This window comes from Nyctereutes procyonoides, unplaced genomic scaffold, assembly GCF_905146905.1.
Source record: "Nyctereutes procyonoides isolate TBG_1078 unplaced genomic scaffold, NYPRO_anot_genome, whole genome shotgun sequence".
NCBI classification, from domain to species: Eukaryota; Metazoa; Chordata; class Mammalia; order Carnivora; family Canidae; genus Nyctereutes; species Nyctereutes procyonoides.
Genome location: NW_026575020.1, coordinates 52,897,552 through 53,469,030, shown reverse-complemented (window position 1 = coordinate 53,469,030; position 571,479 = coordinate 52,897,552). Strand labels below are relative to the sequence as shown.

Below are 571,479 nucleotides of genomic sequence, written 5' to 3'. Positions count from 1 at the left end.
CAGCCCTGGGGGCAGGGGTGGCGTAATAATAATAAAACAACATTTGCATAGAGATTTCGTTTACAAAGCGCTTTCTCAGGGGGTGGGAGGCGCTGGGGTGGCTTGTGGAATCCTGGCGGGGAGGCCGCGGCCTCGGGTTGGTTCCACCCCCAGCCCAGCTCGCGGTTGTGTGCGAGTAAACAAAGCGCTATTCATCCAACTGTTTCCGATTCCTCTGGATCTCGTTCCTTCTCCCCCCCCCCTTCTCCCATGAGGAGCTCGCGTGGGGCTTGTCACTCAGGCCAGAAGAGGGGTGTCAGGAGTCCCAGAGGGAGGGGTGGGCTGGGACCTGATTGGAGGGAAGCCCCCTGCCCCGGCCCTCTCACCCCTTGGCACCCTACCCCCCACCCCAGCTCCTGGGAATCCGAGCAGCCTCACAGAGGTTGGTTTATGCAAGTCTTCTTGAAGCTTAACCTGTGGCTTTGTCTTCCTGTTGAAAGAATGAGCACAGGTTTGGTAACGTCTGTGCATATGTCGCATGTTTGAAGACACACCGGGAGGAGCAGGGAGCCTGCAGGGCTTTGCTCCTCCTTCCCCTGCAGCACCTTCTGTACACCGTGTGGGGGCGTGGGGGCCCCCCCGGGGCGTCTGCACCTGCATCAGGTGGGAGTGGTGAGACATCTGTGCCTAGAGAGTCGCTTAGCTGTCACCTGGCAGCTGGCTCCCCCGGGGATGAGGGGGGGTGGCATCAGACTGTGGCCCTTTAAGGGCCTCCAACGACGACAACGAGCTATATAGGGGCCACCTGCAGGGTCTTGGGCAGGTTTTGGAGATGGAAGATGCAGGAGGTCATTGCTGGGCTGGAGCAGTTCACCTTCACCTTCGAGAAGGATGTAGAGATGCAGAAGGGCACTGGACTCCTGTCTTTCCAGGGCATGGACAGTGAGTGAGGACAGGGTGTCAGCTGTCCCTCTGGGGGACCGTGAGGCATCCCCCTCCCCTGTCTTCTACGCAGGCCTCTCTGCTCAGCTCCCGATGGGGCCGCCCCTTCACTGTGGCCCAGTGGGGGGCTGGGGCCTGCCAACTGTGATTCCCAGCTTGGTCCCTCCCTTCTCAGGGGCTCAGGCCTCTTACGTCCTCTCCAGGACTCCAGGAAAATGGGGCTGACTCCCAGGCGGCCCATTTTCCAGACCGGGAAAGCAGAGAGACACAGGTGAATTGTGAGAAGCCGGGAGGGTCCACACTGGCCTCCTGAGCTCCCTTGGGCCTTGGGACCCTCAGTCACCTGTCTCAGGGTTGGGGGGCTTCGGTGCTGAGGCCTCGAGGCTGGTCCTGGAGGGCAGCATCCAAAGAGCCAGGACTTGGGGGCCCCCAGGCCTCAGCCTCGGGGAAGGTCAGGGTTGCAGGGGGCGGGGGGTGTGTGTGTGCCACTTCCTGGGGAGGAAGAGCCCCTCCAGCAGCTGCAGCCTGTGAGGAAGCTACCTTCCTTCTTCCCCTTCCAGAGTGGGGCTCAGCTGTGTGCAACTTCTTTGCGAAAGGGCCCTGTGAGAAAGGTGGGTCAGCCGGAGAACCTGGCGGTGGCGGGGCGGGGGAGTGGGGGGCGGCCACACCACAGGGGCTTCTGCTGGGCCTGGAATAGGGCGGAATCAGCAACTGGGATTTCTCTGGCTCAGCCAGGGCCACCTGGGAGGGGACATTCCCTTCTTCCCGCCTTGCCGGGGGTGGGACTGTTTTGGGGTCTCAGCCTGTGTGTTCCCAGGAGGCCTCCGGCTTTTTTGAGTTTCCTCCCGGCCAGGAAAGCGGCGCCCTTCTCTCCACCACCCCCTTTCTCATCCTCTGAATCAGTATGGGACCCGGTCAGCTGTCCTGAGTATTCTTTACGTCCTAAGACAGCCCTGGCCATTTCAGTCTCTGAAATGCTACCAACAAGCACCCCCTGTTTCTCCCTGACCCCGACCAAGCAAACTCCTCTCCCCACATACAGGAGGCCTGGCTCAAACCAGGGGGTCCCCACCTCCGGCTCTGGCCCACTCATAGGCTCTTCCTGTAGAAATACACGGTTGGGTCAAAAGCCTTGCCTTCAGTCTGGGGGCCCCCAGTCCCCCCGTAGATCCAGGTTAAGCACCGCTGCTCTTGTGAATAAGTTTAGGGCCCGTTTTTCAGATTCAAGTGGTTCTGCTCTTGGGAAGCCGGGAGGCCAGGAGGGGCCGGGCAGGGAGGGACTGCCCTGCACCTCGCACCTCATTTGTCTTGTCAGCCCTGGACGATGGGGTGAGAGGGAAGCCGGCTCATTGCTCACTCTTTGCACATCGCTCTGTGCAGCCAGGATGGAGCCCCCTCCTTGGGTCCTGCCCCCAAAGCGGTTTGGGCCACAGTAACGCTCCTCTGGCTCTGGTGGGGGGTCACACAGCAGAGCAAGTCACTGGCCCCGGCGAGGGGAGGGCTATTTACAAAGAACCCCATCCCGGCTTCCCTCCCTTTCTATCAGAGTCGGCCACACAGGAGGCTGGTCCTGCTCAGGAGCTTAGGAACCGGGGCCTCCTTCCTGCCGTGGGCAGTGCCCCAGTATAGGAAGATAACAGAGAGTTACAGACATTTCCACTTCTTTCTAAGTTGTTTCAAAGCTGGCTCTCGGGTCAGCACCTTAGGTCTCGGGACTCAGGAAATACAACCTCTGGGGGAGTTTTTAAGACCTGGTTTGAAGAGGCCCTTAGGGAGCACGATGTGCCAGGGACCGTGCTGGAGGGAGGGAGCTGGATGCATGGCTCTGCTCCCTGGTGGGGGGCGGGGGTGGGCACCCCGAACCTGGGGGCTGTCCTGACCCCCGGGGCGTCCTGGGGTTTGAGAGGGGCGAGGGCAGGCCAGCCAGAGAGCAAGGCTGGGCAAAGTAGTGGTGGTGTGAACAGCCACCTGTCAGGACTACAGGGCGTCCTCCGTGTCACCCTCCATGCCACCTCTGCCTGCACCTACCCTGTTCCAGCCTCCACGGGGGGAGGGGTGTCAGGGGATGGGACGGGGTTGTGGGGGTGCAGCTGGGGCCTGAGCCTCAGGCCTCTCCTGGGGAATTCTTCCCGGGGGCGCTCTGGGTCCAGGCTGTGGGCTGTGGGGGGCCTCCCAGCTGGGTGCTCTGGGTCCCCAGGGAAGCTCTGCCCATTCCGGCACAACCAGGGGGAGAAGATGGTGGTGTGTAAGCACTGGCTCCGGGGCCTGTGTAAGAAGGGCGACCAGTGCAGTTTCTTGCACGAGTACGATGTCACCAGGATGCCCGAGTGCTCCTTCTACTCAAAGTTTGGTAAAGCCCCTTCCTGGCTTGGCCCTTCCCCTGGAGGTTGGCGGTGGCGGCTGGGAGGTGGGTGGAAGTTGTGACAGCGGCGCTCAGAGGAGGCCGTGTGTGCCTCGGCGACAGACCAGGCCGCTCCGAGCCTCGGGCCTGCTTCTCCAGCCCCCGAGACACAGGAGAGCCAGTTTCACTGCCCTGCAGGCTGGGGGCACACCTGCGGCCCTCCCAACCCCACCCCTGCAGCCCCAAGGGAAGGGGAGGGTGTGGCTGGCATCAAAGGCTGAATTGTTTCCCTCTGCAGTCCTGGTTTAATCACATACCCCGACTGTCCAGAAACAGGCCTGGATTGGGCCATCTCTCTGCCCCAGGGGGGTCCAGGCCAGGGGTCCCCAAACGGCAGCACTTGGAAGCCACTTTCGCGATGCTTGTGAAACACACAGAGCACCTGTGCCATTGACCAGTATCATTGTCTACTCTTTCTGTGGTCTTGCTATTATTAAGTCTTATTTTAAAAAATATATTTTATTCGGGACGCCTGGGTGGCTCAGCGGTTGAGCTGAGCATCTTGCCTTTGGCTCAGGATGTGATCCCCGGGTCTGGGATCGAGTCCTGCATCAGGCTCCCCGCAGGGAGCCTGCTTCTCCCTCTGCCTGTGTCTCTGCCTCTCTCTGTGTGTGTCTTACGAATAAATAAATAAAATCTTAAAAAAATAAAATAAAATATTTTATTTGAGAGACAGAGAGGGAGCAGGAGGAGGGAGAGGGAGAAGCAGACTCCTGCTGAGCAGGGAGGCTGACTTGGGGCTCAATCCGGAGACTCTGGGATCATGATCTGAACCGAAGGCTGACGCCCAACCGACTGAGCCCCTCAGGTACCCCTATTAAGTCTTATTTTAGAAGAAAACTTTACATTGCTTCCGTAAGTGGAAAACTAGCCTCTCTTGTTGGCAACACAACGTAACTGTAAACATGCAGTCATGAGGTCCAGAAGCCATAGCCTCTAAAATTATCTTGTGTGGTCAGGTCTGGACCAGTGTCCTCCTTCCCTTGGCCTCAAGACCTCCTTCTGTCGTCCACAGGGCTGCAGAGGGGGAAGCCGGGCCACTTGCCACCTCATTTAAGAATGGTCTGTGAATGTGTTTCAGATCTCATAAGGCATCTTCCCAATAAAATTCTTCAGCTCTGTTCCTTCCAGAGCTGGAAGGAGCCCTAAGGATTATCTAGTCCAGTGCTTTTCAAACTGTTCCAAAAGAGTGACCTGGAGGGAGAGAGCTGGCACAGTCTCCAGGGACCTCTTGAGACAGCTCCAGGGGTGGCTGTTCCTCATTAGAGCCCATGGCGGGATGGGGCGGGGGGTTGTGGGGGCAGTAGGGGCAGGCCTGGGTATGCGGGAAGAAAGCAAAGCATCCTCGAAAAGCTCCTCCCAGGCCAATGCTCTGTGTCCTGCCTGCTTGGAGTTGAAGGTCAGCTACCCGCATGTGTTCTTTGGAAGGAAGGACAAAGTTTACCCTGAGCCCCGCTCCCCCGGTCACCGCCTAAACCTCTTTCGTTTAAAAATGCTACTTACTAATTCCTTCCGTGAAACTTGGTTGGGTTTTCTTCTGGGACTCAGATACTGTGCTGGGAATGGGGATGGGGACAGGAGTAGGACCAGGTTCCCTTCTGCCCTCAAATGCGTCTCATCATGAGGGGCGTCCATGCAAATCCCTGATGGTAGCGGGTAACCTCTCTTGCTGCTCTTGGAGTAAATGAGGGAATAGCTTTAAGGTCCTATCAAAGTAATTGTCACTCTCCTTCGAAGTAAATTGCTTTGTATGGGACGTTCCGTTGGGAGGTGCTGGAGCAGGAAGGGGCAGCTGAAGGGGGCCAGGGTCCTAGGCCCCGCTGCTGGCTGTGTGCTTCTGAAAGGAAGCTGGGGGGGGGCTCTGCAGGGCTGAGTGCAGGGTGAGGTGTGGGGGCCACCTGCTGGCCGGCAGAGGAAGGCGGAGACGGGCACCCAGGCCAGGCCAGAAAGGGAGCCTTGCACAGGTGACTTCCCACCACCTGGCCTGTCCAGTGCTCACCAGTCTTGGGGGTGGTGGGGGGTATGGTGGTGGTGGTGGTGGTGGTGGCGGCAGGGATGTCACTTCCATTCCTCTGAGGCCAGATCAGCACTTAAGCCCCTCGTCAATGTGAGGAGGCTGGGTGAATGTGGACATGGGATTTCCCCTGTCTGAGCCCTGGGGTCCTTGTTCGAGAGGTGGGAGGGCCGGGAGGGAATGATGGCTTAAAACCCTTCGGCATCCGGGGCACTCTTGTCCCGGGGAAACCTGCTTTGCAGAAGCACAACGTATAAAATAGACTCCGGAGCAGTTTGAAAACTAATGGGGTGAACACCGTGAAGTTCCTTTTGGTCCTGAGAAGTACCGAGTTGCAGATTTTTAAGGAGGATGAGATGGGAAGCAGTCACTGGTTCTCTACCTCAAATGAGGTGAAAAATGAGCTGAATCCTCCCCGTGGGCTCCTTCAAAGCCCCTGGGCCCCTAAGAGAAATCCAGGAGGGTTCTTGTCACAATTCTCAAGTGGTTTGGCTCCTTCTAGGGGACCTGAGTCCTGGTCCGACCCACAGACAGGCTACAGTGCTGGGATACTACAGGGGTCCCTCTGTGTCTCGCCTAGCATCACCCCGGTGCCAACTTTGGAGCCCTGGGCACTGCTCTTGGCATTTCCGCCAAAAAGGACTGTGCCCCGATTCTGGGCGAATCGTCGGTCTCGTGGTGAAGAAGCAGAGAGGGCTTTCATCATGATGCGTCCACGATGTGTCTTCTTGGATCTGTAGCTGCTCGCTCTCTGGGTCTTCCCTCCCCACGTCTCCTCTCATTCCTTCCTCTCTGGTGGCCTCCAAATGCCTCCCGTTCCCATCCCTCCTCGGGCCCGGCCTCAACTCTTCCAGATGTGCTTATTCCTGCCCACGCTCTGCTTAACCAGTAGTCTTGGGGTCCATCCTCCTTAGATTGCAGGGCGGATTAGAAAAAACCTTGTTGTCTTGGAGAAGCGGCTGATGACAGAAGGCAGGCCGGTGGCTTCTAAAGAAGGGCCAAGGTCAGTCCTGTTTGGGGCGGGCGGAAGTGACAATAAAGACTTCAAGAATGCTCTTTAAGAATGCCGGACTTTTCAGGTGATTGCAACAGCAAGGAATGTCCCTTCCTCCACGTGACTCCAGCCTTCAAGACCCGGGACTGTCCTTGGTATGACCAAGGTTTCTGCAAGGATGGTGAGGCCCCAGTGGTAGGGAGCCCAGTGGTAGGGTGATCAGGACGGGGCGGGGGGCAGGTCCCCAGCAGGGGAGGGAGGCATATTCCTGATGAGGCCCCGTGAGGCCTTTCCAACAAGCTCTTTCCCCTAGTTCCGCCCAGGGCCCGCTCTGCGACCTTCCAGCATTCAGCCTGGTGTGGCACGGGACGGCCTCCTGCAGCGGACTTCAGAATGTATCACCTGTGTGACTGGAACAGACTGCTGAATTCATTTCCTCACTTATGCCTCCCTCGGAGGGTTGTAGAGCCGCTCAGCTATAGGACCCCGTGGGAATCTTGGCGCAGGGGCTGACCCACAGGAGACGTTCTAGTGCATTCTCTTCACTACTTCTCTTACCTGCGTACCTGGGGCTGTGCTGCCACTGAAGCTTGCTCCACCTACCCCAGGAAGAGGCAGGCTCCCCCCATCAGAGTCCCTGCTCTGAGTACCATGTGCTTGATCTTCCTTTGTCTTCAGGCACATTGTTCTGAGGTCTCAGTGGTGTTGGTTTTGGGGGATTTTAGGGGAAGATAAGTAAGCTGTAGGGTTAGCCTTTCTTCAGTCGTACCTTCTGGAGCTAAGCAAAGACAGCAGATGACCATCTACAGCCATGTGGATCCTCCAAGACACAGTGTATTAGGGACACTTCCAACCCCGCTGCCCAGGACTGGCCAGCTGACCCTCACCCCAACATATTCCAAGGTCACCTTTCCCCTCCCGGTCACATGGCTAGGAAGCAGCTGTTTGGGGCAGTCTGGAAGGTTCAGGGAGATTTACACACCCCTGACGTGGGGAGCCTATGACTGCCATAGCCTCCCCGTGAGCTTTGTCATGTGTTTCTGGCTGTGCTTTGCCCGGCAGGGTCCCTGTGTAAGCAGCGCCACGTCCGTAAGATCATGTGTGTTAACTACTTAGTGGGCTTCTGCCCCAAGGGAACTCACTGCCAATTTGCACAGTAAGTATGACCCCTGCACCAGCAACTCCTGCCTAGTACGGGGCCCGTTCCCTGGCTTCTGGATCTAGATCTTTCCATAGCTTCACTGGCCCGAGGTGGGAAGTGAAGTGTCTGGTGAGCATCTGCCCAGGGGTCTCCTTGCTAGCTTACCCTGTGCACACTGCCCCGTCCCCCGCCTGGTGCTGCACTAACTCCACCCCAGGCTGCTGATGTGTGTTCGTGCTGGGCACGGGCATAGAGCTCTTCACAGACTGTTCTAGAAATGACTAGAAACACTGAAGACCCACCCCAACCCTCTGCAGTTCTCCTGCATCCCCTGGCTGGGGTATGGGCTCCTTCCCCACAGGGCTCAGAAACAGGAAATCTGCAGCGGCTGGCACGGAGCATGCTAATGAGCAGGTGATGGGGGGCGGGGGGCTGGAGCCAGGCTGTAATCGGCTCTCCCTGTACTTCCCTCAGTCCCAAGATGAATCTTTTATTCAACTCGAGCTACGCGAAGGTGAGTGCAGGCAGGGAGGGGCAGGTGTGTCTCGCTCCCTTTACTGCACATGCTCCCTGGGGAGCTCTCTCTCTGGCACCGCACTATGCACAGCCCTCACTCTCACACGATCTGCTCCAAGTACCCATCGTGGGAAAGGCACACGCCACCACCCAAACCCCCTCCAACCTCGGTAACCTCTGCTTTAGTCCTGTCGGCCCCTGAGGCTTTCCTTCTCCTTGGCTGGATAGCGTGCATGTGTGTGTGTGTGTGTGTGTGTGTTTGTGTGCGTGTGTGTAAGTAATCTCTATTCCCAACATGGGATTTGAACTCATGACCCCGAGATTAAGAGTGGCGTGTTCTACCAACTGAGCCAACCAGGTGCCCAATGCATGTGGTTTTTAAATAAAGAACAAGGGGCCCAGCCCTGGATTTGTGTTATCCTGAATCAGGGCCTTCCTGGTTGTGCCCAGTCCCTGTGGGAACATACCCCTTCTCCCCGAGCGCCTCCCTACAAGGGGGCCAGCCGACTACAGCCTGCAGGCCAGATCTGGCCACAGCCTGTTTTTGTACAGCCTGGCGCCTAAGAATGATTTTTAAAATAAGATCGTGGGGGGAGTAAAAAAAAAAAAAAAAAAAAAAAAAAGCAAACAAAAGAATATATTGTAACATAGGAAAATGAAACTGTCAGTTCTCGTAGCTTTACTGGATCAGGGCAAAACCCATCGTTTCCGGATCAGCCACAGCCCGCCTCACGCCTATGACGGCAGGCCCGAGGGCCTGCAGAGCCACGGATCTTTAGGATCTGGTCTTCTACAGAAAGGCTCCGTGCCCCTTGATCTGGATGACTGAGTGTCGGGCTGCGGATGAGTCCGACCGAGGTCGACCCGGGCGTGGGAACAGGGCTCTGCTCAGGCCCAGTTGATCAGTGCGGTCCCACATCCGGTCCAGCGGCCACAGGGAAGGCGGCGCGGGCTTGGGGACGGTGCCCCCTACTGCTCCTGCCTGGGATCTCTGCCAGAAGGTGGGAAGCCTCTTCAGTGACGGTGGGGCAGTTTGCAAACCTGACTCTACTTCTCATCAGGAGCCATGCCTTTGGCAGCTAAAACTGTAAATAAAGGCCTCTGGAAACCTGGTTTCCGCCTAAACCCCTGGCCAGGGCCTCCGCCCTCGGTGTAAAGTCACCACATCTGCAGCGATTCCTCCTGACCTTATCAGCAGCTTGTCCACTGGCCACGGGGCTCAGCATCTGCTGCTTCTGCCTGGGAGCCTCGCAAGCCCCCTTCCCTGACGGCCTGCCTGCTTCCCCACCCTTAGAGGAGGCCCCAGGAGCACCAGGTCTCCTACCCCTTGGGGCTCAGGGCACAGGAGCAGGGCCCGTGCTACAGGGTGGGTAGCTGCGGACAGACCTTGCTACTGCCACGTGTGTGGGCGTGGGGGGTGGGGAGGATGGGGTGAGCAGCTGCAGCGTGTGACTCCCTTTCGGTTGGGTAAGAACACACTGGGGTGTAGGACTGAATGAGGGGAGTTGGGGGGGGCACCAGTAACCCAAAGTTCCTGCTAGGTCTCTACAACCTCATCTGACTCACATCCCTGGCCAGACTTTGTCTTTCTTTAAAAGCTCTAAGTTAAACAGCTTTTACCTTATTCTTTGCTTCCTACAAATTCTGAGTTCATATATACTGGGGGGTGGGCAGGGTTTGGTGAGGAAGGGAATGTAGCACCTTGTTTTTCTGGTTTTGTTGTGGATTTTTTTTTTTTTTTTTTGCTATTTTCTGATTATCAGGAAGAAAAACATAACTTCATGAGATAATGTCTTCATTGTCCTGTGCTTCTGACTTCTCTATGCTGTAAGAGAAAGCTCCATCAGGAAAGGGAAGGGAGCAGAGCTCTTGCCTTTCTCATGCATTTGATGGTGGGGCCTTTGAACATCCAGAGCCCTGTTCCCTGGGAAAGTGATGCTGGTTTGACTCTCCAAGTCTTTCGGGCCTGAAATGGAAGTTCCTTTAAGAGAGAATCCATCAAATTCCTTAGAATGACAGATAATTAGCTCTTATGGTTCCCTAGACAGTTTTGGGTATTTCTCTGGGGATTTGATTTACAAAAAGTCACTCTATTAATCTTTCTCTTTTAGTGTCGAAAAATGGGCCATTATGCCAGCCAGTGCAGTAAGACTCCAACAGGTAGGAGTTACCAAAAAATAACCCCTGGTCTGTGCAGTAACTGAAGACCTCCCAGTGAAGATACCCAATGGTCATCCTGTGGGATCCTCTGTTCCCAATGTCCCAGTGAGCCCTATTGTCGTCCTGAACAGGGTGTGAGATGCGGAAGTAGTAGCCTGCTGCACACAGGCTTATTTCCTCTAATCTTACAATGAACGAGCTGCTAAAAATACGACAAGCCTGGAGGCAGATGGACTGTGGTAGGACGAGGTATCCATAAATGGGGGAGCAGAATGTATGTACACCCCAAACTCAGGTCTGTGGGAAATGCAAGCATTACACTTTGCACAGCTCCTGTATGTACACTTTGCCACAGACAGGCCTGGGCTGCATGCACCAATTCTTGTGCATATGGCCTCACCTGCTGCTATAAACTAGTGCTTAAATCCAACGGTTTTCTTTAGCATGACAGCTGCTTCCCTGTATGGCTTACTTAAATTTAAGGCTATATTCTGTGCATGCCTTATGTGAGGAGTTTTGGGAGAGAGCTGGTACAAACAAGGCTTTTCTTGGGGGAGGCGAGGGAGTGACATAGACCATTTAATGCCATACTATCTATGCTGATGCCTAAGTCAGATGGCAATGCGATTTAATCCACTGGGAGAGGAGTGGGGAGGCTAAGTCGAGCCTTTTGGGGAAGCAGAGAAAATAGTAGGTGTGTGGTAGGAATGGCACCGGCCCCCTCCACCTTTGGCAGATGGAGACAGCTGCCCGGCCCACCCAGAGATGGAGGGTAAGGGGACACAGCAGTCTAAAAGAATGTTGGGGGATCCCTGGGTGGCGCAGCGGTTTGGCGCCTGCCTTTGGCCCAGGGCGCGATCCTGGAGACCCAGGATCGAATCCCACGTCAGGCTCCCAGTGCATGGAGCCTGCTTCTCCATCTGCCTATGTCTCTGCCTCTCTCTCTCTCTCTCTCTCTCACTGTGTGCCTATCATAAATAAATAAAATAAAAATAAATTAAAAAAAAATAAATAAATAAAAAATAAAAGAATGTTGGCCCACAGCACGGCAGCTCCTGAGACAAATGCCACAAAACAATGGAGGCAGACCACTTAATCTCAATCCTCAGCTTCTTCCTGTGAAAAATGAGCATGGCACCTGCCTCACGGGATGGTCAGAAGGATAAAATGAGAGATGCAAGTAAAGAACTTTGCACAGCGCTTAGCTTTGACAGAGCGGGCACCCAAATGGCAGCCAGACTTTAGTGTGGGTTGTGGTGGGGTCTTCCTTGCTTGGTTCACATTTAGAATCTGATGCCACAGAAGTTGCAGGAGAGCTGTTATAACTTAATTCCTGCTGTATGTCAGCCTTAGCTGGAATTCACTGATACGGGACTTCTCATCTCACCAAATCTCTGCCAGGTAGGTATGACCATCCTCACTGTACAGTTCAGACCATCCAAAGAGGCTCCAGTAAGCTAGATAACTTGCCCAAGGCCACACCTACCCATATCAAAGGTGAGGGTCTGGAAGAGGCAAATAGTAAGAGGGGGATTAAAAATACGTATTTTAAATTTTTTTTTGTTATGAGGAGTGGTAGTAATCACATGTAGGAGGAACACAGGGAGCAGGGTAATTAGGATGATCTATAAATCAAGATAAAAAGGACTAAGAACAGTGGCAGCAGATAGGGTTTCCCATAAGGAGTAAAATACCCCACTGCTAACATAACCATCGATTCTAACAGCCAAATCTTTTAATGTGCATTAGAAAAAAGTACTTTCTCTAGTACACTCTATTTCAGATATTCTCATTCAGGCTTAAATTCCGGTAGCTAACACCGGGGATAACCCACCCTACACAGACCACAAGAGTACAGCCAGGGCTTTTGGGCCTGCCTACAAGTATTTCCAACCTTCCAGAATGGGACCCCCGCCCCCCCTTGCGAGTCTTCTCCAAGGTGGACAGGAAGGTGGATGTGGATTGTTTGTATGGGTTCTCTGCATGCTGCTGGAAGACTTGTTTGGGAACTCAATCAAGCTGCTGCCGTGGAAGCAGAACCCAAGCACTGTTGCTGACCTAAAGGGAGCCCCTGCCGGTGCCGTGGAAGACATGTAGCAGCATTTTGGGAGACAAAATTGAGGCTGTTTAACCTGGTACATCAAATCAAGAGCATTCCTGACTTTTCTTGGCTTTGTGAAGAGATGAGCAGTTACTCCTGCCTCCAGTCTGCGGGCACTGGCTTCTGCAGGTCAGGCTCACTCATCTATAATTCCAGTTTTGAAAAGAATCTCTAGTCTTTCTGGATGAAGCCTTGCACCCGCAAGACCACATACGTGACTGGGACTGGCTGTGCAAATGAACTTCTCTTGGAGGGATATTTGCATACATGAGCAATACATGTATCTTCACAAACCAGGTTTATGTTACGACTGCAAGCTGGTGCTATGGAGTAAAATCCCTTGATCGCGTAGTTCGTCTGGACCTGAATCCAGGAAAAGAATCAACGGTTATCAGCTGACCTCAACAACTCAGATTATTTGGAACTTTATAAAGACATCCTTAAAAGACGGGATGAAAGGTCTTCAAGCATCCCCCCATCCCAGATGGTGGCAGCGAGCAGACAGGTACTCTCCCTCTCCGGCTGTGGGCGTTACCGAGGAATCCGGAGACCCTGCCAAGGGCTACTACCTCTAGTCCCCTGGACCATTTAAGAATCCACGTTCAGTTATCAAGTTCAAAGGCCTCAGTTAAGACTCTTTCTTCGTTTCTTCTTTCCTCCTACATGGGAGTTAGGATTCTTGGTATGGACCATGTCAGATTAAACATTCTCTTTTGAGTGCAGGATCCCACCTTTGTCTTAAATTTGGCAAAAAACAGCAGCTGTCCTTTTAGGACCAGTGGGATCATGATTACGTAGTTCACTCTTCTCATTAAGGAACTTATCTTCAGGGATGAAAAATATTTTTCATAAATGAAACCATTACATTGGTCTAGCATTTTTTTAAAAAATATTTTATTTATTTACGAGAAGGGGAGGGGAGGCAGAGACATAGGCAGAGGGAGAAACAGGCTCCCCACAGGTAGCCTGATGTGGATCTCAATCCCGGATCTGGGGATCACTTCCTGAGCCGAAGGCAGACACTCAACCGCTGAGCCACTCAGGCATCCCACTGACCTAGCATTTTTTTTAAAGATCTTATTTATTCATGAGAGACACACACACAGAGAGAGAGAGAGAGAGAGGCAGAGACACAGGCAGAGAGAGAAGCAGGCTCCATGCAGGGAGCCTAATGTGGAACTTGATCTGGGTCTCCTGGATCAGGCTAAACCGCTGAGCCACCCGGGCTGCCCTAGCATTCTGATTCTGACAAGAATCTATAGTAGTGCTAAGCGTTCTTGATAGCAAGTCAGTCTTGGGGCATCTCCGAGCTGCCCCTCAGGGCCACCACCGCACTTCTGTGTTGTGGGCAGCACCAGGACACTCAAGGTTCTAACTCAAGAAAGGTTTTTGTTTTTTTTAAAGATTTTATTTATTTGACAGAGTGAGCACAGCGGGGGGGGGGGGGGGAGGGCAGCAGGAGAGGGAAAAGCAGGCTTCCTGAGCTGGGAGCCCGATGAGGGGCTCGATCCTTGGACCCTGAGATTATCACCTGAGCCAAAGGCAGACACTTAACCGAGTGAGCCATCCAGGTATCCCCTCAAGAAAAGGGTCTACTACTGGGCAGCCCGGGTGGATCAGTAGTGGTTTAGCACCACCTTCGGCCCAGGGTGTGATCCTGGAGATCTGGGATTGAGTCCCACGTTGGGCTCCCTGCATTCTCTCTTCTGCTTCTCCCTCTGCCTGTCTCTTGTGGATAAATAAATGAAATCTAAAAAAAAGAAAGGTGTCTACTTAAATGTGTTTCCTAACTTGAAACATTTTAGAGCAGTGATTCCCAAGTTGCTGTCAACACTCCAGAGGCTCCTGGGAGGGTCCCACCCCTCTAGGGCAGGGGCCACACATGGTCATAGCTGATTCAACTTTGCAAACCCCTTGGTCTCTGTCACAACTACTCAGCTCTGCCGCTATAGGCAACACCTAACCAAAGGAGCAGGGCTGAGCTTTAGGGAAACTTTATTTACAAAACAGGCAGTGGCCTGGACCCGGCCACAGGCCATTGTAGCCTGCTGCAGCCTGCTTGAGGGGTCTGGGGAAGTGGGCGTAAGGCTATCTGGTGTTCTCCGCCACCTTGGCAGCTGGAAGGGTTTCAGACCTAGACTGAGAACAAAGGGGGAAGTGGAGGGAGCATCCCTCCCCAGGTACCGCTCTTAAAGGGCATTTGCAAAGGATGGACACAAAGCCCTTTCAAAATGAAAACTAGTTTTGGGGAAGCCTGTATGGCTCAGGGCATGATGCCAGAGTTCCTGGGTTGAGTCTCCCCGCAGGGAGCCTGTTTGTCTATCTGCCTGTGTCTCTTACAAATAAATAAAATCTTTAAAAAAAAAAAAAAGGCTAGTTTTTGGAATTTCAATGAACTTAGTAATATTAGACTAAGATAACCAAAAGTAGCACTCTTTTCCTCAACCACGAATTTTTCCTTATGGAGAAGTCTAGTATACCTTTCCCCTAACCATGAGAAATTGATGCAGAATTAAATTACTCCCATTGGGGATAATTAGAGAGAGACCAGGGACTGGGAATAGAAAAGGTAGATAAAGCAGAAGATAGAGCCAGAATTCAAGTTTTGAGGGGAGAGAGATGTGCAAATACATGCTGGCCTTACAACAGCACACCCACTTACTTGTAGTTTTGAAGGAGCTGGGACCAAACAGGGATGGGTCTCCTGTATTTGGCAAGAGGATATTACAAGCAAAGCTACTATGTTGTGTGTGTGTAAAACCGACGGGTAGATGTAAACGTATCTATGATCGATAAAATCACCCCCGTGATGGAAAAGGGCCTGGAGCAACAGTTACCCACCCGTGCTATCTAGATCATGCTTCCTCAAAACCTTTTCTAGCTAGTAACTAGATCTATCTTTTTCTATCTTATCTTGATAGATCTATCTTTTTTGTCAAGTTACTGTCCAGGGGCCAAAGCAGAAGCCTTCAAATTAGAAAAAACACTGAACATTTTGATGGGGGAAAGAGACACAGAAAACTCACCAGCAAAAAACAACCCTAACAAAGTAGAAGGAATGTCGGGAGTACTTCACTGAAATTCTTAGGAAGTGATGGGGTGGGATTCTGAAAGTTTCCAGGAAGAGATGAGAAACAGAAACCATTTGCTCATTATTATACTCACTTAAGATGTATAAAAAGTGATTTAAAATTCTGTTCAGTGTGCCATTTCGTTTTAATCAGCTTAAGGACATACTAAGGATTTTTCATAGGCTCACCTGCAACTCTGAATCTACCTGTACTTTCTGGTTTCTTATGCCTGCCAAGATCTAGTCAAGGACCCCAAAGACCCTGATGCAAGCCCATTTTCTGCCACTCCACATACTATTATGTATCAGTACATATGTAGCCTGGTATCCCATGTGGATGAATAGGAAAATGCCAAAGCTTAGAGAATATAGGGATTATAGGGAGAATTATAGGGAGAAAGAGTTAAAAGATTCAGTATTTCCTGAGAATTAAGAAATACTTTTTTTTTTAAATTTTTATTTATTTATGATAGTCACAGAGAGAGAGAGAGAGAGAGAGAGAGAGAGAGAGAGAGAGAGGCAGAGACACAGGCAGAGGGAGAAGCAGGCTCCATGCACCGGGAGCCCGACGTGGGATTCGATCCCGAGTCTCCAGGATCGCGCCCTGGGCCAAAGGCAGGCGCCAAACTGCTGCGCCACCCAGGGATCCAGAATTAAGAAATACTTAAAAAAAATTTTAGTGACCTCTATTTAATCTTCATGCCTCCCTGAACACCAGCAGCCTTTAAGAGCAAAGTCTTTTCAGTAACTGTGCCACTCCTGAGAGCCAGCCAAAGAAATGTCCACACAGAATGAGACCTGTCCACGTGGTAAGAACTGACTTCGTATAGAACTGTTTTAGATCCCAATAATTTTATTCTTTTCACTCCTTCCCCAACCCCCAAACCATTTTACAGTGTTAAACATGCACCGCAGCTGCCTCTACCGCACGCTCCCCGCAGCCTCCGAGCTTCCTTACATGGTGTCCACGTCGTCACTTGCGCCAGCGCTGCAGCTCTTTGGATAAACAGAGAAGTGTAAGGATCCAAGGGGCCACTCCTAAGGACTGTTTCTGCCTTTTGCCTGTATAGATCATTCTGGGTCCCTTCTGTTTTCTAGGTTTAGAAATAAAGTCTTTGGTGCAACCAGAAATGTCTGCTTCCCTTTCTTCAATTCAAAGATGTGAAAAACCACCTCTGGTATCACCCAAGTTGAGCCCTTTCAGACAGCTAAGCCTTTAGGGGGAAGCCTTATCCCTGGGAAAGAAGTCAGTTGAGGTTTTAGGAGTCTCTGTTCATGCTGGACTGATCCGAAAGGAACCCCTCTTTGTCACAAACGGACAGGTGTGTCACATGATACCTACCAGGTGCCCAGCAGTCCTATTTCTGCTGTTTGACCTGCTTTCCCACTTACTAGATATCCAATCAGTCCAAAAATCCAGTTAGTCATGTCTTATTTTTTAATTTTAAAAAATTAGTATTTTAGGTAGGCCTCATGCCCAACATGGGGCTTGAACTCATGGCCTTGGGATCGAGAGTCATGTGCTTCACCGACTGAGCCAGCCGGGAACCCCAAGTCCTGGTATTCCAGAAATCCTATTAACCATTTATGAATTTTATTGGTACTAATGGTTATCTTGTACTTTCACACTGCAAGTTTTCAGAAAGCATCTGGACTTTTTTTACCTGAAAAAAATACTAGGCTTTTTTGATATTCTGCTATATACAACAGCATATTTTTTATAAGGCAATACTTAAAAAAAAAAAATGAGAAAAGTTTTCTTAAACTAAAAGAGAAATGAAGTCCAGATAGTTTTCTTCCTGGTAAGACCTGACTCAAGCTGAAGCTCCTAACTAGAAGGGTGTTAATTGTGTTTTAGATGGTGAAAGTAACGTTAATGAAGACTTCTGTGACCCTTAGACACATGAATGACAGCTGTATTGTTTCTCCCCCTCTCTTGGGATATAAAGCTGTTTGGTTTCAATGCTAAAAAGTTCTAAGGCAGGAATTAAGAAGGGTGCTGATCTGGCAGGCAAACTACTTTAAGGAGAAAGCAGAAGACCACCAGATCTCCAGTGACAACCTCACGCAGAGCAGAGGAGCAATTATGTAAACCGTAGTCAAGTCTTATAAAGGTCATTATAACAAAAACCTCTAATAAGAAACCCCAGAGCCTCAGGCAGTGCCTCATTCACTGGGCATGTCAGATAATGCAATGCTATAATATAAAAAACAATTCAGAGAATCCCCCGGAAGTCCCTGTAATGGGATGTGACCTGTGATATAGATTAAAAATATCAAAAAGGCTTATTACTCAGATGCCGGAAACTCCAGCCGCACCACAGGACGAAGTATCCCATGAAGAGCATGGTGACGCCCCCAACTCCACTCCTCACGGTGGTGCTGCACCTGATCCAGCCTGTTTAAAAAGAAACATATCTGGTTGCTATGGTGAACTGTAACCAGGGGCCGTGACCTGCCAGTTATTCAGGTTTTCCTAGTTAGCCTGGGCGGTGGGTTTGTAATGCACAGAATGTACCACCTACCACCACATAGGTAATTTTTAAACAGATGAACAAGCTCAAATCTGGAAGACCTCAATTTTAATAAATTTAGTTACTCTTGTTTTGAGAGTTTGGCTGAAATCATAAGTGGGAAGGAGACTAATACAACTGTGCAGAGTCCTCCTGGCTTTGGGAGGATCGAGGTGGGCAAGGGAGAGGGGAGGGTAGGTGGCAGGGGGGATATTACAGAAATGAATTCTGTTCCGTAAGTGGCAGCTGCTGTTCTCCTACCTTTAGTGTTCTCAACTACATCACATTCCGGGGTAAAAAAGAGAAGAGAAGGAAGACTCTACACTTGTCTCTTTCTTCTCCTTAGCCTTGCTGTCACAGCCATGGCTAAAGTAAGAGAAACTTTTCCAAATGCTCGGAACCAGCAACACAACCCAACAGTCCGTGACTCCAGCTCACCTTTCTGGACAGCTCCCAAGAGCCTCATCAGAAACAAGCTGGAGGTTGTAAGTCTGGTCGGGGGTTCCAAACTCTTGAGAGCAGTCGAGCTTCTTTCCAACAAAGGAACTACGGTTCCAAACAGAAGGCACTGTGATGTTCATCTAGAGTCAGTCTCTTTCCCGACACTTCGTGCCTGCAGTTCCCAGGGCCAGGCTGCAGGAAGTGTATCTAAACAGCTGGGTTACTGGCTCTGCGGAGCTGCAGCTAGCAAGGCGCCGAGTCAAAGCAGTTGATTCCCAGTCAAAAAGAGGTTCTTCAAAAGGTTGAAGGAGCCCCTGGGGATCAGGACCTGGATACGTTTTTGATCTGATGAATATAGTGCACAGATGATCCAGGTGTACATGTTTAATGAAATGAACTGCCTGTGTTTTCTCCAATTGGCTAAACATACTACCAGAAGGCGTGACTCTCTATTATAGTACCTACTGCTACTTGTCACTACACGTACCAGAGTCAACATGTGTGCCCTGTTAGTCCAGTGCTATTACTGACCAGCCAACATTTCTTATTTACGTTCGACATGTAACAAACTTAGAGCCAGGAAGGAGGGCTTATGCTATTTATTTATAGCTTTCCTATACCTTTTTTTCTGTTTTAATGACAGGTAGAGAATCTCTACTGTTGCTGTTCTCTGGTCTTGTTTGGCTTCATCAAGATAAAGGATAAAATAAGGCAAGTATTTATGACAGGTTCAGCAGATGAAATAAAAGTTGCTATGGATGTAAAAATGCTACCCAAATGATCATCACATTAAGTAACAATGAGAAAACCCATACTGGCTTCCAAGAAATTACACAGAAGATAATTATTTTGCAAAGTGAAGATTAAGCTCTCTAAAAAAGCATGGCATAGTCCATTCTCGGAAAAAAATGGAAAAAGGTGGTAAGAGACACTTGTGAAAACTACAATTGTAGAACCACTTCCCCTGCCATGCTAGAAACGGGGTGGTCCCTCCCTCAACTCTGTTCCTGCTTCTGCCAGCAGCCTCCTTCACTAAGGGTTCAGACTTGACTAAATGACATCAGTTCCGGCCCTGAGATGGGATTAAAAGCCCGAGGCCCAGGAGAGGCCAGCCCAGAATCCACAGAAATTCTGTGTCTCCAGTGTCATCCTTCCTGCTACTCAGGGACCCTGGGTTCTGACCTACAACCCTTTCTGCCTGGCTGTGGGCCCAGGACTGCTAACACCCACTGTCATCTCATTTAGACATTATCCTTGACCTGCCAGTGTTGACGTCCTTGCATCCCCTAATCTAGTGACAATGGCTTCACTAATAGGAACCCTGGAACTGTCCCTACCTTTATATCTCTAACATTGCCTGCCACCCTTCTGGCCTCACTGCAATTCCAGTCAGGGGATTTGACTCACCCCTCATGTCTCTGGCTGTTGTCACAGGCGCTTTTATTTAAAACATCCCCTTTCATGACCTCCTTAGCTACTAGCAGACCCCACCCTGGCTTGTCATACTTCAGTTTTGCTCCAATCCCGACTACTCTGAGCCCCTTCCCCATGTGTGCTGTCTCAAACATCTCACCAGGGTAGCTTATTGATGGAAATGCTGTTTGATGATGAGAGCAAGGCCTTTAAAAACCCACGATCGGGGCACCTGTGTAGCACGGTCAGTTAAGTGCCCAAGTCTTGGTTTCAGCTCAGGCTGTGAGCTCAGGGTTGTGGGATCAAGCTTTGTGTGGGCCTCTGTGCTTAGTGGGGAGTCTTTCTTCCTCACCCTGCCCCTCCCGCTTGTGTTCTAAAATAAATAAATAAAAAAACAAACCCACCCAAACCCATGACCCTATAAAGGTTTCTTCACTTTCTGTTCTCCTAGTCCCACCAGCCAACTTTTGCATTCTGTAGTTCTATGAACTGTGTTTTCCAAACCTTTCTACCCCCATTTGTTTGCCAACACCTTCATCCTGGGTCTGAGGCCCCTGCCTCCAGTGGCCTCCCCAACACCAGCTGTACTCTAACTTGGCTCCTCTGTAGAAACACTTAAGAAATGTTTGAAGACAGGATTATTAGGGATGCTGGGTGGCTCAGTGGTTGAGCATTTGCCTTCGGCATGATCCCGGGGTCCTGGGATCGAGTCTCACATCCCTCTGCCTCTCTCATGAATAAATACCATCTTAAAACAAAAAACAAAACAAAACAAAACAAAACAAAACACAACCACCTGGGATTAGACTTTGCTTCAGGATCAGTCTTTGGGAATGAGGTCCAGGAATCTTTCATCTATGTGAAACTGTCAATTGTTTGGGATCCAAGGACCTAGATCTCTTCAACTGGAGTCCCGAAAGCCAAGGCACCTGAATTTGGCCAATACTCAGCCAAGTGCCCCCACCTAGGTGCTCACAAGGCTTTTTCTGAAGAAAGGAAACCAATTTTTATTGCTGAGGACCCTTCTGACACTAGTACTTGCTGAGTCTCTAGTAATTTAAATCTTGAACTTCTAAAAATCTATTTTTGTTAATGCTGGGAAAACTACTTTTTTTGGGTAGTAAGGATGTGAAAATCCTTCTCCCTAAACCTCACACGATGGCTAATGCTGCCAAGTTCCATAAGCCTAATTCTCGTTCCTGACTTACTGAAACCCAACTCTGTGGTGTCCTCAAAACTATCAGTCTGCCAAATTACTCAGAGTACTGCAGACTGTAACCGATAAAAGAGGACAGAACAGCTTTGAACCTGGGGTGCCTGACTCAACTTAGAGTGTGTGGAGCCTACTCAAGATTATCTGACCACTTACTGTGTGAATGTGGGCAAGTCACTTAACACATCTGGGGCTCAGATTCTTCGCCCGTAAAGAGGGCAAGACTGTGACTTCAGTGACAGTCACCTGAGTTGCCAGGAGGGTTGAATGAGGTAATAATGCAACACACCTAGCAGTGTCTGATATTGTCATCATGACCGTTAGTCTCCTCCCCTTTTCTTCTGAAATGAAAAGCTTGTGTGTCAGAGACACTCCCAGCGCTATTAAAGATAGTACAGGAAATAAGGAAGTTCCACTTGCCAGAAAGATTCGCCACGGGCCACTGCAAACCAAGAGGTACACAGATCTAACCACCACCTGTGTTTCTACTTATGGCACACTTTTTGCAATACGGTCTAATAGAAAGGATGAAATGTGGTCTGGAGAGACCGTGCTCTACCTACAGCCCTACCACCTACTGGCAACATGACCTTGAACCAACCACTTATCCTCTCTGTGCCTGTTTAATCAAACCTGCAAAGCAGAGATAAAAATCACTGCCTACCTCTCAGAGCGGCAAGGTCGAAATAAGAAAATGGAAGCATTCTCAAAACAGAAGAGCAACACAAATGTCAGTGTAATTCTATGTCAACACGGAGAAGGGGTTTGAAAGCCTAACTCTGACCTTGAAACAGATTATAACTTCATAAGGAGGGCCTAGATGGTAGGTCTGTTTGGAGCAAACTGGCAATCACTGCAGCAGGTGAGGAAGATGTAGCTTTAGATAGCAATATTCTTCACTTAACATTTGTTTTGAAATCTTTTTTTTTTTTTAAAGATTTTATTTATTCATGAGACTCAGAGAGGCAGACACAGGCAGAGGGAGAAGCAGGCTCCATGCAGGGAGCCCGACGTGGGACTTGATCTCAGAAATCTGCGATCACACCCGGAGCCAAAGGCAGATGCTCAACTGCAGAGCTACCCAGGCTTTCCTGTTTTGAAATCTTCTAAAAGAAAATGCTTTTCAGACCAGATGACTTGTGGTTTAGTGAATATGTAATAATTCACAAGATCTACTGGAGAGGAAATATATATCCCTATAAGAAATATTAAGTAGTTCCTCAGGTGTGATGCTTTTCTGAGCTGCTACGGGTCTCCTGTTGAAGCTAAACTAAAAGCACTAGTGAATACTACATACACAAGAGATGAGTGCTGCATGACCTGTGCTTTCAGAAAACCTCTTTTAAGAAAAGGTTTTTAAGAAAAACCCTAAAGCTTCCTGGTGAGGAAAATGAAGAAACTTCATGTACTCTAACTACAGAGGCAGTCCAATAACTAAAGGTAAGGTCCCGCAGGAAAAAGTGAAAAGTCCCTGAAATGGCAGGAACTTCCTGGTTCTGTGGGGCCACTTAACCCATTCCAGGAACTGCCAAGGAGCCACCAGACACCTTCTGAGGCGACTCAGTCTGTCCCATCTCTTTCCTTGACTCCTTACCGAAATCTCTCAAGACAGCCTGAATACTTGCCCTACTGGCCAAGCCTCCTCCTGATGCGGAAACTCAAGAGATCAATGTCACCGGCCGACCTGGCCTAGTCCAGCCTTCAATGGTGCGTGCAGGGGAAGGGAGCGTGATAAATCACTGATACTAATTCTGGAGCAAGAATTAATGTTTTCAGAACAATTTTAAGTCTGGTTTACTGGAATGCCTAGGTAAAATCAAGCTAAATAAGCAAAAGCAGGAGTATTCTGAACCTTATTAATTCAAAAGGCACAGAGCTGTCTGGATGGGCGGGATGGCCCTTGTAAATGAGCATGTTTACCTTGAGACAGTCTCTCTCCCTGGGGATTGGTGAGCTGAGGCTTCTGGGCCATTGCATTCCAATACTGGGGCTTCCCTGGCAACACTCCTAGTCCAAGATAACCAGGATAGAGCTCTGGAAACCACTCCAGCCCCAGGGTGCTTGAAAGGGTCTTCCTATCAGCAACGCCCATCTGAGTGAAGGGGCTGGAAGAGGTGTGAGGCAGGACTGAATGTAAGGTTTGCTGGCACCCATGGTGTGATACTTGGGGCCCACAGCCAGATCTGTGCTGCACAGAAGCTCGTTCACTGTTCTCTGTTAATGCCTTCACATTGAGGACTTGGTTAGGACTGCAGGCTTCTGCTTTCTCTTCTTGAAAAAACCTGACAGCTAGAGAGGCAAGGCTTTGATTATGGGACTGTGATGCAGAAAGCAGCTCACTGCAGGCTGTCTCTCTTGGAGTGAACAAATGTAAACCCGGACCTTCATCTTGACATTTCTTCTCTGTGGCTGAATCACCACTACTAAAGTTCTCTGCACCACCGTTCACAGAAGCCCATTCCTGCATTTCTAGCACAGATACGCTTTTCTCTCTATTTCCTTTGTTCCCACGTGTGTCTATTCCAAGCTTCTGTCCTTTTTCTTGGGTCTCCTTGACTTGGATGTCACCCACTGGGCTAACTTTAAAATTCAGAATTTGTGATTCCATGTTTTCTTCAGTCTTGGAGTCTCTAACGTCAGTAGAGACTTCTGAGAGGTGGTCCCTGGCCTTGGACACACTCTCATTGCTTGACAATGACGTTGTTCTTTCAACCCCATAACTGAGATTCACGGGAGAACTGTGATAATCACCAATAGGCATATCTAATAAATCTACTAGAAGCTTCTGTCTTGGGGGATCAATTTTGTCCAACCTTAAATTAGTAGAAGTGGTCGGTACATCATTGGGTAAGGCTGAAGAATATTTTCTATCTTGATTTGACAAAGAAGGTTCAACTGGGTCAAGAAGTAAAGATGTTTCAGTTTCTGAAAGATTACTTCTACTTTCTCCTGATGCAGGCAAATCTTTGGCAAGTTCTGTTTTAGGAGTGGTGTTCTCTGATGCATAAAACTGAGCCTTTGTTTCTCCCTGGAAAGTAATCTTTGGCTTAGTATTTTTTAGCTTTTTGATGGAGCACTGAACTGTATTCTTAATGTCTTTATCTGCCTTTGTATTACTTTCCAAACCAACAGCCAGTAGTGGAAAAGACTTCACTGCCTGTTCTGGTTTGTATTTTACCGAGTCAGTATTTCTCTTCTTACTCTCCGTCTCTAATTCTCTCTCTTTAGTGTTCTTGATGTCTGCGATTTTTTTCATTTTTTTAGTGTGTGGGCGTGTAGCTGGCTTGGACTGATCAGCAGGTACAGTTAGCCCTATCATCTTACAGTATGGCAAATGGGCTTTTAATCGTTTGAATGGCTTCTTACAGTAAGGACACACTTCCATCCTGGGTGAGTATCACTTTCCTATTCCTGAAAAAGGTAAATGCAAGATTATGAGGGGCACATAATTGGAAAATACTAACATTTCATTTTTATGTGTGTCTTTCATTTGGAAGGAACTTGAAGTTTTAAACAATTTGTTGTGACTTAACTTTTTTTTACAGAGATAGAAAACAGAAAACACAGTTGGTTTTAACATAAATATTCTTGTCTTTACTTCCGTTTGGCATTTTACATTTCTTAAAGTCTTCCAAGAATCAATCATTAGTAAAAAACAACCAAAAGGGTTTTATCGATATCCCTAACTAGTAGATGAACAAAGCCAAAAGACCTAAATCTAAGAAATTAATGGCTAATGGAAGGAAAAGTTGTCCAAAATACGAGTTAGGGAGTGCCTCGGGGGTTGTTGGTTAAGCATCTGTCTTCAGCATAGGTCATAATGCTCAGGTCCATAATGCTCATAATCCAACCCCTAGTAGGATTCCCTGTTCAATGGGGTCTACTTCTTCTCCCCCTGCTAGCTCACTCTCCTCAAATAAATAAATACACCATTAAATCTTCAAAATACCAGATTAAAATGTTTGCTCTTTAAGATCACAGCAAGTCAACTAGTTACTGCCTGAGGATAAAGAAACTGTTAAAAGTCCTAAACACATCAACTGAGAATGGTGAACAGTAAGAACTCAGGCCAGGACCTGAAGGCTGTTGCTCAGAGTCACGGTTTTCAAAGCGGTACATGGGAGATCCACTACACTGTAGTACAAGAGGTTATTAGACCTTCCATCATTTCTGCATGAGAAATGAAGCTCTAACACCTTACGAGTAACATGTGTATACACACATCTGCGCACACGTAAAAGGGTTCATGATGCACAAATGATAACATACACGGAGGGGAGCACAGTGCTCTACTGTTTGCTTTATAGTTTGCAGTGCAATAGACCCCTGGGCAAATTCGTTTGGTTTGAAACCTTTGTGATATTCATACCACGCAAAAACATGAAAAAATAATGGATACCCTGTACCACTTGTCCCTCTTCGAGCACTGAGCCTGGCACAGGACAGCGGTGGAAAGGATTCCTTCTCTAGATGCAAACACGCAGACGCTATCACCACAGAGGACTATGCCTGTGAATACATTTTGATCACTAAATACGGGAGGAAGTGAGGTGGAAACCACTTATAAACAACACAGACAATCCTGGCCAACCCATTTAGGATCCTCTATGAACTTGGGCAAAACAAGGCTGTTCCCCGCCAAAACAAAAACAAAAACAACCTTGTAATTATTCTTCCTTTGGAAGTACCCCCCCTTCACGATATAATCAACGGGCCGCTGACTTAAAAAATGTGCACAACTGAAGCCTACTGGAAAGGTCCTGCACCCTCACGTGCTTGCGTCTTACCGTGGGGGGACGGACCACTTTCCTACTGGAGCTTCTGCACGAGAATGCTATTCTCTGGTCGTTTCTCTAGGATCTGCATGCCTCACGGTCGCAGTTCCCCAGTCGGGCAGGGCTGGGTTTCAACGATCGGCCCTGCACAGACACCATCAGAAAAGGGACTCGGCTGCACAGCCAGCGAAGGGGCGCGGCGCGGCACGGAATCGGTGCTCCGGGACGCAAACAGTTAAAGCCGCGCCCGCCTGCCTGGGGCAGGGCCCGGAGGACGCCAGCCAGCCGCCCCTCCCCCTCCCCGCCCCCATGCCCCCCCAGCCGCGGTCCCCCGCCCACCCGCCCACCCTTCTCCCCGTCCCCTCCCCATCCCCGCCCTCCGCAGCCGTGGTCCCCGGCCCGCCCTTCTTCTCCCCCCCCCCCCGGCCCCGTCCCCAGCCCCGCCCCCCACCCCCCCAGCTGCGGTTCCAGCCCCGCCCTCCTACCCGGCGGGCCCCCTTCCCTCCACCCAGCCGGTCCCCGGCCCGCCCCGCTCCCCGCCCCGCTCCCCGCCCCACTCCCCATCCCAGCCCCGCCCTGCTCCCCGGCCCCCGCCCCGCCCCCCCCCGCGGTCCCCGCCCCGCCCCGCCCCGCGCCCCGCTCCCTCACCGTTTCCGGAAGCCGAGCCGCCGCTTCCCCCGAGGGGGCGGGGACCGCCGGAGCCGCACGGACGCCGGAAGGGCTCGCCCGCCCCCCGACCGAGTCCCCGTCCCCCGGGAAGCACCCCGCCCCGCCCCCACCCCGACACGGGCCGTGGGCCGCAGGACACAGCCCGACCTGCCGCGCCCGCCCCGAGCGGCGTCCTCACCTGGCCAGGTGCGGCGTTCCGGAAGCCCCCGCGCCCCCCGGCCACGGCCCCAGGCCCCCGGCCCCAGGCCCCCCGCCGCGGGCCGCCCGCGTCACTGCCTGACGCCTCCCAGCCGTGCTTTCAGAAACCCCGTCCGCGCGCAGGGGCCTAACTCAGGTCCCCGCGCCGTATTATGAGGACACAATTTAGTCCGGTTTGCACCTGGGCGGACTGCGCGGCGCGCCCGCTCGGCTGCGAACAGGCGAAAGCCGAGGCCGCCTCTCCCGAGGCCCTCCCCGCCCCCGCAGGAGCTCCGGGTCGCCCCGCCCCGCCCCGCTCGGGGCCCGCCTCTTCCTGGGGGCGGGGTTACCGGTCGGCGCGGCCGGGCTCGCGCCAGTGCGCAGGCGCGAGAGGGCGGTACCACGGCGGCCGCGACATGGGGGGGCGCGGAGCGGACGCCGGAAGTCGCGGCGGTACGGGTCCCACCGAGGGGTACTCGCCGCCGGCAGCGTCCACCCGCGCCGCGGCCAGAGCCAAGGCCCGAGGGGGTGGGCGTGGCGGCCGCCGCAGCGCAGCCCCGTCGGTTCCCTCCGCTCGCGGCGCGGCCCCGCGTCGCTCCCCTCCACCGGCTGCCATGAGCGAGCGCCTCCGCCCCAGGTGAGACCGCGGGGACCCCCTTCCTCCCCAGCCCCTGGCGGGGGGCTGAGCCGAGGGGGCGCGCGGAGGGGGGGTCCGAGCAGGCGTGGGCGCTGCGGCTGTGCCTCTGGGTGCCGTGCGGCCCGGGGAGGGGGCGGGGAGCGGGAGCGGGAGCGGGAGCGGGAGCAGGAGGAGGGATGCGCCGGGACCTGGCCCCCGGGGTGCCGGAGGGGTCACTCGCCGGGTCCCCCCCCCCCGGGCCCTCCCTACCTGGAACGCCGTCGGAACGGCCCCGGGGGAGAGGCCGTGGCCCTAAAGCTCCGCTGTCCTAAATTTAGGAGGGCGGGGGGATGGGAGGACGGTCTGGTCCGAGAGACGGAGCCCCCATGGGGCGTCCTGGCGGGGCCGGGGCGCGAGGCTGCCGCGTGCCCAAGGTCAGACGGGAGGGTTGGCTGTGAGCCTGCAGCGGGGAGGGATGGGGAGGCACGGACGGAAGGACGGGGGCCCTCGGACGGTTGCGAGCGTGGCGGGGCAGGGGCCCAGAGCGGCTCGTCCGGGCTCAGCAGGCAGGGTTCTAAACTGTTTGGACGCGGAGCCGTTTGCCTCCGAAGGCGGGAGGTAGGGCTGCACCGCGCTGCTGCTGCCCCTGTGCCCCTGTGCCCCTGTGCCCCTGTGCGCCTGTGCGCCTGTGCCCCTGTGCCCCTGTGCCCCTGTGCGCCTGTGCCCCTGTGCCCCTGTGCCCCTGTGCGCCTGTGCCCCTGTGCCCCTGTGCCCCTGTGCGCCTGTGCCCCTGTGCCCCTGTGCGCCTGTGCCCCTGTGCCCCTGTGCGCCTGTGCCCTGTGCCCCTGTGCCCCTGTGCCCCTGTGCGCCTGTGCCCCTGTGCGCCTGTGCGCCTGTGCCCCTGTGCCCCTGTGCCCCTGTGCCCCTGTGCCCCTGTGCCCCTGTGCGCCTGTGCGCCTGTGCCCTTGTGCCCCTGTGCCCCTGTGCGCCTGTGCCCCTGTGCGCCTGTGCGCCTGTGCCCCTGTGCCCCTGTGCCCCTGTGCCCCTGTGCCCCTGTGCGCCTGTGCGCCTGTGCCCCTGTGCCCCTGTGCGCCTGTGCCCCTGTGCCCCTGTGCCCCTGTGCGCCTGTGCCCCTGTGCCCCTGTGCCCCTGTGCGCCTGTGCCCCTGTGCCCCTGTGCCCCTGTGCGCCTGTGCCCCTGTGCCCCTGTGCCCCTGTGCGCCTGTGCGCCTGTGCCCCTGTGCGCCTGTGCCCCTGTGCCCCTGTGCGCCTGTGCCCCTGTGCCCCTGTGCCCCTGTGCCCCTGTGCGCCTGTGCCCCTGTGCCCCTGTGCGCCTGTGCCCCTGTGCCCCTGTGCCCCTGTGCCCCTGTGCCCCTGTGCCCCTGTGCGCCTGTGCGCCTGTGCCCCTGTGCGCCTGTGCCCCTGTGCCCCTGTGCGCCTGTGCCCCTGTGCCCCTGTGCCCCTGTGCCCCTGTGCCCCTGTGCCCCTGTTCGCCTGTGCCCCTGTGCGCCTGTGCGCCTGTGCCCCTGTGCCCCTGTGCCCCTGTGCGCCTGTGCCCCTGTGCCCCTGTGCCCCTGTGCGCCTGTGCGCCTGTGCCCCTGTGCGCCTGTGCCCCTGTGCCCCTGTGCCCCTGTGCGCCTGTGCCCCTGTGCGCCTGTGCCCCTGTGCCCCTGTGCGCCTGTGCCCCTGTGCCCCTGTGCGCCTGTGCCCCTGTGCCCCTGTGCCCCTGTGCGCCTGTGCCCCTGTGCCCCTGTGCGCCTGTGCCCCTGTGCCCCTGTGCGCCTGTGCCCCTGTGCGCCTGTGCGCCTGTGCGCCTGTGCGCCTGTGCCCCTGTGCCCCTGTGCCCCTGTGCGCCTGTGCCCCTGTGCCCCTGTGCGCCTGTTCGCCTGTGCCCCTGTGCGCCTGTGCCCCTGTGCCCCTGTGCCCCTGTGCGCCTGTGCCCCTGTGCCCCTGTGCCCCTGTGCGCCTGTGCCCCTGTGCCCCTGTGCGCCTGTGCCCCTGTGCCCCTGTGCCCCTGTGCGCCTGTGCCCCTGTGCCCTGTGCACCGAGCCTGGCCTGGACCCCGGCCTCCCCCGGACCGACGGCGGCTGCCTCTGCTCGGCGCGCGGGGGCTTCTGTCTCATCCCCTACCTCCCCCTTGTAAGAAGGTGGGTGGGGGAGGCGAAAGTGGGGTGCGGGCACCCCAGGTGAAGAGGAGCAGCTCCACCTCCGGTTAGAAGAACCCCCTCCTCGTCGTGGGATCCCAAGCCCCAACACCGCCCTTCTTCTGATGAGGAAACCGAGTTCCCCTGGTCCGCCGCGCCCGTCCTCCCAGGTTGCCCGCTCCTCTCCGTAAAGCCCAAGCGAGTCCAGGAGGATCGCCTCGGCTAGGTTCTGCTGGATCTCTTCTTGTTGCTCCGTGTTTATTCGTTGGCTCCGAATGTAATTGGCGGTCTTCGCACCGAGATCCTGCGCCGGCCCCGGAGGATGGTTGATTCAGGGATGAGGATCCTGGGAAACATCCCGAGGTTTTATTTGGTCCAGTAGGGAAAAACCTAGGGTCACCCGTACTAATGCACTGGGTTGTTGGATGATTGAGTCTCGGGTACGTAGTGAGTGGGGGCATGAAAAAGCCCGCTTGTTGTAGGAAAAAAGAGCGGTCTAAATTTGAAATGAGAGGCCCAGTTACGGACCTGGCATTGGCATTAGGAACAGGATCCTTCGGCAGAGTGAGCCAGATCTACCTGCCGTTGTTTTCCTTCCCAAACCTGGTTGATCCTTCTGATAGTTTCTTGTGATGTCTGTGTATCTGAAAAAGCCTACATATTTCCTGCAGAAAGATTTCTTTTACCCACGGCTGGATAAGCAAATCTGAATGTGCTTTTTTATACCGGTAGCAGATGCCTTTTATCTAGCACACAAATAACGCCGGCGTGTTTATACTGGTAACATCATTGCTATAAAAGAAACCATGTGATTTGGACTGGGGCTTCTCACCTACTTTTTCACCCAGTGTTTCATGGAATATGATGGACCAGCTCTGCCAGCTGCGGCTGTCATAATATCTCCAAGTCAGTTCAGTTTTCTAGATCTGTTTTCTCAATTTAAGATAAGGGGTTGATCTGAGATGGTGATTTTCAGACTGTTCCAAAATATACTGGGATGGCCATAGAAGGGAAGATGTATGTCAAAGAAACCCCTACTTTAACGAAAAGAAGTCCTTTGTTTCTTTTATATATGAGTGTATACGCATATATATATGTGTGTGTGTATGTATGCATATATATGTATATATGTAATATATGTGTGTATATATATATATCTGTATATATGTAATATATATGAGTGTACACATCTATATATGTGTGTATATATGCATATATATGCGTGTGTACATATATGTATATGTATACATATATATGTATTGAGGGATTACCCCCCACCCCCAGAGAAAGAAAGGGCTCTGTTACTTTTTTTTTTAAAGTTTGAAAAACACTAATGTGGATACTCCTAAAGATTTCTTCTATGCTCAGTTTCTAAGAGATGACAGGAAGATTGGGAAGAAATGAAATGATGGGTAGTGATGTAATCAGCCATCCTTAGAAGTAGCAGATGCTAAACAACAATCTGTAACTAGATGCCTGGGGAGAATATAATCAATTATATGGTGGCTGCTAAAATTATAACCTGGTCTGTTGCATTAGTATGGAAGGCTGTAATCTGACTTTGTGAGTAGGGTTGAACCTGCTATAATCTTGGCAATTATTAACAATAACTGTTGAAAGGATATTTCCAGGATGGAATCTGCAAAGAGCCTAGAAAAGGAGAGAGAACAGGAGGGCTCATTCTTAATCGAGTACTATCCAAAGGAGAGGGCCCCTGACAGGAGCTAATTTGGGTGCCCTGAGAAAGCAGCTGGGTATGAGGCAGGGATATTTCATGGTACTTTCCCAGAAAGTTAGTTGGAATCTGAAAAACCAGCCCATCCTTTTTGTTCTTACACTTTGCCTGAGAACCTTCTTGACATTTCTTTTCTTGTCATTGGGAAGCTATAGCCTGGATTATAAATGAGGACATTGGAAACTTTGGGTCAGGCTCATAAGCGGTTAGAGTAGCTCAGCAGCCCAGAGCACAGTCAGCTGCTGGCATATTGATAAGAGTTTGGAGGCCAGCATTCAGTGAGTTTCCCTGGGGTGTCAGCTGGCCTTCTGTTGGACCTTGCTGTGTCACTGCTGCTCATCTCCAAAACAATTCTCCGGTCATATTATGATGAAAGTAGTAATTCCTTGGTTCAAATCTGTGGTTAGTAGCACATCCATTTAAATGAGTATCAAACCTGCTTTTCACCTAGTTTTGAACCTCCAAATAACTTCAAAGTAACGTGCAGTTAAGATCTAAAACCCTGGGAGAAAGGTTACAGAGCAGAAATGATGGTTTCAGAAACAGCCGAGTCTTAGAACAAGGCCAGTGGTATACCCCTTTGCAGCTTGGTGAATGCTTTATCAGAACCACACACTCCCAATTTATCACTCCAAGCCTAAACTGGATCTATACTCATTAATAAAGTTAGATGTATTCAGATTTCAGGAGTATTGCAGAATACAGGGAGTTGAGCTCAGGGTGAGAACTTAAGTTTTCTCTGGTATCAAGACTTCAACTCAGAACCTTAGGATCATGCACCTGCCGTAGTATGCCACACTGCTCCCAAAGAAAGTGTACAGTTGTATAGAAGATACTGTGCTCAAATTCAGCACTTTCCCCAAAGCTGTTTTTTCCTCTTGCTATAGAAATTTGAATCTTTTAAGGGTTTTCATTATAACAGGTTATGCTGCTTTGTATAAGCTGGCCTCTTGCCAGTGCTATCCAGTGGCATTTTCTGCAGAGATGGGAATGCCCTGTATCTGTGCTGTCCAGTACAGTTGCCACTAGCTACCTGTGGCCTTTGAACACTGAAAATGTAGCTAGGGTGACTAAGGAACTGGATATTAAATTAAATGTAAATAAGCTCACGTGGCTAGTGGCTACCATACTGGACAGCACAGTTGCAGGCAGCTTGCCTTCAAATGATGCCTCCTCTATTTCTATTTTCTAGAGTCTTCTAGGGGCTTAGAAGTCCTTCAAGGAGCACTTTTTTTTTTTTTAAGATTTTATTTATTCATGAGAGACAAAGAGTGAGAGGCAGAGACAAAGGCAGAGGGAGAAGCAGGCTCCATGCAGGGAGCCTGACGTGGGACTCAATCCCAGGTCTCCAGGATCACACCCCAGGCTGAAGGCAGCGCTAAACCGCTGAGCCACCGGGGCTGCCCCTTCAAGGAGCACTTCATTCTTGAATCAAGTATATACAGATTGTGTCTGTTGTGCATCTGTGGTAAATGTGTGGTTCTGTGGTAAATGTGTGGTTTTTCCTTAGACCTGAAGATTTTGAGCAGCAGCGTGTGCTGTAAACTCAAAAAGTAGCAATCTGGTGAAATGACACACAATACGTGCGTGCATGGTGATGCATGGTGTAGAGTAACAAGAGTTAATGTGTCCCCAGAGCAGCCTTTCCAATGATGATTGGGAAGAGTGATCTAATACGTTGAGAGGGCATTGAGCTTTTGTTGCATGTAGTAATTGGGGGAAAATCAGGGATGAAAGAAAACTGCAGATTAGAGACCCCTGGACCTCTGATGATACTGCTGGGGTATGTGGGCAGAGGCAGCCACTCCTGTCTTACATACTGTCATGTGGAAGGGGGTCAGATGAAATAACCTGAAATTGTGATTTCAGGAAATGCAGAGGGAAGATAACCTTAATGAGGTGGAATTTGGAAGCTTAGTCATTAGCATCACCCTGTACTTATTTATTCCCAGTAGGCATTTAAAGTTGCCAAGCTTCTTTTTAGAAGTCAGTTGTACTAATTTAAGCTCGCCCCTACTGCTGCTATTTTATATTTTCACTCTTTGTGGCCAGCGATGGTGTACTTCCAACTTTTTACCTATTGGGATAGCATATGACGAGTTGTGTTTTATCAGGCAAGAGGGCAAATTTGTTGTTATGATTTACAATTTCAGGTGTCCAGAGGATCAATTATTGGATTTTTTTTTCTTCTTGTGATTTAATTTCAGGAAAAGGAGAAGGAATGGCAATGAAGAAGACCACCATCTTCCCCCGCAGACCAAAAGGAGTAGTAGAAACCCTGTCTTTCATGATTCCTGGGACACAGAGGTAGGAAGTGTGGTCAGAGTCTCTGTTGTTTTCATTGACTTGAGCTAAATAACCGTTTCTTTGTGTACTTAAAATTATTCTTCGAATAAATAAAACTGATCTTACTTGATTGCAGTGGTTTCAACTTTTTTTTGAGTCACGGCCCCTTTGAGGAAGCTGTGTACCTTTCCCCCAGCGAAGCGGTATATCTCTGCACATATTAGCACATACACACAGCCCAGAATTTGTTAGAAGTTTGATGGACTTTGGGAAGTTCATCTTTGAGCTGTCTAGTTGAATTTCAGAAACCCAGCTATTTTCTAATAGTTTATGAGCCATTAATTATTCTTAAGACAAGTATATTTTGTTGCTTTCATTTATGTCTTTTACGAGAAGCTACATAAATGTTCAGAATAGATTATGTATACACAAAATCCTATTTTTTTTAAGCGTTACTACTTTTTTTTATCATGTTGTTCTAACATGTTGCAGGGTGGAGGGGAGCTAGTAGGGAGAGGGGGAAACAGTTCCTGAAATTTTGGTTTCCTGAAAAGAGAGCTTTGGCAGAGTTTCTGTGCCCGCTCTAGGGACTGCCCTACAGAGGAAGGAGGCTAACATTTAAATGACGCCTCCAATCATTTACATACCGGAAAATTGTGACCCTTAACACCTTGTCACCCCGACTGAGAAGCTCCTCGCTGGCAGAGATCCCTGAGCCATATAATTTAAAGCAGAACTCTGTGTATCACAGAAACTCAGCATATCACAGTTTTTGCACAACCAAAATAATTTGTATTTTAATTAATTCTTGGTAATAGGATTTGACCTATATCCAGTCTTTACCGGAAATCCAAAGTTACCCTCGCCCCCACAAGGGGGAAGAAATCCGTTAACTCTCACATAGGTCATACACATGAATGTGTTATGTGGGACGGTTAATGAACAAGCACAGATTCGATCCTTCTGTGTGGAGACTTGAGTTTCTGTAACTCCTATCCCCCTTTTAACAATCTCAGGGAAAAACAAGGCTTTTTCCCTTTTTCTTGTGTTGTAAAAATGATTAATAGAAAAGCAATTGAGCTTTTGTTTAATGTGACAATTGGAGGATGAAAGAAAAGCAGAGATTAGAGGCTTCCATGAGCATCCAGTGATGAAACTGTGACAGTAATTGAGTTTCCATTATTCTTTTAGATTATAAGTCTATTAGAAGAGCGTTTAGTTATTATTTTCTCTGTATCAGTATTTCTTTACTTGTGTCTGCAAATCCTGCTAAGTGATGTTTATATTAGTTCAGAGGTACAGCCGGTCTAACTTTTTGTATTGATCATTCACCCTCTGTTTATGTCGTGATGCCTGGGAACAGGATTATAAATTGTCATTTAAAAAAAATTGGACACTTCTGATATCTTATTTTCAGTAAGACTCTTAGTAGTTTTGTTTTGTTTTAATTGCCGTTTATAGAAAATGATCTTTACTCCCTTTCTAAAACCTGTGCATTGGTATCACAGAAGCAAACAATGTATTGTTAATCAACTTCTTGGTTCATGTGTCTTGTTCTTACTTGTTCAAAGACATGGAGTGGCTAAACCACTCTAATCATTAGTCTGAAAGATGGACTAGCTTGCCTTTGTTATACTTAACAGGCAGTGCAGGCACTTTTTATTTGTCTTGGTAATCTGAATTTACTGGTAGACCCCGCCTGGATGGTTATGACCATCCCATTCAGCCCTGCAGAGACTGGTTACCAGCGCTCTGAATGTGTGGCCTCTTGTGCTCTGCTTCTCCAGGGGTGGAGTTAACAAGTAATGAGGCCAGGTCAACCCAGGGCGGGCTAGAGAAGCAAAAAGCAGAGGAAAAACTTTTAAAATGGGAAGTTAAGCCCTGAATAATTGAATCCTCACCACTGGAATAGGTTGTCATGTTTATAGCACAAAACTATTAAGTTTAGGGGGCAGTTGGCTGCTTTTTGACAATTGGGTATGGAAAGGAAAATAATAAAATGACTCATTATTAGTAGATTACTCTTTTTGTTAATTTATGTAATCAAATGTTAATGAAAATGTTATTTTTTAATTCTAAATTAGGGCCAATGAGGTGAGTTTCCTAAAGCCTAACTCAGTGAAGAGAAACTGTTTCTTGTGTCTTTCCTGAAATACTTAAGTCATTTTAGAGTTCTTTTGCATGTGCCTTGAAGAACTTTTGTTTGGAAGGAGTTTGCTTTAATTCTGAGATAATTAAGGTTGCTTTTTTTTTTTTTAATAATTTCCAAAAGTTACATTTTTCTCCTAACTGCCACATACCAGGAAATTAAGTGTGTAAGGTGTTTGAATTATGTATGCCACAAGTAAATCACAATTATCTATAAAATGGAAATAGTAAATATCTCTTCCTAGATACCACTAAGGTGAAGAATATGAACTGACTTGGCAGATGAGTTATATAAAGAGAAACTTTTAATCTACTTGTGCATTTTCTTCCTGTTATTTTTGTAGGTGGTATTATCTCTCCTTTTCAGGTGGGAAAACTGGAGCATAGAAAAGTAAAGTGGTTTGCCTAAAGATGCACAACTAATTAGAGGCAGGGTTGGTGAGCCCAGAGCTTGGCTGGTGAGCTCTCTGCTCTTGACCATGGTATGTGCCGTCTCCCAGAATACAGGCCGGAAGTTCTGAGAGATTTTGCTAAATATATCCAGAGGCAGCTAGGTCCTAGACTTCTCTCAAATCATAGGAGCAGAGAAAAAGAATTTTCTTGCTCCTGTAGCTGGAAAATATTTTTCCAAATAAATGCTATGATACAGTATTAGCTTGAAAGCAATTTTAGATCTCCAGCTAGAAAAAGGGAAGAAATTGGGGTCTAAGGTTATTTTCAAAACTTTAATTGGTGTTTGAAACAAAGGCCTTAAATTTTAACTCCAATGACTTAGATTTAATGATTTGTGAGCCTTAGGATACTATTTTAAAGTTGAGATATAATTTACTGGTATGGGAACAAACTTTTTTGTAACACCAGGCTAGATGAATCGTGGTAGTTAATGTATAAGTCAGGCTCATTTTTCTCTTCATTGAGCAAAAAGTGAAATCATTTATCAATCTGCGTCTTCCTATTGGGCCTTGCACAAAGGCACATTCCTGATCTTGGACAGTTATTTGGACGGGTAAAAACTAGCTGGATTTAACTTTAATTTGTTCTCTAGGGGTGGCCTTATTATAGGTTTGAATTTTATTTCAATTTGTAGTAGAGGAATGCTCTTTGCTTTCAGCTTTAATATTTTTATTTTTAATTTTATTTGTTCATGAGACGCAGAGAAGCAAAGACATAGGCAGAGGGAGAAGCAGGTTCCATGCAGGGAGCCCGATGTGGGACTTGATCTGGGGCTCTGGGATCACACCCTGAGCCAAAGGCAGACATTCAATGGCTGAGCCACCCAGGCGTCCCTCAGCTTTAATATTTTTATCTACAAATTACCTTAGACGTTTCCACGGAAATGTGGCTTTGGTTATACATAGGCGAATGCCTTAAAAAAGGTGCTGCTACCTGGGTAAATAAAAGCAGAACATTTTTTAAATGCAAAGGCCTCAGTTTGGGGGTTTTTTTTTTGAAAGATACTTATCCTACCAAGACCATTAAAATTTTTCAGATCACTACAAAGTAACAAGGAAAGAGAAAACACAGAGAACAAACAAGTGGCTTGACCTTAGCAGCCTCTGCCCTTTATTCCCCCCCCCCCCCTTTTGGGTCTTTATTGGAAGGGGAAAGTTTTCATGTTTAACCCCAAAATCTTTTTTTTTTTTTTAATTTAGTTTTATTTTATTTTATTTTTTTTATTTATTTATGATAGTCACACAGAGAGAGAGAGAGAGAGAGGCAGAGACACAGGCAGAGGGAGAAGCAGGCTCCATGCACCGGAAGCCCGATGTGGGATTCGATCCCGGGTCTCCAGGATCCCGCCCTGGGCCAAAGGCAGGCGCCAAACCGATGTGCCACCCAGGGATCCCCTTAACCCCAAAATCTTAAGGGGTATTCTTAGTGTGAGTGCAGAGACCGGACTAAAAAATAACAACCAGGGGGACCCATGTGTCATTATAATTAGGGTTCTCTAGACCTATTTATCTTAACTGATAAGAATTAGCTGAATATTAGGTGGTTTTTTTTTTAATAGTGTGGATTTAGATGACAATGGGAATAGTTAATATAATTTTTCTAAAAGTATCTTAAGGCTCTTAGTTTTTGCCCTTTCTCATCTTCATTCAGTCTGTTGGAGGGTAGGAGGTACATCCCAAGGGACAGAAGTGTTTTTGGTGAAACTGTTAGGGTGTGTGTTGTGTTTAAAAACCTTGTAGCAAATGAACTCTGAAATTAACTTCTAAAACAGTCTGTTCAAAGTAGAGGAAGGGCCTTTCCAAAATTAGTCTGATTTTTAGCATACGTTTTAAGAAACTTTTTTAAGAAACTTTGCTCGGGCGTAAGTCCTTGAAGTGTGAGTAATACATTGCTTCAGCCCACAGCATAAAAAGCTGCACCAGGCAGTTTCTTACTGACACTGAATGTTAAGTTTGTTAAGTAATGAGTATATGTACACACGTGTTTTTCTACAGGTTAGGGTTATTTTTGGCCTGTTGAAATTTAAATAAAATGAAGTGATAGTAGAGCAGTCTAGGTAGGAAGGAAGTTAACATTGTGTGGTCCTATTTCATCTTGTAAGGGAAGCTGAGACACAGAAAGGATAGGCTCTTTACTCAGGGATGCAGAAGAGCAACCACCTGCATTGTCTTTCCTTGCATAGTTAGAAAGTGGTTTTAGCCCACGGAATTCATTTGGAATCTTACCGCCTCGCTGATAATAGCAGACTTGGAACTTTCTTAAATCATTGGGCACTTTGGAAGCACAGAACTTTCCATTAGATGCTCTGACAGACTTGGCAGGGATCATCTCTTGCACGTACTCCAAACTCTGCAGTGGACTTAGAAGGCACTTGATCATGACCCCAGGAAGGGCGTGTGTGCGATGAGCCAGAGTTGTTTGGTCTCTTGAGGCTCATGTAAATGGAAAAGCACCAGTGAATGGGGGAGATGGAGGCGATGGGAAGCTGGGATTTAAACGAAAATCAAATACACTGCCAGTCTGCTTTTCCAATTAAGAAGAGAAAGTGTGCAGCTCTAGGTAATAAATAGACACATATTCTGGTTCTCCTTTTATGAAGCAGAGGGACTCCGTAATTAATATTCCTGCCGGGAGGGCCTTCTAAAGATCATTAGCATGAATGGTCTTTAGAGTTGTTTTGTTTCTACCCTGGGCATCACATCAGGGACTGTCTCTTAGACTGACTTCGCCCCCTGGGAAGATGGAGCTGGGTGGAGGGGAGGCCGAGCTGAGGGGCCGAGAGTTCTTGACCTCTGCTCTAGAATTTCGGTCCTGTGGGTGGACGGAGAACCCGAGCTCCCTAGCATGCCTTGCCTCAGGGTCAGGATATATATAACACACGCTCTTCCTTCTGCTGCGGGAAGTGCCCCTCTGCCTTCTGTGTCGGCTCTATCTCCTGGCGAGGCCCCTCAGCGCCCCCCCAGTATGCCTCCCTTCTCTCAGTCCCTCCAGCGTCGTGTCCCCGAGTCTCCTCTCTACCCTGCCCGTGCTCCGGCTTTCTTCCCCTTCCCCAGTCGGCTGGATGGCGCTGTTCCATCTGCCCTCCCTCCTTCGCTCCTTCCCTCTGGACCCCAGTTTCCTTCCCAACACCCCTGAACCGTTCCTCAAGGCTCACCAGTGCTCTTTGCATTCAGCAGATGCGTACTGAGCACCTAGTACTTTGCCAGCTCGGTTGTCTCCCCTTGGCCTGTGATGCACCCCCTTTGATCGACATTGCCTGCCGCAGGCCTCCCGCGGGCCTGCTCTCCTGCTCGAGGCGCAGAACCCTCTTCCTGCGTGGAGATCTGAGCAGGTCTTCTGTGCAGACTTCAGGGCACTTGGTCATCGAGCCATACCTGCTCATGGATAGTTTATCTGACCGACTGTGCTGGAGTGGCCCGCCACGGCCCGCCCTTAGCTTTACCTCCCCAAACACTCCTTCCTCTTGGTTTTGCTCTCCTTGTGCTCCCAGTTTGTCACATCCCGCTTGCTGAAACTCTTCCTCAATCTTCTAGGCCCAGTTCAAGCACGTTTCATCTTAAGGGAGGCTCTCCTAGTTCTTTGAGCACCTGGTGCTAGCTTCCTGTCACCATGGTGTTATGATCGTGATCCGTGGCTGTATCGTCACCATATTCTTGGCCAAGCCCAGCACATTCTCGTTGAGTTCATCCTAGTCAAGATGCCATCCTGTACACAGCAAGCACATGAGCATTTGTGTGGACAGCAGTTTGGCCATCAGAATAATCTGCGTACTCGGGCCAGGTTTTCCAGAGCCATCTGAGGCACTGGCATGTGCACTTTTTAAAAAAAGCCCACAGGTGATTCCTGAATAGACTGACCTGTGGTGGTTCTCGGTCCTGCCCTGACGTCTTCGCTTGGAGACTTCATGAGCGCTTAAGCTAACCAGGTGTCCTCGCTTTGCACACACATCTTCACTCCTGGGTTTTGAGTTGCCTTGGCGTGTCTAGAGAGATCCTGTTGGTCGGAATCGGCATAAATGTAACTTTATTGTGCTTGTACACATGGATGTGTGAGGGGTTTTTATTTCATGGAGCGTGACCTTATCTCTTTTGGTTTGTAATATAAATCTGTCCTGCAAGTACCCGGGTCAGATGTCAGCACGAAGCCTAAACTGAAAATTCAGAGGAAAGAGGTAGAGCTCTGCAACTGCCCACTGGGACAGTGTGTGCTGAGTGGTCTCCTGAGGTGCAGGGGATGGGGTTTGAGGACTCTTTCTTAGTCCCAAAGCCTGATAAAGGAATTCTTAAGAGCGACATTAGTAACAAGGTAAAACTTCGGTCTTAGTTTAGCAGTTGTAATTTTGAAACTGTACTGTAAAGGAGCGCCCTCTCCCAAGCAGTTTGATACTAAAAAGCTCCACGAAGTGGGGAAAATATGATTTCTTTTTTTATCTCAGGTTTTTTGGTTTTACTCATAAAACGATTGTCTTCTGTGCAGATCTTAAAACGTTGACAGAGACTTATTTCTTAGTCTTAGGGTTGGGAGGAAATTATGGTTTTCCCTTGTCCTATAAAGTAGACCTGGGTGACAGTGTTCATATCTAGTACAGTAACTTCCCCATTTTTTTTTGACCCTGTCCCATAGAAATGTTTTGTGACCCAGCACATACCAAATATATTCATGAACAATAAAACAAGTTTCTCAGTGCAGTTACCCTTTTCAGTGTTCCGCTGTTTTTTTTTTTTTTTTTTTAATGCTGGCTGCTAATGGGTTTCCCCTTCAGTTTCAAAACCCCTGGTTCATCCCTAGAGGGTGAGATACTCCTGAAAGCCTCCCTGGTGGTGAGAAGACTTTGTTGCAGGTGGCAGAAGATAGGAACCAAAGCATCTTTGAAAGGTGTTTTGCTTTTACCTTTGAGGACAGTAGTATGTAGGTAATAACGTTTTGTAAATGTGAAAATAATAGATGAGGCATGTTTACCCTGATTCCTGGATTCTAGATAGACTCTTATTAGTTTATAGGTAGCATTGGCCTGCTCAATGCAAGTAAATGTAACTATGAGGCAGTTTCAGAGGCTCTTACAGGAGGCAAATAGTCTTCTGCAGATCCCACTGGGAGTATCAATATGGTTTTTAAGTCTCGGTCTTGAGGTCAGAAGTACCTGAAGATCTCTCACTGTTTGGTAGCAATGTTCTTTATTCTCTTAATTGTGAAGCAATTTTCTTTCCACAGAAATCTTTTTTTGTGGAAGCTATAGAAAATAAAATCATAAAAAATGGAAGGTCCAAATTCTAAATATTCTGGCACATATATCCTTCTAGACTGTTTTTGGCATACATATATGTCTGTCTACACTAAAGAAAAACATTAAAAAAAAGCAGCTGGCATACTGTACATGTAGTTTTGTAACCTGAAAAAAAATGTTGAAGACTTCTTTCTTGATGTGTATATATGCATTATCATTATTGTTAGTAGCTGAGTAGAATTTCATGCTAACAATTATAATTCACTGAGTCTAGTTTATATACACGTTATAATAGAACTCGTTTCCCTATTGTTAGATATGTAGGTGGCTCACACTTTTTTGCTGTTAAAAACAAAGCCACATTAAACATTCTTGGACCTGTCTTTATAAAGTTGGTGTAAACCACGTCTTTACATGAGGTTTTTAAAATGAACTAGAAATCACAGATGTCTTTTCACGGTATTGTACAGAAATCTCTTCAAACCTGTTTATTTTGAAGAACTTTATTTAACCTTTTCTCAGAATAGTGTCACCTTTGCTATTATAGTGTGAAATAAAATTTGAGATGGAAACTTGACTTCCTAGAAACTGATTCTAGTTCTTGCCTTAATTTTCAGACAGTACCTGTAACGAAAAACAGTAAAGAAAACAGACTAAGAGGAAACAAAGTGTTCTGCGCGGTGGGTTTCTTACCTAGTGTAGTAGCTGACTCGTTAACTATTCACATTACTGGGTGCAGGAGAGCTGCACATCTGGGCTGTTACCTTCTAGGTTACAAGAGGCTTTTGTGGAGAAGTTTTTGGTTTTGAGTTATATTTGACTTAAGTCTTTAAGTACTTTTTTTCTTTTTTTTTTAAGATTATTTATTTACCTGAGAGAGAATGAGCCTGGGGGAGGGGAGTGGGAGAGGAAAAGGGAGAAGCTGACTCCCCATTTGAGCAGGCTAGATCCCAGGTCTCTGGGATCAGGACCTGAGCCAAAGGCAGCCGCTTAACTGACTGAGCCATCCAGGTGCCCCAGTCTTTAATTGCTGCTGCAGCTAACTCTGCCATCTGACTCCATTCAGCCCGTTACAATGCTTTTCATGTTTGTGGGTTTTTTTGCAGAAAAACAGATTGTCTCTTACCGTCTGTGGGCAATGGGATATGTGACCTGTTAAGTAGCTCCAGATGACATATGGACCATGACGATCCTTCCTTTAAGTCTTATTAAGAATGGATATCCTTCATGGACATTGCTTTTTGGCTGTTTGTTATGTTTCTGTACATATCATTAGGTACAACTTTTGATCAAAAATGGATAAGCTAGTATTCTGAAAATCACTTTTAAATGATCTATCTGGAAACATTAATACATTTATTTTTATTTTTTGAAGATTTTATTTATTCATGAGAGACAGAGAGAGAGAGAAGGAGGGAGGGAGGGAAGGAGGAAGGCAGAGACACAGGCAGAGGGAGAAGCAGGCTCCACGCAGGGAACCTGATGTGGGACTCGATCCTGGGACTCCAGGATCACACCCTGAGCCAAAAGCAGACACTTAACTGCTGAGCTACCCAGGTGTCCCTATATATTTATTTTTATAGCAAAAATACAGAATAACCACATTGCAAGAATGTTCTAGTGTAGGGTAGGAAGAAAAAAAGCAACTGTAATTCCTCCATTTTAACACGAACTACTATGGCTAGTTCTTTTCCAGTCTTTTTTTCTTACATGTAATTTTACATAGTTGTATGCAGACTTTCCAAAACCAATGTCTTTGTGGAAGGGTGTGTGAATTAGATAGATCCAAGGGCTAAGTTAAGAAAAGTATACGCCAGATCATTAATTACTAGAACTTTAACTTTTCTCATGGATTGATTCTTTGTACGGTATTGGATTGAGTTGTGAATGGAGGAAGGGTACTGCTAATCATGTGTTTGAAATATAATACTTAAATGGTAAAATAACAAAATTCTTAAATAAGATTCTTACCATTGCCTTCCCTTTTGGGAACCCTAGTTCTTAGGGATTTCTGCGTAGCTTCTTAAGACAACTAAGACACCAAATCATATTTGTTACATTAAAAAAATTAGGCACACACATTTATCAAACTGTAAAATTGCTAGTGTAACTTTATAAGAAGTATGTTGTAGTCTTTCAAGATAAGTGTTCTGCATTCAGAGAATACCATTTTGTGTCCATGAGATAACGAAATTGTCAGACTTTTTAAAAAACTTGTGCCCAAGAAGCTGTTTTATGTGTTTTTTTTTTTTAAGATTTTATTTATTTATGAGAGACACACAGAGAGAGAGAGAGAGAGAGAGAGAGAGAGGCAGAGACACAGGCAGAGGAGGAAGCAGGCTCCATGCAGGAAGCCCGACGTGGGACTCGATCCCGGGTCTCCAGGATGAGGCCCTGGGCTGAAGGCGGTGCTAAACCACTGAGCCACCCGGGCTGCCCGTTTTATGTGTTAATGACACTTATGCCCTATACCAGGGATGGATACTTTCCCTTGGAGGCTGAGAACTTCCTCCTTCATTAGTTGGAGATTATTGGGATGAATGATGAAAGCAGGTAGAGAAGATGTGGAAAGGAATGAAGATGTAGTTGAGGGGCTTTGCGGTCAGGCCTGCACTTGATCCTGGACCCTGCCGCTTCCTGGGGATGTGATGGGGATCATAATCCCATGCAACCTCACTTGGCAGTCAGGACAGAACGAAATACCTTAGGTGAAAGCTCCACTGTATGTTTTGATGCTGGTACTCCTCAAACCAAATAGGAAGAATGCTCTTACATGGGGTATTATAAATGAGACCACAGCGACGTTCTTAAGAAACCCAACAGCCTAACAGTGGTCCTGTTTGTTTTTCCTTCCAGTCTTCAAGCAGTGATAGTGGTGGGAGCAGCAGCAGCAGCAGCAGCAGCAGCATCAACAGCCCGGACAGGGCAGGCGGGCCGGAGAGCAGCTTGAACCACACAGCTGCTGGGTCCGGCCCTCACACCCCTCAGCCTGTTCCCGAGCAGTCCGCACTGTGCCAAGGCCCTTACTTCCACATCAACCAGACCCTGAAGGAGGCCCACTTTCATAGCCTACAGCACCGAGGACGGCCTCCAACATGATGTGCCGGCAGTTTCTTGCCTTCTGTGAAGGGACAGCGCTGTGCAGATTTGATATTTCAACTTATGATGTTTTAAAAAATTGCACAAAAATATGCCTGTTGGCTTTTCAGTCTATATTTGAAATAACAGGTTAACAGGCAGTTGTTTACTTGTGGTTTTGCTGCACTATTGCAATTTCAAAGGGGCTTTGAAGCAATTTTTTATAGGATTCTTTTGAGGGTGGGTATCGAATCCATGTCAAGGTAATGGTATGAGGAAATCTCATCTGCGTGTTGAATCCATAGTTTGTCCAGTTCAGATTGATTTCCAAATCTGTCAATTAGAAATTCTACTTTATGTATAAAAAGGCCTTTTAAAAATGCGGGATCTTCAATTTTTTAAATTCAATAAACTAGTAAAGAGTATCTAGTTTCCATGAAAAAAACCTAAGTTGTTTTCCAAAATATAGAAAGCTTGATTCAGTCTTGCACTGAAATTAATTGCCATACTACCTCTTAGTATGTAGATGTCCTGTTGAAAGTACTCTCTCCTCCGTAACAGGAGAACAATCAGATCCAAGTTAGACTGTGTCAGTGAAGCAGCCTTGCTAATAACCGTCTTCTCTCTTTGTTATATATTTGTATCTCCAGAGAGAATGTCTTTCAGACTTGTATACCCAGCTCACTTCCGCTACCGTTGTTCCTCCAAAGCCTCCATCTCAGACTTAGGAAACACGGCACAGTTCTGACAGTCAAGTACGTAATGACCTTTTGTCTCACTCACAGACTTGTTTTACCAGCAGCTTCCGAAACCTCACTGGGAACCCACCTTGGGGTTCAAGAATTAAGGCGCTGAGGAATGCTGACTGAGTGTGAGCTATCTGAACTGCTGTCTCACATCACAAGTATTGTGAAACTGTTGGACAAGGATTCACTGTATACATAAAGTAGCCCCTGACAGTAATGGGTGGGGGGGTGGGGGGAGCCATGTTTCCACCGCTGAAACTGGAAAGACTGGTGTGGGTTAGAAACAAACGAGCAGAGACACCGGTAGAAGAAATGATGTAGTATTTATTTAGAGAGAGACGGATACGTTCCCATGTTATTTAGTCATACTAGAGAGCCAACCTAGCTTGAATAATGAAGGCGTAGATGCGTCTTCTTCCTCACTGACCAGCTGTCTGAACAAGGAGCCAGGATGCGTTGGGTCACCTGCTCGGGAGAGTGCCGGGGGGACAACCTGCCATGCATGTAGAGGAAAGTGCCTTAGAGTCTACCCAAACCCTCCTGCCTGCTCACACCCTCCACTCCACTTGGAGTCCACACAGCACACACAAGCAGATCTGAGAAGCACGGATAGCTGTAGTCAGGGGACTTTGCTCTGTGGAGACCAGCAAAGGATCTAGGGGACAAAATGAGATCTGATCATATGATAGAACTAACATCTGAAGATAAGGACTGTTGTAGGAAAAGGGTAAACACAGGGACCTCCTTTCCGTGGTCTGAGCCTTTACTATAGACAGAACTTACAGGTCGGTTACTTGTAGGAGATCGAGAGTTCTGAGGCAAGTGCCAGCTCAGGTCCCAGCTTTCAGAGGGGAGGGCTTGGGCTTTTCACTACCGCCTCCCAAGTGTTAACAGCCAATGTTTAAGGAGAATTTTGGTCTTACTGGGTTTGTTGGCAGGGAAGGTGGAAAGGACACGTTGCTAATATTTTTGTCCAGCAAGAAAGCAACAGAACTAAATGCCAGAAGAAGACAAGCTGTTTGGGCTCAAACACACGTGTACACAACACAATTCAGAAATACCCAGGAGGACTCCTGCGGGCTTAATGGATGGCAGTCTACTGAAACAAAATGTGTATTAAGAAGAAAATGTCAAACTTGAGAAGCAAATTCCCTTTTATTTCCCACCCCAACTGCAAGAAATGGAAGATGAAACCACCACCAGAACAAAAGTTCTTTCCAAAGAAGTACAGTCGTAGTACTGGGTTAGCGGTTAACTCTTTCACCCTACAAACAAATAATCTCCATCCTGTCCTGCTTGTTTTCTACAGCGTTGGCAGCCTGAGATGACGTTTCTATTATGAGGCTATTAATGACGTAAATGGGCATCTTTTAAAACTTCTCGCAGCTCAAGCTAGTGAAATCTTGTACTTCTATATTGCGCCGCCATTAAAAGCAGCATTAGTGCATTTTGTCATTCAGTTCTTTATCGATTATTTGAAGGGGGAGTGAATCAGGTGGTTTGGCGGGAGACGGGGATAGGATTGATGGGGGGTGAACCCCCGGTTCTCTGCACTAACCTGGGCTTTTGTTTCCATACTTCTGCTGGTTGATTTGGCCTTTCGGGTACTTGTCATGCTCAGTGGAAGAAGTCCGAACCTCCAAGACAAGATGCAGAATTTCAGGGGCATGAACGGGAAGTTTCAGATTGGCCTCAGCAAAAGCATTTTGGAATCATTACCTGATCTGACTCGACGCCAGGGGCAGTATATTATGGGGTTCTTGGGAGTTGAATGTGCAGCTCCTGGGAGTGAAATGATTCTCTGTCCCAGTGACCAATCCAAATAGAACCTGACAGGAAATGGGGGACAGTAACAGGCTAGGTTTGTCCCTGTCTAGCGAAAAGAGAAAATCACTTCTCTTGCTAGAAATCAAGCTCTACTTTATTTCTCACCATCCTTTTGGGGAATGTTGCTTGCAGTGTGTTCATGCTTCAAAATTTCCTTTTTCACTGCCCCCAGGTCAGAATCTGAGTCACATCGCTTTTATTTTATTCCCCTGAGGCCTTGATAAAACCTTAGTAATCCTTATCTAAAACTGTAGAGGGGGGAGATCATGATTGCCTCTGCAGTGAGACTTTATCTAATCCTCTTTCAGCCCTTACTACTATGGTGAGCTATTTATGTCCCACCCTGCTCCTGACACTGCCCCCAGGATTACCAAGTGCTGGGTCCTATAGCTCTGCACACAAACTGAGCATGTTTCTCACGTGACTTACAGAAGTTCGTTGCACTAGGCGATTAAGGTTGCTGTTGAGGTGTGGTGTGAAAACATCCAGGTCAAACGGGTCAATGAGTGCTTCCAGATAGTCAGCCACTTTCTCAATTCTGAAAAGAGGATTATGATTAGTCTCCACACTTTTTAGGTCAAAAACCAACCTTACGGCATTTCAGTGCTAAAGAAACTCCGTATTTGGATTTATTATTAATTCCTGGCTTGGTACCACTTTTCACTGCCCATCGTGCTTAAGTAATCAAGAGCTTTAGCCTGCTAAGATGTCGGAGTGAAGTCCATTCCTTCCTCATGTTGTTAGGGACAGTGCCAGAGGCTCAAATTATACCCAGGAGTTGGTAGGCTGACTCACAAGAGAGAGGATTGAGATTCCACCTACCACACTCCACCACGGCATTTATCCAGCAGGTGGCCACTATTGATCGAGCTGGTAATATGAGCACTTCCTGGTTAAAGCTAACCGCTAACACACAAGGAGAGGCTGTTTTGTGGCTTTCTGGAAGAGGGGCTGTGTGTGCTTGGGGGAGGCAGCACGGGGAAGAGCCTAGGTGGGGTGAGCATACCTGGAGTCCTGTTTGCTGCGGCCACTTTTCACCTCCTCAGTCCTGGCTGTCAGAACAATGTTGAGATAACGCAGATCATAAAGCAGTTGCAGGGCCCGATTCTGGGTCATCGGGAATGCACCTTCTTTCTGTAAATGAATTTCCCATCCCCACCCTTGAAGGGAGGTGACTTGTTAACAGGAACAAAATCAACAACTTTATGCTCTGAGTTACAGTTTCTTGCTTCAGAAGCAGCAGCTTTGTATACTCATAAAGGGCGGTTTGATGTCACAATGACCAAAAGATCGGGTTATACTCAAAACTTTGTCTTAAACCAAACTAAAAAACCTTACAATAGAGGCCTCGGGTGCTACAGACTGCCCTTTTAGAAGAAAAAAGCTCAAGTGAAGGAGAGGCATTCTGAGCAGCTCAGGAGAGGAGACTTCCTCTAATTCTTTCCCAAATCCAGAGTTGGTTCCCATCTTAAAGATGTCACTAATGAAACGGGAACATCCAAGGGCAGAACACTTTGGGAAAGGGGTGAGGGGAGTGGAGGGCTGGGAGGCAGGAGCTCCCTTAGGTAAGTGCCTCTGTGTGCCACACACTGCACTGGGCATGGTCCACCCCCCACCCCGCCCAAGCAGTTCTCCAATGACCACACTTGACCCTGGAGAAACTGAGACAGCTTCACGTTATGCCCAAAACCACAGCATGCTCGTGGTAGTGCTGGGGTGGGACACCAGGCCTTCTCCCCTTCCCGTTCAGCTGCCTTTTAGTGCAGACCTGCTCGATCCTTGAGAAAGGGCAGGATGAACTCACAGGGCGGGAAGCCACTACCGATTAGCCTGCACTGAGTATAGACACTTGGAATCCTCTATGGGAACTGCCCAAACCCAAGGGAAAAAACCTCAGGTTTTTCTGTTTTTAGTGGGAAAAAATTCAAACACCTACCTTCACATGTTTTTCTTCTGCAAGTTTCTCATAGGCAGCCACCACTTGGACCATACAGCTTTTCAGCATTTCTTGCAGTGTCACTTTTGGCAAAGCGTGACCTCCAACCCGATTAATTTCCTGGCAAAGGCTAAACAGGAAGGACTGGACGTACCAGGATGGCTAAAAGAACAAAGGAAGGTTGAGTCGCCAACTTGTGCCAGTTGAATGAGACGTTGTGAAAGTAGGTCCACTTCTCCTTACTAGGCTCATGCACCAGGACCTGGACCTCCCCAGGCAGCCCCCCACAGCAGTCCAGTTAACAGAAGTGACCACTGCCATCACTGGTTCAGTGGCTGGGGGGTGACCTGGCAGGTGACACTGTGCTCTATGCTTTTGTCACTTTGGGGTGAGCAACTCTCCAGTGAGAAGAGGCCGGGTTACACAAGGCAATAATCACTAGCTGACTTCTTGAACAGTCCACTACCTACTTGGCCCTGTGTCTACTCTACCCCCACAATAGAAAATCATGAATTTGGCTTTTGGCTCTTCCTCAGAAGTTGTGTATTGGCTGATTTTCTGACCTCTTCCCTCTCTGCAGAGTGGGCTATCTGGTCTGGTCCAGCCCCTGGGCACTCTGATGGGTGCATCTGCTCACCTGTATAGGGAGTCGGATTGTGGATGTGACGCTGCTGCCAGACTCCGCTTCCTCTTGAATTTCTAGTTCATCCCAGCTGGTGGCTGTGGCCAGGACTGAGCCAGCATCATCTAAAAGTAACGACTGGGTGAATCCATGAGCCAAAACCTGGTAATAAAAGGCAAATATCCAGTAGGCTACTTAGCTCCTTTATAGAGGGTTTCAAACTGCCTGAGTAATTAATCTTGAGCCAAGATTCTGCTGCATGGGTCACGTGAGAGGTAGCAAGTGGAAATGTCATGTTCCTGGACCAATGACATACGTCAGCAATGGGACTTTTGTCGTTACTACCTTATAATGTCAGGGCCACCCCTGAAGGCACCGGGGGAGACCATAGAGAATATGCCATTCAGGTGGAAGAGCAGGAAAGCTAGACCCCTGTCCAGGGAGATCTTTCATTCTTATCTGGTGGAAGGACAAAACCCCAGAGTTTCTGTCTATAAGATGTAGGCTAAACCTTTGAATGGAAAATTTTTTACATTTGTGCTATCTCCTTATCACAGAAAAATTAAGGTAATTGCATGAAATAAGAACTGTTATTCCCTTACTATGAAAAGACCTCCCTGAGGTTGGCCAGCCTGGAACATGGCAGAAGGGAGACAGAACGGGGACTGCCCCGTGAGCTCGGGAAGACCACGTGTACTGTCCCTCACCTTCACAACTGCTGAGCTCCAGACGCGGTAGCCCATCACGCTTTGCTGGAGGAGGAGCTCCTTAACTTCCTGCCACTTGGCCTGCATAGGAATTACTTCCCGAGTTTTCCCCTTTCCCTGTTTTTTCAGAGCCCTAGGATCCCTTGCTGGTTTCTCAGAGCTCCCTGACCTTCCCAAGATGCACTGCTTCAGATGGGGACACAGTTCTCCCAGTGACTGGCAGAGTCTGGCCATGAAAAGGACCGCGTGCAACTTGACACCGCTGAGGACATCCTGCTGCCCTTGCACAACCTGTTCGATGCTTTGCAGCTCTGCCTGGATGCAGTCTGTGATGTACTTGATGCACACCACGGAGTGAGTCTGCAGCATCTCCTGCACGGTCCCGGCATCCGCGTACCTGTCAAAGGCACAGCTCTTGGCCTGCCCGGGGAAGACATCTTTGGGCAGGGGTGAGTCATCAGAGGGAAGGTAAGCCAGGAGATCATCCAGTTTCACCTTCAGTTTAGAATCAAGGGCAGAGCAGAAGTTCTGGACACAAGGGCTAATGGCCTGTGCTTTCATGGAGAGTCCACTGCTGGCAAACTGCCCCCGGTGCGCTACGCTAACCCAGGCAGCATCAGGAGGCAGGTCGTGGGGGCTCTCGGACCAGAGGAAGAGAGACATGTTGTGCTCAAAGTGGATGTTCTTATTTGAAGTGGAGTTGCTGGTGGTGTTCTCAAGCTCCTGCAGGGCTGAAATGAGGAGTTCCTTGGAGCTAGTGGAGATGGAGTCAAAGCCTTCTTTTGTCAGAGTCTGAAAGAAAGCAAGAGAAGAATTCCAGTCACGACTCCTGTCAGGAAGTCTCAAGGCAACAGCACCCAGTGGCAGTCCACCCCTAGCACTCTGCACGTTCTGCAGCATGCTCAAGAAGTTGACACTGTGTCAACAGAGAACAGAGTCATCACTGATGGCCAGGGACACGTTCCTGACCACCTGACAGAGACCTGGTCTCTTTCTGCATCAGAGCCAGGATCTCTGTTCATGTCTATGGCTCGCTATCCCGAAAAGCCATCCCTGAGTCTGTGAGCTGAGAAAGTACACTCAGGAAGGAACAGAAGTCCATCCAGTCAAAAGATCATACCAGGATTGGCCAGAAAACAACTGGACTATGTGATCTCCTCACCTGTAATCGGTCAAGGAACAGCTGCTGCATCAAATCCTCCCAGAACAAGAGCGGCTTCTCTAGAAGCCGCTGACATATCACATCCCAGCTGTGATTGGTGGATTCATTGGTAAGTAATTCCCACATAGCATCTCGGATACCTGCAAGACCTTTCATGCTCTTCACATACAAAAGCAGGTTGGTGATCCCATTTTTAATGTCTTCATTACACCTGCAAAAAAAAATCATTTTTCTTAGGCCTTATTAAGATTCATGGTTTTCACATGTTTATTAGGGAAAAACAGTAGGACTCCATATGAAAAACTCTTACCTCGGTCCCAATATAAACATTTATCTCTCTCAGAGTGTTTTTTTTTTTTTTTTTAAGATTTTATTTATTCATCAAAGATAGAGAGAGGCAGAGACATAGGCAGAGGGAAAAGCAGGCTCCCTGAGGGGGGCCTGATGCGGGATTTGATCCCAGGACCTCGGGATCATGACCTGAACCGAAGGCAGACGCTCAGTCACTGAGCCACCCTGGTGCCCCATCTCAGTTTGTATAAATATATATAAACACAGCATTTCTGCCTAGATTGGGGGGCGGGGTCCCTACCCTTACCTCCCTGAAGGAACTATCTAGAAGGAAGTTTAGAGTCTCCTAAAATGGCTTCAAAACCCACTGCTTTAAATAAAAGTTGAGGAGTGACAAAACTCTTACATAGAATTTTAAATCCCATAGGTTATATTTAAAAGGCAATTCCCTCTTGGTTCTCCCACAATGGGGGCTACCCACCACGAAGGCAGTGACCAGTGGCTGAAGGAATGACTAGCATGACCCAGCAGGCAGCAGGCAGAGCATTATCCAGAAGATCAGGCCTCTCCCTCATTCCTCAGTGGCCTCATTGGCCCTTGTGTGGCTACACGGGTGGTCCCTGCCAGCCTCAGGAAAAGTTCTGGCTACTTACATGTGGATCCATTTCTGCAGGGTGTCTTTCAGGTATTCCTGGCTGATGGGCTGCGCGAGTGTTCGGAGAGCTGGCTGGAACTGGACGATGGATGCTGGCAGGTATTTGAACCAGCTGCAGAGCTTCATCTCCTCTTGTAGAACGCCAGCGCCCTTTCCTAAGAGAAGGCCAAGTGACAAGTAATTGGGGCTATCCTTTGGATGTCATATTAAAAAGGACTGAGAGACAACTTCCAAAAATCATCTCGTATTCTCCTAGGCAGGTCAGACTGGACATCTGAGGTAGGGGGAAAAGGAAAGTAGAGGATGTACGCTCATCTGGGTGCTGGCAGCTTCCTGCCAACTCTGGGCACCATATTGGTTGAGAAGGTGAAAGACAGGGAGGGAGAGGATGGGGTGGGGCAAGGGGAGAAAGTATTACTAAGCGCCCCGCTGCTCTCCAGGCTGTAAAAGCGGAACTTAAATTGTCACAAAGAGAAGATGATAGTTTCCCTTTCTTCACCATCCTCTGACCAACAGCTAAGGAACAGCTGTTCCAAACTGGAACAGCTAAGGAAACAATGGAAGACCACTCATCCTAATTGGTGAGTTGTAGCTCTTCAGAGGTGACTTCCCAAGGACCCAGACATCTGTGGGGTGACTCGGGGGAAGCCCCTGCATGGTATTCTGTGCGTGAACCCTCCAGAGCTTGAAACACAGGGGTCTTTCTAAGGTCCCTTGTACTTGTTGTTCAGAGTCACAACAAATGAGCCCGTACTCACCTTTCATAAAGGGGGTAAAGCATTAAGTGGAAGCACCTAGAGGGAAGCCAGGGCATAAGGAAGAGGCACCCTAGTTGGAAGATAAAGTAACACCAAGACGAGACTACATAATACACACACTCTCTCTGAAAATGACCACGTGGCTGTCCCCACATTCTCCTTGTTTCCCTTCTACCTTTGGCTGTGTCGCCTCCGCCTGACCTAAATCCTAGCGTCCTCTGTTATCCTCTCTCCTTCCTGATGACATCACCCATCCCCACAGCTTGACATAATAGCCCTATGCACAGATGTGTGTCCAGCCAGCCCTCTTACTCCTCTGTTCTGGAACCACAGTCACCTGCCCACTCCACATTCCCGTTCCAAGGGCTCAATCGTCGCCAAAGCAGTATTTTCAAGAGTGAACTCATTGTCAGCCCTTTCAAACCAGTTCATTTTCTAGTAAACTTGGACACCCTCTTTCCACACTCTCCACAGCCAATCCACCAAATCCCCTGCTAAACAGATGTCCAAGTTGTCCAATTAGTCCCCATCGTCTGCCACCTAAGTCATGATGACAGCCTTCCCAGTGAGCTCTTAGCATCCACTCCAGACTCCGTGGAGATCCACTGCCACATAAAAGCAAACTGCATTTAATTCCAGTTAGAATAAATGCTATCAAATAAAAGTATGGGAACATATAACAGAAGGAGGAACAGGCCTGGAAGGTCCTAGAAGGCTATCCATTGTAGTCTGGATAAAGTCCAAACTCCCTAGCCTGGTCCACAGAGCTCTGCATCATATGGTCCCATCTAACAGACTGGCCACATCTCTTCTCATGCAGTTCTTCCCCCCACCCAATCCCCCTTAGCCTCACCTGCTTACTTTTAGTTCCTCAAATATATTAACATCTTCCTTGCCTCAGGACCCTTGTACGTCCCATCCCCTTTGCCTGGAACTAACTCTTCCTTCCCTTCTTCACCTTGTTTTTTTTTTTTTTTTTTTTACTTTATTTATTTATTCATGAAAGTCGCAGAGGGAGAAGCAGGCTCCATGCAGGAAGCTGGACACGGGACTCAATCCCGAGACTCCAGGATCATGCCCCAGGCCAAAGGCAGATGCTTAACCACTGAGCAACCCAGGCATCCCATTTCACCTAACTCTTAACGAAACTTTGGGGTTTTGAATTAAATATTCTCCAGGGAAAGCATCACTGGTGAGGTCCTTCCTTTGAATGCTCCTAAGTCAGTTTGTACTGTGCCTTTATGGTAGTGGCCACTACTGTTACTCAATGGATAGGTGCATATTTCTGAGTTTAGTATTTGCCTCTACCACTAGACTGTGCCCTCCGCAAAGGTAGGGGTCCTAATTTGTCCAGTGCACTGCTATACCCCCAGAGCCCAGCTCAGTAGCAGGCAGATGGTAGGTGCTCTGTAAATAACCGTTGGAAAACCTGAAAATAAAAAAGCTTGGCTAAGCTCACCGGTAGGATGCTGGCCTGTGATGGTCTCCAGAGTTGAGAAGAGCAAGCCACATGGCAGGGATGGATCTGGCAGCTGGCCTTCTGGTAAAGTGTAGAAAAGAGCATGAGCTTGGTTCAGAGTGGTGGCCAACAGCTCCACTAATGAGCAAATCTGGGCCTTGATGCTGGCACCTATGAGAAGAAACCATCCACCTGTAAACAACTTCCTTTAGTAAAGTCAGAACCAGAGTACACTCTAGGTGCTTCAGTTTCCCTCAGCTCCTCCTCCATTCCCTTGTTTAAGGATCACATTTTGGAAAGAAGCCAAACCCACCATGGTGTGGCTGGTTGAGAAGTTTCTGTATAGCTGCCTTTCTGGCCAATAGGAAGTCTGTTAGGGCTTGGCGTGGAGAACTCTCTTCTAAGAGCATTATAGCACACAGGGCCTCAGCTACAGCTTGGTCAGACACGGCTTGGCATTTGAGCAGCATCTTACTTTCATGCAGAATAGTTGACCTAGAAGGATGATGACAAAGGTCAACAGGGAATTTTTTACATCTTGGGAAGAAGAACCTTGGTACATCCAGATGGAAGACACATTCCATAAGCCAGTTGTGGTGAAGTGTGGCCATCCTCAGAGCAGATCTTTATGCTGGACCCACTTACCGGAAATGGCTGGCTGCTGCTACCTGACGGATGAGTATAGGGAATCGTGAGAGGACAGGGCTATATCGGGAAGTAGAAGAATCCAGCTGGAGCAGGTTGTGAAGGTGGCAGCAAAGCAAATAGAGCTGTGTGGCGTGAAGATATTGAGAGGCCTCCATCGAGCTCCAGATCTTCTCGGGAATTTCTAAGAGCAGCTTGATCTGGGCAGCCATGCTGTAGAACTTCTCCTGGGACGGCTGCTGTGGCTGCAGGGAAAGGCACAGAATGAAGGAAGAAGAGCAGACCAGTGCAAGACCAGTGTTTGGCAGGCTTGGGGAGAAATGTGCGGGTACTGTAAGGTACAAAGCTTTTCTTAAGCCCAATTCCATGCCACTTGGCAAGCTCTCAAAGTTTAGTGTAGTAGAATTACTGGAGTCAGGAGTGCTGTACGATCCCACTGGATTCTGCTCCCAGTGGGTGCACCTGTGCTCAGTCTCATGGAGACACACAGTTCACCTGGTCATCTCAGTCTGGTTATCAGCGACCCTCGATATGTCTCCACAGCACGGAGCCCTATGGACCACTACTCAAGTGAGCTTTCTCCTTCCCTGTTCTGATGTGCAGCCTCCCTACATTTGCTCCTGCTTCTTTGAGTGCATGATGGACTTCTTTATTACTTGTCCATCAACTCCTCATCTGGTGCAGTCCACCCTCCTACTCCAGGACTCTATCATCCACCACTACCACGTCTCATTTTTAGTCCTCGCCACTCCCAAGTCCCAGTGGAGCCTTTTCTGCTGCTGCCCTGCTAAGTTTCTCTGCCATTCCATCATCAGTATGTTCAAAACTAAATTCATCTCCCTACCAAAAATTTTAGTCATCTGACCTACATAAGTACCTTGGCATGCCACCACTCTGCCCCCATATTCCAAGGAGGTTTATATCCTTCCGACGGTTCTGTTACCACTTCCAGGAGTCTAATGCAAGTCCTTAACATCTCACACTAAGATTAATCCAAAATCATTCTCTACCCCTTCCAATCTATCCTTTCCCCTTTGCCTTCAGATTAACCTTCCTCAAAGGGCATTTAGATTTTTTTTTTTTTAAAGAAGGGGCATTTAGATCATATCTGCTCAGTTCTAAAAAGCTCCTCACTGTTTGGTATCTTGGCCTGGTGGTCACAAATTTCCTGTCTGTCCAGTACTTTCTTCCAGGGGCCCTTCAATCCATTCGTTCTCATGTGTAGGAGAGGGGAAGAAGTTCTTTTTTTTTTTTTTTTAAATAAATTAATTTTTATTGGTGTTCAATTTACCAACATACAGAATAACACCCAGTGCTCATCCCGTCAAGTGTCCTCCTCCGTGCCCGTCACCCATTCACCCCCACCCCCCGCCCTCCTCCCCTTCCACCACCCCTAGTTCATTTCCCAGAGTTAGGAGTCTTCATGTTCTGTCTCCCTTTCTGATATCTCCCACACATTTCTTCTCCCTTCCCTTATATTCCCCTTCACTATTATTCATATTGAGGGGAAGAATTTCATCCCCTAGAGCAATATCTGGAGACATTTCTGATTATCGGCACGGGGAAAAGGGGTTGATACTACTGGTGTCTGGTGGGTCGAAGTCTAGAGGGATGCTTATAAACATCCTGCAACTCACAGGACAGTCTCTACGACAAAGAATGGTCCAGCCCCAAATGTCAAAAGCACCAAGGTAGAAAACTCCTGCTTTAATCAAATTGAATACCTGCTTTTCATACTCCAGACATGTATTCCAAATCTCATGTCATGAAGGCCCCTCCCTAGTGAGGAGGACTCAAACCTCAAGTGACTTCCTTTGGAAATCTTATGGTAAATGTACATAATTATTTTGGAATTAATTACACGTTATCCTAAAATGCTTTCTACTGTTACCCTGAATTATTGCCACGGACTTAAATTCCTTGACTGGATTGTAAGCTCCTTCAGAGCAGGAACTAGGGGGCTTCTGTTTCTTGGTGCCTGAAGGCAGAGGGCACTCAAATTTTTGTGGGTCTGCCTGAGAATAAATCAGATAAAACAACTATATAAAAATACATTTTTAAAAGTCAGGCACAGCACAAGTTAGCTTTTAACTGAACCGTGAAGCGTGACTAGGTTACAGGAGAGGCTGGCCACCTAAGAGGAGGCCTGTACAAATGCACAGCTTCCAGGAGAGCAGGATGGAGGAGGCCTCTCGTTGCAAAAACTGACCGTGTTGTGTGAGCCCTGCTTACTGACCCAGATTCTCCCCTAAAACACACGTTGTATTAAAAAGTTCCAAACCGGGGCAGCCCGGGTGGCTCAGCCGTTTAGCACCACCTTCAGCCCAGGGCTTGATCCTGGAGTCCCAGGATGGAGTCCCGCACCCGGCTCCCTGTGTGGAGCCTGCTTCTCCCTCCGCCTGTGTCTCTGCCTCTTATGAATAAATAATAAATAAAATCTTAAAAAAAAAAGATAAAATACAAAGTCCCAAACCGGAGCTAAATTGTACTTTTGCAAGTTCTTCCCCCAGATGGTTAAGAGCGGATTCCAAATCTTTCCGCCTCCAGGGACCCTTCCACTCGGTCATCCCTAAGTCAACAGTCTTTAGAAATGCAAAATGCAAAAGGCTGCTCCAGTATTGGGATGTACTTAGGACCGAATCCTTCCACACCAGGTCTAATTAATCATTAGGAAAAACAACAACAACAACAAAAACCTAAGTCAACAGTCTTTAGAAACGCAAAAATGCAAAATGATGCTCCAGTATTGGGATGTACTTGGGGCCCCGAATCCTTCCACACCAGATCTAATTAATCATTAGGGGTAAAAAAAAAAAAAAAAAAAAAAGAAAGCAAGCTAAGTCAACAGTCTCTAGAAATGCAAAAATGCAAAATGCTGCTCCAGTATTGGGATGTACTTGGGGCCGAATCCTTCCACACCAGGTGTAATTAATCATTAGGGGTAAAAAAAAAAAAAAAAAAAAAAAAAAAAAAGAAAGAAAGAAAGCACTCGGGATAACTTGGCTAGGACGCCCTTCGTTGCCCCCAAATGAGCATGTTCCGCTGGTGGAAGAATAGGGGGGCCTGATGACACCCAACAGCTGCACCCAGAGGAGAGCAGGTCTTTGGGATCGTGGAGGTTGTTCCTGGGAATGGGGTGGGACTGGGCGGGGGGGGGGGGGGGTGGGGACGAGCTGCAGGAGGAGACGTCGTCGGCACCGGGGAAGCGCGTTGGGAGAAGTCGGGGACCTTGGGAGGGGAGGGGGGGAGGGGAGGGGGAGGCGCCCCCAGGCCGCGCTGCAGGGGGGCCCGCGGAGCCCGGGTGGGGCGGCCCGCGGCCCGGAAGTCCGGCGGGAGCTGCGCGCGGCGGGTGAGCGGCCGGCGGGGGGCGGGGGGCGGGGGGCGAGGCTGACCTGCGGGTCCCGCGGCGGCCGGGGCGCGGCCGGGCCCGCCAGGCGCAGGCGGAGGCGGGCGCAGTACTGGTCCGTGGCCTTCACGGCGTCCACCAGCCCCTCGGCGCAGCGGCGCATCTGCCCGATGGTGTCGGCCGCCTCGATCAGGTCGCGGTACCGCTCGCCCACCATCTGCCGCAGCTCCTCCTTCTTGTGCTCGATCTCGGCCCGAACCTGGCGCTCCAGCCCGCGGATCTCCTCCGCTCCATGCGTCTCGAAAAGCGCCCCGGGGTCGCGCAGGTCCAGCCGCTTGAGCGCGGGGGAGGCGGCCGCGGCCGCCATGATGGCCCCGTCGGCGTCCTGACGGGTCACTTCCGCCCGGAGGCCCCGCCCGGCGGCCATGTTGGGTGGGGGCGGAAGCGCTTCCGCCCCGCTGCCGGCCATGCTTGTTGGGGGCACGTCGGTCCGCGGGGGTGTCTCCCAGCCTCCCGACCGCGCCCAGGGGCTCGCGGAGCTCCCGCAGCCGCGCAGCAAGAGCGCCTTGGCCCGGGGCGTGCAGCCTCCCGGGGCGTCGTTGTGCCCGCGGCCCCGGGCTGCAGTCGGGGTGCCTTGGGGTCCGGGGGCGGGGTCCGGCGGGTCCTCCTTGTGTGCAGCCCGTGCCTGGGCGCGGATGCTCGGATGCTCGGCGCCCGCGGGGGCGCGGGGCGGGGACGCGGGGGCCTGGTTCTTACCCGGACTCCAAGACCCCCTTTTTTTTAAAAGTTTTTATTTATTTATTCATGAAGCACATGCCTCAGAGAGAGGCAGAGACAGGCAGAGGGAGAAGCAGGCTCCATGCAGGGAGCCCGACGTGGGACTCGATCCCGGGTCTCCAGGATCACGCCCCGGGCTGCAGGTGGCCCTAAACCGCTGAGCCACCCGGGCTGCACCTGCCTCTGTACTTTTAGGCAGATCCCAGACTGCAAAGATTCCCCCCCCCCCCCCCCCCCCCCGTAAATGAAACCATTCATGCGATATCTCACACCAGCCCCACAACGTACTGGAATATCCTCATTTTACAGCTGGCTAACCTGGAACCCCCGCGACCGGCAAAAGGATTCACTCGGGAGCACCGTTAACTTTCAAAGCCCGCCCACAAAGTCAACTGAACGTGGTAGGCACATCAGTCTTGCAAAGGAGGTAGAGATATTTCCAGTCCGTGCACAGTCCCTGCAAAACACCAGCTTCTGTGCCCACCCGAGTTGCGTATGGCTAATAAGGGATGGGGATCCCATCAAGATTTTTCAGTTCCCGGCTTGTGCCTTTTCTGCACTGTGGCACAGCTTCCCCGCAGGTTCCCAGCAAGCACCCCGTGGTGCCAGGTCTGCAATTTACCGTCAGGTCAGCTGCATGCCGTAGGGGACGTTTTGTTGGCGACGTTTGTTGGCGTTAGGCTGCCCAGCCTCCGTGGAATGCCTTTTCTGCATTTGGGGACATCACCTCTGTGTGGCAAGATCTTTTCCAGGGGCCCCTTACAGCCCTGTGGGGAGCCTGTGGACCAGGGATTGGCTCATCAGACAACCGCTTGGGACTTGAAACGGAGAGCCCGTGATGTCAAGAGGCAGCAGGGAAAGTGGGGATTTCTTCCTGGTGGTGGTAGAGGTGACCTCTTGCAACATTCACTCTCCGGGGGCAGCAGGGGCATCGAACCCAACTGGAGCTCCAGCCGGGTGCGCGGGCTGCTGGTGGCAGCTTTGGGGCGCCCACAGTGAGGCCCTGCCTCAGAATTGATGGCCCAGGGGCATGCTTTGGTTGGGTTCTGAATGCTTTCACTTTCCTTTGTTCCTGTTTGTCCCTTGAGCCTGGTTCTCCAGCTTTCCCAGAGATTGCATGAGCATCTTACTGATAAATTTCATGTCTTTGAGGATCAAAATTGGTTTTGGTTGCTTGCCCTCGGAGTCCCTAACTGACATTTCCTTCTGAGTTACCAGCTCCATAAGAGTTTGGCCGACGTCCGTCTAACAGCCAAGAAGGAGGCAGGTGGAGGCATCGGTTATGGTGGTGGTGGGGGGGGGTATGCCTGGGGGTTTGTATGAGGTGGCTTGTGCTGTGCACACACCTGTCATCTCAGGTAGAGAAAAGGCCGGCTGGCCGCAGACATCTCCACTTCGGAGTGTGTTCCTAAAGCAGAGCTTCTCCTCCTCTGCTTCCCCAGCCACGTTCTTCTGGCCGCCCTGAAGATGCCACTGTTGCTCTTCCGCCTGCAGAACTGAGTGCCCAACAGAGGTCCTTACCAAACCGTCTTGCGCTGGAAAGGCTCTAGGGGTGGAGGTAATGTGTCCTTGACGCTTTACTCTCTCTGTCTCCTTCTCCTTTCCCTTCGGCATCAAGGTCCCACGTGCCCCTCCTTCTCTGCATTGTTGTTGTTGTTTGTTTGTTTTGCTCTCTGGCCCTCTGGAGACCAGGGTGGGGGCCAAGAGCTGAGCTTCAGCAGCTGGACAAAGCAAGTGCTGGGGACTGAGGGCTGGGGATGAGAAACTAGTCCTTTCTGGAGAAACTAGTCCTCTTCTCAAGGAGGTGCATGAGCAAAGGGCATTTCCGAGTTTCATTGCCATCATTTTATTTTGGTTCAGGGAGGAGCGTGCGCTATGCATGGGGTGGGAGGGTGCCGGGAGGGCTTCTTGGTGTCATTTTCTTCTTTTTACCTTAAATCTTTATAAATAGAAGATATTTAGTGTTTACATTTCAAGAGCTTATGTTTAGATCATCCTGATTACATTCATCCCTATCTTTCCTCCTCTCTCTCTGTTAATCTGCTGTTGGTGCCTCTCCTTTTCTTTTTTCTTCTCTCTCCCTTTCTATCTCTTCTAGTGCAGCCAGCCAGTTGAGCTTATTTTGAGCCCCACCTAGGCACTTTGCATATGCTACCTTTAATCCTAACAATAATCCTACAACATAGGTGGTCTCACACTCATTTGTTAGATAAAGCCAGGTTCAGCAGAACCAAGGAACCTGCCTGGGATTACACAGTCAGCCAGCAGCCAAGCCTCTCTACCCATCCTGGTCAGCCTGACTCTAAAGTCCTTGATCTTTCTATTTTGTCACATTATTAGCTTCAGAGAAAATTTCAGAACATCAAGAGATGGATGGGTCAAACAGTTCTGAGCCACATTCAGATGGTGCCTACACTGCTTCCTACACTCTGCTATTGTTTAGGCAGTTTGGAACCCGAGCTGGAGCGTGATTTGGGGGCAGGTGGCACACAGGGTGGTCAGGCCTCGTGGCCAAGCATCTGTGTGCTAGAGGGCTCGCTTTCAAAACCTACATTTGTCCTGACCTGTTTGCTTTCTCTGGCCCCATTGGCATTCTGATTTCTCTCAGTCTGTTGAGGGGACAGGTTTGTCCTTACTTTTTAAAAAGAAATACGGAAAGCAAGACAGCATAATGCCTAAAATAGAAGGGTTCTTAAGTGGTCTTTGCAGATACCACATGGTCTCCTTCCCTTATGCACTGTGTGGTCTGGCATCTGGAGAGGGTCCGGGACACCATAGCTCACTCCCTGGCAGAATCAGTAAATATTTGCATGAGTGAATAGTGTCAGGCATGTCAGTGTTCAGTGTGAAGAGCAAACCTGCAGGACACCCACCCCAGGGCCCCCGATGATGTCAGAGGAAGGGACATCCTCCCACAGAGTTAGGAGCTGGGCAAACCCAGAGAAGAGAGGACGAGCGGAAGAAGCAAGCTTAACCTGGGAATGTTAAAATAAGTTCAACTCCGGCTGCACTAGAAGAGACAGGAAAGGAGGGAGGAAAAAAAAAAAAAAGAAAGAAAAGGAGAGGCACCACCCACAGATGAATGGAGAGAGGGAGGAAAGATAGGGGAATCTGATCCAGCAAAGGACAGACCAGGTCCGTAAAAGGGACAGGAGGCTGGACTCCACATCGCCGCCTGGTGGGATTTGGACTTTGGCTGTCAGCTCGGGGCTGAGATGCCAGTGCCATAAAGGGCCCAATGCAGTCGTCTTGACGTCTTATCTTAAGAGCCACGTTCATCAGCTGTGTCTGCCAGGGCTGACATTTGTAGTGGAAGGGGTGGTTGTTTGACTTCACTGTTTGCAGATTCCTGAGACTCTGCCTTCGACAAATAGCCAGGCAGGCATCACCCCCGATGGAGGAGCCTGGACGTCTGGGCTACACACATTCTCAATACCTTGACCGAACAAAAAAAGAAAAGGTGGTGGAAAGGGGATGGAAACTGCATGCGGCACGTGTGATGTGCTTAATTAGTGTGTCATTGGATGCTCCCTACGTTCACTGGCCCCGTGCTGGATGAATACGGAGGGCCCAAAAGATATTTGATTAACAGTTGGTGACTCTGTAACAGGCTCAGACTTCTTTTCAAGTCCCGTATGTTGTCTTTTCCCTTCCCCACCTTCTACCCTAGCTGATGAGCCTCTCCGGGCTCTGTAATCGTGTGAATGTCCTCATATTAGATGCGCTGAATCTACCAGCCTGAATGTACACTTAGACCTTCCACCTGTTGTCTTGTTACAAAGAACAATGTTCCTGCTCCCTTGACTTCTGGATCTAGCTTCTCACCTCTCAAAGGCTTCACTTCCTTCTCTCTGCTGTACCATTTCCCCCCAGTTCAGCTGGATCTTCCCATCACAGGCATCCCCTGCTTTTCGAAAGTTCACATCAGGCCCCTTTGCTTTTAGGAAAGGTAAGCACTGGGTGTTAGATTATATGTTGGCAAATTGAATTTAAATAAAATTAAAAATTAAAAAAAAAAGCAGACTTCCATTAGTACCTATTTTCATTAACAGAAAGAAACCTGAAGAGGATTTTCACTTTTATGAAAAATAGGTGAAAAGCGCAAACAGGGGTGCCTGGGTAGCTCAGTCGTTTAAGCATCTACCTTCAGCTCAGGTCATGATCCCAGGGTCCCGGGATTGAGCCTCACGCTGGGCTCCCCACTCAGCGGGGGTCTGCTTCTCCTTCTCCCTCTGCCTCTCCCCATGCTCTGTCAAATAAATAAATAAAATCTTTAAGGGAAAAAAAAAAGCACAAACAGAATCTAAAGCCGGATCCCAATAGAGGCAGTGCACTGGAGCAGTGAGAGGGGTGCCCAGCCCCTTCTCCAGAGCACACCCCGCATCCCAGCATCCAGCCGCCGCAGCTTTGAACTGCGTCTGGGAACATCCAGGCTGTACCTCCACCGGCTTTGTGTGTCTGTTACCAAGATGTGTCCTAAAGTATCAGAAAAGACTAAGGTGATTTTTGGGGTGTGAAAGTGCTCAAAATTTTTTCCATGTGAAGTAATGGTAATTGCTTCTTTTGCTAATGAGAGGTTCTGTGGAACACTTGACTTTCAGGTGGTGGGGAAAACCCGGATCTTAAAAACATTCTCTGATGTCTCCCATCTTATAAACACGCTCTGTTGTCTGCACGCCTCTTTTCAGCCCCTGTCCATCTCTCCTCTCACATCAAGACTTCATGACTCTGGTCCCCTCCGGTTCTCTTCCTCAGTTCCACCTGTCGGGGCTTCTCACATCACCACCCCGTCCAGTAAAAGCGAGGAAGGCCACCTTGCCAGCTTTAGCAGCTTCCCAGTTTCTGGGCCTTTCAGCATGGCTGACCTACCCCTTGTGGACACTGTTTCCCTCTTGGCTTCTGCGACTTGCCCCCCAGGGCCTTCCCTCCTCCCTCACAAGGCACTTCTCGATCATTTTTGCTGGCTCTTCTTCCTGTCCTTGACTGCTGGTGCTGGATGGGCCCAGGCTTGAGCCTTAGCACCAGTCTCTTCTTGGTCCACGTTCCTTGTCTGGGTGATCCCCTTCTGCCCCGAGGCCCTAAGAGTTAGAGGGTCACTGGGGCCGTGGAAATGGAGAGCAAGGAACAATGTCTGCAGGTGACTCCTGCATTTCTGACTCTGGCCTGAGCTCCTGCTACATCCCAGGCTGCCTCCTTTAGAATCACCACGTGGGGGATCCCTGGGTGGTGCAGCGGTTTGGTGCCTGCCTTTGGCTCAGGGCGCGATCCTGGAGACCCGGGATCGAATCCCACGTCGGGCTCCCGGTGCATGGAGCCTGCTTCTCCCTCTGCCTGTGTCTCTACCTCTCTCTCTCTCTCTCTCTCTCTCTGTGTGTGACTATCATAAATAAATAAATAAAAAATTAAAAAAAGAATCACCACGTGGTCATCTAAGAGACATCTCAAACTTACTGTGTCCAAAATAATGACTCTCTGCCTGCCACCCATCCTACCCCCTCCCCTAGTGCATCCCCAGTTCAAGAAATGACATTTGTGGCTAAGGGACCCAGAACCATCCTAGACCCAACTCTCTCTCACCCTCCACACCCCAATCTACTTACAGGTCCTTCAGACTCTTCTTCCTCCCAAATAGGGGTTGATGAACTTTTGCTAGAAAGAACCAGAGTCAATGGGCTTTGCATGCTCCACAGTCTCTGTTACTATTCAACATGGCCACTGTAGTAAGGACTCAAGACTAGACAGGATGTAAATGAATGGTCATGGTCGCGTGCCAATGACGCTTTATTTATAAAAGCAGGCAGAGTGGCCATCTTCAGTCCATGGACCATAGCTTGCTGATCCCTGATCTACAATAGATCCTTGTCCTTCACCTCCACCGTCCATCCTAGTACATCTCCTGCTTCAAACCTCCAATGGCTTCCTGCCCTTTGGGGACAGAAGCAGACCCCCATCAAAGACCACCCAAGTCCCTGCATGGCCTCTCCACTCCCAACCATCTACTCCTACCTCACCCATCTTCCTTCTGTTTCATAGACAAGGTGTGGCTAACTTCTCCCTAAGAGCTCCACTCAGGCTGTTTCTTTTATTTAATTATTATTATTATTATTATTTTATTTTATTTTTTTTTAGAGAAAGAGAGAGCATGGGAAAGGGGGAGGGGCAGAGGGAGAGTGAGAGAGAGAATCTCAAGCAGGATCCACTTGGAGCTCCATCTCACCACCTTGAGATCATGACCTGAGCCGAAATCAAGAGTTGGACATTCAACCCACTGAGCTGCCCAGGCACCTCCTCTGTCTCTTCCTTTTACCAGATCTTCACATGGGGTTCCCCCCTCTGAGAAGCCCACCTGGACCACCCCATCTAAAGTAGGAAGAGATAACATTTTTCAGGGGCTCAGTGAGTGTCAGCCACTGATAACAGACTCTGAATATGAACTACCTACCTTATTTCATGCTCGCAGTTTGACAAATTCACAAATCCCTCCAAAATAGATCCTGTTCCTATTTTTACTTTTATCGAAGAGGAAATCGGGCCCGAGGGAGATTATATAATTTGCCCCAAGTCACCCAGGAAGTAGCAGAGCTGAGATGTAAATCAGACTGTCTGGCTCTGGGGCCTGTGTGCTGAACCACCTGTCCTTACTGTCCATGTATTTTCATCAGAGCATCTGTCACCGTATTGAGACTTGGTGTTCTTTTATTTGTTGTATTTGTTTGTAGAGTGTCTGCCCTACAGCAAGGAGGGGGAGACTTGGTCTGTCTTTAAACTCACTGAATTCCCAGCTTCCAGAACAAGCATCTGGTAACACGATAGATGCTCACTATGTTTTTAGTGCACGGATGACAGTTTAACTTCGTAATAGGTTAATTTAGTGACATGCGGACAAACCAGTAAGTAGTCAAAGATCAGGAGCCCCCGGGCACGCACAGCTGCCACCTGAGACGATTCTGCTGCCCTGATATAGTTTGGTGGGACGTTTCCCTCTGGGATACGACGCAACTGGAGGAATATTGGGAGGAAGCATTTCCAAGTCGGCCAGGATCATCGTGCCCTGTCTTGGGATTCACACAACCTGAAATTCTAAGTATCAGTGGACTTAGCTTTAGGACATTGCAATTTCAGGGACTTGGGCCCGACCTCTGGGGAAGCTGCAGAGCCGTAGAAGGAGCTGTGCTTGCAGGAAGCTGTGCTAGGCTCTGGCTCTCCTGGGTTGGGATGCTTGTTTGCTCGTGTGGTGTCTTGTTTAAGTTCTACCAGGTAAAGAGACAGACCGAGACTGTCGGCTCAAGACTGGATGAGAGAAGACTCTGGGTCTTTAGACACAAGACAATGTGAAGTTGGGTGGTTGCAAAGATAATTTGGGAGCACATGCAAATAATGGGTTAAAATGTATTGAATGGCTGGGTTTTTTGATATGCTTTTGGTGTAAGTAGAGGTAGCAAAAGAGTAGCCTACGTGACCTTTACGTTTGAGAAGTCGTGCAGAAGAATTGGTGTATGTATATACATATATATATTTTTAAAGATTGTATTTGTTTATTTATTCGAGAGAAAGAGAGAGAGGACAAGCAGGGGGAGAGGCAGAGGGAGAAGCGGAACCGTGGGGCTTGATCCCAGGACCTCGGGATCACAACCTGAGCTGAAGGCAGACGCTTAACCGACTGAGCCACCCAGGCGCCCCAAATCAATATCTTCCAAAGGGAGACCATAAAATTATATTCTGAAGTGTGAGTGCCCCAGGCAGTTAAATCTTTGGGAGTTAACCACCCAGAGTACTGTGTGGTTGGAACTCGAACCCTGGACCACTTTTGTACCACCTAAGCCATCCGATGCACACAACCTGAAATTCTAAGTATCATTTTCAGATACTGAAACCTCCACTGAAAATGGAGGTTTCTGAAAATCCAGTTTATCCTCTTAGGAATTAGAGAGTGAAGGGCAACCCCCCAGGGCCCTTCAGCTCCCCCACCCCCCCATACCTAATGTGGAAATTCTCCTGAGCTCCCTCCAGCTGTGCCAACAGACTGTAGGCAGCTTTGAGGGTGCTGGGGTCCCGACATGGGGGCTGGTCTGTGCATTGACATGCTGGTAATTCTCCACGTGCCTCCTCCCCGCCGCCCTGTCCACATTCTGTGCCTTAAGGCGGACCTCTGTGGGCTGCCTCACTGGGCTCTCTGCCCCTCTGGCCCTGGCTGAGTTACCTTACAGCTATAGCTCCCATGGAGTCCCACCTTCCCCATGGCTGCGGCGCTTGCTGGGCTCTAGAACATCATCTCCTCCCTCGGCCCTTGAGCTCCAGGGCTGGTAAAGGCTTGCACCTGCATGGAGCGTCCGGGCGCCTCATCCTTCTCTGGCTGATGCCCTTACGCCCACCCACACCTCTGTGCACAATTCCTTCATTACATTCATTTCAGTTAAACCCCTTTGAGTGTGCCATCTGTTTCTGGCTGGACCAAGAGCAATACAGATGGTTACACACCGAGGATTAGTGGCACGATCCCCTCCTTCTGGTTAGCACCAGGCCCCAGGCCGCCCATGGTCTCACACTGGGGGCAAAATAAAGGACTAACTCAGCAATTTCTAACATGTCACGAACTGCTAAGCTTCTAGAATGTTTCGGCAGTATGAGGCTCTGTTTAGGGAGGCGGGAAGTGGTATCCCAGGTCCGTTCTGGAGGAGACCAAAGTTTAGTTAGGCTTGGCAGGGAAGGAAAGCCCCTTCTCCATAAAGGAACACTCCGTGTAGACAGAAGGCGTGTACACCTTATCGGCAGACACACATAATGCATTTACTTTTCTGCTCTGGACCGGCTTTCATCTTGCATCACGTGGCTGGTGGTGTTAGTGCCAGCTAAGCTCTCTACTAATGGCAGGATTAGAAGCTACAGTTTAATATTAGCCAATTAGAAAATGGTCAGTTGTTTAACAACCAAGAAGTTTCTGGTCTTTTTTTTTTTTTTTTTTTTTGCTGTGATTGAAGGTGAGGGAAACCTGCTATTTACTGGGTTACCTCTGTGTGCCTGATAACGTGATAAATTATTTAAGATATTTCCTTTGATCCAGACTCTTACGCAACCCTGTGAGGTTCGTGCTGCTATCCCTGGTTTGCAGACGAGGAAGCGTGGGCTCGGGATCGTCAGGTGGAAGTGTACTGTGGCAGAGTGGTTCAGAGCGCAGGTTCTGGTCGAGTGATGCAAGTTTGTCACACCTCGGTTTCCTCGCCTGTGGAGTGGGTGTTAGCACCTGTGGGAACTGAATGAGATGACGCCTGTAAAGTGCCCAGCACAGAGATTGGTCCATTTTGAGCACTCCAAATATTAGCTCACTTTTCTTCTCTGGTTTCAGCGGTCTGATTTGTAACTAAGACCCTGTTTTAAGCAGCTAGACATTTTCATTAGGTTTTGATTTTGAATGACTGGAACGAAGATGAGAGGGTGATAGAAAAAAGTTCTTTTTTTTTTTTTTTTGACCTAATTCTAAAGCACTTGATATTTCCCTGTAATCACTTCTGCCATCAGCGGGACCTGGCACATCCGTATGGCACTCTGGGAGCTCCCCCTTCACCGTGTGCTTTGCCGTGACTCAGCCGTGCTCTTTATTTTTTATTTTTTTTTTTTAAATTTTTTTTTATTTATTTATGATAGTCACAGAGAGAGAGAGAGAGAGAGGCGGAGACACAGGCAGAGGGAGAAGCAGGCTCCATGCACCGGGAGCCTGACGTGGGACTCGATCCCGGGTCTCCAGGATCGCGCCCTGGGCCAAAGGCAGGCGCCAAACCGCTGCGCCACCCAGGGATCCCTCAGCCGTGCTCTTTAAACTCGGCCCCAGAATCTGGAGGCCATCATATTGGGTCATTAAGGATCAGTCTATGGACCAAATGGCACTCAGGAGTGGTTGTCTATTTTAAAATGTTGTTTTTTCTCTTGCTACCAAATGATTGCTAAGATATCTAGAAAACGTTTTTGTCGGCTTTTCTTTGGGCTTAGCGTTAAAAAAAAAATTCTAAAGCTTCTAGTTCAGAGTGTCAGGAAATCTGGAAAGTGTGGGTTATCTCGTGACCTAGGACCATCGCCCATCGTCCTGAATGTGTAGAGTCTCTTTCAGGGGTAGGTGGGAGCAGAGGGGAGCTCACATAGGTGGCCTAGTGAACAAACTTCAGTCTGGGTCCCTTCGGTGGAAAGTATGATTTCATGTGAAGGTAGTTTATAGTACGGTACACTTGCAAATAAAAAAGAAATAAAGTCACTAAAAAGCAGTGTTTGCTTCTTGCTTTCTGGTATAGACAGGCAATTACAGCAGCAAAGATAGAGGCCAATTTATCTGACATACAGAGGAACGTACACATTCACAAAGACAGAGCTTATTTGAAGGCAAAGGCAGTTTTAGCAATTTCATCTCAATACTGGACATGCAGGAATTACACGTTAAGAAGAATAACATTCAAAATACCACAGGAATAATAAAAATAGCTTGCGTGCATACCTATTCCTGACATATTAAAAACATCAATCACATCACGTCACTGACAGTGTTTTTGCAGGCGGGGCTGCTGAAGGCTTCTCTGGATGTCCCCAGTTTCCTTGTCAGGAGCATGGAAGGAGAAAGAAAACTCAGTAAAGCCTTCCTGGGAGGGTAGGAGGGGGCCCAAAGGTTCGGATTTCCTGACCCCCCCCCCACCGTCCAGGAGGAGGATGCAAACCATGTCAGTGCTGCTCAGAAGAACAGAGAGGGGTGACGGGCCGTGTGAGTGCCCGTGTAGGACGGGCTTTCAATCTCCCACGATAGTGATTGATGTACTATTTGTAGAAACCCACTGTCATTCCCTGGTGAGTGGCAGCCAGGGAGTGATGGACAGATTACTAGGAAAGACGCCACACGCGTTAAACTATCACCGAACATGTTGTCAGAGTCAGCCCCGTACTCTCTTCTTTCTTGCTGACATGATTCTCAGGCTGTTGGAAGGTGGAATGGAGATATTTACTTATTTTTTTTATTCCTGGAGAAATGGCTTCCAAATCATTCCGGAGAGTCGGATTGTCTGCTTTGGGCTTGCCATGGGATAGGGTGAGCGTGGAGGCCGCTCACAGCATTTGGTTGTGTTGGCCGGGCTGGCGGATTCTCTCCTCCTCCAAACCGATGGGAAAGCAGCCTCCGTTAGCTGGTTGCTCTTATTAGGAACCGTTTTCTTCCATTCAGCTGCGCCGTGGCCCGCTCCTGTCTGAGGCCACACCACTAGCAGAAGCTGGGGGGTGGAAGGGGGCGGGAATGAGGCCTGGCTCTGCATCATCCACCAGGGGGATGGATGCCTCTGCTGACTATTTCCTTCAGAATTGGTTCCCACTTTCTCATTTTGTGAAAACTAAGGTGTGCCTTGCTATTGTTTAAAGGTGGGCATTGCGGACTTCTCAAGAGAAGCCATTTAAAAAATTTCAGCGTAGGTATATGTTTCCATAAACCTTAGAGAACACTGTTTTGAAAGACGGGTGGACGAGATGGCTAAAGGACATGGACTCAGATGAGCTAGATTTTTAGAATGTGAGACTCCCTGCTCACAGGTGCCCTGTCTCCTCTCTTGACGTTACCCGAGGACCTCTGGAGCTCAGCTGACTTTGCATTCCTGAAGGCCGCCTCTGACATTAGGCTTCGCCGCTGACACAGTCTGTCACTTCAGTGCCTTGCTTTGGCGCTTCTCCAGCAATGAGGGTTGACTTCATTGATCCTGGAGGCAGTTAAGGAGGCCCTTGAAATCCCAAATCCTCTGAAAACCCATTTCCACGTTGACCCAACAGCCCAGAACCATGTTGCTGATGGCAAACCAGATTTTGTATCTGCTCCATTGGACCAGAAATACTCTGTTTGAGGTTGAGGAGGGATGGGTTTCCCCGGCTGCAAAGACCGCCCCCAGCAGCAGCCACATGCAGCATGGTTGAGGATGTTGTCACCTCTCAGCCCACAGGCCCTTTAGAGTGAGGAGAATGCAAAAGAAGGTCATGTGAAGGTGCAGAGGAAAGGAAAAATGAACCGTCTGTGGTTAGTTGCCTCCCAGAGCACGCCTGTGGTAAATACTATAGTGCCTAGCCACCTGGGAGTTTGGAAGATTCAGGAGACTATTTTAAGCTGCTAAAAAGCATTTCAGCTGAAGCCAAACAAAGTGAGTCTTTATCCAATCTGAGTCTTTGCTCCAGAAGTATCTGGATTGCAGATGGGCCAGCACAGCTCTCTTCCCCATCGCATACTGGCAGGTACTTAAAAAGCACACAAAAGGAGTTGATGTAGATATCCTGAACCATGGAAATGCATTGTAGCGGGATGATGGACAAGGGGAAGACTTCTTTTATGGTGGAGAGCCTCTTTGTGGAGGTGTGCTCATGCCTGAGGAAGAGAACTGCAGTTCATTTTCTTGGTGGCCAAGCATCTCCACTTCCCCCAAAGTGTTCAACCTCAGATTTATATTAAGAATCATGGAGGCACAAAGCTATACTAATCAAAATAGTATGGTATTGGCATAAAAGCAGACCAATAGATCAGTGGAGCAGCATAGAGCGCCCACAGATAAACCCACATATACATGGTCAGCTATGACAAAAGAGCCAAGAACCGACAATGGGGAAAGGACAGTCTCTTCAATACATGGTGTTGAGAAAACTGGACAGCCACATGCAAAAAAAAATTGGACCTCTTACACCAAAGACAAAAATAAACTCAAAATGGATTAGAGACCTAAAAGTAAGACCAGAAACCATAAAACTCCTAGAAGAAAACATAGTAAGCTCCTTGACATTGGTCTTGGCAATGATTTTTTTTTAAAGATTTTTATTTATTTATTTGGAGAGGGAGAAAGAGAGAGAGGGAATACAAGGGGGAGGGAGAAGCAGGCTCCCCACTGAGCCACGAGCCCAATGCAGGGCTCGATCCCGGGACTCTGGGATCATGACCTGAGCCGAAGGCAGACACTTAACTGACTGAGCCCCCAAGTGCCCCTTGGCAATGATTTTTTTGTATTTGATACCCAAAGCAAAGGCAACAAAAGCAAAAATAAATGAGTGGGACTACGTGAAGTTAAAAAGCTGCTACAAGGCAAAGAACAGAATGAAACAGCAGCCCACTGACTGGGAGAAAACATTTGCAAATCATATCTTTGATAAGGGGTTAGCATCCAAAATATATAATGAACTCATAAAACTTAATAACAACAGACATTTGATTAACAAGTGGGCAGAGGATCTGAGTAGATATTTTTCCAAAGAAGACATACAGATAGCTATCAGGTACATGAAAAGATGCTCAGCATCACTCATCATTAGGGAAATGCAAATCAGAGCCACAATGAGATACCATCTCACATTTGTCAGAATAGCAATTATCCAGAAGACAAGCAAGAGATACTGGCGAGGATGTGAAGAGAGAACCCTTCTGCACTGTTGGTAGGAATGTCAGTTGGTGCAGTCCCTTGAAAAACATTATGGAGGTTCCTCAAAAAATTAAAAATAGAACTACCCTATGGTCCAACCGTCACACTTCTGGGTATTTATCCATCCAAAGGAAATGAAAACAGGCTCTCAAAGAGGTATCTGCACCCCCATATTCATTGCAGCATTATTTATGATAGCCAAGACCTAGAAACAATGGACGAATGGATAAAGAAAATGAGATATACATATATATCTCACGTATATCTCATATATAATATATATGTGATATATATATAACATGTGATATATATGTGATATATAGACACACACGCTAGAATATTCAGCTATAAAAAAAGAATGAAATCTTGCCATTTGCGACAACATGAATAGATCTTGAGGGCATTATGCTAAGTGAAATAAGTCAGAGAAAGATAAATATGATATGATTTCACTTATGTGTGGAATCTAAAACAAAAGAACCCACCAAACCAAGCTCATAGATACAGGTGACAGACTGGTGGCTTCCAGAGGCAGGAAGTGGGGTGGGGGTGAAATGGATGAAGACGCTCAAAAAAAAATAGATTTCCAGCTCTAAAATATGTAAGTCAAGGGGATATAAGGTACAGCATGGCTGCTATAGTTAATAATACTGTATTGCCTATTTGGAAGTTCCTGACAGTAAATCTTAAAAGTTCTCATCACAAGAAACAAAGAATTCTGGAACTAGGTATGGTGATGGATGGTCATACCACCTGGACTTGCTGTGGTGCTCATTTGCATTTGTGTGCAAACATCAAGTCGTTATGTTGTATAGTATACCTGAAACAAATATAATGTCTGTCAATTATACCTCAATGGAAAAAAAAAAAGCAACACAGTGGGGAAGAAATGTCTGTTAGGATCTGTCTTCTGTGGGTATCCATTTGAAAATTATATTGAGCGATTTTTCTGCAAAGAAATTGTGTGTTTTTCCTTGTGCAGAACTATTGCCGTTAGCAGAACATGTGCTTCCAGTTGGTTGACTAGTGGGGATGATTTGTAATTTTGCCAACTTTACTTTTTTTTTTTTAAATTGAAGTGGCCTGCTATTTGCAGGGACAGCAGGGTGGGGCAGGAATGCAGTCGACGACCTGGCACGGAGTCTTTGCGTGAAAAATTGGCTTATACACGACATCCCCTCCCATTTAAAAAAAAAAAAAAAAGAAAGGAAAGAGTGTATATCCCTTGACTTTAAATGAGTTAGTCAAATTATAGTTCTGTCCCTCCATTGAAAGCCTTGGAGAATCCCTGCATTGGAAGTCTTGCCTACAAGATGTAGAAGGCGGATTGTGTGTGAGTACGTGTGCATCACGTGTGTGTGCCACACGTGGGCTCCACTGCGTCACCTGTGTGCACTGCATCACCGGGGTACCTGTGCCTGAGAGCACAAAGTGTGGTGAGCCTTAGGAGACTGTCCCTTTGTCCCGAGAAATAGGATGCCGGTGAATGTTGAGTAAACAACCAGGCCTCGGTTATGTCGTCAGAGAACCACTTGGGTTTCTTGTTGAAAATAATACCCATGGGGAAAAATATCTGCCCTCTCAGTGATGGCCACAATCCCTCGCTTGGGGACAGGAACCTCCATGGGAACTGGTACCCCAACCATCAGCGAGGAAGGGGGAGCACCCCAGGAGTGGCATTGCTGCTCCTTCGAGGTGCCTGGTGCATGGACAGGGAGCCCTGGAGGGCAGACGTGGGTGAGCTTGCAGGTCGTCCGGTAGAGCTAACCGTGGGTCCTCCTCTTTTGAGACTAGCAGTTTTCCTCAGGGACCCTGTTCTGGTCACTTTGCAATCTGATCTTTGTAAGGTCCTGGGACAACTGTGTCTCCTGTGTTTAGGGTTATGACTGTCTGATTTGGTAAACCACAGCTCAGCTGCCTTTCTTCCTTCCATGACTGCCCTGCAAGGGACCTGCTCTGTTGCTTAAGCAATCGGAGGCCCCAGTCACCGAATAATGGGAGAGGGCAAGGCTGTGGCACGCCATTTCAGATTTCTCTTGGAGTAGATCTTGCGTTAGGCTCCTCAACAGGCTTTCCTAGCAAGGACAGGGCCATTTTATGTCTGACCAGTGCTGGTAGGCCCAGGGGCAGACGTGAGCCACCTCTCCTCACCAGACACCAGTATCCTGGCAAAGGGGTCTTCTCTCCCTCTTCCGTCCTCTCAGTAATACCAGGGGAGAGGAGGGATGAAAAGCTAAAGCATCTCTCCCTTCCTCTCCAAACACCTGATTGGGTCTGTGTGATCCATCTCCTGCTGAAAATCTCCGTCCGTCCGACAGGAGGCAGACGCCCACGGAACCCAGGGAGCAAGCCACAGCGTTTCACTTGTCATACTCACTTTTAATCCCAGGGGAATCAGTAGTTTTATATTCAGCTTGCTCAAGTCTTGGCTAATGTTTAACTCTGTTTTGAAGCAACAGCCCAGATACATGCAACCTGACACATCCAAGGGAGAAAACTAGCTGATCAGCCTGTGCTCGGTCACTGAGGAGTTAACGGAGGGACAGTGGCCAGTAGGGGTGGGGGACATGAACACTTGTCCCGCAGTTGCTATTCCCAACCCTAACCGGTCTGCTGACTCAGGTAATAGACCCATGAAAGCTTTTCGGCTGTGAAGTAGAATATAATCCCCGGTGCCTGCTTTCCAGATGAGCTGCTAGGGAAAAAAAAAATGAGACTCGGCCTGTGGGAACGTTCCAAGAAATCCACATATTAGAAGGAGAATAACCAGTGAGGTGAAGATTTGCTCTGATAGGATATTTGATAGAGAACTTGATGTTTTTTGAACCTGGTAGAAATGGGGATCAGACAAGTGACCAAATATAAATTATTACTTACAAAGCTCAAATGCTTGGCTTGCCACCTGTGGTGATTTTTACGATGCCACATGGTCCAGAAACACTAATGGGACCTTCCCAACCGTATATGGAGCCTTTCGATGATTCTCTTGCCACCTTCCTTCAACTAGGCAGGAGTTCATTTCTGCCTTCCCTCCTCACTTAGCTGTCTTGAACAGTCACACTTGGAGCTGAAGAGGAACATGCATCCCCACAGACATTCCTTCCTACCTCTCTCAATGACCAGACTGTACACTTGGCCGGCACGGTGCTCCTATCTAGCAATCAACACTTGCATGCTGCCGTGGGGAGGAGGTTAAATCTGTGTAAGCAAATAGACTCCAGTTCACCGCCAGCTCTGGAAGTCTCACTCACCAGCCCACATTTTCTTCTCTGCATAGCATTTGTGATAGATAAGTAAATCCATGCAAGAAATAAAAAAAATAAAAGAGGTATAGTTTAAAAATGAGTCTGCGGGAAAAGCTGCTACCCGCAGTGCGTGCAGTCAAATCCCACCATATAACTTAAGGAGAGGTCAGCTACAGGTTCTGCTCAGCACTTGCTAGCAGCCTCAGCTAATCGAGAGTAAGGATTCCTCTTCTTCCTCTTCCCCTGCTGCCTCCTGCCTCCTCCTCTTTCTTCTTCCAAAAACAAAGGAAGGAAATGCAGTGTCCTCTATCCCCCAGTGGCCTTCTCCTTGTCCACCCAGACTGTCCCAAGCTATGGCACGAACTCCACGTTCGATAGTCCTCAACCCTCTGTGTTACCGAAACACAAACCAGCATCATTCAACACAGGCCACAGTGTCACATTCTCTCTCCTGATAGCTCTCTCACCAGATCCACTGAGGTTTAACCAGCTCTTAATTACCCATGTTCATGGGTAGGTTAAATAGTAGCTCGCATGATCCAAATGATCAGCTGCCCTCACATCAATGGAGTGGCATTACTTTTTGTTCTCTCCCAGCATCCAGCAGATTTATGTTCATAATTAAATGTTGAGTTGAGGCTAAGCTTACATATTGGAATTAAAATCGTATTAACATTTAAATTGAAACGCTTATTCCCTCTTTCGGAAGAAAGAAAACCACCAGAAAGCAAGTTATCCTTGAAAGAGGTATTTCAAGAAGTAGAGGATTCCTTTTCATAGAGAAGCAACCTGCCTGCTGATTTGGACAGAATTATAGCTTCAGCCTTAAAGGCCCGTTAGAATGATCATCGTGCTGATGAGCACCGACTGTATACCTGGATATGCATTTTGTTTGAAGACTTTAGATGGCTGCTGTGGGCCGTGGCCTCCTTGGAGGCAGTGTCTGATTGCAGGGGCCTGAATGCTACAGAGTGAGTCTGTCTTCCCTGAAATTATTTCCACCAGTTCTTGGTCCCTTGGAATCACTTCCCTAAGTAAAAACAAACAAACAAACAAAAATCAGCATTTATTCAAAGGCCCTGGGACATCTCATATTATTAGTAATGGTAAAGTTGGGTTTAAAGCATTTCCTTCCAAATCTCTGCTTGTTTTTATGGCAGAGGAGGGGGAGGAGGAGGAGTCACCTTCTATCAGTCACCACCTGCATGGCTAGGAAGTCCTGAGCGGAACTTGTAGCCAACCTTTCCCTCAGTGATGGCCAGAGATTTTACTGCATGCACTTCTGGGTCACAGCTTTCCTTAGGGTTTCATCTTATAATTGTACCTCTTTTAACTTTTGCACGGATTTACTTATCTATCGTAAATATTACTGAACACGCTTATCTAGGCTGCAGAAGTGCTCCAGGGAATGAGGTGGCATGAGTAATATAGACAGAATGAAGGCAGCACATTACCAGCGAGAGCCACAGGTAGAGAGTTCTTACTCATCCTGTCAAACAGCCCTTGCTCAGGGAGCCAGGAGAGGAAAGCTCATTTTTACGATAAAATCTATATGTGAGACACTAAGAGCGAGGCTTTCATAGAAACCCAGAGATGATGGCATCGTTGCAAACACCTGAGTGTGTATTTCTTCCTGCCCTGGAAATGGTGATCAGTGAAAGGGGCACCATCTCTTTTCTTAGCATTTGTACGTGAGCCCATCTACCATTTCAGGGACAGAAAAATGTCACTGGCGGTGTGAAGTGCCTGTCTGTGATGACCGTGCTTGAGGAAGAGCTCAGAGCATCTGTAGCATTAAAGGTGGATGTCTAATGCATCTACCCTGGGCGAGGAAGGTGGCACAGGTGTACCTGAGAGGCACGGGACTCCCTCCGACACTCCTACCTGTGCACCTGCTCTGGGCTACATATTGTGGGGCTGGCGGACATGTTCATGTTTTAGGGACTGGGTCCCCAGGTCTTTAGGGCACTGATTTTTTTTTTTTTTTTTTTTTAGTGCCTTGCTTTGTTTCAACTCCTTAAAAAAGAAAAAAAAAACATAGAGGAGTCATTGAACTGTATGTAGTTCCATCTTCTTTCATTAGGAAGCCATGTCTGGCATTTAAAAAAAAAAAAGAATTTCATGGTTTCTCGTAAAGGTGTAATTTTGCTTTATTCTTTTTCATTTATTTTCATGGTGGGGAAAATAAAATGCTTTCCCCTTGAGTATCGAGAATCGTGGTCCATTTTTTGCCTTTCGTATTGGTGATTTCCTCCACTCTCCCCTTCCATGGCTCCCTAAGAAAGACTAAAGCAAATTAAGAAAAAAATGCAATCTTATTACAAAGCAGGCTTTGTCTTGGTAAATACAATAATGGATGACCCCAACCATTTAAGTCCTTTTGGATAAATGTATAATTCTTTGATTATATCTTAAGAAGAGAAAACACATGAATTTATGTTCTGGGTCCTCAAATATCTTCTTGATCTAACTCACCTGATATTAGTAAGGCTAATACCCAGGGTGGGGTGGGGGGGGGCAGAGAGGGGTTTGAGATACTGGGAGCTTTAAGGAGACCTCCTTAAGAAAAAAAAATACAAAAGCATCTTACTTTTACGATTTTTTACAAAAACATGTGATCATGTGAAAATACTGGCCAAGCATGAGAGATCCCTGAAGCTTAAACTTTATTGGCTTCATGGCAAGTCCATTTCTGCGGGTACCATATTGTAATAAACGTCCACCTATACTAGGCACACTTCAATCTGCTACTCGTGTACTTTTGAACACAGGAAACATAGGTAGTGACTACACAGGGACTAGAGAAGAGTAGAATAGATAAGTATAAATATAAGACCACAAGATTACATATTAGGTTTTAAACACGCAGATAGACTTTTCTATTTTTGTTGAGCTTCACCATTTCTACAGATCAGACCCAAGCGTGATCTCTTCTTCTCCTGACTTGGAATTGTCTGCCTGCATTTAAATGTTCATTTTAAGTGGGGGGAGGGGTGTCATCAATTTAATACATTATCATTCACTCAGACACTGTTCTCTGATTGGACTCATGCTGAGCAATTTCCTATTCTAGAAGCCAGGTGTGATGGGTGGGAGGAAGGAAAGGGGGCAGGGGGGAGGGAGCACTTGCCACTTGGCAGAGCTTGGCGTTTTATTTATTTATTTTTCAGGCAGTTCAGATACTGGTCTGGAGGTCTCCATTGAGGAGGGTCCTCTGGGTCTCCGTGGTCTCATTCAGCCGGGATTTGTCCTGCTTACTGTCACTCCGTTCCCCGTCATCTGGGCCGCTCACCTTGACCAAGCAGAGGACATTCTGGAAGCTCTTCTTGAAGTTGTCAGACAAGAAGGCATACAGGATAGGGTTGGCACAGCTGTTGGCATAGGTGAGGACCACCACAAAGTCGAACATGCCTTTAAGGGCTGGTGTGGGACTGATGGCCACAGAGACAGAGGAGACATTGAATATATAGAAGGGAAGCCAGCAGAAAATGAACACAGCCACCACTATGGACACCATCCGGGTGACCTTCTTCTCAGACTTTTTCCTCTTGGAGGAACCCACGCGGATCCCAGAGGACTTCACCTTGATGATAATGAACAGGTAGCAAAGACAAATGATGGTGAGGGGCACCAGGAACCCCAAGATGAAGGTGTAGATGATGAACCCTGTGTACCATGCCCCAGATTCACCTGGCCAGTTGATGGTACAGCTGCTTCTCCCCCATTGGTTGCTCCGAAGCCCAGCGTATATCATGATAGGCAAGATGACCAGCAGGGAGACTCCCCACACGGCCACATTGACCATCTTGGCCGTTCGGGGTCTCCTCCACTTGGCCGACTTGATGGGGTGGACCACAGCCAGGTATCGATCGATGCTCATGACCGTCAAGCAGAAAATGCTGGTGAACTGATTGATGCCATCCACAGTCATGACCACCCGGCAAATGGCCTTGCCAAAGGGCCAGTGGACCAGAGCCACCTGCATGGCCAGGAAGGGCAGACCCAGCATGAAGAGCTCATCTGCGATGGCCAGGTTGAGGATGTAAATGTTGGTGATGGTCTTCATCTTGGCATAGCGGAGGATGACATAAATGACAAGTGTGTTGCCACACAATCCAATGATGCAGACCACAAAATATATGAATGTGAGGACTGCATTGCTGGTCAGGTCATAGTATGGCTCTGTCTGGTTTGAGCTGTTGGCCGCCACCACAGAGCCATCGAGGTCAAAAGGAGGGGAGACCCAAGTGTGGCTCCCATTGAGTAGCTCATACTCCATATCCATGGCTGCCTTACACTCTTAGGCTAGTTCCAGCCAGCCAGAGATCGTATTCTCACCTTAATGTGTCCTGAAGGCAAAGGATCCGGTGTGACATCTGCAAGGAAAACAGGAAGATGGGCCCATCAGTCAGAGGCTACTTAGGCTTTCACCAGCCTTCCACGTTTCTGATTTACTCTCTCAGACTCTTCAGTTGAGAAGTGTGTTATCTGTCTACCTCAACATTAGAGCGACCAGCCCATTCTCCTCAGGATGCTGACTTTTTGAGTTGTTTTTCCAACGGGGGGAGGGGGAAGGGTTTGGGTTAAGTCATCATAGTTTATCTTGTCATCTCTGGTGACGCACATGTGGGAGATGGCTGTGGCTGCAAAATGCACACATACACACACAAAAAAACAAAACAAAACAAAACAACAACCCGTACTTTGATTCCTAAGAAGTTGACTGGTCCAGACAGTAAAAAGGCAGAGTGTGAAGTCCAGCCCCTGACTCAGAGGGACCTGACACCGGCATTCTTGGCCTGCTCTCGGTGAGGACATCTCCGCTGACTTGCTGACTGCTTTGGAGTCTTTCCATTCTGAAAGCCCCAGAATGGAAAAATCCTGGACTTTAGAGGTAAAACAAACCAGGGTTCCACCACGAAGCCTATGTGACCTCGTGTCAGGCGCTTAACCACTCTGACTCTCGTTGGTTAATGCGCACGTCAGGAAGGTTAAGGGATGAAATGTGTGTGGAAATGCCTACCGTTGTGCTAGGCTCATAGGACTCAAAAAACCTCATCTTTCCCCCTTTTGTCCTCTACCGTCTCATTTATCTGTAATTTACCAAAAACTGCCCACATAATGAACAAGTTTATGGTCTTAAATATTAAAAATAAAAATCTGGCTGGCTTTTATATTTCAAACGCATGATTTAGTTTATTTTGTTTCTTCTGTTTTCGTTTCTCCAATACCCAGTGCTTGACCTCCACATGCTTCAGAGAGTCCCTCAGGGGGATACTGCTCCAGAATGCTCATCTTCTAACACTCAGGCCGATTTGCCTAGGATCCCACCAATTAAGGAGGAAAATAGGAGCCAGGCCTGAAGGAAGCAGGCTCATTCACAGAAGTGAATTCCAAACAGGACCGTTGCTCATTTACACTCATTAGCCCTTTGATCTTCCCACCCGTCCTATGAAGTAACCATCCCCATTTTACAGATGAGAAACCGAGGCTTAGGGAGTTGAAGCAATTTGCTCCCAGTCCCTATATATAACTGGTGGAACTGAGATTTAAACACGGGACACCCGACCCTGCTGCACTTTTCACAGCATCCTATCTGCTGCTCAGTGGGCTGGAAAACGAGTGGCAGATAATTAGACTTCGGTTTAAAACAGCTGACTCCTGTTTGACCATCATGCTGGGAAAGTAACTGTAACACTACCGGCTTGGCCTAAGATCTAAAACAATCGCTCATCACATAAGTAAATGAATATCTACTGTCATGCAAAAATCAGCACCGGTGGGGCGGGGAGGTGGGGGGGCTTCTTTTTCTGCACTCCAGGGATACAGGAATGAACAGGACAGGGCTGATGCTCTCCAAGAGGTGACAATTTAGGAGGGGAGACAGGCAAGGAAGCCAGCTCATCTAGGGTGTGAATTGTGTGGAGAAGTGAACGCAGGGTTTAAGAATGCCTTCCTTGGGGCTCCTTGGGGCTCCTTGGTGGCTCAGTGGTTAAGCGTCTGCCTTGGGCACAGGTCATGATTCTGGAGTCCTGGGATCGAGCCCCCCCTCTACGGGTTCCTTGTTCGGTGGGGAATCTGCTTCTCCCTCTCCTTCTGCCCCTCCCACACTCATGTTCTCTTTCTCTCTCAAATAAATAAATAAAAAAGAATGCTTCCTCTTCTGGAGGATTCAGAGGAGGCTTCATAACAGTAATATTTGGGCTGAGTCTTGAATATATGAAGAGTGAAGCAGGAAGGGCAGGAAGGAGGTCATTCTGGGAAGAGAGAAGATGGTAAAGGCATAGTGTGCCCAGCATACAGTGATTCCCAATTCACTTGGCAGACACATTTCTCCGGAGCAGGGCACTTTCCCTGGTGCCTGAGTGAAGATTGGAGATTGCTCCTTTATGCTTGGAGAGATTGCTAATGAGCTAGGGGGGACTTCACCAGCAACAAGTACTCCACGATCCTTGGCCACCTTTGCCTCTGATTCATTCTGCACTGCCAGGCGCATTGTTTATCCTCTCCATACTAATTTCCTTACCAGACTGGTCTGGGTTTTGTGGCTGACCTTTCTGCTAAGTACTTTGGGGACCCTGGTTTAATGTCTGCATTGGTTGAAAAGCATAAGCTGGCAGCCTTTAAAAACAAACGTTAGGGCACCAGGGTGGCTCAGCGGCGGAGCGTCTGCCTTTGGCTCAGGTCATGATCCCGGGGTCCTGGGATCGAGTCAAGCATCAAGTCAGGCTCCCTGTGGGGCGCCTACTTCTCCCTTTGCCTGTGTCTCTGCCTCTCTCTCTGTGTCTCTCATGAGTAAATAAATAATTTTTTGAAAAGTTATAAAGAAACCATTTTGGGTATCCCTGGGTTAATTTGGGTTGTTTCCACTATTTTTCTGTCTTATCGGTACTTTAATTCTACAGACCCAGAATCCTATTGAAGCCGCCTGCACTAGAGCATACATTAATCACAAGCACTTTCAGGGGCCCATCTGTGTACTAGGCAAGGTCACACTCCAATGTCTGGGTGAGTCTGAAGACCGGTGAGGGGCAAAAGCTCTGCCTAGAGTTTTGGGGATAGGGATGATGATGGTGCAGGTGAGTGAGGGAAGGTCAAACGCTGACCTCCAGCCCTAACTCTGCCTTTTTGGCTAGAGTCTCACTCAGTGGGATGGACTTGCACCTGGGGTCACTGTTTTTCTAAATAGGCTAAGAAGCAGTAATAGCGCGCAGAGCTTTGTGAAAGGGGCAGAGGGGGTAAGCTGGGCAGCCAGTCCAGAGTGGGGAGGCTCCTCCAAGGAAGAAATGAGTTTAAATCACAGTGACTCTGATTGCATTAACAATGAAGTCTGCTGCCCCAGGTCTCCGAGGGACTTCTGCTTCATTTGGGCCCCGGGGAAAGTGGAGCCCAATGCCAGGCAATCAATACTTGTTGGATTGCAGTTCGATTACACGCACAAGGAAGTTTGGTTTTCTGCTTGCTTTATTTTTCCAGCCTAACACTTCCAGACACTGGAAATGGCTGGTTGTCGGTTTTCCTCTGAGTCTGAGTCTGGGCTGTGTTGGAGAGGAGGGGGAGAGTGGTCTGACGCATCCCTTCCACTTCCCAGAGCCTAAGAATTAAGCGTGGGGATGGGGTCTGAGCATCAGGAGCGGTGCTAAATCTTGTTGGCCTCCAGCCTTTCCTTTCTCACCTGCAGTCCACCCCCGCGCTCCCCCCCCCCCCATTCATTCCCCACAGCCACTTCTCCAGTGACCTGCTAAACGGGGAAGGTTTCGGGGGAGCCAGAGCTGAGCCCAGTAGGGGAAGGAGAGACAATAGCCAGGTGCGGGCCACCGCGGCGCTAGAGCGCCCAAGGGAAGCCGAGGCGGCGCTGGCCGAAGGGCCGAGGGGAGAGGTGAAGGCTCAGGACAGTCCATCCGCTTCCCCCGCGCTGGCACAGATAAGCCTCACCACCCAACTCCAAGGCTCGCAGATCCAAGGATTTCCTAAAGAATTCCCTGCTCTTTCCAGGTGACGAGTGTGTGTGGGGGGGATTAAAGACTGCTGTGCCAGCACCTCAGTTTCTAAATGCAGAGTGGGGGGTGGCGAGGCACCAGGGACGCTGGGAGCCGGGAGCCGGCCACAGCTGCTTGGGGACTTGGCCAGCGCCCCGCGGGCTCAGGCCACTGAGCGATTCGTCTTTCCAAACATAGGCAAACTGCCCTCTGCTTCTGGGCTCCAGGGGAGCGGACCCTAGACCCTTCGGGTTCTGTCCCCCAGGCGGGGAAAGGAAGAATGGGGAAGCGCTCCCTTTGCCCCGCCGCCACCAGCCGCTGCCAGCTCGGATCTGGGGATGGAAGCCCGCAGGGGCCCCCAGCAGGGCTCGCTGGACGCCCCCTCCCACCCCAGCGGCCTGGCTCTCCTCGGTGGTGGCTCTTCTGCAGGTGGCTGGGAGAGAAGTTGTCCCCGTCGCAGCCACCACCTAGACGAGTGGGCTGGGGGACGAGGACTGGACGAGGGCGCACGCCACGCACACCGGCATGCGGTGGCGCGGCCGCATCTGTTCCCGCACACACGACCCGCAGCCCCACTCACGCCGGGACACCTGCGGCCGTTCATTGCCACCAGAATCACCGTCCCCCACCCAGAAGGGAGAACCGCGCACCGGGACCTACTCTCCATCCAGCACACGGAGGTGCGCACCACCACGCAGCGCAGATGCACCCAGGTGCCCAAGTGCGTGTCTCTCTCTCTCTCTCTCTCTCTCTCTCTCTCTTTCTCTCTCTCGATCTGTGTCTCACACACACGCTCACCTTTGCTTTTCCGCTGCAATCCGCTAGCTCGGCTCGCCGGCACCCAGCGACTGTCCCCAACCCAGCCGGGCGCCCAGGCGCGCAGCAGCTCGGCCGGCACCTGGCGCCTGGCGCTCGGCGTCCTGCGCTGCCGGCTGCTCCAGCCCCTCGCGCCGCCCAGAGCCAGGGCCCCGCGGACCCCCCGGACCCCCCGGACCCCCCGGACCCCCGGACCCCCGGCGCCGAGCGCGCACTGGGGCTCGGGGCGCGCGTGGCGGGGCGAGCGCGAGCGCGCCCGGGTGGCTGCGTCGCCGGGACTGGCCCCGCGGAGCCCGGGCCCCTCTGCACATTTCCCCGCGCCCCCCCTCCCCCGGGTTACGTCACAGCAGCTTCGCTCCGCCCGCTGGTCCGTAGGAGGACCGGGCTGAGCCGCGCGGAGAATCCGCCGGGGGCTGCGGGTGGAGCTCACGGGCGGCGGGGGCGTCAGGGGTCGGCGATCCCGGGCCCCCGGACGCTCCCACTCGTGGCAGGCTCACGCGCTGCAGTCCCTCGTATCGCGTTCACGGAATCGCGTGTGTCTCACCCGGCTAGGGCTGCTGGGGTGGCGGCCCAGGTGACCCAGACTCGCCTGGGACCCTGTGCCATCACCTGGGTCGGACAGGTTGGCAAAGCCGTGCCTGCCGTGGGTCATCCCAGGGCGCAGGGCTGGGGGGAGAGCGCCTCGTGCGGGGGGCCGGCTCCCCTCCCTTCCAGGCCATCCAGCCGGCACAGGGGTTCCAGAATTCGGTTCAGGGAGCCGCCAGGGCTCAGCAGAGCAGCACTCCTGCCCCCTCCCAGCTGTGCACGCCCAGAGGTACAGGCCAATGCGGCCGGTCGCCGGCCTTTGTAGGCACCTGCTGGTGCGACTCAGCTGGCTCCCGGCCACCTAACATGTTCCCGCTGTGTGCGAGCCGAGGGGGACACGTAGGAAGTGGGAGCTGAATCGCCCCAGTTGAAGCGATTTCGTTTCTGACTGCGATGATTCAGCCTCTGTTCCAATAGATTAATAAGTCACAATCCTGCAGCCTCTCCTTCCTCGTCCTCCTCCAGGTACAGACAGGCACTCACCATCCCGCGGCCAGTTTTAGCAGGAGGGAAGGGAGACAGCAAACACCGACGACGGTTTTCTCCATGGGCTGTGCTGCCTGCCTTGCACTGGCCGTTCTGTTGTCTGACTTCCAAATCCACCCGTTAAAAGTTCAAGTCCAGAGGCTGTTTGGCAGGTAGGGTGAGCCCTAGGGATAGGTGAGTGACCCGGGAAAGAAACCATCAGCAGAGGTAGCGGTCAGCTGCAGGTTTCCATCCGGGCTACAGTGTGTCTTGGGGTACCTGCTGCCGGGGTGGGGATCAGGACTTTTCGTTGGATTTGTCTCTTTCTGAGATGTTGGTTATGATGGGGCTTGCATCCCTCATGCGGGAGCTTAGGAGCTAGACAGCATTTTAGCCAGCGGTTGCCTTATGTTCCAAGCCATCTGGGAGCCAGCTTCTCTTTAGACTCCTGTGTGTAGGGTGGAGGGGCTGGGGCAGGTAGCTCACTAGCAGGGGGACGCCCCTGCTGGTGGGTGGCTGGGAGAGGTGGAGTGGTGAGAGTCCCAGGAGGGCAGAGTGGTGATGAGCCAGTATGGGAGGTATGCGCAAGGCGCGCAGTTCATGCAGCAATACCTGTTGTCATCTCCAGTTTAAAACCGGTGACCCGGCTGGTTTCTGGGGAAAAAGAAGATTGACCGAGTGCCCACTCCGCACTCTGATTTCTTCCCTTGTGATCATGTTATCTTTTCGAAGGTCTTGAACGTGTGCGTGTGTGTTTTAAAAGGCATCAGTTTTGTAACCTACACAAGAAATGGACTGCTGGCTTTCGATGCCCCGATTCCCCCCCACCCCCTGCCTGACAATGACCCCAATGGCATGATGCTTGCTTTGGTTTTATTCCTATTTTAGTATGAGTACGATACCAGCAGAAGCAGACTGCTCCCGGAAGATGAGGATCATCGCTTCCTTCAAGGCAGCTTGGGTGGTTAGTTGGCACCCCTCTGTGTGATTGCTGGTTTGCAACCTCAGGAGTTCCCGGGGTGACCTCTGAAACTGGCCCCTGTACACAGAGGGCAAAGAAGGATTGAAGAAATTGGCAGGTCACTGGTGGGCAGGTGGCGGTTTTAGGAAGCAAGAGAATTTACCTAGGAGGCCTGTCTTAGGCACTGCAAGACGAGGACGTCTCTGCACCCATGGCCAAAATCTTAAAGTTTCTACAGAGGCTTTAAAGGCCAGATGGGCTCAGTAATACATTATTCTCTCAAGGCTGCATCCTTGAAGTGGCTCCTAGTATGGGAACAATGGGTGGAGCGTACATTCCAAGGACAGCGGAGGAAGATCGGGGGCCTTCAGTCGCCGGAGGCCACCTTGCATGTCAACCAGACAGTAGTAACCTCCTCTCGGTGACCCACCTCCTCCAACAATGTTCTTTATCTCAGAGATGGAATACAGTGAAATGCCCCTTCCTGTCCTTTTCTTGTGACGTCTCCTCTCTCTTGCCTAAGCCAGGTTGGGTCCTGGAAAAAATACTGGCCCGATCCACTTCAGGCGCACCTGTCTCTTCTGCAGGGCCCAGTGAATGGGGACTGAATAGCATTGACCTTGACAGCAGAAAACGTGTAATCAAGAATGATTGTTGATTTTGTCTAGATAATGTACACCTCCCCCTCCCTGCTTTGAATGCCTCGAAAGACCTGTTTGGCTTTGCTGCCACCTGTACTCAGCAGCCACCCTGGAGGCTCTGGTTCCCTGTTTGACTCCTCATGGCTATTCTTTTGACTCTCCCCCACCACACACACACACACACACACTTGCTGGATGAAGTCTGCCCTGCCACACCTGGGGCTGCCTCTACTTCTCTGCCACGCTCAGTCAGTAACTAAGTAACCCAACCTTGAGCCAGAAAAATAGAGGCGGTAGGGAGGAGATAACCCTGGCACTGGCTTGTTTGATATCTTTAAAGCAATTAAATAATAGCCTTCCCTCTGTCAGCACTTATCAGAGAGACAATAGACAACAGGAAATAAGAACAGAAGCAGGACAAAGGGTCAGCCGGGTGCTCAGCCTGTAGTTGGGGAGATGCTACTCCGTTTGCTGTTTGGGTGAGAAGTTTATGGCATATGAATATGACCCAAGTAGGTCACTTATGCCTCTTAGTGGCTTTAGTAAGTTAAATGGGGGGTGGGGGAGGATTGTCCCTCTGCAATCATTTTAGTGGACGGATTTGTCTCGCTATGAAGCCTAAAGGGGAGGTGGGATCCCTGAGACAAGACTTGGACCTCGCTGGGAGTGGTGGATGCCAATCCAAGCATACGGTATGGTTTTTATTATCTCCGTGGGAATGCCCGAGGATGCAGCTTGCTATTTCCACTGATGCAGAGGGATCAACGCTCCTGTTGTGTGGAACACACCGATGTGCAGAGGAGGAGGAGGAGGAGGTCCTGGGCATGATGATCATATTATCCCGACTCCCAGGAGAGACCCTCCTGTTTTCAGCTGTTTCTGTCCCTTGTCCCCACTAAGCAACTGCATTTTTTTCCCAAAGCTGAAATGTCAGCTTCCGTATCCTGTCTCTGAGATGGCATCTTCTACCTGGCGGCACAGAAAGTCCCTTCCAACATCATGGTCCTGACATTTAGTTTGTGGAAGATACAGAAGGTGGTCACCAGGTTTCTTCAAAAAAAAAAAAAATCTAGCCATTTGGTAGAGTGCGTTTAGGGGTACAGATACGGAAGGGGTTAGCTTGAGGACCAGTCTTCATTTCTCTCTCCCCCACCCCTTGACGGGCATGGCCTGACTTGACACGTCACCCTTTTTCTTTATTAACATCCTCAATCCACACGGAATACAGCACCTGAGTGAGTGAGCAGGTGTTAGAACCTGGGTGGAAGCCCCTGCAAATAAGCGTAGAATCAGGGATCGTGGTTAGAAGCGACCACGACTTAGACATTCTTTTTCTCTCCATCTCCCCCGTTTTGACAGAAATGTACCCAAACAGAATCCTGGACCCAGAAGGGAGGTTAGAAATTCTCAAGTTTCTAGCCCACCTCCCATCATTATACAGGGGAAGACACCGGGCCCCGAGAGGCTCAGTGACTTGTCCCGGCTCACCCTGCTAGACAGTGGCCAAGCCAAGATGCAAATTAGCTCTTCTGGGTCACAGACCCACACCCCTTCCACAGGCACGCCACCCCGCAGGGCGTGTGGGAGCTGGAGGAGACGGTTCCCCAGCCCTTCCCTTCCCATCAGGCGGTTATCCCTGCTGCTCTTGCCCTGCCCAGCCTCCTCTTTTCCAGTCCCTTGGCAACAGGGTTGCAAGACATGTGGCCACCCTGCTCTGTGGTGTTTTTTTTTTTTTTTTTTTTTTTTCCAGAATGTTTCCTAGAGCACTGATTCTGTTCAATCCTCTGTAGGAAAAAGAGAGCACAAGTCTGGAAAATGCTTCTCCTTGTCTTAAAGACCCACCATGCTTATTAATAGCACTCGTAGGGAACATTTCTTAAGTACTCATTATGTGCATGGGGGGCTGAGGGTCTCGTACATTCTTTATCTCATTTAATCCTCTCAGCTTTTGAGGTACCTAACATCATCATCATTATTAACACTGTTATTTTGAGAAGCTTTGCAGTGAAGGAGGCTATTTGTCTTAAACTCAGTGTTTCCTTGAGTTATGCAGCCGTGAGAACTTGCCGTGGGAATAGTTTTTAACACTAACTCAGTGTTCACTGTGTGCCAGGCACTGTACGTAGACACCTTGTACTTACTCATTTATCCTCACTCATTTATCCTCTCTGAAACCCTATGAAGCACATCGCCATTATTACTATCCCCCTTGGTGAACAGAGCAACCGAGGTCCGGAGAGGTTAAGCAACGTGCCCGAGGCCACACAGCTCCCGAGGGACAGAGCTTAACCATCTGCCCCCCCGCCCCCCAGGTAGCAGTGCTGAGGCATGATTACGCAAGGCCACACATGTTGGAGAAGGGGCTCCTTCCCATCTGTAATCACCCTCAGAGGCTGACTAAGGTGAGAGAGGGATTTCTTCTCCCCCCATGAATAGCCTTAGTTGTTTTAAGCTCTTTGTCCCTTCAGTGTGCCCCTGAACCTCACGATGGGTGTTGGTGAATTCTGGACTGCATCCGAGTTCTCTGAGGCCCTGACAAGCATCCAGCCCTCCCAGAACCCCTTCTTCTTCCCCCTTCCAGACACAGCCAGCTGCCAACAAGTATCCGGCCCTCTCCTGCTGCATGACGTGCCTCCCCATGCTGAACTGCCCCATCAGGCTGCTCCCTGGGCAGGTCTTTCCCTGCAAAGAGGAGCTGCCTTTAGGGTTGGATTTATCGACTCACAGAAGCCCTGTGAGTGGGCTCAGGGAACACCTAGTTCAGGGCTTCACAACCCGGCTGCACACCAGAGTCACCCAAGGAGTCCTAAAAACTAAAGATACCCTGGCTTCATCTGATTTAATGGAGCTGGAAGGGGCCCAGATCATTTTTCAAGGTTCCCTAGGTGATTTTAATGTCAGTTAGAGCTGAGGACTATCTGTGGATAGTACAACCTTCTCATTTCACAGGTTAGAAGAACTTTGGATGATCAGGGGTGGGGCGTGGAAAGTCTGTCCTGGGTCAGACAACACCCCACTCAGTCTCTTTATTCCAGGGCCACTGTGGACTCACAGCCCACCCCACAAGCCCAGGAACCCTGTTATGTGTCTAGAGGGAGCACTGGGCGGGGCCTGTGCAGGCTGGGGCCTGGGAGCCTCTGCCCTACTGGCAGATGGGACCGCAGCTGTCCCTCTCATAAGGAAAAGCCAACGTTGGGTGGCAAATGCCCTCATCTCAGAGGAGATATTGGAGTGAGATGGGGGGGCAGCACCTCAGTTCCCTTTGGCAAGCGTCCATTTGCAGACGCACCGTCTCTTGTAGGGATGGGCATTTCGCAGCTATGAGAGGCGGGCAGCAATTTCATAAATGGGCCAGAACCAGCCACTGGGTCTCAGTGGTTTCGTTTTTCTTAAGAGCAGGGGAGATCAGAGCCAGATTTCATCCTGGCCACGGTGCTAGAATCACTGCACTGAATCACACTGTTCTTTCTGGCATGTTCTTTCCCGGGGTCTGTGCACCTGTGAGTCCCCAGGGACCTTGCTGGAGAATCCCACTGGGTCCTTTCTCCACGGGTCACTCTCACCGGCCCTGGACATTCCCTTTGTCCTTTCCTCCCTGCTCTTGTGGCTAAAATGATAGTTCATCCTGCATGGGACATAGAGTATTTGCATTTGAAAAGGATTTTGGGGGGTGGGGCCCAGGTCCACAGGAGAGGCTCTCCGAGTGGAGACACTGGCCTGATGTTGGCAGAGGAGTCTTCGCTCCTAGTGTCTCTGATGGCAGAGCCCTAGCTCCCTCTCCTAAGCTCAGGGATTTCTGCTGCCCAAGGGCCTCTGTTCCCCCAAGAAGCAAGAACCACTGCGGGAGTTAATCCAGTAAGTGCAGTTAATAGAGTTACATCCTGTTTCCAGAAAGGCTGCAGTTCCTCTGCTGGCCTCAGGGTGGGGTGAGCGCACAGAAGTCACCTCCCCATCTGGTCTTGGCAGCCCGAAGGCACCAGGCCTTGCAGGATGGGGCCCCAAAGCCCACCCCCCTCACTTTTCTTTGCCCCCCCCACCTGCCCCACTCCTCCCATCCCCCCCCACCGTCTCCAATCCGGGGATGGGATGCAGCCTGTGGGGTGGCCACAGCTTCTTGCAGCCTTGGGTGGGCTTCCAGGAGGAGGAGGCAGTGAGGGCCAAGGCAGGCTGTGCACGGGGAATTAAAGCCAAATGGGTTTGGGAAAGGATCTTGAAGAGCTGTCTCGGGAGCTCAGTGCCTGTTCTTGGGCTGTGTGCGGGAGCCCCAGATGAGGCTGTCACTGAGCAACACAAAAGTTTCTGCAAGGCAAAGAAGACAGATTTTCCTTCCTTTCCGCAGGCAGTGTCTCCATAATGACCCATGGGCATTGACAGGGGTCTCAGCTGCAAGGGCGTGAGGGGCTTCGCTGAGCCAGGTGAGGCCCCAGTGATGAGACTTGGCCACTTTCCAGAAGTTGAGAGTTGACCGAGGGCTTCTCCCCTGTGTGGGGGAGCCGGCCTGTTGGTTGTGTTTGCTGATCCCACCGGCTGCCAGTCCCAAGCGTGGTGCCTGTCTGCCCTTCAGAGCTGTGCAGATGGCTGGACTGGAGAGGGGGACTGGGGGTTCCCATGTCCCCACACGACATCGTGTGTACCACCGCCCTTCGCTCCCACAGCCCCCAGAGGCTGCTTCTGCCCCCCTCCCTCTCCCCCACCTTCCCTCTTCCACCCCACTCTCCTGCAGCCAGATCTCTCCTCTGACAGATTGTCCCTGTGGCTGCCGCCAAAAACTAATTTCTCAGTGCCACTTCAGACACTCAATCTTTTTCCCTGGCAAGACCCTTTTATTAGAAGTTGTGAAGCGTGACAGTTCCTGGGTTTTGTTTCTAGCCTGCTGGAACACGGAACCCTTTTGAGTAACTGGAGTCAGAGTTCAGGAGGTGTCTTCGTCGCTGGTAGAGTTGGGCAAGCGCATGGGGCGGGAGAGCCCGAGCCCGGCCAGACCCAGCTGGTGACGGGGGACGTAGGATTTGGACTCACCTCAGGATGCTACAGAAGGACTCACTTTAGGGCTCTTTCCATAATGAATTCACTTAAACAGAACTTCAGGATTTTTTCCCCCCATTCAACTCTTCTATGTATACACGATGTACACAAATTTTAAGTTACTTATCAAAATAGGGCTGGTTGCAAATATCAGATCATCCCTAAATAAATAAATAATGATTTGGCATCAGCGAGTCTATTCTAAACGTTGTGCTTTGAGCTCCAAAGTGAATTTCCAAAGAAGAGTTCCAAAAATGACTTGGCAGTGGTGATACTGAGTGCGTTATCTAGTTTTCCAAGAGGGGCACCTCTCAGGGCCGTCAGATTGTCAGACTGTTCAGGAATAGCCAATACTCACTTTGGTGTTCGGCTCTGATGTGGTTGGCAAAAGAAACAAACCCATAATATGAAAAGGCGCTGGTAATGTGATCGTGCTTCTGAAGATCGTACCTGTCCGAGAACGTGCTACACAGATACACACCTTCATTCACTTGTTCATCCGTCCGTCCATCCATCCAATAAACAAGAGAGCTGGTCAGAGGAAAGGGGAGGAAGAGGGTTTTCCCAGCTCTGTGATGGGACTTCTGACTGTGTCCTCTATTGCTCAGGGACCTCAGAAGCCCCCACCTAAGGCCCTAACTCCTTAGCAAGCGCTCAGAAAGCATGCAGGGCAATAATTGCATGCGAGGCGCCTCTGTGGGCCTTTTGGAAATCAGATATTTTTTTCATGGTTTCTTATATCCCACACAGGAGAGGGGCTAAAAGGGTTGTCATCTCAAAAACCGTCTTTGTCTCCGTTCTTGGCGTGTTGCCACGAAGCTGGCAGTCCATCAAAAAGCAATTAGTGGTGCATGACTTAACGAGCATCTGATGCATTTCTTCAGTGGGGTAGGAGGGCAGCGCCGCAGCCCTGAGTAGCAGAGGCTGCCTAGTGGGCTGGAGTTACTCATCCTGGGTAATTTCTTCCAAAATGATATCATTGCCTATAATTTGAGGTCCAGAGAGGAAAAGATAAACTGACAAAATATGCTGATCCTTAGTTCCAGCTGATAGAAGGGTTTGTTCGGCCAGTAAAATCTTTTTATTTTAAATTTAATTTTTATCGGGGATCCCTGGGTGGCTCAGCGGTTGAGCGTCTGCCTTTAGCTCGGGGCGTGACCCTGGAGTCCCGGGATCAAGTCCCACGTCGGGCTCCCTGCATGGAGCCTGCTTCTCCCTCTGCCTGTGTCTCTGCCTCTCTCTCTGTGTCTCTCATGAATAAATAAATAAAATCTTTTAAAAAAATAAATTTAATTTTTATCAAGTTCTATATGTACATGGTCAATAAGTCAAATAGTGGGAGGAAGCTTCTAGAATGGAATAGCAGATCGCTGCTCCATCCTTTTCCATTTCTGATACACCGCCTAAGGGCGAACACTGTCAATCAATCTTTTTTTTTTCTAGTTATTTACCTCCATGTTTATAAATGACACATTCACACTTCTATTTCTTGATTTCTCTGTTTTAGATTTTTTTGGCCTCCTACGAGGAAAGACCCCCAACCCAACCACTTATACAATGAATTTCCCTCCCCACGCTCCTCTTGGTATAGTTACCATCCTTTTGGTCAAATCAGTGGCCAGTGTTTGCATGGTTATAACTATGTAAATATTACTTAAAGCTGATCCAAGCACTATTCTCTGCTGGTCTCTTCTGTCTTGTAGAGCCTGTGTTTTCCCTGGAGTTAATGATTACCTGTTAAAAAAAAAAAAGATGAAAAAAAAAAACATGCTTAATTTTCCATGTTACTGTCCGTAACTCATCCTCAAATTCTGGCAGAAGCGGAAGTCTTCTCTCAACGTATCCAGCCTGTTGGTTTCATTTTTGGCTTGGAGGCATCCTTCCTGGATCTCTTGGTCCTTCTGCTCTGTCTGGACCAATTGTCCTCCACATCGACTGTGTGGCTCACATGTGGGGACTTCTCTTCCCCATCATCCTGAGGCTCTACCTTCTTGCTTTCCAGTGTTAGTTCTTTGTTCCCTCTTGCTCACTCTGTGTCTGGATTGCATCTTTGTTATACTGGAGCAGCTCCTCCAGGAGCTTCTTCTTTTTTCAAAGATTTTATTTATTTATTTATTTATTTATTTATTTATTTATTTATTCATTAGAGACACAGAAAGAGAGAGGCAGGGACACAGGCAGAGGGAGAAGCAGGCTCCATGCAGGGAGCCTGACGTGGGACTCGATCCCAGACCTCCAGGATCACGCCCTGAGCCAAAGGCAGATGCCCAACCGCTGAGCCACCCAGGGGTCCCCATCCTCTAGGAGCTTCTTGAGAAAAAGCATGTGGTATCCACCCTCTAAGACAACCCCCAAGAATCCACATCTCCTGGCCCCCTTCCACGTTGTACTAGGATCGGTCTCTGTGACCAACAGACTATGACAAAAGTGACGACATGCTACTCCAGAGGTTGGGGGGTGGGGTACAAGACACTGTGGCTTCTGTCTTGATGACTGGCTTGCCTTCCCCTCCTCTCCTTCATTCCTCTCCCCTCCTCCTCCTTCCTCTTTTCTTCCTCTTCCTCTGCTCGTTCTTTCTGAGGAAACCCAGTTGCCGTGTCACGAGCTGTCCTTTGTGATGAGTGAGCTTGGATGTATATCTTCCAGCTCCAGTCAAGCCTCAGATGACCGTGGCTTCCCTGATACCTTCAATGCCCCCTCATGGGAAACCTCCCCACCCCCCTGCGTCCCCAGTACCATCCACTCAGTACTAAGCCACTCTCAAATTCCTGACTTGCAGAAAGTATGTGACAATAAATGTGTGTCGTTCTGAGCCACTAAAATTTGGGTGATTTGTTTTGTGGCAGTAGATAGGACAGTGGCAAATTTTTCAGATACGCTGATTATCTAAAAACGTCCTAATTTTGCCCTCACTTTCAACAGATGATCTGACTGTGTGTAGAATTCTGTTCTACGGTTGGAAGTCCCCTTCTCTTAGAATTTTGAAGGCAGTCACATATTGTGTCCTGGCTTCCAGGGTGGATGCTGATGTGCCCAGCTTTTCCCCAAATCTGGTTTGTATCGTCTCTTCATTACAGGTGTTCTGACATTTCATGAGGTTATGCTTTGGTGTAAACCACGTCTGTTTTTTTCCATTTGTTGGGTCTGGCCTCAATTCAGCGGGCCTCTTTAATCTGAAAGCTCATGCTCCTTGTTTTTGAAAGATGCTGTTACATTCATTTTTTGGGAAAATATTCCACTTCTGTTGTCACTGGTCTCCCTTTCTGGAGCTTCTATTTTACAAATAGACTATTTCTCCAATTCCCTTGGTATTTCTCTATTTCCCATCCCTTGCTGTTTTCGTTTTCTGACTGATCTTTTATCTTCTAACCCTCCTGCTGAATCTTTTATTTCAACTATTATATTTTTAATTTCTAGGAAATTGTCCTATTCTCTAAACATGCTCTATTTCATAGCCTTCTGTTCATGGTTCATGGGTGCAATATTTTGCCCTCAAGTTTCTGAGGATTTTATTTATTTTTAGTTTTTTTTCTACTTCTAGCTTATTTGTTTCACTCACATGCCTTTCCTTAGTTGTTATTATCTGTGTTTCAAGGCTTTCTGTTTTATATTTTGAGTGAAGCATTAAAATGCCTATTGAAGGCGCTCTGTGCACAGGGCTGTCAAGTGGTGGATTTCCTTAGAATTCTCGGGTGGAGGAGACAAGGTCACCTGGCTGAGGAACACACCTAATCTGTAGATTGTTTGTTAGCCTGCCAGCTTTCTGGAAAGATCTCAAGCTGGATCTTAAGGGCTTTATAAGCCTGGCTACCAAGCTCTTAGAGCCATGCAGGAGAAGATGGTTGAGGATTTCACTAAGCATTCAGACATTCGTTTAGTTTCCCTGTTGGCAGTATATTGTACCACAATCCTGACCTTTCCGTGGGGCCTGCATCCCCAAATCCAGAGCCTGGTTCTTTCAGCCACTTCCCAGAGTAAATGTCATCATTTTTTTTTTTAAACTGGGATAGAGGAAGCTGTAGAGTCATGGGGAAAGGACCAAAGGTTCCGAGCACTTTTTAAAAAAATTGAGCTATAATTGACATAACATTGCATTAGTTTCAGGTGTACAATATGATGATTCACTATCTGGAGATATTGCAAAATCACCACCACCATAAGTTGAGCTAACATCCATCACATACATAGCTACAACAAAATGTTTTTTTTTTGTGATGTCTAAACACTTCTTATAAAGTCATTCAACCATTCTCTTCTTTCTAACTCTGCCTGGATCCTCCATTTCCTGGTCTTTCTGGATATCAACAGCTTGAATTGGCTTTCTTTCTGGTCAGTTTTACCCATTCAAGGTCACAGTTCATTTTCTCTATCCTAGAGAGTCAGTTACCTCCCTGGTCCCTTTCCAACTTCCTTTTTTTTTTTTTTTTTTTTTTTTTTGTATTTTCTTGTGCATTGTCATTTCTGCTGTGTTTCTCTTTACAAACGTTTGCTTTTTAAAATTTCTTTACTGTCACTTTAGAGCAATCCAGAAGGGAAGGGGAAAACTGCATGTGTTTAATCTGCCATATTTGACCAGATGCCTTCACCGGTAGTTTGCACTAGAGTTTTGTTCATTTGCTTGTTTGGTTTTATTTTGTTTATCTATGTGAATGTTTTTCGTTTTTGCCTGTTTGATTTTTTTTTTTTTTTTAACCAGCTAAGTATCAGTGACTTGGTTAGCTTCAGACTTGGTTATCTATGTGGTTCACTGAATGTTACTGATCATGGATCAACTCACTGCTTGGTCCTCAGGCATTGGGATGACTTGCTGCCCACTCCATTCTACATTCATTCATCTGGTACTAGTAGGGATGGTGGCCAATAAAGCCTCCAGCCTGGAGAGGAACTATTTTGGTGTCCATGGTGCTTTTTCCCTCTGGACTGACTTAGCTTCTGATGGACATATCCTTTGCTGGCGTTGGTTGGGACTATGACTAGCAAAGTGGGGTGGCTCCCTCAGATTTGAGAAAATGTAACTTTTTTCTAGTTACATTTTTTTTCTAGTTACATTTTTTTCTAGTTACATTTTTTTCTGCCTCCACATGGCAGGCAGTTGTCAACTGGTCTTCAGGGCCAAAGGGTATAATTGACCACTGCCTACTTCTTGAATTCTTTTCCTTGAACTGTCCTTCAAGCTAGCTACCTTTTCCTGTTTCCTTTCTCCTGACTCTCTGATCCTCATCTGCCCATCTATTCATTCAACCAATACTTTTGAGCATGTGCTATGTGTCAGGTCCTGTCTGAATAAGACACAAACACTGGCATGATGTCGTTTTCACAGAGACAATGGTGCCTATGCTATGCATGTCATGCTTAGGAGTTTGCATTTTATGCTGAAGGAAATGGGGGTTGTTGGGGATTCTATGAGGAGTGTAATGTCATCATTTTCTCCTTTCATGGAGACAATTGGGCTGAGTATGGAAGACTGGATCAAAGGTTGATGACACTAGTTGGGGGAGAGGGTACCAGAAAAGTCTGTTGGGGGGATTCAGGACAGAGCTGTTGAGGGCTTGAACTATAGTGAATGATGTGAAACCAGGGCTACAGAGGAGAGAGTTAAGAGGGAAGACTTTGGAGAGCTAGAGACTTATGGGGTTTAGGGAATGAGGGAGCAGAGGTGGGGGTGCAGTGGGGAGATGAGGATCCCAGGTTTCTGGTTTCAGATTAGTTACTGGACGAGGAAGAGAGGAGGAGAGCACAGTGGGGACGCCGAAAATGAGTTCCACTTTGGTTGTATTCAGTTTGAATGCCTATGGGACACCTGGAGGAAGTGCACAGTGAATAGTTTGATCTGTGAGTCTAGATACCTTGGGAGAAAGAAACTGAGCTAGATATTTAATTTGAGAGTTAATCTCTAAGGTGATAGTCAGAAGTGGTGGAGTAAATGAGGTCAACCAGAGAGAATATAGGGATGAGAAGAGAAGAGAATGGGAAATGCCAATGTTTAAGAGACAAGTCCTTCAGGAGAAAGAGAGGGATGGAGGAATGGAGGGAGGGAGAGAGAGAGGGCAGGAATGCAGAGAGAGAAAAGCAGGAAATGAGCCCGATCATTGTCTTGGATAGCAAGAAGAGAGAATCTCCCAGGTAGGGAGGGCTAAGGAAGTACAGTTATGAAGAGGAGAATTGAAAGATGAATGTTGGATTGAACCCCAGGAAGTCATTGGTGCCTTTGGAGGTGGTGTGGGCAGAAGGCAGATGACAGCTTGTTGAGGAGGGAGGAGACGTGGATGGAAAGGTGGTAGAGACGGCAGGTGCGTTCAGTTCTTTCAGCACCTTAGTTGGGAAGAAGAAAGCATCTGGCTGAAACAAATGTTGTTGTTGTTGTTGTTTTTAAAAGGTGTTAAATGTTATTAGATATAACAGGAGAGAGAGGGAGAGGGAGACTGAAGAGATGGGAAGAAGGATGGGTCCAAATAGTAAATGGGACTTCTCTTGCATTGTTTGGAGAAGCTCATACATACAGAAGTGACTGCAGGCATTAGAGGTATGTGGGTGTGAGTGTGGATGCAGGGTGCATATGGAAGAAGCAGAAAGAATATGAGAGAGGTTTATTTTTCTTTTTGTCCAAGAATCATCCATATAACATTTTTTGGAGTATTTTCTCAGTCCCAAACACTGTATTTCTTACTGGAGATAAGGAAATGAAAAACACACCCGGTCTTAGGGAGCTGTCTAGTGGGGCAGTCTGATGTCAACAGACAAGTGTGCAAGATGTTGGGGGAAATCTCACCTCTGGAGTGGGGTGGGGGTCAGGAAGCCTGCACCAGGTGACTGTGGTGCCTACCCTGGAGCGGGGTCTGAAAGCATGAGAATTTTCCAAGTGGACAAATGGGGAAGCACATGCCCCTTGGCCATGCAGTTTAACCATAAATATTTATTAAGCACCTGTACGTATTATGCACCACATGTGGCACACTGGACGTAAAGGCAGATGAGATGCTACTCCCACTGAGCAGTGTACCGCATCTGGTGGAGGAGATATACAGATGGTTTCCATGTAATGTGCTAAATGTTCGGGCAGTAGAGCGGGTGTCCTTTGGGGAGACAGAATGTCGTTTGGTGTAGAAGGGACATAGAGTATGGGAGAGGAAAGGCAGGCAGGGCTAAGGTCAAGGTTTGGAAGGTTTAAAGGGTCTTAGGTACTATCATATAGTGGATTGGCTCCTTGGATTGACTGTAGATTGTGGGTCAGAGTCCTTTTTTTATATATGGTCTGGCCATTGTCTATTTGCCTATTCAATCTCTCACATGTGAAGATGAGGTCCTCAAGGTGAGTCCTAAATTCAGTATGACCTGTGTCCTTATGAGAAGAGACACAGAGACACAGACATGCAGGGAGAAGGGAGATGGTGGAGGCAGAGATTGGGGTGATGCATCTTACAAGCCAAGGAGCGCCAAGATAGCGGGCCACACCAGGAGCTAGAAGAGACAAGGAAGGATCGTTCCCTAGAGCCTTTGGAGGGATCATGTTCCTGCCAGCACCTTAATTTCAGACTTACAGCCTCCAGAACCACGAGAAAATACATTTCTTTGGCTTTAAGCCACCAGTTTGTGGTACTTGTGAATGGCAGCCCTAGGAAGCTGATATGGGTATCCAAGGGCATGTTACCTGGGGAGAGTCAGAGTCTCTCGGGTGTGTGGTCTGTGGGCCACCTGCTTCAGACTTAACCAGGGGGCTTCCTGAGGATGTTGATTCCAGGCCCTTTGCACATACCTTTGGAACCGGAATCTCTGGAGAGAAGGCTGGAGAACCTGGATTATAGCAAGATTCCTGAGTGCTTCTGATGCTCACTGAAGTTCTAGACCGTGTTCACGGGGCGTCAGGAAAGGGCTTGGGGGAAGGGAGAAACACCATCAGACTGTGCCCAAGAAAGCTCATCTATCTTTCTTACAGGACAAGCAATCTGTTTCAACAAATATCCTACAAGGAATACAAGAGCAAGATGGAGGGGGAATCTGTAGATTAAAAATGTCTGAGAAGATATATCGACGGATTTAGTGGTTAGTAAGTGACAGAACCAGGCCGGGCTGTCCCTGAAGCACCCACACCAGTCCTCCGAGAAGCCTCTCTGACCTGCCAGGACAGAAATGCTCTCCTTTTGTGTGCGGAGCAAGGGTTGCTCCTGGGTCCTTCTCAACAGGCTGTTTCTTGGGTCTTTGTCCATCCGCTAGTCCTCAAACATCAGTGTGTGCGAGAACGGCCTGGGACGCTGGCCCAGACCTAACTGAGTGGATGGGGAGGGGCCCAAGAATCTGCATTTAAATCATCTCCCCAAGTGATTTCTCTGAGGTCGGCCAGTTCCTGGTCTATAGTAAGCAGTGGGCACTGGGTGGGGGAGCCACGCTTGCATCGGTTCCCATCTGTGGGTGAGGTGCAAGATGCCTTTCCACCCAGTCCTGCTTCCATAGCTTGCCACCTGTCTGTTTGAGTTGTAAGAAAGCACCACAGCGAGTGTGTGTGTGGGGTGGAGTGGGGTGGGGGGGGCGGGTTCACTTAAACAACAGACATTTATTGTCTCACAGCTCTGGAGGCTGGAAAGTCGAAGATCAATGTGTTGGCAGGTTTGGTGTCTGGTGAGGACTCTTCAGGCTCCATACAGACAGTGGCCTTCTTGCTGTGTCATCAGAGAGAGAGAATGAGAGAGAGAGAGAGCCCATCTTTCTTGTGTGTCTTCTTATTCTTTTTTATTTTATTTTATTTTTTATTTATTTATGATAGTCACAGAGAGAGAGAGAGAGAGAGGCAGAGACACAGGCAGAGGAAGAAGCAGGGTCCATGCACCGGGAGCCTGACGTGGGATTTGATCCCGGGTCTCCAGGATCGCGCCCTGGGTCAAAGGCAGGCACCAAACCGCGGAGCCACCCAAGCGTCCCTTGTGTGTCTTCTTATAAGGGCACTGGTCCCATTCCCTAATCACCTCCCAAAGACCCTCCCTCCTAATACCATCATGCTGGCTGTTAGGAGTTAAATGTAGATTTGAGAGACACACAACATTGAGTCCCTAGTACCACTCCAGGTGGGAATGAAGCTTTGGGCCATTTTTGGGGGGTGGGGTGGGTTGGGAGAGGTGGTGGGAAAAACCAGTCCTATATATATGTTCGTACTTGCCCTCCTTCCAGCCCCGCCTCCTGCTCATACTCACTTCCCTGTTTCCTCACAGGAGCACATCTCTTCTTGAAAAAAAAAAAATCAAATTACTATTATTTTTTAAATATAAAAGAATTGCGTGTTCAATGAAAATACCCTGAAAATGCAGAAAAGCAGAGTAAAAAAAACTCAAGCAGAAAAAAAAAAAATAAACCCTAGCTATCCTCTTATCCAGACCCAGCCTCTGCAGAAATGCCACGTGTGGCCTTCCAGTCTTTTCTGTACGTGGTGTGGCTTCACAGAAACACACCCTCTTCTTCCAAGCGCCTCCAGCAGCTCGGTTTCCCCAGCCTCCCCACTCTCCTCAGCACCCCACTCGCTTCTCCAGAATTCAGACCCATCTGTGCCACCCGCCGGCAGCCTGCTCCCCCGCTTCTTTGCTCCTTCCCTAGGAATCACTGTCTTTGGGGGACACGTTGCAAGCTGATAATGCCAAGTGCTTGGCCTACAGCACCTAATACACCATCTTCCCTTCTCCTGTCCTCCTCCTTGGTGCCCATCTAAGGAGGAGGAGAGAGGACATCTCCTCCACTAATACTTAAAATTTTGTAATAGCAAGTGAAAGGGTCTAAGACCCAAATATCCCCTCTGCTAATTGAGAATTAAGGATCTCTGCAAGGGGTTTCCCTCTGTCTCTCTCTGTCTCTGTCTCTCTCTTTTTAGGGCAGAGATGTCCTCTTGAAGTCTATAGACAGGCTGTGTCCAATCTCTTGTTGAAAGCACAGAGGCTGGCCCTCACCCCCTGCAGTCTTCGTGTCTCACGTTGCCAAGAGTCACCAGATCACAGCGACTGGAGAGAGTTATGGTTTTATTTGGGGGTAATAAACACGAGCTGCTTCGGAACCGAATCCTGTTTCCATGCAAATGTAGTTTGTAATAAAAACCTGCCAGGACAGAAGTATGAGGGCTGCTCTTCCCAGCATATTGCTCCCTTTGACGGAACATTCTTCAGAGTTATCCTGGGAGTGATCACAGCGGCTGTCAAAAAGGTTCCCATCTCAAGGGTTGGGGTGTTAGGCCACTGCTGGTGAATTATGAAGTGTGGGGAGGCAGGAAGCTGGCCGGGGCCGGTAGGGATTGCAGAATGAAAGGCAGACTGCTGGCCCTCTTGCTTTCTCGGCATTGTCTGCAAAGCCACATTTTATTTTATTTATTTATTTTTAAAGATTTTATTTACTTATTCATGAGAGATAGAGAGAGAGGCAGAGACACAGGCAGAGGGAGGAACAGGCTCCATGCAGGGAGCCTGATGCGGGACTCGATCCCAGGTCTCCAGGATCAGGCCCTGGGCCCAAGGCAGGCGCTAAACCTCTGAGCCACCCAGCCACCCAGGGATCCCAAAGCCATATTTTAAAGTTGGATTTATATTCCTACGTTTCAGAGTCCTTCCAGAACTTGCACAATGAGTGCTTTCCAGACCCTCCAAAGTGAAGTGCACAGAGACTGGGGGCAGGAGGAGAGGATGCAAATTCTGCTTAGTCCCCTCCGCACCTCCCCCAGTGATGTTGCTTTAGGCGCAGAAGCCCAGCAGATCCTCAAAGCAACACGGGGACTCTCCCCGAGGGACAGGAAGGCCCCGTCCTGCTCCTGAGAGGTCACTGCCTGCCTTCGGGTCTCCCGGCTGACTACGCTGCCATCAGAGCCAACAGCTCTCTTCCCATGCTCCTGCTCACTTCTGATCCTAATAGAGCCGAGAGAGAGAGAGAGAGAGAGAGAGAGAGAGAGAGAGAGAGAGACAAGGTTATCCCAGAGGTACAGAGAGGTTCTTCTCTCAAAGCAAGGGCCCCAGCTCGAGCTGGCACCAGATGAGCGTTTTCAGGAAGCAGAGCAGACAGCGGACAAGACCCCCTCAAGGGCTCTGAGAGGTCAGAGGTGCTCCTGGAGGAGGGCAGTGCCCAGGAAGAGGGGGGCAGAGCCTGGTGGGGTGACGGCAAACAGATGGCCCAGACGTCACTTCAACATCATCTTCCTGACCAGCTGTCACTAGGAAAATGCGCCCCAGGCTGGAAAGAGGCCAAATGAGGAGAGGAGAGAAATTCAACATCCAGAACTTATTTGTTTTTACTTCTTCCCCCACCCCCACTGCCGGGTGATGGTGGTCTTCATGGGGTGTAGACAGCGGCAAGAGAATTCCAAGTCGAGCAGGTGTTGGCTTGCTGGGCTCTGGGGGTTGGGTCTCCAGTCGGGGGTTCGCCTGCCCCCACCCCTCCCCGCCGCACTCACTGTGGGGTCATCGCCTCTGGTCCATGGTGCTAGGCTGCTGTTTGTATATGCAAGCGCTGGCCACGTGTCCAGCCAGCAGATGACTGCAGGACCCGAAGGGTCACAATAGCATTGCCAGGCAACACTTGAGGACTTTCCCACACATCTGAATTCAGCTGTTAAGCTCCTTGCAAAGCCCCATCTCTGCCCAGCGTGCTGCACGCCAGTGTCTGTGCCAGGTCAGACACAGTGCCTCCCCCACTCCCTGCACTGATCACAGGGGATGTAGTCAGAAGCACTTTGACTGACAGGGTGATTATTGTCGCCGAGTACCGTGTGTGATATATGTGGTACGTGTTCGAATCAATAATTTTGGTGGATCATGGTCACAAGTTCAGAATATTTTTACAAACTTTTTCGAAAAAGATTTTGTCTTTGGACTTTTTAAAAATTTAATTAATTAATTAATTAATTTTCATAGATTTTATTTATTTATTCATGAAAGACACTGAGAGAGAGAGAGAGAGAGAGAGGGAGAGAGAGAGAGACAGAGACAGAGACAGAGACACAGGCAGAGGGAGAAGCAGACTCCCTGCGGGGAGCTTGATGTAGGACTTGATCCCAGGACCCTGGGATCACGACCTGAGCCAAAGGCAGATGCTCAACCATTGAGCCACCCAGGGGTTCCTTGACTTTAAAAAAAATAATAATTTCCTCCCTATTTAAAAACTTCTGATTAAAAATAATTTTTTTTGGCAAATAATTTCTGCTCTGTGCTATTGGTATTTATATTTGGAAACCCTTAGGTGTTCAGTAATGGAGGCTTGATGAAATGTGCCATTTTTATAAAAATAACTACATCCAAAAAAAAAAAAAACCTACATCCATGCATGAACAAAACTCTGAAATAACAGCCAGGGTCTTGGAAGCTTATTTTATGCCAGGTGCCTGCTCAGGATTTGGTGGGTCTTATTTCATTTAATCCATACAAATCTTGTGAGGGAAGGGACATTAATATTCTCTTTTAATAATAAATGGGAAATGGAGGGCACGGAAGTTAAGGGACTTACCTAAGTTTGTGGGGGTTTTAGTTCAGACAGTTGAAACCTAGAGTGTGGGCTTGAAGCCACTGTCTTCAAGCTCATGCTACTTGTCACTGGGCTGTGAGATTGGAGACATTTTTACATTTGTCTTGTTGTCTTCATTTTCTTAGTTTTAGCATGCACACATCTGCTTCCACTATAGGGAAAAATACCCCCAAATACATATAAATATTTTAAAACAGAGTCTGGGGGCACCTGGGTGGCTCAGTTGGTTAAGCATCAGACTCTTTTTTTTTAATTTTTAAATTTTTATTTTTCTAATTTATTTATTTTTTAAATTTTTATTATTTTTTTAAGCATCGGACTCTTGATCTCAGCTCAGGTCTTCATCTCTGGCTTGTGAGTTCAAGTCCCACCTTGGACTCCACCCTGGGTGTGGAGCCTACTTAAAAAAAAGTCTGAAGTTTTTGGACCTGTGGAGTTTAAAAATTTCCAACCCACTTTCATCCAGTTATTCATACGTCATTGTTTTGGTAGTGCTTCATCAGTTTTAAAAATTTGCCAAGTTGTTGCAATAACCAAGTATGTTTTTATATCTTACCATGGTATGCATCTCACTTTGTCATATACCCTAATTTGTTTTAAGGACATTAGTCTTTTTGTGACTTTTTGCTGTTCTGTATACAGAGCTGGAAATAATGGACTGGAAATAGATTAGAAGCAAAAAACCACAAAGTGAGAAAAAATGGAAGTATCGAAGAAAATGAAATGTCATAAAGTATCATAAAAGTACTCCAAGGTGTTCTAGAATTGCTAATACTGGGGAAGACATTGGGCAGTAATTTGCATAAGATCGTTATCCTGAAAAAAATTATATTCGTATATATCCAAATCACATTGAAATGGATACTTGTTTTTGTGGTTGCCCAACATGGGAACTGTTTTGTGTATGGGGACTTTCCCACTTTATAAGACAGAGCTCGCCTCTGGAATAACCAGATTTGGGACTTTGTTGGGACTGGGGCATGCGTGCCATGATATGGGAAATGCTAATCCTATGCACCTACACGTGGCTTTGGATGAGAAGTCGGTAATTGAAACAAACAGGGACCGTGCTGAATCCATTCTTGTTAGGGTGGTAGCAACAACAGCGATTATGTCCAGGTTCTAGAATGTTCTGGAAATGGTTCCAGGGGTCTTCTGGTGATATAGATGGCAGTGTCCAACCCCTGGGGGTTGCAGTGTGGCTGTCCTCACTGGGTTAGTTCTATAATGTAATTATTTGATTGTATCTGTCTGTTTAATCTTTGTTCCTCCTGAGGATTTTGCCAACAACTCAATAACCATTTAATAAAATTTATTTCTGTTTAAATAAATCAGAGTTAGTTTCTATTACATGCAAATAAAAACTCTGATGGATACACACATGCTACCATTTACTTCCATATATTTGCCATGTATACTTTAATCTAATTCTTTCTTTATACAATAAAATGATAACAGGGCCAGGAAATACATTAAGGACCAAGGAGTTTTTCAGAATTTTGGAGCCTTAAAAATTAATACAAGATATTTGCATGATTTATAATTTATGAGTGATTTAAGCTTAAGGTTTTATGGAAGTCACTGAAAGCTATTCTAGAGGGATCTTGTTTCTTTTAGCTAATAAATTGGGTCATATATTGAAAGTTTCCAAGAGCCGTGAAGGTTGGAATGAAAACATTATTTATAATGAATCTCGTCATTTTCCCAAGTGGTGGTTCATTTACATAATAGTGGGAGTTTTGTGATGAAGTCTTTTGATTTTCTATGTTGTTGCAATGCCAGCTCATTTAGTCCAATACCATATTATTAATAACTCATCTTTGCACACCATTGAAATCTCAGTATCTGGGGGATATCCAAGAAAAAGAAAATATTCTTTTCCCAGCTATCCTTTCCTTCTCTGACAAAAGCATAAAATTACATTTAGATGTACTTAGGTCAAGGATTTTGTGAGGGGCTTTCTCTTTCTTTTCTTTTCTTTTCTTTCCCATGATCTTATTGGGGTTTTACATGAGGTTACTCAGGGGAGGAAGTTCACGGGCTAGATCTGGAATGCAGAAAGTTGTTCATCTATGCAGCAAGCATTCTTTCAACAGACTTTCCCTGACTCTTCCTCCGAGGCCTCAGCACCTCCCTGCTCTAGGTGCTCAGGTCAGGCATAACATGATTAAGTGCAACTCCAAGAAATAAAAACCCCAAAGAACAGTGGTTTCAATTAGGTAGAGAAAGGTCTCCAAGGAGTCCAGGGCTAATATTATGTCCCACAGTATTAATGTCCCAGTCTTCTGTCTTATTGCTAAGCTCAGGCTGCTTTCATCCCTGAAGTCCCTTGCGATCCAAGAGAGTTGATACAGCGACAGCCATTGCATTGCATTTCCACCAGCAGGAAAGAGGAAACTTTCTCCTTTCAGGATTCTTCCAGGTTAGAGCATAGTCACATGAATTTGCATAGCTGCAAGGGATCCTGGGAAATGTAGTCTTTTTCCCAGGTGGCCATGTTCCCAGCTAAGAATTGAGTGTTTTTTTTTTGTTGTTGTTGTTTTTAAGATTTTATTTATTTATTTATTTATTTATTTATTTATTTATTTATTTATTTATTTATTTATTTATTTATTTATTTAAGAGGGTAGGGGCAGAGGGAGAGGGAGAGAGAGAATCCCAAGCAGGACCATGCTCAGCACAAAGCCCAGCAGGCTCAATCTCACGACCACAAGATGGTGACCTGAGCTGAAATCGAGAGTCCAACTCGTAACCAACTGAGCCATTCAGGTACCCCAGAATTGAGGTTTCTTTAACTGAGGATACAGAGGAGAAAGGATTCCTAGAAGATAGCTAAACAATTCTAAAGAACAGGATAATTTTTTTTTCCCTGAGGAAGGAAATCAGCATGTCTACTTGTTGACTGCCATGCAATGTACTAAATGTGCTAATAGTGATGTAGTCAAAGGGCTATGGGAAGGCAGGAAGGGAGAGGAAGCATGGAATAGTGTAGAGGCCCATGGGACCTGACCTTCTGGGCCTAAATTTATTTTGACATCTCCTAGGTGTGTGACCTCAGGCAAGTTCTTCACCCCCGACCCCTGCTTCCTAGCATTGCTACATAAAATACAAGACACCTGGTGTCCCAATACTCTGTACATGCTTATACTAAAAAAATTATTTGTCTGAAATTGAAAGTTTACTGGGAGTCCTGTATTTTTATTTGCTATATTTAGCCACCCCATTACCCCTTCCCTATCTGTAAAATAGAAGTTATTCAACTCTGTAAACAAATATATATTCCCTGGGAGTTTACTATATGCTGCATACTATTTTAGAAATGGTGATAAAACTGACATGATGGGGTCATTAGAGGATTAGACAAGAAAGCTCATGTAAAGATTTGAGGTGACTTAGTTGGCAATTTCTCATCAACTGCTTTGGCACAGCTCTTTTATTTCTCTCTGTCTCTCTCTGCTCTGCATTGTTTGATGTTCTGTGCTCTCTCATCCTTATTTGCAAACTCCCGAGTTCCAGGGCTGCAGAGCACAGTCCATGAGAAACAGCCCTTCCAAGTTCAATAGCAGCAGAGTTCCTTGGCATTTCCTAAGAGGTAGACCCTACCAATCTTTCAAGTCTTTGAATGAAGAGTAAGTTTTAAACCTCCCTTCTAAATCCTCACCACCATCTCTCTCTCTCTCTCTCTCTCTCTCTCTCTCTGGCCATCCACTGAGGGAGCCTGTAGAGCCTCCCCTGGTCTGACCATAAAACTGTCAGCCCACTGTATGGCTTTGCCAGGAATGACCTCAAAAGGTACCATGGTGGGCAGAGGGAGCAGAAGGAGGGAGAGAAGCCCTGCTTCAAGATACTTGGAATATTGGGTCTCTCCTTGACATTCCAATTGAAGAAAGGATTGCTTGACTGAATAAAAGGAAAACTTAAAGCCTCTGTTCTAGATGAAGGGTTAACGATCTGGTTGGTGTTTATGAATACATTTCAAGGCATCAGGTATCTCCCAAATTTATATGCAAAATTGGGATGTTTATATATGTTTGCACCGTTCTGGAGAGCGCATCCATAATTTCTGTCAGCTTTTCAAAGGAGTCTCTCTACCTAAAGAAGTTTAAGTGATCATTTTTAGGGAGAGCTCCTACCTCTTATTTGCATTTCAAATTTTTCCGGACCCTGTGGGTCGTGGCCCATTCCTTTGGAGCTCGGCTCCCTATAGATCATTTCTGAGTTCACCTCTGCCTCACTACTTTGCAGTCCATGGGGTGGTGGAGAGTGCTCTGGGAGTGTGGATGCATCTTAACATCAGCCTGAGTCATGCTTGATTAGCAAGATAAATCTGCTTGGGGAATGCAGGGAGATGGGCGACTCCTATTGGCATCTGAAACCAATTATAAATCTTTTGCGTTAACTGCAGCGTGGGATTTTCTGGGCCATTGCGTGCACAGTTGGGAGTTGGCCGCCCTAGGAAGTGGAACAGCGGAGCAAACAATAGGGAGCAGGGGACTTGTTGGTCTTGGAATAAGGAGTGAAGCATATACCCTTTCCTACCATAGCACACTATTTTCTTTCCCTAGAGCAGAGGTCAGCCAGTTCTGTCAATGATCAAAGAGTAAATGCGTTCAGCTTTGTGGGCCATGTTGTTGCAACTACTCCACTCTTATGCTGTTGCAGAAGTGGCCACAGAAAACATGTAAGTGACCATGGCTGTGTTCCAATAAGATTTTATTTAAAAGAACAGGCAGTGACCAGACTTGGCCGGTGACCTGTCATTTGCCCACCCTTGAACTAAAGTTTATGAGAGCCCCGTTTACCCTTGCTTCCTCCCTTCCTTTGGAAGTTTCAAATAGTGCGGGTTAGCATGCCACCATGGCTCCCACTCAGGTCCTCCTGGGTCCCTTTGCCCTCTAGGAGAGATCCATGTTGATTATCAATTGATCGTGACACTTTCTGGGTGGTGTTTTGTGCAGCCGAGTTCTTGGCAAAGAACGCTTTAGCTGACTTTTCTCATTAGCAACTCTTGTTTCATAAGCCTGTTTGGATGGTCCCCTTGCAACTCTATCCAACTATATAACGCTTTTCCAATTTGTGCGGATGGGTTCCTGGAGGCAGGAGATGGAGCTCGGGCCTCCTCAAGGGTGTTGCTGTCCAAAGCCTCACCAACCAGGGTGGTCTGCACTCAAAGCTAGGCAGCAGGGCTCTCGTAGGTGTAGCTGCTCCCTCCAAGGCCCACTTATGAAAAAAATTAAAGATACATAAGTATACAGTCTTTCATGTGTGCATCAATAGCTTTTTAAAATTGTGGTAAAAAACATATAATATCAAATTTACCATCTGTGAAATAAGAAAATATATATTTGGTATCTGTCCCCAGTTCCTGCTATAGAGCTCCAAAACCCTTGTAGTCTCTTAAGTGATAAGAACACTAGGAGCATCTTTGGCCCTGTCTCTGACACAGGCTTCCTGAATCACTTGTGAATTCCTGAGTGCTAAGCCCTAGAAGCATCTTTTGTTCTAATGAGGTGACTCTGGGTAGGCTCTGCATGGCTTCTGGATGGGGGCTGGTCGCTAGAAAGACCAAGCCATGATTAAAAGCTTGGTATTTAAAAAAAAAAAAAAAAAAAGCTTGTTATTTCTAGCCCTGACTCTCACGACTCTAGAGAGGGGAGACAAGTTGGATGTGCAGTTAATATCAGTCATGCCGATGTGAGGAAGTCCCCATAAAACCCCAATGGTACTGAGTTTGGAGAGCTTCCAGATGGGGGAACACATCCTCATACCGGGTCACACACACCCAACTCCACGGGAACAGAAGCTCCTATGTTGGGGACCCTTCTAGGTCTTGCCCTAAGTGTCTCCTCACGTGGCTGTTCTTCTGTATCCTTTCTTATATCCTTTAGCGAACTGGTAAATAAATGTTAAGCATTACCCTGAGTTCTGTGAGCCACTCTAGTAAATTAAAAGAACCCAAAGGTGATGGGAACCTCCAATTTGTAGACAAGTCAGACGGAGGTTGTGGGTAATCTGGGGACCCACTACTTGCAGTTGGCATCTGACGTAGGGTGGGGCGCCGTCTTGTGGGATGATGCTCTTAACCTGCGGGATCTCACCCTACCTCCAGGAAGATAGTGTCAGACTTGAGTTAAATTGGAGGACACCCAACTGGTGTCGTGGAGAACCCCTTGGTGTGGGGAAAACCCGCAAGCCTTGAGTGACAGCAGTGTCAGAGGTGAAGTGTTCTGTGTGAGTCGTGAAGGAGACACACACTGAGTTTTTCCTTTACACCATTTTTAAGTGTGTAGCCCAGTAGTGTTACCTGTATGCTCGTTGTTGTAGGATAGAGTCTAGAACTTTTTTCTTCCTGCAAAACTGAAACTGTATCCCTGAAACAGCAGTCCTCCCCTCCCAGCCCATGGTAAGCATTCTACTTTCTGTTTCTAAGACTTTGACTTCTTTGGATCCTTCCTCTGAGTGCAATCGTAGAGTATTTGTCATTTTGTGACTGGCTTATTTTGCTTAGCATAATGTCCTCAAGGTTCGGCCATGCTGTAGCATATGTCAGAATTTCCTTCCTGTAAAGGCCGAATAATAGTCCATTGTATGCATGTCCTGCATTTTCTTGACTCATTCATCGGTTGATAGACATTTAGGTTGCTTCCACCTCTTGGCTACTGTGAATAATGCTGCAATGAACATGGGTGTGCAAATATCTTTTTAAGACCCTGTTTTCAATTCTTTTGAACACATGCCCAGAAATGGGTATATGGGTTTGCTAGATCAAATGGTAATTCTATTTTTATGTTTTTGAGGGACTTCCATTCTGCTTTCCATAGCAGCTGCACCAGTTTACATTCCCAGCAACATATTTATAGCTTTTTTCTTTTCCAAAGGAAAAAATGGAAGCAGAATAGTCTATATATTCATTTAAACGTACTTACTGAGTCTGCCCACAGCTAGGCCCTGGGGAACTCTATTAGACCAGGTAAATCCTTGCCTTCCTGGTGTTACAGTCTGGTTGTAGAGACAGTCATTAACCAGTAGACATATGCTGCCACTAGAGAAATAAAAGAAGAATTTAATTTAGCTATGTTTGTTGGGGGGGAGTGGCACTGGGGCTTCCAGGATAGAAAGGGACTCACCACCCTTCCTTAGTCAAGTAAATGCATCTGCAGAAGCCTACAGTTGGAGCTTAACAATGGGGAACTTGCTTATCATAGATACTTTAAAAAATTGGAATGAAATTCATATAATAAAAAATTGACCATTTTAAGCAGAGTTCTGTGGCATTTAGTACCTTCACGATGTTGTGCCACCCCCAGCTCTATGTGGTTCCAAAACATTTTCATCATTCCAGAGCAAGACTCTATACCCATTAGTTACTCTCCATTCCCCTTCCTTCCAGTCCGTGACAACCACCAGTCTGCTCTCTGTGTCTGTGGATTTACCTGTTCTGCTGATTCCATATAAATGGACTCATACTGGGGTACCTGGGTGGCTCAGTTGTTTAAGTGACTGGCTCTTGATTTGACTCAGGTTGTGATCTCAGGGTCATGGTTCCCAGCCCTCCATCGGGCTCCATGCTCAGCAGGGAGTCTGCTTGGGACTCTCTCTTTCTCTTTCCCTCTGCCCCTCCTGCTCGTGCTTTCTTCTGTCTCTAAAATAAATAAATCTTTTTTACAAAAAGGACTCATACTACAAGTGGTCCTTAATGTCTGGCTTCTGTCACTAGCATCATATTTTGAATTTCATACACACTATAGGATGTATCAGTACTTCATTCCTTATAATGAGTGAATAACATTCCATTGTATAGATAGACCCATTTGGTTTATCCATTCATCCATTGATGGACACTTGGGTTCTTCCCATCTTTTTTTTTTTTTAAGATTTTACTTATTTTTTTCATGAGATACAGAGAGAAAGAGAGAGAGAGAGAGAGAGAGAGAGAGAGAGAGAGAGAGAGGCAGAGACATAGGCAGAGGGAGAAGCAGGCTCATCGCAGGGAGCCCAATGTGGGACTCGATCCTGGACCTGGGATCACATCCTGAGCCAAAGGCAGACGCTCAACCGCTGAGCCACCCAGAGATCCCTTCTTCCCATCTTTGGGCCACTGTGGATAGTGCCACTGTGAACTTTTATGAACAAGGATTTGTCTGAGTGTCTGTTTTCATTTTTGGGAGAGGGATCGCAGATGTTTATGGCTTCATGATGACTCAGGTTCCATCCCATGATAGCAAGCAGAGCAATGTTGTGAGCCACCCCAGTGAGCTGGTGGGAAACCAGGAATCAGGCTGTATGTGATGTTACTTCCATTCTTTTCTATCCTGTCTGGACCAGCGTTCAGTCTCTCCATCCTGTTTCAGATCTTGAAAAGTTCCTGTCCTCTTCACACAGTCCCCAACTTCCATAAGCCACCGTCTCTCAAAGAGAAGACCAATCCACAGTCAGCCACTCTGGAGCACCAGAAGCCCCTGCTCGCTCTGGCTCCCTGGCCCCCCCATCTGCAGCCTCTGCAGGGTCCTCTGGCAGGTGGATGTCTCCTGATGCTCCAACTTCCCCCTATGGTTCCCGAGGGAGCTGGAGGTAGGACCAGGCTGTTCTTGAAGATGGGAGTGGGCTCTGACTTCACATCTGCTCCGAGTAAGTCCTTCTGTGGGGCAGTGATAGATGTTATGGGCCAGGGGAGAAGATCAGGCATTGTTGTGGAAACCCCTCCTTTTATGGGATGCTCCGGGGAGATTCCCCAGGACAGGAAAGAGATATTTGTCTTGAGATCAAAGTTCAGAAGATTCTAGGATTCTCTAATCAGGTGGCAGAGGAGGCCAAAGTCCTTGGTTCTGAGCTTCTCTTTTCAAATGCTTCTGCTTCAGGGTGAGTGATTTGTTAAATTCCAAGGATCACTGTTTGGTGATACCTGGGAGTGCCACCACTGGCAGGGTTAAACATAAGCCAGAAAGAGGAAAATGGAGAGTAGAAGAGAGAAAAGAGCAGAGCATACACAGTGGGAGAAGACACACACCCAAGAGAAACATACCATGGTGAACAGGGCCATTCCTCCATGGGGTCAGTGGCCCAGCTCTCTCCCTGTCTTTGGCCTCGAGGGGCTGACATTTCTCTCGTGTTTAAACCTCTCTAGAACTCAGCAAAAAGCCCAGTGTGTGGTAAATGCTCAGTAACTAGTCAATTAGTCTAAATAAATGACGTCTTGCACGCGGAGCCACCAACCTGCCACCTTGGTCCAGACCACTGGGATCTCCCCTCCCCAAGAAGGTAACTCACTCGTTGGGCAAGCAAGTAATGCAGTTACCTCTGCTCCAAACAGAATCAAAATGAAATGTCAACTAGCAGTCTGGGTTCAATTCTGGAAACAATAATGTTTCCTTCCCAGGTCAGCCTGCCTTCAGGTCCTCAACGGTCTGATTGACAAGAGTCGCGAGAACTCTGTATTCGCTTATTAGTCTAATGGACAGACTGGAAGGTGGCTTCCCAGGGCAGAGCTGCTTTTATGTTCCCCTGTTTTCCTTGGGCATCACTTACCACTGGGGAACATCTGCATTATCTAATTTATTGCTTTGAAGCATTTCATTTTTGTTGATTGCTGCTTAAAGGTCATTTCCAAGTAAACATGGAAGGAAAGGTCACTGCACCCAGTGGAAAAATCGGCTTTGGTCCTGTGCAATTCTAATGCAGACCTCCTCACTGGCAGAGCCTGTTCTTTTGGTTGCATGTGGTCTAATTGTATTGCCCTTTGCTTCTCGGCTCTGGGTTTGGGGGTGGGGGTTAGGAGTTGGAAAGCAACAGGTGCAAATCTCACTGCGAATCTTTTTTTATCGAAGTGTGGGCGACAGGGTGGGGGCAGGAAATGGGGATTAAATCATTTCCAGAAATCAGTAGGGAGTAATACAAGTTCTGGCTGGCATTCCTGACAACTGTGCTCCTGGCCCAGATGAATTGGATGCCCACAGACTTGTAGATGAAATCGTGGATTTGCTGAGCAGGATTTTGGGAGAAGACGAAGAGAGATGATGACAAAAGACCAGGGATGTTCACCTTTGTTCTGTTTTCCAAATGATTAAAGAAGGAAAAGACTTCAAGGCTTGTTGATTCACTGCCAGTCCCAGGTGTTTTTTTTTTTTTTTTAATTTAAGATTTTACTTATTTTTTAGAGAGAGAGAGAGAGAGAGAGAGAGAGAACAAGTAGGGGGAGAGGGAGAGGGAGAAGCAAACTCTCTGGGAGCCCGATGCAAGGCTCAATTCCAGGACCCTGGGATCCTGACCTGAGCCTAAGGCAGCTGCTTCACCAGCAGAGCCACCCAGGCACCCCCTGGGGTGTGTTCTCAGAACAGATTAACTGCAGGTGGTTTGTGCATCCTGAGAGGAGAGACTTGAGCCACAAAGAGGAAGCGGCATTGATATTATCCATTTATTTTTTTGGTTGGCTTAGTTGGTAGATAGGCTGTGGACCTGGGACCATGGGATATCACAGGGCTTTCATCACATGGGCATGAAGCTCGGGCAAGCTGGGTGGGCTCGAGAGCTGTCCACAGAGGCAACATCCCTTTGAAAACAAAGGGAAGGGCGCCAGCACGCAAAGCTGGGTTGGCATGATAAGGAAAAGTATGTGTGGTCAGGGAGATCAAGAGGATTAAGGAGGAAGATAAAAAAGCAAAGAATGGTGGGACAATCAGTAGTGCAATTGGTGGCTGGGAGAGTTGAGAGAGAACAGTGGCTTACATGGAGCATGTCCAACCCCATACACCAGCTTCAATGTCAAGAGTGGGCCAAGGCTCTGTGCCGAGCGCTTTACCTGTGCCGTGTCCTGCACCACAGCAGCTCCAAGTTCCCCCATTTTCTAGATGATGAACTAGAGGCACCAATGAGAGCTAGAGACTGGTGAGAATCCTGGTCAGGGCAAACCAGCGCTCACACCCTCCACCATTGGAGCCAGGTGGACGGCCTCACACGGTGGGTGCTGCAGTGATGTGCCGTCATTGCCTATTGGATTTGGCAACCACAACAACAAAAGAATTCCCACTCGCTGGTGATGGAAGTGGAGTTTGGAGACCCCCTTCAGGAGTGTAGTTCAGCAGTATCTATCAAGATAAAGCACGCACATACCCTATGACCTGGCCCACTCCATATTGGATCCTGCAGAAGTGTCCTCAGCAGCACTTAAGGATAAACACAGGAGAGGTATCGCCAGAGCATCGTCTATACCAGCAAAAGATTAGAAATATCCTGGAAGTTCTTCAGGAGGGACTGGCTAATTAAAATACAGTGCATCTCCTCAATGGAATTGCTGTACCAAAAAGAAGGAAGAGGTACAATCATATGGGATGGGCTTGGGGAGAGGTCTTTGGTGAGAAAAACAAGTAGTAGGATGAGATATATATGATATCATACAGTAATATGATTCAATAATTCTGTAATTATTATATATTATATAAATGTATTTCTACTTATACATTTTTTGAGTAGGCTGCACGCCCACTGTTGAACCCAACGTGGGGCTTGAACCCACAACCCTGAGATCAAGACCTGAGCTGAGATCAAGAGTCAGTTGCTTAACTGACTGGTCCACCCATGTCTCTATACATTTTTTTATATAAGAAAATATACATAAATATACATAACATTATATAATTTGGAATTATATGTGTATATAGTTTGTGTGTATATATCTGTGTAAGTATATAGATATATGAAAATACATATGTGGGTATATGTGTGTGTATATACACATACACATATATGTGAACTTTTGGGAGATGATGTAGAGGATGCTTGTGCATTTTAACAACTCAATAGATGACCACTGATTTGGTTCAGCCACCGACTTACGTAAACTAAGGCGGTGGTTCTCACCATGTTTCTGTCCTGACACACTAATGGACTCCTGGCCCCTTTACCCCCAACAGTGTCCCCAGGGCAGTTATTCTCAATTACAGGATCTCACCATTCGAGATGTATCTCACACTCCAGTCATTAGTGTGGGGTCATGCCTTAGTCTCTATATTTGTAAAACGGGCATGGTACCGGTAAGTAGCTGCATGAGGCAGTCATGAAGATCAGGTGCATTGCAATAGGTAGAGTACTTAGAATGGCACTTTGTACATGGTCAAGTGTTGGCTATTGTATGTAATTTTTAAAAATTCCTGGGATGCCTGGGTGGCTCAGTGGTTGAGCATCTGCCTTCAGCTCAGGGCATGATCCCAAGTGCAGGGATTCAGTCCCACATCAGGCTCCCTGCAAGGAGCCTACTTCTCCCTCTGCCTATGTCTCTGCCTCTCTCTGTGTGTCTCTCAGGAATAAATAAAATATTTAAATAAATAAATAATCAAAAAATAAAAAAAATTCCTGAGATGGTCCTGCTATGTCTCCCTGCCCTCTCCAGCCCTATTCTCAACCTGACCAGCTGAGAATCTCCAGTCTAAGCTAGAAGGAGGTCTTTTAACCAGTAGATTCATTGGTCAACTCAACAAGTTTATTTACTGAGCACCTGCTGTGCAAATTCATTTCCTTAGGTGCTGGTGGTACAAGGCTGAACAATATTGGTCTTGTTTGTGTGCTTGGAGCTTTTGTTCTCATAGGGAAGACACACACCAATCAGATACAATACAACAACTGGCCCCCTTCGCAATTGAAAACAGATCAAGTACATGTTGCAAGTTATTTAAGTTTTCATATGCCGACCCCAAGATCCCCACCCTTATCCATGCTCCCTTCATTCAATGACTATGTCATGACCCCCTCTAAGTATTTAAAATCCACAGTGATGTGCAGTGCTATCTGCTGAGCCCCGACCCGTTGTGGATGACTCAGGTTCCTAAAGTCTGCCTTGTTGCTGAACATTCTAATTCCCGGATGCCCACCAAGAAGGAAGGGGGGCTGCCTCTTTCTCCGGGCCAGACTTGCTTCCAGAGGCCAGGCCAGCAGGCTTATCCCTCTGCTGCTCCTGGTGACAACATCAGCCACCAGGCTCATGCTCCAGTTCCCTCTAGGTTGTCTTGATCTGGCTGTAAAGCAATTATTTTAGCCTCTAGTCAATTCTTGTCAGATCACCAAGGGACCTCAGAGCTCACACAGGCCCTAAGAGGGAAATCTGGTGGAAAGGTTGGACAGCTGATAGCTGGCAGTGTAAATGTCATCTAGGACTGCTTATCATGCTGATGTGCTAAGTGCCCTCTCTGGTTTCATGACTCACTTGAGAACTCTGGGGCCCTGGGTCCTATAGAGAGGTTTGTTTCTGGCTCTCAGGCCTTCACAGATGCCCTAACTCAGCTCATCTTCGGGGGCGGAAGCCAGCCTCTGCCAGCAGCACCCAGCTGTGCTCCAGATGTCTAACTCACTCAACTTGGCAGCGCACTCCACTCTTTGTCATGGACCGTCTGTCATTGGAAGGGGCCTCGCTTATTGGGGGGAATTCAGAGGAAAGCCACAGCGGTGCTGTGAGGATGGGGACAGAGGACTGATGCAGGGTTCAGAGGGAGAGCTCAGCAAGGTGAGATAAGGTAAAGGTAAAGGTGAGATAAGGCCCACTAATCATCTTTGAGAGTGGAACACGTCATCACACAGAAGGTAGTAACTAACTGTGGTCTAGCCTTGCTGAAGGAAAGGATTAAGCTACATCACAAGAGATTTGGGTTGGACCGTGCAAAGTTAGACCACATTTTGCTGAACCTGAGACTCTAGTTACCCGAGGATGTACTATTGTTTTGTGAACCAACAGGGGAGAAGAAGAAGAGCATAAACAATATGACTTGCTTATACTGGGAAATTTTCAGCCTTACTTATTGAAAAATCTCTTTAGGGACATCTGGGTGGGTCAATAGTTGAACATCTGCCTTTGGCTCGGGTTGCGATCCTGGGGTCCTGGGGTCGAGTCCTGCTTTGGGCTCCTGCAGGAAGCCTGCTTCTCCATCTGCCTATGTCTCTGCCTCTCTTTGTATCTCTCATGAATAGACCAAATCTTAAAAAAAGAAAAGGACACTTTGATGCTTAGGTTTATATTTATAAATACATGTAAAGGAAAACATACCTATATGCATTCATACACATAATATATATGTTATGGGTACATATAAAGGAATATAATTAAAATTAATTTCCAGAATAATCACTTCTTGCAGCTTCTTCATATTTAAGCCTGATGCTTCTCAGCCACTTTTCAAGTTATGTCTTTCCTCCCCCCTCATATAGAGTGTAGTCCCCATCTAGAGCCCTGCTGATGTAGCATTTCTTAAATGGATCCATAAAGAAATAAAAGCCCCTGGGGCTGATCTCTTGATGTAAGCCAACTTTGTGGAGTTAAGCCAGGTATGTGGAGGAGTGCTTGGGCATCAGCAGAATATCCTGAAGGGCTGGGAGAAATGCACATTTTTGGGCGCCACTCACAGAGATTCTGGCTCAGTAGGTTTGGCCTGGGGCCTGAGAATTTGCGTTTCTTGCAAGATCCCAGGTGATGCTCATACACTGGCCCAGGGACTGATGTAAGACTGGTCCACTCTGCTCCCTGGGGGAATGTTACTGAAGCCATCCAGTTTCCCACCTCTGTGCCCCTTGACCGCCTATCTCCTAGGGGCCAGAGGGGTTCCCCTCGGCTTCTTCCCAACCTCCGAGGCCCTCCTGAGAGTTTTATGCTTCTGCTTCCAGTGTGGGAGCCTGATCAGGCTTTAACGGCTGCTTCCCACCTGCCACCTGGCTGCTGGCAAAATGAATCAGATATCCGAGTTGCCAAATTGGGGGTGGGGCGGTGTTTTGCGCATCTTAGAATCAGCAGAAACACGGTATTTAACCTTCTCTACGTGCCTTGAGTGAGGGTGAGGCTCAAGCCAGCCTGGAGGTCGAGGTGGGAGTACCCCCCCCCCAGTCCCCAAGCCTTCCGGGGCTACCCAAACAGAATATAGCACTGCCAGCAGTAGGGCACCCCTTATGTCACCAGGGCTGAGGATTAGGCCAGATGGTTTACCCTCGTGATTGTAACATAAAATACCCAGTCCTTTTTTTTTTTTTTTAAACAGTGCTGTTAGAAACCATCCAATATCATTCAGCATGGCACTCCAATAAAAAGGCAAAAAGGCCTTCCTTGCGCTCTGCCGGTTAAATAATAAAGAGCAGCTGTAAGCGGAGGGGCAGGCGGCATGAGCTTATGGCAGTGGGGCCGCTCGTCTTCATTAGTGTCATCTACAGAAAGCTTCGCCTTAGACACGAGTAGGCCCTTAGGCCACCCAGCTGGTTCTCCCCGGGAGCCTGCAGGGATCAGCTTGGCCTGGTTTTTGAGACTTTAACGAGCTCCCCAGCAGGCAGACCGTCTCTGTTCACTTCTTGTTGCCCCAAGAATGCCTCTTCATTGTCTAAGACGGTGGTTCTCCACTGGGAGCTGGTTGATCCTTCAGGGGGACATTGGGCAATGACTGGTGACATTATTGGTTGTCACATTGGGAGGGGACACTACTGGTTTCTAGTAGGTGGGTAGAGGCCAAGGATGCTGCTAAGCATCTGACCACGCACAGGACGGCTTCCCCCACCACCAAGAATGATGTGGCACAAAATGTCACCAGTGCCATGGTGGAAAAAAATGCTTGCCTGATAAAGCAACCACTGAATCCGAGACGTTGTGCCAGACTGTTGCATTGTGCTTCTTGAAATCTGGAGGGGAGAACGAAGAGAGGAAATAAAACAATTCTTTAGGCAGCATTGCTCTGCGGCTATCCTGCAGTGTGATGCTGTAATTGCTAATAAAAAGCTATAATTCACTTGGCACCACTTTTGGATGGTTTCCCCTGATACTCAAACAATAAAAGAAATGGCGCATGCACAGACTCACGGACCATTTAAGGAACACATTTTATGTAAAAATCTCATGCTCCTGACACTTGAGTGTATATAGGAACATCCCAAATGTGGCAGGGTTGGGGGGGGGGTTGCTGCTTAAACTGTTGGTTCTGGTTCATCAGGTCGAGATGGGGGCTGAGACTCCATCTCCCTCCCAGGCTCACCACCTGCGAGCTGTTAGATGGGCCTACGCTGCAGGTGCAGGGTCACATGCAGAGTAGCAAGGCACCGACAGCCTTCAGCTGCCCTTCGCGTGTGTGATGTAATGTGGAGGGACCCACTCATCCTGCTTTGCCCAGAATTGTTTGCCCAGAAGAAAACCTAGGGATCCCTGGGTGGTGCAGCGGTTTGGCGCCTGCCTTTGGCCCAGGGCGTGATCCTGGAGACCCGGGATCAAATCCCACGTTGGGCTCCCAGTGCATGGAGCCCGCTTCTCCCTCTGCCTATGTCTCTGCCTCTCTCTCTCTCTCTCTCTGTGTGTGTGTGTGATGTGACTATCATGAAAAAAAAAAAAAATAAGAAAACCTAAAATCCTACATCCAAGAAACCCCCTCGGTTCTTTGAATCCAGGATGGTTGGTCATCCTAGGAGCCCCACAATATCCCCACGGGAGGGACAAGGTTAGATAGACCATTCAAACTTCCTTTAATGAGGAAGATCTGAGTCCCATGCCGTGGGGACTCAAGGAAAGCTTTTTTATTTATTTCAGTTTCTCTCCCATCCTGGGATTAGAAGAGGGTATGACGTCAGGGAACCCAGCTGCTTGACATCGGGGCACATTTTTGGTGTCACCAGAACTGCGTTTCTCATCCTCGCCCCACGGATTGTGCTGCTCCTCGAAAGGTCCTTCAGCTTCCCATCTTTTCTTCTTTTCATCCCTGTTACCTTCTGCTTCCAGGTTCTTTCCCACCTCCTTTGAACAGGCCATTCCCCGTGCCAAACTTCCACTATTTCCTGACGGATAACGTTCTTGAGGATTTTGCCCTCAAGGAAGCAAGGTTTGTGTTGGGTAGAAAGTGTGAGATGTTTCCAAAGCCTTATGTAGTTTATATTCCCAATGGGTGACAGATACACATGGCTTATTATTTATTTATTTATTTTTATTTTATTATTTTTAAAATAATTTTTTAAAGATTTATTTATTCATGATAGAGAGAGAGAGAGAGAGAGGAGAGAGAGAGAGAGAGAGAGGCAGTGACACAGGCAGAGGGAGAAGCAGGCTCCATGCCGGGAACCCGACGTGGGACTCGATCCTGGGTCTCCAGGATCATGCCCTGGGCCAAAGGCAGGTGCTAAACCGCTAAGCCACCCAGGGATCCCCATGACTTATTTTTTTAAAAAGGTCCCAGATTGTATATAGTTGAGGGCTACCTTGTGGAATGGAGTGTAGGATCTGTGTTGATGTGGATTTGAAGATGAATTAGAGTAGACTCAGGAAGCACATCATCCAAACCCTCCGTGCTATGGTTTGTCCAATTTCTGGGGAGTTGGCCAAACACTGGTTAATCTCTGCCTCTGGGCCTTTGCATAAACTGGTCTTCCCATCATGATTGTCCTTTCTTCTCCTCCCGTCTATTCACATCCCTCTCTGTCCTATGAGGATCTCGCCTTCACCATCCCCTCCACTCTCCCAACCCTTAAAGATCTCTGCCCTAGGATGTCCGGCATGTAATCATCAGTGTGGCACCCGTTTCCAACTGATAGTAACCACATTCCAGACCAATGAGGGTTCGACGACGGGAAGACCTCCAAGAGAAGAGGATGGATTAGGTCTTACAGGGAGGGGATCATGGGAGAGTGAGCTCCTCCCCAAACCCCCTTTGTCTCCTCAAGCCCCACTGACCTCCTGGAGCAGCAGCCATACTTACTTCTTTGATTAATCTCGTGCTTGGGGGTTTTCATGAGGTCGTGTTCTGGGAGTCTTGCCTGGGAGTGTGCACTGTAAAAATTAAGAGCCTTAAAAAATTGTAGGTCACCCCTCATTTATTTGACAAATATTTATTAAGTATCTTCTCTGTTCACCAGAGGGCTAGCACACATTCATTATAATTCCCTTTAGAATTGAAAAGCCTAATTAGTATATGTGTTAGAACAGCAGTGGACAAGGGTTGGGAGCTGCTCAAGTAGTGAACTGTTTTGCATCGAGATATTTACATTGTTCTCTTGGTTTCTGGAAGCCAGGAAACTGAGTGTTTCATTTATTCTTTACCCCCCACAGCTGTGATTCCCAGCTTGGGATTCCTGAGCTTGATGGAGCTGCCTAGTATCATGTTTATCAATTATTAATATTTCCAAAAGCCAAACGAGGCAAAGGCAAATTAAAATCTAATTTCTTTGCTTTGAGCTGGAATGACAGCCCCTCAGCTCTGTAGCTCTGGTATCTCATGTCGATCTGAAGCTCTGATTAGTAGTTACATCAGTGTGTCTTTAATGAATTAAAAAATAACTCTTGCTTAACATTATGTGTTTGATGCAATGCTATTAAACTGGTTTTGGGGGGAATGGGGTTGGAGAAATAATAGCAGGTGGCTTAGCATAGAGATGCTTACACACTAGACAATTGATGCTTATTAAAATGAACACAAAGTAGATTTTGGTATTAAAATGGACCAGAGAGTGCTTCCCCCCCTATGGCTATAGAAGGTCCTGGAAGAACCCAGCACAGCCCTCTCAACCCCATATGGAGACATCCTGCAGTCCACCTGCCATGTGGCCCCCTGACAGTAGCTGGGTATGTGTCAGGGGTCCTGCAGGAAGCACCTCTTTTTGTACTTTTCGTGGAGGTGGAGGGAGGAGGACAGGAGTTTCAAGACTTGAACACTTTGCCCTGTGCTTGTGGGTACTTCCCTGGGAAGATCCAGGGAGCATTTGGGATGGCCAGAGGAACAGGGTCTCTGGCGGGCAGTGGGAGCTCCCCCATCTATGGGTGACTTGGGGGCTCAGATGTTGTCTGAGCCACAGCCCCGCCAACCATCTGTCTGTGAAACTGGAAGGCGAGAGTGTGACAGGCTCGCCTGGTGGTGACAGGTGGCCCCCAGGGGCTCCGGGAGGAGCAGTGTGCGTGTGGGAGGGAGGGAGGGACCTTCCTTGGGCCTTCGCTTCTCATCACTTAGAGACTATCTCATTCTGCAGCTGGCCCGTTGAAGAGCTAATGAGGGGAAGACGATTCTTGGGAATGATTGATTAAAATAAATCATGGAAAATTTCCAGGGAACCTGGCTTTCCAAAGAGCTGAGTGTTTTAAACATCCAGGTGGCTTTGGATACAAGCACAGAGTCTATTCTGTGGACCGACAGTCTTGTGCTGGACAAGTTTTCTCTACAGGCTTTACGTGTTAAGATTTATGCCCAGTGAGACTTGTTTCCTGTATTCAGCTTCTTTTAGGCCTTATTGAAATATTTTTAAATTATAAAAGGAACATAGCATTACGGAAAGGGGAAAAGCTCTGCATTCTCGTCACCCAATGCCCCTGCTAATTTGTATGAATTCATTTAGTCTTACTAGCGTAGTTTTTACTAGCATCATCACAAAACGGCATATTTTTTTCTATTGCTTTTTTCACAAAATATATTTCCTATGTTGGTGTGATATTTATCATTTTTACTAACCGCATAAAAGTCTACTGCATTTGTGTTCAGTAACTTAACTATCTTTTTCTTGAGCATTAGGATGACCAATATCTTTTTCTCCCTATAATTTCAATAGCTTTATTAAGGGAGTTCCTAAGAAATCATACTGATGGGCCAACCCCATTAGCAGGAGCAGAGGGCACAGGGCAGTTTGCAGGGCTCCATCGTTCTGTTTAATTAGGCAAATGATTTATTCGAGTGCTTTTGTGTGGAAGGGCTTTCTATCTCTATTATTTCTGCAGATCCCTGTTGAGGTTTCCTGAATGTGCAGCAAGATTGTAAAGCTTTGCCCATTATAATGACTGTAGACCAAAGGCCAGTGTGAATCTGTGTAAAGTTTCAATTATATCATATTTTTTTAAATTTAATTAATTCTTTAAAAAATATTTTATTTATTTGAGAGAGAGAGAGAGAAAGCCTGCAGAGGGGAGGAGCAGAGGGAGAGGGAGAGAAATCCTCAAGCAGACTCTTCCCCACTGAGCATGAACCTCTACTCAGGGCTCGATCTCAGGACCCTGAGATCTGACCTGAAATCAGGAGCCCGAGGCTTAACCAACTGTGCCACCCGGACGCTTCTCAATTACATAATATTTAAAAATAGTTTCAGAACTCTTACTAGGAAAATAACGACAGTATTCACACCTCTTGCTTTCGGGATGTGTTAAGACACGGAATGGGAATGTCAGTTGTTTGCAGTATGCCTGGCAAAAACCTGAAACATTTTTATTAGCTTTGATATCCTGACCCATGTCACCGTGGTTTTGCTTACAATAATCATTTTCATGGCTGAGCTGCGAGGCTGTGACTCGGACCCGACAGTCTAGGATGATTAAGGACTACAAATGTGTGACATGTGGTGGGGGGGATGGGGCCAAGGGGAGATCTGGGGTCTAGCCCCAGCCCTGGCACAAACTGCCTGCAGGCCTAGGGTTTGCACCGCCATCCGGGAAGGAAGGGGCTTGGACCAGAAGCTCTCGGAAGTGCTTCCCAGCGCAAAATATCATGGTGTAAGCCACAGTGACCTTCCGCCCTGTGTTTGTTTGCTGGGACTGTCATAACAAAGCAGCACAGACGGAGTGGCTTCAACAACAGAAATGGGTCACCTCAGTTCGGGAGGCTGGAAGCCCGAAATCAAGGTGTGGGCAGGGTTGGATCCTTCTGAGGGCCCTCGAGGGAAGGACCTGTCCAGGCCTCTCTCCTTGGCTTGCAGACGGCCGTCTTCTCCCTGTGGTTCTTCATGCCGTCTTTCCTTTATGTGTGTCCCTGTGTTCAAATGTCCCCTTTTTATAAGGACACCAGACATATTGGATAGAGGCCCATCTTATAAGGATCTCACCTTGACTTGATCACCTCTATAAAGACCCCATCTCCAAATAAGGTCCTATTCTGAAGGCTTGGGGGTTGGGACTCCAACATGTGATTTCAGTGGCGGAGGCCAGGGGCACAGGACACAGTTCAACGGATAAGGAGCATGAGAGTGGAAGCTGAATTAGGAAGCCTGGTTACCTCCCGTTAGTATGACAAAGTCCATTTTAGCACAAAGAGATGGCTTCCTTCCTCCCTCCTTTCTTCTTCCCCTTCTCTCTCTCTCTCTCTTTCTTAAATTGGGACACAAAAGAGCCCCTCAGATACACTTGGGTAAAGCCTTGGTCCCAGTCTGTGGTCTGGCACTGTCTTGCTTTGATGATTCGGAGAATCCACACTCAGCACAGGAGGGTCCCCAGAGGTTGCCTGGTCCAGCTGTTACATTTTGCAGCTTCAGAGAGGGAAAGAAACCGGCCCAAGATTGCCCAGTGAGTTATTGGCAAAAAGCCCTGCCTCCCTCAAAAAACCAAAAAACAAAATTGGAGCTCAAACAGCAGTGCCCCGATGCCTTGGAAGGAGCCTCTGTGCTTCCTCCTTAATTGCTTCTGTCACTGCTGTGCCCTGGCAGGTCCTCAAGTCCAAGGGCACACCTGGCTTAAGTGATAAATACCTCCCTTCGTGCCCACCTGGGCGCTGTCATGCACAAACCCACAGACCCAAAGGAGGGATTTCTGAACAAGAACCCAGGTGTCTGAGAAACGCTCTCTGGCTAGGAGGTATTATACTCTTTTTATTCACCTTCCACAGAATTTTTTGGGAAGAATTTGAAGTGATGTGTTTGAGGATGAATTAGGTTTCCCTACAGTGATTTGTCGTGGTTTCGGGGGGCGTGGGTTGGGGGGCTGGAAGGGGAAGCCTCCCTTGCTCCAATGCATGGAAGAGACCGGAATCTTGGCCCAGCTGGCAGAAAGGCTGGCAGGGAAATAGGACAAGAGTTCATTTGGGGATGGATCATTCAGGAAAATGGAGAGCCCAGTCAGATGTCTGGGGATCTGGCACCTGTCTGCCTACGCTGCCTGCTGATGGCAGAGGGATGGGGAGGGTGAGGTCGCTGTGCATTTTGCTCAGGGCACTTGCTGGTGCTTGGGGGCTTCCCCACCTGCTTGTGGTAGCAATGATCGGAGTCATGGTGCATTTATTTCCCGGCAGCCATAACAAAATGCCATAGACTGGGGGGCCTGACACAGCAGACAATGATTCCCTCATGGTTCTGGAGGCCAAAAAATCAGCAAGTGAGATGTCGGCAGGGCTGCGCTCTCTGAAGGCTCTAGGGAAATGCTTCCTTGTCCCAGTTGGCTGATGATGGCTCCTGGCCCTCCTTGGCTATGGCCCTAGAGACTCTAGTCTCTGCCTGTCTTCACATGGCTTTCTCGTCCCCGTGTCCTGGCCTTCTCCCCTCTGTCTCTTGCAAGCACATGTGTCCCTGGTTTAGCACCACCTGGTTAATCCATGACGACATCCCCTCCAGATCTCTACATCTGCAAAGACTCTTTCTCCAAATAACATCACATTCAGAGGCACCAGGGTTAGGCTGTGAAGATATCATTTTTTGGGGGGGGACCATTCAGTGCATTACACGGGGCTTCTCGAATGACCCCACACAGCACCCACACATCTCCAGTCCCAGCCTTGTTCCCACCCAGCCCGGTCTGATGGGGCCTTGGAGACACTTGGGGATCTCTTCCTCTCTTTGACAGTGGACGGCTGAGGGACCACCTCCCCACCTGCTTCCCTTCTGCACGTGAGGAGTGCTCCCTCCCAACCATCCCACCTTCTGTGGCTCTCACTTTGCTGGTGCTATTCCCTGGGGGGTTTGACAGAGGGAGATCACTGTCCTCCGTGGAAAGGTTCACCCACTCCTATCATCAGCCCCCCATGAACCTCAGCTGATGAGAGGACTTTTGTTTCTGCTCCCACTTGGAGAGAGGAATACAGTTTCTTGCAATCCTGCCTCCTTCCCCATTCCCTGGGGCCTCTTAGGATCTTTGCAGGCCCCTAAAGAACTCCTGTATTATTTTTTTAAAATATATATTTTTTTTAGAGAGAGAGAGAGAATCTCAAAAACACTCTGTGCTCAGCAGTTGGATCCCACCACCCTGAGGATGCTTAACCGACAGCACCACCCAGGTGCCCCAAGGTCTCCTGCATTTTGAGATCTCAACAGGCACTTTAAAATGTTCCCACATTCCATATTAAGTTTCCCCATAAAATGATCAAGAAGATTTTTATAATTTTGCCTTTGAAATTATTTGGCTCTAAGCTTATTTAATTTACGATTGGCTGTGGTTCCTTGGCCATTATCGTGCATACTTAGGAATTCTCCTGAAGTGAGAAAGGCTAAGCGTCCCATTGTTTTTTTGAATGTCATTACATTTTTATGAACACCTAAGTCAACAATTAACAGGTTTTATGGACATTTAGTTAAACACTTATTGATTTAAATTTCCAGGTGTTTTTTTTTTTTTTTCTTATTGAGCCAATAATCCAGTATTGTTTTCAGGTCTTCACCAGGTCACAGGCCCCTGGAAAACATGGGGGCCCCACATAGTGGTTCACTAGCTTCCGATGGCCCAGACGAGCCTGCTTCTCCCCTCGCCTTGTCCTTCCTTCCCCCATGAATGGAAAGTCTCCTTCCCAGACCCCGGGTTCCCCCAGCAGGGTGTCCAGCCCCTCTTCCCAGTCTCCTGGGACTGCCTCTGTTTCCTCCCCAGACTGGCTTGCTTACACCAGCACCTTTGGCTCTCACCTCCACTTTGCCTCCACCCTGAGCATCCTGGCTCCAAATCTCCCTGTGCACTTTTCATGCCGAATAACCAACCCTGGCCCGATTTCCTAGTTTTGACATTGTGGCCTCCTTCAGTCTGGCCCTGTCATGCCAGTGCCTGTGACGGGGACACCTTCACAGATGTGATACCTGTGCAGGTGTGAGGGGTCCCTCGCGTGGAAAGGCTCTGTGCTTACTTTAATGCCCTGATGTCACCATCTTGAAGTTTCCTAATAATTTCATCTCTGAGCTTGGGGTTTTGTAAGCAACATCTGGTGGAACCCTGGAGTCCTCAGTGAGCAGAGAAACTTTGCAGAAGAAAAGAAGGGCTTTATTAATTAGTACTTAAAAAAAAGATTTATTTATTTATTTTAGAGAAAGGGAGAGAGAGCATGGTGGAGATGGAGCTCAAAGTAGGGCTCCATCTCACGACCATGAGAGTATGAGATGAGCTGAAATCAAGAGTCGGACGCCCAACCGACTGAGCCACCCAGGTGCCCTAGTTAGTACGTTTGAGGGCATTTTTTTTGCTGCCTTTTGAATGAGTCGCCTCCCATTTTCATTTTGTGCCAGGCCCCCACAAATTGTGTGGTTTGTCCTGCCTAGTCACGACGGTTGGTGGTCAGGGGCCGAGTGTCGGTCCTGGTGGTTCCTGGTGCCAAAGGTACCAGTGAAACTAGATGCTTCCAGGCAGACTTCTGGAAGTGTGTTCGTTTCCTTGGGCTGCTGAAACAAGGTACTGCAAACCTAGCTGCTTAAAACACCACGAATGGGGCAGCCCCGGTGGCTCAGCGGTTTAGCGCCACCTTTGGCCCAGGGCGTGATCCTGGAGACCTGGGATCGAGTCCCACGTCGGGCTCCCTGCATAGAGCCTGCTTCTCCCTCCTCCTGTGTCTCTGCCTCTCCCCCACCCCTGTGTCTCTCATGAATACATAAATGAAATAAAAAAAAATGCTTTTTAAAAAAAATACCACGAGTATATAATCTGACAGTTCTGGATGTCAGAAGTGCTAAAATCAAGATGTTGGCAGGGTTGTGCTCCTTCTGGAAGTTCTAAGGGAGAATCCATTTCCTTGCCTTTCCGGCTTCTAGATGCCACTGACATCCCTTGCTCTGACCTCCGTTCAGGTCCTCATGCTTCCTTCCCTCCTCTGACTTTGTTACCTCCCTCTTTCCCCTGATGGGGACCCCTGTGATGACACTGGGCCCATGGACACACCCCAGGATTATCTCCCCATCTCCCCATCCTTCATTCCATCACAGCCACAAAGACCCTCTGTCTCCGTGGGGGGTTTCTATTCCCAGGTGTCAAGGATGAGGACGTGGACATCTTCACGGGGTTCACTGTTCTGCCTACCAGACGAAGCTATTTGTTTTCCAGCTGAAATATCTAAATATGCACCCAGGGCACATCAGGTTTTGTGGGTTCCAAAGTGTATGCACTTTTAAGAGGCCTCTTTAGGAAAAAATATAGAAATTTTGGTATTAAAATGAATATTACTTTAGTATGAGGAAGAAATCACAAGACTTTAGATTGAGGTCCTTTTCTTCCGAGGCCTCTGGGCAGTTGTCAGCAATGACGTGTGCCCGGGTCTCCTCCCCACCCAGAATACTCTCCACTCCCGGGGACCCAGGTGCTCAGTTGACCTTGGAGCACCAGGGTCCCACAGGGTGCCTGGCACAGAGGCTCATGAGCTAACCATCGAGTGAAGGCAGGCAGGCAGGCAGGAAGGAGAGAGGGCCATAGTCATTCAGGCTGCCTTGATGGGAGCCTGGTTGGGTGTTGGGGGCTCCGCTGGGGTCACTGTCTCAGGTTGGGGAGACTGAGGCTGGCAGGGGCTGGGGAATTTGTTCAAGGAAACTCTTATGCCAAGCTGAGATTCCTTCTAGGTTGTCAGGTTCCAAAGCCTGTACTCAGCATCTATAGGACCTCCGAAGAGATACCAAGATCTCAGACAAGGGTGGGAGAGAGGAGCGGGAGGGGGAGGGAGGGCGGAGAAAAGGGGAGAGAGGGAAAGATCCAGGTGCCAGTACCCCCACCTCCACCCACCCCCAGGCTCCAAGGGGGAGGTGCTGCTAGCTTGCTTACCCAGATCAAGCCACAGTGACTCCCCTGGAAAGGGCCACCATTCCACTGCCCTGGGATTCCTTTGCTGACTGTCACCATCAGTTAGTTTTATGGCCTTATGACACTTGGGAGGCAGCCGTCCTCCTTGCCTGCCTAACACCCTGCCACTGTTTCATTAGTGCCCGCTCTGGCCTGTTCTTGGACACCCTGTCCCTCCTCCCCTGCCCCATTTATGAAGGCTGCAGGGCACATTTGCTCTTTGGGGGAGAGACTAGGGAAGGGGGAAGTGGCTGGAGGTAACAGCCAGTGCACTTAGCTTTAAGGAAACATTATTGAGCACTTCTTACCATGAGGGAATGGGAGAAAGACAGGCGGTTTGTATGTTTGGGTCAGTGGTGTGTGTATGTGTGTGCAGGGTGCATCGAGGGAAAGGAGGGAAATGGTAGGATTTGTCTCTTGGGGGTTGGCCACCAGCCTGAGGCCCACCCGAGGCTCTGCTGGCCAGGGTGTTCAGTCTCTCCTGTGAACGCTGTATGTCAATACAGAGCTTTCCTGAGACTCAGTCTCCTTATCTGTAACATGGAGTGTCTCAGCCCTTTGGGGCTGATGTAACAAAAGCCCACAGTCGGGGTGGCTCACACACAACAGATACGTATCAGTGGCAGTTCTGGAAGCTGGAAATCCCAGATTAGGGTGTCAACGTGGTAGGCTGAGGGGCCTCTTCTGAGTCGCAGACTTCTCATGTGTCCTTGCACGGTGGAAGGGGTGAGGGAGCTCTCCGGGGTCTCCTCGTAAGGACACCGGTCCCTCGAAGGAGAGCTCCACCCATGAAGTTCATATGTTGAAGCCCTACTCACCACCCCTCCAGCCCCCATATGACTGCATTTGGAGATAGAGCTTTTTGGAGGTAATTAGGCTTAAATGAAGCCATGGGGTCCGATGCAGTAGGACTGGCGGCCCGATGAGAAAGAAGAGGGGAGAGAGATCTCTCTTTCTTCACATGGGGACAGCGAGAAGACAGCTGTCTGCAAGCCAGAAACCAAATGTGCACTTTCATCTTGGACCAATCCTGGACTTCCAGCTTCTAGAACTGTGCGGAAATAAATCTCTGCTGTGTAAGTCCCCTTGATCTGTGGTGCTTTCTTGAGTCAGACAGTTGGTCTGGGTGTCTTCTTGGTCTGCGAATCTCCTGAGGGCAGAGAGCACCCTCTAGTCATCGTGCCATCTTACTTCCCGGCACAGCGTGGGCGGCTGCCTTTTACTGGGCAGAAGAAGCCAGCTCCTGTTGGATCCTCTGCTCTTTGGCCACTGTGATGATGAACGGTTCTTCTGACCAGGCCACCCTCCGGGCGGTTCATGAGATCAAATATGAGACACCCAGTTCGATTAGGATTTCTGGTCGACAACAAACAGCAAATGTGTTTTTAGCCTAAGCGTGTCCCAAATATTGCACAGGACACACAGTCAAACACTATTTGTCGTTTATCTGGAATTCAAATTTGACTGGGCATCCTGTTTTCATTTGTGGCTAAATCTAGAAGTTCCACCCTCTGGTCTTTTTATAGAAAGCCCAGGGAGCAAAGCCCTTGACCTGCAGCAGTGGTTCTCAAAGAGCGGTCCAAGGACCCGAGAGAGATCTGCAAATCCTAGGATTTTTAGCAAATCCTAGTTGGGAACAGAACATCTCGGTCTCCACCCAGGCTTCCGGAGCCAGAACCTGTGCGGGTGCCCACATTGCGCGTGTGGACCTGACTCCTGGTGGGTGATTCTCATGGGAGCTGTCGTTTTTAGGGCCACTGACCCTGACAGCTGAGGCTAATAGGAGTGAGGCTCCTGCTCCCCCGACCCCCACACGTCGGGCTCTGCAGCTCACTCAGGGCCTGGGGCTCAGCTGCTAAGTGCAGCGACAGAAACGATGTCAGGGACGTTACCAGGCGATCTCACCAGGGTCTCTGTGGCTTCGCAGGAGTCCCGGGCCTGCAGAAGGCGCTCCCCGTGGCCTCGGGGCTCCGCTCCACCCGCCCCACCCGTTCCGGAGCCCGCGGAGGGCTGTGAACCAGAGAATTTATTCTCGAGGCGGGCCCTGCCGCTGGCGGCCGGCCGGGGAGGGGCCTGGTGGCGGCAGGGACACGTGTGCGGGCGCCAAGCAGGAAGTGACTTCGGGAGTGGAGCCGGCCCGGCGAGCCAGCGGCAGCGGGGCCCATGGAAGTGGAGTGGGGGCTTGAGAGGGCACCGTAGTGAGTCAGCTTTTTCTCCCTTCAGCGCCTCGGTTGGGCTGGAGGCCCGGGGTCTGGGGCCATCAGGAGAGCGTGGGACTTGGAAGGGCAACAGGGAGTTTGGAGGCGGGCACCCCGGGGGGAGCAGAGGGGCTCGGAGGGCGGCCGGGCAGGTGGCGAGGACGGGGAGGCCGCCCCGAGCCCCCTCCGGCCCTGCCCAGGGTCAGCAGGACGGTGAGGACCTGCCTTCCTTTGACACCGGCTCACCAAATCCTCTAGGTTCAGTGCATCCCCCCCGGGGGTGTGTGTGTAGGGGGGCCCCCCCGGGGGCCCCGGGGAGCAGAGGTGGCTGCAATTCCAGCCCATCCTCGTCCCCTCCCGCTCGTGCTGGGAGTGCACGGCCCCTTGGACTTGACTGGCAATCTGTCACCCTGCAGCAGGCCTGAGCCTGTGCATTGCTAACCCTCCCCCGGGGCAGTGGTCCGCGGACCGCACTTTGAGCAGCGAGGTGTTAGGGAACTTTCCCACAGTCCCGTGGCTCAGACCCAAGTCCCAGTCCCGTTGCTGGATTCTCTGCATGGAGTCGGTGTGTGTGTGCGCGCGCGCGAGTGTGCAGGTTCCTTAGGTGCTCTTCCCACCCCTGCAACATCACCAACATCTGGAGGCTGCCTCTTGGAAGCAGGGCAACAGGTTTGCGAGGGAGACAAGGGCAAGAAATCCTGTATCAGTGAGCGGCCCCTCCTCTGCTGCCAGAGCAGGATGTGCACACACGTGGGGTGGTGTTGGCATCTTTAAAGTTGAGGAGGGGCAGGGAATAATCCTGCCTCTTGCAAAATAATCAAGGTCTACGTGTGTTCACATCCGGCTCACAAGGAAGTCTGAGCCCCATCCCGGAAACTGATTTCGAGGTGCCACGACTGGCGCACCTGCCGTCAAGGTGCTCCTGGTCGACCTCTGGGAGAAAAGTTTCCCTCCTCTTGCGCCTCTGCTTCAGCCTGGCCAATCCCTCCCTCGCAGGGTAGGAGAACTCAGTCTCAAAGCTCTGGGTCTCGTACAGGTGTTCCAGTGCTTTCCGACCAATGTGCGTGAGAATCCCTCGTGGAAGGAACTTGAAAAAAAATGCAGATTCTAATTCAGTTAAGTCTGGGGTAGGACCTGAGATCCTGCATTTCTCACCGGCTCCCAAGGGGGACTGGGGCTCTGCAGGTTCGCAGACCACCCTTCCAGGAGTGAGGATTTAAAATAGCAAATGGAAGAAACTCCTTGCAGGGGCACCGGGCTGGCATTATCACTGATAAGTACTGTGATTCTCGGGATGGTCAGGATGTGTATGGCCTTGCTGTTCCTTTTCCTTATGTCTCGGGTCCTCAGGTGTACGGAGACAGGCTAGGATAGGGCTTTCCCTCCCCCTGGCCCCCAGGAACACCCAGAGCTCTCTTGTTGACTGGCCCACAAACCCCACGTTGACTTTGGCTTGTTGGCAAATGTAAATGGCTTCTTCTCTTCCGTAGCTGTCAAAAGGCACATTCCATACTGGGGCGGGGGGGGGGGGGGGAGTTGTCTTTTGTTGTTGTTGTTGTTGTTATGACCTGTCTTGGATGATAAGTACTAAGAGGACGATCGCTATATGCCTTTCTTTGTAAGTTCTATTTCAGATTGCATCCAAGCAGCTAGAAATAGAAGGTTGGTGTAATGATCCAGATGTCTTGGTTTACAAATACACACAAACCACTCATTTTAGGGTGACTTAACAAGATGAAGTATGTAGATGGGTGGGTTTTAAATATATATATATATTATTATTATATATATGTTATTATATATATATATATATATAATTTCTTCTTTATTTGCTACAGTCACCGTCCTGAGTTTTATTTAGACACAGTCCAATCCACAGATGCTGTTTCTCTTGGAGGCTTCCTGGCTTTCAGAGCTGAGCCTGGGCTCCTCTGGGCTCACCTGGGCTTGCTGAGACTCACAGCCTTACCAGGTTGGGATCCTAGCCATGCTGCCGAGCCCCTGGGCATAAGGGCCCCCTGTCCACCTTCTGCCACGGTTTCCTTATAGGATCAAACAGCATCAGCTTCTTTAGCTCTTGATCTGCAAGCCTGGCATTGCTGGATGCTCACAGAGCGCTAGGACCTGGCAGGGCTGAGCCCACTGGGGTCGTGTCCAGCCCTGTGGGTGCTGGAAGACCTGTGGGCAGCTGAATGAGCCCTTTGAGATGAGGCTCTGAGGCCTGATGTTTGTGTCCCAGAACACAGGGCTTTTCAACAAGTGGATTTCTCTGCCCTGTAACTTTCCACAGCAAGAGTCAGATTCCCTATCATTTCAGAGCTAGAGTTTAAAACGTGGTAAAGTCTAGAGGAGGTTCTCTGAGCACAACCAAGAGGGAATGGGACCTCCCTTTCTTCCCCTGGTGGGCAGTGGTATAAGTTCCATGTCAGCAATTGACGGGGAAATGCCAATTATGGCTCTGTCTCCTTGTCCTTGCTGAGTGTCCTATCCAGGTAAGTGGCCCCTTTTCAGTACAACAAGAGTTTTTAATTTTTATTTATTTAATTTTTAAAAAGGATTTTATTTCTTCATGAGAGGCCCACAGAGAGAGGCAGAGACACAGCAGAGGGAGAAGCAGGCTCCCGGTGGGGAGCCCGATGCGGGACTCGATCCCAGGACCCCAGGATCACACTCTGAGCCAAAGGCAGAGGCTCAACCACTGAGCCACCCAGGCGCCCCACCAAGTATGCTTTAGATGCCAGGAAGCCCGATTTTATAGGGGTGCCAAGTGTGAAAGGGCTTCATCCCTGTTCTTCGACAAATGATCTATAAGATGAAGGAGGCAAGCCCCCCCCAAAGAAAGCACCGCAGATGTGCGCCGGGGCGGGAGAGGACGGGGGTGGTGTGGGGGAGGTCCGGCAAGCGTGGAGTCGAAGTTGGCATGAGGTGGGCAGCAGAATGTGCTCTGGCTCCTGCCTGGAGAGAGGCGGGGAGGAAGGCATTCTGGGAGGGAACCAGGTGAAGGGTGACTTGGAGCCAGGGCCATTTGGGATTTGTTGACGGGGCCATAAATGACACACAGGGGGTAGCAGTTGAAGAGGCCATGGGCTAGTTGAATGGTGGCTGGTGGAGCATGCCCTTGGCAAGTCATGAGGGGGCTGCCCCACGCACCTCCATGGGGAGCCGTCAAAGGTCTGGTCAGCACTTAGGTGGGAGAGCTTAAGGGGCGGAGCACCCAGCCAGTGACGATGGGCCAGCCCAGGTGGAGGGCGTTAGGGACACCTTCCTTAGCACGTGTGGGCGTCACTGGATGAGACTGGCCGTGGCTGACCCTCTCTCGCTCCTCTGCACGCAGCTGTATCCAGCATGCTCCAAGGCCACAGCGCTGTGCTCCAGGCGTTGCTGGGGACCTTCTTCACCTGGGGGCTGACGGCAGCCGGGGCGGCCCTCGTGTTCGTATTCTCTAGCGGACAGGTGAGTTGCCTTGCTCCGGTTCTGAGGTTTGGGGGTGGGGTGGGGGGAGTCTTAGCAAGCTCTGAGACCACAAGGCAGGGCTGCAGACTCCCTAATGCCACTCACTGGCCACACCTGCAGGTTGTAGGCGATGTTTGTTCTTCTCCGTTCTGTCTTTTCCTCCTCATCTCCTGACCAGGCTGGGAGAGCCGGGGTCTGCAGCTGTTCCCCTCCCGGTGTGAAGGGAGTAGGAAGGGAGCCCAGTTAGTAAGGCTCCTGTAGCCCCTGCCTGGTTTCTAGCTTCTGGCTAGTGTCGGTGAGGCCTGGGGCAGGTGCCCAGTTTGGTTGTCTAACAGGCCTGCCCTGTGTCCTGGAGCTAGCCAGGGTGATAGCAAACCCCTGGGGGAAGGAAGGGCATCTGTTCCCCTTCTCATTTATCTCCTCTTTTCATTCCAATGCTCCCCGAATCCCTTTGGGATGAATACCCACAGGCTCATCTTCCCATGCCCCTACAGATTACATATGCCCATCCTGCCCCCCCACCCCTGCACTTCCTTTACCCATCCGCCCAGCACCCTCACTCGTCCTTGTGCCTGCATGCCCCACTCCCCCACATGGCCCCTGTGCCCCTAAATCTCATCCCCTCACATTCTCCCTCCCTCACGCCTTACACTCCCCCCAAAACCCCCAAGTACTCCTATACTCCCCTCCCTCCATGTGCACGCCCCAACCCTCCCAACCCCCACACCATCCCTCCATATGTCCCCCACCCTGTACATCTCATATACCCTCATGTACCCCATACACATACTCACACCCCCCACCCGCATTCCCCACTCATCCCCCACAATACACGCCACCTACCCCACCCCACTGCTCCACAACCACCCACCCCCGCCTCCCTCCTCATCTGTCTGAGATTCCTTTCCTTTCTCCAGCCCTTGACCCCCTGGTCCATAGGTCTAGAGGGACCCATCCATATGTGTCTTGAGGAGCATAAAGTCCCTGCAATCGTGCAGCAGGCAGCCTTAGAGATTGCAGGAGTGGTAAGTGAGTGAGTGATTTAAGATCCATTTAAATATGCTGTGAGCCGGATCTGGAAACTAAAACACGGTCTAGGTAGTTGGCAAGCCAGACACTCTTGTGTTAGAGACCAGTAAGACAGGTATTTGATGACAGGTAAGATCTGACCTCCCCTCGCCCTCCCCCTCCTCTCCTGAGTGGGAGGTTTGGAGCCTCTCAGAGATGCAGAGATGCACACAGCCTGATCCCAGCTTGCTGTTGACAGGTAATGAAAACCTTTCCAAACCTAGTCCCTGAGAGAGAAACACCCCGGGGGGAGAGGAGAGGGCACCAGGTCACCTAATCCTCTTTCTCCTTCACGAAAGCCACGCCAGGTTTTCTGGGGTCCCGTCCTTGTACCCTTCTGGGGAAGAGCGGCCCATGGTTTTATCTTCCCCAGTTGTTTTGCACTGAGATGAGGCCTGAGCCACACTGGGGTGGGGTGCCCTGCGGAGGGGGTGCCCCCAAGCCCCATGTGGCCCTGGCCAACGCTTTGGGGGCTCTTCGGGAGGGAAGAGGGGCCTTCCCTTCTTCACAGAGGCGCCCTCATCCCCTTTGGAGCTTAGAGCCCCTCATTTGTCTCGTATTGGTGTAACCACCGAGATCAGCAGGAGAACTTGCTGAAAGCTTCTGCGGGGAGGCATAGTCCCCCAGCCCACCATCACCACCACATTTGGTGATTTGCCAGAAGGACCCATGCCACTCAGCTTCTAGTTGTCCTCCTGGCTGAGGTTTCCCATTGAAAGGATCAGTGGGAGAAAGATACAGGCGGAGTCTGGGGAAATGTGTGCACAGGCTGCAGGTGCTCCCTCCCTCCTGTGAGGGGCACACAGACAGTTCCCCTCCCCCCAGTCACAAAAATGCAGTAACACAGGTGTGACCTGACGGCAGCCTGGGGCAACCTTCAGAGCCTTAAGGATTCTACTGGGGGCTGGTCCTGGAGGCCCTCTCTGCTGCTGAACAATTCGAGACCTGGGAGAGGAAAAGCAGGTGTCCCGCACCTTGTTTGGAAAACGGTGTAGACACACAGCCCCACCCCTGCCAGGGAATGGAGGGAGAGGTTCAAGTTCTGAGTCTCCATAAGCCGGCCAGGGACCAGCCAAGGTAGCTGGCGTGGGCCTGCGTTGACCCTTTCTGCATAGGAAGTGTGCCTGAGGGGTGGGAAGAGGCTCGGCATTGGGAGACAGAGGTGGCCCAAGACAGGAGTCCACAGAGATGTGCTCTGGCGCCCTGAGCACACCTCACTTTTCATTCGGCTGAGGTGGGGGCTGCTGCGCCAATCACTTGGGGTAGTAGACACACGGACTCTGCCCTCGGCTGCCGCTCTCAAAAGTGGCTTCACTCAAAATTTGTGTTCTTGCTTTAAAATATATTTTAATTGTAGGAAGCTTGTAAAGGATGGAAAAGCTAAAGAAATAATAAAAAAGTGTCTTCTTCAATTTTTTAATTTTTTAATTTTTTTAAAGATTTTATTTATTCACGAGAGAGAGAGAGAGAGAAGCAGAGACACAGGCAAAGGGAGAAGCTGTCTCCATGCAGGGAGCCCAATGTGGGACTCGATCCTGGGTCTCCAGGATCATGCCCTGGGCAGAAGGCAGCGCTAAACCGCTGAGCCACCCGGGCTGCCCTCTTCTTCAATTTTTTAAAAATTTACTGATTTTTAAAAATTAGTTTCAGAGGTAGAATTTAGTGATCCTTCAATGGCATATAAAACCCAGTGCTCATTACATCGTGTGCCCTCCTCAATGCCCATCACCCAGCTACCCCATCCTCCCCTCCAGCAACCCTCAGTTTTTCCTAGAGTTAAGAGTCTTTTAGCTGTGCCTCCCTTTCAATTTTCATCTTATTTTATTTTTTCTTCCCTCTCCTCTGTTCATGTTTTGTTTCTTAGATTCCACATATGAGTGAAATCCTACAATATTTGTCTTTCTTTGACTTATTTCACTTAGCATGATACCCTGTAGTTCCACCCACATTGTTGCAAATGGCAAGATTTTATTCTTTTTTGTGGCTGAGTGATATTTCATAGTGTGTGTGTATGTATGTATATATATACTGATTTATATACCATATTCGTCTACCTGTATTCATCTTTCTCTCTATATATGTATATACATATGTATGTACACACACATATACACACACACACACACACTCATCTTCTTTGTCCATTCATCTGTTGATAGACATATGGGCTTGTTCCATAGTTTGGCTATTATGGACATTGCTGCTATAAACAGTAAATAATAATAAAAAGTTTCTGATCCCACTTCTCAGAAAACAAAAAACAAAAAACAAAAAACAAACCCTGAACCTATTTGTTCAGTTGTATTTGAGTATACACAAATGTATGCATATCTATTTCTTTACAAGGTAGGGATCAAATTGTATGTAATGTCTTATAACTACTTTTCCTCACTTGATATAAGTGTTCCCCTAAATCCCTAAATGGTTTTTTTGATTATTTTGATCACTTTGGTTACTTAACTGACTGTCATATTCTGCTGTAAGGATGCATTAAACTTTAGCCATCCCTCAACTGTTAGACAACTAAGTTATATCCTTTTTTCTTGATTTTTTTTTTTTTTAGGAATACCTTTATGATGAACATAAACCTTTGAGCATATATCTGATTAGTTCCTTGAAATAAATGTCTAAAAGTGGAATAAAGGCTTTAGTGACATTAAAAAAGTCTAATTTTTCTCCTTTCAGGATCCAGATGAATGCTAGTGGAAAAATTTTACCTGACTTCTTTATTAGATCTGTCTGGTTTAATTAAATTATTTGATTAGTCCAACTTTGCTTATGTCATGGCGTGCCTACAGAAGAATGTCATTTGTGTGCCTGCCTGGCGTCAAAACCTTCCATCCAGCTCGCAGCTCCTCAGAGATGGGAGAGGGCTGAGCCACTGGTACTAGCTGCTCAGCTTTACTGGGAGTCTTGAGGGTCAGAGCAATCCACAGCTCAGCATGCCTGTAACATGTTCGTGTGGCTATAGATCATACCCCTATCTTAGACTGCAAAGTCAAACAAGTATTTTTGAATTGAAATATAAAATGCATATAGAAAAGTGCATATTTTATGGCTTGATGGTTTTTCAAGGCCGTCTATGAAACTCATACTCAGATCAAGAAGTAGGACAAAAAAAAAAAAAAAAAAAAAGAAGTAGGACAGTATCACCACCCCCTCCAATCCCCACCCCCCAGCAGTCTTTCAGGGTCCTTTCTAGTCCCTGTCCCCCACCCTAAAACTCCACTGCAAGGCAGTCCCTCTCCCTGGTCTCTGACAGCAGAGGTTAGTTTTCTCTGTTTTTTTTTTTACATCATATAAATGGAATAATCATATAGTAAGTGCTCTTCTGTGTCTGGCTGATTCCACTCTGTTTATTTTCCAGTTTATCCTTGCCCCTGCCTGATTATGGGCTTTCATTCCTACATATATTGTGTGTGCTCTCATTGCCACGTGGTATTCTGTGGTATGAATACCTCCTAATTGATGTATCCATTCTACTGTTGGTGGGCATTCGGGTAGTTTCTAGCTTTGGCTCGCTCAGGTACTGCTGCTGAGAGCTTTCTTGTGCAAGTGTTTGGTGAATCCAAGTATGCATTCCTGGTGGGTGATGATTTCACTACTCAGGAGTGGCACAGGGTACGCTTACGTTCACTTCCAATGAATGCTGCCAGTTGGTTTTCCAGTGTGGTTTGTTCCATTTACTTGCAGTGTGGGAGTTTGGGTTGGTTCACATGGTTCTCACAAACACTTCAACTCCCATCTTTCAGGCCAGCTATTTACTAAGAGTTTATAGTTAGAAGTCACAGGCGAGCCAGGCAAAAGGCAACACATGGGCCAGTGGAAGCCAAGTGCCATTGAAAGAACATTCTGGTTGGCTGTAGGATGGATATGGATGGTTCGAACAAGTTATTTTTCCCCCTTGGTTCTTGGCCTGTTTTCATAAAGGCTCTGATCCAGGCCTACAGCCAGGTTGGCAAACTCGGGCATGGGCCAGTCTTTATTCATGCAGCTCTCTGAGGTCTTATGGTTTCCTCTCATCTCCAGAAACATCCCTTAGAATCTGAAACATCTTGTTTATATTTTCAGAGGCGGATCTTGGATGGAAGTCTTGGCTTTGCTGCAGGGGTAAGTAACATGTGGTAGGAGCGATGTAAATAGAGATGCGTGTATTCTGATATTTCTCTGCCAAGGGGGTTATTTCCAGGCTCTCCCCATGCAACCTAGGTGCATCTCTGTGGTCTCCAGGTGCTAATAGCCCCTTCTTATCTCTGTCCCTACATATTGCCCAGCTTATTGAATGCCCCTGCCTCTGAGACTGTAAGAGAGGCTTGCTGGTTGGGCAGCTGTCTCAGGGCTTGTGAAATAAGATGGTATTGAGGAAGGGCCTCACTCAGGTTCTCCTTGGTGCTAATTAAATATTCTCTTTCCCTTCTTCTGAGAAGCCCTTTTATTATTGACATGTAAAAAAACATGTAAAACATGTAGAGAGAACATTTAAAAAAAGTAGAGAGAATCCCCAGTAGCCATCATTCAGCTTCAAGCATTACTGACTTGCTAATTTCATTTCTTCTGACTTGCTAATCTCATTTTTTTCTGACCTCCCCCAACCTTCCTGAGAGGTTGGAATATTTTGTAAAACCAAATCCAAGACATCATGTAATTTCACCTGCAAGTTCAACCCTCCACATCCCTAACTGAATGCCGTTTTTTTTTTTTTTTTTACAACATAATCATCTTATCGCACTTACCCAAATTAGCAATTCCTCATTGTAACCTAACACCCAGTCCACATTCAGATTTCCTCCATTTTTTTTTTCCCAAAGGGGTCATTGAAGATTGTTTTGTTAGAATGGGCATCCGAACAAGATATTCATGTTGAATTTTTTGTTCTATCTCTTCATTGTCTTTTATTCTTGAACAATCCCATTTTTTCCCCCTGCTTCAGTAATTTGTTGGAGAAATTGGCTTGTTTATACCCATAGAGTATTCCACATTGTGAATTTGGCTGATGGCTTCCTTGGGGGGCTATAAACCTTTTTCCCCAGTCCCCCGATCTCCTATGAGCTGGGCATTAGATCATGCGGTTTGGTGATCTCTGAGCCTGTCTTTGGGCGTGAATGTACCACGGTGGTGCTGTGTATTCCAATTCTGTCCGTCACACCAAAAGTCATGTAATACATGGTTTTCTGTCTCGGTTGATCAGGATTTGACTCCTCTGTCCTGTGTTTACAGTCCTATGGTTTGGGGTCTCCCAGAGGTCATCTAAGTCAGTAGCCATAAGACCAGGGTCCACATACCTTCCAGAGCATGCAGGGGCCTCGCAGGTGGTGCACAGGGGGCACGGATGCTTTTCACAAAGTCAGTTTCTAGGTCCTCAGTGTTCACAGGCTCTCTTTCCTAAAACCACTCTGCCTGAGGATGCCCCTGGCTACCGGTTCTCCTTTCTCACACTCCCTTACACATTTGCCCTCTCCTGCTTTACAAAAGAAAGGCATACGCTTGCCTTATTACCTTGTCTCTGGGTGGCAAAAATGTCCATGTGTAAGGGAGACCCTTGGGATGTTGGTGCTGGTGCAGAAAAAGTGAAGCCTCTCATCACTGGTCATAAATGTTTAGTGGTTCAGGCAGTCTTGTCCTTTGACTGTGGATCTAATCATATTGTTAGCAGAGGGATCCTTAAACGTTGGGTTTTCCATGATGGACCACTCTGGGGTTTGGGGCCTGTAATTTAGATAAAATTCAGAGGATAAAATGACAGTGTTGTAACAAAGTATCTATTTTTTCCCATCCTCTATGTGGACACTTTTAGTTTGCTTACATTTAAAAAAGAAAAAAAAAAAAGAAAGAAAAGAAAAATAGAAATAAAATTAATTCCCAGATCTGTCTGATTCTAGCGATGACCACTTAATATTTGTCCATGGATATATGAATGAATTGAAAAGAACAGGGAAAAGGCCTCATCCATGAAAATATGCATTTCCAAGAATATTTTACTTTTTAATGTGTAATAATCATAAAACAATGTATTATATTTTTGTTGTTAGAAATCTATTCTGTAATGGTCACTCAATCCAGGAAATTGTTACTTATGCAATTAGGGCCCTAGGCCCACATGGATTTTCCTAAAAATTAAATTATATTGCAAAGAAATCAATAATAGACTTTCTAGTATAAAATATAAGTTGCTTTAGGATAAAATTCTGTGTGGAAATGGAATTGAAATACAAGTCTAGGAGAGAAAGGAATGATGTTTTTGGACTTTTGCACAAGGGGTTGCTTGTGCATTTTTGTGTGTTTTAGAATATAGCCTACAAGCAGAGAAATATAGAGAGAACAATATGGCTTAGTTGCTTTTTGTTTTTAGAATTTTATTTATTTTTTTGAGAGAGAAAGAAAGAGCACGAGTGGGTGGGAGGGGCAGAGGCAGAGGGAGAAGCAGACTTCCTACTGAGCAGGGAGCTGATGCAGGGCTTAGGCCCAGGACCCTGAGATCATGACCTGAGCTGAAGGCAGACACTTAACCGACTGAGCCATCTGGACGCCCCTATACAGCTTGTTTATATATATTTTTAAATGGATAATAGAGGCAGGGAATAAAAATCCCTATGCTATTTAGATCCCAGTGGATACATTTAATTGACCAATGAAACAGTTTTATTTAAAGAAATCAATATTTATATACCAGATATGACATCTTTTGCAACTCTTTAAACTCAAGATGAAAACATCTTTAAATGTCAATTTTAAAAGGAGTGAGGGAGTACTTAATCTTTAAACATTCTAGGAGGGGTTCCATAGATGCAAAATATGAAGAACTCTGTTCTGTGTTGTCTTTCTGCTTTTGACTAGGCATCTGTGTCTCCTCTTCTAGTTCTTTTAGGGCCAAAAAACCTTTCATAAGGTTTGCATAGCAAAAACCAAAGTGAAATAAGGAAGGAAACAAACAAGCAAAAGCAGAGGGTAATAGTCTTTGGGACATGTACGAATGAATTTTGGGAGCATGAAACATGAACAATTAGAATGAAATCATCAGTCCAGTGTATTATGGTCATTTAAGTATGGAGATCTAAAATAAAATAGTTTACTTCTGATTTTCAATGTAGTTGGTAAAAAAAAAAAAAGGAGTTTCTAAAAATTATCTATATGTATTGTCGTCATCTCCTCCTTCTACTTTTTTAGAAAATAGCATTTACTTTTCTGAAATTGACCTTGAGCTAGTTCATTAGAGAAACCTCTGGAAGGTCACAAATACATGGAGAAAAGTAAAAGCATGATGTGGGAGACAGTGGAGGCTCAAACACCAAGTGGCCTTGGTGACTAGTAGTTGTTTCTTACAAATCCTTTCCCAAACTAGGGAAAAAGGCAGTAGAACCTCGGTGGCCTGAGCTGTAATAACTACTTATAGTAATTACAGGAGAATTTATATTGAATATAGCCACTCTGTTGGCTAGGACAGTAGTTCTCAACTGGGGGGTGATTTTTACCCCTCCAGGGGACATTTGGCATGTTTGGTTGTCAGAACTGATGTCTAGTGGCTAAGGGCCAGGGATGCATAACTAAACACCCTCCAATACCCAGGATGTCCCCCACCACAAAGAATTATCCGGACCAAAGTGTCAGTGGTGCCACACCAAGAAATCCCGGGCTAGAACATTTTGATGTATCCTCTGTAGTCACAGAGTGCAATGTGTAAAATACAGGTGTATTTAAATTTAAAAAAAAAAAAAAAGAAGAAGAAAATCATCCTATCTCTCCCCCAGGCTTCCCCAGGATCCCTACTATTAGCCCTGAGCAGATCCTTGGAGAACTTTTATTACACACATACGACATGTCTGGATAAACATGCCATAGTGCTTGGCATCCTTCAATACAGCTTTTGTATTTATTCTTCAACATAGCTCTGAGATGCTTTGAAGAAGTATCTGGAAAAGGGAAACCTAGCAGGGACCCTGGGTGGCTTAGTCGGTTAAGGCTTTGCCTTTGGCTCAGGTCATGATCTTGGGGTCCTGGGATTGAGCCCTGTGTCAGGTTCCCTGCTCAGAGGGGGGTCTGCTTGTCCCTCTTCCTCTGCCCCTCTCCCCTCCCTTGTGTCTGTCTCTCAAATAAATAAATAAAATCTTAAAAAAAAAAATAAAAAGGAAAGGGAAAAAGTAGCCATCAGTCAGTTGACCGGAGTCCCATTGTACCTGGTACAGATGTAACATGTTTTCACGGGCAGCTGTGCATACATTTATGCGTGTGTTGTGTGTGCACTGAAATGTGTATCTGCTCTAATGCTGCCATGATGCATCTCTACAATATATAATTGTGCACTGAGAAAGGCGATTCCTTTTTTTTTTATTTTTTTAATTTTTATTTATTATTATTTATGATAGTCACAGAGAGAAAGAGAGAGAGGCAGAGACATAGGCAGAGGGAGAAGCAGGCTCCATGCAGGGAGCCCGACGTGGGACTCGATCCCGGGTCTCCAGGATCGCGCCCTGGGCCAAAGGCAGGCGCCAAACCGCTGCGCCACCCAGGGATCCCGAGAAAGGCGATTCCTGAGAGTAAGAACATGGTATTTTAAATGTGCTTAGCAGGATATTTCACAGGTGTTTTTTTTCTCATTAGCAGGGCCTTGGAAGCATTAATCACTTCTCCTTAAATGACTCCTCTTAGAATCCGTTTGCCTTTTTTTCTTTTCCTCCTGACTCTTTAAATCACTCTTTAAGTCTTTAATAATCATTATCTTGTTATTCTCAGTACTCATGTCTGCCCTTGATTTTTGCCTGAGGTGTGAATTTCACGGGGAGAAATGTTACCATTAAAAAAAAAAAAGGCAGAAAATGAAACCTAGAGTATTACAACGTTAAGGCTGGAAAAGATATTAGACAGTTATAATAGCTAATATTTATTACACCTTTATTTTTTACGAGCTGTTCTGCTGAGCGCTTCCCGGAGACCATCTAATTTAATTTTTGTAATGGCTCTAGGAGGTATATAGCAGGTACTATTATATCCCCCCACTTTACAGATGAGGAATAGGCACAGGGAGTGTAAGTAAATCGTCCCGGATCCCGAGATGAACAGAGTCAGGATTTGAACACACAGTCTGACTCTAGTCTGACTCCCCTCTTAAACGACAGTGCCTCCCAGCTGAGGTCTGGTCCAGTTGCCTCCACTTGCAGGCAGGAAACAAATCCAGAGAGGGATTTATGAGCTATCCAGAATCGAAAATCGTTAGGTAGGAGCATAGCTAGGACCAAACTCAGACAAGAAGTCAGAGGTTGCTGGTGTGTAGCTGTGTGACCTTGGGCGAGCTCCTTAGTCTTCCTGGACCTCAGCTGACTGTGCTGAAAACTGATGCTGGGCTAGATGGTTCATTTAGGGCTTCTTCATTCTGCATGGTTCAAGGGGCGGGTTCCAGCACATGTTAGCATGAGTCCTTTTCTTGGAAGGCATTAGGAAGCATTGCGGTTAGGTTTGGTTCACCTACTCACCTCTTCAGTGGCAAATTTATTTATTTATTTTTTTATTTTTTTTAATTTTTATTTATTTATGATAGGCACACAGTGAGAGAGAGAAAGGCAGAGACACAGGCAGAGGGAGAAGCAGGCTCCATGCACCGGGAGCCCGATGTGGGATTCGATCCTGGGTCTCCAGGATCGCGCCCTGGGCCAAAGGCAGGCGCCAAACCGCTGCGCCACCCAGGGATCCCTTCAGTGGCAAATTTAAACCTGCAATTGAATATCTTTTTATCTGAGTGAGAAAAGTCATTGTCCCAAAAGATAAACGTTTAGATGAATCTGAAGAGGCGAAAACATCAAGGGTCACCTTTTAATTTTCTTTGCTCTGGTTCTGATGTCTCTTTTCATTGAGGCTTGTATTAACTAGAAATCTCTGAGTCAATGTCGATTCTCTCTCAAGGAGGGAACACTCATGTGGAATAAATAGGACCAGGAGGGGTACCTGGGTGGCTTAGTGGCTGAGAGTCTGCCTTTGGCTCAGTTCGTGATCCTGGGGTTCTGGGATTGAGTTCTGCATCAGGCTCCCCACAGGGAGCCTGCTTCTCCCTCTGCCTATGTCTCTGCCTGTCTCTCGGTGTCTCTCATGAATAAATAAATAAAATTTAAATAAATAGGTAGATAGATAGATAGATAGATAGAGCCAGGAACCTGCAAAAGGGAGAGGCAGCCTACCAATCAAAAATCAAAAAGCTCACTTGTAATCATGAAGAGGCAATTTCATATCTATTATTTAATCCCATAGGGAGCCAGGTTCTTACGAAAGACGTGATTCCCTTAAGGAGATTTTGGCTGAGTCTGCTTTTGCGCAGCACATGGTAAATAATATTTTTTCCAAATAACTGGCTCACTCTCAGAAGTTAACGACACTCTCCAGTGATGGCCGTGGAGTCTGGAGGGATAAGGGTGACCAGCTGTTGTCCATTCCCGTGGAGAAAACGGAGGTGCAGAATGGACTCACATTGTAGCATGAGAGATTCAGAGAGGAGATTTCAGGTAGATCGGCTGGAAAGGCTTATTCTAGAGAAAATAGTAGAGAGAGAAGAGCTGGGTGTGGGGAGCAGCCATGGAATAGGGCTTTCAGAAATCTGAGCTTTTGTGCTACTGGCTTCATTGATCCCAGATTGGATGTCGTAATTGCTGATACCTTTCTCTGTCTTACTGCCTGAGAGGTAGGGAGCCCTGATATGTCCTAATGGAGATTTTCCAAAGTGAGGTCTTTTGGACAACCTTGAGATGGCCTGAGCCACAGCCAAAGTACCATAAGACAGCATGAGGGGAGCATGCGAACGGGCTCCGATGGGGCTCCTGCCGGGATCATTGTCCTGTGTCTCTCAGAACCATGATTTTCCTCTTTATGAGGCTGAGAAGAATGGTGGGCCCCAGGGTTACCCCCCCGCTAAGGACGTTGAACACGCTTGGATCTAGAGCAGACCCTGTCCCAGCATCACTTTGATTGGACAGACCACCTGGGAAGTATCAAGCAGCTGTCCAAAGTGGAGCTCCTCTCTCAAATGTGCTTTTTCAAGATTTTGGGGACTGAGGAGCCCTCAGGACCTCCTACCTAGAGCCTGTTCTCTGCAAGTTGTTTGCACTGAGTTGCAATGACCGGGGAGGTGATATTTGTCTGTTTTAGGGCTAAGACCTCCCTTGATGTTAGTCCTCAGCCAAGTAGTGAGGAGGACTACTGGGTTGGCTTGAGGGGACTTGGAGCTGCCTGCCCGTGGGGTCTCATTTGACCAGTTAAATGTAGCATGGTGTGTGGAGAAAACATGGGGAAGGGCTCTTCTCTAGCCAGGACTATTCACAGCCTCCCTCTGGGGGCTTGTAACGGGCACCTGACACTCCTGCCACCACTGCTTCTTGCCTAGCAAGGCTGCAAGACACTGGTGCTTAAACTCATAGTCAAGGGGTTGGCACCCTTAGGGTTATATGACAAAGCATTTTGTTATTATTTTTAGAGGGGGAATGGGGAACGGTGGAGGAAGGGGGCGAAACGATCTTAAGCAGGCTCCGCACCCAGCACAGAGCCTGACGTGGGGCTTGATCTCACAACCCTGAGATCATGACCTGAGCCGAAATCAAGAGTCAGCTGCTTAACTGACTGAGCCACCCAGGCGTCCTGCGAAGCATTCTATTTTTAAAGGACTCAGATGGCCAGTTTACAGTGGGAAAACTTCTGAGTCCTCCATGCACCTTGCCGTGCTTGGGCAGGAGACGCTGAACACACCACGGGGGACAGGCCTGACTTCTGACTCGGTGCTCCTGGACTCCAAATAGTAGTGGTTCTTCTGGACAACGAGGGCGGTGTGGTGGCAACTCTGTGCCCGGCTCTCCCCTCCTCTTGTGTAACACGTGTGGGCAGAATGAGGGCCTTCCTTCCTGCCACATCCTGACCTCGACTCCACTTGCCTCCAAGTCTTGCTGCAGGCGGAGGGGTGGCCAGGTGAGGGAGGAAAAAGGAGAAAGGGAAGAAAAGCACTCAGGAAGGAGACAGACCATCATCACTGTTATTATTGTGATTTTTCTTTTCCATTTCATGCTTCAGATTTCCAGTGTCATTATAAACAGCGTGGAGGAGGAAATGATATACATTACCTTCTGTCTACGGTGATGGAAAGTAACTGCGTTTTTGTTGGTGGAGGAGGCCACGTGTGCTCTCCGGCCTGCTAAGCAGCTGGCCTGGGGGGCCCTGAGGCCTGCCTGGAGGCTCCTGGATGGTTGCATCGCTTCTTGCCTCTCCCATCCTCTCTCCCTGCCTTCCCCAAGTGCATCCTGAGGCTGCCTCCACTCTCATGGCTGGGGAACCCCTGCGTCCCCCTTGTCACTCTGCCTTTCCTTGCAGACCTGGGCCAACACTCCATACAGGGCCAGGGCATCTTCCTTGGGGGAATACCCATTCCTCCTTATTTGGGGCACCTTCTCTGTTCCCATGAAGGGGAAGGTGAGAGTGTATGGTAGTGACCAGCCAGTTAAAACGGGCTTTGGGATTCAGTTTCTGTAGTCAGATGTGCGTGCTCCAAAGACAGTAACTCTTACACATCTCCCCTTAGAGCAGGCAAATGTATAATAGATATTCCCTCAAGATGATTGACTCATTTTTCATTTATTTGTTCATTCACTGATTCATTCATTCATTCATTCATTCATTCATTCAGCATTTATGGAAGATTTATTATATTCCAAGGCACTGTGCCAAGTGCTCAGAATGTAAAGCGCTAGGAGACGGTCTCTGTCTTTAAGAAAGTTACGATCTGGTGGAGAGGTGGGCGCACTGCCTGTTTTTGTAAGTAGAGATTTATTGGAACCCAAACATGCCTGTTTGTTCACACATTGTCTGTGGTGGCTTGTGCATTATAATGGCAGAGTGAGAAAGCACAACGGGACTAGATTGCCTGCAAAGCCTAAAGTATTTACAATCTGGCCCTTTACAGAAGTTTGCCCATCTCCGGGTTTTCTGAGGGCGGGTTGTAGGGCAAACAGTCTGAGCAGGTGTCCGCAGCTCTGTGCCATGCAGGGCCTGGGCTGGCAGTCTCAGAACATCAATGAAATGTCTGGTGTTCCTGAGCAGGTGATTTCCTGGGGGAGCCAGGTTTTGTGTGGGGAGGGGGACCTGACCTTGACTCATGAAATCGATGCCACTGCTGCCCCTTTGCTGGGGTGGGCTGTTCGAAGAATCTTCAGGAAGCAGCTTTACAGGGAAGCAGGGTGAATTATGTGGACCATTTTGCTCTAATCTCCTTGTCACATAAAGCACACTGTATCAAGACAGATGGCCAGGGACAAAAGTGTGCAATCTGAGATTGTGAGCTAAAACTAGGTTTCCCAGCTCAAATCAACCTCAAGTTGGCAACTGTCCTCAGCATCCGTGGTCCAGCAGAATGAGCTAACTTGGCCTCACATGCTGGGCAGTTTGGTTCCAAGGAGCTCTTGCTCTGGCTTTGGAGTAACTCCCTTCATTCTGATGCAGTGGCTCTACTCGCACTGCATTATAGAACCATCTGGAAAGATTTTAAAAGCCCCGGGCCCCAGACATACGCTGGACTAAATACATCCTAGTCTTTGGGGGTAGAATGAGTCTTCAGTGGTTTCTCAAAATCCACTGGCGATTGCAGTGTGCAGCCAGCATCGAGGAGCCCTGTTCTAACAGGGACCACCGTGTAATGAAGGATGAACTGGTACTTGGAAGCTGTAGACTCCCTTCAGAGGCTCTAAGTAGCTATGGCACTAAGAGTCCAGGCAAGCCCATATATGGGGTTGGGGCAATGGTTAGAGGGGCACTGCGTATGGAGGAAGGGGCCTTGGACCCTGGAGGAGGGATCCCAGGGGGAAACTGTAGCCTCTGGTCCCCAGCTGCAGGCCTATGTGCCACAGGTTGCCGTGGTGGTCCACACTGTGCTTGGTGGTTGTCTTGGCTCCTAAGGTGGGTTGGTTTTGATATCAGCCTGGGTTGGGAGGGGGCAGGTCTACTCTCAGGGGCATTTCCCAGTTCGTCAGGTGATACTGGGCGGCTGCCAACTGGGAACTCGGGCTCTTCCTCTGGGCTCCTTGGCATGTGCCAAAGAAAGACGAGAGGCGGGGTCTTTGCTGCTTGGAGAACTTGAGCGTGAGCTTAAATTCTCACTTGATGCACAGTCCTCATTAGATCTCATGCTGTGTCTGAAAAATCCCAGTACGGGCAGGGCCTTCTGGGAGTCATCTCAGGCATCCCTGTGCCACCAGACAGGGCAATGTTTCACCAAATCCAGACAGCTGGGGGGCAGGGGAGGGGGGTGTAGCTTGTTCTCCAAGACTTTTATGAAGCAAGTCTCTACTTTTTTTTTGGTAACCTAATTGAGTGTTTAGCTAGCTTGTTAGAAACTCATCCAATCTAAATGTCTTCTGCTGCAATTTAAATAAGAGAGAGAAGCTGACATCATCTTTCATGGACATCTTCATACAAATCACATTACAGAGCATTTGCAGAGGGTCAGCTCTTTTGCAAGATACTCTGAGTGCAGCGGATCAAAGTTAATATTGGTTAAGTCTTGTCCTTTATAGCCTTTGCCTGCCAAGACCAAATCTCTACACGTGTTATTAACACAAGTATCTTGTGGAAAGCCGGCCGTGGGATTGCTCATGATTGCTTTTCAGTGGTGGCTCACTCACAAGAGGGGAGAAGAGCCAGTCATCAAAGCTTTGTCAAGGGCCTGTGCAATTTAAGAGATGATCCAGACATGTGTTCTGTTTGCAGAATGAGCATTAATTTTCTTCCTTGAGGAGTAGCTGCCCAGACTATGGGAGCAGGGAGTGGATTGTCTTAAGGCCAACCCATCCACCATTTACTGTGTGGAAGGCATTGTGAGGATATGTAAAGAAGCAAGACATAGGGACGCCTGGGTGGCTCAGTGGTTGAGTGTCTGCCTTTGGCTCAGGTCGTGATCCCGGGGTCCTGGGATAGAGTCCTACATCAGGCTCCCTGCAGGGAGCCTGCTTCTCTCTCTGCCTATGTCTCTGCCTCTCTATATATATCTCATGAATAAATGAATGAAATCTTAAAAAAAAAAGTAGAAGCAGCAAGATGTAATCCCTCCCTTCAAGGGGCTAAGGTCAACTGGGTTCCTGTCACCCTGAGACAGGTTGGCATGTAGTTGTGTGAAGGTAACGTATACAAGGTGACAGGCAGCCTGGGGCAGAGAGGTTACTTCTAGTGGGGAATTAGGGAGGGACTTATTCAGGGATGAAACTCAGGCTAGAAGAGTAAGTAGAGCTTGGGGATGGGCCCAGAGCAGGGGAAGGAAATGAATTCTGGGCAGAAAGAACAGCATATTGGAAGCATGGCCGGGGAAAACAGGAATGTGGAAGCATGGTGGTTGGTTTGGTTGGAAGGTGACAGCTGAAAAGGCAGGTTGGGACCCAGCTCTAACCAACCTGGGGCCCCATGGATAGGACTCTGTGCTCCATTCTCTAGATTGGTGGGGAGACCCTAGAGGTTTTTGAAGGGATGAGGTGACCAGAGTGGTACTTTCAGAAAGTGCATTGTCTTGGTGGCAGACAGCCCAGCTGTTTGGGAGTGTGCAGGGAAAGGCCATGGTGGAGAGGCACATGGGAGGCTCTTGCATTACTTTATTTATTTATTTTTTAAAAAGATTTTTTAATTTGTTCATTCATGAGAGGCACACAGAGAGAGGTAGAGATACAGGCAGAGGGAGAAGCAGGCTCCCCTCAGGGAGCCCTATGCGGGACTTGATCCCTGACCCTGGGATCACTCCCTGAGCCAAAGGCAGATAGATGCTCAACTGCTGAGCCACTCAGGCATCCCAAAGAAATCATAGTCCTGTTGTTTTTTTTTTTTTTTTTTAAGATTTTATTTATTTGAGATAGAGTGAGAGAGAGCGAGCGAGCAAGCATGACCTTGGCTGGGGTGAGGCAGAAGCAGACTCCCTGCTGAGCAGGGAGCCTGACATGGGGCTTGATCCCAGGACTCTGGGATTGTGATCTGAGCTGAAGGCAGATACTTAACCCACTGAGCCACCCAGGCGCCCCATCTGGCATTACTTTAGATGATGCCTGGACTCCTGAGAGCCTTAAATTAGGCAGAGACAGGGGAGTTGAAAAGGGTGAGAGCAAAGGATGGTCCTGCTAGAGAACCAAGAGGACCTGGGAGCCCTCTGATTGGGAAAGTAACCAGAGGGGCTCAAGCCCTGGACAGCTACCGTGTTCCTGGGCTCCTGTCCCGGGGGCAGCTGGAGAATTCGCTGTTGCCTCCTGGCTTACAGGCTGCAGGAGGGGGACACCACCAGAAACAGGGACGTGGAGTTTACATCGGGCCTTTCTCCTTTGAGTGGGTTTGTACTTTGGAATCTGCGTGGTGGGGTGGTCTCCATGGCAACCAGACACCTACAGCTCGCCGCATCGATGGGGATGCTTCCTTCTGCTCACTCTGCTTTTGACTGAGAGTAACTGAGCCCCCCCCCCCCCCCCCCCCGCCGACAAAGAGTGGCTTAAACAAGAAAGACTCCCCTTACTCAGAAGAAATCCAGAGACCGTGGCTGGGAAACTAGATCCACAGCATCCCCAGAACCGTGCTTTGCCACAGAGGGAGGCTTTTGTCTTTCTGGCCCAAGGTAGCTGCTGGAGCTCAGGTCATCACGTCCACCTCCAGGCAGCAAGATGGGAAGCAGGAGCCTTGCCTCACAAGTCCACTTTCAGCTCACTAGCCAGAACTTATTAGAAGACCCCATCTAGCTGCAAGGAAGGCTGGGATACATGGGCTTTCAGCTGTGCTGCAGCGTGCCCAGATAAACAGTGGGATCCTGTTACTGCACGAGGGCGGGAGAGTGGAAACTGGAGCAGGCAATTAGCACTCTTGGCCACACAACCCATTGCGGAGAGAACTTTGAGCCCTAATGCTATTATTGATTTACCTTCCCCGTGTACTTTTTGTATATGTTGTTCTTCTAAATGAGCCGTGTCATTTCGTTCCTTAACTAGTTTCTTTCAGAGCAGAGGAGTAAAATATGAACTTGGCAGTAAAAAATCCTTCCGTTTCTGTTATCAGCTAGGGCTTTAGAGGCCACGAACGATGGAAAATCTAGCTTGATTCTGCGTAGGATGAAAAGAAATGTATTGGCCCGTGCATTTAAAATAACCAGGCACAGACCCGGCCTCAGATACTCCTGCTAGACTCTGCAGATCCAAAGACATCACTGCGGCCTGGGGTTTTCCCTGTGTGGCTCCCCTTCTGGATACTCTGTTGACAACCCCTTAGTCTCACATCCACGGGAAGGAGTCTTCCTTCCCCAGCTTCAATGGCCTTGGAATGGACTTTCATGGGCAGGGAGTGACTAGGGTTGTGTGCTCATCCCGGCACACTAATCCCTGTTGCCATGGGGATGTGGCATGTTGATTGGCCAGACCTGGGCCACATGGCCACACCTCCTGGCCTCCTCTTCTTCCTCCCTTAGATAAAAAGCAAAGACCAAAAAAAAAAAAAAAAAAAAAGATGAATAACGGTGGGGTGGGGGGGAGATGTTTCCTCTGAAGCAAAATTAAGGTGCCATTGCCAAAGTAGGTGTACTGGAGGTTGGGTAGTCAGCATACAGCCAACATGCCCACATTCTGCAAGATACCGCAGACCTCCCCCACACTCCCTGTGCCAGTCAGAAACCACTCCAAAACATAGTGGCTTACATCAACAACAATTTATTATTTCTCATGATTCTGATGGGCTGGGTTCACCTGGGTGGTTCTTCCGGTGTTGTGTGGGGTCACTCACAAGGTGAGGGCATCTGGTGGCTCAACTAGGCTGGAGGGTAGAGGAGGGCTTCACTCATAGTGGTGGGCACCTGGTGCTACCTGTCCTCTGGGTCTCTGACCCACCCCATGGCTCATGGGTCAGAAGGTGCAGGTGGAAACTGTAAGGCCTTGGAGGCCTAGACTCAGGAGCTTACACAAAATCTCGTTATGTTTTATTGGCCAAAGCAAGTTGTAAGGCCCACCCAGATTCAAGGGTTCTTGGTGGCAGGAGCCTGCAAACTATCCTGGCTCTGTTCTACCTCTACCAGCCTCACTATGTAGAGGTGATGCCTATTGACAGTCTACCCTCCTAGGATCGAGATTCCTTTTCTGTTGCCATTTCTAAAAGTCCCTGGACCCCTATGCTGGGTCTCCCTTGGTCCTATTTTCTCCATCCTGCTTCTCAGCTTCGCTTTGGGTATCACTCCCACCCAGGGAAAGGAAATTCTCTTTCTAGGTTTTCATTCCATTTGCCAACAAACACCCAAGGAAGAAATCGGAAGACCCAGTGAAGCGGAATTCATGCTCTGTGGGTGGCAGAGAAGCAAAACCTTCACGGACCCAGATTGGTCATGAGTGTTCTGGTCTCCTGAGAGGAAAGTGGTTGGGCTAAGTGCTCAGGACGAGGGCCACCCCATTACGGAAGCAAGAATGAGCTACTGAGGTGACATTCTGTGGCTAGCAGCAATGTGATCTCCTTGGAATCTTCTCTTATGAGGGGACACGTGACCTTCTGAGAGCGGGTGTGTCCATCCACATTGTGGAATTGGAGGGGCCTGGGAGAAATAACTGTTTTTAAATTCCACGCTTCAGCATTGCTTGGTTTCCTTAACCTGTAAGACTTTGATTTTTTTGTTGTTGTTGTTGTTTTTTTTTTCTTTTTTAAATTCAGGCATCAGTCTTACTCCGTCTTTGCAGGGGATTCTCTGCCTCATTTTGTGAACATGATTTCAGCATATTAAGAGCACGTTGCTGAGAGCAGGGCGGAGGTCCGTCCTAGTGTTTCTCTGGCAGGTGTGTGAGCAGAGCAGCTGAACGGTGCTGAACTATGGATTTATGCCTCTCCTTGCCCTGCCGAGGGGGTGGTGGGTCCATGGACACCAGAGAAGCTATAATCAGAGGCTGAGGATCCTCACTGCTGCCTTCTCCCAGGGCCTGGACAGGTTTGTCAGTCTCAGGCCCTCCCTCCCCGATGCCTCCTACCCCAAGGAATAGGACCTCAGGAGTGCCTCTGACATCTCCGCTTTCCTGGATGAGGGAAGCCCTCTCGGGGCAGCCGAGGCCAGGAAGCAGAGCTCTGATCCTGCACAGTAATAAAGGGTGCTGGGCCCTGACAGGGAGTCAGGAACCCGGGGTTGCATTTCTCGCCGTGCTGTTTATAATCCCTGTGATTAGGAGCAAGTCCTGTAACCCCCCAGATTCTCAGGGCTCCATTGAGACTGAAATCCTTCCCCTCCTACCATGTGCACGGAGTGGAAGAAAAAGTCAGGACATGACTGCTTTAATGCCTCTATGCCCTCCAGAGTGAAGTGAGAACAAACGACCAGGGAGGCAGGCGCCTTAATAGCTTGCTGGTGGACGCTGATCTTTGCTGTCAGGGTGCCCTGGCTTTTAATCCCACATTTGACTTTGGCTCCTGGCCATGATGAGCTGTTTCTCCAGACTTTGCCGAACGGCAATCAGAATAGAACCATCAGGCCCGATGGAGAATGAGCTCCCTGAGAATTGTGTATTTGACAAGTGTCTTCATTCCTTCCTTCCTTTCTTTTTTTATTTTTTGGTAGTGTTTCTTTGGAAACCTCTCAGTTTCTGAAGCCCGGGTCTTCTTGTAAGAAATCAGCCGTGACAGCTCTGGAGCTAAGTGAGTTAGTTGTTCGGGTGGGGGTAGAAAAAAAAAAAGACATTTGTTAAAACCCATAAGCAAGGGGAAAATAGATTAGTATTGTATTTAAGGCAGGAGGAAGGGGCAAAGAATCATTGTGCATAAGCTCTAAGTAGATTACCCATCTGATTTGCGGAATACTCTGTAATTATGCATAAAGAGACTGTGGGGTGGGGTTTGTCCATGAGCTGACTGCAGGGAACACTTACCTATTATGGGCTCGTGAATCCCAAATATTACCCAAATATTATTATGTGACAATACTTTATTACTTCATATTTTTCAAAGCATTTTCCCATCCATTACTTCGTCTGACCCTCATAATAATCCAGTAGCTGTAGGCTTTTTTTTTTTTTTTAAGATTTATTTATTTATTTGACAGAGAGAAAGAGAGCGTACAAGCAAGGGAAGCAGCAGGCAGAGGGAGAGGGACAAACAGGCTCCCCACTGAGCAAGCAGCCCGACCAGGGGTTTGTTCCCAGGACCCTGGCAGGATCATGACTTGAGCCCAAGGCAGAGGTTCAACCATCTGAGCCACCCAGGTGCCCCTAGGCTTTCTTTTTTGCACATAATAGGTGAAAGTCCATCCCATGGTGGACTTCTTATGTGACCCGTCCTGGAACGTTTGAAGCAATTCGGAAAAGGGGAACTTCCAGTCCCCCTGAGCATCCCCAAGGTTGTGCCAAGCACTGGAGATAAACAATAAACAAAGCACCCCCAAAGTCCTGCTCTCATGGGACTGCTATTCTAGCAGAGAGAGTTGCATGATGCACTCTACACGAAAACATATGGTATGTCAGACAGAGATGAATGTGAATGAGGACAATAAAGAACGGAGGAGGATAGAGAGTACCCTGGCAGGGGTGGGAGTCATGACTGTTACAATCTTCAAAGGAATCAATCATTGAAGATGCTGGGGAAGTGGTCCTGACATATGGAAGGTTCTCAATAAAATTTTTTGATGTATTGAACAAATAAACAAATGCTCAAATAGATGGGTGGATGGGTGGGTAGGCGGGTAGATGGATGGATGGGTAGATTGGTGGGTGGATGGATGAGTGGATGGATGGATGGATGGATGGATGGATAGAAGAAGGTGTCCTACCCACCCACCCACCCCTGTAGACCTGTGTTTCCTTTTGAGAGCCTTACTGTGCCTACATATTTTCACATTCCCTTGTTCTGTTTCTTTTTTTTTTTTTCTTTAAAGATTTTATTTATTTATTTGACAGAGAGAGAGCACAAGCAGGTGGAGCAGCAGGCAGAGGGAGAAGCAGGCTCGCCACCAAGCAGGGAGCCCCATGTGGGGCTCGATCCCAGGATCCTGAGATCATGACCTGGGCTAAAGACAGATACTTAACCATTGAGCCACTGAGGTGCCCCTCCTTGCTCTGTTTCCTGAATCAGTCTCATCTCAGGTAGCCCCTGGAGATGGAGAGCCCCTCCCTGCTAGAAGGAGCCAAGATCCAGCTGGTTTGGAATAGGAACGCTCCTGGTTCTGTGCAGGTTGAGTTGGGAGGTAAATTGTTGCTAACTGGTCAAGGAAGAATTTGCCTCTCATTTATTCCAACTCAGTCTTCTCATTATGGGCCTCATCTCATAAATCCACATCTTACCATTGAGATTTTGCTCCTTATTGGATTGGGCATCTCCTTTTCCCCTTCTTCATCTACTAGCCCCTGTCCAAGATGGGGTTTCCTTGATAAGTATTTAAAACTCTCTGCTTATATAGTACTTCTCTCTAGATCCTAATTGCTTGTTCATTTCTCTTCCCTCCTTCCCAAACTGGAAGCACGTGGAAGGCAGGGGCTGTCTTTTTCACCGTTGCAACTTGGTCCCTAGTACAGGGACTCCCCCATAGTTGGCATTCAAAAATATTTTTAATATAAGTGTTGAAAGAGCGTGCTGAATGCATTAGAGGTTTTCCTTGGGGTTGGCTGCCCTTACGCCCAGCCCATTTCTCCAGACCATCTGTGTGCATTGATGGACATTTCTGGAACATCAGGATGAAATCTCAAAATAGGCAATGAGAAACCCTCTGAGTCTATAAGGAAATCCATCTTTCTGATTCTTCCAATGAAGGAAGGAATTAATTGAATGTAAACTCATTACATCTCTGAAGCACTTTGAAAATTTCCCCATGATTTAATTACGATGAACTTCTCAGGATGTAGTCATGCTAGGAAATGTCTCAAACTGTCAGTGGCATGGGGTGAGCCAAGGGCAGGGGGCATTGGGGACTTTGAAGTGGAGCCTTTTTTCTTGAGGGCATGGGCTTTGATATTATCATGAGCTCTAGAGTCACCTTGCTTGGTTTTGAGCCTGGTTTCCCTACTATTAGTTTTTTTTTTTCTAAAAAACAAATATTATTATTATTTTGTTTTAATAATAAATTTTTTACTGGTGTTCAATTTGCCGTCATAAAGAATAACACCCAGTGCTCATCCCGTCAAGTGCCCCCCTCAGTGCCTGTCACCCATTCACCCCCAGCCCCCGCCCTCCTCCCCTTCCACCACCCCTAGTTCGTTTCCCAGAGTTAGGAGTCTTCATGTTCTATCTCCCTTTCTGATATTTCCTACCCCTTTCTTCTCCCTTCCCTACTATTAGTTGTATGAGCCCAGACTTTGTAAGCCTCAGTTTCCTTTTCTGTAAGACAGAGATAACAGTGCTATCTCCTCTATGGGGTTATCCTGCACATGAAATGAGTCAAAATATCTGAAGCACTTAGCACAGTGATCGGCACGTAGGAAATGCCCAGTACGTCTCGATTACTATGACCTGTCAAGGCAAATGGGTAGACTCATGTGGAATTAGGAATTGTCCACCTGGAACTGATTATCTTCCCTACACAGACTCCTTCCACCTTTCTTCTCAGCAGCACCGTCTTGGATGCTTGGATAAATTTGGAACTTGGATACATTTCTTTGTTCATATATAACTTAAAAAGAAGGAAATCCTATCGTGTACAACATTTAAAAACACGTTCTTTCACTTATCATTTCCCAAGTTTTTTCTTGTTATCTTGGTGCTTGCATGGTACCCCGTCCCAGGAACCGGCCATGTGAGTTTTCACTTTCACCCAGGTATAACTGAAATGCGCTCAACTGTGCGTGTAACCGGGGTATTTTAGGCTAATGACTTGTTGCTCATTTAAGTTGGACTTGAGTTTTTGAATCGTTGTTTACTTTTATCAAGATCATCAATGCACACGTCTAAAAAGAACAAATGTTAATAAAAGGCTCATAGAGAAAAAAATATTCCTCTCTCCTGCCTGCCATGGCCTTGTCTCTTCCTAAAAGTAACCGCTTTTGTCTGTTTCTTGAGAAATCCACCCCCCCCCCCATATTTCTAAACAAATCTATTCTGCAATTTTTGACCTCAGTTCTGGTCAGTGTTATTTTTAGGTTTCTTTAATAGTTTCCCCTGGTAGCCCTCTGCTCTCTCTCTCTATTAATCGTATTAGTTGGCTTTTGCACTTCCTGGATGAGCCTCTCATTTTCCTCCCTTCTCTCTTTATTTTATAATCTCTCTGCTGTTTTGTTCTGCATGGTGGCGTGCAGAGTTCAACTCCCTAAAAAGAGCAAGTGTTTCTTTTTTTTTTTTTTTTTTGATGTTTTCATAGTTTCAGTTTCTTGGAAACCTTATTCTCTCTGTTTGTTTGTTTTATTTTTTTCCTTAAGCACCCGTCCTTTTCCATGGATTTCTTTTTTTTTTTTTGTGGATTTATTTCATGCATTTGTACCTCTTTGATACCATGTTCTTCTTATAAACGTTGTTTCCCTGAATTTTCCAAGTTCTAAGAGCCTTCTCTCTTCCTGTTTGTTTCCTGTGGTCCCTGTGGTAGCGTGTTGGGGACGTGCATTTAAAAACAGTTTCCAGGGGCATCTGGGCTAGCTCAGTCCAGAGAGGATGTGACTCTTGATCTCAGGGTCATGAGTTCAAGCCCCATGTTGGGCATAGAGCTTCCTTAAAATAAAATAAAATAAAATAAAATAAAATAAAATAAAATAAAATAAAAAGGTAAAACCAGTTTCCAGCTGGGTAAAGAAATGGTGCCTTGCAGAGTGCTAGCCGACATTCTGAGTGCCTTGTATATGCCACGTATATGTGTTAGTCATTTAGTCCTCGCAAGGAGTGAGGTAGGGGTTGCCAAACTGAACTGCTATTCAGTTTGCAGATGATTAAACTGAGGCTTATGGAGGGAACGGGATGTGCCCAGGCACTGTTGGGATTTGTTGGATCCCGGAGTCTGTGCCCTAAGCTCGGTGATGCACATTTCCCTGATTTTTCTTTGATTACAGGTGAGCTTAAACATCTTATTAGTTCCTTGGTACCCCTGGACATGTCTTTGGTGATGAGCTGGTGATTTACATCCTTTGCCCAGTTTATGTCTCTAAACCTTTATTTGCACCAGAGGCTTCCAAAATCAGTCTTGAGTTTCTCCCTGTCCCTCACCCTACGCCAGTACCTTCTGTACTTGCCACCTGTATGCAGCTCTGGTCCCCAGCCCAAGCCAGCAGATGCCACTTGACTGTTCCTTCTCCTGCAGCTCTCTAGCTGGCCGTCTGATGGACCGCTCTCTTGCACTTGACAAGTTCAACCCAGGCCCCCAAACCGGGACGTCACCTTGATTCCCATCTGCGCTAGGTTGCATGACGTTCCCCCCCTCTGCCCGACTCCCAATCTCTGCTACTTAGAACCTGTGGATGTGATCTTATTAGAAAAATGGGTCTTTGCAGATGGAATCAAGTAAAAATGAGATTGTCCTGCTGTAGGGTGAGCCCTAAATCCCATATGACTGGTGTCCTTATGGAAAGAGGGAAATTTGGACATGGACCTAGAGGCACACAGGGAGAATGGTCCCATGACAGACCTGATGTGTCTACGAGCCACGGCACACCAAGGATGGCTTGCAGCCCTGGAGGCCAGAAGAGGCAAGGAAAGTTTCTTCTCTAGAGCCTCGAGAGGGACTGTGACCATGCAGAGTCCTTGATTTTGGCCTTCTAGGCTCCACAATCACGAGATAATATATTTCTACTGTTTCAAAGCCCCCTGGCTTGTGGCAGGTGGCTAGGCTGCTGCAGGAGACTCATCTACTCTCTCTTATGTGACTCTGCCTCATCCATTCCACCAACAAGCTCGGTCTCTCCCTCCAGGGGACAGCCCAAACATGACCCTCGTTCTTCACCCGTGCTGTCAGGTCTGGGCCACCGCCATCCGCTAGGTGTGCCAGAGATGGGCTCTCTGTGTCACTGCCCCCCTGCCCGCCCCCCGTCCGCACCCCTTCATCCACCGCAGCCAGCGTGAGCTTCTGTGAATGTGTGAATGCACATCAGCCCCATTGCCCCTGCTGGAGAATCGAGTTCCAACTCCCCCACGGTCCTACTCTCTCCTCTCTGTACCCCTCCCCGCCATGGTCATCATCCTTCAGCCATTGCCTTTTCTGTCTCGAGCTTGTTTTGACCTCAGGAATGTCTTTCCTTTACTTGGAACTATTACCCCTCTCATCATTCAGATCTCAGCTCAAATGTCACCTCCCCGGAGAAGCCTTCCCTGACTACTCATGCAAAGTAGCTCCTCACCATCAACTGTCCATCTCAGGACATTGTTTTATTTCCCTCCACTGCAGTCATTGTTCATAGAATTTCTTAGTTGTTACCTTGTGTGTAGCCTGTCTGCTGTCACTACAGAGGAAGCTCCTCCTGGGCAGAGTCCACCTGTCCTGTTAATTATTACAAGCCTCGATGCCTGACTCGTTAACCGTTTCCTGAATTAATTAGTGCTGCCCCCAGAATCATCTTCCTTAATCTTAGTTGAGACCCTTTCCCACGCTCCCTACCCCCCACGCCCCTTGAAGTTCTTCACGGCTCCCTGTTTCTGTACTGAGTAAAGTTTAAACATCTTGGCACAGTGTTCCCGACCTTCCTGGCTGGTTCCCATCTCCTTTCCGTGCTTCTCCTTATATGTGTGCTCTGTGTTGACCTTTGCTGTTCCTTGAACCTGTCCTGCCACTCCTGGAATGCCGAGTTTCTGCAGCACAGCACTCTGCAAGTCTTTCCTGGATCCCTCCAGCCTGGACTTCTCCCTCGTGCAAAGCCTTCAGCCTCCTGGTGTGTCTCCTGCAGGCTTCTTGCCCTCTCTAAAATGGGCTGGGATCCCAGCTCCCTGCCAACTGTCTCCACAATTGGGTGGCATGGTTCTTTGCACACATGGGCATGTGAGCACAAACCATCTATACATGTTACTGAAGTGGATTATAACTTAAGGGGTCCGTGACCTGGTGGTAGGGAGGTTGAGAGTCCTTTGGCTGCTGGGACATCTCCCCCTTTGTCATGTGTTTTACATGTGGATCCACCCAGGTACAGCACATACTTCATGCTGACATAAATTTTATTATCCATTCGCAGACGCGTGTACATACACAGGTGTCAGGATGGGTAAATGGGACTTCCATGCCTAGGAACTCTCGTGTTTAGGTCATTAGGCTTTGATTTAAACTCTTCTCTCAAATCCTTTGCTCTAATAAGGGGAAAAAGAGGCATATAATAAGCATTATAATATCTAGTATTTATCGAGTTGTGAGGCCTGTTTTTGTGCTAGGCATTTAACGTGCACTGTAGTATTAATCTGCACAGCTGTTGTAGGAGAGAAGCATCATTGTAGGGACAGTGTCATACTTGACAGCCACACGGGCTGGATTTGAATCTTGGCTCTGCTGCTTACGAACCATAGGACCTTGTCAATTACTTAACCTCCCCATGCCTCAGTTTCCCCATATGTGGTGTAGAGACAATAATAGTATCTAACTTTTGACATTAGGAGGGTTCAGAAAGTTCCCAGCAGTTCCCTGGTCAGTCTATATATAAATGTTGTTATCATGATTAATTCCATTTTACTTATGAGTGCCACTATTCTACTATTGTTTCTGTTTTCCATGTGAAGAAATAGTAGCCCTGGAGAGACGACTTTCTTCCCCAAGGTCTCCCAGCTGGGAGCTAAGATTTGGATTAGGAAGTCCGACTCCAGAGTTGTGCCTTCTCTCCATTATGCTGCTCTGGGTTTCTTTCTTTCTTTCTTTCTTGCTTTCTTTCTTTCTTTCTTTCTTTCTTTCTTTCTTTCTTTCTTTTCTTTCTTTTCTTTCTTTCTTTCTTTTTCTTCTTCTTTCTTTCTTTCTTTCTTTCTTTCTTTTTTTTTTTTTGCAGTGTTTCATAAAGAGGGAGGAAGAGGGGAAAAAATGGGCAGATGTGCCCCCAGAATTGCAGGTGGGGTTAGCCAGGGTTGCCAGATAAAATACATGATCCTGGTTAAATTTCAGATTAGCAAGAATTCTTTCATATAAGTGTGTCCCAAGTGAAAACAATTATTCACCGTTCATCTGCAACTCAGATCCGACTGGGCACCCTATATTATTCTTTGCTAAATCAGGCAACCCTAGGTGAGACAACGAGCCAGACCGCTTACTCCTCTGTCTTCTGAATGTTGGCAGGGGCTGCTTCCTTAGCAGCTAGATCTGGGGGTGTTGATAATGGGGTGGGAGAGGCTTGACTAACTGGTGGGATTGTCCACCAACAGGCCAAAGTGGAGAGGACGCTGGTGGCTTGGTGGCTGGGTGCCACAGAGATGCTTGCTTTGGGCAGCACCGTGTTCTTGCTGTCTGGCAATCAGCTGGTGGAGAAGTCCAATAAGGATGCCTTCCCCCTTTTTTAGTGTCCATGTCGTTAATGATTTTGGCACGCTGAAGGGTTCTGGGAGTCCTCCCTTACTTAGCTAGTCTGAATCTGCCTTGAAAGGACTGAAGGAATTAGTACACTCGTGCCTCTCCACCCACAGTAATGGGACTGTAGAAGACAAATGGTGATCTCAAACCAAAAGTCTAACTACGATTTGACTTTGGAGCACCATGGTCTTTTTTTACGGGCCGCCAGGATCATTGCCAGAAGATGTTCCAATGCAGGGGGCGGCACCTCACACCCGTTGCTTGAGAAATGTTTGTTGAGTTGAGTTGCATTTGGAATGGGAACAGAAACTTAGGTTTGAAGCAGGACTGGGCTTGAGGGCCAACTTTGCCAGCTCTTTTCCATCTGTTTTGGCAGAGCACTTTAGAGTTGGGTTGTTCGTCAGTAAATTGGAAGCCCAGATGTGCCTTGGGTGATTTCTTTTTGCTTTGTCCTACAGTCTAGGGCCGCACCAGTGGAGACCTATGGTCACTGGGAATGCATGCTAAGAGGTCCTTTTGGGTATGATTAACATATTTGTCTAATACTGCTGGCACTTCGTGTTGAATAATGGCCTGTCAGCCCTCGGCGTAGGTGCAGACGCCCACCTGACTGAGCCACCCAGGCGTCCCTCTAAGAGTTTTCTAAAAAGGGATATAATTTGCATATGATAGCATGCCCAGATCTTACAGCCCAGTGAGTTTTGACAATTGTATGTACTTGTATAACCGCCACCCAAAAGGAGGTTGAAAGTATTGTGTCACTCTAGGAAGAGCTTCTTTTACCTAAGTTACTTCTTCCTCTCTTCCCAGGTAACTTTACGATTTTTATCACCGTATGGTTTGCATATTCTTGTGCTTAAAAGATTGCATTTAAATGATTGTATTTCAATACAAGAATAAATAAATATATACATTTATTATATATATGTATTTTTTATATATTTATTAAAATATATAAAATATATTTAGTGTTGTCGGGCTTCTTCACTCAACGTGATGATTTTGAGATTCATCCACGTGGCTGTGATAGCAGCAGTTTTCCCCTTTTAATTGCTAAGGAATATTTCATTTTATAAGTATAATACAGTGTGTTTGTCATTCTCATATTTATGGACATTTGGGTTCTTTCCAGGTTTGGGCTATGAATAAAGCTATTGTGAACATTCTTGTGTAAGTCTTTGTGTGGACATGTTTTTATTTTTCTTGGGGCAGCTAGCCAAGAGAGGAATTACTGGGTCATAAGGTTGATTTTTTTTTTTTTAACAGATATGTTCTTTTTTTTTTTTTAAGATTTATTTATTTGAGAGAGAGAACACACACACAGTTGTGGGGAGGGACAGAGGGAGAGGGAGAGAGAGCATCTCAAGCAGACTCCCTATTGAGCACAGAGCCTGACACAGGACTGGATCCCACAACCCTGAGATCATGACCTGAGCCAAAATCAAGAGACATTTGCCTCACTGACTGCGCCGCCCAGGTGCCACTTAAACTCATAGCTCATATGTTCTTTCCTGGTTTGGAGCCTGCATGCAAACTTGTAGGCCAAGACCTTGCCCATCATTTTCACTGAGTGGGTGTAGCTCACCAGAGTCAGGTCATTCAAGCAGGTCTGCATCAAATAATGACTGTAATTGAAGCTAGATATAAATTATTATAATTTTGAGTTGTTATTTAGGTCTTTAAAATCATGTGAAGCAGGTCTATTATGAGAGCTTTTTGATAAAAGAAAATTAGGCACAGATATAGCCCCCATAGGAATTTGTTTCATGCTTGAGTCATGAGTAATAACTGACTGACAAGTTTGAAAGCTGGCTCATTGCAGATTACATGTGGCCACCCATCCTGGGTTTCTGGTGGGTGGCTCAGTATTGAATGGGCAGAGCCAACCTCATCCTGGAGGGTTGCATGCAGATTTCTCCCTTCTTCCCAGTCCCAGTGCCTCCATTCCAGTCAGGAATAACTCCACCTGTTAGTTTCCAATCTAGGCGAATCTGTTCCAGTAGATCATGAAGGGGCCTTGGCTTTTTTAGTTGAAAAATCCCGGGTGATTCTATTGTCCAACCAGAGTTGGAAACAACCTACCTGTGTCTTGAGTTCAAGCCATTCCACCTGGCTTCTCAATCATACCCAACTGTCTCTTGGGACCCCAACACATGCTGTCTCCTCCAGCCGGGCTGAGCACCTTGCAGTCCCCACAACATAAGCTTTGGCATGCTAGACTGCTAGACTGCTAGAAGGTCCTAAACTTGTTTTCCTTCCCAAAACAGGTCCAACTTTCAAGAGCCCTTCACCACATTTCCTTTGATGTTTTACTTTTGTTTTTAAAATATTTCATTAACTTATTTAGAGAGAGAGAGAGAGCGTGTGCACACGTGCCTCGGAACAGGGCAGGGGGCAGAGGCAGAATGAGAGAGAGAGAGAGAGAGAGAGAGAGAGAGAGAGAGAGAAAGCGCGAATCTCAAGCAGATTCTGGACTGAGCACAGAGCCCAACATGGAGTTTGATCTCATGACCCTGAGATCATGACCTGAGCTGAAATCAAGAGTTGGACACTTAACCGACCGAGCTACCCAGGCATCCCTTGATGTTTTACTTTCTTTCCGTCTTTTTTTTTTTAAAGATTTTATTTATTTATTCCTAAGAGACAGAGACAGAGAGACAGAGAGAGAGACACAGAGACACAGGCAGAGGGAGAAGCAGGCTCCATGAAGGGAGCCTGATGTGGGACTCGATCCCGGGTCTCCAGGATCACACCCTGGGCTGAAGGCGGCGCTAAACTGCTGAGCCACCCGGGCTGCCTGATGTTTTACTTTCGAACAGTGTTGCCATCCTCCGTTCTTGGGATGAAGTTGAGGCATCCTTTGTTTATTGTTTCAGATGCCTTCTCTACTTATTTCAGATACCTTCCATAGCCTGTCTTATTTCCGTACACAGCCTGCTGCTCAGATCAGCTTTTGTACCTTTCTTCCTCTCTCCTAGCCCCCTAGGGCCCTGCGTAATGTTGGGCCTGTAATAGTCACTGATGAGGTACTTATTGATTGACTTTTAAAAATCAATTTCCTATCTGATTTGGGGACAGAAGTTAGAGACATTCCTTGTGTACTTTCAGAGTAATTATTGCCTTGACTTTTATGGATTGCAAGTTTTGTGCCCTACTTTTTTTTTTTTAAGATTTTATTTATTTATTTGAGAATGAGAGTGAGAGAGAAAGAGGGAGAAAGAGCGCACGAACAGCGGGGAGGAGGAAGAGGGAGAGGGAGAAGCAGACTGCCTGCTGAGCAGGGAGCCCAATGTAGGGCTGGATCCCAAAACCCCAGGATCATGACCTGAGTCGAAGGCAGACACTTAACTGACTGAGCCATCCAGGCACCCCAAGTTTGTACCTACTTCTTAATTCTACAGTGGCCTCAGAGGTTAGAATCCCCATCTGTTTGCCTCAACATTTAAGTAGGACCTTCCCTGCAGCACAGCTTGAGGTGGGTGCTGTTATTTTGAACTCTGTACTCCCAGTGTACTTTTTTTTAAGAGTTTTTTTTTTAAGATTTATTTATTTATGAGAGAGAGAGAGAGAGAGAGAGAGAGAGAGAGAGAGAGAGAGGCAGAGATGCAGGAGGAGGGAGAAGCAGGCTCCATGCCGGGAGCCCAACGCGGGACTCGATCCCGGGACCCCAGGATCGTGCCCTGGGCCGAAGGCAGGCGCCAAACCGCTGAGCCACCCAGGGATCCCCCAGTGCACTTTCTATAGAGGCGTGCACGCTGAATAATTGATACTGATAATCAGTGCATTGTAAATGATCTAAGTAGAATGATTTCCTCTCCCCTTTTCATTAAGAGGGAAATTTTGTTGTATGACTTGGATTTTCTTCCAGTCTTTAAACTGTCTTTACTATCATAAAAGAAATGCTCAGCTGCACTCATCATACCAGTATGTTCTGATCCTTAGGGAACTCTTTGCAAATTCATTTATATTTCCAGAGCAGAAATTGTCTCAAAATTAGCACTGAAGCAGAAATGAAAAGATTTGCCTGCTGTGGGCGAGGCGTTTAGCTGATTATTTTTGATTATTCTATGCTGGTACCTCTGACACCAGAGGGAAATTAATAGCATTATAAAGTATGGATCCCTGTGGCATTTTGCGTGATATTTTGCAGAAAGAAGCATGATGAGTTTTGGTAGGTTTTGGGAACTGCAGAAGGGAAATGGGGGATTTTAGTCTCTGGCAACATGAGAAAGAGCTTGCAACTCTTTGCTGATTTTAAACGTCTCCTGTCCAGTCCCTTCAGCCTCTCGGTGTCAAGGCCGTGATTTAGGGGAGGCTTTGGCAAAAACACGCCATCCAGGGAGCTGTCTCATTATCCTGCAGAAACATTTCTGGAAAGTCTTGCATGTAGGATCCTTTTCTCCTAATTGGCTTTTCATGGTGCAATCATGATTAATTATAATTAAAACATTCAAAAATTGTATTATACGCTTATTTACAATATTTACTTATATATTTAAATTTAAAAAAAAGGTATTATCCATTTATTTTAAGATTCTCCCCAAAGATATGTGCACACATAGTTTAAAAAGTCAAACTGTTCTTCTGGGTTGATAACAAAGCCAGTGGGCTGCTGACCTTCCCCGCCCCTGATTCCTATTCCTCAGGGACGAGCACCAATAACCTTTGTCTATGTGCCTCCACATTTCTCAACTGCACGCCTCCTCTGCCATTGCTTGGGTTTTTCAGGTTTAAACATAGCCAGTGACGTGCAGATGTGGAAGATGAGGACCTGGTTCTCTTCTCTCCACCTGCATCCTACACATTGAATAACGTTTTATTTTTTAGGCTAACTCAACAGTTACAGCCTAATAATGGAGTATTATTGAATGCAGTTGTGTCACCTGCTGCAAAGTGGATGTCCCTCAAAAGCATCATGCTCAATGAAATAATCCGGGCCCTAAGGGGCAAATAGTGTATGATTCCACTTACAAGAAGCACCTAGAATGGGCAAAGTTGTAGATACAGAGAGTAGAATGGAGGTTCTTGGGGGGCATGGGGGAGAGGCCAAGAGGATGGGGAGTTACTGCTCAATGGTGACAGAGTTTCTGTTTGGGGTGGTGGGAAAGTTTTAGAAACAGCGGTGGTGGTTGCACAACACTGTAAATGTAATTCATGCCTCTGAATTGGATAGACTTTAACATGGCAACTTTTACGTTATGTGTATTTTCTCATGATAATTAAGTATATTCCTTAATAAGTAAGAAATTAACTTACATGAAGACTGTAAATAATATTCAGGAATTTCCTTTCTTGTGCAGTTGTGTTTTCTAGCATTAGTAAAGGTCTCATTTTTTGCCCTTTACTGGCCACCAGTCTCGGGCCTAGAGGTTTATAAATCTTTCCTCCAGACATTCACATCGACCAAGGGCCTTTACGATTTTGATCTTCCCAGGAGCCTCCCAGCCCCTCTTCTCCTCTGGGCTCTTGACCACCAGCCTGCTGAACTTTAGTTTCCTGACAGCAGAAGGGTGCCTGGAGGTAGAGTCTTCAGCCTGCTTTCCCAGAAGCAGAGCCTGGCCTGGGGTCCCTGTACAGGGCATCTGGGGAGACAGTGCCCAGGGGGTCCGGGGGAGGGGTGGCTGGGACTGGGGCAGCAGCTGGGCTGGAACATGGGAGCACGCTGGGCCCTCCTATTCAGCACACAGGCTTTTACTTTCTTCCCTTGTCAGTGTGGTGCCCAATGGGGTGGGCCAGTTGCTTGGCCACATGAGGTAGGAGAAGAATCTGGGGCCTGATGGCTCCTTATCCACGTTATCCATCAGTCCTCTCTACCACCCCATCTGTACGCCCCTTTCCAAGGGCTCCCCTGCCTGCCCCCCACCCCTACCCCCACTGCCACCCGCTATCCCGGCTGATCTGGGTTCTGTGAGGTGAACTATCTCACTCCGAGTCAGGGGTCAACCTTCTCAGGGGGCCTATCAGTCCTTACCTGCCCCTGCTCTCCTTCTCCTTTTGTTTTTGTGGTTGAAATCCTTCCCATCCCTATACTTTAAGTCCAGCAGGAATTCGGCAGCCAGCAGCTTGTGGTCGATCGGCTGCATTTACCTATAAATTCCACAGCTTACAGTTCACAATATTCCAAAATGGGCTAGGACTCCCACATCAGTACAGTCAACATTGCTATTGCAAACATGGTTAACACTGATTTTTAGGTTTAGGGAGAAATTGTTCTCTGGTTGGATGTACTGAGTAGGTGACATTGTGACTGTTGTTCCTGAGGAATTTTGGCTGAGAGATGGAATGGAGCTTTGGGATTATGAGCTTAGCTTGGGTTTTAGATCCCAGCTCTGTCACTTCCTGCTGGGTGTCCTTGGGTGACTTACTCAACCTCTCTGGGTCACAGGGAGGAGGCTGTGGCTTTCCTGGAAGTGAAGCTTGTGAGGCACTCAGTCCCCTCCACCCCCGACCCCCATGAGTAGTGCCGCCCGAGCCAGTTACCCTGCTGACCCCACGAAGCAATCTGTGAGCACTCTTGACTTCAAGTCTTTGCTCGCAAAGCTCCATGTTCCTCAGCTGCAGTGATCTCCCTCAATCTTCTCCCAAGCCTATTCATTTTTAATAAACCCTGTTTGGAAATTTTTTAGGTTTTGAGAAAAGTTTCAAAAGCAGCACAGGGGATTTCTGCATACTCTTACCCAGTTTCCCCTACACATGTTACATAACCACAGCACATTTGTCAAAGCCAAGAAATTAACATTGGTACATTACTGTTGCCTAAACCCCAGATGCTCGTTGGATTTCACCGTTTTTTTTTTTTTCCCCCCACTAATGTCCTTCTTCTGTTCTCAGGATCCAGTCCAGGACACATGTTGCATTTAGAGTGTTCTTGTTTTAAAGTGTAGTCTGCAGTAGAGGGAGGTGTGCCTTTCATTCAGAGCCCCACACTGAAAGCACAATATACGTAGATCTTGTTTTGAAACTGCCAGCTTGGGGGAAGAGAGAAGAATTGAGAAAGATGAGGGGTCCAGTCTGGGTCAGAGTTTGGGGAAGAAAGAGAAAAGAAAGATTGAGACCCCTGCCTTGGATGAGATGTGGGAGAGATGGATGGGCAAAGAGGGTTTTTAGCAAGTGTGATGTGTATTTGGGATATAGCCCACTCTCTTTTGTTAGAACCTTCAGCCACATGAGGTAGGAGAAGAATCTGGGGCCTGATGGCTCCTTATCCACGTGATCCATCAGTCCTCTCTACCACCCCATCTCTATGCCCATTTCCAAGGGCTCCCCTGCCTGCCCCTACCCTGCCCCCACTGCTACCCCACTGTCCCTGGGCTGGCCTGGGTTCTGTGGGGTGAACCATATTTTTACATATTTTTAAAGAATTTGGAATTGGATTCATGTGTTTGGGGGGTGGGGCTAGTGAATTGAGATTGGTTCCAAAATAATCCGCTTATTTTTGCTTTGCATGTTCATTCAGTCAAATGTTTATTGAGCAACTATTGAGTGCCCTATTCTGTGTGCACGTGGATGCATTGGTGAACAAGACAGAATGAGGTGCTCTCCTCCTGGAGCTTTATAATCTAGGTGTGTGTGTGTGTGTGTAGCTCAGGCACAGACTTGATAAAAAAAATGTATGACAATTTCAAGAATGATCGTGCTTTCAATAAAAAGGTAGAGAAAAGCAATACAGAGTGGCAGGATTCCAAGCCTACATTTTAGGGCTTCATAGAGCCCTGAAAGCCCATGGGTTTCAACACCCCAGATTCAGAATCCTTGGCCAAGATAATCTCTCAATGTCCCTTTTATCTAAAAACAAAACAAAACTGTAATTCATGGAACAGGTATGAGAGATGTAAAAGAGATAAGACCTCTAAATTCAATATAATGTGGAGATCTAGTTTATATTATCGATAAAGAGTTTGCAAAATAAAAATTAAAAAAAAAAAAAAAAAGGAAACTGCCAGCATTAGCCATGCTGCCAAGGGGAAATTATCTTTTGAATTACAGAACTGCTTGTTTCTCTATCTCTAAGGCAGTCACGGGCTATGGGTTTTGGTTTTTAAGGCTTATTTAGGTTTGTAAGGTCTGATGAATCTCTCAGAGAAAAATGTTTAACAAGAGCATTTCTCCTGTTGATGAATTGCCAAATATTTCCTAGCGCTGGAAATATTTTTTCTCGGGAGCAGCTTAGATCCCAATGGTGGGGAATGTCCATTGGATCGATTACATTTGATTATTGCTAAAGCTGACTCATCCCCGGGTTTGCCTGCTGATAAAGGAGGCATTAACTTCGACTTTGTCTTCACTCTGTAGCTCTTAGAATTTCTTAAAAGATTCAGGATTGGTGGAGCAGGGGGATGGACGGTAGGGACTTGATGTGGGGATGGTGCAGGCAGCTTTGGACTGCTTTAGCTTGCTCTGGGGCTTTGGGAAAGCCACCGGATCCTTTCGGGTCTCAGTTTTTCCACCTGCTAAATACAGCATTTGGACTGGGCAGCCTCCTGAAACCCTGTTCAACTCTACCAGTAGATTCTCTTCCACAGATTATCCCTGACGCTCTGAAAATTCTGGACCACCTTCCTTCCACACCTAAGAAAAGCTCTGTTGTGTTAAACAATGACTCATCCCGTATTTGTCAAAGGAGAGAAAGCATTTGAGTATGAGTCTTGGCTAGTACTTAATTTGGAAAGTAAAATCACTTTAAACTGTAGGTAGTAGACTAAAAAAAAAAAAATGAATGTTGAATCACTTCCTGATTATGCCTTCTTTTGGTTGCTCCGCCCCCATTGCTCCCCTTCATTAGCATTGATAACAGAGAATTCATTTAGGCAACCAATAATGAAGAGCTGCTCTGTTCAGGACTACTCAGACCTGGGGTGCCAGGATACAGAGATGCTCATAGCATGGCCTTCATCCCAGTCCCTGGGGGAATATGGACACAAATAATGAATCCAGTGTGTTGGAAAGGGGCCGCCCTGGAGGAGGAGTAGGGAGCAAGATGGGGTGGAGGGTGGGAGCATGCTGGTGCAGGCAGGCTCAGGGAAGAATCTAACACCAACCTGACACTTACGTCACTTAACTTCCTGCCAGGAACCAGTTTGGGGTGGTATATGCATTGCCCCATACACGATTTTTAAGACAATCTTGTTATATAGTAGCATTGTCCCTAGGTTTAATTTGCTCAAAACTGAGCTGCAGACAGCTTAGGTTATTTCCCGGGGGCTACCTAACTAGTGAGTGGCAGAGCTAAGATGCACATTTGGACCTGATTCTAAATCCTGCATTTTCCCATCCATTCTATATGTGTGTATGTATGTGGTAAAGGGCTTTGGATGCTTCGAAGACAGGGCATGAGAGGCAGGTCTTGGTATTTTGGCATTTTTACAGGTAGAAAGAAGTGCTTGGGTTGAGGGATGGGGGCTGGAGGGTTCAGCACGCAGTTGGGGGCAGTAGTGCAAGATCGGGTTCTAATGATTAGGGCAAGCTTAACTTTCATGTTTTAAATTGAGGTAAAATTCCCGTAACATTCACCATTTCATAGTGGACAGTTTAGTGCATTCACAGTGTTGTGCAGCAATCGCCTCTGTCCGGTTCCAGATATTTTCATCATCCCCAAGGAAGACCTTGCACCTGTTAGGCAGTTTCTCCCCCATTCCCTGCTCCCACCCATCCCTGTCAATCACTAATCTGTTTTGCGTCTAGGATTTACCTATTCTGGATATTTTGGGTAAGTGGAATCATATTCTTTTATTTATGTTTAATTCTTTTTACCTTTTATTGTTTTAATTTTATATTATTTAAATTCAATTAATTAGCATATAGTATGTTATTAGTTTCAGAGGTAGAATTCAGTGATTCATCATTTGCATGTAACACCCAAAGCTCCTTAATGCCCGACCAAGTTGCCCCATCCCCCAACTCTCTTCCCCTCCCACGACCCTCAGTTTATTTCCTATAGTTTAGTCTCTTATGGTTTGTCTCCCTCTCTGATTTCATCTTGTTTTATTTTTCCTTCCCTTCCCCTATGCTCCTATGTTTTGTTTCTAAATTCCACCTATGAGTGAAATCTTATGATAATTGTCTTTCTCTAATTGACTTATTTCGCTTAGCATTATACCCTCTGGTTCCATCTACGTCATTGCAAATAGTAAGATCTCACTTTTTTGATGCCTGAGTAATGTTCCATTACCTCTATATATACCACATCTTCTTTAATTGGAATCATATTCTATATGACCTTTTGTGTCTGGCTTCTTCTACTTGGTGTAATTAATGTTTTTGAGGCTCACCTATATTATAGTATATAGCCAGTGCTCCATTCCTTTCGATGGCTGAAAAGTACTCCATCAAGTGGAATATTTTGTGTCTCCATTCACCTGTTAATGGACATTTGGTCTGTGCCCATCTTTTGTCAAATAAATCAAAATGCATTTTTTAAAAAATTAACTCAGGTCATACATTCCTTCACTTGCCCCGCTGTAGGGATGGATGTTGAAGTTAGTATGGGGCCGAGACACCCTGGGCAGCACGTCAAGAAGAGAGCTGGGGGGTGGAAGAGGATCAACCTTGGTCATGGAAAGTGAAGAGTAGAAAGAGCTTCTCAAACATCAGCTTGCCTGGCAATCTGGGCCCTGCAGTAGACCTAATTAACCAGCCGGATGGAAGTGAGACATTCAGTCCTCCTTAAAAAATATATATATATTTCCTCCGTAGCTCTTTTTGCAGGAGTTGTCATTGTTATTGAAATGCTTACTCCCTTGAGCTTCTCCAATTATTTAGCAAAAAATTGGGCCGCTTTGGTCTTAGCAACATCTGGCTTTGGAGGATGGCCTTCACACAAGCTTTCCCATAGCGCATTTGATTGATTGGGCTTTATGTTTTATTTTTGGCAGTAAAGAGGCAAAAGAGGGTTTGGAGATGAGGCCCCTGCCATATGCCTTAAATCCTAATTGTGCATTCTTCTTATATACAAAGATGGGAAGAGGAAGATGCCCATTATCTCCTCCTCATGCTTGTATCTTATGTCTTCAGGGCTGGTGCTGCTAGACTAGTTTTTGCCTTTAGAAGCAGCGTTGTAGCAGTAGGAGGGCTTTTGGTTCTCTCATCTGGGGTCATAAAGGGACTGGCTGGCAAGGACTTCCCTGTGGAGCCCATCACCTGAAGTCTTGGGCCGACTTCGCACCACCTTCTCCTTGGTAGCCTATCCCCTCCAGGCCCTGCTTCTTCGGGGTAAATGAGGGTTAATCACAAACACTCCTTTCTGCTGCTGTATCAGCTAGTTAATATCACCACATCCAGATTAAAAAATACCTACTATTTAAAGGAGCTTTGCCAGTATTGAGAGTTTCAGGCCAGCCACCTATGTGTGTGGGGGAATTATTAACTAAGGCTTACCATACAATCCAGCAGTTGTACTCCTTGGTATTTACCTGTTTGAGCTGAAAAGTTATATCTACACAAAAACCTGCACACAGATGCTTATAGCAGCTTTATTCATTATTCATAATTGCCAAAACTTGGAGGAAATCAAGACGTCCTTCCGTAGGTGAATGGTTAAACAAACCGAGGTTTATCCAGACAATGGAATATTATTGAGGGCTGAAAAGAAATGAGCTTTCAAGCCAAGGAAAGATACAGAGGAATCTTAAAAGCTTATCACTAAGTGAAAGAAGCCAGTCTGAAAAGGCTACAGACCATGTGATTCCAACTGTATGACATTCTGGAAAAGGTAAAAGACTATGGAGACAGTAAAGAGATCAGTAGTTGTGAAGGGTCGGGAGGAGGGAAGCAGAGCACACAGGACTTTTAGGGCCGTGAAACTACCTTCTAGGATACTGTAATGGTGGATGCCTGTCTTTAAGTATTTATACAAACCCATAGGATGTGGGTTTGATCTCTAATGTAAGCTATGAACTTCAGATGATAATGGTCTATCAGTATATTGTCACAAATATGCCACTGCGGTGTGGGATGCCCATCCTGGGAGTTTGTGCGTGTGTGGGGCAGGGGACTTCTCTATTTTTTCTGCTCTATTTTGCTGTGAACCTATAACTGCTCTCAAAAAAAAAATACATGTAGCACATGCCTTCAAATGCTATATTAGTTTCTTGTTGCCACTGCAAGAAAACACCACAAATGTAGCAGCTCAAAATGACACGCATATGCTACCCGAAAGTACTGGAGTTCAGAAATCCAAAATAGTTTTATCTGGATTATAGTCGAGATGTTGGCCGGGCTGCATTCCTTCTGGAGGCTCTAGGGGACAATCTGTTTCCTTGCTCTTTCTGCTTTCTGGAGGTCACCTGCATTTCTTGGTTCATGACCTTTTCTTCATCTTTAAGCCAGCCCGGCAGCATCTTTCATCTTCCAGTTCCTTACCTACTGTGACCTCTGCTCTTGTCATCACATCTTCTCTCTGACTCTGACTCTTCTTGTCTTCTCATACGAATCCTGGGGTTACATTGGTTCCGCTCAGATCACCCAGGATAACCTTCCCATCTCAAATCCTTAACTTAATCACAGCTGCAGAGTCACTTTTGCCACATAAGGGGACATATTTTCAGGTTCTGGGGATTAGGGCGTAGCCGTCTTTGGGGGAAGGTCATTATTTTGTCTACCACATAATGCCTTTTAAATAGCTTTTTTTTTTTTTTTGTTCCCCATTGTTGCTTTGGACAGGCGACCCAATTCTATTTCACGATTGTTCTTTGGTCATTTTTCCAATGTATGTGGGAGATGGGGAGTCTGGTGAGGAAAAGAAATGAAGAACATGAAAGACTCCTAACTCTGGGAAACGAACTAGGGGTGGTGGAAGGGGAGGTGGGTGGGGGGTGGGGGTGACTGGGTGATGGGCACTGAGGTGGGCACTTGACGGGATGAGCACTGGGTGTTATTCTATACGTTGGCAAATTGAACACCAATAAAAAATAAATTTATAAAAAAGGAAAAGAAATGAAGGAAATCCAGTTGGTTCCTGGATTTCCCTGGAAAGATAAAGAATGGTGATTCTTGAGGCGGGGTCCACCTGAATCATCCAGCATGCTTTTCTGTTTCAAGCATCACAGCATCCTGGGACCCCTCCCTTGAGAGGTGCATCTCTTCTCTACATTGTGTCACTTGTTCATGGGAATATTTTGCATTTCTCATCTGTAAGGGCAAGGAAGAAGTTGGCCTCCAGGGATGCAGAAGGATGGAAAGGGACTTGGGCAGAAGAGATTCAAGTTTGTGTGGAAGAGGTGAATGGGGAACCATGGCTGATGAATTGGCCCCCCCCCATGGCATCAACAAGGATGGGAGGCAGGGAGGGATAGGAGGATGCAATCAATGAGTGGCCTTCCTGGATGGTGTGGCCTTAGAGTTGCTGATGGTGGGGCTGTATGGAAGGTCCTGGAATGTGCAGAGAGGTAGCTGGACAGGTATGTGCAGGTCCGCCTTGCTGCAGAGTTTACCATGAACGGCAGCTACCCAAGCTGTTGAACTCTAAAGCCAGTGAGACAACAGTCTGGGAAAGAGATAGGTTAGGCTGGGGCACAGGGAAGGAGCCCACAAGCTTCCTTGGGTGGTCTCATGGAGCTGAAATGATGAGATATTTTCTTTCTCTCTGGGAGTTTCAGAGGCAGATACAATTTTTCTGTGGGTGGTACTAAGACTTTTTCTGGGAGAATTGGGCCCAGAGCAAGTGACTGTGTGTAGATGATGGTTGGCAGAAGGGAAATTACTTTCTGCATGGGTTTATTCTTTATTGTTGCTTTTGTAATACCTGGTTCTGTCACTCCAAGTGTTATTTTGGAGATGGGTGATGCAGGTTTTTTTTTTTTTTTTTTTTTTAAGGCAAGGCATAATGAAATCATTTTTAGAAACCCATTCAACATTTTCATGTCAGTGATGAGTGTCATATGGTTACGATGGGTAGTGGGTGTACTCTTACCAAGGAGATGTCACAACAGCTATAAGAGTAAATGGCCATGGATGAGTGTTTAATGCAGTAAACACTGGAGAAGTTTTATCCAATTGACCGCATTGAGATTTGTGTTCAGTGCTTCATGTTTCTCTTCCCTTTCATGGTTCTGCGCTTATTGAGGGGATTATGGTCCTGCTTGCTCAGGTCCCTGGATCTGCTGCTTATTGGTGATGTGCCCTCCTGCAAACTATCTTATTACGTCTAGATTCAATTTCTTTATCTACCGATAGCAACAGAAAACAGCGTCTGACTCCTGGGGCTGTGGCAATGGTAAAAGAAGGCATCAAAGATCTCTTTCCCCGAAAATAGCAAGTGATCAATAAATACTAGCTCCCTTCTTTCCTTTTGGAGATCACAAAGTTGCAAGACCAAGCTACTGACATTGATCAGCAGTTGTCTTCAAATATTTCAAAGGCTGCCACATATCCTAGAGGAAAGATACCTTCTTTGGTGCCCCAGAATGCAGACCTAGAGCTAACAGGTAAAAATTGAAGGGCCCTGGATATAAGTGCGACACATATGCTGTGACAACCAAAAACATCTCCACACATTGCCAAATGTCCCCTGCAGGGTACAGTTGCCCACAGTGGAGAACCACTGAGTTGCAGGCTGGATGACAGGAAACTGGACTTCATCCTCCCAAGGTCACCTCCATCCCATGCCATATTGAGGTCCTATGGCATTAGTTCCAGGCATTCTGGTGGTAGATTTTTGGTTTGAAAGAGCACCTACCATTGAAGATGAAAGGCCTATATATGTATAGGGTTTGCTTTGGGCTGTAGAGAGCACTGACGTCTGTACTTGGGAGGCCTTGTGTGGTTGTGGTTGGTTTAATGGCTCGTTCATTGTGTTTTTTGCAGGTCATGCTGGCAGCCTCCTATTGGTCTCTCCTGGCTCCAGCTGTGGAGATGGCCACGTCCTCTGGGGGCTTTGGTGCCTTTGCCTTCTTCCCTGTGGCCGTTGGCTTCACCCTTGGAGCTGCTTTTGTCTACCTGGCTGATCTCTTGATGCCTCACCTGGTGAGTACCATTCTTCAAACTTGACATACCTATGTCACGTCTCTGTTGAGTAGCCAGTGATATCGAAATAGATATTTCAACCCATTTAGGACTTTCATCTAGAATTTTGCCTTGAATTGTGACTTTTTTTTTTCCTAAAAGAAAATAAGCTCTCGGTAATATGACTAATCATCCCCTTAGTTACATTTTGGTAAGTTCAGATTTTAAATGTCAGGTTTCATTATAAATATAGAGTGCAGCTGACGTTGTACCGTGTGGCACTATATCTATGAGCGGACCTAGCAACCGGGAGAAGTGAGTGATTACGATCATGGTCTTGACCCTTAAGGAGCATGCACTGTCATTAGGGAGATGATGGCACACCCAACTATGGCATAAGACCATTGACAAAGCGTCACATTGACAAGGGCTTATGAACAGGAGGATGAGGTGGGGACGCTGGGTAGCAAAGTTCTGAGTTTGAGTTCATTCCTGTTCCTGGCTGGTTGTATGCTCCTTAACTCCAGTTTTTCTTCCTATAGCCTGAGGATAACTCCCTTTGAGGGCTGCAAAGTGAAAATTTTAAAAATCTAAAAGGCACCAGAATTGGGGGTGAGCCAGGGTTTTTAGGCTTCTCTGCTGAAATGAGGCTGGTGGGTTAGGTTTGGGGACTGAGCACATACTCGCTCATATGGAAGCATGGTACAAACCACAGCCTGAAATCTGGCTGTGAGCACTGAACAGAAAGACCCGAGGCCAAGCAATGAGATCCTAACTGAGTGCCATTGGTTAAAATCAGGTAGGCTGCATATGCTTCTGTCAGTAGAGAAGGGTCGATGTCCATGAGAATCCAGTATGGGGACACACAGCCTTACCAGATGCTCTGTCCCAACCAGCCCTAGAGGTAGGCAGAAGTCCTCCGTGAGATCTGAGCTGGTGGTTGAATACTCTGCTCACCCAGAAAGGGAGGAGGCACGATAAGGACCCTATAAGGGAGAATGGGGTTGAAGGTCATTCCTTCTGTTGGATTGTGATGAGCTAGGATCAGGTCAGGCTCACTGGAGTCAGCAGGACATCTAGCCCAGGAGGTAGTCTGACATTCTCTTCCCTGCCTTCTTTCCTGCTGTGAATTCCTGATCAGAGAAAGAGAAGGAAGGGTTCTTGGGAACTTGTCCTTGGGGCCGATGAGAAACTGATTCCTCATGTCACAGAAGGACCAGCCTCTGGACCAGACAGATGGATGTGATGGTTGGATGGAGAGTCAGGGCACTGTCTTGGGGGAAAGACCATGTGTCATTTTTTTCACCACAACCTTGAATGTCAGTGTCATTGGCTTCCTTGCTGTTGATTATATCTGCATGATAAGAACTTTAAGAGGTCCTCCGTGTGGGCTGCCATATTGTGCTCTTAGATCCACCCTGGTAATGTGTGAACTTGCTGTTGGGATGTATTATGCTTGCCATGGCAGGAAGATCTTGCAGCCAATGGCCTTAACTCTCAGAACAGCAGACCAGGGCTGGCTCAGTGGCTCTGCACGGCTTCTACTGGGTCTCTTTCTGTCCTTCCTACCTGGGCCCAATTGGGTTTCTAAGACTGTGTCTTGTGAAGGGTTCTTTTTTTTTTTAAGATTTTATTTATTTATTCATGAGACACATACACACACACACACAGAGAGAGAGAGAGAGAGAGAGAGAGAGAGAGAGAGAGGCAGAGACACAGGCAAAGGGGGAAACAGGCTCCATGCAGGGAGCCTGACGTGGGACTCGATCCTGGGTCTCCAGGATCACACCCTGGGCTGAAGGCAGTGCTAAACCACTTGCGCCACCAGGGCTGCCCAATGTGAAGGGTTCTTTGGACTCATGATGAGTCACTGCTCACTGGGGCAGGGACGGGGGCAGGTATATTGGATCAGCTGTCTGAATGTGAGGACTTTCTCTGGGCAGAGTAAATAGTCATTGGCCAATTTGTACTGTGCAGCATCATTGTTTTAACCTTTTGCTTGGTGTTTGTTCTAATATATGCTTTGAATATGGAGAAGATCCCAGGGGGAAAGTCATGGACAAACTGTACAGAAGATTCGGAATGGCTTGGGAGTGGCGGCTGAGCATCCAGGGAGAGAATTCAAAGGGGCTTGAGAAAGGATATAATAACCACTAATGCCCAGACACTTGCTAATTGGCAGAAAGATCAGCCTGACAGTAAGCATCTGTTCTAGGACGTTTTAAAAGAAATTAATTCTTGCTGTTTAGGTGAGAAGGAAAATTTGTGCTGCAAGGTCTATAAACAGAATTATTTATAATTGCTACAGTCACTGAATACAGATGTTGCTGTTGTGAGTGGTGCTTGCAGACTCAGGCCACCATTGCTCTGAGACAGCATGAGGCTCCCCTAGGTTTCACTCTTTAACCTGCTTTCCAAACCCAGAAGGGGCAGCAGCTTGGATCCATGGAAGATGCTTCACAGAGCGTGAGTTAATAGGTTTTGATCTTGAGTCCATGTGGTCATCTGGCACTGATGGAGCACGCACAGGGAAGGTAGCTAGAAGCTGGTTTGAGAACCCAGACTCTCGGGTTTGTGGCAAGGAGATGGTTAACAACCACCTCTGGTCTCCCAACTCTATTTCTGTTGGTTCAGCTTTTCAGATTTATCTGTCTCCCTTTGGGAGCCAAAGCAAAACACTGCTCATGAAAAGGGTTTTACTCATAACGGCCTGTCAGGTTGAACCCATTGTGGCTTTGTTAACTTCAGATACATCAAATCTCTCTCTGAACCGGGTATTTGTTTTCATTTTTTTTAAATCTGGGAATAAAGTAGGGAAGGCTCAGCCAGTAACTGTTAATGGGAAATGAGCTTATGGGGATTTATGGAGATTTTGCAAAATGGTATCTTAATGGGAGAGGGAAAGAGGTGGAGGGGGTGTCGGCACAGACCTTGGGAAGAGTGCTGGCAAGAGGGGGTTGATGGGGAATGCGACTGGGGCCAGCCTGAGCCCAGGGTTCCCCATCAGAGACCCTAGGGAGAGACAGAGTGGATATTAAACAGCTTTTTGGAAACACTGACATTTTTTTGACCTTTGCAGTGTCGCTTCTATATGAAGTTAAGGATGGCAGGAGGTAGGTGGTCTTTACGTTGAGTTTAAAGCAGTGATTTTCTTCTGGTGGGTAGAAGGGTAGGGTTGGGAAGGATGCTAGGATGCGTGTCCCCAAGGCCTCCTTTCTTTTTAAACATATTAGTGTCACAACAATACAACACAAAAAAAAAATCGCATCATAAAAACTTAAAAAAAATATGTGAAAGTCCCTTCCTGCTATAGAGTGTGTCCCCTTCAAATTTATATCGTGAAATCCTAACCCCCAGTGTGATGGTATTTCGAGGTAGGGCCTTCTGGAGGTGATCAGATCTCGGGCGTGGTGCCCGTATGATATTAGGGCCCTTATATAGAGGTCCCCAAGAGCTCCCTGTTCTTCCTGCTATGTGAGGACACACGGTGACACACAAGTGCTGTCTATGAACAAGAAGCCAGACACCAATTTTGCCAGCACTTCAATGTTGGACTTTTAGCTTCCAGAACTGTGAGGTAAACACATTTCTGTTGTATATAAGCCACTCGGTCTATAATAATTTTTTAATAGATTTTATTTTTTTGAGTACTCTCTACATGCAACCTGGGGCTCAAACCCACAACCCCGAGATCAAGAGTCACACACTCCACCGACTGAGCCAGCCAGGCGCCTCTTACAGTAATTTTTTATAGCAACCCCAGATGGACTAAGACACTTGGATCTTTCTGTCCTGTCCCCAGACCAACCACTGTTACCCATTCAGGGGGGCAACCTTCCAGATTTTTTCTCTTGCCTTTAAGAAAATGAACTACGCTGTGTCTTTAAATACTGAAATGTAAACACTTTCCCATTTGCTTGTGTTGCTTGAGAGCGAGAGCGTGTTTTAAATCCTCTATGGAGCAATCCGGGCCACCTCATTTTGAGCTCCTTCCTCCTGTGTGCACACAGGCCATTCGTTTTTCACACCATTGGAACCCGTGTGTGTGATCTCTTGTGTGGTGTCTTTACATTTGAAGTGACTTTTTTGCTCCAGTCGTTCTAGTACCTGTGCAGCGTCCCACCGCCCTACTGTACGTGGTCCGCCTCATGGTCTCCCTATCATCCAGGAGCTGGATTCCTCTATGCTTTTACATATATATCTGTGTACATCTGGAAATGTAATTTTGTTTTGTGTTTTCTGAAAAACACATGGTAACATACTGTCTGTGTTGTTGCTACTTGCTTTTTTCAGCTTGCTTTCCATCTTGGCAGTCTCACTGGGAGACGTGTGTGCTCCCAACCCCCTCCCTCCCCTCTCTTGGGGATGTGACATCTTGAGGAGGCTGCCCAAGGACTGGGGAAGGGGGAGGGAAGGTAGCGGGTCTCTGATTCCCTCTGAGATGTCTCATGGGGAGAGTGTGGCTGGTGGTCCTGCCCAGGCTGGGGGGTGGGCAGGGCAGATCCTCAGGTGGTGACGGGGAACTGCCTTCGTCCCTGCTCCCTCCTCAATCAGTCCATGTCCCCAGTCCTGTTGAGTTTCTCTTTGTTGTCTCCGTAATGGCAAAGAAGATGCCTCTGCTGAAAACCTGAGTGAGCAGTGTGTGCACGTACTTCTAATATGCGGCCAACTTTGACTGACGTCAATACCCGTTGGCTGGAGTTGCGATGAGGGGCCACATATGATGAGTGTCTGCAAGTGACAGAGGTTGCAGGAAGTGCTTATTTTCCCCCAGAAGGGACCTTTGGATGTTTTTCTCTCCTTTGTAGATTCTCTCCATCCTCAGCATTTTTTGTTTTAAAGATTTTATTTATTTATTCGTGAGAGACACAGAGGGAAAGGGAGAAGCAGGCTCCCTGTGGGGAACCGTATGTGGGACTCGATCCCAGGACCCTGGGATCACGACCTGAGCCAAAGGCAGGTGGATGCTCAGCCACTGAGCCACCCAGGCGTCCCTCCATCCTCAGCATTCTGATTCTACTCCACTGAGGAATACCTTGCAGAGAAAAGATGGGGTCTCAGGGGGTGGGGGGGATGGCAAGAATATCTTACAGGACACCACAAGGAGAGACTGCAGTGGCAACCACCTGAGAGTCCGTAGCAGAAGCCTGACATTGTCTGATAAGCCCAACTGGCTGCCAGAGAGAAGATTGGCCCTCTGCCTCAGTTTTAGTGCTACCTCTTCTTCTTCTTTTTTTTTTTTAAGATTTGATTTATTTGAGAGAAGAGTGCAGGTCTGTGCATGGGCAGGGGGGAAGGGGAGGGGGTGGGGCAAAGGAGGGGGGTAGGGCAAAAGGAGAGGGAGAAGCAGGCTTCCTGCTGAGCTGGGGGCTCCATGGAGGGCTCCATCCCAGGACCCTGAGATCATGACCTGAGCTGAAGGCAGATATTTAACCGACTGAGCCACCCAGGTGCCCCTTAGTGCTTCCTTCTTTCTCATATTTTGTTAAGCATTGGCAGTTCTGCTTGATACTGGAAGATAAGACTGGGTTTGGGCAGTTGTTGACATCGTGGCTAGGCTGGAGAGAGCCAGAGAGCTTCCAGTGCAGGGGCTGGGCTGGGCAGGAGGCTCCACTGGCTGTTAGAATCAGGTCAAAGAGGGATGAGGTTTTGCAAATGGGCATGTTGCTTCACCGTCTACACAATCTGTATCCATTTCCCAGGGCCTCCAGAACAGAGTACTGTGGACCAGGGAGCTTCAACAGCAGAAATGTGTTTCCTCCAGTTGTGGAGGTTGGAACTCTGTGATCAGGGTGCCAGCGGGGCAGGTTTCTTCTGTGTCCTCGCTCGTTGGCTTGCAGATGCTCCCTTCTTGCTGGGCCCTCGCGTGGTCTTTTTTTCTGAGCACGTGCATCCCTGGCATCTCCCTGTGTGTCCAAATGTCCTCTGGTCCGGGCACTGGTCTGATGGGAGCAGGGTCCACCCTCACGGTCTCATTTTAACCTAATCATCCCTTTCAAAGGCCCTCCTTCCAAGTATAGTCGCATTTGGAGGTGCAGGGGTGATGGCTTCAACATAAGAATTGTAGAGGCCATAGTTCAGCCCATAACCACGTTCTCTTAGTTTCTTTTGGAATTAATGGTACTAAGGTTGAGAGGTGACTGGGTAGGGATGCCTCATCCTGTGCACATGACTGGAGGCCATCGGTTAAGGCATGGGGTGTTTTGAACAAGAACAAGCCAGGGTTTTCCTGGCAGCTGAGTGGACAGGCTGATTAAGGATGCTCCCAGAGCAGATACATGACACTCATTGATCCGTTCGTTTCCACTGGAGCAAACCCATAAGCTTGCACAACAAAAGCAGTGGCTCTGGAGCCCCGGCTCGAGAGTGTTTGAAAAGGTTGGAGGGATTCACTGCCTATGGAACAGACAGGCTATGTCTCTGCACTGGGGGACTCGGAGGCACAAAGCTGCAGGCCCTTCAGAAGCCGATACTTGGAAAGAGTGGCATTTGAGCCCCCAGGGCCCCAGCACCCAGTCCCAAGGTGCAAGTGGGAGCCAGACTTGAGGCTTCTTTTGCTTGTGATTCTGCAGTTTCCTGTGACTTTAAGGAAGATGCTTAGGTAGGTGTTGGTTTTAGCTTCACTTCCAGTATGGTATGGTTCTGCTTCTCCAAGAAAACCATGGGTTTCAGCCATTCTGTGGCTGTCTTGCAGGGCACGTTTAGCTGTGGACACACATCCTGCTCCAGCCATTTGTGTGCCTGTGTGTGTTAGCTGTGCGCACAGTCCTGGCTCCTTGGGGCTGTAGGAAAAATATTCGTAGCTTTGCAGCCAGTGGCACAGAGCATCGGAGACCGTCCACTCTGGCTCTTGGCCAGGGTTCAGAAGCCCATCTCTGTCAGTGTCGTGTCTTCCTGGAGGGAAGTGGGTTTGGCATGAAAACTCATACATCCGTGTGCACACGTGCACACATACACACACACACCAAAGCGTCCACTTCAGTATAGGCTATAAAGCGCTGTAAGACCAACCACTGAATGCTTATTTTTAAAATAGTTTATAATAGTAAATAGTTTTATTTATAATAAAGTACCATTTTAAAAAAGATTTATTTCTTCATTTGAGACAGGGGGAGAGAGAGAGAGCATAAAAACGTGTGCAGTGGGAGGGGCAGAGGGAGAGTGAAAGAGAATCTCAAGCAGACTCCCTGCTGAGCACAGAGCCTGATGTGGGGCTTGATCTCACGATCCTGAGAGCATGAGATCATGACCTGAGCCAAAATCAAGAGTCAAATGCTTAACCTACTAAGCCACCCCAGGCACCCCATACTGGCAGGGATTCTTAAATGCAGATAGGCATGGTGGGACCCTTCTAGATCTTGGGTTTTGTTCTTCATGCTTACAACATATTTTCATATTTTAGATCATAAAGTTGTGACTGAGCACTTGTCGGGTCTTGCTATTTGTTGAGTTGGGCAACATGCCCATGGCAAAGATGGTGGTGGCAGAGGAGATTTACGAGGCTGGAATCAGGTGTGCACCTCCTGTTAACTTCTTCTTCCCAAAGACGGCAGTGCCTCTGCCTGGCTTGCAGGGGCATCTCTAGCTAGGCTCCTGGTGCGTCCTTGCCAAGCAGAGCAGATCCAGGCCCTGCCCACGGTGTTGGTCTCCTTCTGGGATCATGGTGGTGCTGCTGGTGGTGGTGGGGAATCCAAGCCAGAGGGTGGCCCAACCAGAGTTCTGGTACCCAACAAGAAAAGAGGAAGGGAGTGTGGGGCCAGAGATGTGGTTTGGCCAGTTCTTAGAAAGGATGGAGTTGGAGTAAAACCACTCCCACGTGGAGCCATGGGGATAAACAACAAGGCGTATCCATAGCCGTAGTATATAGTGCCTCCTTCCAGAAATGCTCTATGCTGTTCTAGGTCTGCAGTTCCTTTCACTGTCCTGTATCTTAGGAATGGGTGGAGGGGAAGGGATTTTATCCTTGTGCCTCGGGAGCACACTGTGGCTTCAAAATCATAGCCAAGCCTCCTTTTTTCCAGTGACGTGGGCAAGCAATTGTAGGACTTTCCTCACCTCGACCCAAGCCAGATGGAGGTGTTCTGAGTTTAGTGCAAAAGCTAAAAGTGATCATCACAAACCCAGTGGCAGTGGTGAGTAGCTAAGAGTACTGTTCTCTCCTGCCTACACTACAGGATGTGGTTTGTGTGTTCCTCCTCCATAAACTGTGTCTTGGTTCCGCTGTGGCCCTTCTGTTCCCTATGCTGTCATCACCCATGGACCCGACCCCCTGTGACCTGAAGGCAGGAGCTTGGACAGGGATGGACCTGCTCTGGTGTCCCCTGGGTCCCCCGCACCAATCAGCACAGAGCCTGGCACAGAGTAGGTCTCTAGGAGGTATGAATGTGTGAATGAAGATGTTGGGAAGATCTAATGGGACCATCTTTGTGAAAACCCCCTACAGCTTCTAAGTTTAAAGTGCTTTATGTCTGTGAGTTATTTTCTAGAAGCAGATCCATGCCCTTTGCAAGGGCCTCTTTTTTTTTGGCACAGCAAACATGAGGCATAGATAATTAACCATGCAGGTGAAAAATAGAGAAACTTAGTCTGAAATTTGAATCCGTTGTATGATTTTTCATGGCTTTACTTTCTTTAATTATGTTTACTTACAAAGCTAAAGATGTACACCGCCATTTAAAATAGGCATTTTCTGAGCAGTGGGATCAGGAAGTGTGTTAGAAGGGAGGTGAGTGCAATGGGGTAGGGGTGGGAGGGAGCAGGGAAGTTGTCTTTGGTGCTTCAGGAAAATATTAACACCTGAACCTCCCCCTGGAGGTCTGATTCCATTGTGCCCACAGGGAGGCCTAGGTATCTGAAACAGAACATCCCCACAGAGGCTCCGACGTGCCACCAAGGTCAGTGACCACTGAATGAAGCCTACTCATAACTTTTTGTTCAGATGTTATTTTTGGGATAATTCACTGCAATTCACATATCTTTATCTTTCCCTTCTAAGCCAAGTTTTACTATTGCAGAAGCCTCAGAAAAGAGGGAAAGGAGGACATCCTGCAGGTGATGAAGGGACAGTCTCCAGATGAAAGGGGAGAGGATCTGGTTCTCTGGATGGCAAATGTCAGAGCTCACCAGAATCACCTGGGAGACCTCCTTTACCCAAAGGGCTCTAGCTTCCTTTTGACCGCTGCCTTTCTCCTCCCCTGGTTCTCTGGGCAGCCTTTGTAAGAGTAATCACTTGCTTTGTCTGACACCCTGATCCTGACTCTACTCACCCCTGCCCATTTTGCCAGAAGCTACTCGAATAGCTTCCATATGGCAGAGCAAGTGGCAGTTGGTGGCGTCCCAGGAGACTGTCTCTCCCTGAAGATGCCCAGAAATGGCTTAAGGCGGGACCTATAGGTAATGAGCCTCGGGAAGTGCAAGCTAATGCCACTTTTTCTCGCTGCCAGAGTTCTAGTTGGACATCACGGTTGGGGGTAGAAGCAGGATTATTTGTATTAAATAATGATACTGTATTTTGTGATGGCATATTATATGATGATATCTAAGGGTATTCCATAATGGCATTATGTAAATAACATGTCATTATATACATTATGTCTTAATTCTTTCTTTTTTTTAAAGATACATTTATTTATTTTAGAGAGAGAGAGTGAGCATGAGCTCAAGAGAGCACCCAAGCAGGGGGAAGGTCAGAGGGAGGGGCAGAGGGAGAGGGAGAGAGAGAACTCGAGCAGACTCCCTGAGGTTGTGGAGCCTGACATGAGACTCAATCCCAGGACCCTGAGATCATGACCTGAGCTGAAATCAAGAGTTAGGTGCTCAATGGACTGAGCCACCCAGGCACCACGTCCCTTAAGTCTTTCTACCAACCCCATGCTTCCCACCCTAGTCTGCATTTCTAGGTTGGCATAAGGCTTCTTTAGAGGCAGCACATTAGAGGGGAGCAAGCATGGGCATTGGACAAAATTGCCCTGGATTCATTCCTAGGGCTGCACATCTAGGGGCAGATACTTAGTATCCTCAGTATCCTTATCTGTGGAATGGATATAATCCTACCTGAGAGGGTGGCCATGAGGATTAACTACAATAATGCTTATAGAGCACCTAACACACAGTTTGGCTGACATACAGTAGGTGTTTAATAAATATCAGTTCTCATATCAGGAAATGTGGAAGCTGTTGTGCATTCAGGCTTAATAAAATGGGTGTGTGTTGGGGGAGATGTATCTATGTATTTGTGTATGCGTGTAGTCTTCAAAGGAGGAGGGCTTCATCGTCATGTTCATTTGTCTTACCTCTGGGTTCTAGAAGGTGAGGTGTCCTTTCCTAGAGGTTTGCATATCCTATAAGCAGATGGCCCCTTCCTTCTGCTGCCCCAAAGGGAATGGATTGAAAATTGTGCCTGTAAAACTAGACCCTTAGGACCATAGCCCATCTTTGCCACTCCTGTGGTATCTTTCTCTCAGATGGATTATTGTTCAATGGAAGAGTGACCAACTGGCCACTTGGAGACCAAAATGATTTGACTAGGTGAGGAGGAAACCTTCAGTTACCTGTGCCTTATCTGTAAATAAGTAGATTTACTTTACTCATAGAACAGGTTGCTAGTAGGTTGTCCACCTGGTTTGACATCTAGGTTGTTGCCACCGACTGAATTATTATGCCTCCCCCCACCCACCTCTCCATTCATACGTTGAAGCCCTAAACCCCAATGGGACATTTGGAGTGAAGTCTTTGGGAGATGATTAGGTTTAGATGAGGTCCTGAGGGTGGGGCCCTCATTGTGGGATTGGTGGTCTTACAAGAAGAGACTCCAGAGAGCTTGCTCTCTTTCTCTCTCTGCCATGTGAGGACACAGTGAGAACATGACTGCCTTCCAGCCAGGAGGAAAGCTCTGTTGTGTGTGTTTTTTCTGTACCACCAAGCAATTCTCCAACAACCAGCTGGGGATCCTACAGTTCCAGTCAATCCTGATACTATCTACCTGGAGATATCTGTCTACCTGCCAATATCAAGTCCTGGTTGTGTCAATCAGCTATAGATCAGAGGTTCCCACCCCACCCCACCCCTCCTTGGATTTGATTAATTTGCTAGAGCAGCTCACAGAACTCAGGAAAACAGTTTATAGTTGACCCTCTCCCCCGCCCTCTGCCACATACACAGTCAAAAATCCCCAAATTTAACTGTTGACATGCTTCCAGTGTTGACCAACAGCCTGACTGATAAACAGTTGTTCAACACATATTTGCTATGTTATATATGTATTATGTACTGTATTCTTAGAATATAGTAAGCGGGAGAAAAAATATTAAGAATATACCAGGGAAGGGACACCTGGGTGGCTCAGTGATTGAGCATCTGCCTTTGGCCCAGAGCGTAATCCTGGGATCTGGGATCGAGTCCCACATTGGGCTCCTTGCAGGGAGCCTGCTTCTCCCTCAGCCTATGTCTCTGTCTCTCTCTCTTGCTGTGTCTTTCATGAATAAATAAATAAAAATCTTAAAAAAAAATCCTAGGGAAGAAAAGATACATTTACAGTACCGTACTATATTTCTGGAAAAAACTCATATAATTGGACCCATGCAACCCATATTGTTCAAGGATCAGCTGTACTCATGAGATTACTGGTCTATTCTAAAAAGATAAAACTTGGGCAGCCCTGGATGGCTCGGTGGTTAGCGCCGCCTTCAGCCCAGGATCGAGTCCCACGTCGGACTCCCTGCGTGGAGCCTGCTTCTCCCTCTGCCTGTGTCTCTGCCTCTCTCTCTGTGTCTCTCATGAATAAATAAACAAAATCTTAAAAATAAAATAAAATAAAAAGATAAAACTCAGAAACAGCCAATGGGAGAGAAGCATAGGGCCCGGTACGGGGGGGTGGGGGTGGGTGGGGGTAGGGGGGGCTTCTATTCTTTCCCCACATGTCAGTCTACCTCATCGCTGTGTGTTCTCCAAACTGGAAGCTCTCTGAACCCTGTCCTTTTGGGTTTTTATGGAGGTTTCATTACCAGAGCGCAATTGATTAAATCATCGATTCAACCACCAGTCCCTATTGGGCTTCTTGGAAGTTAGGGGGTGGGGCTGAAAGTTACAGCCCTCTAGCACGTGGCTGGTTCCCCTGGCAACCAACCCCCATCCTCAGGTGCTTTCTAAAGGTCACCTGGTTAACCGAAGCTCAGGTGTGGTGGAAAGAGGTTTGTTACGAAAATCCAGACATCTTAATCACTCTTATCACTTAGGACTTCCCAAGGGTTTTTTTTAAGTGCTCCTGTGCCAGAAATAGGGGCAAAGACCAAACACATATTTCTTACTATAAATCACAGTGTCACAAGGGTCTTCACCAGAACCCAATCCTCCTGGCACCCTGGTCTTGCACTCTCAGCCCCCAGAACTATGAGAAACCAATTTCTGTTGTTTAAGCTACCCAGTGTGTGGCAGCCTGAGCTAAGGGCGGTGGTGAAAGCTGTTGTCTTAGATCTTGGGTGACTCAGCCCTTCTTTGTCTTTGCATTCTCTGCAGCCACCTCAGCCCTGGCTCAGTGGTCCTGTCACCACCTATGCAGGCCATCTCTGTGGAGTGTCCTTTTGCCCCTTTCTAATGTGGGGCCAGATTGTCTTCTCTGCCTGTTTGCACTGTCTGCCTTCTCTCTAAAATAGGCATCAGTCTCCTCTTTCTGGTTCTTTGTACGTGTTCTAGTTTTCCACCTGAAACGGGCTGGCTGGATCCAAGGACCTGGAGGGGGGTTTGCAGGACCAGCCAGGAGGCTCCTTGACCTTGTGCAGGATAGAAATCAAAGTGAGGCAGTGAGAATAGAGCTTATTAAAGATATAGAGAGGGTAGACATGGACAGAGTGACCAGGAGACTCAGAAAGGAAAGAAGAGTGAATCTCCCCTTTGCGTGGGGTCTGGGGATTTTATTGAGGACAGTGGTCTGCTGTATGTGTCTTTTCAGTAATCCAAGAACAAAGACCTGTGTTCAGGTGTTTCCCATAAGTCATTTATGCCCTGGAGGCAGGAATTTTGATGAGTCAGTGGTCATGTCAACCCCACCTAGTCCCTCCTTAGATGTGATCTGTTGTGCTGGAGGACTCCAAAGAAAGCATTAAATCCTTGATCTTTATAAGGAAGACATACCTTGTCTGTTCTATGAGGTGTGTGTAAGGCAGAGGTGCAAGTCCTAGAAAGAATAGAAACATGAAAAGGAGTGGAGAAAGCAAGTTTCCAGGGTGCCTGGGTGGCTCAGTCAATTAAACATCTGACTCTTGATTTTTGGCTCAGGTCATGATCTTAGGTTTGTGAGATCCAGTTCTGCGCTGGGTGTGGAAACTGCTTGAGATTCTTTCTCTTACCCTCTCCCTTTGCCCCTCCCCACCTAGAAAAGAGCAGGCTTTTGTGGGGTCCCGTTAGTTTCCCTATTTCAAGTTCCCCATCCAGGACTTTGCTTCCCAAGTCCTATCAGACCTGTCCATCCCCATTGGTCAAGTCAGTCCTTTGTACCATTAGCAAACTAAACCCTGATTTCTTTTATAATTATTCCAAGCACATCTAGTTGGAGCAACTAATTACATTTCCAGATATTTGGATAAAGGTTCTCTTCCATCACAAGTTTGGAAAAATTAAGATATACATGAACATTAAAAAAAACTTGTACCTATTTGCTTAGATATCTGGGCTTGGAAGGCCCCAGAAACACATTCTACCTTTGGTTGGGGTGGCCAGCTGACTAATGGCCCCCAAAGATATCCAGGTCCCAATCCCTGGAACCTGTGAATATTACTTTATATGGAAAAAGGGTCTTTGTAGCTGTGATGAACTTGCGATGAAGAGGTCAACCTGGTATATCCAGGTGGACCCTACATGGAGTCATGCGTATCCTTATAAGAGGGAGGCAAATAAAGATTTGCCCGAAGAGAAAAGGGCATTGTGACTCTAGAAGCAGAGGTTAGAGTGATGAAGCCCTGAATCAAGGAATGCCAGGAGCCCCTGGAAAGTAGAAGAAGCAGGGCATGGATTCTTCTGTAGAACCTCTGATGGGAGTTTGGTCCTATCACACCTTGATTTCAGTCCAGAGATACTGATTTTGGATTTCTAGCTTCCAGAAAGTGAGAGAATGAATTTCTGTTCATTGATTGATTGATTGATTTTTAAAGATTTTATTTACTTATTTGTGAGAGACACACAGAGAGAGAGGCAGAGACATAGGCAGAGAGAGAAGCAAGCTCCCTGTGGGGAGCCAGACGCGGGACTTGATTCCAGGACCCCAGGATCATGACTTGAGCCGAAGGCAGATGCTCAGCCACTGAGCCACCCAGATGCCCCAATTTCTGTTGTTCTAAACCATCATTTTGTGAGAATTTGTTACAGCAGCCACAGGAAACGGATACAGTTTGCATGGTTAATTCTCTCCTTGGTGCTGCTACCCCTCCCACCACTCACTGCTCTGGGAGCCGCCGGTGTTCTGTGCCACTAAAGTAATTCAGCAGTGAGTCCTTTCTCTGACCAACTTACTGCTTGTGGGTACTACGTTTTGCACATTGAAAAGCTCAGAATAGATCAGTGACTTTTGCACACATTCAGTGAGAGAGTTTGATCCCTGACTTCTAAATGGCTTAAGAGGCTGCAGAGCATAATTGCCAATCGCGAGGACTCTGGAATCCCACTGACTGAGATCAGATCCATGCTCTGCTACTTGCTGACCACGGGACCTTGGACTAGTCACTCAGCCCCTCTCCTACTAAGCCCTGCCCTGCCCACTTCACAGAAATGGTTATAAGGATTGAGCGAGCTGCCAGGTTTCATTGATTTTAGAAACATTTTTGTACATCTTAACCTCTCTAAAATTGGGATGCATTATACAGGCAATGGCGGGTCATTGTCTATGACTGTATTTTTCCTTCCTAACGATACCTTGAGGAATGGTGTATCTTAGAGTAGAAGGCATTTTGGAATCGATGAACATGGTAATCCATGCAGATATGCTGAACTCAGTGTCTGCGCATTTTAAGAGCTCAGTAACTATCAGTGATTATGTGGTTCTCTCAGTTGTAGCAAGGAGGCAGAGGGTTTTACATATGATTTCACCATCTTCTTCTACACCTGATACCTGATGCTCTTCTCTCTCCTCCCTATGTTCACGAACGTCCCCTTTGCCATACCTGTCCTGTCTCTAATCATTTCCATTTCCCTAGTTCAGCCTCTCTGCAGAACCTGGAGTAGGAGAGTGAGAATCCGTGGCCCTGAATGATAGGTTTGGTCCTGTTCTCTTGCCTCCCCACCTTGCAGAGCCACCCAGGTGTATACATGACCTTGCTTATGGGACTTGTATAACTTGAACTTGCTCCCATGGCCTCTGAGACCTTAAAATCTTTTTCTTTCTTCCTTTCCTTTCCTTTCCTTTCCTTTCCTTTCCTTTCCTTTCCTTTCCTTTCCTTTCCTTTCCTTTCCTTTCCTTTCCTTTCCTTTCCTTTCTTTCCCTTCTTCCTTCCTTCCTTCCTTCCTTCCTTCCTTCCTTCCTTCCTTCCTTCCTTCCTTCCTTCCTTCCTTCATGTTTTAAGGGTCTTTTGAGACCTTACATCTTGACTTGTCTATAAATTTTTCTTCCTTCTAATTTTTGTTTCTATGCTCTCTGGTGTCAGATGAAGACTCATACTAGAAAACCTAAGGCTACGATTCTATATATGTCAGGGTCCAGTGGTCTGAGAGACAAACCATAGCAGTCACTTGAACACAAAGAATTTAATATAAAGAACTGCTAACTAGGTATAAAGTTGTTAGCTAAGGTAAAAGGAGGACCCTAAGGTATCAGAGGTATCAGAGGCGGCAACTGCTGAAAGCAGCTACCACCCCTAGGATTGAGAAAATAGAAGGAGAAGTTAGAATTCTGGAAACTTCGAGGAGGGGGTCCTTCAGAGCTGAAACTCCAGTGTCCGAGGAAGATGTGCCAGCAGGCTGGTGCCAGCAGGCTGGTACTGATGTCGTAGGCTGGGGCACAGTGAAGCTAGTTCTGCATATGTCAGGAAAAAGTCCAGACTGGCTTTGATTGATAGTATGGGAAGGAATCGCTGCAGCTGTGGTGAAGCTCTGCTGGAGGGATGCCCATGCAGCGGCCAGCACGCGGGAAGAAGCATGTCCCTCCTCAAGCCCTGTGGTTTCCTCTAGGGTGCCTGACTGCCAGAACCGGACAAAGACCAACTGGCAAAACAAAAATAGAGTTTGCAAAGCCTCAGCCCAAGTATTACTGAGATACAGAAACCTGCCTTGGGGCCGGTTAGGATTCCGCTAACTGCAGTTGGCTCACGAGCCTTGTGATGCTGTATATAAAAATGAGTGTGCCCATCAGTCAGGGTTCTGGATTGGAAGCAACAGATACTGCCTCTGGCTGATTAAACAGAAGTGGAGCTTGTAAAAGGATTACCAAGTAGCTTCCAGAATGTTGGTGGGAGAGGAGGGAGCTGGAGAATGAGGCTCAAGGCTTTGATTTTCAGAACAAGATTGCGAACCAAGTCACTGGACTGCTCTGATGAGCAAAGCACCACTGGCCATGGAGCAGCAGATGCCTGCAAGTTTCCCCAGCGCCCACATCTTTGTCTTTGCCAGATACACGACTTGGATGCAACGCTGCTACTTTTGCATCAGCCCACACCAGAAGGACAGAGGGGAGACGGGAGAGAGGGAGGGGAGATTTCCAGCTGATTTCACTACCTTCTCGGTCAGTCCAGCTTGGGTGCATTTGGTCGGGAGAGCTAAGTCATCTGGCTGTGCCCTGGCTGCAACTGTGTATGACCAAGTGTCTGGATTTCCAGCTCCTGTTGTGGGAAGAGCTCTTCATTCTCTATCAAGTGTCAGAGAGTGGGCAGGTCTCTAGATATGAAGGGGTTCAGATATAGCACAACCAAAAGGAAACCATCCCCTGTACTGGGCAGGGTCCATCACAGTAGGAAATGCATCCTTGACTTCCAGTGGATTCTCAGAGGAGTTTGCAATCACCAACATGCTAAAAATGGCTGAAGGTGACTCCTTAGGGAGGGCTCATTACACGTGTATAAACTTCCCTCTAAATAAAAGGGTGCGATAAAGCCGTGGTAATGAGACCCCTTTGATGGTTGAAGTTCAAGGTGTTCAGCAGGTTTATTAATGATTAGCAGCGCCGAGAGGCTCTTACCCTGCAGAGTGCTAAACCCTACAAGATTCGTGGATGGAAAGGGTCTCTTTGAGCCCAGACTGGCTTTAATTAATCTCCCAGCAGGCCTGCAGAGTGGGAAAATCAACTATTATTGCATTCTGGACAAAGGCAGGGCTGGGGGAAGAGTACATTTTTATGGGTGACATGAGGGAATGGGAGACAGTCAGGAGGTGGAGAATATAATTTGGATGCTTGATAGTTCCAGAAACAGACACTTGTGTTGTCACGAGGACCCGCGAGTTCTCTTTTCTTGGCAGGGTGCCTCCAGAGATGCTAGGGCTTGAGCAGTTGGCCACTACCTTCCCTGAGGGAGATGCGGCTGTGCTTGCAGACCTGTCCCCTTCTCTGCGTCATCATTGTCATCTTTGTCATCTTGCTGTCTTTCTCTGTGAGACCCTAAGGCCCTTCTGGTATACACCCCACTCTTACCACACGAGGCAAAAAATGCTAACCACCAGCTATTTAAAACTACGGCTCTTCTCATTTAATCCCTTTACTGTGGTTATTGTCACAGAAAATGCCATCAGCTCTGTTCCATCGCAGAGTTGGCAAATCCTGAGCATGGTCTGGTTTTCCTTGCATCTTTGCTGAGATGCTTCAGCAGGGACCCCCGGACTTTAGCTTCCCTTCCCCACTCTGTTCCATGACTCAGTAGGATTGCATGAGTGTTTGTCCGGTGGGGTGGGGGGGATTCCCCAAAGCAGCCTCACGTGTCAAGATCACGTTTTTTTTTTTTTAAGATTTATTTTTATTTATGATAGACATAGAGAGAGAGAGAGAGAGAGAGAGAGGCAGAGACACAGGAGGAGGGAGAAGCAGTCTCCATGCCGGGAGCCCGATGTGGGACTCCATCCCGGGACTCCGGGATCGTGCCCTGGGCCAAAGGCAGGCGCTAAACTGCTGAGCCACCCAGGGATCCCCAGGATCACATTTTTTTTTAAAGATATTATTTATTTATTCATGAGAGACAGAGAGGCAGAGACACAGGCAGAGGGAGAAGCAGTCTCCTTACAGGGAGTCTGATGTGGGACTTGATCCCGGGATCCCAGGATCACAACCTGAGCCAAAGGCAGACGCTCAACCACAGAGCCACCCAAGTACCCCAGGATCACATTTTGATGGTGTCTGGACTTGCAGGTTTTTGCCAGGGGGTTGCATTCTTTCTTCCTGGGTTGTGACTCTTCTTCCTTTCCCTCCTTACCCTCTACCGTCCTGTTCCCACCAGGTCTTTTTTTCTGTGGTTCATTTAGTGCCAAATTTTGGAACGAGGCATTTTGCTAGTGCCAGGGATCAAAAGCCTTGTAATTGTATAAATAAGCAATTACAGAGCAGTAATTGCTCTAATGAAAAAGAGTAGAAGATGGGAGCACTGGCAAATAGTGACTCAGTCTGCTTAGGGGATTCACAGGAGGGTTGATGCTTAGGTTTAGACTTAAAGGTGAAGTTGGGCTTTGTCAGGCGGCTGGCCCTGATCGGAGCTGGGTGGGTATGCATTTCAGACAAAGGGAACAGTATATCTAACAGTATATACACTGCAGCAGGCTGACTAGTTCATTGTTGCTGTGTTATAAAGTACACGTATTAGGTAACTATTGCTGTGTAATACGCACAACTCTCAGTGGCATGCAGCAGTTAATAAGGAGTGATTTCCTAGCTGTCAGCAAATTGGCAAAGTGGCAAGATTGCAGAGAGGTGGGGTGGCTCTGCTCTGGAGGCCTGTCTGCCTTAGACCAGAGCATTTTCTTCCTACAATGAGGGCAGGGACATTAAAACAAGAGCAGAAACAGAGTCCCCAAGGGCTTAGGCATGGAAGGGACACACTGGTGCTTCCATCTGTATATCACTGGCTCAGCAAGTCACATGCAGAGTCCAGAGTTGAGGGGTGGTTGTCCAGGGTTGGGTGGGCTATGCCCTCAAATTCGTGTCTTTCCTGGAACTTTAGAGTGTGCCTTTACCTGGAAATAGGGTCTTTTGCAAATATAATTAGTTAAGTAGAAGTCATGTGGATGGAGTAGGGTCGGCCTTGAATCTAATATGACTGATGTCCTTCTAAGAAGGGAAGAGACACAGGAACAAAAGATGAATGGAAGGCAGCATGTGCAGCTGGGGCAGAGACTGGAGCTCTGCTACCATAAGCCAAGGAGCACCAAAGATTGCCCGGAATCATCTAGAACTGAAGAAACAAGGAAGACTCCTTCCTTGTTCCCTCACACATGTCAGTAGGAGCCCAGTCTTGCCTCCACCTTGATTTCAGACTTCTAGCACCCAGAACTGTGGGAGAATAAATTTCTGTTATTTTAATACCCCTCCACACCCAGTTTTAGGCCTCAGTAGTTTAAAAACCTCTCCAGTGATCCTCTCTCTCTCTCTTTCTCTCTTTCTCTCTCTCTCTTTCTCTTTAAGGATTTTATTTATTTATTCATGAGAGACACAGAGAGAGAGGCAGAGACATAGGCAGAGGGAGAAGCAGGATCCCTGCAGGGAGCCCAAAGCAATATTCCATCCCAGGACTCCCGATCCTGGCCTGAACCAAAGGCAGATGCTCAACCACTAAGCCACCCAGGTGGCCCTCTCCAGGTGATTCTAATGAGTAGCCAACTAATGATAAAAGGAAGCATTTAACACTTGACGACATTAAAAGAAACAAACAACAACAACAAAAAACCCTTTCTATGACAAAAGACGCCATCAAGTTAAATCCATGTCAAAGCCAGTGAGTTGTTTGCAGTACATATAACTGACAGAGTATTGGTGTCTAGAATATCTAAAAATCGGGGATCCCTGGGTGGCTCAGCGGTTTAGCGCCTGCCTTTGGCCCAGGGCGCGATCCTGGAGTCCCGGGATAGAGTCCCACATCAGGCTCCCTGCGTGGAGCCTGCTTCTCCTTCTGCCTGTGTCTCTGCCTCTCTCTCTCTCTCTCTCTGTCTCTCTCTCTCTCTCGCTATGTCTATCATGAATAAATAAATAAATAAATCTTAAAAATAAATAGAATATCTAAAAATCCACAGATCAATGAGAAAAGGACCAACCATACTCAATAAAAAAAATGAACCAGCTGTTTGATTTAGGAATTCAGAGAAGGAAACCCCTAGGGGCCAACAAATACATGAAAAGATGCTCAATATCCTTAGTAATTAGGGAAATGCAACTGTACCCATTGTATTTGACAAAAAATGAAAAAAGTTTGACAGTATGAGGTGTTGACCAAGGAAGATCCGGCAGATGGGAACTTGCATGCACTGTCGGTGGGAATGCAAATCGATACACCCATCTTGGTGAGTAATTTGGAAATATCTAGTAAAACTGAAGATCCATGACCAAATAATTCCCCTTTCAGGAATATGCTCTCTAAACGTTCTTGCAAAGGTATACAGGGAGCCATGCGTAGGAATGCCTGTGGCGGCATGCCTTGTAATTGTGGAAAATTGGAAAAAAAAAATACCAGTCATCAGAAGAACAGATCATGAAATTGCGTGAAGTTCACAAAATGGTATGCTAAACAGCAGTTAAAATGCATGAACTAGATACATATATAACGACATGGATAAACCTTCACTATTTAGTAGAAACCAGAGGTAAGTTACAGATGCTACATGCAGTAAAATAAACTTAATAAACTTAAGCTTGAAATTATATAAAATCACATTATTTATTTTTATGTGTTTATATGACTTTATAAGCATGTCTGTTAAAAGTGTAAAAGCGTGGCTATGAAAGGTGCTGGTGAGCTTTTCCAGAAATTTAGTACCTCTGTGTGTGTCGGGGAGGGAGCTCCAATTCTTTGTGTGATATAATATATATATATATATATTTTTTAAGATTTTATTTATTTATTCATGAGAAACAGAGAGAGAGGTAGAGACACAGGCAGAGGGAGAAGCAGGCTCCATGCAGGGAACCCGACGTGGGACTCGATCCCAGGTCTCCAGGATCATGCCCTGGGCTGAAGGTGGTGCTAAACCACTGAGCCACCCAGGCTGCCTGGTTTGTGCGATATTTTATTTTAAAAATCTGAATCAACTGTAGTCAAAGGTTCAGTTTGCCTTTATTAAATTAAGGTGGGAGGTACATGAATCTTGAGCTTGTACTACTCTGTGCTTTTTGACATCTCTGAAATAGTTCTTTAAGAAGTCTTAAAGAGGAGGCACCTGGGTGGCTTAGTCGGTCAAACATCAGACTCTTGATTTCAGCTCAGCTCTTGATCTCACGGTTGTGAGTTTAAGCCCTGGGTTGGGCTCCACACTGGGCATGTAACCTACTTAAAAAACAAACAACCCCCTCCCCCCCCCAAAAAAAAACAATAGATAAAATTGTAAATAATAAAAATAAATGACGTTGAAGGGAAGGGGAAAACAGTGGATCAGTGGGGCTTCATGTTTTCCTGTAATCATTACCAAGACATCTCTCATTTTGTAGTAATGGTCCTTGACCTTGGATGGTCATGTAATTCAGGTATGCTAAATCTTTGTATATAGTCTATAAAAAAAAATCTGTCAGATTTTGGTGTGAGACAGAGTGTGTGCATGTGCATGTTGGGAGAGGCAGAGGATTATTATAAAATCCTAATATTAAAAGGAGGAGCCTACTTTGAATGTATTTACACTATTATACTTGAGCTCCTCCTGTAGTTTCTTTCTGGTCATTTTTTTAGTGACTATCGTTACATTTCTAATTTTGATAACTACCGAGAATCAGGTTGTCCATCTTCGGCAGTCTTTTGAGTTTGTGACCGGTTGTAATAATTTGTCCGTAGTAGTCATCAAGGTACTGCATTAGTGTGAATTTCAGCATTCTAACTTCGAAATCAAGCAAGACGCAAGGATAGCGCATGCCATCAATTCTTATTTTGCTTAATTAAGTTTTCAGCCTCTGCTTGCTTCTGAGATGGAATATTTGTGATGTTATGCCTTTCATGTAATGAGACAGATAAGCCGTTTATAGTCTCATCTGCAAATAGTTCCGTAATATGTGCGGCATTATCCATTTTTATGCTGGGTGATTTAGGATGACTTCTCGTCGAAAGAGAAAATTGCTCTAGTGATGAAGACAAAAGAAATTACTGGAGCACCTCTTATAAGAACATTCATTTCCTCTTATGTGACAGTAATGTCCCCAAATAATTAAGTTTTATGATATCCATATGTGAAGCCCATTGCAGGAAGAGCATTATCCCAGGACTCAAACATTGATGGATACTCCAGGCAATGGCGTGCGTTTAATTTTCAAGGTGGGAGCTTATTACTTTTCTTTTAATAAATGCAAAAGTCTACATCTTGAAACAGTAGAATAAGCAAAACTATCTTCACTCAAAGCCTGGCTTGATCAAGGGCAGGAGATGCGGGTGCCTGACAGCTTGTCATTACAAGTTAACATACTTCCCAAATACAACGGTAATTTCTTGGAACAGTAGATGCCCTTTAAGAATTCTCTTAAAAGGCAAAAACAAAGATACCAGACTGGGTTGTTTAAAGGTGATCTATATCCTTAAGACATATGTTGCAATGGGGCAAGCCGAATGATTTGACATAGATGGAATATTTATACCCTTGCTATTATCATGTTATGAGGCACGATAGTTGCTCCATGCTCCTCGTTCATTGTTATCACAGTAAAATCACTTCATTGCAAATAAAAGGATTAAACAATTAGAGAAAAGGAGATATGAGAGGAAGGAAAGCACTGTAACATGGAGCCAAGGTCTGGCTGTGCTGTGGAACTCTCACCTCTGGCATTTAGAGAGGATGGCAGCCTGTTCTCTTTGCTGTCCTTGTTTTTTTTTTATTATTATTATTATAGTAAAAAAAAAAACACACACAACATAAAATTGCCCATCGTAACTGTTTTTAATGTACAATTCAGTACGGTTAAGTATGTTTGCTGTCTTGTGAAACGGATCTCCAGAACCCGTTCATCTTCCAGGTCTGAAACTCTGTATGCATTCAGCATGGACCTCCCTCCCCCATTTCTCGCCCTCCCCCAGTCCAGCCCTGTCCCACCCCCCACCATAGCTACCCTCCTACTTTCTGTTTCTATGAATTTCACTACTTCAGATACCTCATATATGTGGAATCATATCGTATTTGTCTGGCTTATTTCATTTAGCATGAGGTCTTCAGGGTTCATGGATGTTGTAGCAGGTGTCACACATAATTTCCTTCCTTTTTCAGGCCAATTAATATTCCACTGTGTGGATTTGCCACATTTAATTTACCCATTCATCTGTTGCTGGATGTTTGGGTTGCTTCCACCTCTCAGCTATGGTGGGTAGTGCTGCTATGAACATGAACGTGTAAATATCTCTTTGAGACCCTGCTTTCAAGATTCTTTTTTTTTTTTAAGATTTTATTTATTTATTCACGAGAGACATAGAGAAAGGCGAAGACATAGGCAGAGGGAGAAGCAGGCTCTCTGGGGGAAGCCCGATGTGGGACTGGATCCTAGGACCCCAGGATCACGGCCTGAGCCGAAGGCAGACACTTGACCACTGAGCTGCCCAGGTGCCCCTATAGACACCCTTTTTAAAGAAAAAAAAAACTGTAATCATTGTAGTTAGAGATAGTAATTAGGCCATCCCTTGGCTTTCATCTGGGACTAGATTGTACTGACTGGGTGCTTAGTATGCACTAGGCCCTGGTCTAATTTTGCCTGTGTGTGAACTCATTCAGTCCTCAGTCCTATGAGGCAGGTACTGCGTTATTCCCATTTTACAGATCAAAAAATTGAGCCCCAGATCGGTGATGAGAACAAGCCCAGCGTCAGTGCCCATGCTATCGACAGCTATGCAATGCTGCCTCTCAGATCCCTCTAATATGATTCTCCTTTCCTCATGATTATTTTTCTTGCATTCGTTGAGCATCTGCAGGTGCTTTTCATACCTGAATGCGTACAGTATTCATCGGGAGGTTTGCTAAAATGCAGATTCCTACTGGCAGGTCTGAGGTAGGCCTGGGATTCAAAATGTCTCATGAGCTCTGAGGTGAGGCTAGTGTTGCTGGTCTGCGGGGCCCACTTGGGAGCGGCCAGGGTGGGTGGAGGATACAGCAGTATAAGCAGCAGTGGAATCTCACAGTTGGAGGGGCCCTTGGAGGTTGTGAACCAGTGCCTGGCAGGTGACATCTGATACCTGACCCTTTGATATTCTGATTTAGGAGAATCAGATACCTATATTTCTAGAAAGCTCCACAGAGGGCTTCAGATATGTAGGCAGTTTTGGGAACCAGCCACATGCATCCGGCTCCCCAGATACGGTTTGGATCACTGCCTAAACATCTCGCCGTACAGATTGTACAGACACTGGACAGTCCTGCTTTCAGCATTAGTCCTGAGAGCCATCCTGGCTTCAGGGGAACCTAGGGTCTCACTGGAGAGTGTATTAGTTTCCTAGGGCTACAAAGTGAGTGGTTTAAACAACAAAAATTTATCAGGTCAGTTCTGGAGGCTGACAGTGATCGGGGCCATCCTCTTGGAGGTTCTAGGGAAGGGTCTGTTGCAGATTTCTTTCCTAGTTTCTGGCAGTTTTTTGGGATATGACAGCATAATTCCATTCTTCCCATGGCATTGCCCCTGTGTGTGTGACTCTACCTCTGTATCCGCAACTCCTTTTTTTTTTTTCCTTTTTTCTTTTCTTTTTTGTATCCACAACTCCTAACAAGGACATGATCATATTGGATTAGGGCCCACACTAATGGTCTCATTTTAACTTGATCATCTGCAAAGCCCCTATTTCCATATCAGGCCATATTCACAGGTACTGAGGGTTGGGACTGTAACATCTTTTTGGGGGACACTGTTCAACCTGTAACAGGAAGGTGGGGAATAGGTAGCTGGAGGCTATGCAATATTAAATGTCAGACATTGGCATTGCGGCAGGGTAGGGGGTGAAAATTGGAGCCCTATGGAAATAAGGGTTTGGATGGAAATGGACATCTCAAATAAATACCACTGACAAGTCGGATAGAGCTGTCAGCTCTGTCAGCAGAGATGTAGGCAGACTTCAAAGAGAGATGATGTGACTTGTCCCTCCCTCTGTAGGCACCTCTGGCTTTTTCTGCCGAGTCCTGGTGTGGCTCTCCCTCTCCGGCCCCTTCAGCTCCAACAGACCATGGCCTGGTGCCTGGTGCCTGGTGGAGGGGCATCAACCATGCTGAGTGGGTGCTCTCCTAGGAGGGTTGCAGCCCCAGATGCGTTGCTGTGCTTGTGCCCAGCCCCAACCTGGGCCTCCCAGCACCCTGATGAACTAATCAATGCAGGCTGCGTTGTTAGAGGGAGAGATTTTGTTCCTAACCAGAGAAAATCAATTCTTTAAGAGGATTATTGCTGCTGCACACAATTCACTAGAGTTATTGGTTGGCGGAATCATTAGCTTGAGAAGTAAATGAAATAGGCTTGGGATATTGCTATGTTTCAGATAAATAATAGTCCTCCTACTTATCCGTTTAGCATTTTCTTTTCAGGGCAGAAATGGTGGATGACTCAGGACCCCACAGAACACTTTGTGGCACAAAAACCAGGCCATTAGATGATATGTGACTGTGCTTTTCTTGGCTCCTGTAAAGGGCTGTGCCTCACTGTGTTGGTCTTCATACTTTAGCTTGTGAATCACCTGGATTTATGGATCCACCCACAGGGGGTCTGGAATGGGGCCCAAGAACCTGCATTTCTACCAAGTTCCTGGGTGTTTACTAGTGCTGGCCTGGGGACCCCACTTTGAGAATGGCTGCCTTCCTGAATAAAATTCAGGCTTTCTTTGTTGACCTTGACTTAATGGGTTGTTTGAATAACAGAGACTCTGTGTTTCTGTTCCCTGTGACACTTTGAAAGCTATTGTCAGCTCACCCAGCATCAGTTGTCTATTAGGGCAAGTATTTATGCCAGTTATAGTTGTTGCAATCATTTGATTTAACCGAATATTACACAAACTGATGAAATAGGGTGAGAAGGAAAAGAGGTTTGGATGATAGTGTGGTCACCTGCTTTGAATAGATTTGCTAATGTCGAATCACCAAGTCTCCATCAAATAAGGTACAGAAGAGACAGCTGTCAAAGACTGGGCAACAAATCCAAAATATTGAGAACAGCTGTTTTCAGATTTCTTCCCACGTGCTAAGTCCCTACAGCACTTGAAAGAAACCGAATGTGAAGTCTGTAAGTGAAGTATCATGGGTAAGGTTTTTGCAAAATAGATGAAGCCGAACTCGATCAGTTAACCTATATGCACCAGAATGGCCTCTGTGTTGCACTATAGGATGAGCAAGTTAGTGCACATTTATTTGCTTGAAATTAAAAAGTTATTTTTGGAAGGGGATTCTTCCCTTTGTCCACTTTAAAAATTAACTTACTAATGACCAGTTTGGACCACATCGGAAGAGAATATCTACTGAGTACTGAGTGCATTTAGGTCCATGCGAACAGGTCAGTGGTATAGATTCTAGAATCTACATAGCATCCTTTAGAATAGGATTACACAATGCCTTACGAATTTTCCATTTTTATAGGGATTCTTAAGTTGCCGTTGGTAGAGCTTGTACCGATTTATACTTTGACCAGCACTGTTTGAAAATGACTTTCCCCACACCCTCATCATTATGAGGTTTTAGCCTATTTTTTGTTAGTAGGGGTAGGTGAAAAGGATATTTCATGGAGTCTGAATGGGTGTTTTTTCTTTTGTAAGTCAGCTTGACCATCTTGCTATCTGCTTCAAAGCCATTAGCATTCCTTTTCTGTGAAATGTATCTTTCTCTTATTTTTCTTGGCGCTGTTCATCTCACTTTGGAGTTGCTTATATATTGAGGAAATGCCCCGTCATCAACTCAGTTGCTTTCTCATTTCATCACTTATGACTTTGTTTATGGTGCTTTTAAGTCCGTAGATTTTCATTTAATTTGTACTTATTTGAACTTACTAGTTTTTCTTGAGGCATACTTAGTAAAGTTCTCCTCATTCCAGGTTTTACAAATATCATCTGTAAAATCATCTTTTCTAAGACTTTTTTTCCCCTCCTTTTTTTCCATTTAAATATTTGACCCATCCAGAATCTGTTTTGGTGTAAGAAGTGAGGTGGGGATTAAGATGCGTGTATTTCCAGATGTCTGCTAGAAGTCCTAAAACCTAATTTGTTGAATAATACACCTTTAGTACAAAAATCCAACTGGATTGTTTACTAAATTGGGGAATATACTTCTTGATTCATTTCTGGATTTTGTTGTCATAAAGTGGATAACATACTAGCCATTAGCCACATGCAGCTATTTAGCACTTGAAATTTGGCTGGTCCAAATTGAGATGTGTTACAAGTGTAAAAGATGCACCAGATCTTGCATGTTTATTAAAGAATATATAAATCTCACTAATTTTTATTGGTGGATTTTATGGCCGTTTCCCCATAAAGTGAAAGTTACATTTTGGAGTGATAATCTTTTAGACACACTGGATAAAGTAAAATATATTATTAAGATTCATTTCACCTATTTCTACTGTGTTTACTTTGGCTTCTAGAAAGTTTGAAATTGTATTTGTAGGTCAGATTATATTTTTATTGTGTAGCGCTGCCTTCATCTTTTCTGCTCTATTTGTGTTCTCTACTGTTTCAATGATTGGAACTTTGTTTTATTGCCTGTTAGATCCCCTGTATTGCTTTTCCTTTTAAAACATTTCTTTGTTATTCTTACAGCCTGTTTTTCCATGTGAACTTCAGAGTCAGCTTTTTCGTTTCAAAAACATCCTCTAGGTATTTTTATGGAGTTTGTTTCATATTTATAGATTAAGTTAAACAGAAATGGCAGCTTTATGATGATGAGAATTTCTGTCTAAGAGCAAGATATGCCACTCCATTTATTACAAATCATTGATTATGTCCCTTGGTAGCATTTTACGTTTTCTTCATAAAGATGTTTGTATTTCTGGTTGAGTGTATTCCTGGGTATCACATTTCCTTTTGTTTCTATGGTAAATGAGATCTTTTCTTTCATGATATACTCTATTTGGCTACTGTTGTCGCATAGGAAAACTATTGATTTTTCCAAGACTTTGTACTGAAACACCAAACCAGACACTGTTATTGTTAGTGGTTTGTTCTTTAGATTATTCTCTGAGACTTTGCATGTAGATACAGTAAGATCTTCATAAATAATGATGGTTTACTTTTTCCCCCAATTTATACCTTTTCTTCCCAGTTTTTATACTTTTTAATGTCTCATTTCTTTGACTCTCTTCTCTTTGAATGACCCAGCTTTGAATGATCAACTCTACTGTTCCATGGGTATATTTCTATCTTTTTTGCCCAAATGTTACTCAGTGAAGGGTTTACATTGTATTTTTAGTGTTTATGCTGTTCTTTGTAACTCCTTTCTGAAGCATTAACTTGAGCAATGGGGTTGCCTGCCTGGGAACAGTAAAGAAAGCCTATGCATTTGTTGAAATTCTGGAAAATAGCCCAATAATTCAGACTATTTGATGCTGAAATTAGGGCAGATGTGAAGAAGTTCATTAGCTCACGGCTTCTTCTTCTTCTTTTTTTTTTCTTTAAGGAATGAGTTTGGTTTTATATTTCAGCAGCTCTCATGAGAGCCCTAATGTTTTTGTTGCTATGCTATTTTAAGAATGTGCGATCTGGAGGTTTTATGGTCGTTTCACCATAAAGTCAAACTTTGAGAAGTGAGGGGACTGTCTCCTCCATGGGTTTACATTACCTTTCATCCTAAGTTCAGGCCTTTAGGGTCCATGGTATGTTTCTTGCTTGATTTTAGCAATAACTGTGAACCCAGTGCTGCCCCAGGCATGGTAGAAAAATAGAGGAATGACCTCCAGGAAGGTACAGACTCTCTATGGAGACAAGCCACACACCTGGAGGACAAGTGGACAGTTGGTGATCTTAAGGAAGCTAGAGGGAGAGGGGCTTGTGTGCATTGCACCTGAATGTTCTGTGTGGGCATCCTTGAGCAGAGCAAGGAGGTAATGATGAGCAGGGGCCTGGAAGAAGCACAGGTCTGCTCTGCCAAGAGGAGGAAAGGGCTGTCCAGGTCTGGTGAGCACACCTTCTGAAGGACAGTGCTCCCTGTCGGGGGGGCTGGTCAGTCAAGGGCAAGGTGTGTGTGTGTGTGTGTGTATGGGGTGGCTCATGATGGCCAAGGCAAGAAAGGCACATGATGAAGGCATGGAATGTGAGACAGGTCTCCTTTATCTCTTTCTGCAGCTTGAGGTCAATGTTAGTTATTAAGGGGGAGGGGTGGTGAGAGCCGAGACCATTAGATCAGGGAGGGACCCCCGGAGTCTCTGCCTTTGTTCTCAATCCACTCAGAACCCTTCTTCACAAGATCCTTGTCAGGGACCATCCAGCCTCTCTCTGAACAGTGATGGACAGTTCACCACCCCACGAGCTAACCATCTCAAGTGCAGCTCAGATTGTTAGAAAATTATGCTTTTACCCCAATGTTGAGCATATAGTTAAAATCAGGTAAAGTCAGACGGGACACCTGATTTTTGACCTCTCTGATTGTGGCAAGTCTGAGGATGGTGTCTAGCCTGGCAGCAGTCGGCGGGAGCTAGGTGGGACCTACCCTCACCCTCTCCCCTTCCTGGCTCTCAGTGTGAACACAGGCATGCTCAGTAGGCTTCTCACTTGGGCCCCACCAGGTATTGGCTTTGTGACCCCCAGGTTTGAATTTGGGGGGGTGGATTCTGTGCCACGCTTGGAAGTGGATAGTCTCCAGAATCTAATTTACCTTATTTTTAAAGAGATCAGATAATCTCTTATTACTTCTGACCCCGGCTGGTATTTGCATTCCAGCTCATTTTGTGCTTTCCCATTTTTATCCCATTGCTCATTTGATTTCTTCTGTCCTCGGACTCTTTCTATGGAAATCCTCTCTCTTTGCCACCCAGCTGAAGTGACATTTCTAGCAAACCTTCTCCAGCGACCTCAATCCTCTTCTGACTCTCCGGTAGCATTTTTGTTTCCATCCCCACTGCGCGCGGCACTTTTCGGATACCAGTTTTGCTGCGTCTTCATTTGCATGCGTGGCTTACAGAGACCATTTGTAATGCTTCTTTGTCTCTCCTACAACTGCAATTTGGTGCTTTCAGAATACTGGCTGTTCAGCAGATACTTGATTATTGATTGGAAGTGAAAGGGGAAAGAGAAGCTTGGGACCAGCTGCAGTGGGGAGGATGGTAGGAAGTTGAAGGCTGGAGAAAGAATTGCCAGGACATGTCTGGCGCTGGTTGTTGAGCTTACAGGACTCACATCTCTCTGGGTGTGTTATCGTGTCCAGGAGCCACCTACAGACCAGGAGGAGGCACAGAGCAATAGTGTGTGGAGGGATGGAGTCGGGGGGAAAAATGCATTTTTTATGGATGCCCTTTTGGGGCCCAGAGCTGTGAGCAACACAATACCCAGGTGATTTTATTTAAACCTCAGAACCATAAACAATATTCTGTCCTGTTTGAAAGTCACGGAAACCTCAATTTGCAGAGGTTAAAAACGTTCCTGAGGCTGAACAGCTAAAATGTGCTGGGACTGGGCATTGACCCCAGTGCTCTGTGACTCTGAAACCCCTAATCCTGCTTTTGCAGGAGAATGGGGACAATTTAGTGTCTACCTCTGTGAGGCTGGCTTTGTAAAGGGTTGGGTGGCCGTGAGTCTAACCTACCGGCGGAGAGGGAGCATTGAAAGTACTGATGAAGTGTCCTCTGTGGGGAGGGAATCAGTGGGGATAATGTGAGCCACAAGGATGAAGCCTATAGGTAAAAGGACCTGGTGACCCCCAACTGAACATTCTACCCACTACAGAAATCTTGGCTTCACCTTGTTTAACAGGTGGTCCTCCTGCCCTCTGCTCTGGACAATTCTGTGAACCGGAAACCTACTATTTTACAAGACAATATACTCTATTTTGGGGCAATTTTAAAATTAGGGGAAACTTCTTTTTTTTAAATTTTTAAATATTTATTTATTTATTTGGAGGGGGCATGAGCAAGCGGGAGGAGCAGAGGAGAGGGTAGGGGGGACCCTTGAGCAGACTTCCTGCTGAGCGCAGAGTAGGGTCTGGATTACAGATAGTGACCAGAGCTGAGGTCAAAAGTTGGTTGCTTAACCGACCGAGCCACCCAGGTGCCCCTAAAATGAAAGTAGTCTTCTAGTTTCTCTCTTAAGATGAGACCAAAGAGTGGGACAAAGAAGAAGGTGAGGAATGGATTCTAGAAAACTCTGACTTCAGGGCATGGATTTTTCTTATAAGGCAAGCCACATGAACACTCTGCAACTTTTTCTAGGCGCCACGCTTGCAATCAGAGAGCTCTCTAGATCAATCAGCTGAACGTCTGGATTCCCAAACAGGGATGCAGTCTTGAGTTTTATTACTGCTGAATATCCCAGTCTTGGTGGCGGAGGAGCGCTTGGAGGTCAGAGGAAATCTGATGTTGGTGGAAAGAATTTCTTTTCCTTTTCAATTCATGTGGGATCTTCTCTAAATGAAACACAATCAGGGGAGCACCCCCAGAGACCTCCCAGCATCCTGTTTCTGTCCGTGCTGCTGGCTTTACACTCTGTGGCTAAAGGTGAGACTCCATGTACTTATTGAGAAATAGGTGTTTGTAAGGACTTTGTCTCTTCAATTTGTTTCCCAAACCCCAGAGGTTCTCCTGACTTCAGCAGCAACCTTTTTTTTTTTTTAAAACAAACAAACAAACAAACAAACAACAACAAAAAAAAAAACACAGGCTTTCTGAGTCCCTTGAGGGACAGAAGGCCTTTTGCCAACCAGGAGACATAATTTAGGATGTGTGCATTGGACACCATCAACAGCTTTTAGCAGACTGCAAAACATTTGCAGAGGAAAAAACAAAAAAAAAAAAAAAAAACCCAGAATGGAAAAGCATCTCAAATGCCGACCAGACTAAAGCCTTCTTGAGCTGGAGTGAATGTGCTTGCTGCCAATAAATCAGCCATTCGATATGATTTTCTTTGACTCATCCTGGGCTTGAGTATCGAGGGGGCAGTGGCACAGCTACTCTGGTTTTGTTGTATTTTGTTTTGTTTTAATTCTTGGGTTCTTTTGGCAAGGACTCACCAGTTTGCAGCCGGAAAGGAAAGTAAACCAAAAAAGGGGTTGTCTGATGCTCAATGTAGGCGGAACAGCATTCATTTAGTGATGGTTTATGTAGTGATGGGTCTCATCATCTCAGGAGGACACTCCAGAAGCCTGTATCTGGAACATTTTTGTACCTGTGCATCAAGAAGAGAGCTATGCTTTATACCTGGATTGACCAGGAAATAAGCTCATTGAAAACTCTTTTGGGATGGCTGTTGTGGAGATTGCTAGGGATTCCTGGGGCAGACACTCCTTGGAGGGCTCCTGGCAAAATTGGTGGTCATCTCTTCTTCTCGACACAGTGGTGGCCTCTGCCACCATTTCCTGTTACTTCAGAGTTAATATTGGAGCCATAGTCATGGTACTCACAGCAACTTTTGTGCCAGGAGGTGGTGTGGGAGCTAGTTATAAGACTAGAGGTCTGGAGTCAGATCACTGGCTTTTATTTCTCTGCTCCTCCAAGATTTGCCCAGGCTCCAGCCCTCCGAGTCTTAGTTTTCCTCCCTGGAAGAATGAGGACAGAAGTACAACTTGCCCCACAGGATTGTTCGAGAGGACTGAATGAAATGATCTGCTTAAAGAATACTCTCAGTGCCTGAGGTTCAGTTAGTTTTAGCTGTTGTTATCTCAGTGAGACTCTTCTAGCAAAAGCGACTGGCTTCTGATGTAAACAGAGCTTTGTGACCTGAGGTTTCAGATTGGAGGGGGACCCCGTTGCCAGCACCTCACAAAATCCAACCCTTTCTCCGACTTTCACTTTTGTTTCATATCACTTTCCCTTTAACGTAAAATTGGGCCCAAATGCCTGGTTCTTTTATGCTGAGATAGACATTTGAAAAGACTTTAACTATTAAGGGAGGACAACAAGGAAATAAAAACCTAACAACAATGAGCTTGCAAAGTGAGACCGAGTCCCTGCAGCCACTCTGGAAAACAGTATGGAGGTTCCTCAACAAGTTAAAAATAGAGCTACCCTACGATCCAGCAATTGCACTATTAGGTATTTACCTAAAGGATATAAAAATACAGGTTCAGAGGAGCACACGCACCGTGATGTTTATAGCAGCATTATCTATAATAGCCAAATTATGGAAAGAGCCCAAGTGTCCATCGACTGATGAATGGATAAGGAAGATGTGGTGTATCTATACAATGGAATATTACTCAGCCATCAAAAAGAATGAAATCTTGCTACTTACAGTGGTGTGGATGGAGCTGGCATGTCTTATGCTAAGCAAAAGAAGTCAGAGAAAGACAAATACCATATGATTTCACTCCATATGTAGAATTTAAGAAATAAGACAGATGTGGGGTGCCTGGGTACTGCAGTCGGTTCAGCGTCTGACTCTTGCTTTTGGCATAGGTCATGACATCGGGGTTGTGAGATCGGTCCCACGTCGGGCTCCACCCTCTGCAGGGAGTCCATGTGAGACTCTCTCTCCCTGTGGCCCCTACCCCCTGCGCACTCTCTCTCTCTAAAAATAAGTAAATAAATCTTTTAAAAAATATGAAGTTAAAAAAAAAAAGAAAAGAAACAAAGCAGATGAACATAGAGGAAAAAAGAAGAGAGAGAGTGGCAAACCAAGAAACAGACTTAATGATAGAGAACTAGCTGCTGGTTGCCAGAGGGGAGGTGGGTGGGATGATGGGGGAAATAGGTGAGGGGGATGAAGGAGGGCAGTTGCTGTAATGAGCAGTGGGGGATGTATGAAGTGCTGAATCACTATATTGTACACCTGAAACTAATGTTACACTGTATGTTAACTAACTGGAATTTAAATAAAAACTAAAAAAAAAAAAATGAGGTCCAGTCACAGGACCCTGGGATCTCACTCTTGCTCATGACCCGTGCGGTGTCTATCGTCCAACCCCAGAGCAGCAGCACAACCTCACAGGCATCTTGCTTTTATTCTTTCCTCCCGCACTTCAGCTCCTCTCTTTGTGGGGGTCAATCAAAGTAAAGGATCCCAGAGGGTGAGGGACCCCCAGGGCACTTTTCTCTGCTTGAAGATTCTCCTTCAGGCGCCAGGCCTCAGAAAGTCTGGACTTTGATGATAGCACGTGAACCTTCACTTACACCTTTGTATTTCTTCCTCCTTAACCATCAGAAGACACTGGTGACCCTACAGTAGGAAGCATCAAACTGGCATATTTACATTTCTTCCTGATTTTTCTAGGTCCCCTGATTTGTTGATTTGTCTGCTCAAGGGCACAGCACCTGTTCCCTCCCAGGACACGGGCTGGTGTTTGCCCTTGTGCAGTGTTCTGGCTGGGAGTCCAGGTAGGTGACAGCAGGACAGAGAAAGGGCTTCAGTTTCTAAAGTCTTCCGGCCCTGCATCTACTTAGGGCCGGGAATATTTTGACAAGTGGATTGTTCTATCCCTCGGTTATCTTTGGACACAAGGAAGGCAGTTGAGTTGAGTAAATGTTGTTATTAGGGGTGTCCTCTGGCTCTCCCAGCAATCCTGGGGGTGTGTTTTGCTGTTTACTCACTTATGTTGCCTGGTGGGTTCTTCTGGTCAGCTCCGTGGGTGTTGGCATGTGTTGCAATGACTTGAGCGTTTCCCTTGGGTGAACCCCATTGCCGGGACCACTGTGCTGAGAGCCTGGGGCCTCCTTCCAAGATCCAGGTGCTGGGGGAGCAGGTCACTAAAAGTGGGCATGCAACTCTGGTTTGGGAATCTGCCAGCTGGTTGGTCTTAGTTTTTAATTTCCTGGCATATCACCTGTTTAAAATGTGGGTTAGGGGACAGCTGGGTGGCTCAGTGGTTGAGCATCTGCTTTCAGCTCAGGGCATGATCCCGGGGTCCTGGGATTGAGTCTTGCACTGGGCTCCCCGCAGGGAGCCTGCGTCTCCCTCTGCCTGTGTCTCTGCCTCTCTCTGCATCTCATGAATAAATAAATAAAATCTTAAAAAAAAAAAGCGTAGGTTAGGTCCAATGTCAGAGGTGGGGATAGACAGTGAGCCCTGTCCAAGGGCCTCTCTGCAGTCAACTGAGTAGGGAAAAGGCAGATCATTCTAGAACAATGCATGGCATTGGTTGTGTCCATTGCTTCCCAATCCCCTTGCTTGGAATATTGTCCAGTCTCTTCTCTGCTTCTCAAGAGTCAGGTGAGGACGGATGAAGCTTCCCCATCTGACACACTCTCAGAGCTCACACCCCTCTCAGCACTGCCCCAGCGTGAGTTCTCAGCGTGACCTATTTGGTCCCGAGCGAGTGCCTCTGTATTTTGCCTTTGTTGGTCATGTGTCTGGTGTGATGGCCCCCGTTTGAGGGCAAGAAGCAGGCCCGACACCCCCGGGTGACACCTCCTTGTCCAGCATTGGCACACAATGAGCGTGGATGAGAGTAAAGATGAACCATCGTTTCGTCTCACCCTCACGCGCAGGTGCTGCTGGTCCATTCCCACAAGGGCTCCTTTCCCCCTCCCCTGCCGACGTCCTAACCGTCATCAGCTCTTCCCTGGAAGTCCCTCCGTTAGCGTCTCCCTACAGGTCTCCCTGCTTCCGTGGCCTGCAGCCCTGTCCAGGCTGTTCCCTGCAGAGCAACCAGAAAGCTCTTCAACACAGGTAGACTGGAGTGCCACCCCCTGCCTAGAACGTTCTGACGACCTCCCTTTGCACTTAAAACCAAGGAAAGGTGTCACTCTGCAGCCTTGGCTGCTGCATGGTCCCCTGCACCATTTCACGCATTGCCCCCCTCTCTCCTAACCCTCCTCTGGCTCAGCCGGCACCCCTGTGCTCCTTGAGCTCACTAAGCCCCATCCCACCTCCAGACCTTTGTGCCTGCTGCTCCCTCCCTCTGGTTTAGGCCCCTGGTGGCTCTGCCCATGCCTCTGTGTCAGTGTCATCCCCTCCCTGCACCACTGTGGCATGTCCGGCTCTTCTGGTTCCTTCCTTTCTGGAACCTGCCATCATCTTTCATTATCCAGTCTTTTCCTGGTGTGTTTGCTTTTCTCCCTCTTTACTGCCTGCCCTCCCCATCAGAATGTAGGCTCCTTGAGGCCAGGCACCTGTCAGGATGGCTCTCGGCCAGACCGTCAGCACCCCTGCAGAGGGACTGGCGTTGGTAAATGCTCAGTGAGTCCCGGATGATGGAAGGAAAGAAGGAAACCCTCAGGGGCCAGTGAGATGAGTGCTATTCCTTGGGTTTACAGCTGGGGGCCCAGGCCCCTGGAAGTGAGGGGCTACCGGGGTCTCTCTGTGGCTTCATCTGCACAGCGGGCTGGAGGAGGGCCTGAAGCCTCCCAGGAAGGGAGCCCAGCCAGGAAGCCAGTGATGACGGAGAACCCTTGAGGACCGACCCTCTGTTGACTTTCCTCTGGTGGCCCCATGACTCACTGCTGGTTTTCGTTCCCACAGTTTTGTGGGTGAGAGAGGCTCCTGGGAGCAAATGCTGATGGAGCCTAATTCCTGGTCACCTCCGCATTCCGAGGCAGCTGGCTGGCTGATGGAGATTTCCAGGGCGTCTCAATTTATTGCTTTATTGAATGAAGGCATTCATTCAGTTGGGGAGCTGTTGCCCTTTGGATATTACCACTAATGTGACTCTCATTTTCCCAAACTCACTGTGACTGTGCAGGCTTCTATGATGGCTGTTTATTTTGTGTATATTATATAAGGGGCCAGCGCCCTGTGGTTATTGGCCACACATCTTCCTGGGTCCCTTTCTCTGGGCACTGTGGAGAGCTGCTCCTTGCCTCTTCCCTGAGGTTTTTGCTGGTGATGAATCTAAACCCCATTACTGGTTTATCTCACCAGGGCAAGGGGGAGCTCTCCTACTATCTCAGTGATGTGCAAGGTGGGTCTTGTCCTGTGCGGATTGGGCCCCAGAGCCACCCCTTTTTCCCTGCCCCGGCCTGTTCATTTTCTTTTGCTGCATAACAAATGACCACACACTTGGTGGCTTTAAACAGCACCCATTTGTTAGCTCAGAGTTCTGTAGGTCTGAAGTCCAGGCCAGCACGGCTGGGTTCTCCACTTTGGTCTCATGAGCTAACTTCAAGATGGCAGCCGGCAGTGTTCCCATCTGGAGGCTGGAATGCTCTTCCGAACTCATCCCTGCAGGCAGAAGAGTCAGGTCTCCATTCTCTCACTGGCTGTTGGCCAAGGGCTACTCTCAATTCCCTATGGTCACTCAAGTTCCTCCTCATATGGCCTCCCATCTTCACACCAGCAGTGGCCCACCAGCTCCTTCTCACCTTTGAATCTCTCTGATGTCACCCTAGGAAGCTCTCTGCTTCCAAGGGCTCATGTGACCAGAGGAGGTCCTTCAGGTCATCTCCCTTCCTAAAGATAATGAGCCAGCCACAGTCATGGGACTGAGAGCTTATCTTAGTGCCAAGTTCTGGTGATTAGGGCAGGACATCCTTGGGGGCCATTGTGTAAATTCTAACACCACCTGGCCCAGGAGTCAAAACCTTTTATCCAGGGACCTAATGGAAAAATTTGCTCGCCTTCCTACAAATTAAGACCTTATCTCGCCATGTACTTTTCTGAAAAGTGGTTGCCAATGGGTGACCCTGACTTCCTCTACCAAGTCAGTTACTGCTCTATAAAAATTCTTTAAGTGGAGAACGGGGATGGGATGTGAATGCTAGACCTGAGGCCAAGTAAGGTTACCATCAGTGATGTCCAGACTCCTCTGTTCATTTATTAGGGAGCTGTGACCCTAATGTGGCGGTTCTCAAAGTATGGGCTCTGCAGATCCTTTTAGGGGAAATGAGCAGTTAAAACAATAATAAATCAACTCATGAAAAAGCGAGTTAACTTTTCTAACCATACAAAGACTTTGCTAATTTTCACTCTCATCCCCTCAAAGCTCGAGTCTTTGCTAATAATACCTGCCCTCTTCTCCATACCTGCCCTAGATCGACTGCCAGGAGCTTTTCCTAAGGAATAGTCTACTGTCCTTCAACCATTGCTAGCTCTATTTTCGTTACAGCAGCTGAGTGGATTCCCTGCCAGACATCCACTTACCCCATCGTCCTTTCTAACACAACTCCCAATTTTGTTTGACCCCGTGATGTGCCCAGCTATAAAGCCTCAATCTGGCAGCCTCCCTTGTGGCTAGACCCAGGTGATGGGGTTGGCGGATGTCTTTAGCGGGGGGCTTTCCTTCTCATCTCCTCCTCACCTCAGCACACATGGTTACGGCGACAGGGCAGGAAGCCAGAAGAAGCCTGGTTCCTCCTGGCAGCATTGGGGCCGTGGATCTGGATTGTGTTGACCCCAGGCCTCCTTGCTCCTTGAGACAAATAAGCCCTTTTTGTGTTCAAGTCGCTGTGGTAGGATCTTCTGTTTCTTCTTCTTCTTCTTTTTTTATTTGAGAGAGAAAGCAGGAGCTCGAGCTGGGGGAGGGGCAGAAGGAGAGAGAGAATCTCAAGCAGACTCCGCACTGACCCTGGAGCCTGACGTGGGAGCTCAGTCCCACAACCCTGAGATCATGACCTGAGCCAAAATCACAAGTGGGGCACCTAAGTCACTGAGCCATCCAGGCGCCCCAGATTTTCTGTTTCTTCTAATCAAACCTCATCTTAACTAGTTATTTGAAATGATTTTCATGCAAGGAAAAGAGGGCTTCCATAATTTTTCTGTTTTACTGTTAGTTCACGTTTCCTTAAAAAAGGACAAGCAGAACCAGGCTTATGGGTATCCATGGCGGGCACAGGGCTTAGCTGGAAGCCTGTGTGGTCGCTCTAGAGGAAGGAGCTAGGTTGAAGGAGCTGGTCGTGGTTTCTAGCAACCCACAGCATCCTCCTCCTTCCTGCCCAACCTCCCACAGAGTCTGCTATTTATTTTTTGAGTTCTGGACAGAGAAAAAGAATGTCCAACAGGAGGTCTGTCCAAAACCTGACCCTGGCAGAGATGGTTCGGGTGGAGGTTCGGGGAGGCAGGAGGCCAGGCAACCGATGACTGGAGCTTTTTCCTTGGTAGAACAACATCCTGCTTCTGAAATCAGCTCCACGAGGCCCTGTGCGGACTGACTTTGGCTGATGTGGTCTGCGAAGGGAGCCTCACAGGCCCCAGGAAATAATCCGTTGCTGGCAAATAGAGGACAACAAAACTTAGAAACAGCGACCTTTTCTTTTTAAGCTTCTCCGAGGGAGGTAACAATGGAAAATAATTATGAAGTCTCCTTTGGTCCAGGGCCCCTGAATGGAAGCAGGCGAGGGGTATTGATTAGCTCAATGGCTCTTTAAAGAGCTGGCTGTATTTGCCCTCATGCCTCATAAGCAGGCAGCCTCTTTTCTGTCTCCGTACTTATTGGATTTTAGATGGCAATGCACACAAACCCTGCTTTCACTGGGTAAATATTAGGCTTCTGGTTGGATGGGGAGGCCGCAGAGGGAATCTATCAAATGGAAGGGTTGGGGGGAGCTATCTATTTTGTAATGCCCAAACCGGGCCTGGCTGTGCACCCTCCCCCGCCTCCTTCTGTCCACCCGTCCTCGCCCTCCCTATCCTAAAGGGATAGGCCACGATGGCTGTCACCTGCCACATAGGGAGAGAGAGTGGCGCTCATCACCCGGAAATGTCTTTTTCTCTTCTACGGTGGGATACGCTCTTACACGCTCACTTAGATCCGAGTGGCTGAGATTTTGTTGCAGCCACACCGAGGGCATTTTTTTCTTTCTCCTTCCCTGTGGTTTCCACTGCTAAGTCAGCCCCAGTCACGGTGCTCCATGTAGTGATGAGCATGATAATCATCACAGCTAATATTAATTGAGGGCTTATTACTTGCCAGGTGTCCTGCTAAACTCGTTACATAAATGTCTTCATTCTCATTCTAGAGAGAAGCTCAAGTCCCAGCAGGTTGGAAAGCGGGACTTGGATCTGCATACTTTGCCTGAAGTGCGGATTTCAGCCCCTTTTTTGCAAACCATCGGTGCTTTGTAGATAAAATCTTGACTCCCCGAAAGGGCTGCCTTGGAGGTCTACAGCTCCTCCACCACCTACAGCTTCTCATCTTTAATTAAACAAACCAGTTTCGGTCTTGTGTGCCCAGTTACACTGGGTTGGGGGAGCCATGGGCTCCTGACAGCAACCCTCCTGGAGGGGTCACCCTTCTGGGGAAGGAAGATTTTGGCCCAAAGGTGTGCTCCTCATGCTCTGCCCCAGCCCGGGCTGAGCGGGGGCTGCCCAGAACCACCAGTTCACATTTGTTCATGTCACTCTGCTCGAATGGGAGCCAAAGTACCTTCAAGAGCTACTGATCACAAGGGTGATGGTGGTCTCACTTGTGTGATTTTAATGCCCGTGCTCCACTTGGGTGGAAAATAGGAGAAAACACATTTTCCGTCGGGAAGGGTTTGGGAATAAGGGGTGAGGTTTTCATTAAAATCGGGGATGTCATGCCATCTCCTGTGGGAGATAGAGTTGAACCATCAACCCAGAGCTTATTTCCGGCCACCTGATAAATAAACGGATTTTCAGAGAGAGGGAGAGGAAGTGAGGGTGTGTGCATGCACCTGTTGGGTGAGGGATGGTGAATACAAATCTTGATTGTTCCTATAAGCAGATTCTAGAGGTAACTGGCAGCTGAAAGTCATTTTAACTCAGGTTCTCAACATTGCTCAGACCTGTCCTAAGAGACAGCCAGGGTGAGCGAGCACTGGGTCTTGCCTTCTCTCGCCTTGTGCTTTGGGAAGCAGGGATTGACAGAGAAGCATAGAATTCGAGAAATGAGAGGTCTGGCTGATTCAGAGGCAGGTGAATCCTGTCCGGCAGCACGGGGGAGGCTCTGCTGACCATCAGCCTGTGCCCTGACCCTTGGAGAGGCAGGCAGGGACACTGAGCCCCACAGAGGTGGCGTGGACAAGGGAACACAGGGGAGAGCTTGCTGGGCCCAGTGATGTGAGCTTGCAGGAGTCCTTTCAGGAGAAATGACTTTCCATTGGTTCTCTGCTTTGCTTTTGATGGGGAGCCTTCCTCTTACCCCCTGGAGAGGTTAGAAGCCCAACATGACCCCAGGACTCACAGTCCTTTGACTCAGGCTCCCCTGGGTTGCTGTTCTCTTAGCTAATCCTCCAATCGCCTTTTCAATAGGCATAAAATGAGAGCCTTCTGGGGCAAATCCTGGTGTGTTACAGTGGACTTAATTCTCTTCGATGAGTTTTGCCCTCAGCAAGATGTCAAAGCTTGATTTTTCATGTAGATATTAAGTTGATAGGACTGCTATATATTTTCAATTATTAGCGGCCTCTCTTCCCTGCCTCTCTGGCAATCCCACACACATACTCAGGATGCTATTTGTTTCAGGCATAAAAGGGAAATCCTGTATTAGTGCGGTGGGCCTGGTTCCTGAAAGCCCAGCTTCTGATGAAGGGCCTGTCACCTGTAATTAGCTCATGTTTCCCAGCCCAAATAAACAGTATTGCTAATGTAAAGGTGAGAACCTGCAGCCACGAGAAGTTGCAAGCTTAGGCAGCAGGTTCTTGCTTAAGAGGAAAAATTTATTTATTTTTTTTTTCTGGGGAGGGGTTTAGGTGTGGTGAGGAAGAGAGAGTATAGTCTGTTGGTATCTTCTATCAAAGGACCCTGATTTACGTAGTGATTATTTTTCTTATTTTTAAAAAGCTGTTTTTTTTAACTGTTGAAAGCATAAAGGTCAAATGGTCTAGGGCTTTTTAAAATCAGTTGAGCAAAAAGTAAGTGCTCTGTGGGTATTGGGAAGCTCTGGATTAAGTGTAGTAAGCTGGTGGTGCCCGGTCCCCCTGGGGACCAACCCCCAGGCTCTGGCAGGATGAGTCCATTTGAGGAGGAGGGGGAGGAGGAGCCCCAGCAGCTGGAATGCCCAGCTTGGGGAAAATACGCTAGAGGCCGGGATATTCTGGGATGAACTGTATGTGTCACATATGCCTTCTGAGCTTCATGATCTCTACAACATATTAAAGACAAGACTGATGTCTGTTGTCCTTGACCACCATCTAGTCTCATAGTCTGCATTTCCCCAGAAACCCAGGAGATGAGTTTGGCGTGTCTCCTTCGGGACAGTTTCTTCTGTGTATTTACATGAGTCTTGAAAATACCCATAGAAAATATAGTGTGTGTGAGAGAGAGAGAGAGAGAAGGAGGAGAGAGAGGGACACACACCCCCAGGGAGGGGAGGAGAGGAGGAGGAGGGAGAGGAAAAGAGGAAGAGAGCCAGTGAGAACACAAATGGCATATTGTTCAGGCTCCTGGTTCCCTGGCTGGTGCTCTGCAGCTCTGGAGCTGGCCTGTTTTTGTCCCAGGGAATTGTTTTAGTGGACAGTTGCCATGGCTATAGCTTCTGTTCACTCCACCCCCTGTCTCCTTCTCCCACAAGGGACCTTCTAGGAAGGTAGAGCCCTCCCTGGGTGGCTGGATCCTGGTGGCCACAACTGAAACCACGTTAGTTGTGTCCCAGGAACTGGACAGTTTGCCCATCCTTCCCTTAGGCCAGGGCTCCGTTAACACATCTAACCCTGAAACTTTCCTGTGGTCCTGCTTCCTGCCGACAGCGTGGCTCCCTAGCTGGGGGACTGTGTCCCAGGCCTGGGAGGACTGTGGCCTCCTCTTCCGTGGCACTAGCTTCCCGTGCTGCCCCATGAGCTGTGCATTTCAGGTAGGGGAGTCCAGGTCTCTGGATTTGATCCCCTGCTCCTGCAAGGGGCTGCCAGGGGCCAGAACAACCAAGGCTTGGGAAGTCAGCACATGGCCCCTTCCGCATCCAAATCATAAATAGTACTTTTTTCCCCTTTTAGTTAACTCTTTGGGAGGCTGAGAGTAGAATAATCTGGGGCTGAGACTGGTTATATCTTGCTTGAAAGTGAAGCTCTTGCGTTTTCCCACATGGCCTTGCCAACCCTGTGAGGAGGGCTCAGGCACCAGTGGGGCAGGTGTACGTGGCAGGTGGGGCCACTATAGACACGACATGCCCCACCCACCTGGTCCATACACAGGTGGACAGCAGTCAGGTGGCTGGGGGGGTCTGACTGCCCATTAGTCCTTTCTGTGTGACCTTAAGCATTGCCAGGAACCCTCAGGCCCTCACCTAGGTCTCTCCACAAACTGTCCTAGTCTTAGAAATGGTGGGGGTGGGGGTGGGGGAGGAGACCATGTCAAGCAAGCAGTTTGCAGTGAATCCATCCAACTGTTTCCTGCACTGAGCCTTGTCCATATTTACCTTCATGGGAAAGCCCCTCCTAATTCAATAATGGACACTGTCCTTTCCCGCTTGCCCCCTTAGCTCATGGGGTTTTGGAGGCAACCGGTAATTTTCCAGATTTGCTCCTACTACCAAACGCTAACTTTGCTTTCCAGGTCCCCAGAGGGAACACATTAATCTTGTCTCCTTGTGCCCACGCAGGCGTGCAGGGTGCTGTTTCAGGTCAGATGGGGGATGATGCCGGGTGGGGAGAAGGGTCTGGATGACGTTAGTTTGCTCCCATGGAGAAACAGCATCAATGGAGGGCAGAAGCAAACAAAGGCGGAGGAACCCCACATACTAACCCCCCTCCTTGATCCCACACATCCTGACAATGACCGTGTCTCCAGCCAGCGCTCTGGTCCATCCGAGGCCGATTTGCTGGCCTCCTCCATCCACTCCGAAGGTGCGCAGTGGGGATGCTGCACGTAGCATTTTACCTGCGGATACGTGCTGGAGAAAAGCCATCAGCTATTTTTTGCCGCTGATGTGTTTGTGTTTTTTTGGCAAAAGGCCTCTTTCCCCTGACCCTCGGAGCTTTTCCATGATGGATTGTTTTTCTGGTTTGGGAGGAGACGCTTGTGCTTTTTCTCCTCCCAGGATCTGCGGACACGTCAGCCCTTTGGTCTCCTTCCCGGGAGGGTGCTATGCTGTGGAGGCCAATTCCAGACTTCCACCGGGATAGATTTGTTGTCTGGGTCTTCCAAATAATGGGCACACACGCACACAACACACGCTCCTGGATGCATATCCATCTCAGCGGGGTGCTGTGTCTATCACGAAAGGGTACGGTTTCTCACGGTTGCGGGTCCGTGAACTTCTGAAAATACCATCATCTTCAAAACGCGCATGTCTTCCACCTGTGGGTGTTTGCTCAGCTCCCCTGTGTGGTGGGGAGGGAGTTGTCTACAGGCAATCCTCGTGGGAGAAACGCCCATGCTGGGAAGCTAGTTGGACTGGCTTGTGTGGGCATCACATGTTTCTCAGCCTTGAAACCCAGAGAGTCCATCCTCAGAAGAGCTGGGCATTCTTCTTCTCGTGAGCCCTCTGGGTGCAACGTTCCCATGAGGAGCCTCTGCCTGAGAAAACACAGCCCTGGGACTCTATGCTACTACAGATGCTCCTTGTCCTCCACCAACCCCCCCCCCCCCGCCCCCGGTTGTCCTTTTGGATCTAGACTCCACTGTTGCTCTCTGCTGGTCTTGTCACCTGGTGGGTTTGTCACCCTGATCCAATAATGAATTCCCACCTTGCAGCAGAGGGCTTTTTGCTCAAGATGCACCATCGAAGTGGCTTAGAAGGTTAGGGGAGGTGTGGCTGGTGGGATTCCCCAGTGGAGCGAGAGCAGATGCCTTTGTCCGGAATTATTATCGATTTGTCGATTTATCCAAAGTTGGGTGCAGAACAGGCCTTCTGCATTATCCACATCGAAGCCCCTTGTTTTACAAGCAAGAGGTGGAAGTGTGGTGTCAGCAGAGCTTTCTTCCTATTCAGGCTTCACAGTGCTGGGGGTGATGTCTGCCCTGCCTGTCCCTGCAGCCTTCCGTGTCCGCCCTGCCTGTTCCTGCAGCCTTCCGAGGCCTCGGCCGTCCATCCTGGCTTCCTCCCCACCCAGTAGTCCTCTCCCTTATATTTTTATCTTGATTTGAACTTTCCCCAATTCTTGCTGGCATCCCCTTCATCCCGATGCCTAAGCATCTTGCGCTAAGACTTGACTCTGAACGTGGAGTGACGCACAATTTCTTCTTCCTCTTTTTCATAGGATAATGGTCTTACTGACATTGTTAATAATGAATAGTTTTATGCCCACTTTTTAGTGTTTGAGAAGGATTTTAATCGCTTTGATTATATCCTTACCTTCCCTGGGAGGCCCTCGGCTCCCAGCTGTGAGGTAGTTGATGGGAGAACTAGGAGTCTAGCATAACCATGGACTCTGACAAAGCCAAGTGGCTCATCCTGGCACCAAACAAGGCCTTATTATTATTAGCCCTTTGTTTATAACTCGAGGCTAATCTGTTCCCTTCAAACTCATTAGCACGCCAACACTGTCCTGCAGTGGCCTGGGGACTATCCTGGTCTGTCTCTTAGTCCAAAGGTCAAATTGTAGGACCACAGGCTTGATTGGCTACTCTTGCCCTGACAAGCTCTTTTGTCCTTTCTTTTTTTAAGATTTTATTTATTTATTTGAGAGAGAGAGGCAGAGGGAGAAGCAGACTCCCCGCTGAACAGGGAGCCTGATGTGGGGCTCGATTCCAGGAGATCATGACCTGAGCTGAAGGTAGATACTTAACCAGCGGAGCCACCTGGACACCCTTCTTTGCCCTTTTTGAATTGCTGCAGAGCTGTGCAAGCTACTCTTCTCTTCTCCTCAGAGAGGCACCACTACCAGGCTTACCTTTGGACTTTCATGGGCCACTTCCTCCACTTGCCATGGTCTACTGAGTTAGAAGACTCTATATGCGGTGAAGTTAGGACTTTGATGGAAAGTTTGTGTTACAAAGAATTGGTGGAATGCTAGATCTTGTCCATAGCATATGGCTCCCAGTTTAGGCATCAAAGGGGAAATTTGGACTAGAAATCTCAGGATGAAAGACATGTCTGAGCGAAGAGTTTTGTACTTTGAGCACGTGGTGGGTAGAAGGCAATCCCTGAGAGTTGCAGGCCCTGGTGTGCACTCTGGAGAATCCCCTCTCCTCCTTGGGGTTTCATCCCAGTTGGGTTACTGCTCTGGGTATCCATCAGTTGACTTTGAGTTCATCAAAAGGGAGGTTACTCTGAGTGGGCCTGAGCTGATCAGGGGAGCCCTCAAAAGCAGGACTTGCCCCTTCCTGAGGCCAGAGAGATTTGAGCTGGCCTTGAAGAAACACAGCCATGCTGTGAATAGCCTACAGTTGGGGGCCACGTGGCAAGGACCTGCCGGTGATGCGTATCCCTGGGAGCAGTCCCTAGACAACAGCCGGTAAGTAAAGGCAGACCTCGGTTCTTCATTAACACAAAACTGAATCCTGCCAATGACCAGTGTCTTTGGAAGACAGTCCCAAGCCTCTGCTGAGAGCGTGGCTTTGATTTCAGCCCCATGAGACCCTGAGCCAAGGACCCAGTTTTTCTTGACCTCTGGAAACCAAGATAGGAAATGACAGATGCTCGCAGCCGCCAAATGGGTGGTGTTTTGTGCAGCAGTGACAACCTCATACAAGCAGCCTGTGGGTCTCCCCTTGGGTGTTTGCTTTGGAATTTAGGCTTAGCAAAGAAAGAAGGGAGGAAGATGCGGGTCTTCACCTCCCCACAGCAGGAAGTGGAAAATCATTCCTTAGACGCAGGCAGCTTTGGTACGTTTTCAGCTGCCAAGTGCTCATCAAGCCCAGATAACGTTGAATAATTAATTCTGCTCCAAGCGGAGTGATGCCTGGGATAAAGCCCGGTTTAAAAAAAAAAAAAAAATCAAGTCTGTTCTTCAAAGCCAGAGGTTCTCTTTTGAAGTGGTTTGCATACCATTTGCACACTGTTTCCTTAGCATAAAAATGCTCAAAATGGCCACCCTCACCCAAAATACCCCTCCCCTTTCTGCCCTCCTTGGGCCGCCTGATTCCACCTTTCCCAGCCGGCTTCCTCTGGGCCGTATACCCTGGCCACAGTCCCATTTAGGAAGCTGTGTGTCTCAGCCTCGGAGACACAATCACTGAGAGGCACACAGACTGTTTTCAGAAATGATTGGAAGCTTCCAGACCTTGGTGGTCAAGATCTCCCCAGGACCTGATGCTGCTGAGTGGGGCTGGATGCCTCCCCACAGCCAGGGGCCCCACCACCGCCCATCCCTGCCTCCTCTCTGTTATTCCCCCACTGGGATGTGGGGGGAGCCCTGGACATGAACAAGAACACAAAAGCTGTGTCAGGGTCTCAACCCCTCTCTTCCTCTCCTGGTCTGTCGGAGCTGGTGCCTGCATCTCTGATCCCCTGAATGGGTGTGCGATAGTTCAGTACCCCCAGCACGGCGCCGAGGGCACCTCTGCCCCTTCTGATGACCCTCCTCTGTGTCTTACTTTCCCTTTTAGGCCATCTTTCCCAGCAATAAGACTTCTAGGTTCTTGTTGCCTGGAGACCCAGTTATTACGAGGTTGGGCTGTCACCTCAGAAGCTCTCACTTTAGTTTCCTTTTCTCTGTACCTGTGACGTGAGGGTTCCCTGGCCGTCCTGTGTGAGCCAACAAGTGGAAGTCTGTGGTTCCGTATCTCTGGGACTGTGGCAGGCCTGGAGAAACCACATGGTCCCGACCACCCCCCTGTGAACACCACGCTCAGACAAGTCTCATACGATGTTGTACCTAGCGTGTACCCATTCCCACACCCCCACGTGGAGTGAGTGGTGGTGGGGTCGCTTCTGGAAGGGTATGTTGCCTTGACCACAGCCTGGTGGTAGGAGGAGGTAAGACTTGAAGTCAGAAGTTCTGGGTTCAAATCCCTCTTTTGCCTCTGACAAATGGTGCAGTGTTGGGTAAGTCATTAGCTTTTATGACTTGGTTTCCTCAAATGTAAAATGCGGGGACTGGGGAGTTCACTTGGACTCTGCCATAACAAAATAACCACAGAGGGGGCAGCCTAGACAATAGAAGATGAATAGCTTACAGAACTGGCTAGTTCTGAAGCTGGAAGTTCTGGAAGCTGGAAGTCCCAGACAGTGAAGGTTTGGGAGGGTTGGCTCCTTCTGAGGGCCCCGCGGGAAGGATCCATCCCAGGCTTCTCCCCTTGGCGTATCGCTCGGCATCTTCTCCATGTGTCTTCACATGGTCTTCTCTGTACATGTGTCTGTGCCCAGATTTCCTTCTCTTCTAAGAACACCAGTCAAATTACATTACATCCCAACCCAACATACTTCATTTTCATTTAATTACCTCGTTAAAGATCTTACCTTTGATAGAGTCCCATCCTGGGGGCACTGGAGGGTTAGGATTTTGAGATGTGAATTTTATTTTATTTTCTTTTATTTTATTTTTTAAGATTCTATTTATTTGTTAATGGGGGGGGGGCAGGGGGAAGAGAGAGAGAGGCAGAGGGAGGAGCAGGCTCCATGCAGGGAGCCTGACATGGGACTCGATCCCAGGTCTCCAGGATCAGGCCCTGGGCTGAAGGCGGCACTAAACTGCTGAGCCACCTGGGCTGCCTGAGATGTGAATTTTAGTGGTGGGGAAGTTTGGCCCATAGCGGGGTGGGGAGTATTGCTGCCTGTCAGTCTACATCCCAAGAAGATACGGAGGATCGCATATGATAATATAAGAGGGCAGAAGCGGAGCACGGTACAATGACAAGACGTTTAGTGCAGAGTTGCTTACTCTAACACTGGTTCGGGCACATGTGTCCAGCGAAAGCCACTGGATGGAGTCTGCTCTCCGGCTGCTGTCCTAGAACCACTTGGAAGCCTCTATCATCTGTACAGAATTCCATGAAGTCATTTGACCTAAGCTTGGCTCAAACACATAATCTGTCTATTGAATCTGTGCTCGGCAATTAGCCCTCAATGACAGGAGCGGTACTGCTTGGTACCAACTGGGTCGTAAACATGAATGCAAACAAAGGCACTGAAGTCAAGCAGTAGGATTTGGGTCTAGCGGGGTTGTTACCTTAGTGATTTAGATTGTTGGTATTATTATTTTTTTTTGTAGATTATCATTGAAGCGAAAACACAAAATTAAAAATTTTTTATATAAAACTTTAAGACCTCTGAGAATGTGTCCTTGGGCCCCCATCACAGAAGCACTGTTTTCGGCAAATGAGGCTGAATTTGTGGGTTTAATCTGGAGCAGTTGTGTATAGGCTAGATCCATGCAGGGCTGCAATGCGGTTTGTGGGCTCCCTGAGGGGTGCAACATTTTACGTGTCTGTGCATGTCCTCTGGTCAATTGCAAAAACGGCCACAGATTCCTCCCAGTTGTCATCCGTACTCTGACAACCTGACACTACATCCTTCCAACAAGAGGTACAGCAGATGTATCCATGCCTTCGGTAATCACGGACTTACTGAGGTCCATAGGATGGTAGCAAATGTGATCCAGGCAGAGATTTGAACAGCACCTGACTTTGGATGTTGCCTTATCTCGCTGCCCTTGAAACCCTGAATTCACCATATGAATTAGGCCCGGTGTAGCTTGCTAGAGGATGACAAGCCACATGGAGAAGAATCCATGTTTCCCAGCCAAGAGTCAGACAACTCCTGGCCAGCAGCCTGTGGGCTGCCAGATGCATGTGCCATCCTAGACCATCCAACCCCTGGGCGAGCCATGAGTCCAGTCAACCTTGACAGAGCCTAGACAGCAGAGCAGCAGCAGTGCCCCATTGATTGTAGACTCATGAGCAATGATGATTATTGCTTTAAGCTACTAAGTTCTGGGGTGTTTTGTTACCAAGCAATAAGTATCTGCTACACATGCATTCCTCCTCCTCCTCCTCCTCCTCCCCTTCTTCTTCTTCTTGTAAAGAAAAGTCTTATCTTTTAGCAGATTTCTGTAAGATATGAAACCTTTCAAAAGGAGAACATAGGTAAGAAAGAGTTGCCTGAGAAAGCCCAGCTGGGGGGTCCTCAAACTGTTGAGAAGCCAGAAGAGGCACAGTGTGGATCATATGGGTGTATTTTAATGAATTCTAGGAGTAGGCCGAGAAGTAGGTTAAAAGTGATGGGTAATCATTGAGGGTTACAAAGAAGATACCTCAGTATGCCTAGGTATCTGCATTTCTTTAGATTTATATTTTTGTTTTAAGGAAAAGTTGTATTGGGAGTTAGAAGAAAACACGTAATGGCTTGGAAAATCTGCCAACCCCCATCGCTTTGTCAGCCATGCGCGCAGAAGACGTGGCTCCTGGGAACACAAGCACAGAGCCACTTACCTGGGCCAGCTATTGGAGGGCTGTCTTTGCAGGCTTTCAGAGAGCTGTATCTTTTTGCAGAGCCTGTGCGGTACGTTAAAATCTGTTTTATATGATTAAATAGGCTTGATTATGAATAGTAATTTGGCATCAGAAATAGGAGAAGGTCTTGTCCCTAAAAAGATAGTCTGAGCAATAGTAGACTTCCATAGCTTAAATATAGCTAGAGGTCCGTAATTAACTTCTGCCATCGTGAAGCTCTGGGCTGAGGTCAGGGAGGACGTGGGGAGGAAGGTGGAAGATGTGGCCTTGGAAGGGGTCATGGGCTTCAGAGCGGAAAGGTCTTGACTTCAAGGGGTGTGAGCTGGGCCATCCTGCTCTGAGCCTTCCTGCCAGGAAGGGGAGTGGACATGGAGCCTTCGGGTGGCAAGCCATAGGATTGGGGGCTACCCTCCCTTACGTGGTGTCAGGGCTGATGTTGAAGATCATACATCATCCTCAGGAAGGCAGAAGCGGAGGCGGGAAGGTGAGTGGGAAGCCCCACTTCTTGCCATTAGCTAGACTGCCTTGAATATTTCCAGTCTTTTCTTTCTCATTCTACACGAATCCCCCCTTCCATCTCTCTCAAGACCTAAACCTTTTGTGGTCACCTGGGTCTTTGTGTTGTCTGTCACACAACATTCCCCCCCTCTGACTTTGGAGATTTTTGTAGTATTGTTTCATTCTTGGGAGATTCACGGAGTTAGTGAACGTTGGCCCTGTACTGAGCCCCGACGGGAGAGCCAGAAGACGCGACTCCTGCTTTGAGAATCCCACGATCTTGAGGTCACCAAGGATGCTCCAAGTTACTGTGCACAGTTTGGTAAATGTTGTGACAGGAGCATGTGTGGGATGTCCAGGGGGCACACAGAGAGGAAGGCTTTTTCTTTTTTTTTTAAAGATTTTATTTATTTATTCATGAGAGACACACACAGAGACATAGGCAGAGGGAGAAGCAGGCTCCTCCGGGGGAGCCCGATGTGGGACTCGATGCGGGACTTGATCTAGGGACTCTAGAACCACAACCTGAGCCAAAGGCAGACACTCAACCATTGAGCTTCCCTGGTGTCCCGAGAGGGAGGCATTTTTTTTTTTTTTTTGTATTGGAGTTCAATTTGCCAACATACAGCATAACACCCAGTGCTCATCCCATCAAGTGCCCCCCTCAGTGCCTGTCACCCAGTCACCCCCACCCCCCGCCCACCTCCCCTTCCACCACCCCTTGTTCATTTCCCAGAGTTAGGAGTCTTCATGTTCTGTCTCCCTCACTGATATTTCCCACTCATTTTCTCTCCTTTCCCCTTTATTCCCGTTCACTATTTTTTATATTCCCCAAATGAATGAGACCATATAATGTTTGTCCTTCTCCGACTGACTTATTTTGAGGGAGGCCTTTTTAACCCAAACTAGGCTGGGTCTGTTTAGAAAGGCTTCCTGGAGGAGGAAGCTCAGTCTTCTTCAGCCAAGATTTTAAAGCTATCTAGCATCCAGCTTGGAAACCTGCCCTGCTGGCCATTGATGGGATGCTGTGCTGTTGCCAGAGGGAGAGAGGACTGAAGCTGAGTTGCCACCCTACTGTGCTCGGGCAGGGCAAACCAGCAGGAGCCAAGTACTTTGAGCTGTGTCTTCTTGTCTTTAAGGCTCCTGGTTATGACTTATGATCCCTGAACACATAGGTAAACTGAGGTAGGAAAGACAGCAGCGTCCTGCCTGAAGGAGCCGGAGGCAGGATTGTACCCTCTGCCTCAGTGTCTCTACCATTCTGTGTCCCTGTTTGCTTTGAGGCCAGCTACTTGTCACCCTAGGCCAGCCAGGCCCTGGGCAGCAGGACGCTGCTGGGCTCCCTGGGAGAGAAGGTCATCTATTATGTAAGTGTCATCCCTATTCTGGCTGGCGATCAGGGGCGACATTTAATTTTTTTTCCATTATGTGGAATAATTTAAGATTGTGTTACGAGTGTCATTACGACTGCAATTTCCCGGTAATAAAAACAGCATCAATTATTTAACGTCACCTTGTGTGTCTGGGTTAAGTGGGGATGATGGGAGGCAGAGGCTGGGCAGCGGGAGGAGGCAAAGCCCACAGGGGCTCCAGGCACCTGCCCTAGCATCAGCTCGCCCCGAGTCCCCAGGGAGGGGCTGCAGCCTCTCTCGGACCCTTGTTCCTTTCTCCTTTGGGTGGAACACTGCCTCGCTTTAGCTGTGTCTGGGTGGCTGGCAGGGGCACTAATTAATCCTCCGACCTTTCCCTTCACTTGTCATTTGAGAGCCCTGACCGGCTCACCAACCTCAGTTAACGAGACCGGACTCCATGGGGTTGGGGTAACTCAGAGTCACCCCAGGACTCCCCCAGCCTGAATGAACATGGCAGGCAGTGTGCCCCATGAGTATCACGGGGCGGCCTACTTTGCTCTCCCCTGACAGTTACTCAGAGCGGTTGACATCCTGGTGGGAGATGAGCCAGAGACAGGGGACCACGCAGACGTTGGCCACTGGGAGTTGGAGCAAATGGGTCAAACTGCCTGCAATGAGTTTTGGGGGCTGCTGGGCTTTAGCTCCCGGTGGCATGTGTCCAGCTGTGGGTCAGCAGGGGGTTTCCGTTTGCCCAGATAGACTTCTTCTGGGCACGACTGCAGCCTTGGCTGTGCCCTGGGCTTTGCCTTGTGGGGCTCATTTCTCTGGGGCTCCAGAAACTTCAGTGACCAGTGGTTGTCCTCCCTCATGCCTGGCATTGCACACCCTGATGAGTGGCACCTGGACTGTATTTCCTAGAGAAGATATATGTATTATCTTGTGAAGCCTTTACATTGTCATATCAGGCATATTGTGGGGCTGCTTTCCTCCGCCCTCCCCCGATTTTATTTCTTCCTTCTCTCCTTTCTTCTCCATTCCTTCTCTTTTGCTTCTGGAAAGTGCTAATTATTCTCCAGGTCCTGCCCCCTTGCACAGCCCTTCCAGAGTGGGTGGAAATTGCTGTGTTTGTTCTGAACCAGACACTTGCTTTGAGCCATTAATAATAATAATAATAATTAATAATAATTCTGTTGCAAGAAGACAGCAGTCTTAAGTTCCATGGCCCTGGGTGGTATTGCCTGGTGCCTCCCAGCAGCCCCCTCCCTGCTTTTGGGGCCACGCTGGATTCGGAGGGGAGGGTGGGGATGGGGAGGGTCTGGGAAGAGCCGGAGGCGGACTTGGGGGGAGGGGCTGATGCAGAAGAAATCAATCTTGTACTTTGGGAAGGAGCCTGCATGTCTGGCACCTTGATGTTTGGTGACACAGCAACCCCAAACTGCACAAGCGAAACTGCCAGAGAGAGGGGGAGGGGGACCCATCCCCCTCTGATGGTCGAGAGTCAAGAGCAGCTTGCATTAGTCAAATGTCTGCCCTGAAGGGATCACGTTCTCACCTTGCTGAGGTGAGAGGGCTGGCAAGGATGCAGTGGGGAACACGAATGGAAAAGCTTTGCAGAAGATTAAAAAAGAAAACAAAAGTCCCAGAAATGTAAGGTGGTGATGACACCAAGTAAAGAGGGCTGTGCTGCCATCAGCAAAGCAAGAGGAGGGTGCAGAGGAGGAATTTCTCCCTGGGGTCTTGGTCACCGGTGCACCAGCCCAGGTTGTGTTCAAAGCAGTGCCCTCTCCACCTGCAGTGTGTGCACTCGGGGAGCAGACGGGGCTCCAGGGAGTGAGGAGTAGGGTCATATCCTGCAGGATGGTCCCACAGGGGCTTCCTGACTTTCCCCCCACTTTCCCGGGTGTTATGATAAAGCCACCAAAGCAGCATTAGCATCTCCCCCAGGGGCCATTCCTTGAAATTCTGAGGGATGTATTTCTATTTCTGTTTTCCTCATCAGCCTTGAGAGCGGAGGGTGGGGGATGTTAGAATCCCAGAAGCGAGTCTGGAAGGAGTGCTGGAGGCCGGCCGCTGTCTGGGCCCAGAGACGCGTGGGGAGCGTTGCCAGGCATGGGCCGTGGAAGCTATCCCCGGCTTCTCTCTGGACGCCCCCGGTGGCTCTCCTGCTGCACAGCTGGCCCCAGGCCTTCGAAGGCTGGGTGTGGGGTGGGGCTCATGGAGGGGCTGGGACAGGTGGGATATGCTGGGCCCTCGTTTAGCTTTTATTTTTATTTATTTTTGTTTTTAAATTTTTATTTATTTTGTATATTTTTTTATTGGAGTTTGATTTGCCAACGTGTAGTATAACACCCAGTGCTCATCCCGGTCAAGTGCCTCGTTTAGCTTTTCAAAGGACGACTACTACTACCACTCCTCCTCCTCCTCCTCCTCCTCCTCCTCCTTCTTCCTCTTCTTTTTTAAGATTTTATTTATTTATTTGAGAGAGAGAGAGAACAGAGGGAGAGGGAGAAGCAGACTCCCTGCTGAACAGGGAACCCAAAGAGGGGCTTCATCCTGGGACCCTGAGATCATGACCTGAGCCGAAGGCAGATACTTAACTGCCTGAGCCCCCAGGTGCCCCTAGAAGGACACCTTCTAAGTGAAGTTGGAGGTGGGATAAAATGGTGAAAGGAGGGACACCTGGGTGGCTCAGCAGTTGAGCGTCTGCCTTCAGCCCAGGGGGTGACCCTGGAGACCTGGGATCGAGTCCCACATCGGGCTCCCTGCGTGGAGCCTGCTTCTCCCTCTGCCTGTGTGCCTGCTCTCTGTGTGTCTCTCATGAATAAATAAAATAGTTTTAAAAATGATGAAAGGAGATGGCAGGGCAGGGGGAGGCTTGCCTTGTAGTGCCTTGCTGGAAACTCAGTCTTCAGAAATCAGTGTGGCTTCTTCCTTACTTTCAGGTCTTCGCTCAAACACCACGGTCTCAGAGAGGCCTCCCTCAGTATCTTATCTAGAGGAGCGCTCCATCCTTACTATTTCCCGCCCAGCTAGCACACCTGTCAGGTGCTGGAGCAAAACCTGGCCCAACGCCGAAACCCAAAGCTGAAAACCAAAAAACCCAAACCTGAAAACCCAAAAAACCAAAAGCCAGGACACATACCCCATTATTCTGGGAACTCCTTGCTAACTGGCTGGAACTCCCATTTCCTCTTGCATTATCACTTCCTGGCACTCTGTTTTATATTTATTGTTACTTTATTGTCTGCCTCTGGAAGGAGAACTGCAAGATTCACTAAGGCAGGAGGATTTGGCTACTTTTTTTTTTTTTTTTTTGCCAGAACCTGGCTTAGTTCTGATACACAGTTGATGCTTCATAAGAATTTGCCAGAGGGCAGCCCGGGGTGGCTCAGTGGTTTGCCCCGGTGGCTCAGTGGTTTAGTGCTGCCTTCAGCCCAGGGTGTGATCCTGGAGACCCGGGATCGAGTCCCACGTCGGGCTCCCCGCATGGAGCCTGCTTCTCCCTCTGCCTGTGTCTCTGCCTCTCTCTCTCTCCCTCTCTGTGTCTCTCATGAATAAATAAATAAAATCTTAAAAAAAAAATTTGCCAGAGACACGAAGGCAGGCAAGGCAGTCTTCCTAGAAAAAGTGGCAAAATTCTTATCTTCACAGTAAAAAAAGAGGGTCTGTGAGTTTCCAGTGTTCCTGACAAGATGCGGAGCTTTGGGGTCCCTGAGCATCCTAAATCGTTCTAAGTGTTCCTCAGCCTCAGCCAGGTGACGTTTGGCCAGGTCACTTTTTATTGGGGGGGCTGTCCTGTTAGGATGTTTAGCAGCCCCCCACCCCTCTTCTGCCCATTAGATTCCAGTAACATTCCCCTTCCCCACCCCTGCACAGATAAAGCGCCCATCTCCAGTGTGCCCCCCGCCCCGGGCCACAGAATCACTGAGGCCGAAAAACCAAGGTTCTCAGTTACAACCAGGTCTCTCCGAGCTGCACCTTGCTAAATAGGCCAGATAAGCCACGTCGAGCGTCTGCATGCTGTGGCATTTCTGCTGTAATGAAATGGTTCTCTTTCCATATCCTTTCCCCAGTTATGCATCAATCACATCATAAAAAAAAAATCACATTATTAAGGAAGACAAAGGAAGGAAAATCAGCCGAATCACCATCACGTAGTGAAACACGTCTTTTCTTGCTGCAGTAATTCCTCAGATGTCAGCGTGAGGCATAGAATTAGAAATAATTAAAGCATATAAACAAACAAAGAGCTGTGACTAGCTGGCCCATGGCACAGCATAGGCACCAGCTGTCACTCGGGGGTGCCAAGAGGGAGTTTCTACGGGGGGAGAGACTGGCCCCCTCAAAGCCCCTTCTGTCCCCACGAGTCTGTCCATCTGTACCGCCAACCTTGACTGTGATATGGTGTGACAGGCTGCCTCTCTTTGTGCTCCTCCCGGGGACAGAGTAGGGGAGATCCTGCAGCCACTGGGACTCCATAAAGGGACCAAGGACCCAAAGGAGGGGGAAGTTCAAACAAGGCCATGAAGCTTTTTTCTCCGTCTTTACAACAAGGTTCAAGGAGGTGTTGGCACCCTTCTTTATTTTAATTTTATTGATTTTTAAAATATCTCATTCATTTATTCATGAGAGACACAGAGAGAGGCAGAAACACAGGCAGAGGGAGAAGCAGGCTCCCTGTGGGGAGCCCGATGTGGGACTCGATCCCAGGACCCTGGGATCACGCCCTGAGCCAAAGGCAGATGCTCAGCCACTGAGCCACCCAGGTGGCCCGGCCCCCTTCTTTAATGTGTGATGGAGGATGTTGCAAATAAAACGATTAGGACAGTATCGATGTATTGGACAAATGGGAAGACGTGAGAAGAAGGGCTTGTGTTTTCATTTTCAAACATGTAGTTGGAAAGAAATAATGAATTAAAATATCTGAATTATTAGATTCTCTTTCTACTCCGGATCCACAGTGACATTGGACAACAATGAGGCGCGTGTGCATGTGTGTGCGTGCACGTGCGTGCCTGTGTACGTGTGTGTGTGTGTGTGTGTGTAAAACACAGCCAGGCATGACTTTGATGAAACTTCCTTCATGAAAGAGGCTTAACCAAGAATTTTAGTAGTTGCTTATAAACGGATGCATTACAAGGACTGGATCACCAGTCTTCTCTGCCATACTAGAGACATGTATTTTAAATGGAAACTTCTATTTGGAACTATTTTCGCCTGGATTTCAGAAAGTATCTGTTTTTTTTTTTTTTTTTCCCATTTAAATGATCTACTCACCTTCCTTCCCTTAGCAACTAGCATCAGCGTGTTTGGATGAAAGTGGAGGATGAAAGCCATTTTGGGGGTGCTTACCCATCTTCCTCATTTCCTTTGGGATCCTGAGTAAGCAGTCAGTCAGCAGGGTCAGTGGGTTTCCATGGAAGAGAAGCTTGGCCCCATTATGGATTCATTTATCTGTTCCTCCCAGAACCTAGGCTCCATGAGAGGCTGTGACTTTGTCTTGTTCACCAAGTAGCCACAAAGTTGGGAGTCTATAACCATTTGTTAACTAAACATGCGGATGTTTAAAAACAAAGTTTTGCCTACCTAATGCAAAGACAGTCTCCTTAACTAGCTACAGACAAAGCACAAGGGCCACATGGCTGTCTTAAGGTCCATCTGGACTTTACTCCAAATATGTTGGGTCCCTGAGACTGTCATTGTTTCCTTCTTTTGAGGTACCTTTGTTTGGATCTTTTCTCTTTTGGATCTCATGAGAAACGTGAAGGTGGTCAGTTCCTACAAATGTTGACCTTGTCCCGGTAGCACAGCTGTTGTCCGAGAGAACCTGCCCATGTAGGCTTCTTCGGACGGTTCAAGGGCGGAGTCCCTTGGGTCCTTTGTCCGCAGGATGGGGCCCCATCTTTCCCAGTATGTGTTTTTCCCGTTTCTCAGATCAGCATCGATTGACCCTCAGATCTCAGAGCTTTTATCATCCCAAAAGCTCTACAACCTGAAAGCTTGTCGTCATCCTTGTGAGCCAGCCCGGCCTGACATCTGGGTCTGGCATTGGCCCAGCCCTGGCACGTCTGGTAGAGACTGGCAGGCTGCCTGGGCAGCTCTGAGCTGGAGGGGTCTGGGGAGTGAAGGTAGTGGGGGTGTTACAGTGACGCCACTGCTTCTTGTTTCAGGGTGCAGCAGAGGACCCCCCGACGGCCCTGGCACTGAACTTCGCCCCTGCGTTGACGAAGAAGTCTGACACTGAGGGTCCCAGGCTGCTCTTCCCTGAGAGTGAACTTTCCATCCGGATAGGTAGAGCTGGGCTTCTTTCAGGCAAGCTCCCTGCAGACCCTGGGCTGAGTTAGGCAGCATAGGCTTGGGCCTGGTGGCAGAGGAATGATGAGCGAAATGGCCAGTGTTCTGTCCTTCCAGATTACTTACCCCAGCATTGCACAGGGCTGAGCTGGGGTTTGGCCCCGTGCCTTCCTTTCCTGTTGTTCTCCAGACCACTGGCTTGCCACACGGGAGCTCACAGGACCTTCTCTTTGTCTCCCAGGCATGGCCAAGTAGACAGGGACCCCTCAGATGGGCCTGGGCTGATTTGGGTTACAGCATCTGGCATTTGTCCCTCCGTCTCCCCATTTCCCAGTCTCAGGATAGGACTGCCCCTCCTTGCCTCATCATCATCACTCGCTCACTCAGGGCATTTGGCTAATTTAAGGCCCACGTAGCACGAGGAGAGGTGGATGCCATTCTATCCCTTTGAATTTATCAAATTCCCATGCTGTAAAATGTGTGCCTCCCCTGCCTTCCCCACTTCTTCTGTAGACCACAGACTTGGAGACTAAAACCACAGAAAGGATGCTGGGAACGGGGTGCCTCCCCTCTTGCACAGAATTCTCTCCTGAATGAATCAGGGAGAAACAGACTGGCGACAGGTCTTTGCCTTAGTGATTCAAGGGGGGAACAGTCCTTTCGTGTTTCCGGGAGGTATTTTAATTTGATCTTTTCACTGTGTGTAGGCTCAGGCAATCTCTAGGCCTCAGGGGTACTCAATGTACAGAAGTTATAGCGATGCCCGTTCTCGCCGATCTGTGTTCCGATGGGGTCCTGCACGAATTATTCGTGGAGTATCTTCCCCACTTGGGTTGATCCTCACTGCCTCTTACAACTTCCTGGGTGGGATGTTAACAGGAAGTGCCAACTCATCTAACATCAGCTCACGTAAAAGAGGGTTAGCACAAAAATTCTGCGCCCTGTCTCCAATCCCATACACCATTCATACTCAAATCAGAGCGACTTGGGTGTTTTCTTCTGTTCCCCTTCTTTGGAGAGTCGGGAACTATCTGGAAACCAGGACAGGGTGCTGTCCTCTAGAAAGCTTTTCATTTTTCATGCCCAACCCTGGGAACACAGAGACAGAAGCTTCTGGCAACTCTTACTATGCTGGCCCTCTTGCATAGCCCTCTGAAGACTTTATAAAAATCCTCATTCTGAATCTTCTCTGGGATGAAAAAGTTGGCCAGATTTTATTCTATCTCATTTTTTATCTTTAAGGCCACGGGATGGGGGTGAGGGTAAGGGTTCATAGCCTGTCAATCAAAAAGGGTAAACAGTGGCATTCCCTTTGATAGACCTAGTCCAGCAGGCCCATAAGAACGTAGGGCCAGGGGAGTTGGCTGTGCAGGAGAGCCTCCCGGGACTCTTGGATCTTCCTGGCAACCCAGGGTGAATCAGTGAAGGGAGGGAGGGCTATGTGGCAGGGAGATGCAGTCCCATCCTCTCTGCTCAGGAACACCGAGGCACAGCCCGTTACCGAGCTACCCTCGGTTGCTGTTGCTAAGTGGTCAGATGCAAAGGCAAAGATGCAAAGATGCAAAACCATCACAAAAATGGTTTGCTGAACCTCAGGGAGCCCGGCCATCTCCATAAAGGTCGCTCTTCTGCACACCTGGACACAGCTGTGGGTGTCAGGCAATTGGAGACTCTCAAGCTGATAATGGCTATTTGCTGACGGGCCGCATGCAGATCAAGCCCAAATATGCATTATTTGTGCCATCTGGATCTGCCCTTAAGCTGGCTGTAAATGGAACAAGGAGATCAGCTTAATGAGTATTTAGTGAATAACATCAGCCTTTAAAAAATAATATTGGTGCTGGTGTTATAATGTTCCATAATTGGTTCAGCGAGTGGAAAAGCCAGAAAAGCCACAGTGTGGGAGAGAAGGTTCAGCTCTTCTGAGCGGTGGCAGCAGCCCCGCCGAGCTGGGGAAAGCATTTATGAGACACTTTCCTATTTATGTCTTGGTGCCAAATGTTTTACGAGATCAACTATTCTCAAGGCTGGGGATATTTTGGGACTTAGCTGGACCAGAAGTTCTTTTAAAACCACCAATCTTTCTGCCTCTCTCTCTTTCTCTCGATTCGGCTATTTATTTATCTCTCTCCAACAAATTTTCTTTTAATTAAAAAAGTAATAACACGGATTAAAAATAGAAAAGTTAATTTTTCTTTCAACTTCAAACCCAGGCTTGAAGTTATGGTCCAGGCTTCCATCTCAGGCAGACACACAGTTTCTAGTTTCCTGTGTATCTGTTCAGAAATATTATGTTTATACGGTCATGCTTAGCCCATTGTTTCTTACCTCATGTTTTTCAGCGAGCAACCTGTTTTGGCCTTTGTTTCCCGGGATGCTCAGAGATTCATCCCTCTCTTGTTACTGGCCATGATCTTCCTTAATTAGTCCCCTCTTGATGGCGTTGTAGGTTGTTTCCGGTCATTTGCTTTTATAAAGAATGTAGCAGAGAGCCTTTTTGTAGGTATGTCCCTGTGGGCAATTATATTGTTGAGTAATTTCTGGAAATTAGACCAGAGGTTCCGTGCATCTGGGGTCCATGAATGGGCACCAAAGGGTTCATGTATCTCATGCCATTTTATGCCAAATAATACGTGTTTTTACAAGCCAATGGTCTATAACATCCATCACACTTCAGATTGGCTTCATGACCCCTGATGTTCATCTAGATCTTGGGGTGGTTTTTTTTTTTTGTGTGTGTGTGTGAACCTTCCCCATTCAGTTCGATCTTTCTTTTCTTTCTTTCTTTCTTTCTTTCTTTCTTTCTTTCTTTTCTTTTCTTTTCTTTTTTTCTTTCTTTTTCTTTCTTTCTACCAGTAATCCCTCTAGGTTCAAGGACGGTAGTAAAAAAGTGAATCAGGCCATTTTTTTTTTTTTACTAATAGTTAACTACCCATTTCAGTCTGTTGTTTGTTCTGAGGGCAGATGTTGAAACTCTTTTTTTCAGGAATGAGGTATTTTTTTCCATTGATTCATTAGCATTGGGCAGATGGAGAATTGTCTATAATTCTGTGTATCCGTGGAAGGAATGGGAGTAGGCATTATTTTCCGGTAAAGAGGTGGATTTAATTTGGGAAATTATTTAGTTAGGAAGTGGCACCTGTTTATTGTCCATAAACTTTTCCAAAGCTTGTCGGAGAGGACTTGAGTCAGGAAAGCATAAGGTATAAGAAAATCTAGTTGGAAACAGATTTTTTCCTTAATGCCCTTTTCTTTTATAATAGGAGAACTTGCCTGGCAGGCGTAAGTCTAACTAGATGGCCTGGCCAATTAGAAGCCATGTTCTGCGAAATGAAAGCGACACAGACCTAGCGTTAAGTGGGTTATAGGTTTGCATGAGCTGCTATCACCAGCCCACCAGCAACATTTATTTGTTTGTATCTTAGTCAGAAATCTCGAATTCCTTCTTGGTTATGCTACTGACTTGTTGGATAGTATCCTCCTGCGGAGACAGATCTGATCTTGGGAGAATTTGCCTCTTCTGACTGCAGGTTCCCAAGCACAGGACCCCCAGATTAGTACCTACTGGGCTCATCCCTTCAGAAGCAGGATGGAGTTCAGGTGTTCTCCGATGCCCTTCTCTGTCCTCAGGATACCTTCATTTGTCCTCCAGGTATCATACTGTCCTCTTTTTTTTTTTTTTTTATACTGTCCTCTTTTAACCTAGGACTCTCCCCTGTTTTCCCAGTTAAACATCCTGCTTTAGGCACCTCTGGGAACAGATTGAATAAAACTGCTGAGCCTGGAGGTACCCAACAATCGACAGTGTTTTACTCCTGCTCAGGCGTTTGCATTTTAACTGGGGACAGTTTCCCTAGCGGGATGGTGAACCTCCTAGGTGGATTTTGACACTGGTTGGCCTTTGGTGGTTTTATATTTTTCATTAGGGGTGGGGTGCTAGGGGAGGGCACTGCAGGGAGAAATCCCTTCTCGGGAGACCGCTGCCGGTTCTGTCTAGGAGTCCATCCACGTGTGTTCAACTCCCAATGGTTAGACTACCTCGGCACCGAAATTCCTTGCAGTAGCCTAATCCTAGGGAAGCAGAAAGGACTTAAAAAAAAAAAAAATATATATATATATATATATTTGTTTACTTGAGAGAGAGATCTAGAGAGAGAGCACAAGTAGTGGGGAGGGGCAGAGGCAGAGGGAGCAGACTCCCCGCTGAGCAGGGAGCCCCATGCGGGACCCCATCTGAGGACCCTGGGATCATGACCTGAGCAGGAGGCAGATGCTCACCCACTGAGCCACCCAGGCGCCCAGAGAAGAACTTATTTAAACAGCTTCCAAGCTCCTGTGACAATCACTTCTTTCTTCTTCCATATATTCAACATCATCCTTGAAGGGGGATGCTCTTTCTGTCACCCATACTGAGAGTCAAATTTAGTAAACTTACATCTATCGGGCATCAGATGTAGCTCCTAGGAGAAATTCTGAATGTTTCTTTGTAATCAGGTCTCTAACATAGTGTGTTAGGTTTGTCATGAGATGTATATGACTAACTTTGACACTTTATCAGTAAGACCTCTAAAGATTAAAGAATCACTTCACAATTTTTAATGTAAATTTAATGTCTTGGTATGTGGTTTTAGCAACTAGACTCCTTCTCCTACCCACCAGCCCGTAACTGACTTGTTAAAGGACACTTTATAGACCTATTTATTTATTTTTAAGATTTTATTAATTCATGAGAGACAAACAGAGAGAGGCAGAGACAGAGGCAGAGGGAGAAGCAGGCTCTCTGCAGGGAGCCCAATGTGGAATTTGATCCCAGGACCACGGGATCATGCCCTGAGCCAAAGGCAGACCCTCAACCACTGAGCCACCCAGGTGTCCCTAGGGGAATGCTTTAAAGTCTTCTCCTGGGACAGCCTGGGTGGCTCAGCGGTTTAGTGTCTGCCTTCAGCCCAGGGCATTATCCTGGAGTCCTGGGATTGAGTCCCATGTCAGGCTCCCTGCATGGAGCCTGCTTCTCCCTCTGCCTGTGTCTCTGCCTCTCTCCCTCTCTCCTCTCTGTGTATTCTCATGAATAAATAAATAAAATCTTTAAAAAAAAATAAAGTCTTCTCCTGACCTGAGATTGTCTGGAGCCTGGAACATAGGCAGGTCCTGGCATTGCTACCTCCTTTCTGGACTAGGGCCTGTAACCTGGATTTCTTCATTAAAAGGCTGGGAATGAACCAAACCTGCCAGCACATGGCAACAGCACTGGAGCTATTAAAATGTGCCACATCTTAACGCAGGGAAATAGGAAAATATTTTGCAGAAGGAGGAAGAGCAAAGTGTTCAATAAAAATAATCACTGGGAGTGCTTTAGCATCGTGGACGTTGAATAAAAGGAGGTAAAACATAAATACCCCCTTGGACAGGGCTCCACGTGGGTGGTATGAGTGACAGTTAGCATGTCCCAGCTCCTGGAAATGTTATTAGGTGCATACCTTTTACAGATTCTTGTGCTTCTGAAGAGCATTGTATTTCACCTGATGTTGAACACTACACTCAAGTAGCACTTTTCCTGCCCCTGTGCCTTTTCCTAAGCTAGGCAGTCATTTGGGGAGTGCATTTTCACAAGGCCTGGGCTTAGAGGCAGTTTGGCACTTGGTTAAATCTGCTCCGGCTGCCATAACAAAATTGCACAGATTGGGGGTGGCTTAAACAGTAGAAACCTACTTTCTCCCAGTTCTGGAGACTGGAAGTCTGAGGTCAAGATGTCGCCTGGGCTGGTTTCCTCTGAGGCCCCTCTCCTTGGTTTGTAAGTGATCATTTTCTCCCTGGGCCCTCACGTGGTCTCCCTGCTGTGTGTGCCCGCAGTGTCCTTATCTCTCCTTGCCAGTCGGATTGGATTAGGGACCCACCCTAGTGACCTCATTTTAACCTAATTACTTCTTGAAAGATCCTGTCTCCAAACACAATTACATTCTGGGATACAGGGATTAAGGCTTCAACACAGGAGTCTGAGGGGCACATGACTCAGCCCATAGCAGCACTTGGCAACTTTGAAAAAGTCATCTTCCCGTGGCCTGTAATCAGCCTAAAGGAATACCGGGTGGCAAGAGAACAGGGTTCTCCTTTTTTTTTTTTTTTTAAAGATTTTATTTATTTATTCATGAGAGACAGAGAGAGAGAGAGAGAGAGAGAGAGAGGCAGGCAGAGACACAGGCAGAGGGAGAAGCAGGCTCCATGCAGGGAGCCCGATGCGGGACTCAATCCCAGGACCCCAGGATCACCACCTGACCTGAAGGGAGACACTCAACCATTGAGCCACCCAGGTTCCCCCTTATTTCTGTCTTTTAGGTCCTCTCACTATATTTCTGTCTCCTAGTCTGTTAGACTCGAAGCCGATGCGCTGGGGCCACAGAGAAAGTGGTACGGAAGAGGGCTGAATAAGGGTGAAAACAGCGCCAAGAAAGTAAGCCAGGTGATCTGAGGTCTGATGTAAGGCTGTGGGCAGGTGTGCTGTCGGTGCTAGTGAAATTAAAGGGGCGGAAAAAAGCTAGCCAGCCCGGGAGATGATGGGCTCACGTAACTTTGGGGGAGATCCATAGGAATGCACAAGTGAACGTGTAGACGTGCTGTCCTGATGGTATTCGCTTGCTAGGCCCACCGTTAATGCCGTACTGCAAACTGGTGGCTTCAAACCACAGAAATTCCTACTCTCACAGATCCGGAGGCTAGAAGTCTGAAATTAGTGTCAGTAGTGCCACACTCTCTCTAAAGGCTCTGATAGCTTCTGGAGACTCTGGCGTTCCTTGGCTTGTGGCTGCATCCTGCCTCCTCAACCCCCAGCCCCTCCCGCTATAGGTACATGGCCTTGTCCTTGTGTGTCTGTGTCTGAATCTCCCTCTCCTCTCCTCTCTCCTGTAAAGACCCCGGTTGTTGGATTGAGGACCCACCCTAATCTAGTATGACCACCTCTTAACTAATTACATCCACAACTCCGTCTCTAAGTGAGGTCACATTCTGAGGTCCTGGGTGGACGAGGAATTTTGGGAGGATGCTTTTTTAACCCAGGATGCTGACCAGTCCCCTCCTCTGATCATTCCATGACCAGGTTCCGGGAACTTGGTTAGTCTTGGAGGGGCTTGTTTGTCACACACGAGTGAGGGAGAGAAGAGAAAAGGAGAGGAGACAAGAAGAGCTAATCCTAGCAGTAATAAAAATCCATTTAATTCATCAGGGGCCTGTACAGCAGCTGCCAGGGCTCTTTATTTGAAATATTCATTAAGTGTCTACTGAGGAGTTAGGGATACTGTCTCCTTATGCAAAATTTAACATTTGCTGGGGTAGCAGGTTCTATCATATTTATAAGAGTTCTGACACATTCATTTCAGCGCATAAGTCCATTAAACTGGGAAATGTGTTTTTAATGTGCTTTTAGGAAACAGCAGACAAGTGGCTTGGGCAGTGCCAGCCCTGTTAGGATACTCCTACCCAGAGATGGAGGGGGCTGCTGCCAAAGCCACGCAACCTGGGCTCCCTTCATATCGTCGTGTTTTGTTTTTCAGAGGAGACTTTTTGCAGAAGCCCCTTCAGCTGGAGAATCACAGTGTTGGCACTTTGGTTTCAAATATGTAAGATCCTAAGGAGTCCCTTGGATGTATTCACTCCATTGTTGGTTTATTTATCTCCTCCCTTGGCCTGCTATGATAAGTGCCTAAGAAAGAATGGGAGCTAGTGGTGAGCCCACAGAACTGGGACATGACACTCCCTGAGACAAGCACTCATAGAGGATATAGGGGCTGATGGAGAGCATGCGGAGTGGAGTTTGAATCCACGTAGTCAACACCAATGACTCTAGATTGGGGATGGGGTCAGTGCAATCTTGCCTTACAGAGAAGAAGTCTGTGATGAGCTCCATTTCACCCAGGTGTTAGCACACGCATGCATGGGGTCTCTTTGGCCTCCTATGTCTTCTTCAGGTTGTGCACATTATGGTATTTTGTTCTCCTTTCTTCTCTCTAGTGCATTTCCCCTCCTAGGGCTGGAGAAAGGAAATAGCTCCAAGTGCCTTAAAACTAAATCAGTTGTCTCAATGAAACATGATTTTAAGCGTTGTAGCATTTTGGAGCTGGAGCTATTAAGGGATGTGCCAATGACTTCCAGCTGATCATCCCAGAGAGAACTAACTCTCAGGACTCCTCGACTCCGTGATTATCCCAAACTAATCATCAGCTGGTAGGGGAGGCAGAGGTGTTCACTGGGAATGGCGGGAGAGGATGCAGAAGAGGTCTCTTGCAACTCTTAGATACAGTGGGTCAGAAGTCTGTCGTCTTTGCCATCAGATCGAGCCCCCCTGGTGATTTCACAGCACCGATTCTCAGCAACCCTTGGTCAGGTTTGCTCAAGTCAACCATAGTAAATATTGATTATGTTCTTTCCCATAAGGATACTCCCGTTGTACATATAAAAACAATCAGGAGACATGGAGCCCTCAGGGAGATTCAAATCTTGGAAAACAAATGGGCCATTTTATAGGGTTTAATGAAACATACAGAAGCTTCTAACAGTTCCATAAGTGGGTGTTGAGGATGTCCTGGGTGCTCCCACACGGAGCCCTTCATTTTGAATTATTTATTTACTTTTAGATGAGGAGTGGGGTACAGTATGAATTTCAGCTTTTTCCATATGGACATTCAATTGTTGCAGCACAATGTATTGGAAAGACTGACCTTTCTCTATTGAATTGACTTTATGCTTTTGTAAAAAATTAATTGTATTTGTATGGGTATATTTTTGGACTCTAGATTAGATTTCTGCTTCTTTGGTTTATGTGCCTATCCTTTTACCAATATCACACTCTCTTAATTATAGTAGCTTCATCATACGTCTCAAAATCAGATATCATATGTCCTCCCATTTTGTTCTTTTTCTAAGTTGTTTTGGTTATGCCAGTTCCTTTGCCTTTATATACCAATTTTAGAATCCGTTTATTAAAATTTACCAAAAGATCCTGATTAGCTTTTGGGTGGGATTGCATTGACTCTATAATTCAATTTGGATAAAATTGACATCTTTATATTAGTCTTCTATTTCATGAACATGGTATATTTTCCCATTTATTTAAGTGGTCTTGGGTTTCTTTTATCAGCATTTTGTGGTTTGCAGCATATATATCCTACACATATTTGGTTAGATTTATACCTGAGTATTTCCTTTCATGGTGCTATTGTATTTTTAAATTTTGACTTCTAATTGTTTATCATTATTTTACAGAAATATAATTGCCTTTTGTGTGTTTGTGCGTTAGTCTTCTTCCTGCAACTTGGATAAGCTCATTTTTTAGCCCTAAGAGGTTTTTTTGTAGATTCCTTGGGATTTTCTGTGTCCTGTCTGTGAATAGTGATCATTTTATTACTTCCAACCTGTATGACTTTTATTTCTTATTCTTGTCTTATTTGCACTGGCTAAGACTTCTAGTACATTGTTGAATAGGAGTGACGAGAGTAGACCTTCTTGCCTAATTTTAGGGAGAAAGCATTCAGTCTTTCACTATTAGGTATGGTGTTATCTATAAGGGTTTTTTTTTTTAATTTCATTAATTTATTCATGAGAGACATACAGAGAGAGAGGGAGAGAGAGACAGAGAGAGGTAGAGACGCAGAGGGAGAAGCAGGCTCCATGCAGGGACCCTGATGTGGGACTTGATCCCAGGTCTCCAGGACCATGACCTGGGCCGAAGGTGGCGATAAACCGCTGAGCCATCCGGGCTGCCCTATCTATAAGTTTATGGTAGATGAAAGGCATTACAGATCTGAAAAGGCACCAGGTTCCTAAGAGATGTCACAATACAGAAATGATATGGAGTTGGGATGGGCCAGAAAATAGGTTCTACAGTGGGACTGGGTTTGAATTCTGGCTCTACCCTTTAGAAGTAGACATTGGGCAACCTTCATAACCTTTTTCTCCTTCAGTTTCTCTCTCCAGAATTGGGGTAACAGTAATTGCCTCATGGAGCTGTTGTGAAGTGAGGTGAGAATGATATGTGTAAAATGCTTAGAATAGTGCTTAGTGGGGCACCTAGATGACTTAGTGGCTGGGCATCTGCCTTTGGCTCAAGTCATGATCCCGGGGTCCTGGGATCGAGTCCTGCATCAGGCTACCTGTGGGGAGTCTGCTTCTCCCTCTGCCTATGTCTCTGCCTCTCTCTCTCTCTCTCTCTGTGTCTCATGAATAAATAAAACTTTTTTTTTTAAAAGAATAGTGCTTAGTGCTTTGTAAGCCCTCAGTGAATATTAGTCATCATTATTCTATAAGGATAGTTACACCAGTGGCCCAAGAGCTCAGGGTGGCTGCGTGTGGGATTTTTTTTTTCCCCAGATTGTGGGGATTTGGCTGCCCATATTAAAAAGCACAGAAAGCTTTTGGGTTAGCAAATGGATTCTCCAATCATTGAGCACATTCAGGTATATAATACTCACAGGGTGCTCAGACAGATGTACAGAATTTACATTTGGGCCAGCTCAGGGTTGGAGTGGCCGTACTAGAAAAGAACAGATTACCCCTAAGCTGGAAGAGGAGGTTTCTCAGAGGAAAAGGAAATCCCTAAAGACATTAAAGAAACGTAGATGTGTGGTTAAGAAAAAATATACCATAAGATAGATGTGAAAAAATTATAGAGAACCAGGAGGTAAGGAGGAGAGAATGTGTGTGTGTGTGTGTGTGTGTGTGTGTGTGTTTGTGTAAGAGCAAGGACGTAGAGGAGTCTGGGGCTGTTGTAGTCACCTGGGCTCATGGTTCATTAGCTTTGCTCATCTTCCCTTTTTCTCTGTTCAGGAGATAGAACAATGTTTTAGTTCAGAGAAGGAAAGTTGAAATGGTAAGCACAAGAATTGTGCAGGGGGCTGAGCTGCCTGTCACTGGAAGGATTCAAGTACAGGTTAGGTGACCAGTGGTCAGGGAAGTTCCAGAGGGGCTTCCTGTGCAGTGTGGTGGAAGTTTGGGTTTGAGTAACTTGCTGAGACCCCCCTTCCTGCTCCAAGATGCCTTGTCTCTGAGCCTACCAAGGGCATCTGGGGGAAGGGTCTCCTCTGCTTGTCAGGCTCCTTGAGCCTGAAAGCCTGGGGCAGTAGCTTCTGGCCTGAGATCCTGGAGTTTGGAGTTTGCGAGTGAGGGCCCTGGCACAGGCCACTAGGTAGTCTCACAGGTTAGCAGGGGCAGCATGTGCCTTCGGGGGCTGCAGGTGCCTTCTTGGGGCTCAGCTACGGGGCCTGAGCTTTCTGCTCGGTGTTGCCATGGTAACTTCTCTCCTCCTTTTCTGCAGGCCAGCGGTACCTCTGAGCCTGCTTAACAGACGGCTCCCCTTGGCTGGTTTCATCTCCACTCCTCTCTTCTCTCCTGGTTTCTCTCACTCACCTCTTCAGATCTCATCCTTGGAACTTCTCTTTTTTGTGCCCACACCCCTCCTCATCTCCTCTGTCCCCTCTCTTTCTTCCTCTTTCTCTTAGGCCAGCCCCCCACCCCCCACTTGTTCTCAGTATGGGCAGCCCTTGGAGAGTCTTCTCGGGCTCTGCAGGCCCAGTGTGGCCATTCCTGGGAGGCGCAGCAGTTGGAAAAGCTCTTCGGAGGCTCTCTGTTCCCTCTGTGTCTGGAGATCCACGTGGGCAGATTCCACCCACCCCTCTTCCTGGAGAATGAGGTCTGGGTGAGGTTCTCCCCCAGGCCTTTGCTTTGGGTTGGCTTGGCGGAGAGGAAGCCCATTAGCTTGCAGTGCTAATTAAACTCATCCAAGCGATCTGTCGTCAGGGTCCCTGCCATACATTTGGGGTGGAGCCCCATGGGAGTCTAGACACCCTGGAGGTTTATTATGGAACACAAGCCTCTCCTGGAAGTCATCCTTCTTAGTGGCTGTCTCCACGACAATGCTTCAACCCGCCCATCATCCAGCCCTACTTGATTAGAGTTATTAACCACTTAGTGTCTAAATGGGCCTGCTTCTTGTATGTCTGCCACAGCCAGGGGATAAAGCTTTGCAATATTAATTTCCTTTTCCGACAGGGTCTTATGATCCAACACTACTCAACCCAAGGAGTCTAATTGTACTACGCTTCTCCCCTCTGCGTGGGCACAAGGGTAGACCCCATGTCGGCCCCTAACGGGATCCTATTAGCTGACCCAGACTTCAGAGCCGAGTCTTGCTAGTGATTGGATCACAGGGTTCTTCCGCTCAGCCAGGACTGGGTGCAGGGAGTGAGGCCTTTTGGGGGTGGGGGGCGTGGTGTTTAACAACAAAGGGAGACAACAGGGAAAGGCTGCGACCAGAACTGGATTGAAACGACTCTCCCAGAACTAATGAGCCGCTCCTGGCTTCCCCATGGGCCTGCTAATGGGAAGTCCTGGGGCTCCATAAGCTTGTTTAAAATTCCGAATGCTGAAGGCTGCACAGAGGCAGGCTTTGATCACGGGACTTGGCCAGCAGGACAGGATGTTTTAACCGCAGACCTGTACTCTGAAAGTCTGGCGAGGAGAGCTGTGGCCCAGGGCTGCGGGGACTGTGCTTTCCCTCCCGCCCTCATTCCCCTTTTAAGTTGGGTGTGCAAAAGTCAGAGACATTTCAATATCCTACCTCCCTGGGCACGTGGAAGCAAACAGGCACACCACCTCGCCGGGGCAGGGACTCCAGAGCACCGCACGTTATACGCAGAGATGTGTCTTATCTTCACAGCACAATGTCTTCCCTGAACCAATGGGTGATTATTTTCTTTGATCTGTAGGGAGCTTAACAGATACAAAATCCACAGTTTCCAAGGGTTTCAAGACCCCTGGGGACACCAGCAGAGGGCTCCGGAGAGGAGGCGAGTCATCTGCTGTGACCAGCAAAGGGGCCCGATACCAATTCCCCTCCTCTGAAGAAAGAGAGATGTACCATTATTTATCTTTTTTTTTTAAAAAAGATTTTATTTATTTATTTGACAGAAAGAGAGGGAGAAAGAGAGCACAAACAGGGAGTGGGAGGCAGAAGGAGAGGGTGAAGCAGACACCCCATGGAGCAGAGAGAGCTGGAGATGGGGCTTGATCCCAGGATCCTGGGATCATGACCTGAGAGATGCTTAAGCGATTGAGCCACCCAGGTGCCCCACAGAGATCTGCCTTTAAACTTAAGATGTTACAAAAAAACAAACAAACAAAAACAACAACAACAACAAAAAAAAAGCCCAACAACCTTAAGATGTAAAATTTCAGTATTTGAAAAATTTTAAATGAAATGGAAATGTTGGCTCAAAATCAGGTAAGAGTTCTTCTAAGGTTTCCATGATGTCTTTGTCCTCTGAAATTGCTACTTACCTCTTACTTATTTGGTCCCTCACATGATGACCCCACCTCCACCCCAAGCCATCATCCTCAGGACATCTGTCTTGACTTTTGTAGGGAGGAAACAGGAAGCCCCCTGAGCACCTCATGAAAACCATACACTGTTGGGTTATTTGCACTTGGGGGTGGGATGGTTCTTTTTTTGGGGGGGGAGGATGATTTTTTGAGGTACCACATTATATGTTGCTTCGTACCCCCTACATCCCTGGAGTATGAAAGGTAACAAACGGTTCACTGGATGCATACTAACATGCTTGTGGACAGGGGAACATGACTGCAGTATGGAGTTGGCATTCCTACTAGTCCTTGTCAATGATTGCTCACTTATGAAATATGTGTGCTACTTTCTATAAGCTTTAAAATCACCAGAGTTTTATTTGTTTTGTTTTTTTTTTCAAAACAGAAACTGTGTTTCTGCAACTCACAGGCTGCCTTCCATTCTACTTAACATCAGGAACATCCTCTTTAGAATATGTGTTGAGACGTGTATACATAAGAACATGGCGATAGACTTGGAAACGTTTCTGTGAACACTGGTTCACATCAAGGGCTGGAGCACCAGATATTGTCACCTGCAGGAAGCTTGGCACTCAGGGCTCTCTCGATGTTGGGTGCTGTTCAAATTAGGATAAATGGTCCCTTCCACCCAGCAACTCATATGCCAGTTCACATGGGGCATCTGTTTGCTACCATTAGACTTTGAGGCTGCTCTTCACCTCAGCCTGGTCCACAGGTGCCCCCTGGGGAGCTGAGTCAGGAGCAAAGAGAGCCACTAAGGCCCACTTGCCCCTGGGCTCCATTTTGAGGTGCTCTGTAACCCCCCTTTGAGTCAAAAGTAACAAGTGATTAAAAAATAATGAGACTGGTATGTGAACAAACACTACAGAACTGCTCTGAACAAGTGAGTTTGGACCCCTTGGAAATGATCAATTTGGGATGATGGCATTATGACAAAGACTTCTGGAAGTTTCTTAGGGGCTTCTCTGGGTTGATTTACAATCCAGAGTTCAAAAAACAAAACAAAACACCCGTTTATTTTTGTTGTGACTGGGCACGATTTTAACAAAAGAGGCATTCTCCAAACATTTCTCTTCCCCCAAAACATTTAAAATAATTATCCCAAAGCCAGAAGGGCTTGTACTTATTCATCCCTACTGCTCTACAGGGCTTCCCAAGGCACAGCTGTTCCCTGGTGTTGGGTTTTCAGGACATTTTCTCATGTCTGTTTGGCCTTTGTGGCTTTAGCTGGCCTTCTCCTAGTCTCTGGAGTTGTTGAGGTTGGTGAGAAGAGAGATGAAGACAAGCTCAAGATATATATTTATATATTTTTTTGATCCAAAAATGACTTGGTAAAAAAAAAAATCATGGTTTGAATTCTTGTTTTCAATGTTATTAAGTTTCACTGCTAGATGACTCACAAAGATGATGGCATTTGCTCAAAATTTGAAGAAGCATTTATATAGAGCCAATTGTGCTCTAGTCTCCTTCCCGGGAAAGATGAAGATTTAAAGGCCTGAAGGCCCACATGTGACTCCAGGCATATTCCTCGCAGTAGATTATGTACTGCCAAGATTTTTGGCATTGGCTTCATTTATCTGAGTGCCATGGGCTGTAAGAGTCAGCTTTGCCTTGTGCCAAGCAACTCTCAAATCTCAGAGGCTTACAACCACAAAGGTGTATTTTGCTTTCAGGTTATATGCAGGCTGCAGGTTGGCTGTGTCTCTGTTCCACCTGTCTTCCCCTCCTGGGTCTCAGCTGAGGAAGTATCCCCTATTGGGACATGGCCAGGGTCATGGTGGAGGGGAAGAATAAGAGACCTGGTGGAAACAAGGCATGCCTTGTAAGAATTCTGCACAGGTATGGTGTCATCTCCACTCACATTCTGTGGCCCAACAGATCATATGGCAACACCCATCCTTGTGCAGGGAGGTGAACTTGACATTTAGGGAGACACTGCAAGTCCAGGTGGGAATGTAAAAATTCTCCATAGGGGAGAGAGGATGAATAACTGTGTAGGTGATACAGTTTGCTACAGTCTTCCTTCTTGGTTGCAAACACTTCTGTTCCTTCCATACACAAATTCAGTATCGACCCAATGAAAGATACCTCAAAATTCTTATCCAGTCATGGAATCAGGTGTGAATTTCAGGATCTAATGGTTACTTTCATGCTCTTCCTCAGATCTGGATTTAGTTGTCGATCTGAGACCCACTGACGAAAAAAAGTTTCCTATCCACATGGATAAAGGATAAAGCCTTCCACTTGGAAGAAGGAAGAATGGCAGCCATGTAGCTATCACTGATACATACCAACTCTGAAATCCTATTGGAGGGTGTGGGGGTTCCCTACCTAGAGCATGAGGAATTTTCTTTGACTGGATCCATTTCTGGGGACCCCAGAGGAAGCTCTATTGTTCCCAATGGCTCTGGACTTCTCACTTGGGGAGATCCTTCCTTCTTGACGATTCCCTTTGGACACATCTGAAAAAAATAGTAGAGCATGTCCCTTCCTTGGGGACTCAGCAGCTTTCTCTGCCTGCTTCCTGCCTATAGAAATTTGGGACCCCTAAAGTTATTTTTAGGTGTCCAGTGGTCACAGTTTCTTTTATGCCAAGGTGGTGTCTCTTTTGGTAGTATAACTCATCTAAGTCATTTTTCGGTTTTTATTTTCAGTTGATTTCAGTTATTCCACAGGCCAACAGCCACACCCCCATTCCTTTTCGAGATCGTTCTTTTCTAGACACGCACCTCTCTCTCTCTCTCTCTTGATTTAATTATAGGCACTTTGATCTCATCAGGTTTTGGTAACATTGTCACTAATCACTCTTCCTGTAGACATTTCGTCCGTCCGGGTATAAAAGGATTTTACAGGGGGGAGGGAGGGTTTGCGGGGTGGGGGGGGTATTGTATTTTAATACTAAGATCCATTTAGAGATCTTAATATGCCCTTGGCTTTGTGTGTGACCTGAGGCTAGATCTTAGTCATCTTTCCTTCAGAGAGTGTTTTTCTTTCTTTTTTCTTTATTGACAGGAGATGAGAAACAGTTGCAGCTTCCAACCTTTGAAATTCCAAATTTTCTAGATTTCCTCTTCTTCTCTCAACCGTGCTGGAAATGAGCTAATACTTTCTTGAGCTCTTCTCTTTCTTGTAGCACTTTGTCAAGTGCAAAATGACTAAGTCACATTTGTAGTGCGCTGTTTTGTGACCTTTTCACCCAAAGCCACACAATCAGCCTTGCTGCAGCAACATACGTGTCAGTGGCTCCCAGATGTGTGTAGGCTGCAGGCTGGGTGTGGTTCTGCTCTGCATGAATTCTTATTCAGAGACTCGGGTTCCAGGAGTAGCTCCTGTTGGTCACACGTGGTGATCCCTCATACCCTGTTTGAATACTGTGACCTTCACATGCACCCAAGTTCCATTGGCCCAAGCAGCTCACATGCCCAGCCCTGACAGTGGGGGAGGAAGGGAAGTGGAGGCAGCCTGTTGCCCCACATGCCACCTGACACTGAGCGGGGATATATCTAATTCTCCCACAGCAAAGGGTGGGGGGATTGAATAACTGTGAATAAAAATTAGAATCTATGACCAGCCTATTCAGTGTTCTATATAAAATGAGAGGAAAGAGCTGAATGATGATACCAGTGCTTGAAAAAGTCATACCCATCTCACCAAATAAGCCAAATTTGGGAGAGCAGGGAGTTTGGTAGTTTCCTTGGAGAGATTTCTTTCAGGTTACCTCCTGGTGGTGGTTTTACTCATGGAGTTCCTAAAAACTGTTTGAGGGAGTGGCAGCATATTAATGTTCATGAAGATACCCAGTGCAATGGGTGTGTTTTTTTTTTTTTTTTCTCAAGACCTCTCTCTTTGGGGCGCCAGGGTGGCTCAGTTGGTTGGGTGGCAGGCTCTTGGTTTCAGCTTAGGTTACCATCTCGGGATCCTGGAATTGAGCCCTGCATAAGGCTTCTCTGCGGGGAGTCCGTTTAGGGATTCTCTCCCTCTCCCTCTGCCCCTCCCCTTTCTGTGCCTGTGCACTCTCTCTGAAATCAATGAATAATTTTTTTTTTAGAAGACCTCTCTCACCTTACCCTTAAATTTTTTTTTTAATTTTTTTTTATTTATTTATGTATGATAGTCACAGATTGAGAGAGAGAGAGGCAGAGACACAGGCAGAGGGAGAAGCAGGCTCCATGCACCGGGAGCCCGACGTGGGACTTGATCCGGGGTCTCCAGGATCGCGCCCTGGGCCAAAGGCAGGCGCCAAACCGCTGCGCCACCCAGGGATCCCCTCACCTTACCCTTTTAGAGTGTACTGCCCCGCCTGACTTTCCAAGACTTTCTTTTTTGTTAATCCTTTGATCATAGGGATGTGTTTTAAGATTGACAAGGAACCATGCACCTTTTGTTTCTAAATCCCACTTTCAGCACAGAGCACTATGTGTTCTGGATCATTAAATCCACTTAAATGCTTATTTGGTGAAGTGAGAGGAGGCTATAAAGTTGATGGGAAAGAGATAGTCCTTAGAATAATAAATATGAAACTCCACTCTGGGCATTTGAAAGTTTGTTTGAAGCATTGCTCCTGATGCAAGCCCGATGCTTCTGCAGTCATTTGAGACCCGAATAATTACTTCTCTGCGTCGCCCAGCACCATCGATTGTGGGAGGTTCTTGTCCTGCACATCGTTGTTAGATCTGCAGAAGTGGAGACATATCTTTGTTGGGAGGTAGCATGCCAGTGTGGGAGGCTTTCAGACCCAGATTTGAATTCTTGGAATTCTGGCTGTGTCTTCACTTCTAAGACAGGAATAATAGTATTTGTTGCATTGGGACTTAGGTAAAATATGTAAAAGGACTAGCGCCATGCTTGACAGACACCATAGCTTACCGATTCAAAGACTCACTTTTTTTTTTTTTTTAGCATCTCTGAAATTAGTTCTTTGTCTTACATGACCAATGGCATGTCATAGTGGGATTGACCTATTGTACTGAGGTGCATCGAGGTGCAGAGGGGATGGGCAGCCTCCTGGGAGAGCGCGCGCTTGGTACGCACGGACCCAAGAAGACGGCCTCAGTGGCCAGGTGAAGATGGGCTCTTGGGGTCTGTCCCTTGTACTTGGCTCCTGGTCCAGTTCGGACTGTTGCATTCCTGCCCGAGTACTAAGGCGACAGAGAAGGCATGAGGAGACATGTGAGATGGGCATGACATCCTGAGAAGTAGCTGTGGCTCCTGGCTGACCTGCTGCTGTGGGGACAGCTGGATGCAACCTACCTCTTGCACAGGAGGCCCACACAGGAGGACTGGGAAGGAAAAGGAGGGACAGGACCTCTGTGCACCTCCTGGGGCTGGCCTGGGGACTACCAGAGACACCTGCACGAGCCTGGAGGTGCGCCGTAGCCAGCGGCATGGCAAGAGTTAGTGACATCGTGTGGTTATGTTTATACTTAAGGTGATCAGATAGTGTTTTAAGTCCCGTTTTCCCTTTCTTGTACAAGGTTTCAAGTGTGTGCACGTGCACGCACCTGCTTCACAACTGTCGGTGTAACTTATACATGTTCTGTTTTGGCGATGAATTGTAGTATTGAGATTAATGGAGCATTCAAACGCAGTTAACTTCAGTGCTCACTAATTGACTGAGCAGAAATTCCTATTGTTCCAAACGATGCAGTGGCTCCCACACGTGACCCCCTTTTGAAAAACAAAAAGCCAGATCTTCGGGTATGCGAATATTCCTGGGTAAGGCCAGACATGTGCCTGCTGCACTAGACTTCAGCATATGGTTGTGTGGGTGTAGGTGGCTGGTTTATGTTTGTACAAGGAGACAGTGGAGGTTTCTGAAAAATGTCTGCTTTGCAGACCAGAAAAAAAAAATTCAGGGCATTTTAGTTAAAATAGTTACAAAGGGGAGGTGCCTGGGTGGCTCAGTTGGTTAAGCATCTGACTCTTGATCTCAGCTCAGGTCTTGATCTCAGGGTTGTGAGATCAGGGCCCGAATTGGAGCGTAGAGCCTATTTAAAAAAACAACACCCCCCCCCCCAAAATAGTCACAAAGGTGTGAATAGGAACTGCTAAGGTGTGAGTGGTTCCAGGCTGCTGGTGCTCAGGACCATCTGGGACCCTGGTATGTGGCTGCTTATCAGACTGGCTCAGCTCTTGTCGCCTGGTAGGATTAGCAAGGTGCTGGCTGGTGAGTTAGTTGTGAGGTGACACGGAATGGGGCTGAGGTGATGGTGGCTGGAAAAAGGCTAATGTGGGCTGCGGTGGGGAATGGGGTGCCTCATTTATACTGGTGGGCGTTTAATTTATGGGAGTGCCTGAGGGATGACACTCTATGCCTTCCTCCTTCCCAGAACCAAGCTTTTCTTCTCGGCATATGAGGCCCTGTGTGCTCTGGGGTCTAAGCTACCTGTCTAGCCTCAGCTTACACCCTCTCCCCTCCACTCACTTTGCTCCAGCCGTATTGGCCTTTCTCTTCTGCACTATGCTTGTTCCTGCCACGGGACCTTTGCATGTGCTGTGCCCTCTGCTTAGAATGTCTCTCCCACTGCCGCTCTCACGGCTGGCTCCTCTTCCTTCTTCACACATTACCTCATACATCACATGCCATTTCTCTACATTAACCTGTTTCTTTCTCAGTACCTATTTTCTTGAAACAACATTGGTTATTTATTTACTGGCTTTCTGTCCACCTCCCCTATTAGAATGTTCCCTGAGGGTGAGGGGCCTGTCTGTGCACCTTTTAATTTTTTATGTCGCATCGTGGGGCCTGGAGTGCTGCTTGACACATAGTAGGTACTCAGGGAATTTTTGTTCAATGACTGAGTGTAGGACCCAAAGACCACTCTCCTTTATTCTCTGTCTTTTCTGTACAATATCTATTACGATATCAGTTCTTCCCAGAACACAACAAGTCACAGGGGTGCGAGGTGGTGACGGAGAACACGGGATGTTTATGAGCGGAATGTTTCAGTGGCGAGGTTTTGAAAAACGGCTTAATTTCCGAATCTGGATGGTGGGGAGGCGATACTCTATTTTGCAGGTGTGTGGAAGATCTATTCCTAATGGTGTAATTATTCTGTTACCTATTTAATAAACGGGTTTGAATGGGTATTGAGCAAGAGAGAACAATCTGTATCAGGTCGCAACTAAAAGTCCCGCAGAGACGTAGTGGGAGGTGTGGTGCTGTGGCAGGTGGGATGCAGAAACCAGAGGACTCGGTTCTAATCCCACCTCCTGCAGCAACTGCCAGAGACACTTGGGTAACCTGGCTCTGTGGTCCTCAGTTTTCTGGTTTGCGAGTAAGGAATTTGGTCTCCGTCAGCGACCCTCCATCTCTGCCACTTTGGACCTGTGGGGCACTCGCTGGATGCTGAGGACCCTCTCTCCTAAGAAATACCCAGATATATAATTTTGTCCCCCCTAGGACTTGGTACAGTTACTGGATCTCCGAAGCCCAGCTTGCAAACCCCTGGACGAGCTCTTCCTTTATCATTTTCCACGTTGGTCTCCCTCGAGGGTGTTCCACGGAGAGCCTTCCACTGGATGCTAGTTGATGAGACACCTTAGTTCGGCTCTGGGGTCACACAAATGTGGATAAGATGGCCTGATGGGTCTCTTGTGGCTCGGAGAATGTGAAAACATCCCTAGTCAGGGGTTAACGTTTGGAAACTTCTCTGGTCAGCATCCATCCTTGAGTAGATTGGTCACAGGTTGGCAGGGGGAGCAGCAAGAGGTCTCTGCTTCCCGTCAGACTGCAATTTGCCACTGTCCCGGACTGCGTATCTGTGTCGGCCCAAAATGTATATATTGAAATCCCAGTCCCCACTGTGGTAGTATTGGGAGGTGGGGCCTTTAGGAGGAGGCACCGAGGTCTTGGGGGTGAAGCCATCACAATGGGATTGGTGCTCTTGTAAGAAGAGAAAGGGGAGGGCTTGCTTCTCTCTCTCTGCCTCCCACCACGTGAAGGAAGAGGGGCCCTCACCAAAAACCACAGCTGCTGGCACCCTGACCCTGGGCTTCCAGCCTCCAGAGCTGTGAGAGGTGAATCATTGTTCTTTCAGCCACCCTGTGGTCATTTGTTCGAGCAGCCTAAGCTGACCAAGATGGACACTTTGATGCCCCCAGGGTACAGATCCCACCCACATGCTAGAAAGCTGCCATCCTGGGGTCCCCTTACCCTCTGTTATGTAGCACCCACCCGGTGTCATCCTGTGGCATCCCCTTCTCTCTTACTGGGCTGTGGTGGACATTTCCATCAGATGTAGAAGCTTCTTCGGAGATCATTTACCTTGATGAACTGCGTGGGTCTGCTCTCATGGAGAACAGGACTGGCAAGCCAGGTGTCTCTGGATAATTCTGTTCTCGGCAGAGACACTGTGGTAACGCCACCCAGCTAATCGTGTACCGTCTTGGGCGGATATAACCATACTGTTTAGGTCCTGAGGTGTTGAGCCTGGCCCCATCCTCGTGCGAAGCAGGTCACAACGGTGATGTGAAGGGCGCTCTAAGATCTTACCTACCCCCGAAATCTCTCTCCCATGATCCCTCCTGTTTTCTGCCTCCAGAAGAATACTATTAAAATGTTCCTATTTGAGAAAGGGTGGAGGCGCCTAGGTTTCTCCCACTCACACCCGTGGATTTGTTAGGTTGGATAGTTAATATCCCGGGAGGCAGAGAGCACCTGCCTCCGGGGCTCTGGCCACAGAAGCCTTGGGTTTCAATGAGACAGCACGGCAGGGACAAGCTCGGATGCCAGAGGACAGTCAGGGGTCCCGCCGGTGGCCGATCCATGGCAAGAACGTGTAGGGAGAAAGGGAAAAGACAGATGTTCCCGCACTGCTAGCCTGCCCTGAGGTCTCACCAGGGACGCCACAGAATGCTTTGAGAGCTTTGTGGACCAGGTGAGACCCAGGATACCTGCTGGCCAGCCGGTCTGCTCCTGCTCCCCCTTCTCCTGGGGCCTGGGACTCGCATGCGGAGCCTTCTGCTGCGGAGGGTTGGGGGCTGTATGTGACATGGGGCCGCTGTCTTTTTTTTTTTTTTTTAAGATTTTATTTATTTATTCACGAAAGACACACACAGAGAGAAAGGCAGAGACACAGGCAGAGGGAGAAGCAGGCTCCAGGCAGGGAGCCCGATGTGGGACTCGATCCTGAGACCTCGGATCACGCCCTGAGCCAGGGGCAGGTGCTCAACCGCTGAGCCACCCGGGCGTCCCCGGGCAGCTGTCTTTATCTGCGGAGGAGGACACACCTGGTCCCACTTAGCGGGAGGAGAACGGGAGCACCTGCGCGGACGTGGGATGGGAGCAGCTGGATCCGTTCGCTGTCCTACGGGAGGGGGGCGCGGGGTGGGGAAAGGACAGCTATTCTAGAATGTGTGCGAGGCAGGAAGATTGGCGCCGATTTCCACTCGGGTTCTGCGGGCTCCGCGTGGGAAGGAGGTCTAATGCCATCTGCCTGAGTCATCCCCTTCTGACGGTGTTTTCCTTCCACACCCCTAGCAGGACCGGGAGAAATGAGCAGGAGAGACCTGCCGAACGAAAACACGGGAAATGTCACTGCTTCTAAATGCCAGCTCCCCCCCCACCCCCCCGCCCCACCACCTCCTCCGCCCTGCACGCTTCTCTCCTCTTGTGAGTCTGGGGCTTCAGGCAACCCATCTTCCTTCTTCTGGAAGGTGCTCTCTTACCCTGCGCTGGAATTGGCTGTCAGAGCCTTTCAGGCAGGAGCAGGTGTCTGGATGGGGCAGCGCTGGCTTTCAGGTGAAGGAGCCGGCCCGTGGGCATTGCCGGTGGGATCTGTCACTCGAAGGGTGGTCTGGAGGGGGTTACGAGGGGGGTTTCCAATGAGGAGGGAGAGAAGAAATGCTGTAGCGATCTATAAAGATTGCTAAACAGGGGAAGGGTTTTCTGGGACATCACTGGATTTTGATTTTAGGCCTTTAATGAGGTTTATTTCAGGAAGCTCTGCCAGTGGATAGTCTTCTGAGTTGTCCATTAAAACCATGTTTCAATAAACAAGGTCTGTTTCAGATGAGTTGCCTTCTGTCCTCAGTTGGAGTCAGCAGGACGCAGAGGACATCTCTTGCAGCAGCACAGGCCAACTGAAGCACGCTTGGCAGGGATGTCGTTCCAGGCCCTGGATCAGGAATCGCCTGGCACAGACCTCCCTCTGCTCTGGCATTTATCCACGGTTTCCTCCCGTGGGCTCAGATGCAGAGGAGCCCTGAGTCCAGGTCCGGCTTTGGGTGGGAAGGAAGTCTAGGAGATGCTGCTGCCTCCAAAGGCAGGGGTGCTGTGTTCGCCTGTGATGCCCAGGCGCTTATCCTGACTTGGTCAGATGCCTTGGCCAGGCTTCCCGGCCATCTGTGGCTCCGACCTCTGGCTGACCCCCCTCTCCTCCTCTGGACTCCTAGGCAAGGCTCTGGACACAAACCTCCAGTTGGTTTCCCATCTGCTTGTTCTTTGTGTCACTCACCTCTTTGGGTCTGACCTCTTTCTTGTGTGACTTACAGGAGCCACTAGGTGTCCTGTGGTCCGATCGCCCCGTTCTGGCCCTTTGCATCCGCTCTATCTCACTGTGGGCTTGATAGAAGCATTCAGTATGGGCACGTTCTCACTCCTGATGCCAAGCGTGCTGGTCACAGGGGTGGGGCTGAGATGAGATGTTAGCAGCTCAGGTGACCAGAAGAGAGGCACGGAAGCACCTGTCTTGGAAAGTGAAATCCAAGAGCAGAGCAGACCAGCATCTGCTGGGGTCAGGCGAGGAGAAGCCGAGCCAAGAAAAAGAACCAAGGAGACTTGGAACCGTGGGTCGGCTTGAGACTGTGTGTCCACAGGGGCGCGTCTTTATGTCCACGTCACTGACTCCAAGAAGCGTTTCCTGAGGATATGCTAGTCTGCGCTCTTGTTCCCGAGTTGCTCACTGTAGAGTTGACACCTGGAATGTTTACAAAGGGCTTTAATGGACCGGAACCTCGTGTTGAAATGATTTTTCTGCAGACTCGGGATTGAGTCAACGTGCCCCTGAATTGATCAAGCACGAATCATCTAGATGTACAGGCATGCGGGTGGTGTGCGACATGGAAAGGCTGAGAGAGCTGGGGCTGGGACCCAGGGCAATGTCGTCCGTGGGACGGTTGAGGGCCAGTTGGGCACCATCTCTTTGCTTGGCCTCCCTCTCGGTCCTTCTATGGATTCCAGGGGAATCTTATTCACAGCTGGGGGGGGGGGGCGGGCCAGGCGGTGGAGAAGGGAGCTTGTACGTCCAGTTGAGGTTTTGTCCCCTCGGGGGGCACAGTCCATGCAGCACATGTCCAGGGGCCTGTTGATCCGATCTTTGGTGTTCTCGGGAGTGACAGATGGGAACGTGGAGCAGAACTCTGCGGAAACTACTCCCTCCTGACCCTGTGCCAGGTTCCCCGGCCGTCTGCAGAATGTGCTGGTGGTGGCACCCTGCACAGGAGTGCAGCACAGTGGTGGAAGCTCAGGAACCATGGGATGAGAAGCTGAGGCTTGGTCAGCAGCAGCCTCCGGCTTTCCCGCTCACCCACAAGCCATCATGACCCAGAGTGGCATCGGCCACTGTTGTGTTCCTCTCTTATGTCCCTCTGCTGTCAGTGGCTACTCCTCCCAGCCTGAGTCATCCCGAGTACAAAGACCCGAGGACCAAGAAAGACTCCCTTCCTTGACCAATCTTTAGTTAAGGGGCCACTGATGCACTTGGCCTGCTGAGCCCAGTTTTGGCAAGGAATCCAGCTAAGTCAATTTTTTAAAAAATTTCATTTATTTTTTCATGAGAGAGAGAGAGAGGGAGAGAGAGAGGCAGAGACACAGGCAGAGGGAGAAGCAGGCTCCATACAGGGAGTCCGATGAGGGACTCGATCCCAGGACCCTGAGATCACACACTCTGGGCTGAAGGCAGATGCTCAACCGCTGAGCCACCCCGGCGTCCCCTAGCTAAGTCAATTTATGGGGAGTCCCCTTTTGCTTTGTTATTGGATCAAGCTTCTGCAAGTGGGGACTGCCACCCTAGAAGGATATCTTTGGCTGAGTTTTCCCTATTCTGGTCACCGGATGGGGAAAATCCAACAGACAGAGTGGGTATCAGGTTCCCTTGCCTGAAATGCCCTTCCCCCTCTGCCTTAGTTCAGGTGGATGGAACAAAACACTGTGGAGTGAGGGGCTTATAAACACCAGACTTTTCCTTCGTGCAGTTCTGGGGCTCCCTGAGGTCTCTTTCGTAAGGTCACCACCTTCATTCTTGAGGGTGGTGCCAATCACGTCCCAAAGGCCCCACCTCCTATTACCATCACACTAGGAATCAGGTTTCAACACCTGAATTGGGGTGAGAGTGGGGGGCACAATTCAGTCCATAGCACCTGCATTCCTGGAAAATCCTTCCCCGGCTTTCTGTCCCCAGACTCCTCCCCTTACCTCTTTCGATGGAGCCTGGCTTGGCCACTGCTCCTTTCAAACTCGTCTTCCCTCTTCCCAGCAAGGCCAAGCTGTGTCTTCTTCATTTCAGGGCCCCCTGCCCAGGAGCTCACAGGCTCCCATTCTGTGCAAGACATGAGTACAGAAGAAGGCAGGGCCGTGGTTTCGGGGTGGGGGCGGCTGAGTTTAGGGGCTGTGGCAGGAGGCTGATTACTGAGATCTCAGGATGTCCCCTGTTTTTCCCTGATTTCTCCAGGCAGACAAATCTTTTTTTTTTTTTTTTCAGACAGATAGAAGGGAAAAACCAATTAAGCCAAATTACTTTGAAGAATTCTCATTGTTTCCATTATCTGCTCCCTCTACATCCCCCTTCAAATAAAATAGGAAAAAAGACCATGAAGATAGACGATCTGGTGCTCCTAGGCTCCGGGAGCTGCTGTGTCTGCTGAGACTCTGAAGTTCGCTGTGGCTGCGGTCCAGCAGGCAGAGCCTCTCCAGGGACTCACGATTGCTGGGGTCATTACAAGCGGTTTTGCAGAGCACAAGCAAGCTTCAATTATTGTTCTCATGCCTGACAAGAGGCATCGTAGAAGCTGGGAAATACAGATTGGGACGTGCCTAAGAGACTCCCACCAGCATCAGGTTCTGAAATGGGGTTTTTGCTGTGGAACGTCCAGCCAAAGAGCTAGACCTGCCCTGGCGCATGTGTTCAATCCGGGGGGGGGGGGGGGGAACCCTTCCTGTGTATGTCGATGGAGCTTCTTAATGACCCTCCTTCTCAACTCATTCCTAACTACAGTGTACCGTCCTTGGCCATGGGGGAAAACCACAAAATGATTCTCAGGTTCCTCTGCCTTTTTGTAAGTCCAGACCCCATTGACGATGGCCACGGGGAAGGAGACTGAGCCCTCAGGGACAGGCCTTGGGTCTTGCTAAGCGTCCCTGGGCAGAGGGGTGGCCACCTGAAGGGAGCAGTTTTCAAGCTAATACTACACCTTCTCGTTTGCTTTCACTAGCTGCGTGGTAAGTCTTTCTTTCACTGGCTTTCGGAGGAAGTGCAGTGATCTGATCCGCATATATTTGTCCTCGGCATGCTAGTAGAGACCGGCCTTCCCTTCCCCTTGCTCCTTTGTCCATTCTCTCACTCTTCCCTGAGCCGCCGGGTTCCTTTCCCAGGGCTGCCATAACTAATTACTTGCAAACTTGATGAACTTCAAGCAGTAAACGTTTATTTATACTCTCATCGTTCTGGGGGCCGGAAGTCTAAAGTCCAGGAGTCAGCAGGGCCATCCCATCCTCGCTGTCTGAGTAGACTCTAAGGGAGGATCCCTCCTCGCCTCTTCCCAGCTTCTGGTGGCTTCCAGCAACCTTGGCGTTCCTTGGCTTGCAGATGCATGACCCCGATCTCTTGCTCCTGTCTTCACATGGCCTTCTCCCCTGTGCATCTCATGTTCTTACCAGGACACGCTCTTTGGATTTAGGGCCCAATCTGTTCCAGCATGACCTCATCTTTATTACATCTGCAAAGACCCTGTTTTCAAATAAGGTGACATTTGAAGCTCCAGATGGACATGAATTGTGGGGAAGGGGGGACCCTCTACAGCCGTTATTCATTAAAAAGCTTAGCATGTGCCTGGCACCACACCATCTGCCGGGAGTATGTTAGTGTGCAAATATGGACCGGGCCCTGCCCTCGCAGGACTTACAGGCTGGTGGGGAAGACAGTGACTGTGTCATCACGCTCACATCCAGCTGAGAGTTGGAACCTCTCTTCTCCAGCCTGCGTTCCCACCTGTGCCAGCCAGGTGTCTTCATCTTCACCACTGCCAGGCCTCCACTTCTTGTACACATCAGCGTGTGTCCCGTCCTGTCGTCCTTGCCCCCAGCTCCTCCCTGTCCCACGGCAGTGCACACCTCTGATTTCCTTGGGACTGATCACTGAGCCATGCACGGATCACCTTCAGGATGCAATGGGCCTTCACCCCAGCAGGAGATCACCCGTGGTTCTGGCCCACATTGGAATTCCCGCCGCTCAGGCCACCTCATTGGCCTTCAGCCTTCGTTCTCATAAATCTGCAAGGGGAAAGCTTTCTCTCCACTTTGCTTGAACTCTGCTTTTCCAATTTTCTCGGCATTGCTCATAACCTGATGGATTCTCTTTGGTGCTGTGACCTTTTGCAGCACAATCCTGCTGGGGGCCAACATGCTTGCTTTCTCTAACAGGCACAGACACTCCGGTGATATTTTGAAGCTCGGATTCAGCTTAGGAAAACAAAAGATGCTAAGAACGAGGACTGCCCCTCCTGCACTATGGCTGGTGGACGCCAGACCCTTTAATTGCTGCTGTTCTATAATTAGTGTCCACTGTCTTGGCAGTAACTTAGGAACGCCTGGAAGCATGGATTTTGTTGTTTATTGTTATTGCATTAATGACCACAGATTCTGATAAGGCTCTGACTAAATAATCGCTCCCAGTTACTTACCACCATCTTCTCTGCCCTGGAGGGCTGTACCTGCCTCCTCCCTCACCCTCTGTCCCTACCCTCCCACAGCCAGTTCTCTGCCCAGCTGCCAGAGTGACCCCAGGAGAATGCAAACTAGATTGCACCTCGCCATACGCTTCCAGGTTCTTCGCGTCGGGCTCCTGGCTGCTCCTCTGGCCTCATCTGCAGTCACCCTGTCCTCTGTCCTTTCTCCTACCTCACCAGGCCATGTGGGTCCTCAAACATGCCCAGCACCTGCCTTCCGAGAGCCTTTAAGCTTGTGCTTCGCTCTGGCCATCCACAGGGCTTGTTCCTCTCTCACAGACTTCTCTGCCTCATGTGACTTGCTGGGGAGGTGAAACTGGTCTCAAAGACCATCTTGGACCACCCTCTCTCCATCTCCCTGCCCCGCTGTGCCTCCCCAACTGTGCTCGCAGTGCAGAGGCCCGTTAGATGCACCGTCCTTGGTTGCCAGCTTCCCTCCTGGACTCAGTCCCACGAGAGCTTGGGATATCTCTGTTTTGCCTGCCACCACCGTCCCCATGCCAGACCCTGGCTTCTCTGTGAGGTTCCACCCTCCTCTTCTCAAATTAGAATTTGACACGAAGGACATGGGATTTAAGAAAAAAAAAAAAGCTAGGTGGTTATGGTTGTGTGAGGATGAGAAAGGCAAGCAGAATTCAGGGTCTGGTCCGGTTCTGGAAGCCCATTCCACGGGGCTCCATGAAGCACAGCAGGCTCATGTCTGCCTCATGGTCACCGTGTTTCCGTTTCTCATGTTGGGCTTTGTAAAAAGCCATCAGAGTACCTGGAGAAGCCAGAGAGAGTGCAGCCCACTTACTGGGGCTGGCGGGGCTCAGGAAAAGTGGCTTTCACTTGGACGGTTCTGGACACTCAGCACATCAGTTCAGCTTGGGCCCCCGCGTAACACACGAAATGTCGCCTCCTGCCCTGGCAAGAAACCTGTCTGCTTTCTTTTGGCAGTCACTTGCCTAGGTGTTGAGCGGCTGCCGTGGAGGAGAGTGCTAGGCCTAGAATCAGGTCTGGGTTCTTGACCTGGCTCTACAGAAGAGAAAAGGGAACAAGGAGGGTGTAGTGTAGTGTAGTGTGTGTGTGTGCATGCATGCACGTGTGTGCATTATGCACGTGTGTGCATGTATTTACACAAATATGAGCACACAGCCATATGTGGGTGTGTGTACACGTGTAGGCATTTATGCATGTGCATGCCTGAGTACAGAGGTGTGTATAATGTGTGCATGCATTGCACACATGTGCACATGGTATGCACCTGTATGCAGATGTGTGTTCGTGAACATTGCCTACATGTATGTGGGTACACATGTTCATGTGTGAATTTTTATGGATATGTGTATGCATGTGCATGTATGTGTGCATTTGTGTGTGCACGGCAGTGTGTACCCATGCATATATGTTTGTGTGTATGAATGTGTGTAGATGTGTATATTGGTGTATATACTTGTGTGTGTGTGTGTGTGTGTGTGTGTGTGTGTTCCTTCTTGGCCAAGCTCAAGGGCTTTCCAGTGAAATCAAATCCCTGCCTCTAAGCCAGCGCAGATTTTTGCTGTATTTTTCACTGGGATTCTTGGGTTTGGCTCGGGTAAAGGGAGGAGCCCACTAACTTATTCCTCCCCTCTTTTGGGGACCACTTTGGGGCTGTCCTAAAATGCTAACACGAACGACAAAACATTTCTTCCCGAACAACAGTGGTATAACAAGGAGTGGCCTCCCCGGAGACCTGAACTGTCCTGATCAATTCTGGGCCTGCAAGATGGGGTGCTTCAGCCCTTCAGAAACTCCCCCCCCCCTCCATGTCCCCACTTTTTTTGGAGGCTGCCAGTTGACAGCAGACATTTTCTTTGTGGCTACGAGCTTAGTTGTCTTTCCACCATCTGTCCACTGGAGCTGGTGTCACTAAGGTGACTTCTTAATTGCTAAATGCAACGGATGCTTTTCAGCACATTGTTAGACTTTCTGCTGCATTTGATTGACTTGGCTATTCTTTTCCTTTCTCATAAAATTCTCGGTCCTTGGTTTTACGGGTACTATTTTTTCTTGCTCTCCACTACCCCCCCCGCCCCCTGCCCACCTCTGCTCTGTTTCTCCACAGTGTCCTGTACTTCTTTGGACCCTATTCCTCCCATCTGTCCCTTAAATATTGCTTTCAACCCCCACCCCCACCCCTCGGGCTCCATCCTCTGCCCTCTTCTCTTGGGTAATCTTTCTCATGCCAGATGCTTCATCTGCTCTGAGCACACATTCACGTCCAGCTCTGTTGCCAGCCCACACTTCTCATTGAGTGCCACACGCACGTTTCCACCTGCCTGTCAGGCATCCCCAGGACGCCAGCCTCTCCCATCAAACTCAACTTGTTCAAAGCAGAGCTCACCAGCTGCCCCAAACCCATTGCTTCCCTGGCGTTTGTTCTACATTTATGCCACCAACATTCACCTGTTTGCCTCAAGCCTGAAACCGTTGGCTCTTCTAGACCAGTACTGTTCAGTAGAACTTTGCGTGTTGATAGATGAGCTCTCTGACTGCACTATCCACTATGGGAGCCACTAACCACGTGCGACTACCGAGCACTCAGTTGTGCCCGGTGTGACTCATCGAACTATAATGTCACTTAGTTTTAATGACTTTATATTTAAGTAGCTGCATGCAGCTGGTGATTCCCATACCAGACAGTTCAGTGCAGATGACTTCCTGTTCCTCACTCTCCTCACTGGGATTCCCTCAGTTCAGGCCTCTGGCTTCTCTCCCAGGAATGGTCCAGTAGCTTCCAAGATGGTGTCCATGGCCTGATCCTTTCCAAATATGTGTTCTTGGAGCAGGCTTTCAAGGCATCGTCTCCTCAGTGAACCCCTTCCTTCTCTGCTTCCACAAACAGACAGACCCTTTCCTTTCTGTGTCTTTTTTTTTCCTATTTCTGTTATTACAATTAATGATTGTGTTATAAATTTTATTTTATCTTTTTAAAGATTTATTTATTTATTTTAGAGAGAAAGGGTGTGCAAGTAGGGGGAGAGGTAGAGGGAGAGAGAGAATCTCAAGCAGACTCCCGGTTGAGTGCAGAGCCTGATGCAGGGCTCAATCTCACAACCCTGAGATCATGAGCCAGAATCAAGAGTCAGTTCCCCAATGAACTGAGCCATCCACAACACAATTGTGTTATTGATTTTAAAAATACAGCTGTGCCCCCTCTATAAACTCTTCATGAAGGAGCAGCTTGGTGTTAATACATCTTCTGGCGTCCTGTGTGGGACATAGCAATAATAAACGTTCACTGTGCAAGCAAAGGAGTCATATGGATTATGCCCAAATGTGCTCCTTTGGCTTTGGGTTACACTTCATCCTTCTGATAATTTGTGGCAAAAATTCCATCTCCTGAAAAATCATGTAACTTGAAAACTTAGTTTTCATAGTCCCAGAAAATAAGTTCAATTCACCCTAGACTGTTGATTTTAAGATACCGAATCATCAGGATGCCTGGGTGGCTCAGTGGCTGAACATCTGCCCTTGGCTCTGGGCGTGATCCTGGAGACCCGGGATCGAGTCCCACATCAGGCTCCCTGCAGGGAGCCTGCTTCTCCCTCTGCCTGTGTCTCTGCCTCTCTTTCTGAGTCTCTCATGAATAAATAAATAAAATCTTAAAAAAAAAAGATACTGAATCATACATACACACTGAAAAACTTTTTTCTTTTAATCTTTAATAGGGCTTTGGGATTATGTGCACTTTATTAAGCACTAGTAGCACTAATTCTTTCCAAAAAAATAGCAATTTGTGTATGATCTATATTTGCAATTTTCACTTAACTACAGTGTTTGGTTAAGTAAAACAGCCCTTTCCAACCATTCTTCACAGAGAAAGAGGTTTTCTTTTGTTTTTTTTAAGGATTTTATTTATTCATGAGAGACACAGAGAGAGAGGTAGAGACACAGGCAGAGGGAGAAGCAGGCTCCCTGCAGGGAGCCCGATGTGGGACTGGATCCCGGGACCCCAGGATCATGAACCCAAGGCAGACGCCCAACCACTGAGCCACCCAGGTGCCCCCACACGGAAAGAGTTTATTGAACATCCTTGACTGGGTTTTGCAGAAGATGATGTTTACGTGAAATTTTCTTTCCTCCAACTCAAAGCAGCCGTGGTGAGAGGGACACAGACTCGGAAGAAAAGAAAGTCGTGAAAGGAAGGAGGAAAACAGAAGGGGAGGATTTGCCATGAATGGCGGGGGCGGGGGGGGGGGGCACTGGCCACTGATGTGCTTCGCTGTTCTTCAGAGGATGGGTGGAAAGGGCTCTTCTGGGTGGAAACAGCATGCAAAGAGATGTCTTTAGTCCACGTGGGCAGTTTTCAGGCCAGGTTGTGGCGCTGTTCTTCTCTCTGTGCACTAAGGTCTCAGGATTGTGTTTCTGAGCTCGGTCCCCTCCATCCCATGGGGGACAGTCAGCTTTCCCTGCTGTCCGCTCAGTCCTTCACCTGCCCACCTCTTTCCCCACTGCTATCAGCTGTGTTTACCTCGAAACAGCCAAGGAAACAGTCTTCTGTTTTTATATTTATTTTTTAAAGATTTTATTGATGTATTTGAGAGAGAGTGTGTGTGTGAGAAAGAGAACATGAGCACGGGGGAGTGGCAGAGGGAGAGGGAGAGGGAGAGGGAGAGGGAGAGGGAGAGGGAGAGGGAGAGGGAGAGGGAGAGGGAGAGGGAGAAGCAGACTCTCCGCTGAGCAGGGAGCCCGGCCCAGGGCTCTATCCCAGGACCCTGAGATCATGACCTGAGCTGAAGGCAGACCCTTCACCCCCCAGGTTCCCCAGTCTGTTTCTAGTCAGTTAAACAAAGATATAGATGTTTGTTCAAGCACAGTGCTAGGTTCCAGGGAGGCGGTGGCCTGTACGATAGACACGGTCTCCCGTTTGCTGTACTCCCCAGATCTGTCCCTGTGGCCAATGGGATCAAGCCCAAATCCTAGCTTTGCTCAGGAGGCCGTCCTAAGCCACCTTCACCCTTCACCCCAGATGCTTGTCCAACAGCCCCGCCCCACACACTACATGGGGACTGTCCTCTCTGCTGCGTAGGTTTTAGTCATTCTTCGAGACTCAGTTTAACTCTCCTCTCTCTATGAGGCTTTTCTGACTCATTCGGGCTGAGGCATAGCTTCTTCTTCTAGATTTGATGTCCCCCACTCCCCCGCCCCCCCATCCTGTATTACTAGCATTGGTTATTTTGTGTTGGACTTCATGAATTCTCGTATTGATCTCACTGCTTGGTTCTTCAAGTTCAAATGCTGTGTCATATCTGTCTTCGTGTGCCTGGGAATGTGGCAGGTGTTCTGGACACATCTAAAAGGAGAACAGTATATTTATTGGGGTTGCACATGCCCTGTCACCTAAGAGAGCTCAATTTCCATCTCTCTACTGTGCCATGACTTAATCCAGCCGCATTTCTGTCTTTTGGCCCCTTCTCCTTCCTGGCAGCCCATTAGAGTAGTGGCATCAACCTAGAACTGCGGCTTTTTAATCTCTCTCTTTCTCTCTTTTTAAACATTTTATTTATTTTAGAGAGAGAGATACCAAGTGAGAGGGGCAGAGGGTGAGGGGGAGAGAGAGGACCCCAAGCAGACTCCCTGCTGAGTGCAGAGCTCTATCCCAGCACCCCAAGATCATGACCTGAGCCAAAACCAAGAGTCAGACACTCAACCGACTGTGTCACTCAGGTGACCCTAAAGTTAATGTCTTTTAACCATGGTTTTTCTCACGTATGTGCGTCGTGGGATTTGACACTCCCTTCCTCAGCCCCTTGTACCCATTATTCTTCCTACATAAGATTCTCAAGCAATCTAGCAGGAATGAGATTCAAAGAACCAACTGTATAGCATAGCTAGCCAAGGAGCTTACTTCTTCTCCATTGAGTTGCTGTAGTCCTCACACTTTCATTCAATAGTATTGGTTTCTTCCTCCTTTTTATCCTCTAATTTTTGGGGGGGAGGTGGTGGGGAAGATGGGTAGAGGGTATTGTTGTCTTAGAACTTTGTATAAATGATCATTTTGACAAAGGCACAAAAGCCCTCATTCTGATTGGCACCATATTTGAAATCAAAGTCACAGCTATCATTATGAAGACCTCATTTCCTGGTGATTGATTGAACATAATTGCTTCTTGGAGAACTTACCCCTGAAAAACCCATCGATGCTGGCAAGGAGCGACAAGCTACACTCATTCCTCTCCCTCCCGCCAGCTCATCTCTTGGATCCAACGAGGCCATTAGTTGGAGGAGGCAGTTTGGTGAGCAGTGGCCAAGAAATCTCCCAGAACGGTGTCACGCTGAGCTCCTTCTAACTCCAAAAATTGTGTGTGAACCAGCCGACGTGCATGGTTTGTGGACGAATTTCTTCTGCACTGTGTGTCATCTCACCTAGAATCTGTGGAAATTTATAGCATCTTTTATCCCTGGAACTAAGAGATTCAATTTAGTCGGATGCTCACTTAGACAAGATAGGAAAAAAATCACCCCAAATCAATGGGGAAATCAGCGCCTCAATCTGGAAGGAGCAGTACCATATTATTAAACTATTTCTCTTCTTCCTTTTACCATGGGAAGATGAATATCTCTTTTTTTTTTCTCCACCTAAGACTCTGAAGAGAAAGAGATTCTATATTTTTCTCTGTCACCTATGCTGGTCTCCCAATAACGTTCATAATTTAAAAAGAAAATTATGAATGTCTTCCCTTGTCTTGCCATGGAAGCTCATTTCATCCTGTGCAGTCCTTGCTAAGAATCAAGACTCTTGTCTCTACGTTGGTCTTTCAAAACATTCGTTCAACAAATCCTTATTGAGCACCTACTGTATGCCTTCCTATCTAAGGTGAGCCTCCTTCTCTCAGACCTTCTTGCCACAGAGCCAAGAGGCAGAGTTCATACCCCTCTTCTTTTCACTCTTGTGGCTCAGTCGGCTCAGGTCATGATCTTGGGGTCCTGGAATCGAGCCCCATGTAGGGCTCACTGCTCAATGAGGAGTCTGTTTTTCCCTCTCCTTCTGCCCCTCCCACCCCATCCCCAGTTGTGTTCTGTCTAACTCTCTCTCAAAGTGATAACTAAAATACATATTTTTTTTTAAAAAGCCCTTCCTCTTTGAGGCTCATGTTGTCTGCCTTTAGCATTCTTGTTTTGGTGACACGCAAGCTAACAGCTGTAACAATCAGTCCCTAAAGACCCAGGAGAGGGGCACCTGGGTGGCTCAGTGGTTGAGCATCTACCTTTGGCTTGGATCATGATCCTGGGGTCCTGGGATACAGTCCTACATCGGGGTCCCCACAGGGAGCCTGCTTCTCCCTCTGCCTATGTCTCTGCCTCTCTCTGTGTTTCTCATGAATAAATGAATAAAATCTTAAAAAAAAAAATAGCCCCAGGAGAGGATCATCTCTTGCTTGGGCAACAGTCCCATTTAGGTGAGTTGGGGAGGGGAGTTCTGCTCCGTCCCTGCCCCATGCTCCTCGCTGTGTTCTGATCCCCAGACTTTGGTCACCTGGCAGCTGCCTCGATCTTGAAGGTCTCCACTAGATCCTCTGCATCTGGCCTGCAGACATGGAAGGAGCATAGCGAGGAGGATTTTGTGAGAGGTTTTTTTAGGTGCCAAGTAGAGAAATGTCACATCTCTCTTCTGCCCACATTCTGTGGGCCAAATCGAGTCACAGGGCCCACCTAAGTGCCAGCAATGCTGGGAAGTATGTCCACCTGTTTGTCCAGGAGGGAGAAGAGAGGGAATTTGATGAACACAGAGCAGCACCCACCTCCCCTACTGCTGTCAGCTTCCACGTGGACAGTTCTAGGTGCTCCCCTCATGGTGCTCCCTCATGGTCACTCCCTGAGCCTTTCTCAGCTCAGACTTACACTTCAGTATCCTGTCATTTGCCCTGAGCATCCACTTTCCTCCAGAGATCTCTGTTGGGGGCATGTTCTCATGGTCCTCACTCCTTCCCTTCCTTCTCTGCTCCCCGACTTGAGCTCCTGGGGCTGCTGAGAGTGATCACACACAAGCACGGGCATAAGTGCCATTCGAGATTCTAGCTCGCCCACCCAGACTGGCCCTCCAGGCTTGGCCAGTTCTTTCTGTCATGCATTTGGTGATCATCTAAAGATCCACCAGACCCCACAAAGTCCTTTCTCAACCTTCATCCCCCTGATTCTTCAGCCAACAGCTTTGTAATAGGCAGTCAGGCAAGGGTACCCTCTTCTTCCTGCTGCACTGGCTCCAAACTTACCTGTTTTCTACCTGCCCCCTTTATATCACTCCCAGAAGATGGAGTGTTCTGCTCCCCCAACTCAGGGTCAATTCTTTGTTCTTTTGGCCCTGTCTTCTTCCCCTCCCTCCTCCTCCCATCAACTACCTCCTGTCCTCTGTTTCCCCTCCTCTCCTGGCTCTTTCCATCAGTCCACACACACTCTTGACCAGAAAGGTCTTCCCTCCACCCTGCTCCCTGCATCTAGCTATCACCCACTTTCTTGTCTCCTCTTTCCAGCGAAACTTCTGAAAGGAGATGTTCACATGCACTGTTTTCTTTTCTTTGCCTCCAGTCACCTCCTGACAAGTGAATCCTAAATATCAAATCCACTGGGAAATTGTGTCACTGGACTGACATCCCAGTACCTCTGCAACGGTGAGCCTCTGCTTCTCCTCAAAACGTTCTTCTTGCTTGTGGAATACTTCCTGGTTCTTGGCCCTCCCTGTAGGTGTCTGTCAACAAGATTAGGGTTGCCCCTTCTTGTCTTTCATTGACAGCTTCTTTTCCTTTTGCTCACATTCACTCCAGGGGCCCTCATCCAGGCTCAAGGTTCTATGTAGAACTGGATCACCAAGTCAGGCTTGGTTTCACAGATGCAAGAATCAAATGTCCCCTCCTAGTGACTATCTTACTTGCTTGTCCAATAGCCACTTATATGGATCAGACCAAAATCAGAATACCCGACCTCCCTTTTCCCTAACCTTAGCCTTCTCTGCCTCCTTCATTCCTCACATTGGGAAGAACGTGACGGAGCCAGACCTACTCAGCCTCTCAGGCAAGAAACCTCAACATCATTGATCTCCCCTCCTTTTTTCTAATCCCGCAAAGCCACTTAATCACCATGCCCTGCTGATTGTGCTTCATAAAGATTTCTTGAATCCCTACTCCAACTGGCCTAGGTTGAATCCCTCATTATAGCTTGTGTGGACCACTCCAACAGCCTCCTTATGCACCTCCCTGCTTCCAGTCTCACCTCACTTCTCACCCACCTGAGTCTGTGCATTTACTTGCTTTTAGCCCTTCATTGGGTCAGAGTCTGTTGCTCTCTACTGTCACCCAAGGATACAACCTGCAGTTACCTGGTGCAGATGAAATGCACTCCTCTAGGATGAATCAGAACATAGTAGAACTGTCCTGGTGCCATGCTGTGCAAATGGGTCCTTGTAGCTCAGGATAAAATTAGTAGTGACAGTATCATATGTGGATTATGAAAGAGCCGAACTTTTAAATCACTTAGATGAAAGTAAAAAAGGTACTTTTTCAACTGTTGTTGAAATTGTTTTATGACTCAAGAAGTCTGTCTTGGGAATGCAGCAACACTGGTGTCAGAAGACCCACAGATGAAATGTGAGAATGAGCAAAGGCAGCATCTCTAAGTTGATATATTATTGTATATGATTTAAAAAAAAACACGCTTGAAGACTAAGTTAATAGATTCAATAGTACCAAACCTGCAACTTCAAAAGCTGTTATGTTCAGTTGGCCGGTTGCTTCCTTTTTGTTGGGAAAATGGAGACTGACCCTATACTCAGAGTTAGTGCAGATCTGGGAGTTATTCATTTATTTAAATATTTTGTTTATTGGAATTTTGTTTGTTGGGCCTCCTTTTGACTGTATTTGAGGTCAATGGCGCCCATGCCTCAGTGACTGTACCTGGTTACTACCCAATGCTTACCTTGGGTAAAACAAGCTTAGAGCTGATTAGGTGGGCAAAGTGATATTGTAGCATGGGACTCTGAAAAGATCATGCCTGGTAAGATGTTTAGAAGCTTCACTGTTTGGGCCAGTGGAGGTTTGAGAAGACCTTTTGAAAGACCTCTTGTTCCTAAATCCAAGTCAACAAGCAAGCACTGACCCTATCTGTTGGCAATGTAGGACTGATGTGTTTGGGTTGTATTAGGTGGCTTTGTTCACATCTGTGAAAGTGCCTGGGTTGAAAGTTAGCAAGTCAGAGGTCTGTACTGCCCTTCTCCTAGCAGTGCGGTAAGATACCAAAGGAAAGGAAAGCATATTTTAGACCTTCGAGTCCCTTGTAATTTAATGGAGCCCAAAATGTAGAATAAAAAAGAGTTTTAGTCTCAGAATCTGGAGAGGAGTGTAAAAGTCCCCCATCCCACGCACATCCTCATGTCGATGTCCATAGAATAATGATTCAGTCCTGACTTGTATGATTCTAGCAAGAATTTTCCAGTCCTTCACAAAAGAAAAAAAAAAAAAACAACCACCAAAACCACATATTTTTAGAAACCATGATTTGAATGCAAGAGAAATACGGTTTCCAAGACAGGACAAGAGCCATTAGGGGAAGTTTCATTTCTGAGTTCCCACCGGCAACAGGCAAGAGGTGGGGGAAATCATTCTTTTCACAAGTGTATTCCTATTTAGGGTTTAGGTTTGTACCGAGTGAGGACTGAAAGAACAAATGGGAGCAGAGATCTGCTGAGGAGAGTTGGTATTTTTAATGAGGTTTTTTTTCCTCCCCCTTTCTATATTTGCTGCCGTCCAGGCAAGCATGTACACAAATAGCCACAATTTGTAAATTGTTCCTGACATATTTTCTGCTCTTTGAATTCCCTGAGTGCCTGCAACATAATTAGAAAGAAGCAATCTTTTACATCAGTAATAGGAAAAAGGACATGGTTTCGGCATGCAAATAAGATGTTACCTAAACAGAAAATTATAGATGCAACAGCGACCGTTCTCGTCATGGAGACGGGATGGGAGCTGTTGACGGCAGTGGGAACTGCTCCTGGCTCTGCACGCTGACATTTCCCTCTGCTGCTCTGAGCCACCTACTGCTTACACAAGCACAGGGAAGATGGTGCAGAAGAAAGAGCAGGAAGACAGAGCCCTCCAGAGAGATGCACACAGCCTCCATGGAGGTTTCCTTTTGCGGGTTGGAGGCTCTGGATTTGAAAATGAGAGTTTTTGATGTGCTTCCTCTGCTCTTTTGCAGAGTCCCCCTTCTGATGCAGACACAAGAGCTAGACACACTTCATAAGGGATACAACTCCTAACTTTAGTGGATGGATGGATGGATGGATGGATGGATTGATTCATCTACTCAGTGAGCATCCGTTTGATGCTGTCCTAAGCTTTGGGGCTACATCAGTATACTGAAAAAAGAGAAAGGACTTATATCTAGTGGGGGATGATGGGGTAGGTGATTTTCTCTAGTTCTATGGTGGGGGTGGAGGAATAAAGCAGAATAGTAGGATGGAAGTGTGACTCTGTTGTTTTTTAGGTAAGGCAGTTAGGGAAGGCCTCTGTAGCTTTTGGGAAGAATGTACTATTAGAATGTCTTTGGAGAGGATATTCTGGTGAGTGGGAGCATCCTCCTTAAAGAAAGCATCAGTGAGAGGTCCTGGAGCTGGGAAGTGCATGATGTCTTTGAGGGGCAGCCAGGACACCAGTGTGATTGAGGGGAACACAGAGAACAGGCAGCCAGCATGGTAGACAGGCCTCGGACCACTGGGGCCCTCAGATTTCATTCAGAGCGTGATAGGAAGGCATCGGGAGGTTTCCATCAGAGGCGTTACATGAGTTGACTCAAGTTATACAGTACTGATGTCGTGCCCATGTGGGAACTAGAGGGCAAAGGTGGAAAACAGGTTACCAGTTGGGAGAGTATGTTTGTAGTGGAGAGAGAGTCACTCAGACCCAGGAAATAGTAATGGAGTTGAATGTTGAACTGATGGGATTTGCTGACGGGTGAGGCTGTGAGGGAAGGAGAAGGACCAGGGAAGACTCCTAGGCTTTTTGGATTGAGTGACTGGGTGAATGGCTGGAGAAGAACAAGTTTGGGGTGGGAGGAATTGGGAGTTTTGTATCGGAGATGACTCTTAACACACCCACAGAGCACTCTTGAACAGCAGACGGAGCCATGACTTGTTAGTTCATAGAGATGTCTGGGCCGGAGATGTAAATTTGGGAATGATTAAAGCTGTGGGGTTGGCTGAGATCACCTCAGGATTGGGGGTAGGTGGGAGGGAGGGAAGGCTGGAGACTGAGAACCAGAGACCTCTCTGTTCAGAAGTCACCAAGTTGAGAAGAGTCCAGCAGAGGAGACTGATGAAGAGCAGCCAGGGAGGGCATAGTAATGCCAGGAGGGGTCCTGTCCTGGAAACCCAGTGAGGAGTGTTCAGAAAGGAGGGACTGTGGACCATGTGAAATGCTGAGAGGATAAACAAGTTGTAGTCTGGGCCACCACCATTGGGTTGGGCCAAAAAGAGACCAGTGATGACCCTGACAAGAGCAGTCTCAATGGAATGGTGGAGATGAAGGACTGGTTGGAGAAGGTCAAAGAAAGAAGGAGAGATTGGCAAGTGAAGACAGAATACAGAAGGTTCTGCTGAGGAGTTTTTGTTATAAAAGGGGAGTGGACAGAGGGACAGAGCGGTTTGTGAGTGGCTGTGACATCTTTGGCAGGATTTATTTTTAAGAGGGACATATTATGGAAGGTGTATGCTCATAGAAATAATCCAGTAGAGAGGGAGAAATTGATGACGTGGGGGAATGAATGGAGCAATGTGGCTGGCTAGGTGAGAGGGGATGGGATAGGAGTGAGGATGGGCCGGCCATTTCCCAGGACAGAAGGTAGAGCAGATGGTGTGGACACGTGAACACGGGTGCACTTGGTAGTGACAAGCTGAGGAATATTTCTTCCCATTTCTCAGGGAAGTCAGAAATAAAAAGAATGTCAACTGGGAGGCAGGAAGATTGGAGGACCGAAGAGAAAGAAGGTATGCAGTCTATCCACTTTGGAAGTGGTAGCATGTCTTCTCAAGGGGGCTGTGGGAGAAATTCCAGGCAGCCCAAAGAGATTTTGAACCAGACCAGGCAGCACGCTGTTATGTTTTTCTCCAGCCACCTTTAGCTCTTGGGGAACAGGTGGAGAGAAGGTGGAGGGTTGACGTCACTGAGGCATGTGTGTAGGTGTGTGCCAGAGGGTGGTTGCGATACAGGACTACTGCTGGATGAGGAGGGAGGTGAAGACACAAGGTGAGCGTTGGAAGCAAAATGGTGGTTGGACCAATAGAGGAGAGATGAGATGTCAGTGGGAACCAAAGAATTCTTGGATGGAGGGTTCAAAAGAATAGAGCTGGAAATACAGAACACAAGTGGTTGGCCATCTGGGATGCCTCAACCTGACATTTTGGAGGTAGTTCCTTTTTCAGTACTACCCTTGGGGTTAGTTGGCTAAAACAGTGTGTAGGACAAGTTCATTGGAGGTGAGGACGGAAGTACCAAATAGGAGACTGAAGCCAAGGTGTTGGATGGTTTATCTACATGAACCAGGAATGCTGGCATCGTTAATTATGGGTTGAATATGGTTCTTCTATCTTTAGAGAATGGAGGAAGGGTCTAGGTGGGAACTAAGTGATTGCAAGAGGTGACTTCCTAGTCAACAGCAGGAGAGGAGCGTAAAAGGTACTAGCACAGTTGATGCTGGCTTTGAAAGAGGTTCATAGCTGCACGGATGGACCCAGGGCTCACGCCGAATAAATAGGAAATTTGAGTATGCAGGAAGCGTGGGTATGTCGGGGTCCACGGCAAGCTGTTTGAGCTGAAGGTGGTGAGGGAGCAGGAGCTAAAGAATTGGGGGTCTCAAAGTATAGGTAAAACCTAGAAGTTGATTTTACAATCTGGAGCTAGCCCCCAGGAAATCTATTTCAATAACCTACAAATATCATCAGGCGTCCTTGAGACAACTGGATAAGAATCGCTGTGTTTCGAAGGCACTCTTGAAACACACACAGAAAATCATTTACGTGCTATAGTACTTCTGTCGTAGGCTTTTTAAGGTGATGACAAACCTGGAAAAAGTCTCCTTCTATAGCAAGAAAGATGTTTTAGTGATTACTTTTTTTTTTTAATATCATGTATTTAGTGATGAGTCCTACTAGTGACAATTTTCTCTTCGCAGCTGTGCTCTAGAATCTCTCTCCAGTTAAAAACATTTTATTGTTATTTTGACTGGAATTATATTAAAGCTATTAATTTGAAAAGAATTAGTAGCTTAGCGACTTACAACCTTTCTGCTCAAGAATACAGAATGCCTCTTCTTCATCGACTTTGTATTTTGTATATTTCTGTTTGCCCTGGGTTTTCCTTTTTTGTTGTTGTTGCTTTTAGGGATTTTATTTATTTATTCATGACTGACACACAGATGGAGGCAGAGACATTGGCAGAGGGAGAAGCAGGCTCCCTGCATGGAGCCTGATGCAGGACTTGATCCCAGGACTCCAGGATCACGACCTGAGCTGAAGGCAGATACTCAACCACTGAGCCACCCAGGTGCCCCTCCAGTTTCCCTTTTTATGAAAACTCACTGTTTCAGAGGGACCCCAGAACTTTCCTGCTTACATATCTGCCCCGTAATGGGTGGGGTGGTGGTGGGGGGTGGTGATCATTAAGATACTGAATGTGATCTTTTAGCCCAGAAGGCTACTTGACAAATCTAAAGCAAAAGGTTGCACAGGCAAATTAATGGAGTGTCTGTTTCTTCACATTTAACACTGAACAGAACTGAGAGTGGATTATCCGCTTCCAGGTAGTGGGGCTTGCTGCAGCTTTGTGCATGAGGCTAGCTTTAAAACAAAAGGCTTCTGAGCACAGCCTCGTCCTTCAGTAGATGCAGAACAGGGTGGCTGGAAATACTCCGAGGATTTACTGTCTGAGACACAGTTGAAAGTAATTCTCTGTTCCTGCAAGTGTCTCAGTAACCGTCCAACCGGCCCAGACAGGGACTGGTGCCTCACTGGGCCACCGGCAGTGACATGCTGCTTTGTACAGCCAGACCGTGGGGGCCGCCAGCCGGCTCAGGGCACTGCGGTCTGGTTATAACAGGTTCTCCGTAACCTGGACAGAGTCAGCTCAAAGACCAGTCCCTGCCTGGGCCCAGACTGGAGGTCACATTTCAGTCTTTGAGCTGTGATAGAATTTCCTTCCCTCCCAAATAAGGAGGGATGGGGGCATGTACAATAGCCATCTTCATGGCTCTCCGCTGGGCAAGGTCCTTTAGGCGAGGTCAGGGCACATTTCTGTTGTCCGTTTCTCCCTTTACAACTTGCGGATGGTGATCATTTCCCAGCCAAACCTCAGGAACAATGGTCCTCCCTCCCCCTGGATCAGTCCCATGGTCCAGGAAAACAGAGACTTGAACCTGAAATGCCAACCTTGTAACTAACTGGCTCCCACATTCATGAAATTTTGAAAAGCTTCCATTTTAACAATGCCCAAGCATCAGCTTCGCACCATTTAAACATCACCTGGGAAGCACATGCCTCAACTGGCTCAGTCGTCAAGAAGCTGCCATTCTGGGTTATCTCTGATTTTCATCCAGATTCATGGTGACAGCTCTCTGTGGCTTTATAGAAGATTCGAAGAGGATGCAGTATCGAGCAAACAGAGCTGGCACGGACAGCTGTGATACCATCCAGGCCTGCGAGCCCATGCAGACTCAAGTATGCACCCGTTAATAGCGGACGCAGGAGTCCGTAGTTACTAGAGGAGCGCTCCACGCAGAATGCAGCCCTTGCCCGCGTTTTGTGCGGTGTTTACTCACATACACCCCTGCTTCCGTGGATCGAGTCTGCCCAAGTGACGCGTGGCACAGAGACGGATCCTCCGTGATGAACCCTTTATCCTTAAGTGAGTAATTCCGCTTCAAATCTCCTGCCTCAAGCAGCCTGTGAAGTCTTTCATTAGGAAAAGCGGTCGACCCAATCCTGCTGAAGTCAGACATTATTTCCTGCCGGTGGTGACAGCTCCAGATCAAACTCAGACAACTAGATTAAATGATTGCAGTAAGTGACTTGAATAAATGAAACAGCAGAGCAGGCCAGCTTAAAAACACATCCACATAGAGCTGCGACTCCCGAGTCAGGCCCGGAGCAGTCAAAGAAAATATGAGCAGAGCAGTAAAATGAGCGACGTGTTATGTCATCCTCAGAGTTCAGAAATGTCTTTCTGATCACAGCACTTGGGTTTTCTGGGCTTCTCCTTTCTTCCTGTCTCTTGACTTGTGGGTATAGGTAGTGTGTCTCTTAAAGGAGTCGAAACAGCAGCTGTTTTGATCACTTCCTTAGACTGTATACCCTGAGGTGCTCAGAAAATTTATTATTGTTATTATTATTGACCGTAGCGACCCCCTTGACCCGATGTCTGGGGGTGGAGAAATAAAACAGACTACTACATCCTAGCCAACAGCTTCTTATTTAGTAGGAACTAGGGGGGAACAGGTAAGCATGATCTGAGGTTGCAGGAGAGAAGCCAGTTCTGCAGCCTGGGTGGCAAAGTGCGCACACATCTATTTGGGCACCTGGGATGTTTTCACATGTACCAGAGCAGGTGTTAGGAGATTAGGGGCCTCTCTCGTTGTGAAGATAATACAGAAGGCATCTTCTTGCCATTCCCCACTTATAAATTTTCTGAATCAACAACAGATTTTTGTCATATCTCCCCAAAGTGGTCCGTGGAATGCCAGCTCCGTGAGATACTCATTAAAAGAATACAAGGAGAGGGCAGCCCGGGTGGCTGAGCGGTTTAGCGCTGCCTTCGGCCCAGGGCATGATCCTGGAGTCCAGGGATCGAGTCCCACGTCAGGTTCCCTGCATGGAGCCTGCTTCTCCCTCTGCCTACGTCTCTGCCTCTCTCTGTGTGTGTGTCTTTCATTAATAAATAAAATCTTTATTTTATTTTATTTTTTTTAATAAATAAAATCTTTAAAAAAATAAAGAATACAAGGAGAAAAAAAGATTCTGTGATTCTGTGGCAGAATTAGTTTGGGAAATGACATAGATTATATTCTCTTTTGGTAGAATAATCATGCCCACTTAGGGCCTCTGGAAATCCTACAGCGAAGAAACCCACTCGACATGATTTAACCCAGAGGTTTCTAGATGCCTTCAACAGCTTTACTGACGTCCACTGGACACACGATGGAACAGTACACACCTCAAGGGCACGATGTGATGGATTTGACATATGTGCACACCTGTGAAGCCACCACCACAATCCAGATAGTTCCTTCTTGTTTCTTTTCTTTCTCTCTCTTTTTAAAATTATCTTATTTATTTGAGAGAGAGAGAGAGAGAGAGAGAGAACAAGTAGAGGGAGAAGTGGGGAGAAGGAGAGGAGGAAGCAGGCACCCACTGAGCAGAGAGCCCCACGTGGGGCTTGATCCCAGGACTCTGGGATCACGGCCTCAGCTGAACGCAGAAGTGTAACCGATTGAGCCACCCAAGCGTCGCCCCTTCTTTTTTTTTTTTTAAGATTTTATTTATTTATTCATAGACACAGAGAGAGAGAGAGGCAGAGACGCAGACAGAGGGAGAAGAAGGCTCCATGCAGGGAGCCCGATGTGGGACTCGATCCCGGGTCTCCAGGATCACACCCCAGGCTGCCGGCGGCACCAAACTGCTGCACCATCGGGGCTGTCCAATTGCCCCTTCTTGTTTCTTTTTTTTTTTTTTTCCCCTTCTTGTTTCTGATTTGAATGTCATTGTGTGGCTACATTAGACAGGTTGGTCCGTTCACTTACTGACAGGCGTGTAGGTCGTTTCCAGTTTGGGGCTCTTCCAAACAAAGGTGCAGTGAACGTTCGTGAGCAAGTCCTTACCGGGACATATGCTTTCATTTCTTTTGGATGCAGACCTGGGAGTGGAAGGGCTGGGCCTCATAGGCGGGGTACGTCTAACTTTTTACCAAACTGCCAGGCTGCCTTCCCGAAGTGGTCCTGCCATCTCATACCACAGTCCGCAGTGAGCGAGCATTCTAGTTTCTCCACATCCTCCCCAACACTTAGGATGTTCGGTCTTTATAACTTTAGCTCACTAGGTGTGTCATGGTTTTAATTTCCATTTCCCTGGTGACTAACGATGTTGAGCATCTTCCCTTGGGCTTCTGTGGCGTCAGTGTTCTCCTCAACTCAGGGAATCTTCCAGGCACCACCCGAGGCCCCTCTCCTCGCTCTGCATCCCGGGAACTGTCAAGGTGTTCAGCTGAGGAGGTCACAGGGCTCACTTTGTTTCCCTCCCTCGGAAGTCACCGTCTTTTATTATCTGTCGCCCACTTGAAAATGGTGGTTGCATTTATTTTTGTCTGTTTTGTTTTATTTTGGTGGTTTCAGGTGAGAGAGTCCACCCCGTGCCTATTATTCTCTTTGCCATAAATGGGACCTTTGAAACATTTTGCTTATGTTGATTTGACTATGAAAATCAGTTTTTCTCATCTGTTTTTGTAAATCCCGCAGGACTTTGGTTCAATGGAACGCATATTGGCAAAGATGAGATTATATTAATATCCTTGGTCAGGGAGCCCTATGATTTTAATTAATGTGCCAGAATTACTTTAATTATAGTCACAAGAATACTTCCTGGCATTCTCATTATGTGAAATGTATGTGAATGTACGTTTCGTGTTCAAATACCAGGTTTGAAATTTTTATTTTTTATTTATGATAGAGAGAGAGAGAGAGAGAGGCAGAGACATAGGCAGAGGGAGAAGTAGGCTCCATGCACCGGGAGCCCGACGTGGGATTCGATCCCGGGTCTCCAGAATCACGCCCTGGGCCAAAGGCAGGCGCTAAACCGCTGCGCCAACCAAGGAATCCCCCAGGTTTGAAATTGAGACAGATGTCATCTTTTCCATTTTAAAAGCAGGGAAAGAATGTCACATACATTCTTAATGAACATCTCTCAGGCATACTGATCCTTAGTGAATATAGGTATGGAAATAGCCTCTTGCCTTTATTCTGCTCATGTTTGAAACCTCCACGGGATGGACCACTTGATTTCAGGACCAACGCGTATTTGATCCCTAATCCATCATCATACTGCTAGGATGTGAACTTTGTAAAAAGGCCGAATCGATGCAATGACTTTTCTACTTAGAAGCTTACCATTTCCAGCAGGATCAGGATAAAGTCCCGAGATCCTGAACTTGACATAAAAGCTTTTATTATCTGTGTTTGTAGAATCATCTCTCACTTCCCCCCTTATGCAGCCTACAGTCCAGCCACACGGGGCTACTTCTCTTCTAAAAAGAGTACTTCATTTTTCTTTTTTCTTTTTATAATAAATTTATTTTTTATTGGTGTTCAATTTACCAACATACAGAATAACACCCAGTGCTCATCCCATCAAGTGCCCCCCTCAGTGCCCGTCACCCATTCACTCCCACCCCCCGCCCTCCTCCCCTTCCACCACCCCTAGTTCGTTTCCCAGAGTTAGGAGTCTTTATGTTCTGTCTCCCAAAAAAGAGTACTTCATTTTTCTTCAATTTTCTTCATTTCTTTGCCTAAAGAAATGTTCCTTCTGTCTAGAGAACCCTCTCTGCCTCAAGATGGTTCAGGAATCTTTTCCGATCTTAAGACTTCTTTGACTTTCCAGGCAGGATCAAGCATGACTTCCCTTTGCTACACTAGTGCCTTGGCAAACCTAACACCAGTGTTCCCATTTCGTATGAAAACTGTACGCTGCTCTTCCCTTCCATCACATGTGCTAGACGCTGGGTCTTTTAAAGGTAGCAGCTTGGTTTCTGTTCATCCCTCCACCTCCAACATGCCTTTTTGACAGAGGCTGGAATGCAGGAGCCTCAAGGATGAGGTACACCAAGACCATATTTTCTTCCTAGTGGAGACCTAGCCTGTCAGAGAATCAGCGAACGTAGGCAAAGCCTCCTAAGTGTGCATGACACTCTTAGATGACCTGATAAATCATAAAACACCACCAGGATAAGTCAATAAGTCTACTGAGGAGATAGCTTAGGAGTTTGTGCCTGACAGTGATTTTCTGCAGTTCGGGAGAGCGTCTATCTAGATTCTCACTCGGGCGGCATTGCATCGGTTCCATGCGTCCGTGGCCTGTTTGAGGCGGCTGGTCAGCCCGACCAAGGCTTCTCAGAATTGTTCAGAGCAGCTGATTCCCACAGGTGGTGTGTCTCTCCTTGGACAGTCTGTCCCAGAGGGGATTCAGTGTGTTGGATTCTATGTCCTGTCTCTCAATGCCCTTCTTCAACTCTACAGAATGAGGTGATGTTTTGGTTGTGGTTAAGATTTGTTTATTGTTTTGAAAGAGGTTGTGCATTTTGGTGTTGAATTTGGCCACTATGCTGGTTCAGCGCAGAATATTTTGCTCCATGTTTAAACAAGGGTTTAAAGAAACACTTCCAAGACATTTTCATGAGTGCAAGCAGGCAGTCTCACAGGTGTCCAGGGGCACCAAGTTGCAATGAAATGGGATGTTTTCAAAAAATGATAGAACATGGGGATTTTTTTTTTCTTTTTACTGGCAGAGATTCAGACTATCCACAGATTGATGCCACCATGTCTCGAAAATATTTTTAAGTTCTCTTTCTACAAATGTACCCTTTCAAATGTTCTGCTTTGCCCTTCCGCATCATTTATTTTACTTACTTGCATTCTTGCTTTAGACCTAAATAATAGCACATGTTGAAAATCTTAAGCATCCATACTAAAAACTGTAAACTTTTTGTGTGTGGGTTAACTTATCTTTGCATTTAAATTTCAAGTCTAAGGAAAAACTGTAAGTACGGTGTGAAGGCAACTTACCTTTGCTCAAAATCTGATATTCATTTTCTAGTCCGTTGATTTTCAGATTCAGCTGAGCATTAGCTCTAGGATGTGGGATAAGGATGGTGTCTTGCTGGCCCAGGACCCCCTTCACACAGCATTATAGTGCTTCCCTGCCATCTTTGACCCCTTGAACAAGAGATGATAATCTAGGATTAAATAATAGCCATTTGGATTTGCAAGAAATGTTTGTGTATATGTACATTTTTTCTAAGAGGGTGGCCAGCTTTTTAGGGACAAGATGTGGGGGCCATCTGGGAAAGATGAAAGCTAACATCTCTTTGGGACCCAGTTGATGTGAGGTGACATGCACTGATACTTGCTCTTTGAGACAATGACATCCAGGGGCCTTAGGGTCGAGGCAATGCCCTGGGGGTAGAGCCAAGCGTCAAGCTCAAGCTTATAAATACAGAACTAATGACACTACCTCTGGAGGTTTTTTTTTTTTTTTTTTTTTTTTTTTAGATTTCCCATTTGTCAGGCAGGCACTGGCCTCCCCTCTCAAATTTCTTAGGTTGTTGTCAGGAAAACCTAATCCTGATCTTTTCAAGACTCCACTTGGGAGATAGGAACATACTGAAATGTGGATCAGCTCCAGGGCTCCAAAGATTGAGATAGCAAATACTTCTGACAGACCCCAAAACCAAAGCAGAATACTCTTGATAAATGGAATGGGATTTTTTTTTTTTTAAATCCTAGGACCATCGTGCTCTCTATGATAGATGAAAGAGCCACTTAGATGTTGGCATTTAGCATCTTCAATTTATCTTCCTAATTGAAATTTAAGGAGCAACAGTACAGACCACTTAAGACGCTCAGAACATTTAGAACAAATTCATTATTAAAGAGGAGTAGGAATTACTTGAAGCCTGTTTCCAGAGGAGAAATGCAGAACTAAGGGTTGCAGAAAGGTTTAGAAACAAGAAAGGAACGGGAATCGCTAAAACAGGGAGAACAAGAGAGACCCCTTACCCTTGTATTACCTTGAAGCACCACTGCTGCTCTGTCTGGGTCTACAGCTCTCAGATGGGTCATATTTCCATGGACTTTGAAGGAGGATTTCTGTGGTCAAACAATAGAACCAGCATGGTGGCCACCCCCGCCACCTCCTGCCTCCCCAGCACACACACACTATTTACGAACTGCTTTTAGGAAAAAAATCAAGAGCTACAAGTCATTCTCTCATTTATCTACATGAAGCTGTTGGAACAAGCAGCTCGTGGAGTTAAAAATCTGTCCCATTCCCCCAGAATATGAAAGCATTAGTAGGTGACAGCTTTGCTACCTACAAGTTCTCCTGGAGAAAAAAAAAACACAAATGAAGCCCCGTGGGTTTCTAAAAGTTCAGTCTCTGAACTCAGAGAAATTCTGTCATTTTATATTTCTAAAAAAACATAATAAGACGAGGTCAATCTTGGTGACTTCTTTAACTCTAGGAGATATATAAGCAGAGAAGCTAATTAGCTTGGTCCTCTATGGATTGTGTGTATACCCACTACAGGCCACTTGCCATTCCTGGCCCTGCCCTCAGGTCCTGCAAACCAGTGGTGGAAACAGATATTAAATAAATGCATGGAAATAGCTATCACTTTTGAGGGCCAGCGTGATGGAAATAAACATGGTCCTAAGATCAGGACCAGAAGGAGATCTACTTTATTATTTTTTTCATTACGACTTAGTTATTTTTGCACATATGATGCATAGCTCTTTGTAGACATTTAAGCAATATAAAGAGTCCAGAGAAAAAGTCAAGAAATCTCCCCAAGTCTCACCTCCCAGGAATAAGCAATATAAACATTTTGTAAACATAATTCTAGACATCTGTCTCTGCATATTTATAGATAAAAGGATGGATGGATGGAAGGAATTTAATTAACATAGAAAGGGGAACACATGCCATTTTACAGTAACTATTGAATTTGATTATATTTGAATTTAGCTGAAGTGCAAGAAAGTACAGCTAAAAGAGTCGCTAAGCCTCAGATAGATTTTTTTTTGACTAAAAGATACTCCTCATTCATTAAAAAACCTATAAAGATAAGCCTCAGATAAATATTTTTTTGACTAAAAGATGCTCCTCATTCATTAAAAAACAAAAAGCTATAAAGGTAAGAATAGTGTGAGAGCTATTTGCATATATTTTTTTACTTCTATTTCACTTGTTTTTGGAAAGTAGGAGTGGGAATTGCTGGATCATAGGATACATGTATGTTACTCATACTGTATAAGAAACTGCCATTTGACACACCTACCCGAGGTATATGAGAGATCCAGTTGTCTCACGTCCTTGCCAACATTTGGTGTTGTCGGTCTTGTTAGTTTTAGCCATTCTGTATTCTAGTGTGTATGAAATGGTATCTGGGAGTTCTGTTTTTATTTCTCTGATAACTGAAATGTTGAGCACATTGCTGTGTTCTTATTGGCTATTTATGTATCTATTCTGGTGATGTGTCTGTTCAAGTCTTGTCCCATTTTATTTTATTGGGCTCTTTGTCTTTTTCTTACTGGGTTGTGAACATTCTTGATATATTCTAGATACAAGTCCTTTGTTAGATATATGGATTGTGAATATTTTTTTAACCCATCTATGACCTACTTTTTCAGTTTTTTTAATGGCACCTCTTGAGGAGAAAACATTTTTAATTTTGATAAGGTTTTATTTATCAAATTGTTCCTTTAGTCTCTGTGCCTTTTGTGTCCTCTCTTGGCCAACCTTCAGGTTATGGAGAGATTGTCCTATATTCTTTTCTAGTTGCTTTATAGTTTTAGCCTTATACATTCATGTCCATAAGACATTTTTAATTTTTGTTTGTGGTGTGAGGTAGGGGTCAAGATTTCAGGTTTGCTTGCTTGTTTGCTTCCTTCTTTCTATCTTTTTAAATATTGAAATCCAGTTTTGCCTTTCCTCATTGAATTGCTTAGACACCTTTGTCAAAGATTCTACTAACCCATCTAAACGTGGGGTGAGTAACAGGTTGAATCTGTGGCTTTTTAGCAAGACCATGCTAAGGGTCCAGATGTCTTTGGCAAACTGCAGACAGCGTGTGCCTCCTCCAGGTCAGCCATTGCTTACTTAGGAGGGCTCAAAACTACTGCTAGCTTCCTCTCAGCCCACATTCCACCCATGCTTGGAGATTACAGGGAATGGAGGATATGCAGGCTGACAGGAATCTCAGGGTGGCTCTGAGAGCTCATCAGGTTCTATACTTAGGAATGAGTGTTCTTGGCATGCACCAGTGCATTCAGAATGCCTCCAGCCTAAACTAGGACACCCCTGGTCTAAGAGCTGAACGGGAGTCCCCAACCCCTCCTCTTCCCTCCTCTTTGCTCATTTCCTCCCTGCAACACCATGTTCCTTCCTCATTTGTAAACTCCATGAAGAAGAGGATACTACCTTGGTATCTCCGGCTCTATACCACCCTCCGGTGGGTCAGGGGGTGGGGCGGGGGCTGATAGACAGGAATGAGGAGATAAGAGAAACTCATCCTCTGCCTGAGCCATTGCTATGATTGAGACCTGCCACTTGGTCTGGGGGCAGTTTCTGATGCTCTGTGATTCCAGCTGGATTCTCCCGTAGAGGATTCCTGGAAACAGCATCCCACCCAGAATCCAGCTCCTCTGCCTCTGTTCATTGGCTAGAGCCCCAATTTCCTTCTCCCCAGGGCTCTCTGTGGTGAACGTCATCAACTTCTGGCTGTGCCCCCGGTGCAGGCCTTCAGCAGAAAGTCACCATCCTACCATCTCAATTGTTTGGAAAATGTGGTTGGGTTCATCGGTATGGAGGGCAAGCACCTGCCTCCTGTCCGTGCTTGCCAGCTGTTCGTGGCCGTTAAGTTCCTGTTCTTTTCCCCTTTTCTACTGAATACACTGGGAGAAGAACCTCAGATAAATGGCCAGGCAGTTGTTTGTCATACTTGCTTTACTCCTGGCTTATGAGCAGCGAGTCACATTTGACAAACTACATATCAGATGCGTATGAAATGTTTCATAGACAACTCTCTACTGAGTCCTGAAGAATACGTACAGACCCAGGCTGGAGGGCCAGACTGTCTTCTGTCCACTAGTTGCAAAGCATGACGTTGCACTTTGGAGCTTACTTCTCCTGACAATTACCTGAAGAAAGTTGAATTTATTTCCATTATTATTATTTTGAAGATTTCTCCCTTTGTTTTAATATCCATTCATCTTTGATTTATTCAGTAATTATTCACTGAGCGTCTCTGTGTCAAGTATTGGGGATATAGCCCTAAACAAATTGACAACCCCTGACACCCTCCTAGAGCTTGTGTTTGCAATGGGGCTGGGTGGGGGGCATGTAGTGACGAAGTAAAAAGGTACATCATGTAGGAACTCCATAGCATGAGTGCCTTTTAGAGAAAAAGAAAGTAAGAAAGAGGATGCTAGGGAGTGCTGATGTTTTAAATGAATATTGAGATTGTTCACCACAAAGGTGGTCTGTGGATAAGGGCCAGTGGGAGGTAAGGAGACAAGCCATAGAGATGCCTGGAGGAAGAGAATACCAGATCGAGAGGGCAAAGCAGAAGCAAAGGCCCTGAGGTAGGAGCAATTTTGGCATGTTCAAATAGCAAGAAGACCCCTGGGGCCTGGGGAGTGTGTGTATCTTTCTGAAATATGCAAAGAAAATATACTAACTGGCTGTCATTTTCCTATAATTTCTGAGAGGAGTGTCAAGAACACTTTCCATAGTAGGGGCAGAAGCTGGCAGCAGAGGCGTGATGGAGTGAATGTGTCTCTAAGACTATCATTTGTTGCCACGAGGGGCCCTGGTTCTGGAGGGGAGGGATCCCCTTGTGCCATTTTCAAAATGAAGATGGTTCAATCACTGGTCCTTGGCATGAATACACGAGGCTGCCACGAAGCCAGAATAAAGCACGCTTGTCTCAGGGCTCGGTCCCGATCCGTCATGACTCCATCAAGTGCATCTGACAGGCTCCCAATAGGGGCATCTGAGTCCAGGGGCTAGAACAAGCCCTGTCACCGAAAATTACCTGCAATTTTTCCCCTCTTGCCTAGCTGCAGATATTTTTCCATTCCAATTATCTCTCGTGAATAAGTGGGGGAAAATAATTGATGCATTTCAATTGGGCATCATGAGCATATCACAAAGGAAAGGTTTTTGGACCTCTTCTTCCCCATTTCAATGTGACATGAGCAAGAGTGAAAATAATTGCATCAGAGGGTCTAATTGCCTACCCATCAAAAGAATCGGAGAAACGGGCCCGAGTGTAAAGCCACCCATAATTTTGGCTCATGGGCTTCCATTCAGAGACCCAGTGGGAAAGGTGGTCACGAAGCAGTGCTGGACGTGGTAAGGGGGGAATGGAAGCAGGCCCACATGAGAGGACCAGAGCGAGGTGCTTCGATTTGAAAGGTGCAGCCGATGGTCTTGAAGCCTTTTCTAGCATCTTCCTTCAAAATCACTCCTCTCACCTGGCACCAGCTTTTTTTCTCAATAGAACTCAAGACTGGCATGACTTTCTCAGATGAATACAATTGTCTTTGAAAGACCTGTTACTGCTCTTCTTTACTGAGTTGGGGTTGCTTTTCAATCCATCTTTCGATGCTTTTCAGTCTTTCAATCTTATTATGATTGAAAGGCTTCCTTACTGGGATGGGGAGGCTTCCTTAGTGGGATGGGGATGCTCCCTTACTGGGATGGGGATGCTTCCTTACTGGGATAGGGAAGCTCCTTACTGGGATGGGGAGGCTTCCTTAGTGTGGTGGGGAGGCTTCCTTACTGTGGTGGGGAGGCTTCCTTACTGAGATGGGGATGCTTCCTTACTGGGATAGGGAAGCTCCTTACTGGGATGGGGAGGCTTCCTTACTGGGATGGGGAAGCTCCTTACTGGGATGGGGAGCCTTCCTTAGTGTGGTGGGGAGGCTTCCTTAGTGTGGTGGGGAGGCTTCCATAGTGTGGTGGGGAGGCTTCCTTACTGGGATGGGGAAGCTCCTTACTGGGATGGGGAGGCTTCCTTAGTGTGGTGGGGAGGCTTCCATAGTGTGGTGGGGAGGCTTCCTTACTGGGATGGGGAGGCTTCCTTACTGGGATGGGGAAGCTCCTTACTGGGATGGGGAGGCTTCCTTAGTGTGGTGGGGAGGCTTCCATAGTGTGGTGGGGAGGCTTCCTTACTGGGATGGGGAGGCTTCCTTACTGGGATGGGGAAGCTCCTTACTGGGATGGGGAGGCTTCCTTAGTGTGGTGGGGAGGCTTCCATAGTGTGGTGGGGAGGCTTCCTTTCTGGGATGGGGAGGCTTCCTTATTATGGTGGGGAGGCTTCCTTATTGAGGTGGGGAGGCTTCCTTATTGAGATGGGGATGCTTCAATCTTTAGATGGTGCTTAATTAGTTTTTTTTTTCCTAAACCAGATGGAGCATTAACTCACACGCCTTGTTTTGTCTTAGCTCACCTCATCACTGAAGACCTGGAATGTGCTGGGGGCCCAGTGGGGGCATCCAGGGGCTTATTTCCTGTCTGTGGGTGCAGGGAAATTAAAAAGATCCCTGTAGGCTCTAAGTTTCTGTGATTACAGCCCCACTGGCACTATATTCTAACAAATGCAGTCAAACGTTTGGAACTTAATAAGCTCTCTTGGCTCTTCTCTGCTTGACTTTGGTTTTGGGGTCGGGGGTCGTCAGCCCCCTGAGAGGAAGCACAAGGCTGCTGCCCCCACCCCTCCGTGAATGTTCCACAGCTGCTCTTCATTTATTCCTTTCTCGACCGTCTTAATCCAACCTTTATTTCCACCCAGAGATCTGGATGTTTGGGGCCATGACAGCATGAGATGATGTATAAAGAGAAAAAAAAGCAACAATTCCAAGTTTAACTTTGACCCACACAGGAGGAGGCACTAATATAAAGGAAGCCTGGAAAGTGCTCCAAGGAAAAGGGAGGACAGGAGTTAGGGCGGGAGCCTTGACTGCAGGATGATCATGAATTAATGGACACGCACAAACTGGGTAATCATTAAGAACTGCGTGAATGCAGGACAATAGACACATGCCTGGCGGTGAGGGTGCGTGTGCGTGTGTGTGTGTGTGTGTGTGTGTGTGTGCACGTGTGCATGCACACTCTGGTGGAAAATGAGCAAAAGAAGGAAGAATGGATCGGAGAGCATTTGCCATCACTGGATTTGAATAGCTTTCCCATCAATCTCCGGCTCGCTTTGCAAGTTCACTGGCATATGGTGGAAAGCCTCGGGGTGGTGGCGGTGGGGGTGGTTTCCAGGATCCCTCTGCCCCCCTGTGTAGTCCTGGGGGTGGTGGCGGCTATGTCCAGAAAGGTGGGCCGTTAATAAAACTACATCTTTCTCGTCTGGCAGCTCTCAGGGACATGAAAAATGCTCTGCTCTGCCTGGGTGTAATTAAACTCTGGGCTGGAGTTTTGCCCTACAGCTTTGCTGGCAAATTCAATAATGATGAATTCAGTAGAATATTTACAGCATTAATGCGAACAGGATTTAAAAGAATATATACAGTTCACTTAATTACATTCCCTGTGACTTCCCCCCCACCCTTGAAATGTTAGCTCGGCATCCACTCTCCTTGGAGCAGCTTTTCCATCTCAAAATAGCCTCTGTCTCTTTCTTTCCTCTCTCCATGGTCATTTGCTCTCTGTGTTTATCTCCAATCCTGCTTGAGATATATTTGCCCGCCTGGGTTTTTTTTTTTTGTTTTTTTTTTTTTTTTTTTTGGTCGTGAGGTTCCCTTTCTTCCCCTCCCCGCTGTGTACTCAATGTGTAGCCACTATAACATTCCTCAGCTTTATTGGAGGTATAAAATGATTAGGCCATGTTTTCAGGGAAAAGAACTAGAAGTGATGGAGCCTCAAACTCTGCAATCTGTGTCCTCCTTGCTTTGTCTATATTTGGCGGGAGACCCTGGTTGGGGCTCTTTCTCCTGGGGAAGGGGTGGGGTGGAGCTGTCCAGAATACAGAAATTTTGCAGGTGAAAGTAAACTTTCTCTCTGGACTGGTAACTTTTGGCTCCTCTATCAACCCCTGCACCTGCAAAATTTATAGGACCTTGAATTACCATGAGCGGGGTATCCCCACTTTCTCCGGGTGCCTGAGCTTTGTTCAGCATCCCTGGGACAGCCTTGCAAATGGGTGCTGAGCTGTCATCTGCTGAGTATCCAGCCTTGCTGGGGGCAGGGAGGGGGGGGCAGTAGCTTTCCCACCATTGCAAGAGGGAACTGCTTGGGTCTGGGGTGGGAGACAGTGAGGAGAGGTTGCATGAGGCCTTGCATGCAGCAGAGAATGCAGAGTGAACTCTGGACTCGTCTCTTTGCTTTGGAGCAAAATTCGTCCGTGCTCTCTGATCCCAGAGGCTTGCTTTCCCTGGGCAAACATTTCAGTGGTTATTTCCAACCTACTGTTCTCTTGTTCGGCCGACAGCTGTCAAGACTTTATCATAACTGCGGTTTTGTCTTGATCCAGGAAGGAGCTTGTGGCGAAGGGGAGGGAAGCCCACTTCAGAGGAGCTAGAGGAAGAGGAGAGAGTGCATTTTAAGGACACAGAATCCAGGGTGAGGGGATCAGCCGGGCCTCTGGGGACACTGGAATTAGGAAGTGGGAAGCCGATGGCACATGTCTATTCATTCCTCCCTGCTTCCCTGCCAAGGTCTGTCCTTTCTGCTTTCCATCTGCGTTCTTCACCCTGCAAGCCTGCTTTCTCAGCTGTGCCCTAGCCAGTTAAGGGCTCCCCCACGGCTCCTGGGTCATTGTGTCCACCGTTCAATAGAACAGTTGAGGCTGAGACTCTGGCAGAGTGGGTGAGTTGTCCCTGCCTGGTGCCCTTGACCATCTCTGGTGGGGAGAGTAGAGCACGCCTACCTCAGGCTCTCCTGCGTGGGGTGAAGGCACCCCCAGAGGATGCAGGTGGGATGGAGATCTCGACTGCCAGCTCCCTTCCCCCTCAGGATTCTGTCTCCTGGGTGCGACCACCTGCCTTCCCAGGCACTGGGACAGGAGCAAAAGCACCATCCTCGGGCATCGCTGGTCCTGTCCCCCTGTAGATCTCCCAGGGACAGGTGCCATGGCTGCAGCCAGGGAAGAGGGGTCGCTGAGGATTTTCAGAGATAATTAGGTGATGGACAGCATAGGCTCATTAGCAGGCAAAACTTTTCTAATTAAAAGACAAGGGAGAAAAAAAAAAAGACAAGGGAGGCTGGAGGACGATGCTTCAGGCCTCTCGGCGGCATTATCTTTGGAGCCACTTAACGGTCAGCCAAAAATCTGCAGGAGAGTGCAGCCAAAGGAGTAGGGGGAGAGGGGTCCCTGTGCATCTGGAGAGCATCTGAAGCCACGTGGGACCAATCTCTCACCCGCTCCCTTTGCTTTGGCCTGGAGCCAAGGTTGAAACCGGGTGAGTGTTGAGTTGGAGATCTACCCATGGGGCTTTGCAGATGAGTGAATCACTCACCCCCCCACCCCCACCCCACCGGGCACACCATTTTCAGAGGTAAAGCCAAGAATAATTTCCTGCCGGGTGCTGCCTGGCCCCCAGGCAATTATCCTGAGACCCTTGCAGGTGGATAAACCAAGTCTGGGTGGGAGTATTTACCCAGTTGCCCTGTTACAGGATGCACACGGGCATTGTGTAAATGCAGGGTGTTCAGAGGGATTCCGAGGTCCTGCTTGCCGAGGCGGGGTGGAGGGCATCTCCAAGGCCTCTGCAGGGACGGACACCACAACCAGAGAGTTTCACACGAACACACCTGTCTTCCCAGACCCGATTTCTCAGTGTGGGCTGCTGACCGACCGCCTCCCCCCACCTACCCCCACTGCCCCATCAGAATCATCATAAATCCTGATTGAAAAATGTGATCGCTTCTCTGCTTTAAACCAATTTACAAGGCAGCCTGGGTGGCTCAGCGCCTTCAACCTGGGGTGTGACCCCGGGGCCCCAGGATCAAGTCCCACGTCAGGCTCCCTGCATGGAGCCTGCGTCTCCCTCTGCCTGTGTCTCTGCTTCTCTCTCTCTCTCTCTCTCTCTCTCTCTGTCTCTCTGTCTCTCTCTGTGTGTCTCTCATGAATAAATAAATAAAATCTTTAAAAAAATAGATTATTAACCAATTTACATGAACAGGGTAGGTTTTTAAAATGCGGATATAGAAAAATCTATAGGGTATCATAAACAAAAGCAAACTACAAAACTGGAAACAATATTATTCCTTTTCAGTGAAAAAAAAAAAAAGGAACTGTTGGAAAGGACATATTATGTCCTGGTATTAATGTGGTATTTTTTTCTGGAAGAATACATTAGAATCTGTGATGGCTGCTTACCTTGGAAAGAGACATTTGGGGCGGGGGAGGGAGGCTCCTGGTTTTCATCTCAACCCTTCCTGTTTGCATTTCTAACCACGCATCTGTGTTACTTTCATGCTTTTAAATGTCATCAGGGATTATCTGGGCAGTGGGATTACACACCATTTTCTTTTCTTCTCTCCACTCTTTTTGTGTTAAAATCAGTTTTTAAAAATGCGCTTCAGAAAAATGAACCTGTCACTGGCTGACAGTACCAGATTCTCTGAGGAGGGAATCCCAGGCTTGCATTTTTTTTTTTAAAAAAAAGCTTTTATTTATTTAAGAGAGAGAGAGAAAGAAAGGAGCAGTGGGGAGGGGCAGAGAGAGAGAGAGAGAAGCAGACTCCCCGCTGGCCAAGAAGCCTGACAAGCCCAACTCAGGGCTTAATCCCGGGACCTGAGATCAATGACCCAAGTCAGAGGCAGCGGCTTAACCAACTGAGCCACCCAGGCGCCCCCCACCATCTGTCTGTCACCCTTAAATGCAAATTGCGCTTTCCTTTGTCTTGTCACTTTTCTACAGATCTGTTCCTCTTTGTTATGATGCTCCATAAGCCCCAAGTTCTAATCACCCCTTTGAGTTACTCATCACCGAGCTTCACTTACATATGTATGTGCTGCACATGTTAATAAACTGTTTTTCTCTTGTCAACCTGTCTTTTGTCTATTTTTAAGCTCTAGGCCCCAGCTACAGAACCTAGGAGCGTGGAGGAAAAGTTATTATTTCTCTCCTATAAAAACCTGATGCTTCCCAGATCCCTTCAAACAGGCATCTTGACAAACACCAGAGCAAATGCTGGGTGGTGCTTCCTTGTTCCTTTCTCTGCTACCGCTTGGGGATGGCAACGCCGGGACTCATTTACTTGGGGATGCCCACTTCACGTGCACATTTCTGAGCCTGTCCCCAGAGAAATCGCCGGCCTCCTCTTTTGGAACGAGCTGGAGAAAACTCTCTCTTTTAAAGAGCTCATGTGATGAGCAGGCTACCTAGCTGATCTTCCCTATTTTAAGGTCCATTTTTTTGTAATCACAGGACTGAGATCCGTTGTGTTCACAGTCCCAGGGATTATGCAAAAGGTGCGCACCAGGGGGAGGGGTGCTATGTTTAGAATTCTGCCTAGAATGCTAAAGAGAACTTTTCTACTTTTTTAAAGATTTTATTTACTTATTTGAGAGAGAGAGAGCTTGAGCAAGGGGAAGGGGGAGAGGGAGAGGGAGAAGCAGACTCCCTGCTGAGCAGGGAGCTGGATGCAGACCTGGATCCTAGGGCCCTGGGATCATGACCTGAGGTGAAGGTTCAAGCTTAACTGACTGAGCTAACCAGGTGCCTCACTTTTTTTTCCCCACCTTTAATATATTCATTATAGATTTTTGGTAGATACCTTTTGATAGATACTAAAGGTAGCCTCTTTTTTGTGTGTGTGGTTTAAGATCATTTGATTGAGGGGTGAGAGGCAGGGAGAGGTGGGGGGCAGCTACAGCCCCCCGAGCCCCACCAGGGTGAACAGGCCTCCTCCCCATGCCGCAGATAGTCTCTTTTTATCCACAGTAGTTTGCATCTATGTTCTTAAGTAGGCATGGCTTAAAATTTATATTTATGTTTTATTTCTCTGGGTTTGAATATTAAGGTTATACCAGTATCATCCAGCGTTGCATTGTTGTCCTTCTTTTTGTCCCCCCATTAGTTCTCTGGAATAGTTAGCCTGGAACTGGGATTATTTATTCTTTGATAATTTAATAGTATGGGGGGGGAGAAAAAACAACTTTACCTCTACACGCTTATGTTGAGTGCCTGGGGCCTGTGAATTAAACGTACAAAAGACAGACTAACAGGAGAAAAGCATACAAATTTTAATTTTACATGCACAAGGGCTCCACAGGAAAATGTGAAAACCCCAAGCAGTGCTTAGGATTGAGACTTTATATACGGTTTTGATGAAGGGTAACTCATTGCAGAAAAATGGCTAGATAAAGGAAAAAAAGATACAAGCTTCTAGGGGCCATGCATTGTAGGAAGAAAATATATAAGGAAACTAACAGTAGAGGAGGATTATCTAGGTAGACTCTAGTCCTCTCTGGAGTTCTCTTTCTGGTACTGGAATGGGAGACACCGTCACAAAGGGCGATTTATGCCCTGCCTTTACGCAAAGGGGAGAAGCAGAGAGTTGTTCCTGCATCTGCTGTTTCTCAGTTCCCTTAAGTGCAAAATAATCCTTATGCCAAAATTGTATATTTTGGGGTGGCTTATTCTGATCCCCTTCAATAGTCTTTATCAGTAATATCATCTTGCTGCTAAGGTGTGTATATGTGTACGCGTGCGCATATACACTTAAGCCAGCACCCCCAAGGCTGTGCACTTTGGAGATGTGCTGTGGATGTCGTGCTCGCCTTATCCAAGGCTGATAATACTTCTCCATGTTTTATATTGTTCTTTCTATTGATCAACTATCTTCTCCCCTCTTTTGTGCTTTATTGGGCTTATTGACTTTTCTACATGACTTCCTCTTTTTTTCCTCACCCTTTATTTGTTTGGGAGTTTTAAATTCAGTTTCTTTTTTGGGACTACTTTTAATGTTTTAACATGCATAGTAGACTTAATGATGTTCAAAATTGACCAATATCTCTCCTCTCCTCCCTAGCAGTCTTTTAGGACCCTGGAATGCTTTAAGTTGGTTTACCCCATGTGGCATCTTGCATATTGTCATTTTTATAATATTTTTTAGTTCTTTTTTTTGGATACCTCCAAATTAGCTACTATTTATTATTGTTATTGTTGTGGTTTTCTTTAAGAACCTCTTTATTTATTTCAGAGAGAGAGCACATGGGGAGAGGGGGAGAGGGAGAAAATCTCAAGGAGACTCCCTGCTGAGTGAGGAGCCTGATTCGGGGCTTGATCTCATGACCCATGAGATCATGACCTGAGCCAAAACCAAGAGTCAGACACTCAACCAACCGAGCCATCCAGGTGCCCCTTATTGTTGTATATTAAAAAAACAAAAACAAAAACAAAAACAAACCCAAACCTTTAGACTTTATTTTTTAGAGCAGTTTTAGGCTCATTGCAAAAACCAACAGAGGGTTCAGATTCCCCGTGTACTCTGCCCTCATTCATGCACAGCCTCCCCCATGATCAACACCCCCAACCAGAGAGCTGTGTTTGTTCCATTTGAAGAATCTCCGTGGACGCATCACTACCACCCAGAGTCCACAGTTTACACTAGGGCTCTCTGTTGGTGTTGTACGTTCTTTGGTTTTAGACAAATGTATAATGACATATATCTACCATTATAGCATCACGTAGAGTATTTCTACCACCTTAAAAATACTTTGTGCTCCACCTATCCACTCCTCCCTCGTCCCTGTCCTCCTCCTACCCTGACAACCACTCATCTCTTGATTGTCTCCGTAGTTTTGCCTTTTCTGGAATGTCATATGGATGAACATATACAGTCTGTGTTCACATATAGTCCTTTCATTATTGACTTCTTTCACTTAAGTGATACGCATTTAAGGTTTATTCGTGTCTTTTCATGGCTTGATAGCTCATTTCTTTTCAGTGTTAAATAATATTCCAGTGTCTGGATGTACTAACATCTGGCTATTTATTCATTTACCTGTTCAAGGTCATCTCAGACACTCCCAAGTTTTGGCAATAATGAATAAGGCTGCTATAAATATCCTTGTGCAGGTTTTTGTGCAGACATAAGGCATATTTAATATTATATTTTCCACGGTACGTCTGTTGTATAAAGCTGTGTTTCTGCTTCTTTGTATGTCCACAGACTCCATTTATGGTGTATCATTTTCTCCTGTCACTTTTTAGATCAGTACTTCTCTAGTGGAGTATGCTTTTCCTCAAAGGATTCCCAGGGCCCCAGATCATGGGAGAGCCTGTCAGTGGGGGTTTGCATCTGTTTCTGTAAGACCCCTTTATAGAGATTTTAGCCTGGAACCGATATTTACAGTCACACCCAGGTTGGGATTTTCCAGCCCATGCAGAAGCTAGAAATTCTGAGCTGTTTGAGGTGAAAGCCCATGTTTTTTGTTCTTCAAGCATTTTTTTTTCCTCCAGAAACCAAGCAGAAGCATATAATCATCCTTTTTGTCTCTCTGTGCTGTTGGATGGATTTTTTTTTTTTTCTAGTCCCTCCTCTTCTACCTAGGGACAGAATTTCGTGACTCTTGCATTCATAGAATTTCACCTCCTTCTCATGGGGCAGAAAGCCTCATCTTTGTCTGCCCCATGTGGACAGTCACACCCAGAACCTGTCCGTGGGACCTTGTTAATAATCCCTAGGCAGCATCTGAACCAGTTTTGGTGTTTCCGCTCCAGTTTATAGGTTCCTTATCATGAATGATCCCCTTTCTTTGTTGCAAGCTCAAGTGTGCATTTAAACCCTTTTGCCTATTTCATCTGTCATTTCTAGGCATTGTGGAAGGAGACTTTGGTTTTATCTTAATCTTTAATCTTGCTGGAAGCAGACATAGCTCTAGGAGAAATGTAAATTTGCACAATTGTGCTTGTGTTCTGTCTCCAGGGCTTCAGCAGATCCCAGGCGGTTCAGCCTCTGCCCAGCAACAGGCAGTGCCTCTCCAGGGTCCCTTCCCGGAGCTTCACGAACTCCTATCTCTTTCAAAACTTGTGATTGACGTTTCCACAACTTTGACAATGAGACGTAGCTGAGCTCAGCCTGCCTTATAAAAGACAGATCTATAGGAGAAGCCCAAATCGGTGGTCCACATTTCTCACATCTCTCAAGGGTGGACTGTGATGTGTTGCCATCAGGATTCCCTGGGGCACCAGAGGGGAAAAAAATGTAGATGTTTGTGTTTTGCTCCTGATTTGCCTGAATCAACTCTCTCAGGAAGGGCTGGTGAAGTTCCCTGGGGGACTCTTAGTCATATTGTAGTGTGAGAATATTTGTCCTGGGTGCCTCAGTGAGGTGGGGATGGTGAAGCCAAGTGCAAGCCTAAGAATCTTTTGGGTAAACGATTTCCTTTGAGATGGATAGGCTATTAAAGGAAGAGAACCAGGTTCTTAGGTTCTCCTTGAGTATAAGGTAGGGGAGGGGGATTCGGCTCCTGGTTTATCAGAAGTCTTGCCTATGCATGTGATTTTCTTTTTGAGGGGAAGGGGATGGTTTAAAGCCACTTGATGACATGAAAAGACAGAAGGGAAAGAGGACAAGAGAAAAATCTAGCTGAGCATTATTAACTTCCTTGGGGCTTATGCTAAAATGTTGCCTGAGTTTCAATTAGCAGAGCACCTTCTTCCCCATCCCTGGTTGATCATGAGTTGCCATGGCAGCAGGCACACTGCTTTCTGGACAGCCCTCCCCTGCTACCTGCTTCTGGCACAGGCAGTTCTACAGTTTGGCTGAGCCCAGACCTGACTTCTCTGTAGGCTCGGGGCTGCAGTGGCATAAAGTGGGACGGATTTTGGCGGGGAGATGAGAACCTGCCGCTTCAGGTGGTTTATGGTTTCGGGAAGATGTGCCAGGCAGCTCTGTGTGGGTCAGATGTTCTGTTCCAGCTCAGATGCTTTGGCCTGGATTCAGGAACCTTATAAGCAAAGGTACAGCAGGTGATCCCCTGGGCAAGCACAGCTCCTTGTCGCTTCCCTTAGGCACTCACTCACGCAGTGCCTGTCTGTGGATTTCCTTTGCTTGAGTCCTCCTGGAACAGGGTTTTTCAGAGTGGATTCCATGGGCTTTCTGCACTGACACTTGCTCCCACGTTCCTGGTTTGGCAAATGAGGAAGATTATGGAATCGGTCATTCTAATAGAAAGTACGAGAGGGGCAGCCCGGGTGGTTCAGTGGTTTAGCGCTGCCTTTGGCCCAGGGCGTGATCCTGGAGACCAAGGATCGAGTCTTCTCCCTCTGCTTCTCTCTCTCTGTGTCTCTCATGAATAAATAAAGTCTTTAAAAAAAAGAAAGAAAGAAAGTACGAGAGGAGGAACACGCTTTGGGCATAAGGTGATGTGTTTGCTTTGGTGCAAGGTGAGCAAAATGTAAAAGCCCAAGTAAAGATTGCCAGTAAACACTTGCCTAGAGATCTGGGCTAGACATGACAAATTGGGAGTTCATTCTCAATGGGTTTCCGTTGTATTTTTCTGGATCCTTCTTTCTCCTCTAAATTATATTCCCTAGAGTGCCTGTCACACCTGCAGACTCCTGAGCCCTGCTTGGGTTCTCCCAGAAGTTCCAAGAAACTACACTTTAAAAAAATTTTTTTAATGTGATTTTTGTAAAAGTCATTTAGGTCATACATATTTTTTAAATTTTATTTTATTATAACCCAAGATCCACCTTCTTAAACAAATTTCGAAGCATGTAATCCATTATCGTTGACTTTGGTACGATGTCGTGCAGCAGATGTCTACAACTGATTCATCTTGCTTAACTGAAAGGTTATGCCCATTGATCAGTAAACGCTTCTCTGAAAAATATGGAATGCTTCACCATTTTGGGTGTCATCTTTGGACAGGGACCATCTTCTTGGTATCTTTCCAGTTTTACTATACACACTATCGAAATGAGCTGATTTATTTATTTATTCGTTTGTTTGGGTATATATATATATATATGCACGTAGTTTTGCATGTCAAGTTTGAGAACCACTGTGGAAGACTATACACTTGGCCAGGGCTCAATTAGGGTCGTCTACCATCCAGCTGCTCCCAGACAGCTCCCAACACACAAACACGCGCACACACACTTGCACACACACATATGCACACACACACACACGCATGCATGTGCATTGCTTCGGTCCCGCACCTCCCTGTGTCCTGTGTAGTAAGAGCTCCCATGTGGGTTGAGATAACTGGAACTCCACCTTCCAACCCTCTTTGACGTCAATCCTTTTTTACATTCATGGTCCATCATAATCTGGATGTTGCTTGGAGAGTCTGTCTTTCTGAAGCCTTCATTTTCAGCAAGGCGTTTCTGCTTTTCGCAGAAGCTGAAGGAATACAGAGCAATCGCCAGCCACGTGTCTCCCTTTTTCTGAACCTGGATGGCATTTGTTTTCCCACTAGAGACCAAGCCATTCTTCACGTGTCCCTTGTGGTTGCTGTCTGAGTAGGACAGCATGAAAAGGTCCGTTCCCAGCCTGGCAGACATTTCTGCTCTGCTGCATTTAATCTTATCATTTCACCAAGTGAGGTCACCCTTGAACATGAGGGTGGCACTGATCCTACAGGTAAGCCCCACTCCATGTGACATCCCAGGGTTTTTATTCCTGGTATCTCAGAACCAGGTGTTTTTTTTGTTTGGTTTGGTTTTTTTGCTTTGCTTTTTGGCTCCGAGCGACCTTACATCAGTACAGATAGCTTTGCCCATCAGTCTTCTGTCCTATCTGACCCATCTCTTCTGCCTCAGAAGGCAGAGGGCTCAGGAACTAAGCTTCCCACACTGGGGTCCACCTGGGGCATCCCCCAAGGGAGCTGGGCATCTGGACGTAGTGCCCCCCCTGGGGTCCTTACACAAGGACAGCCACCCTTTGAAGATGTGGTAGCCCTCAAATCCTAACCAAAATGGTAGAGGGGCACCTGCGTGGCACAGTTGGTTAAGAATCCAACTCTTGGTTTTGGCTAGGGTGGTGATCTAGGGGTCCTGGGATCGAACCCTGAGTCAGGCTCTGCATTCAGCATCAAGTCCACTTGGGATTCTCTCTCCCTCTTCATCTGCCTCTCCTGCTTGTGCGCTCTCACTCTCTAAGATTAACAAAAAATCTTTTTTTTTTTAAAATTTATTTGGCAGAGAGAGCATGTGTGCACAAGCAGGGGGAGAGGCAGACAGAGGGAGAGGGAGAAGAGAAGCAGGTCTCCCACTGAGCAGGGATCCTGACATGGGACTCGATCCCAGGACCCTGGAATCATGAACTGAGCCAAAGGTGAACACTTCACCAATGGAACCACCCAGTGACCCCCAATAAATAAGTCTTTTTAAAAATTGGTAGAGAAAGAGATGTATCTTCCTCTAGGGAGCTGCATTGGTTTCCAGAAACCAAATTTCCCATCTGAAACTAATGATGTACTATATGTTGGGTAATGGAATTTAAATTAAAAAAAATTATTGTAAAAAAAGAAGACAAAATAAATTTCCTCCTGGTCATTCCCCTTCTTACTTCTGTTGATGGCAAGTCTAGGGAGTAAAGAATGGTGCTCATTATTCTCAGCAATTAGCTGTCAGATGCTATTTCACCAAAATCATTATGTTTCCGTTTCCAAGGTGAATTTCTAAAAATTACGTGTCTATGATTTTTAAAGATGTTAAATTTAGAAATGGAAATATAATGGCTTAATGAAATAGCATTGAATACACAATACTTATAGTGTACAGATCATGTATGTATCTATGTACGTGCATGCACAGTTCATCTCTCAGTCTGTCTCTCTATGGATAGATTATAAGTAATCATCCAGCACACTTTAGGGATGCTAGCAACCTACCTTATTCCCATCTCTTTGGTTGTAACATTTTTTTAGGAAGTGCAAACTGGTGTTAATCTTAGTCTAAGTAAACTACATTAGATGACTAAATCTGCTACTCAAAAAAAGAAAGAACGAAGGAAGGAAGGAAAAGGAGGAAATTACTTTGTATTCCAAAGCAGAATGGACCACCCTAAAGGGCACCAGCCCTCTCCTTATATTGATGGAACATCTCTATTATCTTTAGCAGCTGGTGACCCTTTGTGAAAGTTGAAAATGTCAACATGACTGAATCTTAAAAAGCACTCCCAGTACAGCCAGAGCACGGCTCTACTCCGCAAGCACAGAGTATGGGGATCTGAAGGTATTTGAAAAATCTGCACCAAATCCTATCATGATCTAATTTTTTTTCTCCCCTCCTCACGGCCTCCTGCCCTTTTGGATTTTAGTTAAGAACGGATTAAGTGTACACCAAGCACGCCATTAGCCTTTCTTTTTATATTTGTGTAAATTCAATACAAGCTCACTGCGGGAACCACGAAAGTATGCGTTGTGTCCTGCTCGAAGCATGCCAGCCAAGGAGGCCCGTGCCCACTCTCATCTACGCCCCACGATAGTCCCTTAGGGCAGGTAATTTAGCTCCCCAAGTGGCAAACATGGAAACTGAGTTACAGGGGGTAGGTACCAAGTGACAGCTCCAGAGACACATAAGCAGGAAATGGTTGGGCTGGGAATGCGGGTTCTCGATTCCCTAAAACCATCCTTCCTTTCCCTTCTCATGCCGTGACACCAAGAGTCCTCTGTGTCATTGCTCTGGGAGAAAATGGAAAGAGGAAAGCCTGGAGAGGTAAGAAAACAGGAATGTGCCAGAGAGTGTCACCGCATGGAAAGGATGCCCCCAGCCAGCCTGCCAGCCACTTAGACTGTGTCGACCTTGCCCCTCCCTGCCCACACCACCCTGGCATCTCTGATCGTCCATCCCCAGGGGAGGATTGGGAAAAACTACCGGACCACCTCCAATCAAATAAATTGGTGATAATTTTGTGGGCACACATGTGCATATTCCCTTTGTCTCTCTCTCTCTCATACACACACACATGCACACACACACACACCCGTGCACACCCATGCACATGCCAAAAAGGCGAATAAAAGGAAAACATCAGGGACTCATACCGCTTGCAGCTTTCTTCCCCATTATTCCTGGCGAGGTGGCTTCCGTGTCCGAATCACTTTTACTGATCTGGTGAACAGGGAGTTGGTGGCAGAGGTAGCAGACCAGTACCAGGGCTGCCGGGCATGTTTGCCATGTGCCCCTCTGACGGCACCAGCAGGTTTTTCTCTTCCCAGCCCATCCCCCCCACCTGTGGTAAACTTGGCCGAAGTTTACCTAAATACTGTGTGACCTGTGTTCTTTTTTGTGCGTGTGAAGGGCACCCATGGGTCTGGGAGAGTGGCTTTTCTGTATTGGTTGGGTCCCCATTCTTGTAGAGCTGGGTTTTTTTTTATTTTTTATTGTTTTTAATTTTTTTTTTTTTATGATAGTCACACACAGAGAGAGAGAGAGGCAGAGACACAGGCAGAGGGAGAAGCAGGCTCCATGCACCGAGAGCCCGACGTGGGATTCGATCCCGGGTCTCCAGGATCACGCCCTGGGCCAAAGGCAGGCGCCAAACCGCTGCGCCACCCAGGGATCCCTGTTTTTTTTTTTCACAGAGTCGGTGGCTGTGCTGGTTTACCTTTGCACTCTATCTGAAATGTTTCTTGAGCAGATTAATAGCATGAGAATATTGCTTGGAAAATAATTAACTAATTAAGAAAACAGACTTTCAGAGACACACGTTTAGCTGCATTTACATAATGTGTAAATTATTCGCATCTCAGTGATGTGGGAATCTTAGCTCTTATAAGCCCAGGCTGATGGGAAATCAGCCCACCCAGCCCATGAATGTCCTTGACGTGGCTTCACCTTTCTAGATTTGAAGGGCTACTCTAACAACAGAGGTTCTTCTTCACCTGTAAGAATACAGGTGCTTCTGCCCTGTGCAGGTTCTGTGGCCAAAGATACTTTGCCACCACCCATCCTCTCCCCCGAGACAAGAGACTCTCTCTGCTGGTCCCTGTGGGGTGCTGTGTCATTTGCTCTCGCCCTCCCACCCTCTGTCTGTTGGAACGTCTTCCTGGATAGTAAGCTCATCTGCTAAGAAGCAATTCATCCACTTGTCCCACCTCCAAATAATGCCTTTGTTATTCTTCACGTGGCTCTTCTCGAATCTGACCAGTGTCTAGGAGGCTTCAGTCTTGGCCAGGGTGGGCTTTCTCAAGGCAAAGGAGAGGACAGCATAGGACGACACGGTGCCTACTTGGACACGCTGGCCTTCTCCTAGACTCCTGAACCTGCTCATGTCTGGATGGGCTTCTGGACCGAGTTGAAATGTGAGTGGCCAAGGACCAGGACTGGCTGTGTTGAGAAGATGGGCTGCTTTCTTAGGCTGAGTGGTTAACGTGGCCAGCACTCATGACCAGAGGACCGTGTAGGGAAGTGGGGATTTGCACTAGGTGAGAGGGTGGCCCCGAGTCTGAGCCTGTAGGTCAAGTTCAAGTGAGTCCTCTTGACCCTTGAATGTCTGCTCCATTTTGCAGCCTGGGGTGAAGTATAAAGAGGATGGCACTAACAGTCACCTGAAACTGGCCAATTAATTTGGAATAGCAGGGTTCTTGCAGAGACCAGGGGGAAGCAGGGCTAGGAAAATACGAGGTGCTGAAGAGCAGAGGCTATCAGGAGCGCTCTGCCCAGGGGGGTCTTGGAAGGGTGCCTGACAGCATGGGGGCTGACGAAATGGGGCATTCTCACAGCCTGTTGCTGGGAAGGATACTGTTGCTATGTGACCCAATGGTTCTCTAGGGCCAGCCAGTGGGGGGTACCAGCTGCATCAGCCCCCACCCCAGAGCTTCGGGGACACTCACTGGCAGCCTCCTCCCTGGGAGGCGCATACCTGCTAGGTCTGCTGCCAAGACTGGGAATCTGGCTTTTTAAAAATTTTCAGGTGTTTCCAACCTGAGCCCTGTTTCTGGAAGCTCCAGTCCAGTCCTTTTAGGAGACTTCCCCAGCAACAAGTCTCCTCCAGCAGGTGCATCCTCCCAAAACCTCTTCCTGTCTCTGCTTGCGAGCAAGCACAGGGAGCTCTGAAGCTGCAGCAGGCACAGGGGTTGGGTGCATCCTGAGACACCTGCATGGTCGAAGGAGACTTTCTGCCCCAAATGCTCTGGGCAATGAGTAGGTCGAGGGGCTTTGGGTTTTTAGTGGAGGTGGAGGCTCTGCTGGAGGATAGATCGTGGTGATGGGAACGGCTGGAACCAGGCCTAAACTCATAATCAGGAGCTCAGGGTGGGACTCCGTCCTGCTGCTTTACAGCTGGATCATCCCCAGGATCACTCAGTAGCCGAGGGCTCCCTATTTCAGTCAGACTTCTGTTGATTGCTGGTGGCAGGAAGCAACTCAACTAGCCGAAGCCAAATCTGCTTTGAGTTGCTCACTAGTAGGGAGAGGTACTGAGAGCTCATGGAATCGGGGGGTGTGGGAGCTACAGGAACAGGCCTCAGGCCTACATAGGGAGGGCCAAGGTCCATGGGCTCTGCAGACCAAGGGCTCTGACTGGCTGGCTTGAATCATACAGTTCAGCCTCTGAACTGACCACTGTGCTCTGCAGCCTCAGTCAGGCTTGGGGTCAGCAGTTGGGTTTACAGAGACTTCAGGCCAAACACCCAGCCTTCACTGTCTGAGCTCTGAATCCACTTTAAGATGGAGTGGAGGCAGAGGGGAATAAAAACCCTTGTTACCAGTGAAGATTGGCTTAGAAGCCACAGCTTTGATGTATATCAGAGTGGGATTTGTGAAGGTGGACTGCAAAATTAGGCCAATTTACCCACCAACTCACAGATACACGAGGGGACTCCTGAACCTCATAGCATAGAGGCCTAGGCCAGAAGTGGGGCACCATGGCCCTCACATTCATCTCTCAAGAAACTCACTGTCTCCATGGGGAGGTCTGGAGTGTGGAACAAAAGACCAGACGTATTTAGGGGCAAGTCCCTCCTCATGGAAACAGGAATGGGGAAGAAGTATTTCATACACCACCCAACAAGGAGTAGACCAGTCAGTTCCATGAAGGAGGCAGAGCTGGGAAGAATGGCCAGGCAGCTAGTTGAAAGGGAGAATGTTGAGGTAGGTCGCTGAGCTAACCAGTTCCTTACCCGTAACATAGGATTTGAAAGGGTTGTTTCTAGAATTAAAGAAGATAAAAAGTTGGGGCACCTGGGTGGCTCAGTGGTTGAGTATCTGCTTTTGGCTCAGGGCATGATCCTGGGGTCCTGGGATCGTGTCCTGCATTGGGGTCCCCGCAGGGAGCCTGCTTCTCCCTCTGCCTGTGTCTCTGCCTCTCTCTCTCTGTGTCTTTCATGAATAAACCAACCAATCAATCAATCAGTCTTAAAAAAAAAAAAAGCTGAAATTTCTCCAGGTAGCCATACATATGGGGTCTTGTGTGGTGCAGAATAGGAAGTTAGTGATAGTTGAACCTGAATCAGGGAGGGAGAGGAGGTCCTGAGGCAATGTCCTGAGGTCCTCCTCTTGGGCCGCCCTGTGTCACAGCAGGGTTGGTGATCACATGAGCCTCTGAGAGTTAGATTGTCCTTTCTTTGGGTTGTCATCTACAGCCCATGGAACTGCTCTTCCCTCCTCTTTTTTCTTTTCTTTGTCCCCTGGTGAGGATGAGGTGAAAGTAGTGTCTTCTGTTAGGAGGTACCTCTAATAGTCTGCAGAAATAGTCTACAGTGAGATTTGTCTGGTTCCACCCACTGCACAGTGTTTCCTGGAAATCCAGGTGCACTGAACTCAGGTTGGTCCATTGGTTTTTCCAGCCAGGCTGGTCCGGATGGGTCATGCAAAGCTCAGAGTTTTGGGGAAGAGGACAGATAATGCTTGCAAAGGTCAAGGCAAACCATTGCATGGACACCACGAGGGGGCCTTCCCCATAGGATATGGCATTCTGTCTTGGTGGTCACTCTCTGGACCCTTCTTTCGAGTTAGCCAAGCTGACCAGTGACTTCCGTGGTGATTCACACGTAGCTGGATTATCCACACCAGCTGCTGGGTGGAGCCAGATAATTAACTCCCTTGGGGAACAGAAAGGCTTTGGAACAATTCTCATGAGGGCCACTGATGACCAAGAGATATGAATCTTAAAGAAGTCTTAAAAATCCTGCTTTTAATAGTCTGTATCAGCGGCCAGCAGAGGACAGCCTGCAGGCTAAATCTGACCTGCTACGTGTTTTTGTGAAAAGAGTTTTACTGGAACACAGACATACCAACTCCTTTATATATTGTCTTGGCCTCCCTGGTGCTCCAACGGCAGAGCTGAGTAGTTTGCCAGAAAGATGGAATGACCTACAAAGTCTAAAGTATTTATTATCTGGACCTTTACCAAAAAAGTTCGCTGACCCTCGAGATGTGTGTCCATATGATAGGCATTTGGATAAATAAATGCTGGTCTGTCAATGGATAGGATGTTTCAGAACGAGGGTCTTAACCTTAAATAAAACCATAAACTCTGAAAATATGCACAAAATGCTCTGTGTAGACGTGTGGGCATCTTTTTGGGAAAGAGCACCGTTGGCTTCCATTATCCATTTCACAAATATTTAAATTCAAATTCCACAAATATTAAGTACCTCCTCTGTGCTAGGCACTGCGCTTGGCACTGTAGACACAATTGCAAGCAAGATGGACTCAGGCCCTCACGGTGCTCACAGACCCAGCAGGTGGTAGACATGCGCACAGACAGTTAAGCAAGTAGATACATGAGAAAATGGCTAAAAATCATGGAGGCCAGGCTGCAGAGGAAACTCCACCCCCCCTCACCCCTGCACACCACCATGTACATGTTCTTTCTTTTTTTTATTTTTTATTTTATTTACTTATTCATGAGACACACAGAGAGAGGCAGAGACACAGGCAGAGGGAGAAGCAGGCTCCCTGCGGGGAGCCCCATGCATGACTGGATTCCAGGACCCCGGGATCACGCCCTGAGCTGAAGGCAGACGCTCAACCACTGAGCCACCCAGGTGCTTTCTAATATAGCATTTAAATTGAGCCTGAAGAAGGAAAGGCTCAGAAACCACCCCGAAGATAACATTTATATCACGGAAGTCTCAGAACAATAAATATTGACCCTCACAAGTTCAACAACCAACATTTAGCCAATTGTAAAGTGCCTGCTTATAATTCCTGCCCGGCTAGCTTTTATTACTCTCTGCCCCAAAGCTCACTGGAGACCTGGAAGGTAACTGGTTGTGTTGGACTTTGAAATGATTAGGACAATCAGCCTATCTCTTCTTTTTTTTTTTTTTTCTTTTTTAAAGATTTTATTTATTCATGAGAGACACAGAGAGAGAGGCAGAGACAGGCAGAGGGAGAAGCAGGCTCCATGCAGGAAGCCTATTGTGGGACTCGATCCCGGGTCTCCAGGATCATGCCCTGGGCTGAAGGCAGGCGCCAAACCGCTGAGCCACCCAGACGTCTCAACCCATCTCTTCTAATAAACAAATCTTGAGTGTATATTCTTGGTTCTCTGCTGGGCTACTGGAAATCCTACACTATTCCCCACCTTACCTCTAGCAGGTCGTGGAAATTTGGTTGAGAGCCATTATGTGGGAGAACGTATTATGATCTGGAGTATATTCGCACTTGACTGCTACGTGAAGTCACATTTCAGAACTGCAAGATCCACCTAAATATGTGTGTCTCATCTCTACGGATACAGTATAAATATAAAGAGGATTGTCAGGATTTTTATGAAGGTGGTCCTCTCTGGGCAGTGAAGGATTTTTTTATTTAGTTTCCTTCTGCCCTCATCAGTATTTTCTGCATTTCCTATAACGTATGGGGAGTTCCTGTATTGTCAGAGAATATTTTATACATTTAAAGGGGGAAAATACTGCTTTTCATTTTAGGGTACAAAGAGCAGTCGATTCTGGGCAAATGAGTTTGCTCCTCACGTACTGAATGTTCTCATTTTATGAACAGTTCAAACGTGCCGTCCCCTGAAGCTCATCTTGGGGAGTTTCTTGCACTAGAAATAGCCTCTCTCACTCCTGCTCACCCTGGATGAGTGATCATGGAGGTCAGCTGTGGCAGAGCTTAGACTCGGCGCTGGAAGGAGCCCTGAAGTTTACCGAGTGAGCTCATATACCATTGGAAGAAGCTAAGACCTTTAGAGGTTGGGACTTGTGTAAGGTTATATACAGAAAACTGGGGATAGAGTTGACCTGAGAATGCTATGCCATGGTTTAATTCATTTAATTGTGGCTTTCTAAAGAGAGCAGGAAGCTTGGTGCCAATTTCATATAGACCAGTGTATTGAAGACATGGGTGTCCAAGGATGTGGGTAAGGCTCCCCTGTGGTAGTCTTCCCTACTTCTTCCTCCCCTCTCTTCCTCCTTCTCCCCCTCCAGCAGCTTAGCTTCTGAACTCCTTGACTATGTTTGGGAATCTCCCTTCCTCCAATTTTGGGAGTCTTGGTGGAAGACAGAGCCTATCTCTCAGGATAGAAGTTGGGCTTCCAGCCTCTCTTGCAGCTAGAGCTGACCTTGGCTTGGCCAGTCGGTTGGGCCTGATAGCAAAGACATTCTGGCAGGACTGACTAGCATTCAGTGCCAGGGACCTAAGCTGGGGCATTTGATGGCCAGCACTAAGGACAGAAGTGCTGCCACAGGGGTATGTGGTGGCATTTTGGTGGAGTAGGAGTCCTGGTCTCCCTTAGCTCTGTCGGGGTGCCAGGGTGGATACTGTGGCCTTCTGGGGTTGGTTCCATGAGTCCCCCTCCTCCTGTACTTCTGGTTAATTGACATGGCTTCTGTTGCCCTTCACTGAGGCCTGTGCCTGATAGACTCTCCCTGTTGAACATGGACGTGGACTTAAATTCTCCCTAGCGTTCAGGTAAAGTCTCGGCTCTCTGACCTTCTGGTAATAAAGACAACAAACCATAAATCCTCAGACTTATGCTTATCTTTTCCTTTCCGTGTTGTTATCTCCCATGATTACCCTGCATGCCAGGGTCAACTGTTTGTATCCTGAAAAGAAAGAAAATCCCTCAAGCCAGAAATATTTGTGCAATGTGAGTCTCACGGGAACTTTGATTCGCACTGTGTTTTCCATTCAGTTGCATGGCCTGTGGCAAGAGGAAGATTTTGTTTCCTCTAGTAGTTTGTGGACTGTAGTGCTCTTAGCCCTGGCACATGTGTGCTGTCTTGGCTATAGCAGCTGACAGCGTTCCTTGTTAGGGTCACGTTCGGTTCCTGGTGACTAAATCCTAGGACAAGAGAGGAAGTTGGAGATATAAAAAGACGGAGGATTTATGTAGACATAGATTCTGTGTAGACCCTGCATAGACCCTATGGGACCCTATGGAGGTGCTGCATAAACCATGCATAGACCCCACAGAGACCCTTCTAGACCCTGCATGGGCCCTACAGAGACCCTGCATAGACCCTACAGAGACCCTATACAGACCCTGCATAGACCCCACAGAGACCCTGCATAGACCCTACATAGGCCCTGTATAGACTCAACATAGTCCCCACAGAGACATTGCATTGACCCTGCATAGACCCTACAGGGACCGACAGAGACCCTCCATAGACCCTAATAGACTTTACATAGACCCTGCATAGACCCCACAGAGACCCTGCAATGACCCTACAGGGACCCCACAGAGACCCAGGGAAGATGAGAAGGTACCTTGATTTTAGGGAATTAATTTTTCTCTCAATTCTTTGGCTGGTGGTTGTCTTTCCTTATGACAACGGACCATATCCTCTCAAAAATAGGATTGTCATTTGTTAAGAAGGAGACGAAGCTTTCTATCAAGACAATATGATGACTTTTCACCTTCTAGTCTTAAATTCCTTTGCCTTCCCCACTGTTTGGCAGAGTCATATGTATTCTTAGGTCCCCAGATAGGACTAAGGATCCAGTCTATCCCTGTGTATTACCTGGAGATATCTAACTGGGCAGTAATATTTGGAGTGATGTAAATGTAGAGAGTGAGGAAGTATACCTGGATTAAGTAGTACTTATGCGATCTAAACCATTAATTTTCAAAATTCAATCTATATCAGAATCACCTTGGGGGTGAGGGTGAGAGAGAGCACATGGCAGATTCCCGGGGCCCCCTCCCACAGGTTCTGATCAAGGAGCTCCGGGATCCCTGGGTGGCGCAGCGGTTTGGCGCCTGCCTTTGGCCCAGGGCGCGATCCTGGAGACCCGGGATCGAATCCCACATCGGGCTCCCAGTGCATGGAGCCTGCTTCTCTCTCTGCCTGTGTCTCTGCCTCTCTCTCTCTCTCTCTCTCTCTCTCTGTGACTATCATAAATAAATAAAAATTTTAAAAAAATTAAAAAAAGGAGCTCCAGGATGGGCTCCAGGAGTTGGTGTTTTATAATCTCCCACCGTGACCCAGTGATGGATGGTCTTTCCTCCAACTTGGAGATACAGTGGTCTAGGGTAGTAATCTTCATCCTCAGAATTAGAGAGGATGATATAACAGCATTTCCTCAAAGGGGGAAGGTAAGCCCAACAACTATTAGGTTAATATTGGCTGTTGGACATGAGCCCTGAAATGGGTGCTATTCTCCTGGACACCTCCTCCCTGATTTGATAAGTGACAACCATTCAGTGAAGTGTGTGGCTCCCATCTTTCTGTGGTCGGCTGAGAGTCCTTTGCAAAGCTCTGATGAGCACTGGTGTTCACCAAAATGCTCTGATGACCATGCTGGGACTTTTTTTTTTTTTTTGCAGCAAATGTCTTTCTCTGGTGACTCCCCCAAAGCTATCATGATCTCTTTCCCACGGGGGCATTTGTGCTAAGCACACACATGATGCAGGGTGGGCTGAGAGCCAGAGAGAGGGCTCTGGAGCCCACTTGGGATTTATTTTTAGACCACAGTCAATTTACCAGGAATGAGTTCATGTTGATTAATGGGTTGGTTGTGCCTTCAAAGCAGAAGCGCTGACCTGGTAGGTGGACGTTTTAATCTTTAATTAGAGATTTTGGCTCCCTTGACCAAGAGTAGAAATTATTCCCTTTTTATTTGGAACAAGCCATGTTTTAGTGAGTGGTTTGCTTAATAGATGAGAAATCTTTTCGCTAAGAGTGAACCCATCTCTTCTTCTGATGTACATTTAATTTTTACCAATTACGCAGATCTGTTTGTGTCTGTGTTGTCGCCAAGCAGTTGCTTGCTTAATTGTAAGCATCGTAGGTGAGGCGTCGATTACTTTCAGTGCCCGGGAACGATGGACTGAAAAGACAAGATAATCAAACCAGCCACCTGACCCAGGCAGCATTTATCCCTCTGATAACTGTGTGGCTCGGGATCTTTAGAATGATAAATGGAGACAGCTATTCTAGTTACAGAGATTGTAAATAAGTTTTGCATCATATTTCTTAAACTCCAGATGCTTCTCTGCTCAGAGATTAGTAACTGAGCCTAAAAAACGCTTCAGTTATCTTTCCATGAGCTTTCCTTCATCTCCATTAGAATCTTTTCCTGCCCTGGATTACACCCGACCCATGCAATGCCTCCTTGGACAGTTTTGCACTGAGCGTGTGGCTGCTTCCAGAGTAGAGTGCGGTCAGTTTGCACAGCCTCATATAGAATGTTTGCAGAACTGCAGTGTTGCTCACAAGAATCCCGGGGTTGTTAGATAGAAAGAAGATGAGGGAAGTAAGAGAAGCTCTCACATACCCTGCTTCAGAAAAAAGTGGTGTTTCATTTTGAGAGAGAAAAGTAGCTTTCAGGACCATACCAGCTAAGAGCAGAAACGAAGGAAATGACCTCCCCGCACTTTTTTTTTTTTAATAGGCAATATGCTGTCTTGAGAAATAATCGAGGAACTTTTAAAAATGCAGACTAGAGGGGTGCCTGGGTGGCTCAGTGGGTTAAGCAGCCAGTTCTTGGTTTCGGCTCAGGTCATGATCTCAGGGTCGTGGGATCAAGCCCTGCATCAGGCTTAGGGAGTCTGCTTAGAGGATTCTCTCTCTCCCTTTCCTTCTGCACTTTCCCCTGTTCATGCTTGCATTCTCTCTCTCTCTCTCTCTCTCTCTCTCTCTCTCTCTCTCACTATCAAATAAATAAACAAATCTTAAGAAAAAAAAATGGAGGCTAGAGCCCCAAGTTGGCCAGGTGGATACATCAGTCTGGCGTGCGAAAACACCCGCGGCTCTCATTGGCCGTCGACAAGCAGAAGCGGATCACAGGAAAATAACCCATGTCTGTAAGGAATTAGCTAATCTTGTATCATTAAAAAGGCCTTGTTTGGACTTAAGACCTTTCACAAAAGAGGAAAGAAATATGCCTAAAATCCTTAAAAATGTTCAACCTCACCTGTAGCCAAAGAAAATACAAACTAAGGGAAATGTCATTTCCTTTGTAAGAGAGTATATTTATTTTTAAATGAGAAATACCCATGCTGACCAAGAAATGCTGTGGTGATAACTTGTAAACTCTACTCACTGGAGCGTAAATGGCATGGCCTTTCTGGAAATTAATTAGCCAAATGTATCACAGCCCTCTGATCAACACTTCCACTTCTGGGAATTTTGTTCAAATTCCTGATTGTTTATACAGGTGAAAGGTTTTGCAGTGATATTTATAGAAATAAAATTAGAAATAGCCTAAATGCCCAACAGTATGGGAATGCAAATAATAATTTGTATTGCTTGAAATGCCTGTAAGAGTTTTCAATCACAGGGGAGAAATGCTTATGTTATATTTAGCACAAAAAGCAGTCTCCAGTTGTATCATATGATATCTCCGTTATGTAAAATCATATGAAAAAGCATGGAAGGGGGCGCCTGGGTGGCTCAGCCGGTAAAGCATCTCTCTGCCTTCCGCTCAGGTCATGATCCTGGGGTCCTGGGATCAAGTCCCTACTCCGAGGGGCGCCTGCTTCTCCCTCTCCCTCTCCCTCTTCCTGCCACTCCCCCTGCTTGTGCTCTCTCTCTGTCAAATACATAAATAAATCTTTTAAAAAAACATGGAAAACAATGCACCAAACTCATATATATATATATATATATATATATATATATATATATATACAGTGATGTGATCACGTGTGATTTAAATTTTCTTCTGTTTATTTTTAGGGTTTCCAAGGTTGCCTTGACATGCAATCATATTTGTAGTCAGAATGAGGTTACTGGCAAGAGTATGGTATTTGGAGCACCTGCCCATGGTGAGGTGGGTCTAATGGCCGGCCAGCCCTGCCTTGACTACTGAAGCCCATCAAACTTCTTAAATGGGCAACAGGGGGAGGGGCGGAGGCAGAAGGAGAAGCAAACTTACTGCTGAGGAGGGACCCTGACTTGGGGCTTGATCCCAGGACCCTGGGATCGTGACTTGACCTGAAGGCAGATGCTTAAAAGACTAAGCCACCCATTTAAGTGAATGGCATACTGCTGGCTTTATGCAGGGACTTCACATTCGCGGCATATATGCTGGCATTTCCAAGGGCTTCTGGAGAATCTAAGGACACTCGTGGATGAGTAGCCTTATGCGGGCTCAGGAAAGCTAGGGAACTTCTCCCAGGGGCATCATCTTAGCTATCCTATTTCCATCAAAAGAGAGACCATGTTCCATCGCAAGCCTCCAGCACCCAAACCTTCCCACGTCCTAACAGCTGAGTCATGTCTCAAGTGCCCAAAGGGTTCTAAAGATGGCATTTGAGGCAAAAAAAAAAATGTTGAAGAGTCAAGATTAACCCCTTGAACATCCTTTTTCTCCCTTAAACCACTAAGACTTCCCTCCCCCAGAACATCAAAAGCCAAGCATTAAATTTGCTTTACCATTGCAACAAACACCGCTCTCTTTCTGGGAACTCGAAGCCTAAATCACTTTGAAAAGATAGTGGAGAGGAGAAAGAGGGCGATGGATACATGAAGAGGATTTTCATGGTTATCTTCAAAGGAACATCCCTGCATTTGCCATTTGTAAAATGCACCTGCCGTACAGCTCCACCTCAGCTCAATGTTAGCTAACCAGTTGGCCACGTGCAAGATTTAAGGATCATTGCACAAAGATTCCCTGTCTGCGATAGGAACCCTTCCTCACATGCTGGGGTGTTTCCTGGGATAGGTCAGCCCTATGCTTCCATGGTATATATAAATCATGAAGCCATAAAACAGTGAGCGCCTGAGGTCAAGAAGTTACTTTCCCTGGGCCGGTGCCCATTCTTGGGCGGGAGGGAGCAGAAGGAGTTTGCCCCCGTGTGGCAAGACGGGGGCACTGCCTCTTTTAGCATCTGGGTAAGAGTGGCCATTCAAACTTGCATGGAAAGAGATGGTTTTGCAAACGATGGGCTCAGAACTAAGCAAAATTCCCTCAAGGCTTTAAACACTAGAGTCACAGAGGCTGAGATATGTAGGAAATATTTCTAGTTTCAAGTGAAAGAAGTAGAATATGAAACTGTACGTTAAGATGTGTAATCAATAGGAATCGCAGACATGAATCGTGCTTTTTACGTGCCAGGCACTGTGCCAAGCACTTTACCCACATTTTAGTTCTCATAGAAACCTTACTAAGAAGTTATGAGTATTAAACCCATTTTAGCACAAAAGCACTGAGGCACAGAGACAGCATCCCCCTAAAGCCTTATGGCTAATGATTGACAGAGCCACAATCCTATGGTTGGCAGATCCCTGATCCCCTGGTTGACAGAGCCACATCCTGTGGTTGGCAGAGCCCTGATCCCCTGGTTAACAGAGCCACATCCTGTGGTTGACAGAGCCCTGATCCCATGGTTGATAGAGCCACATCCTGTGGTTGACAGAGCCACATCCTGTGGTTGGCAGAGCCCTGATCCCATGGTTGACAGAGCCACATCCTGTGGTTGGCAGAGCCCTGATCTCATGGTTGACAGAGCCATATCCTGTGGTTGACAGAGCCACATCCTGTGGTTGGCAGAGCCCTGATCCCATGGTTGACAGAGCCACATCCTGTGGTTGGCAGAGCCCTGATCCCATGGTTGACAGAGCCACATCCTATGGCAGGCAGTGCAATCCTCCATCTATTCTCTTCACCATTTGCACTGACTGCAAATATGCAAAACATGAATGTGCAGGAACTGGACAAGGGGTAGGAACAAATGACAATCAGTGTGGTGAGGATATTGGGGACGTTTTCTTTAATCCAGTTATGTCTACCACTTTATAAAAGCATGGATGAGTGTGGATAGGTTTAGAAACAGTCATAGCCTTTAGTTCTGGATGTCTTTGAGCTGAAAGGTCATCTGTCAAGACTGGGAGAACCACCTGGCTCCTTCTTAAATTTTCAGACTGTCAGGAAGGGCTTCCATGGTCCTTGACTTCTCTATGTGCCACGGTTGATGCTAACCCATGTCGAGTCATTATTTCATGTTCGCATTCGGCATTAATTACGTAAAGGAAGTCATGCTAATCCCAGAAATGATTAAAGAAACAGAACCAGATTCTTCACAAGCACTGTCACACTCGTGACGATAATTGAATTTCTTCCCGCAAATCAGTGATTCTCTGGGAAACCAGAAGAAAGAAAAAATATAGATAAATTCTCCCCTCTCCCTGCTTTTGATCTTGTTTGTGCATGTATAGTACATCGTAAATAGTACCACTGACTACTCTTCATTTTGTGTTTTGTAAATGGAGTTTAGAAAGAAGACACTTCTCCAGAGGTTTGAAGTTTTCTGTGCTCAGCAGAGGAGGATTTGCCCATTTGTGCTAATCCAACCAAATCATTTCCATTGATGTCTTGGGGATGTTTTTAAAGCTCTCATGGCTGGTGATCTGTTAATTAGTGTTGCCGCATTCACTGGGGGCTGAGGTTCCTTCATTGGGCCCTATTAGATTTGGCCGGTTACATCATCAGACGAATAGCAAACATCCTGTGTCCCTGCAGGGACCAGGCCCGTGGGTTATGAAAACAAGGGTTAATGTAGCATTTGCCTCGCATGATGTTCTTGGTCTGAGGTCCTTGAAGCCAGAAGGATTCAAAAATTTTTTTCAAAGTCGTAATTTTTTTTTAAAGATTTTATTTATTTATTCATGAGAGATACAGAAAGAGAGGCAGAGACACAGGCAGAGGGAGAAGCAGGTTCCATTCAGGGAGCCCGATGTGGGACTCGATCCTAAGACTCCAGGATCACACCCTGAGCCAAAGGCAGATGCTCAACCACTGAGACACCCAGGTGCCCCGTATTGTTTTCTTTTCTTTTTCTTTTTCTTTTTCTTTTTCTTTTTCTTTTTCTTTTTCTTTTTTTTTTTTTTTCCTGGAGAGAGGATCATAGCTTCCACCTTTCTTTTTTTTTTTTTAAATATTTATTTATTTATGATAGTCACACAGAGAGAGAGAGAGAGAGGCAGAGACACAGGCAGAGGGAGAAGCAGGCTCCATGCACCGGGAGCCCGACGTGGGATTCGATCCCAGGTCTCCAGGATCGCGCCCTGGGCCAAAGGCAGGTGCCAAACCGCTGCGCCACCCAGGGATCCCCCACCTTACTTTCAAAAGCAGTTGCTGACTCAAAATGGTTTAGTGTCACTGATCTAGAGATGTCAGCACTTTTTGCGTCACTGGAGAGAAGGTCAAACCCTGAGGGGGACAGGGCCTCCCCAAGGCAACAGGTTCACGATGGTAGCCTAGATTGTGCCCGCCAGACCAGGGGTGGCTTTACTCTATGATACGATGTGTTGGGATGAGAATCACACGCATGATTGTGTGAATGTGTCACATAAGTTCACCCTGTGATTCAGCGGGAAGAGTGAGCCTCCGATGGGTCTGTTTGTTCCCCTCCGGTCCTTCTCAAATGCAGCAATGCTGTGCCTCCCCAGGAAAGATGAAACTGGGGGACAACCAGCTGGCCCCAGCAGTGGGTCCCTTCTTTGTGTAGATTCTTAGATGCTGGAGCCTAAATTAAAAAAAAAAACTCCTTTGATAATGGGGAGCTTTGAAGTCTTTTCTTCTACTTTCCTGAAAGAATTGTAAACCCCGTGTTCCTTGCTTGATGTTAATAACTATTTTCTACTTACAGCTGCTTTACACTTGGAAATAGTAGAGCTATTATTATGAAACACTGTTTCCGTGCATCCTTTTCAGGTTGTCTATGAGTGGTAATGACTGTGAACAGGAGATTTCCACTGGGCCTTTCCCACCTCTGGGGTCATGGGTTGCAAGCTCATGAGACCCTCTCTGCACCCTGAACATTTCCAAGCTAAACATCTGGGATTTCAAGCCCCCAAATATCATGGCAGTGACTACTCTCACCACCCTTCTTGGGGGGCAAAGGGGCAGATCACCATTCTACCCCTCTGCCCCCTAGTCAACACCAGGACCTTGGTTAAGAGGTCGCTTCTAGAGTCAAAGACCTGGCTTGGCTCCTGAATCCATCTAGGACAGGTGATGTGGGCCTGGGACCAGTTAACTCCACCTCTTAGCTCTTCAAGCTCCTCATTAGCTAGAGGGACTACCCTCTGCTTTGTGGGGCCTTCGGAAGGATTGAGGAAAAGTTCTTAGTACCAGGGCTTAGTTGGATGTCACTGATGCCATTTTTCGTTTCTGAACCGACATGGGCTGTTCCATCTCTAAATGTCCTTCCTCTTTGCCAACTCCTGCTTCAAGTGTCCAGACCTTTCCCCTCTCAACACATCTCACAGGTTCTTGTCACTCTGGCACACCCCATCGCCCCCTCCCGGGCTTGGCAGTTGCCTCCACGAGGTGGTCATCCTTTGCCCACGGCACTGGTGTTCTACTCTTGGTGTGCAGTGGTTGGACCCACCTTGCCAGGAGAGGTGAGAAGATTCATTGCTCAGGAGGCATCCGTAGTCTCTGTAGTGATTTATTTGGACTAATTTTCCTCATTGCAGGCTCATTAGAGGCTGTTACCAAATGGTGGCTTATTTGCTTTCAACAAGCATGTCAGGTGTTCACCGCCCCCCTCCCGTGCCCATGTCCCACTAGGGGAGGCACCAACAGCAGCTTTCACACGCTGGGGCCCCAAGGCGGAATGTGCAGCTCTACTTCCATTAACAGCTCTTTCTGCTTCTCAGTCGTTCCTATTAAACACTAGTATGCCGCCGGAATTCCCTAATGGTGCCCCCATCTCCGTTGCTCACTGTGCATTATTTGCAGGAGATTCAGAGTCCAATCCTTCTGTGACCCTGACAAAATTCAGAGATTGTCGGAGAGTCTACATTTCTGCCCTTAGATTGAAAGGAGTTATTCATATCATCCCTGTCTCTTCTCTTTTAAATTGTAAAATCCCAAAGGGAAGAGCGGCCTCCCCGCCCCCGACCCCATCAACTCCCACTGGAGAGCTAGGTCAGGTCTGTGCGCTCTAAGGAAGCCCAAGGAATTGGTGCTGTTTTCCGACTGTCCCAGGAGGAAGGCGAGCACCCTCCGCCACCCCGTGCCTTAGTTCCTGGCTGGTGCTCGGGCCTGCTTTGCTTGCACCTTTATGCATTCGAGGTCCCAGACGTGTACTTCAGTTTTCTGACCAGCCTCTGCAGCCTGAGTCATCGAGTATTGTCAGCTTAAAAGGTGTAAACAAATTCCCCCCGTGGGTGTTGAGAAACACGTGTGCAAACGTGCACGACGGCTGTGTGATATGTGGGGTGCCAGGTGAACAATCCCGTGCTTGTGTGTGTCCACACACACGAACACACATGGTGTGGAGACTGCACAAGGAGTGTTTAGCTTCATCCTGTGCAAATAGTGTCTGGGAGGAATCACCTTGCAACTGAGACATCAGTGTCCCCAGAGGCCAGTTATGGGAGCTGTGGCCTCTGACACTTGGGGGCAGCTGGCATTCCTGGCATTTGGGGGGATCCGTAGGAGGCGCCTCCTCCCTCTGGGGACTGAGATTCAGTTGTCATGAGAGAGAACAGGTTGGGATCTGGGGCAGCCTGAGTCAACCTGCCCTTTGGCACTTGCTTCCTCTTCACGCTTACCTGTTGGATTTGAGTGAACAAAGACAAAATGATTTTCAAAAGAAGTGGGTTTTTTTGCTTTGTTTGTTTTTGTTTTTGCTTTTTTTTTTCCCCCCTGTCTTGGAAATATAAAGGAGTGTCCACTTCGGCAAGTTCATCTTAAAAGGGCAACAAAGACCTGATCAAGTTTGTGTAGGGAGAGACTGGTCTTACTTTTTTTAAAAAGGTTTTATTTATTTATTCATGAGAGACACACAGAGAGAGGCAGAGACACAGGCAGAGGGAGAAGCAGGCTCCCTCCCTGTGTGGAGCCCAATGTGGGACTCGATCCCAGGACCCCGGGATCATGCCCTGAGCTGAAGGCAGGCGCTCAACCACTGAGCCACCCAGATGTCCCGAGAGACTGGTCCTTAACCAAAGCATCTGAGAGGGTGAGCACCCCTACCTTACCTTTCGCCAAAGAAGTAAGGAGAGGCACCTCCAGAGGCCCCTGGTCAGGGCCAGCAGGGTCCTTACAGTTGCTTGTTGTTTCTTAATTTGACTTTGGGAAAAAATTTTCTGCAACTTCCAGCTTAGACACAAGAATTCTTCTGCTAGTGGAAAATGTATGGAGAAGGGAAGCAGAACCGCCACAGTTCAACAACTGTGTCTCCCGACACAGCAGAGCATCTGTCAAGCTTCTGCTGTTTCCCACAGCCGGGGGAGCCACATTGTTTATTTTCCAAACCGGGGTACTTTGAGAGTGAAAAGGGACACGCGTAATCCCCCCAGGATGGCGGGCCCGAACTGGGATGAATGGGCGCCTTACTCAGGATGGGGATCCTAAAAACACATTCATGTGTCCTGTCTGTGACCTCTGATTAATGACGTGCGGGTTCTTATACTCACTCGTGGTGGAGAGACTTTCCTTTCCATTCGTGCCACCTCATTTCTGCAATTTGCTCAAGACTCTGCTCTTCCAGGAAGCCACCGTTGCATCCCATGCTGAGCATCACCGCAGTCTGGGCGCTTGGCCTCAGACCCAGGCGATTTGCCTCCGTTAGGAATGAGCAAATGACCCAGGAGAAGACCGTGGGTAGTTGGCATAACCTGGGCTTACGAAACGACACCCTTCAAATATATCCCCAAGGGGAAGGTTTGCAAGGAGGGTTTCCTGGTTAGCTAGTTAGCTCATGAAATCCTGGCTGGATACCTTAGTCAGCCTGTGAGGATCAGAATGTCCTGTGACACCCAGGCTGCCATTTGTCCATCTGTCTGTGTGTCTATCTGGGTGGTACACCTGCTTCCGTCTATCACTCATCAATGCTTCCTTGTGCCCTTCCTGCGTGGAACGTCAGGCTGCTGGTATATGACCTTTTGGACTGAGCATCCACACGAATCACCGGGCCTGTCCCCACTCCAGTACCCACCCCCATCCCCGGGGAAGGAATCTGACTGGCTGGGCCTGGCATATGGATGGGTCCCCATGAGGCGGCATGACCAGGAGAGCAGGGTCACCCACGATGTATGACAGCCACCACTGTCCACACCTGCGCCCTTAGTAGCAGCTAAGTGCTTGCCTGCGGCCTCTCGTTTAATCCTTACACTCCCCTATGGGATAGGTGCCGTCATTATCCCATTTCGTGACTCAGGAAACTAGGGCACAGAGAGGGTAAACAGCTTGTTGGGCACCACACAGCTGATAAGTGGACGAGTCAGGAGTGAGCCCAGCTGCCGGGCTCCGGAACCTGAGCTCCTAATCACTCCTCAGTGTCGCTTCTCCTTAGTAAGCATTGCTAGGGTGCCCCAGTTTCATCTTTTTTTTTCTTTTTTTTAATCCTTTCTGGTCCCTGTACATTGGGCACTGAACACTATTCAGGGAGTGTTTGCCGAATGAATGAGTAAGCAAAGGAAGGGAGGGAGGAGGAGAGGAACAGAAGGTCCATTAGGAAGTTAGGAAGCAGACCAGTTCCCGGGGGGCGGGGGGGAGCTTCTTCCGCTGCTACCTGCCCAAGGACCAGGGTGCACAGTTTCAAAGTACTCTCTCTCCCTGTCCCTCTCTCTCTTTGCTCAGACAAAAGCGAGAATGGTGAGGCCTATCAGAGGAAGAAGACGGTGGCCGCCAGCCTTCCCGAGGGCCCTGCGGTCCCTGAGCCTCCACGGGGGACCCCGGTGCAACCCAACAGCGGCAGCTGGAGGAGGATCGCACTGCTCATCCTGGCCATCACCATCCACAACATTCCAGGTGAGGTCCGGCCACCTGCCTGAGGGGGGAGTCACTCTGTCAGCCTCGCTGCCTGGCTAGAAGAGGGGCACCGACAACCGTGACTTGGGTCCTTTTTGCAGCGGGGAGACTCAGGGACAGAATGCAAATCTTTCTTGACATCATTTTTAACTCACGCCATTGCTGTGGGGCGCACCTCGTATAATAAGTGTGGGATGTCTCTGGTTCTGCTTTAGTGCTCTTTTAAAATAGTGAGCTCCGTAGAGTTTGGCACAGGTGGTTGGTTGCCTTACCTGCCTTCTTCCTGCGGAGCACCTGTCTGGAACACCCTTGCCCAGTGGAATCCTTTTTTAGCATGCTGCGGTAGTTTGCTTTGCATCTTTGGATTTATTTTAATTGGACAAAATGTGTTGGCATTCTAACTCAAAAATAATGTTTCATTTGGAGTAACTAGAAAACACAGATAAGCATAAAAGAGAATAAAGATATTATTTAGAACAACAAATTGAGGGAACCTCAGGAACTCCTTGAGTCACATCTTGGAATTCCTGCTCTGCCACTTACTTGCTAGCGTATCTGGACAAGCTACTCAAGCTCTTTGGGCCTTGTTTTTCCCATCTGTGAAACGGGCATAAAGCTACTACTACTGAGATAACCTGGACTTTATTGGCAAAATGAATTACATTTATTTTGATACTTAAATAAGATGCTATAGCACGTGCGCGCACACACAGAGACCCAGATTTTGGTGTAGTACTTAGGCCACATGAGCATTTGGAAAAGGGTAGCGGCTATTAGCATTAATAACACTCAAGTCCTTCCTTTCTGCTGTGACTTCCTAGTCTTGAGTTCTTCAGCTATCTGATCCATCACTGGTTGTGCTAGAACTCGAGTTTTAGGAATAACCTCCCTTGAGGGAGTGTCCCTGGGTCATATATTATCCGAGCCCTTTGCATATCATAGTGCCAACTCGTCACCCTGTTTCGGGGCAGTGACTCAACCGGAGAAAGCTTGCTAGAGGCACATTCTTCTCTTCGAAGCTGGTGTAGATGTGGCTCCACTACCCTCCGGTTTCAATATTGTGGGAACGAAGGCCATGGCCGAACCCAATTTATTCCTCCTTGGGTAGCTGGATAGTCTTCTGCTTATGCAATGAAGATTTTTTTTGGCTGGGGGAGGGGGTCATAAGGAATGAAAATTTTGATATGTTATAGATTCCAATGTATACTCAATCTGTCTAGAACACTATGTTTCCAATCAGTTTTTTTTTTAAGATTTTGTTCATTTATTTATTTGAGAGCAAGAGAGCAAGCATGTGCATGAACAGGAGGAGGAGCAGAGAGAGAGGGGTGTGGAGCCCGACATGGGGCTTGATTCTAGGACCCCGGGATCATGACCTGAGCCGAAATCAAGAGCCAGCTGCCCAACCAACTGAGCCACCCCGGCCCTCTGTTTCCAGTCAATTTTAAAGCTCAGGTCTTCCCCTCGATGGGAAGCTCTGTCCTTATTATTTCTATCCTGGTCTTAGGAATTTCTATCATCTGATTGTGTAGGCTGGTTTGCTCCCCAATTTTTCTTCAGCATATTTCTCTCATTTCCCTCTTGACTCTTTCCTTTTGGGTCATGGGAAAAGTCCTTGGTGTTTCTATAGCTTGCTGTTCAGTATTCCTTGAAGTCTTAAGTGGGACCCCAATGCACAAAGGTGACCAAAGCGGCTTTGCCCTGGCAGGTGGTTCTGGCCACAGTCAGCCTCAGAATCTTAGCAAGCCCAGAAGACCAAGGGCTTGGCAGAGGGCAGTTTGAAAAACCTCCATAGTCACCTTCAACCTGTGGAAATGCTCATCAGTAGAGAAGAGAAGGTACTTATCTTTTCAGTTGTAATAGTAGCTTTCTTTCTGCCACTCAAGGCTCCTTCTCTGAGCAGTTGAGAATGAATAAAGATGTGTCCGGTGGGTCGACAGTCAAATAAGACAACTATACTGACTCAAGGTATCCCGTGGGGATTCCCTGTCTCCCTGAAGAATGCAAAAGTGCTCTTAAACCCAGATTTCATTGCACTGGGCTTTGAAAAGCCGGGAATATGCTTTCCTCTGGTGGAGGTCTTCCTATCTCTCACCTGCCACTGCCCTTCTGTGTTCCCATGTGCTCAGCTGGGACTCTTTCCTGGCTCATTCTGACAGAAGGTTGGGGAGGGTCAGAGTTCACATCTTTCAATGTTTATTGACCTCAGGGAGAGCTCAGATTAGGACCGGAAACAAAAGTGTTAGCAGGAAGGTGTATGGGATGATTTGATGATACCCAATCAGCACAGATTCAAAGGTTACTTTTGCCTTGACAATAGACTTTCTTCTGGATCGTTGGCTTCCCCAAGTTCATGGTCACCCCATGTCCCTATTATGGTGAATGTGGAAGCGTCTTTTGAAATGAGGATTGAGTGGCCCATAGGAACCCCAACTGAGTCGGCTTCATCAGAAGCCCAGTGTAACGGCCTGTGACCTGGCTCGTCTGGATTTGAGAAGTTCAAAGGGAAATTTCTTCCCTAGTCTTGCCTTTTTAAAAAAGTTAATTGCATTTTAATAATGAGTTGTAGGTACTTGAATTATATCAGTCATAAAACAGACCAAGATCCCTGGCCTCCTATCCTTAACATTATAGCAGGGCAGAAAGACAACATAATAGTAATAATTGGCTTGTATGTTATGTTCAAGGGGGTTGGTGCTATAAAAAAAGGACACGTCCAGCAGGGCTGATGAGATCCAAGTTGTTACAGAAAGGAATTGTAATTTTAAAGAGTGGCCAGGGGGGTCTCACTGAGACCTAGCCTTGGAGTCAGACAACCAGTTCTCTGGGGCAGAGTGAATGTTCCAAGCAGAGGGAGCAGCCAATGCAAGGGCCCTGAGGCAGGAGCATGTCTGGACCTATGAGGAGGAGCCAAGAGTCCAGTGTGGCTGGAGCAGGGTGAGTGGGAGGGAAAGGCACAAAGTGAGGACAGAGCGGTCAGCCCTGCCCCAGGTGGAACTCAGACACATTGTAAGGACTTTCCTTCTTACTCTGAGAGATGGGCCCACCCCAGGGATTTGAACACAGAAGCATATGATTCTCTCTAGGTGCTGAATTCAGACTGGACCCAGTAGGGGTGTGGGCGGCCACCGGGAAATTGGGCAGAGGCCACTCTAGGAATGCGGTCTGTGAACAGGGGCAGCTCAGACCGGAGTGGGGGATTGTGAGACAAAGATGGGAACCAGGGAGGACCCCGGGGTTTCAGGGCTGACTGGCTGCGAGCATGGAGTTGCCACCCACTGGGATGGGAAGGACCCCGAGGGGGCAGGTTTTAGAAGGGCATCTCAAGAACCCAGTTTTGCACTGGGAGGCTTGGTTGTTGGCAGGCATCCAAGTGGAGGTGCCGATTAGGCAGCTGGGTGTATAGATTCGGAGTGGGGAGCAGAGTCTGGGCTGCAGAGAGAAGCCTGGACCAGATGCGAATCACTGATTGGCACAGTTGTCGTCGAAAGCTCCAGCACAGGATGACATCACCAGGGTCTCGCTGCAAGTAGCCGAGTCTCCTGAGGCCCCGGTGGGGCCCATCCCCGGAGCCCCGGGCTGCTAACTCCAGTCAAGAGCACTTCGCTCACCGATAGTTACGGGCAGCAGCTTCCTGCCCTTTGATGGGAACCGTATCAAGAGCTGGTCTGTCACCAGTTTGCCTTTGAAGGGATCTTTTTTTTTTTTTTTAACGTTATCCTTTATGGTTTATTAAAAATTTAACTAGAGCTTTGACGTTCACCGAGACTCTGGGTTTTAAGATAGACTGTTCACAATGACTAAAAGGATAATTGATTTTTTTTTGAAGTTTCTTGTCTTTGCTGGTTCAGTTTTACATGTCCTGGGGATATTTTGTTATTTATTTATTTATTTTTAATGTGGAAGTGAAAAGGAGAGCTTGTTAGCAAGTGTCCCATCCTCCAGAGGTTTCGGGCATGCGAGGACACACAGGTCCGCATGCACACACACCCAGAGCGCTGGGTTAACATTTAATAGGCGTGTGCAAGGACGGATGTGCTCTTAAACTTCTGTGGCTCACAGTTGTCCTTATGAATGTGGGAAGAGCTGGGGGGCCCCCTAACACGCATCCTATGGGCAGCTCTGGGTATGCACGGGCCCCACGAAGACCATCCGCAGCCCCAGAGCAGAGAAGAAATCCCATGTTCAAGAAACAAACACACAGTCGTGTAAGCAGTTTAAATGTTTTAGGAAGAAACCATCATGACTGATGAAGACCATCAGACGTGAGCCCCTCCGGCTGGTGGGGTAGACACAGCATCTCCACAGACGGAGATGCCGCTCCTCTGTATGCCACATCCCTTCTCCGGCTTGGCCTGTGTGCACTGGCGGCAGGTTGGGGCGCACGAGTCCTGCGGAAAACGATCTCCTGAGGAAGTGACATGTTTTCTGGGAAAGCAACTCTGGAGCCTTTTGATCATTGTCTCTTAGAGCGATTTTCATGCAACATCGTGCAGGCTCAAGGGCTCTGAGTCTTCCAGAGGTTCCCGGGCCTTCAGAAAACAAGCTCCCTCTCTGCGTCTGAGTGGAATTAAAAATCAACTAGCAATCGAGTCCCTACTAATCTCTTTTCATGAGTGGCTTATGGTCTTGACAGCGCTCTATCTCATGGCTTTGTATGCCAGAAAGTTAAATTTAGAGCTTAAAAGGGATATTCCAGAGGTTATCGCCTTCAAACACTACTCCATTGGGTGATTCAGGGTGTGTGTGTATGCGTGCACGCATGTGTTAAATCATCACTGTGATTCCTTTCAGCCCTGGCATTGGATGATTCTGTGAAAAATAATACAGATAGTACAATATTCTTTTCATGTGTCTAACAGTGTTAATCATCCCTTCCTTTGTGACTCCATGCTTCATCCTGTGTCTGCTTCTGTTGTGATCCTATCACTCTGAATGGAGATTATTCAAATAGGTTCTCCCCTGCCCTCCCTCCCCCCCCATCCATAGGTGGAGCTTCTTGCCAGAAGCTCCATGCCATCTTCCTTTTAGGATCTCACATTACATATTGAAGCTGAAAATCTATTCGAGCATGTGGAATAACCGGTGCACTTGATATCTAGCCTCCATCCTAGGAGGAGGGGGTATCATTCGAGAGCCAGGGGTCCCAGTTCCCCTTCTCCCTTGGCCAACCAGGTGGGCGAAGGGATGGCATTCAACTCAAGGGCCTCAAGGGCCTCCTGGACAGGGAAAGCTTTCCTTTGTATTTGAACTGATTTATAAATCCATAGAAGAGATGAGCTGAGTCACAGGCTTTTTATTTTCCTCTCATTAGAGTCAAGAGTCAAGTTCACTTTGCTGGTTGTTGCTGTGACATAGAGCGAGCTAGGGTCGCTGCCTGTGTCTGCAGAACAGCACAGTAGTTGATTTTAATTATTTGGCTTGTCTTCCTTGACGGTTCCTATTAGGCTACATTTCATGGCTTTACATGAGATGCTTGGAGTTTTAATCAGAAGGGCTTTTTTTTTCCCCCTCAAGGAACAACACCTCACAAATTTACACACTGAGATATTAACAGTGGTTGGGTATTCCCGGGGTTGTGGATGACTTTTATGACTTTTATTTTCTTCATGTTCTTGTGATTTACCAGCTTACCTATAATGAATGACTCATAGGGTAAAAATGGGTCTTGGAAGGAGAACCTCCAATCACCTAACCACCGCAACATCCCTAATCCCCAAAACACACAAAAAAGGGTAAGAGTAACAGTTATTCCTTTATGCCTGAGATGATCTTGGTAGGGTTGTTTAATGACAGGTTGGAAACAAAACGAAGGATTGTATTCGCTTCCCTTGGCTGCTGTAACAAATGATCACAAACGCAGTGGCTTAAAACAACCCAAACCTATTCTTTTACTGATCTGGAGGCCAGAAGTCTCACATCAGTTTTATTTAACTAACATTACAGCGCTGGCAGGGCCGTGCTCCCTCTCTCAGGGAGGAGTCTGCTCTTGCCTCTTCCAGCTTCTGGAGGCAGATGTCCCTCTGGCCTTGTGGCCACACCTAAGTCCAGTCTTTGCCTCCATGGTCACATTGCTTTTTCTTCTGTGTCTAATCTCTTTACCTCTCCTCCTCCCTTTTCTTAAAGTTTTATTTATTTATTTATTTGAAAGAGAGAGAGCGAGAGCACGAACAGGGGGTGGGGCAGAGGAAGAGAGAGAGAGAGAAGCCAACCGTCCAGGACGGTCCTCCCTGCAGAGTCTCCTTTGTCATGAAAGGTGGCATTCACAGGTCCCAGGGCTTCTGGGTGGCACATGCCTGGGCATTCACTTTACCCTTGTGTGGGCTCCACGTGCTGCAAGGGCAGCTTCAGAGGGGCAGCACTGAGGCCTTGCAGGAAGGAGCCAAGAGCTAGAAAGAACAGCTTTCTGACTCTTCATGTTTCTGGGACAAAATGCGGACAGAAAATTCTGTCATGAGGGTCCTTTCCAGGGAAATCACCAAAGCAACAGTCTCTCCTTCACATTGTTCTGCTCCCAGAAACTATAGAGGAGTGTTTTGCACAGCCAGAGACCCAGGCTCAGGTAATGAGTAAGCTGAGCACCACTCAAGGCCACAACTCGTTGGCGGTAACAAAGGCCACTGCTCACGCTAGAGGCTGCCACTTACTGGGGCCTTTGTAAGCACCCTCCTACTGGGAGGGAGATATTTGTACCCCCTGTTTTACATTTTAGAAACGGAGATCCAGGGAGGCCAGAGAGGATGCTCCAGGTTGAGATTGGGCCCAGGAAGAGCCAGACTCATGCTCCGTCCCTCCCGTGCTTCTAGCCTGCCTTTGGCTTTGGTGAGCCAGGCTTCCTTCCTCCAGGCGGATCACAACATTTTTTTCAGAGCCACTCACAGAGAAGTTCAGGAAATACTTCTCATTTTTTGAAGCTTGCCACATTAAATGTTAATGTGTGCAGCACCACCACACTGGCGTGTTGGTGTGATGCGCGCTTCAGATGCCGCGGCTCAGTTCAGCAAGGAGGTTTTGGCGGGGGCAACGTGAATCACCTCTGTGGGTGCTTGGCAGACGCGTGTAGCACGGGCACCCACGCGGCTCCCACGCACCTGGCGCCGCCACCACCACCACCTCCACCGAGTGAGGACCACCCGGGACCCAAGCAGATCATCAGCTCTTCAATATATCAAGGAGGGTGATGAGGGGAAAGGGGACAAGCCCAGGACTGAAAATCAGAAAGGCCAGGATGCAGATCCTCGAGCCACCAGATGCTTTACTAGGTGGGTGACCTTACGTAAGCCTCTGGGAGTTTCAGTTTTCCTGGCTGTAGAGTGGAGATAATATCCATCTTGTGGTTCGGTGTTAAGTGAGATGACAGTGCCGGCCACCAACAGAGCCTCTCACCATGTCCTCTGCTGTGACGTGTGCATCACGGGGGCTAGAACATGATAGGACCTGAAAGATACTAAGTCTCTCATACCACATTCACTCATCTTGCCCTTTCTCCCTCCTGCTTTGCCTTCCCTTTGCTCTGATCCTGAAAGATGGCTTGGTAATGGCCTTGGTGGTCTCCCAATGGAACATCTCCAACCACTTTAATTTCTAGCTCCAGCAGGTTACATTTGAAGAGACTTCTCATTTACCCCAGGAGTCAGAAAACACTGTAATATTCTCCTCTAATTATCTGTGTCTCAGTGGGAAGCCTGACATTATAATTAGCTCAGGCTCCTGTCTGGGATGACATTTTGCTCAGCATATTGCGTTCCTGGGTGTGTACTATAGCAGAAGCTGGTAGCATGCTCCCCACTTATGTGATAGAGCTTGAGCATGAGAACTGGCACAAACACCCCGAAGGTGAAATCGTTAGCTCTGGGATTCCTGCAGGATTTCCACCCGCCTCCCACCTCCAAAAAAGCAATGGGGTGACACTCAGATTCACTGCCAACCCCTGCCACAGGCTATATAGACTCATGCCGTTTCCCTACCGACTGGCCTTCAGATCATGTGAGTTATGTGCTAAAACTGCATGAAGACTGGGGTTAAAATCAAGACTCATTTCCACATTGACTAGATTATGTCATCCTCCCACCTATTATGTAAATTAAAGGAAAGAGTTAAGGCAAGAGAAATTGAACATATTTTTGTATTAAGACTCAAAGTTTCCGGTAAATTCTAGTCATCTTTCTACTCTGGCCAGGTGGATATCAGGTAGAAAACATGGTTTTCCTTCCTTTTAGACCTATACTGCCTAATACAGAAGCTAGTAGCCACCAGGACAGACAAACCAGAGGCTGTGGAGTCAGAAAGGCTTAGGACCCAGAGCCACCAAATGCTCTGTTATTTATTTATCAGATTTGAACAAAAGGCGAAATTGAGGTCTTTCTTCATAACCGAGCCCCATGTCAAGTGCTGAGTAGCCATTAGCTAGTGGCTACGCGATTGGACAGCACAGATACAAAACAATTCCATCACCACAGAAAATTCCATAGGATGGCACTGCTCTAAACCCTGGACAAAAAAAAAAAAATGCAACTCCACAAATTATTTAGAGCCTACCCAAGCTTGCCTTGGGCTGAGTTCTATTTAGGGGAGGCAACCTGCTTCCCGAGACAGCTGTTCTTGTCAGTTATGGGGTGTGTCAAACATATATTACAAATAAAACGCCTTAAATTTCAAAATTTGAAAATAGTTAATTTTAAAAAAAGATTTTATTTATTTATTCATGAGAGACACAGAGAGAGAGAGAGAGGCAGAGACACAAGCAGAGGGAGAAGCAGGCTCCCTGCAGGGAGCCCAATGCAGGACTCGAGCCCAGGAGCCTGGGATCACGCCCTGAGCTAAAGGCAGACGCTCAACCACTGAGCCACCAGGCGTCCCAAAAGTAGTTAATTTTTTATATGAATTAAGGGTAGTACAGAGTCACCCCATGATGGCGTCATCTTGTTCCCATTGGTCCTGACCTGACTTCTTATTTCTGGAATGCGAGACAGCACAGGGGTCGGGGGCAGCTTGTGTGGGGAATCCACAGCGGGCTCATCAGATGTCAGGAGTGGAAAGAGCTGCTCCAAGGATGAGCTTGTCATCCTCTCCCCTGGGTGACACACACCCGTCCCCTGAGCAAGGCAGCACATTGGTTCCTGCCAATTTATCCCTCTTACAGAACAATTTCTCTTGCCTCAAATCGGGTTTCAAAGGAAGGATATTAACTGTCACATGCAAATCACTACAGAATTTATTATCACCTTTCTTTCTTCCCTTTCTTTCTTTCTTTGGCTGAGGACATTGCCCAGTTCACTCCCCAGCGCTCCCATAGAAGATATTTATTGTGGAATGCACTCCCTGAGAAAGCTTTGCCTCCTTTGTGGAAACAATATTCATAATTTATTGTGTTTAACTTTTCTTTTCTCCCTTGGCTGCTAAGAAGCTGCTGAGATAAGAATGAAGTGCATTCTGATGGTCTCATTATCTGAATTCTTCCCTCCTTTTACAACCTATTGTGCTGTACTTTAATCCATTTCAAAAGGAGGGACGTTATTCGTTAATTGGCACGTGCGATTTGATTCTTTTGTCTCCAGTTTTCTTTGTGTCCTGGGCAAATCCCCATACCTGGCCTGAAAAATGCTGTCCTCTGGTTACAGTGAACACTGGGGACCAGGTGAGAGTGATGGAGTCATCTGTTTATATGTCTGCTTTCCAGTAGCCATAAAAAAAAAAGAAGAAGAAGAAGAAGAAGTAAAAAGCAAGTGAAACTAATTTTTTATTTTATTTTTATTTTTTAAAGATTTTATTTATTTATTCATGATAGATACAGAGAGAGAGGCAGAGACACAGGCAGAGGGAGAAGGAGGCTCCATGCAGGGAGCCTGATGTGGGATTTGATCCCAGGACACCAGGATCACGCCCTGGGCCAAAGGCAGCCACTAAACCACTGAACTACCCAGGGATCCCGAAATAATTTTTTAAAATATATCTTCTTAAATCCAAAATAGTCAAGATATTATTATTTCAACATAGGATCAATCTAAAAAAATTCTTTTTTTGTCCCCCCACACTAAGTCTTTGAAATCCAACGTCTGTTTTACACTCTGGCATACCTCGATTTGGATGTTAAAGTTTTAATGGTTCAAGTGAAATGTAGTCCCACTGAATAAAACTGCGTTCAGTGGCGAACAGGTATTTTCCATTTCGTCAGTTTTCAAATTCAAACTTAAATTGAGGGGATCCCTAGGTGGCTCAGTGATTGAGCATCTGCCTTGGGCCCAAGGAGTGATTCCTGGAGACCCAGGATGGAGTCCCACGTCAGGCTCCCTGCATGGAGCCTGCTTCTCCCTCTACATGTGTCTCTTCCTCTTCCTCTCTCTCTCTCTCTCTGTGTGTCTCTTGTGAATAAATATATAATTTAAAAAAAAACTTAAATTGATTAAAACAAAATAGACTATTCATTTTCTCAGTCCTACTAGCCAAACTCCAAGTGCTTCGTGGCCACACTTAGTGAGTAGCTGCCGAGTCCATGGGCACAGCTCTAAATGCTCCGAGAGATACCAAAAAAAAAAAAAAAAAAGGAAAGGAAAAAGGATAAAAAGCAGTCCTTGCCTTGAAAGAGCTTCCCATCTGACAGATGAGATAAAGTTTATGCGTACACATATTATAATGTGGTACAGAATGAATCCATCATCACGGGAAGTCAAAACAAGTGCAGGAAGGAAGGGTGTAATGTCTTTTGGCTCCATGCGGTTTAAACAGTAAGATTTACTGCCCTCAGACTTGGGATTGGACCCAGGCCTTGGAGGACCCAGCAGGTTGCCAGTCATCCACATCCCCACCCCCGCCCCCCACACACACGGTAGAGGGGATGAAGGTGGAAGCAGGAATGCCATGCACAGCAGCACACGGGAAGTGTCAAGACCACTGGCTTGGTGTGAGGCTGTTCTCTTTCTTCGCGCTAGTTAATGAGATAAGTAGGAGGGATCTGGAGCCGTAGCACTGACCCTGCTGTCTGTGCCAGGCAGATGGGTCTGTATCAGGAGTCATCTTTGCCACCAGAAGCCTGCATCCCTGCAGCTCTGTTCAGCCGGGCGGCTCCACCCTAGGCCAAGGCTGCAGTGAGAAATACCTTCAGACCCTTCCCCCCTCCTGGAGAAGCCACACCACACTGAGGACAGTTGCTACTGCAAACTGGCCCCTCGCTCGGAGACATTGTCATGTGCAGATCCATGTTGGCTTTACGATGATCTGTGCCCAGAGCTTGTCTTGTCTTTGCTTCGCTGTAAAGAGAATCGTAGCTTTTCTAAAACTTTGTGTCCTATAAAAAACACCCTGAGCCTTTGCTCGCAGGATAATCCTCCAGGGAACGGCTCACCTGCTGCTGAGTCCTTGTCCCCTGATGAGAGGGCCTCATTTGTTCAGAGGCTGTAGCACAGAACGGGTTTAATCAGGTGATAATATTTGAGATGCGTACTTTGTAAGAGTCTCAGCTCATTCGTATTTATATATGCTAATTTTAGTGCACATTAATTATGTATTTAATAAGTCCCTGTTTATTCTATTTTGTCTTCATTCCCTTGATAGCTGTTACGGTGCGGAGTTGAAAATAATTAAAATGTTACTTGTGTTCTGCAAATAACAATTAACCAAGGATGAATTCTGAAATCAAAATTCCGTTCTCTTTGCCTTCCTGTGATTAAATACAGTGAGCGAAATGACACCTAAATGCACTTGTAGGTCCATTCCTCGTTCGTCGCTCAGTTGGAGGGTAATTACTCCCTTTAGCAGGGGGTAATTGCTAGAAACGTGGGGATGATCTGACTGAAATGTCTTCCATGGCCTTGGGCAGCTCTCTTCTTGTTGACCTGGAAGACACACATTCAGGAGGTGAGCTCGGCCAGGGGCTGCGGGAGAGGACAGGAGGAGGGAGGCTGTTCTCCACAGAACACACGAGAAGTTGGCCATTGACAGTTTCTGTCTGTGGGAAGCCCTTGGGAGAGGGATTGCATTGGATCCAAGCTTCCTCCAACACCTGGATTTCCAAGCCGTGTCAAACCACCGTCCTACAGGCAGCCGTTCAACCCCTTGGAGAAGAGGCAACCCCATTGCCTATGTTTTTTGCATATCACCTGCCCAAAGGGTGGCACCACCTCCTCATGCAGGGTCTCATCCTGGTTGGTCTTGATTTTGCATGCACACGCAGTGGTTGGTAGCTACAGGGAGTAGACATTGGGTCCCATTTCCTTTTTTTCTTGGGGTTTGTGCCACCTCTTGCCCCCAACGTCCTGCCACTTACCAGCATGTTAGTAACTCTTCCTGCCCCAATCTCCTTCTTCCCTAACCCCAAGAGTGGCCCTAAGCTGTCGATCTTTGCAGCCCATCCCCAGGGCTTAAGCCCCACTGTCAGCTCTGTAGGGCACAGATCCCTCTGCTTCAGCCAAGTAGCTATTGGAAGTGGAACTCACATGAGCGCTCAAAAAGGAATTCATCACCCCATTTATTTTATTCTTAAAGATTTTATTTGTTTATTCATGAGAAACAGAGAGAGAGAGAGAGGTAGAGACACAGGCAGAGGGAGAAGCAGGCTCCATGCAGGGTGCCCGATGTGGGACTCGACCCTGGGTCTCCAGGATCACGCCCTGGGCTGAAGGCGGCGCTGAACAGCTGAGCCAACCAGGCTGCCCTCATCACCCCCTTTAATCAGTAGTTCTACTCCAGGGAAAATACACAAGGAGAAGAGTCTCAAACAGATCCATCCTGTTGATGAGCTACTAGGAAAATTTAATTAGAAGATAACTCAAAGCTCATGGAATTTGGAATTTGGAATTTGGAAACTGCCTTTGAATGATAGCAATTGAGACTAGCCAAAACTGTCCCTTGCCACGGATAAGCAAGAGCTAGGACTCAGAATCTGTAGTTTTTACCTTATTTTGAAAATAACGGTGTGGTTGTACTTTAGCAAGTTGTGATTTCCAAATCCATGAAGGAGGGTGAATCTTTCCAGCCCCACCTCCCTGCCTCACAGGTGATATGAGGATAAACTCTGATCCTGGACCTGAGCCGCCCAAGGAGTAAAGGGACCAGCAAGCCAGTGGTTTCCCTGATGATCAGACACAGCAGTTAAAAGCACTGCTGGTCCGCACCTTCCCCTTACAAATCCCCATGTCCTCCCAGCTGCAGAGCCGCACGCTCATGCTCATCATCTTCTCTGGCTCTGATTGAAGTTCAGAGCTGTTGTTTCCAGATATTTCGTTCATTTGCTCCTCTTCTGTATATTCCCAGAAATCCTTCCCGGTGCAGATATGTTAGGGAAGAGGCCGGGGCGTGCGTGGGGGGTGGGGGGAAGGAATTATCTGGCTCGTGTTTGCAGGTGCAAATGAAGTCTTCTCAAATGTTCGTCCAGAACAGAGGCATATTCTCTCATCCGCTTTTAATCGAACGCTTTTCTCCAACAAAACTATTCATTTACTAGATCAGCAAGTCACAGAGGCATCTTCGTTTTCCTTCCTATGCCCTGTTCTCAAGGGACGGCGTTCCCTTCGCTCTAGGTGCCACGCAGGGCTTTCCTATCGGGAGTGGGATACGTGATGAACTGAGCCACTGACCCTTCCAGAGGACAGAGGAAAAAGCCATGGGGCGGAGAGTAGAGAGGTGGGATTTTAGGCACTAAAGACGTGGGGGGAAGCTGGGTTGTGTTTGGGGCTTGGTGAGAGTATTTGAGGCCGTGCACCTTTCCATGCTATTTGGGGTGTGCCCTGGAAGGAACATGCTCTGCCCTGGTTTGCGTGGTCCCTGGGGGCTCAGGGATAAGCTCTGGGTTTTACCTCCCTGTCATTCTAAAGAGTGCCCTGTTGCTTAGAGACAGGGGATGGTGCCTGGAGTGAAGATAATGTTGCCAAGGAAACCAAGCCACAAATTCCCTTGTTTTTCTCCAAGTTGCTGGACAGAAGAGCAAAGGATTTTTGCTCTGACAACTGGAAGAAAAGTATCTTCTTTTCTGCGTGTGTTTTAGACAAACATCCGTTGTCCCAGACACAGCCGAGTTAGTCCCTGAGTTGACAAACGCGCTCGGGTTCTGCGTTGCTTTTTTGTTTTGCGTCGGTGAGTGTGTTTTAATTTTTAAGTAGGTTCCATGCCCAGCGTGGAGCCCACCTCGGGACTTGAACTCACGACCCTGAGATCAAGGTCTGAGCTGAGATCAAGAGTCAGACGCTCAACCGACTCCCCCAGGGAGTGCTTTCTGATAGAGACAGAATTCAGCCATTTTAATGGATTTTTTTCAGATGTGTGGACCCCAGGATCCAGACCCTCTCTGTGATACAACTGAGCTTTGTTGAACTCTTGAGTTTTCATTTTCTGCCCCAGCTTTTCTCTTTCTGGGGGCATTGCGATGACCTTTCTGGAAATTCACAGCAGCAGCGACCCTCTCTGTCCCCCATCTCTTAATTTTTTTGCATGTTTCACATGACAGGAATCCATAAACCCATTGCCCTCTCAACTCTGGTGTTCATAATTCAGAAAAAAAAATCCTTTTTGGGGTCATCCTCAAGGGATCTCTTGGTGAGACCACAGAAGTTCACGTCCACTCAAAGCCCTTGTCACACAGTGGTGCCCCAAATGCTCCCTCCCCCCGGGGAGTCTGAGGCTTAGGTAAAGGGTTCTTCATTTATCTATGGTAGCAATCCTAGCTCCTGCCAGGAGCTTGAAGAATCACCTGTGTGTGTGTGTGTGTGTGTGTGTGTACATCCCCCTAACTTTCTGTACACTTACACCTTTTCCTACTTGTTCAGAAACGCATCCTTGGCTTCTCTCCCTTTCTCCTCACCTCTGGCCTAGGTATTCCTCTTGAGCAGTAATATGGGCTTCCTGAGTTCCTCTGATCTGTTCTTTGCGCCATCACCTGACGTCACACAGGACTTCTGTGCCGCTTGGTGACATTCCTGAGCACCCCCAGGACTGCCCCTTTCCTGAAGTCCTAGTGCTTTCATGATCTCTGGAGACACTTGGAGGGTCACTCAGCCAAGTGAGGGGGTTCAAAACACAGCCACAGAGCGGGAGGATCTCCCTCCCTGGTGACCGAGAGAAAGGGCATCAGGGGCTGAGAGGCGGCCCCAGTGTCGGGGATGTGAGTCCCGTAGGGAAATGGGGAGGAAGGGCAGTCTGGAGGAGTTGGTCAAAGATGCACAGGATTTTTGATGAATGGAAAAAGGACAGAGAGGAGGGGACTGGGTCTCTCTGGAACCTCATACATGGGTTGTTCTGGGCTACAGTGGCCCTCCAGTGACAAAACACACTGTTTTGTCCTCACCTCCAACGTAGGGCTGAGGCCGAGTCTTCTCAGGTTTCTGCCCTTGATCCTTCTCCTATCCAGTGTCCCTGGGCTCCCGTATTCACACAACAGCCCCCGCAAACGTGCTGCTCGGGGCACCCCATGCTCCGATCTGTCTGGAGGCTACTACACCCACACACTCCTCTGCCTCTGCCCCGTCCCTCTGTCCCCTAATTTCTGGCCCACCTTCTCACCTGGCGAACTTCTACTCAACCTTCAGTGCCCAGCTCAAGGGTCATCTCCTTGTGCAATGTTTATCAGATCCCACCTTGCCCAGTGCACATCAAGGGCCCCTTCTGGTGACTTCAGTGCTCTGGACAACCCCATCCCCACCCCAAGCTGCATTTCCCCTCCTTGCTCTATAGGGGTTTTAGATTTCTAGACTCTCCAATCCAGGTGGACATTTGCAGACAGTGCCTCCCCTTCCTTGTTACTGGGGTTGGCTCTGTTCCCATCTGAAATGGGGAAGGGCCCTGGGGAGCAGGGAAGTAGGATGGGGGAGGAAGACATGCGGAGCTGAGAGGGACCCAGGGCTGCTGAGCAAATTACTACAAACCAGAGTGGTTTAAAGGACAGAAAAGTAATGCCTCACAGTTTTGGAGGCTGGACCTCCAAAATCAAGGTGTGGGCAGGGTTGGCTCCTTTTGAGGACCCCAAGGGAAGGATCCATCTAGGCCTTTCTCCCTGTGGCTCTCCACATCTTCCCTCTGTGCATGTCTGTTACGGAAGGACACCGGGCATGCTGGATGAGGCGCCCACCCCACACCAGTATGGCCTCACCTTAAGTAATCACATCTTCAACAACTTCGTATTTCCAAACGAGGTCACATTCTGAAGTAGTGGGAGGTTAGGACGTCAACATATGAACTGGGGCGAGGTGGGGGTGAGGGGCCATGATTCCACCCATAACATCCTCCTTCCAGAAAGACCAGACAAAAATGTTTCACCTGCCTCTCCAAAAATTATAATATGAACAGAAGCCGAATCTAATCTAATTAATCACTCACCTCATCCAATTGGTAGCGTGACAATCTGTAGCTGACATGAAGCTGGGAGGGACAGGTAATTTGCAGGTTGATTAAATCATTAGACCAAAACATCTCTACATGCTGGAATTCTGATGCGCTCCAACGAGTTGAAAATGGACAGAAACAAGGACCGAAGTGCAGTCCCCAAAAGTAGATCTCTCCCCCAAACAGGTGATAAAAGTGTATTCAGGAGGAGGAAAATGAATTTAGGCTCTGGTTTAATAAGAAGCTTATTCCTTCATTCAATCACGTATTGATCAAGATGTTCGCTGCTCACCTCTTTTCTGTGAGGCATGAGGTAGCCTTGGGAGCTTAGGTCAACCTGGGGAAGTGGTTCCTCCCGGGGTTCATGCTGCGTCTATCATCATGAGGACAAGGAGAAGCGCAAGGAGGAGCACCCTCCTCTGAGATCCCAAGAATAGAAGAGAGCCCCACATCCTTGGACTTGCCGACGAGGATCCCCCCAGCATGCTGGGCTGGAAGCTAAGATGGGAGCAGTAACTAAGGTCACTGGACCTTTTGGCCCAGAGCAAAGAAGACGAGGGGTGGTGCTGCTCCCTGATGTGTTGGGAGGACCACCATGGGGAGAAGAGTCTGGGTTTGTCCTGTGCTCCTTCCCAAGCCAGAAGTAGAACAAAGGAGTGAGAGGTACAGGGGAATAGACGTTAGCACGTCATAAGGAATAACTTCTTCACAGTTAGAACTAAGAATGAAATAATTCTGATTAATCTTGGGAGGTGGTGATGTTCTCCTCGGCAGCATCATTGGGTGCTTACTATGCACCAGCCTGCTCTTAACACTTTCTGGGGAAAGAGACCCAAGGATCTGCCCTAGTCAGCCATTCCTCCATCTGATGTAATGCGGACTGCCTCTCAAGAACCCCTAAAGTCAGCAAATGCTCACAATCAAGCTAATTGCTTTCTTTCCCAGACCACAGAATTTGGAAGGAACTAGTTACTTGTTTATTAGTGGATTCGAAGTAAATTTTTCTTTTGGAAAAAGAACTCTCTCTTTCCCATCTCTCCACATACGCTTGGGCTGGGCTGTGGTGTATGGAATCTAATCTCCTACCAGGAAACGATCATTTATTTGAACGCTTCCCCCAAATCCATTAGACACTCTGGAGTGTTAGCTTAGGATGACAGATCTCATAGCTGTGCTGCTGACACTTTGGGTTTCTTCTAATGCACGCGAGCCTTTCTTCCACGCGTGGCCAGCAATGAGTGAGAGGATTAGGAGGGCCCCCAGCCGTGATTGACAGGCGCCTCTATGGATCTGGATCACCTTTCCCACTAGCTCTGAACTTGTTCTCCGACCCCCATTGCTTTCCTTAATATGCTAAGCTTTGCGCCCCTGGATAATTTGCAAATGCTCTTCAAGTGACTGCCACTGGCTTTTCAAATGTTTTGCTCCTTGCAATTAAGAAAGGGAACTGGATGTGCTCTTGCCTGGCTAATTTTTTTTTTTTCCCCTGGCATGGGATGGGGGTGGGAAGGAAGAGCAAAAGAAATAGCTAAGAGGGGGCACCTGGGTGGCTCAGTCGGTTAAGCGTCTGCCTTCAGCTCAGGTCATGATCCTGGGTCCTGGGATGGAGCCCCACCTCGGGGTCCTTGCTTGGTGGGGAGCCTGCCTCTCCCTTTCCCTCTGCCCTGCTCATACTCTCATGCACTCTCTCTCACAAAAAAGTAAAATCTTAATAATAATAGTAATAATAATAATAATATTTAAAAAAAAGGAAATAGCTAAGAGATGTTTAAGAAGAGACGTCTGATGCCACCCGTGACAAAGCTGTATCTGGGAGTTCATTCCTATGAGAGAGGTGTAGGGATCACCAGGTTCAAGTCCAGTCCAAGGAGCACATTCATGGAGATAGGAATAGACTCTGCAGCTGGGCACCTGCCTTCAGGTACTTCTCTCAGCCACAGAAATGTGGGCAGATGATTTTGAATGGAGCGTGCAGGATTCGAAGACCAATGTGGAGAATTTCACTACTGGCTCTCTGCCTTCCCAGTTGGGGTCAGCTGCATGTAGAGAAAACCTGAAGCAACAGCATCGGGTCTCATTTAGAAATCCAGAGACAGGCAGCTCAGCACGAGTATGACGACTCCAAAATACATTTAGGGACACAGGCCCCTTTTTGTTCTCTGCTATGCCTATGGCTTCAGTCTTGAATCGCTCATGGTCAAGATCACCATTTGAACTCCAACCATTCCCCGCCTCCTTCAGGTAGTACAGGGGGCAGCTCCAAACTCTTGTTTCGCCTTCTGGAAAGTTCTTTGAGGCGAAAAGTACTTTGCTCCCCTGCTAAGGAAAGGAGGAGGATGGATATTGGAAGGCAGGAGCAGTCTCTGCACCCCCGCAGACAGTGGTTGCTCAGAGAGTGTCGGGACCAATGGCATGCCCGAGTGACGTGGTGGGAAGGGTTCCCCATTCAAGACCACTCCTTGCAGAAGCAGCAAAATGGTGGTTAAGAGCCAACCTGAGTCTGAATCCTGATTCACCTGCTCACTGCAGTCTTTGGGCAAGTTATGGAACTTTTCTGAGCCTCCTTTCCCTCTGCATAAAAAGGAACAATTACCCATGCCTCCTGGTGTTCCTGTGGCCAGTTGCCTGCATTCCAAAGCTGACAGGTCACCCATGTCATTGTTAATTGAGTGCTCTTACCATCGCCTCCTTGTGGGCTAATGGCATCCCTGAAGTCCACTTTTCTCATCTATTCCTTCTAGAACCTTCTGAATTTGTATGGCAAAATCATAGAAGGGCTTTATATTCTATCACTGTCCATCTCACTGCTCGATGATTCTTCCTTCCTGCCCCTGGATGATTGCACGGGCAGGCATCTAAATTTTCCAGCACACTTGAGGTTCATGAATACTTTTCCTTATCCTGTTTGGTGCTGATGAGCCCTTCTGGTAACTTCAACTTCAGTCCCTCAGTCAGTATAACAAACATCCTTCTCTCCGCTTAATAGCTCCTCATCTGATTAGCCTTGGAAGCCTGCCTGAGTCACAGGTGGGTAGTCTGACTTTTCCTTTCCTTTTTTTTTTTTTTTTAACCCATTTACCCTGTTCATCTTGCTGGGAATGGCTCAGTCATGCCAAGGAATTGGAGGAAGAGGGAAAGAAGAGGGGACGATGGGATATAGCTGGTGGCCGTGCCAAAAGGTCTTTCTTAAAGATTACAGTTGTATTTTAGTGTTTTGTCCTTAAAGTGGCAGATTCTCAAGCGTAGACCCTTTGTCTCGTGGGGCCCTAATTTTGAGGGCTCTTCCAAGCCTCCAGTGGGCATATCTACTGGTACAGATAGGATACCCTGTGGTTGACCACGAGAAGTTTCCTCTCCGCCCTCGGTGGTCCTCTCTGCACAAATTCCATTAGAATTCCATTTGCCTTTGAAAGTGGACCTCTGAGAAGAGAACTTCTATACATTATCACCTTCCCAAATGTCAGGTTGGCTTTTTGCCCTTTGGAAATGGAGGATACTTTCAGAAGAGCCTCCTGTCCTCATTCAGCCATTGGAACTCTCCCAGCCACCTTCTCTTCTTGAGACTCTTCCAGGAGATGTTCAGAGAGCAGTTCTACAGGGAAACATGCCACACTTGGCAAGCTTATTTCTTGGAGTGGCCTTTTACTTGGCTTGAGTGCAGAGAAGTTCCCTCATCCTCAGGGCATACTCTGAAAGCTCTCCTTGAGAGGGTCCTGGATATTGTTTGTCCTCTTTACCCCACTTTCCAGGGACCATTGGGAGCAATACCATTTGGGACAGACAACTCCGCTTTAAGACCTGCATGGAGTATCAGGCATCTCCGTGTAGATCAGTACTGTCCAATAGAACTTTCTATGATGATGGAAATATTCAGTATATGCGCTGCCCCATATGGTAACCACTAGCTACCATATTGGATATGTGGATATGTAATCTTGTTAAATTTTAATTAATTTAAATTTAAATAGTCACCTGTGGCTGCTATATCGACAACACAGTTTTATAATGAGAAGGTAGTGCCAGCTATTTTTTCTTAGCAATGGTTCTGAGACCAGGTAAGTCCCATTAGATATCTTGCTTTTCTCTTTCAAAAAGGTAATCCTCAAAGTATGTCCCAACCATAAATAAGTAGCAGTGTCAGTGACAACTTTTAAATGTTGGTTCCCAAAGCCACATTGTTAGGGAGATAGACTTTAGTCTTTGTTAATGGGGAGTAGGTGTCTTTCTTTGAACCTCCCTCTGCCCCACTGTGCCCTCGCTGGAGGCATTTTAACTCTTTTGAGAGTAATGACTGAAGACTTAGCTCTGGCATATCTTTTGACCACCTGTTAAAAAGAATCTCATTATTTTCCTGGAAGATATACTATACTCCCAGTGGTGCCATAATGGGTTTTGGCTGAGATCATTTTCTGCTTTTCTCTCCAGGAAATGCTTGGTAGACTGGATGCTGCCAAGGGTTGCACAGGATTCTGGTGGCATCCATGATCACAGGAAAGGACAGAACTAATTCGAGAGTCTGATACTTAAATGCAGTTGACCTTAGTTCAGGTCCAGCATGATAAAGAGCCATGCTGTTTGACCAAGTTAATCTAGTACAATCTACAGGAGCAAAAATTAAGATTATGACTCTCAGTGTCCTGTAGCTCTGCTTATTCTAGTTAGAGAAAATGTCCTATTAGACAAAAAAAAAAAAAATTAAAAAAAATCTAGTTTTCTAGAGTACTTTAAAATGAGTGGGGGCAGCCCGGGTGGCCCAGTGGTTTAGCACTGCCTTTAGCCCAGGGCCTAATCCTAGAGTCCTGGGATCGAGTCCCACATCAGGCTCCCTGCATGGAGCCTGCTTCTCCCTCTGCCTGTGACTCTGCCTCTCTCTCTCTCTGTATTTCTCATGAATAAATAAAATCTTTAAAAAAAATGAGTTGGGTTTTATTAACCTAAGGATAACCTTAGGTCCCATATAGGATCAGGAAAGAGTTCTAGGTCAGTTAGCGTTCCTTAGTTGCAAGCAGGAGAGGTCAGCTCTGGCCAGTTTCATCAAATCAAGGAGATTATCAAAAGTATAAGGAGTAACTTGGACATTGGACAATCAGAGGGCAAGTGGAATAGCCGAGCCTTGGAAGATCATAGTGAGGCATCCCCAGATTTGCAATGATAGACACGAGCTAATGGGCAGCTCTTGAAAAGGCTGACACCACCAGGATGGCTCAAGAACAAGCATTTTCTGGCTCTGTGTCATTCAGCTCAAGAATCAGTTCTGGAAGAGAAAATCTGATTGACCTAGTCTGGGTGTGGGGGGAACAACATCCTCAAAGCAAAGCAGAGTGCTCTCCCCAAAGAGAGGATGCTGTAGGGTTCTGAGCATGTGAGATCTGAGCCCTTCCCAAACACATTGCCTCCTTCAATAGCATCGCAATAGTTATAGACCCAGTTACAGTTAAAAGGAGAGACTTTGTGTTTATCTTTACAATTTTTATCCACGTCTCAGACAACAGTAGAGCTCATCACAGAAAAGAGATTTTGGATGTTATTTCATTTACCCTAATATGCCCACTTTATAGATCAAGGTTCCATGTCCAAGGTTCCACAGTTAGGTAATGGCAGAGATGGGACCAGAAGCAGTTCTCTTGATGCAATAATGATGTCCCTGCCACTATACCAACCACTCTGCCTCTCCCGTCCGCAAATGCTTTCCAGTTGCTCAAAAGCACATCATCTTCATATGTAGTTGACCATTGTTTTTTTATTTTTCCTTTTTCTTCTTTTTAAAGGTATTAATTAATTAATTATTTAGGGAACATAAGCAGGGGACGGGGCAGAGGGAGAGGGAGAAGCAGGCTCCCCTCTGAGCAGGGAGCCGCACATGATCCCAGGACCCCGGGATCATGACCTGCACCGAAGGCAGACACTTAACCAACTGAGCCACCTAGGCGCCCCTAACCATTCCTTTTTCAATCTTCCACTAAGTTCAATTGCTTAGGCATCTTTGTAGCTGAAGTATCCAACCCTAGACTCTAGATTCTGAAGCATTCAAGTTCATAATACTTTTAATTATTGCTCTGATTTCAAATAGTGACTAAGATGTCTAGGATATGATGGTGATAATTCTTAAGCTTGACTCTGGGGGAAGATCTGCAGAGAGAAAAAGACTGCTAGGCCCTCAGACTGATGGCCCAGATACCTTTCCCCCCTCGCAAATGATCTCTGATTAGAATAGGATGATCCTGGGGAGTAGCTTTCTCTCCAAACATCATATGTGTTGTTTTTCTTGTATCTGGCCAAAGGAAATATAATATATATCTATCAAGGCCAAGTTTGGGGTGGAGAGAAACAGGCAATTTCTTCAGTGGCCCATTAAGTTGGCTAGTAGGAATAGTAACTCTCTCCAAAGTCTTCTATTGTTAGACAACTTTGCTGATGGGATTTTTACTGTGGATGCAATTTCATACCTTTATAGATATAAGGCTTTGTTCTAGATCCAATATATTTTATGGCAAAATAAGATTCTTTCACCTAACAGCATCTGCTGTATTCATCTCACTGAGATAGTTCAGTAGAAAAAACATGAGCGATGTTGTCTTCGACCCCTGAGCGTTTTGCTGGTCAGTGGTAGGAGGCTCAAAGCAAAGGGATTGTGTGTCTGATTGAAAAGGAGGAAAGAGATAATGTATCTTTTGCAAAAGAAAAAAAAAATCCCAACTTTCCTGTGGTCATAGAATTTTAGAATTGGAATAGGACTTCAAAGATAATGTACATCACCCCCTCTGGTTTAAGAGAAACTCAGAGAACCAGGAGAGGGAAGAGGATTGGGCTCTGTGTGTCAATCACAGCATCTCAATGACTACATCTCTGGTTTGCAGAGATGCCAGGCCCTCCCCTTACTTCTGAGATCCAGATAGGTTTCTGAACACATCTCTCTCTTTTTTTTTTTCTCCCAAAAAATCTTTTCCCACAAAGCTTTACAATTACAACCAGTGATATTTTATTTTTTTAAAAGAATTTATTTATTTATTTGGGAGAGAGAGAGAAAGAGGACATGTGTAGGGGGAGGGGCAGAGGGAGAAGCAGATGCCCCACTGAGCAGGAAGCAGGATGCCTGTGGGGATGGATCTCAAATCCCAGGACCCTGGGATCATGACCTGAGCCAAAGGCATATGCTTAACCGACTGAGCCACCCAAGTGCCCCAATTTTTTCTCTTTTTAAAGTCAAATTATAACCTATGTGCATTAAACAAATCTTAAATATACAGCTCTATGAATTTTTATGTATGTATGCATCCCTGTAATCACTATTGAGATCAGGACGCAAAATATTTCTAGCAACACAGAAGGCGTCCTCCTATTCCTTTGCAGGTAACTTCCTCTAAGAGATAACTATTGTAACTGATTTTACCCACAGATGGGTTCTCCTAGTTCTTGGATATCATTTAATGGAATCATCCTGCCTGTTCTCTTCTATATCTGGTTTCTTTGGCGTGGAGATTCATTTATGCCTCTGTTGCATTAGTTGATTAATTAAAAATTTTATTTTGCTATGTAGTATGCCATTGTATTTATGTCCTACTCTGTATCCATTCTGCTGTGGATGGATACTTGGGTGTTTCCAGTTTGGGGGTATTAGGAGAAAAGAGGCAGTGAAAGTTTTATTCATGTGTTTTGGTTGACATGTGCCTTCATTTTTCAGGTATATCTAGATATCTATCATCTATCTATCTATCTATCTATCTATCTATATCTAGATATAGGGTAGAATTGCTAGATAGGGTAGAATTGCTAGATAGGGTAGAATTGCTGGGTCACAGGGTAGAGACATATTTGGCTTGCATAGATTTCACCAGTACTATCTTAGAATCGGGAAAGACATTCCCTTACCGTAGTATTCAGTGATGATTATAATCGGTGACTCTTCTTTTTTTCATTTAAATACAAAAACAACAAAGCAGAGGCTTCGAATTAACCTGACTTCCTTTAAATGTGGTGGATTTAGCACATGCATTTCTGCGCCGTCCCCAAATCCCACTAAAAATGACAGTAAGGAATTAAAAATCACTACCTAGGAGGACAGAGACTCTGAGTGGTGAATAGATGTTTGGTAATGGAAAACAGATGAAAAAGTGCTAATTGATTGTCTGCCAGTGGAGAAAGACTTAAGTGCCTGCAGAAAGAAAGCCACCAAGAAGCCAGCTGAAATGTGCTGTGTTAGTCCCAGGAAGCCTCGACGATCCTGGGAGTAGAGCTGGGGACAAGATGGGAGAGTCACCAGGGTGGCTGGTCGTCATCTGTATCAGGAATAGTTAGATCCCTATTCCACATCTAGTAATTGGATGGTCACCCCTCGTGCAGCACAGCTGGAGAAACATTTATTATCTGCATAAATGAGTCCAGAGAGGCATCTGGCTCCATAGACCAGGAGAAAATAAAGACAATAATCCAAGCTGATATAGTGAATAATAGTGGAACCAAAAGCATAGCATCCAAGCAGGAAAGGGAGGGACTCTTTGCTAAAGAAACAGAAGATGATCTCGAGGAGTCTGCCTACCAAAAAGATGCTGCCATCATGCAGTCCCTCAGGCTTTCACCCAGTCCCTGACAAGCCCCATCTGTCCTAGGACTCCTGTAAGCTTTCTAATGTCTTGCAATGAAATATGACTGGACAGCTAGAGTTACTCAGTCTTCTAAGGAATGCCTTCCTGATGAAAGATAAAATCCGAAAGCTAATTTGGAGATCACAGAAACAATGCTGCGATCACAAGAAAACATGAAAACAAACAAACGAAAATGTTAATATCCTCGGAGGGAGAAGAAGAGGATGCTGTCACTAATAAAAAGGGACCATCTGACAAAGAAGGAGCTCTTGGAAATTAAAAATAAGATAGCAAAATTTAAAAAGGAGAAAGGCTAAAAGAGTAAGTCCGGGGAAATTTCTAAGAAAATAGCATAAAAGACAGAATGCCACAAAGCGTGAGACAGGAAGATAAGAAAATGAGCAGGTGAAAAGAAATCCTGGGTGCCAACCCCATAAGTAGAAAAGGGACCCTTGCCAGGAAGCACCATCATGCATTTTTCGGGTACCATCAACAGAGTTTGCAGAATGGGGGACATGGTTCCAAATTAGAAGGACATCAAACATCCCAACAGCAACACGCCAAGCCAGAGGGCCATTGAAGGAGGTTTTCAAGATCCCAGGCTTCAAGCTCTCAAAGGTCTGAGGATTCTGAAACTGGTACAGGTCTCTCCTCATTTCCGTGCTTTGAAGACCGTAGGCCAGAGCGGTTTGGTGCAAGTTAGCGCTGTGTCACTTCTCCTGGTCCCCACTATTGGGGCGTCACTTTGACCTGGGTGGCTTCTTCGCACCTCCTGAAGGTGTCACTTTTCTCGACCTGAGAGGTCATGCGCAAGCAGGTGGTGCATATTCTGGGTAGGTTCATGGTCTTGAGCTGCTTCTGCAGAGACTTGTGGGGCCTCTTGCCAAGCCCGAGGCCAGCAGGAGCGTGGGGCCCTATCACAACCCCGTGAGCCCGGGAGTCAGGAGGCATTGCTGGTGCTACACCCTGAGGGATGGGCCGCACTGGGGATTCTCAACAAGAGGCAGCAGGGGAGGGAGACCCAGTTGCTCCAGAGATACTGGGGGGAGCTTAAAGTGGCAAACTCCTTCACCCAGCCCTTGGGGACTCCCCCTCTGGCCTCCTCTGCCCATGCTCCCTAGCATGAAGCTCCCCACAGAGTCAGCATGAAGAATGATTGTGAGCATATACCTGGAAGCAAATTGGGTTTGGGTGCTGACTCTGCCACCTACTAGCTTGGGCTGGACACTGGATACCTCTGAGCTATGGCTTCCCCGTGCGTAGACCTGGACAGCAGTAGTAGCATCATCCTGAGTTAGTGGGGAGGACTAGGTGAGGTGGTGCGTGCCTAGCACTGGGCACTTACAAAGAGCTCGGTGAATGGAACTGCCAGCGTGAGTAGGTATACGACAATTAGCCTTTGTCTGGCCATTTCTTCCACTATTTCCTGGAATAAACAGAACCCCATCCTTTAAAGCCCTTCTTCTTGCCTCACTGCCTGCATGGAATGGAAGGAGGAGGAAGGAAAGCATTCAGGTGCCCTCCACCTGCCAGTGATTGCGCCATTCCCTATCTTATTCACTACTCATACAACCCACATCTACCGATGTGGAAGCTGAACCCCATAGGGGCTCCCTATTGCCTCCAGCACTACAGAGTAGACTGCTTGGTGTTCCCAAGGCACATTGTTGTCATCATTATTTGTTATTACTCACAGTAACGTGGTCTTGTGCACTGCTTTGGATCCCAGGTGTTTGTGCACCTGTGAGTCTTATGTCCTCCCTAAGCTCCTAAACTCCTGGCGGGTGGATCCTTGTTTTGTATCAGGCTGTCCCACTGTGCTGCACATGGAAAGCAGAGCAGTGTGTGAATGCACACACTCGTCATACACAGGCATTTACCAGCCGAAGCACCATTGTCTGGGAGTAATCTTCCCCCAAAGCTCTGCAGGGAGTCAGCAAGTTTCAGCCCCAGCTCCCTCAGGAACTCTCAGGGACTGTCTTAGCCTGTGGACAGCTCCCTCCCGACAACTCTTGTGTGAATCACTTATTCGGCCTGTGGCATCTGCCATCCTGTATATATTGTTATTCGTCCTTTCTGCATGTGTGTTGTTTTCCCAAGTGACTCTGAAGATCAGGAACTGGGGGTAGTGTCCTTTTTTTCTTTTTTTATACTGAGCACTTCCATTATCTTGCACAGCATCAGTGCTAAGCCAGTATTGCTTATGATGGGGTGATGCCATTGGATTTTAACATGTGCGGTTTGCCCTGAATGCACCTGGACACTCTCCAGGGTCCGTTTTTCTAGTCTCACATTGGAATAGGCTCTCCATCCTGCCCTCTCCCTCCCTTTCTGCCACCGTCCACCTCTGCCTCCTGCCCTTTCTCTCATCTGGCATTTCCCCAGGAGAAGGTAGAAGGTTTTGCCTGCAGAGGCCACATCTCAGGCTGCTGCTTAATTATTGATGACAGCCTGGCTCCACGGGGAGGGCATACTTCCAAGGGTCTGGAGCAAGGATGCTGGAAACAGCAGAGATATGAGCCTGCATTCGTATGGGGTGACCCAAAGTGAAGGAGGCAGGGCATACCCGCCGGCTGGCTTCACTGGGTACTGTGGGTGGGAGCAAGTGGATTTGAAGCCCGTCACTAGCAGGAGGATGATGAGGGAAGCCTCATTTAATACCAAGATGTGACTTCCAAGCTCCTCTGTCTCATGTATTAGAAAATGGGTTTTCTGTTGTGCCTGGAGCCCTGCTGGGCCAATTTGAGGAGTTTCCTGCTGCCCAACGCTGAGCCCAGGGCTCCATCCTCATAACTCAGAGCATCTGAGCTGCTGGTCACAAGACACAAGACATAGAGGCTGACTGCCATGCTGTTTGGGATGGAATGGCATTTTGTGACATTGCCCTTGCACTCTATGAAAGTCGACCCCGTTTTTACTTCTTTCTTTTAGTCACTTTCTGTTTCCTACTTCTTTCTCCTCCATCCTTATTCCTCTTGCATTTGTCATTTGTCTCATTCATTCTTTTGTTTTCTCATTCATCCAAAAAATATGTGTTGACCCCCTATTATGTACCAAATGCTGTGTGTTATTCACCAGGGGCATAACCTGCAGCTGTCCTTGCCTTCATGGAATCTTGTACTTAGAGAGACAGTACCCTGCAAATCACACATGTACTTAGGTACATGCCATTGTGAAAAGAAGTGAGAAGCAGAAGCATGGTAAGGTGGGGCTGCTGAGCTGTTGAGCCGGGAATCCTGACCTCACGTGCTAGAAGGATGTGGTTGTTTTAGAACTATGTCAATAAATTCTTTGATATTCGGGATCCCTGGGTGGTGCAGCGGTTTGGCGCCTGCCTTTGGCCCAGGGCGCGATCCTGGAGACCCGGGATCGAATCCCACATCGGGCTCCCGGTGCATGGAGCCTGTTTCTCTCTCTGCCTGTGTCTCTGCCTCTCTCTCTCTCTCTCTGTGACTATCATAAATAAATAAAAATTAAAAAAAATTCTTTGATATTCTTCCTTTTAAGAAGTGGACCCTAATTCTCTTTCCTTTGGAAGGAGAGTGCCAGATTTAGTGATCTGCTTCTGACCGAGAAGGAAAAGCAGAAGTGATGGTGTGCCACTCTGGAGACTAGGTCATCAAGTCCATATGGGTTCCATCTTGACTACTCTGTTGATCTCTTTCCTTTTTGGATCACTTGCTCTGTAGTAAGAAACTGAGGCCTCAGCCAGCAGCCATATAAGGGTGTCGTCTTGGAAGCAGATCCTCCAGCCCAGTCTGGCCTTCAGATGACCACCGCCCTGGCCAACATGTTGACCTTGGCCTCCTGAGAGGCCCTGAGCCAGAACCGCCCAGCTAAACCACTCCTGAACTCTTGACCCACAGAGCTATGAGAAAAGACATGCAGTATGTCTTAGACTAATTTATTACATGGTAATAGATAATTAATACATAGTATGATGGAGATTAATTCTTTGATACCCTACTTATCTGAAAAATCTTTATTATACCCTCACTCTGGATTGATGCCTTGACTGTATATAGGATTCTATTCTACGTTGGAAATCCTCTTCTCCCAGAATTTTGAAAGCATGCATCCATTGTGTCCAATGTGGGTGTTAACATGTCCACAGCCTTTCCTTCCCCACCCCTGACCCACAGACACTGTGTGAGGTCATAGATGTTTGTTGTTTTAAGCCGCTAGATTTTGGGGTGACTGGTCACACAGCAATAGATAATTAATACAGAGAGGTAGAGAGAAGATGGGGTTGATGGTGGGGACTTGCTCAAGGAAGTGAAAGTTACCCAGAGCCCTGCAGGCACAGAAGGAATCGACCAGGGGAGGAGGAGGTTGCTTGGGGGGCAGGCCAAGGGCACAGGGGCGCAGGAGCCCCGCTCCAGGAGGGAGTGTGGTGACATGCAGGTAGAGAAAGGCAGCTCATTTGCTGGAGTAGAGAAGGAGGGGCAGAGAGTGACCAGCCATGAAACCCGGGACCTAGGGGGAGGACAGGGCACCAGGGCCTCTGGGACACAAAGCTCCCACTCTTCTGAGTGATGAGGAGCAGAAGTTGTATAGTCAGGAAAGCAGCGTTACCAGACTTTACCAAACTAGCAGAGTGACTACCTGGGACCCAAGAGAAGAGGATCCCGTTGTGTGCTTGCTGCAGCCTGTCCATAACCAGTGCTACGGCCAGACCAGCCTTTGCAGCTCTTAAGATTACAAGATGCCTTTCAGCAGTAACCATCGGGAACCTTTTAATAAAAAGGTGTTATTACTTACAAGACCTGGGAATTAGTTAGCACACTAGTGGCCACAAGTGGGGTCGTGGGGAGAGGGCGCGAACAGAGAATTAGCAAGAGTACGAGAGCCAACACATTGGGCCTTGGGTTCTGCTTTTATTCTGCTTTGATCTCCCTTGGGTCTTGGGTCGAAGATAGGGCCTAGGGCTTTGTGAATTCACTCCTTATTACTGGATTTAAATCCTGAGAGCGGGAATCTACAGTGTGGGGAGAGAAAGGCAAGTGGCCCAAATGGCCAGTCATCAACAGCAACCAAGATCTCTAAAACTGGAGGGTATTATGCTGAGTGAAGTAAGTCAATCGGAGAAGGACAAACATATGGTCTCATTCATTTGGGGAATATAAATAATAGTGAAAGGAAATAGAAGGGAAGGGAGAAGAAATGGGTAGGAAATATCAGAAAGGGAGACAGAACATGAGAGACTCCTAACTCTGGGAAACGAACTAGGGGTGGTGGAAGGGGAGGAGGGCGGGGGGTGGGGGTGAATGGGTGACGGGCACTGAGTGGGGCACTTGATGGGATGAGCACTGGGTGTTATTCTGTATGTTGGCAAATTGAACACCAATAAAAAATAAATTTATTATTAAAAAAAAAAAGATCTCTAAAACAAAGGGGCCTCCGTGTGGGGAGGTGGCTTGGCTCTTCATCTCTTTGTGTGGCTGGCAATGTGTTTATTCCAGAGAGACATCTTTGAAGTGGATGCCTCCTTTGAAGTGTGTGTTTAGGCAATCAAAGCTTAAGTCATTCATTTGCATGACAAAAAGAGAAAAAAAATAACTGTCAGGCCTTACACTAAGTACAGATGGGTGCTGTGTGGGTCCTCATGGCCCGAGCTGTCTTTATGGGAGCTGGTCCACTCTACTCTGTTCTCCGAGGCGGGGCTGCCTCCCCTCAAGGAGGCCTTTGCCTTATTATGGGGGAATCTGTACTCCTGGATTGCACAGCTCTGCTGAGCATGAGCTTTCTGAATTTCCTCTTTCTAGGCGAGAGGAGGTGCCAGGACCCACTGAGAACAGCACACAGTGACTGTTCCCTGGTGTTACCGCCAGCGCTAAGGTGTAGTCTCATTTCCCCAGGGTGGCTGAGGGTGCTCTGGGGACAGCGCTGCGAATCCCAGGCACACCCGGCTGCTAACAGCAACCCTGATCTTGCAAGCTGCTCATACCAGCTTGGAGGCAAGACTGTGGTCGCTCAGGCTTCGTTCCAGCCTCCAGACTCTGTCTTTTCCTGCACACTGGTCTGGGCTGCTCCCGTGGGGAGGGGGCTTGCAGCGTGGGAAGCCGTGGAGACCAGTTCGTGCCTGCAGAGCAGGACTGGGCAGCTCTGCTGGCCCCATGTGAAACTGCTGAGGTCCACTCTAAAGCTCCATCCCACAGAAGCAGAACGTGGTCTCTGCTGTTGTTCTTTCCCTTTCTGAGCGCCTTATCCTTTCATCCAGACAAAGCAATGTGCACACCAAGGGACATTGTGTGTCCTACACCTGAAAGCCCTGAAAATCATGTGTCAACTCTACTTCAGTTTTTTTTTTAAAGATTTGAAGATTTTATGTATTTATTCATAAGAGACACACAGAGAGAGGCAGAGATAGGCAGAGGGAGAAGCAGGCTCCCTGCAAGGGGCTCGATGCAGGACTCTATCCCAGGTCCCCAGGATCATGCCTTGAGCCGAAGGCAGAGGCTCAGTCACTGAGCCACCCAGGCATCCCTTCAATTTTTTTTAAAAAAAGGTATTTTCCCCTTTCAAAGGAGAAATCTATTCCACTTAATCCTTTTCCTCCCTTCTCACCCATTCCTCTGTTCCACACAATGCATTCTGCATCACCTCCTATGTATTAAAGAAAAATCTGTGCAGTCCAAAGGTCATGAATGTAGAGCCTCAGTAGGCCAGACAGCTCCTGCAAACAGTGCGAGCTGGCTGGTGAAAAGCAATAGTGGGTGTGAGTGGGGTGTGGGCCCTGTGGCTAACAGGAGGATGCTTGCCCAGCTATGGGGCTTTATAAAATGTGCCTTCTGTGTGGCCTGCCTCTGGTCCCTGTTTGGCTGGCACCCTGGGAATCTGTGACCTTGCCCCTGGTCCTTAACCACCTCCTCTCCCCACAACCTTTTGTCTGGAGGTCTTACCAGAAGCCCACACTTTGTCCCCAGAACCACCAGATCTCAGCCATGCCCCACAGGAACCTCCACTGACTCACCAGAGCCACAGGGTGTGAGGCGGGGCTGGACACCTCGGGGATGAATTTAAGCCCCCCAGCAATTTTCTCCTAGAGCTCCGTGTGTATTCTGGTTCCCCCTACATCCCCCAGCCAGGAGTTCTCAGGGCCCTGTTCTTTTAACGTTGCCTTGGCATGTCTGGTGCCGAGCACAGTGCCCTTTGCAGAGGGATGGCATGTTTGGGACATGCGGCACACCCTGGATGGTGTTTCTGCCCTTACTGATTTGCAGCGGAGCGTGAGGAGGGGTTGAGGAGGGTCTGCAGCCACCACGGGCTGGAGCAGGTGACTCAGTGGAGGGAGATCTTTGACCGAGATGCCCATAGCATCCCCGACACCACCTGCTGCCTTACCAGGTGTGTCTGGGCCCAAGAGGGAATCACGGCAAGTCCACCAGCGGTGCATTGTGTGGTTTGGTGATAGGCGATGCGGGACTCTGTGACCCATGGGCTTGGGTTCGAACCCTGAGCCTGTCACCTCCGACCATGTGACTTTGTACATGTTAAGGCCTGAAATTCTAGTTGCTACCCTGAACTCTCTGAGCCTCAGAGGGCTCCGGAGTTCTAGCCATGAGCTCCCTGTTCCTGTTAGGCTCCTCACCCGGCAGGGTGGGCTGCCCTCCCAGGCCATCCAGCTGCACATTCACACAGGCCACTCACATCCACCATCAGCCTCAAGAGCCACTTCACCCTCTCATCATTATGTACCTGCCTCCTGCCACCCCTTCTGGTTCACTCTGTACCTGAATACAACCCCCAAGTGGCCCTTTGTGGCGTGTGGTGTCCCCCTCCACTGGCTGTGCATATATGTGATTGATGAACTGCTGCAAATCTCACCTGAGTAGTGGCCGGTGTCCCGTGTTTGGCCATCTCGTACTAAGCAGGGTGGGGAACCCCGCCTCACTACCAGGTGAAGAGAGGGGTGGTCAGAGCCCCTTGTGAGAGCAATCTGACCTCTCTGTGCCTCAGTTTTCTTCTTTGTAAAAGGACAGGTTATCGTAGTTCCTCCATCCTAGGGTTGCCATGAGCATTGAATGGAATTAATGACCTGTAAAGCACCTGAAACAGTGCCTAGAACACAGGAAACACTGCGTTTGCTATGGGATTTGATATTATTGACCTCAAATGTGGTGGTTCTCAAACTTGGGACTGCATCAGGATCACCCAGAGGGCTTTGTGGCACCCCACTCCTGGAATATCTCGTTCAGTAGGTCTGGGTTGGGGCCCCAAAATGGGTACTTCTAACAATCTACTATAATGTTGATGCTGCTGATCTGGGGGCCTCACTTTGAGAACGACTAGGTTCATGGGAAGATCCACCAATCGAGGGAGCCAGACTTGTCCTTGACTTGGCTACGTGACTACGTGGACTTGATCTAGCTGGTTTGCGTTTAAGCTTCCCTTCCACCTTCTGTTCAGTGTCCCGCTAACTATAAGTGAAAATGTGATACAAATCCTAGAAATCCGTCACTTCCTGTGAAAGAGGGCTTTTCTTCTTGTGATCTCACCCCTTGGAAATGCAGTTTCGGGTCTCTCCATGGAGTAAAGAACATGCTGGCCAGGGAACACGTGCCACCACCTGCTGTCTCCGTTCCTGCACATTGTGGTTCTATTCTGGAGGGAGTGCCGCCTACTTCCGTGCCAAGTTCTGTTTGTTCAGATCACTTGGAGTGTGTATTCTGGATGTTTGTTTGTTGGAGCTTGACCACGGGCCACCAGGATGGAGTCTTTTTCACAGTCCGAATACCTCTGGGTTGGGGGAACCAGGATGGCTCAGTCTGTTAAGCATCTGCCTTCAGCTCAGGTCATGATCTCAGGGTCCTGGGATTTGAGCCCTGCGTCAGCTCCCTGTTCAGTGGGGAGCCTGCTTTTCCTTCTGCCCTCTGCACCCCACCCCCACCACCACTTGTGCATGCTTACTCGCTTGCTCTCTCAAATAAATAAAATCTTAAAAAAAAAAAAAAAAAAAGAAAAAAGAAAAAGAAAAAGAAAACCTCTGGGAGTAGCCCAGCCTAGAGTCCTGGATGTACCAGTCTGCTCTCCTGGGGGTGCAGGAAATGTTGACGCTACCTGGTGCTTAGTGCCCTAGTCTACAGAAAGAGGAAAATAAACAGATACTCGTCCCCAGTTCGTAATTGCCAACTCCCCATTGTGTAGCCATAGGTAAGTCGGCTTCCTTGCATATAGTACAACCACTTTACGTTGTTAAATCCTAGGCAGGGAATAGATTTGTTTTATCATAGCAGCCTGATTTCCCCCAGCTTAATCTTTTGTCCTCTGGGGGATGTCTGAAACCAAACTAAAGTCAGATTCCAAAAAAATAAAAAATAAAGTCAGATTCCTCTGCACAAGCACCTCTGTTTGTCAGACCAGACATGGAAAGTGAAGCTTGGGCATGTTCATCAGTGATTTATTGAATATGATGGGAGGCCCATACCTGTTAACAGATTTCTCCTCCTTCTCCAATAATGCTTGACTACTGGGCCTGGGCTTCTGGATGTCCCTGCCTTCACACTGCCCCAGGGAATGAGGTTCCATAGATTCCCACGTAAGGGAAAATGTCCTTTTTTATACCTAACTCAGATACTTGCTTCAGAGAAAGGGTGATTTTTACTTGGGTTGCTGTTGTAGACCATGCCTCTAGGCTACCTGGTGTCTGCCGCATGTGGGTAACTGGTAGGCATTTGCTCAAGTGAGCAAAAGGGTGGAATCGGAGTGCTAGCCATTGTCTTCTCGGTAATAGGCCTGCTTCTGGGGAGGTTCTCACCTTGGTGACCCTGGACCTGCTTCCACATCCAATCACAAAACCATTCTTCATCTCACATACCCTTTGCCCCGACAAATTCTTCTTTGACGTGAATTTCAGGGTGGCCAATCCTGTATCCCGTATTGTTCTCTACGGTCCCGTGGCCTGTGTGCAAAGTTAATGACAAATATAGAGAGATTGTGTGGTGTGGGTGGGGTATAATGTTGCTCTGCCTGCAAAGTCTTTGTCTCTGTCGGTGACCAGGAGAAAAATGGAGCACTGACCTCAGAACTTGACACTTGGTCATGCAAAGATAATGCCATCAGGATAGACATGAGAAAACAGGCCAGGGTGAGACAGCTGGCTTTGTCACTGACCTTGTCACCTGGGGTCCCATTTCAGTTGCATGGTCTATGGTGGCTGCCTCATTTCACTCCAGGCATGACCTACCTGCCCTCTGCACCTAGCCTTCCCACAGCATCCTGTCCCAGTGCTTGGGATTGGGGTCTCTGTCCTTGGTGTCATCAGCGGCTTCTGCTCAGGTGGGGGCAGATTGCCTCTTCAATACACACCCCTGACAGATGTCCTCTCCATCAGCTTTTAGATGGGGCCATTGTTTGGCTATTTTGTAATGATAAGCCCTCCTGTGTCTGAAAGTTATGTGTGTCTCATTCTTATACTCCCTTTTCTGGGGCCAGGTTATTGAACATGCTACTGAAAAAAAGTGGGACTTCAGAAAGCAATACAGCAAAAAGAGTTGTAAAGTTGAAGGATAGAAAGCATAAACTGGAGCTGCTAACCGGTTGTGTGAGGTAGTCAACTTCCTTGACTTTGTTCTTTTCTTTTCTGTATAAAAGAAAATGGATAGGGGCACCTGGCAGGCTTAGTTGTTGGAACATGTGACTCTTGATCTCGGGGTTGTCAGTTCGAGCCCCATGCTGGGTGTAGAGATTACTTAAAAATAAAATCTTAAAAAAAAAAAAAGAAATGAAAGAATAAAGAAAATGGATGAATACTAGCTATCATCAGAAACTCTCCAGATGCTAATATGGTATCATTCTCAGACCAGAAAGTTACTAGAGAAAACTATTAACCACAGAAACAGGGAAACGATGGATTCAGCCAGAAGTAATGGCAGAGAGCTATCAGGAGAGCCTGCTGGCAGAATGGATGCTAAGAAGGGGCTAGGTCAAGACAGTTCTGATCAAAGGATCCAGAAGGTATGGAGGAAACAACTTGGGGTGCTAGTTGTGGTCTAACCATTTCCTGGGGGAAGAGGGGGAAGCACCTCAGTTTCCCAGGCTCAGAGGATGCAGTTAGAGGTGACTTGATTTGCAAAATGCTGGGGAAACAATGATTCGTAAATAAAAGGCCATTCCCACTGTGCAAAGTGTGCTAAGTTAGTAAAACATGCTGTCCCTGCCCTAATGGAGATTTATAGTCCAGTGGCGGGGTGAGGGTGGGGGGTGGATGCTAATTAAAGAATCATACAAATAAATGTGAATCTTCAACCCTGAGAGAAGTACAACAGAGAGGTGCATGGTGCCATGAGAACACATAATGGCAGAACTGGCCCAGAGAAGGGATTCTTCTGGAAGGAGAAGAATCAACTGGCATAGGTATGCACCCCAGGAGGGGTACAATGTGTGAGGGATGAGGGGCATGGTGACTTTGGTTTGGGCAGAAATATGGCCATGGAGTTGTGTTTAGCTGGATAGAGCTGGATTCTCTCCATACTTAATTTTTCTCACTTTAAAATTACCTTTTGGGCAACCCGGGTGGCTCAGCAGTTTAGCGCTGCCTTTGGCCCAGGGCATGATCCTGGAGACCTGGGATCGAGTCCCATGTTGAGCTCCCTGCATGGAGCCTGCTTCTCCCTCTGCCTGTGTCTCTGCCTTTCTCTCCCTCTGTGTCTCTCATGAATAAATAAATAAATACAATCTAAATAAATAAATAAATAAATAAATAAATAAATAAATAAATAAAAAATAAAATTACCTTTTGCCCCAAGAGTCAACAGATATTATTAGTTGAGTGTATGATAGTCTGATTAGTTAGAAGAAAGCCACTGTAGAACCCCAATATTTCAACATAAAAGAGGAGAATTTCCTTGAAACTTTGGATGGATACAGCAAAAGTGACAAATTGTAAATGCTGAAAGTGTGCTATTTCAGAGTTTCTTGAGGCGTATTTGTCTCAATAAGCTAGTACCAGGTCCTCTGACACTCTGTCTTAAACAGAGAGAGGCTGTCTCTAGGACCCTGGTCTGTAGCATCCCTCACTGCTCCCAGCGTCTCCATCCCTTAATCTCCTCCATTCAGAGGGACATCCCACCTCCTACCCATACGGAGGGTCTAAGGCAGATCAAGACATGGCTATGCTTGCTCATTGAGGAATATCCTGGGTGTGTTCTAATCTGGAAAAACAACACCCCAACGTTCATCCTGGAATCTTCTGTTCTTGTCACCAATTGAACATTTTGAGGCATAGGGAAGGGGGCTTATTTTGGTATCTAGGACTACTTTCCTATCTTGTTGAAAAGGCAAGATGTGATGTATAAAATAAGACGCATATGTGGGAGGATGTATGGAGCATTTGCCTTTGAAATTGGGTTATTTACAGTAAGACAGGAAGACAAATGTAAAAATTCCCCTGGCACAGGCTGTAGGTTAATTGTCTGGAGGAGCCAGGATCAAAGGCATCTGTAGTTACAGTATTAACTAAGAATAGAACTTTCCATTGGCTGTCCTGGCACTCTCAGTCTTTCCTGAAGCTCCCATATGTTTGTAGATGGGGTAGGGTGATGTTTCCATCAGATCCCAGCGGGCTGCCCTGACTCCTGGTTTCCCACCCAGTAAATTGCTAGGATCAAGTTTAAGCCCTCAGCATGTATTGAGGGTGTTTTCAACCTCCCTATACATTTATTTTTTTATTTTTTTATTTTTTTATTTTATTTTTACATTTCTTTTTTTAAAAAATTATTTATTTATTTGCTTGAGAGGGAAACAGAGGGAGAGGACAGGGGGAGAAGCAGACTCCCTGCTGAATGGGGAGCCCAACGCAGGGCTCGATCCCAGGACTCTGAAATCATGACTTGAGCTGAAGGCAGATGCTTAACCGACTGAGCCACCCAGGCACCCCATCCTCTCTGTATGTTGCTGGTAATTATGACCCATGGATGAAGGCAAAAATTTCATTCCAAGAGGTAAAGAAAATGAATATTCGGTAGTCTGAAGAGTAGACTTTGGTCAATCCAAATGTTCTTTGGAGCATAAAAGATCATTTCCAGCCAAGCTAATATATTTTCCTGGTTCAAGATGTTTTTCATCCCTAGATGTGAAATGCATTTAGCATCTCTGAGTGACAAGACCAGACCTGGAAGATTCAGATACATACATGACTTACTCTGGAAGCTCTTCCAATTCAATGGGGAGCGGAAGGAAAACACGTGGGAGAAAGAAAGCCATTTGCCCAGCACTCCTGTATGTGGCCTCTCAGCTCTTGTCCTCCCTCCCAGCAGAGCCCTGAATCCTCCACTGAAGTCCTTCCACCTCCAGCCTGGTCTCCTCTTCAGAGCTGGAGGAGCCCAAATACCACCGGCTTGTTGGTGCCTCAACACACCTGTGAGCTTTCCCGCCATCTTTCCTCAGTTCTCTCTCAAGTGTTGTCCGTTCCTCTCTTGCCATATCCATTCCCCTTGTAGGGCTTCTTCCCGTCAGCCCACAAACATCTCTTCTAGCCTTAGAGGACAGAGGGAGGGAGGGAGAGAAGACATAAGGAAGGTGGAGGGAAGAAAGAAAGAAGGGGAAGAAAGCAGGGGGCAGTTATCTTTGGAAATCATTGCTCCTCAAGCTCTACTCCTCTTTCCTTGCTTCTTCTCACCTCCAGACTTTGCCAAAGGAGCTCAACACCCTAGAAGATGCTCGTTCCAACTCTACGCCCTGTGTTGACATTCTGGTGACAAGCCCTCTCTCTTGGGCTTTTTTGCTTTGCCTTGTTTGTCTTCTGAGCACCTCTGAAATGCTTCTTTCATACCTCCTTGGCTTTTACTCGCTCGCTACCCAGAGTTGCCCCCGCAACCCCTGCCCCCCGCAGCCTCCTATTCCCACCCCATCTGTTCTCACATTGGACTCACCCGGCAATCATGAGGCAGCCCTGCCCTGGCTCCTGAAAGACCCAGAGTTCTGTAGGGCCTTTCTCCACTGGCCGAGGTGGGGCCCGGGAGGCACTGCGCCTGCCTAGGGTTTTTTTTTTGGAAAGTTACACTCATGACTGTTTTTTCTGCTCCTTGTTCTTCAATCCATCACATTCTGATTCAGCCATTTATTGTCTCTGACAGCTCCCTCTCCCCTTCCCTTTTCAGATTGTCTTCTGCCTGCCTTTTAGAAGTTCATGTTCCATTGGATCACATCTATAATTCTCTGGATTTATTGTCTCGTCCTGGGCATTTTTATCTGCCACCACGGTTTCAGACCATCTGTAGGTTGATAACCCCCAAATCAATATCTATCGTTCAAACTTGTGTCTCCTGCTCCAGGTCATGTTGCTCATTGCCTTCCAGCCACGTGGCTGGGGCAGATTCATCCGAATGTTTTATTGGCATCCAACTCAACGTGTTAAAACCTTGAACCTACATCACTTGCCATAAGCTCAATTTCTGTTAATATCCAAACACTTCATTTCCCCAAGAAAGAAGCATGTTGTCCTTGATCTGTTTTCTGTCGTGCACAATATCTAGTTGATATTCAGATCCTCTCAATGACACCTTATCAGTGCCTATGAAGTGCATCTCCTACCTTCCATCCGTTCAGCCTCAGCCTGCCTTCAGTTAAAATCAGTGGAGCAGATGTTTAGTGGATCCCACTCTGTGCTTTGCTACCAAAGGCTTGTTATCTCTGTAGTTCAAGGAGAGGAAGGATTCCCTCAGGTGGATTATTTCAAACCAGTGTTACCTGTGGAGGCGAGTGTGCTTATGGGAGGAGGGCACAGAAGAGGGGTGTGGTGGGAGGCCAGAGCGGGTTCCCTGGAAGTGGGGACATCTGTGCTGAGTCTAGAGGGGGATGAAAAGTGGATCCGAAAGAGAGCATCATCCCGTGGCGGGTGATGAACAGCAAGTGCCATCGACCGGATGTAAGGCAGCTCTGGCTCCCACTGTGGCCACAGGCAGTTAGGACTCACTGAGGAATGACGTCAGAGGGAAGGTAAGGCCAGAGGGACAGGCTATGCCCAGCTCCAGAGGGTGTCCTATGCCATGCATGGGAGTGGGGGCTTTTGCGTGGACGCAGCGGGAGCCGCTGCTCCAGTGTGCCCTTCACGCAGGCACTTAGCATCGTGGGGACAAACTGGCCATCTGAAAGGAGGCTGGGAAGCTATGGCAACAATTCAGACAGAAGTTAAATAGCTTCAGTGTTACTTAGGATGCTGGCTGTGGAGCTGCCACAGGCCCTGAAATGCAGTGACTAATGTCAGAGAGGAGGGTGTTTGTGTCTTGGTAGTTTATATACTTGATTGCAGTTACCAGGGAAGCTAGAAATAAAGTCTCTGTCTTGATCGCCCCATGCTCAGCTAACCTCTGCTCCCGGGGAAGGAGAGGAGGTTGGGTGGAGGGGCAATGGACTGGGTCCCCTAGTCATGCCATTAGGGGCATCTGCTGGGGAGACTCAGCATGCACAGGGCTTGGCAGTCGATGGCCACAGGAAGCAGGAGAGAGGGCATCCCTGAAAATGACCCCTGTCCTGCTTGAGCAATCAGGTGTTGCCCTCAGGAGAGCAGGAAATACAGGACAAGAGGGAGCACAGAGGAAAGACCAAGCATTCTCAAGTCAACCAGGCGGGAGCCCGGTACCCTGCCGAGAGCATGGGCCAAGATGACAAGTGTGGGATAGAGAGAAAGAAATTGAGGGAATCTGTTAGAGAAACGATGAATCTGATCTAATATAGGAGGAGAGAAAGAAAGAGCAGTCGCCGTCTACGTGAAGGGATGAACCCACAGAGTCCACGGGTTGTTCGAACAGGCTCCTGTGCCCTTGGGGCCTCAGTGCAGGGCAGGGGGGAGATATGCAATGAACACCCACCCAGCGAATATTGCCCCTCTCATCCTGGCTGTCAGTTCTTAGATCAAAATTGAGGGGTTCTTGCTGGGCCTCTCAGAAAAGCTGTATGTCCCCTTGACGGTTATGCCCAGCTCAGGGATGTGAAAGGCAGCCCCCGACCAGGGAGGGCAGCCCAGGCACTGACAGCAGGTCTTGCCTGGAAGATATTTTCTGGAAACGGCCCAGTTGGTGGAACATTCACTCTGTAGCAAAATCAGTTTCTCCTCATTTCTTTCTCTGAACAGGGCTGGCCCACTCAGAGCTCTTCCTCTCTTTTGCTTTTTTTTTTTTTTCTAGAGTCCACAAACTGGATGGAAACAAAGAAATTAGGGTTTAGGGGCTCCTGGGTGGCACAGTCTGTTAAGCGTCTGCCTTCTGCTCAGGTCATGATCCCAGGGTCTTAGATCAAGCCCCACGCTAGGCTCTTTGCTAAGGGGGGAACCTGCTTCTCCCTCTCCCTCTACCACTCCCCCTGCTTGTGCTTGCTCTCTCTGTCACATAAATAAATAAAATCTTAAAAAAAAAAAAAAGGAAAAGAAAAGACAGAAATTGGGCAGCCTGGGTGGCTCAGCGGTTTAGCACCACCTTCAGCCCAGGGCCTAATCCTGGAGACCTGGGATGGAGTCCAACATCAGGCTCCCTGCATGGAGCCTGCTTCTCCCTCTGCCTCTCTGTGTATGTGTGTGTGTGTCTCATGAATAAATAAATAAAATCTAAAAAAAAAAATAAAGAAAAAACAGAAATTAGGGTTTAGCCCTCCTTCACCTTGACACTTGGTAGGCCTGGGGTGCACAGACCAGCAGGCTAGTCACTGCTCAACCACCATGAGAAAGAGGTCCATGCTGACCTTGCACTTGGTCCCAGGGCCTTTGGGAACAGAATCCCCTGATGCCACACACTCCAAGAAGAGGTGTGGGCCATAAGTAGTTGTACCTCCTGGGCTCCCTGGACTCCTTGTCTTCTTGGCAGGGGAGCAGCTGTAGGACACCCTAGGAGGGGCGATCTTATGTGCAGGCTCGAGAGCCGGCTTGATGGCCCTGGTCTACAGGCAATTCCAGGTTTGGATGCTCCTCACCGTGGATCATGTGTGCTGCTGGAACATGCTCGGGGGACCACACGTTTCAGCATCAATGAGGCAACTGAAAGTACAGACCGGAGGTGTGAATCTGCCCTTAAACCCAAGATGTTGCCATGACAGTGTCAAGTTGGGGAGGGCAGGGGGGTGTTCTTTCCCAGCAGCTGCAGTGCATGCGGAGAAGGGGTGTTACGGTCGATGAACCATCTCCTTAGTGCTTGTGATGGAGACGTAGAAGGGAGCCCAGAACTTCTTAACTCTTCTTAACTCCTTTTTTTTAAAGAGTTTATTTATTTATTTATGTGACAGAGAGATAGAGTGAGCACAAGCAGGGGGAGTGGCAGGCAGAGGGAGAGGGAGAAGCAGACTCCTGGATGAGCAGGGAGCTCCATGCGGGGCTCAATCCAAGGGTCCCAAGATCATGACCTGAGCCGAAGGCAGACCTTAAAGACTGAGCCACCCAGGCGCCCCTCTTAAATACCTCTATGTCCCAGGATTTGGTGGGGGTCTCATTAAGCCAATAACCCCCCCCCCTCAAGTGCCTTCTAAAGGCCAGCCTGCCAACTGGAGAAATGAAATACTTGGACATTAAGTGAACACCTGTCTTTCATTCCGAGAGCCCAGTATCATTCATTCCTTGCCCCAGAAAATGGGTGTTTATGCAGCTCAGCAAGGTTGTGATAATGCGTCTTTCATTGTGAGTGCTGCTGGATAATAGGAAATTAAGGGTAAAAGCCCTCCACGTTCCAAGAGTGAGATTAGAAAAATCCAGAAGCATGTGGATTTGAACTATAAGAACACGAGTCTCTGCTCAATTCTAAGAGATTTGGTTATCCGCTTCCTAAACCTTTATCAGATGAGGAAAAAAAAAAAAAAAACAAAGGAAACATGAAAGGGGAAGGTCCTGCTCAATGTGAATCTCCTGGCATCTGTGAGATTAGGAAAGCAGATGCCCTAATGACGACGAACAGGACATAAAATCAATGACATGTGTCATTCATGCGGATGCCACCTCAATAAACAGGCCAGCTGGAGGTGGCTCTAATGAGGGACCTGACGTCCCCTCCTACCTCCAGATGTCTGAGGCCATCATGTTTCATGTCCTCACACAGTAAGGGACGTCCCCGGGATGATTCTGAGTCATCAAGGCAGAAATTAAATTTAATTAAGGATGTGGGGAAATGAGGATCGCCTTTGAGAAAAGCCTCTGTCAACATAAAGGACAGTACCAGTGCTTAAGGGTGGATGCTGGGCTAGAGGAAAAACCACGTTCATTAGGCTGTCTGGCTCCCCCGTGGTTCAGAGTCACGGAGTTTCTCTCCATCATGGCATGGGCACTGAGCACTGGCCGGGGCCGGCCAGGGTGGGGGGTGCAGAGGTGGCCCCCCCATAGCGGGGTGTCCCTGGAGACTGAGACTGAGGCCGGCAAATCAGACCCCGTGTCCCACCGTGTCTGCAGAGCCAGGTGTACTTAGCCAGGTTCCAAGGCCTGTCTAAGCCTCGCCGTCTTCTCCGAGCAAAGTGCTTCTGACACCATCTCCCTTGTCAGATGAATGAGAAAATGCATGTAAAGCACAGAGCCTGTCCCAGAAATTTCCATTACTATTTGTCCTCTTTTCCTAGGGCTGCCGAACCAGGTGGCTTAAAAGAACCAAACTTTCCTCTTCCCACAGTTCTGTAGCCAGGACCTGAAATCAAGGTGTGGGTGGGCCCACACTCCTCCCAGAGGCTCTGGGGGTGATCCTTCCGTGGTTCTCCCGGCCTTGGTGGCTGCTGGCAGTCTTTGCCCCGTAAGACGCAACACTGCTGTCTCTGCCTGGGTTCACATGGCTTCTCTGTGTCTGGGGGTCTCCTCTTCTTACAAAGACATCAGCTGTTGTCCTACCCTACCCCACAGCAGCCTCACCTTGACTAATTACCTCTGCAAAGACTCTGTTCCCAAAGCCACATTCTGAGGCTCGGGGGTAGATGTGAATTTTGGGGCGGGTAGGACCACTGTTCACCCCAATATAGTATTCCCTGGTGTGGTTTACTATTTTCTGAGAGGGTCCTGTCAAATATCAAACTCGTTTCCCCACTCCACCCCAATTCCCATCATCCCACAGGCCACGGAGGACCTGAAGCCTGTTGCTAGAAAGTCCTTCATTTGGCTTAGAGCTTCGTCTCTTATTAAAGTGCACATGGGGGCACCTGGGTGGCTCAGTGGTTGAGTGTCTGTCTTTGGCTCAGGGCGTGATCCTGGATTCCTGGGATCGAGTCCCACATTGGGCTCCCTGCAGGGAACCTGCTTCTCGCTCTACCTGTGTTTCTGCCTCTCTCTGTGTCTCTCATGAATAAATAAATAAAATCTTAAAAAAAATAAAGTGCACACGGATCAATAAGGATGTTGTTCCTGTTGTTTTAAGTCTTTTCAAATACCAAAGCCCAAGTATGGGTGTGCTCATTCAAGCCTCATCCCAAGTATTACCAATAATGCAGTTCACAAAGCAGATCCCTATCACCTTAGCCCATCCTCCCAGCTTCCTAGAGACGGAGGCAGATCCCATATGATAAATGAGAAAGATCACGTACCGTGAACCGTGACAGTCGACTGCAGAGCGAGGGCCGGAGACTGCTGGAATTCCAGCAGGTGGTGACCAGGTGAGAGGTGGGATCCTTGCTTTACCAGACAAGCCGTTACTTTGGGCTCGTGACTTTGCTTCTCTGAACCACTGTTATTTCCCCTGTAGAATGGGATGGATCGCATCTTCTTGGAAATGCTGCTGTGAGAATTAGATTTGACACGTGTGTGTAGTATTGCAAATTGCCCAGTGAGTGCTAGCTTCTCTCTCCATCTAACGGTTATCAGCACCTGGTCCAGTTTTGCTTACGGCCTGCCTTGCATGGTCCCAGGAGGGTTTGCATTTGGGAAGTAGAAAGTGTGCTGGCTAGGGTGTGTGGGAAGGGGAAGGATGGACGCAACGGTCGTGGGTCCCCCCCCCACCTGCCACGATCCTGGCAGCTTTCTGGGGGAGGTGCCAAGTGGACTTCCTGGAGGGGGTGACTCCACTGCCATCTGGCATTTGCAAACGCATGTCCTGGTCCTGCTGTTTGTAATCACATCTCCCCCAAGCAGGGGAGCTGGCCCATCTGTATTTCCTAATTCTTCCCAGACCAGCCTGATCCAAGGAGATGTAACATGTGGCTGCTCTGTGGGATCTGCCTGGAAAAGAGGGTTTCATAAATAACTTAGAGCCACAGGGTACCTCAAGAAAGGGGCTGGCAGAGGAGTTCTGTGTGAATATCTATGGTTGTTCAGAAATAAGTGTGGATCCAACATAGGCGAGCACCAAGCTCTCTGCAGCAGAAGAGCGAGAGCGAAAAATCTCATCCCTAATTTTTAGCCCAGCTCTGCAATGGGTTTTCCCATCACTGGACTCCAGAGAAGCATGTCAGGTTGGTCCTTCAAGTCAGACCAGAAGGGCCTTGAGGCAGAGTCCGGCCTTGAGCTCAGGGTGGGGTGGTTCCTGTGTGTTGAGGCTTGAGGGTCACCCATTGAAATGAGCTGGTACCTTATAGCCCAACTCCCTGCAGCTTTCCCCAGGCAATGCTCCATCTGATTGGTACAGTGCCCCTGCGATCATCTTGCAGGATGTAATTCTTCACATAAAATCGATTCCCAGAGGTTTCCATTCAGGTATAGATTTTCCTGCTGCATTGGGTAGGTAAAAGCTCAGAGAGCTCATCTTTTACCTTGTCTGGCTGTGCCCTGGACCTGGTTCCTCAGTGCCTCTGATAGATAGTACTAGAATCAACCTGACATACTTGTGACAAACGCAGCTTCCCTGTCCCTTCCATGTCCCTTCACAGAGCCCAGGTGTGTATTTTTGAGGAGAGTCACAGATGAGTCAGATTCAGCCGGGGACCAGCCAGTGGTCCTTAGAATGGTGGCCACTGGGTCACTCCCCCCACTGCCCAAAACTGGACTGCAAGGGGCCAGGATCTTGAGAGGACCTCCAGGCTTAGAGCCGTAGAAGCTCTTATACAGACAAAGCCACTGCTTGGTGTGAGCTCCACAGTGGAGGGTCTTGGGGCTGGAAGTGGGTCTGTTTAAAGTGAATGGAGGAAAGAAAAGAGCATGACAGCAGGAGAAACGAGTACACGCAGCATCAGCCGGAGCTGGGTTTTGTTTTGTTCCTTTTTTTGTGATGTGTAGCCAGGCACCATTACTCCTTTGACAATGAGCGCCTGAAAGTTAGACAGGCATGAATGGAAAGATGAATGAAACAAAACAGAGGGGAGATATCTCATGCCTGAACCTTGTGGAGAGAGAAAGAAGGGAGAAGAGAGTAAGAAGGAAGTAGTCCGAGCTCCAAGTCACCCTGGGCTCATGGGATGAACCCCCCGACCTTGGCTTAGAAGGAAGAATAAAGCGATCTAGCGTCAATGGCAAAAGCCAACAGCTAGATCCAGACAGCTGGGGGATGTTCGAGCCAGGAATCACTATTTCCATTTCAAAGAAGCTTTTTAATTGTTTTGAATAACGAATGGGACACCTGAAATGGCTCCTCATTTGTCAGGAGAGTCAATGGGGTCACTGCCTGGCTGATTGGATTCTTGAGGCCAGCTGACATACCCAATTAATACAAGGTTGGGAGATCCTCACTTCCCCGGGCATGAGTTCCAGATTAGTTTACCTTTATTTAGTAAAAAGCAGTCTTTGCAAGGTCTTAGGTTCTCCCAGAGAGATGTAGCCTTGGCCAATTTAATTACATGCTGCTCTGGAGATACTGTTTTGCAAACCGAAGAGCTCTAACGGAAGACCTTTTATCTGGTTGCTTGGAAACTTGTGCTTTTACTACCTAAAGTATCACCAGGCCCTTCTGGGGAGGCAAGGCAAGCTGCCACAAGCCCTCCTAAGTCATAAATTTCTCAGGAGCCAGGCATAAACGATGCAGCAAGACGATGGAGATTTGGGTGGTAATTGTCCCATTCCAGACAACTTCAGACCGTACAAGGAACGTGGGCCTGTCCAGTCCCCACTTCTGGCTCCAGCCATCTGTTACACAAGCCCACCCTTGTTTGTTTGCATTCCATGGACCAAGTCACCATTCCGTGTGTGAGGATGGCTGCTCCAGAGCAGAAAACCAGAAATCAGGAGCGACTCTGTGACCTTCTGCAACCAAAGGGACACAAAGGCCCAGAGTGCTTAGTCGGGACCCCATGCATCTTTGGCTACAAAGTTAGTCCTCACTGCTGGCCTTATTAATACTATCCCTTGCTTTTGGCTTATCAATCACACATCCAGGCTGATAAGAAATACAGATGATTCCCAAGCCAGGCTCCACTGTGGGCCAGTCTGCTCCTACTGGATCAGAAGCTGGGGGGAAGTCAGTGCTTTGGCCTGCAGCCCCCAGCCCTCCTTGAAGTGTCTATTTAGTTGATGGTGAGGCCTGAAAATGTGTTTCTGGGTCTACCAGTCAGCGATGGTAAAATCGTACAGGTCCTATTCTAGTGGCCTTGGAGGTGCTCACAAGCTATAGTCAGCCTGGCACAAGGTCACGGCCTGTGCTTTTGGCCACACTGCAGAGGACGCCACACCATGATATCCCGTGAATGTGTGTCTCAGCTCGTCTAGAGAAGATGACATTTCAAAGCAGAAAACTGAGCTAGGGCTAAAGCATGCCTCTCCTCACGTGAATTCCAGAATAATCTGATTGTGCCAAGGCATAGCTTCTGCTGACTTTTTCAGATCCGAGAATATCTGTGCATGTCTCCTCCATCTTCCCCTTTTTCTAGGCTCTTTTCATCATTCCTTCTGTTCATTTCGCTCCTTTGCTTCATTCATTCATTCATTCACCTGCCATGAGCCAAGCCCTATGCTGTGGGCAGCAGGTCTGTAGCATGGGTAGCAAAACAGAAGAAGTCACCTTCTCTTTCTGTCTCTCCCCCTAGCCGAGCCCTGCCAAGTGGGGACTGGGTTGCCTTATGCAGCGTCTCACTCCGCCAGCACCACAGATAGCATTTTGTCAAGCAGGATCAGCCATTCTGCCCCTGAGTTTTGAACACTCACTGTGCAGTTTCCAGAGCTGCAGAGATGTAGAAGATGCCCCAAGCATGGTGCCCAAACCCAAGTCGCCTAGAGTAGGTGTTAAAAATTAGAGAAAAATAAAGGGAGAAGGTATATGTCACTGTGCTAAGCCTGGATGGGTAGGATGGTCCCAGAAGGTCTTTAAAAGAAAAAAAAAGATTTTATTTATTGATTTACTTATTTGAGAGAGAGAGAGAAGTTGAGCAAGGGGAGGCGCAGGGGGAGAGGGAGAGAAAAAAGTCTCAAGCAGACTCCTACCTGAGTGTAGAGCCTGATGAGGGTCTCAAACCCATGACCCTGAGATCATGACCCATGCTGGAACCAAGATTTGGATGCTGAACCGACTGAGCCACCAAGGCACCCCCAGGAGATCTTGAACTTGGATGTGCAGATAAGGGAACAGAGTGCTCAGGTGTCATGAGGAAGGAACAGGTACTGCATGAAGGATGGGAACCCCAAGAACTGCTCTTACTGTGTGGAGGGATGACTGCAGATTTGGGTGGGGGTATCCGGCAGTGAAGTACAACCCTTTCCAAATGACTCAGTCCTTCTTGCTCAGCCCTGAAACCCAGTCTTACTGTGAAGGTTTGTTGAGTGAATACTTACCATGGTGCAGTGTTGTTGGAAAGGGTTCAGGGGGAGGAGGGAGAGCCCAGGAAATAGCTTTCCACCCCCAGCCAGGTGGGTGAATGACCCAGAAGAATCAAGGGCAGGGATGTGTCTAGACACTCCTATTTCAATGGGGGGGGGGGGCGAGGAGGAACAAACAGTGTGGTAGGTTGATGCAGATGAAAGCTCCGGTTAAGAAAAGGACCATTGGCTGGTGAAGAGGTGCCCACCCTCTCAAGAGACAAGGCTGGGGAGCAGGACACACTCCCTGCACCATCACTTTCTCTTCTTCTCCGGGCCTTTGGCTCCATTTCTTTCTCTGGTGACTAGTTTATTGCCCTTTAAAAGTTAACATGATGTGAGACGTCACATTTTCCTTGATTGTTTGACATCTAAAAGCTGAAAATTGTTCTCTCTGTAAATCACACATGGATTTTTCTCGTTTCTGTATTGCAGTTGGCCTCAGCCGTGGCCGACGGGCACATTACCACTCAGTCTCTTTTTATTAGGAATCGGAGCCGTGTGCTTTGTTACCCATTGTCGTCTTCTCATTGAAGGCGTCTGGTGTGAAAGCAGAGGCAGCTGCATGAAACTTTAAAGATATCCTATCAGACTGCAGAGACTCTCAACTCAGAGGCTCTGTCATCCAGGGCAAGGCTGATTCACAGGGAGTGTAGACAGCCTCCTGCCAGGTGAGCCTGCAGATGCAGGAGTGCTGTGATTCCTTATTCCCTCCTCCAGGCCGACTCCTAATAGAGCATGACAAGCCCAGCAATTCCCAGTGCGCATCTGTGCTTCCCGTTCCTCATGGTTCCCTGAATCGTAGTCCCATTTTTTGTTTTTGTTTTGTTGTTTTTTTTTTTAATGAGCAACACATAAAAAGTGTAGAGCAATACTTGGCATGAAGTAAAAGCTAAATGACGTCGACTACTATTTTTATCATCATTAATCATCACCAGATTATACCTTGATCGTAATCCTTTACAGTTTACTCGTGTGAAAAATATGGATGAGAATGCCAGCCTGCCTTGTAAGTGTAGGAAGTGCATGTGCTTGCTATCAGTGGGGGCTTACTACACATTTATTGAATGGATAATGTAGACTTTAAGCTGTTAAGTTCTGAAAAAAAAATTAAGGCAATTTTTGCTGTTCCTCCAAATGCCTAGTGCTAGTTCTGAGTGCGTATATTGCTCTGCATGGCATTTAGTGGGCATCTCCCTCCTTTGGCCAGCGTGATGGTGTATCAGCTCAGAACCTACGAGGATCAGGTGCCAAGAAGGGATAGATGTGCAAAAGGTCTGTTGGGGGAAATCCCTGTAAGGATAAAGGGATGGAAGTAGGAGGTGGTAGGGTGAGCCTTCAGCCTGGGATGCAGGTCTGGCATCTATAAAAGGAGACAGAGAAGGAGGAGTCTCCACCTGTGGAACAATCCCAAGGATGTCTCAGCCCGGACAATGTAGGAGCAGGTCTGAGAGTCCTCTAAGAAGGGCCCCACATCCTGTACTGATCACCCCACGTTCAATCGCTGGCTGGGAGCAGCTGGGGGGTGGGTGAGGATGTTGTGGTGGGTTCTGAAGAGCAGCCACTGGGGCCACCAGTTACTGTGCTCCCCATAGCAGGAGATCTGAAGGACACGTTTTCATGGCTACCACAGATGGTCGGTGAGATAGGCTGAAGACATGGAATCGACTGTCTCTGGTTTTCTTTTCCCCCCTCTTTGGTTTCTGCTGCTCAGTTTAATTGGTAGACAGAGCTCTGGGTACATTTGCTGAGGCTCCCTCAGGAAGAAGCAGGAGACTGAACATGTCCCAGGGGAGGGCAGGGGCTAGTTAGAGGCAAGACAAGGGGTTATCAGGGATTGGTTGCAAGCACTGTCCAGTAGAACTAGTGCTGAATTCTGGTAGAAGGACCACTAGTGGGGTGCCTGGGTGGCACAGTTGGTTAAGTGTCTGACTCTTTGTTTCTGCTTGGGTCATGGTCTCAGAGTCATGGGATTGAACCCTGCATTGGGCTCCACACTCGGGGCAGAGTCTGCTTGACATTCTCTCTCCATCTCCCTCTGCCCCTCCTGATCATGCTCTCCCTCCCTTTCTCTCTCAAATAAATAAATCCATCTAAAAAAAAAAAAAAGACAGCTAGAAGTAACTTCTTCCTAGAAGTGTTGGTTTCCCAGGAAAACACTGAACACATTTGGCTACAATATAAGGAAACTGAGGCTAGGAGCTGGAATGATACATCTAATATGCCACCACCACTGCTGCCAGTTGGTCCCTGGCCACGTCTGAGAGTTCACCCTTGGTTTTGTGGTTCCTGGTCCACTATCTCAAGTATCTTGATGGTCACTGTAGTTTAATGGAAGGATGATTCACCTAGAAATCTGAGTATCTAGACTGGTATCCTGACTTCCTAATGAACTTGCTGAGTGATTTATTCAATGACATACTAGTGTGGGAACCGTACTCCATGCTATTGGGGATTACCAAGGCATTAGGAGCAGATCCCTGTCCCCGGTGTGCCTGTGATTTTCACCACCAGCATAGCCTATCTATAAAGTGATGTTCCACAAATATCAAGGGTTAGGGGCAATATATGGAAATAAAGGAGATCTCTTTCCTGTTTCCTTGGTGGTTTATCAAGGAATTGATTTATTTCAAAATTTGTTACATATGGTGCGAGTTTGACATCTAAGAGGTCATGCTTGGATTTTTTTTTCCTGTACCTTGTATTTTTTATTGGGATAAAATATATATAATATAAAACTTGCCATTTTAACCATTTTAAGTCTATAGTTCTGTGGCATTAATTACACTTATGTTACTGTGCAGCCATTACCACCATCCATTTCCAGAATGTTTCCATTTTCCCAAACTGAAATTGCACCCATTAGACAATAATTCCCCACCCCCTCCTCCTGCTCTGTCCCTAGCAACCACTGTTCTATTTTTCATCTCTATGAATTTGACTACTCCAGGTACCTTGTATACTTGGAATCTTACAATGTCTGTCTTTTTTGTGACTGGCTTATTTCACTTAGTGTAATCTCTTTTAAGGTTCATCCGTGTTGTAGCAGGTATCTCCGAATTATTCCAGTGTGGTAACTAATGGGTATTTAAAGGCTGTGAACCTTTGCTCTGTTGTTGTCATAGATGAGATATGCTGGAAAGATGAGCACTAGGCAGGCCAGAGGGTTGTTGACATCATGGGCTCTGGGATCTCACCACCTGGTATTAAGGTGTTTTTCTGAGTCAGAGCCAGTGGCTAATATTGTGAACTCCAGGCCACTTAGGGAGGGTGGTGAGTGGTGAAGGATGGAGGGGGTGGGGACATTGGAGAAGTTCAATCTAGAAGCCAAGCAGCAGCCCTGCTAGCTCACACCTGGTCATCTCTCAGCGTCTGGCTGGGATCCAGCTGCACTAATGACTCTACCATATGCCAGTGTTAGAGAGGCAAGAAGAAGCACAGAGGATGGAGGGTAGATCTTGTGGTGGGAGCAGGAAAACTGCTTGGCTCAGGGCTGGGAGACTGCTCTCTGACTCTGGGGTTCCTCCAAGCTACCCTGTGGCCATGGAGACAGAGACTGCAAGGACTCCTTGTGGGCAGAGTCATTTCATTTATCCACTTATCCTATTACGTACAAGACATTCACCTTGGTGCTGGAGATTCTCATGATGATGCATGAAACAGACACACGTACCCCTCACCCAGAGCCCACGGTCTAGTGGGGGTGACGGATGTTTATCTAAGCCACCTGATGAGACTCCAGTGTGATCCCACTGAAAACAGCTCTCCATGGAATACTCTTCCCAGCCCTGGATTGTTTACCACATTCCTCGTTACTTATATTCTCTTTATCTCTGTTTACCTGGTCTTCTCTTCCTCCTCTACAAAAAAAGTAGACCCTTAATGGATGAAGACTTGTTTGATTTATTGACATTTCACAAGCACCTAGATCAAACCCCAGCCCCGTGTAGATGCTGAATAAATACTTCCTGAGCCAATCAACAGAAAAACTTGCAATAAACATGCAATTCACATTGTAGCGAGGGACAAGTAGAAGTGCCATGGGGGCCATCCTGGTTGTGCCTGACCTAGTGGAGGGACCAGGGAAGGCTTTTCTGAGGAAGCTACATGAAAACAGAAATCTGAAAGACAAGTAGGTGTTAATAATGTAGACAAAGTGCAGAGAGGGAGAGACACAGCCAGAGGAATCAACAGCCCAAAGGCCCCACAGTTGGATGACTCCTTGCAAAGTCCAGGGAGCTAGAAAACAGAGAGAACACAGGGCTAAGAAAAACAAAACCAGGCGTGTGGATTACCATTTCACTTCCACCTAAGCTCAGCTGGAGAGTTTAAAGCAGAGCAGAGTGACATTGATCTGTGCTTTCAAACAATGCCATTGACCTAGCAATTCCACTCCTAAGAATATGCCCCCAAAGGATTGACAGCAGGTGTTAAAAAAAAATAGTTGCACTTGATTGTTTACAGCAGTGCTATTCCCAATAACGAAAAGGTTGGGAAACAAGCCAAATGCCCACCAGTGGATGAATGGATAAGGAAAATGTGCTCTGCCATCTAGAGGAATATGGCTTAGCCGTGAAAAAAAGTGAAGCATGTCTGGATGCTGCAAGATGGAGCCGCCTCAAAAATATATCACGCTAAGTGAAAGAAGCCAGACACAGAAGGTCACATCTTGTGTGATCCCGTTTATATGAAATATTCAGAAGAGACAAATCCATAGATAGAGAAGGCAGACTGGTAGTTGTCAGGGGCTGGGGTAAAAGGGAAGGAGTGGGGAGTGACTGTTTAGCTCTCTTTGCGTTTGGGAACAATGAAAATGTTTTGGAACCAGGTGGTCATAAAATATTATGAATGTACTAAATACTACTGAAGTGTATGCTTTAAAATAGTGACTTTCCTTTCTTTATTTATTTGAGGGACGCCTGGGTGGTTCAGTGTCCTTCAAATAAATAAATGTTTATGTTCAGTGATTCAGATGTTTGGCTCAGGTCATGACCCCAGGGTCCTGGGATCAAGTCCTACATCTGGCTCCCCAGAGGGAGCCTGCTTCTCCCTCTGCCTATGTCTCTGCCTCTGTTTCTGTATCTCTCATGAATAAATAAGAGAGGAGGAGGGACATAGAGAATCTCAAATGGACTCTGTGCTGAGCATGGAGTCTGATGCAGGGCTCAGTCTCACAACGCTGAGATCACCACTTGAGCTGAAACCGAGAATCAGCCGCTTAACCAACTGTACCACCCAGGCACCCCTAAAATGGTGACTTTTGTGTTCTATGAATTTCACCTCAATAATAAGAGAAAAAGTTCCATTGGCTTAGTTGTTCAGCATCAAAAGTGGTGCCCTGAGCTAGCAGACTGTCAGGGAAGCATTTGGTGATGAGGATAACTATGGAGGGAGCAGCCGCGGTATCCCCGTGTGCCAGTTACCTGCACAGCACAAACACTACCCTACTTGAGTCAGTCCATGGGAGCTTGGAGTCAAAGCACTGGTGGCTTCTTTGGCCCCTCGTCTCCAAGAAGATGAAACAATGAGTGGTTTCTTTACCCCTCTTTCTAGAAGAAAAGTGAATCCATGAAGACTAAAAGCTTTACAGACTAGAAAACAAGACCTTTGCCCAGAAGACGTGTTTAAAATGACTGAATCACTAGGTTTTTTTCCATCCAGTGATGGGTAGGGCTATGATTAGGCGCCCCCTTGGGCCAGGGTTCCTTTGGGAATAACCATCTTTCAATCTGTAGTGCTGCTGAATAAGGGATGGAGATAACGGCCCAAATCACATAGTGTTTATAGGTGGAAACCTTTCATCCACCTTCTGTCTCCCTGCCTCCTCACCCCGACTTTGGGGGGTAGGCACCACCACTCCCACCCCTCAGTCTACTACTAGGCCACTGGAGCCCTTTGATAAAAGGTGATTCACTGAAGGATACTCAGCTGGTGAGCGATCTGAGGCCACTTGGCATTATCCTCATTCTTAAATGTACATCCCGCTTTCTGCCATCAGGCCTTGTGGTTTTGCCCAGAGGAGCTCCGAGCAGCGTGGTGATCCCCATCCATGCCCCCACCACCAGAGTGGAGGATCCTGGATGGGCTGATAGCTGGAGTGCTGTCTGGGCTCTTGAGGTTGATGAAAAATTTTCCATTATCTTGCAATCAGCACTGGGTCAAGTTCTGAGTCAGACTGTCCTTTGCAGGACGGGGGGCGTGGGAGGGGGGAAATCGTTCCTTGGGGAGAACCTTAGAACACAGAGACAAAGATAAAACTGACAAAATATGTCATTACCAGATTAAAAAATAGCCCGTTTGTGGTTGACCTGCTTTTAAAAGTTTATGGCTGCGGGGGAATATTGCTTTTTATTGTGATTTTATTTGAAAGGAAGGCTCCCCAGCCCTGGCTGGCCCAGCTCCTCAGAGCCCCTGGGCACAGTTCCCTGTGTGTCTGGCAGGGGGTACCCCAGCCAGGCTGACCTGATTCCCCACACCAGACAGGTGATCCTGTGTGGCAAACCTGCAGAACTTCGTACCTGAAGCCCTGCTCCCACCCTCCGCGGTTACTCATTTTTCTCTTCTGTTTCTGGGCTACAAATTGCACACGTATAATCCAACTTCCACAGGATGCAGGATCAGATCCCAAACTCGTGGGCTGGGAACACCAGGGTCTGGTAATGTGCCCCCCCTGAATCCCTTGAGCTTATGTCTGCCCCGTCCCCTGCTCATCCTGTCCAGCCCCAGCCGTCCATGGGCCACCTCACTGGTGGGGCCACTTGGGCTCTTCTTATTGTGAGAGGCAGACCCTAGGGCTTCCTCAGGGACAGGAGGGGTTGGCATTGAAAGGGCACACATGGGCTGGCAAGCTCTCATGCTCCCTAATGACGCCGTGCCTGTAGCCACCCCTGTGGTTTACCCACCGGGGGCGTCCACTTCATTTATGGTTACGGATGAACCAAGGGAGAGGACGAGCTGTAGAAATCTCCCTTTGCCCTGGGCAAGCACAGAAGAGCTTTGCCTCTGTTCCCAGCATGGCTTCAGGGCTCTGGAGGTCCAGGGTTTGAAAACCCAAGGGGGCAGAGCAGGGCACCCCAACCCTGAACTGATTTCTATGAGTCCCAGTTTCCAAGACCCAACTTGGTCTCCCACCTCCCCGTCTTGACAGCCACCAGAGGAACTCCCTGAGCCAGAAGATACCTGCATGGACTCAGAGAAAGACCAGAAGACAGAAGGCAAAGGGTAGCTAGTGACTCTGGGGTCCCCCACTGGACTCTAACTTGAGGGTATACAGCGCAATAACACCACACCTGAAGGAGATCAGGTGCTGAATCCACATGAAATTGGATAAACCTTTAGCAGGGGAGCCGGCGGAGGGCAGTCAGACAGAAGCAATGGGAGCAAGCCATGTGTCGTCACATTGCCTGGCGACCTCGAAGCTCTGGCAGGTAGGCTCTGGGAACGTGCCAAGGCATGAGCGGGTGAACTGGGCCTGCTTCACTGGACTAGGCACTGGCCTTCAGCCTCCTGTTCTGGAAAAATCCACTAAACCCCAGCTCAAAAGTCACAACCCCATGCAGCCCTCACTGACTCCCCTGAGCCACACTGGCCATTCCCTTGAGCAAAACACTCCCGTTCCTGCACATCCCCAGTTCTGAGAGGACACTCTGGTGCAGAGTGAGCAAGGAAGACACGGGTGAGTGAATTTCCTTCTATTCAAATAAAAAAATGATGTGGTAGTGATGAGGGCGGGTTTGCAGGAGGCTCAGAAACCTCTTAATTATTTCTGATTCTCCCAGGCGGTATTTCCCCAAACGAGTGCCACAAAGCACAGGTTCTGCGAGATGTAACAGGTGTCACCTAATAAAAGGATCCTGTTGTCAAATAATGTTTGGAAAACGGAGCCCGTGCAGGTTTCTTTACCGTGGGGAATTATTCCAGCCTTTAAAATGTTAATGTGGATTCTGAATCTTCTAGAGAAGAATATTCAAGGTTTCCGAAACTCGTTAGGTTGGGCCAGATGAAATTGCTATTTTATAGTTAAAAAAAAAAAAAGACAGTGATTAAGTAGGAGTAATTTCATAGAATTCGCCCCAATATTTGGCCATTGGATCTTTTAAAGTTGTTAACTGGTGTTCCACGAACACAATTCAGGAAATGAGGATCTAGGATGTTGGCTTTCCTTTGAGGTGAGGGAGGAGATGAAGGTGTAGGGTTCATGGAGGAGAGTCTAAAACCCGGAGAAAGCCTTTTCACAGTGCCCGTCCCTAGACTCCTGTCCCAGGAGAGTTTGCTGTGCCTTTGAGGTTGTGGGTGGAGTGCGTCTTAGAAAAAAAAAAAAAAAAGAATTCATCAGCTAGGACCTGGAATGGTTCAGCAAATTCAATCTGTGTGCATGGAGCGCCAGGGCCATGGGGAACGGATCAGTCCTAAAGACAGATGTAAAAGCTCCAACGGAAGCAAGATAGTTCGAGAGAAGAAGATTCTAGAAGTGCATATTGACAAAGGCATGAAAGATGGCCAGAAGATATCATTCCATGGTGAGGGAAACCAAGAACCAGGACTGGAATCAGGATATATTATCATTGTTTTAGATCAGAAGGACCGTGCTGTTTTTACTCCACGAGGAGAAGATCTCTTCATGTGTATGGATATACAGCTGGTTGAAGCCCTGTGTGGCTTTCAAAAGCCAATATCTACTCTTGACAACCGAACCATCGTCATCACCTCTCACCCAGGTCAGATTGTCAAGCATGGGGATATCAAGTGTGTGCTAAATGAAGGCATGCCAATTTATCGTAGACCATATGAGAAGGGTCGCCTAATCATCGAATTTAAGGTAAACTCCCCAAGAATGGCTTTCTTTCTCCTGATAAACTTTCTTTGCTGGAAAAAAACTCCTACCTGAGAGGAAGGAAGTAGAAGAGACTGATGAAATGGACCAGGTAGAACTGGTGGACTTTGATCCCAATCAGGAAAGACGGCGCCATTACAATGGGGAAGCCTATGAGGATGTTGAACATCATCCTAGGGGTGGTGTTCAGTGTCAGACCTCTTAGTGGGGCCAGTGAATGACACTGCTGCTGGCATTTTACATGCAGTAGTGGATGAGTGAAGGACAATAATCAAAGCTCACTACTTGCTATTGTTTTTGTTTTAATGTTCAACTATAGTAGTGTTTTAAAAGTTAAATGAAGAGGGGATCCCTGGGTGGCTCGGTGGTTTAGTGCCTGCCTTTGCCCCAGGGCGCGATCCTGGAGACCCGGGATCGAGTCCCGCGTCGGGCTCCCCGGCGTAGAGCCTGCTTCTCCCTCCTCCTGTGTCTCTGCCATTCTCTCTCTCTATGTCCATTGTAAATAAATAAATCTTTAAAAAAAAAAAGTTAAATGAAGAATAAACTCAAATATAAAAGCTCTGGAGTGCGTCTTAGAGAATTCTCTCCGAGGAGACTCAGGTAGGAGATTCAGGTATGAATCCATAGCAGCCACCGGAAAGCCACAGCCTATGGAGGGAACCCCTAGAAAGGCCGAAAGCATCTCTGCTGGAGTCAGGGCTTGTTTCCACATCCCAGACAAGTCACAGTCTAGCTGGGCCCTAAAAATGAGAAGAGCCACAGTGAACAACAGTGAGCACAAATGATCGCCAGTGGGACGCGTGTGAGGCTGGCACTTCCTGGGCATTCTGGTTTTCTGTCTGTCGTTGAAGAAGGGGTTGTGTTTGATGCAGATAGTGGGAAGGACTGTGGCAGATCTGAGGGAGCAAGGTCACGGCAGCGCACACCACTCTTCTGGGGAAACCCCAACAACAGCACATCTGCAGACCCTGGGGTCCTTATTGAAAGGCCAGGCTTTGCCAACTCATATCTCTGGAATATCCCAGACTCTTAAGGCTGGATCTACATGTGCTGTCCACTCCCATTCCCAGTTTGCCCCAGAGTGGAGCTCTGGTCCTAGATTCTCCCCAGATTCCCTGTACTCTTCCCTTCTCATTGTGGAAATAGCATGGCCCAGCCTTCTCGCTTTGTCCTCACCCTTCATTGCCTGTTGATCTGAGCACCGCACTGCGCTTGGAAGGACCTTGCAATGAGCCAACAAACACAATCCCTCTTCCCTGGGGATGGATGGGGATGGCTGTGAATTCTGGACCAAACCCACACTCGGATGTTAGACAAATGGAGAAGGGCCGATGGCTGGGGCTTCACGGACCTGAGTGGAGAGTCTTGTCTGCCCTGGAGCAAGTTCCTACCCTCTCTGCTTTCTTGTCCTTAAAATGCAGACACTGACAGTGTGTTTCTCCACCCTATGGTCATTGGAAGGATTGTGTCTGAAAATGTGACATAAAGTAGCTTAAAAATAATGCTCAAGAGACATCACCATGCCCTTCCATTACTGCTGAGGTCTGGTGTGGTGTTTCACCTCCGCTCCTGAGAGACCTTAGCAGAAAAGTTGGGAGGCCTGGGCTAGAGCTTGGTTAACATGTTTTTATTTTCCTTCATTTAGTTGACTGTGCCTGGGGCATGCACTCTACAGTTTGCATTGTGTCATAGATTGTGTCAGTAGTGAGTACTGGGAAACAGGTGACACATAATGGCTATTGATGGGAAAGCTATGTGACAAAGGGGCATTGAAGGGGATCTAAGCAGAAGGAATAGTCAAATAAGTTGAACGGGTGCCTTTGCCAGAACATCATTCTCTGGGGGTTTCGCCAGTGGAGAGGTTAGAAGGCAGATCACGGAGTGACCCCGTGGCCCAGGAGGTGGCGTGAGTTGACAGCCCCTGAGGGAGATCATTGATTTGAGTTGCCTGTAGAGGTGGTTCTGACACAGCTTTGGGGTTTGGGGGCGGTGGGGGGGGGGGCTGTGTCGTTGGCTTCTGCCATCCTGAACATCCGATCTCAGTCAAAATGAAAGGATTCATCTTGCGGCGATCCTGTCAACCCCACTGACATCTCAAGGCATTTAAAAAAACTGTTTCCAACAGAGGGTGAAGTTTATGCCAAATCAGTCACATCCTCACGCTCAGCACAACTGAGGGTACAGTGCGTGGGCTGTAGGTGGCCGGGGTTAGAGACGGAGCCACTCAGTGGCCGCAGGGGAGCTCAGGGGCCCACGGGGGAGCCACAGCTGCGTTTCTGACTTACGGCCCAGGGCTTGACTTCATAAACGGGAGGAAGCAACAGGCTCAGACGTCTTCGACACACTCTTTGCAGGATGGAGACTGTTTTTCTAAGCAGCATATGCTAAAATACGCTCCACAAAAATCCATGTATCCTGGGATCTGCGAAAAGAAAAGTGAAAAAGGATTCCGTGGCCAAATTTAGGCAAATGCATACTCTGTACTTCTGGCAGATTCATAAGATACGCACACCGATTAGATGTCTGCTTCCATAGCCACAGGTTTATATGCACATACACGTGCACACATAAACACACATGCGTGCGTATACGGAGATGCGTGTGTGTATATATACATACGCACATACATATAGGTATATATGGGGGTGTAGGTGTTTAGGGTCAAGCGTATTTGACGGGCACTTCTGTGAAATGCTTGTAAACGTGCACCAGACCTTGCACTCCCCAGAATTCACTTTGGGAAATGCTATCCTAGCTCATTCTCTGTGGGTTGTAGGTGAGCCAGACTACTGACTAGAATCATAGGCAGAGTCGAGCTTATTTGAAAATATGGCCCCTACTGGACATAACCTTAAAGCCCCCCTCACGAGGGGGTGTCTCCTTGCACAAAGCCGAGGGCCGGCCACCTCCGTCTTCTCCTTTTCGTAGATGCCATGTCCGAGCTAAGTGTTTTCCCTCATCGTCCACCCTTTGTGATTCCTGTATCGGGCGTCCGTTGAGCAGACCGTGTTTTCTCCCAGTTTTTCCTTCTGGGTCCCCACTGCAGCTGCTGATGCTCCCCCTGAATGGATAGCAGCAAAGGCCAGGCCCTGCGGCTTAGCTCCCCACCGCAGGGCTGCGGGAATTCGTTGGTTAGCTGATGCCTACTGGATGTAGTCACTTGGCCAGTCATGAACGCAGTTACCCGCACCGTGATGCATTATTTTATCTTGCTCCTATGGTACCGTGAGAACCACAAGAGGTGATGAAATCCAGACGCGTTATGGATTTTTATCCTTTGCGTTCCGCCACTCTCCCAGTTACAATTCCGTCAAAAAAGCGTTTTGTGCTTTGAGACGAATTGTTCATGAGTCCATACTCTTGATTTCTCTTGATTACCATTCCCGTTTGGTTGGTTGGTTTAGAGATTCGTGAACCTCGTAATAATCCATTTTTTGGATTTTTTGTTCTTGGAGGGACACTAACAATTTCTTTGGTCGCTGTCTGCCACATCCCCGCCCCCCCGCACCTCCCGCCCCTTCTCCATCAGCTAATTCTTAGCTCCCTGCTGCTCAGGGAGCGCTCACATCTGTCTTGAATCTCCCTCGTAAGAAAACCAGGAGGTCAGGTGCCAGGCACAAGAGCAGATCCTCTGTGGCGTGACTCAGGAGGGCAGCCTGCGTGTGGGGCCTCATGCTGAGGCTGGTGGGGAGGACTCTCCCAGCGCCTGCTGATCTATCTCGAGAGTGTCTTGGATCAAATCTGACGTTAATTAAAAGAAGGCCCCGGGCTTTGAGCACCTTGCTGGCTGAGTTACATATTTTATTAGTTTTTGACATTTACGCTGGACTTTAAATTGGCCAAATGTTTCACAGTGATTTATGAGGTCATCCCCACCGCCGCTTTGCTGGGTGGCACCTCGGAGAGCTGGCTGGCCGTCACTGACCTGGTGCTGGTGCGGAAGGAGACCCAGGGCTGTCCCCCCAGCTCCTCTGCTCACTGCTTTTGTGTGCTAATTTTATTTCTTTTTAATTTTTTAAATTTGTTTTTATTGAAGTTCTGTTTGCCAGCATATAACACCCAGTGCTCATCCCATCAAGTGCCCACCTCAGTCCCCATCACCCAGTCACCCCAACCCCTTGCCCCCCTCCCCTTCCGCAACCCTTTGTTCATTTCCCAGAGTTAGAAGGCTCTCGTGGTTTGTCTCCCTCTCTAATTTTCCCCACTCAGTTCCCCTCCTTTCCCCTATAATCCCTTTCACTGTTTCTTATATTCCCCGTATGAGTGAAACCATACGACGATTGTCTTTCTCCTATCGACTGACTCGTGTGCTAATTTTAAAGACACCTTTGCTTCATCCCGATTGGCTCAAGATAACCTTCCTTCTTGCTTCTCCAGAAGAATCCAGAGCCCACGTCCCTCACCCCTTTGCCATCTGACTTTCATCCGACTCTATTAACACGTTACTTGCAAAGATTTCCTTGAACTTGTTTTCAGATTCCCCGACCTTTCTCATTTCTTATCCGTGACCTCAGCAGCCGCTTGAAACCTGTACTCGCCCCACGGCCCGCCCCGGTTCTTTCTCCCCGCTCAGGGCTGCTGTTTGTGTGCGGCCCGAGCCTGACTTTCCTGATCAGAGAGACGAGCACTGAGTCTCCGTGTGGCCCACTGGCCTTGGGTTGTGCGGATGCAGGGTGGGCTTTGCGAAAGGGGGGAGGTTCCAGTGTCTGAGCATTCAGACCACTGATTCACACTTTTGTTTCCCCGCATTGAGGCCATCTCTCCAGTGCGCTCCCATTCACGCATGTGTGGGAATCTGTGTGTGTGTGTGCACACTCACATCTACACAGGCTGCCGTTTACTCATACCATCGCTGCACGCCTGTGGGTTTGAGTTCACACCTGCTCACACCACGTTGGACCCCTGTGGATGTTAGCTCATACCTGCTCACACCATCCCTACATCCCTGTGTGCATGTGAGCTCACACCTGCTTGCACTATTGCTGAATCTCCTTGGGTGTGGGTCGTATCTGCTCACACCATCATCGCATCTCTGTGTGGGTGTGAGCTCACACCTGCTCACACCATCGCTGAATCCTTGTGGGCATGACCTCACACCTTATCACACCATTGTTGGACCCTGTGGGTGTTAGCTCACACCTGCTCACACCATCTCTACATCCCTGTGTGGGTGTGAGCTCACACCAGCTTGCACTCTCGCTGAATCTCTTTGGATGTGGGTCATATCTGCTCACACCATCACTGTGTCCCTGTGGGCATGAGCTCACACCTGCTCGCACTGTTGCTGATTCCCTGTGGGCGTGAGCTCACACCTGCTCTCACCATCCCTTGCTGATCCCTGTGGGTGTGCATCATACCTCTTCACACCATCACTGCATCCCTGTGTGGGCATGAGCTCACACCTGCTCAGACCATCACTGAGTCCCTGTGGGCGTGAGCTCACACCTGCTCGCACCATCACTGCATCCCTGTGTGGGCATGAGCTCACACCTGCTCAGACCATCACTGAGTCCCTGTGGGCGTGAGCTCACACCTGCTCGCACCATCACTGCATCCCTGTGTGGGCATGAGCTCACACCTGCTCGGACCATCACTGAGTCCCCGTGGGTGTGCGTCATACCTCTTCACACCATCACTGCATCCTGTGTGGGTGTGAGTCACACCTGTTCGCACTGTCGCTGCACCCCTATGTGTGTGAGTTGGCGTGTTCCCTGGAGAGAAACCTCTCTGAGGTTTCTACGTTCTGCTCCTGGCAGATGTCACCCAGGCTACTGCCCATTATGCCTTGTGCTTCCGCTTAGGAAGCGGCTGAAGAGGAACACGTTTTCGGCACCGGGGTAGTGTTGTAGTCCGGAAGTCGATGGCGCCTACCTTCATGATTCCTACACTCTTCCCTTTTCCTCCCCGACCGTCCCTCATCCTCCGGGTCCTCCTGCCAAGTCAAAGCAATAACCTTGTTAGATTTGCTGTGCAGGCTGTTGGGGAAACACTTGCACAACCACAGAGGCGCTCTCTCTAGGATGTTGATGCATCTCACACCCCCCCACGGGAAGGACAGAGGTGCAGCCAGGCTCCAGGCTTCAGGGATAAGTGAAAAATAGACACAGACACCTCCAGGGGCCAGTCTGCTTTATCTGTCCCTGCTTCTCTTCACATGCCGGCGACACCATCTCCTTCTCCTGCAGGCCGGCTTCTTCTCTGAGACACAGAGGAAGCATAATGACAGCTCCTGACCTCCCCGTCCTGCAGCTGCCGGTTCCTCTTCTTCTCTTGCGCTGCAGGAAAAAGCCCAGCTCTGATCGGGCCCACTTGACCCGGTGCCCGGTCGGCCACGGCCCGGAGGACAGGTTCGCACGCGGTGGCCGTGACCACCAGGGGCCCACCCCGCGGAGCCTGCCAGCCACGGCTGGGCACACGACGATCGTAGAGCTGGGGTGGGGAAGGCAGGTCGTTCTTTTCCCCCTCTGTGAACATTCCCGTGACATGCCACTGCTCCCTCTAAGAAAAATACCACCCGCCCCCGCCACCTTCATAGCAGCATCGTATTATAGACGAGCTGCCATTGGAGGAACAAAACACAGCAGTGTGGTCTGAGACATCAACATCTGCTTCTTGCCTGGCTCTTAGAAATACTTCGGTGGGAGTCAGGTACGGAGTGTGATAAATGAACCTGTGCCTGAGGTTATTCATCATCCCGAAAGAACTGCCAGAGTCTCATTTCATCCGCAAGTCCTTCAAGGGTGTTTAGAAAGTTCTTTTCCTCCCAATTTCTTGAGGCCCTCCAGTCCACATGAGTCGCAAAACCATGAATCAGTGCCTCTCACGCCTCCAAGTGTCCTGCATCCAAGAGCTTGCTGTACCCCCTGCATGGCCTGCGGGACAGTTGTGCCTCCAAGGCAGCTGGCCCTGGGCTGCCTGTCCCTTTAGCAAGACAGCTCCTCGGCCCTACGGGGAACAAGGCTGCAGGGGCTCTTCACGTGGAACCCGGGGAGGACGAGGAGGGCAGCCACCACCTGTGTCCCCAGGGCTGCGAGATGCTCTGGGCGAGGTAATTCCCAGGGAGCGCAGGGTGGGTGATAGCCAACCCCCTGCTCCCCTGGCTTTGCCTGACTCTGAGAATTCCCAGTGTTTTGGTGGAGAAGAGCCTCCTTTTCACAAAGCCCGTGAGATGCTGGGCTGACAGCTGCAGGCACTTCCAGGGAGGCAGGCATCCGGCTGAGTTCCTGCTAACACTTCCTCCCAGTGGTTTGTGGCACCTGGAGACAGGGATGGTGCCCCGGGGTGGCTTCAGCCATGCTCTCCCCTCTCCTGGAACTCCATCCCACCCGAAAGCAGTTTTCCCAGAACTGGGAGATCGGGGTGGGAGCCTTCAGAGTGCAGCGTGGCCTCCTCCGTGACTGGGGTCAGGGCAGCACCTAGCAGAGTTTCCTTCGGCAGCCCCGGCTTCAGGTAAGCCCACTCACCACAGGACTTGCTCGTGTTGGAAAATAGCTCTGCGCTGGTCACACTGCTGACCGCCTGGTGTGCATCGTCCTGCCTCTTCATGGCTGTAGGGCTTCTTAGGTTTTCAGAGCTCCCGAAACCCCCAGAAGGATTTGTTTGTAAATTACAGAACAGGACCTTATGCACTTAAATAGTGTGAATTTGTCAGATCTGAGCAGCCAGATGCTTCCCTGCACACCACAACCTTTGGAAGTGGGGAGAGGAAGCTCAGGGACCACAGTGCTTCTCTGGCCCCTCTCCCACCCCTGGTCTGACCCCACTGCTGCACCTGGTCTGGCCCCACTACCCCACCTGGTCTTACCCCTCTGCCACCCATGGTCTGACCCCACTACCGCACCTAGTCTGGCCCCTCTAGCACCCCTGCTATGACCCCACTACCATACCTGGTCTAGCCCCACTACAGCACCTGGTCTGACCCTACTACCACACCTGGTTCATCACTGGGCCTGCAAGTTAATCCTTTAGCTGGAGGGCAACTCCCGCTGTACCTGTAGCAGTTGCATGATGCGGGGAGCTGGCTAGGGGCCTGAGTCCGGCATAAAGGAGGGTTCGCCGGCTGGAATAGCTCAGCAGTTTCTGTACCAGCAAAGGCATTCCCTCCCTTTTTCTCCATGGGAACACAGGGATCTGCTCTTTGTCTGGTTGCTGAAAACTGAAGCAAATTGGAATTGACTCTTGGATGTGGATATTAAACAAGATGCCTTCACTTGCTGTTTAAAGATGTGGCTCTGTCATCTGTCCTCATTCCTGCCAACCAGGAGACACCACCTTCCCTGCTGTCTGCTGGGGTGGGTGGTGGCAGGGGCCGCAGGACAACAGTTTCTCTGGGTCCTTCACCAGAGACAATAGAATATGCCAAAAAAAAATCAAACTTGCAAACATTAATTATGGGGTGCTTCTTTTAATTAGAGAGTGATCCCGGTTGGAGTATCTTCAATTATCAAAATCTCTTAATAAACTCTTGAGACATGACTACAGACACTGATAGGAATGTGAGTTAAATTCAACTCTTCTGGAACACCTGTGTTTCTCGTCTTTCCCAACACTTTACCAATAGTAAGGCTAGTAATCCATATTGGAAAGTGTATCGAACTACTTGAAAAAAAAATGACACTAAGTAGGTCATTTTTATCCTTCATAGGGTGTAGCAGGGATTCTGGGGCAATACCTGGCTAGTTGTGTCAACATCTTGTTTAATAAACGTGTAATATGATCAGAGATCCCACCTTCTTGGTTTCCCTTCCTGCTGGTAATCTGTTTGCAGCCAAAGACAGGCCAAGTGGGGGAATCAGCATATCGTGGGCCAGTCTCCCCACCAGAAGGCTCAGCCAAGCTGTGGGTTCAGCGTCGAAATAAAGACAGCAGGTGTGTCTGTGCCAGAAGGGCCAACCCTCTCGACAGCCAAAACCAAGCCCTTATGGCCCGGCAGCCCCTAGTATGATGCAACACTGCTGCCTCACCTAGCATGTTGCCCGTCTCCCAGCCCAGCGACAGTGCCCAGATGTGCAAGAGTGAGGAGGGCCCAGCAGCCCTTGAGGCTCCCAATGTCGCTTGGGGTGGGCATGCCCCCTGCCTCATGGCCCCCCATTACCAACATGGTCCCCTCCAGCCACAGATGCTCCAGGTGGTTATATTTCTATTTTTATAAAGATTTATTTATTCATTTTTGAGAGACAAAGGGGGGGGGAGAGGGAGAGGGAGACAGAGAGAATCTCCAAGCAGACTCCCTGCTGAGCATGGAGCCAGACTCAGGCCTCGATCCCACAACCCTGAGATCATGACCTGAGCTGAAATCAAGAGTCAGATACTTTAGTGACCCCGGTGCCCCTCTCTATGTTTCAGTAAGTTACCCGGGAGGGCCTGGGAACATGTTCAGTGGCTGCTCGACCTCGCTCCTAGGACTGAGCCCATATTTAATGATGAAGCATCGTTGGCCAGAAGCATCATCACAAGGCCCACCTCCCCATTCCTTTCAACCCGGCCCACACTCAGCACCCACAGTCATCCCAGCCTGGGGAGCAGCTCAGTAGCTGCAAACACCTGTCTTCTCCCAGAGAGGGAGATTCTCAAGGTCCTTTCAATGAGAGAGTCAGACATGTCAAAACCCTCTTCCTTCAAGGTTATTTCTCCCACTTGCCTAAGTCCCTCTGGCTGCGATTTGAGAGTCATCCTCCTCTTGTTTTGTCCTTGGTGGAGTTGAAAACGAAGTAAGCCATCCTCTTTCACATCACTTTTCCACCTTTGGAATTGGTGATGGTGGTGGTGGCGGCAGCGGCGGCAGCTATGTTTTTGGGTTTTTTCTTTTAAGATTTTATTTTTAAGTAATCCCTATGCCCAGCATGGGGCTCGAACTTGCAACCCTGAGATCAAGAGTCACAAGCTCCACTGACTGAGCCAGTCGCCCCCGCAGCCAGTTTTCATATTAAGCCCCGACAGGCTGTGAGCTGCTGTCTTCATTTTCATACTTCGTAAGTCAAGGAGAAAAAGTCATAACCTCACCCTTCATTTCCTGCGTGGCCATTGTGCTGACCTTCTCTAGACAGCTTCTGGCTGTGATTGTCCGGAACGCATAGCTTGAGTACTTCAACTGGAGATCTAGCGGGAGCGTTGAGTGGCGAGTAACCAGGAGACCCCTGTGGTCCCCCTCAGAACAGCCCTGAGATGCAAGAAGTAACAGCACAGACATTGGATACAGAGCTGTGGCTTCTCAGCATCACAGAAGCGCCAAGACTGAGGTTTTAGGTCCCTGTGAGGCTGGTGGCAGCCCCCAGCTTGAGAGCCATCCAGGGGGCCTGTAATCATGTGCTGTTTTGGAGGCTGGCAGGGTCTCCTGCAGACGACCTGTGAACTAGCCCACCCCTTGCCCTTAAAAATGAAGAAATGCTTATCCCTTGATGGAAAAAGAAAACATTGGTTTCTATGGTCTGAATGTTTGTATCCCCCCAAAGTTCATACGTTGAAATCTTAACCTGCAGCATGATGGTATCAGGAGGTGCTTAGGTCACGAGGGTGGAACTCAGGGATTAGTGTCTTATTACAGAGGCTCAAGAAAGGTCCCTGTCCCTCTGACCACGTGAGGACAGGTCTGTGAACGGGGAAGCAGGCTCTCACCAGACACCCAGTCTGCCAGCATCCTGGTCTCGGGCTTCCCAGCCTCCAGAACCGTGAGAAAGAGATCCATGTGACTTACTGGCCGTCCCGTTGATGGTATTTTGTGATGGCAGCCCAAATGGACCAAGGCACTCATTTTTAACTGTTCACTTTCCTACCACCTACTTAAACTCTTACCGTGTTCCAGAATAGTTTAAAACTGACGAAAAGTACCTCTTGATGGGAGGCCAGTGGTTCTCAAGAGGACACGATTTTTCCCCAGAGGACATGAGGCAATGTCCAGAGGCATTTTTGATTAGCACACCTCGAGGGGAGGGGGTGTGAGCAGCACCTAGTGGGCAGAGGCCAGGGATGTCGCTCAACATCTCCCTAGGTACAGCCTCTTACAACACAACGTCAGTAATGAGAAAGCCCGCTCTATGCGCATCATCCCAAATGCAAAGCCTCATTATCCTTCTTTCATTTTTACAAGAACCTTGAACAATAGACCAGGACTTGAGCCATAGCCTCTTTGTTCTTCCCTTTCTCTGCGGGTGACAAGGAGGGATGGAGATTCAGGAGGGTGGGGGAGCTGGAGAAGCAGACACCCCCCCAGCCTCCCCCCCCCCCCGCGACTCACCCCCCCCCCCTGCAGAAGAGTGGAGGGGGTGGGCTGGTCCTCGGACTCTGGCTCGCCCTGCTTCCACCAGACTCACAACTGCAGGGCTGGCATTCATCTTCTCTCTCTTTGCACCCGAGTTAATAGCAGTAGCTGTGAAAAGAGGCAATGGCTTACTGATAATATTCCAGTCACTTTGGTTTCTTGTCTTAATTACCTTCCTAATTTGCACTTTTGGTGGAACACCTGGGGTGTGAGCTCCCGTCGGCAATTTTTTCCTCTGCTCCTTTTCCACCCAGCGGGTTCTTTCTACCATCTGTTGATCTTAAGTATCTGCCTTAATTCTCTTATTTATGTTCTTTCTGCGTGTGTAATTTGTCTTGGTCTCTCATTAGTTTCTCTCCCGGGTATTAGTCTACCTTCAGACAAGGTAGCAACTGCATTCCCTTTCTCCATCAGCTCTCCTTCCCCTTGCTGGGGGAACACTGCTTTGGCCACTTCCCAGGGCAGCTTGTGCTGTTGGGGCCAGGGGCTGTGTTTCCCTCCCCTAGGGCAGAGCAGAGAGGAGGGACCCCCTCGTTTTGCAAATCATCGCAGAAGGTTCCCTCACTGTTAGCCCAGGTCAGGGTGGGGGAAGAGGGACTATGCATTCACTTTGCTCCAAACCTCTTTGGGTACAGATTCAGATGCCAGCTCTAGCCCCCCCCCCCCCCCCCCCGCCACCACACCTGGGAAAAAGCCATAAGCGCAGGTGGGCAAATGGGTGGGGGTGGGGGGGAGCAGGGCACTGAGGTTCAAGGCCTGGCTCTGCTTCTCAGGGCTTGTGTCCCTTTGGGCAGATGCTTTTTCTCCTGCCTTAACTGGGTACTCACCTGCCCACCCTCCCAGAGCTACTATGAGCATTTATGCAAGTCAGCATGCTGGGACTTATACTAAATAACCAGAAGGGGTTAGTTTGCTAATTAATATAGGTCATGTGGCTCAGAGCTGTACTATCATTTACATTAAAATGACTAATTAGAGCAAAATCTTTAACAAAAGAACAGACCAACTGTTGTTTATAGTTTAGAAAAGCACATTTTTTCTCAAAGGGAGGGATATGCCCCTCTGGTGTCATAAAACAAGGCTTGGTCCCTCCCTAGCTTTTGACACCTCTCCCTGGTGGGCCAGGGGCTCTGGTGAAGTTCTTTACCTCGGAGACCCACAGTTACCCCTGAGAGTGGGTTGAGGTCTTGGCTGTGTTGGCACAAAACAAAATTGAGAACAGCAGGTTTGTAAACACTGGACTGTGATGGTAGGAGACTGGCCAGATGGAGGCATCTCAGATGTCCTCCAGCTTTCTGAGATTCAGAAGATGCATAAAAAAGGCTTCCTCCATCCTCCTAGAAAGGATGCCTGGAGCCCCCAGACATCTTCATCACAGCCTGCTCTGAAATTTAGCTCTCACCTAGGACACTCCCCCTTTCGAAAGATTGTCAGATGCATCAGGCAAAACTGGAAATGGTAAACATGCCTCCAAAGGTATCCCTGGAGTTGTGGCTTCCTCTCCACCCCCAGAGGACATTTCTGGGAGAGGTGGAAAAGAACACACAGCCATGGAGGATGAAGAGCCTGGACCTCAGAACCAGAGCCCACCTGGGCCCTCAGACCAGCTCCCCCTCACCTTTGCTCTCTGATATGGGAGCAGAGGTGATGATTGCTACCTTTGCTTTCATGTATAAGGGCTTCCAGAGCAATATGTGGCCCACAGAGGGCCACCAGCCCCCCATTTCTCAGAAGACAAAGCACAAAGATGCTAAGATCTTAGCATCAGAGTCATCTCAGAAGAAAGACTTGCTGAGTGAAGCCTCAGACTTTGCTAAAAATTTACATCAGAAGCCTTAACAATTAAGTAAAAATAAACCAGTTTTTAAAATCTTGATTTTTGAAACATCTGGTTGCTCTGGCAGTGTTGACTTGGCTGGCTACTTGGGTCCCAGAGCTTCTAGAGGCACTGTCTCAGGGGCTTCTCTGTAGTCTGCTACAGTGTATATCTTGTATGCTGGGAAGATGCTGTCGGGTTTTGGAAAGATGCCCCCCCGATCCCTAAATTCTGAATCTGACAGTGATCCAAGAGTCATGCCACATGATCTCTGGGGTTTCCTCCACCTCTAAAATCCTAGGATTCTTTATCCCATCATTTGTCATTATGAGAAATATGGGAAGATATTTGATGGAGCATCAGAATCCCAAATTCTCCAGCAGCAGCCTTCAGTGGCTATTGCTACCTAATAAGGTCCCCACAAGGGACTGATGCACAAAGGGTAAGGTGAGGCAAACAAACAAACAAACAAACAAAAGAGCCCTTTATGCCTTCGCAGGGTCTTTGGGCTCCAAACCCCATTGTGGCCTCTCGGTGAACCAGACTAGATTATAGGTGATCTCTTACCCCTTGACATGGGACAAGTCTGAGCAGCCCTTTTGTCTCTTGGTGCCTCCCAGAGTCATCATTACACTCCCAGCATCCTTGGCTGGCCCACCCCAACTAAACAGGACACATAGGACAAAAAGAAACATTTCAAAGAGACAGTAAATCCCAAAAGAAGACAAGCCCTTCTCACTCAGTAGATTTTTTCCCCCTTCCCTCTTTACAACACAAAAATTCCTTCTAGCCCCAAAAGTCCTTGGTCTTGCTTCTGACCAATCTTGGTAGTCCTCTTTCCTGTTTTGATTCAGAGGGATCTTTAAACTCTCCCATAGATATCAGAAAGTGTTGTAACATTATGGGTCTACCCCTCTGGTCCCAGGCCACTAGGACAGTTCCATTTTTTCCATAACTCTTCCCTCTTCATCTTCCAACACTGTCAAAGGACCATCATTGTCCTTTGACATTTGATCAAAGTCAGGGGCTTATTAAACTTGGCAGGCTCACTAGTCCCTCTGGAAAGGACTTGGGGAATCATCTTGCTCATCCCCAAGCTTAAGCTAGACTATAGCCACACCATCTCAGAGTAGACTGGAACAGTCTACCACTTCACGATGGCTCCTCACATGTCTGGGTAGATGTCATTGGGCCACCGCATCGGCCTTTGGACATCTTGTTACTTGAGCTAATAAAACCTTCTGTGTTTAGCTCAGGAGTCAGTCATCAAACTCTTTCTGTAAAGGGCCAGACAGTAAGTATTTTAGGTCTTTGGGCCATATGGTCTCTGTCACAACTGCTCTTCTCTGCTGATGTAGTGCAAAACCAGCCACAGACAACTTGTCAACCAATAAGCATGGCGGGGTGCCAATGAAGCTTCATTTGTGAACACTAGAATTATATAATTTTCATGTGTCATGGAATACTATTCTTTCTTTGATTTTTTTTTCCAGTTATTTAAAAATGTAACAATTGTTCTTAGCTTTCAGGCCATACCAAAATAGGAAGTGGGCTAGATTGGGCCCCAGACCATCATCGGCCAACCCCTGGTTTAAACTCCTGTTAAGTGGGTTTTCTGTTGCTGGAAGCCTGACACTGTCTCACCTGACACAGTGATAGTGATGAACCTTATTGAAAAACTGCTTCTAACCCCTCCTGCTTCTTTATGTCTGTTCCAGAGGGTCTTGCTGTCGGCGTTGGATTTGGGGCTGTAGAGAAGACAGCATCTGCAACCTTCGAGAGTGCCAGGTAAGCCAGCACCCGCTGCCCTAGAGCAGTGTGGCGCCATACCCAGTGGTGCTCTGGAAATGCTAGTTACCTGGTTGGTCACCCCCAGCCCCACAAGGCCAAGACTGGTGGAAGTGTGGGTGAGATCAGGTGAAGCTAACCTGAGAGAGGTTGCCCATCAAAAGAGCAGATTTACCCCATTTGTCAGATAAGCTATCTAATGGGTAACCACTTTGAAAACATAACACGGACATAATCACCTGCGTTCCCCCAAATCCTTTCAATGTATAAAGACCAAAGACCAAAATAAATAAATAAATAAATAACAAAGTCATCACTGATGCTCTCAACTGCCCCCTCCTTTTGAAGCCCCCCCTTTTCCTTTCAGGACACTGAAGTCTCCTGGTTCCCCCACTTTGTGTCCGTTACTTTGCATGCTCTTCTGTGGGCTTCTCATCCTCTGGCCCTTTCCGAAATGTTGATGTTGCCCAGGATCCATCTCTGGGGAACCTTCTCCATTCCCAAGACTTTATTTTCCATCTACCTGTGGGGGATGCCAACGCTGGTCTTCAGCTTAGATTGTTCTCCAGAATTATCCCTGTGGGTCTAGCTACCTTACACACATCTCTGCTTAGATGATTCTCAGGATCTCCACCCTCAGCTGATTGCCTCCACCCCCCATCATGCAAAACCTGTCCCCTCCAAAGACTTCCCCAACACTGCCTTGCCATTGGTTGACCAAACTGACCAAACCAAACTCATTGCTTTCCTTGACCCCCTCATTTCTATAGACAGTCTTCCATGGATGATCACTGCACCTTATAAATTCTTCTTCCCTTCTACCTCCCTGGCATTACACAGGGTCTACATAAGGTGACAGGCCTGGGAACACAGAGAGGCTTATCCTTTAGCCATCATGGAGGTGGGCTCTACATGGCCCCCGGAGCCCACAAAATCATGAATACTACAGCCTCCAGGCTTGTATAGAAGGCTGGAGGAGCCTTCTATCCAAGGGTGGCAGTGCCTGGTGCCTTTCGGAGACAAAGGAACAAGAAAATGAGTGGACACAGTCATTGGGTAGAGACAGCTGGGAATGGTGAGGGTGGACGTGAACCTCAGCTAGGCAGCACAGGCACCATCTAAAGGCACAATCATTTTAAAACTGTAACTCATGTTAAAGAGATGGCCTGGAGGCCACTGGTGTCTGACCCTCATGTCTAGCTCACTTCACTGCTTTCTGACCAATGCAATCTGGAAATAGACTTTCATTCCCCACAAGACACCACCTCCTTCAGCAATCAACCCTGTGTCTGTCTCCCCCAGCAACTCATTTCTCTGAGACCCCTTTTCCTGCCCTTCCCCAGTGGCTGAACCTGTGTGAGGCCTCCTTATGGCCCATCACTCCGTCTAGCTACTCCCTTAGCCGATGCGGGGCACCCACGTGTCAAGCATAGTCTCTGCCAGTCTTTAAATCCCACCGCCACGCATTAGGGGACATGTGTGCTCCTTGAAGCCCCAGACGTGCGTGTGGGCTGGCATGTTCTAAGTCAAAATTTTCCCCGTTCTCAGCTTCTCATTCCCTCCTGTCAGGCTCTCAAGTCACTCTAGCGTCATCTGTTCACATGATGTCTATTGTGAAAACCAAATGAGAGGTAGACAGCGGGGGCGGGGGGGGGGTGGACTGTATAATGTAAGAAATGTCACCAAAATCAAGGGCTAATTGTGACTCATAACACCCTGCAGACTGCTCTTTCTCCCACTGGGAGAGGGTCGGGGAGTGTGGCTGTGTCCTCGGCACAGCTGTTTTGATCTTGTCCTCACTTAGACCACAAGAAACTTCGGAGTTTGCAGGAGCTGGGGGGACAGAGCAGCCCTGAGGGGCTGCCCCGTAAGCATCCACGGGCCAGGTCCTCCCAGAGCACAAGCATTGGGCACGTTACAGCAGGTCTGTGGCCAGGAGGTGACAGCCGTGCCCCAGGCCCTGCGCTCACAGCCCGGGCTCTCAGTCTGGTGTCACCATGTCTCCTGGGACACTGAGATGTCAACTTAGATGTCTCTCTATTCTATCACCTGTACTTTCTGCTAATCTTCATAAATAATTCTGAAGAAAGTAGAGCAAAAACCTTTCCAACCCAGCTCCTCTCTTCCCTTTGACCAAACAGGCTCTCTCGGAGTTACATAAACACTCAACAGGACCCTCCAACTGGGAATGAGCTGGGGCTGCAGGCCTTGGGATATTCAGCCTCCCCAAACCCCCTGCTGAATGAGCTACTGGAGGGGGGTGGTTCTCACACCCCCACACTCTAGCCACCCCAGCCACAGCCTGCAGTGGGTCTGAGGAGGGTGGGCTCTCCCTCCAGCAGACCCTACCCTTCAGCCCACTTGCCCACCCATCAATCCATATCTAGCTCGTGATTTGGGTTCTTCCTTTCCAAATGCCTGTGATCCTACTCTGGAGCAGGGACAACACCCAGCAGCTCCCCCCCCACCCCCCGGGACCAGGTTTGTTAGCTTCCTCTGCCCTCAGCTCATGGTACAGATGAGTTTCCATAGGAGACTGGGGACCAACGGGTGGTCGAAAGGGGACAAGGGAGAAGGAGAAAGGAAGCGACAGGCTAATAATGCTGCTACGTGGGCCACAAAAGCGAAGTCATTGGATGATTAAACGCATCTCCGCGTGAAAGGAGACAGGTTGTGCTTTGTGAAATTCCAGTGCCATGTGCTGAACAAGCGGCACGCTTAAAACATGACATGGGGAGCTTGAAAATAAAGGAATGAGAAAGGATACGAGGTGTGCGTGGACCAAAAGAAAGCAGGGGATGGCAATTTTAGAATCAGACAAAACAGGCTTTGAGGCAGAAAGCCACAGAAAGAATAAAGGTCAGGACTTCACAAGGAGAGAGACAGTGCACCAGGAGGATATAATGGGCTTGCATTTGTATGCGCCTGGCAACGCTAAGTCTCAAAGGGGTTAAGAAAAATGGTCGGAATTGCAAGGGAAAAAAAGACAAACCCGCAGTCCCGGTGAGGGTTTATGATCCCCCTCTCTGGCGCTGAGCAAACAGATAAGAAGTTAACAGTGCATGTCAGGGACAGATGTAGAACCCCAACCCAGTGATGAAAAAAACCTACGTTCTTTTTTTTTTTTTTCCTACGTTCTTTTTTAAGCATGAATGCATGCGTGTTTCCCAAAATCTGTGACCTCAGTGTGACATAAGTGAAAATCACTAACGGGAAAGATAGCCAAACTATGGGTTAGTGGGCAGTGAAACCCGCAGGCACCATAAGACAGGCAGAGCGGAAGCTCCAAGGGAGGGATGCCAACCAAATCTGTATCCTTCCCTCATGTCAGGGGCGCTTCACAGAACAGGTGGTATCTCATCAGGAGCAGGGGGGTGGTCAGCTTGGGTAGGTGGAGATGACGGAGGCAGGGAGTGCTGTCAACAAGTGCCCAGGTAGGGCTCAAGGCGGAGAGATGAAGTCACCGAGGATGGAGTCCACTGGTGGTTTCTAGAAGGCACGCCTGACGGCTGGAGAAACACATCACTGAGCAAAGGGCTGGCAGTTCGGGTGGGTTCTGGTGCCGGGAAATGACCAAGCCCAAGAGGTGATTTGAACAGTGATCTGGCTCTGATGGGATCACTTGAGGGGAAGAGGTAGACAGACCAGTGGAAAGAATCCAGCCCTTGACCGAATGCGTGTTGACGGCCCTCGGCTGTGTGCCTTCACAGCTACCAGGAGGACAAGGGAGGTGGCGACAACGTGGGAATGACGGGGCGGGGGCGGGGGGCAGTGGGAGGAAGAGATTTTAAATGCAGAATGTCCAGACGGCATCTGTCAGCAGATTTGTAGGGGTGTAGAAGGGAGAAAGGAGAATTCAGGGGCAACAGGGAGACACAGGTGATCACGGGGCGCGGCGGAAGGGCCCAGAGGGAGAAAGCACGCATTTGCACGGACTTGGGAGCAGGAGTTACCTTGCATGTGCCTGAGGTACACGCGGATGAGGCTCGCTGCTGTTCACTTAGTGCAGGAGGTCAGCAAACTCTGGCCCAACACCCGGTTCTGGAAATGGCATTTTGTTAGAGCACAGCCAACCCCCGTTTGCTTTACAGATCATCTGTAGCTCCTTCTGTGCTGCGATAGCCGAGTTGGGTAATTGCCACAGAGTCGCGAGGCCGAAGGTGGAGAGTGTTTACTGTCTGGCCCTTTGCAGGCCGTCTCTAGACCCTTTGATTTAGAGGAAGACCATAATTTTAGTCCAGGCCTGTCATCAAACGCTCCAACGCCCACTTTTGACTTCTTCCTCGCGCCCTGTTTACGATGCCTCTGGAAGCGGGAGGTTCTCTCCTCACCCACATGGCATCGCAGCCACCACGGGAGAAGAGAAAGGCGCAAAGTGAATGCTCCCCGGAAGGCAGGTGGATTCTGACCTGGACTCGTGGGCGCGTGATTTGTGTATGGCTGCTGCCACCTAGTGCTGTGACGCTGTCATTTCACCTTTACGCCCCCCTACCCCCCACCCCAAGGCCCTCCTATGCTCCATCCACCCTCCCTGGATAGCTTGCCTTGCACTCTTCATCCCGAATTCAGCATCCCCACCCCTGCCCCAAATTGCAAAGAATCTCAGCAGCAAAGGGCAGCCCGTGGTTCAAGGGGAACACGACTTTGCTTCTTTCTGATCTGGTCCCGTGGCAATTTCTTCTGGTCTCACCACAGAGAAATTCTTCAGACCACACGTCCTTGGGGAGTTTGCTGCGAAAGTAGTTTTCCTTTCCCAAGCGGCATCACCTCCAAAGGACGTGTTTCCCAGAGAGGAAGCAAGCCCTCGCCTCTCCCCTGACTCCGTGGCACGCGTAATTCAAACCTGCAGGGAGAACAAGCTTACTTAGGCGGAATCGTTTCGCTTCACGTACCACTTCCGATTTAGGCTTTGACCAAGCACACACGTTGGGAGACGTCTTGGATCCTCGAACACACCCCAAATGGCAGGTGCAATGGGCTGTGTGTGGCCGAGGAGGCAGGCTGGCTGCAGACTCATGGTGTGCCATGCATGATCCACAAGACACATTCCCAAGTTGGGCCTGGATGGGTCTCTCGTGTCTTGCCAAGTGCCCCCAACCAGCTAATGCTAACTCACCGACACCCAGATGCTCTGGAAAGGATGTCTGGTCCTTTTTAGCTTACATTCCCGTCTAAGATAAGGTCACTAAGTGGCCAGGGTGGGGGGAGAGGGAGACATCAAAATAAAGTGTAAAGAACTATATTTGCCTCCCAGATCAAGGAATGAGTCATAAGTCAGATGTATGCTTTCCCCGGCTTAAAAACCAATACACGTGTTGGTGTATTAACCATCACTCAAGACAGCAGTCATCGGTCAACCAACACAAGCAGCCATTTGTTTAGAAACAAAAAATGGCAGGAGACACATTTTCCTGGTCATCGGTCCATAGCAACCAGTCCATGAGTTTGTCTATATGTGGTGTCACCTATTACTTGTGTGCTTCTGTATGTCCAAGTAGTCTCCCTACTTCGGTTCCAGTAAATTCTTGAAAACAGGGTTGCAAATTAAATGTAGAGAAGGTCAAGAACAGGCTGTGATGGGGAGGGGTCTCGGAGAACTAACGCGTAAACTTCTTTATCGTAGTTCACTCACACATCTGCCATAACCGCCTCCTCAGTTCAGGCCGCTCTTACAGGGTCCCCTACACCACAAGCCGTGCCGTCCCACCCTTCAATCACTCCAGCAGACCTGGGAGCGAATTCTTTTTTCAAGAATTTACTTATTTATTCATGAGAGACACACAGAGAGAGGCAGAGACACAGGCAGAGGGAGAAGCCAGCTCCCTGCAGGGAGCTTGATGCAGGACTCGATCCCAGGACCCCAGGATCACACCCTGAGCTGAAAGCAGATGCTCAACCACTGAGCCACCCAGGTGCCCCGCTGGGAGTGAATTCTTGTGTTGTTCTGCATGTGCAACAGCAGACTGGGCTCTCGATTTTATTTTCTGCCAACAAGCCCTCCTCCTGACCCCCCATCAAGCTACCTTGGCTGGAATTCTAGGGTTATCTATCAGCAGCTCTTTCTCTGAAATTCTTCTTTCCAGCCCTCCCACTCATCCCTTCACCTTGAATTATGAAGAGCCCGTGGAATTTGCAGGCAGGCGGGCAGGCGGCAGGTGTCACACAGTGCCACCAGGCGGTGGTTTGACATCCTCGTTGCCAGGTGATGGGCAAACAATGAGAAGGAAGGGAAGGGAGGGATCCAAAGGCAGCTGAGACGTGTTGATGTCTGGAGGGGTGGGCGTCTTAAACAGAAGTCGTACCTACAGAAGTGGAAGACCGCATACTATAGATGTATGAGCTTATTTAAAAAACCTCTGTGCATTTTTATAGCCTCTCTATATCCTAAGCTGTTTTGATCCTGATGGTTCTTGTTCAGCCCTTGAGTTCAGCCCTGACGGCTGTGGCCCCCCTGTCTTATTTTCCCCTCTAACGACTTTTTTACAAAAATAATACTGTTATAAAAATTATTCTATTAGTCCTGAACATTAAGAAGGATGGGCCTAGGGGATCCCTGGGTGGCGCAGCGATTTAGCACCTGCCTTTGGCCCAGGGCGCGATCCTGGAGACCCGGGATCGAATCCCACGTTGGGCTCCCGGTGCATGGAGCCTGCTTCTCCCTCTGCCTATGTCTCTGCCTCTCTCTCTCTCTCTCTCTCTCTCTCTGTGTGACTATCATAAATAAATAAAATTAAAAAAAAAAAAGAAGGATGGGCCTAAAAGCCTGCCAAGCACTTGGGCGGAGACAGACTTAGACTGAGCTGTTCTTCGTGGACCATTGTGGAGCCATTCTCTCCGCAGAGCTATTCCACAGTGCTCCCCACAAGGTTTTTTTTTAAAATATTATTTAATTTAATTTATTTATTTGAGAGAGAGCAAGTGAGAGAGAGAGAGAGAGCATGAGCCAGGGGGAGGGGCAGAGGGAGAAGCAGACTTCCTGCTGAGCGGGGAGCCCAACATGGGACTCGATCCCAGGACCCTGGGATCATGACCTGAGCCAAGGGCAGATGCTTCACCAACTGAGCCACCAGGTGCCCTTTAAAAAAAAAAAAAGATTTTATTTATTTATTCATGAGAGACAGAGAGAGAGAGAGAGAGAGCTAGACCATGTTACTTGCCTTCTCTCAGATACACCCCATGATCGTGGAGCTAGACCACCCCGGTTTGACTCCTGGCTCTGCCACTTGCTGGCTGTACAACCAGAACGGGTTCATTTTTGTTCTGTGCCTCAGTTTCCTAATCTGCAAATCCCCACAATAATAATAATAATAATCAGTGGTCATAGTAGTAGTAGGAGTAACGATAATAGTGTCTACTTCATAGGTCGTTCTCAGAAGTAACCGAGCGTATATACACAGAGCACCTAGATCAGTGCCTGGTGTACAGGAAGGTAGTGTACAAGGTGGGTTGTTGCTTTTTTTTTTCTCTTATAACATAGGTATTGGTTTTGCTTATTAATAGGCCTGCCCACTGCAGACGCTATAGATGTCCGGCCCATTTCTGCCCCAGCCCAGGTTCCAGGAAAGGGCTCCCAGCCCCCTGTCTACCCAGAAGGACAATTGGTTTGGAAGTGGCTTCTACATGGGACCACATGGGGCCAGGAACATGGGGGTCTCTTGGTGTGTGGGGGACTGGTCCTGATGCTGCTGCTGACCTGTGTTGTGGGCCCCGTGTCTAGCCTCCTCTCCCTGATTTTCCCCTGGCCCTCCCGGGCACATTCTGCTGTTATGTCTCAGCAGGGAGTCTTCAGGCCCACTGTCCCTTGCTCTGAGTCTGCTCCACCAGCGTCCTCAGCCTCCATCACGTGGCATATGCTTTTCTCCATCCTGCACCTTTGTCTGAACAGAGCCTGGAACACGTTTTCTGTTCTCTGCACAGGACCCAAGTCCAGGCTGTGCATGGTCGGCGCTGCACCCGGGACATTGTGGAGCGGGTGGCAGGGGCGGGGGGGGTGGGGGGACGGTTGACAGCCTGCCTGGAATTCTGTAGATGGTTTCGTAATGCACAGCCCCTGCCAAGGGCACGAGCTGCTTCCCCCTTTTTTTACCCCACAATTCCCTGGACTCACTTACAGACCTCGAGTTGCTTGTTCCAAGCTGTGCAGGAGGACGGACAGGGCGGTGATGGGAATGGAGGAGAGAAAAGTCTGTGTCGTCTCCAGTGCCTGGGAAAGCCACAAAGCAGCCACACTGCTGTTCTCAAAGAGCTTTGTAGGGTCCCTGCCTCCCCCCGCCCCCAAAGCCCGCCGCGGGCTAAACAGAGTGCACGTTGTGTGGAGATCGGTCCCCCGTGCCAAGATGTCCAGCCCTGTCGCCAGGGACGTGGGTGGGGGTGGCTGGAGGCAGTGGGGGAGGAGGAGGGGGCCCAGCATAAATGGCCCCTTGTGTGGCAGACAGGGAGAAGCTGCTGCTCCGCAGACAGGAGGCAGTGCGGCCGCCTCCCTCCTTGTTCAGAGAGCGTAATGTGCCTGGGTACGTCGGAGGGACCCATCACTGCCCTGTCCGGCCTCCCACACAGCTTGTTACAAGCAAGGAGAGGCCGAGAGCAACGGTGTTTTCCAGAACAGACTCTAAGGGAGCTCTCGGCGCGGCTTGGTTGGGGTGGTGGTCTTCCCTCCACTTGGTTTGCCCTTGTGACACTGGTGGGGTCGGCCGTCGCTCTGGGCTTGATCACGTGCACCCCTCAGTGCTCACTGCCGTCCCGGCGTGGAGATGAGGGTGCAGAGCCGGGGAACTTCCTGGGAGGGCATGCTACGGCAAGTGGAAGACCTGCAGGGTGTAGCTGAGGTCCGGCCAGTGCAGAAGCCCACCTCCCCACCCCCTGCCTCCAGCATCCGTGGAACGGTCGTGAGAGCTGACGTTTACCGAGTGCTTCCCACGTGCAGACCCTGTGCTCATCGACGTGCGTATCAGCCAATCCTTGCAGCTGCCCGTGACGTTGCCATGCCCATTGTACAGATGCGGAATGCCCTTCACAAGTAAAGGGCAGAGGTGGGATTTGAACCCCGGCAGCCTGGCTCTGGAGCGCGTGCCCTGAACCACTGCCCCCTCCTGCCACCCAAGTCACGTACCTGCCACGACCAGAGAGGCTTCAAAACTCACCCCCCTCCCCCGAAGTGGTGCCAAAAACAGCTTCAGCTTGGCTGTAGGACAGTCTCATGCCCTCTGTGGCTGCTCTCGCGTTGGCTGTGGGAGGTCTGATTGCATTGTCCTCGTCCTCTCTGACATCCTGTCTCACGGCCGTGTTGGGAGTTGGAGCCGCGTATCAACGCCCACAGTGGGGGACAGACTATCTGGCTGGTCTCACTGAGTGCTTATGTCAAAGGTCATGCTGAGCGTCGCTCCAGACGTCTGTCGCTGCTGTAAGAACCCTGCCCCTTGCCTGGTGTCTCCACGCAGCCGGATGCCGAGACAAGGAATTGGGGTGAGGAGAAAGCTCCAAAGAAAAGGGACAGAGATAATCTGGGTGGCAATTATGTCATATCTGGGTGGCCACTTCCCCACCCCAGCTCCTGGGAACCAGCATGGACCGCCGGGCTGCGTCACTGGGTGGATAGAGCAAGTTACCTGTCCCATGGGTTCCCAAACAAGAGGAGGTGGTTGGCTGCTTGGAAGGAAGCCCCAGGTTTTTTGGACGATGGCGTTGTAGTAGAATTATGTCCCCCCACCCCCAGGAAGGTGTGTTAAATGTCCCGACCTCCAGCACCTGTGAATGGCCATCGTCCTGGGCAGGAGGGTCTTTACAGGTGTAACTAGTTAAGCTCAGGTCATGCTGGCTTAGGATGGGTCCTAAATCCAGTACGTCCAGAGTCTCTATAAGATGAGGAGAAAAGGCACAGACGTGCACACACACAGAGGAGGACACACAGACATGCATAACACAGACACACGGAGGGGAGACTCCGGCCAGGTAAAGACAGTGATGCGTGACATAGCTCCAAGCCAAGAACGGCTAAGGGAGGAGTGGCAGCCGCCGCCAGGAGCGGGGAGAGCCAAGGGGCATCCTCTCCTGGCGGTGCGGGAGGCAGCCTGGCCCTGCTGACCCCTTGACTCTGGACTTGGAGCCCCCTGAACCGTGAGAATAAGTCTCTGTGGTCTGCAGCCACCGTGTTAGTGGCACTCGGCTCCCGTGGCCACAGGCCACCGACACGTCGGGTCTCCACCTGCCCCGTCCTCATCCTCTCCATCCTCTGACCCGCTCGGTTCTGTTCACTTCTGCCCGCGGAGGCCGTGGAGGCCGCAGAGCCTACGGAGGCCACGGGGCCGCGGAGCCCTGTGCGTCCCTCGTCACCCACGTTCTTCTCTTTTCGTTCTTCGCATTGTTTCCCTCGCCCCTTCGGGAGCTTTCCTTGCTTGTCTCAGGAGGAAGTGATGGTTCTGCTGTGCTGTATTCCTTAGGTCTCTCTTGTGTTCAGTTGGGACCAAACCGGGGGAAAGCAGTGCCTTTCTCCTCCACGCGGCTGCCGCCTTCAGACGCGGGCCCATGGGAGAGTCAGGGCTGTCCCCCGTATTGGAGCTATTAAACTGCCGTAAGAAAGAGGCCTTTGTCACGGGGAGCACGGCCCTCGGCTCAGAAACAGAGACAGATTGTGCCAGAAAACAAACAACAACAAAAAAAAAGGTTCGACCACAGAATTCTTTGGGACTTCAGTCATCAGCCTGTCGCTTGTTCTTAAAAGACACGTTTCCTTTCCCCGGTGTATTTCCATCAGATAGGCCGGCAGGCTTTAATTCTGCCCAGACCCGGGCCTGGGGGCCCCACCCGGACCGCCTGTGCCGGGCCTGCACCCCGTTCCCTGCTGGGGTGACCTCATGCCTGCCTGCCTGCAGGGTGGGGAGCCAGAGGGGCCCCTCCACCCCACTCCACCCCACCCCGGGGCCTGGCCGCTCAGGGGGCTGGGTGAGAGAGCGAGGACCCAAGTCAGGTGAGGGAGAAGCACTTGGAGAAGCCGGGGAGGCCCACGTATAGATGCCTTAACCTGTGCGGGCGAAGATTTGTATAACTTTGCATTTGACCCAGGAGAGCCTCATTTTATGCAGGAGAAAAATAGAAATAAAGTGACTTGTCCAAATCCACCCTGTTCACTGATGTCAGGCCATACCTGCCTGCTGGGGACCAGTGGCCACAATGCCCTGGGTCCCAACTCAGGGACGGCCAGGGGCCCTGAGGCCCGAAATAGCTGCTTTTCAGCCTGTGCCTCAGCCTCTCTGAGCCAGCTTCCCCCTTGACCGTCTCTGATCACATCTGGGTTAATGTTCCCCAGCTCTGGTTTGGGACCAGGCACAACAGTCACATCCCAGACCCAGTCAAGAACTCGGTTCCACAGCTCTGCTTCAGACATACCAGCTTGGGGTGGGGACCCCAAGTCAGCAAGCTCCCCCGTGCTGTGGCTGCACCAGCCACGACTCTGGAAGGAAAGCAGGGAAGAGGGACTTGGGGTTCCCCCCACCCCCATTCCCACTGTCCCTCATGAACGGGGATATGCTTCCCCGGCCCGCCTCATTCCCAAGTCAGGGGGACAGAGAGGCAGCACTTGGGAGCACACAGCCGCTGGCCTAAGGTGACTGTTCCATTACAGACGAGTGACACGGATGGAAATGACGGCTTTGTTTTACACGTGGGCAGATTATTACATAACCTTCAGGACTTCACTCAAAATGAAAAATGCAAAAAAAAAAATGCAGTATGTCCCTTGTTCAAAAAAGCAGGAAAAAAGGGACACCCGTGTAGCTCTGTCAGGGAAGCATCTGCCTTCAGCTCAGGTCATGTTCTCAGGGTCCTGGAATCGAGTCCTGCTTCGGGCTCCCTGCTCAGCGGAAAGAGTCTGCTGCTCCCTCTCCCTCTCCTTTTGTCCCTCACCTCCCCGCCCCCCCCACCCCCGACTCCTGCTCTTATGCTCACTCTCTCTCTCCAATAAATAAATAAAATTTTAAAAAGAATCAGGAAAAAAAGCTTTTTCCTTCTTCCATGAGATCTCTCTCCGCCTGTCATGGTGTTTTGTTTCGGTTCGAATTTTTTTTAATTACAGTAAAATATACGCAGCGTCAAATGTACCGTCATGACCGTTTCGTGGGTGCAGCCCGGTGGCAGTTAGTACATGCGCATTGTTGCACAACTGTCACCACCATCCGTCTCCAGAACTCTTTCATCTTACAAAATGGAAACTGTGTCCCTGTTAAACAGGAGCCCCCCAAGCCCCCTGCCCTCAGCCCCAGGCGCTCATCAGTCTTCCGCCCGTCTCTGTGAATTGATTACTCCAGGTACCTCATGTGAGTGGAGTCACACGGCCTGTTGTGTCTTTGCGACTGGCATATTGCACATAGACTAAGGTCCCCAGGGTCCATCCACGCTGCAGCAGGTGTCAGAACTTCCTTTTTAAGGCTGAATAATATTCCACCGTACGTACATACCACATTTGGTTTATCCGTTCACCCGCCGATGGCCTGCTCCCACCTCTTGGCTATCATGATAAGGCTGCTATGAACACGAGTGCACAAATATCTCTTCAAAACCCTGATTTCGATTCTTTTGCATACATTCCCAGAAGTAGAATAGCTGGATCACAGGGAAACTCGATTGGCCACGGCGTTTCTTGTTTGCTTCTCAATGTTGGGCTCCCTCGGGCACAGGGGCTCTGTGCCTGGAGGAACGCAGACCCTCACAGGCTCCCGGGGCCCAAGCCCTTGACCCTGACCGGGTGCTCGGGGTGTGTGCTTCTGACCTGACCTTCCCGGGACCCCCTGAGTGGCTGCACTGGTCGCTTGGCCCTTCATGCAGGAGAGTAGAAAGAAATTAGGGAGAGAAAGGGAGGGTGAGGGGTACAGTGAGGCCAGGTGAGGTGATTTTGAGTATGTGCATTTGAAGATCTGTGATTCCAGACTTTTCTGTCCGTTGGTTCAGTCAAAAGAACCTTTCATTGTTGGCCTCATGCATCCAGCCAGGTTCCCTCTTCAGGCAGGTGGGAAGCTCCACGAACCCAGGTCTGAACCTGGAAGTGCGTACCGCGGGCTCCAGGGGCAGTCCTGTCTTGCTGGCAGTTTCGGGGCGACGGCCCCATAAACACAACGGGGTCTTGTTCTCTGGGATGTTCACACCCATGCTTTCTTTTCTAAGCCTCAGTTTCTGCATCTGTAAAAACAGGGTTTCCTTGAGGAGTAAATGGAAGTGAAGGTCAAGGTGTTAGGTGGTGCTCTGCTGTGTAGCTGTGAACACTCTGCAGCGGGGGTGTGGGGTTCATGGCTGTGGCTGCGTTCCTTCATCTGTGGCCGGAGCGTGCACAGGCAGGATGGGTTAGAAGCTTCTCCACGGACTGGCCAGCCGCTGGAAGAGCATGTCTCTCCGCTCTGACTTTGCATTCTTCACGGCGTCTGCTTGTTAGTAACACGCAAGCAATTTGTGTCGTTAAACATGACCGTGATGTCATCGCTATGACTTGTGTGCCGTGTAACGTGTGGACGTCTCAGGAACCCCACATGACCAGTTGGGACCCGCTCCCCAGCTGGAAACTAAAATAAAAAAGGTTCCTGACATAACATGCCCCTCGATGTGCCCGACAATAGCTTAGACATTAACATCTATTATAACCACTATAAATGTACCTAATAACATTTTTTGTAACAGCTTTATTGTGATATAATTCACATAGTATATAATTCACCCATTTATAGCGTAAAATTTTTAGTATCTTCACAGAGCTGTGCAGCCATCACCACAATCCGTTCCAGAACATTTCATCACCTTAAAAAGGAAGTCTGGGCACTTTAGCCATCACTCCTCCCACCCCATTTCTTCTCAACCCTTCAATCCCTGGCGACCATTAAGCTACTTTCTATGTCTATAGATTTTCATATAAATTTTATTTATATATATATAATGTCCCAAATATATACATATATACATATATATATATAAATTATATAGTCATATAATAATGATCCTCTGCAACTGGCGTCTTTAACTTAGTATAATTTTCCCAAGTTATTTCATGCTGTAGCACGTACCAGTACTTTGCTCTTTCTTATGGTCCCAATAATATTCCAGGGTATGGATGCACCACATCTTGTTCATCCATTCATCAGTTGATGGACACTTGGGTTGTTTCTACCTCAGGACAGTTGTGAATAAAGCTGCGAGGAACATCTGTGTGCAAGTTTTTATGTGGACATTATTTTCAGTTCTCTTGGGTAGATACCTAGGAGTGGAATTTCTGGGTCCTATGGTAAATCTACATGTAGCATTTGAGGAGCTGCCACACTGTTTTGAAAGCAGCTGCACCATTTCCCGTTCCCACCAGCAGTAAAGGAGGGTTCTGATTTCTCACAGCCTCACCAACACTTGTTGTTGTGTGACTCGATGACAGCCATCCCAGAGGGGAGTGGGATGCCATTGTGATTTCCATTTGAAATTCCTCTATGGTTAATGATGTTGAGCATCTTTCCATGTGTTTGCTGGCCGTGGGTTTGTGTTCCTAGGAGAAATGTCTATTAATGTCCTCTGTCCAGTGTTTAAATTGGATCATGTGACTTTATTACTGAATGGCAAGAGTTCTTAATGCATTTGATCCAAGTCATTTACCAGATATGTGATTTGCATATGTTCTCCTATATTTAGGTTGCTTTTTCACTTTCTTGATGGTGTTCTCTGAAGTACAAATTTTAAATTTTTTGATGTCGAATTTATCTCTTGTTTTTTTTTTCTTTTATTGTTTGTGCTTTTGATAACATATCTAAGAAACCATTGCTTGATGCCAGGTTATAAAGACTAACTCATTTGATTCTAAACATTTTATAGTTTGGGCTGTTAAAGTCTTTAATTCATTTTGAGTTAGTATTTGTATATGGTGTGAGATAGGGGTTCAATTTCATTCTTTTTGCATGTCAATGTCCAATCGTTCAGTACTATTTATTGAAAAGTCTTCTTTTCCCTTTGAATTGACCCGACATCCATGTTGATAATCAACTTACTATAAATGGGATGCTTTTTTCCCCCTCAACTCTCAACTGCATCCTGTTGATCTCTAGGTCTGTCCTTATGCCAGTATATCATAGCCTTTGAGTACTGTAGCTTTGTAGTAAATTTTAATTCAGGACATGTTAGTCCTCCAACTTAGTTCTTCCCTGTCAAGATTGTGTTATCAATTCTGTGCCTTTGGTGTTTTCATATAAATTTTAGCATCAGCCTATCAATTACTGCAAAAAAATCAGCTGAGATTTTGAGAGACTCTGCATTAAATATGAAGATCGATTCAGGGAATGTTGTCATCTTACCAATATTAGGTCTTCCAATCCATAAACATGGGATGTCTTTCCACTTGTTTTGGTCTTCACTTTCTTTCAGTAATGTTTTGTAATTTTCAGTGTACACATCTTTCACCTCCTTGGTTAAATTTACTCTTAGAAATTTTTTATTCTTTTTGAAGATATTATAAATAGAATTGTTTTCTTAATTTCATTTTCATATGGCTAATTGTTAGTGTGTATAGAAATACTCTTTTTTTTTTTGGTATGTTTATCTTGTATCCTTAAGCCTTACCAAGCTAATTTATTAGCTTTCATAATTCTTTTTGGTAGGTTGCCGAGGATTTTCTATATATTTGCTTATGTTATCTTTAAACAGAGATCATTTTACTTCTTCCTTTCCAACTAGATGTCTCATTTATTTTTCTTATCTTTTTTTAAATTTTTTAAAAGTTTTTCTTATCTTATTGCTGGTGAGGAACTTCAGTATAATGTTGAATAGAAGTGATAAGAGTGGTAGTCTTTGTCTTGTTCATGATCTTAGGGGGAGAGTATTCAGTCTTCCACCATTAAGTACAATGTATGATGTCAGCTATGGGATTTTAAGAGATGCCCTATGTCAGGTCAAGAAAGTTCCCATGTACCCCCAGTTTGTTGAAGGTCTTTATCACAAAAGAGTGTTGGGATTTTGTCAAATGCTTTTTCTGCATCTATTGAAATGATTGTGGGTTTACTTCCCTTTTATCCTATTGATATGGAATATTGCAGTGATTTTCAGATGTTTAAAACCAACCTTGCATTCCAGTGATAAATCCCACTTGGTTCTGATGTCTAATCTTTTTTCATATGTTGCTAGATTTGGTTTGTTAGAACTTGATGGAGGAATTTTCTATCCATATCCATAAGAGATATTGGTCTTTAGTTTTATTTTCTTGTGATATTTTTGTTTTGTTTTGGTGTCAGGGTAATACTTGTAGTCTAACTAAATATAGGAGATAAGAACAACTAGAAAATCCCCCCAAATTTTTGGATTTGTACTGCTAGGTAGATGTTAGCACCTCTTACAGAGATTGGGATTCAGGGGAAGAAGAAGAAAATGAATTTGATGATTAGGATCAGGGTATGAGAACCATTTGGGTTTTGCCCCTGTTGACAGAGCAATTGCTAATCTGTTTTAAGAAAAGTGTGGTCCAGGGGATCCCTGGGTGGCTCAGCGGTTTAGCACCACCTTTGGCCTGGGGTGTGATCCTGGAGACCCAGGATCAAGTCCCACATCAGGCTCCCTGCATGGAGCCTGCTTCTCCCTCTCTCTCTTTATTTCTATAATAAATAAATAAAATCTTTTAAAAAGAAAAAGAAAAGAAAAGTGTGGTTTACAATCTCCACTTTCTCCCGAACAATTGGCACCTACCCTCAGAAACTCTCCCATCTACCTCTGTTCCAAGAACACAGGAGTAGTTCCTGCTCTATAAGATACATGTTCAGTATTGAGTTGGGACCTGCTGTCAAATCCTTCACCTGTGCTTGGCACACTATAACTCCTTTTGTGACCTGGGCTTCAGGTCTCTGGCTCTAAATTCTTTCAGCCTGGATTTTGATCCCATTACTTACCTGGTCTGTGGTACAGAAGTCCTCACCTTGCATTTCATGGGTGCTGAGCCTCATCACCCCAGGCTCTGATGGCATATTCTGGCTGCTTGAACCTGCTTCTTCTCCTCTACCTTTCTTTTTATCTGGATTCTTCAGACTGTCTTGTCTGCTTGAATTTTGAGCTGCTTACCTGTCCTTCTTCATTGGTGCTAACTGTTCCCACTGCCTCCTTATCTCCAGAATCCTGACCTTTGTTTCCCCACCTGGACTTAACTCTTCTTACATCCCATCCTGATACCAACTGGCCTCACCTCTCCCCAATCCTCCCATCTGTCCCTATCGTTGGTCATGGTTTTCTCTGGCCTGCCTCATCCTGCTGTTGATCATATGTCAACTGTGACCCCATGGTATTGACTTTCAAGGTGAAAAATTCAATTTGTTTCCCTTTGTGGTTAAGTTAAATACGTGAAAGCATATCCTTTGACTGAGGATCCTTGTAGATGGAGAAACAAGGAAGTGCTGCAGCTTTCCCGGGGAGGATTACCTCTAAGCTCTGTGGAAGGTTCCTCATATCACCCAGCAAAGTATTGGAGACCTTTCAAAGCAGACTGAAAACTCAAACCTCAGAATCACAAACACCGCTTTCTGGTAGAGCCCCAGCCAAGGTTTTAACTGGATCCAAGCCATCCTGCAAATGTTCTCTCCATGTTGCCTTTCTATATAAAAAAGCGAGAAGAGGGAAACACTAGATTAACATGATATACAGGGTAAATAATCGGTGTGGTTGGCAGAACAGATCACCCTGAGATTTGTACATATCCTGAAAGAAGCGACTGGATTAATTTGAACAGGAACAATGATCGAAGTTATAATTAATATTACAACTCCTGGGAAATGGGAGGGGGAGGGCAGTGATATCTAAGGGATGAAATGCAGGAGGACTTACCACATTTCAGGTGAATTTAATGAAAAGAAGCTCACAGACATACCCTGGAAAATTTACTGTATTAGAAAAATAAATAAAATGTTACAAGAAAATCCAGATAGAAAAAAGGCAGGTTACTCATAAAGGAATTAAATTCAGATTGATCAGAAACTAGCTCAAGTGAAAAGGGACATTCATTGAAAGGATACAGGAAATTAGGAGCAGGAAAACCCACAGCCTCATAAACAAGTGAAATTGGGCCTAGGAAATCTCCTTCTTCTGTTGCTCCTCCCTCCTATCCTCCCCTCCTCCTCCCTTCCTCCCTCCTCCCCCTCTTTTTCCCCCTTTCTCCCTCCCTCCCCCCTCTCTCTCTAATGCACACACATACTCACATACTTCATTTTTTTGTGCACAGCTCAATAAAGCTGTTGGCCTGTAATTTCTTTACCCAACAACCACTGTTCCCTGGATACGCTCTCTTTGTCAAATTGTAATTAACTGTAAGAGAAAATATATTTGGCTCAGCTCATCTGCGTTCAGGAGGGACCTTAAACAGATTGAGGACCAGCATATATATCAGTTCACCTTGGACCCAGGATCCACTCCTGATCCAATCCTTTTGGACACTCCAACAAAAAAGAGCTCAGCTTTTTTTGGTCAAGCAAATGGCTTTAAAAAGAAAAAGGCTGGGGTACCTGAGTGGCTCAGTTGGGTGAGTGTCTGACTCTTGGTTTTGGCTCAGGTCGTGATCACAGGGTCGTGAGATCGAGCCCCTCATCAGGCTCCACACTCAGTGGGGAGTCTGCTTCAGATTTTCTCTCCCTCTAGGCCACGGCTCCATCTATCTCAAATCAATAAATAAATCCAACAAAATGGAAGAAGAAAGAAAGAAAGAAAGAAAGAAAGAAGGAAGGAAGGAAGGAAGGAAGAAAAGAAAGAAAGAAAGAAAGAAAGAAAGAAAGAAAGAAAGAAAGAAAGAAAAAGAAAAAGAAAAAGGCTGATGGTCTTAGCCTGGATTTTTTAAAGCCAGAGCCGAAGGCAAAGTTTGCATGCTGAAATGTGTACTGGGAGGTGTACTCCAGAAGAAGAAAGAGTGAGGGAGAAAGGAAGTGAATGGTACTAGGAAGGCAAGAAAGTAAATCTGAGGCATATCACGGAGCTGGCTATGGATTCTAAATCTGGAAGCTCCGTCACGGTTATGAAGAACATCTTTAGAGACAGAACAGGACAGCTGAGCCTCAGAACTGCCCGTCGGAAGGTGCAGAGGGGAGGAGAGAAGAAACACACATGTGATTTACCTCATAATGCCTTCTCATCTCTGCTTCTTTGGTTCAAGCTCACCTCTTCCATGCCTCTGAGTTACATTACCCATCCCTCCAGGCCCAGCTGCTGGGGTCTAGCTGGGGGCATGTGGGCACTGCACCTGCTGTGGGTCCAGCCACCATGGAGAGAAGCTGAGTCTCTACTTTTGCACGGTCTGAGACCATTCTTGATGTTAGGATCTAACCAGCTGCAGGTGAGACTTTAGGAATGGCACGTTATATTAGTCATGGTTTTCCAGAGAAACAGAGCCAATAGAATGTGTACATATAAGGAAAGAGATGTATTATGAGGAATTGGCTCATGTACTTACGGAGACTGGGGAGTCCAAACTTGCAGTATGGCTGGCAGATGTGAGAACCAATAGTTCCATTCTGGTCCAAAGGCAATCTGCTGGAGAATTTTTTCTTACTCTACGGAGGATCCAATTTATTTTTTCTAGTCAGTCCCTTCAACTGATTAGATGCGGCCCCCCAAAGACTAATTGCTTTAGTCTACCAATTGAGATGTTAATCTCATCCAGAAGCACCCCTGCAAAAACAACCAGCACAATATTTGGCCAGATAACTGAGCACTCCATGGGCTAGTCAAGGTGACACATAAAATGAACCATCACAAATGAGAATTTCTGGGCTTGTTTAAGAAATTCTCTGCCAAGGTCCAGGATTCAGGCAGGATCACAGGGAACTGGGATGAAGCAGACTGGTCCCAGACACTGGACTCAGCACACCAATTACCCACCATGTCTGATACAAGATTGTATGACCGCATCATTCATTATTGTTGTGCAGAGATTATCATCGTTCACGTTTATCTTTAAATTCTATTGACTCACCTCTCCCCGATGACAACTGTGTTTTTGAAACTATTTGTATTTTGAGGATATATATATATATTTTTTGCCATACTTGAGAAGAATGGATAAAAAGAATCTCCAAAGCTCAACTTTGTCTTTTGCTGGGAAACCATCATTCCACTCTGTAGACTTTGCCTTCCTAATCATGTTTTCTTTGGTGGAGAGAAAATTAACTGTGGCCTAATGCTGATATACCAGAATAGGCATACCGAGGGAGTGTGCCAAGGGAGATGATTGGGAATGTGTGCTCCATCCATATAAATGGAAAAGATGCTGTCTTGAAGGCATGTAAGTTTGTCTTCTGTCTTTCCCTTCCTTGAGTGATTCCTTAGAGATTTTTGACCTACCCTACAGCATCATCCACCATCCGCGTTCCTGCCCCTTCACGCGTACACATTCTCACTGGGGACAGGGCCCACTTGTTTCACTGGCAAGCAGTGTCACAACATTGTTGATGATATAGTTCAGTGTAACAAGATTGTTAACGATGACGTGACTCGCATTCTCTTTGTCATGCTAACTCTTGGAAATCTGGTGCACATTTCCCATTTGTAGCGCATCTCAATTTGGATTTACCACGTTTCGGATGTTCCATAGCCACCCATGGCTCATGGCTACCATATTGGGTAGCGTAGCTCTCGAGCACTGGTTCTAAACCTTGGTTGCATGTTGGGATCGTCTGGGGCTTTGAAATACTGAATCAGAGGTGCTTCCCTGGGGCGATTCTGATTTAATGGGGCTGGGTTCAGGCCTGGGCTCCTCAAGTGACTTTTCTACTCAGGCTTGAGAACCACTGGTCTACAGGGCATTCTTCTTGGGCAGGTGAGCCCTTCCCTCCACCCCACCCCCCAACTCTGGCCAGACCTCTCGTTCCCTCTATCCCCATGAGACCCACATTGTAAACAGAAATTAAGCAAGCTCTAACTTGGGTCATGGGTAGACAAAAAACAGAAACAGGATGGTATTACATTCTGTCTCACAGACAAGAGTGAACAAGCTGAATACATTCCCTGGGTCTGTTTACCAACAGGCTCGGTAATTATTTGCTTGCCACTGCCCTTTCTGCTTGCAGTATGCTTCTTGATCCGTCTTTGCCAGAGCGTTCTCGGAGACTTGAGAATCATTTATGAACACTGGAGATTTGGCCATGTTTCCCCCACTGCATTCCACTGGGAGCTTCCAAAGGGAACAGAGGCGTTCTGTGAGGAATCTGGGTTCCTGGAGACAACTGCAGGAAACCAAGGGTCTCGTGACTTCTGCTGAACCCATTTTTCTCTGCGCGCCCTAGACAAGCAAGCTCTCCTTCTTCCACAAATAGAAACCAGTCCAGACAAACCACAGAGACTCGGGTTTCCAAATGCATCCAAAAAAGATTGTTTCAGGGAAGTGGACAAATGAGGCATGAGTAATTCAATCAGCAGGGAAACAAACACAGTGACGCCCCACCTCTGAAACCCAGGGTGTCGGCAGGCAGCTGTTTGGCAGTCCCAGCAGCCCCCAAACACCTGGGGCCCCATCGGCCCAGTCGGTCCCTCACATTCAAATTAGACTCCCCAGGGATGGTCCAGAGCTGGAGGCCTTGCATCTTGAGGAACAGAAAATTGCTGTGGGCTTTCTGGAGGCTGAACAATTTATGGAGAATAGAATCACTGGAAAGGTGTCATGATTGCTTGATTTTTTACTCTTTTTTGGATGTTTGCAACCCGGAATTCATGAAGTAAATAACCGGCCCAAGCAGGAGCTTTTTGCTTTAGTGAAACATGCCGGGGAAGGTACACATAGCCCAGCCGTTGACACCGAGCTAGACCGCCCTCCATCTGCTGGGATGCCAAACCCTTTATGTTGACCTTCAGGTAGAGGAAATGGGCCAAGCCATCCACTCTTATCCATCCAACCTGTCACCCAGAGCCTGTAGTTGCAAATGCTAGTTGGTATCAAGGGTACAATGTGGCTGTGTGTAGGAGTCCATACAGCGCAACGAATAATCCCCACAGGAACTAATCCCGTGAATTTCCTAACAACATCCACAGATAATCACCATGCCTACCAACATAGTGCACAGAAAGTCAACCATATTTCCTATGCTTTCCTAGAGTTTATGTTGTCCTTTCTTTGTTGTTTTCTTTTCTTTTCTCTTTTTTTTTTTCTTTTTAGGATTTCATTTATCTACTTGAGAGAGAGAGAGAGAGAGTACAAGCAGGGAGAGGGGCAAAGGGAGAAGCAGATTCCCCACTGAGCAGGGAGTCTGACATGGGGCTCCATCCCAGGACCCCGGGATCATGACCTAAGCCAAAGGCAGACGCTCATCCAACTGAGCCCCATCGTTCTCCTTTCACATAAAGGTGAGGGGAGAGGGAGCAAGATCTCCATGACCAACCTTTTCCACACTCTGTTCCCAATCAGTATAGTGTAATTGTGCAACTTTTTAAACAAGGTATTTTCAGTGTTCATTTGTAAGGAAGAGAACCATAGTCCTATCGTCCTAAGCTAAGAAGAGAATTAACCGGTACACAGAGCTGGAAAGTCCAGGGAGTCTGGCTTCAAGCACAGTTTGGTCCAGGGGCACCTATGATATCATCAGACCTCTGCTTGTTCTTCTCTCCTTCAGCTCTGCTGTCTTCAATGTTATCTTGATTTTTGGGTTCTCTGTGGTGGCAAGATAGCCTCCTGTTGACAGCTCCAGCCCTGTATCCTCCCAGGTTCAAGTCTGACAGAAATGGGCCATCTCCTTTCATTGGCTCCCTTGAGGTCCAATTAAACCAACTTCTACCACAAGTTGAACCAGTCGAACCAACAACTAGCTGATTGGAATTATACCCATCATCTGGAGTAGGATCAGTCTGCTTCCTGGAGCCCAGCACAGTGTTGACTGAACCCCTAAGGACTGAGAGGGCACAAGGTGGGTTCCCCGGGGGGAGTTGCCTGGTCTCTTCAAGACGGGGCCTTCATACTCTTGGTCCTTCCTGCTTGATTCCATTGGTCCTTCCATATTCCAGAGGATATGCTCTGGCTGTTTCTGGTGGCGGTGTCCTTGCCTGCCCAGAGGCCACCATCAGATTGAGGACCTTGTCGGACCTACGAGAGATCGTAAGAAACGTGCTTCATAAACTGCCCAGGGCTTCACAAACTCAAGTCCTCTTTTTGCTGTTATTTCTCAGGACCTGTGAACTTAGCTCCTTCTTTTACTTTCTTAGTCTGAATGACTGAAGAATTGGGGCATTGTTCTCCAGAGAGGCAGCCTAGCCTAGCACAGTGTCACGAGCACGGACTCTGAAGCCACTGTCCCCGGGTCCAAGTCTAGACTCTGCCGCTGACCTGTGGGGTGGCTTTGATTAAGACTCCAGATCTCTGTACCTTAGTTTTCTCACCTGTAAATTGGGGACAATAGGATGATCTCCCTTGTATTTTTTTTTTTAAGATTTTATTTATGTATTCATGAGAGGCACGCAGAAAAAGGCAGAGACACCGGCAGAGGGAGAAGCAGGCTCCCTGCGGGGAGCTCAGTGAGGGACTGGATCCCAGAACCATGGGATCACAACCTGAGCTGAAGGCAGATGCTCAACCACTGAGCCACTCAGGTGCCCCTTTCCCTTGTATTAATGAGTTAATATACATCAAATGCCCAGAACAGGGTCTGGCATGTTGCAGGTACTCAGTAGTAAAAGTAATAGCTTTTACTCTTAGGGAGTGGGCTCCTCCGTCCAGGGGTCATCAAACAGAAATTAATTTCTGAGCCTGACCCAGAAAGACACTGTGGTGGGAGGCATTCATCCAGGGTCTTGGTGTTTAAAAGCCCTGAGTCTATCTTGTTTGGAGTGGAATGTCACCGTTTTTTGAGAAGGATTTAAAAACTGGATCTGTCTGGGGACTCGGTCTGGCCTTAGAAAAGCTACGTTAGCTCATCAGAAAAGTAGTTGAGAGCTCAGACCTCTGAGCCCGTGTGCTTCACGAGCCCGGTGTTAAGCCCAAGACAGGACTGGGCCCCCCGTGGGGCAAAGATGCCCTGAGCGCTTGACCCGCGGGTGTCACCCAGGCTGGCACTACCTCCACCCGGGCAGGGAAATGCTCCTTCAAAGGCATTCATTGCTTGCTGTGTATTTTTATCATAACACCTCTTCCACCTCTTGCCCCCACGGAACTGCTCTAATTAAAAGGCTATCAGTTCTGACTTGGCCGGGAAAGTTCCTGCAGGTTGCAGCTTGAGTCTAGAGGGATTTGGTTTTGATACACGGGCTTTATGTTGTTGTCTCTACTGTCTTGAAGCACAGACACAACAGGAACATCAGTCCCACGGGAGGGACTTTTCACTGCTTTATGGTTTGGACAGGATCCACTCCTGATGGAAACCCCCTAACATTTCAGGGAAAATCTGTACAGTAAATCCGAGCAGGAGGAAAAGGCAAAAGAATGAAAACCGGACAGTCCGCAGCCTGGTGATGGGGTGATGATGGAGCCCAAGAGACTAGGCCGCCCGTTGAAGTCTCCCTCGTCCACCCCAGCCTCCTCAAGCCACAAGGACAGCTGGAATCCATTCTTAACATTCCTTGGAAAGGAAGACTCCACTCCCTCTCCTAGGCTCGTGTGCAAAAGCGATTGCCAGAGCTGGGCTCCGTCAGTCTTTGGGACAGATCATTCTTCATCGTGGGGACTACCCCATGCACTGGGGGCTCTTTCACAGCATCGCCAGGCTCCAGCCACTAGGTACCAGAAGCACCCTACCCAGTGTCCCCTGAGGGGCCAGATCTCCGTGGCTGAGAGCCACCACTGCAGGTGGTGCATCCTTCAAACACTTGAAGGCCTACTAGGTGCCAGGCTTGTGCCAGGGGCTGGTTAAATCCAAAATAGTAGGCTCCTATCCTCGGACTCAGAAGAACAGAGTTGAAACCCATTGCAAATTAGTGCAAATGCATAGAGCATGGATTGGCGCATCCCGGGGTAAATTAGTCATGTGTTCGAGCCAAGGGATGCCTGTGTTCTGTTAAAGGCTTTACTTACTGTCTTCCGAAAGAGCTCTCACAGGCCCCAAGGCCTTCCTACTTAGCCACCCCTCAAAACCATTCTGTACGCCCTCCCCAGTGGAAAGGGAGCAGCTGCTCCCAGTCTCCTGAAGAACCACACTTCAGAGGCTTGGACTGCGTCCTCTGCGCCTCCTTCTCTCCAGCCAGAATTCCAGGTCTCTAACCTCCTGGGAGGCATTGTGGGTAATGCCAAAATTGTGCCAAACATCTGGATGAGAACGGCAGGACGTGGTCAGGTCTCCCAAGGTTTCCACGCTGCACTGCTGGGATAGGATGTTAAAGTGTCCCTCCCCGCTGTGCTGTGACATCCGTGCTCGACTGGCAACCCCAGGCTTCCAGCTCCGCAGCGGGGGCCCCACTCATCGGCCCCGTCGCCTGCCCCCCCCCCCACTTGTTTGGCCTGGTCAGCTCATGTTGGAGCCCGGGGACAGGGATGGTGCCATCGTGACTTCCCCTTCCCTGGCCACCCCAGCCTCACCTCTGTGGGACTGTCTCTAGGAGATGCTCAGAAACCAGTAAATACTTCTAGGCGTTCGATGGTGTGTAAAGAAACAGTCAGAGGTCCCCCTGACATCTTAGCTTCCCCCAGTTAGATAGAAATGACTCTACGCTTCTGAGACTTAGCATCACTCCTCCACCCCAGTTGTTGATGGGAAACTACCGATGAGCACTGGGTGTTATGCTATATGTTGGCAAATTGAACTCCAAGAAATAATAATAATAATATAATAATAAAAAAAGAAACTATTGAGAAAACTTGAACCAAGTTTTCTGTCCCAACTGAACGCATGAGAACGATCACAAGTGCAAAATATGAACCTTAAGTTAAAAAAAAAAAAAGCAGCTGGCCCAAACCATGCCCATCTCCCGGACACCGTGGTGCCCTGGCCATGGAAGGGCCCCCCAGACCTTGGACCTGAAACTGAGGTTTCTACATCCTTGAACTTCTATTCTCGAAGAAACCTTGTAGCTTATTTTCTGTGTGACTTGTGGGTAAGATACCAGAGGAAGGGTTCCAGAGCGGGCTCACTGCCCCTCTGGGTTTTCCATGGTCTGACTTCTCGGTGTGGGACTCCACCAAAACCCAGATTCAGGAAATGGTTTCTCGAAGGTTCTACATACATGGCAAACCAGAAATCTGGACATTCCAGGATTTCAGCTGCCTGTGCCCGGCCAGTGAGGATGAATCATGGGTGGTGCAGTTAACAGAGCACAGAGCTGCACAGAAGGCTTTTGCCACCTGCTCGGAAGCTGAGAATGTTCGCAGCCTCAGCCTCTCTTGCCAGCCTCGATTCTGGGGTTGCTTCGTCCCCAGAGACATTTAAAAACAGAAAAGAGGGCAGCCTGGGTGGCTCAGCAGTTGAGCATCTGCCTTTGGGTCATGTCATGATCCCGGGGTCCTGGGATCGAGTCCCCCATCGGGCTCCTGGTGAGGAGCCTGCTTCTCCCTCTGCCTGTGTCTCTGCCTCTCTCTGTGTGTCTCTCATGAATAAATAAATAAAATCTTTAAAAGAAAAAATACAGAAAAGATAGCTGTGTGTCCTGAGCCTTGATAGTGCAGCCCCAAGGTGAGAGGTGGATGGGACCCTCCCTGAAAATGCCTTTCAGCCTCAGGGGGTGGCTGTTACTGGTGACATGAACAAACAGGTCCTGTCACACGTTGTGGGGGCTCCCTGGAGCCTCTCCCCTCTGTCCTGCTCCAGAATTCTCAGTCATAACAGACTAGATCGATTTCTGAGGGGCCAGGCCAGAGCTGCTCCCTCCTCCCCAACTCCCAGCTGGGTCTAGAGGGCTCTCCTTTCCCCCTTCACAGATCCTCCCCCAAAAGTATCCTTCATCGCCGAGGAAGCCCAACCAGATGTTCACCCTGGAGGAATATTTGTAGTCTGGGGACTGTCCCGTCCGACACCGTCTCCCAGTACTTAGGACAGTATGTGGCACAAAGAAATACTCGTTGAATAAGAGGAATGGGGTTTTAAGGCATTGCCTTTCAGCCAAAGCTCCCCTCTTTTTTTTTTTTTTTTTTTTTTTTTGCTTTTTACACTGGAGTGTTTTAAACAAACATATGGGAAGGAAAATGCTATAATAAATCTCCATATGCCCATCACCAGCTTCAGTAATTCTTTAGCCAAATTTGCCTTGTTTTATTTTTTTGCTTTTATTATGGAAACGTGTAAACATACATCAAAAACAAGAGACAGCTATAATAAACCCCCTGTGCACGTCACCCAGCTTCAAGTATGATGGGTGGTAGCCACCCAGCCTCACCATGCTGAACACACCAGAGGCAGTTTTAGAAACACCCGCCGCCCCCACTCCCTTTCGGGAGTAACCAAATCAGTTTATTTCTAAGCTGTTTAGAGAGAAACAAACCTAAACATCTTATAATTACATCCAACTTCCTTTCTGGAAAGAGATCCAGAAAAATGGCTTTTTTTTTTTTTCCTTTTTCTTCTTCTGCTCCCTTTGATCTGAAAAGCAGCCCCCAAATGTCAGGCCATATGTGTGTAAATGCAGACATGGAGGGCACATATAAAAGCGTCTCCCCCCCCCCCCAAGCAGGTCATTATCTGTGTTTATCTTATCAGGATACTCCTAAACCAGACCCACTTAGAACAAGGCGTCCTCAGTTCAGTTTATAAATCCACCGTCCCAGGCGGAAAACAATTTGAAAGGCAGCATTGTTTCTGGACAAGGCTGTAACTGTGATAGCCGAGCTTGTATGGCTCCTGTCTGCTAATAAATTGCCGGCCCTGGGGTTGTGGCCAGGGACCTTGGCAGAGCATTGTGCCCTGTGTCTTCTCCTTCCCAGGCCCGTCATCCCAATGGCCACGTAGAGGGCCAGGCAGCCAGAAGAGTGTTTGCGGAGTTCCTGGGTCACGGGGTGGTCCCCACCGTAGGATGTGCTCCATGTGCCTCCTCGGGCGGGTGGGCTCCAGTCGGGAGATGGAGTCCTGGGGTCTCCCCCATGGTGGAGTGAGCCCCTAGCTCTGGATATTTGGCTTTTTAGTTTCTGTGAGATGGTTTGGTGGCAGTGAGATTGATGGTGACTGTGGGAGGGAGGGGTTCCAAGCCTTTCCTACCTGCTTCCCACCACCCAGCCTTACCTTGGGCCCTTATTGGGAACAAATTGAGAGATACCTTCATCTAGGGGTGGTCAGGGAAGGTTTTGCAGTAAAAGTACATATGCAGAAGTACTAAAACCATCAAAGGTCATGTGAATGTTGCTGTCGTTGTTAGGGGGAAGAAACAGATAGGAATTCTGTGGGCAGGGTGTAGTGGAACACACAGGGGGGCACAGAAGGTCACCCCCAGCCTCAGGCCAGTATCCTAGGGTCCGTGTACCAAATGCAGATGCTGAGGCATGTGGCACAAGGCTGCGGCAGGAAGAAGCCAATGCTGTGTGTGAAGCATCTAGAACAGCATGGAACGTGCAGCGGGGCTCAGAAAAGATGAGGAATGATAACGTAACAATATTATCATAGTATTTACGTGGTATATCATTGGCAACATGATTATCCAAAGCAAATTCACGGAGGTGCTAAATAGCGGCGAGCAGGTCTGTGTGGGTAAACTGGAGAATTCTTGATGCGGAATGGCAGTAGATTAGATGACATTTTCCATGGAAATCGCAGAGTTAGGGGCAATGATGTTGCACAAGAGAGTGTGGATTTTTTTAATGTCAGGCTGTGGGCAACCCCTGAAGGCTCTTGAGCAAGACAAGCATGGCGAGGACTGTCCGTGAAGCCCAGCGGGAAGAGGAACAGACTTTGGAGCGTGATCGTGGTTTAACCGTGCAAGTGTCCACCAAGCCCCTGGCCTTGGGTCTTTGATCTGTAGCGTGGGGATTAATATCAGCCCCTCACATCCTGAGCTCTCCTGGCAGACACCTTTGAAGTAGTGGCCATCGTTATTTGTGCTTTGAGAGATCACGTGTCGGTGTGGTGGACGATGGGGGTGAAGGAAGGAGTAATGAGAGGCAAAGGCTAAGGTCAGGCAGGATCCAGGTGAGGACCCAGGAGAGGACCCAGTGAGAACCCAGGAGAGGACCCAGTGAGAACCCAGGAGAGGACCCAGGTGAGGACCCAGTGAGGACCCAGGTGAGGACCCAGTGAGGACCCAGGAGAGGACCCAGTGAGGACCCAGGAGAGGACCCAGTGAGGACCCAGGAGAGGACCCAGTGAGGACCCAGGAGAGGACCTAGTGAGGACCCAGGAGAAGACCCAGGAGAGGACCCAGTCACAAGCCTAAGCTCTGCTGCTCCTCCCCATCCCCGAGACCCCCACTGAAATGCCAGCTCCTCTGAAAGTCCCTGCCCTCCCCTCCACCTCACCCCCATTTACTCTTGATCCCACCAGCCCACCTGTTTCCTTCTGAGCCCTTCGCAAGCTGTAATTATATATGCTTTCCTCTCTACTTAATTATTATCTGTCTCTCCTCACAGACTCTTTGCCCCGCACCAGAGTCTGTTTCGCCACACCTGGCGTCCAGGTGTTACAGATGCGCCCTCCCACACACCCTGGCTGCCCCATACTAGTGTCCTCTGGCTGCCGGAACAAATTACCACAAACCGGAGGGCTTAACATGACAGAAATAAGTTTCCTCCCAATGCTGGAGGCCAGAAGTCTGCAACCAGGGTGTTGGCAGGGCCGCCCTCCCTCTGAGGGCTCCAGGTGGAAATCGTCTCTTGCCTCTTGTGGACACTGGTGGCTCTGGGCAATTCTTGGCTTTGGGCAGAGTAAGTCTGGCCTCCGTCTGACCCCGGCCTCACGTGGCCCTCTCCTCTTCTGTGTGTCCCTCCTCTGTGTCTTCTACAGACACTTGTCATTGGATGTAGGGCCCTACCAGATAATCCCAGTCAATATCAGCTCCAGATCCTTAACTTAAATATATCCACAAAGACCCTTTTTCCAAATAAGGTCACGTTCACAGGTTGTGGGATGTGGGTGTTCCTTTTGGGGGGCCACCATGCAGCCCACCACGCCCTCCTTTGTGTGACATTCCCCTGGAATAAAGATGTCTTGAGCAAAAATGACTTGCCAAGTGCCCACTGGGTTCCAGGCACAGAACCAGCCACACGTCAGGGTCCAGGAAGTGTCCAGCTCTAGTGAAGCTTTGCCTTCCTTTTAGGGAGAAGGGACCAACCACGATCACATGAGCAGGAATGTGCCAGATGGTAGACAGACATGCCGAGGAGAAAGATCAAGCCAGGAGTGAGGCCAAGCCCGTGGGATGAGTGGTGGAGGTGGGCTCTGTTTAGACTGGCATTCAGGGGAGGCCTGCAGGGATGGGGAGGGGGGAGGCGTCGAGGCAGAGACCTGAATTGAGGTTGGGGCCGGGGGGGAGTGGTGTGCGGTAACCAGAAGTGGATTTCCCATTTCTACCCTTCTTGGCATTCCTGGCCTCTGACCCCTGTGTGGGCCGTTCCCATGATTTCCAAAGAGAACCGAAGAATTCAGTACCAGGCCAAGGAAAGGGGCAGACAGGAGAGAAGGAAGGAAGGGCGGAGGGAAGTTCCGCTCCCAGCCTCAAGGAGGGCAGCCCTGCGCATGCCCGGAAGGAGGGAGAGAGAGAGAAGGACTGGCCCCGGGAGGGGGGTCTCTGAGTGGGGACCCGTGGCGTCCCCACCACCTCTGGGCCACAGAGCCAGGACGGCAGACTCTGCAGTGCAGCACAGGGACCACCAGCCCCAACCCCAGGTCTTGCTGCAGAGAAACTCTATCCCAGACTGTAGTGGACAGACCCTGACAGGACCCCACAAGCCCCCCCTTCCTGTGCCTTGTTGGTCATCATCCTGCCTCCCAGTCCCCGGCCAGCTATAGATCCACTGGAGAGGACAGAATGGAAAAGACACAGCATGTGGCAGGGGAGGGGACAGCAGACACCCCTCCGTCCCTCCCAGCGCCCCAGCCTCAGCCCCACAGCACACGGGTGGGTGTGGGGAAAGCCTCACAGGATGGGGGGAGCTGAGTGGCAGCTGGGTCGGGGTCTGTAGCCCAGCAGAACTGGCTCTTCCTTGAGGAAATTCAAAGCCAGGTCAACTACCAAGCCAAGGGGCTCCACGGAGTTAGGGCCGCGCCCTGGAGGTGCCCCACGGGGGGCAGAGCAGCCAGCAAGCTGAGGCCACGGGGGACCGTGGTATCCGGGAGACATCGAGGAGACAGGCCCTTTGAAGCCCATGAAAGAGGAGCCAGAGCAGGAAGCTGCAAAGGACACCAGGGCTCAGGGAGGTGCCCCGAAGGAGCCAATTCCAACTTCACCGACTACGGCTTAAATAAGCAAGGAACCTGTGGGCAATCTCAGGGGGGCACAGCCGACCATCCATTTCTCTAAAGCGCCAGGGAGCAAACATTTTAAGCTTTGTGGCAACTATGCATTTCTGCCCTTTTAACCCCAAAGCAGCCATAAATAGTACAAATGGATGGGCGTGGCTGGGTTCCAGGAAAACTCTATTTACTAAACCAGGACAGGTTAGATGTGGCCTGTGGCCATAGTTTGCCAACCCCTGATGTCGACAGTGGGGAGCTAGGAAGGGGTTTTGAGTAGAGGAGTAATAGTCCGGGCAATTCTGTGCTCGGGGAGGACGGCTGCGGCGGCCGTGGGTGGCGGGGACAGACCCGGGGCAGGGAAGACTGGGGTCCCCTTGGCTCGGGGTCTCCCACTGGGCTCTGTGCTCCTGAGGACACAGCAGTTTTCCTTAGATGATGCAGCATCCATCAAGCTTCTGGGAAGCGAGATGCTCGCTGCTCTGGGACCACCCAGGGAACCGGACGGTTTACTGATCTCATTGTTAAATAAAATATTTTAGTAACGTGTCCGAGTTCTTTCCAGGCCAGGCCCCTCCTGACATCTGGGCAGCGTCTGGCCAGAGTGCTTGGCAGGCAGCCCTGCTGATCTGCACCCTTGGGTTTGGATTAAGGATGGGAGGGATGTCCCCCGGGCCGCAGGCGTGCTGGACAAGGGTCCGAGCCCACACAGATTTGGAGAAAAGCGGGGCCTGTGTGAGGCCAAGTGCTCACGCACCTTCTCGGGGCTGAGGGCAACCAGACAGCCGGGGGGGGGGCGCCCAGACGAGGGGTGGTCGAGGTACCCGCCGAATTGGGAGGCTCGCCTTTTGACCTGGATTGAGGGCGGGGAAGGTGTGGGGGGTGGGGGTGGGAGGGGAGGTTTCCTTTGGATTCTGGTCATTCTTGTTTGTTCCATTGTCGTCTGGGGTCGCTCCCTAATTTAAAAGTGATCCAGATGTTTGGTTGTTATGAAGATATTTGGCATCTGATAAAGCCCACGGAATGCTGACAAAATTCAATATTCTGGTAGTGCAGGGTGGACCCGAATCACACCGACCGCTACTACCCCTTCCTGGCAAACAGGTGTTGCCCGAGGAAGCGGACCCTGCAGAGGCCAGAGAGCGGGCGAGGCTGCAAAGCCGCCCATAGGAAGTGCAGTGCCGTCCTCTCAGCTCCCCTTCTCTCCACAGCAGCTCCTGGACACTGGGTACATGTGTAAATCCTTGCTCTCCTCTCCCTCCTCACCCCACCCCATCTCACGGCCCCGAGTTGTTGAGCAATTTTACGAAAAGGCACTCGGCATGGATGGATAGACAGGCAGTCGAGGCCGGCAGGCAGACAGTCTGCAGGGGGCCTGGTCCGGCCAGGGCTCCTGGGTTGGGTGGGACAGGCCTGTTCCCTGCCCCCTGACCCCTCAAGGCCAGGCATTATACCTACTGGGTAGCCCAACTGACCCCATTTTAACAGAGTGTCATAGCTGTGGCGGGGTGGGTGGGGGGGAGTATCTGGTCCAGAAACGCACAGGCACTTGGGGCCCCGTGAACACTGCGGAGACTTTCGTGAACAAAAGACATCTGCACATGAACGTGAGTCAAAGGTGAGTCCAGGACCAACACTGGCTCTATTCATATTTAGTTTCCACGTGTGAGTAATTCTCAAGAATGTCCCTGGTTTACTCTGGTGACGTTAGTGGCATTAATACTCAATGGCTGAAATGACTTCAGGCACTGTTTCAGCTGCAAACAGCTGTTGATCCAGCTCCCAGAAGGTAAGCATTCTGAGGGCAAAAAATAATAATAATAATAATAATAATAATAATAATAATTAATTAATTAATTCAGCTTTTGCATTTCTGGCTAAGAAGTCCTTCTGGGGTTAACCATATGGGAGGCCCCGTCATCAGTTTCCAAATGGTTGGACTAGCTAACCACTTTATTTTTTATTTATTTATTTTTTTTAGCTAACCACTTTAAAAAAAAAAAATCTCAGAAAGACTAGACCCAGGGTCGGGTACAGATGGATACGGTACAGAGAGGATGCTCAGGACACAGTGCAGTACATTTTTACACAGAGAGAAGCAGATACGGGGAAGGGAGTGACTTGCCCAAGGTCACTGCAAGGAGACGGGTGAGCCAGGACCTGAGCTGAAGGCTTTTCTCCATCTCTTCCCCCACCCTCGGGGTCCTCAGTGAGGACAGCACTTCTACATCACCTGGGGAACTTGATCAATAGGCTTCATCCGGGGGCACCTGGGTTGCTCAGTGGTTGAGTGTCTGCCTGGGGCTCAGAGCATGATCCCGGAGTCTTGGGATCGAGTCCCGCAGGGAGCCTGCTTCTCCCTCTGCCTATGTCTCTGCCTCTCTCAGGAATAAATAAATAAAATCTTTATTTTATTTTTATTTATTTATTTATTTATTTATTTATTTACTTATTTATTTATTTATTTATGATGGACATAGAGAGAGAGAAAGAGAGAGAAAGAGAGAGGCAGAGACACGGGCAGAGGGAGAAGCAGGCTCCATGCTGGGAGGATCCCATCGATGCAGGACTCGATCCCGGGACTTCAGGATCGCGCCCTGAGCTAAAGGCAGGCGTGAAACCACTGAGCCACCCAGGGATCCCCAATAAAAAAAAAAAAAAGTTTCATCCGCAAGGAGTTGGCATCCACGTTTTGAAAAATCTCCCAGACACTCCCCCATCCCCAAGGCTGCCCTTCTGCTTAAAATCTCTATTTATAGGATCACTCCTTTGAGACGAGGCTTCAAGAGGTCTTGAAATGTGCTGAGAAGAGATCTCACATCAGTGGAGTGACCCTTTCCCTACTTGCCCCTTCCCACAAAGGGCACTCACTCTCCCTTGCATATTTGGAATGTCTGGTCTGGTTTATCTGCTCCAGAGGTTTCCATGTGACTGCTCCTCCTGAGGGCTGTACTTTTGTCTTCCTGCCACCTTCAGCGGGCCTGAAATCCTTCCCTTCCCTACCTGTGGAAAATAATTTGGCTCTTAGAGGCCACTGTGGAATCTATCTATGAACTGCTCCTGCCCTAACGATCTCCTCTCGTTGCTAGCAGACGCCCTGTTAAATTCGGGGAGCCACTAGGGGATACCCGGGGTGGGGGGGTGGTAGCTAAGGTATCCCTCCACCCCCACCCCTGTACACACACACAGTCTGGAAAGCAGAAGGGTATTGGTCTCGGGTGGAGGGCAGCCCAGCTGTGGATGCATTCATGATGGCCTGGCCTGGGTTGAGAGGCTTGTCCAGCATGAGGTCATGGCTGCAGGGTTTCCAGTTAGATAAGTTGCATTGTTTGCCCAGAAAAATATTAACATCGTCCCTCTCCTGCAGTAATGCTTGGCCGCTGGGCGCTCTCCTAGCCTGGCACGGCTTCCCTCGCCAACAATGGCAATACTTTGTATTTCCCCTGGGCCCTTCATTCAGGCATCTTAGGGCCTATTCTTGTTCTGCGGGCGCCTGCAAAGCACAGCTTCCTCATTCAGAGGGCGGAAACAGGCCCCAACAGGCCTGGGAGAGATCTGCGGCGTCAATGCACACTTGTCTTCTCTCAGGCTCACAGTTAATCAGCAGAGAGCATTTGACAACCACTTGAGTGGCCTCTGAAGCCGCTGGGCTCTTCCTGATGTGTGGCCAGCTTGGGCCATTGTTCAGTGGAGCCACGCAGTCCTCGTACGCCAAGGGGCCCTCTGATGCCACCGGTTGCAAGCGGAGCCCTCCTGCCCCCCCCACCCCAGCAGGTGTGTGGCCTTGGGGAATGTCGCTTAGCCTCTCAGTGCCTCAATTTCTGCCTGTGTCCAATTGGAATTACAGGCTGGAAGGGTTTGGAGGTTCGACAACAGAACACGGAGAGCATGTAGCTCCGTCTGGGCAAACACTTGCTCAGGGGAAGGTGGCTTCTGTTACTGTTTTGTCATCCCCGTCGTTGTTATTTAGCATCGCAGAACTTTCCATGCCTCAACCTCACAGGGGCTAGGGCTCCCCACTTAGCATCTCTGCATTTTCAGCCGCGGTTTTCAAACTGTGTCCCACAGAGATCTCAAGTCTCCGTGGTGGAAGTGGCAGCCGGGCTTTGCTCTCACCTATTCTAAACATTGTGCCCCTACCCAAGAACTCATCTGAAGAAAAGGATTCCCCAGCCTGATGAATTTGAAAAGTAGCTATTCTAGAAGCTTCTAGAGAATTTGTTTATTTCCTTGGCAAGGCTTCCTTGCCTGGCCTTAAGGCAACGGGATTACGGGATGGATGCTTGGCTAGGCAGCTCAGTAATGCCTTTAATGGCAAGCAGCAGAGGGATGGACCAGCTCACCTGTGCCCAGTCCCATTATGCCCCTGATTCAAGGACACTCTCATTTAGACCCTCCTTTTCTGCAACTCAAGCCCATTCAATAGGTGAAATCTGCTGGCCATCAGTCTGCTTTCAAAATCCCTTATAAACTTGAAGGCTAGTATCGCAGGTGGGCACCCGGGGATGTTATATCTTGGGCCACCATGGGCGCTCACAGTGGCAGCTGGAGAAGAGGTGGGCGTAAGCCTGGCCCCGGGGGTCACCCTCCTCCCTGTCCAGAAGCCCCCAGGTGCCTGTGCTGAGAGGGAGCTCCACCTGCCAGGCAGATCCAGGGCACCGTTTCGAGAAAAGTACCCTCCAAGGGGGGAAGGGAGGGCCACAGGCTGCAGCCAGCCAAGAGGAACACATCATGTGGGGTCCCGGAGCCGGGTGGAGCGTGATGATGGTGGGATCCCGGATCAAGTGCTGCTTGAAAATGCGGGCAGACCACAGTCAGCCTTGTGAAGTTTTATTGCCACGTAGCAGGATTCTAGACACTGGACAATGTCTAGCGGGGCTGCGGCTCTCAGAGGAGGGGCAGTAAGGTGAGGCCCTAATCCAGAATAACCCTGCATCAGTGAGCACGCCGGCAGCGGAGCTTAGAATAAAGGCAGGTACCCTTTTTGCTGGACCGCGAAGGAGGGATGTTGCATCTCACATTATATTGGACTGGAAACTCCCAAGTGTGTCTTGTGGTGAACTAGTAATGGCCCTGGGGACGAGACTCGACCCTGCAGGTGGGGAGCAAGCGGTCCCGCCGCGGATAGATTTGAGGCAGAAAACAGAAATCTGGCTGTTTCAACATCAGAAAGTTGCCTGCTGCTCCTAAATGACGCCTTAGCCCAAGCTGGCCAATTTCCACCTATAGGCGTGTTACGAGGGCAGCCGACCCAACAGTCTGAGAGGCCTGGTCCAACCCCATTGTGAAAACTAACCTTTGCCATGTTCCTGACCTTAATCCTCTTGGGGCTCATTGCGTTTGGAATAAAGTTCAAGTTCACTCGCACCTCTCCACCGCCCATCCCTCAGTGGACTCCGGCTAACTCAGGACCTCTGCGGGTTTCTCCAACACACCAAGCTCTTGCACACCGACCGACAGGCCTTTGCCCTTGCTTTGTCCTCTGCGGGGGGTGGGGGGGGACACTCATTTTCCCGAATGCTCACTCTCTAAACCGCTTCTCCCTCCTGTTCGTTCTTCAGATCTCAGTTTCAATTTCACCCCTTCACAGAGTCCAGCTCTGGCCACCCCATCTCAGTGACGTCCTCCCCGAAATTCCCCATCAGATCCCACGGCCCGTGTCCTTCCCAGCCCTGACCACTGTTCCTCTGTGTGGAAGTGTTCGCTTGCTGGCTTTTTTCACTGTCTGTTCCCTGTCCTCGTGAGAACGTGGAATGAGGCACCTAGGAAGTGCTCAGTAAGTTTTCGTCGGCCTAATGAGTGAATATCTGTTCAGCAGAGTTTAGTAGAAGCATTTTCCTGCTTGGCACCACTTCTATCCATTCCTAGGTCCATCTTGCATCAGTTTAGTTGGATTCAAAGGCCACAAGGCAGTTCATAAGCTTAATGAGTCATCATACCCCCCCCCCACTCCAGGTGGCCTGGGACAAGCCTGTGTACCACAGATGTGCTGGCAAGTTCCAGCTACTGGGGACCCGGGTGGCAAAAGGCCAGGTTGACAGTAGCTTTGTAGGGTCTGCAGGAAAGTCGTCTGAGTTATCCTTGGCCATTGTTGTCAGGCCCGGCCACACAGGCCTGCCCCAACCCAGGGTGGTGGCTGTGTTAGCATCCCTGGTCAGAAAGAAAGGCCTTCTGTCCTGGCTTGTTGGCTCCTTAGCATTTGCTGCTTACTTTTATGATGTGTTACTTCGCTCGTAAATTGTCTGCCCATCCCACGAGCCTGGGCAGAGCCTTCAGACCACAAGCCGGACACTTCCACCATTGACTTTACCAGGATGTGATGCCTTAGAGGTCCTGCTGACCCCTGGTGTGGTGAGTCCAGATGCTTCCCAGGCCGGAGAGGGGGTCAAGGAACCCGGTCTCTTGACTCATGAGCTGTCCAGGGAGCCTGAACAGTCAACCCACTTTGGGACATAGCCTGCAGATAATCTGGAGCTATTAGTAGCGGGCCCTGGGGAAATAACCCTTGGGAGCCAGAACTAGAGCAGTAAATCTCTCTTGTGAGTCACTGCAAATATTTACCCTCGAAAGTTTGATTGTGAAATCTTCTAAGCTCTTGGATGGCTCTACTCCTCTTCCCAGGGTGAGCCTCAAGCTGCCAGATGTTCCAGGGAGGGGGGATCCTCTAGGAAAACGCAAGGGATGGAGTTGCAGGTACTCTGGGAACTTATCCCCTGGTGGCAAATCTATCGGCTGCACTTTGCTTTCCTGGCTATGTGTTTACCTAAATGGGATCCTCCACTAGATCAACCCTTTGCCACTGAGTGGGAGATTTTTATAGGCTTTTATAGGTGCAAAAAATCCCCTCCTGACCCGATTCTGGCCTCCCCACTATCCACATCAGCCTTGAAGAGATGGCATGGCAAATGCAAAGCCATCATGACACTGGGTATCTTTAATCTTCCTTCCATGGGTTGGTCTATTTTATGCATTCGGTGGAGCATCCTTCCTTCCCACCAACAGGGACGAATGGAGAACTAACCACATGGGAAGGTCACAGGGGGTCCTTTGCCAACAGTCGCTTGTGGAGAATTGGAATGCGAAGGGCATCCAGGAGATTTTGCAGGAGGTCAAGCCAACTTTCCGTCTGAGGATCTGGTGCCCGCCCTTTCCTGCCCCACTCCCAGGACGGAACAGGAATGGAAATAGCTCGTTGTAAAGACCGTGGGCGAGAGTCCCTCTCACAGATGCTAGTTCCCTGCAGAGGGGCCGGGAGTTGTCTGGGGTGGGGCATGCAGTTTTCATTATGTGTTGTTTTGCTGACACCTCTGTTTTTGTTTTAAAGAAACGGGTGCCTCAAGGTAATGCTATAGGTCTTAGGTTATTTGGACTTTTACCCTGTGCTTGAGATTGGCTCGTAAGTCAGGCAGTTAAATAAATCATGGGACTGATAACAAGACAGCTGAGCCTTGGGTTGAATAAATAGTTTCCTTTAGGGTGGAAATCATGCCCACCCCCCCCCCAACAAGTTGGAGATGAAGCACCCAACTACACGGCCTCTGCAAGTCGGGAAGTGGAGGTTCCTCAGACATAATGGGGGCTCCACTCTTGGCTAAAAGAGATCATGAAAAGCTCTATGAGGCCAGTGAGTTTCTCCTAATCCAGCTGGGGAGAAGTCCAAAATCAGCTTGACACACCTGTTTGGCCTGTGATGGGCTCTGCGCTTGGCTCCCCGGTGATTTCAGGGGAAAATGTTGGCAGGGAGAGTGGCTCTCTCCCGCGTGTGACGAGATGTCCACCGCTCCACCAGAAGAACAGCAGGGGCAGAAGGGACGAGGAGGAAGGGACCTGCCGCTTCTCTCCTTGCTCCTGCCAGCCTATCTGGTCTCTCGTCCACCCTGGCCACTCCTCCCTCCCCGTGACCCTCCGCCCAAGCCAGCCACAGCGAACACTTAAAAACACGATTCTAACAATGTAGCTCCTACCCGACTGGCCTCCAGGTGCTCTGAGACAAGCACCAAATCTTTGCCACATGGCTCAACCACGCCACTCCTGTCACATGCCCCTAATAACTGAAACAGGTGTTCAGACAAAAACTCACGTACCCTCATGTCCGTAGCAACTCTGTTCACGATCGCCTAAAGGTAGAAACCATCCAAATGTCCATCCATGGTTGAATGGATAAACAGAATGGGGTCTGTCCATACCCGGGAATATTCTTCACCCGTGAAAAAACAAAAAAGTACCGAGGGGCACCTGGGTGACGTAGTCGGTTAAATATCCGACTCTTGGTCATGATCTCAGGGTCGTGAGATCGAGCCCCACGTCAGGCTCCACGCTCTGCATGGAGTCTGCCTGGGTTCCTCTTGCCTTCTCTTTCTGCCCCTCCCCGCAGTGCTCACATGCTCTCTCTCTCTCTCTCTCTCTCTAAAATAAATCAATCTTTAAAAAAAAAAAGGTGCTGATATGCAATACAATGTGGATGAACCTTGAAAACATGCTAAGTGAAGGAAGCCGGTCACAGCATGTCACCTGTTGTGTGATCCCATTTATATGCTCCTGAGATAGCAGATTCATGGTTACCAGAGCTGGGGGGACAGTGGGATGGGTAATGCCGGCCGACAAGTATGGGTCTCCCTTCGGGGTGATGAAAATGTTCTAGAGCTAGGAAGTGGAGGTGGTTGTGCAATATGGTGAAAGTGCTAAACGCCGGTGAACTATACACCTAAAAATGGTTACGATGGTAAATTTCATGCCATGTGAATTTTACCGCAATTTAAAAAAAAAAAAAGTCCTTACCGTGCCCTCTGAGCCAGCCTCACAGCAGGCCACTGTCCCCTAGCTCGCCCCACTAGAGTCCTGACGATCACCTCCTGCGCTTTCCTGCCACAGGGCTTTGTCTCTGCCCCTGGCCATCCTCCCTCGGGAGACGAGAGCCCCAGCATCTGGCCTCAGTGTCACACTTCGGTTCCGATAGTCTCTGCCCTTCCCTGCAGCATGGGTTCCCTGGGGGTTTGCACCCTTGGGAGTCATAAGGCTGTTTTGTCCGAGAGAGAGAGGACAGGAAGTTGGCCGTGATTGAGGATGGACGAATCTTCGAATTGCTTCATGACCGTGACCCCAGCGGCTAAGGAATGTCCTCCTCGGAGTTTCAAATTCCTCCCGTCTCCTCATCTGTCTCATTCACATTTCTTTAGTGCTTTCTTGTCCCCTCCCCACTGTTCAGAGGGAAGGCCTTTTCCCATAAAGGGGGAAAAAAAACATGTTCTAAATGGTGATTCAGTTCCTGACCTCCCCACAAGCTTTACGTAAGCCCTAAGGTACTTAGATACTTATAAGCCACTGATGGATGCGTTAAATGGGCTTTTGTGAGCTAAGCAGGCACTCAACCTGCCAGTCATAGCAGAGCTTTGTAGGGAAACCTGCTGGGAGCTCGAAAAAGATATAAATGTTTTGTATTCCAGAAGTGCCATTTACAAGCCGACTCACTTACTCTGCTTATGGGATGTTCCTTGATGGATATGGTTGTCCTGCTCTGAGATGCATGGAGGGAGAAGGAGCTGGAGTGAGCTTGGAGATCAGGCTAAGGGAAGAAGGCAGTGGGCTTTGCTGGGCTTGTAGGTGATGACGCTGTCACCAAGTGGGCCTTGGTGGTGGGGAAAGGCCCTCCGTGGGTCTCCTCTGCTGCCTTCTACCCTATACGCTGCATGTCTGCTCCTAGGCCAGTTGTGTCCTAGCCACCTGCCAAGGAGCACAGCCAAAGAGTCTTCAGAAATGGAGTGGAGACCTTCTAGCTTCACCTTCCCATGATCACAAGTCCCCACGGATGCTGTGCCTGCTGTATTCAGAGCCTGCCGTGCACAGGAGTTTAGTGGGCTTTCTCATCCCTCATCTCATCCCGGACGCCTTAAAGCAGAGACTTGTGTCACAGGGGCCAGCTTGTGTGTTGTGGGATGGTTAGCAGCATCCCTGGCTTCTTCACACCAGATGTTAGGAGCCTGGCCCCAGTTGTAACAACCGAAAGAGTCTCCAGACATTGCCAATGTCCCTTGGGAGACTGAGTCAGCCCTACTTGGAAAACCCTTGGTCTGAGGAAATAGGAGGGACTGTCCCTTTTCTGGATGTCTGCAGGCTTTCCTGGAGCCCAGCACTCATGGGACAATCTCCTCAGCAGGGCCAAGACCCAAGAGGTGTGGGACAGTCCACCCAGCAGGGCCAAGACCCAGCAGGTATGGGACAGTCCCCCCCCCACCCCGAGAAGGGCCAAGACCCAGCAGGTGTGGGACAGTCCCCCGCAGCAGGGCTGAGACCCGGCAGGTGTGGGACAGTCCCCCCAGCAGGGCCAAGACTCGATAGGTGTGAAGGGTCCTGTCTGGACTCTGGCTTGGCCTGGGATATCCTGCTACTGCCTGCAAGGTAAAGGTGCCTGAGACAGGGTGGACACGTGCATCTTCTTGGAAGGCTCTGGAACATTTCCATTTCCCCAGAGCTCTGCCAGGGCAGCCACACTGGGGCTTTTGAGCTCACCTTTCCCTGCTGAGCCTTCCCCGAGCCCTGCCTCTCCACACAGCTGCTGCCGTTGGAGGGATGGATTCATGAAATTCTCATTGCCCAGGGTTGCTCATGCAGTTTGGGGCAGATCGTTCTTCCTCCAACGCTGCAGAGGCCGGTTCATTCTGATCATGATGTGTAAGTGTAGGTCTCTGTGTTAGTGGTTCTCAATGTGTGGCTTCTGGCAGCATCAGTGTCACCTGTTCAAAGTGTGTGTTCTCAGACCCCGCTCCGATCTACTGGGTCCTCTGGACAGGCCCAGCGGTCTGTGATTTAACAAATCCTCTAGGTGACTCTCAGGTACCCTTGAGAACCACTGTTGTCCATGAATTTAGCCTTCATTTGCCTGGAAGGTAAACACGAACCATTTAAAGATCGTCCTGTCACCTCTAATCTTAAGTATGCTCAGCTTGGGTTATAGACATAGGCAATTTGAGATTCCCCCCTCCTTCTTCTCCTCTTCTCTAGAGATCTGAATTCTCAGCATTAGCTTCTCCTGACCAAGGGGAGCATCTGCTGTCCTTTCTCCTTATAGCTTCACTGTGTTGTGACGGGCCCACCTGGGCATTGTCTCGAATGTGCCCCTGTCGCTGGTCCCTGTGGTCCCATGGTGGCCCCTGGCCTTGGGTTTTATGTACTGAGCCTCCATTTCCAGTCCATTAAGGTCAGGATCCCTGGCTGCCTCCCACCCGCAACCCTAGGATGTGATGGCTTCCCTTAGGTCCAGCCACCTGACACCAGCCACAGTCACTGCTGCTCCTTCTTACTGTGGAGGTCTCCCAAGCCCACACCAATTGGGTGATTCATTGTAAGGACCCACAGGACTCCACATTTGGTCATATTCATAGATAAGATGATTATAGGGAAAAGGTACAAAGCAAAAGCAGCAAAGGAAAGACACACATGGGGCAAAGTCTGGAGGAAGCCAGGCACCAGCTTCCAAAAGTCCTTTTCTTTGCTAGCTCAGAGGCTGTGCTTAATTCCCTCAGTGATGAAGTTGTGGCAACACGTGCAAATTCCTGTCTACCCAGGGCACTCATGGGAGACCCCGTGCCCAAAGATTTTATTGGGGGCTGGCCACACAGACACCCTCTGACTACCACATACTAAAACTTCAGACTCCCGGAGGTGAGGCAGGTGTTCAGCGTCAACAATATGATTTGCACAAACAGTTTGGGCCCAGAGAGACACCCTGATCAGGTTCCCAGAAGCCAGCAAAGGGCCAGCCCTGCAAACAGCCTCGAGCCTGCCCTGTTAACTCTTTTTTGCACGTGGCTACTCATCATCCTGGTGATGAAAGAAGCAGCTCGCCTTTACTGAGTGCTTACTCTGTGCCAGGCGCTAACCGCAGCACTTTCAATGTGCTGATTTCATCTCCCTCCCAGATGCCATCCGAGTACCGTGACCATCCAGGCTACAGACCTTCTTTGCACTGGGAACCCCTCCCCCCTCAAAAAAGAAAAGATTATCTGGAATTTCCATCTGGGATTTTGACTTCAGCAAGTGGCAGGAGACTGGGGTCCCTCACTGGGCCGCCCAGCTAGACTCCAAATCTGAGTGTCTAGATTTACGTCACTTCCACACCAACTCACCATTTCTGATCTTTCTTTTTTTTTTTTTTAAGATTTTATTTATTTATTCATGACAGACACAGAGAAAGAGAGAGAGAGAGGCAGAGACACAGGCAAAGGGAGAAGCAGGCTCCATGCAGGGAGCTTGACATGGGTCTCGATCCCAGGACTCCAGCCAGGATCACATCCTGGGCTGAAGGCAGGCACTAAATCACTGAGCCACCCAGGGATCCCCTCTGACCTGCTTTCAATATATTTACTTCTTCACTTCCTTTCTGTATCCGGCAAATAATGCAGGTGTTTATTTCCCATAGGAAAGTATCACAAAATAAAGGCACTTGAGGGGATCCCTGGGTGGCGCAGCGGTTTAGCGCCTGCCTTTGGTCCAGGGCGCGGTCCTGGAGACCCGGGATCGAATCCCACATCGGGCTCCCGGTGCATGGAGCCTGCTTCTCCCTCGGCCTGTGTCTCTGCCTCTCTCTCTCTCTCTCTCTCTGTGTGTGTGACTATCATAAATAAATAAAAAAAAATTAAAAAAAAATAAAAAGGCACTTGAAGAGGAAAAGGTGGGTTGATTTAATGTAAGTAATTGTGGCATACGTTGTGAAGGTTGATGGGGAGTGACCAGGCCTGGGAGGGCCCCCTTTAATATGTTGGCCCCACGGGGTATCAGGAGACAGAGCATATCTGGCTGGGGGCGTGGCTCACCTGAGTGCTCTGCTAGTTTTCCAGGCTTCCTAGTGCCTGGAAGGACATGTGCCCAGCCTGTCGGCATTAGAGTCCTTCCCAGAGTGACTTGTCATGTGGAAGCCGTGAAGGCAAAAGGGGAGGTCGGGTGATTGAGCATGTTTGCTGTAGCTACAGGAGGGAACAGTGGCATGTTGACGACTGACTCATTTTGTGTGTATATGGAGAGGGAGGAGCTGTGTGTGTGTGTGTGTGTGTATAATAAGACTATTGTTCTCTCCATAGATAGGTAAACACACATGTTCACATGCACACACACACACACGTACTTTCCCATTGAACCATTTGACATTTCAGGACCCCTCACCTCTGTGTATTTCAGCTGCATCTTTTAAGAATCAGGACATTCTAATTAAAAAAAAAAAAAGACACGAATAGTATTCACAAACGGCATATAAAATTGGCCTTCCAGCATGTAGGAAAAATGCTGAAACTCACTTCTTATTAGAAAAATGCTAATTAAAATAGCAAGGGAAAAAAATAGCACCAAGATATCATTTCTAACCTATCAGATGGACACAATTTTGAAATACGGCACCATATTCTGTGATGAGGCTGCGGAGAAACCAGCCCCCTCGTATACTGCTGGTGGGAATGCAAATTGATGCAGCCCTTCTGGAGAGAAACTTGTCAACATCTAGCCAAATTACATTTGCCTTTCCCTTCTGACCCAGGCCGCCCTTAGCAGTCTAGCCTGTAGATACACTTCTACGAATGTGAAAATGAGGATGTGCGCACGATGATTTGTTCATTGCGACACGGTTTGTGATTGCAAGGGATTGGAAGTGACCTAAATGGGGTTGAATAAACCGATACGGCCACACAGTGGAGTAGTATGCAGTTGTAACAAAGAATGGAGAAGAGCTCTGTGAACTGATTTGGGGTGATTACCAGGACATACTGTTAAGTGAAAAAAAATTGAAAAAAAAAAGCATCTGTTAGTATGCTAACATTTGTATAAAAAAAAAAAGGAGGGTGGAGGGAGAGGTAATAAAATAGAGATTATTGTGCTCATTTGTACAGAGATAAACCAGAAACTAAGAAAACTGATTACTCACAGTGGGTAGTGGGAAGGGAGGGAGTAGGGGGCAAGGTCCTTCCTTCTTTTTTTCCTTTTCTTCCTTCTTTTTTACGCTGATGTACAATGTCATCCTCCTGGTTTTGATCGTTGTACTGGTGGTTATGTCCATTGTTAACATTAGGGAATCTGGATGATGTGGACACAGGAAATCTGTATTATTTCTGCAACTTTCTGTAAGTATCAAATTATTTCAGCATAAAAAGAAAAAAAATACAGAGTACCTGGTGCATAGTAAGGGCTCTTTAAATATTTGATGAATGTAGGGACACCCCACCCGGCTGGCTCAGTTGGAAGAATAAGCGACTCTTAATCTTGGGGTCATGATTTCCAGCCCTTGGGATCATGATTTCAGGATTACTTAAAAAAAAAAAAACTTTAAATATTTGATGAAAGATTAAATTTGTATACTGAATTATTTGAGAAGTCTCAGAGCAAAACAACCTCCTTAACTTTGAGGGGGGGAAAGAAAGATTAAAGACATTCTCGCACAAAACCACAATACGATTATCCCAAGAAATTCAACATTGATCTAACGAAATTATCTAGTGCACCGACCCTATCCAATCTTTGTAATCACTCCCGAGTGCCCTTTATAGACGTGTCTGCTGATGTTTTATTTGTTGGTCTTGGCACTGCATTTGGTTGTCACGTCTCCTTAATCTCCTTGAATGGAAAGCAGTTTTCCTGCTTCTCTGTCTTGGATGACACTGGCACTCTGGAAGAGTCCAGAGGACTGGCTGTGTTTGACAGGATGCAGTGGGGAAGGCAGCCTTCTCCGTAATCTCATATGCACACGGGATGATCCTTAAGTCTCAGCTCTGACTGGATGGGCTCTAAGCGCCCCCAGCCCATGTCCCCGAGTGGCTCCTTGGGTGGGGACCAAGCAGCTGTCGTTAGGATTGTGCTTTCTTGGCCATCTGATGGACACTGTTGGTCCTTTCTCCTCCTCTTGTGCCCAGTCAGAGCCTATGGTTATGCCCTCCCCTCACTCTGGACTTGCTATTCCTTTTGCACTGCTTAGTACCCCTCAGAGGGAGCGCAGGGGTCAGAGATGACAGGGTTTAATTGGCTTCCTCCTACCAGGAAGGCTAGGGATTCCTGATACCTTGGGAAGGGGGCTATCCATCAGGGCCACTGAGATCTACGTAAAATAACCAAAGAATTCTTTATAGTTACTGACAGAGAAAAGGATCCCGGGTATGTGTCAGAACCCAGCCACTCATTTGAAAATACTGGGAAGCTCTTATGATTTTACAGATAATTACAGAACATGAATATTTTAAACCAAAAGGATCTTTTACGATGTTTGTGCTAGGCCCCTATCCCCAACCCCCGCAGCGGAAAGTTGGTACTAGATGGCTTCATGGTGTGAAATATTGCCCATAATCACAGGTTACCCCTCACAAAGTGGGATTACAGAAAGATCCACCCTTGCTCTGTAAGGTTTCTGCTGGACTGGGTTGGTGGGATGGTGCAGCACATGTAGGTGAAGCCCACGAGCTCTGGAATCAGCAGACCTGAGCTGGAATTCCAGCACTTGGGGCCTCACGAACTTGGGAGAGATACTTCACCCTCTCTAAGCCTCAGTTTCTACATCTCTGAAATGGGTTAGTAGGGTTTCTTGTGTAGGGTAATCGCCAGAGTAACATGAGATGACTCATCAACAGCACTTATCTCTAGATCCGGTGCAAGGCCAGAGCTTATTAAATGAGCTGTCTGGTGCTCTTGCTACGGTTGCTCTTAGCCAGGCACCTCTGTGAGCAGCACCAGCTGTTTCTAGAAGCAGCGGCTCTGATCAGGGTGGCTGCTTCACCCACCATCTTGGCGTGAACCTCCCAGCTGATGATTATCCGCAGCCCACCTGCCTGGCATTGGCTTTACCGACATGCACCTTGCACTCACCTTCATCCACACTGAGAAGCCAGGAAAACACGGCCGTTTCCCAGCAGCAAAGCTCAGCGTCCCCAGCTAGTCAAGACGAGGAAGGAAAAGATTTTTTTTTTGGTTTGATTTCTTTCCAGTGCCCCACCTGGTTTTCGTCATGTCGGTCTGCACTCAGAGACAGCAGGCTGCGAGCTAGGGGCCCTGTGCTTCCAGTGCTGTCAGGCTTGACAGCGAAAGGCAGTGGTCCCACGGATATAGAGTGTTCTGAGTCTTGGGGAGGTGCTGTGCTTTGAGGGTAAGGGTCCAGGGCTGGGCCTCAGGACCATAACTCCCTCGATTGTGCTCCTGCTATTCACCTGCTCCCTCAAGAGACCTCTAAAGAATGACAACGAGGGACGACCCGACACACAAACCCTCAGGTCATCAGCTACCCTCATCTCCTTGCAAGCATCCCCTGTTGTTCACACAACATCGACTCAGTACACATGCTTTGAGTTGCAGCTCGAGCCTTCCCATGCTCCAAGTCACCTTGGCCATCAAGCCTTTGACATCACAGGCTGTGAACTTGGAAATGGGTAAAACCCCACGTTTCCCTGCCTGCCTCTCCCCCACTCCCTGCACTGTCTTTGCTAGTGAAGAGATACTGCCGGAAGTTCAGAGCCCCTGACACTCGTTACGTTTGCAAAGGAATATCATTCCTCTTTGTTCTGGGGGCCCAGAACTCACTGCATATTGACAGGCGGCTTTCTCTGCCCAGCTGCAGTTACAACTGCATGCAAATCGCCTGCGATTTCTCACCAGTGCTCAAAGCTCCCTGTTCGGCTTGCATTAGGCGTGCGGTTCAATTGCTCTCCCTGAAGGAGGAGGAGGAGGAGGAGGAGGAGGAGGAGGAGGAGGAGGAGCAGGTGGTGTTCAGCTTTGAACTCAGTCCATATGCCCCAAGGATAAGTGAAGGTATCGTTTGGTCTTAACAAGGGCGCGGGGGAAAAAAATCCCTGTTCTCGGAGTTTTGCATTGGCCAGGAGCCAGGCCAAGAGAGCAACGTGACAGAGACTGCAGTCGAAGGCTATTGAGAGCGTATGTTATTCAGCAGCAAAGCATTCAGCTTCCAGCTTCGTGCCCAGAAGATTGTTTTGCGGGTGGAAAAGAAAGGAGCCTTTCAGCCCCTCTCATTTGGCCTGCGCCGCGGGTTTTCGCTGAGCAGCCGTTTCGGAGTTTCCTCTTGGAGCGATTGGTTTATGCTGTCCAGATGTGCACAATGCGATGGTTTTGTTTCTCGGCTTTCCAGATGTGCAACGGCCAGGAAAACGAGCTTTGGCAAACGCCGAGGCCTGTCTCTGCAGCCCCTGGAATCTGGAGAACCCACAATGCCGCCCTTGTGTAGGAATCCCAGAGCTTAGGATCTGGAAAAGAGCTTACGGGTCGCCCGATTCAGCCTCCTTGTTTTAGAGCAGAGGACACCGTGGCCCAGGGAGTTGTGACATGCTCGCTGCTGATTGATGACCTGCAGCTGGGAGCAGATGAGACATGGGCCTTGCTGGAACTCACCGGGCCACATCTGTGGCATGCCTGTTCCATGGCTGTGTGCACCTGGCAGTCCTGTCGGTGCTCGGGACGCATCGGTGAACAGAGATTCCCGGCTTGTCCTGATGCTGGGTCAGACGTGGGGGAGAGGGCAAACCGTACACGTAAAAAATGAGTACGTTGTACAGGAGGTTAGACGGTAGGAACTGCTATCAAAATATATGGAAGAGGAGAAGAAAAATAGGCTAGGCTTAAAGGGGAATGGGAGTGCTGGATGGTTTGTGATTTTAGATAAAGGGACGAGGGCAGATTTCGTCGGGGAGGTGACTATCTTACAACTGCCTAGTAACACAATAGCTCCAAGTTTGGTGGCTCAAGCCAGTAACATTATCTCATGTTTTTGGTGGGTTAGGAATTGGAGGGTGGCTCTGCTGAGTGCCCCCTGCTCTGTGTCCCTCTCGAGGTTGCAGTCAAGAAGTCAGCTGGAGCTGTACTCATCTAAAGGCTGGACGGGGCCAGAGGACCAGCCTCCAAGGTGACAGACCACATGGCTACTGGCTAGAGGCCCTCTTGTCACATGGGTGCCTCTCTGTGGCTGCTTGAGAGTCCTACAACATGGTAGCTGGCTTCCCCCAGAACTAGTGGTCAAGAGAGATCGACAAAAGCCACAATGTCCTTTATGACCTAGCCTTGGAGAAATCAGATGGCCTAGTCTTGAAAGAGGTGAAGAGGTGAGTCACAGATACTCAAGGAGGAATATTCCAGTAGAAATACCCAAAGCAGGAGCAACCAAGCATGCAGAGAGAAGTTCAGAGAGAGAGAGAGAGAGAGAGGCTGGACCTCTGGAGTGGAAGGAGCCAGGGAAGAGGAATAGAGGAGGTCAGAGAGAGGACAGAGGACGGGGACACGTAGGTCACCGCAACCCAGAGGCAGGACCTGGACTCTGCCCTTGGGTGAAACGGGTAGCCACAGCAGTGTCAAGCCAAGGAGCAACATACGTAGACATAGCAGCGGTGGAGAGGACAGAGCAGAGGGGCAGGGGGAGAAGCAAGGAGACCAGTTAGGACACTGCCACTGTGCACCAGGCAGGAGACAGTGGCGGTCCCCACCTGGGCGGAGCCGTGGAGCGGGGAGGAAGTGCCTGGATGTGTACAGGCTTGGAGGATAGATCCCTAGGATTCCCCCCTGTCGGGTTGTGTGTGAGGAGGGAGCGAGCGAGACTAGCCAAGAATGACATCAAGGTTTGTGGTCTTCCTTCCCCGAAGCCGTCTCTGGCCCCTCTTCCTCCCTGCCTTCTGTGGTTTTACATGAAGAGATGGCATATGGGGAAGGCTTGGGATCCAGCACTGTTGGCTTTACTGCAGTGACCCGTGCGGTGTTCTTCAGTTTATCGCTTGCCCTTTGTGGGACCTGGGTTACCCTGTCTATAAAATGGAAAATGAACGTACACCTCCTAAGTGAAAGAAAAAAAAAATAAATGTTTATAAAGGCCCTTAGAGCTCTTTCTAGAAGAAAGTACCAAAATGCTGGAAAATTTTTCAGTGGCTTGTAAATGGTATTTTTCCTGCTGGAGAACAAAATGGTTTTATTACCGCCCTCCGCCCGCCGCCCCCCCCCCACCCGAATGCCGATCCTACAAATGGAACAATTAGAACATTCAGCGAATGAGAAAACTGGAGTGAAGGATGAGCAAGGGGACAGATGCAGGTACCCTAGGAAGGACAATACCCCGAAGGGCCTCCAAACCTAGAGCCGGGGGGAAGCCACCTGCGGGCCATGTTTGCAAAGGGGTCATCACCCACAACCCTCACAAGATCCTCCACCCAGGCCTTGTAGGGCTGCCTAAACTATTCGCAGAGCATCCGCAAGCAAGCGTGACCAAGCCAAGCAGTCGGAAGTGAAGATAGCGGCTCCCCTTGGAGACCAGGGACCCCGGAGTTGGAGGCTCCTGGGGTGCTCGGTATGTTCCGTTTCTCAAGCTGGGTGTGGGTGTTATGATGATCATCACGTTTCTGAAAAATTCATCAAGCGGAACAGATGGAGTATGTGCTCTTCTCTGCAGTGTCCATTCAGCTGCAATGAAACATATTTATGAAAAGGCAATGGGAAGTTATCCTTGTCCTCAGAGTGTGACCCCCACCCCCCACTCAGGACCCCAAGTCCTACCATGAGAGCATCCCCATTCTCTGCTAGAATGCATGGTTTTAAAAAATCGATTACTTTTTAAAAAAAAAAAGATTTATTATTATTATTTTTTTATTTGGGAGAGAGAGAGAGAGCTGGGCAAGGGGCAGAGGGAGAGGGAGAGAGAGAATCCACAAGCAGACTCCCCACCCAAGCACGGAGCCCGACGCGGGGCTCAGTCCCAGCACCCGGAGATCATGACCAGAGCCGAAACCAAGAATCAGATGCTCCACCCACCGAGCCACCCAGGCGCCCCTAAAAATCAATTATTTTAAAGGAGAACTCACCAATAACCGGTTGCCGTTGGCCGCCTATCCATCCGTTCGCAGTTCAGAAGGCACAGCTCGGTTTTGTCTGGGGAATTCATGTGACCAGAGGGTCACAGCATTCACGATTCGTGTCTACTTTTTCTCGCCCACAATTTCGCCTCTGAGATGCCTCATCCTGTTGCACGTAGCTGTAGATGGTTCACTCTTGCTGCTGTAAAAGCTACTGCACGGGAGCAGATCATTGGTTTTTTCTTCATTCGGTCCTTGACGGGCATTTGCTTAATTTTCAGTCTGGGGCTAACCGATCGAGCTCCTAGGAGCCTGGTAGCCTTTTTATGACTGTGTAAGCACATTGCTCTCGGGTCCATACCCCCAGCTGCTTTTAAATCACGTGGAGGCAGCCTCTGACCTGGCCTGTACCCTGTACATAGGACGGATTTATTTGCTGGGAGACTTGGCAGGTGACGATCCCCAGGGCGTCCCTCGGTGGGGGTGAGCGACCCCCCTCGATATCCAGGAGGCTTCTCTGCTGTTCTGCAAGGAGGGGTGTGCAGTGGTGGCCTGAATCACCCTCAGACGCCACCCTGCCTTGTGGCTTGACTTCCTGGGGCTCTTCCCCGCCCTCTTTGAGAAGGGCGGCCGACTTTAAGGGAAAGGATGGGTCATCCTGGCTTTCCAGCCTGTGGCAATCAGCCTCCCAAAACTGAGAAGAAGGGGGGTGGGGAAGATCCCTTCCGTGCTAAACCAGCTCCACGAAGCAGGTAGGGCCCGGCAGCCCCGCGGGGAGCATCCAGCCCCTTCCCACCTGCAAGCTCATCAAACATCAAGCGGCAGCCCGAGTGGGAAGCCGGTGATGTCACCCCTGAGCCTGAACACTCAGGCCTTTCAGGGCAGGACGATAACAATCAAAACAGTATGTAAGGGCCTGCCACACAAGAACACACACGCTCACGGCCCAGGGGAGGATCTGAGAGCCCGGGTGAAGCGGGGCTTGTCAGGAATATGCTGTGCTTCTCTCATTATCGGCAGGCCGGAGAACGTAGCCTGGAGAGCAGGCTGCGGGTTGCAAGGACGCTCACCTGCCAACTCTCAGAGAAATCCGTGACCCTCCCTACCGCCTCCCTGGGGACGCCTCGCCTCCAGCCCCAGAACTGAACCCGAGGCTGAGCAATAACCTGCGGTTGGGGTTCAAGCAGGAATGTCCCATTGCACAACTCCGGGGGGGGGGTGCCATTCCCAGAACACACGATGTGCACGGTTCCCCCGGAATTGTGCAACTCCAGGTCCCAGAGCTACTGCCTTAGGAATGAGGGAGCAGGGGCCCAGTCCTTCTCCAGCGTCTTTTTTTTTTTTTTTTTTTTTTACCTTGAATCCCACAGCTAAGTTCCCTTGAAGACTCAACACCACCGAATCTAGAAATTCTCAAATCAGACAGATGAGATCAGAGATTGTCCTTGGTTGGTCCGAGGCATTTTTTTCCTGCTGCTCAGGTACTTGGTGAGGAAGCCAGCTCCCCGACGCTGTTGCTCAGTGGCTCTCAGGCAGGGGCGATTTGCCCCCATGCTCGCCTCGCCTGCCACCTGAAGATGTCCTGGAGCATCTGGAGACGTCTTCGGTTGTCGTGATTGGGAGGACCTACTGGGATCTGGTGGGTAGAGGCCGGAGATGCTGCTAAACATCCCACTATGCCCGGGACAGCCCCTACAGCAAAGAACGATCTGACCCAAAATATCCACGGTGGCAGCTGTAGAGGAGATGTTCCAGCTCCCTGAACTCTGGGGGACTCTGGTTAACATCTCCATCTGGTCTGCTCCTCTTGCCTCCAGAGTGGGCATTAGGCAGCACCTGGTCCCCTGCTGGAGACTTGAGCCCAGGTAACCATCTCTCTCCAAGATGGTTTGTGGGTCTGCGTGAGGCCCAGAAGCCCCGACGTATGTGACAACTGTCGCTTCGTGGCCGGGTGACCTTGGGCACAGCGGCTTGTGCGGCAGCTTCCCCATCTGTAAAATGGGGATATTAAGGGGGAGGAAACACTTAGAAGGTGGACGAGAGGACTGTGTGTTGCTACCACGCCTGACACTTCATCAACTTAAGTAAATGGCAAGGGTGATTGTCATCATTTCTATTCCAGCAGAGGGACCTTAGGTGCCCTCTGATGGGCGGAGTATCGGGAGATGAGAGATGAGCTGCCTTCGGCCACAGGTCGTTGCCACGGGGACTGTGCGCTCTGTGCTTTGTGCACAGGACATAGGCTGAAAGCTTTCCCCAAGTTCAAGGCCCGAGACACGAAGTGAGGGGTCTGGGTGGACATGGCCAAGAAGTGGGTCTCATTCAGCACCGAGTCTGCCTCTAAAGGAGGGCTGGAGACCTGAAGGGTACAACCCTGCACTTGGCCTTGGGGAGACTCCTGGGGTGGGGCTCAGGCCGGGGCACTGAGCACTCAGGTTTTCCCTGGGAAGCCAGCAAACTGAGCAGATAGTGAAAGGTCCCTGTGCTTCCCAGGGACCTTTCCTGTGCACAAGACTGATGTCTGGGACAGCTGGGCTGTGACTTCTGCACATGTCCTGTGTGTGTGTGTGTGTGTGTGTGTGTGTGTTGGCTTTGAACTGATGAAGGGACAGGAAAGAAGGCCTGGATGGCCCCCGGCCTACCATCTTACACGTTGGCGTGCTCTCTCCCTTCTTCTGATACGACGTGCACCTCCTCATCTCTCAATGTCCGTGAAAAGAATCCTCATCCATCAAAGTCCATCTCAAATGTCACTTTCTATCTCAGATCATGTTCCTCTACTAGAATGTTCTCTGCATCCATTTCGTGCCTCCCTATGGCGAGTTGGGTGCCATCCTGTGGTTCTTTATAGACAGGTGTTTTGCCCTCTATTCGACTGTAAACTCCTTAAAAATAAGGGGTGGGGGGCTTCCTAACATCTCTCTTCATGTCCGACATAACCTCTCACACATGGGTGGGGCTCAGTGGTGGATTCTGAGTCACCCTTGAGAGGGGAGGTCCCAGCTGGCCGTCAGTTGCTATTTCTGGCTTTGGTTCTGACCTGGAGGTCACAGGATCCAGAAGGCTGAGGAGCAGGAGTTGGAGAAGTTGGTGTGGGTCTGGGAAGGTCGCCAGGCGGTGGGGAGCAGCAGAGCCTGAGTGGAGCCTCCTTCGGGAACCTCGGGCAATTTTAACAGGAGGACTGCTTTAGGAGCACCGGCTCTGAGCTGTGAGCTGTGGGTGACCGGCGGTTCACAGCGATCATCCACAGAAGGACCCCCAAAATGGCAGGCGTTTACGCCTGTGTTATGGACAAAGTCAAGGCCCAGTTGCTTATAGCGTGCGTTGGGTCACAGTGGTGCGGCTGGGGGTCCCACCCAGGTCTTTCTGGTGCACCCACTACCTGTCACACCATCTCTCCAAAGACGTGCAGCTTCTCTGTATCTTTGTTTCTCCCTTAACCAAGAAGGTGTCGAACAGCCGGCCTCCAGCGGCCCTTACAACGCGGGTGTTCTCGAACGTTTACTCCGGGGACCGAGGAGGAGGACGAGGATGCAGATGAGGAGCCAGGCCTGGTCAGGGTTGGCAGGGTCAGGCCTCTAGCTGCTTCCAGGGCTCTAAGCAAAAGCAGAAATCAACTGTCCACCGAGATGGCCTTTCCTCCTGTTGCTCCTCTCTTGGCATCAGTGGTGTCTGACGATAAGGCAGGGAAGCCTCTCCTAGCTGGCAGCCTGGAGGGCCAGCGTTGCACTTGCCAGGCCCGGCCCCCCATCCCTCCACTCCCCCTCTCTCCTCCCTGCCCCTGCTCTCCCCATGGATGGCCTTTCCTGGCCCTTCTCTCCCTGTCCCTGTTCATCCTGGTCCGGCTCAGGTGACAGATCACTGTGGGGCTTGGCTTGACATCGAAGGAAAGGGGTGCCGTCAGGGGAGGGCCTGCGGTTTCTTTTCTTAATGAGCCCTTCATCCCCACCTCCCTCTCCCTGCTGCTAATTTGCCACAGTCTAGACTGGCGATGGTGTCTTCATGCTCCCTCTGGGGAGAACAAAACACAGAACACAGCAGCCTCACTGTCTTGGGAAGGACAAGGTTTGGGTTTTTCCCCTTGCCTTTGAAACCTGTTTGGAATCTTCGTAGCCCGTCCTGGAGAGGAAACCTCTCATCTGGGCTTTCCCTCCCCTAAAAGGTGAACAATGGAGGGGATGGCCCAGCACGCCTCACTCTTGGGGGATGCTATAGGGAGTGTCCAGCTGGTCATGTAAAGCCCAGGAAAAGCACAGTAGGGCTGCAAGAGGGAGTGAGCATCTGGAGCTTCCTTCTTGGCAGGCTGCGCTTTTGCACCCCATTCACCGGGCCCCAGTCTGCTGATCGAGCCCCCACGCACACCCTCAATAAGTCAGCCCAGGGCTTGTGCTTCCCAGGGACCAGCCCTGCCACACCAAGCCCTGCTTCTCTTCTGCTCCTTTGGCCTGGGGCACCCAGGAACCCCTCTCTTCTGTTGCTGGTTCTATCTCCCCAGCAGCCCCCCACCTTTCTGCTTCTGGTCTTTGTTGGGCAGATCCCCTCCAGGGCCCCCCAGTTCAGGTTTTGTACACAGGAAGCACCCAGTCTGCAGGCCAGCTGGTGCATTCACAAGGAGCCACTGGTGTCCTCAGCTCCCACCTGGGGCCTCCCCCATGGCGCTTCTCAGTGGGATGGCAGGGTGGCAGGGACGGGGCTCCTGGGTGGGAGGTGGGCGTGACCACAAACCCCGTCCTCGCCCATTTTGATGATGTCTTAGGTCACTGGTTCTCAGTGCTGTCAGTGCGTTCTTCGAGTCTGCAGATCTGAAGCCCAACACCATAGCGATGAACTGGAGTTTTGTGGGTAGGCCCGGGCATCGGGGCCAGGGCCAAGAGCTCTGGGTTTAACTCAGTCCTGAGCTGATGCAAGTGATGAAGTGGGACAGGGAGAGTGAGTAGAGGGGACTCCCGTTGGGTCACCCCTGTCTGGTTGATGTCTAACAGAAGCGGGGCATACAGCAGAGCAGGGGAACATGGTGGGAGAGCACGTGTGTGTGCAGACGAAGAGCCTGGTGAAGATGGGAAAGGCAGAGAATCCGTGGTCCAGCCCTTGTTGGGGGGTGAACACTTAGGAGAGATTTGGTGATCACCCAGCGAGGTGGCGCCCTGCTGAGGACGGCCTGGCAGGATCCAGAGGGTGCGGCACCTGGTTGGGCTGGAAGCACCATGCCAGAGCCAGGGCAGGGCAGGGGTAATGTGGCTTGCCAGGGATAGAAGAATGGGGCTTCTGTGCTGCTTATCGGGATGGTGGCTCCTGGACAGGATGTGGAGGAGGCTTCCATGGTCCGCCTGGCGGATGGCTACAGTCCACGCTGCGTCATGGTGAGGACTTTGGACGGGGAGCCCCACCTCTGACTTGCTGGTGACAATCCCGGGACGGGCTGGCAGCTCCGGGGTCAGGCTGGGTGTAAGCTGTTCACCTCCCTGTGAACATGGCAGGACAGGTGATGGCATAGGCCGGAGCTCGCCACAAAATGCTGCGTCTGTGGTCAAAAAAGGGAGTACAAGAACTGGTCGGACCCTCTGATGTTCCCCATTGAAAGAAACCTTGAATTCAGGGCTTTGCAAAAGGTCACAAAAAGCTGGTTGTATTCACTTATCCATTTGGGGGGTGAGGAGGGGAGACTAGAAATGTGTGGGGAAGAAAGGATCACCACTTCGAGGGCCTGTTTGAGAAGGCAGGTCAGGGGCCAGTGACATATTGTCAAGATGCTTTTGGCAAGTGGACCCTTAAAGCTCATTTCTTAAAAAGAAATATATTTCAGATGCCCCTTGCTTCTAAAATAGGAGCTCAGGGTCAGTGTGGGCTATGACAATGATAGCAGAAGACTAGAGACCTGGGGTATTTCTGCCCAGGGCTGGTGGGAGAAGATAGGGTCCTGTAACTCAAGCAGGGCTCCACTGTACGATCCAAAGCTGGGTTGAGATTCCTAGACTTGGGACCCAAGAGGTGAGAAGTGAAACTCTTGACCCTGATCCCAAACCCAGTCCCCAAAGCCAGCCCTTGTCACCCTCTGCAGACACCAGTTTGTCCTCGAGCCCGACCAGTTCCCAGAGCACAGCCCCTCTGTGTCCCACGGGAGCAGAGGAGAGAGGATCACGGTGGACACCACTGGGGGCCCAAAGAAGTATGGTGCCAGTGCCAGGCCCGCAGAGTCGGCGGGGAAGCCAAGCCCAGGAGACCTGTGCCCCTGTTGGATTCTGCTCACTATGTCCCTGTCCCGTTGCTGAGGTTGCTTCTCAATAAAATACCATGAGTCCATCTCCGTGCCATAAGGGAATAAAAACCACAATGTACTGAGCACCTCGCAGGTGCTGGGAACTTCAGAGGCGTGAGGTCATTGGGCCACACGGCCGTCGGTGGTCCTCCGCGGGAGCTGTAATCATCCCCATGCAAGCCCGTCTATGTTACTCTAAGGATCTGAGATGTACAAAGTTAAGTGGTTTGCACAAAGCTATGCAGCTAAGTAGTAGAACACGGGTCATCCTCATGCCCAACCAGCACGTCCTCTGCTTACTGTGGCACCGTAAAGATCGAGTGTCCCTGGGGACCAAGGACAGCATAAGGGGTGGACAGTCTGTGCCAGCTGCTTCTCCTTGTGTCCCGCACCCACCTACACACATGCACTAACCTTTGTCCTTCCTCCACATGACACAGGTCTCACCTGGATCTCCAACGCCAGAGGACGGCGTTGGGTCTAGGCCACGGGGTCCTATGTGTGTGGGTGCTGCCTTCATGTGCCTTCTTGCTCTTTCAGGAATTTAGCCATTGGAATTGGGATCCAGAATTTCCCGGAGGGCCTGGCTGTCAGCCTCCCCTTGCGAGGGGCTGGCTTCTCCCCCTGGAGAGCCTTCTGGTAAGTGCTCCAGCGTGTCAGCTGTCAGAGGCCGGGGTCGTGTGTGATGTGAAGCTCAGAGCAGTCCTTCATATGGGCTTCTTTCTTCGAGAACCTCCTCTTCTGACCTGGAAGTGACCCTGGAGGTTCTGGTAAAATGCTGACAGTCTGAATCCCATGGCCCCAAAGGTGGAAGGAAGCCCAAGATACTCATCTCTTGACCTTCAGCCTTTACACAAACCAGCCCACATGGTCATGTTCCCTATTTCAGAACACCTCCAGGTGCTACCCCACAATGCCCAGTCAGTGTTAGGTTCTCTCCCCATCAAGTAGGAGGTAGACCAGTGTCTACTCTAAACGTCACAAGCCTTTATTTAGGCCCATCTGACCACAGCGAGTCATTACATTGGCCCCTGTCATGGATTCTATCAATAAGGTCTAGGGGAGGACGCTTGTTGCACTCAGACTTCGTGTTTTCATGGTCCCCAAAGGCCTTTCTCTTCTGGTCTATTCCTTAATGTTACTTTTCTGGTGACATGTAAGGGGAGTCCTCAGCTTTGAGAGGGGAGAACCGTGGCCCAGAGGGTCAGACAACGAGTTCTCGGTGGTGACTCCGAGACTGGAAGTCTAATCTGCCCCTCAACCCAGGACTCCAAACCCCAGAATACCTCTTTGTGAAGACAATCCCTGCTCTAGAATGCACGGTGAGGGCATTTTAAAAGACTGCTAATAATAACAATTTAAAAATACCTTCCATTTTATGGGGCCTTATGACTTACAAGTTCTTACACATACTTAAATTATTTTATTTTACCCTCTCTTGTCTCTTTCTCCATTGTTGCAGTCTACAGAACAGAAGACAGGGTGAGGGCAGGGCAGGGTGGCCTTAGAAATTTGGTTCAAATGTGAGTCCTGGGAGCCCAAAAGTTGTGACTGTTGTTTCATACAGGAGGGGCACCACGGGACGGGAGGCGGGGAAATGAGGGGCCTCGTCATCACCGTCTGGACCCCAAGATTAAACTTCTTCTCTCTCAGTCCAGTCTGGGCTTGACATTGCACTCACTTTTTTTCCAAAGTGACAAAGCCAAGGCCAGGAATTGTACACACACTGCAGAGCTGCAAGAACTGCCAACCCACGCTCATGGTATATAAGTCCAGAAGCTGTGTCCCCTTAGAGGGTCCTGCGGTATAGACAGTGTCTCCCCCATGCCAACTGTCTGCTCCTGGCCACGGAGAAGCAGGGGGCAGTGGGAGGTCATAGCCCTGTCCTGACACTGGGGAGACCAGCTGGGCAGGGAAGTGCCCAGTACACTTCTGGGTTTCTCAACCCCCAATTTACAGATGGAGAGATTTAGGCTTCCAGGTAGTATATCTTGCCAAATGCCCACGCAAGGGATATTGGGAAAGATGTCCCAACTCCCTTGTCTGTTGGTTTTCAACCCAACAGCTAGCTGCGCTCAACCATGGAGAGAAGGTCCCAGCTTATCTCCTACTCTCTGGATTCTCAGGGCTCACGGGGGCTGCTGTTTCAATCAGGGCCCAAGTGATTACAAGCAACAGAGACCCATTCTCACTAGCTCAAATGAAGGGATTCTTTTTGTTAAAGAAGAAATCTCATCTTAATCCAAGACGGCAGGTAGTGAGGACCAGCCCTCAGTATACACCTGGCCAGGTAGGTCCACCTCTTCGGCAGAGGCACGTGGGTGCAGCTCCTGCAGAAGGGGCGCAGAGGTGGCCCCAACCCCCAAACCTACCACAGGCAACCATCCTTGGGAAATGTCCATATGACTCCTAATCGGCGTCGTGTCGGTCAAGAGACGATGTCAACATCAGCTGGCGAGTGGATAGAGAGCATGTGGTGTATCTGTACGGCGGGATATACTCACAAAAGGACCAGGGAACACCGATATGTGTTAAAACACAGATGCATGTTGAGACCATTACATGAGATGAAATAAGCCAGTGTTGCACGAGTCCCTTTATGTGAAATATCCAGAATAAACAAGTCCATAGAGACGCAAAGCATTATCAGTGGTTGCTGGGAGCTGGGGGAGGGAGGGATGGGGAGTGGCTGCTAATGGGTATGGGGTTTCCTTTTGTGGTGATGAGAATGTTCTGGAACTAGGTAGTGGCGACGGTTGCACAACCCCGTGACTATACTAAAACCACTGAACTGTACACATTAAACGGGCGTGCCCTATGGTATGTGAATTGTATCTCAATAATGCTGTTACGGAAAACAGACAATGCAGAAAACTTAAAACTCTACAGGAAACCCAGGAGGGGGCACCTACGGTGTCGGAGGAGGTCGGGGGACAGAGGAGGTGGCTGAAAACACGGTGAGGAGCTCTTGCACTGCCACGTGCACCCAGGCTGTGGCACGAAAAGCATCTGTTTTCTGGGGCTGAGTCAGCAGTCTGGGCACGCTGGCTACTGAGCGTCTGCTCGGCCTTCCCCATGGTGACACCTGTCTGTGATCTCTCCTTAGGTACGGGCAGCTGAGCGGCATGGTGGAGCCGCTGGCCGGGGTCTTTGGCGCCTTCGCCGTGGTGCTGGCCGAGCCCCTCCTGCCCTACGCTTTGGCCTTTGCTGCGGGCGCCATGGTCTATGTGGTCACGGATGACATCATCCCCGAGGCTCAGATCAGGTTGGAGAGCGAACCCTCCCTCATCCGCCCCGGGTCCCCAGCCTCCAAGATCCTCCCACCCATCCATATTCTCACTGTGTAGCTATGGGCCGAGCGTCGGGGTGGTAAGGGCTTCCTTTCTTCCTTCCATTTGGTTTTTATAGCAGAATGATGTTGAGGCTACTTTAAAGGTCAGACTCAGTAATATCAGCGAGAATTTAATCACCACACTGGATTCAAGTATACATTCCAGAGCCATGAGAGGTACCTTTGGGCAAGTTACATCTGTATGCCTCAGTTTCCCCACCAGTAACAAGGGAACACTGACAGTACCGGTCTCATGTGATTATCCTTTGGGATTACGTGAGCTAGTTCGCCTGGCATATAGTAATCCCTGATAGATGCTGCTTATCAATATTATTGTCCTTATTAATTTTCTGTTGGAATTGGACATCGCAGAGGATTCTTTCAGCTTGGATGATGTCCCAGAGCACGTTAAGATCTCATTTCCCTTCCTTCCTAGTGGTAATGGGAAACTGGCCTCCTGGGCCTCCATCCTGGGATTCGTGGTGATGATGTCCCTCGACGTTGGCCTGGGCTAGTGCTGAGATGCTTCGGACCCCAGGACAAGCGACACCAGGAAACTGCAACGGTTGGCTTCTACGGGACCACAGGCCTCTTCCTTTACGTTAAAACCCTCTTCCTTTCTCTCCTATTCATCTCATTATCCTGATTGACTCTGATTATAGTAGGACAATTTTTACCTTTCTTTGGAGGGAGATATTGGTTTCATTTAGAATGTTGAGGTGTCACGGAACTACAGATTTTTGTTTGGCCACAGAATAGAATCTGTCTTTAGCAGGATTACCAAGGACACACCAATCAGGGAAATATCTGCTTTCACAGTCTCAAGTCTCCCTTGGTGGGCTCAGTGGCAGCTTCTCAAGGTCACCTACAGGAGCAAGCTACCAAGAGAGAAGCCTCCTAAGCATTTTTGCCTCGTGACTCAGAGCAGAATGGCCAGGACACCTCTCTTCTGTACCTCTTGATCTTTCACCATTGATCGTCTACCCATGAGACCAGAACTGGAACATCGTGGACATAGCAACCCACTCTCCAAGGTCCAGCCAGCCAAAGGAGGAATATGCCTTCCTCTGCGTCCCCCAAGGGAGATGCTGTATGGGAGGGGAACACAAAGGGAAGGGAGGCGGGTAGTCTTTCTCTTTCTTTCTTATTTTTTCTTAAGGCAAAAATCGACACTATTGATGTTAAGGGAATTAGGGTATTCAGACGACTATGAACACAGAGCGAGAGTGCAGCTTCGATTAGAGACCTCTGCTCTCTATGGATTCCAAGAGCAAAGTGGTTTGTCATGGTTTCCAAATCCCCTAGACATTTATTTCCATAAGTCTATAGCCTTCAGTTTTCTAAGAGACTTGGGGACACCAGCAGACAGCTGGAACTCAAGCCCTCGTGTAGTTACGAAGGGAGCCACTTAAGCTAACTTGAGTCAGAGAAAGACATTTGGAATCTGCAATAGGTCCTTCCCTATTGACTATGTGACCTGTAACCTGACCTTGAATGTTTAAGCTGCTGCAGGCTTTCCTGGAGTTTGGCCTGACAGTTTAGGATGGAGAAGGGAGAAGGGGTAGGAAGAAAAAGAGAGGTTTTGTTTGTTTGTTTTGGGTTTTTTTTTTTTTTTAACATTCCCCTTGTAGGGTAAATCTTAGCCAAGTTATCATCCTGAAGTGACTCTAAAGGATGACTTAAGTAGTCTACAAGCCAATCTGCTCCTTCCTACACGTAGTTTCTCCAACAGGGGTGATATAATCTGTCTGCTTCAAACATAGGTAAGGCCTGCCCTCCTCATTGGTCAAAGGAGCATATGGGACCTTGAGTGGGCTCCGCCAGCAAGGCAGGCAGCCCAAGAGCCAGCTTTCAGGTGTTGGGTTATCAATGCCTGCCCTCTGAGTTTACATGTTGAATTGCTTCCAAGGGTGAATAAATACCCTGCTCTGTGAATGCTCTAAGACCCCCACAGCCAACCTTAGGCTGGGTCTGTGTATGTTCTTCTGAAGCACTGATGAACAAAATTGAAGATACATTCAGAGGTTTTGATTGGTTGAAATTAACTGGTTTGGTGGTTGGTTTACGTTTATTTTTATGTCTTTGTATGTAGTTCTACATAATGCAAACTTTCTGATGGACAAGACCTCATAACTGTGATTAATATCAATAAAGGGGATATTGTTGTGGATGAGCCGTGTTCAGTCCTCCTCCGAGCTGTTTCTTTCCAGGGTTGATAATATAAGAGCTAATTAAAGTTCATCGTAACATCTCCCCTACCTACTGTGAGTAGAAGCAAAGGAAAGAGCCCAGATGGGATAGGCTACTTAGATTCATGATTCCAAACAACAAACCCAACTCTAGCTAACTTGGACAGGAGTTTAACAGAAGCCTATTGGGACCTCACAAGATCTGTAGGAGAAACAATCTTGAAAATGGGTTGGATACAAGAAAGCTAGAGGCCTAGGACCATGACCAATCACATCTCAAAAACAGCTTGGTTTGGGTGCCACGGTCCCCTGATGTTGGTCCCTGCATAACCACTCCTCGGACTGCTTGCTGCTCCTTGGTTCTACCACCACCACCATGGGGATGGTCTGTAAACTGACCCTGATTCTTTGTTTCCTGGTCCCACATGCAAAGTTCTGGGCAGTAACATCTAAGCTGGCAGAGCTTATGTCCTGTGTCTATGAACTCGCTGCTCATGCCTCCCCCATAAGACTCATAAAATAATGGATTTTCAAATTTTGGAATGAGTTCAGATAGCGGAGACCCAAAAGAAGAAAAAAAATAATGTTTATTATAGTCTCGCTCTTTTGCTGTTCCACATCCACATCCACTCTGATTTCTCTGTTCACTCTTAAACAAAACGTTCTGCTTAGGTAATGGAGCTCTCTCTCATGCAATTGAAACTTCATACTTCCCCTTTCCAAAGGGAGCTACCCTAATGGCTGGCTGCCCCCAATAGTGGAGCAGTCCTTTCTTGGATTCAACACCTCTAAACCGGTGGGGTCTACAGGTGAGGAGAGCGAGTCGTTTGATTAAATGGAACAGGCATCATCCCCACTCCCCCGTCTTCCAGACCTGCTTAGTCTGGCTATGGGAGAAGCTGCCCCACATATTATTGATGGTTGGTTCTGAACACTTGTCTAAAAGGACAATGTCCTTTAAGCTTCATTAGATACTGTCTCAGAGCCAGTCTTGAAACCCATCTTCAATAATCCAAGTCACAGTTCAAAACAAATTACTGCACCTGAGTGATAGGCTCAAATCACAGGGGTATCCACCCATCGCCGTCCCTCTTTTACTGTGAAGCGAATTCCTTGGTCAGAAGCAGTGTCACATAGAATGCCACAATGATAGGCTACACAGGGAAGCAATTCCAAATCCAGATACGTGAGCTTGTTCCGGCGGGGCAAAATCTCTGCCTTTTCCACAATGGAAGAGGTCCAAAGTAATCTTCAACTAAGTAATATGCGGGTGTCCCTGGAGTATCCCCAGGACCCAGGGGGCAGGGCCCAGTCCCATATAAACCATTTCTAATTGGTAATGGCGTTTTATGAGCGTGTTAGATAACCTACATATAATGGACAGCTTGCGTCACACATGACACTCAGTACTTTAGGGATAATCACCTGGAGTCCTATGCTTCTCATGGTAGCATAGTAAACCCAGAATCTCTGTAACAATTATATGTCAATAAATTCAGGCTAATTCAGAATTATATTCTTCCCTCCATTGTTGAGCACCCTAAAAATCTATTCCCACACATATATCTCCCCCCCCCCAGTTTGTCAGTAAAATTAGAAAAAAATCCTAAAATTATGTTGGTTTCAAATCCTTATTCTCCTCGACTTGAGTTTGCCTTTGCCCTTCCTTTGGGGACATACTGGGCTATAACTCTGATCATTTCTGGAGACCATACAGACTAGTGCATGAGGAGAATTGGGTTTCTCTTGGAGGGTGACTGTTTCATGCACAGCAATGACAGTGTCTTCAAGAAGTGTTTCAGAAGACTGGAGGAAGGGGGTTGTTTCAGCTGACAAAGGAGGCTCTTTGAGGATTTAGAATTCAGAAAATCCCAAGGTTTTCAAATCCTCCCATATATCTCTGTTTTGCTTTTCTGAGTCCTACTGCTTCTTGACCATTGCTTTCTTCAGAACACCTCTAATTTTACTAGCACAGACATTCAGCCAATCATCGGGGTCAAATTTTGCATTTGTTTTTCTACTTTTCTCAGCCTTATGGACCCAAGAAGTAGGAGGATAAGATATCTCTAGGTTTCAGTCTTTTCCTTGAGCTAATATTTCAGGACTGGTTACAGGTGTGTTTTCTCTAAGCTGCTAGCACTGCTTGACCAGACTGCCCCTCAGTCCTATATCCTTGACTGATGGCTGTTTCCCTCAAGGCTTTGCTTTTGATGGGCCCTTCTTTCCAGGTGACTGTAATTGAGAGATGGGGTTAGGGCTTACCTTCTGGATCTCTCTGGTGACCTATCAAAGACATTCTCAGCCTGCTGTTCTGAGGGAAGGACCAAAATCCCATTAGGTGAAGACTGTGGGCCAGACAGGGTGCTATGCATCCTCATTACCTCCTTTTAAAAAAAGATTTTATTTATTTATTCATGAGAGAGGCAGAGACGTAGACAAAGGGAAAGCAGGTTCCCTGCAGGGAGCCCGTGGTGAGACTCGATCCCAGGACCCCAGGATCACAACCTGAGCCAAAGGCATATGCTCAACCACTGAGCCACCCAGGGATCCCCCTCATCACCTCCTTTAAAGCTCAACTTCCATACGATTACCCCTCTTTGCTGACAAGAAAGGTGAGGTCCAGGAGGCCTTATTCTTTGTCCCTAAGGTGGTGATAAGTAGTGGCAGGATTGGTTCTCCTTTGCCCTGAGGAAGCAGAAAGTGACTTCCCAGACCCTGCTCCCTAAAGCTTTCCAAGTGCACCATTCTGCACCCCTCCACGCTCTAATAAGTAGTCAAATCTGCAAAAGTGAGAAGCACGTGGGAGCCCAGGGGTTCTTCTCCCCGCCCCCCTTCCTTCTAAACGGAGGTATGATTACATATAACAAAGGCACAGACCTTCAGTGTATACAGTTCCACCAGGTTTTACCTGCAAGCCCCTGAGTTGAGCCCTGTGGCATGGTTTCTCCAGCTCTCAGGTGCTCTCCCCCTGGCCACGTGCCCTGGTCAGCCGCCTGGCCCGCAGGTGCCACCCACCTGCCCGGCCAGGTGAGGCTGGGCTGCCTGCGTGGGTGCACATTCCCTGGGCTGGTGCAGCGCTGGGTCACCGGGAGCCTACTGGGCCCGCCCCGGGGCGCCTGGCAGGTGCTTACCTGCACGGGGGACGGGGGCGGGGCTCCCAGGATGCGCTGGGCCCCGCCCCTCCCCACCTGCCAGGAACCATCACAGCGAGGTCATCCTCGCTCCAGCGAAGGGACTGAAGGGACCGCTGGCTTCCCAGGACCCCTTGCTGTGTCTGCAGGCTTGTTCCTTGCAGGGGCGGACCTGGATTTGGGGGATCCGCAGTTTATAAGATATGAGGAGCGCTCTTTGGGGAAAATAAAAGGACAAACACACAATTAGGCACAGGCTTTGGAAGGGGCACCCGAGACCAGCAGCCCTGCACTCCAGGCTTCGCTGACTTTAAGGTAGGTCCACCCTGTACGTACACCCCGAGCTGGGGATTTCACACTCAGGGCTACGGGATTTTAGAGGTTCCAGAACTTCTGGAATTTTATCTAGTGAGTTCACCCTGTGATCATCTTCCTAACACAGCCCAGCCCTGCAGCTGGGACGAGGAGCGGCAGCTGTGTTCACAGGCAGGAGGACCACTACTCAAAATTGTGCTTCTCTGCCCTGGAGCAGAAAGAACTACACCTGGAGGGAGCATTTCTTCCCGCTGGAAGAAGCCAGAGGAAGGCTGGCCCTGGGCAGCCAGCGAGCACTGGCCGCAACAGCAACCCTAAGCCTTCTTTTGGATCCTACTCAACCCTCTTCCTTTGTAGTTCTCCTCTGCTTGACACTGCCTGGGCTTTGCCAGCGACTTGATAGCAAAAGGGTCCTGCGTGGTCACCATCTGTCCCCAAGAGCTGTCACTAAGATCTGTGCAGCATCAGTTGGGGCCACCCAGCCTCAGGATCCCCACGCATCCTTAGGGCACCTCTGTGGTGCTATGCACCTGCTACGCTCTCTGTTCCAAGACATGAAAGACATAGGTGGATGGATGAGTAAACAGAGCAGCTGGATTATGCCAGGGAAAGGCATAAGATTCCTTTGGCACAGGGTAAACCTTGGGACCTGTATCCCAGCACCCCTTGATTCTTCCCCAGATTAAAAGTTTAGACAGGAAGTTGTGTAGGATCTCCTCTGATGTGGTCGCCACTCTTTGGCAAACTATGAGCCACAAGGTTAACCAGTCTTTCGGTAGCCTGCTTGTCTAGCAGGCAGGGGTATGAGTCTAGGGTGTTTGGAGTTGGTGAGGACCCAGCCCCGGGGTTTAAGGCCAGGCTTAACTCCCTTCAACTGAGGGCAAGCCATGACCTCCAAGAAATCCAGGATGTGGCAGGAAAGAGGGAAAAAGTAGGATAAGCCTGGGGAGGGATCATGCCAAGAGAGAGGAGACTCTTAGCCAAAGTCGAGTCCTGCTTTCTAGGTGTGCAGTAAGGGTGTTGGAGGTGTACCCCCTTCTCTGACCTTGCCTTTTAGCTTTAGGGTTGGATATGCACTTGGATCTGCGGTCAACACTGGTCACTACCACACACTGGAGGGTGTCCCATCAAAAAAGCTATCAGCTGTTTCAAGATTAGTACTTAGGTTTATATTTCCTCAAACTTTCTCTTGAACAGGAACCTACTCCCTTTCTGCTTTTTCTTTCTTTCTTTTTTTTAAATATTTATTTATTTATTTATTCATGAAAGAGAGAGAGGCAGAGACACAGGCAGAGGGAGAAGCAGGCTCGTCGCAGGGACCCCGATGCGGGACTCCATCCCAGATCCCGGGATCACACCCGGGGCCGAAGGCAGATGCTCAACCATTGAGCCACCCAGGCGTCCCTCCCTTTCTACTTTTTCGATGAAAATGCTGATCGAACTTACTATGTGAAATTATGGGGAATATAAAATTAGTCATTTACTAACAAGCCTGTAATATAGGTTAAAAGAAAAAAGATGGTTCATGAATTTATAGATTTCTTCCACGTGGGCACTGGTCATATTTACTAACTTGGTGGGAGATGGTCACTGTGTTAGTTCTCTGGTGCTGTATAACTACCACCAACATGTGGCTTAAAGCAACACACCCTGTTGTTCCAATTTCTCTGGAGCAGGAGTCTGGACGTGGTTTAACTGACCCTCTGCTCAGGGTCTCACAAGGCTGTAGTCAAGGGGTTGGCTAGGTTGTATTCTCTGGAGGCTTGATTAGGGAAGGGTCCACTTCCAAGCACATGGGAGTGGTTGAATTGTGGGACTGGGGCCCAGCTTCTTGCTGACTTTCCCTAGCTCCTAAGGGCCCCCTGTGGCTTCTAGAGGCCGCTCACAGTTTCTTGGCACATGGACTTTCCCAACATGACTGCTTACTTCATCAAACCAGCCTCTGGATGAGTTTGCTAGCAAGTGGAGTCTTATATAAACGCAGCAGAATCACAGGAGCGACATCCTATCACCTTCATCTTGTTCTCAGAGCTCATAAACCCAGGTCACACAAGTTGATTTCATAGGTTCACAGTCTTTTTTTTTTTTTTCACCAATCAGGGTAAGCATGACACAGCAAACCTCGTGTGAGTGGGATACGACTTTATTCTCGCTCTTGCACGTATACTTCAGAGTGTTTCAGTGAAAACCTGTAAGGGTTGGATGGGTAGTGGAGAGACTGGAGTCAAGGGTGCCCTCTTAGAGAAAAGGACTGTACCACGTGAGCTCTGGGGATCCAGATTCTTCTGCTCTCACGGAAGAACGTCCATGAGCTAATCCTCTAGAACTGTGCGCCAGAGATGTGGCCAGCTCTTGGCTTCTTTACACGACCCATGGACAGGAACTGAGGATGCTGAGTGCTTGGGAAGGAGCATCTGCAAGTCTATTCCCTCCTACCCCATCTTCTCTCCTTAGCAGAGAAGTACACATGCTTCAGAGTCAAGGTGACAGTTTTCAAGCAGACCTGGGAAGAAGCAGGGACACCTGAATTTTGGTCACTGTCTTCAGTTTGGTCTAGAAACTTTTACAGGTCAGCTTCTGTTACATATTTCATGGTGGTGGTCACCTGTGTCTCCAGCCATTGGCTGTACTTTGCAGGCAAGAGGGAAGGAAGAGAGAGACACAGGGACGACAGTAACCAAAAACCAGTCCACTCCCAGACCTATAAGAGCCTATAGACCTAGCAGTCTCCCAAGGATTGTTTAATGAATATATCTGTACATTTATAACTTGTTTGGATAGATTTGTATAATAAAAACAACGACACCAACAAAAACCTTGTAGCTCAGAACCAAACCCTAACTTTCTTGCTCTGGAACCCCTTAACGTAAGGAAGATGTGAGATGCATAGACTTCTGGGTCATCTGGCAGAGATTAAATGGACCCTGCTCCAGAAGCTAGAAGGGTTCGTGAGCCTGTACTAGTCCTCCTTCCTGGGGCTGTTTCTTAACCCAATAGGTTATGTGTCCTTAGGAGGAGGGGTGATGTAGGCGTGTGTGTTTGTTTAATGTAGAATTCTTGGCAAATGGAAAACTCTTGGCAAACCTATCAGGTTGGCAGGTGCTGAAAAGGTCTTTTTCCAAAGTAGAAAACTCCTGTTGCCAGTTTCCCCCATCATCTTCCCTGCTCCACCAGGCAGAGGGCCAAGTCTCTCGGCTCTTGGTAGACCCAAGCACCAGCCGTAGCGACAGGCTTGGATGGATGGCGCAGCCATCGGGGTTAGAGCATTTCTCCAATGGGCTCTGTCCTTCTGAACACTCGTTTCCCAGCTGTGAAACACAAGGGTGAAGATGGGTGGGTGGTTTAACCTCATGGTAGGGCTTGGGTCGTGGTGGAGCTGGAGGAGAAGGGGCAGGGTGAACGGGGCTGGAGACTGGGCTGATCGGCACCGTTGGGGACAAGTGCTACCCTAGCCCTGGATGGCCGGATGTGATGGCTGTGCGGAGAGCCAGGACTTGTGCCGGCAGCTCCTTGAGAATTCACAGCACCGACTGCTTGTCCGTGGAAGATGATGGTGCTGATAGCCTGGCAGATTGCGATCAGCCTTGGCAGGGGAGCTCCAAGCAGGGCTTTGTGGTTTGGAAAAGCGCAGCGAACAAGTAGGGCACCGGGCTGCCTCGGGAATACCGCCTTCTGTGCCCAGGGCTGCCACCGCCACCCACACGCAGGCTCCTCCCACCGAGGGACCCGCTTCGCTCACGTTTGCTCCCCCACTTTCATTGATGGGGGAGGCTGGTCCCACCTGTTTGGCCCCTGGGGCTCTGACCCATAAACACCCAATGCCTTGCTTTTTTTTGCGGGGTCATCGCCTTTCTGTGTCGCCGGGTCCCCGTGAATTGGTTAGCACCACTCCTCCTAGAGATTTTGTTGGCAGGTGTGAAGAGGAATCGAGCCAGCCCAGGGTATGATACGTCTGGAGGGTTGATTAGGGAAGAGTCCACTCCCAAGCACATGGGAGTGGTAGAGGGTAGGATCTTGCCAGTCGGAAGGAGAGAGAGCGCCTGTGCGTTTGGATGGGACTGTGACGACCCAGGGAGTGGACTGGTGATTTTTGTTATTCCCTCGATCTTAATCTGCACCAGCACAACCCACCAAGAACACAAATAACAGGAGGAAGAGAGTCACTGGATAACATCAGGTTGAGTAGAGCACCAGTTAAGGATGGAACTCACGGACGCCCACAGAGAGGGCACCAGTGTCCTTCAGACTAGGTGGGATGCTTGACCTGGGGCTGGGGGGGCTAGATGACTACTTGGGGTGCTGCCGCCGTTATACCTGGCCAATCTGCCCTTCCTCCTGCTCCTAAGTCTTTGTGACGGTCTCCTTGTGAGCCACATCTGCAGCTTGGACCAGAGGTGTCCTGTGTTTAGGAACTACCTCAGTCCATCTGATCTCCGCTGTGACATAATCTGGTGCTACAGCAGAAGTCTTTGGGGGAGCAAATGTCACTAGATGTTGCTCTGGAGTCCCACCATAAATGATGAGTGGTTTACTGTCCAACACCGCAGGAGCTTACTCACCTTTCTACTGTCTGCTTAAAAACAAAACAAACAACAACAACAACAACAACAATAAACACAAAAAGCCAAGTCTACTTTAGCCCCTGTAATTTCAGAGCAAGGCCAGATCTGATCATCTGCTTTACGACGCATATGGAAGTCTTACGTTGGCAGATTTACTCTTTCTTCTGTGTTTTTGATCTTTACAAGTTGTTTTTGTTCAAATTTTATTACGGAGAATTTTGGGCCTACCCTTAACGTACACAGAATAGTGCTTCTCCTCCGGCAACGACCAACCAGTCTGGCCCCCTTCGCCTCCCTCCTCCTCCTCATTTTGAGGAAAAGAAAATCCCATATGTTTGTGTCATTTTATTTATACATAGGTCAGTGTGTATCTCAAAAAGGAAAGCATTTATTTTTTATACATGACCCCGATACCATTATCATATCCCCCCAAGAGTGACATTATATAATTTGCTTTAAAATACTACACATACTGTCTTCCCTGCCCCCCTTTTTTTAAAAAAAATTTTATTTATTTATTCATGAGAACACACAGAGAGGATTGAGAGAGAGAGGCAGAGACACAGGCAGAGGGAGAAGCAGGCTCCATGCAGGGAGCCCGACGTGGGACTTGATCCCGGGTCTCCAGGATCACAACCTGGGCTGAAGGCGACGCTAAACCGCTGAACCACCCGGGCTGCCCTCTTCCCTCCCTTTAAATTGAGTAGTAGCGGGATCCCTGGGTGGCGCAGTGGTTTGGCACCTGCCTTTGGCCCAGGGCGCGATCCTGGAGACCCGGGATCGAATCCCACATCGGGCTCCTGGTGCATGGAGCCTGCTTCTCCCTCTGCCTCTCTCTCTCTCTCTCTCTCTCTCTCTCTCTCTGTGTGTGTGTGTGTGTGTGTGTGACTATCATAAAATAAATAAAAATTTAAAAAAAATTTCTAAATTGAGTAGTAGCCTTTGGCCAAAAACAATAAAATCTTACCTGATGTTATTTAGCTCGAACACCCTATATTTCTAAAGGAATTTGTGCTTTTCTCAAAACTCATTCATCAGCTCCTTTCCTTTCCCTACATAAGCCCGTGGGGTAAGCACAGGGAATGAGAGAGACCCAGGGAGCAGGGCTCAATCCGCACTCATCGTAACTCTGAACTTGCCTTGCCCCCATGGCCTGGGCAGCTTGTGCCAATGACCCCACCCCAGAGGGACAGCAGGTTTGGACACACCCTCCTTGCCTGTCCCCTCCCTCTGTGCTGAGTGCCAGAGCCCAGCTAGGAGTCTGCAGTGCAACAGTTGTTTGCTGGAGGAAAATGCTTGCATGTTCCTGGCCAAGTGGCGAGCCATCCTGTGGCCCGAGGGGGAAGGTGTGTGTGGGGGGGTGACCGAACAGAACAAGACAGCCAAGAATGGTTGGCAGGACTTGTCGAGAAACACACATCTTAGTGCGGAGAGCATCCATGCAGGCTCCTTGCAGATTCTCTAGACCACAAAGTGCCCCCCGCCCCAACTTCTGTAGGGCCTGCCCCCTCTCCGGCTACAAAGGACAGCGGCACACCTTTCTGGTTGGTGTTGCATTTGTAGGGACTCTCCTTTGGAAATTTGTACTTCTTATTTTCCCTCTTTCCAGACAGAGTTTTGTTCTTGTTGTTGTTGTTTTTTAACTGCCAGGCACATAGGCTGGGGACATACACGACATAGTGGCTCATCGTGTTTGTTAAAGTACCTAGAAGAGCCCTCTGCTCACCTGGAAGAGTAACTTTTCTTCTTTCTTTCTTTCTTTCTTTCATTTATTTATTTATTTATTTAAAAAGTAACTTTTCATACTGCGGCTCTCGCTGGGCTGCTTTTGAGAAAGGATGTGTCAGAGTTTCAGGGGCACCTTCTCTGGCCCCGGTTGGCTTCTGGGGATGGGAGCCGTAGCCCTGCCCCTCCCCGGGTCCCTCACCCCCACCCTCCCGGGGGGCGTTTGGGTTGACTGACACTTTGCGTGTCAGTGAGAGCTGCCTGCTGGCAGCCTGGGGCTTTGCTGGAGAATGTGGATCATAACTCGCATTGTGTTCGTCAAGGGCCCTGACAAGTGCTGATGGATTTGGCTTCCTCGCGAAGCCTGAGCTCTGGGCGGGGACAAAGGAGAGCATTGTTTGGCAGGGCAGGCCTCTGCCTGTGAGCCCACTCATTTGCCTGACGGTGGAGACAGGTGTATCACACACTCAGCGTGCCAGAGCGACGCTGGGTGATTAAGATTTTGGCTGTGTTCCCCAGGGCCAGGCGGAGAGAAGCAGATGTGCGGAGGGGAATGGCTGTGGTCACTGTCCCTTCCCTGGAAACCAGCCCCGGGCTTTTCCTCTCTTAGCTTGCTCTCCTGAGCTCTGCACCTAAAGGTGGCATCTTGCAGGGACGGGAAACGCTGGGTCCTGTCCTGACTCCCTGCCCTTTCTAGTTCGAGGGTCTGCCCAGGGCACTGGGCATCATCAAGGGGGAGGCTCGTCCGTCTAGACGCTGCTGAGCCAGGCTCAGAGGGCATCTCCCGGTCGAGCTCCTCAGTGGCACCCAGAGGGACCATCCATTCTCCCAGGAGACCCTTCCAGCCGGACCCACCCCAGCTGGGGCAGCACCCGGGCAGGTATCTTCCTGGAGCCTTTTTTTTTTTTTAAGATTTTATTTATTTTTTCATGAAAGACACAGAGATAGAGAGAGAGAGAGAGGCAGAGACGCAGGTAGAGGGAGAAGCAGGCTCCATGCAGGGAGCCCAATATGGGACCAGATCCCGGGCCTCGATCCTGGGACTCCAGGATCACACCCTGGGCCGAAGGCAGGCGCTAGACCTCTGAGCCACCCACGGATCCCCTTCCTGGAACCTTCTACGTGGTTGCCAGAAATGAGTAAAACCATTCTCGCTGTCTTTTAAAAAAATTAAAATGTCAGTGTATTGAGTACAAAGTAAATAACGCTTAATAAATCAAACAGCACGCTAACGTGCGCAATGAGCCCGTCCTCACGCTCTGCGCTTTGCTTCCTCAACTCTGTTCTCCCCATGAACACCTTCTTCAATTCCAATTATATGTTTCTTTTGATATTTACCTCCGATTTCCCAATACCATGCTTGTCCTGGCACTTCTCCCTGTTTTGGTTTCAGATACTATCTACTGACTTCTTACCTTGCAAAGTGAAAGTTGCCTTCGCCTCACGCTGGGTTCAAGCTACAGGCCTCCCTGCGGGGTCTTAACCAAATAAGGGTCCGCTTCTCAATGTAACTTGAGGTGTGCTGGAGACCCAGCCTGGCCCCTGGGGACCCTAGTCCCCCTGCCACTCCAGTCCCTAACCCCCAGCACAGGCCTGCCTTCCTCTTCTCTCAGAGGGGCCTCGGCTCTGTCCAGAACACACCATGCCTAGCATCGTAGGCAAAGATGTCTGAGTTCTGGTCCCCAGAACCTGCGAGCATCTCCTGATTCAGGCCCGAGGGGAACCAAGGGCGCCCCTGGAATGAGGGCGACTCGTCTGCTGACCTTGGGATGGGGAGATCACCCTGGATTATTGGGATGGGGCCCAGCATCAATACAAGGGTCCGCATGAGCGGAAGATGGAGGGAGGAGGCGGGAGTGGGGTGTTGAGAAAGACTCATTGCAGGCTTTCTGGATGGAAGGGGCCGTGAGCCGAGGAATTCAGGCAGCTGCCAGCAGCGAGGGGCAGGCGGGTGGATTGTCCCCCGAAGCCTCCAGAAGCAAGTCAGCCCTGCTGGTGCTCCCTTACCTGCTTTACAGTAGTTCAGCACTATTGAGATTTCTGGTCTTTCACGTGTGATCTCTCTGCCTCCCTTCTTCCCCTCCTCCCTCCCTCCTTGGAAGGTCTCCTTTTCATTCCCAATGGGTTGAAATTGTGTGACACCGGATATTGGTGTGGATCCGGTCTCATCCATCACGTGGGGTCCCTGACACAAAATTTCCAACCCAGGAAACGTGAGTCCATTGTCTCAAATGACCTTTCTCACCATTTCGTCCCCTCAATTTTTTTTTCTGTTTCTCTCTTGGAAATCTTATGTGGTGGATCTTGAAACTCCTGGTGCGATCCTCTTCTCATCACCCCTCTTGTATTTACCACGCCCTTCTCTGTCTCTGTCTCTCAACATCATCTTCCAGTTCCACCGCTTTCTTCAACGATCCCATTATTCATTTCTGAGAGCTCAGATTGCCATGATAATTCTTCTTGTGGCCTCCTCTTCTCAGCTTCTTGGATGCAGTACTTTCTTCTGTCACTCCAGTGCTTTCTTCTATCATCCAGGGTGATAATGAAAGGATTAGTAGGTCTTATTATGTTTTTGTTTTCTTCCGCTCCCTGCCTCAGTTTACCCCGGCTTTCCTTCTTCTTTCCCTCCCCCATTTTGGTGTTTTGATCTCTTTCTGTCCTCTTTGGGAGTTTCCCCCAACATCTGGTGGTGTCTCACCAAAAGCTCTATATGTGGGGATGGAGGTGGGTAGGACCATGTGGATGGGACCGGACGGCTGGTCAACCCCTCTGAAGGGCATTTGGGCAGAGACTAGACTTTTCACCATGAAACTTCCACTGCCACTATGTGTAGGTCTTTTCTCTCAGGATGATTGAGGCACCGTAGAGGAATCTGGACACTTTTTGTCAAGGGCGTTGTCAGTCGGTCGCGAATGTTCGGAAGGGCCAGGTAGAGGGATCGCTCTGATAGTCCTGACTCTGCTCCCCTCTTTGCCCTTGTCTGCAGTGCCCATGTCTGGACTGTCTGGGTCAGTTTTTCTGGAAACTAAATTGTCAGCGTCCCGTGGGGAAGGGGCTACACTTGCTATCATTTCCGTGGTTTCAGGAAGGAGTGGAAGGAATCACGCGTGCTCAGTCTACCGTGTTTTACTGGAAGTCTTTCTGATTTTTTTTTTTCTGTATCCCCGTACCATACCCCAGTAACCTGGCAGTGAGTCTCTACACATCACTGGTAGGAACTGAAACCCCAAAATATTAAAGAGCAGCCTCTGACACAGCCAATGTTTGGTTGGTCAGTTTGGGCTCACAGCTCTTAGTTCATTGCATAGGATATGCCACCCACTGGAGATGTAAACCTGAGGCAAAGTTGCTGTTCTTAGGGGAAAATAGGAAGTGAGAGAACTATTGAGTGCTTGCAGGGTTTGTGCATTGTCTTGTGTATTCCTAAAATCAGGCTTTCAGGGAGCTTCGGTAAAGTTTAGAGAGGTCAGAAAAGCTGCCTGGGTTTCCCTCCTGAAAGTGACTGGCCTGGAATCTAATCCCAGGTCTGTGTGACTCCACAGGCAACGTGCACCGCTCTGACCCACTCTGCCCTTATCGTGTCGGCTCTTCCTAGACCTGACTCTGCTCTCAGAATCATATCTTAACATTTAGGGTGTTATTTTTCTGCCCTGCCATTCTCAGCTTGTTTGTGCTTTTTGGTTTTATCCTCATGTTTGCACTTCAGTGCCACGAAATGGCTGCTGCAGCTCCGCAAATCACGTCCCTGTCTGTATTGGGTTGAATAGCATTTCTCCAAAATTCACGTCTGCTCACAACCATAGAACTTGACCTTTCTGGGTCTTTGCAAATATAACTCTGAGGTTAGGATCAATATGAGATGATACTTGCTGAGAGCGGGCCCTAAATCCAATGACAGAGGAGGACACAGAGATAGAGTGAGGCCACGTGAAGACAGAGGCGGAAGTTGGGAGTGATGCTGCCACAAGCCAGGGGATGTCGGGAGCCACCAGGAGCTGGAATTGGCAAGGAAAGATTCTCCCCTAGAGCTTTCGGGAGGAATGTGTCCCTGCTGACAAGTAGTTTGAACTTCTGGCTTCTGAACCATGAGAGACTTAAGTTTCTGTTGGCTTAAGCTGCTGAGTTTCTGGTAATTTTTTCTGGCAGCCTTTGGAAACGAATACACTGTCCAAGGCTGGAAGAAGAGAAGGGAGGTCCTCACCACCAGCATCCCTCCTTTTTGGTAGGAAAGCCCAGGATTTCCTAGAAGCAGTCTTCCTGTAACATCTCCTTGGTCAGAAATACGTGAAATGGCCAATTCTGGCCACAAGGAAGTCTAGAAAAACAAGAGTGGAATTTTGTTTTTCCAAGCATGGCAGTTCTGGGTCTTGATGACTGTCCATGCTTTGGTTGTACAAAAACGACCAGGACACGCCAAGGAGTCAGCTCACTGCTTCCCCAGAGCCAGGTGCCTGGGGATGTCTGCTCTCCGCTCCGCGGTGCCCTTTTCCTAGGGCCTCCTTCCTCCTGGTTCTCTCCTGGTTCTCTCCATCCCAAGGGAGCTCGGAGGAGTTCCCTGAATGTGAAGGCAGGTGGTGTGCACTGAGCTCGCGCTGCACATAGTTCACGCTCCATAAATGTACAGGGGAAGGAGGCTTACGAAGGTAAGAGTAGGTGTAAAAAAATGAAAGTTGGGAAGGACTTTGTGAATGTTGAGAAATGAGCAGACTTTGACGTGTCTAAGAATCAAATGGAGCTCCCTATGCCTTCCATTAGTAAGTGCTGTGTTATTGGAGGCTGGGCCATGATCGGACCAATGGTTTTGCACTTGAATAGGCATTTAAAAGTCACCCATAGGAGTCTTTATGTTCCGTCTCCACGGATATTTCCCACCCATTTCCCTAACTCTGGGAAACGAACTAGGGGTGGTGGAAGGGGAGGAGGGCGGGGGGTGGGGATGAGTGGGTGACGGGCACTGAGGGGGGCACTTGACGGGATGAGCACTGGGTGTTATTCTGTATGTTGGCAAATTGAACACCAATAAAAAATAAATTTATTATTAAAAAAAAAGTCACCCATAGGGATGCCTGGGTGGCTCAGTGGTTGAGCAGTTGCCTTTGGATCAGAGCGTGATGCTGGGGTCCCGGGATCCAGTCCTGCATCGGGCTCCCTGCAGGGAGCCTGCTTCTCCCTCTGCCTGTGTCTCTCATGAATAAATCAATAAATTTGAAAAAAAGAGAAAGAGAGAGAGAGAGAGAGAGAGAGAGAAACTGAGGTCCAGAGTAGTTAAAGGGGGCACCTGGTGCTGAGGAACAAGGACTTCGCAGGCCAGTGTGGAGCAGAGAGTAACACAGGAAAGACAGGGGCTAACGTATGGAAGCAGAGGGGGTAGCCTATAACTAGGTGGGGTCCCCAGGAGTCAAGAAAGAGGATGCCCAGCGAGTGTGGCATGGTCTGCTCATTATTGGAGCATGGTCAGGCTTGGCTGGGAATAGTTGAACCCCGCCAATGAACTTCCCACCCTTCCATAACTTCACACCTCCAGAAAAGGGCCCTGTGCTGGCCCACTGGAGCCGGATCCCAGTCCAGCCCTCCCTCCGACTTGCCTGCCGTGTGACCTGCAGCAAGCTGTCCAACCTCTCTGGGCCTCAATCTGTGTGTTTACAAATCTGCTTCCTGACTTCCCCAGAATCAGGGGGAAGGTGGACAGGAGAGCTGCCCAGAGCCAGGAGGCACCATTACTGATTATCCGGTCACCACCTCGCAGGTGAACCTACAAAAGAGACGATACATTATTTCTTTTTCAAGAAATAATAAAAAAAGGAGGCACATTGCCATGGAAAAGCACTGAATTCGTAATCAGAATACCAGGTTATGTCATTTAAAAGTCACCTGTTTTCTTGAAGCTATGGTCGCGCTTGAGAGTGAGTCATAATTCTTGCCCTATGCCTTAGTCACTTCAGGCTGTTGTAACAAAATACCATAGACTGCGGGGAGCGGTGCTTCAACAACAGACATTTACCTTCCACAGTTCTGGAGGCTGGAAGCCTGAGATCAGGGTGTCAGTGTGGTCAGGTTCTGGTGAGAGCTTTTTTTGTGGCTTGTGGATGGCCGCCTTTTCTCTGGTGCTTATATGGCAGAGAGAGAGAGAGAGAGGGTGCAAGAGCACAAAATCTCCATCTCTCCATCTTCTTATAAGGCCACCAATCCTATTGGATGAAGACATTGCCCCATGACCTCACTAAACCGTAATCACCTCCCTGAAAGCCCTAGTCATACTGGGGGGTTAAGGCTTCAACACGTGAATTTTAGGGGCACAGTTCAGCCCACAGCAGCGTATGCTTCTCATGGTGGTTGGCTCAAATAAGGCAGGCAGGTGGCCCAGCTCAGTCGACAGAAGGGCACACCCACAGCAGAGAGAAGCGGGCGGGCACAAAGGTGAAGTGGCAAGTGGGCTGATTGGGACCCAACTGATAGGGTCAGGGAAAGTGATACTAAAAAGCACTCATGATTTTCTCCAGTTCTCTCAGCGAGGCCCGGGATTGCCACTCCTGAACTCCTGTCCTGGACCCTTCAGGGGGCACCTAGAGGACAAACACCTTCCAAATACTCAACATCTGGAAGGATCTGTAACAAAGGCCCCCTTTGTGTAGCCGGGAAATGGGCTGGCAATAAAACAGTGCCAGACCCCACAGAGCTGGGAACGGCAGGGGCGCAGAGTGGGTGAGGAAGGTGGGCGGGGGGCGCCGCGTGGAAGGCCCAGGTGAGCCTGAGGTCAGCAGGAGGTGTGCCCGGGGTGATCAGAGGCTGAACGGACGCCGGTGCTCACCTGGTGCTTCCCGCGTGCTGGGTGCTGTTCTCAGAGCGTTGCCTCTGGCACCTTCTGCGTATGCAAGACTGGAGAGGTGGTCAGACAGGGAGGCAGAGGTGGCCGAGCGGCGGCGTGCTGCGGCCCAGGGAGAGTGAATAGAGCAGCAGCAGGGCAGTGGAGAGGCGCAGGAAGCCACTCCATGGCCTGGGAACACTTTTCAGGTCTGGGCAGAGGAATGGCCACTGCTGGAATGTTAAAAGGTGACAGTGTCCAACTGCACTTCTAACCACCTCCTCGGGACCGTGTGCTCCGAATGCAGGTACGGGCACCCTCGCAGAAACCTCCTATCCCTTAGTTCCAGCAGGTGGTGGCCGTGCAGACGTGTCTGCGTGCCCCCCGGGGGTTTACAGGCTCCTGTAATAACAGACCTCGCCGAGTGCACGCTGCTTCTAGTGCCTGTGTGCGTGCAGCAATAAGGTGGTCCGAGTGCACGACGGGAGGCCCCCCCTGTGGAACGTTCCTTGGAGACTGAAGGCCTTTTAGGCCCAAATCCCCATCAAAAAGCCAGGAATAGGGATCCCTGGGTGGCGCAGCGGTTTGGCACCTGCCTTTGGCCCAGGGCGCGATCCTGGAGAACCCGGATCGAATCCCACGTCGGGCTCCCGGTGCATGGAGCCTGCTTCTCCCTCTGCCTGTGTCTCTGCCTCTCTCTCTCTCTCTCTCTCTCTCTCTCTCTCACTGTCTCACTGTGTGCCTATCATAAATAAATAAAAAAATAAAAATAAAAATAAAAAGCCAGGAATAGAGAGTGCGTCCTGCTTCTTTCAAAAAGCACCGGGGAGTCAATTCAGGCAGTGCATCTGGAGGCTCACGATCGTGGGACTGGAATGAATCTCAGGGATCTGGCCGCAGATGGGAAGTGGCTGGACCACCCAGGTGGGGGTGGAGCTTATTAAAAATATAGATGCCCAGGGCCTGTTCCAGACCCATCCAATGAGCAAGGGGGTGGGGGTTGGGGTACGCAGGAACCTGGGAATCTGCATCTGGTCACGACCTGAGCCAAAGGCAGATGCTCAGCCGACTAAGCTGGGTGCACCAGGACTCTTCTGGTTTTAGCACTGAAAGTCCCATTATCCCAGGACTTCCCGCAGTCCTATAGGACGGTTTTGGGACTAACAACCTTAATGACCCCCTCAAGCCTCCCAACAACCTCCAACTAGGTATTAAGAGGATAATGATTATCCACACTTCCTGGGAGCGAAAAGCAACTTTTCAGCAGCTACACGCACAGCTGGTGGGACAATCTCTCTCCATTAATAATCTCCAACTGCCCTACTTCTCCCGTACTCCATACCTCCTAAACCCTTCCCTCCTGAGGTCCTTGCTCCCTGGCCTTCATAAACGGCCCTCGAGAGGAGAAGAGGTGCTTCGTAAAGAGAGAAAGTGAGGGGTACCTGGTGGCTCAGGTCGTGATCCTGGGGTCCTGGGATTGAGCCCTGCATCAGGCTCCCTGCTCAGCGGGGTGTCTGTTTCTCTCTCTCCCTCTGCCCCTCCCGCCCCGGCTCCTGCAAGTGCATACTCTCTCTCTCTCAATAAATAAATAAAATCTTAAAAAAAAAAAAAGAGTAAAACCAGGAGAGCCCCAGGCAAACCAAATGAATTAGTCTCTTTGCCTGAAAAAACTCTAGAGGAGGAATTACCCTGTATTTTTAAGGCAAGAACTAAATATTGTACGTTGCCAAAGGCCTATCATAGCATGTATTATTGTTTAGTTTATGTAGACTCCCCCACCCCTTCCCACTATTCCTGCACCGTGGATGTTGGCCTTGGCCATATCGCTTGCCTTAGCCAGTGGAATGTTAGCAACCATGCCAGGAGCAGGAGGCTTGGTTTGGCTTGGTTTGGTTTCCTGTGGTCTACCTCAAGAAGAGCGCATCCCAGGTCTCTACTGGCCCTTCAGTCACGGCTCCAGAGAAGAACACAAGCGGAGTGGATCTGAACCCCACTGTGGTAGATCGTGCTGATACTTAACCCTCTGCCTTGTCCCATCAAAGGAATCACGCCACCCTGAATCCACGCTCCTCTGTAATGTGAGGTTGCCGTTTTGTGTCATCAAGAGGGGGAGCCTGTTTCTGCTGCCCTGCCTGCCTGGAACCTGAACTGGGGCACCAGTGACTCACTTTGACCAGGAGAATATGGCCAAAGTGACAGATGTGTGGATTCCAGAGCCCTTGAGAGACTTTACTCACTGGGACTCTCCCTCTTTTGGAACTGTAAGCCCACAATGTAGTGAAGACGTCAGTCTAGCTTACTAAAGAATTAAGCCACATGAAAGAGAACCAGTGATCCCCAGAGGATCACAGGCATCCATTGCTGGACGTGTGAATGAGACCACCTTGGGCCCTAGACACAAGAGTGAGCCCAGGGAAGATCTGAGTGTCTGGGTGGCTCAGTGGTTGAGCATCTGCCTTCGGCTCAGGTCATGATCCCGGGGTCCTGGGACCGAGTCCTGCATCAGGCTCCCTGCTCAGTGGAGAGCCTGCTTCTCCCTCTGCCTGTCTCTGCCCCACCCCTCTCTGTCGCTCATGAATAAATAAATAAAAATCTTCAAAAAAAAAAAAAAGATCAGTAGATCTGCCCAGCCAGCCTGAAGAATCGTCATCAAAAAGAAATTGTTGTTTTAAGCCATTGAGTTGTGGGGCATTGTTTTAGGCAACAGTAGATAACTATTAACTCACAGCCTAGGCTGCAAGTTCAGCCAAAAGGCAACCTGAGGTCAAGTTGCCCAGTTGAGTCCATCCCAGATTGGCAGAACCAGTCAACCTGCAGGACAACAAATGTGCAAATAAACGCCTCTTATTGTAAGACAATAGCATTCCATTGTTCGTAACTCTATTATGTCAATAACATATTAATACAGGGAGATTCAGCCCAAGCGAGGCTGGCTTCAAAGGCCTGTCTTAACCACATTGTAATCCTGTGCTGTCTGTCATCTCACAGGCCACAAAACATCCAAAAAATATTGACCTGGGTGCCCAATGATATTCCCAACCTACCCAAAGTGCCCAGAAACCCTGTGTCAGCCTGGGTCCCCTTTCATTGTGGGGTCCTCGTTGTAGGGAGCCTTGTACATTGCTAGAAAAAGGAGGAGGTAAGGGTTACATGCCCAAAAGAAAAGATGGATGAGAAGCTATTTTTATGAACCATAAAGCTTTGCAAACAATATATCCTTAAATATAAATCGAGACAGCATAGATTAAACCCAGGAGTGCTAGAGCAAAGAAAAGCATAAAAAGTAGAGGAGCAGAGAAGAAAAATCTCAGAAACTATGTTCATGACTTTAGGGTAGCGAAGCAGCAGACTCCAAGGAACATAATACCATTTTAATAAGGTTCAACAATAAAACCGAGCATCATGTTGTTTAGGGATCTGCACATATGTGTTAAAACTGTGATGAAAATAAAGGGAATAATAAACAGAATTTGGTGTATTTGTCCATCTGGGGAGGAGGAAGGAGGACAGCTGGGAAGATTGCACAAAGACTGGTGGTGGTTTTGGTCAAGCTCTTTAGAGCTTAGTTAAGCTGGGGGGGGGTGGACTCTGGGTGCTGGTGTTACTATTACAGGAAGAGTTAACAATATCCACATAGGAAGCAGGAGGAGATGACACGTAGGTGTGTGAATTCTGGGTTTGAATGCTGGTTTGCTACTCACCAGGCTCTTGGGCAAGTGACTTAACCTCTTTATTAAAAAAAAGTCCCTAGTTTCCTCATCGGGAAATAGAAATTAATGGCCACAATACCCACCTGAGGGTTAGGAGGAAAAAGTGCTAGAAACAATGCCTACCAGGTATATTCAGTGAGTTATGTAGGTTATTTTGAATATATCAACTATCACTCAATACATGAGGAGCTGGAGAGGATGGTCATCTGTGTTCACTCATCAGTTCAACACAGATTAAGCATCTGCTCTGAACCAGACTCAGAAGCGTATGCAGATCCCCAGAAGTAAACTGGTGAGTTCTGTGGCAATATCAGCGATTGATCTGCAAAGCAAGAGTTTAATGCAGCCTGTGTTGTTACAGAGTCGCTCTTGCATGGAGGTATCTGGAACAGAAGGGTTGGAACAGAGAGGCTTCATGGGGGAACAGTTTCCCGAGCCCCCTCTGGGGCTGGGACTGAACGAGCTCCCTCTAGCTAGTCTATGATGACCATGGACTCCACTTCGGCCTTGAATGGGAGTTATTGTCGTGTGCGTGGGGAGGAGCAGACTGTGGAGTTCAATAATTAATTTGCCACAATTAAACCAGAGACTTCTGTCTCCAGCAGCAGATAAGCAAGCGGAGAGCTAACAATGAGGAAGGGCGGGGTGGCTTTGACAAACCGGTGGTGAAGGGCAGGCGGGGCTCATTGAATGGTGATAGTGGCCCGTCATTGCTTTATGGTAGCAATAAGTCGTCATCAGGCATCTGGGGGAGCTAGGAAGCAGGCGTCAGCTGTAGGCCTGCGGGAGGAAGCTCCAGCCAGGCTTTCTTTGCAATCTGATGGGCCATCCAGGAAGGCTTTGGGGCCCCAGAGGTGGCAGGTTGGTCATCAGCTTACCCTAGTTCCTTTGAGCAGGGGCCAGGTAGACCAGATGCCCCAGCTGCTGTGTGGAGGTCTGACACCTCCACCGAGAGACAACTGGAGTCAGAGAGGACTGTGTCAGGCAGAGATGGGGACCAACCCAGGGGGAATGCAGAGAAGGGAGTAGCCAGCAGTAGGTTAGACTCTAGGAAGAGCTTCTCCCCTGAAACACTGATAATCAGAGCATTTTCCCTCTTTGGAGTGCTTGCTACGAGCCCAGCACCAGGGACTTCACCCACATTCACTAATTCCTGTAACCCACAGGGTAGGAGATTTTATTGTCCCTTTATAGAGACGAGGAAATGGAATCCGACAGGAGTTAACACCTTGCCTAAGTTCACATGGCTCCAAAGTAGCAGAGAGAGGAACTGAACTCAGGCCAGACTTTTCAAGGCTCCAAATATCCCAGATCCCCAAAGCTACCCATCAGAGATGTTTCAGGACGGTCTTATCTGTGGAGTCTTCCTTGGTCCTCTATGTCCTGACATTTATCATCCGTGGCACATCACACGCACATATGCAACACAGATACGCACACGCATATCACACGCATGCGCGCACATTACCCAGATGGCACGCAATGAACGTACATGTCATGCACACACCTCTGAGGAAGTGATGTGGGGGCACCGGAGGCATTGGCCCGGCAGCAGCAGGTGGTCTACCCCGGGGCAGGGGGTAGGATGGTCTTCCTGGAATATGGCGAGGGTTGTGCTGGACCACCAACGCTTGGTTGCCACAGCCACACTGGAAAAGAAATCTCATACTGGCCCTTGAAGTTGTCCACGCTTACTGCACACTTGGCCACAGTAATTGGGTCAGGCTTCATCTTTGTAGGAGGTCTGCTGGGAGCACTTTAAACTCCAGAAAGAGCTCATTAAACTTTGCAGTGGTCTCGAGACGGTGACTGGGGACCATCCTTGCCCACGCTGACTTTATTAAATTGAGGCCCAGGGAGGGTGAGAGTCATGTGCAAGATTGTTTGGCTAGGGAGCAACAAATTCAGTAGGAAAAAAAAATAACCCCAAACGCAGCCTCACGAGCCCCCAGAGTTGGCAGAGACTCTGAGACAAAGTGATAGGTGGCACACCGGTCCTGAAATGACTCAGTGAGTCTGTTAAATGATCAGGTGGTGACAGACGAATGCCACTATGATGGATGTACCTCCTCTCCTCCTTGGTGGGGGTTGTGTTGGCTCCGTGGTCCTGTTCCCAGAGTCACTCAAAAGCAGACCAGTGCATCACTGGTCAGGTGCAGTTCTAGGATCTTCCTCCCTCATCCACCCTGGAAGAACGAGGGTGGGGCGGGGTGGGGGGAGGACTTATGGAACTGTTATGGGCCGGTGGGCTGACTGATGTCATCTACAAAACTGGAGGTGGCCGTGGTTGGGGACCGGGCTCTGAGATGTTTAGATTTATAGTAGGATTTCTCAGCTTCAGCATCGTGACGTGGGGCTGGATCGTCCTGTCTCGGGGAAGGCTGTTCTGTGTTGTAGGGTGTTTAGCAGCATCCTGGCCTCTACCCTCTGGATGCCAGGACCACTCCCCCCGCCCCCCGCCAGGGGTGACAACAAAAAATATCTCCAGTCATGCCCTGGGCAAGGCAGGGAGAGAGACCACCCCTTTTGAGAACCAGTGGTATCAATGTATTTAAATTGGGGGGGTGGGGTACGACTGTCTTCATGCCCACAGTTGTCCTGCCTCTTACCCTTCACCCTCCCCATCCATCCCTGTCCTCCCCATCTGTGCACGGGGCACTGTGGTGGCGGAGGACGAAGCCTTCGCTTGGGGGGCCGGGGGTACAGCAAAACGCGTGCCTCCTCCTCCCCGAGCCTCTACCACTAGCAAATGTGGGGGCAGTCGGTGATTTCAAGAAGCAAGCGCGCTTCGGAAGGCTGGGCATGGCAGCTGGCGAAACGGGGCTTTCTTTTCTCTTCGCTCAAAGTCCTCATTCTCTGCAAGGCCCGCGCGAGTGGCCAGCTGAGACCCGAGGCAGCCCTGCAGGCGAGGGCAGGCAGCAGCACAAGCGCCCCTCTGTCCTTTCTCCAAAGGGCGTCTGCCTTCCTCCTCCTCCCCCTCCTCCTCCCCCTCCCCCTCCTCCCCCTCGTCCTCCCCCTTTGGAAACTCTTGTTTGTTTTTTCCCCTCCATCCATCCCGGCCGCAGCCTCCCTCCCCGACCTGTGCCCGAGTCCTGGTACACCTGACTTATTTATTTATTTACGGCTGGAGTATTTGAGCGGGGGGGGGGGGGGGTGGTGGTTAGTTCGGGTCTATTAAGTTCGCTCCCCTTCCTGCCTGGGAACCCGGGTAATGAGTAACCATAGCGTGCTGCAGGCAGCTGTCTCGGACAAACCCGGAGACGCCGCGGGAGCCGCATAAGGGAGCGTTTGTTCTGTCCCTTCTCAATAGCTCCTTGTGCAGGAGGCAGGGTGATGGGAGGGAGGCAGGGAAGGAGGAAGAAAGAGACAGACACTAAATCACGGCACTTTTGACAATTCCCCTCTTCTCTCCTCCCCCCCCCCATCCCGGTCCTCCTCCCACCCCTACCCCTCAACGTGGGCGTGGGGCTCTCAGACTCTTCCCGCTGCCTCATCTGAACCTTGCGGGGCGCCTTCTGGTGAGTCGTAGATGACATGAAGCCCGAGGGCTGATTTATTTCACCGTGGGGATGGTTCAGGTGCCCTGGGTCTCCCTCTGGCTGGGTAGCTGAACACAATGCCCATTGTCCTCTGGTTCATTTAATGATCCAATAAACCTCTAGATATCTCTTCCCAACCTTGGGTGCCTGGCTCTGCTATAAAGCTGTTTGAGAAGCGCTTTCATAAAGCAGTTCAAGTATATTATGGGATTAGTCATATGTGCCACAATCGACGTGGGGCTCATTAGGGCTCTACTTGATTTGTGGTATTGTGGAGACCAGAGAGACAGACCAAGAAATACATTGCCCCGTTGGCCTTTGGAAAACCTCCCAAGTGATAGTCCTGTCCGTTCATTCAATGTGCTGGTATTAAATATCTACAGCAAGCCAGCCGCTTGGCTAGGTAAGGACAACTATTGAAATGAATAGGGCATGATTCTTGCCCTCAAGTTTACAAAGTGGTAAGGAAAAGAGGAAAGAACTCATGTCCACGGATTAGGGTGATATGCAGTTGAATGAGTTATATGCCCTAAGAGGGGTACAAATAAAATATCCCAGGAGAGCAGAGGAGGGAAAAGATCAAAATATTTGGGAGGCTAGGCTCCAGGAAGTAAAGACGAAGGGTAGTCCCTCCTCCAGGCAAAGGAAAAGTTTTAGCAGAGAAATTGAGGCAGGCAGGGGTGGAACATATTTGGAGAACAAGTTGGGGCTGGGTCGGTTAAGTTGTGGGCAGATGAATCAAGGTCCATGTTGGGTTTTAATTAATGAGGCCATGGTGTGTAAGATGCATTTAAAGGGGAGGACATTAGCCATGTGGAAACCAGTTAGAAGGGGATCCTCCGGGACCCCTGGGTGGCTCAGCGATTGAGCATCTGCCTTCGGCTCAGGGTGTGATCCTGGAGTCCCGGGATCGAGTCCCACACTTTGTCCCTTGCGTGGAGCCTGCTTCTCCCTCTGCCTGTGTCTCTGCCTCTCTCTCTCTCTCTCTCTCGCTGTGTCCCTCATGAATAAATAAATAAATAAAATCTTAAAAAAAAAAGAAGAGAATCCTTCAAGTTGGAAGCAAATGGGCAAATGAAAGGGTGGGCAAGATGGTAAGTGGTAAGATGGCGGGAGGTTAGGAACCATGGAGACCATGGCATGGAGGGGCGCTGAGCTCTTAGCTTGGGTGACCAGGGGGACGGAGCTGGAGAAATGTAACAAATTGGGAGGTCCAGCAAAGGATCAGAACCGAGGAGCAAGATGAGCCCTGTGGTTTGGATGCATTGGGTGTGAGAGGCCAGCAGGACACCAAAGAGCACGTGCCCAATAGCCAGTTGGAAATGGAGCTCCAGAGCTTGGACGGGAAGTCAGGGCTGTGATCTCTCGCTAGCTATCCACCTTAACGCTTCCCCAATGGCGGGGTGGGGGAGACAAATACAGGGCTAGATCTCTTCCCTTGGCCTGTCACCATCCTGTCCCCACCCTTCCCCATCTTGCTCCCTGCCCCAGGAGCTGCCCTATCTGGATGGCATCAATGGGTTCTCATGGCCTCTGGATTCCAGCTGCATTCAGCCAGCGGAACAACAGGCAAGAGACGGACGGTAAGAGGGGAGTAGCCACAGTTCTCAGCAGGTGGGTCTCCCTCTGTAGCTGCCCTCTCTAGATTCTGGAAACAATTGCTCCCCCCACCCCTTGTCCCCTCTGGCTTAGTGGGAGGTCAGGCGTCATCACTGGCTGGTGCTGAGGTCCTGTACTCTCCCTCATTGGTTTCCCTGAACCTTACCTATCCCCCTGTGCCCAGTCCCTGCCTTAAACTCTCTTCAACCCCACAGTTGGGATGGGCCATTTGTATCCTATCAGGACCCCGAGTAATACAAAAACTAGAGTTAGGGCCATGTCGAACCCATCTCGTCTCTTCCTCACAGATGATATTCCTAATCAAGAAAGACCTTCCAAGAAATGGACAAATAATCATTACAGTTGAGAAAAGCTCTACGAGCTGAAATGATTCACAGATTTTCTAGGACTCGTCCATCATTCTGAACATGAAGGATCGGCTCTTGATCTTTTGCTTTTCAACATTTCTAGATTCTTCTCTCTCATACTGTGTCTGTTCCCAACTTCCCCAGGAAACTTCAAAGCTGCTTCTTAACACGGAGATGAGTTACCGTTTTAAGTCAAAGCTATGACTTCTGAGCAGCCTCTACCTTCTTTCCCACCGCGCTGAGGGAGATGCTCTTTGCTATGCTAGAGCCCACCTAGAGTGGAACCAGCATTACCTAAGCAGAAAGGAATTCTGTGCAGGAGCATTTGCTTTTTGGTTCAAGTTTATTAAAACTACTAAAACTGAGCAAATTTCTAGCTGGAAGATAGCCTCTGGGTATCAGTCTGTTTTAAAATGCGTGCGTGCACATCATGCGATGTGTGCTCTCCTGCCTTGGTGGTTGCCGTGGCTGCCTTGTCACGACCTCTTTGCACGTGGTTGGGAGTTCATGGCCTTTTCCATTGAAAGTGGTAGACACCCAAATGGAACTAGCATGGGCCCAAGGGAGAATGTACTGGAAGGATTTGTGGCAAAAAAAAAAAAAAAAAAAAGAAGGAAATATCAAAGGGCAGGTTGGAAAGGAAATAGTCTCTGTGCAGAACATGGTGCAACTGCTTTTCTCTGTGCGTGAGCTTTTTTCTCATTGCCGATCTGCTTTGTCCATGTGGTAGGAAGAGGAGTCTTCTCGAAGAAGGGAGGTACTAGGCAAATACATGTTCCTCACAGGCATTGTCGAATAGTAATTGTTTTTAGAAGTAAAGTAATCAACATTATGGGACTTTACTAGGTTCCACAAACACCATTGGGCATATTCACCATTTAATTGACAGAAGCTATCAGTTAAGCAAATAAATAAATCAGGTAATTGGCAGTGTCATTATTTTCTGATTGCTGACAGATGGACCTTAGTTATTTGATAGGGTAGTGATTGAGGGTGTATGATAATGGTCCATAAATGAGATCACACAGGTTCAAGCCTCAGCTTATGTGACCTTGGGCAAGTCACTCAACACGCCTGACCTTGTCTCCTTATCTATAAAAATGGAAATAACGGTACTGTCACCTCAAAGTGTTGACGTGAGCTTGAATGATGTAATGTTTGCAAAATGGTGTTGCAAAGCCTCTTAGGGTTTAAGATCGAAGAGGGAGGACACTGTGTTCTGTTAATCCCAGCACTACTCAGGTTTCTGTAGACCCTTTGCATCTCATCGGTTTTCAGAGTCGCCTTACAAAATAAGGACGGATGGGAAAAATCATCCCCACTTGTGAGATGGAGTAAACAGGTCCAGAAAGGTTGAGTGACTTCTTGAAGATCACACAGCAGAGTCAATACCATGTGTCCAGACTTCAGCTTGGTCTAGTCAACATGACCAATCATTAGTCAAGGATGGCTTCTGTGCAAGTGACACAAATCCTGCCATAACCTGTAAGGATAAACAGTGAGGACTCATATGATGTCACATAGCAAGAAGTCAAGAGGTAGGATGGGCTCCAGGACTAGTCGATTTGGTGGATCAATGATGTCGTCAGGGACCCGGGTCCTCCCGGCCCCAGCATCACCTTTGTCCTGAGGCTGGTCGCTGGCATGGTTCCAAGATCGCTGTGCCTGGCGATCGACGCGACACATTTCAGATCAGGAAAGAATGTTGTCCCACCCTTTCATTTTATTGGTGAGCTCTGAATGCCTAGCCAGAAGTCACATGGTGGCCCAGAAAGGTAACACGTGATTAACGTGAAATCAAGTGCATGCGTGGAAGTGCACCTCAATGGAGAGGACTCAGGTGGCCAGGAGTGGAGGGCAGGCTGACTTCTCAGCTCCTGGCTTGTATTAGAAATTTCCAGGTCTCACAGTTTGCCATTAAATATGGATTCCAACTATTTTAACTCTTTTCAGTGATACTGGTTTTACGGCATTGCCGCTTTAGGTGACCAGTGAAATTGCAGCGTCTCCCAAATGTGCCTTCATCTGCTAGGTTCAGAGGGAATGCCAGAAGGCAACCAGGCCATCACTCAGAGGTAGTGTTCTCATTCTACAGGGAGGACTTGTGCTTCCCTTCTCCCCTTGGTTCTCTGTCTCCCCTGAGCCCCTGGCCATCACCAACCTACTTTTTGTCTCTATGGATTTGCTTGTTGGGGACATTTCATACAAACGGGATCACGCAACGAGTGGCCTTTGTGTGTGACTTCTTTGCTTAGTGTATTTCAGCGTTCCTCTATGTTGTACCATGTATCAAAACTGCATTCCTTTTCATTGCTGACTAATATTCCATTGTACAAATATATCATATTTTGTCGATCCGTTCCTCTGTTGATGGATATTTGGGCTGTTTCTGCTTCTTGCTATTATGACTTGTGCTGCGATGAGTATTCGTGTGGACATACATTTCCACTTCTCTCGGGCAGATACCTAGTAGTGGAATGGCAGGGTCATATGGGCACAATACGTGTAATCATGGGAAGATTGCCAGGTTGTTTCCAAAGTGATTGCAACATTTTACGGTTCTACCAGTGGTGTCTGAGCGTTCCAGTTTCTCCATATCCTTGCCAACACGTGTTTTTATCATGTCAACTTTAATACAGGTAGTTTAACTACTTCCTTTCCAATCTGGATGCCTTTGTTCTCTTGCCTAGTTGTTGTGACTGCAGCCCCCAGCATGATGTTGAGAACAGGGGGTGAGAGGAGACATCCTTGTCTTGTTCTGGACCAGACCACATCTAGTCTTTTACCACGAAGGATGCTCTCAGCTGTGGTTTTTTCATAGATGGCGTTGATCAGACTGGAGAAGTCCCTTGCATTCCTAGTTGGCTACGTGTTTTTATGAGGAAAAACTTTTAGATTTTGTTAAATGCTTTTTCTGTGTCAACTGAGATGATCAGAGAGTTTTGTCTTGCTGTTTTTTCAAGTCATATAGTGAATTGTGTGGATTAATTTCCTTATGTTAAATCAACTTTACCTTCCTGGGGTAAAATCCCACGTGGCCATGGTATACGATCATTTTACATGTTGCTGAATTAGGTTTGCTAGCATTTTCCCATGTATATTCCCGAGGGATATTGGTCTCTAATTTTTTTTGTCTTTGTAACCAGGCAGTCCTGGGTGTAACTGGGCATTAGGGTAACACTGGCTTCATAGAATAAGTTGGGAGGTGATCCCTTTTATTCTATTTTTTGGGAGAGTTTGTGAAGGATTAATTGTTTGTGAAGATTTAAATGTTTGTTAGCTTTCACCTGTGAAGCCATCTGACTTCGAGCTTTACTTTGTGTGAGATATTTTTTTTATTCCTAATTCAATCTCTTGTTATAGGTCTACTTCAATATCCTATTTCTCAGATGTTTTTTGAAAATAGGTAGGTTAAAGGTCAATTTGCCAGATAAAATAATTATTAAAGAATCACACATTCCATTTGAAAATACTGCTGTTGACATGTTGAACTTCCAAAGTGGCTTCAAGTAAGTGGTGAAAAGCGTCGAATGAGACCCCTCCCTACTCCTCAGGACCTGCCTTTGCCACTCATCATCTGTGTGACCAGGGGCAGGTCACTATGTCTCTGAATGCCCCATTTCTTCATCTGCAGCTGCTTTGCTGTGTGTCCTAGAGGAGTTGCTTGTCTTCTCTGGGCCTCACTTGCCAAATATGTAAAATGAAGCAATGCACCAATTCCTCAGGAATGTCTGCATCGACGTGGAAGCTCTCAATAGCCATTTAGTTGAATAAAGGAATTAAAATGTAATGGTTTGTTATTCTATCACGTGGGCCTTTCCTCTGGAGCCTGTGAAAAATCCTGGTGGCTTCTGGCCTCATCAGCAACTTGTACACAAGGCTGGCCCCCATTTTCCTGTAGGAAACCCAGACTCTGTTAATTAAGGGTAGGCCCAGAACTATTTCTTCACTGGACAGCCATTCCTTCGGGTGGTCTGACTTCCGGCAAGCAGAGAGGCAGGGGTTGTCAAGGGAAAATCAACAGATTGTACAGAATGAGCCAATTTTCTCATCTGTAGGTGGGGGGCACTGATGGGTGGGAAGGGCAGGCTTAGATATGCATGTTGGCCATTATTAGCTACTCCTTCTTTCTGCCCCTCTCTTCCCCCCCGCTCCCCAGTGAAGGAGAAGGAAGGGACAGAGCTTTCAGTGTTGGATGAGGTAAGTGAGGAGGCTGATTTCAGAACCTCAGTGCAAACAAAGCCTCAGTGTTGCAAGGGGCACGCCTCCCCCTTACTGGGGGGTAGGAGGGGTGGGGTGGGGCTGAGCATTTTCCCAGCACTGCTCGATCACATCTCCCACCCATCTGACCCGCTCCCTGGGATGGAAGAAATGACCCGGGAGAGAAAGAGAGGGCATCTCAGGTGAATGCCTGGACGGTGTCTTGGAGAGTATTTGCATTACAAAGCTTCTTGCAAAATCTGGGTAGGGCTTCCTGCTGCTCACCCTGGGGAGGAGCCCTGGGCACGCCCCAGGCTCTGTGTCCCCTGCACACAACCGTACACCCCTGCACAGATGCCTGTTTGGTTTTGCTAGTTCCGTGAAAGGGAAAAGGTGTAGTCTAACTGTCCCATCCCGGGCCTTCCGTCACCGTAGGCTGGCAGGCCTGGGCGTCTGGGGCTTTGTGAAGCCACCGCAATCTCAGGGGGACAATGTGGGTTCTTGGTTGAGCAGCTTTCTGACATCTGTGGGTGACATCGGGGACAGCTGGCTGCCACATTTCACCCGGACTTGAGACGGTATCGGACCGGTTCTGACAGAGTGCTCTAGGGAACATAGCCAAGCTTCCCTTCCTCCTCCTCCAGCAAGCACCTCCTTGTCTTTGTCTCCAGGTCATCCTTTCAACAAGCTTCTCTGTCTGCTTTTATTTTTTTAATTTTTAATTTTTTTTTTTTTAGATTTTAAAAATTTGTTTTAGAGAAAGAGCCATTCAGGTGAGCTGGTGGGGTGGGAGGAGAAGGATAAGCAGACTCCATGCAGAGCCCGATGCGTGGCTTGATCTTACGACCCTGAGATCATGACCTGAGCCAAAATCAAGAGTCAGACATTTAACTGACTGAGCCGCCCAGGTGCCCCTCTGTCTACTTTTAAAGCCCAAGCCCAGGCCGCCTCCCCCAGGAAGCCTTCTCCGACTACCCTCTTTGCTCCCACCACTGCCTCAGACGTAGGTGTCTGCGTGTGTCAGTCGTGATCTAGTTTTGATCAGTTTTGTGACTTGTCCTTAGAGAAGCCTTTCCATGTCAGACCTTTTTCTGCTGTGACAGCCTCTTTTCCTATACTTTTTCTTTCTTCCTTTGTTTATTTCACATTGTGATCTGCAGTTATTTCATTTGGTTGTTCAGTTTTTTTTATTATCTTTCTCCCCCATGAGGATAAGGGTCTTGAGTGTCAGCTTTGTAACTCCTCCCCCGGTGGCTAGCATAGGGCCACTGCTTGCTTGGTGCCAGATAGATGTTTGTTGAATGAAGCAAAGAAGAAATGAATGGTCACCGTTGTTCAGTCCAGAGGCAGAAGGCTATCGACTCCCACTCTTCCTAGCACTTCTAGGGCAGACACTATCCTTTTCCTATGTGGTAACAGCACCAACTTTAACCCCCTCATGATGCCATTGACCCGCAGAAATATTGATGGGTAGGATAATGCCAGCATGCAGATGCAGGGGGATTAATTCTATCCATTTGGGCAGCTTGCTGTAATATCAATCTTTTGGGTAGAGCTTTGTGGACAGGACTTCTGGGAATTCAGGATAGTGTGTGAGATGAGTTAAGTTTGTTCACCATTTACCTGCATTTACTTTGTTATAGCAACGTAAGCTGGGCAATGAAACCAGCCAATGTTGGCTGAGGCCCTATTAAGGAGTTTTTTTTTTTTTTAAGCCTATGTCCATAGTCCTTGACACTAAGGTCCTTAAAATTTATCAGAGGAGCAAAAAATATACATGTGTAAGTAACCAGTGCTGAAAGAGAACATACTGCCAATGTCAAATGAATGGATGTAAAGAAAGCGCAGAGAAGAGAACCATTGTTGGAATGGGGTGGCAGGGAAGACCATCCCAGAGGAGCCTTGAAGGACAGAACCTGGCACCAAGCATGGCATAAAGGAGCCCTTAAGGATAAATCTGGCAAAATCTGAGGAGCATTCCTGGCAGATGGGATGGGTTGAGCAATGGGGATTCGTCAAGGAGGAAGGCTAAAAGGGCCTGAACTAGGGTGGGAATAATGGAAAAATGGAAATAAAGATATGTCAAAGGGTGAATCAGAAAGACTCAGAGAGGTGGAAGGAATAGAGCAAAAGAATAAAGGATTTGGGGATTTCAACCCTGTTGTCTGGGAGATGTAGAAAATCATAGGTGTAAATCAAGAGCCCCAAAATGCAAACCAATTTGTGGGTGGGGTCTTATTTTGGATTCTTTTCAAAGTAGATACATAGTTGGGTGTAAGTCATCGATCCATAGTTGGGTGTAAGTCATTGAGAGTTTATTTTCGGAAGCGCAAGTGAAGGATTGGGGGGAGTGAATAGAAGGGAGAACAGGCAATAAATGGTGGGTTAATGAGAAGTTACGCCGTGGGAATACAGGGCTGAATCTTTCCGGAGAACCCCTGAGCAACTGGGTAAACTTCAGAATCGCCACGTCAAAGGATTATCCAATGACTTCCTTCTTTCCCTCATTGCCTGAGGGGTGTCCTTGGAGGACACGTTTGAGATGTTCCTACAAGGAGCTGAACAAGCCCCAAGAGCATCAGCAAAGAGGAAACATGACCGCAGCTGGCTGAGGCAGGAAGCAGTCACTTGCTAGAATTGTCCACTGGCGATGAGGTTCTGTTGGGTGAGGCATGTACAGTATGTGGGTAAAGGTGCTTGTTCTCAGGCAGCCTGAGATGGAGACATCCAGCAGGCAGGTGGGAGGCAGCCAGAGTCGAGCCAAAACTCCCAGTGGGTGAGACTGGGTGTGAGAGAGAAGGCCCCCAAGGAGGGAGACGAATGGGCAGCTTGGCACCGGAGCCTGGCACCTGCCCCATGTTTAGGGGGTCAGGGTGGCAGTGTAGTTGGTGAACAGCACCAACATGGTGCCTGGCACATTACTGCAGAAGCCAAGGGAGGGAGGGATTTTGAGAAACTTCTAGGAAGGCCTCTACAAGCTCCCCAGAGGCAGAAGAGGGGCTGAGTCTGCCTGAGAAAGCCCAGAGGATGGAGGATGAAGGTGGTGGGTCAGGCCCAAGTAGGGTAGGTTACCTTGTGTGTCATCTGTAAGACAGCCAGGATCAGAGCATTCAACGTGGAAATGCTTGGCATGGAGCCCGACAATGACATTTTTAAGAATCATTTATTATTGAGAACTGAGCCTGTTCCAAAGCCAAGAGGAGAAGATGACAGTCCTGGGAGATGGAGAGAGCGGTGTGTGGGCTCTGATGACACCTCACGTGGTGGCACATGTGACCACACACACACACTTGGGAGTTGTCCAGAGATGGAGTGGTCTGGTTGGCTGATCCTTCCTGAAACATCCTGGTGGTTTGGGTGCACTCGCTTCCATTCAGCAATAGCATTCTTCCCCCCAGGAATCCATTTGAGTTTGCCTGTCTCTTAGCTATTTTAGTGTCTCTACAAAGGATAGAAACCCCAGGAAGCCCGGTTTCATAATTAGAGCTCACAGATATGCGCTATCACTTCTCAAACATGCCCTGGTGCCTTTGGCTCTTTCCTTGTGCAATCCCTGCTTTGAAATTTTTGGACATGGGCACCAGGTGCATCTGTGTATTTTAGCTTGTCGAGATGCATAGTCCGTGATCTGGGCGCATGCGGTGTGGGCCATCGGGTCAGTCTTGGAGTTCGTTGAATTTCCTTCATGGCAAACTAGTTCCGAATGCTATGTCTCCCTTGAACTGCTAAACGTAGGAAGGCTCTCCAAAACGTATTGCTAAGGAGAAAAAAGGATATTGCAGAACAAGATGTACGGTATTGTCCCATTCATTTAAGATCGGCAGCCCGGCCAAGCCTTTTAATTCCTTAAAGTAGGATTGTGTATGCATGGAGGATTATTGCAAAACCAAAAAGAATCTTTAAATGTACATCAGACGATGCAGGTGCTGATGCTTGGGGTGCAGCCGGAGATTCTGAATTTTGAGGCAAGCGTCTGCGTGGTCCTGATGCTGCAGCTCTGTCTAGTAGAACTTTCGGCCCTGATGCAAATGTTCTGTATCTGTGCCGCCCAGGATATGAGCCACTAGCCACCTGTTGCTGCTGAGCACCTGTTGCTACTGGCTGGTGTAACTGAGGAACTGAATTTTAAGCTTGATTTACTTTTCATTCCTTTGAATTTAAGTAGGCACAGGCGGGCTCGTGGCTACTGTTGGAGACAGTGCGGTTCTCAACCGTAAACTTTCCGAGGGCCGGGATTAGGTCTCATTTATCTGTGTGCCCTCTTCGGGATTTGCACATGGCGGGAATAATTACGATGCCAATAATACCTCCTTCTATTACCCTAAGGTTGTGTTTGACGGACTCCTTTCACGTACAGGATCTTCTTGAAGCTTCCCGATGGTCCTGTTATTGCCTGTGTAGAGTCAGTATTTATTTACTGAGCACTTGCTTTGTGGCGGCCACTGTCACGTGTGTCTTCTAGGCTCTAACTCATCTGTGCCTTGAAACATCCCCACTGAATTAGCCCCTCTCTGCAGGTGATGACATTGAGGCACAGACCCATCGGTAGGTACCCAGTTCCAGTCCCTCAGCCAGGTGGTGACAAAGCTGGGCTTTGAGCCTAGGATCTCGTCTGGCTCAGATCCCCCACATTTAACCTGATGTTTTTGCCTCAGAACTCACCTCCTCCTCCACAGGTGTTCCCTTTTTAACAGATAGAACAGTGGAACTTGGACTTTCCCAAAGGCAGGACCTGAAGACCAGTGCCCGGTTACCACATTTTATGTACGTTCATTGCTGGAGACAAGGTGACCAGCTCTGAGTGCTCCTGTCCCAACTCAGGTCCCACCATCACGCTGGTCCTCTGTCCTGCACTGACCTTAGACAGCATCTCCTTTCAACAAGGAAGAGTAGAATGGGTGATGGAAGAGCGTGGGCGGGATGGGGGTGGGGAGGACAGAAGGAAGGACAGGAGGACAAGTAGACTCACCAAAGGCTAACATTCATGGAGCGCCTGTGATGGTCAAGGCCGTGCTGGGTGCTTTGTACCCATTCAGCCACATTCTTTTTTTTTTTTTTAAAGATGTTATTTATTTATTCATGAGAGATACAGAGAGAGAGGCAGAGACACAGGCAGAGGGAGAAGCAGGCTCCACGCAGGGAGCACGATGTGGGACTCGATTCCGGGACTCGGGGATCACACCCTGAGCCCAAGGCAGATGCTCAACCCCTGAGCCACCCAGGTGTCCCTCAGCCACATTCTTATACCAGCTTGTGCAGAGCACCCGCTCTTCCTGAAATGAACCCTAGTGCAGCTGGCACAAGAGTGAGAGGATTCAGTCCTGCTGCAGGGGGATTTATAGACAGACCGTCTGGTGCTGTGGAGAAAGTGGAGATGTCTCTGAGAGAACTCTGGGTTCAAGTCCAGACTCCGTTGTTTGCTCTGTGACATTAAGCAAGTTGTCTAACTGTTCCCAGCTTTGCTTTTGTCTCTAACATGAGGTTAATACTGCTTGTGCTCTCTCTGTCAAATAAATAAAATCTATTACAAAAATAAAATATTTTTTTAACTTTTTGAATAATGTCTGTTTTAAGATTTATTTTATTATTTATTTATGATAGAGAGAGAGAGAGAGAGAGAGAGGCAGAGACACAGGAGGAGGAAGAAGCAGACTCCATGCCGGGAGCCTGATGTGGGACTTGATCCCGGGACTCCAGGATCACGCCCTGGGCCAAAGGCAGGCACCAAACCCCTGAGTCACCCAGGGATCCCCATGTCTCAGTTTTAGAATAGACTTCCAGAACAAAAATAATACCAGGAGTTCCATATACCTCACACCCAGTCCCCCTATTAACATCTTTAATTAATGTTGAGTACTTGTAATGATTAGTGACTCAATATTGATACATTATTGAATGAACTCTACACTTTATTCAGATTTTCTTAGTTTTGATCTAATATCCTTTTTTCTGGGCCAGGATGTCTCATTAGGCTCCTCTGGGCTGTGACACTTCCTCAGACTTTCCCTGTTTTTGATGATCTTAACATTTTTTTGATGGCCTTGACATTTTTGAGGCGTCCTGATCAGGTATTTTGTAGATTGTCCCTCCACTAGAATTCTACTCTTTTTTTTTTAAATTTTTTTTAATTTTTATTTATTTATGATAGTCACACACACACAGAGAGAGAGGCAGAGACACAGGCAGAGGGAGAAGCAGGCTCCATGCACCAGGAGCCTGATGTGGGATTCGATCCCGGGTCTCCAGGATCAGGCCCTGGGCCAAAGGCAGGCGCCAAACCGCTGCGCCACCCAGGGATCCCCAGAATTCTACTCTTGATTAGATGATGAGGAGTTGACAACCACTCCCCCCATCCATACTTTACTCTTGAAAGGGTGGGGGTGACAAAAAAAAAAAAAAAGAAAGAAAGAAAGAAAGTCACTATGGGCAGCCTACACTACGGTGGAAAGTTATGCTCTACTTCCTTGAGGGCAAAAATACCTGCATAAATTTTTGGAATTCTTTGGCACAGATTTGTTTATTTTCCCCTCATATATTTAGTTATTCAATTATCTATATCAAGATAGATTCATGAACATTTATTTTTTTTACTTTGGGTTAAAATCCACTGCTACTGTACTTATTTTGTTACTCAGATTGTTTCCCAACTTTGGATATTATTGGAATACCTTCAGTTGGATTCTGTATCCCTTTGATGCACCCTTATCCTTGTATGTGAGGGTGTGCGTGTATACATGTGCACGTGTGTGTGTGTGTGTGTGTGTGTGTGTGTGCTCATGCTTTCTTACTTTCTGGCACTCCAGATGCTCCAGGCTCATCTTGTATATTTCCTACCCCAATCCTAAAACCAGCCATTTCTCTGAGGAGCCCTGGTTCCTCTTATTGGACAGCGGTATGAGAAACAAACCACCGATCTAATGCTCATTACTGCTGGGGGGTCATTGTCTCTACATCCTCTTAGCCGAGGGAGCAGGGAGGTATCTGTGTGGATAGGAACCCACGTATGCCGTATGCAAAACTGTAACAATCCTCCAGGACTCTGAGATGATAAACATCTGTCACTCTAAGCCACCCAGTTTGTACAGCAGCCCTAGGAAATTAATACAAGACCCTTCCCCTCCTCTGCAGTGAGTCTCCCTCCCCGTTTCCTTCTTTTATACCCTCACAGTTTCTCCGCACAGCCAGCTGTCTGCCTGCCTTTGTTGTTTCGTGTTTTGCGTGTCTCTTTGTTTGGCTACTTCCTACCCATTCCTTCCAGACTCCACTCAGACACCAGCCCTCTGGCTGCCTTGGCGGATGCCCCCCCCCCCACCCCCGCCCCATGCACAGTTAGGTGCCCTGGTCCATACAGCCCCTTGCATGTCCACATAGTTACTGCGATGTTGCTGTCGCCTCTCACTTGACTGTGCGCTCCTTGAGGGAAGACTCCGGCCTTTGGCTCCCAGGGTGTGCAGCTGCTCAGGTGTCCCATACACCAGGAGAAGGCTGCAGAAACTGAAGCCTGATGAAGGCCATGGCAGCTCCAGAATTTTATTCTAGGAGGGTCCCAAGGTGGCATTTGGTTTGTAGGAGCGGAACCCCGAAACCAAAATTGCCCAGCACCTAACAAGCCTTAGAAAATTACAGTTCGTGTTAGAGGTGGAGAGATCAGGCCGCGTTGTGCAGGGGTCACCTCCCTCTACAACCCGGTGGAAGCAAACTCTAATATCCTGTGCATCATCAGATGAAGAATCCGAGGAGCTGCCATGCTCTTGATCAGGCTTCAGTTTGTGCAGCCTTGCAGGTCACACGCTTCCGTGAAGGTCACACGGGCTGTTCATGGCAGGCTGGGACTGCAACCTAGCTGGGTTTGTCTGACTCCAGGCTTGTCATCGCGGGAGGCGTTTAGGGGGCTTGAGGTCCCCCCCACCTTGTGCATCAAGGACCAGCCTAGATCTAACGGAGTTGACAGCGAGGCGGGAATCCCAGCGTTACCTGCGAAGGGAGGGCGCAAGGGGGCACAGCTGTTGCGGGCGAGCCGCAATCAAGCCGACAGCTGTTGTGCATTAGCTGGGATGGGGTGGAGGGAACTACAGTTCCCAGGAAGCAGTGCGGCTCCCTGGCTGCCCCGCTCAGGCCCCGCCCACGCCCCGCCCACGCCCCGCCCAGGCCACGCCCCCGGGCCGGCTGGTATATAAGAGCCGAATGGCCCGGCGGCAGGCAGAGCGCGGAGGCGGCGCGAGCGCGCGCGGGGCTGCCGGACCCGGGAGGAGGTGCCCGCCCGCCGCTCCGCGCTTCTCTCTCCGCCTTCCCGGGCCCGCGCACCTACGAGCCCGGGGCCGCGGGCCGAGCTGCCCTGGGCGCTGTCCCGGGCTTGCAGAGGGGAAGCCGGCGGGGACCGCGGGGCTCGCGCTGGCGATGCGCAGCAAAGAAAGGCGAGGCGCGGCGTCCGGGCTGCACGCCCTGGAGCTCCGGGACGCGGGGGGCGCTCACCCCGGGGCCGGGGAGACCCCTGCACTTGGGCACCCCCGCGGCGAGCTCCCGCCATCTCCGCGCGGCCGGAGCGCGCAGCCCGGGGCTGGCCTCGGGTGGAAAGTGCGGGGAATGGGGCGAGGGGCTCCGGACCCCCTAACGTGGATTACTTGGTGTGCATCAGCCGGGCTCGGACGACCCCCCACCCCCGCGACCTCGTCTGCATCCTGGGCTTGCTTCCTTCCACCTGGCAGTCGGGGCGCATACCTGGCAGGTAAGTGTTCCCTGCGTTTCGAGGGAGGGGGTTTGGGTGCGCTCCTCTCTCCCCGCGCCCACCCCCACCCCCACCTGCACCCCCACCCCCCGCGCCGCTTTCTGGAGCTCTTGGGGTTTGCACGGAAATTTCTGGTCTCGCACTGACATCTCCGCAGAGACATCCCCTCGGCCTCCCTCCGGGCGGCCCCCCGCGGGACAGACCCTCCGCCGGGATGGGGGTGGGGGGGGCCCGTCGCCCTAACCTCCGCCCTCGTGGCCGGCCCGGGGCCCATTACCCCGGGAGGGAGCGCTGCCGCCTCGCCGACCCAGACTGCGGCTGGCTGCGTGGGGGCTGCGGTGTCTCCCGAGGTCCCTGTGGCCGGGCCTTGGGTGAGCGGCTTTACTGCAGGGCCACCCACCCAGGGTGCTGTGGGCAAGGCTTCCCGAAGGATGGGAGACGGCAGGATCCCGGGGCACCGCGTCCACCGTCCGCCGTGCATGCACCGGGCTCCAGGTCAGCGTGGGGAGGGGGCTTAGTCTTGAACCCTGAGCTAAAAGCAGACCAGTCCTTAATCCATAGCTGCATCCTCAACTTGTCCTTTTGTGTCGGCCGCCCAGGCCACGGTTTGGGGCAGCTCCCGTGCCTGTCACTGAGTGGGCGACCCAATAGATGTTTGTTGAATGAATGACTGAGCTAGTCCGTCTTGATGTGCAGAGAAGCGGGGGTCTGCTTTACCTTCTTCCTCCTTGCCACTAGGGCTCAACTCCAGGACACCCCCCCCTTCCTCCAACCCCGAAGATGGGCTTCCTGGTGATGCTTTCCCAGATGTGGGATTCACTCCCCGCCCCCCACCTTGGCAGCCTGTCCGTGATGATCCATTTCCAGCCCAGAAGTCCCTCCTGCAAAGACAACTTCTGGAAGCTGTCGAGGGGGCCTCCCTGGGGGTGTTCTCAGGTGCTGTGCCTCCAGTGAGCACCTGCTGGGGGTGGGGGGAAGGAGGGAGGGCCAGGCACCGCAGGAGGAGAAGAGGTGGTCTGTGTTAGTACTGTCCCCTCCCCCCCGGAGCCTGTGCCTCTGGCTGCACCCAGGTCCCTGGAAATGCTCAGGTTGGCGCAGCACCTTTTCCTGTGGCCTTTATACCCACCCTCTCCCCCTGGCAGCCCCCCGCCGCCCCCAGAGAGGAAATATTAAACTGTCCCACCATTCACGCACAGCTCCACCTCTGCACCTCACTCGATTTTAGAAGTATATTCCGTGTTCTCTCTCTTCTTTGGAGGGCTTGGGTGGCTCCGTCGGTGAAGGGTCTGCCTTCAGCTCAGGTCATGATCTTGGGGTCCTGGGATCGAGCCCCACATCGGGCTCCCTGCTCAGTGTGGGGTCTGCTTCTCCCTATTCCTCTGCCTCTCCCCCTGCTGGGGCTCTGTCTGCCTTTCTCTCTCTCTCTCTCTCTCAAGTGAATAAATTAAAAAAAAAAATCTTTAAAATGTAAAAGAAAACCACAAAAAAAAAGTGTAAAAAGCAGGAAAAAAATACCCAGTTCTGAGTAGTGCTGGCAGTTTGATCCATTTCCTCATTGCTGAAGCCCTGCAATGTATACACTTTGTTTACTGCTTTTTTCCTCTCGATTTTGCTTGCACAGTTCCCCAGGTAATGGCTGTATTCCTCTGCCGGCATCAAATCCTAATCTGACAATTCTCCTCTTGTTGGACACGAAGGTATTTCTGGATGTTCACCCTTAGAAGTAGAGGCTCGGTGAGCATCTTTTCTACACAAAGCTTTGTCCACCCTTTGGATTATTTCCTTTGGAAAATTACCAGAAATCACTGTCTTTGCTTTAAGTCAGAGTCATGTCTGAAGCTGGAGAAATGCCCCTCTGGGTGGACTTTTCGGAGCTGGGCTTGGAGGAAGAGATCCCCACTTAATCCGTCACACACCTTCTGGCACCTGGGAGCCGGAAGACAGTGGGCGCTGGGAAGACACTTGCTGAGTAAATGCAGTGTTTCGTTCATTTCGGTTTTGCTGAGGCCAACATTGGCATGAGAGCAACTTATGCTTTGCGTCCACGACTACCTTGTAAATTATTTTAGCAAGGCCACAGGTGAAGATTTAGTAGGCGGCTGGATTAAAACTGCTGTCCTTTTTTTTTTTTTTTAAAGAATTCACTTTTGATTTTGATAGAGATCTAGATTTACAGGAAAGTCACAAAAATAGTACGCGGAGTTCCCCTATACTCTTTACCCAGCTTCCCTGAATGTTAACATTTTTCATACCCACAGCGAGGTGGTCTGAGCCAGGGGATTAACATTCACAGACTACTTTGAACTCCTCTTTGGGCCTTATTCCGATTTCTCCAAAGGTCCCCCTGATGTCCTTTACCGGGCTCAGGAGCCGATTCAGAATCTTGCATTGCAGAAAATTCTGACGTAACAAAAAAAAAAAAAAGTGGGACTTGGAGTTGAGAGGGATTCAGGAGATGCTCTTCTTCCTCTTTTTTTTTTTTCCTAAACCATTTTATTGAGGTGTGATTGACATACACAAAGCTGTGCGAATTTAACGTATACAACTTGATGAGCTCCGTGAGACCCTGACCGCAGCCTAGGCCCTAAACCTGCGTTGCCTCCCAAAGTTCCCTCCCACCCTCTTTATTATCATTATTATTTTGTTGATAAGAACACTTACCAGAAGATCTTCCCTCTTAGCAAATGTTTAAGTGTACAATGCAGTATTGTTAACTGTGGACGCTGTGCTGTACAGGAGAACACTAGGCCTTATTCAGCTCAGCAGAGCGTCTTTATTCCGGAGAAGGTTTTTGAGTCGAGACTTCTTCCACTTTCTTGCCCAGGTTGACTTGCCCCTCGTCCCTCCCTATTTATGGCCAGCGGAGCCGCTGAGACCCGACGGGGCCCAGAGGAAAGGGGAGCCCCCGCCGGGAATGGCAGGAAACTTCTCTGTGTACCCCTCCTTCCTTCCCCCGACACCTCCACTGGGAGTGAGTCGTTGAGTAAAAATTGGGTTCTAGCCTGATCTGTCCGGACACGTCTTCCAGGGGGTAGGTGGATGGATGACATCCGGTGTGCGTGAGAGCGAGCCGCCAAGCACCGAATCCACTGCTGACAAGTCCGGCGTGCAATGCCTGTGTGGGTGACTCACGCCGGCCGGAGTAGCAGGTGTGCCGGGCTGCTAAGTGTGCAGACCCAGCAGAGGCCGTGTTTCCTGGTTATCTTGGCAGGTTTGAAGGAACAATGGGTTCTACTCTTACCTCGGACTGGATTTTGGGGATTGCCCAGCCCCAAGGGCCAGGGAGTGATCCCCCTTTTCTTTAGGGGGCTTCTTTCACCCAAGAGGGCTGCAGAGAGCCAGCCCGAAGGGGTTTTGGAAGTGGCTGATGTGGATGGAGGCCCGAGTGTCTTTGCATGAGAGAAGGAGGGCCTGCGTTCACTGAGGAAGCCCACGGCAGAGGCCCTTCTGCGCCTCCAGCAGAGACCACGTTAGCCTCAGTGTCGTCAACAGCCTACGTACGCTCGAGTTAGGGCCGTCCCCTCCTGCTGGGGGTGGCTGCCCACAGCGAGTGGAGGTGATGTTTGTTCGGGATCAGGAAGTTTTGAGTTACTTGAGTCTCCACACAACAGACTTCAGTTGTCCAGAGAGAGTTTTGGGGGTGTTGTTGGGGGTCTGGTCGCCTAGCATGGATGTTTCTCCTCCTCTTTGAAGCCCTTCCAGCCTTCCTATTAGACCTCCTGAGCTCTGGAGGATACTCATCCTCTCCCTCCCTGCCCCCCCACCCCCATCCCCTGTGCGCACACACCGGCCCAGACGGTTTCCGTAACCCGGCAGCTCCGCGAGGAGCATAACAGGAAGTCTTGGTGGGAGACGGGCTGGGGATGTTGCCTCTACTTCTGGAACAGCTTCTTCTGTCTACACCTGCCTTGTCCCTCCCCTCAGTGACTCCTTGTGGGTCCTCCCTTCTCAGGAGCCTCTGCTGTCCCCTAGCTGGACGTGGGCCCGGTCCAGGCTGTTCGCTGGGCCGCTCCACCAGTCTCCCCAAGTTGTGGTTTGCACGAGAACGGATTGCCTGGGGAACTTGAGAAGAAGGAGTACTCTTCATGAGCACTCAGCAGCCATCCTGCCCTCCCCTGCCTTAGAGGCTCTGTTTGGGTATGTGTGGGGGCTGGGGGGCTGCATTTTTGACAGGCTCCCCAGGCCATTCCAGTACACATGGACACTTTAAGGATCAGGGTGTTGACTGATTTCTTGGCCAGCAAAACCCAGTGTTGAGCCTTTCCCCCCGCTGAAGCTTACCCAGCCACCAAACGATCTTTTCTCTCTTCCAGGAAGCCTTCCAGGCCTACCTCTACCAGGCCGGGGCCCCCACATGCACTTATTTGGTTTGTAGGTACATCTTTTGAAATCTGAGTCTTGGCAATCATCCTTTGTGCTTGGTTAGGACAGGAATGGCTGTGTTTGGGTGGATGATAAAGGATGGGCAGTTGTGGGTTTTGGGGACGACTTAGATCTGCAGGCTCTCCCCTCCGGGTTTGCGAGTTCCCGGGGAGCTTGGAAGAAGAGGCCCCGCGATAGGCAGCTTCCCGCTGCTTCTGTTTGTCGGGCCCACGCAGACCACTGCTCCTCCTGTTTCTGGACGTTGTCGTCCTAGGCAATGTCCACCGTCCCCACGGAGCTGGTCGGGGTCCTCTGTGGCCAGGTAGCCCCCGTTCTTCACGTGGCACATGCTCCCAGCTCGCTTTCCACGAGCACGACAAGCGTCCTGGACGAATGTGCTCACTTTGATCCGTGTCGTTGGCTAGAGACGCCCTGTTCAGAATCACGTGCTTTGCGGACTAGGTTTGCACCTGGAGAAAGGTCTGTACGGAACCAATCATGGTCGGTCACGTGACGTGCGAAAGGCCTGGAGGAAGCATCCAAGCGCAGGAATGCTGAAAAGGCTGGTTTCTGTCTAAGCATTCTGTTTGTGATGTGAATCATCGCCTCCTCCCGCATTTGGTTTGTCGGTACAGGTTTTCACATAGAAATCTCGAAACCAGGTGTTTTTTTTTTTGCAGTTGGTTGAGACAGAAGTGGCTGCATTGGGACGGATGATAACGTTCTGGGTCCCCAGAGATGAGTCAGACCTTCAGTCTCCCCCTGGGGTCTGTGAGCTTCCCCCCCCAACCTCCCTGGCCCACCGCCTCCCCAGGCCCCACCGTCGTTTAGGAAATGGCCCTTACCGGGAGCTGGTGGTGTGGTCTCCAGCCCCCTTGCATGTCCTGCAGGGTGACCTTGTCCCACTTCAGAGTGGTCTGTGCTTTCCTTGGGCTGGCCGGGAAGCCTGAGAGGGACGGGGCAGGACGGAGCGTCTCCACCTGCCCGAGATTCCCCGTGTCAGCCCGCGCCCGGCTGGAGCCACCGAGGGACCGTCCTGTCCCGTTACCCTCACCGTAGGCGCGTGGCCCGTCATTCACCGGCACACACCCTGCCTCCCAACTTCTGCAGGTGCTGAGTGCCTGCTGGACGCCTCCTCGGACACGGCCGCAGCCCCTTGCCGCCTTCTCCCGTGGCCTTCGGGTTGGCAGGAATCTGGCTTGATTTCGCTGACTTTGCGGAGGAAGGTTCTGCAGCGCTTTGGGCATGGAAGGGAGGGTCTCCGAGAGCCTGGCCTTCGGGGGCCCAACCTTCAGCGTGTGGGACCATGACTGTTTCGGCTGTCCTACCTTCCTCCCTTAGCTCATTTTGTTTTTTTAAAGATTTTATGTATTTATTCACGAGAGACACAGAGAGAGGCAGAGACAGAGGCAGAGGGAGAAGCAGGCTCCATGCAGGGAGCCCGATGCGGGACTCGATCTCGGGACCCCGGGATCACGCCCTGGGCCGAAGGCGGACACTCAACCACTGAGCCACCCAGGCGTCCCCCTCCCTTAGCTAATTTAAACATTTTTCACCTTTTGTTTGTTATGGTGGCAGATTTTACCAGGGTTAACCATTTCTTATGGGTGCGATTAACGGCGCTCACGCTGCCTCTCCGTCCTGCCACCATCCATCCGTCTCCAGAGCTTGGTCAGCAGCCCCGACCGAGACTCTCCGCCCTCCCAACACCAACTCCCTGTCCCCCTGTCTCACACCCCAGCGGCCACCATTCTGGTGTCTCCATCGATAGGGACCTTGCAGAAGTGTGGGGACCGAGCATTTGTCCTTCCCGTGTCTGCCTTACGTCACTGAGCATCACGTCCCCCAGGTTCACCCATGTTGTAGCAGGTGTCCCAATTCTTTTCCATTTTATTTTATTTATTTTATTTTATTTTATTTTATTTTATTTTATTTTATTTTATTTTATTTTATGATAGTCACAGAGAGAGAGAGAGAGAGAGGCAGAGACACAGGCAGAGGGAGAAGCAGGCTCCATGCACCGGGAGCCCGACGTGGGATTCGATCCCGGGTCTCCAGGATCGCGCCCTGGGCCAAAGGCAGGCGCCAAACCGCTGCGCCACCCAGGGATCCCCTCTTTTCCAGTTTAAAGCTTAATACCTTTCCACCGTGCGGAGACCGCATTTTGTTTATCCACCCGTCCATCGATGGGCACTTGGATTTGCTTCCGCCTCGTGGCCACTGTGACCACTGCCGCCCTGACCATGGGTGTGCAAATAACCTGTTGGTGTCCCCGCTTTCAGGTCTTCTGTGCCTATGCCCAGAAGTGGGGTTGCTGGACTCTAGGGTCATCTCATGTGTGATTTTTTTTTTTTTTTGAGAAACCATCGGATTGTTTTCCACAGCAGCTGCAGAATTTCACATTCCACCAGCAGCGAGCAGAAACGTTTGGATTTCCCCACTCACTCCCTGGCTTTTGTTTTTGATCAACAGCCATCCCACCGAGTGTGAAGTGGCACTTTAATTATAAAGGCGGGTCGACCCCCACGGTGAGATTGTTTCCCGCCCTGGTTTTACACTCGGGGATACCTGTGGATCTCCTTTTCTCTCCGAGGGAGAATCTTCCCTGGGAGCTAAGCACCCCGGGGAAATGAGGAGCAGTGGGGTTTACATGGGCAGCGCTCGGCCCAAGTCGGCTTTGGGCATTAAAAGGATTGATGATCTAGTGAGTTCTTTCCATCGTGATTATTTGTCTGGGAGTTTTTCCAAGTGGTTTTGTGTCCCTATCGCGTCTGGTACCACCCCCAGCCCGGCGAAACAGCCAGGTGTCCTCCCCATTTTAGGGAAGAGGTTATCAAGGCACAGGTGAGGGAAGGATGTGACGCAGGTGGACACTGACCCAGAGGAGCCGGCCCCTGACTCCTCACCTGGCACACACCGTGCACAGGGAGGATTTTGGAAGTGTTGGTACAATGGGGGTGGGGGTGGGTGCTGGGAAGATGGAGATTGGTGTCTCCATTGGAGGGAACTCCAGGGGAAGCCTTCTTTAGGTGGCCAGATTTCATATATGAAGTTTGCTGGCCGTGGTTTTTTGTTTTGTTTTGTTTTTGGGAAAAAAATTAACTTTTCTTTGAAACTCTTCTGCACAGCCACATGGGTTGAGAAACATCTTTTGGAGCACCGTGGTGCCGTGATAGATCTCCGTCTCGGCTCCCGTGGAGAGCCCTGGTTCGAGGCTGGGTCAGAATGCCCAGCTGCCCAGCTCCCTCTTCGGGTTTTTTTTCCCCTGAAACTGTGTGTGATCCCCCAAAGCTCACTCTTTTCCGGTTGGTTATTGGACATCCCCAGCGTGCATCCAGCCTCAGCGGGGGTTAGGTGTTTGCAGGAAGTGGTCTTCGTGGCCTGGGGACCGATTGTGTCTGCAGACAGAAAGGGACCTCGTGTCCCTGGAAACATCATGAATGTGGTTCTAGTTCATTTCAATTTTTTTTTTCATTCTGATGTTTCTTTTTATTTTTTTAAAACGAAGCAACAAGAACCAAAGTTCTTACTCCTGTGGATGGGGTGAAAGAACAGGGTGCTCCCAAGCTCGAGGAGGAGGCTTTCTTCTCTCTGGGAGGGGAAGGGAGGAGGTGCCTGCCTATGGCATCGCCCCACCCCGGCCCCGGCCTGTGACCCCTTCCTCTTCTGACTTCACACAGGACACATCTAGTGGCCCCAGGGTCACCCTGGCAGAGGCTTCTCTGAATCTGAGGGCATCCGTGACCCCTGGCAAGCCAGCTGGGAAATTTAGATGTTTGGGTTTTTAATTAAATTTCTTAAGTAGAAACCAGGAATGTGGTTAACCAAAGAGCTGAGATGGTCCCAGTTTCTAATTCCACCCTGGCCACTGGGCTTTTCCGCCTTTCCCGGAATTGTTTTCTGGTCACTTTCCACTGACCTGTTTGTATTCTGTCCTCCTCCTCCACCCGCCTCATGTTGTACTTGAATTAAAGCCTTTCCTCGTTTCCAGATTCTTTCTCTCTGCCCTGGTCATCCTGGCATCTGTCCGTAGGGCATTGACTTGGGGAAGATGCCTGTGTGGCTGCCTTCATGGGTGATGGTCAGAATGGCCATTTGATATCACCTGTGCCCTAAAGCAGGCCCTTGCCCCATTCCTTCTGCCTCCCTGGATAAGGGTTCAACAAATACAGCCGCCAACCCGTGCCGGCTGCCAGAGCAGCAGTGTTACGTTGGGAAGGAGAGAGAAGCCCACCTTCTGCAGGCTGGGAGCAGGTGGCCCCAGCATCTCTTTCTTCATCCTCATAGGCCTGCCTGTGGGTGGGCGTCATCATCTCTGACATCGGAGGTTTAAAAGGTTTAGAGACTTCAAGCAATGTCCTTAAGACGCCAGAGCTTTTCAGGATGGAGCCGTGGTTCAGACTCGGGTCTTAACACGTGCCCAACCCTGGGGTCCCATCCTGGCCCGGTCACCAACATCTTTGTGACATTGTACGAGTCACCGGGCCCCTCTGGGCTCTATTCCTCATTCATTAAAAAAAGAATCTATTTTAAGGTTGAGTGATTTTGGTTGCAAATTGCAGAGAAACCAATTCTAATGGGCTTGAATAATCAAGTTTTGGGTTGTTAATTTGACTGGAGAGTCTATGTGTTATGCTTTTGGGTGATTTGGGGGGTGATTGGGCTCTCTGTTCTTTTTTTTTTCCCAATTCTTTTTTTTCCCTTTTTTATCTGTTTTCAAGATTTTATGTATTTATTCATGAGAGACACACAGAGAGAGGCAGAGACACAGACAGAGGGAGAAGCAGGATCCCTGCAAGGAGCCTGATGCAGGACTCGATCCCAGGACCCTGGGATCACGACCTGAGCCAAAGGCAGACGCTCAGCCACTGGACCACCCAGGTGCTCTTCAATTCTTTTCATTCTTGTGTTTTACTTCCCCAGTAGAAGCAGAAAGGCAGGAGCATTTGCAGACCTCTGCCTCCACAGACCCAGAATAAGAGAATGCCTTGATCGCAGCTTTCCAGAGGGCTGACCCTATGGGAGCTCACCCCTGGGAGGTGATCCATCCGTGTGGCCAAGAGGTGGGATGCCCTGATGAGCTGTCCTTGGTCACATGCCTCACAGCTGATCTGTGGGTCGAGGCAGCTTCCCTCCCCAGAGCCACTGGGATGTGCAGACAGAAATTAGGGCCTTAGGAGCAGGGCAGGATACAGAGAAATATCAGATTTGCTACAAATGAATTGGACCAGTGGATAATCCACCAGAATGAATGGTGGGCAGGGAATTGATTGTGTTTCCCACTGTCTAGCTAGGGACCTAGGAGGGTGGAAAGCTATGGTAATGCTCAGTGACAGGTGGCAAATGGATGAACCTTACCAGTTCTTCCCTCCTCTGAGTCTCTGAACCCGAGAGTCTGTTTTTTTTCAGGGGACATCATCTTGCTCCATCAGGGAGCTAGGGCTTTGGCTCTGGGATCTCCAAATCCAGCCTTGCAGGGGATCACTCACGGCTGGGTTTTCATTTACCTGCATGAAAGGGCTGTTACCTGCGTAGCCAGTTGATGCTTGGAATGGCAGCTCTTGCCTGAGATTCCTTTAAAACGAAAGAAAACACCTTCCCCCATTCTGAGCACCTCCAGACTAGGGATGTTGCTCCTGGCCTACCCGGCAGAGGCAAATCCTGTCCTATTCCTGGTGTGAAAAGCCCAGTGATGGGAACAGGGGCTAGTGGGTTTGTGCAGGCTTCTCGCTGAGCTCCTGGGGAGGAGACTGAGCACCCAGTCAGACCAGACAGAGGGCTCGACCTGGAGCAGCCACACACGTGGACTGATGTAGATGGCTCCAGTGTGTTCACAGGTACAGGTGCCAGCTTGTGGCCCAGCTTCTGGGGGCTCTGTGTTAGAGGGATGGCTTTGCTCTCCAGGCTGTTGAGCTCCCAGTGGGGGCCCTCCTTGCTTGCTTTGTCCGTCCGCACATTACACAGGTAGGCTTTGTCTGGGGAGCAGTGACTCATGCTCGTGGGTCGTGTGAGCTCTTAAAGGCAGCCATGCTGTCCTGGCAGGTGCTCCCAGCTGGCCTCATTTGTTATTGAGGAAAAAGGTTCATTGTCATGGCGATAAATTATTTCTGCTCTGAAGCTGGAGTGTGAATAGCCTCTTTAGGAAGGGTGGTGCAGTGCAGGAGAGGGGTGATTGTCGTGTCTTCAAGTGACGCATGTCCTAGGACGTGTGCTAGCTGCTGAACAAAAGTATTGCCCCCATTTAATCGACGAGCAAGCTGAGACTCCCAAGAGTTAAGTCACTTGTCCGAAGTCACCCTGCCCGCCTGGAGCCCAACCTTGATCTGCTTCCAGGTTGGCACATGACTCCATCCACCTGGCTTCTGGCTGCCAGCTTGCGTCCCAGCTTCTTTTGGAAAATGCCAAAAGTCACACATGGACTTGATAACATCTCGATAGCGATGATTCATCCTTGCCCTCTTCCTCCTTACCGCGGACAAGTTTAAAACAGCGTTTCCTTCTCCCTTCCCAGTGAAGTCAAGGGTTAAAACAAATTTACACCAAATTAATGGAAAGGTTCATCTCCTAGAGTTACCCTGAGGAAAACACGATCACTAACTGCTCCCCGGGTTCCAGGCCTTTCCTCACGTTCCCCCTCCTGTCTTGCCGTCCTCCCATTGCTCCCTGCAGGTGTAAAATCCCGCTGGAAGAGCTACAAGTCATTGCGCACCAGCTCCCGACTGGCAAGGGTGGAGTCGGGATCCGGACGCAGGTCTATTTCGTTTTTAAACCGCTGCATTTCCCTCCAGTATTGTCCTGAGTCTGTGCACTTAGGAGATGCCCGTGTCCCGGGCGTGCGTCGACATCATCAGTCCCCGTGTTGTTGAAATCCCGGGAGGGATGCTCAGGCCTCGGCCCGCCCAGGTGGAGTCCTGTCGCATTTTCCATCTCCTGCGATCGTTGGCATTTAGAGCGGTGATTCAGGGGTGGTCTAGCATCCTCGCTAGAGGAACCTTATGAGGTTGGGTGCACACGTTTGAGCGGGACAGGGAGGCAGACTGGCCCACGATGGAGGCCTCCGATGGAAATGCTGTGTTGAAGGGTTGTAACGCTTCATCCCCCGGATGGTGTTCTGTGCGCTTTACTCCTTGAGCTCAAAGCTGAGCTGAGCTTTCATACCACACCTGCGGCTCGGCCTGCCCTTCTGATGTTGTGCTTGGAAACTGGACAGAGTCGTCCAGGGCTGGGCCAACGTCACCTCCGCACGGGTTAAGGGCAGGTGAGAGATCCTTGCCCCATCTGGGCCGCGCTCCCGTTAGCCACCACGTGCTCTGTCCTTTGCTCACAGGACGTCATTGGGAAAGTGGAGAATGGAGCCTGTGTGGCCTTGGGGTTGGGGAGGGGTGGCAGTCGAGGTGTGTCTAGTTTGCGGATCGCGAGGACAGAATCTTGGATTCTTCCTCCCACTTCTTTGCTTGCCTCTTCTTGGCTTAAAACCTGTGGAAAAAAAAAAAAAACCAACAAAAACCTGTGTAAACAGGGGCAGCCGGGGTGGCTCAGCGGTTTAGCACCGCCTTTGGCCCGGGCCTGATCCTGGAGACCTGGGATCGAATCCCAAGTCGGGCTCCCTGCATGGAGCCTGCTTCTCCCTCTGCCCGTGTCTCTGCCTCTCCCTCTCTCTCTCTCTCTCTCTCTCTCTCTCTCTCTCTCTTTCTCTGTCTCTCATGAATAAATAAATAAATTCTTAAAAAAAAACTTTGCAAATATTACAGAAATGGAGAGCATGTTCGTGGCTCTATCTGCTTCAGCTGCCGTTGTCTCTCTGCTCCAATGTCACTGGATGTAACTTGGGAGATAAAAAATTCCACTTTCTAGTCCAGAGCTCCAGTCCACTTTGGGTTTTCTTCTCGGAAGCCCAGAGCTTGGGCTGCAGAGGGTAGGATTTGGGAAGCGCAAGATTGGGCTTCCATTGGTGTAAGTGCGGTGACTATGTGAAGGTGGCCTGTGTCCTCGGACGTGCAGGCAAGTGTAACCAGCCCCCCGAGCTCTGTTGGCCTGAGTGGACAGACAGCACTGGGGTGCAGTGAGGTGCCCTCGATGGTCCTCCTTCCTGGGGTCTGCAGTGGGCTCGTCTCACTCAGCCCTCACTCTTCCCTGCAACCTGCTAGCCACTACCTTCCCGAGGGGCTGTGTCCCTCTCCCTGTACTTAGTGACACTCACGGGGGAGGGGGGGACCCTAGAATCCAATATTGCTGTCCAGTTATTCCTCAGGTTAAACTCACTCTCTGTTTTTGCTTTTACCTAATCTTTCCCTTCCCCTCATGTCTGCATGACTGACAATGTATCATGTACCGGTGATTGGTTCACATACGTGGATTTTTCTTCTTTGGCACAATCAGAAGCGTCCATTCATGGCACCTGGCCTGAGGCCGACTCCGGTATAAGCAGTTTATATCTTGGGGAAGTGACAGGTCAGAGGCCCACCCCACTCTGCCCTTTGTGTGTGGCCCTGGGTGCTGCACCCATGGACTGGCTAGGCCCCCCAGACACGTTGCGTTGGGAAGATGGGTACGCATCTTGGTTTGGGGAGGGGTTACAGGTCTCTGCTCCAAGTGGCCCTGGCTGTTGCACGCTTCCGTCCCTTGTGCCTAGAATTGGTGGCTTCGGCAAGGGGGCTGGTTTTACTAATTTGCCTTGTGGCTTTGGGCAGGTTTTACCATATCTTGGGGCCTCAGTCTCCTGCCTGTGTACCTTCGAGTGTACACTCGATGGTTCCTTGATTAATCCCGGCATAGAGGGCGTCTCCTTGTCTCCCCTGCTGCCTTCGGCAGATGCGCGGGAGCAAGGTGGGCAAGAAGAAACGCCCGATTGTTCTTGGCGGACGCGTCGCTCCAGCTCTTTCTGCCGTACGGACCGCACAGCTTCCTGGACAAGGGCTCCGTGAAACTATAAACGAAATAACACGCAGCCGTCTCGTGGGCCCTTCTTTTTTTTTTCCCCCACCCCTCGTGGGCCCTTCTTTATAAAACATCACTTATGATGATAGTTTGGGATGTCTTCAGACGTAAGCTAGGGTGACCTTGGACCATAATAAACAACGAGGGATGAGCACTGGGTGTTATTCTGTATGTTGGCAAATTGAACACCAATAAAAAATAAATTTTTATTACAACAACAACAACAACAACGAGGGGAGTAAATTACCCTCCTCGCCCTGGGGCCGGAGAGAATTTTATTTATTGAAGGGCCTGGGGGTGTCCTGCCTCCCCGCTTTCCACAGCCAACATTTGGACTCAAACTGCCTTCGAGGGATTGATCCTTTTAGTACGACGACGGAATGGAGGCCCTTCGTTTCGGTAAAAATAAGATTTCTGGGACGCTGGGGTGGCCTAGTGATTGAGCATCTGCTTGCAGCTCCGGGTGTGATCCCGGGGTCCTGAGGTCGAGTCCCGCATCGGGCTCCCTGTATAGAGCCTGTTTCTCCCTCTGCCTGTGTCTCTGCCTCTCTCTCTGTGTCTCTCATGAATAAATATAATCTTAAAAAAAATGAGATTTCTGTTTGCTGGGAGTTCCTGACCTGGCTTTGGGAGGCCGACCCCACTGCAGGGCTCACAGCTGCCCCCCTCCCCGCCACCAGAATCCTGCTCTGCAGCGGTTGCTCCCCCTGCTTGCATTTCTGTCGTCCTGGAGGCAGAGCTGCCTGGTAATAACCTGAATTGCTCTGGGAGGGAGAAGTCCTTGCCACACCCCCTCTTCCTTCCCGCCCTCCTCACCCTCCCCTCCTCCTAGGAGGGGAGGAAAAAAAAATGAAAAAAAATCATTCTTCCTTTCTGCATCTGTGTCTTTAAGAATTCCCTGCATTGTAACCCCGGGACAGAGACCCTTCTGTGAGAGTCTGCTGGAGGCCTGTCCTCCGTGACACCCCGCCCCCCATATTAAAAGACCATCGGAACAAGCTCCCCATTCTCCTCTGGAGAGGGTCCCTCTGTCCCAAGCCAAGCAACTCTTAAGGGAGCGTTTATCCTGGGACACTCAGCTTACAAAGCCCGCTGCAGCGTCAGATAAACTCACTCAGACCCGCGGGGAGAAGGACAAAACCCCCTTTATTTTCACCCCTGCGGGGAGACCAATAGGGACTTTGTGCTGAGAGCAGGGGTCTGAGCAAACAGAGGAGGGGTCTGTGGTGGGGCTAGGATGGGGGGAGTGGAGAGCCTCCAGGGCCATTATCTTATCAGCTTATCTTTAGGGGGACTCTCAGCAGGGGACAGTGGGCTGTGACTGCTGGAACCACCTTGGCTGTCCCCTGCAGCGCCCCGAGAAACCCTTGGGCGGATTCGCCTTGGTTGTGCCAAGAGGAATCCCTGGTTTCTTTCTTCAGCCTATTTGGATAGGGCAACGCTTGTGCACTTAGTGGGCCAGGCCCCAGCTGTGTGTGCATGCGCCTGCACATCTGGGCGAGGTTGCATACATGCACCCCATCTGGGGGTCTGTGGGCACCCCCGGCCCCTAACGTGTGGCCGTTGCCATAACTCGGGCGTAGCCTTTGTTGTGCGTGGCGAGACGTTTCCACTCAGTCATGTAAGCCAGAGGTTTCCGTGATTGGTTATTGGAATTGGAGTCTTGTTAGTTGAACAGCTACTGAGTGCTCTGCAGACCTGGGACGTAGGCCAAGAGGACAGCGCTGGGCCTCCCATCACCAAGGGGGTGTCTGCGCCTCGAGCCTCTGCCCGCTGCCCAGCAGGAGGACCCCGCACAGCTCAAGGGGGTGCAGGGGAGGAGCTGAGGGCGCCGGGGTCACAGCAGCGTGAGGGTGCTGGTGCCGCCGGGCCCTTGCCTCCTGGCCTGGCTTTGGTTTGGGTTTTGCTGTTCCTCGCTCCCTTTACGTGGCTCTGGCTGGAAAGCTGCTCCTTAAGCGCTGCAAAGCGAAGCTGTGTGTTAGAGCCTCTTGCGCCCCTCGTACCCTGTGCCCTCAGAGTGCTCATCTCGCACGGGTGCCCCCTCCTAGTGGGGAGACAGCAGAGGGGCTGGAGCCTCTGCTGCCCACCTGGCTGCTGCAGCAAACAAGCTGAGTTAAGGACCCTTGCTGGAGGGAGCTGTGGTCGAGAAGGAACCTTCCCCACGAATGTCTGAGAGAGAGGATCCCTGACCCCGTTCCCAGCGCCCCCCTGAACCCTAAATCTGTGACTGTCTCCCCATTTTCTTTCCTTGGGGTGGTGGACCCTGGTGGTGGGGGTTGGCGGGGTGAGAGGAGGGGAGGGCAGGAGGGTTGGCTCCTGAAATTCCCAGGTGGCCTGTGTCTCATGTCTGCCCGCCCCAGGAGTGGGTGCCTACGGGAGGCCAGGTGGGGGTGCAGCGGCAGCCGGAGGGGCCTTCCCAGCAGGGCTTTGTGGCCCAGGTGAGGTCCCTGTTCACAGATCACGGCTGCCGGGGCAATCAGGGGACCCGCATCCCAGGGCAGGAGGCTCCTGGGCCTTCCGCTTGTCTGGCGGAGCCTGCCTTGCCCGCGGACCACTGGTTCCCCGCTGAGGCTGCCTACAGTGTGAACCAGGAGGGTGACAGTTGCCCCCGATCGCTGGGACTAAAGTGATGGAGGAGCCACCTTGGTGAGAACCTGACCTTCTGCGGACAGACAGCAGGAGCTCCGGGCTCTGCAGGTGGACTTCCTGCAAGAGGAGGCTGAGTGGGTCTCAGAAGCAGGCGCTGGGCACGGGTGGGGTGGGGAAGAAGGGGAAGGAACAGCCCCGTCTCGGACAGTCGGAGGGTGGGCGTCTGCATCCCTGGTGTGTTCCTGGACCAGGCTCCCAGGACTGGATGGAGAAAATGAGCATCACTGGCCTGAAGTCCCCACCAGCCATGGGATCCAGAATAATCTCCAGGGAACATTCACACCACAGTGACAACTAGCACCGGATGGGGCCGGGGGATCGGGGTCACTCCGGGCAGGGGAGCGGCGCTGGTGGGTGTGCCCTGGTTGTTTCTTTACCTTTGCCTCAACGCGAGCCCTCATCTCCTCCAGGTGAGTGTTTTGGAACGTAGAGCATAGAGGTTTCGGTGCCACCGTCTACAGATGGGCCATCTAAAGGAGGGCGCACGTTGTCTTGGGCCCAGGGTCTCTGTATCAGCTTGCCGCCTCCCAGGAGGGAGATCTTGGAGAGCTTGCCGTGCCTCTCTGAGCCTTGGCTTATGTCATGGGCAGAGAACCAGGATGTGTCCCAGATTCCATCCCGCTCTAGAAATAACGCAACCACGTGTTTTACGATGGGCATACCCGTGGCCCTGTGTGCCTGGGTGTGCGCACGGACTCTCCTGTCTCTTGGTTCTTCGTGCACATTTCCCCATGACCCGGGTCACTCTTGCCCTGGTAGGATGTCATCCCACCACCCCTGCCCAGAGGAGGGTGGGACCTTTGCCACCAGTGGAAATGCCGGAACCCATTGGCCCCAGGCAGCCAGGCCAACGGCAGGGGAGGGTAGGGAGTCAACTTGGATCAGAAGTCAAGATGCCGGTCTCCTGGGTGGCTGAGCTCTTGTGTCGGCCCTACTGGGTGCTTGGTCAACGAGGCAGCACCGAGAGTGAGGTCCGGGCTCGGAGCACGTGGTTGAGGGCATAGGGTGGTGGGGCTGCTGTCCCCTTCCGGCTTCTTTCACACCCAAGGAAAGCTGGAGGCTCTGGGGATTGTTGTGGAGGCTTGGAACAACGCACGTGCGGGTCTATGTTCAAGCAAGATGACGTGTGTCTGTCACTGGCTCATTGCTCTTGCACACTTGACGCAGCCCACACTCAAGCAGCTCAGAAGCCTTTTTTTTTTTTTTTTAAACCCGTGATCAACCTTCCTTGGGCGCCCACATGCCCTCCCAGAGCATGCCTGGTTGATCTCATCAATTTGACCAGGAAAAAAGTCGGCCTGTGCTCGGTTTAATCCCTCCTGGCATTGACTTTTTCAGTGGGCGAGGGAGCCTTCTGGGTGACGAGAGGTGCATTTTGGAAAATGGACCGCGCATCCTCCTGTTTTATCATCCGCACCGTTAAGGGCCATGTCTGTGTGTGTTCCCGTTGGTTCTCGGCCTGAACCGGAGGACGGGGGGGCTGGGTTTTGGAGCTGCCCACCCCCGTGGCCTCTCCCTGGACTGCACCTTTCACGGCACGACACGCGGCTGGGGAGGTGTCCTCAGTCCGGGCAGGTTTCGCTCTCCCCTGGACATAAGCCTCCTGTTCTTGTGTCGGGTGGGAGGGGGGCGGCGGGGAGGGCCACGCGTAGTACAGTACAAGGCAGGCTTCACCGGGCAAAGGGGGAGCTGGGCGGGCTGGTGGGGTAAGTGGCAGGGGGTGGGGGAGTGTTGTCATTTATTAGGTCCCTGAAAACAATACGGGGTTTGTCTCCAGGGGACGGTGGTGCCTGGGGAGGCAAGCCAAGATGGGCCCAAGCAGAAAGAAAACAAGCACAGGTCTGACGAAAATGTGGTGACCCCGAGGAGCAGGGGAAAAAAGCACCTTTGTTTAGGAAGGTCAGGGCGAGCGAGGGACGGGGAGGCAGGGAGAGGGCGTGCGAGGAGGACTCCCGCGCAGGACGGATTGCAGCCTCTGTGTCGGGGTCCTGGGCCCCTGCGAGGACGGCCAGCTGCGTGGGAGTTGGCGGGGTGGCTGGCCTGATGGTTTGCATTCTGGGCCAGATTTGGCGGAATCGGTCCCTCATCTGCTCTGCTCCGTGAGGGTGGCCCGAGAGAAGATCCCGCATGAGAGTCTCCCTGGGGTTTGGGAGGGAGGATGGAGAGAGGGCTCTGTCTTCCTTTGGGGGCTCCTGGTGGGCTGCGGTTCTGCTTCCTTCACTGAGCCTGATGCGGGGGGGGGGTCTGACCCAGCAGAGAAGCCCTCCCAGTGGAGGCAGACCCTGGGGGACGTGGGGACAAGGGGTGGGGCGCCCTTCACCTGGCCTCACTATAGTGCCGGAGACCTCGGGTGTCTGGGGGCGGCAGGGGGCCGTGCAGAGACCTTCCTGCTCGAGTGCTTTCCGCCTCGGACCCTCCATGGCCAGCCCTGTGCACTTGCCCAGCTGCGTCTTTTCTGCAGACGCCCTGCTGTCCTCTGGACGGGTCTTCCCAAACCCAGTGACTCACTTTGGTTTCTAACTAATGCCTTGCTTTTGGGGGTTGTTTTTTTTTTCTTTTTGATTTATTTATTCATGAGAGACACAGAGACACACAGAGAGAGGCAGAGACACGGGCAGAGGGAGAAGCAGACTCTTCGTGGGGAACCTGATGTGGGACTCGATCCCAGGACCCCAGGATCACGCCCTGAGCCAAAGGCAGATGCTCACGCCACCCAGGCGCCCCGACCTCTTGGTTTTTAGCCACAGGGGCTTGTAGACCCCCAGCTGGTTGTAGACCCCAGCTCGTGGGGAGCAGGGGGGCAGCATCGCACCAGGGCCCGTTCACCCCGTTCTGAGAGAGGAGTTTCTGCGCCGTCGGTTCTCTGTGCTGACACTCTTGGGTGGTCGGGGCACTTGCTAACACACTAGCTCGTTCCGTGTTCAGGCACCTCTCGCGGTGAGGCGCACGGGCACCCATGCCCAGATAGGCCCCCCTGGAAGCTTGCTCAGACACGTGGGTACACAGACATGCACGCTCACGGGCCTCACGGTGGCCCTATGGGGAAGGCATAGCCATCATCCGGGTTTTACTGAGGAGCAAGGTCGGACGCAGAGAGGCCAGCTGGGGGGCAGGCCGGCCCCCCTGGACGAGCTCTTGGGCTCAGCCGTTGTGCTCCAAGCACCAGTCTGCGTAGCCTTGCAAGGGCTTTGTTTGTCCTCAGTTTGCAGCAGCAGAGCCCAAGGCCCAGCAAAGTCAAGTGACTTGCCTCAGGGTCACCCGGTGGCCCATGGGGCCCCGTTGACCCTCCAGGCCGGTGCTCCCTCACAGACACCCGGTGTGGTTCCCGCCACCTGTCAGCAGATCACCTTGCGGGAGAGTTTGCATCATTAAATCAGTATGTTTTGTGTTTCACGGAGGGCCCGGAGAAGCCAGCGTGTCCCTGCCCGTGTCACCGAGAGGCCAGCGGTGGTGCAAGGAGGTTGGGGTTCGCTCCGGGGGCTCTCCCCTGCTCTTCTCCTGCCCCAGCCCCCACGGGCCCCACAGGCCCCAAGCCCTGGGCCTGGCACGTTGCCCCCACCCTGGGGGGCCGCCCTCAGTTTTCATCATTGCTGATGACGCATCTGCCTCATGAAGTGGCTGAGATGGTGCCGAGGGGGACCCGTTGTGCCTTGAAGGAAATCGTCTTGTCTTCCCTATCTTTTGGGGTCTGCCCCGCTTAGGGGGGCCTTCTTCACTGTTTTAAGGGGTTCTCCTCCTCCTTCCTCCTCCCTCTTCCTCCCTCCCCCCTTATCCTCCCTCCTCTTCCTCCTCCTCCTTCCTCCTCCCTCTTCCTCCCTCCCCCCTTACCCTCCTTCCTCTTCCTCTCCCTCCTCCCCTTCTCTCCTCCTCCCTCCCTCCCTCCTCCCCCCTGCCTCCTCCCTCCCCCTCCTTGACCCTCGCATGCTGCCTCTCCTTAAAGGCACAGATGCCAGATGGTAACTGCGCACCTACTGCGTGTCGGGCTCTGCCCGTGCTGCGTCACTGCTCCTGACATCAACGTTGGGAGGGACTCCACTCTGCAGCTGGTTTTACTGATGTGGCTTGAGATGTTCAGTGTTGTCCTGTCCACCGTCACGGCTGGTGAGGGGCAGAGCGGGGATTTTAAACCAGGACTGGAAGGCCGTGTGCTTCCCTGAGGCTCTGGCCTCTGTTCAGAGCTGGCTCGGCCCCAGCTCCCCTGAGAGCCTCTCCTGGGGACCCGTCCCCTCCAGGCCGTGGCTCGACCTTTGGATTTTTCAGCCCTGACTCCTTAGACCTTGGTTACGAGGTTTGATTCTCAGCTACCTTGAGTTGCTTTTTTAGTGCATCTACAAGGCGGTAAACTTGAAAATCCAGAGCACGTTCTCTAACAGGACTGTGTCCCCCGGAGCATCAGACACAGGGCCAGGCACACCGCAGAGATCTCTTTAAGTACCTGCTAACTTGGAAGGAAAAGCGCTGAAGTGGCACTTGCGTGTGTATGACATGCCACCTTCTGGTGACATTACACCTGCAGGTGACTATTATTAGCCTCGCTTTACAGCTGAGAAAACCCAGAAGCGCACCCAGGGTCAGACAGCTGACCTGGGAGCCCACGGTCTGTGCAGCCCACGACCGTCAGCGGGGGACTTGGGCACCTGGGGGGCAGGTGGTGGCTCCGAACATGATGCTTCATTCTTTCCCGTGAGCCGCCTACGTGGACACCAACCTTTAAAACAAAAGAACAACTTTATCGAGAAATAACTTAAATCCAGTAAAATTCATCCTCTGTAAAAGTCTGACTCCGTGAACTTCAGTCGATTGGTAGAGTCGTGTGACCATCACCACAATGCAGTTTCGAGACATTTCTATCTCCCTCCCTGCACCGGCCCAGATTTCCTGCTCCCCGTCAGCCCTGGGTCATCTGCTCTGCAAATCTGCCCAATGGGGGCATCTTGTGTCCACGCAGTCATAGGACATCTGCTTCCTTCACTCAGGAGGGTTCTGAGAAGTGGCCAAGGGGCCACCACCGACTTTTTGTTGAGTCGTGTATGTGTGTGTGTGTGTGTGTGTGTGTGTCTCCCCAGACTTAACTGCGGGCCCCAATACGGGTTAACCAGAAGCATGCACCCCGGTTGGGGGGTGTGCTGGGAGGGACGGGGGCCCCACCTGGGGGTCTGAGCCCTGTCTTCTGTGCCTCCCGCCGGGGGCTCCCGAGCTGCACACCCCACCTTGCCAGCCAGCTTTAATGGACCTGGCTTCCTCCTTCCGGGCGGTTTCGGCTTAATTAAGTCATAATGACAGACGGAGAAGCTCTGTTTCCTGGCAATTAAAGCAAGTGGAAGATTGGAACTTGTGCCAACCCTCCTCCCAGCCAGGAAGGACTTGACCCTCCCATGGCCTCGCTCCTGCTCCCCAGAGAGCATCTGGGAGGATGTTGGCAAATTCCCTCCTCTCTCCGACGCTCCCCATGGCTGCAGCTGATTTTTCTCTTCCCTGGCTGATTCTCAGGGCTGTTCTATGCAAAGGTAAAAAAAATAAAAATAAAATAAAATAAAATAAAATAAAATAAAATAAAATAAAATAAAATAAAATAAAATAAAATAAAATAAAATAAAATAAAAAAAGAAATAATAAAATAATAAAATAATAAAATAAAATAAAATAAAATAAAATAAAATCCCATTTAGATGTATTTTCAGGGTTTTCCCTCCCTCCCTCCCCAGCCCCAATCCAAGGAGGCAGGGAGACAGAGAGGAGCCATTTATTCATTCAGCCAGCGCGTTCTGGGGTGTCTGGTTCTCGGAGGCTCCCCAAGGGACAGGGAAGGGAATATACAAGGTGGACAGCTTGAGGCTGGGTGGACGGTAGCGCCGGCTCCAGATAGGGGAGCAACTGGGGTGCTGCTGCTCGGAATGGCCAGGAGGAAGTGGACGCAGAAGCCAGGGCATGGGGGTGCAGGCTGGCCGGAGGGGGAGAGGGGGCAAAGCCACAGCGTGGCCAGAGCAGGTGACCAAGCCCTTGCTCCGAGGCCGGTGGCCCACAGATGTGCCACAGGGAGGCCGCAGGGCTGTGGCTGCTGCCATCCGGGGGAGAAGGCAGGGGGGTAGATGCCTGGTGACAACCTCGAGGTGGGTGTGGGCTGTTGGGGAAGCCCCCCACCCCCACTCCAAGCACCCCTGGCCACACAGTCCATGCTTTCCCAGCTGCCATCCCTCGGGGGTGCTCCGGTGGGTTTCCTTCTGTTCTCCACCAGTGTTCCAAGCACTCGCTGCTCCGAACCCCCTGGCACTTGGCAGCACTCTCTGCAGCATCCTGCCTCCTTGCCACCAGCTTGTACTTTCCAGCCCCTGTTCCAGGCCCACGTTAGGTCCTGGAGAGTCCTGATCTCACAGCAGGTGGTTTGATCCTCCTTCCAGCGTAGCCTCTCGTGTTCCTTTTCTCTTTCCTGTTCCGACGTCTCTCGTCTTGTTCTGTTTCCTCGCCCGAATAATACCTGCAAAAGAACCCCAGGATCAAGGTTTGCTGAATGGCAGTACCCAGCAGACGACCACCAGCTTTGGCTTCGTCTCATATAGACGAGGCCGGTAAACCGCCTTTTCTCCAATTTGCCTTTCGGTCACACTGGGCATTTCAGTCGTAGGATGCCAAATGCAGGTGCATTCCTGGCCTCTGCTTTCCACTTTTTTTTTTTTCTCCTCTCGAGCTACACGTCCTGGAAATGCCTGGAGACTCTTCAGTTTTGTTCTTGGGCCTGCCTGGCACCCAGCTGCCACCGAAGGACCGTTGGTCCCCGTAAGTGGATTTCCAGGTTCAAGGTGGGGTGTGGAAATCTTCACAGTTGGAGGAGAAACTGGAGTCTCAGCCTTGCTCCGCGTCGCCCGGGGGATCCCTCTGTCCATGTTCCCATGTTGGCTACACCCCTCTCTCCCCCTCTCCTCCTGCCTTCCCATCCTCCAAGGACCACTGGGCACGGGTGGGAGGGGATGGAAAACAGGGATTCCTTCTGGGCATCGAAGAGTCTTCCTCTGTTTGTAGCCCTGCCCTGCTCAGCAGCTCTGAGCCTTGAGCAAACAGCCCTTGAAAGGGAAGAGCTGCTGTGTGCTCCCAGCGCTGATGGCCTGGCCCCAAGTGCCACCAACTGCCCTGACTTGAGAGTTGCTAAGTGGCCCTGCAGGATGCAAGTGGGTGTGCGCACGTGTGTGCATGTGCGTGTGTGTGTACGTGCACGTGGATACACACGAACACGTTTGTGGTAGGGGTGGCCGAGCTTCTCTTCCAGGAGAGCTCTTCCAAGTCCTGTCCCGAAAGGAGGGGAGGTGATGGGAAACGTCACGGAGGTAAACGTGACAGCGAGGAGCACGGAGGCTGTTGCTGTTCATTTTCACGCAAGGGACACGTTGAAACGGTGTCAGAAAATTCGAGCCCTTGGCAGTGGCCTGGGGATGAAATATGTCTGAGGTCTCCTTGCCGCGCTCGACCGGATATTCCGTATCACAGCAACGTGACAGAGCCACAGTGGGGGGTCCGTTCCATTCTTCCGTCACTTTTACACGACAGGAGACGTACCCACGTCACAGTGTACCTTGTTCACGATCCTTCATGGCACGAGGACCACTGAGTCAGTGGACCATTGTTGCCTCAGCATGTCCCAAGTGCTGGGTCTTTGGGTTTCCATTTCTCACCCCAAGGCTGTCATGAACATCTTTGTACTTTTGTGCTTTTTTTTTTTAAATAACAAGAGCATCTGCAGTGACTTGAGTCTCCTGACTTGACAATTCGAGATCCCTTGTCCCTGTTGCTTTGAAACTGTGGTGAGTTTGGGAAGAGGAGCAGAGCTGTGGCCCCTGCTCCCTCGCCGTTGGGAGGTGGGGCGGCGGTGGGACCTGGTCAACGGGAAGTGGCCTTTCCGGTGGCCGGAGAGGCCTTGGGGGCTGTCCGTTGTGGGGCCGTGCCCTCTCCCTCTCTTCACCCTCCTTCACTTGCAGGGAAAGCTCTCGCAGTGTTCAAAGCGTGGAGCCTCGTTGCTGCCCTTGCTCCCCAGCACTGCACACCGAGCCCCAGGAGGGCCGGGTCCTCCGCTTGCCCGTCCCCTGGTCTCCCTCAGCTCCTGGGGAGGCCGTCCCCTTCCTTCGGCTCCCTCCTGCCTCCCCCTTCCCCGAGTCTGCCTCTCCCAGGACCCAAGGTTGGTCCTCCCTGGCCTCATGGAGGAGGGGGAACAGGAAGCCCAGGCCCCAGCTTTTGCTAGAGGGCCAGTAAGATGGGTTGATGGCCAAGACCCTGGAGTCCCCGCTTGCCATGCTGCTTCTAGAATCCTCTGATGTCAGTGCTGAATCAGCCCTGGACTCCTGGGCCCCGGAGAATGGAGCAGAGGGGAGGATCCTGCGGTGCATGTACGTGCGTCTGATTTTGTGCACGCCGCCGTCCTGGGGCTGACAGGACCTGTGTCCCTGTCCCTATGTCCCAAGCTGAGGGCTTGCCGGTGGGCTTGGACGGTGTCCGTCACGGAGGGTTTCGCTTTCCCATCTGAGTGCTTTCCTGCCTACAAAGGGGAGGAAAAAAAATAAAATAAAAGGAAGGGAACAGTAGAATGTTCCTCAGCCCTACAAAGAGTAAAGTCCTGACATGCTACAGGGTAGTTGAGTCTTGAAAACATTATGCCCGTGAAAGGAGCTGGAAACAAAAGGATCACGTATTGTATGATTCCGCGGCTCTGAAGGGGACAGGAAACGGGGTAAGGATCGCCAGGGCCTGGAATAGGCTGGGGGTGAGGGCGCCACTGCTTCATGGGGGCGGGGTTTCCTTTCGGTGGGGTGAGAATGTTCTAGAACAGGGAGTGGGGAGGGCAGCACCACAGGTGGCCAGGCTCCGTGCCGCCGCTGAATCCTAGAGAGTTTTGTTAGGTGAATATTATCATAAGAAAGATGGAAAGGAGGGTACGCCTGGAGCTTGGCCATAGGATTTGTCTCAGGGAAAGGCTCAGGGTTTCATCGCCCCGGCTTTCTGCACCTGGCCGGCCCTCTGTGCCTCGTAGGAAAGCGTTCGGGACCCAGAATTGGAGGAGAGGAGGCCCTTTGCAAAGTTTCCCCAATTTTTCAAGAGCCTCTTGGCAAAGGGAAACTACGTGAGCTATGTAGAACCCACGTCCTGGGGTGGTGGGTGCAGAAGCTCGACCCTCAGGGCGGAGAAGGGGCTCCCACGGAGAGGGGGGCTTCCTGGGGCCCACTTGCAGGGGTGCCTAAGGGATCCTGCTCGGGGACGCAGGTCCCTTCCTCCGGGGCTGCTCCCGGCCTCATGCAGACTGTCCGAGGTGCTTTGGCCTTCATGGGCCTCTTCCTTCGTAAAAACAAAACAAAACAAAACAAACAAAAAACTGTGTAACAGAACCAAAAGCTGTGTTGGTTTCCATACAAACACATTGACATTATATAGTAAGACATTTCCTTCAGCCTAAAAGTCCGTGTTCTTTTTTATCTCTTCTGATTTTAAAATAAAACATTTTCATGGCCCTTAAAAATACCGCGGGGCCTGCCTCTGTGCCCCCGGCCTCAGTTACCATGACCAGGCCTCTTGCCCCGAGATGAAGGTCCCCCAAGGAGTGGTTACAGCTCCCCCCGGGGGCTCAGCCACGGAGCCTGCCTCCCCCCCCACCCCCAGTGCTCGTCCTCGGGGAGGGACAACCGAGGGTGGTGGCTGGGAAGGGATGCTCATACGGCTCCACGCACGAGCCCTGCTGAGCCATGGCTCACTCACTGGGTGGATGTTCTCCTGGGGCAGAGAATATAGTTATGTACGCAAAGCAAAGCTTATTTCCAGATCCCTTTCTCCCAGCATTTGGAATCACACACCACGGGGGACACAGGGAGAGGCAGGGCTGCCGCCTTGCAGGGACGATGGTGTGTCCTCGCCGACGGAGCTGGAATCTCAAGGCAGGGTGCGCTGCGGGCCGCCCGTGTGGACCAGGCAGGAATTCACAGACACCCGGGGCTGGAACGGAGGCAGCTTTCGTGATGAAGGGGGGACGTATCCTTGGGGTCGTACATAGGTTTCAACAGACTCCCCCTTCTTGTGGATGTAGGAAAGGCTCACATTGTCATTGTCTGCCCAGAAACCCTGTTGGGGATTGTTTTTGACATAAAATATTTATTAGGACAGGGCAGATAGGGGGTAAGTACAGAGAAAAATTGGGGCTGGTGTATTTAACCCATGTTTTTGATCCTGATGCGAAGGGGCTGTGCAAGTTGGCGGCTGTTCCTTGTTGGGCCATTTGTGTGAGGGCAGTTCTGGCCTGGAGGGACCGCTGTCAGGGGTGCCGGGGGTGTCGGGCTGGGTGGCAGGGAGGCCACGCTCTACCGTCGGCCTTGGGGCAGGAACACCACCCGGAGGGGCCGCTTGTCCTCTGGGCCGGCAGGCCTCTGGGGATTTGGGGCAGGTGCCTTGTCTCTTTCTTGTATTTTCCAAACTCCTCCGGGGCAGGACCCTGCTGGGTGATGCCGGGATGGGGGGCGGGTGCAGGCAGGTCCCTCGGGGCCCACCAGCAACATGCTCTGAGGCCCACACCCATTCCTACCTCACTTGGTAATAGGGTGAGATACAGCAGCAGATGTGACATAATGTGGAGCATAACCTGATGAGGTTCTTAACAGCGGAGGGAAGTCTCAGGGCAGATAAAGGGGCTGCAGACCTCCCAGCCGTGACTCCCCCCACCGCTGTGTGCAATGGGCCAGGGCTCCTGGGGACGCGCCCTGGGCTCCGTCAGCCACACTCACCCCAGGTTTATCCCAGCTCCGGGTCACTGAGGCCGGCACTCCTGAGAACGGGCTCATGTTTGCCTTTGGGGAGGTGCTGTGCTAACATGAAAACCACCCTGGCCGGGTGACACCTCCCCAGGCTCGGCCAGCAATGGGCCCAGACGTCAGGTCCTGCAAGTCACTTTGCACTTTGGGGATTTACACTCCTCATCTGCAAGTGGGGTGATGGAACCAGCCGTCCAGGGGGCTGGGGCTGCTGTCACGAGGTGGTGAGCACCTGTGCATGTCTGTGTGTGGGGGAGAATGTTCTGTAAGTGATGTGATCTCAGATGTTCAGCGGTACCGTCTTTTTTTATCCTCATAGCACTCGGCAAGCGTGGGAATCTCTACAAATGCAGAGCAAGTGGCCCGGGTTTGCAGCTCCTGGTGTCCCCAGGTCCCTGCTTACTGAGCCAGGCTGAGAGGGGCCTGCATCTCACAGCATCTTGCAGCTCACATGGTTCTGGGGTCTGGAGTGGGTCTTTTTCTTACCGCTGTTTCGGCCCCTGGAGCCTGCCCAGGGCCTGGTGGCGGCCAGCCTGACTCTAGGGCAAGGGTGCCCTCTAGTGCGTAGACGAGGGTATCGAGAGTATCGCAGGCGCTTCTCCACATGGTACCAACTGGAGGCTGGGGCTGAAGACCTGAAAATCCAAGCTGCCTTTTCTCCCCCGGCTTGGACAGTGCTTTAAAGACGTTGTGGGTCTTTGCAGAATGTTCAACAGGCTTAGTACGCTTGGCCTTGTTGCCAAATGAACGTAAGGCAGTTTGCTTGCAACCTTATTTTTATAAGTAAGGCAAATAAAGGTAGAAAAAAATAAGATGAAACCATGAACAAAGCTAGGATAAAACAGTCTGCTATAATCCCTAAATGTGGCATGGATATGGTCTAGGGTAGTCTAGAGCTTTCTAGATCAGTCAATTCTCGGTAGATGACATTGTCTACGTGCTTTGGTAGAGATGCCCGGGCCCTCTGGGCTCCCCCCGCCCCCCAAAACACCATATTCTTACAGAGACTTTGGAACTTCAAGGTACGTCTGGGTTCATCTCCTGTCACATCTGTCCACGGAGGCCTACGCTGTAAGCATCAGAGAGCAGGTCTGTGACTCGGAGGAAGGCGGGACGGTGCAGGGCCAGCCCGGTGTAACCAAGGATGCTCTTGAATATCCAGAGTGGTGGTTCTCCAGCCTAAGTGCATCTGGGCCACGTGAGCGCTGTTAGAACACAGATCTCTGCTTCCGCCCCCAGTTTCTGATGCGGTGGTTCTTGGGTGGGGCCCGGGGATCTGCATTTCTTTTTTTTTTTTAATTTATTTATGATAGTCACAGAGAGAGAGAGAGAGGCAGAGACACAGGCAGAGGGAGAAGCAGGCTCCATGCACCGGGAGCCCGACGTGGGATTCGATCCCGGGTCTCCAGGATCGCGCCCTGGGCCAAAGGCAGGCGCCAAACCGCTGCGCCACCCAGGGATCCCCGGGATCTGCATTTCTAATAAGCTCCTGTGATGCTCATGCTGCCCGTCTAGGGATCCCACTGGGAAGAGGTCAGTCCACATCTTTCCATGAACGCTTGCAGGCAGCAGAGCTTTTTGGTGACTATTCACTGGCACAAGCTTTTAAAGCTCTGCGCTGTCAGGCCCAGGAGGGTGGCTCTTCCATGCGGGTGTTAAAGCAGAGGGCCCTGCTGAGATGGGGCTGCCACCTTCATGTGAAGAGATGGAGGGACTCACGAGAATGGGAGGCCTTGTCTCACTGTGCTGCAGCTTGACGGTCACCAGAAAGCTGTTGCACACACGAGTAACAGGAGTTACAAGCTCGAGTGCCAAGGATTGGCTACAGGCTGTCGTATTTTAGCCTAGAAAAAAAATTTATTTCATTTAATTAATTTATTTTTTAAAAAGACTTATTTATTTGAGAAAGAGCAAGGGGAGGGGGAGAGGGAGAGGGAGAAGCAGACTCCCCACTGAGCAGGGAGCCCAATGCAGGGCTCGATCCCAGGCCCTGGGACCGTGACCCGAGCTGAAGGCAGATGCCCAACCTACTGAGCCACCCCAGTGCCCCCAGAGCCTAGAAAAAGCTTTAAAGCTGTTGTTCCTAAATATTCACCTTGACCTTTTCAGAAACGGAAACAAAACCCCACATCTCAGTAAAGCAAGTTTGCCATGCAGACTCCTGGTGTCTCCCTCACGATGCAGGCTGCCCAACGACCTCCCTGCATAAGGGGATGGTCCGCCATGTGGGTTCTTCGAAACTGGTTAGAGGTCAAGATAATCTCCCACAAACAGAGTCCTCAGTTCTTGGAACTGGATACACACCGGGGCAGGTGTCCATTAGGGCTCCTTCCACGGTTACCACAGTAAGATCATATCCTCTCCATATAACGGAATAGGGGTTGAGGGTTGAGGGGGGTGGGTAGGCATACACCGTCGAGAGGGAGAAACCACCACCAAAAATCTGGCAGACATTTCTGAAGCACTGATTTAAGTGACTTTCACCTGTTAACTTATTTTTTAAAAATTTTTTTAAAGATTTTATTTATTTATTCATAGAGACACACAGAGAGAATGAGAGGCAGAGACACAGGCAGAGGGAGAAGCAGGCTCCATGCAGAGAGCCTGACGTGGGACTCGATCCAGGGTCTCCAGGATCACGCCCCGGGCTGCAGGCGGCACTAAACCGAGACGCCACTGGGGCTGCCCCCTGTTAACTTATTTTTTTATAGATTTATCTATTTGGGAGAGAGAGAGAGAGAGAGAGAGGACACAAGCAGGAGGGGCAGAGTGAGAGGGAGAGAGAATCCCAAGCAGAACCTCCCCTGGGCACAGAACCCAACATGGGGCTCGATCTCACGACCCTGAGGTCATGACCTGAGCCGAAGCCAAGAGTCAGATGCTTCCCCGACTGCACCACCCAGGCTCCCCCCACCTGTTAACTTACTTAATAGTTGCTGTGCATCACTAGATCCAGGAGCTGGATGAGGAAGGCCAGGCCCTCTGCTAAGCCAGGGACTCCGGGGTCATGCATATAGGGAGTGGCCGAGCTGAGGTTCAGGCCCAGGCTGTCGGGTTGTCTGTCTGGAGCTCTGAGGTTTTTTTTTGTTGTTGTTGTTTGTTCGTTTTGGAGCTCTGAGGTTTAAAAGATGGGGGCCAGGAGCTCTGCTCCCCACAGTGGGGATGGTTAGCACGCTTGTCGAGATGAGCTCTGCTAGCCCTGACTCTGAAGGGTGAGCCTACAGGTCATCTCAGGGGTGAGGGGGGGGGGTGCACTGAGTGGCCTATAAGAAGCTTGGCTCTTGGGAAGTCTCAGGCAAAGAACAGAGTCTGAGCTAGGGGTGGCCTCTGTCCTCACCCGCACACCTCTCCTTGACATGGGTGGGGTCTGTCGCCACCTAGTGGTTCTGCGCTGTATCGGCTCTTGAAATAACCGGGATGATTGGGACTGGAGGAACTTGTCGGACGGGACCCCTTCCAGGGGGGGCTCATCTCTTACAAGAGGACCCCAAGGGCTCTGATAGGGCGAAGGGGCGGTCCTCTATGGTTCCAGTCTTGAAAGGGGCCAGGAGGCTCACGGAAGACAGCCGGTGCTTCAGGGCCAGCCCTGGATCTGAGGCACCCCTGAGCGCCCTGCGACCTGGAGGTCGGGTTCCTTAACTTCCCCCACCGCCCGGTTCCCATTTATAGGCGAGCTGGTGCTTTGGGAATTAGAGGAAATAAACTGCCTGGCACACGGTAGCTGTTCAACTGCCTTTCGTGATGGCCCGTGGACCTGGGGCCAGTGAAGCCGTGCGTATACAGCTTGCTGACCCCATCCTACTGTATCATTCCTGGGGTGGGGAGTAGGGTGGATAATGGTTTGGGCCAGTTATCCACCTGTCGGATCAAGTAGAGTGTTTAAAATAAACTTTTTAATCGTCCTGTAATGATTCTGGGTTTCCCGGGGAATTTGAAAAGTTAGTACAGAGAGTTCTCGTAACATCTTCCCTAACCCTGGGGTGGTCCTCAAACTAAGAGATTAACATCCGTGCAGTGCCAGCACCTGAACTGCAGACTTGATCTGCATTTCCTTCGTTTCTTCACCGATAACCCTTTTCTTTTCTTTCTTTCTTTTTTCTTTTTTTGAAGATCTTATTTATTTATTCATGAGAGACACAGACAGAGGGAGAAGCAGGCTCCATGCAGGGAGCCCGACGTGGGACTCGATCCCGGGTCTCCAGGATCAGGCCCTGGGCTGAAGGCGGCACCAAACCGCTGAGCCACCCAGGCTGCCCCAGTAACCCTTTTCTGGGGGAGGATCCAGTCTGGAATCCCACATTGCATTTAGCCTTCTCCGGTCTGGGCAGTTTCGAATGACCTTGACGATTCTGGAGAGTGCCGGTCATGCGTTTTGAAGAATGTCCTTCAATTTTGGCTCAACCGTTTTTTTTTTTTTTAAAACAATAGACTGGGGTCTGGGACGGAGTAGCACAGAGGTGCAGTGTTCTCCTTGCCTCCCATCAGGGGTACGTGATATCAGTGTGATTTCTCCCTGGAGACACTGACGTTCATCACTCGATAAGGCGGCTCGGCCAGGTGCCTCCACTGCACTTTTGCTCTTTTTCCCTCCCACACTCTGTCCATGAGAGGAGAGTCACCACGTTCAGCCCACGCTCCGCAGGAGGGGAAGCCAGCTCGTTTCCTGGAGGGGGAAGTACCTGCACATATTGTTTGGAAATCTTCTCTAAGAGAATTTTGTCCTCCCCCTCCCATTATTATATCTGTTGGGTTGTTTATTTTTAGACCAGGATGGGCTCATGAATGCCTCTTGAAACACATTTTTCCTTGTCTTGATCACGGATTAACTCTTTCCAAGCTTAGAGAGTAATCCCTAAGCTCTGGTTTTAGGATTTTGGGTGAATATGCTTCTTTAGCATTTCTTTTAGTGCCGTATTTTTAAAAAACTCACGATAATGTGTATGGCTAATTGCCACCTGGATTTGGACTTGTGGGGTTGTTTGGTAAAATGAGAAATAGGTTTTGTATGAGGGTCTGTTGGTGGCAGGCGACGCGGGGCCCCTGCAGTGGTCAAGGGCTTTGGCCATGTCATTTGGGGGAGGCTGCAGGGCATGCAGAAATCCTGGTGCTGCTCCGACCGAGTGTGCCTCCGGGTGGGTGACCGCCCTGCCGCAGCTCTGTCACCTGCAAAGGCAGAGGGCCAATAGGTCAAACTGCTCGGGGCCCCTGCACCGTCACAGTCGAACCGCGGTAGGACTGGATCTGGACCGTCACTCATTTACCACATTTCAGCCTGAACAGTTTCCATGGTACCCACAGTGGCACCTTGCGGGGGCTGCTGACCTCGGATAAGTGTGGGCCACCCCTCCCCCTTCCCCTTGTCCTTCTCCCTGACCCTCCAGTACCCTAGCATTAAGTGGTGGTCTCAGCTGAGAGGCCGGGGTGACACCAGGGGGTGGGTGGTGAGGGAGATGCAGAGGGGGTCAGAGGCCTTGCGATTCTCCAGGGTCTAGGGATTAGGCTCCTGGCTCCTGGCTCCACAGGATCGGAGATGACCAGGTGCCTGGAGGAAATAGGACAGCTGGGTGCATAGGCTGTTGAGGCATCTCTGAAGGTAGGAGCCATCCTTTCTCAGGTGTTGGAATTCTTGGAGCCCCTGCTATGGCCACCCGCTTCCTGGTTTCAAGGCATCTGAGAGGCCACCTTATTATTCAGGCTGTTGTTGCCTGGTGAACATGGGCCTAGCGGTTAGTGGGAGGTGAAATCTGTCCAGGAGTCGGCCTCATTGTCATTGGGTGGAGCTGGCCAGGCACTGCCTCAGTCAACTCTTTGAACCAGGGGTGAGTGTGCGCAAGGGTGGGGATGTGTGCACAGAGCAGCTGTGTGTGTGTGTGTGTATGTGCATGTGGAGCACGAGTACACGTGTGCACAGGTGTGTTTTTGTGATAGCATGTGTGCAGGGGATGTACAGGCATACGCATTGAAGTGTGTACATGGGTGTGTCCCTGTATATGTGGCATGAGTATATGTGCATGAGTGTGCAGCTATATGAGTGTGTGCATGCACATGTGCAAATGTGTAGGCATGTGCTTTGAGTATGAGTGCTTGAGCGTGCAGGCGTGCACACGTGTGCCAGCCTGCATGCATGTGGGGCGTGTACACAAGTAAGGGGATGGGTGCATGCATGTGTGAGTTTGTATGGGTGCAGGTATATGTGTGTGCTTACTTGCGGGTGTGTAGACGTGTGCATGTGTGGGCTGTGTGCATATATGTGTGATTGCGTGTGTCTGATTTGTGGTCTGAAGGCCACCGCTTCCACGTGGTGCCTTCTTTAGATGCATCCGTGTGAGCCACCAGGTGTCGTAATCCCACTCATCGAGAGGACTGTCTTTTCTCTTCATCTGCTGATTTAATGAGTTTGACTTCACCAGAAACATTTCTTCTTGATTGTTTTCAAGGTCCTTGGGAGGTACCTCCTGTGATCATCCCTTGGGTCACTTACACAGAGGTGTTTCCCCCCGCCCCGAGCACTGTTATTTTCCTGTAGCTAAAATCTCCCTTCTACTAAACACACATGGGCATATGCTAATGTCCTTCATGATTGACTCATAAGTTGTGGGAAAGAAACAGCATGGGGCCTCTGTGCATAGGTGTGCATGTGTGTGCGTGTGCACACCCACACGTGCAGGTGAGCGTGAAAGGAGGAAATGCTGTTAGGTGGATCTGAGGGGGTAAGGGAAGAACTGGATGAGGCAGGGGCTTTAGGGGTTGGAAAGGGATGCCAAGCTCCCCAGGAGCTTATGGGATGGTTGGGCTAAAGCCGACATAGTCACAGACATGTCATGTAAAATACACTAGGAATTTGCTGGAGAGAAGGGACTGACCTCTCTCAGTGGGGAGATGAAGGAGGAGCCAATAGGTATGGAGCTTCTATGGGGTTGATGGGAGGGGAAATCAAGTCACAGCCTGCTGGTGTATTTCAATGGGGACCTTTGCGTGTGCAGTGGGGTTAGGGACATGGATGTTAGGGATGGTCCTCTAGGCATCCCCCAAGACTGCTTATCTAGGGGCGACACTGGAGGCCTAGGGTTGAGGTGATCGGGAAGGTGTTTAGGGCAAGCAGTGTAAGGGAAGGTCCTGCTAGGGTTTGGCTAACAGTGGAAGGACCAGTACTGACCAAGGTGATGTGGTGTCGCCTCTCAGGCCTCACCAAGGAATTTGTTCTTCCAGCAGGAAAGACTTAAATGAGGAGGTGGAGAGCAGTTTAGAGGGTGTCCTGGTTCGATGCCCATAAAAATATGTTCATTTAGGCCATTCTGAGCAAGGGAGCCAGATTGCAAATAGCAGAGGGACGATCACTAGCTGGGGGAAGTGTCAGGTGCAGCCTACGGGGTGCCCTGCTTAACTTTATGGACCGAAGGGTGAGGGTCAGTGTGGGAGTGGGGGTGGGAGTGAGCTTGCCAGCCCAAGGAAAAGAGTCAGATTTCCATGGTAAGTGGGCTCCGTGGGTATATAGTAGCCTTATAATTTATTCAATTGTATACAGTAGGTTGTGGCAGAAGAATTGGTGCACAAGGTAGAATTTTACGCTTTAGACACTGCTGGGCAGTGTGGGGAGGAGGGCGGTGAGGGAAGCATTGGGAGGGGCTTCCTTGCTGAGTGACAGTTTTGCCTTGATGATGCTGGTATTGGGAGGCACCGGGAAGGTTTTGGACAAGGGGTTTTGGGGAAGATAAACCAGCACCCGGTCTGTGAGGGTGGGTTGGGGATGAGGAGAGGTGAGGGAATTGGGCAGACGCTGCTGTCGCCACGCAGCAGTGTGAAACCATAACCAGGACAGTAGCAACCAGGCAGGCGGGCCGTCATGTTGGGGGTTGTCCAGATCCGGTGCAGAGTTCCGTATTTCTACGGTTGTTAACCGCCTTCCTCTAAAAGAGAGTCGAGGTCCTAAGTCATCACCTTCGCATCTAATTTTCTTTCTCTTTACTCACTCAGCAAATATCCAAGTGGCTCATATGTGCCAGGCACTGTTCGCAGTACTTACTTGTATTCGTAACCTTGCGGCTGAGTAACAAGTCACCCCAGACTTTGCAGCTCGAAACAACACGTGTCCTCTCAGGTGTCTATGGGGCATGAATCTGGGTGTGGGGCAGCTGTGTCCTCTGACCCAGGGTGACTCCGGAGGTTGCAGTCAGGGTAGTGACCGGGGCTGCAGCCATCCGAAGGCTCAAGTGGGGCGGGATCTACTCCCCAGCTCACTCGAAGGTTGTCGGCCAGATTTGGTTCGTTATGAGCTGTTAGAGGGAGGGCCCTGGGTCCTTGTCACACGGGCCTCTGAATAGGTCAGGTCACATTGTGGCAGTTGGCTAAGGGAGCAGGAGAGAGCGTGAGAGAAGGAGCAGCACCATGGAAGCCACAGCCTCGGGGCTGCGTTCTTGGCGCCTGCGTTCACGGAATCCCGCACAGCTAGTAGACAGTAAATGCTCTCCTTTTGTATGCTTTAAAATAAGAGTAATTAGCGTTTGCCACGTAATAAACGTATTTTGGACGGGATGTACTGAGAGACCTCGGGTGTAAAATAGACTGCCGTGTGTGTCTTGGAGAGAAATGATAGGCATTTTGGCTGATGGCACCGTAATGCTAAAATCCTTTCCGTTCACTTATCACATCTTCACGTAGAAAGGTAATTAGAGGGGATCCCTGGGTGGTGCAGCGGTTTAGCACCTGCCTTTGGCCCAGGTTGCGATCCTGGAGACCCGGGATCGAATCCCACGTCGGGCTCCTGGTGCGTGGAGCCTGCTTCTCCCTCTGCCTGTGTCTCTGCCTCTCTCTCTCTCTTTGTGCCACTATCATAAATAAAATTAAAAAAAAAGAAAGGTAATTAGAGAGCATTTATAATCAATATGTAGTAAATATTTCATTTCCTTCCTGAATGGTGAGCTGGGCTTTGGGAAGCAGAGATGAATAAAAGTGGAATCGTGTCTCATGCTCAGCTCGTGCTGGTGGGGGAGGCAGATATTTAATTGGATTATTGCACCCGATGCTGTGCGTTGTGGTTCCGCTCTGCATCAGCCCTGGGGAGTGCACAGAGGCAGGAGGGACCGACTGGCTTTGCAGACCGGCACGGAAACACCATCCTCGTGAAAAACCCAAATGTGAGGAGTCCACCTGCAGGCTTCAGGGATGGGGGGATGTGACCCCCCCACTGCCTCACCTGAGTGTATTGGCCTGAAGGACTGGGTCGTGGCCTCACGGGGCTCCTCTGTGACTCACAGGACGTCGGTAGGATTGTGGCTTCCCGTGTGGTGGGAAAGCAAGAAGACGCAGGTTGAAATATGTACATTTTTCCATCTGTAAAAACCTGACTCACAGATGACAACCTGAGGGCCCCTCACCTGGGAAGGGCCTTACCTGGGCAGGCCCAGTGCATCCCGTAGGTGCAAGAGGCCTGGTGCTCAGGGCTCATGATACTTTACAAGGGCCACAAAAATATTTCAATTTCTTTCAAAATCAGAAGAAAAGTGAATATAGCACATTATATGTAGTAATGCAGCCAACCTGGATTACCTTTATGTAACCAACACAGTGATAAGATACAATTAAAATGTTTTTTTTACATAATTTTTTTTAAATGACAGAGATGGCCCTGAGAGCCAGAAGTGTGTGTACCAGCGTCAGAATGCAGCCCCGTAAGTGCATCCTAGCCCTTGAGGTGGCCCCGGCCCTGAAAGTCTAGAACTGTCAAATTCGAGAATACCCAGAGAAGGTACACATGGCCTTAGGGTTGGTCCTCGCGGAGGAACTCGTGGAAGGTCCCTATGACACAGCAACTCTATTACGACATCGTAGAAGATAAGGCAATTTTAAGAGCTGAACACCCTATCAGCCAGTTGTCTGTTTTTTGATGAAGGAAGGGACTCGTGTCCTTGGCGTTTAGGAGGTACTGAGTGAGCGAGTGTTGCAAGTGACTTTGCCACGACCGTTGAATTATGCTCTGTGTTTCACGTTGCGCACACTTGTAGGCTGCTTGGACTCTGGACACGCGAGGAAAACTATCTAAATCTGCAGTGACCAAGGAAGAGAGAAGGATTCTTGTCTATTCACTTAAAAGGGGGAGACTCCCTTGTACAGATTCTCCCCCCAAAGTCAGGGTCCCTGGGACGCTGCACTGGGGGTTGGGTGGTTGCCTGGTGAACATGGTCCCCGGACATTGGCAGGGGAGCTGAGTCCAGGACCCCTAGACCACCCCTGGTTTTCCCTTCCCTTCCCTTCCCTTCCCTTCCCTTCCCTTCCCTTCCCTTCCCTTCCCTTCCCTTCCCTTCCCTTCCCCCTTCCCTCCCCCTTCCCTTCCCTTCCCTTCCCTTCCCTTCCCTTCCCTTCCCTTCCCTTTCCCTTCCTTCCCTTCCCTTCCCCTTCCCTCCCCCTTCCCTTCCCCCTTCCCTTCCCTTCCTTCCCTTCCCTTCCTTCCCTTCCCTTCCCTTCCCTTCCCTTCCCCTTCCCTCCCCCTTCCCCCCCTTCCCTTCCCTTCCCTTCCCTCCCCCTTCTCCCTTCCCTTCCCTTCCCTTCCCTTCCCTTCCCTTTCCCTTCCCTTTCCCTTCCCTTCCCTTCCCTTCCCTTCCCTTCCCTTCCCTTCCCTTCCCTTCCCTTCCCTTCCCTCCCCCTTCTCCCTTCCCTTCCCTTCTCCCTTCCCTTCCCCTTTCCCTTCCCCCTTCCCTCCCCCCTTCCCTTCCCTTCCCTCCCCCTTCTCCCTTCCCTTCTCCCTTTCCCTTTCCCTTTCCCTTTCCCTTTCCCTTCCCTTTCCCTTCCCTTCCCTTTCCCTTCCCTTCCCTTCCCTTCCCTTCCCTTCCCTTTTCTTTCTTTCTTTCTTTCTTTCTTTCTTTCTTTCTTTCTTTCTTTCCTTCCTTCCTTCCTTCTCTTCTTCCTTCCTTCCTTCCTTCCTTCCTTCCTTCCTTCCTTTTTTTTTCTTTTTTAAGATTTTATTTATTTGAGAGAGACAGAGACAGAGCAAACAGGAACATGAGTTGAGGGAGAGGGAGAAGCAGGCTCCCCACTGAGCAGGAAGCCCAATGTAGGGCTCGATTCCAGGACCCTGGGATCATGCCCTGAGCTGCAGGCAGCCGCTTAACTAACGGAGCCACCCAGGCACCCCTCACCCCCTTCCCAGTGGTTCACTGGAACTCGCAGGACTCACCATAGAGCTGCACTCACAGCTACGCATGATTTCAGTGAAAGCAGAAAAAGCAAAACCAGCCAAGGGAAACGGGTGTGTGTGCAGTCTGGGGGAGACCAGGCACAGGCTACCAGTGTCCTTTCCCAGGGGAGCCACCTGGAGCACGCTGCCCAGGGCAGTAGGCAGGAGCTGCACATACGAATCGAGAGGTGGTCTCAGTGCGAAAACGCACTCTGGATTTCAAAGAGTCACATGAAAAAAAGAGCATCGTAGCTCATGAATAATTTTTAAAATACTGATTTCGTATTGAGATGATAAGATGTGAGATACCGTTATATCTGGGTTAAATGAACACTATTAAAATTAACCTTGGCTGCTGCTTTTGAGCTTTTTCTTTTTTATTTTGAGGCTTTATTTATTTATTTGAGAGAGAGAGTGGGCGAGAGAGAGTGAGCGAGCACGAGTTGTGGGGGAAGGAGCAGAGAGAGATGGAGAAGCAGGCTCCCCGCCGAGCAGGGAGCCCTACACCGGGTCCATCCCAAGACGTGATCATGACCTGAGCGAAAGGCAGACACTCAACTGACTGAGCCACTCAGGCCGCCCCTCTTTTGAGCCCTTAAAAGTGGCTGCTAGAACATTTTAAATGACGTGTGGGGCTCATGGTCTGCTCTTCCTGTTCACTGCTGGCCTATGTGAGGTCTTCCTACGCCAGTTTATCCCCCACCCCTACTCTGAGGGGGACCCACCCTTATCCCATGATACAGATGACAGAGCGGAGGCACTGAGAGGCGCTGTAACTTGTCCCCAGGGTGTCTGGATCCAGAACTCACCCTTCTGACCACTGCATTCTCTTGCCTTTCAAGATCTCACTGCTCTCAGAAAGCTCACCGCGTAGCCCGGGAAGCAGGAAATCGATACTAATGTTGTAGGGTTCGAATAGTGCTGTGATTGGGGCATGCGCAGGGTACAGAGGCAGTTGGTCTAGTTTTTTGAGGAGGCATCCTGGAGGGCTTCCAGGAGGCGGTGACATTTGCACCGGGCTCGACGGTAGTTGGCAGAGAAAAGGGGTGAGCCTTCCAGGCGGTGGAATCGAGTGTGCACAGGCACAGAGCGGAGAGGCACATGGTGCCATGTTTGGGAAATGCAGACAGTTTGGGATGTCTGAGGGAATTGTCACTGTGCGGGGAGCCTTGGGGGGCAATGAGGCAGGCACAGGGGCAACAGGAGTCCGATAATCCTGGGCTTTGTGGCTGGGTGGGCCCTTACCCTGGTGGAGGAGGGAAGACAGTGCATCTCACTCAAGTAGAGAAACAGCATGATCTGAAATGTGTTTGAGGAAGCTCGCCCTCCTGGGGAGGCAGGTGGGTTGGGGGTGGTGCAGAGGCAGGGGCCGTGGGAATGAGGATCACGTAGGAGGCTGTGCAGAGGTCTGGGCAAGACCAGGAGGACCTGGGCACCCACCAGAGAGGAGGGTGCGGCTGATGGGGGACATCTTCGGCACGGTTGATGAATGCCAGGGACATTGTGGGTGTGGTGGAAGGTGGGTCCAGGATGGAGCCTAGACTTCTTGTCTCCACGCAGTGACACCTGTGCCATTCAAAAATCTGCAGGAGGAGGCCACAGGCTTGAGGGCGGTGGCGCGAGCACTCGTAGCAAGATGAGGTCCTCAGGGGGAGCATGGACCAGGCGACTCTGCAGGCCCTGGAACTGGTCATCTAGCTCCTTGGACAGAGAGAGGGACTGGCCCTCGGGGTGACACTGGCTCTCAGTGACCATGGAGCCCGGCCATGTGCCGGGCATCCTACTAAGCACTCTGCATATATGATGTCATCTGATCTTTTAAATAACTTATGGCGTTTCATCCCAATTATACAGAAGAGAAAATGGGCTCAGAGAGGGTGACCGACTTGCTGATGGCCACACAGCTCCTACGTGGGGACGAGGGGGTCAAAGCCTCCTGGGTCTGGCTCTCTCAGAGCTTGTGCTCTTTCCTCTGTCAGGGTCACCTGGCGTGGAAGGAGCAGGTGACAGGAGCTCCACCAGGGAGGAACGCAGAGAAACAGTGGGCGACGTTGAGAGGGAAACCAGAATGTAGTGTCCGGGATGCTGGAGGAGAAGGGGGTGTGTAGGAGGGGAAAGGCCAGGGGTACAGTTCTTCCAGGGGGAGGGGCGGCAGAGCACTCCTTGTACTTGGCAGTTGGGGTGTCATTGGCCACCTCGAGTCAAAGGGCTTTGAGGGACAGGTGGGGTGTGGCGGTCGATTGCAGAAGCCAGAGCAGTGGCCGGGAGGCGGGGATGCAGAGTTGCAGGGGAGGTGGGGGGAGCAGAGGGGGACCTACCCTGGAGGTGGTGAAGCAGCAGCCCCTCACCTGCTTGGGCCCTCTACGCCCTGCACCAAACTATGTGTCTCTTGTCTCATGTGTGTTTTAAACCTCACTATTTCTCTTAAAGGCGCTGCCCCGCCCTCCAGAACACGGTGTAAGCTTCAGGTCCCACAAAACCTGAATCCACCCCTGGGAGACGGGGGCTGGGTGGAAAGAGGGGGGTTCAGGAGGCAATAAGCAAGGGAGTGGGGCTCCGGCCTCTGAGATCCAGGCGAGCGAGGCTTTGCCACTCACCCGCCGCAGACCTTGGGCAAGTCATTGAACCTCTGCGTGCTTCCTTTTCTGTAAAACAAAAATCACGAACGTGCTCATCCCCTCGGGGGGTTTGCAAGGTTTAATAAGATAATGTGTATGACGGAATTAGCGCCATCATTCGCACGTAGCAAACACTCCGTGTCTTTGCTCTGATTTCCTGTTATAGAATATTCTTGTTAAAATGTATTTCCTGGGGGATCCCTGGGTGGCTCAGCGGTTTGGCGCCTGCCTTTGGCCCAGGGTGTGATCCTGGAGACCCGGGATTGAGTCCCACATCGGGCTCCCAGCATACAGCCTGCTTCTCCCTCCGCGGGTGTCTCTGCCTCTCTCTCTCATCAATCAATCAATCAATCAATCAATCAATCTTTAAAAAAAAATGTATTTCCCTGGTTGGTGTTCTCAGGATTTGTAATTTTCCTGTGTTGGGGTCCTGCTGCTATCCGTGGATGGAGGGCCTCTTGCGTTCCCCCATGATTTGTTTGGGAGCATCAGATCGTGTCCTGGGAGGCACACACTGTGTCGCAGGAGACATGTGGCCCTTGCAGGGCGGTGGGCGGGGACCCAAGCCCACTCTCTGGGATCACATGTACCAAGCGGCCCGTCGCACAGGCTGGAGGCCACGTCCCTCCTCACTGCGGTTGTGTGCCTCTGCACCACCCCCAGGGGTGTGACCAGCAGCCCTGCTGCCCATCAGATCTCCCCCTTTCCTCTGGCCCCGCTGCTCTGGGGGAAACAATCCTTTGTGACTTGGAGCCAGTTTCTGGAGGAGAGGGTAGGTCTGCGATTGCAGACGCAGCCCCCGAGCATCCTCAGGGCAGCCGGTTCCTGCCCGGCCCCAGGTGTGGAGCGCGCCCCGACAGCTGGTGTCCGTCTGCGGGCTCCTGCCTGCGGGGCCTGGAGTGACAGCTTGGCAGGCCCGGGCCACCGCGCTCCAGACCCTCCCCCAGGGCCCGTGGGGGACCTCTTTCCGGGCCCCCGTGTGGCCGTTCCCCGGGAGGCCGCTTGATGGAGCTGTGGCTCCACCGGGCGGCGGGGCCGGTGGCTCTGCGGGCTCCCAGCGCAGACCTCAGGCCTGGCCCAGAGCCGCCCGCTCCGGGCTCCCGCCCCACGAGGCAAGAAGCTCCGGCCTTGGTGCCCGGCCCAGGCCCCCGCTGGGCAGAGACGATCCAGCTCACCCCGGACTTTTTATTCTCCTTAAACCATGTTTCATTTTTTTTCTTGTTTTGTTTACCTGCCTCCTTGCACCACGTTTCTGCGGTCTCACTAATAGCTCTTCACCGGGTCCCTTGCCCCAAGCCCCGGGGCCTGCTCAAGAACTATAATTTCATTTAATCTCTGCTCTGATTTGGGGTGGAGGAATGGAAGGAAGAAATGGCCGGGCTGGCCTATTTCCTCTTTTCAAGCTTTTCTGTGGCTCTGATTTTGCTCCAAGGAAGGAGAAAAAAAAAAATAAATCCTTCTTAGGGCTGGTGCTTGGGAGAGAAAGGTGTTTGAATATAAAGTTCAAGCGAGCTGTCTAGCGTGGAATGCAAAGCGAAAAAATTAAGAAGAAGCTTTTTAAAAGTGGACTTTTTATCTGACTCCAAACATGCTGCAGTGGCACTTTTATAGAATCGTGAAAAACACAGAGGAAGAAATAGAAAGCTTTCATGATTTTTCACCCCAAACGGACTTCTATTTCAGTATCTTATTCTCAGCTATATTGTCAATCGCACGGATCTGCCTTCCCTAATCCCCCAAATTGGATCCATTGATTCCCGGGTTTGATTGCCTGCTTTTTAATGTAATACACCAAGTACGTTTTTTAAATTTTTTTTAATTTTTTTTTTATTTCCCCCCTTGGCAAGCCGGCTTTTTTTGAAAGCTGAACTCAAGCAGGTCGACTTTTGAAGCTTTTCTGTGCAGACGGCTCTCAGCTAGGTGTCTGTGCGAGAAGATCTCCCTGAAGCCGTGATTCAGACGGTTGGAAGAGGGTGATGGAAGTGTGGCTTCCGGGGGGGGCAGAGCTGGGGAGATGTGGCACTTGGTGAAGGCCCGACTTGCCCCGTTTCGACTTGCAAAAGCGAGCTGCCCCCACTTAACTCAGCAGCTCTTAGAGCCCCCCCCCCCCGGGCGGGGTGACCAGGCCTCTGGGCTTTGAGCTTGCCTCGCAGAACCTCCGGGGTCTGGTGTGTAGCCACAGCTTCTCCAGGCTGCCCGGGTCTGGGGACTGAGGGGCGGGGCTCAGGGACACTGATTCAGGCCCTTGTCCCTTTGGAAGATCCTGGGCAGAGGCAGGAGGCCCGTGTGTGCGTGCCTGTGCATGCATGCATGCGTGTGTGTGTGTGTGTGTGTGTGTGTGTTGCAGGGGGTGTCGGGCTGCTTGTTCCAGGTCGGGCTTCCTCTCCCAGGCGGGGGCAGCAGCAAGGCTGCCCGAGCAGACTGGCCTGTGCGTCCCACTTAGAGCAGCAGCAAAGCGCAGGGGCAGGAAAAGGCTGGAGCTGGCACATCTTGGTTCCCTGCTTTGAGGGCAGCGGGGCACTTAGCTCCAGGAGAAGTGAAATTTCATTTTGTCTTCTTTCTCTCTCTTTTCTTTTTCTTTTTTTCTTTTTGTTTTCCCCCTGCTCCTGCTCCTGCTCCTCTATGCCACCCTGCCTGGCTGCCGCTGGAGGCACGATGGGTCCTGTGGTTTCTCAGGACGCAGGGAAGAAACCGCAGGGGACAGGGATAGAGGAAACAGAGCAGTGTGGTCATCAGAGCTGTGATGGCCTGGATGGCACTGAGGTCCCCTGTGCCTGCGGTGGCCCTGGAGCAGGACAGGGTGATGGGGGTGGTGGAGGCACAGCATCCCGCAGCCACACTGACCAGAACTCACATCGCAGCTTGGCCCATCTCTATATTTGTGTTCCGGGGCCAGGGAGAAATCCCACAACCATCTTGGCTTTGGTTTTCTTATCTAGAAAGTCTGGAAACATCGACCAATCCATAGGTTTGATGTGAGGACAGCTGAAGTAATGGAGAGCGCTTTCTTTTTTTTTTTTTCAAAGATTTTGTTTATTTATGCTTGAGAGACACACAGAGAGAGGCAGAGACACAGGCAGAGGGAGAAGCAGGCTCCCTGCAGCGAGCCCGATGCAGGACTCGATCCCAGGACCCTGGGATCATATCCTGAGCTGAAGGCAGACGCTCAACCACTGAGCCACCCAGGTGCCCCTGGAGAATCCCTTCTTAAAAGCTGGTAGTTAAAAAAAAAAAAAAAAAAAGCTGGTAGTTGCCAGATGCCTCCCATGAGCCACACGCTGTGTTAATCCTCACAAGACCCCAACAACATACATGTTATCATGGTCCCTGTGGTGGAGACCTGAAACCCAGACAGGCCATTGTCACTGTGCCCACAGTCCCCCAGATGCCAGGCCCTGGAGCCTCCGAGCTCAACCCTGACACCTTTTGCCTGGTGGCTGTGCCCCCCCCTCCTGCCGCCTCCCCAACACCACTCTCCCCTTATGCCCCTTCCCCGTGTGCTCCGGTGTGGCAGGCAGCCAGTCAGATGGCGGCTCATCCCACCCCTTGCCAAGGACCTCGGGTTTGGAGCTTTGCGGGTTTCTTCCTCCAGAAGTCATGGGATCCACTTCCTGTTTCCGAAACTCCACAAGAAGCCACCCTGGAGCTTTGAATAAAGAAAGGAGCAGCGTATTCGGTAGTGGATATGCACGATTGTGGTCATAAGACATGAAAAACATCTCCGCCGTATCTCATTTCCACCAAGGAAGAGCAAACCTTTGAGGATGCGTGTGTGTGTGTGTGTGTGTGTGTATGTGGGTGTGTGTGAACATGCACTTGAATAGGTGGGGAATCCTCAGCCCTACAGGTGGAAAGAGCACCGGAGCCAGATGGCGTGACCCAAGGCATCAGGTAGGGGCGATGCTGGGAAACGGAGCATCACCCCAGAAGGCAGGCAGGGGTGGGGTGGGGGAGCGCGGGGGGCAGGTGGGGAGAAGCAGGGCGGCAGAGCAAGCCTTCCAGGGCAGGATGAAAGGCCTGGGGTGCCTTCTGGGGCTCCCCTGCCTACATGCCTCTTGTGTCCTTGCTGTTGTGGTTTTCTTATACAGAAAGTCCAGAAACATCAACCCTTCAGACCCTTCAAAGAAGAAAAGGTCCTTTCATTTGACTCTCAGGGGCTGGCCCACCAGGGCAGTGCCTGCGGTGACACCTGAGTGCCAGTGGGTATCACTTGAAGCAGTGTCTGGTGGAGGGAGCATGCGTGCCTTCAGGCCCAGCCATGGCAAGGATGACGGTGGCGATGAAGGACTGCTGCCCGGTGGAAGGCAAGAGAGAAGGCAGGCACATGGCAAACCTGGGGACCCGACTCGGCCAGGGTGACGTTATTTACTTTCTGCTGGGCCAGGTGTCTTTGGGGAGGGATTTTCTGATAGACCCGGTGAGAGAGCTGTTTCCTTTCTAGAGCTGGCCAACCGGACTGTGCTTTTCTCCCTAGGACTTGCTGTCTGAGGGGGCTCTCCATCCTGTGTGACAAAGCGTGGGAGAGAGCTCAGTTTTAGAGCACACGCACGTGCACACACACACACACACACACACACACACGGGTCGTTAACACAATTCATCTCCAGTTGAGATGGGAGGTGGTCACAACCTGTGAGAGCCACAGGTGGCAGATGGAGATGGCCCCTTGCATACCCGCAGGTCCCACCCTGAAAACCCACGTCGGGGTCGGGGGGGGGTCCCCACATTCCCCTGATGTTCTCACAGGTGACTCTGCTCAGTGGGGACCATCACCATTTTCATCCTTACGATGCTAGTGGCTGGCCTGAGGACTTACCGCCAGGTTGGAGCCCCTGGCCTTTCTTTTAGCTCTAAAAATGACCCCCCCACCAGTGCTAATTTGGGGAGGTGTGAGGGAAGTGGTCCTGGGGGGATGTTGGCATTTCCTATCACTCTCGGATGGTGAGGCTGAGGGTGCTGTTGTGTCAGCAGGAGCCTCTCGCGGGCCTTTCCCGGAGACCCCTGGGCACCCCTGACACACACATCAGCAGGTGTGTGTCAGTGATGCAGGGTATTCCAGTAATGCTGCGTGTGATGCCCAGAACGGTACTTCCTAGAAACAGTGAGAGGCTGCCCTCCTGGGGCTTAGAGTCAAACACTCGATGTAAATCCCATAAGCAATAGCTTGTGTTTCTGTCCGTGTGCTGTGCCCAGATGGTGTTTTGCATGGGTTATCTGAGACCTTTCACAATTCCGGGCGGATGGCTAGGTATCATTGACATCGTGTGAATGCAGGAGCATATTCAGAGAAGTTAAGCAACTGGCCTGAGGTCACACAGCTTGTTTCGGGCAGAACTGAGAACCTGATTCTCATCTGTCTGCCTCTCCAGAGAGAAAGTGCCCTTCCTGCTCAGCGCCAGGTGACACTGGGGGCCAGAGCCAGGGGTCTGCCCCCCCCCCCACCGGAAGGGCTCATATGCTCAACTTGACCCCCTTGAGAGCCTGCTGCAGCTAGAAATGCCCCGTGGGACTGACACGGCAGCCCACTGCCCTGCTCCCTGGGGATGCTGAGGAAGGGGGAAGTGTCAGCTAGCCCTCTGGGCAATGATGACAGAGGAGCATGTGGTTGTCTTCTGAGATCTGATCTTTGCTGTCTGGCAGTTGTTCAAAAACCAGCCGGACAGCTACGTGCTGTGGTCAGACCCCTCTGGGGTTTCTGCTTCCCCATGGGATCTGCAAGCCGGAAGGTGTCTAAGACACAACCCACTGACCTGCCTCGTGGTGACAGCCATGTGCACATACCTGAGTCCATTCATCCCTGGATGTCGCAAGCAGGAAGAGTTCGCTGCCTTCCTCCCCGCCTGCTGCCTCGGGTCCCGGGGGCTGACTTCACCTGCCCGGGGTTCTCCTGCTTGTGGAGCCTCTCTTCTCCTCGGAGCGAGGGACAGAGAAGCCAAGATGACCTTGCTTGGGCTTCGGACTCAAGCCTCGGGTGAATCCACGTGGGCCTGCGCCCGGCCTGCCTCTCCCCGAGCTCCTTCAGCCTTCACGTAGTAGAGGTCACCTTCTGCAGACTGCAAGTAAGCGCGAGTGGAAGGCAGAGCAGTTGTTTGCCGGGCGAGCTAGCTTGTCAGCGGAGCCTCTGCTTGAGCAACTCGCGGCCCAGCACCGTCCCCGCAGACTGCCCCGGGGCGGGGGTGCAGGTCTGACACTTGTAAACATCCGCACCTGGAATGAGTTTGGATACCCGCTTTGTGTTTGAGAAAGAAAACCTCTTATCTGCAGATCTCCACGAGAGGAATTTATTCATTTGTTAATTTATTCAACAAATATTTGTTGGGCCTGCACTATCGGCCTGGCAGGTGCTGTGTGCCCGGGCTACAGAGATGCATGCAGATACGTGCCCTCGAGGGCAGGGCTCAGATAGTCGGTAGGCAGACCTGTGGGCCAGAAAGTGGTGTGTGGTCAGTGGCTGGGGAGGGAAGTGTGGGGCTCCTGGGGGTCCGCCCGACCATGTGGGATGCGGTCAGCGGGAAGACGCGGTCAGGGAGTTTCGTTCAGTGGGCTCTAAAGGACGAGAGTGTTCCACGAGTGTTGGATGGAGGAACTGAGTAGGGGAAGGGCATTCCAGGCAGAGGGAACAGCGTGTGCAGAGGCCCCAGGGCTTAGAAGAGAGGTTAAGGGATAGTGAGGGGAATAATAGGAACGCCCGAGCTTCGGCTTTGGGGCCGAGAACACGCAATAGTGCAGGTAAAGTGCAGAGCGCAGTCCTAGGAAGTAATGCTCTAAAGAAAGGTCTGCTTTTACCATCTTTCTGCTGTTAAAATAACATCATCCCTTCCCTCTTCACCACTTGTCTGAGGTTTTTTTTTTTTTTTGAAGATTTTTAATTTATTTATTCATGAGAGGCACACAGAGAGAGGCAGAGACACAGGCAGAGGGAGAAGCAGGCTCCTCGAAGGGAACCCAACGCGGATCTCGATCCCAGGACCCTGGGATCATGACCTGAGCCAAAGGCAGACGCTCAACCACTGAGCCACCCCGTCAGAGTTTTTCTTCCTTCCTTTTGGACCCCTAAGTACTTTTTTTGTGATAACACGAGAAACGTTATGATGACCGTTGTCAAAGGAGAACCTCACATCAGTACTGTTTTCGTGACGCTTCGGATGTATTTTGAACATGTTCACAGAGTGTGTTGTTTTGGACGGACGTGACAGGTCCCCTTTCAAGAGCGATGGTGATAAAGTGTGGCTGGGATCCGAGTTTTTGGAGACGTGGCATTATTATGGATGACCGGCGGGCTTGGACGCCAGAAAGAAATGTGTTTTTAAATTGCTTCTCACGCCTTCTGTGCTCTCACGCACACTGAGTTAGGCTAATAACCTCTCAGAGAGCGTTCCTACGTATCTCAGGGTTGGGAGGGCGGTGGGGGGGGGGGGCTTTATCCAGAGGGTGCTGAGGTCGAGGGACAGGCCAGAGTGGGTGGATCCGATTGAAATTGAGACACACAGCCAAGGTACAGAAGACCGTCACTTCCTTTAAATGATTTTCAATTTTTTTTTTTTTTTGATTTTCAAATTTTAACATCGAAAGCCTCCTGGGAGATTTTTAGACACGGACAGGCAGGGATCATCTCAGGATGTCTAGCGACTTGGCCCGGACATTTCTTTGCAGCCTTGGCTATTTCTTGGAAGTCACCTTTATTGATTCTCAGAATTCCTGGGAATTCTGCAACCTATTCCCCCGTGAAATGTCACATTTCACAGTATACCCATTGTGTGTTTCCAGTGCCCTCTTGTCCCAAACCCCAGCCCCGCCTGAGAAGTTGCAAAGGGCGCTTCCTTCCTGACCTCCCCTCTCTATTAAATTAATTAATTAAAAGGCAGGGACCCTTGTAGCCAGAGAACATTCCCCTTTTCTTTCAGCTGACTCCTGCCACTCAACAAAAATCTTCCCACCGTTTGGGTGACTTAAGGGCCGCAACCGGCAACATTGTTTCAGGCTTCGTTCTTAACATCTTGGGGCTCCAGATTAGCTCCAGCAAAGGGACTTTGTCTGTCTGTCTGTCTGTTTGTTCATAAAGTGCCTGCGTAGGTGGAAGGGAGAGGACCTCCCTTTTCTCTTGAAAGGAGCGAGATGGAAATGCCAAGGAATAGGATGGCCAGGGAGTCCACCTCCTGCAAGATAATCAAAATGAAAAAAGGAAACAAATGCATTGACAGAGAATTACTTTGAAGCATCAGGATTTGGGCCAATGGGGGGGGGGTGTCGTGTTTTCCAGTACAAAGAATAACCTCATGTGTGTCCTCCCTCCGCTTGGTGTATCTCTTCTGCTGCCTCTTGGTCCACAGCAGAAAAAAAAATATTAGGGAGTATTTTCTCTGTCCCCCAGCCCCAGCCCTGTGAGATGATCCGAAAACCGAGTCTCACTGGGTCCCTCGGTGGGCCGTGCAGACCCAGCACTTCCCAAATAGCAGAGGGACAAGAGACGAGGGGCGGGAGGTTCGTCCTGCCAGGCTCGGGCTGCTTTGGGCATCAGTTTCAGAGGCCACCTGTTACTCTCTTCGCTGTCCTTCCATTTTCCAAATTGTCAGGTTAAGTAAGAGCAAAGCGAAGGACGCCCGGGTGGCTCAGCAGTTGAGCATCTGCCTTTGGCCCAGGGTGTGATCCCGGAGTCCCAGGATCGAGTCCCACGTCGGGATCCTCGCAGGGAGCCTGCGTCTCCCTCTGCCCGAGTCTCTGCCTTTCTCTCTGTGTCTCTCATGAATAAATAAATAAAATCTTAATAATAAAAAAGAGCAAAGGAGGAAGCACGCTGGAGTTTGTGCACATCCACTACCGTGGGTGACTCTGGGAGTTGATGAAGTTGACTCGGTATTTATTTTAAGGTTGTTTCTAGAATGGAAAGTGCGCGGGTTGATAGCTTCTTGTTTTGCAGAAACCATGAATGGACTTATCTTTAACGGTGCCTATCTACACACAAATCTTGCTGCTCCTGGTGTGTGTGTGTGTGTGTGTGTACACCTGAGCCCATGCTTCCTGGCTGGCATATCTGTTTGTGCGCAAACATGTGCGAGACTATAAGTAAAAGCCAAATGAACGCCTTTGACTAAAACGTGAGGGCTACTCTTTCTATTTTATGCAGTAAATGAGGCACGCAAATCCCCTTAGGAGACCAAGCCCAGGGGAACAGCAGCTCTGGGAAGGGGCTGGCAGAGGGTGCGGGGCCTCCCAGGGCCTCTGTTTACCCGTGGGTGTCTTTTCCTTCTATGGACTTGAAGGATGACTCCCCCTTTGATGCTCCAAGGTGACAGGGTATGAGCCTCAAACACAGACCGGTCGCTCTGCCATGCATCTTCCTAGGGATGACACCTGTAGGTTTCTTTTTTTTTTTTTTTTACTTTTATTTATTCATTCATGAGAGAGAGAGAGAGAGAGAGAGAGAGAGAGAGAGAGAGGCAGAGACACAGGCAGAGGGAGAAGCAGGCTCCACGCAGGGAGCCCGATGTGGGACTCGATCCCAGGTCTCCAGGATCATGCCCTGGGCCAAAGGCGGTGCTAAACCACTCAGCCACCTGGGCTACCCCACCTGTAGGTTTCTGAGGCCACCAGAAGGCTGTTGGAGGGGCTGCACTGGGGACTGGCCTTTGTGAGCAGCTGTAGTACTTAGAGTGAGCATTGTTTGAGCACCTATGGTGTACTGAGCCCTGGGCTCAGAAGCGTTATCTCACTGAGCACCCAGAGGACCCTGGGAGGTAGGTCAGATTGTCCCCAGTTTACAAGCAGAGACAGGCCCTCCAGGAGGGCCACCACGTGGAAGCAGCATCCCCCAGATGGAAGCAAGCCCAGGATAATAGTCCGGGGTGACACAGTGCAAAGCCTGCATGCATCTGGTGTCCTTTCCCTTCCTTCAGAAAAGTCAATGCCCATTGAATGAATGAAATATTACGTAAGTCAGAGAAGTCGAAACACTCTCTCCAAGTGTACGATCTAGACATTAGTTGTGCACCTTTAGGCAAGGTATTTAGCTTCTCTGTCTCTGTTTCTTCACTTGTACGATGGGCAGACTAGAGTTAGCACACACACTTATGAGGATTAATGGAGTAATGATCACGGAGCACTCGGGACAGGGGTGCTGGGTGGGGTGCTGTTAAGGGGATGATGGCCACGGTTACCAGGAGGTGCGGTGGGTGACGAGCAGAGGATGGCATGCGGGAGGTGAGAGCAGACAGGAGCACCAGCTGATGGGTGGCTGGTGCGCACCAGGTCGGGCTTCCAAGAAGGGAGGATGACATAGGTGAGCCACGGGGGCAGGGACAACACGTGGGGGGTGACAGGAGGGAGATGGGCCCTGCCAGAGAGATCCAGGCCGCGCACGACCTCTAAGAGAGTTGTTACACCAGCGATGGGGTGAACCCAAGAGGGACGCTGCTCCCCTAGCTGTCTGGGAGAATGCCAGCCAAGGAGAGTGCGTGACACTTTGCTGGGGCAGGAGGGCTGTGGGGTGGGGGTGGGGAGGCAGGGGTAGGGGTGGGGGAAGAGACTCCAGATCAGTGGCTCTGAGCTGAAGACACATCAAATAAATGGAAGCTATTGGGTTTGTGAGGGAGCGGCCTGGGAGTTGAGACCGTGGAGGGAAAGATGAGGCGAGCTCTGCAGGATCTCAGATCCAGGACCCCTGGGCAGGGCAGTACTGTGTTTCCTTTCTGTGGGTCCAGGTGTGTTTTATAGGTGGGTATGGAGTTGAGGGGGACAAGGAGTGGGGGACACCTCCCAGGTTAGGTAGACGGACTGCAAGGGCTGCTTAGAAGCAAGACGACATCGGGAAAGTGGGCAAAGTTAGTCGGTGGAGTGCCGGGCATGAGACGGGGGGCCTGTGAGTTCAGGCAAGATGAAAGGTGATCGCAGAGGGAGCTGGGCATGAGACGGATCCGTCTCAGGGAGACCTCTGTGTCTACACCCCAGAGCCAGCCTTCTGGCTTCCTTTGACTCAAGTCGTGGTCCTGGGGTCCTGGGATCGAGTCCCGCATCGGGCTCCCCATCTTCCCAGGGCCCATCCCTTTCTGCAGTGATGCTTATGGAGCCAACTCTGAACCCCAGTCCCAGAGCCGGACTCTGGGTCTGAATCAGACACGTGCTTGTACTGAGCCAAGCGCTGAGCGTGACCCACACAAGGATGGTCACTACATAAAATGAAAGCATTCCATTTCCCGGAAAGAACGTTAGCAAGACCACCGGGCACACAGAAGAGGAACGTACATGAGACCAAGACAACAGTTTCCTGGTTGTGTGGCGGGGGGATGAGTGGTGGCGATGGAGGTGGAGAAAGGGAGTCTAGAACCTTGCTCGCACTTCCGACGGTTGTACGGGGCTGAGAAATGCGGCAGGCAGCCAAGTGTCCTGATTTCAGGAAATACGATGGTTCTTTTTGGTGTGCTTCTGGATGGTAAGAAGCCTCAGGTGCATTTGCATCCCCAGTTGTGCAGATGGGTGAACTAGTTTTCCACCATGTGGGCATCTGCAGTGGCTACTGGCATGTTGCTTGGGTGAAGGCTGGAGCTTTCCTTTTTTTTGGGGGGGTGGTGGTGGTGGTAAGGCTGGAGCTTTCATAGACAAAGATGGCCCCAGGCTAAGAGTACAGCTGTCACACCAGATGTTTGGGTTCAAAAATGGCCCACAAAGGGTAGAAACCATGGGCTGAAACCAGCAAAGACGCAACTCCGCAATGTTAGGTCCTACACAATTGATAAGGGAGAAGGAGTGATTCTTTGGAAGTCAGTCATATGATTAAAATATCAAGCTGATATTTTTATCAAGCATCAAGAGAGTCAACAGTGTCCAGATAATGATAAGTGTAGTCAAACGATTCTGGGCCACACAGAGCTCTAAGGGTAGTTGGTTATTTCGGGGCCTATAAATTGGAGTGTATTAGGAGGAGGGTGGCCAGCTCAGGGAGGGGGGCGTGATAAATCATACTGCGAAAGAAAGAGTTGTCATATCGCGGTCATCTGATATATCTTATACGTTGAATGAGTGAATCATCTAAATGAGACAATACGTAGGGATTTTGCTACCTGAAAGGTTGCCATGTTGGGAAGAGAATGTGTATGCCACGTCCTCCTATGACGCAAGAAGAGAACCACCTTTGTTACAGTTCTTGAGTGACAGATTTCAGCACGAATTAGGGGAGAGTTTGGTGAGAATCTCTAGTTCCTGTTGTCATGTGCTTCCATCTACTGCCTTGCAAAACCCATCCAAACAGGAAATAAGCTGCTTGACTACGGTCTCGATTAACTTTCCTTCGTCCAGGTGACCTGTTGGTAGAGCCAGCTTGGATAACAGGAGTGTGGGGCTCATGGGAGGGGAGGCAGGAGCTTGGGAGAATGAATTTACTGTTGATTGGAACCTTTTCTAACAAACGGCTTGGCTCTCGTTGGGCGTGAAATAAACCTGCGGGGCTTAAAAAAAAAAATCTGTGTGTGTAGAAAAAAAAAAGAAATAAAAAATCTCTGTGCGTAGACCTTTTATTAAAGAATACCGCATATAAAATAAACAAATATGAAATGTAGAGCTTAATGAGTTTTTACGTACGCATGCCTCCACGTAACGAACATCCAAATCAAGATACAGACTATTTCCAGCAATCTGGAAGGTGCTGTCTTGCCAATCCCTCCCCACTTCCCACAGATAAACATTTCGTGGTTAATTGTAGCGTTCTTTTGTGGAAAGGAAGGCTCTCACGCTCACAGCTAGATGGTCAGCAGAGGAGCCCGGCCAACAAAGAGAGAAGCATTGGCTTCTTGTGGAGATGTGTCTAAAAGGAAATTAAAATGGAGCTACATTTTGAGGTCGCATGAATCTTGGAGGATCCCAGGACCTTTCTTTGGCTGAGATATTTAGACACTGTTTTTAAGAAAACTGTTTTGCGAGTGTGTAGACTTTTATCTGGCTGGGTTTCCATCCGGAGGGTTTTCCTTTCTACTTATCTGACAAACCATAAATTTTATTTCCTTTAAGGGCAAAACCAACCCTCGTGTGTGTTGATGGCCCAGGTTTTAAGAGCCAGCCGCCCTTCCGATCCTGTATCTCTGGTTAAACACATTTTTCTTTTGCTTGGATCCACTTGGCAGACCATGGGGGCCGACGATCTGTAGTCCTCTGCGGAGAGCTCCTGCCCACCCTGTGGGACAAGAGGAAGCCCATTTCCAGCTCATTCCACTCTGGTTGCCACGTCTCTCCGGCTGGAAGCCTTCCTCCTGGACACCGGAGTGCTTTACCTGACCTCTGTCACTTGTCCTCGCTTGTTTTGTTCTCCTTTCTTGGTTTTTAATTGATTTCCTCTGGCTCCTTTAAAGAGCGGCAGGTTGTTGGACTTGGGACCATTCCTGTGCCACCATCGCTGCTGAGCTTCATGGGTCTGTTTGTGTCCAGCTCTGCAGCCTGCTTTCTGGTGAGCTGCAGGTGATCGGTTGACGAAATGAGAGAAGTGTCAGGATGCCGGGAGGGTGTTAGTGCCCCGCGTGTTGTCTCCTTGTCTCTTGTTTGTGATGTTAGAGACGCGGGGGGTATAAGCACCAAGACTTGGAATTGGCGTCTTTTGAAGGACTTTCCTGCTTCTTGCCCTATCGGGAATAAGGTGGTTGAAAAATGTAGCTTTCTCTTGGAGCTTAGAGGATTCTTTTTTTCACTATTTATTTACCTAGCGTTGTGGTAACATACTTAATATAAAATGAACCATTTTAACCCTTTTTATGTGTACCATTTGGTGCTATTAAGGACGTTCACGTTGTTGTGCAAACATCACCACCATCCACCCACAAAACTTTTACCATCTTGCAAAACTGAAACTCTGTCCCTGTTAAAGAGTAGCTCTCCATACCCAGTGCCCCATCAACCACCATTCCACTGTGTTTCTCTATGATTTGACTATTCTAAGTGCCTCATTTAAATGGAATCAGAAAATATTTGCCCCTTTGTGACTAACAAATTTATTTCCCCGAGGGTAATGTCCTCAGGGTTTACCCACATTGCAGCATGTGTTAGAATTCCCTTCCTTTTCAGGGCTGAATAATGTTCCCCTATGGACAGTTATTTATTTATCTATCTATCTATCTATCTATCTATCTATCTATCTATTTATTTAAGATTTATTTATTTATTCATGAGAAACACAGAGAGGAGAGGCAGAGACACAGGTAGAGGGAGAAGCAGGCTCCATGCAGGGAGCCCGATGTGGGGCTCGATCCCGGGTCTCCAGGATCACGTCCTGGGCCGAAGGCAGCGCTAAACTGCTGAGCCACCCAGGCTGCCCACGACAGACCATATTTAGAACCTAGTTTTTAATGCAAGGACATCACAGACCCAGTCTTCTTATTCTTACATGTATGGAGCACCTACTGCATTCTTGACTACACACCTGTTACCTTGTTGGGGGGCTTCCAGGTGTGGCTTCTGTGTTTCAGATGGAGAAGCAGAAGCATGTATGGGTGAAGCTGAGCTCTTTGGGGGAAACAACCCCTCAAACTCCTCATTTCCCACGTTTGTTGCGCAGAATGCTTTGAGGTGTAGTCTAATACTTCTCTTCTTTTGGCAAGCCACCTTTCCTAGATTTATAGAAATATGACTAGGATTGTTTTCGTGGGCTTCAAAGCCACAAACAGTGTCGTGTCTTAGGTGTAGGCTATTGGCAAGGCTGGTGGCATGTGGGGTCATTGTCCCCTAAATAAGTATTGTCTGGAAACTTTTAATGTGATGTTTAAGATATATATCCATATATAGATATAGATAGATTTTTTTTAAGAGAGACTAAAGCACTATTTTAAGGGAATTGAAAATACAAAAGAAAGAAAGTGAACAAGCCAAAAGCCAGGCCCAGTTCTTCTGTTAATTCATTTTAAGACTCTAGGGAGGCTCTAGTTTTCTCCTTGGTCACATGGGAAGAATATTCCTACCCTCCTCCCATGTCATAGAGGTCTTCATAGGGAAGGATGGTTCAAAGCCCATAAACCTTTTCTTTTTCCCCCAAAGATTTTATTTACTTACTTGAGAGTGAGAGAGCAAGCAGGGAGCCCGACATGTGGCTTGATCCCAGGACCCTGAGATCATGACTTGAGCCCAAGGCAGATGCTTAACGGACTGAGCCACCCAGTTGTCCCAGAGCCCAGAAACCTTTTAAACAGGGTTTCCTGTCAGTTCAAATGGAACTCCCAGCCCATCTCCAGCCCCTTGATGTGTACAAGGAAATGCGTGCTCCGGTCACGTGCACTAATCCACCTCCTGGTCTTCCCTGAAAGGCTTACCTTCCAAATCCATTCCTCTCTTCATCAAGTAATCATCGATGGGTTCCTTTTTCTAGGCACTGAATTAGCATCCCAGTGAGAGAGAGGTGAACAAAATTTCAGATTAAACTGATCAAACTTTTCTGGGGAAAAAAGGAGGATTCTGTGAAATCATACCTCCAGATTATTTTCATGCTCAGAGGCCAATTTGCACTATGCAGCCTCCCCTTCTTTCCCTTTCCCTCCACCAAAAAGCAAGAAAGAAAGAAGCTGTTTTGACTCTTAGCACCTCTTCGTCCTCTCCCTTTTTGAAAAAAAATATATTTTAAAGATTTTGTTTATTTATTCATGAGAGACAGAGAGAGAGAGAGAGAGGAGAGAGAGAGGAGAGGCAGAGACACAGGCAGAGGGAGAAGCAGGCTCCCTGCAGGGAGCCTGATGTGGGATTTGATCCTGGGACTTCAGGATCACACCCTGGGCTGAAGGCAGGCTCCAAACCACTGAGCCACCCGGGGATCCCTAAAAAAAAAAAAAAAAGAAAAGAAAAAAAAAGAAAAAAAATTTATTGATTGATTCATGAGACACACACACACACACACACAGACGTGGAGACATAGGCAGAGGGAGAAGCAGGGTCCCCGTGGGGACCCTGATGTGGGACTCGATCCCAGGACCTTGGCATCATGACCTGAGCTGAAAGCAGACACTCAACCACTGAGCCACCAGGTGTCCCTCTTTGTCTCTTTTGGATGAGTGTCCAGTGCAATCTTGATGCTCACAGATATTATCACTTCAAGACCTGGATGCAAACAATCTTTCTGTGCTTCCGTAGTTTTCTCTATCAAAGGAGAATATCAACAGGTTATAGATACTCAGGGCTTGGTGGTTGATCAACAGGTTATAGATACTTGGTGGCGGCAGGGGGGACACCCGTGACGTGGGGCAGATGGCTTTTGGTAGATCTTTGGTGCAGGGGTCCCTGCTCTCTGACAAAAAGAGACTGTCTGAACCCAGACATTCCAAGTTCTTTTGGCAAATGGCACCTTCCCCTTGGGACTGAAGCCGTGACAGCCACAGCTAGTTCCCAGACCACCCGTCCCAGACTAGGTAAAACTCACATGATCAGTAGGTAGAGGGAGTCCTAAAGGTGCACTTTTCTGAGTAGGGATACTGATTGTGCCCTGAAAATAAGAGTTGGGGCAGAGATTCATGTGAAGGAACCCTTTTATGGGATGATTTCTTGGCCCATAAGAGACAAACCTCATTGAGGTGCTGCTCAAAGTCATGCAACAAGGCAAAATGAGTGACGGATAACCTGGAAAGTGCTGGATGCACCTTGGGGAGACCTGCCTCTCCATCCCGGGGCCTCTGTTTCCCCATTGATGAAATGCAAGAGGTTGACCAGATGCCCCTATGGTTCTTTGGTGTCTGATCCCGGCACCATGGTTCTGGCAGTGTTTTCCAGCTCAACTGTTGGCCATACCACCTCCGGCCTGTAGCACGGTCTCTGGTACACGCCTTCGGGACCTGTTTGAAAGAGAGTGTTGAATACACAACCCTGAAGACTCTTACGAACCCTTCTAGGTAACACTTACTTCATTGCACTTTTAAAAATGAAAAAGAAAGAACACACCGCTTAGCAGACTCATGGTAATCAGGGCTGACAGATGTCACTCCGAATTTTATTATTTAAAGCCACAATGATTTTCCAAATAACCTGAAAATATATAATCCAACCTCAAAATAGTGTCCTGTAACACAGGCCAGGGAACCCTGTAGGAAATGAAGTCAGAATTTTGGCACCCATGATGTGGTGGTTCAGTGGCTTTGAACACTTTCACGTCCTCCCAGGAACAGAGCACATGGAGTCCTATCAAGTTGCTCGGCGTGGTTGCCAAGCGGTCAGAGCGCCGAGAGTGTCTTAGGTGTCTCACTCTGGTACCTAAGCCAAGGTGACACCTCTTCTAGTGCCCATGAGGAGCTTTCTCCCCATTCTATGAGAATAGGAGTGAATATAGAACAACCTTAACATGTTTTTTTTTTTTTTTAAAAAAAGCACCTTTTAGCCTGTTAGTTGTTCTACTGTATTCGGCATCTGGGCAGGTGGGTGGTACCGGCAGTTGTAACAGGGAACTAAAATATATGGAGTAGGGGCCCCTGGGTGGCTCAGTGGCTGAGTGTCTGCCTTTGGATCAGGGCGTGATCCTGGAGACCCGGGATCGAGTCCCACGTCGGGCTCCCTGCAGGGAGCCTGCTTCTCCCTCTGCCTCTGTCTCTGCCTCTCTCTCTCTACTTCTCTCACGAATCAATAAATAAAATCTTTAAAAAAATGTATCAAGTACCTACTGTGATCTAGGCAGTGTGCTTCATGTAACCCTTGTGTTGTTTATTGATTCCTCGTAGTTATTTAATGATGTATTAAACATTACTAATATTTGCATTAACTACATTAACACAGGATTGATGATAAAGTAATGCATTCGTTACATGGCTTTGTGGGAAACTACTGTCCCATTCGACAGATGAGGAAATCGAGGCCCAGGGAGGTTAGGGAACTTACCCCATGGATTACAGCGAGGAGATAAGGAGGCGCAGGGGCCTTTGAAGGCTGGGGAGGGGGGGTTATTTGGGGTTTGGGAACCGGCCTGAGTTTCAGTGCTGGCTGACAGCCCTGGGACAGTGGGTGGGACCAGCGAGCTGTCTTTCGAGGAGCAGGAGACTGCAGAACTGGTCTGGTTTGAAGTGGGAGGGAGGACAGGCATCTGGGCCCCGTTGCCTGCGCCCCGCCCTTTCCACGGAGGCGTCAGAAGCCAGGCCCTCTGCCCCCAGTGGCAGCCCCTGCAGCACATCCCGCTGGATGCTATCTCTCCAGATTGATCTCCAGGAAGCATCTCCCGTGGCTTCCGAGCTGGGGCGGAGGGAGGCCCAGCATCTGACTGGCCGTTATTTGGTTTTCTCTGACTAGATCTTTGTTTCACTGAAGCCCTTGGTTGCTGAGGCTCCCGTGCCTCGGCTTAATCGCTGCCGCATGGAGCGCTAGCCTGGTTAAGTAAACACCGTTGGAATATTACCTGTCTGTTAACCTGTCAAAATTGCTTTACAGCCCCCTTTTATCTCCCCCCCCTGGAATTTCCCCTGGAGTGGCCTGCTTGCTCTCTGGCTCCTTTGCTCGCTGCCCCTCCACCCTGCAAAGCCTCCCCGCCCCCCGAAGTCATTAAATATTGTCGGAGTTCCGCCACTTACCGCTGCCCGGTTTGCCCCGTGCGGGTAGATTGCTGTTGACTCTGTGATGCAGACCAAGGACACCGGGCCCCCAGCCCCGAGAAGGGAGCCAGGATGCCCGCCGGGTGGGCCCCAGCCTGGGGGAGACTGCCCGGTCCCCCACGTTGCCTCCCAGCCAAGCCAGCCCTCCACTTGGCGGCCTGGCGGCCCTTCCTCCTCCGCTCTCTGTCCGCCCCAGCCTCTCCTTGAGCCCCCAGTTTATACCTTTGAGGGGTTTCGGGGAACATCCAGGTCTGAGTCTCCTCCAGGCCAATCCCCGGCCCCCATGGTTTGGTCTCCCGCTGTGGTGAATAAATTCAAGGATCCTTTGGAGAGTCACTTGTTGATGATGATGTTACGGGAAAATACGTAGATGATGTTATGGGAAAATACGTAGAACGTGAAACGTATCGTTGTAGTCATTTTGAAGCGCACAGCTCAGTGGCATCAGGCGCATTCGTTCACAGAGTTGTGCAACCCTCACCACCATCTAGTTCCAGAACTTGTGGAACCCACCCCACCCCTTTCCCCAGAAGGAAACCCCGTACCCATTAGGTAGTCATTCTCCACGCCTCCCTCCCACCAGGAGCCCCTGGCTACTGCTCATCTCCTTTCCCGTTGCTGTTGCAGGTTTCGTGGAAAGAGGGTCACACAATCCGTGGCCTTTTGTGGCTGGCTCCTTCCCCTAGCCTGAGGTTCTCGAGGTCCTGGAGATTGACTTTTGTCTTCCGCTCAGGGTGGGGGGACTGCTCCAAGGGACAGTGGGACAGTTGCTGGGAAACCTCTGGGTCCTGTTCGTGGCCGGCTCGAGCCTCTGATCTCTCCATCCTGGGGCCTTCCCACCAGAGGCTGTTCGCTGTCTACTTGGGGGGGCCGTTGGGACTTTTAGTGAGGCCACGGGGCCTTCCCTCTCTGTGTGGCTGGGCCGAGGCGAGTCCGGAGCTTGCCCGGGACATGGAGAAGACTGTGCAAACGGGGACCTCTCTCGAGCAGCCTCCATCCTCGCGATCCCGGCCAAGTGCTACTCTCCTTTCATCCTCTGGATCAGGAATCCGATGGGTCCTGGGACCAGTTCCCTCTCGGGGCAGTGAGCTCAGGACATTGCACGGAAGAGCCCCAGCTTTTTCATCAGACAGTCAGGGGAACGATGTTAGGGGTGTGGGCTTCAGCGTCAGCCGGGCATGTCCCTCTGTCATCTCTTAGCCGCATGAGCTCAGTTTTTCCACCTGTAAAATAGGGATGACAATGCCTTTCCTTTGGGGCTATGATGATTACATGGTGATTGCATGCGGCACTGGCCATAAATCACTTTACACCGAGTGTAGTGCCTGACATTTAGGACATGTACAGTAATTGGTTATTGTTAATAAAATCCAGGATAAACTAATCAGTACCCCACCCCACATCAACCTTTGCCATTCTAGACTTCTGGCGGCTTCTAGAAAGTGCACAGGGCTTTGGGGCAGCACTTAATTGGGTGCGTTTGTCGGTTTTCAGGATTCTGAAAAGCTCTAAAGTCGGGTCATGGCTTGGCCTGTGACAAGGAGAAAACCTTGCTCCTATTCAAGTCAGCAACAAAACAAAATGTCCCCATTTTTTTTTCCTCTCGCTTCACCGTTTTTGGAATTCCTCCCATTCTAAGGCCATTCCCGACTCATTCGTGTTTCCATTCCAGTAGGCTGACCCCTGGGACGTTGGTGACATGGCGCTCATTAATCACACGTGACACGGAGGGCCTGCGGAAAGTGTGGGAGAGTCGAGATGCTGCCCGAGTGCCCGGTCCCTCACATGGCAGCCTGACACGGGGCCGGTGGAATCCTGTGAAGTTTCTTGAACACCTACTAGGTGACTGACTGTGCGAGGCAGGCTGCGGGGATGTCGGCGGGCGCATTGGTGGTTCTGTTTCTTGGCTGTTGTGAAACCTCTTGGTTTGGTCCCACGTCTGTGAATCATTTGCCCTCAGCCTGTGTGTGTGTCTTGTGATAGGAGCAGAGGGCGTGGATGCTCCTTGCACGGCACCTGATTCTTGGCTGGCGCTCCGTGGGCCTTTCAGGAGACCTGAGCAGAAATAGGTCAGGGTTTCTAGCTGCAGGCTCCTCAGAAGGCTTTCTTGGGAGCTTTTGATTTTTCATTCACATTTCAATCAAGCAAAGAGGTGCTTGATTTCCTTCTTATTTTCTCCCTAATTATATGTGTATGTGTGTTCATTTTTTTCTCTAGGAAGGATGAACCTGTAGACCTTTTGTTTTCTTTTTTTTATTTTATTATTTATTTAGTTAGTTAGTTAGCTATTATTTATTTATTTATATTTATTCTGTAGACCTTTTCTAAACTCAGGTTTATCTCAATAAATGCAGATTTATTGAGATCCAATTGACGTCACCTCTCTTTGCTGTTCAGTGGATTTTCTATTTTTTTTTAATCTTTTACTTTATTTATTCATGAGAGACACAAAGAGACCCAGAAACATAGGCAGAGGGAGAAGCAGGTACCATGCAAGGAGCCCGATGCGGGACTCGATCCCAGGACCCTGGGATCACACCCCGAGCCAAAGGCAGACGCTCAACTACTGAGCCACCCAGGCACCCCTGGATTTTCTTTTTTTTAAATTTTTATTTATTTATGATAGTCACACAGAGAGAGAGAGAGAGGAGGCAGAGACATAGGCAGAGGGAGAAGCAGGCTCCATGCACCGGGAGCCTGACCTGAGATTCGATCCCGGGTCTCCAGGATCGTGCCCTGGGCCAAAGGCAGGCGCTAAACCGCTGCGCCACCCAGGGATCCCTGGATTTTCATTTTTAACGCAAGTCGCCTTTCCTAAAATATCCCTGAGATCTGGTTGGGAGCACCGTGACTCGTGTACGCATGCAGATTTGCACAACTGGGAGGGTAGTGCTTGATGCCCAGCCCGTGGGATGAAATTATTTCAGATCTAATTAGAAAGTGGTCCTGGGGAGACCGATAAAGACCGGCGAAGGGAATTTCTGTCTTGGGGGAGAAATGAGCTACAATTGCTGGGCGTTTGCCCTGGCATCTTAAGGAAGATAGTAAGCGGAGAGCTGAGCTGGAGGACGTAACGTGTATGTCAGCCTGTTGGGTTCAGGTAGACTTGCCACGGCTTCCTGAGGCTGACCCTGGCTGTGAGTGCTTACCTGGAGGCCCCGAAACCACTCACATCAGGGATCCATGAAATGGGAAGGGCAGGCCTGGGGCTCAGGCCATCACCTCATCTTGCCTTCGAGAGACTGGACCTCATTTTCTTTGTTAGCTGTAAAAGGAGCTTCCTGGGCCGTTGGGTTCTGGGCAGAGGCTGTGTCTTCTTCTCCCCGTGTCTGAGCCCCCTCGGCGCAGTGCTGTGGGGGTGTGAGCCCCAGTGACCCCCAGTGCCTTCCAGTTCACTGGCTCGGTGATAACGTTCCAGTGGATTTCGTGTTGTGTTGCTTGGAAACGGGTGGAAAGAGGCCAGTCGCCATCTGAGCGGGGCTCCTGAACTTTCTGGGGCCACCTTTGTGCTAGGCTCCCTACCCTCGCTTTGCTGGTTCCTTCCCCGGCCCTGGCCCTGCCTCTTGAGGAGAAAACAAGCAGAACTCCATCCACGCTCAGATGAGCTGCCTTAAACAAGAGGGGGCCCAGAAGCGGAGACCCCCGTCTGCCTTTCCCAGCGGCTGCCTGCCTTCCCTTCTGGGGCCGAGGCAGGCGATTGTCTTGCCTTCAAGCCATCAAGAGACCACAGCCAGCCTTTGAATGTCCACTTGGGGAGCGTGGCTGGGGCTGCAATATGCCTGTCAAACTGAAGGGAGGGTGCTTTAGAAGGCTCCAGAGAATGGCTTTGTCTCCTCGCAGCAGCTCGTGGGCTTGCAGCCATATCCTGGCTGAGCGATAGTGGCTCCAGCTTCTCCGGGGCCAGGGCTGAGTCACCATGAATCCCCCACAGCGTTGGCAGTGGCTGCTTAAAGAGACCCCGCCTAGAGTAGCAGCAGCACTCTGGGGTTTCTCTGGAATCGGGCAGGATGAGGGAAGGGAGAGGGTAGGGTCTGAGTGTATCAGAATCTTCCAGAGTAAATGAATGATCCCAGAGCCCCCGCAGTCAGCCTTTCTGCCATGTGGTGGACCCCAGCTCCTGCCTAGGCTGGGCACAGGTGGAGTCAGGCCCCCTGAGCACGGGTGGCCCAGTTCACCTCCCTCTTAAGAGACAGGCGTGGGGGGCTTAGCTGTGATCTTCCCACCAACTCTTTGCTGTAGCCCAGAGGCTCAGGTGGCCAATCCAGGGGTGCCGTGGCTTTCCCTTCTGTCTCCCTCACTGCCCACCTCTGGGTAGGCCCAGTGAGGGGGGCTGATGAGAGGGACCCCAGAGTTAGATCACTCCTCTTGTCTTCTGGAAGGGTCAAGAGGCAGGGACAGACTGGGAGTCAGCCTTGGGATTAGGACCCCTGCCCCTCACTTCACTTTCTTCCTTGTTCCCCTCTGCCTGGATGCGGGGAGCGCTGAACACTGCTGCCACTTGATGGCTTCTGGCTGCCCCTGTATTTCCTCTCCTGAAGGGGCCTGTGTTCCACATTGCCATCTGATCTTTCTGCGCTGGGATATGGGAAGTGGCGCATCTTCCTCGAGCCCAGGCAGGGCGAGGGTGGTGGGGAGCAGTGGAACCTGAGAGTAGGTGAAGGGAGACAGGGGTGGGTTTTCTGGAAGCCCGTGTCCATATATATAACCCCACACACTCCTGTGATTGATCCCGGCTAGGAAAGTCAACCGTACACTGGATGGAACAACCAGACCAAGTTCTGAGGTCCTGAAGACGTTCTAGAGTCCCTACAGACGTTTGCCTTAGAGGCAAGGGCATACAGACTTGGAGAGATTACAGGTGATATGAAAGCAACTTTAAAGCATCTTTAAAGGAGGAAAGGCCCTGCTGACCTTGGATTACACCCCACCCCCCCTCAGCCGGTTCTCCGACCTGGTGACTTGGGGCAGGAGGGGACCTCTGAGGTCCTCCACCCCCTTCCTTCCAGCAGGCGCTCCCTGGCCAACTCTGTGGGCTTCAGCATGCCACCTACTGAGGCTGGAATCAAAACCCTGAGAGAAGGAGTCATGTGGTTTTGTTTATCCTGTGACACAGCCCCCCGGGGTGGCATTCTGAATCCAGGCTGCCCGAGCTGGAGTCCTGGCTAAAGCCTCTGTAATCCAGTCTCTAGAGGGACTTAGAGCGAGTCCTCTGCTCTCCCCCGTTCCCTCCCCCTCCCGCCCTCCGCAACGCCCCCCCCCCCAATGCCACACCAGAGCTGACTTTGAGTCACCTCTGTAGGAGGTTTGTCTTTTATGCTGGAGTTGTATGTAGCACAGTAACACCCTGGTTATTCCTAAATGTCAGGCCTAATTTGCTGCAAGTTTTATTTGATTCCAGCAGCATGTTTTATTTACAGTACGAAGGTCTGTCCGTGGATCCTCCCTCTTTACAGTTTGTGCTTGCAGAGCATACATAACTCTTCACAATTAAAAGAAAACAAACACACACAACACTGAGGGGGTATTGCTTACAGCTCAGGGCCCTGGTTAATGTGCGGTCACTTCACAAACTCCAGCTCCGTGATAAGGCACACGTACGTACACCCAGGCAGTTAGAAATCCAAGGCCTGATCTTGTCATGGCTTGGGTTTTAATGTAAGGTTGATAGGTTGAGTCACCTAATGTCAGAGATTTCCAAATTGGCCGGACAAGGCTCCCTTAGCAGTAACATGCTGGCTTCATTCGCCCTGGAAGACACAGACTGGATAATGGGGCCTTGGCTTTGAAGGCTTAGGTCTCTGTGCGCTTCCCTGCTCCTATTGAATTTCTATAGTATTTTATCAGCTAACAAGGGAAAGTGTCCTCTTCATCTTAAAGCCTGTTTTTTGTTTTTTGTTTTCTCCTTCCTTGCAACCAGATCCCACCTCACCTCCCTAACAGCCAGGGGACCCTGTACGGAAAGGGTGGGTGGGAAGGGGTGGTTTCTTCTGGGCAGCTCCTACATCCCTGTAACCAATTAGATTTTTCTCTTCCCTGGGAAGATCCTCCTGTAGTTTCTGGGCAGAATTCAAAAGCGAAATGGGTTTTAGCAGCCACACAACCAGACCACAGAGGCCCCAGGGAGCTGACAAGCCGGAGACCTTGGGCATTGTTCTCGGGGAAATGAACTGGCATCCTTTGCCGCAAAGACTTGATCCCTCCTGACCTGAAGGTGTGGCCTTGAGCAGAGCGACAAGATTGCAAACATTGGGGGGAAGAAAGTATCTCATGTTGCAGCCCCTTTTCCTCCCAGAATATTCTGAACTTCCTGTCGTTTGGAATCAGTTGCGTTGAGGCGAAGAAGCTCTGAGTTGAAAGCAGCGTTCCCCCCTTTAAGAGGTTGTGTTGTGTATTAATTCAAGCTGAGCTTGGCATGGAAGAGCATTCCCTCTGACCAGTAGCTTGTTTTTTCTTTTTCTTTCTTTCTTTTTTTTTTTTTTTTTTTCTTTTTTTGCAGGCCAGGATGGCACTTAAGAATTCCCCAGCATGGGGTCTGGCTCCATTTCTCTAAACCTTCCCTGCCGCCCTCTTTTCCAGGCTTCTCAAATATATAACATTTTACAGTGCAAAGCATGAGGACAAAGTGTTTTTGCATCAAAGAACAGGAGTCTCAAAATAAAATATGGGCTTCTTTTGGAAAGGAAGACGATGGCTCCAGTTAGCATGCTGGGCAGGTTCCTGGTCCGGCTCACTGAGAGCCCAGCCGGGGCTAGATATGCAGGCCATTTTGCAATCTCCACCCCTCCCCCCCATTTCTTGCACCATTAAAAAAATAAAAATAAAAATAAAATACAAGGCATACAGCTTTGCTGACTACCAAATCCTTTTGTCCTTCCTGTTGCATGCATTACTACCCAGGCCTGCTCAGGCTTTGCTTCAGGAGCTCCTGTAGACACTACAGAGAGATGAGAAGGAAATTAAACCCGGTGGGGGTTGCCCCTGCACCCCAAAAGCAATTCCATGATTGAAATGCCAAAGATCCCAAGATCCCTCTCTCTGTCAGACCCGGAGAGGGGAGAGTGGGAGTAGCTTGAGCCAAAGGGAATGAAGGTTTAATTTCTGAGTGGCTCTTTGAAATGATGAGTCTGGTTTTCGGTGTGAGGGGGGAATGCCTATCCCGAGGGTCCATTAACTCTTTCCAGTCCCATGGTTTTCTCTGTAGGGTGTAGAAGAATCTTTTATTGTCCAAATGAATTTAAAGTGACAAGTTGATAAGGTATATGGGCTCAGGCTTTCTGCAGGAGAGTGTGGCGACATGGATGAAACACCTTGAAGGACATGCTCCTTGACACCCTCTCTGTGCACCTCTAGAAATTTATTCTGAGGCCATCATCAGATATGCCCGCATGGGTTTGCACTTTCGCATTTATGGAACAGCAAGAAACCAAAAGCAAATGGGAGTAGCCTTTGAGAGGAGGGGGATCGGCCCTCCGTTGAGTGGAATATGTGCTAGGAAGCTACTGAAAATAATGCTATAGATTTCTCTTTGTTGACTTCGAAATACGTCATGATGCGTGCTGTTCAGTGAAAACAATCTGTTTGCAAACTCTGAGCTCTACAGCATGGTACACCAGACTAGATCCTGAAACAGAAAAAAGATAGTTGAAAAACTGGGATAATCGACATGAAAGCCATAGTTCACAGTATTATGTCCATGTGAATTTCTTAGTTTTTTTTTTTTTGAATTTCTTAGTTTTGACATACGTGCTGTAGTTACATAAAATACCCATGACGTTTGCTCTTTCCTGCCTGAAGGGCCTACAGGAACTCTGTACTATCTTTGCAACTTGTCTGTGAATCTAGTATTACTCCAAATGAAAGGTTGTTTTTGTTGGTTTTTTAAAGCGTAAGAGCACACTTAAAATTTTTGGAAGGATTTTTAACACAAGATGAACAGATTACCTCTGAGTGCTGTGATTATAGGTGATTTTAATTTTCTACTTTGTGATAAGAATTATTTTATGTCAAAAAAAAATCAGGGAAGCTTATTCCCTTTGGGGAAAGAAAGTAGAACACAATATAATTTTGTTGTTATTGTTTTGGCATTATTGCCTCTCTCTCTCTCTCTCCATTAGGCTTTGGGGTAAGGGTTTTAGTTCACTCTTTTTTTAAAGATTTATTTATTATTTTAGAGAGAGAAAGAGGGAGAGAGAGAGAGAGAGAGAGAGAGAGAGAGCGAGCGCACACACATGCACTCATGCAGGGCCAGGAAGGGGCAGAGGGAGAGGGAGTGAATCTCAAGCAGACTCCCCGCCCGATGCTGGACTCCATCTCATGACCTTGAGATCATGACCTGAGCCAAAACCGAAACTCAGACGCCCAACCAACTAAGGCCACCCAGGTGCCCCTAGTTCACTCTTCTGGGCACAGCCAGGCAGGCAAGATATGTCATGACCCAGAGCATAGCCTTTGCTCTTTTTTGAAAAAAATGTTTTCTTAAATCTAGAAAATGGGGTTAATAACTCTGTTGTCTTAAGGCCATGGGCAAAAGCTAACCAAGTCCATACAGTGTTACTAACAGTGGAGGCCACAGTCCCCTAGGGGACCCTGCCCCTGACGGCTGATGGTGTTGGCTGTTTTTTACCCTAATCTATCCCTTCTGAAAGATTATATGCTAATTGTTACCACTTCTGTGATAGACGAGTGTGCGTTATATTTATCTGTTAATTCACTTAGTAAGAATTTATGGGCTGTTACTCAAACATTAAGTATTTGAGGACCATGATTATGCTTCCCATCCCACTGTCCCGTGCTCTGTGCCCAAATAATCTTTGTGGGTTGTGTTTGTATATGTTGTGTCTAAATTAGGCCAGTTGAGAAAAATCCTTCAGAGGTGTGATTTTGTTTTCCTGAGCCCTGACTCTCTCATAAAGGTTCATTGACTTCCCATGTCCTCACCCTACCTTACCTCTAAGCACTAGTGGAGTCTCTGCGTGTCTCCGGGGAGATGGCCATTGCCATCATTCCTAGCGGAGACCAATTCCTATAAACTCACATGTCCAGGAAGGGTGGCCCCAGGATCGTCAGCTCAGAGCCAGAGCTGGCGATTCCCTGCGGAGACTAGAACGCTCTGCACATGGCCCCAGAAGCCAGGCCACCACCGGCGTCCACCACGCCGGGTCACTGCTAACCTCTCGAGCCGGGTCCCCAGAGCCCGTCGGAGCTGCCGTCTCCTCCGCAATATCATCCTGGCCACTCAGGCTTCCTGGGTCTAATGTTCCATGATTCTAGAACATTTGGCAAGAGAGCAGCACCATCCTCCCTCTGCCCCCATAACACAAAACAAAAAACATCCCAAACCAACATCAGAGGCTTGAGCGCTTTGAACATACCATTTCAAAAATGTTTATTTAATACTGGATAAAAATATACCGCCTTACCTTTGAAAAAAATAACTAAATAACCAGGAGGGCTTCAAAGCATTTCCTTTCCCCTCTGCTTTCCAGGAGGAGAAATATTTTTCACAGTCGTTTGCATATTAAAGGGGGGGAGGCCCCCAGAAGCCCTTGGTGTACCGGACTGCGATCGGCGAGTCAATCAAGTATTTCTCCCGAACGGTGGTTTTGTGCACAGGTGGAAACAGACCCTGCTCCCTTTCTATTTTGTTCTTGAAGCCCCTATGTGTGCTGAGAAACTTAATCCATTTGTTTCTGATTCATTTTACACGTAACTCACCTTAACGCTATTTAGGGTGAGGAATTCCAAGTCCAAGAGGTGCTTCATCCCAAGGAACAGGAAATTTGCACCTTGCACGGGGTGGCTGCAGTCCCAGGCCGCCGTGACTGGTCCTGACCCGGACTGTGTAGAGTGAAGCTCTGCCTTGGGAGGCCCTGGGTCCAGCCCTGAGCCCTCGGAAGCTTTCTGCTCCCCTCCTCTCTCTCCGGAGCCTCCTGAATCTCTAAGGGTCTGTGCCCGCAGCTCTGAAAACCCACCAGGTTCGCTTGCTGGTCACATGGAGCAGTTTCGGGGTGGCCTTCCAGTTTTACCCCCACATGCCCCCTATTTTATTGTGAAAATTTATAAACATACATAAACATCGAAAGCATTTTGCAGCGAGCGCCCACACACCCGCCACCCCGATTCCGTGATTGACCTCTGCCGGACTCAGTTTATCACACAGCCAGCCTGATGTCCACGCATTTCTCTGTCGCCTTTGCTTTGATCCATTCAGAGTAAGCTGCAGACGTCAGTTCCCTCCCAGAGCACAGCTTGCGTATCTTGAACTAGGAGCCAGTAATTGGTTGCCGGCCTTCTGCTTCCTCGAAGGCACCATCGGCGTGTACGGTGCTGCACACACCTCGAGTGTCCCCAGGGTGTGGATGCTCCCGGCGCCCAGTGCGTTCCCACGTGGCCTTTGCCAAAGTCCGTCCCCACCCCCGTAGAAAGAACCATAATAGTGGCACTAATCAGTTCTTCTGATTTCATTTTTCTGTCTGGATTAGTTTTGCCGGAGTCAGGCCCTATATAGGTATTCCATCGTGTGACGACTCTTGGACTCCACATGACGTCTCTGAGATTCGTTCCATTGTTGCGCACCTAGGCTTGGTGCCTCTGCTGCTGCACATGGCTCTGCTGACTGACTAACCCATGGTTTATCCACTGTCCTATCCATGGGCACCTGCCTCGATTCCACTTTCCGGCTGCACTGAATTAAGTTGCTGTGGACTTTCTTGAACACGGCTTCTCGCGGACACACATCTTCCTCTCGGGGAAGTCACTAGGAGTAGAATTGCGGGGTCATAGCATAGCTACCAGTTTGGTTCTGTAAGAAACCATCAGCCCTCTTCCCTATGCACCCGCACGCTTTTGCACTCCCAGCGACTGCCTACAAACGTTCCAGTTGCTTCTCCCCTCTTTTGCATGCCGGTCACTCTTGAGCGGCTTAGCCATATTGGTGGGTGGGAGGGTGGACCTTGGGTCCTCACTGTGTGTTAGGGGTGTCACCTCTGCTTGGACACAGAGCAGGCTGTCATGATGGGAAGTGGGAGCCTTCCACGAAGAAGCACGACGAGCCAGCTTACCTCTGGTTTGACCTCTGGGGACCTCAGGAGCCTTCCTTTCTCTTAGCAAATTAGAGCTTTCTGATTCTGTCTTCCTGTCTCTCTCGTAGATCCGTTCTCTCCCCTACCCTCACGGTAGGGCATGTGTCCCTACCAGATTCCCAGTGCTGGGAAGCCCAGTAGGCCCCCCGTGGGGATTTGTGTAGGCACAGCTTGTTCCTGAGGCTCTAGCAGCACCCTTGTCACCAGACCGAGCCCAAGACCTGAGCATTCTCAGCTCAGCTGGATCCCCATGTACAGCCAAGGGAGAGACACATAGTAGATGCTCAATAAATATCTGAATAAAGGGATAGAGTAGCCTTTTCCCTCTTACAAGTTTTTTTTTTTTTTTAAGATTTATTCATGAGAGAGACAGAGAGAGAAGCACAGACATAAGCTCCTGTGGGGAGCCTGATGTGGGACTCGATCCCAGGACCCTGGGATCACGACCTGAGGCAAAGGCAGATGCTCAACCACTGAGCCACCCAGGTGCCGCCCCCCCCCCTGCAAGTTTTTATCCATGTATTCAGCAAACACGGTCTCAGGATCTCCTGTTCCCGGTGCTAACCCAGAGGCCGAGGGTGGTGTGGAGGCACGTAAGGCCTGCTGCCTATTCCTCTGGAGCTCTGTCTGGGAGCGCCTTGACTTCCGGTGCTGTGAGAGGTCACGGGAAGGAAGCGCCTTCAGCCGCACACCGTCACCTGCCACCCCTGTGACCCTGCATGTGGGCTGAGCCTCAGAGCCTCCACGTGCTCCCCTGTGCAATGGGATAGTAGGGGTTTCCACCTCACAAGGCAGTTGTGGGGCCCAGAACCCCTGCCTAGAAGGCCCTCAGCATGTGCCCGGTGCAGAATGCCACGCCGGGAGGGCCCGCTCGTAGTCTCCTTATGTTCACAGGTGCACCACGGAAGAGACAAGAGCCACCGCGCTCTGGTGGGTCACTGGGCTCTCCCCCTAGCAAAAGGCCGACACGCCTTAAAAGCTGGGATCGCCCTGTCTGATTTTTCTGGGCTCTCCTCTGTGTTCGGCGCGGAGTCTACGAGTGCAGACCAAACGAACACGCCAAATGAACACACTGTAAATGGAGATTCATGTGTAAGGGATTTTTTTTTTCCCCTTTTTTCATTTTGCAAAGGCAGCCTGGATCCCACAATGGGCGTGGCGTTGGCTCTGCCCGCAGACCTGGGTCGTGTCAGACGGGCTCCTCAAACCAGGGCTTTTTCAATTGCGTTACAACAACGGATGCTTCATGAGGATTTGCTGATATTCTTGGACGTGGGACCTAGACTTCTCTTCCTGCCGAGCCGCAGGCTATTGGGCTCACCCGGCTGAGTCTCGTCTCTTCTGAGTAGCGACGATTGTAAATAATCGCAGTGAAATGCCTACAGGCGATTAGCCTGTGCACAGGATGCAGTCCCAGCCCTGATTCTAAGAACACGAGTGAGGAGGGACACGGTGAGTGGCTGTGACCCGGAGAGGTCACCCCGGAGGCCGCCCCTTCCCCCTAGGACGGGACGGTCCCCTCTGGCTCCCCCAGATCTGGGTCGCCCTCTGCAGTGTTCTTCACCCACTTTGCCAAGCCGGTGCCGGCTCCCCTTCTGG

The 571,479-nt window shown here is 49.0% G+C and overlaps 6 protein-coding genes and 2 pseudogenes across 19 annotated transcripts; 4 read left to right on the top strand and 4 right to left on the bottom strand.

Annotated features, from left to right (window-relative positions):
- Positions 1 to 818: 818 nt before the first annotated feature.
- CPSF4L (cleavage and polyadenylation specific factor 4 like) lies at positions 819 to 14,386 on the top strand. The gene is made up of 7 exons (XM_055312434.1): positions 819 to 921; positions 1,482 to 1,532; positions 3,119 to 3,271; positions 6,416 to 6,511; positions 7,393 to 7,486; positions 10,099 to 10,147; positions 14,366 to 14,386. The coding sequence occupies exons 1-7, from the start codon at positions 819 to 821 to the stop codon at positions 14,384 to 14,386; spliced, it is 567 nt and encodes a 188-aa protein (XP_055168409.1).
- Positions 14,387 to 16,153: 1,767 nt separating this feature from the next.
- Positions 16,154 to 26,552, bottom strand: CUNH17orf80 (chromosome unknown C17orf80 homolog). Of its 8 annotated transcripts, none has more exons than XM_055333186.1 (6): positions 26,521 to 26,552; positions 25,686 to 25,817; positions 22,819 to 24,309; positions 18,270 to 18,377; positions 17,612 to 17,716; positions 16,154 to 16,314 (listed from the first exon to the last, which is right to left on the bottom strand). In XM_055333186.1, exons 3-6 carry the CDS (start codon positions 24,281 to 24,283, stop codon positions 16,292 to 16,294), a joined length of 1,701 nt encoding a protein of 566 aa, XP_055189161.1. In that variant the 5' UTR covers positions 24,284 to 24,309; positions 25,686 to 25,817; positions 26,521 to 26,552; the 3' UTR covers positions 16,154 to 16,291. The 8 variants fall into 8 exon arrangements, 7 of the variants coding, with proteins under 7 accessions (XP_055189161.1, XP_055189171.1, XP_055189180.1 ...); XM_055333196.1 differs by lacking the exon at positions 26,521 to 26,552 and adding an exon at positions 26,322 to 26,399; XM_055333205.1 differs by lacking the exon at positions 26,521 to 26,552 and adding an exon at positions 25,298 to 25,407 and having other exon boundaries at positions 25,686 to 25,940.
- A 352-nt stretch (positions 26,553 to 26,904) lies between these two features.
- FAM104A (family with sequence similarity 104 member A) lies at positions 26,905 to 44,584 on the top strand. Its single transcript, XM_055322586.1, has 3 exons — positions 26,905 to 27,156; positions 33,221 to 33,320; positions 43,981 to 44,584. Exons 1-3 carry the CDS (start codon positions 26,936 to 26,938, stop codon positions 44,221 to 44,223), a joined length of 564 nt encoding a protein of 187 aa, XP_055178561.1. The 5' UTR covers positions 26,905 to 26,935; the 3' UTR covers positions 44,224 to 44,584.
- A 668-nt stretch (positions 44,585 to 45,252) lies between these two features.
- Positions 45,253 to 58,733, bottom strand: COG1 (component of oligomeric golgi complex 1). The gene is made up of 14 exons (XM_055322577.1): positions 58,403 to 58,733; positions 55,011 to 55,255; positions 54,679 to 54,860; positions 54,366 to 54,536; positions 52,147 to 52,303; positions 51,203 to 51,413; positions 50,041 to 50,832; positions 49,349 to 49,495; positions 48,712 to 48,873; positions 47,782 to 47,909; positions 47,205 to 47,313; positions 46,668 to 46,777; positions 46,507 to 46,585; positions 45,253 to 45,441 (listed from the first exon to the last, which is right to left on the bottom strand). The coding sequence occupies exons 1-14, from the start codon at positions 58,721 to 58,723 to the stop codon at positions 45,304 to 45,306; spliced, it is 2,952 nt and encodes a 983-aa protein (XP_055178552.1). The 5' UTR covers positions 58,724 to 58,733; the 3' UTR covers positions 45,253 to 45,303.
- A 10,648-nt stretch (positions 58,734 to 69,381) lies between these two features.
- SSTR2 (somatostatin receptor 2) lies at positions 69,382 to 84,734 on the bottom strand. 6 transcript variants are annotated; one of them, XR_008665552.1, is made up of 4 exons: positions 84,565 to 84,734; positions 79,080 to 80,163; positions 75,420 to 76,817; positions 69,382 to 70,850 (listed from the first exon to the last, which is right to left on the bottom strand). XR_008665552.1 is itself a non-coding variant. In XM_055334112.1 (3 exons), the coding sequence occupies exons 2-3, from the start codon at positions 80,070 to 80,072 to the stop codon at positions 71,498 to 71,500; spliced, it is 999 nt and encodes a 332-aa protein (XP_055190087.1). In that variant the 5' UTR covers positions 80,073 to 80,163; positions 84,565 to 84,734; the 3' UTR covers positions 69,382 to 71,497. The 6 variants fall into 6 exon arrangements, 3 of the variants coding, with proteins under 3 accessions (XP_055190087.1, XP_055190078.1, XP_055190065.1); XR_008665549.1 differs by having other exon boundaries at positions 69,382 to 71,503; positions 76,663 to 76,817; XR_008665554.1 differs by lacking the exon at positions 69,382 to 70,850 and adding an exon at positions 71,610 to 72,747 and having other exon boundaries at positions 76,663 to 76,817.
- Positions 84,735 to 132,515: 47,781 nt separating this feature from the next.
- Positions 132,516 to 461,075, top strand: SLC39A11 (solute carrier family 39 member 11). 2 transcript variants are annotated; one of them, XM_055331675.1, is made up of 10 exons: positions 132,516 to 132,621; positions 135,956 to 136,074; positions 141,214 to 141,252; positions 179,306 to 179,464; positions 237,794 to 237,914; positions 325,910 to 326,080; positions 398,197 to 398,266; positions 456,112 to 456,210; positions 458,678 to 458,836; positions 459,339 to 461,075. In XM_055331675.1, exons 2-10 carry the CDS (start codon positions 135,967 to 135,969, stop codon positions 459,415 to 459,417), a joined length of 1,005 nt encoding a protein of 334 aa, XP_055187650.1. In that variant the 5' UTR covers positions 132,516 to 132,621; positions 135,956 to 135,966; the 3' UTR covers positions 459,418 to 461,075. The 2 variants fall into 2 exon arrangements, with proteins under 2 accessions (XP_055187650.1, XP_055187647.1); XM_055331672.1 differs by having other exon boundaries at positions 237,794 to 237,935.
- On the bottom strand, positions 303,846 to 303,944 carry LOC129518208 (U6 spliceosomal RNA; annotated as a pseudogene).
- On the top strand, positions 381,946 to 383,610 carry LOC129509349 (dnaJ homolog subfamily A member 1-like; annotated as a pseudogene).
- Positions 461,076 to 571,479: the final 110,404 nt, after the last annotated feature.

Coding starts and splice junctions, on each gene's coding strand:
- CPSF4L (XM_055312434.1), top strand. CDS start 819: ATGCAGGAGGTCATTGCTGGGCTGGAGCAGTTCACCTTCACCTTCGAG. Junction 6,512..7,392: donor CCAAGGTTTCTGCAAGGATG/GTGAGGCCCCAG, acceptor TTTGCCCGGCAG/GGTCCCTGTGTAAGCAGCGC. Junction 7,487..10,098: donor ACTCACTGCCAATTTGCACA/GTAAGTATGACC, acceptor TTTCTCTTTTAG/TGTCGAAAAATGGGCCATTA.
- CUNH17orf80 (XM_055333186.1), bottom strand. CDS start 24,283: ATGGAAGTGTGTCCTTACTGTAAGAAGCCATTCAAACGATTAAAAGCC. Junction 17,717..18,269: donor CTTGGGAGCTGTCCAGAAAG/GTGAGCTGGAGT, acceptor CTTTTTAAACAG/GCTGGATCAGGTGCAGCACC. Junction 16,315..17,611: donor CTGGAGTTTCCGGCATCTGA/GTAATAAGCCTT, acceptor GTTTATCCAAAG/AGCTGCAGCGCTGGCGCAAG.
- FAM104A (XM_055322586.1), top strand. CDS start 26,936: ATGGGGGGGCGCGGAGCGGACGCCGGAAGTCGCGGCGGTACGGGTCCC. Junction 27,157..33,220: donor AGCGAGCGCCTCCGCCCCAG/GTGAGACCGCGG, acceptor ATTTAATTTCAG/GAAAAGGAGAAGGAATGGCA. Junction 33,321..43,980: donor ATGATTCCTGGGACACAGAG/GTAGGAAGTGTG, acceptor TTTTCCTTCCAG/TCTTCAAGCAGTGATAGTGG.
- COG1 (XM_055322577.1), bottom strand. CDS start 58,723: ATGGCGGCCGCGGCCGCCTCCCCCGCGCTCAAGCGGCTGGACCTGCGC. Junction 50,833..51,202: donor TGTTCCTTGACCGATTACAG/GTGAGGAGATCA, acceptor GCTTTCTTTCAG/ACTCTGACAAAAGAAGGCTT. Junction 46,586..46,667: donor CTGGCGTCGAGTCAGATCAG/GTAATGATTCCA, acceptor CTTGTCTTGGAG/GTTCGGACTTCTTCCACTGA.
- SSTR2 (XM_055334090.1), bottom strand. CDS start 80,072: ATGGATATGGAGTATGAGCTACTCAATGGGAGCCACACTTGGGTCTCC.
- SLC39A11 (XM_055331672.1), top strand. CDS start 135,967: ATGCTCCAAGGCCACAGCGCTGTGCTCCAGGCGTTGCTGGGGACCTTC. Junction 136,075..141,213: donor TCGTATTCTCTAGCGGACAG/GTGAGTTGCCTT, acceptor TTATATTTTCAG/AGGCGGATCTTGGATGGAAG. Junction 141,253..179,305: donor GTCTTGGCTTTGCTGCAGGG/GTAAGTAACATG, acceptor TGTTTTTTGCAG/GTCATGCTGGCAGCCTCCTA.